The sequence below is a fragment of the Platalea leucorodia genome (assembly GCF_965183815.1).
Source record: "Platalea leucorodia genome assembly, chromosome: 1".
Taxonomy (NCBI): domain Eukaryota; kingdom Metazoa; phylum Chordata; class Aves; order Pelecaniformes; family Threskiornithidae; genus Platalea; species Platalea leucorodia.
Window position 1 is genome coordinate 58,125,919 of NC_138823.1, and position 507,120 is coordinate 58,633,038.

The 507,120-nt window shown below is 40.4% G+C and overlaps 10 protein-coding genes across 25 annotated transcripts; 6 read left to right on the plus strand and 4 right to left on the minus strand.

Moving 5' to 3' along the window:
* The first annotated feature begins 19,170 nt into the window (after window positions 1-19,170).
* On the plus strand, window positions 19,171-33,790 carry CIDEA (cell death inducing DFFA like effector a). Its single transcript, XM_082328909.1, has 5 exons — window positions 19,171-19,252; window positions 23,324-23,480; window positions 23,670-23,816; window positions 26,038-26,219; window positions 29,423-33,790. Exons 1-5 carry the CDS (start codon window positions 19,215-19,217, stop codon window positions 29,556-29,558), a joined length of 660 nt encoding a protein of 219 aa, XP_082185035.1. The 5' UTR covers window positions 19,171-19,214; the 3' UTR covers window positions 29,559-33,790.
* Window positions 33,791-47,298: 13,508 nt separating this feature from the next.
* TUBB6 (tubulin beta 6 class V) lies at window positions 47,299-55,828 on the plus strand. The gene is made up of 4 exons (XM_082310262.1): window positions 47,299-47,386; window positions 48,032-48,140; window positions 49,253-49,363; window positions 54,235-55,828. The coding sequence occupies exons 1-4, from the start codon at window positions 47,330-47,332 to the stop codon at window positions 55,296-55,298; spliced, it is 1,341 nt and encodes a 446-aa protein (XP_082166388.1). The 5' UTR covers window positions 47,299-47,329; the 3' UTR covers window positions 55,299-55,828.
* A 4,292-nt stretch (window positions 55,829-60,120) lies between these two features.
* On the minus strand, window positions 60,121-88,076 carry AFG3L2 (AFG3 like matrix AAA peptidase subunit 2). 3 transcript variants are annotated; one of them, XM_082321041.1, is made up of 17 exons: window positions 87,894-88,076; window positions 83,133-83,232; window positions 82,580-82,648; window positions 81,030-81,145; window positions 79,957-80,109; window positions 77,710-77,784; window positions 76,320-76,441; window positions 73,479-73,752; window positions 72,244-72,381; window positions 68,814-68,967; window positions 68,122-68,229; window positions 67,859-67,984; window positions 66,982-67,092; window positions 66,256-66,371; window positions 65,065-65,265; window positions 63,189-63,383; window positions 60,121-61,110 (listed from the first exon to the last, which is right to left on the minus strand). In XM_082321041.1, the coding sequence occupies exons 1-17, from the start codon at window positions 88,014-88,016 to the stop codon at window positions 60,868-60,870; spliced, it is 2,424 nt and encodes an 807-aa protein (XP_082177167.1). In that variant the 5' UTR covers window positions 88,017-88,076; the 3' UTR covers window positions 60,121-60,867. The 3 variants fall into 3 exon arrangements, with proteins under 3 accessions (XP_082177167.1, XP_082177166.1, XP_082177168.1); XM_082321040.1 differs by having other exon boundaries at window positions 76,320-76,444; XM_082321042.1 differs by lacking the exon at window positions 67,859-67,984 and having other exon boundaries at window positions 76,320-76,444.
* Window positions 88,077-88,950: 874 nt separating this feature from the next.
* PRELID3A (PRELI domain containing 3A) lies at window positions 88,951-103,244 on the plus strand. Of its 6 annotated transcripts, none has more exons than XR_014227554.1 (7): window positions 88,951-89,071; window positions 91,695-91,863; window positions 92,225-92,314; window positions 93,124-93,194; window positions 93,289-93,391; window positions 98,887-100,876; window positions 102,941-103,244. XR_014227554.1 is itself a non-coding variant. In XM_082305488.1 (6 exons), exons 1-6 carry the CDS (start codon window positions 89,040-89,042, stop codon window positions 98,998-99,000), a joined length of 579 nt encoding a protein of 192 aa, XP_082161614.1. In that variant the 5' UTR covers window positions 88,951-89,039; the 3' UTR covers window positions 99,001-103,244. The 6 variants fall into 6 exon arrangements, 3 of the variants coding, with proteins under 3 accessions (XP_082161614.1, XP_082161615.1, XP_082161616.1); XR_014227555.1 differs by having other exon boundaries at window positions 98,887-99,941; window positions 100,661-103,244; XR_014227556.1 differs by having other exon boundaries at window positions 98,887-99,941; window positions 100,681-103,244.
* Window positions 103,245-110,424: 7,180 nt separating this feature from the next.
* Window positions 110,425-240,884, minus strand: SPIRE1 (spire type actin nucleation factor 1; the record flags this gene model as incomplete). The annotated part of the gene is made up of 16 exons (XM_082318243.1): window positions 110,425-110,677; window positions 111,539-111,675; window positions 111,762-111,789; window positions 112,512-112,582; window positions 114,118-114,255; window positions 120,425-120,567; window positions 121,450-121,540; window positions 126,561-126,724; window positions 137,511-137,640; window positions 138,029-138,115; window positions 145,087-145,251; window positions 146,350-146,433; window positions 156,625-156,750; window positions 179,885-180,121; window positions 227,551-227,585; window positions 240,554-240,884. 16 exons carry the CDS (start codon window positions 240,882-240,884, stop codon window positions 110,425-110,427), a joined length of 2,220 nt encoding a protein of 739 aa, XP_082174369.1.
* Window positions 240,885-243,158: 2,274 nt separating this feature from the next.
* On the minus strand, window positions 243,159-264,323 carry CEP76 (centrosomal protein 76). 4 transcript variants are annotated; one of them, XM_082318212.1, is made up of 12 exons: window positions 264,263-264,323; window positions 257,470-257,625; window positions 257,048-257,129; window positions 256,451-256,675; window positions 255,192-255,377; window positions 253,284-253,381; window positions 252,476-252,604; window positions 249,467-249,658; window positions 247,396-247,562; window positions 245,284-245,617; window positions 243,886-244,103; window positions 243,159-243,426 (listed from the first exon to the last, which is right to left on the minus strand). In XM_082318212.1, exons 2-12 carry the CDS (start codon window positions 257,623-257,625, stop codon window positions 243,288-243,290), a joined length of 1,926 nt encoding a protein of 641 aa, XP_082174338.1. In that variant the 5' UTR covers window positions 264,263-264,323; the 3' UTR covers window positions 243,159-243,287. The 4 variants fall into 4 exon arrangements, with proteins under 4 accessions (XP_082174338.1, XP_082174336.1, XP_082174337.1 ...); XM_082318210.1 differs by lacking the exon at window positions 264,263-264,323 and adding an exon at window positions 258,768-258,877; XM_082318211.1 differs by lacking the exon at window positions 264,263-264,323 and adding an exon at window positions 258,109-258,849.
* Window positions 258,980-270,973, plus strand: PSMG2 (proteasome assembly chaperone 2). 2 transcript variants are annotated; one of them, XM_082318297.1, is made up of 8 exons: window positions 258,980-259,094; window positions 260,732-260,903; window positions 262,011-262,069; window positions 262,736-262,854; window positions 264,163-264,336; window positions 265,550-265,670; window positions 266,108-266,218; window positions 270,518-270,973. In XM_082318297.1, the coding sequence occupies exons 1-7, from the start codon at window positions 259,026-259,028 to the stop codon at window positions 266,198-266,200; spliced, it is 807 nt and encodes a 268-aa protein (XP_082174423.1). In that variant the 5' UTR covers window positions 258,980-259,025; the 3' UTR covers window positions 266,201-266,218; window positions 270,518-270,973. The 2 variants fall into 2 exon arrangements, with proteins under 2 accessions (XP_082174423.1, XP_082174422.1); XM_082318296.1 differs by lacking the exon at window positions 270,518-270,973 and having other exon boundaries at window positions 266,108-266,397.
* Window positions 270,974-274,975: 4,002 nt separating this feature from the next.
* On the minus strand, window positions 274,976-309,364 carry PTPN2 (protein tyrosine phosphatase non-receptor type 2). 4 transcript variants are annotated; one of them, XM_082318261.1, is made up of 10 exons: window positions 309,192-309,363; window positions 305,781-305,871; window positions 297,936-298,036; window positions 296,567-296,665; window positions 295,249-295,386; window positions 287,727-287,936; window positions 286,120-286,278; window positions 281,676-281,866; window positions 279,984-280,085; window positions 274,976-275,337 (listed from the first exon to the last, which is right to left on the minus strand). In XM_082318261.1, the coding sequence occupies exons 1-10, from the start codon at window positions 309,360-309,362 to the stop codon at window positions 275,316-275,318; spliced, it is 1,284 nt and encodes a 427-aa protein (XP_082174387.1). In that variant the 5' UTR covers window position 309,363; the 3' UTR covers window positions 274,976-275,315. The 4 variants fall into 4 exon arrangements, with proteins under 4 accessions (XP_082174387.1, XP_082174386.1, XP_082174388.1 ...); XM_082318260.1 differs by lacking the exon at window positions 274,976-275,337 and having other exon boundaries at window positions 277,611-280,085; window positions 309,192-309,364; XM_082318262.1 differs by lacking the exons at window positions 274,976-275,337; window positions 287,727-287,936 and having other exon boundaries at window positions 277,611-280,085; window positions 309,192-309,364.
* A 19,502-nt stretch (window positions 309,365-328,866) lies between these two features.
* Window positions 328,867-342,152, plus strand: SEH1L (SEH1 like nucleoporin). 2 transcript variants are annotated; one of them, XM_082314984.1, is made up of 9 exons: window positions 328,867-329,043; window positions 330,985-331,035; window positions 332,085-332,231; window positions 333,692-333,903; window positions 335,197-335,295; window positions 336,340-336,480; window positions 336,778-336,935; window positions 337,588-337,738; window positions 341,371-342,152. In XM_082314984.1, exons 1-9 carry the CDS (start codon window positions 328,933-328,935, stop codon window positions 341,558-341,560), a joined length of 1,260 nt encoding a protein of 419 aa, XP_082171110.1. In that variant the 5' UTR covers window positions 328,867-328,932; the 3' UTR covers window positions 341,561-342,152. The 2 variants fall into 2 exon arrangements, with proteins under 2 accessions (XP_082171110.1, XP_082171111.1); XM_082314985.1 differs by having other exon boundaries at window positions 339,706-341,495.
* A 3,594-nt stretch (window positions 342,153-345,746) lies between these two features.
* On the plus strand, window positions 345,747-420,305 carry CEP192 (centrosomal protein 192). Its single transcript, XM_082327231.1, has 43 exons — window positions 345,747-345,934; window positions 346,773-346,895; window positions 348,514-348,668; window positions 350,202-350,248; window positions 351,778-351,910; window positions 354,471-354,625; window positions 357,080-357,208; window positions 357,465-357,801; window positions 358,142-358,282; window positions 361,360-361,424; window positions 361,500-361,688; window positions 362,644-362,767; window positions 363,534-363,664; window positions 366,258-367,287; window positions 367,398-367,524; window positions 368,974-369,145; window positions 372,413-373,313; window positions 375,132-375,280; window positions 378,483-378,713; window positions 380,236-380,361; window positions 381,340-381,483; window positions 381,684-381,747; window positions 382,448-382,587; window positions 382,717-382,809; window positions 386,056-386,171; window positions 388,328-388,504; window positions 390,374-390,464; window positions 391,242-391,418; window positions 391,950-392,210; window positions 392,421-392,539; window positions 394,625-394,734; window positions 397,494-397,635; window positions 399,967-400,139; window positions 400,500-400,623; window positions 403,782-403,887; window positions 405,335-405,539; window positions 407,327-407,406; window positions 408,315-408,410; window positions 410,003-410,122; window positions 413,974-414,095; window positions 415,015-415,138; window positions 415,613-415,671; window positions 419,909-420,305. The coding sequence occupies exons 1-43, from the start codon at window positions 345,765-345,767 to the stop codon at window positions 420,045-420,047; spliced, it is 7,617 nt and encodes a 2,538-aa protein (XP_082183357.1). The 5' UTR covers window positions 345,747-345,764; the 3' UTR covers window positions 420,048-420,305.
* Window positions 420,306-507,120: the final 86,815 nt, after the last annotated feature.

Consider the following 507,120-nt stretch of genomic DNA (forward strand, 5'->3'; position numbering starts at 1 on the left):
CCTGGCCACCACGAGCAGCTGACTTCAGGCACCAGAGGGGGTGGCGAGGGGGCAGGCAGGCCAGCTCCGTCACAGATGGTGCCACATTATGCCAGTTCAAAGTTTTTGTCAAAGTGCAGCCTTAAAACTATTTGACTACACACATTGACTGAAATAAACTGTACCGGAGTTTGTCCTCCCTTCATTTTTTCTTGCTAGCCAGATGAAACTTTGCTCAGCATGCGCGTCCGGCAGCTCTCCGTGTGAGTGCAAGCATTCATCGCGCAGTTAGTGCAGCACGTTAGCCAGAAATTTAAATCCCCCAAAACGCTTAAACATGTGGACTCTTTTCCCTACCAGCCGTTGTAAAACACTGCGAACGATTTCCGCTACATACATTACAGAGTACATAAGTGCATGTGTAATTAGGCATCCAAGACGGATGAAGATTTTCTCCGTGAACACCGGCACAAATATTCCTGTGCTCTGAAAAGCGAGTGGTTCCCCTGTAAGCAAACAGTGCTCAGCTTCCCGGCGCTATCCCAGCCCGTGTCCGCGCCCCTCACCTCTCGCTGGTGGAGAACATTTTATACCTCCAGGCTTGCTGGCCTGGTCTCAAATGGTGCTTTCTGGTAGAACAGAGCGCGGAAATAGCCGTAAACTCCAGGAAAATGGTCGGTGGCTGATTCCTTTGCAGTGTGTCTTGTTGAGCTTGTCAGATTTTACAGAACAAGTGTCGGCATGTTTCATACGTGCTGAAGGACTGATATTTTCCCTTTCATTACACTAGCTAATCTCACAGTATTAAAGAAATTTGCATGTATTGGAGCACCTACCCAGGGGCTCACAGGCGGTATTCTCCATATTTCATCTAGAATTTGGTTCCTGTTGGCAATGGCTTCAATTAAAGCAATAAAAATATCACTTACCACCAGCCATTCTGCTATCAGTATTAGAGCTATGCTGTTCCTCAGCAAGGCTGGCTCTGTTCAGTGTATGCACAGGAGATGTGCAGGGGCGTCTTTGAATAATGAAATAAGACTTAAGCCACTATATCAAATTAACACAGACCACACTTTTTTTCCTAGTAAGTTCCTAGAGCTACCAAGACTGTTTAAATTATTTTTTTTCCTTTATGCCAGAAGGCAAACAGTATACAAAAATGTGCTCTCTTTCAGTACTGTATTGCCAAGACCGAAAACGTAGAGAAGTCAGAATTATGGTTCCTACAGCAGTTTCCATTTTACAGTGTGTTACAGTTAAGCCTTTCATAAAACATCTCCCCAACACTAAGGAATGAGACAAATCATTCACCAACGGCGGAAGAAGGAATTTCCATTTTCTTTTAATCCATGCCCCAGACATGACAATAGCACTATAGGATACTGCATTTTATATGCATGCTGTGTTCAAGTAGCAAAAGAACTACGTTTATTCAGAAGAGGAATAACTGTTGACACTAACTCTGGATTTCCGTGGGTTTTGCTCCTGAAGTTTTAATTTTAAAATGCATTGCAGCGGTGGGTTTGTACTTCTGTACTTTACAGCCCATTATATTTATACAATGAATTTTAGAGTAAAATGGATTGGAGGTTGAAGTGTGCCCTTTCTCATCATAGAATGGGAAGGCACGTATTTCCCAACACAGAGAAGCAGAATTCTGTATCTCGGCATACTAAATTTAGTTGCTATTTTAGTTACAAGAAATCGTGTGCTGTTTCCCTTGTATACTGCTATGAAATCCGTGCATACAAACAATGTCCTGCAGGGCAGCCTGGTAACAAGACAGACCCACCTCATATAGATGGTATGAGAATTAATTAATGTTCAGAAGGCTCTTTAATTGCAGTCCCTTTTATACAATCACTGAAATCTGTTCAATCACACAGAATACGTCAGTGCATACCCTAATATACAGCATTTATACATTCATTCTCTGCCACCTTTTATGCACAATACCACTGTGTGCTCCGTTAATATCACAACCTAATACACTCTGCTTTCTTCAGTTAGCTACCGACTTTCAGTTTTACTAAGAGCTGTTATTTTTTTTAGTGAATACTCAGGATTTTTATAATATAGCCATTAAAACTATTGCTTCCCAATTCACTGAAACAAACTGATTCAAACTTGAGGTCTGAGTCTTCTTGCCAACACTTACTGGGATGAATTGGATAAATCAGTGGAACTGCACCTGTTTGCAGGAGAAAAAACATAGCCAAAACCACGTTTCACAGGCAGAATTTTCTATCTGATCACAGGGAGGGAAAGCTTCCTCCAGCTCAGCAATGCCCGGTTTGCAGAGTGGAACTTTAACCAGCTCCAAAAGGAGCGTTTTCCTCCTGGGAGGAAACCCTAGCACTTACGGTCAAAATCACTGCTAATGGATATGTGCCAATACTATGTGAAAAAAAATATTATTCATATAGTTCCATGCAGTCTTACTTTTCAGTATTAATTGAATGGTGGAACAAGAATATTTTATATATATATAAAATATAGAATATATAAAAAAGAATATTTTATATATATATATATAAAATAGATGAAAACTGAGACTAGAATAAGGTTTTTATTTACAAATTACTCATGCAAAGGCTCACAAAAATCTTAAAATTCCTGAGTGTTTGTACCTCCAGCCACCTGTCAATCAAATTCAAAGTACTAATCAGTGGAAAGAAAAACATTTATTCAGACATGCTTCCTAAGGTAAAAGGGCTCACAGACACATTCTTCGCACAGAAAGATTATGTCAGGTATTAAAGAGGTCAGTAGGGAAGGGATAAACTTTATCACATTAAGCTGGAAACCTCCTTAAGTGTGAAAGGTCTGTGTCTTTTAACAGTGCTTTTCTTTTAGCCACAAATGTGCAATGGTGGTATTTGAATTTAAGGCTATTTGAGAAAGCAGAACTATATATGAAAGTGCACTGTTGCTGTATCCGTGACGCAGCAGTCCTTCGAAATACTATGACATTAAGGGTCACTTACAAGACCGTGAATTGGATATATTCATGGTGGAAATACTGGTTTATTCTATTTTGAAATGAATTCAAGCATTATTAGCCAGGCTGTCAGACAACATGGAACTAAAATCGGAATTCCATCACTTTTGTTTGTCCGTTGCAATAAGCGACACATTGTTCTCCTGAGAAACGCAGACATTCTCTCTTGCCAAGCGTTGTTTAATGTTGGTCTTGTTGAGCAGTACCACCAGATGATGCCGGTGAGCCCGGCTTAAGAAAACCAGGGCCAAAGCCTCTACTGGCACAAGGGGACACAACTTTGGTGACGTTGTGAAGCTCAGGGCACGGCGTGACTATCACTGTAACTCAGCAAAACTATCATCAATAGTCTTTGTACTGAAATAACAGCCAACAGCCTTCTGCCCTACAAATACTTACGTCCATCCGGTGACAGGTAGTCACGACTTCAGGAGACACTGGGTGATTCTAAAGTGTTATTTCAGGTGTTCAGCATGCCTCAGGGTCACGCTTAACATTTCAGGCAGCAAATATTTTAATGATTCTTTTACTGTAAGATATAGTCATTATTATACATACATGTAGAAACTTAGACATTTAATGCTCGTTCTCTCCTGCCTTGCACCTGGTGTAATCATTTACTATTTGTAAAAGGGACAAGACATGCTACCTTAACAGAATATTAGTATTTTGCATTCACTTGTCAAATGTAGAAATAAATATACAATGTACAAGGGCTCACTAGTTTTAACACTGCATTTTCAAAGTTTAGGAGAAAATCACTTATATTTTACTGGAGATTTTTTTCAGATGCGCTGTATCCCTGCACTATTTCATCTGGAGCATAAAAGAGCAGCGGGAGGAGGAATTAGTCTTACAGCTGTAACCTGACTTCAAAAGAGATTAAGGCCAGTTATTTACACCAGCATATCCCCCACTGACTTGCTACTCTGTAGTAAATCTGAACCTAAGTGTACATCTGGAAATAAACTACAAGTCATGAAAGTCATTATAGTTCATATAGACCTTCTAATAATTCATATAGACTTTTCTTATCCATAGTTTTGTCTAAGACATCCTTCTTCTGTAATTATTACATTGGAAGCTAAGAATAATTACCTTTAGATGTTTTATGAAGTCAAGGCAAAGATGGATTATATATCTGATAACCTACTTTGGATCAAGAAACCAAAGACCTTACTAATTCCTCATGTAAGCACGCGCAATGTCAATGAATGCTCTCCACCCACTGGTAGCGGCTGAATTTAAGCTCATCTCCGTCATACAGAGATTTCATGATGAAAACATATTTTAAAAATGCAGAAATGTCCGTGTTGCATTCTTGTGTTTCTATTTTGCAATGTTATTCTTTGTCCTTTGGAAACTAGCATTGGTTTTGTACTGTACCATATACAAAAAAAGAGTTTCTCATTATTTTGTAATGAATACTAGAAATCAATGATCTCTGAAATCAATAGATCAGTGTGCAAATTAGAAAAACTCTCAAGTATGGTGAAGTTGTCATTTTTAGGTACAAATATATATTATCAATAATAATAATAGAAGGAAGGAGGACAGGAAGGAAGGAAGGAAGGAAGGAAGGAAGGGAAAGAAAGAAAGAGAAAGGAAGGAAGGAAGGAAGGAAGGAAGGAAGGAAGGAAGGAAGGAAGGAAGGAAGGAAGGAAGGAAGGAAGGAAGGAAGGAAGGAAGGAAGGAAGGAAGGAAGGAAGGAAGGGAAAGAAAGAAAAAGAAAGAAAGGAAGGAAGGAAGAAAGGGAAAGAAAGAAAGAAAGAAAGAAAGAAAAAGAAAAAGAAAGAAAGAAAGAAAGAAAAGAAAAAAGAAAAGAAAGAAAAGAAAGAAAGAAAGAAGGAAAAAAGAAAGAAAGAAAGAAAAAGAAAGAAAGAAAGAAAAAAAGAAAAGAAAGAAAAAGAAAAAGAAAGAGAAAGAAAGAAAAGAAAAAAGAAAAGAAAGAAAAGAAAGAAAGAAAAAAGAAAGAAAGAAAGAAAAAAGAAAAGGAAGGAAGGAAGGAAGGAAAGAAGGAAGGAAGGAAGGAAGGAAGGAAGGAAGGAAGGAAGGAAGGAAGGAAAGGAAGGAAGGAAGGAAGGAAGGAAGGAAGGAAGGAAGGAAGGAAGGAAGGAAGGAAGGAAAGGAAGGAAGGAAGGAAGGAAGGAAGGAAGGAAGGAAGGAAGGAAGGAAGGAAGGAAGGAAGGAAGGAAGGAAGGAAGGAAGGAAAGGAAGGAAGGAAGGAAGGAAGGAAGGAAGGAAGGAAGGAAGGAAGGAAGGAAGGAAGGAAGGAAGGAAGGAAGGAAGGAAGGAAGGAAGGAAGGAAGGAAGGAAGGAAGGAAGGAAGTCTGTGTTGTTCTATCTGTGAATAACTTTCACGTTGTACACACCTCTTAGTTTAAGCAAGTTCTGTGAGCGCGTGAGCTTTCATCAACTGTTCTCCGTTCTCCAGTTCCTGAAGAAGAGACCGAGAAGTGGTAAATCCACTCAGGAGGCAGTATAGTCAAACTTCACATGTGAAAAGGATGCTCAGATGAAATAAATACAAAGTCACTCCTAGTAGCCATAGAAGAGTAGAATTTCATTAAAACCTGTAAATCCTGTATAGTTCCTTTCTTCTCCCCGCTGACAGAAGTGCAAAACCCAGATTTTCATGATTGTTATGGCTGCTTTGAGTTCCACTTCCCATTTACTCCTCCTGCAAATCAGACAGTTTATCCAAATAGCCAACCTCACAAATTCGCTGTCAGGGCCCTAAGTGCACTCACCTGCCCCAGAAGTTTAGCCTGGCATGTCCAAGACAAGCTGATAAGATCTGTTTTGAAGAAAGACCTGGAAAAAGCATCAACAAGGCTTCTTCCCATGGGACCTCCTTTAAAGCTGAAGCTCTCCCTCTTGAACTGGACACATACAAGTCCATGGGACCTGGTGGGGTGCACCTACAAGTGCAGTGGGAACTGGCTAATGTTGTTCTGATGCCACTTTTGATTGTCTTTGAAATGTTGCGGTGATCTGGGGAGGTTCCTGAGCATTGGAAGAAGGCAAATGTCACTCATCATCAAGGAGGGCAAGAAGGAGGACCCCAGGAATGACAAGGCAGTCAGCCTCATGTCGATCCCTGGGAAGGTGATGGAGCAAATAATCATCTTGGAAACCATTTCAAAACACATTAAGGGAAAGAAGGTGACTGGGAATAGCGAGCACGGATTTATGAAAGGGAAATTATGCTTAACTGACCTGATAGTCTCCTATGGTGTGGTGACTGGCTCGGTGGATGAGGGAAGAACAGTTGGTGTTTATCTTGACTTCAGTTAGTCTTTCAACACAGTCTCCTGTAACATTCTCATAGACAAACTGATGAGGTACAGATCAGATAAGTGGACAATGAAGTGGGTTGGAAATTGGCTCAACATCTGGGCCCAGAGGGTTGTGATCAGTGGCACAAAGTCCAGCAGAAAGCAGTCGCTAGTGGAGTATCCCAGGGGTTGACACTGGGTCCAATACTGTTTAAATTCTTTACTAATGACCTAGATGAAGGGACAAAGTGCACCCTCAGCAAGTTTGCAGATGATATAAAACTGGGAGGAGTGGTTGATACGCCAGATAGTTGTGCTGCCATTCAGAGGGACCTCAACAGGCTGGAGAAATGGGCAGACAGCAACTTTATGAAGTTCAATGAAGGGAAATGCCAAGTCCTATATCTAGGGAGGAACAGCCCCGTGCACCAGTACTATACACTCCAGGAGCTGCCTGGATGCAAAGCAGCTTTGCAAAAAAGACCCAGGGGTCTTGGTGAACAAGAAGTTGACCATGAGCCAGCAGTGTGCCCTTGTTGCAAAGATGCTTTATGGTGTTCTGGGCTGCACAGGGAGGAGTGTTGCCAGCAGGCTGAAGGAGGTGATCCTTCCCCTCTGCTCAGCCCTGGTGAGGCCACATCTGGAGTGCTGGGTCCAGTTCTGGGCTCCCCAGTACAAGGGAGAGAGAGAGGCATACTGGAGCAAGTCCAGCAAAGGGCCACTAAGATGATTAAGGGCTTGGAGCATCTGACATAGGAGGAGAGGCTAAGAGAGCTGGGATTGTTTAGCCTTGAGCAGAGGGAGGCTCAGGAGGATCTTATCAAAGCACATAAATACCTGGTGGGAGGGAGTAAAGAAGATGGAGTCAGATTCTTCTCAGCAGTATTCAGTGACAAAACAAGAGGCAATGGGCACAAATTGAACTACAAGAATTTTGTTTAAACATAAGAAAAAGGTTGTTTGCTTTTTATTTGAAGGGTGACCAAGCACTGGCACAGGTTGCCCTGAGAAGCTATGGAGTCCCCATCTGTGGAGGTATTCAAAACCCCCACTGGACACAGCCCTGAGCAACCCGCTCTACAACTAGAGCAGGCGGGTTGGACTATTCTGCTTTGAGCAGGCGGGTTGGACTAGGCAATCCCCAGAGATGCTTTCCAACCTCAGCAATTTTGCAATTCTGTGATGCCTCCTCAGTGGCTGTTACAGGACCCTTTGACAACGTCTTTTCCAAGACACAAAGGAAAAAGAAAATAAGCAACATCAGCATACAGATGTTAGCAGTAAACAACTGTACCCTGGGACGCCCGGAGATCTAAACTGATCTTCATTGTTTCAGAGCTTAAAAAGAGCAAACTAAAAAACATGTGCTATGTAGCACCAGTCTGTAACTGAAAGACTGGGAAACTCTTCTTTGCAGTGCAGTCTGACAGTAATGTGACCATCAGTAGCTTTCTGCCATTGCAAGGCTGTATTGAAAAGCAAGGTACACAGGGAACCTCAGGAATCTGATTTACTTCTTTGCTCCCCTAAAGTTACCTTAGGTAAACCAATACCTTGAGTGAAGTAGAATACTAAAACCAAACAAAGATCCCCCCCCGTTCCTAAATAAACTGAAAATAAAGCTCTAATTGCAGAGAAATAATTTACTGCCAAGCAGAATGTCACAAAACAGGATTGGTATGACTAGAAGATATGTCAGAACTGAATTTCAGAAAAGGATGTAATTTCTTTCTGAATCTCATGAAAAAGATCAAAACATCTTCATCATAAGTGCTATAAGTACCTTTAATTCAACCTGTATGCTGAACTATGGAAACGGCCAGGAATATTTAGCTGTGGCTAGCATATTGTTCCTTTCTTGCCCCCTCCTTAAACACTGTGCTCTCTCCACAGTCCAGTCGTCCAGCATAAACTAGTTTTCTCTCTCAAAACCTAACTCAAATTCACTATTCTCATATGTTCATAAAAGTTCTTAAACATACATTTGCACAGGATCCTCTCACCTGCTTACGAAAGACAGCTGCTTCCCAGCATTAAAATAAGAAGATAACTGAAATACTGGGAAAGCACATTCCTCTCATTTATCCAGAATGTGTTATATTGTTTACCTAATTAAATCGTCATTTCCTTTGGACAAGACACACGTGCAGAGCAGCATGCAAATTCGGTTTCCAAAGAAAGACTGAAAAATGCCCAACAGAAACAAGTCACGCACACAGCTCAGGGTGCGGGGGATCCCTGAGTCGGCCTTTACCTTCAATACCTGCAAAGCTTCCTGGGCTAGATCATGAACAACGTTTTGATAGCTACACAAACAATTTCAAACAAGGATATATTGTTATCTATTCATGAAGCCGTTGCTGCAGCTGGATTAATTTCAGACTCCATCTGATCTGCAACCCTGCTAGAGAGCCACTGCAGCAACCCTCAGCCTGATGCTATGAAGCACTGAGGAGCCAATCCTACTCCCATTGAAAGAAATGGAAAAATGCCCATTTACTGCAGTAAAATAGATAAGATCCTAAGTTTCAGTGCTTCCAACACTATTGTCACTCAGTGACATCATACCTTGAAAATGTCCTTTATATAAGTAACAGGAATTTTCAAAAGAAAACAAAAAACCAAACCCTCAAACACAAATAAAATGCTTGATGCATTACCTGAAAACCTGGTTGCACATGGAGCAGAGCTGACATTGCTACTCTTAAAATGACTAGACCTTTCCTCTAGCAGCGTAATGTCAGCATCGCCACAGCTCCCTTTGAGCAGGAGATTTTCATTTACTTACCTTTGCTCTGACAAATATCTTTCCTACTGACAAATCATAGGCCTTTATTATCTTCCTGTTGGCTTAAAAAATAAAATAGATTGTTTGAAACACTTCCAGTTCTGTGCGTACATCAAGAACAGAGCTCACTCTTAACACAGAGCCACCTGCTGACAGCCAAGTATATTCATTTTAAATCCTTAAAATCAGAACTGGTTGGTGTTTGTGTCACATGTTGATAATTAGAAAATAATGGATAGAAAACATGTAAGTCAATTTTAACCAACAGAAACCTTTTACTCCTACCCACGTTGAATTTGGACTGCTGTCTCTGTTTCCCAGAAAACAACAGGTTTTGGCAATTTTTTTCTGGCTCTTTATCTGTATCAAAGGGCTTTGAGGGAGAGAAGTTAAAAAGCAGGTCACTAAAAACAAACATAAGAATGCAGCAACCCTGTTGAGCCTTTAAACATTTGTAAATCTGCACAGCTACTACATGCGATATTTGAGAGAGATGCCTTTTGGCAGTTACCAACACTTTTGGATTTTAATTTCAGAGGTGGGCAAATTTCCGTTCGCCTCAGTTCTGTTTGGCAGTGAAATGAGCTGCCAGAGCCAGAGGGCAAACAGCACGGTGTGACACAGCATCTCTCTGGCCAGTGTCCGGATCAAGAACGATCGATGGAGCGGCTGGCTCTGAAAGACATGTTCAGTCTGGAAGTTTTAAACCGGCCTGTTTTCAGTCTGCTCTGGCTCATGCACCTGGGGACATTTCAGATGCCATCACCTGTGCACGCCTGAGAGGCTATGACAAAACACTTGCGTTCAATCCCTTTTTAAAGCAAACAGCCAGTGCACGTGCTGGTGTATTAGGTAGCAAGGACACGTGATGGCTTAAGGCCATGCAAAAGCAGAATATTTTCTGCAAATCCTGATGACTGTGTTTGTTTATTTCTGCTTAGTGTTGTATGAAGAAATGGGGGGGTGCATACACAAGACCCTTAGGTATCCGTTTATTTCCTTCTCGGGGTTGTAGAGAAGCAATCTAACAAAATCTGGTGCGGTTATTGACGTAGCAACATTTGATCCCTTTCTGCTCTTGTGGTCCTGAAATGCCTCCGGTGTGACCAGCAGACGGCTGCTGCCTGGGGCTGCACCTGGCTGTCCTGCCATCCTTGCAGCTCAGGGCTTGTGGAGCTGTAACTTGCCCTAACTTGAGTCCTGCCCATACCCAAAAAACCCCTTTCCTCCAGGCTAACTCAGCCGGCCTGGCTTGCCGATAGAGGGCAGTCCTACCTTGGGATGGGCTCCTGTGCCCATGCACTCGGGCCCAGGCGTGCCTGTGCTGCCTGCTGGATGCACGCTGGCCGTACTGGAGTTCCCCCCAATCCGTCCCAGTCAGGCGGCCAGGGCAAGCGACAGACTCCCTCTGCACCTCTGGCACTGCCGATGTGCTGCAACACAGGAGCACAAGAGCAGCACTTTACAACCTCACCCTATGGCTCTCCTTGAAAGGAATTAATTTCTGTGCATGCATCTGTGGTTAATGCTTGCATAGCCTCTGTCAGGCAACACGTAAGCACTGCATACCTAATGCTTCTGCGCTTTTAAGAGCACGTGTGTTAGGAGAGAAAGACTAAATACATCATCTAAGACAGAAAGGATTCATTCTAAGGGATCATGGGTCTACACGTACCCACTGTAAGAAGCAAAATGGACGTTTGGCACTGACAGGGAGGAGCCAGCATCACAGAAAGGAATGTGCTATGCAGAAAAGCCAATAAGATATTAATACAGTTAATACGTGGAAACAGGGTAAGGTGCTTCAGTTAGATCTGTGGAAATAACGTGAAATACGACCAATCTCTACGAGGTTGTCCCAGGGACAGCAACAAGTTTTAGACCAAAATGACAGATTGGCCTAATAAAGTGTGCCTCAAAGCAGAAGCAAGTAGGCAGCGTCTGGCAGGTGTCAGCAGGGGTGGCCAAAGCCTTTGCAAGACATCTGCAGCCAAGAGCCTTTGAGAATCCACCCTGAGAAGATCCAAGCTCTCAGGTCTGCACTCAGCCAAAACACGGCTTGCTCATCGACCTCCTGCAGCGGATGCAGCTCAGAAGGCAGCCAGAGCGCACATTTCAGCCGGATCCCTCATCCCTGTGCTTTCCCTAAAAATTGAACTTAACTGGCATAAAACTCATAGAGTTAAAACAGGCTGACCTTTTACCTTGGATATGCTTATGGCAGCATATTGTGCATATAAAAGTACAGCTTGTTCTCTCCCCCCGTAGTCCCCAAGAGTGACTACATCAGCATTGCTTTCTTCTTTCTCTAAAAAACAAACAAAAAAAACCAACCGCAAAACATTCAAAAATGATGAGCAGGCCAAAGTTTAGCTGAGAAAGTTGTTGAGACAGAGGCCTTGGCTAAGTGCCCTCAAAATCAATAGGAGTCTTTCCATGTACTTAATGGGCTTTGACTGAGCCCTAAGTGAAGGGGGCAGGGGGGGATCTGTGCTGATTACCCACTGACAAAGAAGTGTTTGAAATAACCTGCTGCCATCTGTCTTTGTTTTGCTAACCCACTCAGCTGGGCCTGACTGGAAAATCCATCAGATGAACAGGGAATTAATTATCGCAAGAACGATCCATTTGCATTTCTCACCTTCTGCAAGAACTACCCCCATTGACCATGTGGGAGATCTCCTTGCATAATTACAACAAACCACCATGAAGTTAAGAGGCTACAGCTGTTACATACGTATGTATATATGTCACGCAAGTTATAAAAAGAAGTAGGTTTCTTCAGTCTCAAAGAGCTGCTATGAGATTTCTGTTGTATTCAGAGAGGCCAATAACATTATCTAGGTTTGGGGGCAGAAAGGAGTTTAAGTCTCTCTTAATAAAAGATTGGTAACATTTCATGTGATTGCTCAACTCCCTCCAACTATACGGACATGGAGCTGATTATAGGAATCTAATGCCATCACATGCAGTGTTATATGTGTATATGTCTACCTGGGAGAGAAAAAGGAATGACACCATGGAGACGAGAAAAGCTATGGAGGGCCAGATTACTGGATCCATTCTAACAGGAGGACAAATCCTCTTTTTAGAGTAACCACCCATAAGCAAGAGTACAGAAGCTTAGCAACAATCTGATAAATCAGTATTCGGTCAGTGTTGCAGAGGGAAGAGGGGATGCAGTTGAACACTTGTTTAGGGGACGTGAAGTCCATTTCTATGGGAAGGAGTGGCATGTGAAACACAGTCTGTGAGTCCAGTGACTCCGAGCCAGCGGGACACATATCTACGCAAAAGCATTTCAGCCATTTGCTCTCACTGCAAATACATAATTGTTTATCAGGCTCCTAACCTAGCTAAATAACTGGAAATATAACTTCTCTGGCAACTCTTCACCAGGCAATGATACCACACAGAAAAGTTACAGCTCTTCTTTCCATTTCCTCCAGACATAATTACTTCAACCTCATATTTATGTTATTCCCTCTACCAGTTGCTCAAGAGCGGGTTTTTTTTTTTCCATCAGAGAGCACTATCCTTTGCCTAGGGTGAAATACTCTCCTTCTAAGTGAATGTGTTTTCCTGAGACCATCACAATTCATGATCAACCTAAGATGATCTGTAATAAATAGGTCTTCAGATCCCAAGGAATTACTTTGGGTTCAGTTGCACAAAAAATGGGCACACGTACAATTGAGGCCCACAGAATGTTTTGAGGTATCTTCCCAAAGCATCCAGAAGATTTTACTGACTCTGACTCCAAAGAAATCACTTCCTAGTTTCAGGCTTGCAGAAGACCTAAGCAGTAGTTATAATTTTCTCAGCATACTACATTTTACAGACAAAATGAAGTTTGGGTATAACTTTACAGGAGTTCAGTGGCATTTCGGAAGAGATTAATTTGTATGACATGCTTGTCCAAAGGTGACAAAACAATGATAAAGTGTTTAACCTTGGTGACTCACGTGGAAGAAGCCTGTGATCTCTGCTGTGTGAACATAGCTGTAACTGCGTTTTTTGAGCCTCATGGAAGCCAGCAGAATGACCGACATCCAGACTCACGCCTGCTCTTTGGCTCCAAAGTTACTGTGCAATAAGGCGTCACAGGAACAGAGTCACTCTCAGTCACTTGTCATGGGAACGCGGGTGAATATGACAGTGGATTTTCCAGCTCTGGGTGTGTTTTAAGAGCTCTCTTATCAGGTCTGCAGTGGTAGTAATACGCCCCTAGTATCTGTCAGAAAGAGAATGGCTCAAATCTGACCATGAGATAAGGCTGGCAGCCCCATATCCTCCTCAACATATTCCACTTGCTTCATTTCAGCAACTAAGCAAGACTGGGCCAGGTGCTACTTGAATGGCAGACCACCAGGAAAACATGTCCAGTTGGAGCAAAGTGATAAGCAGCATGATTTCTCAAGAATCATCCAGACTTACTATCAATGCTCACCTGCTCTAGCCTCACCATAAGTGAAAGGGTATAGTAACTTTGTGCTCTGAAGTGTCTTGAGGTGGGAGAGGACAAGGACTTTGGAGCCGAGGTGACCGGGTGCAGCAAGCTGCAGCTGAGCGGTGGTAGAAAGCGAGGGGTAAATAGCGAGGCTCAGTCGTTAGGATCTGGGAACTACTGCCCTTACGGCACAAACCCATTCCCCTCCTTCTGCAGTCTGACCCACCTCAAGGCAGGCCTGAGGGAAAACAGTGGGTGTTGGGGTGCACCACAGACCAAACCAACGGCTAACAACTACTACTATCCCTAAGGGATTATAAAAGACAGCTACACACATATGAAAGTAGTCACAGTGTAAAAAAAAAAAAAAAAAAAGACCTGTTAGAGTCTGAAGGCTGACTGTGGATATTTTGCAGGGATGGGTACAGAGGCAGGCCAGCTCTGGTCAGAAGGCATTTAGCTCCTAAGTCAGGCTTGGACTCCAAACTAGGTCTGAGAGTCACTTGAGTTTGAGAGCTCCTGCAGCTTACCAAGAGCCTTTTTATCCAGAGAGAGAAAGTACCTGAGCAGAATCTAAAAGCAGTAAGTCATAACAATATTTTTCTCAGTCTGTTTCAATCTGTGGTCCCTAAAAATTTCCTAGTGGAGCTGCTTTGGAAATTTCACATGCTCATAGATTACTGTGCAGCATCTACGAATCTAGTCCCTGTTTGTGCATCCCTTAAAAATGACTGATCAAGCTCAGAGGTCAACACACCACGGGCTGAAACGCATTGATTCAAATGCAGTGGGACCCCCCGGAAGGTCACCCATTAAGCTGTCTGACTACTACTGCCTTAGTCTTTATGTTTTGGACAAAACCAAAATACAATAATTGTTATTTTTAATTAAACTTCGAAAGCATGCCATATAAGACATAAACTAGAGATACTCCTTGTCCAAGAAGATTTTTAAAATCTACTTTTTTAATTAATTAGTGCAGCTACCAAAGAAGCGTGAGCTCACAGGTCAGTAGTTCTGGGGGTCAGTAGTTCTGGAGTGTTGCCTGGAAACTGAAGCTCTTCAAGATCTGCTATAAAATCAAAACATTGCTGTGCAGCTATGGGACAACTCTACACTTGATAGCCTCTCATTTTGTGGCGAAAAGCCCCATAAAATAAAACGTAAATGCTTATAAAATAAAAAGTCATATTTCTTTCTGAATAATATTTTCTTTTCTTCTTGTAGGGAGTATCACTAAACAATAATAAACTGTAAAGATGTTAGAAACAAAAAAAAATTAACAGTGATTTAGTTTTATTTGGAGCTTATATGTTTTTGAAGGTGCAACTTTTGAAATGTAAAATAGATGATTTCCGATTACCCTTGGCATGATCAGAATAAACAAATACTAATTTTCCAGTACATTATCTTCAATAATGAATCTCATGGGCAACATTTCTGCTTTTCATTACTGAGGTCACAATGTAACTCTGAATAAGTCAGCTTTCAGCTAAATGCTGCCCACAAATATCTGCAATTCATTCACAGGTACAGTATTGCAAAGGGGGTAAATGAGGGCAAAGCCTGACCTTCTGATTTTAATATAACTATAAAACACCTAAATTTAAATTTGCGTTCAAAGAATTTCACACCACTGAAATACTCTTGGCAGGGTATTTTTTCCCATGTATACAGCATGTGCCTATCCATCAACACTGTCTTGATCCTATTGTTAAAATCATTGAAAACCAAAAAGAACAAAATAAAACAAAATACCCACCCATGAAATCTCATAATAAAGAACATTTTTCTGGGCCAGATGGTTCACTGCAGTGAACGGTTAGTCTTTTCTTCAAACAGGGCTTTCAACATCGAAATCTTTGCCAGTCACAGAACCATTTCCAGACAGTTACAGAGGATTTCGATTAGTACCAAAAAATATTCCCAGCTGCTTCTGCATAGCCTTGCAGAGCAGCGAGGTCACCTTCAGGAGGAGCCTCATCCCCTCCTGTACAGCTAATAAAAACATTCAGTGGCTCCTGCAAAGCTGTCAGGCATTATAAAATACAATTTCATTAACAAAGATTCTGAAAAAGACAGAAAACAATAAAAAGCAGCCCCATGAGATCTTTTACTCCACTGTCTTATTTCAAAATAATCAGCTGTATCCAAGCCTTCTGTGATGGATGCTTGTCTAATTTGCTCTTAACTTTCAGTGATGGTGCAGAAGTGCTTAACACAAATATGAAGAATGAACAACCAAATCTTTAACATGAACAGCCTGACAGAAATAAAGCAGAACCAGAGGCAGTGGAGATAGAAATCTGCTGAATAGTAAAAGCAGTTTAGAAACAAATATTGTTACTTTAAGGACACAGTGAAGAATAGAAAGTTGGGTCTCTATGGAAGGGATAAGAAATAATTAAATTTACTTAGGGGTGATCACAAAAGTGGTTCTAACAGAAATCAGGATCAGACTTAGCCGAAAACAGGAAAGGGCAGAAAGGCTGAACAGAAGGTCAGCTTTTGCACATCTAAGCCAACCCTTGTCATCTGTTACCTTTGCTGCTAACGCTGCTGTAAGCACATCTGTTCATTTCTTGCACTCCCCTCTTAGGTCAAGGGAGGCAAGGTACAGAAGCACTTTATTCTGCATTAATCTCGCTCGTGTAATTTGTCAGAGCTTTGAGAAATAGAAGGAATGTCCAAATTGGTCCTTGGTGTCCTGATTTGTCCTTTGTGTCATTTGAACACCAGCCCAAGCAATGTTTGTGTCCCACTGACTTCGCATCTTCAGTAAGCAACTGATCCCAGCACCTAACAGTCACCTTAGAGTTGAAATGTTTCTTAATGGACAACTTAATTCTCCTTTCCTACAGTTAAGCCCCTGTAGGCATAAAGAAAATTTTATTCCATTCCTCTTCACAGAGTTCTCTAAAATCATTGAAGCCTGTAATTCATGTTTCCACCCAATCTTCCTATTTCCCGAACTACACAGCCCATACACCATGTTTTCCGGATCTCTGATCATTCCCGCTTTCCTCTGGGTTTGTTCCAATTTGTCAACTTTTTTCTTGAAGGATGGTAAGGAAAACCTGGCCTGATACTGCACGCTCACCGACGTGAAGTTGCATGCAAAACTACTTCAAGTGCCTTCTCCTCCCTGTTAAACGTGCCATGTGCAGAGTTTTTTCCATAGCAATATGACCCCTGTCAGGAGTGACTTAAGCAAACTTGTTTGACTTGAACTGCAGTGGAGAAGCAAGACGTATGGAGTCCGTCACTGCACCTCAGCAAAGGGGCAGTAAGATAGTAATTTAGTAAGAGGGATTAACACAGTTGCTTATTTAACTCCACCTCTAGTGTTCACTCCCTTCAACACCGGCTACGTACTTCGTCCCCTGCATGATTAATGTTTTCAGTGATAACTGAAGCAAAATGTTGCTAAATATTCTGGCTTCCTCACCTCAACCTACAGTTCATTTTCCCTCCCTGTAAAAGAGTGGGATGATTCTGCCTCTTACAGCTGGTATCCTTATACTGAATGTTATCTTGTCACATCCATTTTTAATGAGATCTCATTTTTTGCCTTGGCCTGCCAGATTTGGCTCCTGCTACTGTTTTATATTCTTCCTCAGTAGGTTCTGCGCACATCTCATCTGTACACTGTCTTGCTGGTGTTCAAAGACACTTCTTTGCTGAGATGCCCAGCTCCCAGGTCAGTGATTTTACCCATCTGATGGCTTTACTGCAGCTTGCGCAGAAAAAAGGGAGTGTTACTGCAGCTTGTGAAACTACAGGTCATACCCTCCTCTCCTTACAGATCACGACAGACTTCAAAAGGACGTGTTTTTCCTGTTACTCTTAAGTCCACAGCTGTGTTTGTATTAGTTACGACAGCTGCCATGCAAGTTGAAGCAGTAATGCCACTGGAGGAGCGTGTCCTTGCAAAACACGCTGTCCCGGCCTTAGAGCTCTGGCAGGCCTTGCACCGGGTGTGTCACCTCGGGGGGCTGCTTGGCAGGGGCGGCACTGGTCGGATGTCTCTGCAGAGATCTCCGGGAAGAGGCACGTCACCGGAGAACAGCTAAGCTTCTGCAAGACCAAAATTTCCACCTCCTCCAGACATTTGTGCCCTAGCCTGTTTGGAAAAATCCTTAAAGTTACTGCAATTTCTATATGGTTTCTAAGGGCACTCTCCTTTCTCTTCCACAGGCAGAGGTAGGAAGAGACAGACCATCTGACAAAACATCTTCTCCTTCTCCCCTATTTTCTCCCTCCACAGCAGGAAAAGCTGCAGTATGTACACAAGTTTTTTGACAGTAGAGAAACACTTGGTAAGAATTCCTTACTAATGTGCCACTTTGCATAAATAACTTCAGCTGTGGCCCACAATCAACCACAAGGTACAAACCCAGGGGAAAACAGGTTGTTTGGAGGCCAGTGCTCAGAGACCTGTTTACTGTTCCCCATTTTCCCGCTCTCTCCATGAAGGCATTGTCAGGGACCAACCGCAGAACTGTAACAAAACTAAATGTCGTCGAAAACACGTGTTAACATATGAGAAGGGTCCCCACACACCTGCAAGCCCTAAGCAGCCTGAGGAGGAAGAGATAAAAGTCTGGGCTCAGTTGCCCAATGGAAAGTTTGTTGGTCTAAGCTTTGCTCTGAGGAAAGGAGCTATTTACTCCACCAGGCTGGGAAGGAGATGCCATCCAAGAAAACAATTTGCCCCGGACTAAAAGGTTGGTTGTTTGGTTTTTTGATAGCTGATAAGGGCTCCAAAGCTAAGGACTGAAGACATCTAGCAGGTGTCAGCCTGCCTGCTAGAGAGAGTAAAGAAATACCGTGAGCGGCTTTTCCTACCCTAAACAGGCTGGCACAGGGAAAACAACCCAGGCAACCAGGTAACTCCCTGTTCCTGACCCCGGGGGTAACCCGAGTGCCGGTGGCAAGGGCCTCGGGAGCCCTTCCCCGGCCAGCAGGGACAGGGGCTCCCGGCGCAGCGGCTGGCCCTGGGTCGGGCTGCTGCCCCAGGGCCGGGGTCTGAGGCTGCCGGCTCTGGTTTCCCTGTGCAATAGCGACTGGGTGGCTCTGAGAAACAGAACCTGCTTTCAGGGCCAAAAAAATATTGTATTTGTGCCCACAGGTATACATAAAAAGGAAAAACTGCCTTTGTACCTGCTCAGTAAATGGAAGTCGTGGCTCCCCTGCCTGTAGGAATAACACTAAATACCCCCACTGAAGCTACTGTATATATTAATCCAAGCTGTAAGCTTATTCACAGGCTCTAAAATCAGAAGCTGAGACCCTTAATCTGTTGATTTGCCTTAATGCCGAGAGGCTGCAAATGAGATTGGCTTCCACCGTTGCTATATTAGCTGTAACTAGCTAATAGGTAAGCATGCAACTCAGATACGCACTAAACAAAGTCCTTCTTGCTCCTTTCCCAGGCAACTCGTCGGACAAAACGCCCCTGAGGAAATACTCCTTCCGAAGTGCGGTACCTCGCACCTGCGGTTACCTCCCCGCCACGAAGGCCGCTTGCGCTTTAACCCCGGCCGGGGCCCGGCGCCTCCTCACACCGACACCCGGGCTCGGCTCCCGGGGCCGCGGCCGGGGAAGGCGGAGCGGGGCCGGCCGCAGGGGCCGCCCCGCCGCGGGGAGGAGGAGCGGGGCCGCCCGCAGCGCTTTAAGCGTCGCGGCCGGCGCTGCCCCGCCGCCGGCGGGGCCATGGAGGCGGCGAGGGAGTGCGTGGGCTCGCTGCTGCGGTGAGTGCGGGGACGTGCCCCCTCCTTCCCGCGCTGGTTCGGAGGTTGGCGCTGGGGAAGAGCCCGGGCTGAATAAGCCCCGTCGGCGGCTCCAGCTCTTCAGGAGCAAAGGGCGCTTTCCGAGCAGGGTGTGAGGGCTGCTCGCAGCGGGCGGGGGTGGAGGGTTGCATCTGGTGGGCCCTAGGTGGGAGAAGCAAGCAAGGCGTGCTGCCGCAGCCTTTCAGGCCTCGGCTGGAGCCCGTCTGAGGGGGGTGCGGGTCGGAGCTTTGCGTTTTTAACTCCTTTCTGCGGTGCCGCGGCCGGGACGCCTTCCCCTCCCGGCAGCGGCGGAGCTGCCGCCTTGCGCGCCGAGAGCTGGTGCGTCGGGCCTGGGGCCTCGGCGTGGCCGGGGGCCGCTTGTGCTCGGTGGCGGCGTGGCCGCGGCTCCGGGCCTGGGTTTGCGTTCGGGGTGCGCTGGCCGCCTCCATAGCGGTACGGCTCTGGCTGCGGTCCCGGTACCTCTACCGGTCGTGTCTTAGCAGGGGAGCCAAGTCTGCCATCTGGCCGAACCCCAAGCCTCCTGACTAATTTCTGACTCTTTTTTTTCCTGCTTCGCTGTTGCTGCCATCGCCATTTGCCTGTGAACCCTAACCTACGAACCAAACCGTGCCTTATCCTGAAGCCGCTGGGGTTGCGCAACGTTGATTTTTCTGCGTGAGGCTGAAGACCATTGCACCACATTCTTAGGCAAAAATAAGTGGCATATTGCAAACAAAGATAGAGTGAAATTATGTGTGCAGGGCCCAAGACAGGCTTTTAATCCCTGGGTTCTCCTCAAAAAAAAAAAAAAAAATCATTTGTCCCACCAGCCTTGACGCTACACTGAATGCTTGGGTCAGTATCTGCGAGTCCCTCTAGCAGGTTGTGGTTATACAAAACAAACTGGACAAGATGCTAGAGTTTGAAGATACTTGCTCTTTCATTTATAAATATATTTTTGTGTTTTCCACTGACACAGGATCCCTCTCTCCCTTAGCGAAGAGCTAGGGCTTGATCCTTTCGACTTTAAAAAATAATAAAACAATAGTGGAATTGTCTGTATCTAACATGTCACTCAACTTTCTCATAAAGCTGACTGCACCTTAGTGTGTTCCTTTCCTCTCCACCCCTTGTTTTCCTGACTTAGCCTGATCAGCTTTTAATAGGAAATTATTTTTGGTAACTCCAATCTAGCAGAGGAATTCCCTGCATCAGGAATTGGTTTGTCTGGTTTCTGAGGACAGCTGCAGCAAAAAGGGATCTTTCTAGGGGCCCTGAATGTAGGCTGGCCTGTTTGAGTCTGTGGCCTTTGTGTGTGTGGGGAGCAAGAAAAAACAAGCTTTCATCAATAGGGCCAGAAATGGAAGGGTTTACACTCTGTTTATCTGGCTTTTTTTTTTAATCACACTGGCTTTTGTTTCCTAGTACTTCTCGTTAACAGAAACTTCAGCCTGCACTGGAGCCCAGACTCACTGCTTCATAAGCAGACATAGTTTAAAGATGATATTGACTGGTTTTATTGAAATGTAGGTGAAATGGCATCAATGTTAAATAACTCCCTAAGACTTGGACTCCTGTTAAGTGACTGGTGGAGCTAATGAAAGTCCTGGTTTATTAATATGTTTGTTTGTTTGTTTGTTTTCTCTGACTTTTTACATTTGATAGAACTAGGCAGCAGTGTGAGGTGATTGATCTTGAATCCTGAAGAAACTCCTGTTCCGAGCTGCAAAATATGGCTTGTATAGCTGGCTGTGCTAATGGCTGAGGTGAACCCAGTTAGCTCAAGTCCTGCCCGTGAGCTGTGCCCCTAATGCTCTTCCTTCTGTATCAGGGTGTATGTTTTAGCTTTTTTCCTTAACGTTTTGCCTTTTGTGAATGACAACTTGGCTTAAGTAATTGGAAAGAAAACTGTTCAACAGGACTGGTATTTTCTCTCCTTGCCAAAAAAAAAAAAAAAAAAAAATCTCGGCAGTGCTGTCATATATACCACTCAAGTAATTATTCTATGTGCTAGTTTTCAAATGTGTGAGAGGGAACAGGATGTAACTAGCTCCGAAAGCATCACCTCTTGAATCCTGAGCATTGCACCTTGTAACATCAGGGTGCCCTGTGGAGTCACCAGCCCTGATGCAGATGAGCAGGCTTCATATCTGAGGAAGAGACTGGGGTGATTCAGAATGGGAGCTGGCCACAGATCAGCGGGGTGATTGGGGCACTATTACCTTAGTCAGTGAAGAGATTAACCAACACACCCTGTCCTAGAATGCTTCCCTTCTGTGGACCTTCAATGCCTTTGTCAGTGCTAACTCTGTCACCTTGTCCTCTTCCCTGGTCTTGACCCTTCTCCAGGAGGAAGGTGCTTATTAGCTCTTTAATTCGAAACAAAACCATACTGACTGCTCATCCTCACCAGATTCGTTACAGAAAGGAGAGAGATTTCCACCAGCCATGTGTGTATATATATGCAAACTGTTGAAAGCCAGGCACCTAGTATTTAGACAGTACTACCAAGAAAGTATTAGCTTGAGCTAGAATAAAACTGTTCAACATCCCCCTCCTTTAAAAATATAAAAGCTCCAGTAATGCTGAGGAGTTTTTGAGGAGGGTAAGCTTTAGTGTACAGAAGAAAGGCAATAGCCCAAAGCCCTGTAGAAGAGCAGTTCAGAATGAGAGCAGGAAATAAATTGCTGAAACTCTGTCTGGCCAGTCACAAAAATGATTTTCTGTGCATCCCAAAAATATGCTTAAAGACTAGATAAGAGGTTTGGAAAAGAGAGTTATTCTCCATGGTCAATGTGAACTTGCACAAAAGGTGTGACTGGGACATTATTAGTTGAGTAACTTTATACCATTTCATAATTTTTCTAGGAATTCCTGTATCCACTCTCTGGCTGCAGAAGGAGACTGCCAGTACACTCTCTCCCGCTCTGTGAAAGTGTCTGAGAATAGGTTTTCCTACATAAAGCTGACCTTTTACACCTATGTGAGAGAACAAAACGGGGATGCATCCCTTTCCCACCCCTGTGCAATTCAGTATTAAGGAGCCAAAGGTGCACAGGGGGTAAAGTCCAGGCATGTGGGAGACAAAATGTTGTCTCCCTTTAAAACACTTGTTAGAAATCAGTCCTTTCCAGGTGTCATGCAGAGGGTGATTTTTGGCAAGCTGGCTATTGAATTAGCCGATGTAATGTGTCAGCAAAAAGCTGTCACTAGATGGAGATGGGAGCAGATCTGTACCTCGGTGTGGGAGTAGACAGTTACCAGTGTTACGTGCTTGGTTTACTTAAGGGAACCTAAACAGTCACTATTAAAACATGTGTTTGCCCAGGAAAATTTGAAATCTCTTTCTAAAAGTCTTTGCATTTTTCCAGCCTCTCTGGCAGCTTTCTCCAGCACTATGCATTTATGTACTTTGAGCTTAATTTTAATTTCATTTGACTACTTTTGATACATTAGAGCACAAACAAGTCTTATTTTGTGATTTTCAAAACTAGATAAAGTTTTATAGGCTGTAGATATTATTTACAAGATAAATGCTTTGGCTGTTTGGAAGTCAAGCGTAACTATATTGAAAAGCTCCACTTGTGTTCTGATGCTAGGTCTTTTGAATATGGGCAATATGTTCAGTCCTCCTAAAGCAAACTCATACCTTAAATCATTATTCAAAAGTAGTTTTGTGTGTTATCTCATTGAGTGTTTATCTTGCAGGTAAAGAGAATGATTTGAGTGGCTGAATGCAGTAAGAGCTGCTGCCTTTCTAATTTACTGTAATCGTGACCTTGACATAAGCTGAGCTAGAGGTGGCCCACTTCTGCTTGAAATGTTTTTAATTTTAGAAGTATTTTCAAATGTCACAGGCAAGAGAAAGTTCGGAGACAACATGTCTGTGGGGCTATGTAGTATTTAGTTTTGAAAGCAAGCTCCATAAGTCTAGCGTGACCTGTGAATTACTCGTATAATGTGCTTACGTCACTAAACTCCACAGTCCTCCTCCTTCTCACAGTACTTGACATGACTATTTTTATAACTACACTGAATTTTTATTTGTCTTAGATCTTTGGTATCCATGGGAGCATCTGTGGGAGCAGTAACAAAACAGACCCTGTTCCCTCCTCTCATGCCTGCCGGGCGACCTTTCCGTGTGTCGAATGCGTCCCGAAGCAGCCGGAAAGGAATTGTTGCAAGCAGTCTGCAAGAGCTCATCAGCAAGGTATAGCAAACATTCCCGCTCTGGCTGAAACTTACAATGAAGTACAGTATCCCAGAAAGGTAACCCACAGACTCTTGTTCTTCTAAAAATCATTGCTGGGGAAGTTTAGGAGAATATGTCAGATAAGCAAGTCTTAATATGAAATGATGGGCCCTCTTTTGAATGCTAAAATCTACTTGTTTTTCGCAGACTTTAGATGCCTTCCTTATATCTGCTGGAATAGTTACTCTGGTTTTGGAGGAAGATGGCACAGTTGTGGACACGGAAGAGTTCTTCAAGTCCCTGGATGATAATACACACTTCATGGTTCTAGAAAAAGGACAGAAATGGACACAAGTAAGTGTTGACTGCCTCTCTCTCACTTGAATAGAAGTGGATGGAAGAATGTCTGTGGCTGCTAAAATTGTTGGAAAGAGAGGAGAAGAGGAAGAAAACTTGCCCTAAAGAAGGCAAGGTATCAACTCCTTGTTGAGCCTTCCTGGATGACAAATCAAGTTTTTGTTTTTTCGTTTGTTTGGGGCCTTTTTCATCCCTGGCTTGAACATAGAACTGTTGGCAAAGATCTGCCAAAAACTGAAATGAAACATTACAACTGAAAAGAATTACAGGGGAAATCCCCTGCTTTTGGAGAGCCTCTGAAATGATTTTGTTCTTGAGCCTTTTTGTAACATAAAGAAAATTAGGACTTTGGTTGCATGAAGTTAAAAATACAATGTCTTTAAAGGTTACCTTTTAGAGGGGGGAAAAATGCCCAAATTAAGCAATGTAAAATAAGTTTTGCCTCATGAATGCAGTAATGGTTTAGTGAAGGTTAAAAAAATGCCTGTGTTTAATCTTGCAAACAGCTAAAAGTTGTCATCAAAACCTAATGTTAGTCTTCATGCTTCAAGGTATTTTAAGAACTATTATGATCGGCTAGCTTTAGCCTTCTAGTCATGTCAACTCAGTGTCCAATTTGTGGTTTTGTGGGGGAATAGTCATCTCTATGTTGACAAGATAGTCAAACTCCTAATTGTCTTTCCATGAAATGCTTGTTGCTAGAACGCTAGCATCAAAATTTCTTCTACCAGGTGCAGAGCTAGCAGAGGAGCTGTGAGCAGGCCTACCATTTTTCTGTTTGTACACGGATAGCTCAATCGTGTGGCACCATTTTCCCAGTCTCCTGTTGCAGTGTGGGCAGTTTGTACGGTTTTTTTCCCCAAGATACCTCACTGGCTTATCAGCCTGCTGCATCTGGGCCATGAGCTCCAAGAGCAGAAAAGAAGTTGCAGCCAGGGTTATGACTCCGTTTTGCTCCTTCTCCCTCTGCCCTATGGTATGGCAGCAGAACAAGTTTGAACGCTGCCCCTCTTCAGGATGTGCTCAATGACAGCAGAAGGACTGCCACAGCTTCACAGATCATCTGGAGTGTAGCACAAGCTCTCTCATGCTTTATCCAAATATTCTGGGTGTTAATGGGGAGGGATACACTACCAAGCATGCCGGCTACTTGTACATGTCCAAAACTGTTGTTGATAGGGGGCCCTGTTCCTGGAGCTCAGAGGCCATCGAAGTAAAACAGGCATAAAATTGCTGGTTAATGATATACTGCAGTGTTTAACTTGGTCTGACTTACCATGGCACTGTCCGAGCGCTGGGGTGACAAATATAAAAAGGCCCAGTCTTACACAACTTTATTGCTTCATTTAGCATGCAAAAAACAGCTTGGGAGCTGCCAAACCATTAACCTTGAGTGGAATGTGCTGAGCAGAGTATCCCATGTATCCACTAGATGTCTCTGTAAATACGGGTCGTCTTTACTATTTTCTTTTTTTCTTGAAACAAGCATCCTGAAAGCATCACTGTCAGCCCTGAAGCAGATAAGGGCTGCTTTCAGTATAGGAGGCTGGATTTAAGGTGGAAGGTGACTTTCCACACTCCTCTTCCTTTGCTTTTTCTCTTAAAAACTCAGTATTAAACCCTAGGCCTAATCAGTAGTGGTTCCCTCCCCATGTTGCTTTTTTAGTAGAAAGGAAGAGGTGTTATGAGCCAGGATTTGAAATGAAGACCTGACTTTTCACAGATGTCATCTTTGCAGCCATCTCTGAGTGCTCATCAGTATTGTGTTCCTTCCTAAACGGAAGGGCCTAATGTCATCCTGGTAATTTGGTGGCCTGTTTCAGTGTGGACTAACTGTGCTGCCTCAGCTAGCAGCTGGAACATACCAGGATAATTAAATGGCAGGAACACTCTCCAGTGGAATTACCTGTGGCTTCAGTATACCATGAAGAAGAAGCTGTATTACAGAAAAAAATATTCAGGAGGTGCTGTGTCACTCTGGAACTTCTGTGTCTGGAATAGCTTCAGAAGCCTGTTCAGGACTTGAACGAAATTGTGTAAGCTGCAGACTTGCTTTTCTCTGTGCTAATGCTTTTAATTCTAGTTTAGAATTGATTGAGAACTAGCCCAAAGACTGGAATAAGCAAGCTGCTTCTAAAGAGCTACACTGTTAACGATTGTCTTGCTGTAGTTTCCTGGCTCATGGTACAAACTGTCTCTCTCCCTCTTTTTAAATTAGACAAGAAATGGAGTTGCTGCTGTGAGACAAAAGAAGAAAATGGGAGTAGCTAACATCACATTTGATCTGTACAAGCTGAACCCTAAGGATTTTATTGGCTGCTTAAACATCAAGGCGACCTTCTATGAGATCTACTCTGTCTCATATGACATCAAATGTATGGGAGCAAAAAGCGTATTGCGGTAAGTATGTTTCCACTACTGACCAGGCGTGTATATGTTATTGTAAAATCTGTGTTTGCTTATTGGTTCTGTGAAGCAGGTGTATTTATAAACTTAGTATTTTATTAATTCTTACATACTGGCCAATATGCTGACTCTTCCTGTGTAAAGTAGATAGCTGACTTGTAGAAACTTGCTATAACTTTTTATGGTGGAATCTGAAATTTCCCCCAAGGCAAAATCTTATCAGCTTGTATTTACTGCAAGGGTGTAGGTGCAGCAGCCTCTTTGTTTTCCTGAGGGAATTTCCCCAGATTCCTTTGACTTGTTTGAAGAATGCAGGAGGCTGAGGAAGAAGCATCTGGACTCTTTGAAGGGGGACTTTAAGGGGGTGAAATGAGAGAGGAATTTGAGATCTAATGGCGGAGTTCTTAAAGCTGGCTCAGACTTTGCAATACCTGGCTGCCAAATTTACCACCTGAGCTACAAAGAGGCAAAGGAAAATGGAAGATATATGACAGTCTCCACTGTCTTCATGTGAATTTGTCATCTGTCATAGGACTGTGTGACGTCGCTATTTTTAAGCCAACTGGTTTCTAAGCAAACTAATGGAGCCTAACAAGGACTGCTGTCTCCTGCAGGACCAATCTGTGGTGGTTTGCGAGTTTGGTAGAACTGGCTGTTGGGAAATGCTGTCTTATGTAGGGGCAAAATAATACCTGTCCTGTCCGCCGCTTTCAACAGCGTGTTGAAAGCCTGTGTCAAAACCAGCTGCGTCCTGCTGTGGTTGAAGAAAACTTCGTCTGAGTTCAGACTCCTTCACAGAGGTGCCATGCTTAGACAGCTGTTTAAGCTGCAGCCCTGAATTTCTCTACCTTTCAAATTCTGGTTGAGACACAGCGGTATAGTGTTCCTGCATTTTATTACTTCAGGACCAGATCTGCTCTGTACAGAACAGACAGATGTAAATGCCTGTAAGTGAGGTTTTCACTTCTCCTGAGCAATGTGTAGTCCTTACTTTGAAGTCTTCAAATAGTCCCTCCTCTCAGGACGTAGGTATTAAGCATTGTAATGCTAATCTTGGTCCGTGTCTTTCTGTCTGACTGACCTCTCCCACTCTACTTAGGTGGTCCCTTGCTTAATCTTTCAGGCTACGGCTGGTGTGAGTGTAGATGAGACTCATCTCTGGTCATGCTGCAGTGATTATCCAGCTATATGCTCTGCCCACCTGTAGCACTGGCTTCATTAGGATTTCTTCAAAGCAAAGACTTACCCTTAAGCAGCTGCATTCCTCCAGTTGCTGTTTGTCAAGTCTCTTGAGTCAGAACAAGCTGTGATTTCTGGCTATCTGCTATGGAGATGAGTATCAGCACTGGAAGTTGCACTGTTAAGGGGAATTTGAAGTGACAGTTCTGCCTCCCTGCCAACACAGGGCAGCTGGTGAGAAAGAAAGGGTACTGGCAAACAGCTGAAGTAGCTGTGGAGTTCTTCTAGAAGCACTGTTATGTTACAGAGTTGAGCTGTAAGGGATGTGTCAGTGCCAGGGTGGGGTAATAGCCTGCTGGCAGAGAACAAGGGTGACAGAAGAGATAACCTTGGGTACTCTTGAACACAACAGTGAGATGGCCTGTCTCAACTTGCTACTGAAATTGAAGACAGATGATGTTAGGTTCCTGGTGTAGTCCCTCTGCTAACGAGTTCCAAATTGCTAACTCTGATGCCCTCTCCCTGAGCCCACCTGTGCAGTGTGAAGGGAAAGGACTTTAAAATGCTGCAGTTGTTCATTGGTGGGAGGGGCTCAAAGCCTGCCAGATCTGATTAGTGCATTTCCCCCTAACAGTTTCTCCCTGTAGTGTCCAACTGAAGGATCAAATGTCCAGTTCAACAAATAACTTCCTCCATGGCTTCAGTGACAACTGCTCTCGTGTGCAAGTGACACACTGCAGCTGCTCAAAAGCTCGGTACCAGGTGCAGCTTGCTTTGTAACTGTAAAGCTCCTTGGCCTGTACTATCTGGTGGAGGGAAGGACATACTGAAATGGCATATGTGTGGAAAACATGAATAAAGGTACAGTGTTTTTTTTAAAGGCTTCCCAGGCTCTAAGGACAGGGTATTCTACTCTTTTGAAACACTGGATTTTGACTGCAAACCTTCTTTCATCACAATGGAAAAAACTGAATTTGTAGAAAGAAGAATTTGCCTTCTCTGCTAGAGCTCAAAGGAGAAGTGAATAGCAGTAGAGGGTTCACAGATGCATGTTTTCTCAGACAGGAATTCAGAAAATCTTCCCTCTTTTTTTGCAGAAGGGGAAGGCTGGTCTGGGTTCTGCATCTTCAGAAACTGATCCCTTTCCAGTTTTGGAATGGTTCCAGTTATTGTGTACCACTGCCCCAATGCCTCAGCTTCATACTTGTGGGGGCCTGCTTAATTTTTTGAGCACGAGACTTGAATATAGCTGTCAGCACTGATGTCCCAATTGTTTCTTGGAGAACGGAAGGAAGAAGTTGAATAAATGACCACTCAAATATGATGATCTCTATTCCCCTGTGATCCTGTGGTGATCCACAGTCTATATTGTAGACCTCTGATGCTTGCCTGATCTTAGTTTATGGATCTGTACTGATTCTCACACCATATTATATATTTGAATGCTGATACTTATTAAAACTTTAAAAAACAGAGTAGTTGTGAACTGAGAGTTCTTAAGGCTTGCAGCTTGGACAGTATTAATTCGTCTGGCTTCACTTGTTTTGCTGTTGAGCATCCACTGTAATGTGATTGCTCAGCTTCAGATCTAATGAAGTTTGATCTGTAGCTTGGGGATATATGCAGTGTTGTATTAGCGAGTGGCCTAAAGGTGAGATGCAAGGTGGATTCATGCTGCAGGAATGTTGCTGGGCTCCCAGGCAAAGTGAAGTCTTCAGTGGTGCTCTGGTAGTTTGAGTGATGGCTTTGCAGAAGGCCTGTAAATGTCTAACAGGATGACAGCCTGCTTTGTTAAATGTGTTTTCTGGTTCTGCCAACATGTCAATAGTTTTCTGTCAATCAATGGCCACAGAAGTATTTGCTCTAAAGAAGGTACAAAAATGACCAGCTTCTCAGAAGTAAGGAAGAAAGACAGTTCTTAAATATATCTACCTGACTCGTCCTAAAGGTGTTGGGGGGGGTGGGGCAATGTCACCCTGTTGGTGAAATCTTTTCTAAACAAACGGCTTTTCTTCCAGGAAAGTGCTTCAGCTAATGTCCCATGCAGCACAAATAACTGGACAGTTTCTTCTCTATACTGGAACATATATGTTGCAGTTGATGGATGAATATGATGAAGGTGGCACATGTACAAGACCAAGGCGGGAGCAGTGAACACAGCTGCACTTCTGATATCGGATCCTTCTGCTTAAAGACATTCTCCTGCCCAGTTTTCATTGTAATGATGTTATAGCAGGAGGATGTCCACTGATGTGAACTAACATTTTTCCTGTTTGGGAATGCTTGTAGGCCTTAGTCATAAAATAAGTGTTTGGTGTTTGCAGGCTCTTAACGCAGCAAAAGGATGGCTGCCTAATATCTGAGAATCTGGCAAAAGGAGAGAGGGCAGGTTTTTGCCCCAGCAACTCAAAATGGAGAATAAGCGTACTTGGAAATTTGCATGCTTTGTATCCAGTGGGGTATTTCTTGCACTGATCAAAACATAGTTTGGTTGTGATTTTTCATGGCTGTCTACTTGCCTTCTGAACAGACTGGGCTATAAGGCAGGGGCGAGGGAGCTGTGAGGTTTTTTTTGTTTGTTTTTAATCCTTAACAGTGCTGGTATTAGTGTCCAACTGGCATTGAGGTACAAAAGGGTGAAGTGTACTTATTTACTTCTGCTACCAATGGAAATACACAGTACAGCTGAATCCTGGTTCAGACTGACCACTCTCATGAAGTCTAATTGGAGAAAGTGCAACTACTAAGCAGAAGCTTAAAATTTAGCCTTACTTCCCTTAAAACAAGTAAAAATGTTTCATTTTAACTCTTTACATTTTTCTTCAAATCAACAGAAAGTTCAGGTTAATGTAGCTCATACCAGTTGAAGAAACTGATACATTTCTTTAATGGGTCTGATGTCCAGTTCTGCCTGAAGTATTGAATAATTTGCTATAGCTTCATGAACGTGGCTTACAGGCAACCTGCTGAAGCTTCCTTCAAGGGTTAAACAATCACTAATGTTTTTACTGTTCAGTTGCAAGATGACTCTACATCTCAAGCTGTACTTGAGGTACACGTAGCATGGATCTGTAAGAGACACTGGATTTTGATGCCCCTGTGCTCAGGGGAGAGCAGCAGGACACTATCTGGTCTTGTGTAACATACATATGCTCTAAACTGGATATTTGTGGTTTTATAGTCTCCCAAGACAAGCTGTATTAAAGGGCAAAGTTTTTAATCCTTAGGTAGAATTGTCCAGAATGTTTTCTGCAGTTTAATGAACTGCTAGTATGACCAGCTTCCAGCAAGCTTTTCCTCAACAGTGTAGAAAACTGGAAAACGAGCAGTGTTAGGCATCTTGTGTCAAAATACAAACTCCCGTTGCTGAAGGGAAAAAGCCCAGCTTTGGTTGTTCATAGGTGTAGCTTTTGAGCACTTGCTTGCTCATGAAGAATTTTAGTAAGTTGTTACATTCTTGCTTAAGACTGAAAGCTGTTAAGGAGACAGCAGATACAGGTAATGTGTCTGGCCTGATGGCGGGTGCCACCTAGGAAGAGAAGCTCTGGTGACAGAGCGAGCAAGTGGGGCAGGGGAAGAAAGCAGCGGGAGCGAAAGGGAAAAGGACGGGTGTGGACCCCACAGTGCTTGCCATGCCTCTGCTGAGACAGGAATCCATAACTATGTGCATCAACTGCACTGATTAGTTGGAGGAAAACCTAATTGTTAAAAGAGGAGCAGGTGGACTGAAAAGACCAAGCATTGTAGTCAGCTGGATCTGTTCACTTCAAATGTCACTAATATGTGAGAATATTGCTCTTGCTTTTATCTGCAAATTTCACCTTCATATGCTTATTTTTGCCTTCCCTTTATGGATGTGACTTAGCCAGCTGGAGCTGCGTCTTTCAAATCACTGTTGTGATGAAAAGCAGCCTAAATCCACCAAGGGACTGGTGGGCACAAGTTTACTAGGTCTCTGCCTGTCTCTTCAGTACAGGTATTACAAATAAGTAGATAGCCAAGAAAAACCTTGGGTTTTTTCCTGATTTCTGTGGTTTCCCATCTACTTCTGAGTGTTTGCTGAAGAGGGGGGAGGGCACACAGCTCTGGGCAAGGGAAGGACTGGTTCTTTCCTAATTTCTCCCAGGGAAGAATGTCTGTAACTTGCAGCACTGTCAAGTTTCCTTCAGAAGAAAACAAACTATTCTGAGTAATGAGAAAGAGGTTATGTTAAAATGGAAGCTTTATACTTCATCTATGTTGTTTTTACCACTCCACCCCCTGCCCTGACTGATTGTTGCCATGATAACTGTTGGCTAAAGTCTTTCTACCCCTATCAAGGAATTGCATTTAACTAATGCAGTGCAAGGACTTTGTCATTAATTCTTTCAAGTCTTAAGGACCATTTATTCTATTAAAACAAGAACATCTCTAGAAAGCAAACTCTATGTAATGCTCCTAAGAATATTTATGTTGCTAATGGTGGGAGCACCAACATTAAAAAAAAAAATAAACAAAAACCAAACAAAACCCCAACTTGCATAGTTCAATATTGCATTAATTTGTGTGAAATGCCTCTTCATCTGTATCTCTAATAGGAAAGCTTTTGCAAGTCTGAACTGTGCAGGTCTCAAATTCCAGCCTCCTGTAGCCGGAGGCAATTGTTACAGAAGTAACACTCCATGGTTTCCAGTGGTACTATCTTAGAACCTAATGTGATCTAAAAGGCTAACTCAGTATGAATTTGCAATGTTTTTAGGCAGCTGCTGCTTTGGCAGCTTAATGCTTAAAACTTGAGTTGCTGAAGGTCATGTGAGCTGCAAAGTCTACATCTGAGAGCATCTCCCTCCTCTAATTCAAAATGCAAACAGCTGAACAAAGTAACTCAGCTTTGATATTTTCTCAAAATGGGAGAAGTGTCTTGGAATGTTTCAAGTGTCTGAAATTTTCATTGCTTCTAAGCCTGTGGCAAAACCCAGATTCAGTATTTGGGGAATGATATGTGCTACTGTACCAGCTTCTTTCCAGAGGTAAAGTTTTGGCTTTGGGCCAAACTGGAGGAGTTTGTAATTCTCTGAGTTGGAGCCAGTTTGATTTTTTTGTTTTCTTTTGTTTTGCAGACTGCTTAGGAAGCATAGCTTTTACTTCAGCTGCATGTGGTACACAGCAAAGAACAACTTCGGCATTATCTAGCTTTCAGAAAATTATATGCAAGTGGCGTACAATATGTAGGAAGAGACAGAAAAACTAAAAGCACAGGCTCTTAACTGCAGGTATGTAGAGAAGAAAGTAGCTTTTCTAGTGATGTTTTCAGCTTTAATTTTTCTTTCCATAAGCTCAGTTAATCTGCACTTGTCAGTGTTGCAGTCAAGGCTGGTAGCACTGACATGTGGAAGGTGTGAAACATGTTTACTGCCTCCTTGCTTGCACTGGCCCTTTTTGCCTGTTGCTTTGCATCACTTGCTAACAATGCACCAAGTCATACTCTCTAGTTACCAAAAAAGGAATTTTCACTGAAGTACTCGATCTTGTTGACTCAGGCACTGTTCATGTTCTGCAGACAAAACAAAGTTGCTCTCTTCATGACTAGAATGAAGGATCTAGTAGCTTTTTTGTGTGTGTAATTTATCATTACTTCATTTCCTTCCTTTCATAAACCCATGAAGCTGTTGCTTTCTTGCACCTTCCTGTTCTTTCAGGAGAAATAGGATTACAAGCTCTTCTGTCCGGGGAGAGAGGAAAAGGCAGGGTCTAAATTCCTCAGACCATTTGGAATATGCTCTAGGAAACATCCTGAATCCCTTCCCTACAGAGAAGGGAAAGGTAAAGAAAGGAAAATAGGACTTTGGGCTGGAAGTTTTTTTCAGTACAGTGAGTAGAGAGGTAGGTGTTCACAATTTAGGAAATGTTGGTAATTCTGAATATTAACTGTGAAGATAACTACATATGATCATTTGTAACTGACTAGAATTATAACTCTAAATCATTTCAGCATGCTTTTCCTGAGATAGCACTTGAACTAACTTTAATTCTTTAATTAAAAACAAAAGAAAGTTTAAAACCAAAGTACATTTTTTTTACTCGATCCCTCAAGTTTTACTGGAGATACTAATGTGATTAACATACCACTTCAGTTGTGTATTAGTAAGTATCCTTGTGGGGTTTAGTATTTATCACTGCTTTCTGTACCTTACCTTGTCATATATGCAGTTAAGATATTTATAAACACAAGCATTACTGTTTTGGTAAGGGAAAAGATAGTATTTTACCACTTCACAACTTTCAAGCTCAGTAGTTTAACTTGCTATGAAAGCTGAGATGGGTGAGAATTATGTGTCAGTGATGGGAGTATTTTCTGATGGTGGTGTCAGTTTGAAGGAACACTGTCTGTGAATAAATAAATTCAAATAGTGGCTTTGGATGTCGGCTCTATTAATTTCCTGGAATAATCATGAATGTTAATGGATCTATGGTGTGCTACAGACAGTTTCCAAATGCTGGACTGCAGCAGTGAAGTAACTGGATACTATTATGTGGCTCTGAACTCTTAACTCCTTACTGCTGACTCACTTTCTGGCCTCAGAGAAGCCATGAAACTGTTTCCTTTCATACAAACGGGAATGCCTTCCTCCATCTTTTACCAAAGCTGCAAAAGACTACAGACTGCTGAGTACGGGAGACAGAAGGCTTCAGCAATCTCTGGTTTTCACCAAATGCTGTAAGGATGAATGACCTCTTCTTATAATGCCTCATGAAAACTCTCTGTAGTCATTTACCTACAGATACAGTAGTATGCATTTGATTGCAGGGAAATGTGAATTCAGTTTAGTGAAATATTAGATTTGTCTGGTTCAGGATTAACTTAGTCTTCAGGAGGAATAGCATGCGAGTGTGATCAATTTAGCACACTTTTATCTAATAAGTACATCCTGTACTCAGCTTAAGGGACAGTTTTGCAGAGCTTGACTATTCAGCAATTCCCCTCGTGTGGGAGAACCAAGGTCTGATTTCTTGCTGTGGAAAAGCACAAAATAGCCCTGTATTGGGTTTAGTGGCACGGTGGTGATGGTGGAGGGGTGCTGTAGGGGTGACCTCTGCGAGTAGAGACCAGGGGCTGCCCCTGCGTTGCACAGAGCTGCTTCCAGCTGCCTCCAAAATGAACCCACCATTGGCCAAAGCTGAGCCCTTCGGCCAACTTGGTGGCACCTCTATGCAAACATATTTAAGAAAGGGTAAAAAACGCTGTGCAGCAGCTGTGAGAGGACTGATAAAAATGTGAGAGAAACAACCCTGCAGACACCAAGGTCACAAAAGAAGGAGGGGGAGGAGGTGCTCTAGGTGCTGGAGCAGAGCTTCCCCTGCAGCCCCTGGCAAAGACCATGGTGAAGAAAGTTGTCTCCCTGCAGCCCATGGAGGCCCCCATGCCGCAGCAGGTGGACATGCCGTGAAGGAAGCTGCAGCCCGTGGGAAGTCCGTGCAGGAGCAGGCTCCTGGCAAGAGCCATGGCCTGCGGAGGGGAACCCAAGCAAAAGCAGGTTTGCTGGCAGGACCTGTGACCCATGGGGGACCCACACTGGAGCAGTCTGTTCCTGAAAGACTGCACCCTGCGGAGAGGACACACACTTGAACAGTTCCTGAAGGACTGTATCCTGTGGGAAGGGCCCATGCTGGAGCAGGGGAAAAGTGTGAGAAGGAAGGAGAGGAGCTGCTGCGGACTGACCGTGACCCCTATCCCCCTGCGCCATTTGGGGTCAGGGAGAGGAGGTGGAAGAGTTGGGAATGAAGGAGTGAAATTGAGCTTGGCAAGAAGCAGGGGAGGGGGGAAGGTGGTTTGAGTTTTGTCTTCATTTCTTACCATTCTACTCTCTCTTTAATTGACAATAAATTAAATTAATCTTCCCTGAGTTGAGTCTGTTTTGCCTGTGACAGTAATTGGTGAGTGATCTCCCTGTCTTTATCTCAATCGATGAGCTTTTTCATCTTATTTTTTTCCCCATGGCCTGCTGAGATGGAGTGAGAGAATCACTCCGTGGGCACCTGGCAGGCAGCCAAGGTTAACCCACTACAAGCACAAAGCACTAAAAGTAAGAATAAGCAAAAAACAAGCTGCCTGTGCTATAGGTGGCTGGTAAAATTGGAAGCAAATCTTTTGGAGTGTTTTCTGAGTGGCTTTTCAGAGTTCTCTGTTTGCAGAGACAAACTCCAGTCATCCACAGGACAGGATTAATAGTTCCAGCTGTCATGATACAAACTATTTACTGACATCAGTCTCAAGCGTGGTTTTTCTAAGGTCACCCATTGATCTGAATCATTCATAGTAGGCTCCATGTCTAATGTATTCTTGGTTAGGAATATTTATTAATAAATATTAATTATCACTTGAAAGAGAACATTGCAATAGTACTATTAGTTATTTTATAAAACAGCTAATGAAATGTAACACTAAAAATACAGTATGTCTTAATAGACTCCAGAATCAGGATAATGCATTCTGTGCAGTACCAACATAAAAAGTTGATTGATCATCAGTTTTCTAAAAAGCCTGCTTTAATAATTAGCATACATTATGTATAGATTAGGTTTGGGGTTTTTTTAAGTAATATAACTATTGTCATTGGTTGGTTGTGAGTCTGTTGTGCGTTAAGAAAAAAAAGAAAACTTAGATCCTCAGACAACAACTGTATTTAAGAAAATAGTAGCTTAATGATGTGGGTAGTCAGTCTATTATAGACCCAGAGAAACCTCAGACATCTAAGAAGTCCTTTAAAGTCTTAAAGTTATAGGTATATAGGTATAGGTGTAATTATTTCTGACACATTTTGTAATTACACTGTGAAGTCCATAATCCTTTGTGTTAAAAGCACTTCTAATTACAAAGCATCTTCCACTGCATAAGTACGTGTCTGTCTTTGCTGGTGCTCTTTATTAAGTAGTGGTTTCAAATGCTCTTCCCCCACCTCAAAAATTGGGAAAGAATAAGCAAGAAAACAATAAATAATCTTATTAAAGTATAAGAAGGACTACTGATTTATTACCAAACTAGACAAACTGAAGTCTACAATACTCTCTATTTTATTCCTGAAAAGCTAAAGTGCAAATGGCATTATTTCAGCGATTCCTGTACCAAATGTGCTTAATTTAGGTGCTTTCCCAGTTGCAGATTTCCCCCTTTTTGCCTGCTTCGGGATGTTGCGTAGAAAAGCTGCCTAGGACGGTTGCAGAATATTGTTCTGGTCTGCATTCACCTCCCTGAGCGATCATGCTGTCCAAACAGAAGTCACTGTCTTCCAGAATAACTGATGTGTTTTCAGAGATGATTATTCAACAATAAACCCATTTTATCTGAAATCAGAAATCACTAAAGAGTTGCTGCAAGTAGCTAGCTATTCCAGTCTCCCAGAAAAGCCATTTTATCTTTGGATGGGATGGTCAAGCTGGTTTTCCTCATCATTATAAGCATTGCCTGCAAACTACATTACGATCACAATTTCATCTAGATAGGAAAAGTACAGTCTCTACTAGTTTCACCTCTGTGACCACTGAATTCAGTAAACAATTCTCTCAGTTCCTCCTAGCCTTACCTGGCCCTGACACGGTACCGTGCTCCCTTTTCACTGGAGCTGTGGTCAGTGGAAAGAGAGCAGGTTTTGTCACTAGCAGCACCAGCAATGACTAAAGGCAGAAGCAATCTAATGGATGAAAGTCACTTGTGTTTCCATGACTTCTACCTCTCCAAAGGGTTGGGGTTTTGGTTTGGTTTGGTTTTGGCATTTGTGTTTTGGTTTTGTTTCCCCAGAAAATTCCAAGTGCGACATTCAGGTTTTCATTTGGAAGCTCCCAGCACTTTTTGCACCGCTCTTGTGTTCGTTCATCTAAACCTTTCTCTGTGTCTGATGCTGTTCCCTAGATGTCACCAGCTTCAAGCACTCAATTCCTTCTGCTATTTTTCTATGCCTTGCTCTGGTGACCCCTTTGCACACGCGACCTGTTATATTGTTCCTCTTGTGGCCTTCCATCGCCTTTTCCAGGTTCCCTTTGGCCGCATTCAAACTAAAAATACTTATTGACTGAGGAAGTGGTGGAGGCCGGTGTTTAAGCAAATGTAACTTTAAAAAAAGACATCTGTATCTGTCTTGCTCTATCTGTAGTTCATATTAAGTCTTTTTGTAGTGAACTGGTCAGCCTCCTTGTTTAGGTAGCATTTTTAGCATAACTGCCTTCCATACTAACCAAGCTGCTGTCCTGAGATAAAAACTTTTTGACTACTTAGAGCTGCGCCCTATTCCTGGCAGATCATACAGGCCACCCGCAATATAAAGTCCCTATTCAGTACAGAGACGGGACACCACAATGAAATCGTTTTACACAACAGAGATGTATTTCTGGGCAAATCTTCTGTGCACAGGCAACAACTGCATCTCCACACCCTTCCCGCAAAGCAATGGCATTCGACTGTGCAGCCAACATGTATTGTAACCCCATATCCTCCTGGACGCGGGTACGCTGTTTGACAAACAGTGACACAGATTATGCACCGTGGGCGGGCAGTGGGTTGAGTCCTGGCCACAGACCAGACTGACCTCTTACATTCTTAGCATTCATAAGCCTTTAAATCATTAATATGGTAATGCTGCTAATGGGCCGCAGTCCGAGGCGATGGGCATACGCTCTCGGTCTCACTGCCGCAGAGTGGTTTCCTAAAAGAAAAATGATCGGTTCTCTGCGTGTAAATGCTGTCTTCCCCTCCTAATTCCTGATCGGCAGCTATCGGAGTGTCCTGCTCAGAGGGGGATGCTTCAGCTGCTTCTGTGCAGCCCGTACCAGACCACATTCCTTCAGCGGCTGTACCCACCCACCCTTGACAGTGCTGCGGATTGCACTGTTAAAAATAAGCCGGGCTTTGTCCGGTCGTAGCTTCTGCTGCGCTGTTTGTACTGGGACGGATGGACTCGCGAGGAATGGTGCTCTTCTCCTTGCAAATGTAATCTGAGAGAATCATTTGTCAAAGAGGGTAGAAGCGGTATGCTGATTTGGTTTGGGCATGCGTGACAGATGAGTAGGATCCATACCGGTGAGGGAAGGGTGGCAAGCAGTAGCCACTCATCACCCAGGAAAAGGGGTAAGGCAGAAAACTGTGACTCACCTGTGAAACCCAAGACCTGACCAGAGCAATTTACAATGAATTTTAGCTGCAAAACTGCTTTTATACAATCAGTGTTTCTCACAGTGAGATGAATCACTTGGAAAACTACGCATTTCATCTCAAATATATCCTTGGCTTAGTAAGTGTTAAATAAGTGACAGTCTAGACAGGACGCCAACCCTTTGTCTCAGAGGGCTATGGCTTTTTCTTTTTTCTCAGAGAATAAAACCATGACAAATTATTTGGTGTAATGCAACCTACCCCTCCCCTTTCCCCCCTTCCCCTCCCACACACTGCAGTACAGATCTCCACTGTCAAGTGTTGCAAGGTGTTCTACTCAAGAGTCTTAAGGAGCCTTAGCTGGATGGGATAAGATGCAGGTGCTCTTCTGCTTTAGCAACAAAAGACGAGAAATAAAGTCTAGAACAGATCCATTGGCTGTGCTTGGACCTGATCAGCTTAACTCTAAATGATCTGGGGCAAAAAATAATGAACTGGTGAAGCTTTTTAATTGTATAAGAATTTTCAGGGTAGTCAAAACTGCTATCAGTTGGAATGATTTTCAGAAGTATTTCATGATACTGATTTGAATAAAACAATACTTGATGAAATTCAATATCCGTAACTGCATAACACGGGGGAAAACAACTCTGTGTTTGCAGTGAAGGGATCTAAAATTTAGCTGTCACCACTCTCAAAAGACATCTTGGAGGTAATGTGGCTAGTTCAATGGAAAAAAAAAAGCTCAGCAGCAGTCAAGAGGGCAAACACAATGTTAAGACTTGTTAGAAAATAAAGACCAGAGCAGGAAGCATCCTAGACCACTGCATAAATCAATGGCCATGATTTGAATACTGTCGCTCCCATTCCCCGGAGGCTGCAGCAGAGCCAGTAGACATAGAGAAGGGTGATAAGCAAGGATCGTCGCAGGAGCGGAATGTCCCCCTCAGTCACGGGGAGATTAATTAGGCTAACACTTGCAGCTCAGAAAATGTTGGACAGACAGGGAAAAAAAGAGTGAACCAATACTAAACCCTTCACCTTACACACAGCTACAATGGTCATTAGGAACTGTTTGTCACTGTTTCTCAGAATAGAAGAATTACGGGGCACCAAATTAAGGCATCGGCTTTGCATCAGAAAGAAGCACTTCTTCACAGAATGGAATCCAGTTGTGTGTGGCAGGTAAAGCCACAGGAGACTTTGGAAGCTGAAAGTGAACTGGGTTAAAAAACCAGTTGCATAACTTAATGGATGCTTCAAAAGGACCATTAAATGTGGTGGTCTGGATCCAGTCTTTGGTTCAACAAATCCTTAACCACTGATTGCCAGGACGTAGAAGGGTATTTGGGGGGAAGTGTTACCATACCCTTTCCCTGCCACCCACCACTGGCTACTGTCAGAAATGTAATTCTAGATTAGATGATAGATCTTCTATCTGATCAAGACCAGCTGCTGTCAGTGTACTCATCTGGTCAGAACATGCTTTTTCTCCTGATAATCTTTAGCATGACTTCTGGTAAAAAGACCACTTTGTCCTCATTCTGACATCTCCCACACTCAAAACACTAGGACTTTGCTGATAAGCTCTGCATTGTGTTGGCATCTATTCAGAGCTGACTAAACTCGAAAAGCAAGTCAGCAGTATCTCAGATTCATCATCCTCTTACAGCTGTACCACTCACTCACTGTGTCACACAGATAATGGAGAGTACACATTCCAGCTAAAATTTGTTTTCACTCTGTCCTTCAAACAACTCAGTTCTCCAAAATCTCCGATGTGCAGGGAGGCTGGAGAGTTGAACGTAGACAAATTCCTGACTTCATTTTTTATTCCCATACTCTTGGTTGAAGCTGTAAGAAAACACTAACCTGGATATTTTACTGACTTTGCTGAACACACAGTGCAGCCCAGTCTCTGGCTCTGTTTGTTTATGTAGCTAAGTGACCTATTAAAATGGAAGTTAAAAACATAGCCACACCAAACACACATTCTGCCTGACAAAACAGGCAGGTACATGCCTCCCTCTTCTCCAGCTGCTACAGCTGCTGCATAAAAATCACTACGACCAACTCTGCAAAAAGTCCTGGATGAGTTACTGTGAGCATTGAGGCTAAGCACAGGGAGAAACAAAGGGCCAAAAAAAATACTCATTTCCAAAGGACAGAAAATGTGTTACGAATGAAAAGACAGTAAGTGCTAGAAAGTGCGAAGGCGACTGAACTCAAACACAGGGTTGGATTTTTAGTGGGTTTTCCATTCATCTTGTCAAACAGTGAGAAAGGCATGTGAAAATGCAGCTAGAAACTCCTTTCGACGAGATGGTGGAATTCCTCCAGTGCTGCTTCACACTTTCTCAGACATTTCATCCATAAACACATTTACCCCGACCTGATGTAGTGACCCCTGCTTTAACATTACAAAGTTCAGACCACATCTTGCGGGCTGAGACACAAACAGCAGCACGACCTCCACTGACAGCCCCAGTTATAAAGCAGACAGGTGAGCAGCATTAAAACAACCCCCCGGGTGCTGTGTTTGAGCATAGGTGGCAATTAGTGATACTACAGCTTCCGCAGCAACAACCTTAAGGGGGGGGGGGGGAACAAAGCACGAAACTTTTTGAGGACCGTATGAAATATAGTGGCTCTTCTAGGCAAAATATATCAGCTGCAAAGCGCCTGTGAGAAATGTGCATGCTGGCGTTAGCCTTACGAGATTGTAGGCTTCTGTGTGTCTTGCTGTCTCCTTTCCCCTTTTGAGAGGTTTGACCGTGCGGTCGGGTTCTTGGGCTGTTTCTAGACTCTTCTGCAGCTGCACTAGCTCTGGGACTCACGTGCCTCTCGCAGATTTTGTCACGAGAGGTTGACAGATTGAAGAGGTGGTGGTGGAGATGCATGGGCCCACGCTTGCACAGAGCATGGCTTCCCATGCTTTGTTTCCTCAGGAAGCCAGGCAAAAAAAACCCAAAGCCAAACTATTTTAAGATTATTTTTTTTTCCTTTATTTTAACTTACATGAAAAACTTGCAGACTAAAGAGGAGAGAAAGGAACAACACTTGCCCTGGGACCTTCCTCCTAAAGGGGACCGTGGGGTTAGCGGTATTTAGTAGCCTTCTACAAGCTGTCAGAGTGAATCCACCATGTGGATTATATTTATTGCTTTGGTAGTTAATGTAAGGGCTAACGAGCTTCATAACACTGGATAGACCCTTGTTGATATTCTTGTGTATCAAAACACAGCAAATTTATCGTTCTGAAAAAGAAAACAGTAGTTATCATGTTAACTGTTCTGCTATGACATTAATTTCTCCCTAGTCCTTAAAAACTCTGGTAAATAGAAATAGTCCTAGCAACAACCCTGATATAAACACAAATGTGTTTCCTGAAAAGCAGGAAGCAGCTTAACAATCGTATCATATGACCAGCTAAATACAGAAGAACTTTGCTGGGGTTTTTCCAGGGCATTAAAGCAAATTTCCACGTGACTTTGTGGGAGATGACTATTGCCTAGGCTGCTATTACTGGAAAATCCTTCTGCTCTGTAGCATCAGCATCTTCCACATTTTGTCCTGCCTTGTGAAATTCATCATCTTGTAGGTATCCATTTCTATTTCAGCCTTTGCAAGAGCGAGGAGCATGTGAGAAAGGCTGAAGACAAGAACACCGGAGGCTCTTGTCTTGACCCCGAACACATACAGCTTTTTCAAGGCAGTTGGATCTCGCGCAGGAGCAATATGAGTATTTCGTTTGCTGATACTCTCCGATAGCACTGCTAAGACTGACAGCCAAGATCCTTGTCCGTGCTGACTAACGGGAATAAAGAACCACATGGGCTCTGCCCATCACATTGGAGCACCAAAGAGCTCTCCAGTGGAAACGAACTGTTCTAGGCTTTCACCACCTAGAAACCTCAGACTAACCGAGGCTTGGCCTAGCAGTCAGATGTTCCTTAATCCCCATCCTGTCTATCATAAAGGGTCATGCCACTCCCTAAAATCCAAGCATGGACCTCTTTTGATGTTTAATCATTTGCTTCCATGCCTGGGAGCAGAAGATACTTTGAGAATGTCAGTCAGTTGTGTAAACTGTTCAAGAGGCTGTCTGGAGCATGAATTTGCAAAGTTGGGCTGATACTTTGTAGCTATCACGACATCTCACTGATTTTTCAGGTTGAATATATTAACTGATTTTTCTTTAAACAATGGAAGTGAAGTTAAAATTGTAAAGGGAAGGCAAAAAGGAAAAACAATGCAGTAAACCTGCAAGTGCCTTCGGCTGGGGCTGCACGGCTAGAAGGCGCGTCCCCTGGGTGGTGGATAGGGGATCCCTCTCTGGAGGGTGCACCGGATAAAATTGAAGAAGGTGCTGCGAACCAACGCAGCCTAAGGGAAGGCCACCCTGACAGAAAAACCACTGGCCCTCCAAGTCATGGGGGTTGGGCAGGAGGCCAACTACCTCCTCCCGGGAAAAAAAAAATAAAAAGTTGCAGAAACGACGAGCATCAACTTGGAGATGGAGAAAATCAGTAATGAAGTGAGGAGGAGGAGATGGAACTGGATCGGTCATGTCTTGAGGAAAAAACCAACAGAAGACTGCGCTGTGGCCCTTGGGACTCCAGAGCACGCAGCCGCAGACCGATCGAAGTGGAAGAACGATGTTCGCGCCTTGTGTGTCTCCTGGCACTGAGAGAATTCAGATTCAGATTCAGAAATCTGCAAGTGAAATCTTAAGAAAGCTTTCTTCCTGTTGTACGTGTGGTGAAAAAAGGCATACTCTAAATATTAAATTAGCCTATGAAGTGAATGGGAAGAAAAAAAGACCATGAGTTATGAAGGCTAGAAGTCAGTATATATCATAGGTATCTGAGAAAGAGTCTACAGAGCCAAACACAACAAGTGAAAATCTATTGTACAGAATTTACAGTGTGTTCCTATGTTGATCTATTTATAGAATGGATCTCATGGACTCAGTCGGATGAAGCACCTAGAGAGAAATCTTTAAAGACATTTAGGTGCCTTAAATTTCCAAGAGGTGTTTAGTGGGGGTTTAAAATACATCCAGAAGTAATCCGTAGCAGTTAAGTACATAGTAGGATTTTGAAACACCTAAGCGCCTCTAAAATCCTGGGCCAAGCCTGCGAAGGCTTAAAGAGAATGTGTAGGCTTTTGTAGACACGGGTTATAATGGCACCTCCACCTCCTAAGTCAGCTGAACTACTAAGTAAACACAAGCATGGATGAAAAGGGTTTGAACGCACACTCAATGACCAACAAACGGGTGTTGCTTCTTTCAGGTTACTGGCAATAAAACACGGAGAAGCTGCAGGTTGATTCAGGTCTGGCTGAATATTAGAACATATTTACATAGCTATAACATGTGTACCAGTGAGATGCAAATTCGTTGGGTAAACTGTTGCTCACCTTCATCAAGCACACGGTTCTACAGTCTTAACACGTACTTCAGCGGGTTACTTTGTATGTGTGGGAAACTGGCTGAAGTTTTGGCCTCTAAACGGTGTTTGCCCAACTGCTGCTCCCGAAATGTAGGCAAACCTTGCAAAGATGACAGATACTGGCAGTGCAACCTATACAGCTTTTCAGGAGGCACGTGAACTAAGGGCTCTACTACAATACCCTCTCATCGCTTATTTACCCCCTCGCTGGCCTACCTATGTCTATTTTTTCCCTCTTACTTTTATTCTCAAAATATCATTTGATTCAGATGATCAAATGGGTTTGATCGCCTGCTGGGTTATGTGATTCAAGGCTTATCTCCACCAACACGAAGGAGCACAGAGGATCAGCGGCAAGGGGGGAAGCCCCAATAACACACCCAGAGAAAAGGAGCCTCTGCCGTGGCTCCTCCCAAAGAGGGATCAGCCCGTGGGCCGGCCGTGACACCCATCACCACCCGTCTATGGGAGAGGCTTCGTGGATGACTGTACAGAGAGGGGCTACTGCCTGCAGGGGTATGGGACTCTTTAGGGGATGGAGGGGAAGGGCATCTTTGGGAGTCTACAAGACGACTTATGGGATGTTTAGGGGAGGAATCAAAGGTGGGGAAAAGCGGGGATAAAGGTGGTTTGGTATGGAAAAATAAAAGGATACAGGGCTAAAATGGCCTGGTTGGGTATAAACAGGTTGCTGGTCAGTACATCTATCTGGCTGTGCCTTGCACTGGATCATCTCAGTCTGTCTTGTCTTATTAAACTCTATTTTAATTATTTTCCTGGGTGAGAGGAGGTCTATATTCCATGTGTATGTGTGTGTATGGTGGTCTGCGTGCCAGCAATTACAGGTGGAGGCCACAAGTCATAGGGTCCTGTGTGTCTGTGATGGAGCAACTGGAGAGACCAGAGTGCATGCACGTTATGAGGGTCTGTGTGTCCGAGCGAGGTCACTAGTAAACACCAAACCAGGCTAGCTGGAGAGTAGGGTAAGAAGCTAGGGAGTCAAGTTTTGGAGGAGCCGTAAGTCCAGGTAAGATAGTGAAGAGACCAGAGGATCTGTGAGGTGGCTACTGGAGGGACCAGGGGGTCTAAGCCAGCTACTGGGGGGACTATGGTGGGGTCTGGGGGTCAGCTACTGGTAAGGTCACAACCCTGGCCTGGCTACCAGAGAGACTTGTGTCTTTGTGTCTCTGTGTGAGGCAGTCGGGGATCCAGGGGCCAGGTACCGAATAGGCTGAATGTCCTAAGACCAGCTCCTGGAGGAGGGAGCTGCAGTTTGTGTGTCTGTGTCTCTGTGTCTGCAGGTCTGAATACCAGCAACTGGAGTGGAGCTGTGGGCCTCTGGGGATAACATTTCCAGGTAGCAGCAACTGGGAAAGCTTTGGATCCAGGGGTCAGCTACTGAATAGGATGAGTGTCTAAGACCAGCTACTGGAGGGATCCATATTGTATAGACGTATACAAATACATATTTATTTTCCATTAATGGGCTTCTGTCCTGATCAGCCAGAGAGGAGAACAGGATGAGGCCGTTAGAGCTGCTTGTGTTTGCATGAGTGCTGTTTTCTGCCTGTGTCAATCAGCGTGGCCAGCCATGCGTGCATGCATACATGTGCGCGTGCGTGTGTATGCGTGTGCTTGCGTGTACCTATTGGGAACACACACTCAGCGTTACCACTAGCTGGACCTGGGAACTAACTGAATTTCAAAAGGTGGCATACCAGCAGAAATGATGGCAAGTTGATGGCAAGTATGAGCCACACGACAGTATACAGAAGGATCTGCAAAGTGTGGGGAAAGCCAGGCCTGGAAGGCATATTCAAGGACATACAGATTCAAGCAAAGTCCAAGACGACCTCACTAATCAGGCTGCTAAACAAATGACTTGTTCGTGGATCTCTTCCAAAAATGCAGATCACACACAGAAGGACGTTTATTCGAGTCCTTCAGCAGAGAAAAAGGCACATAGCATCCAATCCTGCGCTGGTGGCTGCTTGCAAGGCAAACACACTGATCCTCCAGCTGCTTCGCTGATGTCAGAGGGACATTTGGCTCAGCCTAGCATGGGGGGGGGGGGGCTACTCGGAGGTCGTTTGCAGGAAGCTGCTAGCCCTGCTGGAAAACATTTATGAAAAGGCAAGGCTGGAGCCCAGAGCACACAGTCTAGCTGACATCGGTCATGTGACAGCAACACGAGGGTGGGCAAGAAGGAGGTGACCTCCCAGCCTAGGTACGGATTTTGGGTTATTTGGGGGTTATTTGTTGATTGATGGGGGTTATCTTAACTGTGTTCAAGCTGGAGAGAGCAGCCAAGAGTCTTCTCCTGGAGAGTGCCAGCTGGGTCACCTTTGATCAAGCAGATAATGAAGTTCTGTATCTCTGGCCTCAGGGCTGCTCTTGCAGGACAGCAGAGATGTGGTCAGGCAGTAAAGCTGTGCATAGACAGATGAATGCCTCCCACCAGGGCTACATATCAGAATACGCTACATAGACAATGGCATCCCACAGAAAAGTTACACTGGCATTAAAACAGGCGGCCAAGGTAGGCAGCTTTTCTCTACCTGGGAAACCATGCAACGGCTACCTAAAGGGATCATAAAGGAGACAGAGCAGGTGTGGGAACTTGTTTCCTCTTTGGAGGAGAAAGAAAACCTCCCTTTTCATTAAAAATCAAGCTATCCAAACTCTACATATTCCAGGGCATGCTCCGTATGGCGGTGACACGAGCTTTCAGGAAAGCTGCTCCATAGAGTCTGCTTGCCTTCCCAGCTACAGTTTTCAGGCAGCGGCTTGTTATCTGCTGGCACGACCTCAGCAGAAAACAAGTGATGCAAAGAAGATGGCCGTTGGCAAGGCATCGAGAAGGTCCACCCATTTCTTTGGATGCTGCCACTTCAGCGAAGGTTGCAGCGCGCGCGGCCGCCGGAGCAGCGGGAGAAGGCGAGGGTGTCGGCCTGCTCGCCGCCGGGCCAGGGCTGCTGGGCGGGTGAGGACGACATACACGCGTTCGCCCGGCGCGGTCTGGGTGAGAGGCACAGCGGGGACGGGAGCCGCCTCTGGGGCAGGAGAACCCCCCGGGACCCTCACTACCGACCGGGAGAACGGGAGAGGGCCGCCTTCCGAAGCCGGGGCCGAGCCGCCGACGGGGCGAGGGCGAGGGCGGGCTCCGGCGGGGGCGGCCGTTAGCGGAGCGCGCGCGGGGCGCCGGCCGTTGGGCGAGCCCCAGCGGCGGGGCGGGGGGCGCGCGCCTCCTCGGAGCCCATAAAGCGCCGCCCGGGGGGCGGGCCGCGCGCATTGCCGGGGCGGGCGGCGGCAGAGCGGGACGGGAGCGGGGCGTGGGGGGCATCGCCATGAGGGAGATCGTGCACATCCAGGCGGGCCAGTGTGGAAACCAGATCGGGACCAAGGTGAGCCTGAGGGGAGCCGCCGCCGCCGCTGCCCGCCCGCCGCGTGCGGAGCCTCCGAGCGCCCGGGGGACGCGCCCGGCCGCTTCTCCGGGCTGGTGCCGTCCCGCGGGGCCGGGCTGTGCCAGCCGCCCCCCGCCGCCCTCCCGTGCCCCCGGCGACCCGCTGCCGGGGGGCGCCGGGCGCGCCCGGGCCGCCCGGCACCGCGCATCTCGCTTTTCCCCGTGACCATAAAAGGCTTTGGGAAGTACCGAAACCGAGCGGGACTCTTTTTTGTTATTATTATTATTTTAATTATTTCTATGTTTAAACTGGCCAAGCCGTGGCTCAGAAGCGGGCAAGGGCGGCAGAAGTCCGAGCAGGCCCCTGCAAACAGTGAAACGCCGCCGCCCGTCCGGGCGAGGAGCGGGGCGGCAGTCGTCTCTCCGTCGGGCTTAAACCCCGGTGCCTGCCCGGCTCTGCCCGCTGCCCCGTCCCGTCCCGTCCCGGCAGGGAGCGGCGGCGGCGGGCACGCCAGGAATCCGGCAGCTGCGGCCGGGCCGCCCCCCCCCCGCCCCGCTCCTGCCCGCCGTGGGGCCGGGGCGCTGGGCAGGGCCCCCGGGGCTCCGCAGGGGAGCTCCCAACCCACTTCTCCTTTTCCTCCTTTAGTTTTGGGAAGTGATAAGCGATGAGCATGGCATTGACCCAGCCGGAGGCTATATCGGTGACTCAGCGCTGCAGCTGGAAAGGATCAATGTCTACTATAATGAATCATCGTGTAAGTGTGGGGCGGGGAGGGGTGCGGGAGAGGGGACTCCGTGGCAAGGGGCACAGAAATCTGGGAGTGAACGGGTTTGCGAAGCCGTATTACTCATCTGGTCGCGCTCCCCGCCTGCTGTCAGCCCCTCAGCTGATCCCAGCTCACTCTGTTATACACAGGAAAGTTTATCTGCTTTCTTATAAACTGATAACTGGGTGTTACCTCCCCAGGCAGAGAGAAATGACACAAGGGTCTGGAGGTGGAGGTTTGTTTATTATTTAACACTATGCTAGGCATTTGCTCTTTTAAGGGATGATTATTTTGTCAGATGTGTCTTATTAATTGCCCCAAATTAAACTGTTGGCTATATGAGCCTGCATCTGTAGTACGCTGTCTCTGATTTCATGACTGAGAGGGCTGGGCCACAGGTAAAGGAGAACTCAGCGGTGATCCGTTAATAAGATGCCAAAGGCATCCAAATCCTCTGAGTCTGGTGCTGAGGGATGTTAACAGTGTAAAATGGGGATTGTGAGTCCTTTGGTCTATTGACATGAACCTGCAAGTGCAAATGTTTCATCTTTTGTCCAGCTCGGGTTAATTTGTATTATTTACCTGAGTTTCCTTCAACAGTTTCAACTAGATACAGATTCTTTATTTTGTGCTTTGTGGTAGGTGTGTTAAATACTACTGTTTGCCACCTACACCAGGTAGCTCTTTCAGTAGAGGTGAATCCTTCGAGCATGAAAGCTTGTAAGATCTGTTAGGATCATTTGATGACAAACCCTTCACTCACCCCATTATTCACAGAAAAGATTGTCTACTTTCTTATAAAGAATATGTCAACCATTTTTTCTAACCAGAAACTTCCCTCCCTCATACCTATTGCTAAAAAAGAGCTTACAAAATGTAATATGCCATCTGTAGGACCCAGGTCTGTTTTTCAAGCAGAATTGATTTGTTCCTATGGTACTGGGGTTTTTCACCACCATGACTTCCTGTATGGGAAATATTTATATATGTACAATCTATATTAGACTAATAATATAAGACATAATGTATTTGTGTATTGAGAGCTATAACTGTGTTAACTTATTTCAGAACATTAAGGGCGTGCTTGCTTTTTATTGTAGCCCAGAAATTCGTACCAAGAGCAGTCTTGGTGGACTTGGAGCCGGGAACCATGGATAGTGTGCGATCGGGTCCTTTTGGTCAGCTCTTTCGGCCTGATAATTTCATCTTTGGTATGTCAATGTCACTTTTTAAAAAACAAAACTAGCCAGCAGGTGTTTGATTACCAAGTGAATGGTCAAACAGCATTTAAGCTCCCCGTTCCAAAGTGATCGTTAGTACTGAGAAATCCTAATAGTTTAACAATACAATTCTAATTATCTGTAAGTCAGCTAAAAAAATCCCATTAACTGAAAAAGTCATTCCTTCAATTAGCAAGCTACTGAAAGTTTCCTATGGTATTCAGAGAAAGTACCTTTGCTTTCCATATATACGAATTCCAGAGAAATCCTGAGACTACTTCTTTACAACAGAATGCATGGAAATTCTGCAGAAAATGGAGGGGGGGGGAGGAACCTCAACCACAAACCAACCAGACCGCTCTTCACTTGAATTCACATTAAATGCTTAAGCATTAAATTGTTTATAGGCTGTGTAATTCAACTTTTTCAGCAGATCCTTACAGTATAGTAAGTGCAGGAAGACCAACTGTAATATGGAAAACATTGTAATATATAGCCAGTTACTGGGTTATTTTCCAACATAATGAGGAACAGTCTGGAGAACAAGTGGGGAACTTCTGGTTTTGCAGTGTTCTTGCAGAGGGTTGTTCTAGCCTTTACTGTTTCACTTTGGACTTCTGTAGTACTTTCTATCTAAGCTTAAAAATGCATATTACCAGGGTTAAATTTCATAGCATCCTTACAAAGTACAGAAGCGTTATCGGTCCCTTTGCGCTAAAGGAGAAACTGTGTGAAAGTTAAGTGATCCACTTGCTGAAACAGGAAGTCTGAATGAAAGCTACCATGAGAACTCTCATGTCCTTTTGGTTTCCAAGTCTGCACTAGCCACAAAACACATTTCTTCCTGCCAAGGCAAGCTTAGGTTGCAACTTAGTTTGGTATATTGTGTTAACATAAGGAAGGAACAATGCCAGGGACAGACAGAGAAAAGATAAACATTGTTTGGGTGGTATAAAACAAACTTAAGTCTGGACTGTTACTGTTGAGGTGGGGAGTAAGAAGCCATACGGAGTTACTTTAACCCTTTAACTGACTTAAAACTTTCAATGCTGTCCCTGTTCTTTCCTGTATACTCCATGGCAGCGATGTTAAGGGTTTCTTTCAAAGGAATTTTAAGTTACAACATGTAGTAGTAAGCTTGGGGAGAAAAGCCATAGACATAGGCAGTTTTATGAAGTATGTTTCTATATTCACGTTTCTCCTTTCACTCCCTTTCTCCTGTATGGGCCACACAAGCCCTCTGAAAGTGAATTCATCTGACCTATGGAAATACCTGAACTGGAGCTTTACAGTTTGGCATATCACCAGTAAAACCAGAGCAAAATCAATTCAGAGTGTCTTCAACAATAGTCCAGTTCACTGTACTCCCTTCCTGCCAAACTAACAATGGACTAACAGCATGTGATCAGCTTGTATCTGACAGAGGCCCCTGCCAGCATCAGGCACTGTCCTCCCAACCTGCTGAATAATGCAGAATGGCTGCCTGAGTGCTGAAGTAATGATCTTCTGTGTCAAAAGCCAACAAAGCATTTTGTTTTCTCTTTTAAAAATCTGGCCTGGGCCCAGAAAGGGTTTTGTGGCAGAAGCTGGCAGTTCCATACTTGCTGTACCCCGGTCTGTTAGAGGTCATTCCGACAGAGATGTTTTCCACCTCTGCTTGTGTATACCTGCATGTGCCCATGTCTCCATAGCAAATAACCATGGACCATAAATCAGAATTTCATTCAGGTATATTGAGTACATGATCACACACTCCAGATACAGTAATTTTAGCTCAGACCAGCAGGAGACTGAGACACAAAACAGTCCTTCTGTTGACAAGGTAGTGGTCTAAAAGGTGAAGAAGTGCAGGTGGAATGATCTTGCTGTATGAGAGCGGCAGGTCTCCTGGCCTTCTAACAGCATGCAACTGCCCACCAGGAACTGCTGTGAACTCTGAGGTACCTCCTCTTTTCAACCAGTTTTCATTTGTACATTTTTGCATTTGCCATTCTTTTCTTGTGTACACCCTTGCTAGCTTTGCTGCATGGATACCACCCCAATTTAAGTGGTCTGAACTGGTAGGGGCAGCCACAAAATGGCTGTTAGCCAGTCAAAGGAGCTGTCCTTCCCTCTCTGTCCCATCCTGTGAGTTCTGCACCAAGGCTGTGCATACTGGGCTTCTGAGCATAAGTGTGTAAGCTACTGATCTCTCTTCCCAGGTTTGTCTTTTATTTCAAGCAGTGAAGAGAGGAAAGGAGTGAAAGAAGATTGCAGGAAATAGTTGCCATTTTAGGGATGAAAAAATAAATTGACCATTAGACAAATGGCTTCTATGCATGTGCAGCTCAACCTGAACACATGTGATAATGCTGCAATGCATTAGAGAAAGAAATAGTGGTAGGAGGATCTGGAGGTACCAAGAGTGCAGATAAGTCGTGGGATTGCTTCGTGTAGCCTTCCTTTAGATCTTGGTAAATGCACAGTGAGAAAAGGCAGAGGCAGGATGCTAGAGATGGGCTGCATACAACGCAGAGCTTCCAGGATTGGCAAAAGATCTGCCAAGTCCTGATTTTTGTGGATGCAGGCTCATTTTCCACCTAGAGATTTAGTCACGGCAAAATTTGATCATTTTATGTGTTTGTCTAAGATTTTCAGAGGTCTGGTCAGTACCTGAGAAGTGGGGGGCATCCAGTAAGGTTTCACAGGATCATGATTGAGATTCCCAGGTGTGTGGCAGCCTTGTCAGAGCCATGGCACCTTCAGACTGTACTGTATTGTCACGGGTAAGACGTTTGCAGCTGCCAGGGCTGATTGTACGTCTTCTGGGTGGTGGTGGTGGTGGTCTTACGGTGCTATCAAGCCAGTGGGTCTGGAAGCATCAGATTACTGGGCATATACATGTGCACAGCAGGGAATCCCAAACGAAAATGTCAGAGAGCCTCGGCAGGTGGCTGACTAGTGGATGAAGTGCAGTGTTACCACGGGAGTAGCCGATAGTTGTGGGGGGGAGGGAAGCCATTACTATTGGTGTAGGCAGCCGCTGCTTCGGTTCCACTCAGCAGTTTAAATACAAAGGTCGTATTAGTGCGATAGAGAGAGGTGGTAGTAGTCATGTGGGCATCCAGGAGTTCGTGTGGCTCAGATTAAGACTGAGGGAGTCTAGTGCAGTGGAGGGCCTGAAGGAGGACAGGTCTTCCTCTGTGTTAGGCATTTTACCTCCTTACTTAATTTGCAAACTAAGCAAAAGCAAGTAAAATCAGTCTCTATTGATTCTTTTTTTCCCCCATGAAAATATCAGTTCCACATTTGTGAGAGTAATTGCTGTTCTCCTCTTACCTTGTTCTTTGTTCCTCTTCTCCATTCTCTCCTTTTCTCCATTCTTTCCTTATCTCACTGCCCACTGAAGGACAATACGATGTTTACACAAGGGGCAATCTATAAAATAAAGTCGTAAACTCAGAATTTAGGTTTGTTAGGATCCTTCTGCATCTTGGAGTGTCATCTGCTCGTTAGTGTACATCCTGATGTGCTGCCCTATCTGAAGCAGGGTATCTGCTCCAGCAGACTGCAGATGGTTACAGACATTCAATTCTGGAAGGATATTACTTTGTGCTTTGCCCAGCTGGACAGGAAGTGCTGAGCTCCCTAGGTTCAAAGAGAAAAATATAGCAACATATAGAACAATGCATTAACTACCCAAATACATCATGAGGAAACCAAGCATTTATTCAGTGAAAATAAAGTGCATCATATTTAAACAATATCCCAGCAAGCAGTTTCCCTGATTCATATGTTTGGCACTAACACAGTGCACTGGGAATTGAAATGAGACATGGTAATAGGAAGGAAGGGGAAGGTCTTGGAGAACAACGCAGAAGCTGACAGCCCTATGCCTCATTCTGAAACTATTGCTCTTTCTGAATACCACTCACAAGAGTACCACTAAGTGAGTTCAGTGGCATAATGTATGTATGTAGTAGTCACTGTGAGGAACAGGAGTATTAAAAAACTGGTCCCCCATTTAATCCTCCGTGTTATCTAAGTAATAACAAAATAGTGACATAGCAAAGGATCCAGACTGTCCTTCTTAATAAACTGAGTGGCACATAAAAGGAAAATGGAAGCCTTGGGGAGAAAATAAGGGGCTCATGAAACATCAGTAATCCAATTTTGCAAGTTGCTTTGCAGATCCTGAAAAATAGTGAGTTTGTAGGGAAACCAGTAAAAGCTAAAAGGCACTTAATTAATAACTTCCAAGTTTTTGAAATAATGTTCTTGAAGCTTCTGTCAATCGGTATTTTCATTCAGGCTAGGTGACCATGAATTAAAAAAGCTATACTTCTTACAACAAGTTAAATAGGACTTCTGAAGCCCAGCCTTATCCCTGAATGACAACAATGCCTCTGTGTCTCACGGGAACAGTCCAAGAACCTTTCATTTAGAAATGTGTATCTGTGATTTAGCTTTGTATACATCATGGTCCTTATAAACAGAAAGTATTTAAATATTAAACAGTTGTCTGGTGTTTATGGAACAAGCAGGATTGGGAGTGTGAAAACTTTTCAAAACAAGGAGTCAAGGCCATCTTTGCATTTATGGAAGGTTAAATACCAAAAAGAAAAAAAACAAAACACAACACAACCCAAAAACCACCCAAAGGCATAAACGAAAACTACCAGGGATTTGAGGCAAAAGGAGACTATATAAAAAAATTATGTTGATACTTCCAAAGATATTTGTAGGCAAAACTGAAGAGCACAGTTATCTACCTGACAGATTTATAGCAGCTTTTGTTACGGAGGTGAATCCGTTTAGCATGCAAACACCGGACAGTACCAATAATTTTGTGTATTTTCTTTTCCTATTGTATGTTATTTTAGGACAAACTGGTGCAGGAAACAACTGGGCTAAAGGACACTATACAGAAGGGGCAGAGTTGGTTGACTCTGTACTTGATGTAGTAAGAAAAGAGTGCGAACACTGCGATTGCTTGCAAGGATTTCAGCTCACTCATTCCCTGGGAGGAGGGACAGGGTCTGGCATGGGAACCCTACTCATCAGCAAGATACGAGAAGAATATCCGGACAGGATAATGAATACCTTCAGTGTCATGCCCTCTCCAAAGGTTTCTGATACAGTGGTGGAGCCTTATAACGCTACACTCTCGGTCCACCAACTGGTTGAAAATACAGATGAAACCTACTGCATTGACAATGAAGCTTTGTATGACATTTGCTTCCGTACCCTGAAGCTCACCACTCCAACATATGGTGATTTAAACCACTTGGTTTCTGCTACCATGAGTGGGGTAACTACATCCCTGCGTTTTCCAGGCCAACTAAATGCTGACCTCCGGAAGCTGGCAGTAAATATGGTCCCTTTCCCACGCCTTCACTTTTTCATGCCAGGCTTCGCTCCTTTGACAGCCCGAGGCAGCCAACAATACCGAGCACTCACCGTTCCAGAGCTCACCCAGCAGATGTTTGATGCCAAAAATATGATGGCAGCCTGTGACCCAAGACACGGCCGATATTTGACAGTGGCTACCGTCTTCCGCGGTCCCATGTCCATGAAGGAGGTTGATGAGCAGATGTTGGCCATCCAGAACAAGAACAGCAGTTACTTTGTGGAGTGGATCCCAAACAATGTCAAGGTGGCGGTGTGTGACATACCTCCTCGTGGCCTCAAGATGGCTTCCACGTTCATTGGCAACAGCACTGCTATTCAAGAGCTCTTCAAAAGGATCTCGGAGCAGTTTTCAGCCATGTTCAGGCGAAAGGCCTTCCTCCACTGGTTCACAGGAGAAGGAATGGATGAAATGGAGTTTACAGAAGCAGAAAGCAATATGAATGATCTGGTTTCAGAGTATCAGCAATACCAAGAAGCAACAGCAAATGATGGAGAGGAAGCGTTTGAAGATGACGAAGAAGAAATCAACGAATAAAGAAATTAGGTGCACTGTTTTCCAGGCCAAGTCGTAAAATCTGGATTTCTAATAATTAGGCTTATAAATCTGTATTTAGGCTTCAAAAAAAAAAAAAAAAAGACAAAGGAGCATGAGTCTCAGATGTTAGAGGTGCTCTTCAGAGTCCATTGAGGTCACTGAGAACTGAGGACATTCAGCATTTCTGGAAGTCAGGCCATTTCTATTCATGAGACAAACGTAAGGCATTCGGTTAAGACTTTGGCCTAAGAGTCTGAACACAGAGATTGCTAGTTTGGCATCTTTTTTTTCCAAACAAAGTTTGTCGACCCTAAAGTTGTACAAGAGAAGACATAAAATGGGCACAAAAATCTACAAAATAGAGCTGCACTATTTTCATCCAATTATGAGTAAGAAAATCTTGTGGGTTTGAAGTATTCATTCTGTACTGAATGTACAATACTGAACTGCCAGGAACAAAATTTATTCATAATAAAAAGAAGAAAAGTTTTTGGCTGTTCTGTACAGTAAGTGTTAACAGTGATATTTGACTCCGGTCCTCTAAAACCAAAATAAAAAAAGATTAGTATCCTCTCAACCAAAAGTGTTTTGGGCAGTCAATGCTATGTAAGTACCCAGTGAGCTGCAGGCCAGAGGCTGGATTTACGCTATGTGACTTCATCGCTTGCTGCTGAAAGATCATGGATTATATACATGAATTCTGTCCATCTGGGATATGTTCTTTGAGGACCCCTGGGGTTTAATGTGGCACTCCAATATCTTGCTGGTCCCCTGTTTTTCTGGCTGTCGCCAGTTACTGGTGCTATTCCTGTTTCCATCCCACCTAGCCCCTATAGCTGAAATTCAGATACTCCACCAAACGTGGTGGGAGAGGGGACGTGGGCTATGGGTCGATACATCTCACTGCCGAGGTTTATAAGTTCACCACACCTACAGATGCTGTGGATGTCTTGTTACCAAGACAGGTTAAAATCACTGGACAGGTTAAGGTTAAAGTACAAATAAAAGTATTTATCCTCAATAGTCAAAACAGCTGGCAAAATGAAAGATGAGCAACAGTTTATCGGCTTACGCTGAAGCTGAAACAGAAAGGTCTCTGTCCTGCCCAGCTGACTTGCTGCCCTCACACAGTGACTGTTGGGCACTCGCTCTTCGTGCATGCTTTATGTTTCTGCTCCTATCAGTTAAACGGCCCTTCTCCGTTAGAGAGCCTCTACCAGAGAACACTCTGTCTAGATGGAGTCTCTTATTTAGGTCAGTTTCTAGGCAACAAAACAAGCAAATAAAGGAGAAACCGTCTGGAAATCCAAACTCAAAATGTTTCGGGAACTCTTTGCTCTTTTTCTTCTTGCCTTCAGAAGCACTTTCTAAGCAAGATTGTTGCTCAATACTTAAAAAGGCACTTTACAAATACAGTGTAATTTGCAAAGGTCTGCTGCTCCTAACAAGATGATTGATACATTTAGTTAGTTTGGGATTCGGGGAATGAGACAGTATTTTATAAAGTGTGTGAACCCGGCAACTGTTAATCAATCACATAAGCTGAAGCTGTCTGCCCAATTTTATTCTACCCAGGAATGGACCTAAACTGGTTTTAATCAAGTACAAATTTTTCATACAAAGTGACGTCATGGGTCGAGACAGCCAGTCGGAACGTACTACCCAAAGTGGCTGCGGCACGGGTGTATCGGCAGAGGCTGGTTAGCTTTTGAAGGGTCATGGTGGAGTCTGCAAATTCACAGGGGCCGCGTTCTTTGCAACGGCTGGTGATGCCTAAATAATTTATGCATAGCAGCAGAGCACCTTTAAATATGCATTTTATAAATGTTGCAATATGTCGCGGCTATGTATTTATCATGGCATGAGATGAAGCTAAAACACAATATGTGTTAAAGAGAAATGAACAGAGTGATGCAAAGCAAAAGCCATGGGGAATAAAGCCGTTAAACTTAGAAATTGAGTGGATGCTTTGTAAATGGGAGGCTATTGGCTTCAAGACTCTGTTACAGGCTGAGCGCCTGCCATCGTGCAGCTGTGGCGCAGACGTCTCAATTGAAGCACTAGCGTAGCTGCTTCTCTGTGAAGTAGAACCAAGCATTGTACAGCTTGTGGAACTGCGTTTTGCTGTAACACAGAATTCATGACTAGGTCCCAGCCGTAAGTTCTGATATTAGTGCGAGGGAAAAAAGTTAATACTTAAAAAAAAGTGCCAGGAATCTTGCCATTCCTAAATAACTAACTGAGCTATTCACTTGGTGAACCAGCCTGTTCTTTATCGCTTTTCATACACTGACTCAAAAATCCAGCATATAGATCCTGTGCAATCCAGACCTAAGAATGTCCTCTGATCCTGCTTTGACTCTTAGCCATTCTTTCGTGCGTGTGTGTTTACTTCCAGCTGTTTGATGTGAATTTCTAGAATGCGTGGAGGTGGGGGAGGCAAACTAATGCCCTCCTTAGAGAAAAAAAAGGAGACAGATCTTCCATCTGAGCTTGGGGGGGAAAAACCCAACCCACCGAAACAAACCCAGGAACATCACCAGAGGACCAGCTTGCGCATAAGCAGTAAGAAAGCACAAATGCTTCCTGTTCCTCTTCAGTCAACCAAGGCCAATTGTCTTCCTTTCCTGACATCATAAAACTGAAAATCGTTTTAATAACAGGTTGGGTGAACAATTCCTTCAGTTGCACGTCTTTTCAAATAACTACCTGCTTTTTTTTCCTTGGAAACTTCTCTTTTCTTTTGAAGTCTACCTGCTGAGTCCCACCTATCTTTGTTCCTCTTCTTTTCACATGCCTCACCTATGTGTTTTTCATTTTCCCCCTACTTTTTCAACCTAGTCTCTTCCACCTTTTCGTTCTCTGCCTAGCCCACCTTCGTTTTTCTCTCCTTTTTGCCGCTTTGCACGTGACCACAGAGAAACACACAGAAGCAGGCTGCCAGGACAAGCCAGACCGAAGGAGGCCCAGAAGCGCAGCTCCCAGCACCCCCCAGACACAAACACCTCTGCCAACGCTAGGATGGGAGCGGGGAAAAAAACCAACCCAGCTACTTACACCACTGACACCACTTGAAAACAGGGAGTGGGTGAGGCACGCCATGGGGAGAAGGTGCGGTGTCAGGACAGAAACAGGAATCTAACCTGACGGGCCAGCAACTTTGCAAAGTCGCTCTGGTCAAAGCCGGCGAGGAATCGGGCAGACCCTCAGCTGACAGACACAGCAGTCCCTGCACCGGCTACCTTAGCCCAGCCACCGTAGGCTCTTGATATCTGTGCATCCCGAGATTACGGCTCTCCATTTCTTCTCTTGCACTTGTAGCTCCTTAGGAAAAGGTGGCCACCTCCTGGGAAACGGGGTCAGGCTGGGAAAGAGGGTTGAGACCTGCTCCTTCTCCCAGCATTGGGAGGCGCAGGGAACTGGGTGGCTGGCGCCGTGCTGTAGGCACGCCTGTTTGGAGGAGCACTGCTCAGTGTGTTTGCAACAAAAATGAATCTGGCCTTATTGGCAGCCACAGCACAGACTAAACCTGGTCTTGATTTATGTTAAACCACCTGAAGTCTTCAGTTTGTGAGCAGGAGAAGGCTAACAGTCCTCTTGGAAGAAGCAGGCTGGGTAAACTGCTCCCCCCACCCTGTATCTTTGTTTTTATTCCAAAATCCCAACACAGTCAAATTCTGCCACTTTTGGTGCAAAATATTAAGACTTACTGAGGTAAGACTACACAAAGCAAGTTAATGCTCTAAAATAGGGGAAAAGGGACTTGCCTCTCCTTTACATTATCATAGGCTTATTAATTGCATGCTGCAACTCAGCAAGAGTGAAATTTAAAAGTAGACAGCACAAACAGGGAATAAGAGAAAACGTTTCCTAGAGAGGAGAAAATTCTTTTACAGTCTGGTAGTGCCACTGTGAAGAGTTAAGTTCGGGTTGTGTTTTTGTTGGTTTTTTTAACTACAGAATGAGGAAACGCAAAATTCTGACCTTCATGACATAAGCACATTTAGTCCTCAGTGCTGGCTACAAATTGCCTATTCCAACCAGAAGTGTTCAGCTAAATGGGAGGGGGAAAAAAATAGAACAAACAAGGCGATCACACAGGACACACGTAAGGTACAGCACTATAGCATGTGCACAGAAATCAGTCACTACTACTTTACCACGCGTGCAAGATTTAAGTTTCATAAAACCAGTTTACTATTGCAATAAATCAGTCTGAATGTTGACTCCAATAATAAAGGAACTGAAGTTTAGCTTTACTCAGGATGCTTTCCTGTTTATCGCTCATTCTACAACAATGAATCCAATAGGGACACACAGAAGTGGTGTTTAACAACTAAAGATGCCCAGTAAATATGCCCTAAATTGCTGTGTTGCTCCATTTCCCTTGTTCCTTTTCACTGTAAAGCCAGGCAACATCAGAGATGGCAACAGCTTCATCACAGAGGGAAAAAAAAAAAAAAAATCCCAAAAGAATAATTTCCATAAACAATTTACTTCCAATAGCCCAAGCAAAGAGCTCGCGTCTGACCTTTCAGAGACAACTTTTCCCTTTGTCATCCTTCTGCCTTCCAGATGGAATCACTCACCAGTCATTCCCTCAACCTGCCCTCAGTCATAAGCCTCAAAGGATGAAACTCTGGGCAATCTGATTTAGCACCTTTGGACTTGGCTGCTGGTTTTGGTATTTGCAAGCAGAATCTTGCTACCCTAATTTAACAAAATCTTATGCTTAAAGGAATTTTTGTCTTTTGTCTGAATTCTATACCAAGAAACCAGAAAAAAAAAAAAAAAAAGACAAGCTTTGTTCAGAAAAGTACTGATTTTATTGACTCAAACTGTATTTACACAACACATTCATATGTTCAATATCTTACAGAACTCTGTAAAAAACTGACTAATAAAACTGCAGGAGCCAAACTGAGTTTCAGACTTAAAGACACTGAACCATGAGTACGTTTTAAGATATTTAAGTGGGTGTCCAGTTTCACTGTCAACTTACATGGCAGTTCTCTGTAAACAAACTCTTTAAAATCAAAATGAAAGGTGGAAGGGAAAAGGGTCAGATGAAAGAGCTGATAGTTTTGCAAAGCTAGTACTTTGTAAGACCAGACTGTTGGCTAAGCATTCAACAATGCATTTTGTAGGGTTTTTTTTTTTGGAAACAGGTCACATACGGGTATACTTTAGATGAATAATCAAAAAACTAATTTTTTTTTTAATCTTACGTACATTTTTAAAAAACAGACAGACCCGTGCCACAAAGTTTGTGCATGAATCTGAAGTGTTTCCAAGTTTGAGAGGCTCGGTTCTGGCATTCCACTGCAGCTCAAATCCAATGTATGTTTCTTCAGCTGACAAATGAAAGATGATCATCTTTTACCAGTGAACTGATGATATCACATATGTAAATTGGGAGCAGAATATCCTTCTCTCATCACAAGAGATCACACTTCGACCCATCCCTAATACAGTTTGGTTGAATAAATATTTTTTTGTTTTGAAGTACAAACTAGGTGAGTTTGTTTCTCTTCCAGAGTGCAAGTCAACACCACCACACACTTTGCAGTTAAAATGGCATCCCTCCTCTGATCTGCCTAGCAACCTGTTCATCTATCGTCTCCTCTTTCTCTTTTTCACGCTCTTTGTTCCAGTCTTTAAGGCCTTCTGGTAGTGAAGTATCCTCATCCAAACTTCCTGTACCTTCAACAAATTCTTCGTAAGTAGACTTTTCTGCAAATGGTCTTGGGCCCAGCAGGTCTAGCATATCACTTTTATCAAGCACTTCCTTCTCCAGTAGTCGTAGGGCAACCTGGAATAGCAATAAGTCAGGTCACACACAAAATACCCAAGTTGGCTCTCTTCCTTGGAGGAGTTTAAGGCAGTTTGGGATGAAATTCAGCACTGATTAATTTTGATAGAAAAAACAAGTTGCTCAGGGTTCACTTAATACATGATTTTTACTACCTAAATGCTCACAAGGGAGAAAAATACCTTTTTTTTTTTTTTTAATCCTGCTGTTAAGATTTGGCAAAGTACCCTCTCTACAGGCCACTGTTGCCGTTATTGTTGCTTCAGAACAGCAGTCTTCGCTGCTGCCAAAAGGCTCCTGATGCAAGACATTCAGCTATAGATGAAAACAAGCGTTCCCTTCCTACCAAACCAGATTGTTCAATAAGGCTGCTGTTACGTTACAAACTAAAGAGCACCACAAAATTACAATGCGTACAATACTGTACAAGTGCACTCTGTAACCTTTGTGGGTCAGTGAGCACATTGTTCAGCACAAACCATATTCAGTGATCTTTTCTGCGATGGTGACCTACTACACCACCATTGACTGAATCCATACAAACTTGTCTTCTTGTCAGTAAGCCTATCAAATGCCTATCCTGGAAAATTATCTCTTTGCTATATCAGGCTTTCTGGCCTGGAGGAATCACTGAATGCTTTGGGATGGAAGGGACCTTTGAAGGTCATCTAGTCCATCCCCCCTGCAATTGGCAGGGACATCTTCAACTGGATCAGGTTGCTCAGAGCCCCATCCAGCCTGGCCTTGAATGTTTCCAAGGATGGGGCATCTACCACCTCTCTGGGCAACCCGTTCCAGTGTTTCACTACCCTGATTGTAAAAAATTTCTTCCTTTATACCCAGTCTGAATCTACCCTCTTTTAGTTTAAAACCATTACCCCTTGTCCTATTGCTACTGGCCCTGCTAAAAAGCCTGTCTCCATCTTTCTTATAAGCCCCCTTTAAGTACTGAAAGGCCGCAGTAAGGTCTCCCTGCAGCCTTCTCGTCTCCAGGCTGAACAACCCCGGCTCTTTCCGCCTTTCTTCATAGCAGAGGTGCTTCATCCCTCTAATCATTTCGTGGCCCTCCTCTGGACCCGCTCCAACAGGTCCATGTCGTTCCTGTGCTGAGGACCCCAGAGCTGGACGCAGTGCTCCAGGTGGGGTCTCACCAGAGCAGAATAGAGGGGCAGAATCACCTCCCTCGACCTGCTGGCCACGCTTCTTTTGATGCAGCCCAGGATACGACTGGCTTTCTGGGCTGCAATAGCACATTGCTGGCTCATGTCCAGCTTTTCATCCACCAGTACCCCCAAGTCCTTCTCCTCAGGGCTGCTCTCAATCCCTTCATCCCCCAGCCTGTACTGATACCAGGAATTGCCTCGACCCTGCACTTGGCCTTGTTGAACCTCATGAGGTTCACACAGGCCCACCTCTCCAGCCTGTCCAGGTCCCTCTGGATGGCATCCCGTCCCTCAGGTGTGTCAACTGCACCGCTCAGCTTGGTGTCATCTGCAAACTTGCTGAGGGTGCACTCGATCCCACTGCCTATGTCATTGATGAAGATATTGAACAGGAAGAGAATATGCACATGGGTGTGCAGTGAGGCAGATCACAAGCAGCCAGGGGGCAGGGAAGGAAGATGGTAGAAAGATTCTTTTTATTTAATGTTCAAAAGGAATTCAGAGAAAGGAAGGTATACATACTTCCCCTTCTTGGAGACCTTCTTTTAGCCTGATGAATTGGAATCTTGGTATTTTGTGTTTGGGTTTTTTTAAGTTTCATACTTGTCTAGTACATCTACTAAAGCCTACTTTAGTAGTTGGATTCTTCCCTCCAACTTTCCAAATTAATATTGGCCAAATAAGGGGGGAGGGATGTTAAATCATGTTCACAAGAACCTCAGAGGTGTTCCAACACAAAAGGAGACTTCTGTTTATTTAAATAAGTCTTGTTACACACTCTCAAGATTACGTCGAATAGTTTTTGAGCAAACTTCCTCATGTACTTACACAGTCACTATTTTTAGTCTATTCAGTTCAATTCAGATTCTGGCTTACCAGCGGGAACTTGGTGGCTAAAAATACTGTAATGCTCACCTTCTCCACTTCTGCTTTCTTCTCAGTCAGAAGACTTAATGTCCTATCATAAGCAATGTTAATTAGCGACCGTACTTCTTCATCTATCAATCTGGCCGTTGCCTCACTGTAAGGCTTCTCTAATACCATGTCTCCTTGACGAGGGAGATCAAAGGAAATCTGCCCTACTTTTTCATTCATACCAAACTGAACAATCTGAAGAAAAAAGAAAAAAAAAAAAGAAAAAAATATCAAACAAAGGAGAGATAGTAAGGTTTTAGGGTATGTTGATGTAAAATATGGTAGACAAAACTGAAAGGAGGAAGTCATTTTGCTATGACCCAATCTTTTCCTCTAAAACCAACCCTCCCCTGAAAACTCAAGTCTACCTAAGCTAAAGTACCTTAGTTGGCTTTCACTTATTTCTTTTTAATGATTAAATTGAAGGACACAAATACCACCATTTAAAGGTGGTTACTTGTGATGTACATGATGCTTTGCTGTTGAAATACTAAGATATTACAGAAAAACACTTCAGCCTTCATTAAGTAGTAAAACCCTTCCTTTACCAGAAATATAAGCATTTTTCCAATTTAAAATGCTTCTGAAGTCTAGCATGTTCCACTCACCCATATAGATAAATTAAGCTGACTTAAGGGTTAAAGTAGAGGGTCTTGAAGATTTTGTCCTATCATGTGCTACACTTCACCCCAAGACACTGCCCTACAAAGGTGAAAATTATTCTTATCTTGCTTGACTAATTACTAAATATTGACTCCTCTGGTTGCTAAATATGGATGTTTTAAGTTGCATTTTACTCCAGCAGAGGCAGAAGTAAGCTCAAACTGCAATTTATGTACTCACTCCATGGCCACTATCAATTTGGTGGTTACTAAAGCAGCATTTCTCTGCTTGGCCTTGCACAATGAATACAGGTATGACAAAGAATATTCAGAATTCAAAGAGATCTCAGCATTAGAATGAAGCATCTTAACCTGCTTCCTTAAGAAAAGTTCAATACTTTTATTTAAGCCCCCAGTTCTCTCTGGAGACAATATGTCTGGTTAACGTGAACCAAAGTTTGTAGTTAAACATTTTTTAATTTAAAGTTGAACAAGAGTCAAGGAAGATTCCATAAAATTAACATTAACAAGATTTCATTACACATTCACTTCCAGAACTAGGGCAACAAGAGGGACACCAGAGACTAGGAAGCGCGTCTGGTTTGGGGGTGGGGGGTAAGTGTTGTGCAGGGGAAGAGAAGCAAACTCTAAAGCGTCTCTCTTGCTCACGTTGCAAGCGTCTTCTAAAATGACATCTTTTGTGTTGATGCAGGAAAAGGAACAAAGCACCCACATAATGTAGCACATAGCTATACTTAGGTGAGTCATTACATTGATAAGATTTCAAATTACTCATCTACGGTAGTTAATATGATACAAACACAAACTAATGTCTTAATTTCAGCAGCCTTCATTGACAGCAAATAGTGCTTAAATACAAGGGTTTCTTGATTTAGTTACACATGTGAATCCAAATTGGGTCTTCGTACTGGGCAACTGTAAAAGTAGGATCAGATGATCAAATCTGTGCACTAAATTCCACTCTAAAAGTATACAATTTCCATATATCTTTGAATGCAACTGCAGCATATATGTTCCTGTGGGCAGATGCAGGATAGTAATCAAAGCCTGGACTCATGTTGTAAGACTACAATAAAATACTTGAGTCAGCAGCGTGTCTATGCAGCAATTGCATAATGTTTATTCATATAATATTTTTTGAAACTAGGCTTTTGAGGGACATACCTGATCAAATTTCATCCTTTCAAAATATTAGTGTTAGGTAGTAGGTAAAGAAAACCGTAAGGAAACAAAAGTCTCACTTAAGCACATACCTGAGCATATGCACTCTGGGTCACCTTCTTCAAGTCATCTTGGGCACCAGTTGTAATTCTTCCAAAGAAGATTTGCTCAGATACACGTCCTCCCAGAGTCATGCACATTCTGTCAAGTAGCTGCTCTTTGGTATAAAGATACTGTTCTTTGGGTAAGTACTGAGCGTAACCCAGTCCTTTACCACGTGGGATAATAGATACCTACAATCAAAATTAACAGAATGCTAGAACTAAATAGTGTTAAAAAACATAAAGCATTCTTCAGTTTGTCTTAATTTTTAGTTTCGCAACCTACACCATACTCACCCTTGAAGTTTAATTCAGACATTATTTCCGTTTACAGTTTTGCCCTCATTGTCATTTATCCTTAAAAGCCCTGGCTAGCTCTAAACTGGGATAACAACTACTAGAATATCTGGAAAAGAAAGGTAAGACCACTGTCATATCTTTTCCAAAGACTGTATTGTATTTTAAAAATCTTTTAACGAAAATCTACAATTCTTTTAGAATTATGTATTGGGCTTTAAGTATTCTGTAACAGACATAGCATTTCTGCATCTTTAGTATTCTGAATAGTTGGAGGAGTTGCCATGTTTACCAATATCCTTCCTTCCAGCAGTAAATGGTACAAGATGAATTTTAAGCTTGAAAGTCAGACGAGGTAAGAACACAGCCAAGCAAAACTATGAACGTTAAAGCAAGTTTTGGAGATTGGGGTGCTTTTTCCTTTATCTTCAACTTGTCAAGCTGTCCATCCGAAAAGCAAATTAAAACTAAAATCAGCCTCTAGATGATCATTTTCATAGTTATATTTCTGAAAAGGCATCTACCTACATAACCTGGTAAGATTAGCTTAAACCACTGATCTGTGCTAAAAGCCTCAGAGAAAAAGCAACTATCAAGGCAGGCAGACTCATGGGAAGATGACATCCCTTTCACTGTCCAAGGACATTTATAGTACAAACCCTGTAACAGCTAAATCAGAAACAGTTAAGAAAGCTACAAGAAGTGAATCAAAAAAGTACTCTAAAATTTACCCGCTTACACTATCTTTTGTGAGATTACATATTTTAATACCCTCTCAGCACTGGGGGTGGGGGAGAAGACAGGGGTGTCAAGAAAGAAAAAAAAAAAAAAAAAAAAGCTGTCCATGCTACTATTAGACTACTAGTTCAAATTAGTTTCCTTTACCTTTAAGAGTGGGTCAGCATGTTCCAAAAACCATCCTGCAACTGCATGCCCTGCCTCATGATATGCTACTGTCTTTTTCTCCTCTGGTTGCAGTACTTGAGTTTTCTTTTCCAAACCTTCATAAAATAAATATGATTAATAGTTTCAGACATACCTTTCTCCACTGAAATCCCTTATCTCATTTAGAAAAATACTTAGATGCCACGTATACAATCTATTGAAAAAGTTTAAAAAAAAACCCCAAAACCAACAAAAACCAAAACTTGCAAATTTTAGAAATTTGTATCTTCCAGGTTTTACTGTAACCTTGTCCTTGGTTAGATTTTCTAGTTCAAAGTATAAGTTCTTAAGAATATTCAAACATTTAAATAAAACATTTGCACTTTAAAAATCAAATTGTTTTCTAGACTATTCCAGGCTAACAGCAATTAAAAGCATTGCTAAATCCAAACAGCTATTCCTCTTGCCATTTTGAAGAAATTAAGTGTCCTGATTAAATTTCTCTCCATACCCCTTTCTCCATTACAGAAGTCAGCAATATAGACAGGATACTTTTTTTTTCTAAATCTCAGGTGTGTTTAGGAGAGAAAAAAATACAACCTTGAAGCACAGGAGAAAGATTCAAAGCATGGCTTTATATATATAAAAAAAATATACACACACACACAAAAGGAAGTTGCCTGTCATATTACATTTTTTGAGAAACAATTGATGTGATTCACCTACCTCCAATAACTCTTTCAATTGCTTGCTCAAAATGCTTTTGGTTTATAGCATCAGAGAGATGCCTTGCAGCAATTAAAGCAGCTTCATTACAAACATTAGCTATATCAGCACCTAAAAGCAGAGAAGGCATGAATTACTGATAATTTTCAACAATTTTCTCTCAGTCTAGCAAAGATAACCTTATCTAGAATTAGTTTTCTACAGATTCTCGTATGGTCTCAAGCCATCCACTTCTTGTTAACAGTATCTGCAGTAATGCTATTGAGATAACTTAGTTTAAACATCATCACTGTAGCTGCCAGAAATGTTGACAATCGGACCTCAGAAAACCAGTTTTATATAGACCACAAAAACAGTGAAGAATTCAACTACTCGTCAACACAGATTTTAAATGAATTAAATTACAAGCCAGTAATGAAAGTTCTCACATCCATTCCTAATTCAACACAAGGTTACAGTACATTTTCCAGGGAGAAGTTTTTACATCCAGAAAAAGAAATCCCCCTGCAGAATACGCACACAAACTCCACAAAACCCAGGTCTTCTCTAGCAGTGTTCAAAGAATCCAACAAACACATTAGAAGGAAGAATACACACATAAGTGATAGCAATGAGCAATCTCCGGATTGCTTTTGCTGAAGACAGAAGAAACTGCCATTTAGTACGTCACCCTGATTGAGGCAAACAAAACTTAAAGACCCTCAGAAATCTCCTACTTGCTCAAACAGGCAAAGAGAATTTCATGCTGTACCAGTAAATACAATAAAACAGAGTGCCATCCAGAAGATCAGGTCCAACAAAACCAGAAGAAGGGAGCTAAAATATCTACAGGTTGTATAGTAAATGGAGAAGAATAGTGGCATTAGGAGTCACTTACCAGAAAAACCAGGTGTTAGTGATGCGAGTTTTCTTGCTAGGTTATCTTTATTTAAGACAGTGTCTAATTTCAGAGGTCTAAGGTGAACTTTGAAAATAGATGCTCTTCCTTTTATATCTGGGGGTCCTTTAAGATGAAAGAAGTATGCTTTTACTTTTCACACACACATATATATATATTCTAATTGAATGTGGGCAAGGAAGTTACACATGTAAATAGCTGCAGTGATTTCAGTGGTATTCAGCGATGCACATAAAACTTACCAATGTAAATCTGCCTGTCAAAGCGTCCTGGTCTCATTAGAGCAGGGTCTAAAATATCTGGCCTGTTAGTACCTGCCAAAATTACTACATTTGTGGTTGTATTAAATCCTGTTGAAGAAATGTAATAAAGAGAAAATATGTGTGAATACAATTTCCATGAAAAAAATAAAATAGAAATAAAAAGGCTGTCTGCTTTACAGGGCCACATAAGAACTGACAGTTTAAACAAATGATCTTAAAGCTGAAAATACTTCCATTTATTGGAGCATTGTCCAGCTTTTCATAACAAGCAAAAAAATGGCCTTGGGCTCTGCTTTGTAAAGTACTATATCAAATCCTGCTTTATCTTCAAAATGCAATAATAGATTAACTGCTCAGGAAATTGCAGAACCAGCATGGCTAGCTGTATTTTTTACAGACAGGCTGGTCTCATGCAAAGAATTTTTTTTGGCCTATTCAGCTATGACAAAGAGGTATCAGATGCAGAATGCTGGTTCTTTTTTCTGAACAAATTTCAGCAAAACATCAGGCTGCAGCAAAATGAGTCACCATTCTTCATTTTAGGAAGCAAGGAAACACTCAATTTATATTTAAGCTAGAACCTAAATCTTGGTTAACAGGTCTGAACAAGTGTATTAGTTCTTTCCCTTATCCTTGTTATTATAATGTAATATTAGACGTTAAGTACTTACCATCCATTTCTACTAGAAGCTGATTGAGTGTGTTCTCTTGTTCACTTTGTCCTCCAAAGTTGCCCCTTCCTCTCTTCCTTCCTACTGCATCTATTTCATCAATGAAGAGAATGCACGGGGCATTTTTACGAGCAAGAGCAAATAAGTCTCTAACCTTAACAGGAGAACAGAGTTGTATCAGATTGGTTTGTCACTGTTCAGAGTTGGGGGGTGGGTAGGAGGGGAAGAGGTACATCAGTAACAGTATCACTCTTATTGAGCATTGGTGTTAATAACCATTCCAAAGCCTCCACCCGGCTCTCGAGGCGCTAAGTTACACTGCAGCTGCTGCTCAGCAAGAATCCCTAAGGTGGAGGCCCACTGGTTGACAAATCCTTTCTCAATCCATAAATTAAGAACGTTAAACAACTTGAAAGCCTTAAGAAATAGCCACTTCTCCTGAATAACTGAAATAGATCTTCAACTTCAGCTCTAAAAGCCTCCAAACGTCAGAGATTTAAAGCAAGATTTCTCATTTAAGCTCTTCTTCAATGTACAGTGTTACAAGCAGAACTGGAATGTGAACGGGCATGCTACCTCACAGAATACCAATACAATCTTTTCCGTTTTTCTGCAGTTAGAACGCGGTGATGTAGCTCCTACAGTGAACTTAAGGCTTACTTACAAGCGCTTGTACTCTAAAAATATGCTGTTATAAATATTGACTCTTAGCCCTCCTGTCTCCCCACTACCTGGGCTAGGAAAACTGAACTCCCCTCCAAATATTTATTCGGAAGTTAAATTGACTTCTAGAAGTCTGGAAAAAATGGCCAAGACATGAACAAATAGCTGAAAATCTTTTTGGACTTTCAGATTTTAAATAAGGTATTACCTATCAAATTCTACCGTAGCAATTATAGCACAATGTGACTGGCTTTAAGATGCAACATTACAATGTTAGTCTGCTTGCAAATGTATCCGAAGGTCCTCATTAAAACCAGTTCAGCCAGTTAACAGATCTACAACTGAGGAATCGAACGGGAGCAAACAGGAAATGAAAAATTATGGAAGAATTTTGACCCGAGTGAGAATTAGATGCAGCTCACAGCTTTACTACTTCGTAAAGAGATGCAATTAGAGAAGGCTTCTCTGATGACAAACAATGTACAGCAGATGCGAATTTTGGACAGTATGCTCTACTACAGAAAGTCACTCTGATTTGTAAACAGAATTTGCAAAAAGTACAATGAACAAAGCATAAAGGAACATGATAAATGAGGAAAAAGTGTCAGACGCTCAAAGTGAACTATCTTTTGATTGGAAAGAGACAGACACCCAGAAATATGCAACTCTTTTTCAGAAGGAACAGAACTCAAAATTACCACAATGCACATACACTAAAAAAACCCACCATCAGAACCAAGACTGTGTAAGCACCTTTAATTCTAGCATATCCCAATTTACAAATAATCAATTTAGCATCATTAACAACTGTCTTATTTACTAAATTCATAGGAAATGAAACTAAAACACTCTCTCGCATTGTTTTCTACAGGCATCAGAAATTATCGACTGTGTTGAAACCTCGATTCATAGCCAAAGCAGCAACTGTTATGTCAACAGATTTCACTCGGTAGTAAAAGCTGATAATCATCTGCATAGGCCAGCAGAGAAAGGTTAAGCCACTTGGCTTTGGGGCATTTCAGGTATGTATTGACAACTAATGACAATGTAGTTTCTGAGTACCGTTATTATTTCAGGATATCAAATACTTTCCCAGAGGATATGGATCAGTTTCTTTTCTTACTGTTTCTCGGTAAGGCCCCTTCTACACTGCATGCTCCCTTTTTCAAATCCCACTCATCTTACACACATGATTACTATCTCCATGCCCCCTGGCTTGCAAACACTTTTTCCAGTCACCACCCGTGTTTTTTACCGTTATCCGTATCTGTATCTATTTCCCCACTCTGTCTGTACCCTCTCCCCTCCATAGGGGCTCCTTTCGCCAATTTTCTTACACGTTTCCAGTCTCTCTCTGCATCCTCACTGAAGCCTCCGTTCCCAACTAGCTTCTGCGTTTAACTTTCTGAACAGCTCCGGTTATTCTCAGTTCCAAGCTCTGTGCCTACCTGCATGTCCCCCCCGCTCCCCTTTTCTCAAGACCCAAAATTACCTGGCTTCACTTATCTTTTCCCACCTATATTACTGGAAGAAGTCCAGCAAAAGACCATCGAAAAAGATGTAAGCTTGCAAGAGGCGTGTGCATGCACAGCTGGGACAAACTAAGGACCGAATCTTGGAAAGTTTATCTGCTAACCTCTAACACATCTAGACGTGTGAAAACTGCAGTTTTTCAGGGCTTTACAGAACTTACTCAAAATGAGTTTTCCTGTGAATTTTCACAGGACATAAACCCACATATATCTGGTAAGAGCCACTCCCTATCAAATTCAAATCAAGACCCTAAAGGATTTCCATTTTATGCTAGCAGAATTAGTTTTTAAACATGAGTAAAAACCATGGTACGCTTCCTTAAGTCTGTTCGCAGAATTTGCAGCAAACAAATCTTAGTTTTCCAAAAGTATGTCACCTTGCAGTATACTTTTTAAGGCTTAAGACACGATGGTTGGAGTTTGGTGAAGGTATGAGCTGTGGGAAATGGAATATAATTTTTGGACATTATGAGGAACCTTGCTTTTTGTGTTACCTGCCTCATTTGTAAAATGTTATCAGTAACTTGTCTATAGAATATTTTTCAGCAGATTTAAGTGTCCTTCCTTCCTAGACAAGAGAAGATAGATTTAAAACTGCATGTTTGAAATGTAGTTGTAATAAATAAATAAATTAAAAAAAAAAAAAAAAAAAAGGATGTACTGGAACAGAGCTAACTCCCTCCACTTAATATGTTTTTAATGAGCTATTTTAAGAGAGTTACAGCAAAAGAGCACAAAAAAAAAGTTAGATATTTGCTTATTTAAATCACCTGATCTCCAGAAATCAATCATTAGCTCCATGACCCTCAGACTCCTATTTTTATATCTAATACTTTGACACCACAAAGAGAATAACGTTCCTCAAAGAAAGAGGAATGATTTAGAGCAGGAGATGACATTCCCATAGCAGTAGTCAAATGAGCTACATATTTCTGACCCGGCTAGTAAATTTACTTCAGAGCAGGGCTTGGAGAGTTCAGTTCTGTTTTCTTAAGGTCATGCAAAGAGGTAAACCCTTAAGGTCCTGACGGCCCGCAACCACATACTGAACTGCATTAATTCCTTTTATGAAAGGCACATCTATGATTCTTGTGTTTAGACAAGCATCTGGCATCACTCAAGTAACCTGCATAGATGAAAGAACTGCAGCTATCATCAAACCATTTGCCTCCTAAACTTGATAACGTCCTTTCAACAACCAATACTAAAACAAAAGAGCAAGGCCAAAGACTTACTCGAGCTGGACCCACACCAACAAACATCTCTAAGAACTCAGAGCCGTTGACTGTGATAAATGGTACATTAGCTTCTCCAGCTGTAGCTTTAGCTAGAAGTGTTTTTCCAGTACCTGGAGGACCTGTCAGAATTGCCCCCTGCAAGAGAAACAGGTATATTTTCCTCATGAAGAAAACATAATAGAAGCCTATGAAATATTTTACTTAAAAGATCTATGTCACGATCTTGAGTCCACTAGCTCTTCTTCCACCACAGTCAAAATTGTGCACGGAAACAAACTGAAGATTCATCTCTCATTTAAACCAGCAAAAAACCCCAATTAGCTACAGCATTGCCATGCTTGGATTTACAGGAACAGTGTTTTCTTTGACTGACATTAAAAAAAAAAAAAAAAAGTATGTCATCAGATAGGCTCCCACGACAACATAGCCAAATGACAATTCTATAACAATTGTATACAACGATAGTACACATGCATGCTATGTATCATTTCTGACCCACGTGAACAGATGAAGTATTCCACCAGGCAAATCTTCTGGCATCACAGTTAAATAGGCATTAAGTGCCAACAGTGTTATTTTTTTTCTGACTGTGAGAAGAAAGAAGCTGGAAAGCACTGCATCTGTAAACATTCCTAGTCCAATTTAGAATACTGTTCTGGTTTCGGTTGGCATAGAGTTGATTTTCTTCCTGGTGGCTGGCGTGGTGCTATGTTTTGGATTTGGTGTGACAATAACATTGATAATGCACTGATGTTTTTGTTGTTGCTGAGCAGTGTTTATACTGATCAGGGACTTTTCAGCTTCCCATGCTCCGCCAGGTGCACAGGAGGCTGGGAGGGAGCATAGCTGGGGGCCTATTCCATACCATATGACCTCATGCTTAGTATATAAACTGGGGGGACTTGGCTGGGGGGCAGCAATTACTGCCTGGAGATAGGCTGGGCATTGGTCAGCAGGAGGTGAGCAACTGCACTGTGCATCACTTGTTTTGTATATCTTTTACCATTATTGTTATTATTTTCTCTTCCTTTGCTCTCTTATTAAACTGTCTATCTCAACCCATGGGTTTTACTTTTTTTTTTCCCCCGATTCTCTCCCCCGTCCCACTGGGGGTGGGGAGCATGAGCGAGCGTCTGTGTGCTGCTTAGTTACTGACTGGGGTTAAACCACAACAAATACCGAGGACTACCAAAAGAATAAAGTCTTTATCTGCTAAGTCATCATTTCCTTACCTTTGGAATTTTTGCTCCCAGATCCTCATATTGTTTGGGATTTTTCAGAAAGTTAACAAACTCCATTATCTCTAATTTGGCCTCCTCACAGCCAGCTACATCTTTGAATTTAACATCTATTTCATCCTTAAGGACTTTGGCTGTGGTTTCACCCACACTGAAGAGTCCACCCATTCCACGCCCTGCTCGACCTAAGCCTGCAGGACCTCTTCTTAATGTGTACAGTAAAGAACCAATAATCAGGATTGTAGGCAGCAAACTCAGGAGAAATGACCTGTGGAGAAAAACCAACAAAGCAGAAACCCACATATATCACAAAAATCCATTACTGCATATAACATGTACAAAATGTCGGTTCCATCATAAGCAACCCTGAACAAATTCAGGATGAACACTCTCTTAACTCATAATGTTTACAAGTTGTTCAGATTGGGAAATAACCAAAATAAATTTGAAAACAAAACAAAAGACTCTAAATTACAGAAGTCAAACAGGCCAAAAAGCCTCTTATAACTATAATTAAAGGAAGAGTTGGAATTAATTTTTCATTGTGCATCCTCCTTCCCTCACGACCCTGGGAAAATGTAAATTAGTAATCTTAGTGGGTAACACATTTCTACACTTGAGGTTTAACAAGTGACAGTTTGGGGGTTTGTTTTGTTATTTTTTTGTTTATTTTTAAACCACACACATCAGCAAGTGACATTGATGAGTTTTAAAGAGGAGAACTGCATTACCTAGTAAACAGAAGTAGCTCATTTTCTGTGCCCTTCAAAGGTAAATTCACAGGACTAGTTTATTCAAACAGTTATACTGTCAAAGTGATTTGTATTAGGTAGCATGTAATTGGCGTACACTATAACTTCAGGCAGAAATTTCTCTCCAAAATATAATTTTGCTCTTATTCCCTTAGGTTTTTCTCCATTTTCTTCTTCTTTCAATGTCTCTATTTCCCTTCCTGATGGCTACAGGTTTTGGGTTTTTTTTGGTGTTTTTTTGTTTGTTTGTTTGTTTTTTGATTGATTACTCATTGCCCATTATCCTTCACTGTCTGTCCTCCAGCTTTCCAGCATAGCTCTACACAGGCCAAAAATCCTAATACTAACAGTCCTCATTATCACAGTATCTGAGCACCACACAGATTTTTTTGTTGTAAGACCTTCAAGGAACAGCTCACAAGAGGTTCTGTTGCTCAGCAAAAACAAAATGCTGAAAAGAAGCGCTACCATACATGAGCACAGGACTTCCAGGCTTTACTGATATCCCACGTCTCTGAGATGAAGAGAAAGAGAAGGATTTTCCCTATCCTATGGTATTCAGCAGATTCTGATCCGTCAGGGAACAGCAGTGCTCTGATCATATAGCTGCTGCTCTCTCCTGTTTCCTGTGGCATTTCTGGGGCAGAGCAAGAAGTTACAGGCAACGTATTCTATGAAGAACAGACACTGAGGAGGAAAGGGCCAGGGAGATTGTGGTCAGAAAGAGGGGTTCAGCAAGTAAGAGACCTGTGTGAGGTTGAAGAGGACACAGGAACTGACATGCTTTTCCCAGTCTGTTGTGAGAAGCCTCAGGCTGACATGCAACCTCTTCGCACAAGCACCACATTGCCCTGTCCACTCATTTTTTTCCAGATTAGTTTAAATAAGGGCTCAACAGGTTTATTTATGGACCATCCTTAAGAATATGCCTCATTCGACAGAAATAAAGAAATTATGCAGAGACAGTTTGTAGAACAGGGAACAGAAAACCACTATCTGAAGTCACAGGATGGTCCAGAGTTAAGGCTACCATTTTTCTGTTGCCACCAAAACAAACAGGCAGCAGCAGCTTGGTAAAACACATGGCAGAAATAAACAAAACTCTCCCCTCCATCCCCAAAAACTGAAACACACACCACAGTATGAAGAGTGCAAACACAAGGGAGGCAGAAAATGAGCCTTTTTCATTAGTAATACAAGCTACTACTCCCAAAATTGAATTTCCTGATGGTACAAACCCTATTTCACAGACACCAGCAGGAGTCATTTTCAAATTGCTGACTTGGATCAAAAAGAAATCAGTTCTTGGGATAAAAGATTACATCTGTCTTCTAAGTCATTCCAAAAAACACATCTAGTCTCTTCTAAAGTCCAGGTTTTATTAACTCAAGATTAACTTATAAGACTCAGCTAACTGAGTTTTATTAACTCAGCTATATAAGACTAATACAAAGAATACAAATCTAGTATTGGAGCCATTATTCCCTACTGGGGAATCAACAATGCCGTAAATCCAACGTCAGTACTATTTTTCTTAACCAATTTAGAGATTAAAAGCATGATGTATCTTCCAGCTCCTGCTAACGGGCAGAATAGTGCAATTTACTTAATCACCAATTTCTTGCCTTTTTTGCAAGGCCACAGAATTTGACTTCTGCTGAATTTATGGGCAGAAACTGGTGCCTGTTCTATCTCAGTCAATAGGCTGTAGTTCTATGCCAGATTTTGTCTGTCCAAAAATCTGCATGAGTGCCACCTCTGGAGCTTTACAGCTGTGCCTGGCTGACTCCTGCTCTAGTCCAAGTCACTTGGCAAAAGGGCTTAAGTGAAGGAAGGACTAATTGTAAACAGAAACATTTATGTAATAAGAAGCTATATTTAGGGTAAGAGGATATAGATTCTACATAGACAAAGTTCTGAACAGCTCCTCTTACAGTTAACGTTCATAAATAAAACCCAGATAATTGTTATTCTGATAATACTGCCACCTAGCGAAGCATAAGGTGCACATCTTATCACTCTACTGTTCTACTGTAAAGACAACGATTTTTATCAAGAGACTTTTTTTAAAGCAACTTCTTACCCATCACTCTCTGTTGAGTAGACTACAGGCAATCTGTTCTCCACCTCTATTCCCAGATCTTGCTGCACAGTTTCAAGATTCCGTTCAAAAGTGTCCACACTACCAATATTAAACCAGACGTACTGCTATAAAAAAAAGCAGAGATCACCACAAAGCGCCCTATCTTATTTCAGCTTCATTACAAGCCAACTTCTTCTAACACATACACAAGCAATTCTCAGAACAGATTCAGACTAAAACAGAGTGTTAAGTTGCCTTGTAAAGTGTGCAACTGATGTAAGATGCATCTAAGGCCTACCAACCTAAATATACTGTATCTGTCATTGCTTCTACAGAAATCACACACCAAATAATTTTGGGGCACTTCAAATAGACTGAAATCCTGGCATTTTCTCCAGGAACAAACAGAAAGAGAGTAGGTAAACAAATGTTTAGGAGGGAGCTATGCAGTCAGAATAATACAAAGCACTGAACCAGCAAACACAGCAGCCATACAACTTACTGTTTCACCTGAAGGTCTCAGCTTTTCTGGTTAAGAAAGACAATTCTCTACTTTTGGAGTTCATACTAGCTTTAAAGTCAGCTGTCTTCACAAAAGACAGCATAAACTTATATCATACACTAAAAAAAAAATTCCAGGCATTACTTTCAGACAGTGTTGAGGTTCAGTTTTTCAAGAAAATCTCCCTTTTTGCACCATGACCTGCCTGACTTGCCCCTACTTACGCTAACATTGAAAAAGAAGAAAAAAAAAAAAGAAAAAAAAAAAGGAAAAAAAAAAAGAATAGTCCTAAGTATTAATTGATTGAGAAACTAAGGCAACTGGTAGTATGTGGGCTAAAGAGTAGGTGTATAAATAAGTCTCACTGAAACCCACTGATGAAGTAATTGCTGCAGATTTCACTTTACCCCAGAGGGACTTGCAGACCTTGTTTCAGAAAGTCAGTTAAAAAAATTCTACCACCCAGGAAGAGGTAACCTGACAAAGCTTCTCTTTTGTCTTTCAAATAACTGGCTAAAAGCAGTCTGGAACAGAAAAGATCCAAAAGCATGCATGGTTAAGTCTGGGGTTTTCTCGAGCAGATGGAAAACAGCAGTGAGCAATACAGAACCTTTAGCAATTTCTCACTCTTCCTGTTTGTGTATCCGTATGAAGAGCATGGTGCTGGAAAGAAACTACTTGCCATAGCTTTAAGATTACTGTATCAATTGTTTTGCCACAGAGCAGTGAAAAACACACAATGTAGGATAATGTAACAGTATGGCAGAAAACATGTTTTAGATTAAGAGATTATTAATGCTCCAGACCAAGTTTTCTGCATCAAACTTTACCTAAAAAGATTGCTTTGCTGTTTCTAATGTCTCATGTATATGTATTAAAAGCATTTACCCATTCATGAGGAGACTTTCCTGAAACAAAGATCACTCTGACAAAGCGCTTGTTCACCACTTCAAGTCTGTCCACCTGTAGGAGGAAACAACAAAACTTGTGATATGTTAGAGTGTACAGTCCCTGCACTTCCATCACAGCTAAGAGCTACAAATACCCGTTTTCCAGTAAGGAGAATAAAATTCACGTTGTAGATCAGGATGGTTCCACGATCTACAGTTTGCCATTAGGAATGGCATGAAGAATCATGTATGTAATCAGTAAGCAAGGAATATTGGCACACTAAAATTTAGGTTGAAAGGATGACCTCATATCCTTTTTCAAGGAAAAAACCCAATGCACACCTCAGCTCAAATCACAGGTACAGTGAAACTGTTAAACAATACTTAACTATTTCAACAGTCAAACACCAAAAGCAATAGACCACATAACTCCAAACTCTTGTAGCAGCTTCCAAAACAAAACAAACCAAACAAACAGAATGAGGCAAAACTTAAGGTTGCTCTTACAATTGTTCTCGCTAACATAAAAGACTTCCTGTGCTACCATATTAAACACAATAACATCAATTAGATAAAGAAGGATTTAGTTGAGGTAACAGACACCATATAAACTAAAATCAAGAATGAGCTGCAGGTTCGCAGATATATACTATTAAGCATGTTTTTTTGATAGAAGAAGCCTCAAATGGTTAGTTTCTTGAATTTGACAGGACAGAGTCTCTTCAGAAAGCAACTGAAGTTTCTTTCAATTTTTTCCTCTTTCCATAAAATAACTGGTTTCAGCACCTTTAAAGAATTTAAAACTAGCAATGGTTCTACAAGTTGGGCCTGAACTGTACACAGGCTAGTAAGGTTGCTTCCCTGAACTCACTCACGAGCTAAGAAGCCACTCTAGATCTAGCCTGACTTCATGCAAAACTACCGGAACATCTTTATTCTGAAAAGCACGCATCCCCAGTAGCACTGGCATCTTCTCCCCATTAACTGGCCACCACTATGGCAACAAACAGCATTTGATAGCTACATATTTAGCTTATCTGAATATCCAGACTACATCTTACAAGGGCCCAAGAGACTTGGTTTTGTGCAACAACCCACTTTCATAATGCTTTTCTGCAACAAGGGTTCAGGCTTCGTTCACTAACAGCTAAACTAATCTTTTTCACTGAGCTAGTGTCTTACTGCTTCACAACAAATATAATCAGTAAGGTTTTTTCACAAGATGTACATGTAAGTGTCAATTAAGAACAGGACTGTAAGACACAGTTTAGGCAGAAGGGGAGAAGCGTACAGAGCAGCTCTGCACAGATCAGTAAGACAACGAAAGGTAGGAAACAACCTGTTCAGCACTTTACCAAAGTAATGAAGGGGTAGGAAGCATGCTATTAACACAAAACCCCAGGTCTGAAACCTAGAGGGGGAAGTAAGCCAATGTTTTCCTAACCTGCAGGTGAAGCTACAAACAGGGAAGTACCAGAGCCAAGAAGTAGCGGCTCCTGAAGTGGCAAAGGCCTGGGCAAGACACTCAATCTCCTGAACTTCAGGACATCACCAACCTATTACTCCAAGTGTGGAAAGCTGCCAAGTTCTATAGAGAGATAGGACACTGATGATAAAATTGATTGCTCCAGGAGTGGCTCCAGGTAGGAAGGAAAGAAGAAGTAAGAGGGGAGAAAACAAAGGAGGCTATTTTACAACACAGTTATGCCCATTTCCTGTCCTTGGAAGGGATTCTTCAATTCCCCACCCCGACCTTTCTGTTTGCACTGCTGCTCCTCAGATTCCCTGAAGAACTGATTTAAGGCATGACACAAGTAGGACACTTTTTTTTCAGGGGGGTGGGATCGTGGAAGCGTTTAAGGTTAGAAGTAAGTTTCTTCTGAGGGCAGCCCGCGTGTCTGCTTAAGCCATTAGGTCAGCTTACCTGTACTATAAGACCATATGCTGAGAGACTGTGGTTGCACTGCCTCTTCAAACCAGCATCGGCATGAGCTATCCAACAAAAAAGTTCTGTCCCGAGCTGCCCATTCCCTCTCCTCTCTTGAACTGACACGAATCTTCATACAGCCATCCAGAACATCAGATCAAGGAACTGATTAAGATGAAAGCTGATCCCTTTCTCCCTCAAAAGTTACTCTTGAGCCAGTTCTCGCTCCACAGACACATGAATACAAGCATAAGCAGGGGGGCAGAAATGAGCATCTTCAGCACACTGATTTTCCATTTCGATTCCCTTCACACTCACCACTCCTTTAGAAAGGTAGTTATTGACAAAGTCTTTCCAGGTGATTTCTCTCCCAGGGACCCTGAAGAAGAAGTAATATACAACCATCGTCCAGAAAAAAGAACTTCCCACTACGTACATCCGAAACTCCCTGACATCCCATGGAATGTCACCCTAGGAAAAAGAGAAAAAGAGGTTTTAAGAGTCTGTAATACAGTAAGAACCTAGCACACAGGTTCTAGTATCTATTTGTGGCTTCTATTCCCTGCCCTCAAGGTTACCACAGAGAATGTCAAACAAAGCTGTATTTTGTTGCACGAACACACTTTGGTAACTTCTGAGGAATTACAACATTAGCAGAAAATCTTTTAAGTGTTATACAAATAGTAATTGAACAGTTTTGATCTATGAACTACTTATATTAAAAAAAAAAGTTTTGCCATCTGTTATATGACCTTTCTCTCTCTCTCCATTCTACAATTTTCCCTGCCTTCCAGGACTACCTGCAAGACCTACAAAAAAATAAAGGAAAAAAAGTAACAGGAAAAACGCAGGAATGAGTAAAAAAAATTATGCCCACTAAGTGAAATCAGAAAAATATTCTTTATATTCTTGTACTGCCAGATGCTATCATCTTTGTGCTACAGCTAATGACAATAAATATAAATTTTGAAGAGAAACTTAGGTAAGTACTCCGTTAAGGTCAGAACGGCTAACAGTAAACTACATTTAACTAGCATTGTGTGGTCAGCAAGTTTTACAAATTGACATTCTGAAACAAAATACAAAGCCTTTAAAGGCCTGAGGCTCCACTATAGGAATACTGACTACTAGAAACCATATTCATACAGCTTAAAACTCCATTAACGTTCCTGAACCAGAGTTAGATATCTCTGAAGGTATATACAAAATGGTTATTTATGAAAGGAATTGAGTGGGGAGCCACCTAGAGCCAATTACTATGAAACACTAGGCACAGGAGGCTTAAGGAGGATTTAGGCAATCAGAATATGGCCCTAAAAAGCAAAACACACGCAGGGTTATTTCATGGGAACAAGACAGTTAGTACCATAAAGATATTTTAAAGTCAAAACCTTCTGTAATCTGGTCCACCAGTTAGTTTCTTCTTTCTTGCCACCTTTTTTTCCACCACTGCCACCTCCTCCACTACTAGTCCCACTAGGCTGTCGGGCACTAGCTTGCTTTGCTTCTAACAAAAATAAAACATAACAAAAATTACATCTTTACATCTTATACCAATCTCACACTATTTTTTATTAGTTTTAAAATTAAAGAGTTGTTCTGAAAAATGAACTAGTTTGCAATGCTACAATAATTAGAGAATGTGAGAAACTGCGTTTTCCATAGAAAATAGCAGATATATAGCCTATTAACTGGCAGACACACATCTATCTCACAGTTATGATTAGAAGATGGGTCTGTTTATTGTATAACTGATGACACTCGGGCACCAAGAACTGAAGAATGTCCCAAATATAGAAGAAACCTGTTACGGAGACCGCACAAAACTTATTTCTACTGCACTAATCCAAGGCACGTGCAAGATTATTCTTAGCGTTTTACTAGGGGTTGGGAGGCGGGGATTGGTGGGGTTTTTCGTTGGGGTTGGGTGAGGTGAGCTGTTTTTTGTTTTAAAAAAGCACCACAAGATCTAAGTAACATCTCCTTCTCCCATAATTCATCCCTCCAGTCACACTATGGTCCTCTTAAAGCTCAGGGTTTATCGATATCACAGGTTGGCATCCTTTTTAATATTCCAGACACAAGCATGGCACAGTAACAGCCAACTACAGCTGAGGAATTAGTCTTAATCGTTCTTCTACTCATCCAATTCACAAGGTGCCTGCACAGCACAGCATAATGTCGTATGTCAACATACTCAAGCAGGTGAGAAGGAGCACGACACTAACACACACTCCTTCCAACGCCAGCTCTTTCAAGAGCTTGGTAGTTTGGGCATCTAGGCATGACACTAGATTTTACCATTCAAGGCCCAGTGGAAGGAAAACTGCTGCTCCTATTACTGCTTTCGTAAGAGACTCGCAGGGTTGCTGCCTCTCTTCTTTGGAAGATGTGTTATAGACATTTCTGATACAACGGAGTGGCTGTTACTGCTAATAATCTCCAGACTCACGCCCTTTCTTGTAAGATAGGGCTCTTTCTAACAGTGCCACTACCAACTCCTCTTTCAAGCAGCAGGCTACGTGGTTGGCCCTGGCTAAAGAGCTGGTTCTGGATCCTCACCCAGAATGACAATTCTGGTTATTCCATACAACAAAATGGGTATTTTAGCTTGCTCTAGGAAAAGCTGGGAACTATACACACAGAGAATCTCTGAATGCATGACTAACGTCAACTAAATTCTTGTTTTACTGTTTGCTACTAAGAGCAGCATTTCAACAGAAGCGTAAGAGAAAGTAAATGTTATTCCAGATACACATGATACGAAAGCAAAATAACTTTTAATAAAAATATATAAATTCGCACTTTTAAACTGATCTGGTACAGAAACATCTTCCCTGAAAAATAAACAAAAAAACCCAAACCCACAACGTTATGCTAAAATCTAGTCTAATGCATACACATTCCACAAAAAGAACTGAAATGAAGGAGCTTCTTGTACCTTTTGTTTCTCCAGCTGTACCTTTAGTTCCATTAGCTTTCTTCCCATTGGGAAAATATTTTTCAAATCCTGTTAAGAAAGAGTTAAAGAGCTCGTAATTGTTTTTTAGTCTATAATTCTGTCATTACATTTCAGTAGTCACAAGCTGAATGTATACAACAGCAAAGAAGCTAGCGACATACAGACTGCAAAAATGGTTTTGTTCTTGTCTTTTTGTTGAAGAGCTCTACCAGGTTCCCATAAATAAATCTACTACTGTTGATGAGAAAATATCAAATGTATTTAATAACCTAAAGGAAAGCTATCCTTTAAACCAGAGACAGACAAGCTTAGTTCAACAGAAAATTGCATTGCATACAGTGAAGTTGAGCAAACTGCAGTCATTCTTTAATAGCTCCTAAAAATCCCATAAATCAATGTTCCATCTCAAGACTAATGGCTGGTTAGTACAAGAACTTACTTCCCCACAGACAATAAACCTAAATGGCACACAAGTACAGTCCTCAGCAAGGAATGCAGTCTGCTTCACTTCACTGATCAAAGTTATAATCACCTTTGGGAGGTTGAGAGAAAAGCCTTCTGCAAGCAGCAATTACATTTGCCAAGACAGTACTTCTGTCAGCAGTAACTCCAGTGGTAACTTCTTCACGGAGCTGAAAGATGAAAAATAAATATAAAGCAACAAGAAGGTGCTACAAAAGATCTTCAAGCTCTCTAGTAGTCCTGAACTGCAACGAGTCAGATATTACTTTACAACAGGAACTTTACAACAGACTTCGTAGTAACTGCTGCGGGCCAGAGCATAAGACAACAATGGAAAAGGAAAAGTCAATCAGATGGGTAATTTCTACAGCAAGAAAATTTTTAATCTATTTGGTAAGAGCAGAGTTTCATCTTACATACAAACATAACATTCTTTATTAAAAGAGAAAAAAAATCAAGCAGGAAACACTACAAGGTATGAACATTAAATACCTACACGCTGATCCTATACGAAATATTTCATAATACCAGCTGAATGACACTTAAGGGCGACACTAACTGCGATTGCACAAGCATGATCCACACAGTACTGCATTATGTTTTGTTAAAGAACTGCAACTTTTTCCAAATAGTTAAGAACCTGTAACTTCTGAATATGAAAGATCTGCTTGAATCCGAAAGAAAGGGATATGGCAGACAATGCTTACGTCCAGCTAAGAAACCAACACAGAGGAGGAATGCTAGTTCAAAAAGCAGACCTAAACCCCTACGTAGGTAAAGATCCAGTTATAAAAACACAACAAACCCAAGTCTGTCACACCTTGTTCTAAAACTAATTGTTTACTGTTATTCGCCATTTAAGTGCAGTGAAGGAAATATAAATACTTAAAATGACTAATTCTTAAGAAAGCTTTCAATACCATAACAGAATACTTAAAAACAGAGTAAACTGCAATGTTATTACAGAGAAATCAAACCCCCTTTCTTCAAGAAGGACATATTTTAGATAAAATCCCAACTTATCCCCTTCCTAAGTTTTCCTAGCACTTCTAAGAAAAAAAAGAATTATTCATATAAAGATTTCCCCACAGGCTAACTTTCTTTCTGCCTCCATTCCCTTCTGCCCCATCGAGGTGCTCAGTCTCCTTCTGTTCTTTTTGATTAGAAGTTATTTACCTTAAGAGCCAGAGAAATAGTAAAAAAAAAAAAACAAACCAAAAAAACAACAAACAAACCACCAACCAAAAAAACAAAACCAAACAAAAAACCCTCCCCCCAAAAAACAGAAAACAACAGGTCCTGGAAACATGACTCAAGGTATCCATGCAAGACAGCAAACATCCACCTAGGACTGACACTTCTAGGACTACATTTGTGAAGGAAAGCTCAATGTTAGCATCTCCATAGCAACTTTGCTACAGTCAAGTTACAAAACCTATTTTTGCATATTAAACAAACCGGTAGGATACTAGATTACATGCTAAGACAACCCTAGGAATGCTGACATATCATTAATTGAATTCTAACTCTCCTGAAGCCTTCTGTCTGTGAGTTTCCCCCTCCACACCTTATTAAATGATGAATACATTAGACTTATTCTGAGCAGCCATCTAGTTCCACCTGCTGGAACCAAGAGGAATACCAAAACGTCCTTGTTGCTTGCTTTTGCTGTAGACCAAGCTAAGAATTTTTAGGCTGCTTGATCCAGCCATTATTTTGTGCCACTGCATATGCCTTCGAATAAAGTCTGATACTGAAAATCCAAGAGGGTATTTTACTGATCATGAAAAGCATGTGCAGTGCAGACAGTCTGGAGAGCAGCTAATCTACAGAATAGCTACTAGGTCCAATACACCATGACCTCCAACATGAGCAACTGCATCTGTGCTCCTAGAAGAAGCTTTAGGACAAGTGGGATGCATCTGTGTGGGCAATAAAATAGAAAGAGCTTGCCACAGACCAACCCATCTGTAGTTCAAATACAAACAGGTAGTGAATGTTGCAGCAGCAGATGAAACTCAAAGACATGTCCAGTAATACTGGCTTCTCTTCTATGCCACCGGTCTCCTACAACACCAAAAAATCTGGGAGTTATTTATTCTGCAAGCTCAGATGACTTTATTTGTAAAGAGACAGGAATATTCAGAAACCTTTACTCCAACTAAAATAAAGCAACTGCTCACGTTTAGAAGAAAAGTTTAAGTAAGCCAAATCCAATTGCCTGCCTCAGCTAGACCAGCATGGGTTTATTACAGAATTAAGTTATAGTTTCATCGGGTTGGGGGGGTGGGGGTTGGTGGGGAGAGAAGGAGGAATAAAAGGAGAGAGAGAAGGGTAAGCAGATAGAGCTTTGGGGCAGACCTGAATAATGGAACTGGTTTGTTGCTGGATTGTCTCTACAGATCCTAAATTCCATGAATAAATGCATAGTCACCGGTCAAGTTAATATGCAGAGAGCTGAGCGTTTTAAAGCCATTTTGTGAGAAAAGGGAAGAACTGACCGTGGCACATTCAGTAACCGAGTCTGTGAGGCATGCTTTTATGCTACCGACAGATCTAGGTGAGTCAGTCTACTGAAACATGCAGTTTCCTTTCACCATAGCATTCCACAAATGCAAAAGTTGTTAGAACCACGCTACACTGGTAACAACTGCTTGGGGTTGGTTGGTGGTTTTTTTGTTTGTTTGTTTTGTGGGGGTTTTTTTGGTGGTTGTTTTGGTTTTTTGGTTTTTTGGGTTTTTTTTTTTTTGGTGACTCTGTAAATCATCAGCATGAAAACTGATCATACTGATCCTGATACAGGACCTGTCCCTGGCTTGGCTGGCAACAGGAACACCACAGCAAGCTTAGCTGATATAAGCACGCCCACTGCCTAAGCAGAAGGAAAGCAAACAAAGCGCATTTTGACTGGATGCTGTTTTGGGCTACCAGGAAACTCTGCCCAGCTTCTCTCAGTCAGAAATGAAAGAACTGTCACAGCACATAAAGCAAAATAACCTATCTAATATTTTTCTTCAAGCAAACCTTGTGACACCTTCCTAAAAAAAAAAAAATTCTCAAGACTTTTTTTTAATATAAGTTCAAAATAAGAAAAGTACACAAAGGTCAGTTTCACAGTTTAAATAACCCAGAAAATGGTACTGCTCCAGAGTATAACATAAACCCAAGATCTGTAACACGAAAGAAGGGCCTTCTTCACAATGCCAATATTAAATAAAATAGGTAGTTTTACATAAGCACAACTACTGACTTTACAAAACCTTTGTAACTGTAATCCATTTTTTAAACACTAGGGCTACATAAAGCAAGAACAGAAAATCCACTTGCTTAGTTATGCAAGCAAAAAACCAAGAATCCATTAATTCTAGAAAGTTACAAGTTTACAGCAATATCCATAAACAAGTTCCGAATCAAACAAAATAAAATCAAGCTAAAAGTCTGAATTATCTAACAGTCACCAAAATATTACATAAGAGCATGTTGGGGGGCGGGGGCACAGAAAGCTGGTAAAGAAATCTAACTTAATGCTAGTTACTTTTTTTTTTTTTAAATAAAAAAAAGTAATGGCTTTTATGAAAACAAAAGTTCCTTGTTTTGCTACCTATACACACACCCAGATGCTAGGATGAATACAAAGTTCCCTTCATAGTTCCTATGCTCCATCCCAAATAAGAACTCGTTAAATTTTATTGACAGAAACAAGAATTAGCTTCCTGACAATGAGCAGTACTGCTGACAGCATTTTATTTATCATTGTAATGATGTTCAGCTCTGACTAAACAAAAATACAAATCCAACATTAAAATCAAAACACAAGTTTATACTTGGAACTAAGTTACTAGCACCCTTATGTGTATTCATCTCACAATTATCACTATCCTTGTGATAACCTTCATACCTACAAAGGTGCAATTGTTCTCCACTATACACTACAGAAAACTGAAGCAACCTGCCCAAGATGCCATTGAAAGATGCAGGAATTAAGCATCTCCCTTTTCCCCAGCATAGGCTTGCCATTTCTCTGATATGTTAGGCTTGACAACAAGGGTAATACACATAATAGCTGACAGCCTAAACCATTTTACTGAGAATGAACACCCAACCATCACGACTTACCAGTCAATACTAGAACAGTAGGTTCAAATCCACACTACTATTGCATCACGCAATCCCAGAATGCAAACAACCGACCGCTCGCCTTCTCTTTTTCAGCACGTTACCGCTGCACTCACTGACAACCCAAACTCCCAAGCAAACCGCCCGGCCCCCAGCTCAGATGCTGCGTGCAGACAGCCACAAACCCACCTACCGCGAATCGTCACCCTGAAAAAGCAAGGGAGGCACTTCTGAGTCAGGGGGAACGCATCCCTGGAAAACCCGCGGGGTGCGGCGGCGGCAGCAGCACCCCTCAGGTGCTGCCTCATCCCCCTTGGGCAAGGCAGGCTCCCCTTCGGCCGCTCCGGCAGCCGAAGAAGCCCGCAGCGCCCGGGGGCGCTCCCGCACGGAGCCTGGCTGCCCTTTCCGGGCCAGGCCGCGCCGCACTCACGCCCCTCCACCGGCCCTCGCTCCCCGCCGCCCGGAAGGGCAGGTACCGAGCAGGCAGGGAGCCGCCTCCGCCGAAGCGGGCGCGGACGAGCCGGGGAAGGCCGCGGGGAGCAGCGCGGAGCCCCCGGCCCCGGGGCGCCTCTCCCCGCCCCGGGGTCGCGGTCGGCGGCGGGGCCGCCCCGCGCGTCACCGTGGCGACTGAGACCCTCCCGCCTCCCCCACCCCCCGCGCTTACGGGGCCACCGGGCGGGGGAGCGGCCGGCTGGGCCCGCGCCCCGCCCCTCACCTGCGCCAGGCAGGGCCTTGCCCCCGGCAGGCCCCTCCCGCAGAGCAGCTGCTGCAGCAGGGCCCCGGGGAGCCCCCGGCGCCGGCAGCTGCCCCGCGCCAGCAGCAGGTAACGGTGCGCCATGGCCCAAGCGGCCGCCTCGGCCCACCGCCTCCGCCGCCGCTGCCGTCGCCCCGCCTGCGACGTCTGACCTCATCGCGCCGTCGCGTGCACTTCCTCTACGTCCGAAGGACCCCGCGGAGCCCCGCCCCCTCCCGGAGATTCCCCCCCCCCGGCGGCGGCCGAATCCCTTCGCCTGACCACGCCCTCCGCCCCAGAGCCACGCCCTCCGGGCGGGGCCGCCCCGCGCTGAGGGGCGTGGCCGTTACGGCGGGCGGCGGCCCAGGTGCGTTTGCTGAGTCAAGGCGTGCGGGCGGCGCGGCGGGGCCTGGGCCCGGGCCCGGGCGACGCCGCTGAGAAGGGCGGGCGTCCCCGGTGCCGCCGGCAGGGCAGGCTGCGAGGCTGGGGCGGCGGGAGGGCCTCGGCGGCCCACCTCTCCTCCTCGCCGCTGCCGAGGGGGACGCGTCTGCCGCGGCGTTGCCGAGTAACGCGCGTGGTGACGGTTTATCCTGCGGTAACGTTCAGCGGAGCCTGGTGGAAAACTGGCCCCCCCCCCTTTTTTTTGCCCTACGTAATGCATTTTATATCGAGGTGTTCACTATAGAATTCCTTTGTGCAAAGCTTTAGGTCAGTTAAGGCGCTCATCGTTTCACTCCTAGGCGTAGCAACGTGCGCTCGGCACGTGACTGTGCGTTACAGAGAACATCTGGCGCGCTTAGAGCCGCGCTCCCGCGTCAGCAGCTCGCGAAGCTCGTTTATTTGGGAAAGGCTGGCTGGCCACCCCCTCCCTGCTCTTTCAGGCGGCGCCTTTCCCGAGCGAGCTGACGCCGAGCAACGCCTCCAGGTGACGCAGGGCGGGGCCAGGCGGTGACGGAGGCGCGTGACGCAGGAGCCGGCTGGGTACGTCCAGCGCCGGCAGGCGGAGCTCCGCCCCCCCGCCCCCAGCCGCGGCTCGCCGGCCGGCCGGCGTGTGGCTGTCAGGCGCCGCCGAGCTCGGGCCGCCGCCCGCCTTCCCCCGCCGGCGCTGAGGAGAGACGGAGGGCGGCCATGAAGATCTGGAGCTCGGAGCACGTGTTCGGGTGAGGGGCCGGGCGGGGAGGGCGGCGGGGCGGGGGGCACCCCCTCACCCCCGCCGCCGCCGCCGCTCCTGCCACCGGCGGGCGGGCTCCTTCCGCCGCGCCTCGCCGGGGCGGGCTGGGCTGTGCGGGGGAAGCCGGGCCCGGTCGGGGTGAGGGCGGAACTAGGAAGTGCCGCGGGCGCGGCCGGAGGGGGGAGGCGGACAGCGGCGGTGGCTCCTGACCGGTTATGCCGGCACGAGGGCTGGCGGGGGGGGGGTACCGGCCTCTGTTGGCGGTAAATCCTCCGGTGGCGGGGGCGGCTGGGGAGGGTCCCCGGCGGTCCGTCAGCCCTGCCCCGCCGCCCGCCCTTCCTCGCCTTCAGCGTCTCCCTGCCTGGCCGGAGCCCGGCGGAGGGTCTCTCCCACCTCCTGCCGCTTGCGGCGGGCGACGCCATTCCAACGGGGCAGCGGGAGAGCTGGCCCGGCAGCGTAATGCTTGATAAAGGTGTGGGCATTACAGGAAAAATAACTTTCACGCTATCCAAAAAAAAAAAAATCCCAAACTACTGACGCACTTGATGATATATTCCAAGATACGGACAGAGCGACGGTGCATTGTACCTCAGCCGTCAGATACTCCCACAGAGATGCCTAGCAGACAGCCATTAAGCAATAGCTGAGTAAATTTTCTTACTGTCAGTCCTGTTCTGCTTTAAACGTATTTTAAACATGGCTCTGGTCATCCAATTCTGGTTTTGTATAACGAGAGAACGATCGGCAAAAGTATCAACAGGTATGTAACACTTGCTCAAGCTATGCCAGGGAGCTGCCGGGGAGGACACGGCAGTTCCAGTGCAGCTCTTAAAACGCTGCCGATAACTCATCTGCTGCAGGTCTCTTAAAAATCATGAAACTTGAAGAGCACCAGGGGTGATAGTTCTTAAAATATTTACAAAATGTCCCAGATGTGCAGTTTTAAACTTCTTTAGTTACATTAACACAACTGAATTCATTACGCTGACATAGGTGTTAGGTAGCTTTAACATGAGTCTGGTACAAGTACACGATGGCTTCTAGTATGAAATGACAGGCAGAGGCTAGTAAAGGCTGCTTGTGTATGGCATGATTTCTGAGTCTGAGATTAATATCTGTCATCTGGGAGACACAAACTTGATTTTTATTTGGCATTTTCTAATCGACATCTGTATTGGAACACCCCCATCTTATGGTGTAATGTGTTTGGGTGTAGATTGTTCAGCCTGGGGTTAATAAAATATTGTTGTGCCTTATCAGATCTCTGACTCTTAAAATCCCTCAAGGACACTTAACAGAAATTTGACCTTTTCAGTTTGTGTATCTTCTGTTGATTATGATATAGTCACTGAAGATAAGGAATGGTCCTCCAGCTCTCCTTCTGACGTAGGAATTGAAGGCTCTATTTTTCCTGCTTGCACCAATAAAGCTGAAAGACCTTTTCTTACTCTTCTTGTTGGAAAGAGAACTTATTTTTCCAAGCTTCTGTTTGTTCTGGCGGTGGTGTACTGTTGATGCCCTTCTGTCCTGGTCTATTTTAAGACTAAAAGTAGTGTTCTTAAAAATCAAATCCATTTAGGGCCCTAAGTGCAACTCTGACATACAAGTTGGCACCCCTAAGCCTTCTTAAGTTAGATATCAATAGTTGAATTTTTAAAGGTACCTTTAAAGGTTATAAACCTTTCATTCCAGATCTATCAGTTATTCTGAATTTAGAAATCATTGCTTAGGGACAAAATTTCTGTATTGGGTCAAGTCCATGATTTATCTAGCCTCCTCTATTTCAGTAGAAGATATATGAAATCCCGCAACAAGAGCCGTGTGGACAGCCTGGCCTCCAGTAGTGGGGCTGCTCTGATCCTAGGAGTGTAAGATTAACAAAACTTGTTTCATAAAAACAGTTCTGTATTGAGAAGAGTATCCATAAATGTAATTCATGCTAACAAGCTGCTGGAAGCAGTAGCATAGGTGCTGACTTAAGGCAGTGAGCTGATAACGGTTTCTGAAAATCTGTTTATTTATTTTGAACTTCCTGATTATTGTTAGTTGAATTAAATTTCACTTTGCTTTTTTTGCTATAGGAAGAAACAGAAGCTAATGATTTCTTCTTTAGTTTATTTGGTGTGCTTAGAATTATAGAAGAATTTATGTTGGAGTGGACTTCTGGAGGTCATCTAGTCCAGCCTCCTTCTCAAAGCAGGGCTAACTTAAATGTTAGGTCAGGTTGCTTTTCCGGTTGAGTTCTGAAATGAATCGAGATTCAACAGCCTCTCTGGACAGCCACCCTGTCACTGTGGGTTTTTTGCACAGCTGGTTGGAATGTCACTTGTAGCAATTTGGGACTGTTGCCCCTTGCCCTCATTTCTGTTAGTCTTGGGTTAATAATTCCTTTCTTCACTCTATAGAAAGGAATTTTTTTTTCTTCTGTTTGTGTGTCAGTACTTTCTTATTGCCTTTCCAAGCATCACTGTATTCTGAAGGGACTTTTGAGAACTATGAAGTTGTACAGCATGTGCCGTATTATGCAAGCTAGATCCCTGATTTTGTGTTGTCTGAATACTTGCAATTAAATACACAATAGTTACAAATATTGTCTCCTCTTCTTTTTACAGACACCCCTGGGATACAGTGATCAAAGCTGCCATGAGAAAGTACCCCAACCCAATGAATCCATGTGTGGTAGGAGTAGATGTCCTTGACAGAAGCCTGGATAACCAGGGGAGGTTGCATAGTCACCGTCTTCTCAGCACAGAGTGGGGATTACCAAGTATTGTCAAAGCGGTACGCTTTTCCAGTCGTAATGGTTTATTTAGGGCGTGGTGTGGTTTTATGTCACAAATATCACATGAGCTGTAATTAGTGTACTTTGTAATGAGAATACATTGTAGGCTTTCTTATGCCTATAGTGTGTGTATGTCTATACAAGCCTTCCAGACTGGTCTGTGTCATGCTATATGTCTGATACAACCTACCAGACTAGTCTTGCCACTGATCACGGTGTTCTGGTATCCATGAATTACTTTGTATTTATTTGGGGTCACTAAGAACTTGACATTTCTGCATTTCAGTTTGTTTGGTTTTTTTTTTTTTTTTAATTTTAATACTTTTCTATTTTTTAATTTTTTTATTTCTTCACTTTCAGATTTTAGGAACAAGTAGAACTCTGACTTACATTGAGGAACATTCTGTGGTAGATCCAGTGGAAAAAAAGATGGAGCTTTGCTCAACTAATGTGAGTGGTAGCTTAAGAAGTTTCTGGTAATTAGTTCTGGAGATGAGACTTTTTGCTCTTAACATTTAAATTAGAAATGTGTTTGCGTCTTTCATCAGGAGGTGGCAATTTCCACGTCTGAGTTGGCATCTTAGTTGGCTCTTTCTTTTCCCTCCTCCTTCTTCCCACAAATCCGAAACTTTAAATACTTTGGGATCAAACATTTGTGATTCTGTTTTTAATGTAAGATTATTTCTCAGAGTGGATGTAAAGTAGTCTGACTTTTAGATGAATAACTTGTTATACATTACACTGCCGTTTACAGCAAAAGTTTTAATTTGAAATGCCTTTTTTCACAAAATGTAAATGAAGTATTATGCTGTATTTTGGTGTCCTGGGAACTTGTAACTATCAGATTTAAAGGGAAGCTGTCTGTAGGAGAGCCTTGTCTCTGTACGAGAGGCATTGTCTCTCCTGAATATTAATTTTCTGTAACTCCAAATAGTGTTATGGTGGTCTTGGTCTTGAAGAGCCTCTCTGAATTGCATGCCATAAATCAGCTAAGACTCAACATTCAGAGAAAACAAACGGAAAGCTGTTTGTGGTTTGTACTGTGAATAGGAATTTAGACTGATACAATTAGATCCAGGATAGGAGAAGATGCATCACCCTTTATAGGTCTTTTTATTGACTGTGTTCTGGGTTTTATATTCTGCATACACTGCTTTGGCTCTGACATTAAATTGAGTGCTCTGCTATTGAGTAGTGCTGCTGATAACAGAAAAATGAAAGGCGGCAAGTGAGGGTTTCAGCTCTTTTTTCTTTTTAAGATTACTCTCACGAACTTGGTGTCTGTTGATGAGAGACTGGTTTACACGCCTCATCCTGAAAACCCTGAAAAGTAAGTAAGGAAATTTGTGTGCCTCTTTGTGTATAGGAGACATTATGTTAGTCCAATTCAGTTTAGGTATTAACTTTTCTTTATTCTCTTGCAGAACTGTGCTAACTCAAGAAGCAATTATTACTGTTAAAGGCATTAGCTTGAGCAGTTATCTGGAAAGCTTAATGGCAAACACAATATCTTCTAATGCCAGAAAGGTACATATTTATTCTGTTTTCTACCTCTCTCCCCCCACCCCTACCTTTCATTTTGTTGAAATAGTAATTGTCAGTCATGTGTGTTGAATAGTATATTTAATTTCTCTAAACTTTGTGCAGAGTTTCAACTGATTTTTTTTTTGTAGGACCTCAGCAAGTAGAATATAATTTCCCAAAGTATGAAAAGGTTTCACTACTAAATCTTTGTTTTTCAACGAGAATTGCACATGAGAACAAACAAACTTCTATGTGTATGCTACAGTTACACCTAGCATACACATATTACTGGTTTTTGTTGTGGTTTTTTTTTTCCCAAAGTACCTTTTTAAACACCAACCTCATATTTCCAGGAGTTAGTGCTAGTAGTGAATATAACTTCCTTTTCAGCCTTTATAATTTGGATTTAGCAGTTAATGCTAGCATATTTTCTGTGCTGCTTTGTCAGTTGTTCAGTTCCTATCCATTATTGAGCTGTCTCCTTGCCTTTGGCTGAAAGTAAGGTAGTGTAAGCAGAGCCATATTCTTTGAAGAGATGAAACTATGCTGGCTTTTGTAGGTAACACTACACTGACTCCTCTGTCTTGTGCTTGCCTTTTCTACTTGGCTTGCAGCCATTGATCTGTACTTCAGCACAGGCAGAGCTATGGGAGTGCTTATTCTTGGGCACGTTGTCCTATCCTTCTTCAGGGAAGGTGGGAAAGAAATGGGGTTGCTATAAAAGCATAGGCATCGCTGCCTAACAGCAGGATGAGTACACCTGAAATTTGAGTTTGTGCTCTGCATTGCTGGAGAGGTTCAGCACAGTGGGAATGTGACCCAGGTAACTCCTACTATGCCAGAGAGCCCGTCCTTTGGCCAGCCTTTTGTCCTTGTGAGAGATGTTGCTTGACCAAGGCAGTGTAAGCCAACTTGATAGGAGGTACTGACCAACTAGATCAGAGAGGAGAGAGCCTCCTTTTCCTCCCTTTTGCGTGCTTCTCCAAAAATGAGAGGAAAACAGGTGAAAATCAGGGGATGGGGAAGGAGCGATGGGTAATTTCTAGACACTAGTTGAGTGCTCTCTGTGTTTGCTTGAAAGTCATAAATGGAATGTATTTCAGACAAATTACAATTCTATTCTGATCCAGTTTCCATTTAGAAGTCTGTGGGGGGCATATATTCTTGAAAGAGAAGTCCAAACCCTGGCTCGCAACCAAACTTCAGGCTGACTCGAAGGTAGCAGAGCAGTAGCTAGTTGGAATGGCCAGATCAACTAGGCACACTTAAAAGTGCTGGCTGAATTCCTTTCGTGGCATCTGTCACATTTGCATGTCTCTACTAAACTCAGAGAAAGAGTCTAAGTATTTCTTGGTACCTGTTTAGGTGCTGCCTGTGTGAGAGCTTGATTCCTTTTAAAGGTTGTTCTTCTGTTCTGCGATTTTCAAGGAGCACACTGGCTCACAAGCTTCTTGCAAATCAAAAAGACCTTTTTGTCCTGTGTGTTTCACTGAAGAGTCTCTTTAGAGATTTTGAAGTTGGCAGGAATTTGTACTTGCTGTTACTAGCCCTTTCTTTGCTAGCCAGTAACCTACTCTGCTATTACGAGCTCTTCTCACATGCTGTGCTGTGCCTCTGTGCTCTTAGCACCCCTCTTAAACTTCATGAAAGTTGCTGAAAAATATTTTGTTGTTCTGAAGAAATAGGAAGTAAGTATGGAGACTTTGCTCTGAGGTAGAGGTGGCAGATGACACATTATTATTTTTAATGACGATGGAAAAGTAATTATTTGCCATATGTTGTAAACCTTTTTTGTGTTACTCCAGGGGTGGGATGCTATTGAGTGGATAATTCAAAATTCTGAAAGTGCTCTAAGCTAGCAGTTCTCCACATCTACAGTTTGTACTAACTAGTGGTAATGCCAGCATTCTTCTTCTTGGTACAGCATTTCAGCTTTCTAGCAAATATGTGCATGGATTGTTGTCATGTGAACTTCATAAATTAACCTGCATGTATGTTTTATATACATTGCATACAGGAATGGCAAACATGTTCATTACACTGCAGTTGTAGAGAGTGAGAGTAGGTCAGATCTAAACTGGATCAATTAACCCATGCTTATGCCGCTGGACAACCAGCTTGCTGCAGCCACGTCTTGTGCCAGACGTTATTGCTTGTGGTTTGACAGTGGAATGATGACTGCAGATAACTAGGCACGTGAATGAGTCCCTCCAGCAAGTGTTTGATCCGGTCCCGGTTTCTCTGATTTCAGTATGTAAAACTGGTACCTGAAGAAATTAATAAATTGGTTAATGACTGGAATTGGCATTATAAAAATGAAACAGAATTGTACTCTTAGGTTATAAAATTGATTTCTTGAAACAGATTGCCTAACGGGCAATCTTTTGCATAGTGAAATTGTATTTGCCTTTCTTATGCCTGAGGAATATTGTTGCCCTTCTGTGAACTTCTGTGGAAATCTGTACAAAGCTTGAAGCTGTCAGAACATCAGATTGCTCATGTTTTTCATTGGTCTTGTAGTTATATTCATTTCGTTAGTGACGTGTCCCTTAAGCGATGTGACTGTGAAAAAATCTGACTTCAAGGTTGAGAGAACTGAGTGTACTTGCCTCTGTGATACCTCTGTGCAGATTGTTTCGCTTCCACTGTAGCCTGTCTCTGTCATTCCTGTATTGGCTTATGCTTCAACTAATAAGATTCCTTAAAAAAAAGAAAAAATGCCATTACGCTGCTTCTCCTAGTTAAGAATGTAGGGTTTTTTTACACTGCTTACTTTGAGATCAGCGTATGCAATGAGTGTTTGCTTTTATGTTCTCATTCCACTAAGCTTTTATGGCTTTTTCTGGAAAATGTCAACTACAAAGGCTCAGCATTTATCAGTCACTTAAGCTCTACAAACAAATCTTCATATGCAGTGTTTGGTCTGCCAAACACGTCATACTGCTAACATATGCAATAAAGACTAATATAATATGCATGCTTGGTTATGAATGTGCTTGCTTAATGACTTACTACAGAATTTGTTGTACAGTAGGAAACTTTATAGACCAATCCTCTGTCAGATTTATTTTTTTTTTGTAACTGGGTAGTTCTACAGTACTTGGAGGCTTTGCATCTGGTTAAGGTTTTGTAACTTAATTTCCTGTGCAGAATATTCCTGAAATCTTCCTTGCCAACATCACGGGTTTATTCTTAGCTGCAAAGGACAGCATATAGTCTATGCAGGTCTAAGGGAATGTGCAGACCTATGTAGTCTGAAAAGCTGAAGGAAATATCTTGGTGCTCCAGTTGAATGTCATGGATTTTTTTTTTCTTTATTTTCTCTTATCAACAAATATATCAACTAAAACACTATGACCTGGTTGTTTCATAGTCAGGGCCTGAAAAGAATCTCAGTATTTCTCTACAGCGGATTTTCTACGGCAAAGGTGTTTGACTTTCTGACAAGTCGTCTTTGTGCAATTAGACAAATATAACATCTAAGCTGTTGCTGTCTTACTCAGTCCTCTGTGCCTGTGTCACCTAAGAGAGGACATTTTAACCTGACTTTTAAATATCCAAATGCATGCTTACTGAAAGATGATTCCCCCTCTCTCCCCCCGCTTTGTTCCTTACGGAGCACCCTTCTCAGCTAATTCATAGCTAGTTACAACTTGTTGCTATGCAGTAGCCTACTCCCGTCTGGGTGCTTTTATCCATGCTTTGCTGGTGTTCCCGGGTCTTTGCAGGATGTAGAGACGGTGGAAGTTATCACCTGCTGAGCCATGGCCGATTTGGTGCTCACATGGAAGGAATGCACAAGTTAAATCATACTTCTCTACGGACTTTTTTCAGCAACCCATACTTAAACTGGACAATTTAAATCTTGTTTTCTTGATTATTGTTGGTATTTTTTAAAGGCCTATCTTGAACTAAGTTAATGTAAAGATACTAGTTCTTGAGGTAATTCTGGGTAGGGCTGAATCCCCCTTTCTGAGCTCTGGCCAAGAATGGAACGCTTTGTTGTGGTATATGTGGATAATTTTTCTCAGGTTAAGGATTGACTGCCAGTGCAGACATAGCGATTAGTGTTTATTCTGTGAGTCCCTGTAATATGAAAAACCTGAAGAGAAACAGAGTCAGCCCTTCACTGAGCTTAGTGAGGGTCTTGAGATAAATATGCTCTTATTCATAGTAAAACTTCGTTTCTTTTAATAGGTTACACTTTGCAGCCTGGAACTGGGCTTTTAATATTATTCCAGAATAATGTTTCTAGCCTCCAAAAAAATTCTTCAAGAGTATTTGTGGGGTTTGTTTTGACCTTTTTTTTTTTAAGGTTTTCAAAGTTGTTTATGCAGATTCTTGTTCATGCTTAGTGGTTTATAAAGGACAACAGCAGGTTCTGGACACCTGAAGAGGTTTTTGTTCACTTTATCACTTATAATGCATGCACCAAAAATAGTACATCAGAGTTCAGAACAACTCTCTGTGTGTGTGGAGGGCTGTTCCCCCCCTTTCCCTCCATCTCTGCAGAGGGCTTGAACGCTGACACTGGCTCTCCTGAAGACTTGGGACTTTTGGGGCTCAGACCCTTTATCTCCAGAACTCCTCTAGACTTGACCAGAGCCATGTGGCTCCCAGTTACTGCTCTCCACTGTTTGTACTCCTTATTCTTAGTAGGGCAATAGAGGTGCATGTCTCTTGGCTTCTCTTTAAGTGAAAAAAGGCCAGGTGTTTTCCTGGTCTGATCCCATCTGCTCATTTTGGCAAAAGCTGTCATTCTGAGATGGTGGAGCTCTAAAATCTCGCACTTTTGTTTAGTTAAAGCGCTTCGCTTTATTTTCTTGGATTCATTGGGCGCCTCGCTGCGTGCTCATCTTGTGGTCATTGGGGTGCAGCTGCTACAGGGTCTTCTTAAGGTAAAAGGGTTTTGACATGCTTATTTTGCTGGGTTCCCCAGCTCTTACTAAAGCATTGGCTGTCAATGCCTAGCTTTGAGGCACCCCCATTCTGAGAATTGAACAGAGAAAGACCATACCTTGATATAAAATGTGCAGCTGTAGTCTCTCAGTTAGTCTGTTTTATATGCTGAAAAGTTGCTGTGCATGAATATAGAATTCAGTGCGAGTCCATCTCTGAACTCTTTCTAGATATCAAATCAATTAGTTGCTACTTCAAAGAGCCCTTGGGAGACTCTTTCTTTGTCCTGGATCTGCTCAAAAACTGTCCATATAACTTGGTTAATGAATCTGAGAACACTATCTAGACTTTGCTATAAATTTGCTGATATTCTCTAGGTGGTGGGAGCAGCAAACAGTAAAAACAGGAATACTCTTACATAAGGGAACTTAACTCCTGAATTAGGCTTTTTGCCTAGGTGCGCTACTGGGAGCTCAAAATATGCAGGGCATGAAATTAATTTTAAAACAAGTCTCATGTCTGACAGAGGAAAAACTATAGAAACATGAGCCGTGGTGGTGTATCTGTTCTGATCCTAAATTCCAGTATTTTCCTGGCAGGGTCGGGATGCCCTGGAGTGGGTGATCAGCAAACTAAACACAGAATTGGAGGAGCTGAAGTCAACGCGCGAGGGCATGAAACCAGCCATGGCAGCAGCATCAACAGACAAATAAAACCAAAAATACCAAGTGACCAACAGAAAAGTTGTATTCTGCAGACTGCTTTGTAGATCTCCCTTCCAAGGCTGATCTGCAGAGGTTTTATACATTTATAAGAATATTGGATCAGCAGAAAAGTAACCTCATCCATCATCTCCACAGCACCTCCTGTTGCCTACTGAAGATTAAATTGACCTCCTGCAGATGCTCCTTCCATTTAAACAGTTTCTTTTTAACACTGGAAACAAACCACTTAGCACATTTAAAACTGCCTAAATGTGCCTTTTATAACAAAGATAGAGAGTATGTTATATTTACACCATCTCGGTTTGTCGTACTCAAACTTGACAAGAATGCATCTGTGGTATTAAGGGTTTTCCATGTGAACATTTGCTCTGTGAAGGGCTGATAGGTACTAGAGCACTGAATTTTGTCTGTTTTGTAATCTGGTAGCGTCTTATGACCATTTAAAGGGAACTACATGAGTCAGAACATGATACTGTAGAATTAGATATCTATCTAGAGGATCATCCCGAAAAGCTAAAACTTGTGGGGTACTAACTTTTCTTACGTTGTTTCAATGTGCTGCCTGAACATGACACACAGACACTTTACCTCTTAGATGTTTGTATCCAAACAAAGATAAAGTTTCTACTGATGTTAATAGCCTAAACCAGTTTTTTGGTGGGGAGAAGGGTATAATTTATTTTCATATTTATTAACTTGCCCTAGTTCCTCCCCTCCCTATGAGGAGAGGAGTAGTAATTCCTGGAAGGTGCTGGAAAAGACTTCTCTTATTTCTCTCTAAGAAGGGTACTTGTAGGCTGCTTGAATGAAGAGACTGTGCTGTTCCACTGGTCCTTGCTCTTCACAGCATGTCTTAACTGAGGGAGAGACTGATGCAATAACCAGAAGAGCTGAGATGAGAAATCAGCAGGACATTTGAAATCCAAATGGTAAGGTTTCACAAACACGTACTTTTCATGCCCTGAATGGAGAAAACAAGAATACAAGAAAAACAAATGGACTCCCCTTTTTGAGTGCTTTCTACTAACTACCGACTACCAGTGTAACTGAATTTTTTCAACACTTTTCCACATTGGTACAAAATGGTTTTAGGATCATTTTAAATGCTTCTCATTATCTGGAAAAATACTCCAGAAACTGCTTTCTGTAAAACGTGCATAAATATATATTGGTAACAGTCCTAGCCTTGTCTGACGTTCACAAAATTTTCATATTTTCACAAAATTTTCATATATTTGGTCCAGGTGTAGTATACGTTTCTTAGACAGCCCTCCGTTAGGGCATTTTAACTTATTTTTTGATGTGCACACAAAGTGAAATAAATGTTGCAAGAATGTTTACTCGTTCAAGTGGCAAGCATGTGTTTAGGAAGCTGTTAAAGAGCATGTGTAACTTCTAAAAAACTAGAAGAGTAAAGTGTTGGTCGCTGTTTTGATCTGGTAATTTTAAAGTGTCTCTAGCTTAAGGGAAATTTCAGCGTTCATATTCTGGTTAGTTTGAAAATGAACATTAATTTGGGTGTAACTATAGTCTCGCTAAATTACATGATCCTAATGAATAAACTTAATTTAAAAATATGTATATATTAGTCAAAAGCAATTAAATAAGTAGCTAATACTTACATTGCTCTTTTTATATGGATCTCAAGCCTTTCTTATTTTGGACCAGAAACTTAGAGCTTAGAGGCTGATAGCAGCTCCCTTCTGGAAGATACGCTGGATAGCTTTGGTGCAGGTCAGTTGCGCTTCTCAGAGGAGCGGTGCCACTTCCCGGATAAAGAATGCAGAAGATGTTCTAGCTCCTGGTAGCGTCCTGCTAGGAAGGGGAGCGCAGCTAAGGCAGAGCTCTGCAAACGAAAAGATGAGTAAGTGTGCGTGCACGTGGAAACCTGTACTACAGCATTTCCATACGTGCCTACTGGAGATGATGAAAACATAGCTGCTGGGGGAGGGGGGTAGAAGAGTCTTTGGAGAGGTTCATGTATTGCTTTGGTTTGGAAGGATTGTCTAAAGCTGCTTCTTGCATCAGATTTGACACAATGATGTAGTGGTGTCTTAAAGCCGACTGATGTGTGTAGCACCTGCCGGCAGCAGCTGGTGTCCCAGAGAAGTCGCCACGGGCTCCTGTATTCTCTCTAGGGCCGAACTCCTCTGCCACTCCTCAGGGTCAGCGCCAGTTGTGCGTCAGCTTTCTGGATTACTTTCTTTGCACTTTGTTTCCTTCTTCCAGAAACGAATCCTTATCTGCTTGTGTTGCAGCATCTCATTTCTGTTTCATTCCCCACTGGTTCTGGGCTGCTTCCTCTCCGGTTCATGCTGCTTGGGAGCTACATGGCTGGATGCTTGGTTTTCCAGTCTGTCTGCGGCTCCCCTTGCCGTGGATCAGCACCTTGCCCGCTTGCGCTCAGTCCTCTTCTGCTTTTCTCTAGGCTAAATGGGAGTGGGGAAGCTTTGGGGAGGAAAAAGGCTAATTTCTTCCAGAGGCCAGTTCTGTCACCCAGCTGCCTCTCTCCGCTGCCGGGCAGTGCTGCTGCTTCTCACCTTGTCTTTGGAGGTGACGCTCCTGCACCTCTGGGCTCATTGGTCTTCCTGTGGTTGCTCGTTTTCCCAGCGTGTACAAAGGACCTTGCAGGCAGCAGTCACACTGGGACCAAGTGGGCTCCAGTGTTTAGCAGATGAAGCGATTCTTAATTGCCCATAAGCTTTCCTGGACGCTTTCATCTTCTGCTTTCTGCCCATCGGGTTTGCATACGGGGCTGCCACCCTTCTTCTCCCTTGACCACGTGACTCTTCTCCGTGGGAGCTGATGGGATCCGTAGCTGCATGCTCAGCCCTGCTGTGTGTGACGCTGGTTTTGAAGCACTCCATTTCCCACTCCAGTTCTGTCACCGTTGCACTCTGAGTTCACCCTTGGGGCAAAAAACCCTACTGTTGGAATTGCTTGTCTTGGTCCTTCCCTAGGGAAACTCCCCCATCTTTTCTTGAGTTACTGGAAATGGCTAAAAAATATTTCTGAAGTCAGTTTTATGTCATGTGCATTGACTGAGGTGTCTGTCAAAGACAGAAAGCCGCATGTGAGGGAAAGTGCTAGGCTGCTTGCGGGAGCAAGGTGGAGTGTAGCTTTTTGGATTGGTGCAGAAACAGCCGGGTACATAGGAGAAAAAAAATTTATAAAGCAGAAATGGCGTTAAGTCAACACTCGTTAAGTTGGAAGGATCTTGAAGTGCTGGGGACCAAGCAGAAGCAAGCTCAGCACTTGCAGCCATGCTGATTAATGGGTAGCAGGTGCCATTTTGAATAAGAATTCTGCACTTTGCGAGCTGAAAATAGACATAAAGTAGAGTTTTGTGTGTTGAGGGAGGGAGGTTGGTTGCTGCTGTTGTTCAAGCCACGGAGGCTTGCAGTTCAGTGTTTCTCAGCCGTTAGGTTGCTATTCAAGGACAAGGGCGTGGGGAGGGGGGTGTGTGGAGGGAGGTGGTTGGTTTTAAGAGTTTAGTGCGGGCGATTTTGCTCTCCGGGTTGGTTAGGTGTGTGGCTGCTCACCCTGCCCAGCAGCGACAGCTGGGTCGCACACGCCTGCTGTGGACGGGTGAGGCTGGGGATGGCTGGTTCCTGGCTGCGGGGGAAGACGGCAGCGGTGGTTCCCAGAGCTTGGCAAACTGGGCACGCTGGCTCTTGGCCCTGAAGGATTTTAAGATGTTGAAGATACCAAACCTGAGGAAAACTCTGGTTTCTGGTTGATGTCTATTTTTCATGCTCGTGCGGACAGGCTCATGTTAGCAACAAAAGGCATGAACTTAAAACAGTGCAATCAAATGGTCTGTTGTGTAATCGGTTTTGTGTAACTATCTTTTTTTTTTCTTTTTTTTTTTTTCCCCTGACTTGTCCTTGTGCCCCCCCGTACTCCTTGCTTCTTTTCCCCCATCAAGTCAGCAGGCACGGTGTGGGAAGGGCCATATTTGTTGGGAAAACGGGCAATCCCAGTTTAAGTTGCAGTATTCTTGAAAGATTTACTTCATGCAAGTAAAGGCACTGACCTGCAGCACTCGGCATGTATCAGGAATTGATGTATAGCACATATTAGGCATTGATGTATGTGACGATGTAATAAAGTAGCGCTGAGTGAGGTGACCAGTGACATTCCTTGATGTGACGCTTTTCATTTACATCTCCAGGTGGAGCAGCGGGTAACACCTTTCCTATTCTTGTATCTTCCTAGATTGTAAGCTGTGAAGGGCAGGACTCTGTAAAGTGTCTATGTACACTATGGTGCTATCTTAAATAAATGACATCCTTGGTTTAAAAAAACCACTTCTGGGTGTAACTGCTGTAATTTAAAACAGGCTGTTGGTTTTCAGAGAAGGCCGCAGAAAAATTCTTTGCGTCGGCCTGCGCTGGGCGAGCGGCAGGAGCCAGCGGCAGGCTCCCGGAGCTCGCTGTAAGCCATGCATCCCGCTGCTCAACAGCTCTGCAGGGGTCCCCCCGCCTCAACTGGCGACTCCGGTTGGGTCTGCCAGCTGCTTCCTCTTGCAGTAAAACAGGAGAGAGTCATCTAAAACCATTAGCCCTGACTTGTAAATAAGACCTTATTTATCTAATAAACTACCTTCTTACCCCACCAACACTACTGGCCACCGGTCAGAACCATGCAGGTTATGGGCCAACCTTTTAATCGCAGCGCCAGGGAGCAGGTTGTGCTTTCGCTATGGATTTGTTCAAGGAAAAGGCATTTTTGTGAAGCCCAAGTCCTGTCCTCTTAATTTTCCCACAGCTGAGGTGAGGGAGGTACGATTCTCATTGTATTGGACGGCACCTGCAAGTAAAATCACCAGTAAGGGCTCCTAAGTTGGGGGCCTGCTGGTACAATACTTCCCCTTCTTATTCTTGTACGATTTTGTTTCTAACGTAGCTAAAATCTGCCGCAGCTAAGGTTCGGGGCTGTACCTGACCAAAGCGATGCGGAGCGTGCCCTTACCAGCTGTGCTGTGTAAGAAATGGCGCTCGCCGCCTTTACAGTTAGCTCAAGAAAGCGAGAGCGATGCAATGTCATTTTACAGGACTTTTTATTAGTAACACATAAACAAGAAATTGCATTTCAGTACCACGTAACATGAAAACAAGCAGGAGACAGTTCTGTTGCCTTTCTCCCTTAGAGCTGATGCCCCGGGTGTACCCGAAGCCGCACAGAGGGTAGGTGCGCGGTGACAGCACAGAAGCAGGAGGAGTTCGAAGGGGAAGAGTTTGTGCTTTGGGCCTGTTCATGTCCAAAAAGAAGTGCGTCATCTCCTGTTCGGGATTTTCTTTCTGTCCTTTATTCAAGGAGGGGGAAGCAGCTTTAACAGAAATACAGCTCACACACACACACACACACACTCCTCGTGTCTTCGTTTTGCTCTCTGATTCGCAGGTAACGTAACCACCAGCCCCTTCAACAGAAATGCGCCCATCTTCAGGGGCTGAGCCAAAGCTGGGCCCCGGCCTCTGCCCGTCCTGGAGGCTGGGCCACGAGAACGCAGCCTCTCCGCATACACACCTCAGCTTCACTGGTGCCTCTTTCCACCTCCCGCAGAAGCTGCACCATCTCATGCCCGTGTCCCTTAATTCTAGATTTAGCAGCCCCCGAAATCCAATTTAACAATCCCACACGGTGACATTTGGCGTACAGCCTGTCCGGCGAAAGCCGAGGCATTGCTGGCTCCCGCGGTTCAGCCCTGACGTGACTCCCGTCAGAGAAACGCAGGGAGGACCCGTAGCTTAATATAAACGCTACAACTGCATGGGAGGCACCAAGAACGTATTTGTTGATACTGGACGCTCCCCTTTTCGCACTTGCAAGGTGTTTTTTTTTAATCAAATGGGTTAATCATCAAACCGGTCTTTTCCAGCTGTGACTGCACATTAAGTAGCCTGGCACCTCGAAAGACTACCTGCTTAAAAATGTATTTTTTTTATTGGCTATAGAAAGGCCTATTCCAAATGGCTTCCTCTAGAACTGCTCTACAAAAACCATCTGGACGGCCTTTGCAGACTGCAGCGGCTCCTGTTGTCGCGTCAGGACACAGCGCCCCGGCCACCCGCGTCTCTGACACTCGGGTCAGCCAGGCACTGCCGTGCAAAACAGCCCGACCAGAGGAGAAACCGAAAAGTTGCCGAATTGCAGTTTGGTGCAAACAAGCGAGCAAAGCTACCGCCAGATAAAATTTGCTGTGTCCATTTGGTAACTATTTAGCTCCATCTCCCGATTATGCCCCGTTTCATCCGTTGAGTGCGGGCTACCATGGTAAAATTCATTCACAAATCTTTGCTTGTCAAAACCGTTGTAAAGTTTCAACTCTCTGGAATTCGGTGCACCTGGAAGCAGTGCCAATTGCTTTCAAGTCCCGAAAGCTGGCGGAAACTTACAGTGCCGGATCCTGTTAGCGCCGGCACCGAGCGCTCCTCTCTCTATCAGCACCTCTCAAAATTCTTTCAGCAGCTGTAACCGCTCTGCGGTCCCTGTTTTTGCAGACGGGGACCCTGGGGCACGGCAAGGCTGACAGCTCGCGCCAGGTAAACGGAGCAACGAGAGCGGCTCCGGGATTTTTCAAGGTCGAGCTGAGAACGCAGGGAGGGCCGCGGGCTCCCCCTGCTCGGGGTTGCTGGAGCTTGTGGGTGCCGCTCAGCGCCCGCCCCTCGTACAGGGTCGCACCAGCTCTCCCAGCGGGAGGGGGCTGCGGCCCCGGACCCGATCGAGCTGCCACGAGGACGACGCTCGTGAACTTAGGCTTCCGTGTCAGGGAAGGGGTTCTGTGTCTCTGTGTATCGCGTCGGACTAATGCCCCTCTCTGGTTGTTTTCCTACCAGGAAATTTTGGTGAACGGTAATTTCAGGTACCCAAAAAATTTGAAACACGGTAGTAAAAATCAGACAGAAACAACAAAACAGATCTTTATAGCTGGAATCAATATTCATAAACATTCTCAGATTGGCCTTAAGATACATACATACAAAAGAAGAAGAAATAAACCAGAGCAGCTCCAAGTTATCGACATGGAAATACTATAAAATTTTATGGTAACATTAACGTAATCCATATGCTGTAGCACCAGAGCGTACGGTCGCAGCACCTTTCCCTCATGCCTGTGTGCTGTCACTGTTTCACAGATGAGACTGAGCTCGTAAGAAAGACGTTCCTAAAAGATGTACAGAGCTGCTGGATGAGGTAAAGCGTGAAAGTAGCAATCAGGAGTCTAAAGTTGGAGCTTTTAAATTAGTTTTAAACTATACAGCATGCAGCCAGTAACTAACCATGGAAGCTGATGCTGAACTTGCCTGGGGAAAAAGGGGAGCTTGAAAGAGGAGCGAGAACAACGTAACAGTTGTGATAAAAATGCTCTCTCTGCTTCTGATCATTCAAAAACCTCTCCAAAAGCCTGCCGGCATTTCTCTCCCAAGGATGAGGGACGGAGATTGCCGAAGGCCTGTACCACGTGCAGGACAAGCGCGCCTCAGCTGCGGACCAGCAGCCTCGGAAGCAGCGACACTGGGTAGCAGAGGGAGTTGGCTGGACACGATGAGTGGGTGCTGATCACATCACCGGGGTTACACAAGCAGTTTTATTGCTATTCTAAGAGTACTTCCACAGGTTCCCGTCCCTTCGTGCAGCCCAGCCCACTGTTCAGCTGTTATTCGATCATTTTCATTAACAATTCTTTGCCATAAGAAACGTCTGACTGATCTTACAAAACTATAAAAGCATGAAAAAGGAGAGAGATGGGACCTTTACATCTGCTTCCACATGAATAATCACCACAGACAAGGGCTATAACGGAAAGGCATTTTATTTTCGCCAGGTAATGCCCCTCCCTGTATAAAGTAATGGGGAAGGGGGAAAAACCAACCAGCCCCCCAAGCACTATTGTCACCGTGAACGTTGGCAAGGCCCGGCTTGAGAGCGGCAGCGAAGGCCCGCTCGCTGCCTCCATCGCCGCCGTCGGGCAGAGCCGCTTTGAATTCTCCACAACCAGGTTCACATACAAAACAACAAGGCCGATGCTGCCAGTGGCATTTTTAACTCCTTGGGTCTCCTGTGAGATACGTAAACAGACCTTGGGCATATTAATAAAGCTAAAAAAAATTACAAGATTTTAAAAATTCATGGAAGGGAGCTCACTGTGCTAGTCCCGCAGTCTTTTCAGCAGTAATTCACTCTAAAATGCCTATGGAGTGCAAACTGTATTAGGGGGCTGAAAGCATTAACTCTAATAAAGATAATAGCCAACACACATATAAATAAGACTCATTTCCTTTTTAAAACATCAAGGGAAACTCAATTCCCATTGCATGATTGATGGAGACTTCCTAAATATTAATAAATATATTACATGTATTTACAAGCTTCCGATTTCATCCTCTGACGCCAACGTGAAGTTCAGAGCGCAAACAGGACGCGCTGGGCAGCGCCGCGGGGAGCGCAGGCCAGCGGCTGCAGTGGATTGGGGATGCTAGCGCAAGCAGCGCGACGGGAAGCTAAAAATAGCCCACTCCGCAGAGACCCAGGCAACCGGCGAGCCGGGCTCCTCCAGGCTCCGCGCGACAAACCAACCCGCCGCCTTCTCTTTTGCGGAATGAAACGCCAGGATAACGCGGAGCAGCTGTGGCAGAGAGGAAGGGACGGGAGGGAAGGGGGGGGGCAGCCCTCCGCACCGTGTTTTCTGGAGCCTGCCGCAGCGTGTCTCAGCAGCCCGGAGGGTTTGTTTTTTTTTTTTCCAGGGAAAAAGGGAGGTTTTCCAGGCCCTGCTCTGCGTGAGCAACACGGAGCGGTCTGTACAACCACCGTGTTGTTGTTTGCTGTTTGTGCCCTGCCCAGCGCAGCGAAGCCCAGCCCGAGCCAAGGGCTGCCGGGCATCCCGGGAAGGCAAAGGCTGGATCTCAAGGCTCTGCTGCTTCCCCAGAGCTGCCCCGGACACTGCCAAGATGGAGGGGGGCCGTGAGGGACTCATTTTCCTTTGCACACTCAGGATTTACTTAGTCCTTGATCCTGCCTGCTCTGCAATGTCCTAAATCCCTCTCAAAAGGGAAAATACACGTGCTGGATACTCTGCGCCTCAGTGGCTTGAGGATACCAGGGAAGAGGACTGCCAGCAGAGGACTGAGCGATTGTAGCATGTGGCTGGGGCACTTCCAGGAGAAAATGGTAAGAACAACAACAGGGGAGATGCAAAGTGAGATTTCCTGCATTTCTTTCAGACTAGTTTTCCTGATGCACCGTGCAGCAAACACACGGCCTGGTTTTGGCACAGAAACAAGAAAAAGTGCTGATGTGACTGAGATCAGGCGACCCTTCCAGCAACAGCAGATCTTTCAAATCAGCCTGTCTGCGCCGCTCACCTCCTGCAATCCTACATCCTTACCTCACGCCAGTACTCCAGGTGCTTTAACATGCACGACACTCTTCCAGCGGTACCCGAGGAGAGGGCCATGACAGCTGACCTTACACGGGACAGCTAAGAAGGAGAGTTAGCCTTGAGCCCCGCTTTTCCTGTTTGCATCGGTTCAGAAAAAATTAAAAACATTTCAGTAAGCCCTGCATCTGCAAAAATTCTCATTTTCCAAGGGGGCGTTTAAAGAAAAATAAGGATGGATGAGTCCCTGGGAAAGTTTAAGGAGACTTGCATGTGCTTTTCGAATCAACTTAAAAGGTATGGTATGAGTGGCTGCTCCGAAGGCTGCAGTGTAACATGCAAATACACTTGGAAGGGGAAGCCTTGTCCCCCTGGGCAGCAGGATACAGCCTGCAGCGGGACTGGAGCCCGGCTACCACACGGGAGCCGACCACCCCTGGTGCCCCACGGCCTCCGCACCTTGCCCCACCGGGGCTGGCGGGGCAGTCTGCCTTCTCCTGGGCTTTTCGATGCACGAGATTTGGACAGGAGAATCTGTTTTGATTAATATATCTTTAAAATCATGTTACAGAAACCCAGTCCCAGCTACTTTGGAGCAGTTCTGAGGTATCTCTCATTAATCCGAAGTATAGAAATGTTAATAAATAGATCTGAAACTTTTCTGCTATGTCATTCTATAATACACTGCTATATAGATATTAAATATGCCTCAGGGTATTAAAAAATTTATGAAAAAGTTACAGTAGTTGATTTTCAAGTATTAATAAATTGGCTATGTTAGCTTGTTTTTAAATACCAAAATGATCTGGCCCCAAATTATTGACTAAACTCTGGCTATGCTTGAATTTAAAAAAAGTATTTTGAATATAAAAAAAAGTGCAAAAAAGCATGAGATGTCAGTTAACGTAGTAACATTGTTGGAACTTCTAAACAACCAGTCTATCACTCTTTTGTGAGCGAATTAAAAAAAGGAAAAAGAATGAAAAAAGGTAAAAGAAAAAAAAAAGAGAGATTGCTCCCAATCTGGGACAGCACTGTCCCAAATTTCAGCAGAACACGAATTTTTACAGCCAAGTTATAAGCCCCAGAAAAAATGGGGTTATCAGTGGATATGCTGTCAGACATAACTATAGCAGTATTTGCGTGCTCCATTATAATACAAATGTACACCTTACCCACCGTTTTCTCTGAGTAACCGTGAGAACAACTTTACAGGTATTCAGTTAAAATTAGAAGCCTCCCTTATTTCCCATCCTCCCCATAAACTGTACAACTCTGTCTACTACTAAAATTCACTGCTACTAGTAGTCATCATCATACATTCAAGATAGAAAATAAACTACTAAAACCTGCTCAGGAGACACTTAGAAGTACACTAAGGCTTAAAAAGTACAGCAGCTCAGGGGAACAGCCGACCACACGGGCAAACAGCTTCGTCGTGTATTTTGCCCTAGGACACAGGCGTTGTCAAGTCCCGTCCTGAACCCTGATCTCGGAGCAACCGAAACAGTTCAAAGAAAGATGGTTTTGACCACAGTCGCTCACACGCGGTGCCTGGTGTGTGATACGACCCTTAGCTGTTTCAACTAGGACGTGAGCATTACTAGGGTGGTAACGCCAATATGACTGACTGCTACTGTGCTAACGCTGATGCTTTGTTAGATTTGGTTCTCCATTAAACATATGTTTTCAGCTCATCTCCTGAAAGATGATTCAAAGCATGGTTAAAAAAAGAGACTGAAAGCAAGAAAAGGCTTTCTAGTTCCAACGCACACATACAAAAGAGGCAACAATTTCAAACTATTGATTTTCTTCCAGTGCAAGCAGCTGACCCGTTGCGTGTCATTCGGCACAGATCTAAACGTAACGTTCTGCATCTCTGGGAACCATTGGAGTAGGAAGTCCTGTGATCTAATGCAAATTCAAGCCAGTCAAGTGAAACGAAGCAACGGAATGATAATCCAGTTTCAGTGACCTTGCTCATGGATGATGACCTCATGAAGACAAAAGCAAAGAAAAAGGCACAAGGCTCAGATCTCATTGATAGTCCTTTCAGAGGGGCAGTATTCAGAGGTTCCCGGCGACGACATGTAGAAGGACTGCGTTTTCCTTTTTAACCTGGCTCGCTTGTTGGCCAGAGACAGGCTGCGCCGGCTTGAATTGATGATTTCTGAAATAAACTTCTTGCAGTCCACGCACACCTCCATCGTGCTCCAGTCCTCCATTAATTCTTTGGGAAATTCTTCATGTGACTTATCCACAGATTTGGACCTTGAGGTCAACCTGAAAGGCAAAAGAGCAGGACCTGTCACATTATTTAGCAGCAGTGGGCCCCAAGGGACACCTTCAGGAAACAGCACGAGAATGGTCTTGATTCAAATCCTCCTTTCTCCTGTCCCAAAAATGACACCAGGAGACCGAACACTGGAGCAGACAGCTTCTGCCCAGTTCAGCAAGATTGCAGGGTCACTAACTGAAGGGCACGTGTAACATTTACCTTGACAAAAACAACCTTACTAATAACTATAAACAGATTATGTGTTTGGCTAATTTGACACAGCATCATAGCACTAGTGATTTATGCAGAGGGTCTATACTGTAGATCCCCTCAAAAAGGAGCATTTCTTTTGTATTTAATTTCTCAGATTAGCTTTGACAACCATCTGCGTATAAGACAAAAAAACAGCAGATAACTTCATAATACCAAAGTGAAAAAAAAATGTGAAAATTAGAAAAATTAGGGGGAAAAAAAGATAAATCTGTGCAAGATATCATTGAATTCCCATTCAGTGAGTGATTCTAGCCCGCAAGATTCATCTCCGGAGAGTCTATTCACACCAGAAAAAGACATGCTAAAGATATATTTGCAGAGGTGCTACAGAAATACAGTTGTCCCAGACTCATATTATTTTTCACCTGTAATGTGAAAAAGGTTTAAGACATGCTGTTAGCATTGCTATTTCTGTAAATCAAAGCAATGAGTGGAAGAGACATGGATTTTCAGGCTTCAGAAAGGTTACTACAGGCATTAGAAACATTGACAACTACAAAACAGGTGGAGCAGTAATTAATGACTGCTAACTCAAGGGGAAACATTTAGGAAGCATTTCCAATAGACACACGTGAGCAAGGGTTATTTTTCACCTGGACATGCTCCGCAGCGATCGGTGGTGACTGGTAGAGGGTTTCTCTGGCCTCATAAAACTTTCTCCTCTTTGCAAGGTTGAAGGTCCCAGTGAGAAGATGGGGAGAGTAGAATATGGCTTTGATGGCAACCGCATCTGTTACGAGAACAGCAGAAGGAACATGCATCATTACAAAGATTATAGCTTTTTAGAAAGGTCTAACCATAAGTTTATTTACTTACTTTTTTGCAACACTGTGAGCATACAGGCCTGTGTAAGCAAGCAAGAGCATGAATCATTTCATTGGGCAAAATTACATTCAAATCAAGAATAAGGGATAAACGTTAGAATCCTCCCCCATCCTCCCCTTAAACAAACATTTTTATTTTTAAACCTTCAATGTAATAACTTCAACCAGAACATGAAGCCAAAAGCAAGGAGAAATGCTAAACAAGAACTACAGCTAAATTAAAAAAATAGGAAAAAAAAAAAAAAGAAATAGCTGTTTTTCCTCTAAAGAAACCTCCTTTGGTAAGTGACACAATAAAGTAGTGATTCCATACATCCCCAGACTTATTGTCTCACTGTTCAACTTAAAATTTTTCATTTTGCCTGCAAATTATTCCTTTTCCCTTCTCCACCCACCAATACTCCAAAAATAATCCAAAAGGTAAATTGCCTTGAAATGTTTTCCGCAACAACAGAGAGATGGACGTGTTAATTGGGGAGTCCAAATAAATTCCATCTCGCTCTCCCATAAGCATAACAGAACAAATGGGTGTTTCTCTCACTTTTAGCCTAGAGTTTCAGTCCAAGGAAGCAATTCTGTCACTTAGGAAGGATCTCGGTTTGCATCTTTTTTTTTAACCTCAACTGTTACAGAAACAAAAATCAACAGTATGCAGCTGAAACATTTGGGGGTTTCTAACATATAAATCAGTGTTTTTCCCTCTGAAACAGTACTCATTTATTAACAGATATTAAGTATTTACCTTTTACAGAACTGACAAGTGTAAGACCAGGTAAAGAAAGAAAACCTTCTTGTTCGACAGCAAAAGCAGAGCTAAAAGAAGAACAGAGGAGTCCACAACGTTAGGCAAAGTCCCGCACAATAATGGCTTCCTCTATCAGTTGCCATCAGTGAGACCACAGGTGCAGCACTACATCCAGTTCTGCGGCCCGTACTTCTAAGATGATATTGAAAAGAATGGTCCAGAATTGTATCTTCATATATTTAGAAATACACCTTAAATTTTTTACCTAAATTAAATACTTGCCAGTTCATTATTAACTTATTTTTACTTCCCCCTCACTGATGCTTTTATCATTAATACACAAAAAAGCAATGGGAAAGTAAGAGTGACAGCAGTAAGGAAGGGTAACTGTTACAACGGAAAACCACAAGAACAAATGGGCATAAATTCAGCCATGAATACATTTAGGCTGGAAATTGTTCCTAGCCATCTGGGTCGGGTTCTGGGCTACAAAGTTTTTGCCTGTGATAACATTTGATGATTTTCTTCCAATCCTATGTTCTTGAAAACTAGGGGAGGTGCAGAAAAGAGCTATTATAACAGTCTTACTTGAGGAAAACTTGCTTTATAGTGGGATAATAAATCTCATCTATTCAGTTTATTCAAAGGAGGTAGGGGTCACAGCTTAAGAACATTTCTAGGAAGGAAAGGCATTGAACAATGAAAAGTTCTGCAGTCAAACAAAAGATGACATACTGAGATCCAAAGGCTCAGGTGATGCTAGATAAATTTGGTTAGAAATAAAAGTGAACAATTTTAATAGTGGGGTAAATTAGTTAAAGCATCAATTCACTTTGACATTTGATAAAAGCTCATTACTAAGCTTTATATATCCTGACAATATGCAACAGCTGAATCTACTGAATGACATTTTAAGATTCTTGTCCCTCTGCCTTAAACATATTAAATCTTTAAATTAAATCTGCATGCTAGACACGGGTAGGCCTGTAGGTAAAATACACTGTGAAGTCAAAATAAACTTGCTGGCGGTGTTCAAGCACAAGTCAAAAGTGGGAGAAAAGGACACTGGTTCTACTGGTAAATACCAATTCACAATCTACAGTTTACAGAAAAAAATGTTAATGGGTTCTTCAATATTAAACCTCCTTCTGGGGTCATGTGTTATCTGACTTCTCTGAAGGCTTTCATTCCCTCTTTGCTTGATAGTGAGGATTAATTTGAAAAACCTGTTGTAATTTCCTACTGCTAGCTGTAATTCTATTTTCTGGAATAGAAATGCTAAGCAATACTGCAGAAGGCATGGGGACAGAAATCACTTTAGTCAATGAAGATTAAAACATACACATACAGATACACTCTGATAATTGCAAACGCTACTTCATTTTTACAGACAATCTAAACAAATAAGGTATTTCCATGAAAAGTTCTGATGGTTCTGCGCATAATTCAAGGAAGCTGACCCATATGTTATACATTTAGGGGGAGTTAGGTGTATATTCCTTCTTTTTCTCCAATACAGGGTAAGAAACAAATCTGTAAATGGGAGGCTTGTGCAACTGGCCTCCCTCAATAAGCTTCGGAGCCTCCACAGACCCAGCCCTACCTTTCCTTTCTTGAGAGCAGTGTAGACATCTTTATATTGCTGGTACTTTTCCAGCTCCGCCTTCACCAGCACCTGACGGATGTGCATGACTTCCTCCACCGTCAGAGCCAGACATTCCACCGGGTAACAGAACTCCTCCTGGAAGCCAAAAAACCCGTATTATTTGAAAGCCCAATGGCTTCTTCCAGACTTCAACCTAGGCGACCAGCCACCTGGTTAGTAACTCCAGAAACAGAGGGTTTCTCCCTTCAAACTGGAATAGCACTGGCTCATTCATGGGCATCACATGAGTTTCAAACCATCGGAGACTGCGTAAGCGTGATCTAAATGGTCTGATCTTCAGCCTTCACAAGAATGACAGTTTTCTTCACCTTTCCTCCTCAAACCACTTGGCCCTTCTCTCCGTTTGTCTTTTACTACAAAGATCTGTTTCAAACCAATCAACGCTCAGGTTTATAATTTGAGAGGGAAAAGGTAATTTGGCAGATGGTATTACTAGTAAGTATATTGTTTGAAGACACGCAAGTTCTCTGAGACTTTGTGGTGCCCAGAGTGGCCAAGGAAAGTTGTTAGTAGCCCATTCTAGCAGAAATTTTTATTCAGTGGTACCACATCTTGGTGCCTATATGATCAGAATCCCACCAAGACTACAAAAAGCTATGGCAGTTCAGGCAGAAAAGTTCTCCTTTCTGCCCCAAGAAAGTAAAGCAGCAATTTAAGCCTTATAGAATGATCTTCAAATAGAAATCAGAAGAACTGGTTACCCAGTGTTGCATTATTAACGGCAGAGACTCAAATAGAGACTAACAACGCAACTTCCCACTTAGAAAATTTTGCGTCTGTCCTGTAGTACAGCATTTAGGAGAATATTGAGTAGAGAACTCCTGAATTTGGTACCAGAGAATAAAAAGCACCAACCCAATTTGTAATCCAGCCCTGTAGTTGATTATACATTTCCAACAGAAAGACAGAAACCTCTGTGGGAACTCCCATCGCTTTATGCTTAGTGAACCTTTTCAGCCAACCCAGAGGGGCTACTGTGCGGGAATGACAATGACATGTAACGCTCTCTGAATGAACGAAGGAAATTTCTCCTGCAAATACAAAGACGTGGCTGACAGTTTGGAGCTCTCGTTTACAAATTGAAGTGATGAATCGGATTAGTAGTGAAATGCTCCATTTCCATGTACTCAGAGGTCTGTTCTGTCTTTCCATTAGATAAAAGGAAAATCTTTCTACGTTGCAGACCTGGCAAACATTAGCATTTAGGAACCACCACATTTTTAAAAACTGTTGTCTTACCTATCTAGAAAGGGAACACAAAGAAACTTCACTCTGTTTAAGGTACCCCACAAAAGACTAGAATTGAGTTAACTTTGTTAGATTTGCCAGCTAAACCTTGGGGGTATAGAGTCACTACTTTTCTGGAAAGAACAAACTACGTCAAAAGCAACTGCAATTTGCTCTGAGGTGTAAAACGGCACAGCCCGAACAAAATAACTTCTGTTCCTTATGAGCAACTTTACAGCTAAGCAGCGGCTCTCAGCATTTCATTCTGGGTTCTTCCCATAGCAACTGCCTTGCTATGGAGAAAGCACGGCTGAAGGCTGGGGCGAGACGGGAGAGGAAGTGGGTGGGAAAGCGGGATGCACACAATGCCAGCGAAACCCTCGATTCTGCATCGTGGGAGGCTGAGAGAAACTGTCCAAGGTGAATGAGGCTGACTGAATGCTTGCAATCAATCAGAGCTTTAAGTCCTTTAGAAATACGTTTCTTACTTGAAACTCTTCCTTCCCCCTCATGAACGCCCATTCCTTTAATTTACAGAACGATGACGTCAGGGAATATTGCTCCTTTGAAGAAAGTCTGCAGATCTGCTATAGGTGTAGAGCGGGTACTAGGGGAATAGTGTGGGCCTGTCGTTGTACCAATCAAAAATGATTATCACTAAAGCAAATAGAAATAGCTAGCAGGCAACAGGGGAAACATAGAAAATGTTCACATGTTTAAATGCTAATGTTTTAATTCCAGAGGTTACACAAGGACAACAAAATGTTAATGCAACATTAAATGAAAGATAAATATTATGCTGATTTCAGAAAACAGCTTGATTTTTTTTTCCCTTTTTGGAATAGAAGTAAGTACATGAGAAAATCTTTTGTTTCAACATTAGCTCTAAGGCATTGAAACTAATTCAAATTAGGCTAAGCACTGACTAAACTTCATTAAACAATGATGCTTTGGAGTTATTGCTCAAACTTCCAACAATAATCTGCACCCAAGTTAGGCAGCTCCAAGTGAGAGAACTTCAGCTCTCTGCAACACTTGCATACAACAGAACATACTAAAGACTAAATGTGGTTTGAATGGTCTTGATTTTCTGGAATTGTACTCGATACTCATTTTAATATTAAAGACAAGTCAGTATTCTTATTTTTAAAGGGAAAAAAAATTTTACTTAAAAATACTATTTTGAACTTGAAGTTTCCATGATCCTCATGAGAACTGGCTTAACACTTTGACTGTGCAATCTTATTATATACACTGTAATAGCTTAAGGTGTATACGTGTAATTTTTTTTTACTCAGGAAAAGCAGGTAGTAAGAATTACATATCCATAACGTGAAATAAAGTGCTTTGTAGGTCATTCTCAGCATACACACACCTAATAGGTCCTTATGACTAACACATTTTTACACTAATACATTCCTTGTAAAAATTCTCATTAAAGGATGTCACTAGGCATTCAAATGAGCTGCCGTAGTAAACTGCAATATGAACAAGTGCCGGATTGGTCTCTAAATTCTGCAATTCACGATTAGTCAAGCACTCTGGTTCTGGTTGCTTTTGCAGACTAGAAGTTTCTAAGAAATCAGCTGGATATCTCAACTATAAACTCTCCTGCAACAGGTTTCACACTTTCACTTATTGGTTGGGACAAGAAAAAGAAGGAAAAAATTAAATTATTCATGTTAAATTCTACCTAGGAGTAAATGAATCAGTTTTTCTTTTCAGTGGATTTGCCTTCCGTGGTACATAGCTATTAGTTATTCTGCAAGTTCTGATACGTAAGTGTGCTGAGGACCGAAACCATATGTAGGTTTTCAAGTAAAACAGATTGCAAATGCCCTTCCATTCTACATAATGTACCTTGCTAGAAACATAAAACCTTATTCTTTTCAACATAGTCCAAGGATTACAATAGTTTTGCTGGATTTTTGCTGCAGGATCTTCACGTGCTGTAACATTTAAGGTCTGTCCCATTGATAATCTTGTGATGTTGCATTTTTAGTTTGCTGTCCTTTCAGAACTGATTTCTTTTCCCCGTGAGGTGATTGAAGACACAGAAATATCCTACATACATTGAAATCAACGACAATCAGGTGCAATGTCCAAGCCTAAGCTTTAATTCTTGCCACAGCTTAGGAAGTGCTCCCCTAGGAGGGAACATGCTGGTGAAGGTGATTTCCAAAGCCAGCAAAAAGAGGCAAACCTTTGTGGATTTCCACCTGCTGGCAAAAGCTCTCTCACAGAGATAGTACATAGCCCCTGCCACCCCACACATGGCTGCTTCAATGGGATGAGAGCTGAGCAGAGAAGCTGTTTGCATAGTTGAAAAAAGTGGTCTGAAAGTCATCCTTGGAAATAAACTGGTTATCCTAGGAACCTGAACAATAGATAGGAAGCAGAGAAGCGAATGCTGTGTATAAATGAAACCATTAGCTTTGGTCCTCTGGGTCATGAAAAAAAATAATGATAAGAATAATAATTATTAAAAAAGCAAACAGACTACAAAGGCATCCATATGTACATCTCAGGACACTGGCTTCATCTCGCTGATTAAGCACCAACTCAGCTCACTACAGCAAGCGCACCACCAGGGCTGACCCCCCCCCCCCCCCCCGCCCCCAATCAACGAGCTGCCCTGCCTTTCCCTGTAGCGCTGGTAGGGTGACGTATCAAAAGGACTACGTTTGGCATTTTTCCAAGTTTGTTTCCCCTCCCCACCTACTTAGGCCTAACTCTGATGAGACGCCAGTTCATAAAACTGTCGTTAGTATGCAAGACAGACTAGTTTCTTGCTAATCCTGCTAAGAGACTGTAGCAAACCCCTGCCTGTTTTCACTGGCTTTGAGGGCTATTTATTGACGAGGTCTCTTTCACCTTGAAGAGAAACTGCGGTCGCAGGAACAGGTGATAAGAAATGAAACTCCATCAGTCCTGGAGGAAGGGATGAAGAAGTGTGAAGTCAAATAAAAAGTAAATAATATTCTACACTTATTGAGAAGCATTCACTCCAGGAATGGCAATGTTACATGTGCAGCATCTGGCGCAGCCGCTGAAAGAACCTGGCATCTCTCCGGGGAAGGAAAGACTTGCAGCAAGCCAAACTGTGGACCTGGGCCAGTGCCAGCATATCAGAAACCATCTACCAAAACTAAAAACAAAAGTATTGTGGGAGTTGTCTGTCGCACCCTAGAGGGCACTATTGCCAAGTTAAAGAATTAGCTCTCTAGGCATCAAATAAAATAGGTTCTTATTAACAGAACATCATTTCACTACTGATTTTCCTTCTTTCTCACTTCATAGCCAAAACCAAGCTAGGTGACGGTGCTCTGAAGATTAAAAAAAATAATCCCAAAACCTCCCAAGCACAAAAGAAACTAGTAAAACCTCTCTCGTATGTTCCCACATTAGCCTGACTTATCTAATGTCTTTTTCTCCCTTTTCCTTTAGTATTTTTAAGGGGGAGTGGAGTAATTGAATTAGGTTTTTTGCAATGGTTTTATTTTGTATATATCTTTCTAGGCATATGTCAGTGAACAGACTGACAGAAGGAAAATACACATGTGGTCAAAAGGTCCTCTTAAGAACTTGGTTGACCTATTTAAAATAATGGCTTCATATATAAGATTTTTAAGTTGCATGATGCCCTCAAATACATGATATGAGATCAGTATTATGATGTAACATATTTAGATAGACTAAAAGTGTGATGGAGCAAATGCCTCAGTATAACATATAATGCTTTCTCCCCTTCTCCCTTTAAACAATATGTCTGTGAATGACTCTGGGCCTATCAGAAAATAAAGCTTGTGCTTCCACATATAGTGAGTGCAGCAGGCGATGACATGACAGTCCATTTTATATGACAGTGTCTTCAAATGCATGCTGAAGGAACTCTCCAGCTTGGTTCTGATGCAGTATGTTCTGCTCCAAGTTCACTTTGGCAGAAGTAGTCTACTTGCGTTGTGTGTTTATCATCACGCTACTACCTGACCTTCACTTGGAATGAGAAACTACATGCTACTTGGAAGGATATAATAACCAAAATCCATCAGACCCTCTGAAAAGAAGAGGAGGACGCATGTTGTGGGAATATTTGGAGATTATTTTCTTGTTACCATTCAACTTCATCATCTAATAGGTTTGGATCCTGGCTACCATCTCTTGGGCCAACAGAAACACTCTTCAAAGCCCATTACTACCACTGCACTACAAGATGAGTGAATATTCCCTTCCTTTCAAAACTAGGATGTGTTTATCGATTTCTCTATTCACGAGCACCTCATGGGGCATACTTCGAAACCCTGCTGGTAGGAAAAGAGGCGAAGAATATATCCTGCATGACATTACAAAGCACTAATCAGTATGTCAACATAAAAGAACCAGGATTTCATACCCTTTGCTGTTTATACTCTGTTGGAAAACAGCTCTCAATTAAAGCTAATTGATCAAATGTACTGTACTTTCTTTTCAAGCAGTAATACAGGTTTTTGCCTCAGTAACTTCAACAAAGCAACATAAAGACAAACCTTGATTTGGATTACTGAAAGAGCTTTCCCATGTATAAACATTACCACACAAGTTCTTGAGGTGGGAAGAAAAGAAACCATTCCATTCATTCAGCCATTAACTAAAATACTTCCAACAACTAAAAATTTGCCCCAAATCCCAAAATAGATCCACTGCTTTGGAATTGTCTCTATTCAAATGGAAAATCAGTAAGGTGAAGTTCATCTGTTTTGGCAATGTTCTGAAATAAAATCAAGGCACGTGGCTTTACTCAGAGTCCTAATCAAAGTGCAAATGTTTTTTGAGGCACCTGTACCTGGGATTTTGGATAAATACGCTAGAGAGACAAAGTTCAAATCTTGATTTCAAAACGTCTGTAATAGCCAAGGGCTGTTTCTGAATTGAGGAGTTTTCTTTGAGTCAAGTTCTAATCACACTGAAGCCAAGTTTTAATTTTCATTATACTCTTAGCATGCCTCTTTTTCTCTCTCCTATCACCCACTCCACTTACAAGTGATCTGGAGCTCTGTTTTGAAGGTGGTAGGAACTGTCTCACATTGGTTGGTGTTTCCTTTTCAATGGAGTGTCGTCTCTGAGGTGGCTGCCGTCTCTCAGGCTGTGGTGTAGATGATATGGGCAAGAACTTTGGAGGCACTAAAGATTCAATCAGTATAATAAAATTAGTTCCTGTAAGATACACTGTTGGATAACATTGCTCAGTACTTAAACCAGCCACTGATTTGCTAGAATTCCCACTATTGGTTGCTGAAGTTACACATCCATACTCAGAGCATCTTCAAGACAGGTATCACATTTTCCAGACTGAGAGAGTAGGAATACTCAAAAAACCAGCAAATATAGGCATGCTACTGTCCAGTTACCATTGTATATAAATTTAGTGTTTCGGGGTATTATTGGCTTATTCTACTTATTTCACCACTGTGCACAGAAAATACATTCAGAGATTACATGTTTCATTACAAAACCTTTCCAGTGAAACTGAAACACTTTGAAAAAAATGAAAAATATTGTTACACAGTAAAGCCTACAATAACTGTGCCTGAAAAAAAAAAGAACAGATCCTCCCCTCTTCCCAGTAAGTTCTTATGAGAAATACTGGTGATTGCTATGAGTCTTTCAAACAAGTACATTCACTGCCACAGTGACAGAGATGCAGGAAACATTTAAATTCGTCTTAGGTTAGAATGTGTTTCTGCAGCAACAAATCCTTTTATGAGATGAACATAGCTGAACTACCCCCCATTCACTTCTGACTTCCTCTACAGATCCACATCAAATTAAAGTATGAAACCACCTTCTGTTTCACAAAGTTATCCACATACAGTGTAGGCTAATGCCTTCCAATTGTTAATCACATTTGACCTATTCAGCAGGTTCTAGGGTTCAGCTTTAGAGAGTTATTTCATTAACAACACTCAGCTTCAGCTTTCTATAAAAGTTTCAGACAATGTTCATAGAACAGAAGACAACAGAAGAGTGTAAAAGCAGCCACTGGGCTCTTTCATCAAAACTCACTCTTTCTGCTGCTGGTGCCTTCTTGAGACGGGTCTTCCACTTGTGAGGGTGAGATGCTGCTGCTGCTTGCTGATTTGTGCACTGATTCCTCCTGTGTGGTAAGAGGAAAAGAAACAGAATTCCTCAGGGATTGTTTTTTCTTCTCTTACTGCTTCTTAGCACACAGAAATCAGAAGCGATCAAAAGTATTTGGCACCATTCAATCACTCAAAGCCCTAGAAGAAGTCCTGAGAGACACATTGACTCTACACAGCACTGAGTAAATGGAATTTTCAATGCTAAATTTTTTTAGAAATTGAAATAAATGGTACGTGGTTGGAATTCAGTATATTTAACTATCGCATGAAAGAACAAGATCAGAGAGAGGTGCATGAATCCATTGTAACCTGTCAATTTTCCTCATTGTATTCAAGGACTTCTAAGGATTTGCAGCTACAGCAGATACGTTAACTCAACTTTATATCTCACACTAGCAAGGAATCAGCACTTGGATTTCTCTGGTCTCCAAAGGAATGAGAGCCACTCATACAAGTGACTCAGGTAAAGAGAAATTAATCTGATCTCCACTGCACTGTTCCCTAATCCTGGTGCGTTTCTCCTTTCTTCTGTATTTAAAAGGAATCTCACTCATTATGTAAGCATGTTTCATCACAACAGCCAAGAGCAATTCCTGTAAGATGAATGAAAGTGAAAGGGGCTTTGACTAACACCTTTCAGCTATCTAAAGCATTATGCCACCCAAATTATTAAATCCTTTGCTTTCACTTAAAACCTCTGTCTTCAGCCACTGGATACCAGCAAGATACAGATCATCACAGGAGCCTCCCAAAGGAACAGAGTTGAAGGACTGAGTGTGAATGCTCTTTAGCTCTAATGTGAATGCTTTCAACCAAGGAGACTTACATCATTTAAGTTGTCAAGATTTACAGATCAAACAAGTGACCTGCTCTAAAACCCAGAAAGTGGCTGAGCTTCTCTCTCACAGATTTCCTTAGTTACGTGAATAGCAAGCAGGAAAACCTCTACTGGCTGAAAGATTGCCTTCTTTGGTAACAGCAAGTCAGAAAAGAAAAGCTGGCAGATCACCTCAATGAGCACCATGCATCACGGGACAGAGGCCTCTACAAATTCCCATCAGGTGATCTGTACTTTATGCTGAGCCCAAGGGTATGCACTGCATGTGAGGACACTGTGATGTATACTGTTCCCACGTATATGCCACAACACAATATTCTGCAAAGGGACTCAAACCAGTCCAGATTCCAAAACAATATATTCACTTTAACATATCAAGTGTGACCCTGCAAACCAGTTGTGATGGGAAGCTTGTAGGGAAATTTGAGCAGCCCATTTAGCTACAGCAGCTGGTTTACTCCCAAAAACCAGTAGAGTTTAGCTACAGAGCTAGCTCAGATAGCTTTGCATATCACTGCTTCATGCCACGTGGTTGCCTTAAAAGACCACTTGGAGAACTTGCAAGACACTTGGATGCACTGTTCTTTAGAAGGGGTGCAACAGTGTTCACAAGTCTAGAGTAAAACATTTCAGTTTTGTGAAGGAGAATAACCCCTGTACAAAGGGAACTACTAAACTTTTCACTTTGTAGAAGTCAGATTCGTCTGAGTGTAAGATTTCTTTCCCATTGCCAGAGGAGCTAACAAGCTAAGACGAAGAACTAAGTAAGCTGTCAACTAAAAAAACATAACCATGGTGCTGTGCTGCTCATTTTTATGAATGAAGAGCAGCCAGGGCTTCAGAGAGGGCTTTCTGAGGAGCAGGGGGGGAACAGCTTTCTCTGGAGCACAATCCAAGCAATCCTTGCTTGAGAGAAGTCTCGTTCTGTGGGACCCTACCTAGTCCTGACCAAAAATTACAAGTGCTTCAGTTGTCGGCATCTTATGCTGTAGAGTTTTACAAAAGACTGAATCATGATTCAAGCAACAGTCTGTGCATTGAGTTTATTTACACGCTTTTCTGGGTTTTTTTGCTCTCCTTTTTCTTCCTTTTTTCCTGTGTCTGAAACACTAGCACAGAGAGAAGAGAGACAAAACAAGGTGCACAACTGAACATATCAAAAGCCTATATAATCTTAACATTAAACTGTAAAATAGGGATTACAGAAATGTTTTACATGTCCATCTAATTTTGCTAATTGCCACCTTTCAATGGAAAGAAATAGGTATTGACCATTCTTCATTCCACTTCTGAACTCGAGATGGACATGATGTCTCAATCGCATGTTGCAAAACTAGGTAGCACACAGATGTCTCCATCTTGCTCCCATTTCTGTGAAAGATTTTTAGTTACTTCATTAGTAATGGATGAACACTGGCTATTCCAGTGGCCTAGGAGCCTCGAAAAAAACAGAGTGAAAGAAATGGACAAAAACAGAGAGCAAGGGTATGGTAAAGACCTACAAGAAAGATTCCAGGAGCCGCACTTCTTATTCTAAAGAATGAGAGGGAATGAACTGTCAGAGACAATGGCTAAGTATAAAAAATAGTAAGTATAAACAACCAACCCAGGGAGAATGGAAACCAGGAGTATGTTAAATTTGACATATCATCCTGCTTCGAGAACTGGTATTCCTGGTTTGTCATTTCAAATTACTTTTTCTGTGCACAAACACATGCACTGAAAATGCTATTACTGCCCTACGATTTCTCAAACATGGCGGGCTTGTGTAGGAAGTACTGATGAACCATCATATGAATTTCTTCATATCAATACAGTAACTGTTGACTATTATGGTAGACTATCTGACATTTTACATTTGAGGTCAGATCAACCCAACATCCAGGACTGTGCACTTCTCCACAGAGTGTGAAACAATTAGAATTTTACACATACTGAGAAAGCTGCAGCTTTAAAGGCATCACCTTAAAACATGTGAATATGTTACTGACATGATTTTTGTCCAGATAGCTGTAGCTACATTAGGAAGATACCATTTTTATATCTGTATCAAAAATCACTATTAGATTGCTACTTCTCTTAGCCACACAAAGCAAAATGGCACTTCCTGCTCCTCCTCTGAAACTGTGATTCTAGTGGTGATGCAGAAAAAAGCAAGGACAGAAAAAGCCGGAATAGTTTGTACAATATTCATCCTTGCCAGCAAATGGGCATAGGGCTGTATCAGACCTTCCCTTTCACCTCTGGCTGGCAACACTGAGTGTTGGGGCATAGTCTGCATCACAACACAGCTGGGAGAAGAACAAAGGGGATGCAGGGGGAAGAAAATGTGTCTGCATCATAGCTCATTTGGAGGTCCACAGCTCAGCAGTGCAGAGATGTGCAGCCTGTAATTTAGGGCATAACATAGTCATAATTTAAGTCCCAGTGAGTAACTCTAAATAGGTTAAACCCAATTCAAATTGCAGGCAAAGAGGTGGCCGAATCATTTATAGGCAATCAGGACAACACATACGCTCTTCTGTGTGTTACATACAAAGTAAAAGTCAGGAAAGAAATAAGATATTTTGACAGAGCGATCTTCACTTTCTTCAAATGTTCTATGTCCCACCCCATTCATCAGCTCAGAAAATTTCACCCAAACTCCCTTCAGTTTGTTTATTTACACTTCTTTAGCACTGTTCCTGAGCCCCAACCAGTATTCTGCCGAGCATCTTAATCGTCTTAATTGCTTCACCAGCTACTTCTGTTGACTCAAACCAGTACAGCAGCTGTTCTCTGTGACAGCTCGATGTGGCTGATTTATTTTCAATTTACCTTTTGCTGTATGTTCCAGAGCTTATTCTATACAACTTTGCTTGCCTACACAGTATTCCCTAATCAATAGTCACAGTCAGACATCTTATTTTTCCCTCCTACAAGAATCACTTCACGTTTCCCTTTACAGAATTTTCCTTTACTGACTTCTGCTCATTTTTCCCTGTGAAATATGCTGCATTAGCTTCAGGATGCATGCAGCTACAAGCTGGGAAGCTGTTAAGTTCAAGATCCAACTCTCATTGACAGGTCTTAATATTCCTGCATCCTGCCCAGCTTCATTCATATTAACAAAATCTCATATAGCCTCTATTGTAATTTGAAAGACTGCTGAGAGATTTCAGAATGCAAATTTCTTCTGCTTTCAAAACAGATGCACCAAATTATGCACCCAAACAAGTCACCCATAGGATAACCTCTAATACAAAGAGGGCCAACCTTTCATAGATCAAGAAAGTATGCAAAGAGATAAATTTCTCCCCACATATATTTCTCCCCAGCCTCCTATCTTTCAGCTTAGACGCCTTTGTAAGCACCCTGTCAGGAAACCCCTCCTTCCCCATTTACTAGAGAGAAAGAAAGTCAGGGAAGACTGCCTTCCCCAGGCTAAAATTAGCCTCTGTGAATAAACTCTGCCTGCATGCGCTTTCCAGACAGCTTAACTTTCAGAAAGGTCCAAACTCAATTAATAATACTACTGGTCCAGAAGACAAAGCTCATTCTTGAGGATGTAATGTTGGTACTTCTTGAGGATCATATATAATGCAGCTTTTAAGCTAGAGAGCTTTTTTAAGCTTTTCTCCTTTTTATGCTTTTTTAAATCTTTAATTCTCCATTTGAGAGAGGATGGATTCAAAGTTGTTTCTTCATTGAAGTAGTATTTGCTTGTCCCTATCTGTGAAACATTTGTTGGGTGTTAGTTCCCAAGCCTATACAGCAAACTGGTGCGTTGACATTTGCACCAAACTGCAACCCCTCTGGTACAGCTGATGTTCTTTATTTGAGAGCTCGTACGGTGAGGCTGGCCTCACATCTGAGTCCTTTAGTGACAGCTCCTGCATGGATGCCAGAAGGGTGCAACACATTTGCCTGCGTCCCAAAAGCATAATTGCTACATATACACTGTGGACAGATACTGGGCATTTAGAAAAATAAGTAAATACTGCGTTTAAGGCCACAAGTAGCATTTAACCTTAAAGGAATATTCTCATTTTTGAGGTCTGATCTAGTATTTTTCAAATTCTGTGGGCTGACAAAGCAATCATGGAAAACTCAGATGATAATCTGCAAAGTCACTTCTCAGCTGATCAGTTCAGCAAATTACAGAATAAGACTCAATTCTGACAAATTGAGAAGCAAGTTGTGTCCTGATTTTTTACCTCTGAATCTGAGCTGTCAAGTTCAGCCAACGTGGGAGCCTTAAGGAGTCTCTTTCGTTGCACTGTCACTTGTGTGGCCCCATTCTGCTTTCCTTGTGGTGCCAGGCCACCGTTCACTACAGAGGCATCCACTAATTTTCTTCCAGCCTCTGGCGTAGATACATCTAGCAAAAGAAACAGAACAATTGGTGTTTGGACCTAATTTTTATTTTGCCTTCTCAAATCTTACTGTCAAGGCAATATACACAAAAGGAAAAAAAATTATTGTGATAGTTATATGTGTGCAATTATTTTACTTTAGCAATACATTGCTCAGAGAACTACAGGCAATGGCTTGTGGTATAGAAGCAATACGAAAGAATGAAAGCAGTGGAAAAAGCAGCAGTGCACAATACTAAAAACCAACCTCAGACCAACACCAATCAACTTAAAAAAAAAAATCCTGTGTTAAACCCCAAAATATTCTTCCTTCAACTTACAGTCTATAATTAACTATATAGCAAGTATCAGAAGAATGCACAACCGTATCTGGACAAGTGGGTTTCCAGTGAATTTGAAGACAACGCCACACAGAAATTAGGAGGTTTAGCATGGAGTAAACCTAGTTTTTCCTGTGAGGACAGAATTACACTTTATTCTGCAGTATACAGAAAAGGAATGAAAATGAGCTAAATAACTAGCATTCATCAAAAATATGCACAATTCTTAGGCTTGCATGGTCATTTGTATTAAAAATATGTCTGTGATGTCAAATCTTCATGTAACAGCAGAAACATGAGGCTCCAGCTCTATTTTAATCTACATGAGTTTTACAAGGATGTAACGCCACTGAGTAAATTACTCAGGATTTCTGCCAGTGTGCAATGAAGATGCATCTCGGATAACGTAAGCATTGGGTCTGCTGTGCTTAGCCTAGCTTAGCTTAGACATTAAGATAATGACCTAGGCTTTGATATTTTAGGAGAGCTTAGAGTTTGGTCTGATAAATCAGGTTTATCCCTGCAAAAGTACAAAGTGCAGTATTCCAATCTGAAGAAAATTATGTCGGAGGGAGAAGGAAGAGAAGCTTTTAATCTCCCATTTGCATGTATGCCTAAGCATCTGGTCTTTCTACAAGTGTGTTTTTCTACCCATGTAATTATAGGACTCCTTCCCCAGTCTTGTAATAACAAAGTACCTCCAGGTATTTTAAGGCTACAGTAATGACAAGTTATTATTCCCATTTTTATACATGGCGAAAAGAGGCACAGAAGGTCAAATGATTCATACCTTAGGTTACCAGGAGGACTATGACAGAGAAATGATATCACCCAGATATTCCCAGTGCCAACAATGTAAGTACTCACACATCATTTGGAGTTACTTGCATAGTTGCCCTGGTATAAACAGACACGGTCACTGCTGCTACAATACAATTTGCAATGATAAAAGCTGTTCTTGCACTAGGTAAGTTAAAACTACACAGTCTAGACAAAGCCTTAGTTGCAGTAGTAGGTCTGTTTTACAACTTTCTCACTAGAGCAGCTATTGAAAAGGAATAAGAAGAGGACTAAGTTAAATCGATATATATTTTAAAGAATTAATTACGTTATTGTTAAATGCTGGAAAGTGAGCTAGAAAGGACAAGGGATGTATTATAGTTCCTCTAGAAATCATACCTTCAACTGGGAGTATAAAAAAGGAGATTATTTGGACTATTAAAGTCATGGTGACATTCCAAGCCTATGAATCTGTGTAGTACAGTGTTATTACTGCCTTCAGGTCCTCCCTACAAAGAGTTGCAATCAAAGACTTGGACTCTCTAACCCTTAGTTCCTATCTTCAAAGGCTTTGCTAATGGGTGTCCTGACTAGCACCATGGCTTATAGGTCATGGTTTTTTTTTCCTCCTAGATTTCTGCGAGTACAGCATGGGCGTCCTCCACATCAAATGCATTCCTGCTCTAACAGCCGCTCAACACAATCCCAGAAAGCGACAGCAGGAAAACAAACCAAATGGCCTCACCTCCCTGCTGCCCATACCACTTCTTGAGACCTCATAATTAGCTGGCATGCAGTTGATTGAAGAAGCTCAGGGTTTCCCAAATGAGTAAGAGAAAAATCTTTGATTTGTCTGTTGATTGCACAGGGCGGTTCCTGCACAGACTGTCCAATGGAGCAGCCCCAGCACCACCAACACAACAGCCAAAGGTGGTGTCCCTTCTCCCAAAAACTTCCTGGGTGGTGACTCCCCTGCCTGATGGTAGGGAGGGTGAAGAATGGTCTGTAAGTACTGTTGGACGCACTGGGAGAATAAATGATGGGAAGGCCAACAGTATTGCCCACCTTCCAAAAAAATAAAACACACGCTAGGTCTGGGGAAAGGAAAGAGGAGGGAACATCTGCCAGACATCCCCTAGCACTAGGGGAGGCGATGGAACGGGTATCCAGGGTACATCATAACTTGTTTTCTGTTGGTGTTTTGGTGGTGGTGGTAGGTTTTGTTGTTGTTTTTGTTTGTTTTGGGGTTTGTTTTGTTTTGTTTTCTAAGAATTTAGGCCCAATTTCTTTAGGCCCCAGAAAGGGAAATTTCTGATCCATTTTGGAGCTAATTTATGTAGCCAATCACTATCTACAAAGCCTAAACCAGTTGTTATTTAAATTCACACATGTATGAGTTGTTCATACATATCGTTAAATTGTTCATATGTTGGTTTATAAGTCTTCTTGAAATAGCAGAGAAGTTTTAGGTGAATCAAGAAGACAATCCAACATAGCATTTGTTTTGAAGGACTCCTCAGTAGGAAATGTCATTTATCACCATTCTTTCCTCTAAAGAAAAAAAAAAAAAAAACAACAGGGAATGTTTTTACAACTTGCAAGCACTAAAGAATAAAAAACCCCCAAAAAAGTAAAATTAGAAACCCATCCAATTTATAAAATCTGTTTTGTCAATAGTGCTCAAGTTCAATTTATCATTCCTGCACTTACAAGTACTGGATATACATGAATAAATGGATTATCATAATTTAAGGAAAGGATCATGAAATTTTACAGTTTCAGCAAACAGATTTCAACAAAAAAAAATGTTCCAAAATTAAAACCAGAATTTGTTAGCAGATACAGACCAAAAAAAATATTACTTTGCTTAAGCTATTTTAGTGATGTACTCAGGCAACAGAAACATTACCGTGTGGCAAATAATGGTACATCATCATAAACAAGATAAAATTAATCAGGATAAACAAGTCAGAAACAACCAATAGACCAACGCTTATAAAAATGAATATGACAGAAGAAATTAATGGATAATTCTTTGAAACAAAAAAATTATTTTTTTTTTTTAAATGGACAGTAGTTTTACCATATCTAGTTTCATAGAACATCTAGATGTTTTGAAGATGATTCAAATGATATTAAAAAAAGGCTTGTGTGAGTAACAGCCTGGGGTTAAGATTTTATTAGAGAGTCAGACACACTGGGAGAGTGTAATTTTTCTGTGTTTTCAGGCAGCAAGTACAATGAACAGTACCTGCAAATTGGATGAATATGTTTGGTTTCTTTTGAGTTTCTTCTAAGCTATCATTACAACAGGCAAATGAAAGAAGAGAAGGTCTTGATTTGATTACTTGATCTTTGTGCTGGCCTTCCCTGACTAGCCTTAAGAAGGGGGAGACAAAAAACCTCCACCCTAGGATAATATGAAATGCGCCTTTATTTACATGTAAGATTACGTCTCTTATGAAACAAGGAATTAAGCACACCACAGATTACATGCAAACCACAGCAGTCATGTAACCATATGCTGTCTGCCTCCTAGCCAGCTCTCCTTGGCAAATAATGACAACAGAAACCTGAATTTTGTTCTATACAGCAAATGTACTCCTCAACCCTATCACTTTTACACTCGCTTTAAAAGAAGGCTGAAATGGATTTGCAGAATTAATACAGGTTTACCTTCTGCTAGTTATGACGATGACAATATACCGGGAAAGATTATATAATGAAAAATGGTAACAGAGATGTGCTGCTCCTTTCAATGGACTTAGATGTTGAAGTCAAACCTGAGAACTAACAAATCAGTATACCACACTGCCAGTCTTTCGCTGGTGCTTGCATCACATTATTGTGTTATCTAAATCAAGAGATTACCAGGACCTGGTGGAGTTCCTTCCTTACACTGGTCTGAGGCACAGATCATGCAAAGCCAACAGTGAGACACATCACCTCACGGGGTTTGGAGCAACAGGAACAATCTCCGTGAAGTTTGGGTTTAAATTCTTCAGTTTCCTTTTTCTTCTCTCCCTGTTGTGTCATGTTGTCCCCCCCCCACCAATGTAAAAACTGTTTCTGAAGTAACAACTTCAAAGCAGCTATGCATACAGCTTTGAGGTAAGACCTTGAGTGTCAAGAGTGGGAATGACTGGTCTTCTGAGCTGCATTCAACGCCAACGCAGTGCATAGAAGTGAAGCTGCTTTTAAGCTATTTTTCTATTAGAGGAAGCAGGCAATGACTGCTCTGGTCCCTAATCAATATCTGAGTACCTCTCAGATTACTCTCATTACAGGTGGCTACCGCTTGCTCCTTCTATTCTACCAGTAGGAAACAGAAGGGTAACAAGGAGGTCCCAGGCGACCCTCCTCTCCTCTTCAGGATGACAACAGCAGGGAGATGCGTGGAGCCGGGCAGTGTGACATACCAACTACATCGTCTTGGTGCCAGCAAAAGTCTTCTCAGAATTGGTCTGCATCATCCCAGTCACAGACAGCAAGCATAATAAAAGCCTGCAGCTGTCCTTTAGCACTTAGTAGGAAACACTTCTGTTTTTCAGCTGGTTTGTGTTTTTTTCATGACAGCAATTCCATCAAGCAGAGAGCAATGAAAGCAGTGAAAAAGCAAGTGTGTGGAAACAGTGATCACAGAATGAAAGCACAGGATAGCTTCCCTGCCCCCAAAATAAAGAAAAAAGTAAAAGCACGCAAAGCAACAACATTCAAAACTACTGCTTATCTGCTTACTATCGACATCTCAACCCATCTAATTCATTCGTACTGCTCATCTGGTATCTCACATCTACCTAACTGGAATGTTTTAATCATCCTGAATTTACTTCTAAAGACAATTTATCAGATCATTCAGTCGCGCCATATGAGATTACTTGCTGAGAACCACATTACTTGAAAAAAACAAAACAATCACATTTGGAAGATGGATAAAGAAAACAGGAAGAGTTCTTCGGTGGTCAGTCAAAAAGGGCAAATCGAAGTACAGTAGAGATTGCTATGAAGCTACTTCTTTAAAATAAAAACATTATGGTAGTGAATTAATGGATTTTGAAGGGAGCTTTTACAAAATATTGTTTGGATTTAAACAAATGAGCATGTCTCAGGATTCTTAGAAATAAAAGGCAAAAGAAGAAGCAAACAGACACATGTAGAAGGACAGATCCAAACATTTCACTTTTGTTGGTCACTGGCACGTTCAGTTTTATAGTCTTAAAACTGAAGGGACTTCTGGCATATCTGAAAGCAGCAATATTTCTTGGAAACTGAAGTTTGCCTGTTTATGCTATTATCTGACCCCCTGAGGACCCTTCAGCTTTCAGTGGAGTAAAACACGATACCAAATACATACATAATTTGAATCCCACCAGACAGCTGTAGTAGCTGTACAATACGCCATGAGTGTAAGGTTTCACAAAAGGGCTTGAGCGGGATTAACAGCTTGCCACCGCCTCTGACGGGGAGAGCCTGTTCCTTCCTCCCATCTACCCATACTCATCATCTGCCCTCAGCCAGCTCTCTGATCATCTGATCAGATAGTAAGCAGGTTTAAATCACTAAAAGAGCAGAAAACCAACCTGGTAAAAAAAGAAAAGTATTTCTTCCTGGGCTACATGAGTTTAACCAGGTCATCTTTGAATAAATGAGCAGGACTGGTACAGAGGAGGAGGGGGAATCGCATGCTTGGAGGGGAGCTTGGGGAGGAGCAGGAGCAGCAGGAGCCCCTCCTCGCCTCTTGACAGTGGCAAGCTGTTTACTTGGCTCAGCCAGAACATGAAGCCACGTTCATAGATAGGCTGCTTGTGAACTTCGCTCCCATATTATAAAACTATTGTATTTTTTATATTACGGTAACCATTTAACTTCTCTATGGTCTTTCTAGTTCACAATATGCTAGCATTTCAGCCAGATTATGCCTTTCTATGGGGAAAATAACTACATGAAGTTAAAGGGTGTATGGAGAAACAGAGGACGAAAACTCCGCAGAAGTCCCAGATGAGATGTTTCTACATGCAACTGGAAGGAAAGGAGGAGGGTACAGCTGCTGTTGCTTCTTCACAAAATGAGAGCATGGATTTATTTGGAGACTGTTTTTCTTGGGAGTCACTTAGGGGAAATGAGGTAAGAGCTAACGTAGGAGCTCTCCTCAGTGGACAAACCTTTGAGGGTAATGTAGAATATTTCCAACCTCAGTGATGGAGTCTTTGGGCCTGAGCATCCTGGAAAGTTAGTGCACAATGACGGAGGAATGAATTTATTTTCTGGCTAGTAGACACAAACTCTCTGACATTGCTGTCCCTGAAGCAGAACATGTTCATACAGTTACTGCACATCTTAACTAATGGCCCACCAAGAGGAACCTTTAAATTTGATATTAGATAGCTGATCAGCTATCGAATCCTTTGTATCAGCTACTACCAGCAAACCTTAGCAACTTATTTTGCTGCCCAGTAAAGAAGGAAGGTTTGGCCTCTTCTGAGTGAACGTCTTTGATTTCACGACTCACAAAGCATTTACTGTAAAGACACTCAGTAGAATTGACGGTTCCTCTCTGGATTAGTATTCATAGGTGTATTTCATGAAATCTAGAAAGGTAGATGAGTTCAAAACTAGTTTTTGGATTCTCATGAGAAATGAAGTACTGCAAAAGATGGTCTAGTCAACAAGTGAGTATAAAGACACAAAGGTCAGATTAATAAATAAGTAAATCAGACTTGAAGGTGACACTGTATTGTGCAATCCTTTTTAGAGTCTGGAATAGCTCTGGGCCACCTTCTTTTGGTTATTTATTTAAACAGAATTCCAGCACTCTATTTCAGGTGAAATACAGTTGTTTCCTACGCCTAGGCATCCTTTTGTGACAAGGGAAATGTAGGTATTAATAAGTAATTTATCTTAATTTTTATTTTCATTGACCATATATCTTGGAAGAATCCCTTCAAGTTTCTTTCTTAAATGGGAATTCAACAAACAGATGGAACAAATTTCACAATAAGCACAATAACCACGTCAGGTGTTGTTGCACCTTTTACCTGACAAGTCAAAACTGTAAGACATGCTAAGTGGCCGCATTGCTGTAAAAAAGAAACAAAAACAACAAAAAGAAAACGATTCAGCTATTAGAAAAGCAGAAGGGTAATGAAAACAAAATATTAACTCCACTTGAGACATTTTGGATTCTGTTGCCTAAATCCAAAATGTGTCAGACATACTATTGCTTTACTATAGTAAAGCTCAAAGTCTGAAAACTACAGTAGCATAACTGGGATTTGCAAACAGAGCAATTATAAATATATTTGTATAGTTGTAGAATGACATTTTTGGAATTCAATAAATCAAATATCAGAACAAGAGGCAAGTATCTTAAAAATGGAGTATTTTCAATTAAAATGAAAGAGAGGGGACAGGGAAAAGAGGGTGGGGAGAAAGAGAGAGAAAGAGCAGAAAAAAATCTGAAAGTACAAAGCCACATTTCACACAAGTTTCAGTGACCTGAAATAAAGATATTTCTAATTTGTTTAAGCATAATCTCCAATGATTATAATTAAACTAATAAAGAGAGACACTCAAGCTAAGCTTGAGCAGTAGTTTCCTTGAAGAGGATGGGAAAAAAGGCCGAACGCAGTATGATTTGTGCTGATTGTTGTTCTTTTTAAAAACCTAGGTGGACTTAGCCTTTAAAATGTAGCCATAATATTATCCTCTTCTTTCTGGGCCTATAACCATTTTATTCCTAGATAAGAAAGTGGTCAGATGTTCTTCAGATTTCTGGAAAGACCTATCTATATTTCCAATTAAACAGTATAATTCAGGGAGTAGACACTCAAAATATTTCTCAACTGAAAACAAAATTTCAATGCACTAATCCAAATAAGGAGGCCAAGCCCAGCCACAAGAATGTACAAGAACACATCAAAACTGACAACAGCTTATCTGTCTTACTTGACAGGTGACTAACACGCAAGTTGGTATGAAAGGGCCTGTCAGCCACACACACCACTGCATTAAAAGATGTTTAAAAAAAGGTTGTGCTGGGACAAGTTTTGCTCACGAGAACAAATCTATGTGGTGAACGCAGTAGGTGGCTGACTCAGAGCCAAATTTGGGACTCAGGGTATTTTTCCTGTAGTTCATTAACTAAACAACATTAGCCACAGGTAACGGCTACAGAAACAGTATCTAAATCCCTGTCCAAACATAGCATAAAGGCAAATACATTTTAAAGCATATGGGCGTTTATCACCTAATGCTGAATCCTAACTGAAGGCTGATAAAACATGTACCTGAAACAAAGTTTTCTCCAAGCTCCATTAGCTCAACTTGTTTGAGTCACAAATTCATGCTTTTAATTAAAAGGACATGTACCTCAAGGTTGTGTTTGTCTCGATGGCTTACTCTGATGATTTTATGACGTCATTTGAAAGCTCACTCCAATTCCTCTACTCAAACCTCTCCCTTTGTGAGCAGAGCTACCAATATTAAATTACTATTTCCACAGAAGTTTTAGATTGAGAGCGGCCAGCCACAGGCTGGCTTTTTTCAGTGGCAGGTCAGGGTAGAGAAGATCTTACCTGTACGCATGTGTTGTGCAGAGCAGAGGGACACAGCCTGTGGCTGCTGGGAAACACATGCCATAGGTCCACCCATATCGCAGAGGAGGAACTGCAAGAGTACAGCCCCCCTCGCCCCAAGAGTCAAGGGTAGTTGTGCTCCTGACTGCTATAAACCGAGCAACAAGGAATAACTCTGGGACATGTGCAATGTACCTTATACTCCCAAGTATTTCACTCTAACGCTCTTTTTTTTTTTTTTCTTTTTAATAGCAACAAATATTTCTGTCCAGATGGTGCAAGTGTCCCACATGGTGTTTCTACTTAGATTTATAATCCTTAAACCTCATTACGTTACATGTTGTTACACTAAATTACATTCAGTGGTCATCTAAACTATATGGCAGATCTATTGTGCCATACTGAATGTCACTAGCATTACTCCATTCCCAATTCTGCATAAACACATTTTGTTCTAAAAGGAACTTTGGACATAACAATAATTTCAATGTGAGAAAGAACAAAACCTCATATTTCAACATTAAAAAAATATCTTCAAGGCCTTTGCTCTTTTTTCTTCTTCATGCCAGCAGCAAATTAACACTTGGGCAATAAAACTTGCATGCATCCCCTCCTACATCTCCAGTAATATGGCTTTTAATCCAAACAGTTCACTGGACTGAAGGGGAATTACCACAGTTCCAAAACTCAAAAATTTAATTCTTTAACAAAAAATGAAGAATTGGTGGAAGACAGGTATCCCTCATTGGAGGCCATGCCCTGAAATCAGCTCAGGAAGTCCTAAACAGTAATACTCCAAAATTTAACATTGTTTTTAGAAACGGTTTACTAAATGGGTTTGATGTCATTATATCAGTTAGAAATTTTAAAGATCTATTAGATCAAATTTGCTGCCCCTGAGAGGACATGATAGTTCCCAGATGGAGAAAATCTAAAATACTGATATTGAATGTTTAAAAGAAAAGAAGCGTACCATGTTTTTACAAGTTTCCCACATTTGGAAAAATGTCTAGGCCTATTAGAAACATTAATTGATAACAGCAAGCATAAACTGAATGCAAACCAGAAACTGGAAGGCCCAAAGAAACAATATCCAAAACATCATGCTTCTAAAAATGCACGCAAGCATTCACCAAACTGTACCGAGCACTTCAAAAACAATGCAACAAAGCAAGACTGATGAAATTGTTTTTCTCTGGAGACAATAGGTTGTCACAACCTACTTGAATCTGGACCAGTGCCTTTAAGCACGTGGCAAGCACAAATATTTTGCAAAAAGCAGTGACAGGGAGTACATACATGGATTATTTCATGCTTTTTAGCCATAAGATGCCACTTTTGTTCTTCAAAAATCCAGCTAGCTCAGTTTTTCTGATATAGATAAATACCGTGCTCTTAAAGAAATGTAGGTCACAATGTAAGACTATATTTGTCATGCTTTTGTCATCAGAACCATTGAACTAACGCAAATTGGTGATTGTTGGAAAGCATAGTATTTGTATAATTTCATAGTGGGTTGTTGAATATACACTGCAGAAATTAAATGCTTTGAAGTGCAAGTCTAAATTATTTGCCCACTGAAAATATATACAAACACATGTTCCATAACTTAGAAAATGAAGTGAAGATTTACATTCAAAATAGAAGCAATAGATTCAGCAAACAAAATAAAAGCAGATTTTAAATTAAAATAAGGAAATTGATGATGCTAATAACAGGAAACAAAGAGAATAAAATTAATTGAAAACAGACATGTAAAGAATACTTGCAGATATGTAAGGAATATCGCACCAGGGAGAAGCAATATCCATTCCATTCTGAGCAAAGCTAATATTAACCGTCATGTGCAACAAGCAATATAATGCCATTAAATTTATCTAATACTTACATTAAAAACTTGAAGGGAATCAAGCTGAGCCATACAGTATCTTATTTTTAAATATAACTTAGCACAAAGACTGCATAGCCCTAGCAAAGACTGTAGGTTCTTTCTTTTTCTGAAGGGATGAGAATAATTTTACCTTCTGTGACATCTGCACAGGCATCGCTAATATTGCTGCTTCTTATGTGGGAAGTTTTCTGTGGATGCTGCAGGTAAAAACTAGCAATGTGCTTACCCAGCCTGCTACGCCTTATTTCATCAGGTGAGACTGGACGTAACTTCCTCTCTGCCTTGATTTCCTCCAGTATCCTTTCATGAAGGCTGCGTGGCCGTGGTGGGGTTGGTTTCAGTTTTCTTGCCGAGGCCTCGGGATATAAAGATAACCATATTTACATAAACCAGTGCTTCCTTGAAAGCAGATTTCACACTTCTTTTGGAGAAAAATGTGGAATGCTGTGATATGATTTTACATGCACTAAATTGTAAAACTCACAGAAATAGGAGAGAGGGTTGTATTTTTCCCCAATTCATTATGATTTCCCAGAGAGATAAAGGGCTGCTGGTAATAACAGTTATTAATTGGTAGGTGCAAGATATTACACAGCGTTCTTTAAGAAACCACGTTCTATACACAGAAGAGAATATTTTTGAAAGCCCATGTCAGAAAACATAATATTTAACATATTCCTGGGACACAAACGTGCTTTAAAAAGCCACATTTTTGTTAGGAATGAAGCCCACTGGATTACATACAGGATTTAATGGAGGTCGCGATCGGATGAAATCCAGGATTATTTCATGGGCACTCTTTTTTAATCGAGGTGGAATGTCACCGTTGACCTGGAAAGGAGAAAGTGAAATATATATTTCCGTGTTTTGCATTCGTATTCATGCAGATGATGAGATCAATTGATAATTCACAACAACCCTGACAGAGCTTGTAGTGTTCTGACACCTGCACTAGGCATAAAACCCCACCAGTCTTGAGCAGAGCAATAATACATATGCAGAGCACAGGCAAGCAAAAACATAGGTAACAGCTTTTCAGCTTTGCAGATAGCTGCAGAATAACCACAACTGCATCAGCTTTAATCAGCAGCACTCAGGATTTTGAAATGATGAAATCAGATATCAAGGCTGCAATCATGTCTATGGGAGAATGCAGATGAAGACTGCATCTTACTTGAAGGAAAAGCTTTTTTAAGAACAACTTTAAGAACTGTTTTTAAGAACAACTATTTGAACCATGCCTCATTGCCAACCATTACACACAGTCTCTAATATTCTGTTCTTAGCCTCTGAGAAAATAGGGATGCTCTTTAAGGCCCCAGTTTTCTTGATCTCCTTACCATCCCCCAAGCACTGATGAGAAAGCAAAGCTACAGCTGGCACAATCACCAATGATTTGCTTGTAGCAATGGATGAAAAATATGTTCCCCTTGGTTTTTTGTCTTTACCACCTGTCTCTGTTGCTCTGGCCATGAAAAGATGCCCTTGTTTGTAAATTCCAGCAGAAGGAGAGGGAAGCCCTGAGCGTGATTTCATAGCACCTCTTCACCTGCACTTTAAAGATTACTCAAGTGTAAAACGAAGTTTGTTAATACATCTAGAAAGTAAATCACTAGAATGCCGCGGCATGTCATTGGAAGTAGAAGCGCGTTTCCTCCTTGTAGATCATATATTTCTGTAGGAAAGGGGCCGAGTAAGGGTTGTTTGCTTGTTTGTTTGGTCTTCTCCAGAAAGACAGGTATTTCTTTCTCTGATACCTCATTTAGACGTAAGACCATGTACAAGACATCACGGGAAAGAGTCAGCAATTCACTGTAGGTACAGGATATAAAAGAAGGTGACGGAAGTTTTCCTATCATATGAAGAATTTATAAATTGTAAGCTGGGAATAAGTGTATAGATTTGCTTAAAAAATCCACCTGTCAGCTTCAGTCTTCATACAGCACGGTGCCCAAGCACACTGTCAGGGATGAGAGAGCATCCTATGCCATATGTCCTTCTGGTACCTTCTATTACTACACAGTAGCTGGCTATCAGCCCTTTCCTCCAATTTGACAGAACTTCCCGTGACACTATATTTCTTAGACCTAGCATCCCAAATTTCAGCACTTTTTTTTTTTTTTTTTCTTTTTCTTTTTTAAGGGTCACTTGGCTCATTTTTCTTTCGGAGACTCTATTCCTACAAGCTCAGTAGCAAGAAAATACATGTAAAGACACAGCTCTGGTTTGTCAAATCACATGCACTTTTCCTAACCAGAAGGAATGCTGCAGTCAGAAAAATGGGTTTAAATGCCCATAAGGTCACCTGAATATGATCCGCAATTGAACTTCAGTAACGCCACGCAGCTTCCATATACGCTCTGGTCACCTCAGACGTGCCCTGATGCCAGGCTGAGGCAGAGCGACAGCCTCCCAGAGAAGATTCATCGCTTCCCCGACAAGGAAGAGGATGCAGAGTCCCGCCGGGGGACTCTTTCTGGAGGTATCCTACCCCAGACATGGTCCAAATTCTATTTCTTCCCCCCTCCCCCTTAGCTTCCTTAGAGTGAATTTCATATAGCTTGGCAGAGAATACCAAGCTGCTAAACTCTGCAACATGCATCACCTTCCTAAAAATAGTGCCGAAAAATTAAAATTGAAAAGGTTTATATTTAACAGTGATTTGACATTTTGTGATGAGGAGAATATTATTTTAAGTGGTGTGACTGATTTATTCTGTTTAAAGACTAAGCAATTTTTTGAGGCCAGCAGGCTTTGCGGGATTATTAATGAAACGAGAAGCCTTTCTTCCCTGGGTTACTGTTCATCAGATGTCAAAGTTGATAGCTGAAGTTGAGAGTTATTACCATCAGAACAGCCATTTTGTAAACTGATAATCTCCGTTCCAGCCTTGGGGAACAACCCTCTGCATGACAATAGGAAATAAATAATACATGGCTCTGAGCCTTTCACCTCAGGGCACTCTACGCCCTGACTTAATGCCACCAGGGTATAATTAGTATCAGGATTCCCATTTGATTGGAAAAGGAGAAATGTAAGATTTGCTTAAGTGATTTTCCACAGGATACACGGGGAGCTGGTGACAAAGCAAGTGGATGTTTTGCAGCCAATAAGCCAAGAGCAGGAGCACCGGTGGCAGAACCGACCGTCTCATACTCGGTGCCCAAACAAGATGCTGACAGAAAAGACATCCTCTCCGTCCACACTAGATCTATTTCTTTACTCAAATTAACTCTCTCTGTAATGAGCAATTGCACATGCATCTTTTCCTTTTAATTACTTAAAATTCATGGCTCTTGATTAAAGTCTAAATCAGAGATATATTGCAGAAATGCAGCCATGATACATGCAGGGGAAAAAAAACAACCAACAAAATTATCTTTTTTTTTTCCACATACCAGATTGGCCCCCACTGCAAACTAGTATTTAAATAAATGCCTCAAAACACTGTAAAACTATCCTAAGTCTTCATGTGTGTAAAACAGCTTTTGTACAGCAGTATGAATTGAAACTGGCAGTGTGGGGAAAGCATAACCAATGATTATAAAAATCAACCGGAAATTTAGAGATTTGAACAGCTAAAGCACAGAAAAACTACCATGTAATCATCTACTCACTCACAACCTGCTACCATCACATTTTCATATATAAATATGGATTTGCAGTTAAAGAAATAACTGCAAACGGTACTTAGTAACCTTCGGCTGAAATGCGAGCTTTGAAAATGGTGATCCCAAACAAGAAGTACATAGCACCTGACTCACAAAAACTATATCACTTATCATTGACATTCAATAATCTCAGCCATTTACTTGTCTCACTATAAAAGGTGACAGCATTAAGTAGGAGAGTGCTATTTCTAAATAATAAGTAACATGAAACTGATACTCTTTTGTGCTATCTAGAAATTTTCATTTAAAATGAGATTGCATGGACACCGAAACAGACAGAGGGGGCATGCTACATCATTTCCAGAACAGCTCATGATACAGTTCTGTTGTGAATTGAAGTATCATAAGTGGATATATATTTGCCATCTTTCATTATGCAGACAGTATAGTGCCTTTGTTAACACAGTTGTCATACAGTGCATATTTGACACCACGCAGCAAGCTCAAGCAGCAGCATCCAAGAATGAAGTGCTTTGGTACTTCACATCGTAAGCCACTGTATTCACACTGCTGTTCCTGCACATCTATTATAGATACAAGTTTATGATACCACATGATAACCACAGTACTTACACAGAGTCACTCCTCCTTTGAATACCTCTAAAGCATGATTAGGAACTGTAAAGCTCACTGCTCTACACAGGATGACTCCTAAACTTCTGCAGGAACGTGTGACGAAGGCAGAAAATGAAAAAAAGGCTAGTTCCCTGCTTAAAGCAGCTGAGTAACACTCAGTAAAACTAAATCAGACCTGTGCATAAGAGAAAGAGAGACTCTATGATGCTCAGCTGGACAAACTGGTCAAAGTCTTTTCCTCACATTCTCTATATCCAGCTTGAAACATCTGAAATCTCGCTTATGAAAATACTGTCCACGCACAGCTGCTATTGCAATTAATGTAAGTACTGTAAGATGCTAAATACTGTAAATAAATACATAATTTTTGTTAAAAATACCCGGTCATGCCACAGGATTCTCAGATTAGACATTCAAATTATTGGATATTTTTTATAATAGCTTCAACCTATATGCCTAAATTCCCCTTTTGCAGCATGGCCAAGCGAATACCACTGCATCACAGGTATTTGTGAAAAGCTCGAATATGAAGAAGAGAGCACCGTTACCTATGAAGAATTTAACTGTTATGCAATGTGATGCTGAGTTGGGATACTACATAAAAGGTACCTGACAGCCATGCATTGAATAAGTAACGTAAGAGTTATCAGCTACTTGTTCAATAAGCACTGCTCAAGAAATACAGTGAATGGTGCATGGGGGGGGGGGGGGCAGGAAAGAGCTAATTGTGAATCAATGTGGAATTAAAAGCTGTAGCTTAACACAAATGCATAATAAAGAAAAAAGAAGCCTGTAAGAGTAATTTAGTTCTTAAATTTCCCCATTTCCACGTGTTGACTCTACCAGTGTTCACAATTTTTAACTTTTTGGGAGTGAGTGTTCCATAGGAGAAAAACACCATTAAATCTCTCCAGTTAGACATGCAAAGATTACAAAATGCCAGGATGAAAAGTTATCTTTTTCCCCACAACAACGATAGAAACAAGGATTCTTGCATCGGAGGGATAGAGAGATGACAAATTTGAAACTATTTTCATATGTACTGAAATAGAAGAGCCAACGTCACTGAAACTAATGAAACCAGTTATTTACAAAAAGCCTAGAATTTGACATTTTACATCTTCAAAACATTTTGAATATTTGCACTATGACAGAATATGGGTGAGAACAGACAGCTCCAGTTATTGGCATCTGCTAACTCAACACTTTGTATAGCCTGAAACACCAAAATAGTTCCTAAGTAATATATCTAATAAGAACATCTGTTCCTTTCCTAATTTCTACTCAGACTACTGAGCAGTCAGGGACAGATCAAGCACCTCTTTTAAACAGAGCATTACATTAATAAAAAGAATAGTAAAGACTTCATGCTGCATCTCATTTACTTAAAAAATTTACTTAATCTCTTGTTATCATTAGTAGCATATGCATTTTCACAAGCTCCCAAGTCTAAAAATACTACCTATAAATTTAAAGCAAAAATTGCTTTTAGTAAAAATTTTGCCAAACATCCGTTTTCACTGATAGAAAGGAACATAATCCATCTTTCCCAGGGTGCCTTGAAATACAGATTTAGGATTCTTGTCCTTTTCTCCTCTTCTCAAGAACCACGACAGTTTTCTCTGATGGGAATACATATAATCAGCTTTGACCCATGATGGCCAGCTAAAAGATGCTGTATTTATGCAATCTAACTAAACTTGTAATTCTGTCTGAATCCTTCTAGGCTCCACACATTTCACGTTGAGCTGCACTCTTATTATTGTGCATGCTTTGCGCATTCTTCAAGCAGACCCTGCAGCAGAATCCAAGTTACTGAATTTAAGGTTTCTAATAAGAAAGAAGTTATTTTTCTAACACAATGTCATTAGCAGTTGTCAGACTAAGCCAGCGATTGCATCACAGACAGCACTACAGGTACTGTACCTGCAGCTGACTGTAATCCCAATTCATGTTTATGGCCAGAGGTCACTTTGGACAATCTACCTGGCAGACAAGATAGTAGGACAAAAATAGATGCTTGCAGGGATTTTGTATACAGCAGAGGAGCAGCTGTGCCTCCAAGACCTACCACATAATGAAGAAAATCTCTTCTGAAGAGGCAGGAGCTTGCTCAGCAGAAGACGAATTAAAGGCTAGTCTGACAAAAGCAAAATTAGATGACCCAGGGGTTCCCATTCAAACAAAACTACTATCCTGATTGCATACAGTAATCAAGGTCCTGAGGGGACTGCTCCTCTTTTGCAGTGGGTAGTATGAACACTTAGCACAGTTCTCTGAACTGTTAGCGGAAAGACAGATAACATCATTACCTGGGTACGTATTTTACCCTCTTGATCTAACATTTAAGCGACATCTGCTGCAGAAAATAAATACAATCTGATGGTCTAAATCCAGATCTTGATTAGGAAAGTACTTTCAGCGCATACATAAAAAGACTTACATATATAACAGAACTCATTTATTTGCTCCCCATGTAGTTGTTCCAATTTTTCCTCCTTTATTTTTTTTTCTAATGATCTCTGATAGAACAAACTACACACTTTCTGTCTCTCCATCCCTCCCCCGCCCCATCTCTGAATTTTTCTGGTGGAATCATGGCTTTCTCACTAACAAAGGTTTTGTCAGGAAAGCAAATACATTTGAACACTGAATATTCTAAGACAATGCTTCCTCTGACAAAGGGGTTTAAAATGTCCTACTAGGGATAAGGAGCCCTTTAGATCAGTTGCTAGCTTATCAGGAACATCTTAATGTTGAACACAATATAAACCAAAAGGAAAGAAAGAACAGGGAGACACCAGTAAATATCAAATGGGTTCTGATAAAAAGAGTGCCTGAAGTCAATCTTACATGCACCTTTATGAGTATCTAGGAGGAGACCCATCAACACTCTTCACCTTGCTTTGGCATATTGTCTTGACTTGAAAGCAGCAATAGGATATGCTGAAAATAATTAAGCTCAACTTCTACAAATTGAAGATTTAAAATTTTTTACATAGAGTATTACTTGACATTTTATAACAGATCATGGTAACATAAGTTTTCAAACACTCTAATATAGGTAGTAGATAATATAAGTTTTCAACCACTGTAGGTTTTCCTTTCCTGTCACAGTATCACTCATGTAACACCGTGGTAGCACTTTACATTCTGGAATTCCAAAAACCATGCTGTAACTCAAGATAAATGTTCTCCCCATTAAGAAAAGCCTAAAACAATCTCTCAGTGGAAAGCGTGACAGGACTTTTGATATGACTCTTAAGGTTATCATAAAACCAATACAAGTCATTTGTTCAAGCAGATGATATGTAGGTATGTCTTCCAGAATTTTAAATGCCTGCCATATGGAAAACAAAATATACAACATTTGTTGGTTTCATGTTTTTCCCCTCAATGTACTACATAAATTTAAGATGTCATATAAAAACCATAAACATTACTATCTACATGAAATCATAATTTCAAGGTTCTCAGAAAAAAAAGAGAAGAAGATGATAAAAAAGAAAAATAACATTTCAGATTTGACAAATTCTAGTAATTCTCTTGACTTACCATGACCTTCCTTAAGGTATAGCGTTTGGATCTAATATCATCCATCAGCATTTCGTATGGTGTGAGCTGATATTCTATTGGGAGTGGGTTGTACTGACGCTCTTGAACTTTCTTAAGTTTAACTCCATTTCGTAAATCTCGCATCACTTGTACCCAAAAACGCGCCTGAAGAGAAAAGAGAGAGAAGTTTTATTTGATACCTTACCCTTGAATAACACCTCAGATTAAACCAAAGTTGTTCATTCCCCTTTCAGGACACCACCGAATACGTACAGCTGTACTATTTTATTTTTAACACATCAACCAAACCCCATTTTATCTGCAGTTATTTTATATAAGCCTATTTTTAACCCTCATGAGTGTAACAAAACTTTGTTGTAACTCAGCAGGACCGCAGTCTCACCTCAAGTGATGTTCATCTCTAAGATAATACAGAAAAAAGATTTGAAATTCTCATATCACACATCTATATTTCCATTTCAAGTATACTGCAAGCACGTCAGAAAAGTTTCTAGACTTATAGCTAATACTATGTGAATTAAAACAATGATTGAATCTGAAACTTTGTTTCCCTTAGGGCCAGAACTTTCTTGCAAGATTTCCCAGCAGTTGTTCTTCAAATAGAAATTTTGGCATGGACTCCAAATCCTAAGGTCTAGCAATATCCTCTCAGTACTCAATTTCCTTTTGCTCTGCCTGTAAGAACACCACACACTAACACCTCCCTCTCATTTTTTGGGCAGCGAGAATGGCTGGAGAGGAGGAAGACTAGGTGGTGGATAGAAGATTGGGAGATTGAAATCAAGTACTTTTAAGAACCTCATAATATTCCTCTATGAACTAGCACAAATAGTAACTAGAAAATAAAACAAGCTACTTTCTGTTAAGAGTTTCTCTGTAACATTTTTCTTTCACCATTGGAGAAACTCAGCTGACGGCTCTGCCTATGGCCTGGCTGCCCCTTTGAAGGGCAGTCAGCATGATACCTATCTAAATGTCCAGTCTTTTTGAATTGCAAAAGCTTCTCCATAAAAACAGTCTAAAGAAAAAATGTAATGCTTGAATACTTGTATTGTTTCATCTGTCTGCAAAGGAAGGTTGAGGCTCCGTTTGGTTCTAACTTGTCATGAGTCACTATTAATTCATACGTTAAAAAAACCCAGACATTGATTTTAACATAAACCAAACAACTTGAGGTAAGCATTACAAAGAAATATAAACTACTAGTAATGCTGCTGAATCACTATTCAATTGTTGTCTTACCCAGTCAGCATTTTTTAAGTCATCAAGATCTGTGCTGGATTCATCACTTGCCTCTTTGTCCATTTCTTGAATCTTCTTCAGATTCTGCCAATGAAAAGAAAATGAGCCAATAAATGAATGGTGGCATTACTCTCAAGTAAAACTGAAGCTTAATTTTTTATATCTGTTGAATTATGTTGTTTGGGTATTCTACTGAATGTTTTATGACTTGAATAGTAATACTGTAAAAGTAACTTGAAATACTATTTTAATATATTTCTCTTAATTGACAAGTGGACCTTAAATGCTGGAAAAAAAATCTTAAGTTTTGAGTATGAAAGTACTTCAGATAATAGCATGCCAGAGGAAAAACTATACATAGAAATTTTAATATTCCTAAAATTGGGCTATGCACAGAAAAAAACCCAACCACCTAGCAGGTCTGTTAAGCTACAACACAGAAAACATCGACTTGGTAAAGATCCCATTCATATCAAAATTACTGTTATTTGTTGAATTTGAGACACCTCATTTTTGTAGAAGGAGAAATTCCCAGAAAGTAAGTTGTGAGGAGAAGTAAACTATGAAAAATCCTTTAAACTGAATAGTGACAGACTTGCATATATATTAAGTAGTCTGTATAACATGGTTATAGATTCTGAAATCTGAGCAATAAAATCATGTAAGGAAGAGAAACAGATCTTTCAAAGTTAAAAACCGCTATTTATGAACAAGGTCAGATCATGCAAATATGGAAAAGTTGTCTGCAAAGGGGCAAAAAAAAGCTTTCATACTAACAACAATATGAAAAATGATTAAAAGTTACAGCAGACCAAAGAACAGGCAAGCCTGCACACAGACAAATGCAAGCGAAAGATTTAAAAGGCTGTGGCTTTACGGAAATGATCTTATACACATAAACAACTACATATTCAAAATGCTATTTTTTTGTTTACTTCTGTATTGAAATGTTCTGGAATCAGCAGTACAAACAAATTCTCAGTACTCCATTCCACTTTTACAGAGAGTTTTCCAGGACATCTTTAACAATGTTTAATTTGATCTGTTTTCTAAGTACTCTCTAATGTATTCAAAATAGGTAGTTAAATCCCCTGCTAACTACTTGTTTATTTCATGAGACTAAAGCAACAGGTCGGAGGTCTGATAGATGTATTTCTTTATCAAAAATCTTTTTCTCACTTTTGAGCACTCAAGCTCTTCCTTTAATGGAACTGAACAATCAGTCTCAATTTAGCTTTTGAGCTTCCCAGAAAAATTGAAAATAAGCACGTTTTGTAAAAAATTTTTTTCCTGGAACTAGTTCCAAAACTGCCAGCATTTCAGTGGGAGAGATGGAAGCACTGGAAGAGTGCTTAACTTGCACATTTAACAGAGTGCAAGTATCTACCAAACCCGGTTACAAAGATAGCACATGTGAGTCAGCCACCACAGAAATTTTGGAAAGAGAGCAGATGGATTATTTATTGTCTTATTTAAGTAAGTAACACACTTGCTTTCATATCAAATAAGAAATACTACCATTGCCCTATAAAAATAAAATACATTATTTACAGGAAGACTCTAAAAAAACCCATAAATCACCTACACCACAGAAGCAAATATATCATGGGACAATGTGGGAACGTTTTGGCACGACTTGCAGTATCACCACAGGATACCCAATTGGGAAAGAATGTCTTTATGGAAACTTGTGTTGGTCCTGTCGCTGCGGTCAGCAGTCAGTCTGACACTTACAGGCAATCACCCTTTTCCAAGGGGAAAAAAAAAAAGAAAAATGGAAGGAACGAGTAACGTAAAGGCCTTGCTTATGTCTACTTTGCTGTCCAGGGTTTCTTCTTTTCTGTATCATACAGTTGCAGTAATCATTTCAAATACAGTATCTGTGAACTGTAAATTACTTGCCTTCTTGCAAATGGCTAACATTTATTGATAAACTGCAAAATATAAAATCATTCTGATACTTTCTCCTTTTCCTCTTTGTAATCAAAAAGCTAACTCCAGTAAATGAGCTCACAACTGTCAGATTTGCTCCTCCTTTCCATACTGGAAGGTACCCATTAATTTTTTAAAAATTAACATGTCCCAGCTGCTGTCCTTCACTTCGACTGTTCAACAAGATTTGTGGCAATTACCCATCTCAGCGACCATGTTCCCTACCATACGGTTTACTAGGCTTGTTTATGCCCAAAGGTGCATGCCTTTGACTGACATAAATATTCCATGAAGCTAAAAAGATTACAACCTGTTTTAACAGCAGAAAATAAGAAGGGGAGAAAAAATAACCCTGAACAGCTGAAAGATCTTCCAAATAAGGCAACCATCTAATTAGTTTCTCTGGAACATAGCTAGAGGGGGAGTTTCTACCTGAGAAAGTACAGGTGTAAGTGATGCTGGCTACCACGCACTGCAGAGCTGCAAGAGCAAAACCTGCCAGCCGAGAAGTAAGTCTCTCAAAGTGCAGTTTTATGATCCAAATACACTGATACAAGCAGAGGCTACTGCCAAAGCTGAGCTCCTACTCTTCCCCATCCTGGCCAAATGCTCCAGCTGCTTCCTTCATACTGGCACAGACATCCACTTTGTAGGGATAGCTCATTCCCCTCACCGGCACCTGGTTCAGACCCCTAAACACGGCTCACCATGCAATTAGTGGAGAACAGTAGAAAGGAAAGGAATTTCCATCATTATAGGAGCTAGAAAGCTTTGGAAGATTGGGGAGAAGAAATGGCAAGTGCTCTATCCTTGCAGCTGGTGCTTAGGAAGGTTTCTTGAAGTCTTCTGCACCTGTCAGGTGCTGGTTAGGAAGGAATAAATTCACTGTGACAAATGATTATGTTCAGACTTCTAGACTAAATGAAATATTATCATTTCCCTCCAGCACCCCCAGCCAGCATCAGTGGGTTTCGGCATCTGTTTCAATCGTAAATTATGGAAACCAACACATTTACAATACAAGAGACCATTTGTCAGAACTTAACTGTGATCCAAAACCTGCGAGTAACCTCAGCTGCTGTAGCCACTTGTACTTACCCTTGGGACAATGGGTTAAGAAGAGCTATTACAGTACAATAAATACATGGCCTAAATGGGTTTCCATTTTAGAAAGCAGAAACATCTTAAAAGGGTTTTTCAAAACAATCTCAGAACCTCAGACCCATACCACAGACCTGATTCACCTGTTATGGCCTGGGCATTCATTCAGGAAATAAGGGCTGGATGTGTAGGAAGCAAGTGTTTCAACAGCTTTGGCTTTTTTTAAACCATTACAGCATTTGGCCTTTTTTTTAAAAAAAAAAAAAATGCATTTTGTGACAAAAGCTAGTAAAAAAAATACCAAATGTCTTCAAATGTCTTGCTGCACTATTAAAAGCAGGCAGTTGATTTGCTGCTGCTGCTGCATGTCCCACATTTGAGATGCGCTCTCCTGTGCTCGGTGACAGATGGGAGTTTATATAAGACACTTGTCAGCACAGCATCAAAGACTCCCTTCCACAAAATGCTCTCTAAAACGCAACGTTTTAAGGAAGATGGTATTCTCGGGAATCCAGATCTGGACTTTGTCTTTCACCAATTGCAGAACAGTCTACTGCAGTTTCCAGTTTATATTCTTAATTAGGAAACATTTGTTTGCTGATGCAAGTAATTCTTACACTGCTATCTGTGAAACTAATAAAATATTCTTGCACCTCTATGCTCAATTTAAAAATATATAACCTGCACCTAGGAGAAAAACTGGTTTTATATATTCAGCTATCCAACTTGGGTTTAAAGTCCAAGGACTTGGCCAGCAGCATTACTCTAGTTTTTTGAAAAGACCCAAACCCCATTTAATTCAATTGTGGGAATAGGATCAGTTAAATCAGTCCCTGAAAACCTCTCGAGTGGATATCAGACGAAGGTCTTCACAGATGGTGGTATGGGTTGACGCACTTTGCTCAGCTCTGGAAAGGGCAATCGTCACCACGCTGCTCAACATAACTGTTTAAGAAGAGGCAAAAAAACCCCAAACCAAGCGCATGTAACACTTACTGAGTGATGGTGCCTGCATCACTTAAGGAAAAAAAAAATCAAAACCAAAACAAACCACAAAACCAAAACAGCAGCCATTTCCCTTATTAAACCTCCTAAACTGAGGGATCAAACAAATCATGATGGGGCTGTAAGCCTGACGACAACACAGTTGCAAAAGCCTGGAAGTGTAGCTTCACTAGAAGCCTGGAAGTGTAAGCAAAAGTGAAGTCACAAGCAGAAAAGGTTGTGAATCAATTTCTTTCTCCAGCTGTGCTTTCTGAAAATCCAAGCAGCAGGGTATTCAACAGCTTTTATGGTCACAAGACTATTAAGAATAACTTGGCTAATGACCGTATTTCCAAAATAAGTTAGCCATTAACATTGTTTAGATACCTATTAACTACCTCTATTATCATATTTTGTACAAGTAATACACCAGTATAGCCACATTAAATGGAAAGTAACACTCAACTTTTTTAATTAACTTTTTTCCAATTGAGTCTTTACATGGCATGAAACTAGGAAAAAAGGAAAGGAACCATTTCATTTCTACTCAGGTACTTAATTAGAATTTGTATGTTTACGTTTTCATACAGATCAGATTGAAATATATCCGGGCAGACTGAAAGAATTATGTTTTTACATCAGAAAGGACAGAAATGAAAGGCAACATGATTTAAAAGAACAGTACAAAGATGACAGATTGGGAGCTTTATCTGTATTCTACCAAAAACTTAATTACAAGGCATACTGTGGATAATGAAATTATGGATGAGTTTTTGATGAACATGGACTTTCGCTGCAATCGAAGATGTACGCAATTATAAAAATACACAAAGTCTTAATTAGTTTGGAAGGAATATCAATCTTGATGCTTTAGGGAGTACATCAATCTCTAAAAATTGTTGAGATATGATTCAAACTTACTGCAGCAGATTAAGACACATCTGCCTACTGGCCACTTCTTGCATTTTATGCTGGCCAGCATTACATGGTGTCTTTTAGCAGCAGCTGCACCAGTTGTGGACTTTATCACCCACTGCCCACTCACAAATGCTTAGCTCTGCTACAGGCTGGCATTGGCATTTACTGGTACCACTCACAGAGCGTCTGAGGTCGGAAGGCACCTCTGGAGGTCAGCTGCTCCAGCTGCCCTGCTCAAGCCGGGCCACCCAGAGCCAGTTGCCCAGCACCATGTCCAGGCGGCTTCTGAATATCTCCAAGGATGGAGACTCCACAACAGCCTCCCTGGGCAACCTGTGCCAGTGCTCGGTCACCCTCACAGTGAAAAAGTGTTTCCTGATGTTCAGAGGGAGCCTCCTGTGTTTCAGGTTGTGCCCACTGCCTCTGGCCCTGTCACTGGGCACCACTGAAAAGAGCCTGGCTCTGTCCTCTTTGCACCCTCCCGTCAGGTGTTTGTACACATTGATAAGGTCCCCCTGAGACTTCACTTCTCCAGGCTGAACAGCCCCAGCTCTCTCAGCCTCTCTTCATATGTGAGATGCTCCTTCATCATCTTCGTGGCCCTTCATTGGACTCTCTCCAGTATGTCCATCTCTCCCTTGTACTGGGGAGCCCAGAACTGGACACAGCACTCCAGCTGTGGCCTCACCAGGGGAAGGATCACCCCTCTCGACCTGCTGGCAATATTTCTCCCTATCAGCCTAGGACAGCGTAAGGCTTCTTTGCGACAAGGGCACATTGCTGGCTCACTCAGCCGTTAAGTGCACGTGGAGCGTTAACTCCAGTAGAAGGCAAGACTGGGCAGTAACAGGGAGCTGAAGGAGGACAAGGGCAGATATGCCCTCAATAAAGCAGGTTCACAATGTATGTAGCAGACCAGGTGGATCCCCAGTCTGATCCAGAGCAGCAATTTCTGCATTCCCATACTTGCGTAGTCTCTCCCTGTATCTCTCAGTCACGCTTGATGCCATTTCTGAGCAACGTGTGTGACCTTTTCAGATACTCCACAGCAGGAACGTTTGCTTTATCTCATGGACATTGCTTATTTGTCCTACAGTTCTGTCTATGGCTAGGTGCCAACAAAGGTGATATCAATGACTTTTAGATGATCCTGAAAAAGATTAATTGTTTCTTTTACATAAGGCCCATTTGTAGCAGATATTCAAACTATCTTCCCCCTCGCCACACATGCATGCTCCACCTGTTGACCATTTTTCCCGACACACAACAAAAAAAAAAAAAGACAGGTCCCCTTTTTGTGGAAATTTCCAATTGCAACTTCAAAAGCTCACTGCTTGAGATGAGAAACAAGCTGTACTCAATTTTTGTCATCAGCTGTAAATGCTTAAACAGCAGGACACAGAGTTAGGAGGTCTTGGCCCATCAAAAGACCACTTCTGGATGGCAGCAGATGGTACCCAGGGTGGATCTGCAACAAGGGCACCTTTCACAGAGCCTGAGCAGCACACAGATGCTGCCAGCAAGCTGGAAAAACGCCCCAGTAAACCTGCTAGAAAAACTTCACCTTGCAAAAAGATGCAAAGTTAGATCAGATTAGTTAACTTAATTTCAACCCTACCTTTGGAGTTGCTGCTGCTATTCCACAGGAATATGTATTTTTACTACTCTTATTGGGGTTTTTTTTGTTTGTTTGTTTTTTTACTATTGCAACAGTAGTATCACACCTTTCTCAACTCTGGCTTGAGTCCTGTCCTGTGCATCCACTACATTAAACATTTCATTCTCTTTAAGAATGGAAGTACCACCTCCCTGTCTGCAAGTCAGCTTTACTGCTGACCTTTCATACACAGGGAATCAGACTGGCAATAAAATCCACATGGCATCAAGTATGTGACAAAGCGCCTAAAACATTTTATGTGACATCCATTGAGATGACCTGAACAGCTCACTCATTGCTTCATCATTTCTGATTAATGCACTCACCCAAATGCATGCCAGTAAAACCCTTTCTGAAACTACACTCCATTTGTTATATGACAGTGATGTTTACATGACAGACTGAAGAGCACGTGACTACTCAGTATATATATTAGCAACAAAACATATTACAACCCTGTAGGCCTATCCCTCCTGCCTCCTGACCTATCCCTCACGAAATCCTGTAACTTTCAAAATCCTGACCAGTTTTTATAGTGCCAAATTGAAAACAGCATCACAGCAATATTTCTTCTGCCTCTTTCACAGTGTACTTCCCTTCTAAACTTGTCCTGGGCTGTAGCATAAGATAGGTCAGATTTGGTCCACTCCTGGCAAGTGAACTTCTGCAGATAAAAATTCTCCCCCTTCCACTACAGTGAAGTTGGCTGTTTAAGCGCCTACTGAGCAAAAACTACGTACTTCATATATCTGGAAAACAGATACCCAGATGTCATCCAATGGCCCTAGAAGGAATCCAAGGAATTTCAAAATAATTTTTACTTATAGGAAAGTTATTTTAAGTAATTTTAGAGGATTTCTCCCCCTTTTTAGTGTTTTTAATTTCATTTTGCTCTCATGTCCACAACTGTGTCTAAGTCTGAGGGATTCTAAAGGAAGATCTCCGAATAAAGCTGTCAGTTTTTGAAATAAACTAACAGTTTAAAATTCCTGGCACCTTCACTGTCACAAACACAATATTATACAGTATATGGGTTTTTTTAATTGGAGCTGATGTATGTAACTTGGGGTTTTTTTCCCCAGTTATCTGCCAATGCAAACACCACAAATTCAAGATAACAAAACATCCTTACTGAAGTATGAAGTGTTTCTCTCCTTTATACCCAACACTCATATGAGAATAACAAAAGGAAAAGAAAGAGGAATTTATTGACTTGAATAGTATTTAATCGTATTCCTCATGAATTAAGATTCTTCTATGTGTTTGCAAGAGAGAAGAGCATATAAACAATAGCACAGCTTTTACTGGCACAAGCCTAGTGTGATCATATGATTCCTGCTTGCCTCAAGTACAAACTATAGAGGTCATTTTAAAATATTGTAACAAGATTTACAGCATTCCACCTCGTATTTTGTTCATACCTATTTTTTTCTTTGTATGCTGCATTATTTTAAAAAATAAATACATTCCAAATGTATAGTTGGATAAAAGCTATAAGCAAGGATCAAGCGCATCATAAAACCAAAGTATTCAGATTACAGAAGCTGCCTGTAAGATAATTTCCTTGGCCACTTCTTGTATGCCTACTGAGGCACTGATCCAGAGTAAAATGAAATCCAAAGATCAAAATTCTGGCCTTGGTTAGGTGCAGCAATAAAAGTCTTACTGATTTCAGCAAGGCCAAAATTCCATCTACAAGGATTACTTCCTTTGACCTAAATGCGCTTTGAATCAATCCCTAATAGCCTTTGAGAGGCAAATGGTTTCTTTCATTTGGGATTAACTCATGGTATGCTCTATGGTGTGATCAGATGTAGTTGGGTTTTTATGTCCAATTACAAGGTGATTACATAATTTGTAAATTCAAAACACCCCTCTACTTTTTTAATAAATGGAATAAAAAATTATTGTTAAGACTTAATTTTAAATGGTTATGAAACACAATATTTTACTTTGACACCGATGACAGAGATGCCTTATTACTGCTTACTGTGGCCAAAATGTTCAAGAACTACTGGAAGCACAAGTCTTCTCTGAGCAGAAAGAACAACTCCGAAGGGTCTTATCTTTGAGCCTTAATGTAGACTTTGCAATAGCTGTTAGTTGAGGTGTTTCTAGCACAGGTCCCTCAATTAGTATATCCAATGGTCCGAACACTAAGGAGCAGTCAAAAGCCAAGATGTGAAATTAATATCATCAAGGTTCAGGAGTCAGATTTAGCACAGAGACACTGTACCCTGTCTGCTTTCTGTATCAGGGGCGTTGGATGCAGATGAACTGTAACACAGGCACTTCAGAAGACAGATGGCTCTTTAGCCATGCTGACACTGTCAAAATTATCCTTATATGATACTACTTCAGTTTAAAAATTGCTTTCCGTTTGAGTAGGACTGGAGGAAAAGCGGAGGTGAAACGTGACCCTGTGCAACAGAAAAACGTCTCTGAAGGATTCTCCCCCTTGGAGGGATGCATCTTGATTAGGAAGAAAAGACAGGACCCGTCCCTTCTGCCTCTGACTGGTTTGCGTCTTCCACCACCAGCAGGAGGATAAAAGCTCTCTTGTGCTGCTCTGAGGCTCATCTGACCCTTTGATGAGCTGATTCAGCTCATTAACCCAACAAGGAATGACTCCTCCTTTTTTTTTTGGTATTTGCTGTGTTTGTCTCCTAGAACCAGCCGAAGGAAAGCAGCAGGAGCCTGTGTGCGTGGGTGGAACAGCTCTGCCTCTTTCAGCAGCAAAATCTTTAGATCAGCCTGTAAAATCTTATCCTGCTTTTCAAAGGTACTGTAGCTCTTGACTTAGAAAAGAAAATCCTTCAGGGATTTATTAAAAAGAAAAATTACAGAAGTGTCATTACTTGACAGGTTGGCTTCGGTGAAGAAACCAGCTTTAAGAAGCATGTTTCCCTTCCTGCCCTTCCCCTCACCCAGCAGTTTTCCAATGCAACCAACACCTGCACTGTGTTAATACTATTGTTTATAGACCCATTCTGCAGGCCAGATCACTAAAACTGTCTTCATTAAAAATCACCCGCCCACCCTCAAAGTTATTCTTCAGCCAGACCATTTAATTGCAGCGGTTCATAGGATGGCCCTTCAGTCAACAGTAACAACCAAGTAAGCAGTGAACATAAGCATCACAACCTACAGGCGGAAATTTTTCTTTTTTTTAGTTGGCTCTGCTGTGAAGCTGATGTGACAGACAAACAAGCCAACCATACATCAAAGGTAAGGGAAGCTGCTGACCGAGGACAAAATACGAGCAAGAAGAATCTCAGATAATTCTCAGCCAAAGACAAGGCCTGAGAAAGAGCTGAGGAACAACAGGCAAAGCTCTGACGCTTCACAACATCCCCGAAACACCAAAGAAGTTTTTAGACTCAAATACACTGCATACACGCATGCAGAAATGGATGCATGTATGCAATGTGTAACCCTCGAAGAAAAACTTCTGTTTTACTGCCAAATAGACTAGTTGCAATTAATAATTTCTACGAGACATCTGTAAATGGTCACAGTCCAAAAGAAAAAAAAACTCAGCTGTAGAACTGCTCTCTGTAAACACTACAGATAATTTCCTCAAGCACCTGATATTCACTACTGGCTGGGTACAGAAGTGATTTTATAAGCCTACTTCACACAGTAATGAGCTCAAAAGCAGAAAACCTTCTCAGACTGCTTACCTCTTTTGCACTTTTGATTTTGGCCAAGAAAGTGTACAGTTCCATTGTTTCAGCAAACAGAGCCCGACATACGGCTTGATAGTGGTTCGGTGCCTCTGATCGTGTTGGCAAGTGAGCAGCACACAGCTAGAAAGAAAAATAAACAGCAATATCAAAACAATGCCCCATTGCTTTCATTAATACTACAGAGCATGAGATAACACGAAAGGGAATATAATGGAATATTTAGGGCACAAAAATCCATGAGATATTTAAGTTTAGCCAGAAATTGGGGTGTATTTTCTAAACCTTCTGCTACCATTTATTTTGTGAGAAGAGTTCTATAAGGACGGTAAGGGGACTGGTTGACCACATCCTGGAAAACTCTGAAGACCAAGACATTGCCTTTCATTAAAAAAAAAAAAAAAGAGAGAGAGAGAGAGAGGGACAGAATTGTGACGAGGAAAAAACCAATCTTGCAGTATCAAATTTTGGGAAAATGTACTTAATTCAAACCAGCGGTGAGCAGTGTTTAGCTTCCTATGAATGTGGAAGAGAACTGTATCCCTACCAATTTATGAAAGGATGGAAAGTGAAACAAGGAAAAATGTAAAGTGTAATCATCAAGCTGAAACTCTGATTTAATTTATTTCAAGCAGTACAAAGATTTTAAAAATCAGCAAGAGCCATGGACGCGCAGGCTTATTGCATCACCTCAGACATCCATGAATATTTCCAGACACAGGCAGGGCTGACGTCAAGAAACACTGACAGATGTTTTCATATACGCTAAACCTGCAAAACTCTGAAAGCCTACTCAAATCACTAATAATCATTCACAACTACTGTTAAGCAGTCAGTCCAGCATTGGTTTTAGAGCAAAACGTGCAGCTCCCATTTCCAACAAGAGAAGTTTCACTGAAACCAGCCTTTATATTTCAAAGAGAGAACCTGAATGGTATAAGCAACATGCAGCTTCATCAACGTGAACATCCAGCTTCTACTATTGTAGAACAGCTCAGCGCTGACGCTAATAGTTGTAATATCTTTTCCCCCTAACTTAAATCCATCACCTGTATTAGTTATGGAAATCTTGGCTGGAAATGGACAGAATAAAATAACATCTATAATTTGTTCCCTAAACAGTTTTAAATCAAAAAAAACCCCAAAGCTGAAACTAGAGCACCCATATCACATATCATACTGGTGTATATATTAAAATAAAACAAAACCTTAACCAAGGCCTTAAAATTTGTCTTGTTACTGTGGTTTTATAGTAGCTATTTATTACATATATAGCTGTTATTTATAGCTGTAGAGCTAAAACTAAGAACAACCCAAAACGTGAGGCAGTAGGTGGCTAACTTCAGATCTCCAGAACTAAAGCTTGAGACAAAAGCTTCTTTAGGAGAAGAGCCCTTAATTAGCCTAGTGGCATATTTGTCTAAATCTCTCCTGTTGTTACAGCGAACACTGTGGTTACAAGGGGCACAATGCATGTAAAGCTCGGGCTGCTTTCTCATGTTGCTTTCAATTTGATTTAAATCCATACTGCCACGAAAAGGCGTGGTCCTGTGGCCTCCAGCTGTACGCATCCACTGATGCCCTTATGCTGGTACCAGAGTTTGTGCCCGAACTCAGATAGGATTACTCACCCGGACAAAAAATTAACAACGTGAAGGAAGTGGAGCAGGAGACAATTATTCATCATGGCACGAACACACACGTAGTCGCACAGGCAAAAAGGAGCAAGGGGAGTATGGTGCCAGAGTGGGGAAAGGGAGGAAGGGCTGAACAATTGCTTTTGTTTGCTTTTTGTTTGCAGATTGGCTCAATCTCACTGACAAGTTGCTTTCTAAGGCCATAGGCCCCTTGTTATTTTTCTTTCTTCCAATTAGTATAACAATACAAAGTTCAGTGGTCAGATTTGGTCAACTTCTTTGACAAATTTTTACGAGCACAATTTGGACTCCCACAATATCCTATTCTGATTATTGTACCCACATATGTATTTCCTTTTAGTGGTAAAAAAGACTACATATAAGGAAAATTTTTATATGTGTGTGTGCGTGTATTTTCCTTCCTTCCTATATACTTTCCTTATATATAGGAAACGCAAGGCAGACATGTTCACAAAACTGCCCTTGATTCCTCCCTTTCAAATTTTATATTGCTTTACGATGATGGCCAGAATTTTCTTATACTCTTCAAATTTATTTCTGATCATCACAAGGACATAGGTGACAGAAAAAAAACCACTTTTTTCTTTTTTTTCTCCTTTCTTTTTTCTACTTTTTTCTTTTGCCCTCCCCTCTTCGTTTTTTTTTTTCTTTTTTTCCTTTTTAGCAAATCATATCATCTTTGCAGGTAAAGGGAGAAAAAATGAAACAGATGCACCTCTAATGTATGCTACAGTGACAACGCATACCACAAAGATAGAAGCTGTTAAATATTTTTATTGACTTAATGAAAATCAGAACATTTAAAATACTAAATTCTGAGTATGGTTAATTTGTGTTCCTTTCTCTCAATAACTAATCATGTCCTTACCTGCCTCGCTATGTTTTCAGTAAGCTATTTCTGTTTATTAATTATAGTACAGATAAAAAGGGTTTCATTCTAAAATACACCACTTACAGGAATAACAATAATAACAACAGCAGTTTCAAAAAGGTCATAAAAGGGTACAAGTCTTCATAGCTGAGAATAAAATGTTATTATACAGATTGCACACAGGTTTTTAAGAATGCTCTTTTTCTTTATTTAGAAGCATGTTAATTAGAAACAATTTGCATCAAATATTGAGAAAGTTAATGAAATGCAGCAGTGGCAAGTTCAAGCAGGGGATGGATATAATCTTGATTCTATTATTGAACACGAAGTAAAGCAGAAAAAAATTAAATGCCTGCTGCTGAACTTAGTTACAAAAGCAACCACAAAACAAGTTAACCATTTGGTGTGTAAACATTAGGCTGCAGATATTAAAAGAGGGCCAGCAGCTCCTGCTAACTTTCATGTTCTGAAAAATCAATCTCAGAGTGATCTTATATTATGTGAAGATGCATTACATACAAAACCCCTCGTGGTAACATTAAGTCAAGAGACTTAGCATAAATTTTTGGATTGGGTAAGGTAAGCCTGAAGAAAAAGCAAAATGCAAATAGGACAGACTGATTTTTTTTCCCCTTCATTGTAATATATTGTATTTGCATGTTGTTCAGAGCGCCTGACAAGCTATAGCTTCTATATGAAAAATTACTGCAAAATCTAGGCAGGCAAGGCAAATAAAGTATGAAATGTCACTTCTAGCCTGAGTTCAGGATATTTATCCACTGAAAAAAAAATTAAAAATCACACCTTTAATTTTATGATAGTAGTGTTTGAAAAGCTATATTACTGTAACACACCACAAAAATCACAGTCAGAATGTTTTAATAATTGATATATGAAAGGACAGCCACCTAATGAACTCCTCCTCTTACCATGTCATAGCGGTTGTGGTGCAAGAAGGACTAAGATCATGTCTGCAGTCTTTTCCAGCCATTCAGAGTTCATCGAGGAAAGGAAGCCTCTGTATGCTCCTTATTCTGACACTTGCCTTTTCATCCCTCATGATACAACTTAAAACTATCCCAAGGGGAATGACGCGAACAGTGCCCAGAGCTTAATACAAGGGCTGTTTGTTCTGTTTCCAAGAAGTCTTAAAAAGTAAGGTTGAAAATAAATTATGTGGTCTTTGTAAACTGGTGAAATATCAAAAATATTACCAACTACTGAAACATTAACTACCTCGGTCTGTAAGTATTGCCATTTGCAATCATTGTGAAGAGCTGGGATTTTTTTTAAATTTTGTTTTCCTAACTGAGCCTATCCAAAACCCAGCTTGACCTAAAGCATTCAATCTTTGCTTAGATCGCTAAGAAGATTAGAGACTGTTTCCATCCACATTCAGGGTTCACACTAAAAAAAAGGCATTATGTAAATACCGTAGCCTTGCCAGCTCCTCTATCCAAATTCATCCTCAATTGAGTAGGAAACAGAGTACACACCAAGCCAAAGCAGTGCTAACAGAAATCACAATTTAACCATCCGAAGACATCAAACAGCATTTCTTGCATCTGTTTGAATATATTCCATCAAGGGCTCCATAAAATTACAAAAAATACAACTGATTCACCCACTAAAATTCAGGTAGGTTTTGCAAAACCTTTTTGGCTAGATAGATACTAGAAGCTTCATGAAAACACCTGGCCTGCTGGAATTCAGATTTCAAAGGACAAAAAGTGTTTCCACTTGCAATCATCTTGGGAAGAGGGCCTGTATGAATGCACCACAAAGAAGAAAAGGATTTCTTTTTCCCATGGGCCACAAAGACAAGCTATTGATATTATGCAAAACATACTACCAGCCTGCAAATGCCAGGCTTGTTAAGTGTTTTGAAAGCCTTGGAGTATTAACATAGAGTTAAAAGCTGAAGAAGAAATTACTTTAACCAAGAGATCACTGAACATGCAACTGTACTAGGTATCTGCCTCATCCTTTGCAGTATGGTACTGCAACAGGTTCAAAAAATAAAACTCAGCTTGAGATGGCTTCCCAAGTCAAGGTTATTTTCTGAAAGATTTTATCTCCATGCAGATAAATTAGACCTTGTGATTAGGCTTTTTTTTTTTTAAAATATATATCCTTTTATTCCTATGAACATGAACTTCAAGGAGCCATCTGCCTTACCGGAAAAATCTTACCAAGACAATACCTGTATATTTGTAAAACTCAACTGAGCATTTTGCTTCACTTTATTATCCAGAATAACGTTAAGAGATGGACCGTTCAGAGGAATAAAAGTGTTTTGACATGAGTTTGTAAGATGTTTCTGCCTGCTAGGACCACCCCTGTGCATAGCACATGGGACTCGGGCACAGTGCAAGTTTTGAAGTGGCTTTCACGACACCTGGAGCCAGCTCACCCGCTCCCTACCAGTTCACAGCTGCTCTCTCAAACCTTCCAGGCAGAGATTTGCTCCTGGGTCCACCACTTGTAACTGCAGTGGGCCAAGGACTAGCTGATCCCTCTGATAAAGGACTTTAGGGGAATACTAGTGAGGTAAGACTGCGGTAAGACAAAAGGGATGGGAGCAGAGTTAGCTACTAATTCACAAAACAAATTCACAGAAAGTACAGAAAGTATTCACAGAAAGTTGCTCTTCCTGGAGAGCTACCTGCAGAAGCTTTGTAACTTTGTAAACTGATATTTTACATGATTATTGGCAAAGGTAGGTTTTGTGGAAATTGAGGCAAATTGCTAGTTTGCTGGTGTCAAGCACATCTACCTCATTATTTCAGTGTTCTCCAGCAATCTGTTAAGGCTTTCCCCTCATGCTGGTAATTGCTGTTTTGATCATGTTTTTCGCCGCTTTGAGGTGGACAAGAGAAGAACTACGTAGTTCTCTACTTACACGAGTTCAGAATTTAATGGTTTAAGTGATCCTCCCCATAAAATGACTTAACAAATACATTCTTTCTTTCCGGATTTTCCTTTCAAATATGAAAACCCAAATGCAGCAGCAAATCTACTGCATTTAGCAACAGCAAAATTTAAAGGTACAATAGCAAATTTACAGGTACAATTTGATGAAATAGTGGCCTTGGTTGGTTCCCTCTTTCAGGATTGTAAAAAGAAGGAAAAAAAGTAGCTGCTGAAATTAAAGCCAAAACTGCAAATGGGAATTAGATGATGCAAGGATTGAGAACAGTGCTTTGCATAAGATCTTGATCCTTAAAGAAGTGTCCGGTTGTCTACATCACACAATCTTCATCAACTACTCTCTGCTTTGCAAACTCTGAGGATTAAAGGCCTTGAGCAAATTATTTATATATACGCTTAAATATCAAACAGGAATGGACTAACAAATGTTTGCAGATGCTCTCCTGCGTCAAAACTTAAGTCAGTGTGTAAGTAAAGTTGAAAGACTCACGTGGGTAGACTGTGTTTGCAAAATGCTGCAGTGCCCTTTCATATGCTGTAGTTGTTTTTAGAAATACAAAGCAAAACCTGAGCAATGCAACAACGCTCAGGATGAAGCTGGTGCACAGTAGAGGACTCTCCTCCACTATTTTCTTCTAAACAGAATATCTGTCCTGACACCGTTTCCTCCGGGTGCTGATTGCCTTGAGGTGCTGAGCACTGTGATTCATTTTCTTTCTTAAAATCATGCATTTCACATCTATTTGAAGAGTCTTAACTACTTTTGCCTGCTATTAGACTGAATTTAAGCAGTGATGAGAATCTTGATAAAAATTTCAACGGACAGCAAGTGCAAGACTGACACCTCACTGAACTGTCTCACTTATAAACTTGAACCTTTTCCAATGACGGAAGCAATTAAAGGTGAAGACAATGTGTATTCTGTTACATTTACATGATACTATCTTTAGGGAAACCAGTCTTACAAATATTTAACACAATTACAAACACTTTTGAAAGCATTTAAAACTTACACAGTTGTTAAGAAATGGAAAGCAAACTACAGTATATGCTACTGACTACGTTTCAATTTTCAAGCCCAATCCTGTATTTTTCATGCTCAGTAAACCCTATTCTTACTCTTTATTACCTTTCTAAGTACAGAATGAAGACCTTGACTATCAAAACAGACTTCAGATGAAGGCCAACCTATGTTTTTGTGAGCCGATGATATTTCCACTGGACATTTTGACATTAATTTTTCAATGACTGACTAATTTTACATGCTAGTGCAGACTTGGTGACAAAGCTACGCTTGCGTAAATTCTCATTTCTTCTTGAAAGCTATTAAGCTATTTTTACCCCTCAAATACACCCCCCGCATACAGATGTTTCTGGAACATGTGTTAGGTGTATTGTTACACTGTCTTTACACAGTGGACTAACAACATCCTGCTTCTCTAAGAGGCTTGTTTCAAAAGAGCCAATTAAGTGAAAACCAATTCTGCATTCACTCTTAGTTTCAGAGAAACTGTGCTCTGTTGTTTCTTAGCAGAATAATGGAGGAATTAATAATATAAATATGCAGTAATCTGAATTTGCTAGCTCTCCTTCTTTGACTATTCAGTGGAACATCAATGGGATTATTCATGAGCAAGGGCAAAATCCTACAATTTATATTTTTCCCATTCTTTTACATGAAATGTCAACCCCTGCAACATTTAGCAAAACCACTAGTTAGCCTGTCAGCAGCAACCGTTTTCTAAAGCGCTCTGCTTCACAACAAGGTAACAGCTCTGTGTACCTTCGGCAGCTCTCATCTGTACTGCTCATGCATCTGCATTTATGCAGGAGCAGCAGCGTGAAGGACGGGATGGAGGCAACTGGGTAAGAAAACTAGCTTCAGAAGCGGAGTTAAGGCATAGATGGGGAAACATGATAAAAATGGATGATTAAAGGAGAAGGGGAGTGGCTGTACGTATTCACAGGGCTACCCGTAGCTGTTTAGCTAACAGCCCATTAAGCTGTGGAACCACCCTTTACATTATTAAATAACTTAGACCCAAACAACTGATAGTAAAGAGTTGCACCCCTGTCATGTAATTTTGTATGGTTGTCTGCCGTGCTTCTCAGGCCCTCCTTAGGGCTGGAGGGTGCCTTCTTACTGGAACTACTACTTCTGTTCAGCAGAAAAGAGAGGAGAGTTGCTTTTGTACCAGGATGCTTGGCATATGCAGCGGAGAATGAGGGGAGGATAGATGCCCTTCTTTCTTCCCCTCTCCCCAAGCCTCCATACAAGCGTGTAAAGCAGCCATTACACTCAGGGTACTGCTTGAAAAAAAGCAAAGCATCTCTGGAAAAATAGTAGAAAATAGCAAAATTTTCAAACAGAATAAAAGAGAAAACAATTTTATCGAAAGGCAACAGAAAATGGTGGGGAATGACTCTCAAATCAGAAACCAAATCTCACTGACACACATAGAAAAGGAAGGGGAAAATAATGCAGAAGGGAGGTTGTTTCTCTGTCAATTTTTCAGTGATGCCCATCACTCTCATTACTAAACAGTTCAGATGTTTGCATACTTACTGAATGAGAAACAATGTATTAACGTAAGGCCATTTTATTCATGAGCCACTTAAAATCCAATTAAAATATATCAACTAAAATAAAAACATGCACTTTCCTTGGCAGCAATTTACAGTTCACATATAGAGCTTTAAAATGTATGTGTGTGGGAAGCTTGTTTGTTTTTATGTAAAGCGCTGAAACTTCTCTTTGTTGGCATAATAATAATTTGCTTTCATGTTTTGTCCTGAAGCATGACTTTTTATTCCTATCAAAAAAAACAGATTTCCAGCTGCATAACCAAACAAACTGCATTACTAAACACAACAAGCTTTTAAACTTCACCCCCAGTGAATAAATGAAGCGACTTCTAACCAGTCTCATTTTGCTTTCATTAGATCCCAGTGTATGGAAACCTATTCTATTCCTTCATGTATGTTGTACTCCTTATTTGCAGTACCTGGAAATCAGTTCTTGAAACTCTGATTGCATGAAAAAGGCCTACAGAACAATTCTTCTTCTTCTAGGCAAGTATGCGTAACATTTTTTTCTTAAAATTTATAGCCATTGAATCTACATTGAAATTGTCTTATCAAGCATATCAGTTACCCAAATGTTAATACTTAAAAGGTATGCCACTCTAAGATAGGTACGAAATAAATTATTTAACCCACAATTTATTGATTAAATTAATTGATTTAAAATAAAATACTGTAATTTTGATTCAAATACATATCCTTGCTTATTCAAGCAGAACAGATACCCAATAAATCAGAATTTAAAAGGTGTTATTTTCTCCTCAGTTCCCTCTGCTTCTAGTGGTGGTGCCCTTTTTTGTCCTTTTCTTCTATGCACACTCCATTCCTGGAAATTGTCTCCAGTATGGTAATTACTAGAAATTGAATTATCTAGAGTCAATGGCTTTGACATACGCCCTGTATATAGGTGGGATTAACCACCTGTAGGGACCGCAGATGGTGTTTATACTGCCCTGACTGCTCAGAGACTTGAGGGAAAGACAGCTTTACTGCTTTGCTTTGGCTCCACACATTTCTTGCCAACAGCAGCAACAGGAGTAAAACCCCCACTCTGTAAAGCACTCGAGGCCGCTTCATATATCCCAAACTGCACTGAATCTTAACCGTGGGGACTGTAATCGTGCTGTAGGGGCTCCATCACAGCAGTTGCCTTGCAGTCCATGCTGCATGTATACTCTCACCCTTGCGACACTAGGAATTACCACTTCTATTTTGCCAATGGAGATCTGAGGCCGATGCAAAGCCCTCTGAGCTGGTCAGGAATCATTTCTGATAAAGAAAATAAAATAATTTTGGATCAAAGCCATAGCTGACCAAATCATGTAGGATGCTACAGCATACTTTTCCATCATGTCCCTGCTTTGTTCGTCCATTTGCACTCCTATCTGCTAAAAAGATTTCAGTCTCCATATGAAAATTTAGAATGGATAACTGTAGTGAATTATTACGCATCTTGTAGTAATCGGCGGTTTTCCTGAAATCTTAGGTCCTGAACTGGTAGGAATACATATGAAATGTAATCTTAGTTATTTCTGATTAAGAGATTGTGAAGATTCTAGTACAATCTAAAGGCTGACCTCTTGCTCCAGTCTTAAAATATATTAGTTTTATTTTAACATCATGACTCCTTGGAGGGGATAGGAATGAGTCTTTGCTTCTAAAAAGGCTGAACAACACAGACCTTAACACAAGATGAGAACCCAAAGATACAGAGCAAGAGAGATCCTCTCTTGCTAATAAACTAAATTCAGAAACGTTTCTTCTTCTTCTTCCCTAGGGTTTGGCTGTTCTTTCTAACAGTTAGCTTGCTTATTTCAAAATATGCCACTTGTAGAAGGAGGCAAAGCCATGCACCTTGGCCAATCTCTGATTGCAAAAACAAGCAAAGTTTGTTATATTTTCAAGAAGAGCTACTTGCACTTTCAAATGCTGAGCATTCTTTTTGAAATTAATTTCTTTGCACACTCAAAAAAAATGCATTGTAAAAGAAAGACCTCGTTTAAAGTATTTGAAGAGTCTTCCCAACTCTCATTACCTTGCTTTTAATTAACATAAAATAATTTTGCACTTTAGGTTATTTCAACCACATCAGATAAGTCTTATCATTCTTATCTAAGAAGGAGCCTTGTAGAAACAAGCATGTTCTGCAGTAAAAGGGATCTGTCCTTGACAGAGAATAGTTAAGGGAAAAAACAAAGAAAAACAATAAAGAAACACACACCACAACCCAGCTACCAGCCGCCTCTTCATCAGAATCTTATTATCTGAAGGGAAAAAGAGAAAATAGGAGGAGACAAATCACTTTCCTAATTCTCCAGTCAACTCCTGCATGGGTGCTTTGTTTTCAAACACAGCTCTTAAATAATTAAACTATTTCGTGCCAAGTATTCTAAGGACCTGCACCACAGATAATTATTTACCTGTTCTCAGTTACATATCATGAAAGATATATCTCTGCAAGTCAGGCAGGAACTCCCAGCTCAGTTCTTCAACTTCAAAGCTACCTTTAAAACCCCTGGCGCTTGCAGAGACATCTACTACATGTCCGTTGAAATAGATGCTTTGTCATGATACGTCTACCAATGCCTTCCAGAGCAGAAATATAAAAAGAATTAAATCTCTGGAAGGTAATTAATACTGCAGTGACCTCAGTCCATGGAGAGTAAGGTTATCAAAGGGGTGATCATGGCAGAGCACTCTCCTGCATGTAGCCAAAGACCAATTGTTACTCTTGGGTAACTTTTTCCTGCACTGACATTTTTCATGATAAAGCCACTTTTGAGGGCTGAAACTCAGGGCAGTTATTTTTAAAATAAACAAGACTTAAGAGCAAAGTACAGGTAACTAGAAATGCAAATATATATATCTATATCTCTATATCTCTATATATCTATTTCAAACATTGCTACCTTCAGCAAGATGAAAGCCGGTTTAACATCAACTTAATATAGAAGAACTTGATAGCAGTGGATAAGGGGACAAATCTAAGACACTGGCAAAGTGCCTCAACTGGAGTTTGTTGACAGCTCTGAACCGAATTTAGGATGTACCATCACATCTACAAAGAGTCTGCTGTAAAGGCGATGAGTGTTAAAGCTTACAGCTTGTTCTGCCAGCAAAGATAGCTGAAAACATCACTCTCTTGTCAAAAAGCTCCAAATGAAGTGTTTCTAAAGGACTTTTTGCTAGTATCCTTAAGTATACATCAGGGTCCCATGAGGAGGATGACTTCAGGTGGAAGCTGGGGGAGGCGGGGAAGGTGAGGGGGGCTCAGCTCCCTCAAACTCTGCGTGACACCAGCAGGGAGCTGCCAAGAAACCACTCTGCTTGCAGCATCTTCATTAAAAGGCCTAGATAGCTGCCAAATTAACCTCAAAGAGAGGTTATCTTTATCTGTCAGAGCGGTAAAGAAAATTATTAATCATTTTATTGTGGTAGGCATGTAAGACAATAGGGATTAGTGGGGGGGTGGCCTAGTTATCTCGCCAGTTATCTCACCTCAGCAGTTCGCTGCCGTGTACCCAGGCAGAAGTAATATCCCGTGGGGATTACAAACCTCTTTGAGTTTCATCTTTACGGCAGAAAGTGCCCTGGATGTGACAGAGACACCCATCCTGTTTTACCTGCTCGCTTGACCCTAGAGCCAGGCCGAGGGCAGACGGGTGCCATGCATCCCCTGGCCACCAGGAGAGTGCCTGGAAGGAGCGGGCATGTCTCCTCTCCCCCTCTCCTTTAGCCACTAGAGACAAAAAGTGGGCCCAGGTAGGAAAGCAAAAACAACCCGTAGCGTTCAGAGGTATACTTTTTGCAACTATTTTGCAGTTTGTTTTTTTTAAAGGTTTCCCGTAAGGACAGATTTCAGCACTTCTGCTGAAGGTGACACCATGAGGCCAAGTGCCTCTGGCAGCCAGACTCTTCACTGGAAAGACCCCGGCAAAGTGCCTTGGCTCCAAATGCAGTAAGCACCATTTCCAGGACAAGAAATTGCAATAAATGCCCCTCCTTTGCTCACTAACACATTCAAATGTGAAAAGGACTGACATCACCCTTTTAAAACGAGCACAGTGGTTACTTTCAAAGCAAAGCAGACCACGTGTTGACCTCCAATTACACTGCCCAGAATGAAAAATCAGGACAACTGTTTAAGACACCAAATGACATCACTTTAATTAATGAAACCTGTCTATCAACATAATTCACTCAAACACTTGTCACGTTCAAAGCTGCTTTAAAATTACATTAAAGGGATTTACACAAACTGTCCCCAGCTTTATTGATCAAGCTAAGGTACAGGAATCCCTTTGCTTTCTGGATAGGTTTATAAGAAATTAAATGCAAACACAAGGGCAAAATTAACTTACTGAATATTTTTATTTCCAAATATGTGTGTTGCCTGGAAAACATATTTTTCTATTTTTTTTTTACCTCTGAGCCATTAAAAATATTTCTACTGTGACACAATTCCTCTGTCCAGACATGAAAAGCCTTAATAAATCATGCTGACTAATACTCTCCTGAACTTCAGTTTTTTCATTTGTTTTTTAATATTACATGATACCACAGAAGTCAAAGGTTTTTAAAAAACAAACTCTATAGCTCATTTTCTTCCTGCAATGCCGTCATGTTTTCAAACATCACCTTTCATCAATCTTTCAGGTTTAAAAAGTGGATTGAGGACAGCGATATTTTACATCTATCTGTGCAAGTGTGTGTGTCTGTATAAAACACATATACGGGGGCTTGTTACACACAGTATGATATAGTGGACTGATCGACATGAATTGATTAGAAGAGACCAGTTCATAAAGAGATTTGGCTTCATGAGAATTTGCTCATCTAAAGCAAGTGTTGGCCTTAGTGCTCACATCTAGGAATCTTGGCATGCCAAAAAGGAAAAACAAATACAATTGCTCATTAGGACCTTCTTGTCCCAACTCCAAGCTTGCTTTGTCCTAAGAGAAAGCCAGGCAAAAAACCATAGAACTCTCTTTAGGCTTAAATCACCCGAAGTATCTTGTTCTTCCTTGCCATCATGAACTCAATAACAATAAAACAAATGCCTGTTTTTTCTGGTGTATAAAATCAAGTTTCTAGCCTCTTTCAGAGATGCAAATACATAAATAACAATAAAACAAAGGGGTTTGTTCTCTCTTCAGGGCAAAGGCAAAAAAACTCCTCTGTTTTCCATCCAACAGACTTCCAAAAAAATTCTTCCTAATGCCTTCTTTACAGGCTTTACACAAAGGGAACTCAGAGCAGCGTATGAAGCGTTGCCCTCGCGTGCAGCTGGCTTCCTTTAGCATGATCCCTTAGCTCCCTGCCCTTGCCAATCCCTCAGCTAAATCTTCTTCTTTATATGATTTAGTTTGGGTCTCCAAAGAACGAGTAGCCATGGTTGCTACTCAGCTCTGCCAGTTCACTTCGCCTCCCCACACAAAATCTCTGAATTACCATGCTTGCTGTCTTCCTATAGCATCCAGGCTAGCCTATACCTTCCCTTCAACAAATGCTCTGCCAAAGTTAGTAGATTTAAGGAGTTTCTCTCTTGGGACCATTTTCTTCAGTTGCACAAATTAGTGCGAGTTATTAGGAAGGCTGCTAGATTAAAATGTTCAAATAATTCTCCACAACTATGCATACAAGACTCATCTACACAGATGCACAAGCTTTGGGACGGTATGGCCCAAGCAGTGCAGTAAGGCAAAGCTAAAACTACTTAAGAAATGCACTGAAGCCATCACCCAGAAGAGTATTGCTTTTCCCATTGTGTTATTTCATCAAAAATATTTACAAATCAATCACTTAAAATATACTCACAGCCAATGCATCCTGCGAACAATAGTCTTTTGAAAGCTACCCCTTAAGACTGCTTCAGTTACAACACTATTTAAGGATGTTGCAACTACATGTTTTAAACAAAAGCCTACTGTAAAAATGCTTTTACTAAAAGAAATGCAAAACATTCCCTGTCTGCAGACCAATCTTTGGGATAAATATGATATTCTGACTTTTAGATTCAGATCTTCAGGGGACAGCACAATCTAATATACACTGTTTATTTCTTTGTATCAAATGGCCTTATCTCACTTAAATATTTTTCTAAAATACAGCATGCAACAGTACACTAAGCAAAGGGGAGCAGAAAGTAACATCATGAAAACACAGTAATCAAGAACATATTAAAAAAATCACATAGCTAAAATAGAGAGACTATTATTTTGGAAAATTAGTGGTACTTTTAAGTCAATTCAAACAACTTTCCTCCAAATGTTTTATTTCTTTTAATACTGTTACCAGCACTGAAATAAATGCACCAAAAGAAACTTTGCCTCAAGCCCAAGGCTCCCTCTTGAATAATTCAAAAGCAAGAAGATCACAGTGGCTTAATTAAAGGGCCCTCGCTCCGTTTCTTTACTTTTCCCATGTTGCTATTACAGTACAATATGCCTCTATAAGGAATTAAGTAATTTTGTAGCATCTATGCTGCTTCCATTTTCTTTGGCAATGCAATTATATCATCCTTAAAGTGACTCTGAACTAGCAATATTGACAACTGAAATACCTATAGTTTTTTACACAACTGCTATTAGCAAGAAAAACTTGGGAGCATCCTCAAATCTAGTCATTTGTGTCCTGGCAAGAACTAGAAAAGGCAAAGCTTCCACAGCCACTTTTCCTCTTGACCCCTCTCCTGAATGGGGTGGTGGATTGTGAGGCTCTAACACCTCGCAAAAGTTAGAGACTCCAAAATTTATAGCGGACAAGCACTTGGAGACTCTGCCATTGGACCTTTCGTTTCAGCCTGGAAGGGGCAATATATTTTCCCCTGGCTGAATCAGCTGGCCTAATTACGAAGTTCTTCCCCACCCCATAAATGCTGCTTCTATCGTGCCTGTAGACCATCACAGCTACAAGAACACCTATACCACCCGTTTCAGACAAGAGCTGTATATGCACAACTTGAAAACTGCAGAAACAAGTTAATCTACTGTTTTGAATATGGTCTGTGAGGGCAGCTACTGGGAACATTCAACACATAACGCTATATCGAGAGAGAAACTTGTACAGCAATTTTGTATGTCACCATTAATTTCCTTCTCTATCAAAACATATATCACACACACAATGTAAATAATACAAGCAGTGCTGATAAGGCACATGGGATATTCCCTATGGGATGTTGGCATTACATGGAAATAAAAGAACACTTGTGCCTTACAGACACAATAGCAGATGTCATATGAATCTCTATAAAAATGGCCTGCATTTTTAAAGGAGCAAAAGGCGTCAGTAGAGCTAAAAAGCTAGCTGTAACACCACGAACATCCAAGACTGCAAAGTCTACATGGGTGGAAACTAGATTCTGACAAATATGAACCTTTGCCAAACCCTAATGTAAGACAAGCTGCTGTCCTGGCTAATTTTTCTGAGCAGATCTACTGCCTTTACCAGGCTGACAGTGAATCTGAAAAATCCATCGCAGCCTTCTGTGCACTTATCAGTTTCAACACCTGGAGAGGGGAGGCGGTTGCGAGTTGAAGAGAGAGGATCTCAGGCAGATCCCTTCAGCTTTGGACAGGTCAGTCTGCACTGCCCAGCTGAGTGCTGGAGTTAATCCATAGGGCAGAGAAGATATGGGTCACTTCCGTAAGGAATGGCGGCTCTGCTCTTTTTTTACTTTGTTATGGGTCGCTACAGCCTTACTGTGTTAACTGACCAATCATTACCCTGATTTCCAGTCATTAGTTAGAATTTCAAACTAATCTGAACAAAAGGTACCTTGTGAAAGCGAACACTCATTGATCTATTTTAGTCTCCAGGGTCTATTTTAGCAGCGCAGGCTAACACAGATTCTTTGATACTTCAGATTAAACCTCATACTGAGAGGTGTTATTTCTAACAGAATGCTTTGCACATTTTAGACATTTGTATTTTTAAAAGGAAAACTGGAGCTCTGTCATGACAAATTCTGCATTTTATGCACTATGGGACACCATTACCACCAAAGAATCCTTTCACCTCCACTAAAAACTGGAACTTTATTTTTACCCATGTATAAATTATTTATAATAATTGCAGCATAAAACAGATGGGAAAAAAGCCCATGCCCTACTCTGCTTCTTTTAGACGCATAAAGACCACACACAAATTTCAGGTGTATTCTAACCTCCCCATACATAAAAATAATCTGAACACCCAATCTGTGTTTCCTGCTTTTGTTGGACAACTCCTTGGATTCCTCAGACTATTTTAGACCTTAGACAGGTTATACCGGTATAATTATGTGAATTATGGGTACAATGGTTTTTAACCGGTGTAGATGCATTACTATGAGCCGTAATGGGAAGGTAAAAATCACCGCAGAAAAGGTGATTTGATTTTGTCTTCCAGCCTGGAATAAGACACTCCAATCCATCTAAGCCCACGCTGATGCAAGAGATGTTTCCACTGAGAATAATTAAAGCGAGGGAAAAAAAAAAAGACCCTTCTTTTTTTAATGGGAAGACGAAAGTCATGAGGGACAACTTCCTTGCAAGTACATTTCGTATAATGCAGTTCTAAGCAAAACCTCTCAAAATAAACATTGTGAACAGCCCAGAATTACTTCCGCTTCCACTTATCTTTCACTTGCAGAGTTCTCAGTTGCCATAAATCCACTTGCTCTGCAGCTGTTTATAAAGCCCTTCATATCAAAACCCTATTAGTATTGTTAAATAATTTTATTTTAAAACCAACAACATGGAGATATTGCTCATACATTACAAAGACTCAAACATGCAGAGAGACACTTCTGCTTTATTTTGCAGTTTGTCCTCAGCTCAGCTGCCCCGGCCTGCACAGTACCAGAGCTTCAAATACTGACTCCTTTCACAACTCAGCCATTAGCACAGTTTACTCCACCAGTCCTTCAGTTGTGCCTGCACAAATGTTTGAGGGGTCTTGCAGCAAAACAGATGAAGGAATTGATGGAGTTAAAAAACCAAAACCAAACAAAAAAAAACCTTTGGGGTGCTTTGACTAAATACAGGTGACATGGATCCCAGCCAGGGTGATAGCACAGACAGAAGAAACACACTATGGTTTGAATGAATAACCATGATGTACCAGGCTTGCTTGGGCAAGAGAAAAATATCAGGTTTACTGCACTTCTAAGACAACTCCATGGTTAGCTCAAAGAATGGTGAAGGAATAAGAAAATGCCTGTGGATGGGTCCTACTCAGTCAAGATCTATATATTCCTTTGTTAACCCAATCTCGGCAATTGTTTTTCTGGGACCTTCACAATGTTTGTAGGTCTGGCTGAAGACACTGGGTAGTTGATGCAAAAAGGTGTACTCTCAGTCAGCATGCTTTGGGAGGGTAAGAGCTCAAAAGGGAATGTTTTTAAGCCCCTGAGCACAGGAGATGAGCACTGGTCCTTGGGACTTTGCTGCTGAACTCAGAGGTCCCACTTCTGTCAACACATCACAGAGAGAAAGGGTCGCCAGGGAGTTTGCCAACACAAGTCTTCTACCGGCTCAGACCAGCACCATGAAGGTCCACCTTCAGAGGCCCAAACTGCCCAGGGACATCCACCTGGGGGTGCCCTGTCATAGTAGTATGATATAGGGGTGTGTTCACAAAATCATTTTGGGAGATCTTTGGGTTTCTTTCTAGCTTACAGTCCCCAAAGAATTAAACTGCAAAAAGGGATAGCCAAAGGAGAACCTGCCCCCCTCAGAACTTAAGAGGTACAAAAACTAGATGGTTGTACTTTCAGGGACCCAAAGAGTTGGGACAGGAGGTTCCCCAACATTACAAAAGGGGTCTCAGACACCAGGTCTGTGTGGACAACTGAAGATCCACAGGTAGAAGATGATTAATTTTTGGTCAAGCCAGCAAATCAAGCTCAAGTACTGTGACAACAAAAGTGAAGGAAACTGAGGATATCCAACCCAATGTCATTTCAATTTTTTTCCCCCATCAACATGTGGAGACACAGATCGCCTTTTTCGAAAAGAAGATCCACCGAGATAAAGACTAGAATGTGACATTTGAGTACACTACGAACAGGACTCAGGAGAGCTGATCAATTGTTGTCTTTGAGCGTGATTGTTTTCACAAATGGCCAACGTTGTTGCATTCCTCTTTAATATAAAATTAACATCTGGGACATTGGTTACCATCTCAGTAAGGTTCCAAAACCTTCACCAGCTTCAGACAGAGTTACAGAGTATGCTGCAAGTTGCTTGTTTTGCAATGAAGCGCAAATACTGTTCTGCAGGTTCATATAAAAATACTAAAGCCAACCCAGCCTTAAAAAGAATTACACTCACAGAAAGCTGCATCTTACTAATTTTAACCTCATGGACTAGGCAAAATTATGGGTCTTTGAATTCCAGTAACATGAACTCTTTTAACTGTCTGTCATAAACAAATACCCAAACTTAAACTGCATTTTCTGGTTCCTCTCTGACAAGTTCCCATATTATACTTACATGGGGTCATACCATCTATATGATAATAATGGATGTCCTCAAACTCAGAAGGGAGCCTCCAAAATACTTAGATCTAAATGTAGATGATCTCATCCTGCCTGTAATTGCATGGAGACAGGACATATTCTTCTTTTCCTCTGTAACTCTGCACATGCCACAGATAGTTGATCTGTACTACCATCAGAGTACTCAAAACAAAACACAAGCAGATCAATATCACCACTGTAAATTTCAGTTCTTTCCAGCTGAAAGAAGTCAGTCATGTACTTGAACTACCAAGATATGCAAGTCACCTAGACTTACAAGCTTCTCATTTTAGAGACCATGCCAATGATTAAAGGACAATTAAAATATCTGAAATGGGTGTGTGTGGGTGTGTGTGTGTGACAGAAACAATTTATCCTTCCCCTTTGCTTACCAGCAAAGCACAAATGTGAATTTCTACCGATAAAAATATTACAAACTGTAATCTTTTTTACATTTGTTATAGCAAGATAACACAATACTGCATATGCTGCTCTGAAAATAACTTTCATACAAATTGAAAGGTCAGCATGGAGATTTCCTAAGCATGAGATTTTGTTTACTATGGTACCTGGGTCACTAATTCATCTTTGTGAAGCAGCAGTTGCGTGACAGTTAATTTTTGGTCAGAATTAACAAACATTATTACTGAACTACCTACAAGTTATTAGTTAGGTAAGGCCTGGGACCAGAGGCCACTGAGCGCCGGGGGCCATCCACCTATATTTGTCTCTGATACAAGAAGGGGTGGCTCGATTACAGACAAAGTTCCTGTTAAAGTTGAGTTAACTTTTGGGACGAAAGGTGAACATAAGTAAGAGCAAGATATTGGTTCAGGAAGACCACTGACTCCTCATGTATCTTCTACGAGACCTGCAGAAAAAGGTAGCAGAGGCAGTGACAAAGGTTAGTGTCACAATTTGCAGATATTACTGACAACACCTCTGCTCTGAAGAAGAGCTGAGGTAAAGCCTAGTACTGGCAGTAGTGATTTGGCTACAATGATGTTCAAAGCTGGAAGAAATGACAGGGCTAGGGGTAGGATGGCAGTTCAGCCCAGCAAATACCAGCACAGAATAAAACCTGCTATCAAAGGGTTATGAGTCTTTATTTACATCTGGAATTAGAAGAGGGTGCTGGCCTAGAATAAAGGATAATACTGGAATTGGGTTTAGGGTTGGGGCTGAGGCCAGCAGATACTGATAAACTGCAGCTTAGAAAGCGCCTCCAGGTTAACATGAAAAGTGGTGCTGGCTTAAACGATCTGACTGCAGAGATCTGTGGGATAAGGAGTGAGATAACATTAAGAGTAGAATTCGGGTTTGAGCATACCCTGGAAGAAGTTGATAAACACCATCATCTTGTTTCAGCATCAGGGAGGGCCACACGCTGTGATAAAGGTGCCACATGACAGGACTTCACACACCCTTAGCAAGCCCAACACCACCCAGCATGCCGGCCTGCTCTGTCTATACCCTCTGTTGACCCAAGGCTCCCCAAGCCGTACATGTGCTGTCAGCCTGATGCGTTCCTGACCCCTCAGGATTACTGTATATGTACACTTCTGTCCTTGTGTACAGGCACAGCGAACCTGGCTCTCCCAAGACGTACAAATTTCCCGTACCGTATGTGCACGGTGTGTATGTACTGCGGATGGGGGCAGGGAAGAGGGCCCCAAACAAGGAAAGCATCTGTCTGAAAACATCCAGTCCTTACTGTCTCTATTTCTCCATTCATTTGCACTAGGGATGCCATACCCAAAATACATGAAAGACTAAAAAAGTTAAGCATTTGGCAACCAACGTCTCCTCTCTTCCTAGTTGCATTTTTAAAAACAGTGGATCAAATCTGTGCAGCAGGTTGGTCCTGCCAAGAAAATCAAAAGCCAAAGCAGTCAAATATACCGAGAAGCAGCACAAAAGCTTGTCTGTGTCTTCTCCAAAGAGGAGCTTTGCCAGTGATGATCTTGGCAGTACTATTTAGCACTTACCCTTTTCCCAGTTCTTGGGAATAGGTGTCCACCACGTTACTCAGCATTTTCCAGCTTAGGGGAGGGTTCAGGGTTGACCGTGCCTACTTCACATTACAGAGAAACCTGACACATATCTTACCTATCTCCATGTTTTAATCACAAAATAGGCCCACCCACATTAGTGATTAATGGTGAAAAATTCAGTCTTAGTGGCAGACGGGCCTTGGACCTGACAGTGACACTTTCTGGAGAAGGACGAAACATATAATCACATTTCAAGGACAAAATCATGTCCATACTGAAGACTATATAGTTAAAAACCTTAAAAATCAATATAAGTAGCACACAGCTCATCTCTACCATTTTCCAAGCTTGCAATTTAGAGAATGCAGGGTAGGCAAGAACAACAGTTGCTCAATTCAACGAGCAAACCTGCTTCAGCATTCACTACAAACTGCAAAGGAGAAAGCTTCACAGTGAGTCTTGCCAAGAGGGAATCACAATAATCAAGCCTCATGGTCACAAGACCACACACTACTGTTGTGAAACAGTCACTGGGTAAATAAGGGTGTAGCCTGCAACACAGTTTACCGGGGGGGGGAAGCCACACAGAAAACATGGTCTTATCCCTGAAAAGGTATGAAGTCAAGAAAAAAGGATCTTACAAATCTGCACTGATGTCAAAAACGTGGCAGAACGATGCTGCCATTCTAGTACATCAATGCAGTAACGACAGAGTAGGGAATAAAGGCGAGTCGCAGAGTTAAGCCTGCAGCAAATAATTTAGGCAAAAGCAACAACAGCAAGAAAAGAGAATTCCAAGGGATGGAGGAGTAAAAGTTAGGATGATGTAGAAATGACAGCTAAACTTCAGTTCACTAAGGTGAAGTCAAAAAAGCGGTACATTTCCAGAATGATAAAAAATTAATAGCAAAAGATGATAGAAGTTAAAATGTAAGATGCTGATTTTAAAACATATGAATAAGCAGGTACCTCAGACTAGCAGAGATACGTATTAACAAAGCAGAACCAGAAAGATGCCATTCAGCAGCCGTAACAGTTGAACCCTGACCAAACATTTTCTTAGCCTTTTTGTATTTCACGGATGTGTAGCAATGTAACTGAAGGAGTTCAGAGTTTTCCAAACTTGTCTTGTTTGCAGAAATCAAGTAAAGAACTTGCAATAGAATCACTTCTACAAGCCGCTGCCCTCAGCTCTGCACATACAAATGTCTCTTCTGCCTCTGCACTAAGCGAAACTTCCTCCAATGATCCAATTTTGATTGTCCCCACCAATTCACAGCATTTTTGCCAAACTGGGGGAAAAGAGGATATATTGCATCTGTCCTCTATGTAGCACCGTGCTGTTTGGAGCAGCTCCCATGGGGGCTTAGGAGGGTGCTGCTGGCCTCTTCTAGGGAAGATGACTGGGTGACGGGGAGCAGCAGAGGGAGGAGAGAGCAAAGCAACCTTGGCTCCTGCCTGCAGCGAGGGCAGCACTCAGCACAGTGGCAGGGGCTTCAAGGGGAGAGTACTTCAGCCAGCCAGGCCCTCCCTATCACAGGGGAGTGAAAGGCCGTTTCATTCATTTCTCCTTCTGATCCCTGCCTCTCTGAGGGAGGGAGGAAAAACAAAGGCATTAAGCATTTAGCATTATTTCTGATGCAAGGAGGGTACAAAAGCATCTCAGACAAAAGCTACTCCCATTCCAGTCTCCTAAGAGCTTCCCTCTTCACTGTGAACCCATCAGAAGTGGCAGGTTTTAGTGGGGTCTTGTTTCTGCGTGCTAATGTGTCCTGATACGCTATCTGGGACACTCTTCTGGTCTTGGCTTTCACCACTACGCTCTTAATTTCTGTGACACACTAAGCTTCTGGTCCTTAGATATGACTTGCATTTACGAAGCAGCAGTATACAGGGTTCAGTCCCCTGGTACAAGTTAACATACAATTTTCCAACCTGTATTAAACTCTCAGATTATTTATGAGGTAAACCAATTATACAAATTTTGTCAAAATCCATGCTTATTAATACCTTTGTCTGTACTAAGAGCTCATTGGGCTCTAAAATTTGTACTGAAGACTACTCAGTTGTAGTACTCTCAGTGTGTTATACTCACTTATTTAAAAGTTAATACTTTTAAATGATTGTTCATGGTAGCCCAGATAACATTAAAGAACCCGTTGCAATTAAAATTCATAAGCTATATTTCCAAATCTCACAACTCAGGTCAAGAATCACAACCATAATGATCATCAATGAAATACTGTATCCTGACTCACTCCATACAAATGAACTACTCTTATAAAAGCACTCCTCTGCTTCGGCAGAGGAGGGTGGTAAAGGAAGAAACCGATAAGGAATAATTAAACTAATACTGCAGTAATGAAAAGCTGAATTAATTGAAACAGCCCATGAAGTATCCAAGTGTACACAAAGTAATTCAACAGACGTTACACTGGAAGGCTGACTATCCAGTGCATGGATGAAATCAAAATGTGATATTAATGGCACATCCAACGATAAAGTTGATCATGGATTTTCTGTTGCTTACTGTCAAACATGAAATAGTACTGCATGTTGTTTTTGCAAGCAAACCTTACAGAATGACCAGGGAAAACAGAAAATGATACAGCCAGTATCACACTGGACAATAACATGGAAAATAGAGTTGATCTTCTCATTGACAAAAACAGTGAAATAAAAAATAAAAAACCCCCACAACTGCCCATTACTGTACCTTCATGACATCTTTATAGGAATGAATGGCCTCAACTTCCTCTTTGTCATCATCATTGTCATCTTCCACTCCTTCATCCAGAGCATCATATCCTTCATCCCTACTCCCATCTGTTTCTGTCGTATTAGTCATGTAGTCAATAAGCTGCTCCAGTGGAGGACTTAATTCCCGCTCTTCATTGTCCTTCAAACCATAGTCCAGGGCTTTATATATAATTATCCCTAGTGATTCAATAACCTATAAAAGTGAAAAAGAAATACTTATTAATGCCATTTACATGAATGAATAGATCAGTCTAGAAACACCCTTTTCTGATGTTTGTATAACAAACTTAGCAACGGAGACGGCAATAAACATCAAAACTAAAGAGAAAAATGATCCTCTAATACCTACAGTAGGACTTCAGTAATGCAGCACAGAACATGCAAGAGCAGGTCATACTACATACCTACCGCTTTCTTATTGCAAAGTTTGAAATAAAAATTCATAATTTAAAAACAAAGCAGGACCTTTGTAGATTATTTTCCCTTTTTCCTTCTAATATGACAAACCTCAAAGTAACATTACTCTAGACTTTGTAAAACTACATTACAGGCATATGACCTTTTGGGGGGGGTAGGTGGGAAGAAATTGAAAGAAAGAATAAACTAACGTGAGATGCCTCCCTCCTCCCACAAATTAACAACACTTGGAAACTGCCCTTCAGTTTCTGCATCTCTTCATTGACCTGAGAGGTGTCTGGACACAGCTGTGGACATCCCAATATTAACTCACTGAGCACTGGAACATTAGCCCACAAGAATTCCTTTGTCTGTTGCACAGCCAGTGGAGGCACAGATATTCCACTGAAAATACCAACAACTGGATTTCATAGTAATGAGGTAGTACTTTGATTTTTCATTGAACTTGAGGCTTCTGTTTTGTGCTCTGTCAAGAGCAAAGCGAACAGATGACCTCTTACTCAGTGTAAGCTAGCAAAAAATTGCCATGAACATTCCAAAATGCTAAACGCACATTTTCTTTCTTGGCATTAGTTATTTTCCTTACAAGTAATATTGAAGCTTCTAGCATTTTAAAGATGTAAAGAGATGGCATTTCAAACTGAGGAGTTTGGAAACGGGTATTAATGGAGAGGGAAGGAAAATGGGCTTGCAAGAGTAAACCACAAGAAGGTAATGTCGCTGCTGGGAGATCCTTGTCTGACAACAGCAGTAGGACTGGAGTTATTGCATGTAATCTCTGATCTTCCTTGTGTGTTGTGATGGCTAGCATGCCACACAAATGAGCAGACTCCAGTGTAGGAGTAGTTGGCACTAGAGCAACTTTAATAACAGGAGCATTTCTAAACATACCAAACCTTGTCATCAAATGCCATTTTCTCTCATCTGGCTTTCAGTACTATCCTGGGTCAACACATTTTTTTAATGCAGATTTTTGAAATTCTATTTGGGTAAATAGGACAACACAAATGGATTCTTAAAACATTAAACTTGACTCTAGCAGCTTACTTATTTCAGCACAGCAAAGTATTTTTGGTCTGAGAGGCTGGAGGTTAGCGAAGACTTAAAATGATATCCTATTAGTTTATCTAGACAGACATTTTAATGAACTAGCTGTAGTCTGACAGCTGTACACTTGCATGTATATTTACACTTCAGTCCTCTGCTGACATTACTTTGCAGTGCAAATTCACTTTGCAAGACAGTGGCTAATAAACAAACAAAACCCATAAAAACCAATACATAAAAACCACCCTTTTATAATTTATTTCCAATAATTTTGATAACTCAATTCAATATAAATAATTTTCCTATGTTATTCTCGTGAAATGTGTTTATACATATTTGGAAAATATTCCTAAAATGCAGTTAAGAAAAGTGATTAGGCAAATTAATGAAGAAAAAATGGTCTTAACTTGTTTAGTTCAAAGAACAGCTTCTGACTTGGGAAATGCTAGTGAGACAGCAAGGTATACCAGGGAAGCATCGCGGCATGCTTGCTCAGTTCTCATACCCTTCCCCAGACTTCTGCCATGACCCATTTTGGAGACAGGACACTGCACCATATAGACCTTAAAAACAGCCGTAACAGATCAAACCTACATTTGCAGCCTATTTGGCTTGCTTCTTAGAGAAGCTATTTTGAAATAACTGTCTCGTAAAACTTGTTAAAAAAAAAAACTGAAAATGTGAACATTTCACAAAATAAAATATATTCTACTGGTAGACATGTGTTTCCTGTAACTCAGGTTCTGAGTACAATCTCAACATACACTGCTTCAGCAACTGAAAGGGAACAAAGACTACCAAGTTAATTCCTTGCAGTAGACCTAAATGAAAATGAAGTACAATTGAATAATCTCTTTGATATTTTAAACACTTGGGAGTAAACACAATGTGAGTAATTTCTAACTTTAATAAAAACTAAATTTGAAAGAGCTTAGCATACATGAGGAGGACTGAAATGTCCAAATTAGCTGCAAAGAAAATAACGTCTTGTGCCATGCAGTGATGGCTGCTGAACACAGCTTCTAGATTTTGCTACACCAACACTTCAACAAAATAGAAGTGGGGGGTATAAAGAAAGTGCGATCTCTCTGCCTCCTTCTGTTTGGGAAGAGGATTAAGGCATTCAAAAGCACCATGGCTAAAACTGGATGACAGCTGCTGCTTGCTTTGATGTATCAGCAGTGGGGCTTCTGCAGTTCAGTAATAGGGCTTGTGCATTTTTACGTACTATGAACAGATTTCATAATACATGCAAAGCTGACACAACACGAAGGCCTGCAACAGCACCAATTCAGACCTATATTTCAGTCTCTCAGCTCCTTATTTAGGAGTTGTGATCAAAACCGTATTTATTCAGTGTCTGTCAGTATCACGGATTCTTCTTGCTGAAAGACAAAGTAGCTAACATCTTAAGTGAGAAACTTTGCTTTGACTTGCATTAGAACTGAAAACATTCAGTGCTTTCAGTAATACTGGTGTACCCAGGATCTTGTAAAACCACACAAATGCCATATGAATATCAAACGAAAGTCACAGAATTGTCATCGCTTCTTCACATGGTCAAAACTACTGATGCAACTTCACACAAATAAAACTTCTATGTCTACATAACTAGAAACATAACATACAAGGTTAGACAGTCAGCTCATTGCTGCTTAAACGCATAAGTGCTGTCACTTTGCCTGTAATACAAATCAAATAAAATAAAAAAGGAAAAGCTTTTCACAGTTGAATGGATGAATTGACAAATATGTGGTTTTTTTGAGCTGGGTAATCAGGGACTACCACTTATTTTTTTTAGAAGCATCAATTATTTACAAAGAAGTCACTGGTTCTAAACTGCACTGTTTGCTGATTTCACACAAAATAAATACTTCTGGCACCTAACAAGTGACAAGCACTATATATAATAGTATAGTAGGAAAAACAATGCTAAGAGGGGACTTAGCAAGGCTCTTTTAAACCACAGAGTTGTACACTGACACACCAAAACAACTGTACGACACTGAAATAAGGGCCAGCACTAATGATAAATGATGCTGCTCGATTTGGATTTAAAAAAAAAAAAATTCAAGTTCTGCACCTTGAATTTTAGAACTCATTTGTTCCTGATTGATTTAAATTTTGGTGAAGGACCTGATCTTTGCAAATCAATCAGTGGCTAAATAGCTTAAAAAAATAAACAAGGAAGTCTGCATTATTACGCCTTACACCTTCTCACCAAGTTCTTTTGAAAGTCATGGCTTCAGACCAAAAAGAAAAAAAAAAAATTTCCCACAGATTGAACTTGTACTCTGTTGTGCTTAAATCATTAGTGAAAGGGGAATTTTCTCTCACCGTAAGTGAGTATTCTTTCAGTTCCTACACCAGCCTGGACTCATATCATACTGCTCTTTTATAACAAGTTGCGATAAAGTTGCTGGAACACTTTGACTTCAAACACGATGTAAAAACAATATCCTCACACCCCTTTTACACACGCAGCAAATCCAAACCCCAAACCATTCACATTATTTTCATACACAAACACTGCATGGAACTTTCCATTCCGTATACCTTCCTCCAGCACATTAAGGCATGCCTCTTGGAAAGGGGTTCATTAGGGTTTTAGGTCTTTCATATGATACAAATTATGTTTTTCCAATGAACACTGCCAATTTAACATTCTCAAAAACTCTTCAAATATGCAACCTTTGTATAGGAACCAAACATGTTTGAGACTTGCAAAAGTCTCGAGTGAAATTACTGTGAGTACTTCACTTTTTTTTTTCCCCGCGAAGAATCCTTTTTCCCCCTCAACATATATATCTCTCTGATTCTTGTTGAAGCGTAGATGAGAACGGGCAGAATCCGCATGCCATTCCCCCCACTCACCACACACACAATGGGGCACTGTCTGAGCTTTCATCCCCTTCCTAGGCTTGCCTCAATTTTTAAACAAAGCAACAAAGCCTAAGGACAGGCTTGTACTAACAGCAGCAAAGGGCTTTTCTTCAGCTGAAATGCCTGTCCCTCCCTAAAGTTCTCCCTTCCTCCAGAAGCCACTCAAGTTTTGTATCCCTAAATTGGGATTGAAGATGCTGTAAAGCTCCAGCTCCTAAGGTGAGTCAACTAACTTTGAACTTTCCCACAGGGACCTCAGATATGGCAACCAGTCACAACAATATTTGCATTACTACTGCACTGCCTTTTATGAATTCTAATAATTTTTTTATTAAAAATTCATACTACAATTATTATTTTTAAGTGCTCCCATTTCTTACCAGCAGATCTCCAACACACTTTATGAAGGAGAATCACTCTGCCTTACGGTAAAAGTGCCAAGAGACCGGAGCTGGCGTTAGCCATGGCACTCCTTAGGGCAGAGCTCCTCTCTGCCACCAACTCTGCCACCACCCCTGGTATTAGGCAGCACTTAGTCAATATGCAAAGACTAACCTGTCCTACTGCTGACTTTAAATTAGCCTGCCAGGAGCTCCACGCTGTGCTTTTGGAATCCTAACACGCAGCATAAACATATCCATAGGCACCCTTGAAGTCAAGAGTTACGTATCTTGGATTTTTAATGGCGCATTAGGAGAAGACACACAAACACACACAAGTTTTTGTGATAAAAATGTGTAATACAGTTCAAAAGATAGGCATGTTAAAATTTTATTGAAACCCAACTATTCCTCTCCAGCTAGATGACAGAGGGAGCAAGTTATTGCTCTGGTTATCCTTTCCATTTGTAACAAAGTAATTTGTTGTTTCTTCAGTATCCTATTCTGGAACTGAAAAAGACCACGCTTTTAGGAAGGGTGAACAAACAGCGGGGTTAGGATAAACCAAAGTACACTTTTTGGTTATTTACTTCATCCTTAGATGCCCGACATAACTCTCAAGAGTACCTCATGGAAGACTATGTCTAAATAGGTTGTTACAAGAGATGCATTGCTGTCACCACATACCCTGGGTGTACTAATGTAGTTTTTACCCACAGCATTCCCCAGCGGAAACAGGCTAGCATTACCCAGGTTTTAGTAGCTGGGGTCATTGCTAAATTTGAATATGACCTTCACTAAATTAGAGCAACTTGCAACAGACTGTCAAATGAGAACAGTGAAAAAACTTCCAAGTGCTTCCAGGTAAGTAGCAAGGATTCAGAATATTTCCGATGAATCAGATAAATCACTCATTTCCAAAGGATATAGACATAAGATACAGGATTATTTAACTTCTGGGTGATGTTGGTTTGCTACTGAAATAATGAGATACTGCTTTCTGCAATATAATGAGCCTTGCTATTTAAGACAAAGCAGTAATAAAAGCAAAGGAAAAAAAAATCAGAGTATGTTGGGTCTAATAGAAAATAAATATGAAAGGAAATTAAATACTCCCTTGTAACAAGATTCAGTCTGGTTTAGATACATTCAGAGTTAGGAAAATTTCTCTACCGTATTCAGGGGAGATCTTTTTCAAAATTATTTTATATCCACGAGTCTTTGAATGCACTAAGTGGGTAGAGAGACCTACTTACTGAATTCTTTTTACTATTCAGGTATACATTCAAGAGATTCAGTGGAAGAACTCCCGATCAAAGACATAGAACAAGCCTAAAACATACCAAGGGGATGCTTGCTGTTTTAGCTTTTGCTTTGATCCCCCCAAAGTGAATATGTAAAAATTTAAGCAGTTAAATGTTGTTGGACTCAGTTGCCTCTAATGAAGTAGCAGTAATTTAACAGTAAGTTTATTACGGCTCAAGTGTAATATAACCCTCCAACCGATTCAAAGGTTTGATAATTATAAACATGTTTTTGGTTGTTCAAGTTTCACTATAGATATTATCTAAGGAGAACTATCATTTATTAGCATAAATGAAAGCAGAATTTATTCCATTGCATCAGTCTCAACTTACATTTTATCTGCCGCATTAAAACATTGAAACAAAAACCTCATTTTTCTTCTAGTTTTTGTTCCTACATTATAATCCCCAAGATTAAGACAAATTGTTAGTCTGTTATTAAGGAATTTATCCAACCTGAAAGAATTTCACCAAAGTGACAGTTCATCCCCAGAGAAAAACAAAATTAAATTCCCTGATTTAACTGTGGAGACTCCAGTGATAGCTGAAGCTCCAGTAAAAGAATTAGGTGCGATAATTAAGTAACACAGATGGTGAAAGTCATTTGAAAGTTCTTAAATATACCTCTATTCATATCACAGTTTTAAATACAGGTCATGTTATCCTGATCCCATTTAAGTAAATGGCAGAGATGGCGATGACATTAAGAATTCTAAGGTTGGAATATATTTGCTGTAACTAATAGGCAGAATGGGTATGTTGTTACTTTTCCTTACTGTAGGCTTAAAACTATCTAAAAATTGCCTTAAAATATCCTACCTATTTAGGATTTTAGGCACAGTATCTCGTCTTCATTTTTTAAGAAACATTTTATTATCACAGTCTGTAAAGATAATTTGCACAAAAACTTCATTCAAAATCTTAGTGGCTTCGAAATTAAGTACACCAAAATTAAGTCTGTGAAAGCCCCAAAGACTATGGAAATGCTATTTTGAAATATAAGGAGAATATATGTTTTTTATCTTAAAGACACAAAATCAGACCACGTCACAAACTTCTGTTCTAGTTCCCTTCTCATGTACACCAAACCCATAAATCTGCTATTACTGTTCAGAGTAATGCTTCTTACACATAAGAGATATTTTTTTAAAGAAAAGTTTCAATGCAATATTAATGTGATAAATCAACAGGTAGTATTATTACATCAGAATCATTTAATACTACACCTATCCAACCAAATAAGTTATTATTCTTTTCAGCACACATAACCCTTCAGTATTGCTGACTTTACTAAATAAAGTCAGGTCCAAACAAAGTGTTTGTTGTCTTTTTTTCTTTAAATGATAAAATATAGTTAAACATCTATATATAGTTTTATATAGAAATAGAAACAATCAGACTAACTCCCCGAGCAAGCCAACAGAAGGAGCAAAGAGTTCAGCTGACTACCAAAAACATAACCAGGCCACAGAAACTCCAGTGGGGTCAAGTTTTGTAAGGGACGGAAATTGCCATTTGCCATATCAGCTTTGAATAAAGCTTTATCCAGATTACACAAAAGTATCAGATTAACTACAGCAAAAGATTTTGTAGCGAGAGGGAGAAGTGAGCAGCTCAAGGAAAACTGGTATAAAGGAGAGTGAAACTCGTTTGTAGCTCTGATCCTGAGAATTCGTGTGCGACTGGTTTAAATTTGGCTGATATTGCATACCTGCCTATGGTCTGTCAGACAAGCTATTAGAGGAAAGATAATAAAATGCTTACAGTAGCTTTGATTCAGTTCAATTTATGGTAGTCATGAAGCAATGCAAAATCAATGCCACTTTTATTAAAAATATCTACACAGTTCAACTAATCTACTCAAAATGTCAGTTTGCATTAACTTTTCAGCCTTCCCACACGGATTTCATTTAAACCACTAGAGTTGCCTGCTACAGGCTTGGCCCCCATTTAATTAATTAAAAAATTAAAGTGAGTAAACACCTGGTGCAATATAAACCATTTCTTCTCCTGTGAGTCAAGAACTTTCTCACACCTATTTTCCCCAAAATTAACAACTACAAAAGCCAAGCAAACAAAATACCTGTACAATGAAAGCTATTCTTTTAAATACAAATTCTTGATTAGTTGAAGTTTTACATTTGCATGTATGTCTTATAAGCTTTCCAGCAGTGGCTCTCAACAGACTTTACAAAAGTTAGGCTGGTTTCACCATATTTGTCAGAGGTATGCGTGCATTTCAAGTGTTTCACCGATGATGAACTTCACAGAGACAGATGAAGCACCTGAACAAGTTCACACAGAGCTGGGAACATGACAGCTCTTCTGGTTTAACTGTAGCTTTCCTAAAATCCATCTTCTTCCATTCCTGAAAAAATATGTCTTTCTGACTCTAACAGACTTCTCTTGTCAGTCAAACTCTCATAATGCCAAGATTTCATGCCTAAACTCCATGATGGCAAGAAACAAGCCCAAATGTAACCACACAACAGGTCCTCTTTAAAGTGATGTGCCACAAAAGAAGGCTGACATACGCTGCTGCTGCTTTCTAGTGACTGGAGGATTCATTAACCACGCACAAAGCAATACAAATTTAATGCTGCTTGTCTTAAAGGTACTGCATATTGATGGGAAGTCAAATAACCACCAATAAGAAGGTTGTCCTCTTCATCCATACTGAAGGAGAAACTTCAAAGATGTCTATGGGATGTTGGCATTTATTACATAGCCGCCCAAGACGAACCATGCACAGCTACCTCCACTATCATGTGGAAGAGCACTCAGCCATACCTAGGCACATATCTATATGTGACTTCTTGCCTAAAGAAACTAATGGGAATTCACACATACGCCCTGTGAACAAAAAGCCAAAAAATCTGAGACTCTTACTGAGAGGTTTTTTGTTAGTCAGTCATGCAAGGAAACTTGAGCTTTACATTAAGGACATAACTTGATCATGAAATATGTGAATTTTCACATAGACTATCATGATAGTCCAAGGAGCTACTAACGTGCTAGACAGCTCTTCGTTTAGGTTATGTATGATCTCTGTGTCATACAAACATAACACTGCAGGCTGACAAAGCCTCTGCAAAGCTCCCGATTTTATGAATATCCTTCCACATCCTCTTCCCCATAAGAAGTAACACTGGATATAGGCATTTGGATCACTGGCATTCAAACAAATACTCCTTCAAGACTGAATGCCTAAGTGAACATAAAATACTTTAGCAATGAGCAAAGGGAGTTACTGCACAATTACCTTCGAGCTCTCGCAATGGCCTCATCAGAAAGACTGGCATTTGGTAGAAAAATTCAAGAAAGCACCAGTAGGCACTGTTGACAAGTTACCTACTTATAAGAAGATATAAGCTTGACATTATTTTTTAGGTCTGAAAGTCAGATACAATCACAGCGTGGAAGGCTGACTTACCCTAAACCGCAGAGCAACAGAATGGGTGGCCGAGCCTCAACAGAAAGCTACCACCTGCTCTCTGGGCTGCAAAACCCCAGAGAATCCATTTACGAAACTACACTCACAGTTTTCTATTCTCTTCACTTGCCTTCTGAACAGTGAAATCCCCCCCAGAAGAAATCCATATTAAAATATACCTCTATCACAGTTAAAGGTTATTGATACTTAAAATATACAGTTTATAACCTCATGAATGAAGTACCTTAAGCACAAGATATTCTAGCACCTGCCATCTCCCAGTCATCAAAGTGCTGAACTACGACAGTTTATTATCCCTAACGGGACCGTCATATTCCTGGATTACCAATTGCTGAGCATCGTGTTATTGCTCTTTGCCAATAACGATAATATCCATGTACTCTAGTACAGCAATGATAACAAAGATTTGCTTACAGTCACAGTTCAGAAGTGTTATGCTATTTAAAAAAATTCATATGCAGTTTATGCTTGGATTAAAAAAAAAAAAAAAAAAAAAAAAGCACCACCACCACCCACCAAAGCATTCCTAACTGGCTCTCTACAAAAACCTGTATCACAGCCAGATTTTCTACAATGCTCAGCACTTGGTCTTCTAACAGTAGAGACAGTATCTAGATAATTCATTTAGCTGCTTAGATAGCAGCTAAGTTACTAAATATCCAACCATTGGTGGAGAGGGATTAATTCCAACACTTACATCTATGTAAGCTGCACAGGTACTTGCGAACAAAAAAAGGCTGAATTTTTTTTTTTTTAAAAAGGTATATGCATACCAATTAACTAGACTTACTGCCTCAAAATCTATAGTGAAATTTGCTGTCCTATTCAGTGCATTTTGCACTGCTTGAGAAACTTGAGAGTCTCATACACTTAAGCCTAAAAGAGCCAATCTTAAGTTTCTCTTGTGCTGAGACCTTGTTAATGAATGTGCTAAAGTCAGTTCCTGTACAGGCCACTCTCCCATCCTCAGCCCAAGGAAAACCAAGATATGTAAAGATGCATATCACAGGTAACAGGGTAGCAAGGGGAGGAGGGAACACCAGGGCAGAGTGATCTGTCACATCCATAGGACCACTATAGGACAGCTCTAACACAGTCCTACACAACTCATCCCTGGATCAAGGACTCGCAACAAGCTCCTCAAAGCTTCCTCGCTGCGTTGCAAAGAACAGAGCTGAGCTCAGGCATACAGGCAGTATAAATCCCCTTAGAGTTCTCATGCTTTGGAAATTAAAATGATGCTGCGATATTCCCCTGTCTTTCTAGCCACGTTATCATCCTTTAAATGACCGAATGGGATCCCTACCTGGGAAAAGAAAGTCAAGGCGTTATGTTCATACTGTGGCAAGTTTCCTGGTTTTGAAAACATCACACTTTTTTGTAAAATATCAACTACAATTCAGAGTTTATAAGTTCTAGGTGAGTGTTGTCACAGCTCTAAGCCAGCATATAGTTGCCTCCACAATTTGCTTAACACAAAACAACCAAAGAACTCAAATCCTAAATTCAGTCTCATCTTTACAGTCCCAAACTCTACAGCAAAATAGCTGAACTAACCCCTTCCTAACCACACTGTAAAACACAGGCGTTATTTCTTCCATCCAGTACTTGAGCCAACTTCAAATGTAGGAAGTGTATGGGGCTGAAGGTCCTGTGGGGTTTTCCTAATGGCTCATTTCTTGTGAGACCTCACACTGGTCACTTCCCCTCTCCCCTAACAGTTTTACCACCTGAAATATGAGGATATTGACCCATTTTCAAAGCTTTGGATGAGAAGTGCTGTGCAAGTCTAAATTATACTCCTGCATGTCATGCACACAAGCTTAAACTCAGCTGGAAGTGCCTCTAATCATCCGGTTTTCCCTATGACTTTTGTTTCCTATAAACTAGGGGAAGGAAAAATGAAGAAAAATACATGCCTGAGGCTAATGGTTAGGCTTATCAGCTGGGTGCAATGAAACACACAAAACTGCTTTTCTTTGACAATATAAAGCAAGATGTAAGAGTGATTTATTTAAAAGTAAGTAGCACAGGTAGCCAGAGAAAATAGCTACTAAGAGTAGACCATCAGATTGTTCTGAACTTCACAGGAAATAAATTCTGACAGCATCATCCCTTTGTCTTGTTATACCAATGTAATCATACTTACCAGTCTACCCTCTAGAGAATGAATGTCTTGAAATTTCAGAAATAGGAAAAATGGCAAGGTTTTAATGATTTTCAACATTGTGGCTTTAAATTTTGATCCTTAATTTAATGAAGAATCCCTAATTATTTTTAATATCCTTTAAGATTTTAACATTTTACAAACTCAATCATATCCACACACCCTTTTGGGAATACCTTTTGTAATACACACAGCATGACAGTTCATATTATAGCTCAAAAAGAAATTGCCTGGCAATTTTTTGACCAAACAAAATGAAAAAAAGGTTGTTTTCTTCAGATAGTTCTCTAACAAGTGAAATCATTTTCCTGAAGGGAGTAAAAAAAATAGAAAATAAAATTAAAAAAAAAAAAGGCAATGTAACAGTCAGAAGGTCTATTACAGAAGGAACACTAAATTCTGCTGGATTTCCATAGGAACCGCAGCTTTGGAATAGCAAAAACATTCCTGCCCAGCCAACAAACAAGTTACTCAAAAGCAATCTCCTTAAATTAGAGAGACATCCATTTGATTCCATCACAGAATCTTTTTTTCTTGTTCTTTTATTTTGTAGCCCCCCCAAAAGTTTAAGAAATGTAAGAATAAAAGAAAAATCATTGTATTACAAACATAAGCCTAGATTTCTTTAACTAGTCATGAATACTCTTGAAGGAGTTAAAGATCTTCAATCAAATCAGTTTGAAAGAGCATCTACTCAACTACCTCCAGGGAACCAAACATTCAGTATTTCAAATGCCAGTGAACAATTTATATGTGTGAATTCTAGAGCTCAGAGTGACGGCATAATTTGTTTTTATTTTCTTCTCATTAAGCCTTTTGCATGGATTATTCTTCTCCTTCGTCCAGTCGTACTAGACTTCATTAAAGTAGGTAGTCTCAACATAAGAAACAAACAGGCAGCGGCATGTAAATGTTAGCTTATAGGGAGGTGAAACCTCACAAAGCAGGGGAGTCTTTTGTAAGAACTGGGACCACAAGTAAGCGTCAGACAAACTGCAATGACACCATTTCAGAGAACACTGGCTTTCAGGAATAACTCTTCCGCACCAAACCCACCAGGGGCGGGTGGGAGTCATCCGCACCTCTCCACCTACCCTCTGCTAACATCACAGTGCTTGTGTTGCAGTGTGGTCTGCCAGATCAGAAAATTGACTTTGCTGAAAAAAGTCATGCTTTCCTGACCAGCTTAGGAAAAGAAAAGAAAAAAAAACCCCAACAAACCCAAACCCCAGCTCGCTATGCTACCCTATGCACCCTCTGTGCACATGCATGCGCACTCTCTGTGCTACCATACATCAACTTCGGCTTTTGGCCAGAAGAAAGCATAGCACTGCAGAAACCTCAAAGCTATACTTACAGATGAAAGAAATGTTTATTTTAACTGGAAGAGCTAAAATTAGCCTTAACAAGGAGTGACAGCGTGACTGTTTGCCGTAACTATTTAATATTTTTAGATAAAACGCTTGGTGTAAATATAATCCTTTCCCTGACAATTTTTCTACATTTTTACACTACACTATCGTCCCTAATCTCCGGTTTTACCTATGAACATTGCTTTTTACCAAATACTTCTTATGACAGTTAGAGCTGGGAGGGGTAAATGTTAGGAGGTTTTGCTTTGTATAGTTAAGATTAAAAAAAAAAGGCTTGTTTATTTTAAAATTATTATATAAAGGTGAATCAAGTCAACCGAAAGCAAGACACAATAAAATAGTCTAACTCAAATCACAACAGTATTTTAAACTAATATTTATTAGTAAGAGAAATCTAATAATGTTAGAGATTTCAAAGTGAAGCACAATACTCCAAATATAGTGTTTTCTTTTAGACTTTTAATTTTTTTTAAAACCTAATTAAATAAAAGCCCTTCAAATCAAATTTCTAAGGATTTTTCCATTACACTGAAAGGTTTTTTACGAAGTAATATGTGACATTCCAACAAAGTCCAGGTGCAAAGGAACAAGCAGACTGGAAACGCAACCTTCCCTGCTCATTGCCCTTATCTAATTAAGCTAATAAGAAGTATTCTACCAGAAGAAATTAAGCTTTTCTCTGTCCCAGAAAGCTCTCTATTTTTAGATGGTCAAATTGAGGTAATGAATAATGTTTATAAACATTTTAAACACATCTCCCAGGACATTTATTCTATGAATTGACCAACCAATGGGACTACGTAAGTGTCTGACCTAGAAACTTGTACAAAAAAAAAAAAAAATCAAGAGAGAAAGAATTTTTTTTTCTTATGCAGAAGGTATACCTCGAACTGTGGATTACTGCTCACTAGAAAGCATGGCCTCGAGGAGAAACTTCTTCCAGTGAGCAGATGCTTCAGTAGTTGCTGCTCATGTGGGAACACTATATGAAATATGAAATGCTAGGCAGGATGGCCAGCAGCCACCACAGATACAGGCTGTAACAATTCTGGAGAAATTTTCAACTGAAGGCAAGACTTAATATTCTTAGAGTATACATGATATTTGCCCAAATCTCTCTAGCCATCTAGTATCTCACCATGATACTTGAAAAGTCCTGGAAGTCAGGTGAAGTCCCTGGGGACTGGAAAAAGGGAAATATTGCAGCCATTTTTAAAAAGGGTAAAAAGGAGGACCCTGGGAACTACCGACCTGTCAGCCTCACCTCTGTGCCTGGGAAGATTGTGGAACAGATCTTCCTAGAATCTGTGCTAAGGCACATGGAGGACAGGGAGGTGATTCGGGACAGCCAGCACGGCTTCACCAAGGGCAAGTCCTGCCTGACCAACCTAGTGGCCTTCTGTGATGGAGTGACTGCATCAGTGGACGAGGGAAGAGCTACGGATGTCATCTATCTGGACTTCTGTAAGGCCTTTGACACGGTCCCCTACAATATCCTCCACTCTAAATTGGAAGGATATGGATTTGATGGACGGACTCTTTGGTGGATACGGAATTGGCTGGATGATTGCATCCAGAAGGTAGTGGTCAATGGCTCGATGTCCAGATGGAGAACAGTGATGAGTGGTGTCCCTGAGGGGTCCGTACTGGGGCCAGTGCTGCTCAGTATCTTCAACAATGACATAGACGGTGGGATCAACCCTCAGCAAGTTTGCAGATGACACCAAGCTGAGCGGTGCAGTCAACGCACCTGAGGGACGGGATGCCATTCAGAGGGATCTGGACAGGCTGGAGAGGTGGGCCTGTGTGACCGTCATGAGGTTCAACAAGGCCAAGTGCAAGGTCCTGTACCTGGGTTGGGGCAATCCCTGGTATCAGTACAGGCTGGGGGATGAAGGGATTGAGAGCAGCCCTGAGGAGAAGGACTTGGGGGTACTGGTAGACAAAAAGCTGGACATGAGCCAGCAATCTGCTCTCGCAGCCCAGAAGGCCAACCGTATCCTGGGCTGCATCAAAAGAAGCGTGGCCAGCAGGTCGAGGGAGGTGATTCTGCCCCTCTATTCTGCTCTGGTGAGACCCCACCTGGAGTCCTGCGTCCAGCTCCGGGGTCCTCAGTACAAGAAGGACATGGACCTGTTGGAGAGGGTCCAGAGGAGGGCTATGAAGATGATCAGAGGGATGGAGCACCTCTGCTATGAGGAAAGGCTGAAAGAGCCGGGGTTATTCAGCCTGGAGAAGAGAAGGCTGTGGGGAGACCTTACTGCAGCCTTTCAGTACTTAAAGGGGGCTTAGAAGAAAGATGGGGACAGAATTTTTAGCAGGGCCTGTAGCGATACGACAAGGGGTAATGGTTTTAAACTAAAAGAGGGTAGATTCAGACTGGGTATAAGGAAGACATTTTTTACAATGAGGGTGGTGAAACACTGGAACGGGTTGCCCAGAGAGGTGGTAGATGCCCCATCCTTGGAAACATTCAAGGCCAGGCTGGATGGGGCTCTGAGCAACCTGATCCAGTTGCAGATGTCCCTGCCAATTGCAGGGGGGATGGACTAGATGACCTTTAAAGGTCCCTTCCATCCCAAAGCATTCTGTGATTCTATGATTTGACTACAGCAAATTTTTCTGGACTGATGTACAGCTGCTTCCTCCAAATGTACCTCATCTTACTAGGAAACTTGCAGTTAATTCTCTATTGGAGTATTTTGCTCTTTTTCAAAGTTTAAAAAACTTTGGTCAAATGTTAACATTAAGCTGTTTGCAACAGACCACTAGTCACTGTTTTCTAAGGAACAGTAGCCATTAAACGTAGGAGAGAAAACTTGAGATGACTATCAGACCTATCAGGTCTGCTATGAACATTTACCAATTTTGCAGCATTCATTACTGAGGGCCCATATTTAAGTCTCTTCTTCAGTCACATTTTTGGGCTACAGCATTAAAAAAAACACTGGACCTGTAAAAGACATTTTCTTTCTCTTCTGTAACTCACTAGTTAAGCAGTAAACTGCTTAGGAATTATAAACGCATAGAAAATACATTCACAGTCCCGTTTCTGCATTCTGCAGAATTCTACTGTGGATTGCTAAACTGAGGTAACACATGCTTTGGATAAAGCACACACAGCCACTAAAGGGTACTACGGCACTTCAGTTTTCAAGTAAAACGGCCTTTTGTTAGCCTTGCTAGAACAGATTTTTGACTGACCAGATTCCTCTTTGGGGATCTCACACTAGTATTTACATTAACAGATCACAACAGCGCTGTTGAAATGAACCTCCCCATCATCCCTCTCTGAGCTTTTGGGTTCCATCATGGAGTGCTGCACAAAATGAGGCTCCTTTTGGATTAAGCTAAAACGGAAGATGAAATCCAGAAGCTCACCTAACATACTCATTTTGCTGATGGCATGCCCAGCCTAAGACTCTCAGAAGGGAGCTAATCTGAAATAAAGCAACTGGGACACATATTCCATGGACATTGGGTCCTCAACACCAACTTTCTTGCTCTACAGACTTGCAACATGCTGGATGTTAATGCAACAGACTGAGTTGAGACTGAAACGTCATAAATAACTTTAATGCAAGACTAAAGAACAACTTGAAAAGTTTTAAAATAAGCACAAAGCTATTAAGCCAATACAGGAAGAATAACAGCAGCCAGTATCTTGGACAAAATTTTGTAATACAAAAACTCTGGGTTTAGCTGGGCAGCTTGGATGCAGTCTGTACTTAGTTTATGTCTAAATGGAAATTTATGGCAGTTGACTGCACCTCTGGGATACCTGGGCCAGCACTTGTACCCTGTGATGAAAATCTAGCAGCATCCACTGGAGTTCCTTCTCCTAGCTGAAGGAGGATGAATATCATTATGGCTGGATATGCTGATGGTAGGGGAGACAGTTTAACAGTATTGATATTATCACTATGTATAAGCTAGTACATTAATGTTAAAGCATTCTACTTTGAGTCAATACACACAATCAGCAAGGTAATGGGAAAGAAAGAAAATGTATTTTATATCCTTCACCTTAATCACAAAGTACATTGGAAAGAGAACACAAATTTGGTATGGTAAAATACTTCAGAAATCCCTTTAAAATACTCCCTTGCAATAGAAGTGAAAATACTGACAGAACAGGAAAATTCTCTTTAAGACAAAAACCACAGCCCTATTTTGCAAACCTTTATCCTCCCATGGGTATAGTACAAGACGATGCCTTTCACCAGTTTTTACAAAGTGTGTTAAATTCAGTCAAAGAGTACTGTCTGCTTCTGCTCCTACACAGTAGTTTCTACTCCGATGGAAACTTCAGAAATTCTTCAAAAATGAGGAGTAGATGGTTATCATAATCACAAAATATTTTTTAATCCAGTAGAACAAGTGAAAGAGCTGAAGTTTCTTTTAAAACCAGAAATGTCAATAATTCAGACATTCTAAACAAAATAGCCTGGTTTTCTTCCTTTAACAACATCAGTGTATTTTCTTGCTGCTACAAGGTTGTGAAACTGCAAGTAATTATGATCAATGTAAAATTACCAGAGGAATGTAAGAACCACCATAATGCAGAACATCTAAAACAGAATTTGGAGCTTTGGATATTAAAAGGTGAAATAATACAGGTACACCTATACTGCAGTTCAAACCAGCACCTTCTACCCACTCTTTACCCTATGTGAAGGAGATCATATGCAGACTAGGCAATGGATACTTAAGTTAAAAAAACAAACAAACAAATGGGTAGTTTAACATTAATGACAAACATTGGGTTTTTTAAAAAATAAATATCAGTGTATATATCCTCATTGTTCAGCAATCCATTTGTTTTCTTTTGGGACATCTGCTTTTCTTACTGCAGGTCCAATTTCAATGGGACTACAGATAATGAAATATGGATGAAATAAGGTTAGTTATATGCTAAACATTTACAACATCCTGTGAATAATTAAGGCACTGTAATTATAATCTCCCAAGACACACCCTTCCCATACAGGATTCTTTTCACCTCTGTAGTACCCGGCATGCAACTCAGGGATGTCCTCTGCTGAGTCCCTGCTTGCTGAGCAGAAGACTCTGAGATGCAAGTGATGCAGAAGGAATTCACCACGACTTGGCCACTTCTACAACCAGAAGGTGGTTACATCTTCTAGTACCTAAAACAAGGGATTCAGGAAGGCCAGAGGGATTATGGATTCTCTGCCCTCACCAAATCTAGTCCCTCTTTCCACCCCAAGGTTAAATTACTTAACACTTTTCAATCAGCAATTGGGAGAACAACAGCTTCTCAACGAAAGCCAAGCAGGGACTGGAAGTTAAGTTCTCAAAATTTTTCCTTTCTCTTCTGCAAAATGAAAACATTACATTTGTAACCTTAAAAAGGCAGGGAAGGAGGTATATGACAAGAGCTACTAACAAGAAGTGACATGCTTGATTAAAACACGTAGTGGAGCAAAAATATTCCCCACCAAAAAGTTCCTCGGGGTAGAAAAGACGGCTTCTTTCGTCTGTCCTACAGAGCCTCTCAAACACTAATAAGCACTTGCTTCATGACAACAAATATTATCAGATGACTTTGGACAATATATAATAATATTTTTTAATCTCATTTTACAGTGGCTGATAAACTCACTCTGCTCTTCCAAAATCCTGTTTTTTATACTATAGACTTTGCAATAGGTTAAAAACCCCACACTGATTAAAAAACCCACATTTTTATCTAGATAACCCTCACCTGAGATAACCCGCTTCCTATTGGAAATACCTGTATTTGAAAGTAAATCCTCAGATAACGTGTCATCTCAGAAAACCTGCACATGTGGTGGTATCACAGACAAACAGGAGTAAGGGAGCTTTTGAGGGATCAGAATCAGGCATGGGAAAGGGGAGGGGGACTGCAAGGAAACAGGGTGCTTGAGAGTAACTTACACCTTATACAACCCCTCACATGTATGTGAAACTGCACTGCTGAATCTCCGTGGGGAAAAAAAGGAACCAAAAAAACCAAGCAAAACCTGATAACCTGTGTGAAATGCACCTGAAAATACAGTCATTAATTGCCATCCATGGTCCCTAAAACAAATGCCATTGGGAACACAAGTGGATGCAGTGCTCTAAGCCACTTCATCACACAGAGCTTTACCAGAGAGATCCCTCTCAAATGAGCATTTATTCCAAAGCGGAGATAACTTCTGAGCAGATCAGCATTTGTCCAACATCACCCTGAACAGTTTGCCAGGCTGGAGCTACACTAGAGGAGACTATAAAGGACTCTAATGAGGACTTGACTCACAAAGCAGCATTGATGTACCAACCTACTTTACAAGTAGTTATTGTAGTTATTTCACAATGCCCAGCCTGTGAGATGCAATCTCAGGTGGTCTACACCTGTTCTGCAGGGCTTCGGGCTCTCGAGGTCAGATATCCTGAGCTGGTTGTAACTTGAACTCTGGCAGAGTTCAGATAAATGCAGTTAAATAGAGAAGAGAAAGCTTTAGTGTCTCCCGAGTATCCTATTCCAACAGAGAGCAACGGGAAACAGAAAGGAAGTTTGTGTTAGTAACAAAGGCTTGGCTCTGTCTTTTTTCCTTTCCTCTCCTGTCCCCAAACCTGCAGACGTTGTTAGATGTCTAATTTTAGTTTCAGGTAACAGATATCTTTTTCATAGCTTCTCCGAACAAAATTAAATAATAAAGGGGGGCTTCTTAAAATTTTAAAGGGCCGAAGAGAACTTTGTTGAATCTCTTGCTGTTACTGTTAATTATTGACACCAAACAGATATAATTAGAACCAGCCAAACAGAAAAACATATGTAATCTATGCCTTTGGCATAGTGTGAACCATGCAAAGGGTAATGAAGCAACCCCCTGCAGGACGATTTCATTAATTTTGTTTTAAGAGGCCTAGTCAGACCAGGACTCAGCAAGGATACTTCTAGTAACTGATATATGGTCATTGTTATGAAGGATAAGCTTTAAAACCACATCACATTTTGAGACAGTAGAATGCGTCGTCATGATACAAGAAAATCTTGTTATGTGCGCACAAGAGGTTTCCTATTGTGATTAAACGGGCAACGCTAATTTTGCCATTTCCCAACTCTCGCATGCATGAGTTCATAGGTTTTATTTTGTGAAAGCAAGAAGTAAGAAGGGGGCGGGGGGCTAACAAAAATGAGCTCTGTCAAAGCATTACTATCAAGGCACCTGTAAAACTGTAACCTCTAACCCAGAATCTAAGCGCAATATGAGGCTGCTCTCTTCCACATGGACTGATTTATCCTTGACAGATATTTGCAGAAGGAAAGAGGTCTCCCTGATACTTCTGACCAGGAACACTTCAAAAGTGTGTGGCCTGTCTCTCTTCCACCCCCATGCTCTTCAACCCATTCTTCACCCTGTTTGTTTTCCTGATGGGAAAAAATGAAGACATATTGCGATAAGCTTGGGACCTTTTATTGGTAAAACTTTAGTCTCCACTGATTGGAAGACTGGCTTAAAACATACATGGGTGTCCATAGCTTTGATTTCAGGAGTGACTTTTCTTAGCTTTAATAAAATCTTCCACCATTTAGCCACAGTAGACCTTTACAAATACCCACAAGACCAGCTGCACATACTTAGTACAGTTAGCCACTAAATTTTATACCCCTCTTTTCCTATAAGCCTGAATTGTCGATGTAGGTCTGAACAGCAGAGGCACTGAACCACCAAAGCTGAAATGGAAATCAGTGAAAGCTGTGCTCTCAGCGCTTGAAGTGCTGTATAGCATTAAGTACTCTGAAAGTCAGGCTCTAGGTATTCAGAATGGGGCACCTATAATTAGATTATCTGTGCAACAAAATGAAAACATATTATGAAAATAAACATTTGTAAAACCTTTTGAAATTACAGCAATTAATATAATGGTAAAGCCCCTGAAAGCATCAACCCTTCTTTGAAAATTGATTTAAATGTTGCAACTAGAACATAGGATGACTCTGTGAAAATCCTGTGGAAAACCTGTAGGATGATGCAAACACAGAAAGGAACCAAACTGCTCTTGCAAGGCCACCATCAATTACAGGCATTCTTAGTTTGTGAACTCTTGAATTTACATTCTTAAATTTTCCTTTTTTTAACATGCATGTGTGTAGAAATAGTGTTATACACAGATCTTCCTTCAAAACGATCTTTTAAAATACATCTGTACACAGCCCACTTTACTAATGTTTTAACACGTGCGCACATATGGTACGCACACACGTGAGTGCACATGCACACATACACACAGAAACACCATTACCTACAGCACTAAACTATTTTCCCATCTATCCCCTGCTATGGCTTTGAAGCTAAGCTGCTTATTTTAAAAGACTTGAACCTACTCTATTTACTCTGGAAGCTTATTAGAAGGAGCAATTTTACACCATAACTGTTAGAGGGATGATTGCTTGAAGAAAACAAAACAAAACAAAAAATAGGTTTGCCTTTTTCTGCAGGCCACAAAATGTTCAACCCTCTGTCTAGTGCCTGAGTATTTCACAAAGTAGAGACCAAACCTGTACTTCAGTAGTTTTATTCCTGTGGGAGAAGCTACTGTAGAGAAGACAGGCAGCCTTTGAGATAACGCTGTCTGAACCCATTTAGGGCTTTGAACATCAGCAGCCCGATTTAGAGCCGCACCCAGGATGCGACTGGCGGCGGAGAGCAGCGCGGAGCACAGGCACGGCACTACGCGCTCTCATCACTTAGCTCCACGGGGTGAAACCAGCATTGCTTCCCTTCATGTGGCCTCTTAGTCATGCAATGCTGAGCTACAGATAACGTAATTCAGTCCTTCACCAGAAGACCAATTAACTACAGCCAAAGAAGCAGTCAAGAGGAAGGGGTTCAGAGCCCTATCAGCAAAAAGTATCAGATGTTAACCATTGCCATTTGTTAGCAGCTTGCTTTAAATTAAAACTAATAATTTAAAGAAATGATGCAAGCTGTTCTTAACTATCAACTGCTAGTACCGCCTACAAATTTCAAGCATTAGGTCAGTTCCACAAAGCTTGTGAAAATCAGCTTAAGCTTTTTTAATGCTTAATTTTAGCAAGTCCTGTTTACAAGTGTTTTATAGTGTGATTAAGCAAATTGTAAATTCAAGCGTAGTTTGAACACACAGAAGTTCCATTTATGAAATGTGACTTGCAAACGTATTACATGAAATTAATTGGGAAAACAATGATCATCTAGAACATAGTAATTACGTTTTAAAACTGAAACCCTTAGCCAATGCACAGCTATCCAGAATTAGGGCATTCACAGCTAATATATCTAATACACCACTGTTCTTGATGTTCCTTTTTTTGTTTGTTTGTTGGGGTTTTTTAAAGGAACAGCCATAAGGCCTGTAAAAAGATGAACCTTTATAATCCTGTCGCTCTTTCAAATTAATGATGCCATACGGGGAACAAAAGAGCAATTATTTCTAGACATTTAACAGACTTAAAGATTTTTAAATCAGCTCTTCATAAGATTATGGATGAGCACGTGAACTTCCACAGCTCTTCAAAGATATATGAGGAGATAGATAAGCATTTCAGTCAATACAAGCATTACCAGCAAGCTGAAATGAGAGATCTTTGTAATTAGAGAATGGCTTAATTTTTTGCACATGCTTTTACTGTGTGCCCATTCACATCAAAATATTCTGCAGAATTCCATTTCAATGTAATTTCAAACACTTTTACCAACAATTGCTAGAAAAAAAAAGTCAAGGGTGATTACATATGTCCTGTTCAATTCAGGTCTATTTACAGTATAATTTTGCAGAATTTTGTGAGATTATAGTGCATGATAGTAGAAGAAAATAATTCTGAAAATATATGCAAATATTCCACCTAATAAAGAATATCATCTGAACATTAATGATACAAGCATACAGAATAGATAGCACCAAAGAATATTTCTGGTGGCTTTTAATTAGAGAGTTTGTTAGTAAATACACTGAGTAGCAGCACAACTACGAATTTTGCTCTGTGCCTGCAAGGGCAGAAAGGTCAAGAGCACAAAGCTCCTTTTTTTATGAGCAGGAAGAAAAAAGGTTAAAGAAGGCATCACAAAAGGATTTTTTTTTCCCCTCCTTGCTTTCAAAAAAATAAGGGATTGGAGAAAAGCTTGATTAACTTTTAATCAACACCAAGATTTTTTTTGTTCACATAAAGAAGCAATTTTATTACACCAAGTACCTCTACTGTTTTGCCTCTATACTAAAAAACAGTAGATCCCAAGAGCATCTTGAACTTTATCAGTTTAAAGAATTCAAAACAAAGGATGAACAGAGTATCAGAATAAGTGCCAGTAAAATGAATGATAAAGATCTTTTCTTTTTAAAAGTACACAGACCTTCTTTGCAGAATGTTTCTTTCACTGACAGACTGCTTTCCCAACATGACATACTGTTTCCACGAGCACTAATTCAAAACAATTCATGTATCTCATACGTCTCCACTTCTTCTTAGAGCTCATTTAAACAAAGCCTTGATGAAGCAATCCAAGAAAGTCTCCAGAAAAAAAAAAAATCATGAGTGCTTACAACAGATTCAAGAGTCAAGGAAACAGATAATCAGATAATATGGGAGAGCCTATTCTACTGCATGGTTCAAAAGCTTAAAAACTCTCCTCATTAAGATTTCATTTTTAATCATTAAAATACCCTGTATCCTTATCATAATAACGTTTTTATATCTTTCTAACACCACATTTCAAAGCAGTGATTTCCCCAGACCAGGCTTTGGGTGTGAATAAGCTGAGTTTCCTTTCTGCTTGACCTCACAAAGTTCTGGAGGTGTTCCTTCCCTCTGCTCCTCTCCCCTCCTCTGCTCTAATTAGCCCTTTAGTGCTATTTTGCAGTCTCTTAAAATATAATTTGTTGACAAATATTTTTAAAAAATCATAAAAACCAAGAATCAAAAAGACAAAGAAAATAATCCCTGGGTGAGACTGTATTTATTTCCTTTATTATAGATGGTTGGGTGCTGGAGCATTTGCCACTAGAGGAAAGGCAGATGGACCTGGGCTTCTTCAAGGCTGGAAACGAGAAAATTTTGAGGGAGCTAAGCATAGCCTGCCAATACCTGCAAGGTGGTCATTGAGAAGACAGAGCCAGGCCCTTCAGTGAATTGCGTAGTGTGAGAACAAGAGACAATGATCGTAAACTGAAACAGGAGAGGTTCGGACTTGATGTAAGTAAAAAAAAAAAAAAAAACAAGGAGGACAACTAAGCCCTGGGACAGGCTGGAACAGGCTGTCCAGAGATGTTGTGGAACCACTGTTCTTGGAGATTTTCAAACCCCAACTACACAAAAAGCCTCGAGCAACCTACTCTGAACTGAGAGCTGACCAGGGGCCCCTTCCAACCTAATGGTTCTGGTTGGAAATTTTTAGGAAAACATTTATCTTTAAAATTTAATGTTGCGGTTGCAATGGAAAGAGCAGTTGGCCTAAAGTCATCATATCGATTGCCATAAGCTAACTTGTGAGCAGCAGCAAATATAGAAATGAGGAATTTTCTTTTTTTAGAAACACAGTGATCAATCATCATCTATGTATGATAAAAAAAAAAGGGCTGTCCCTTAAAACCCAAGTCTTGGATGCTGTCAGTATTTATTAGATTTTATCTTTTCTTAAGATGGCATCTTTCCATAGGCATGAGTTCATGCACATGCATACAGTATTATTATCTCTTTATGGAATAAGTGCTACCATTATGTGTTATTTAAATGAAAATATAAAAATCATTACATATTTACGTATGGATATTTTGGAATAAAACTGTTTACAAGATTGGTGTTTTGTCTGGCTACCAGAGAATAAAGAATTTTCCTGGCAAACTGATTAAAAATTTGCAGATGACAATTCATAATTTATGTAGATAATTTATAATTTAGTAATTTATACAGTCTTAAAAGTACAGTTTATATCAAATAGAGTGCAAATCATTATCTATAAAAGGTCTCCCCCTCCCTTTTTTTTGAATAACAAATATAAGTAGTTACCTTACTTGAATCCCTGTATTTTTTCCTACTATTATTTTATGTGACCAGATGATAGCAATGTACTGAAGAACTTCCAAACAAACTTCCAAACATTGTGCTAAAGTACAATATGGGAAAGCAACCAAACATACCAAAGAACTAAAAGTCACTAAGAAGAGCCAGAACCCACTCCTGATGTAGTAACTCCTTTTGCGACATCTGATTTAGCTGCCTGCTGTGCAGTACCAAACATAAATGCATCCATCTTGTTTCCAAGCCTGTATCTTAACAGGGAGAACACCAACTTGAAAACAGTCAACTTCAACTGAAGATGGGATGGCACCATATCCTATCTGAAGGACAGCAAGTAGGATGAGATTGGACATAATGGGGAACACATCTAGGAAGATTCTGGCATATTCAGGAGAACTCCTGAGTTATGTAGATAATTTATCAAAAAGATCAATATTGACTAGTTTGATAAGGTTTTCCTCATCTGAACAATTAAATACTTCAATTGACTCACAGAAGTGCTGCTGTTTGACAGAGCCGACTCGCTGAAATATTATGTAGAGTCATACTATAAAATCCAGGTCACTCTCTCTTCTCAGTAATTACGGAATGCATGACATGTTTCCAGCAGAACAGCCAGGCTATACCAGCATCACAAAAATATTATTTGTTAAAAGCAGAAATTATGCCAATGTATTCTGACGTTGCCAGGTGAAGGTTCAATTTATGGGTCATATCCAGAAGTGGTTCACAAAAATATACCTTGATTTCCACCCTCCCCCCCCCGAGAAGAGGAGGCTTCATTACAAAGATATAACTCTTCAGACAACTCTCTACTCAAGGACACTTATTATTTTGCTGTTCTTGATGCCAGTTTTTGTAGCATAAAAAGGCTACATCTTATCCCTTTTTTTTTTCTAAAATATTATATAAATAATATGCTTACCTCCAGTAATATGGTATAGCATATTTTAGTTGTATCAGATGAATATAGTAATACAATTTATGTTCTAGGCATTCCTTGGGAGCCCAGTAAAACTTGTCTTGAAAACTTTTTAATGAAAATGTAAAGACAAACCCTTAAAATACACAGGTCTTGGTGTAAGACAAGTCATGAGGTCTGTAGCGCAGCAGTTACGAAAAACTATCTAGTCTTATTTGTACTAAAACCTGTTCTGTCTTGAGACATCTTTCCAATTGCACTTGAAATATTAGTTACCAGTTCTTATGATTTCATCAAAAGACTCATGCAATTTAGCCTGTTCCTTACAGTCTCAATTCCTGAGTTGTGCAACAGTTTAAGGATTTTTGCGTGTTCATTTTAAAGTGGGGTTTTTTTTAGCCTTTGAAGTTCAAGTAAATAAAAAATAAAAATGAAACCCCAGGAATTCTAAAAGGCTTGGGGCTTTAAGGAGGAAATGAAAGAATTCAAACTCATGAATTTCTGAGGAAAAAAAGGGGTTTCTAAAGCCCGACCCAATTTCAAATGCTTGGATTTTATACTACTGCTTTGCTTCATTTCAGATTTATCATTCCCATAATAACCATTATATAACTTCTACTTTTTAACAGCTGCAGATTTTCTAGGGACACTTAGGATATACAGACTCTATATACATTTTACACCAATATTATAAGTGCTAGGGAGGAAAATGAAAAAGAAAAAACCAAACTCACACTATCCTACTATCAACATTCTTGCTTCTACAAACATTAAGCTATTTTTAAACACCAGTCAAATCCTACCCAAAAAGGGCAGTATTACTAGCCATTATCATTATGACACTTTCCCAGTATCTAACTAACCAAGGCCAAAACACACTACATTACAAAAACCAAGCTTACTGCACCCTGTCTTCTAATCACATGCGGTAAGTTCACAGACTTACAAGCAATTTACTTAATGTAGCATACAAAATAAAAGCAGAATACAAAGAAAAAAAGAAATGCACCATTCTTCAAAAATCATTAAGCATTCAAGAAACAGTTCTTACATTAAACCTCTCCTGAACTTAATCTTAGCTAGTTTTTCACTCTGTCATTTACTCAGAGACCAGGCAGCCCTTTATTGTATCCAAAGGATTTAAAGAATCAGGAAATATCATCAAGAGGACAGGATATTTATAGCACAGGTGGTAGATCTATTGTGTTACGTTAACCCAAAGGCATGAAAGCCACCACCCAGAAAGCGAAAGATAAGGATTCACATGCCTCCATAGCTTTTTTTTTTTTTTTTTTTTACTATGGGCATTAATCTTCTTTCTTGGTAGGGAGAACAAGAACAAAGAGGAGCAGCACAGGAATAAACAAGCAAATCAACAGGAATAAACAAGCAAATCAACTACTTTCCTAAGAAGAAACCATCTAGTGAGTGAAAGGTGATGGCATAACTTAGACTTTTTTTTTTTACTTCCACGTAGAAGGGAGAATTATACAAGATTTCTAAAAATCCCTTCCATCTACATGTTTATGATTCTGTGCTTAATACAGCTTCAGGCAGCTATAATCACCAAAGACTCCCACACTTAGTATGCAAGATGTCATGAGACCTAAGAAATAGAATGTTTCTATTGTTCTGATGAGAGGCAGTATCCTAAAAAATATTTTCATTCTTCCTAAAAGGCAGATGCAATGTATTTATACCATGGCATTATTCTCTTAGAAGTTTATCTATCTTGCAGAATTTAATGTAAGACCTGCAGTCTTGTGAGATTTCCCACTTTCACATTCTGCTGCTAACGGAAGAAAAAGAAACTTCAACCAGTCATCCATGGTATGATAATTTTTCAGTTATCGTAAGATATGACGTTAGTTTTGGGCACGTCTGTTAGGTTGGCACATATAATTACTTCTGTTGCAAAGTGACTTCTGTCTAATCTTCCTTTGGAAAGTACATTTACATAATTGTATGAAGTTTGTATAAAGATATTGCTTTCCAACTAATGTTCATAGGGTAGCCCACCAACACTATGTAACAGTGAAATAATACTATTTAATAATGAAATTGTGAGTCAACTCGTCACATTTTTTCTTGCTCATATTGAAGAACTGTTGCAACAGGCAAAGTCATAGAAAGTCATCAGACAAAAAAAAGAAAAAAGCATTTTGCTAGAAAAATAAAAATCAGTTGTTCCCTGCCTCCCTGATACTTTAGAGTCCAAATACCTTGAATATCCTCTCCCATAACCATAATAAGTTTGACTCAACAATCATACCCTACATCAGAGAAGAGTTGCATGTAGGACTCTACATCCAGTTTTGCTACCAAAGAGCACTTTTCAGCAGCAAGTAGAGCATCTATTCTGCATTGACTTTGAGCGTACAAAGTATATGCCCACACTGTGCACACCACCGAAATTTCCAGCAAGCTACAGCTCATGCCAGAAAACTATCCGTTGTACTAGCCACGAGCTGCAAGCAAACTAGTTTACAGCAGTGTCGCCCACGCGGAGCTGTGGGCCACCATAGTTACCTGCATTCAGAAATAGCTCAGGCAGGCTGAAATGTAGAGCCAGGTATTCCCTGTGGTTACAAGTATTAAATTTTGTATTTTCTGTTTGGAAACTGCGGCTGTCATAATCTTTCAGCAAGACGGCCTCGGGGCCCAACTCCTGCACAAACACTGAAACTCTTACGTTGCAAGGCAATTGTTGAGCCAAGAGTTAGTTACATTTCCAATTGAGATAGCAGGCATTTAACCAGCCAAGGTGGACCTTCTATATTAAATATTATTATATAGGTGGCAACATCACAGATACATAGATTTTTCATTTAAAATATATATATATATTTTTGAAACTTTTCTACGTATTTCCTTTCCAGAAAAACTGCATGCTCAAATCCAAAGCATTGTAATCTCTCCTCCATTAAGCCTCGAAGGCAGCCCAAATACATCAGTCAGCTCAAGATGGAAGAATCTCGACTACAACTCATTGGTTGGGGAATTTCTGCCCACTCCACGTCAACCAGGAAATGACTCAGTCATGCTGAACAGAGTGGTCCTCTTGCAACACAGCTACCAAAAACTATCTGTATGCCAATTCATACTCCAGCCACTCTCCCTGATTCACAGCCTCAGCCAGTGTGCAGTCAATCTGTAGATACTTTAGTAAAAAAAAAAAAAAAAAAATTCATGTAATATATAGATATTTTCTGTTCTTGGTTTTAATGAAATTTCTATATTTGTAAAATAGCAGTGCCTAATTAGAGGAGCCAGAATGGCAGAAAGATGTGAAAAAGGTGGCATCAGATGATGATGGGACACTCACCTTGTAGGATTTGTTAGATATAACCAGTTGACTAAATAACAGATTCTTCATTTAACACATACGAGTCTTTTATTCATAGAGCAGCCACACGGCTCAGATAACAACGGTCATCTTCTCTGCTGAGCTTTTTCTGAAATATTGTTTTAGTAATGTAGAAAAGGAAGATTTTTGAAGTTCTCTTTTCCTTTGCCAGTTTGCAATAATAGCATAAGCAAAGCTATCTAATAAACTAAGAGCTCTACAGATACGTGAAGTACATAATCATTCCTCTTTGGAGAGCTATGAAGTGGGCGAAGGACAATTTTCTGTGTTCTGTAGAGTCCAAAATTAACTTTGGTATGAAACTAGGACTGGTTTTGACTAATAGATTAACACTATGGAAGTTACAAAACTGACGTTCCTTGAAAACAGCTCCAGTTTAGATGTTGCAAGAGGAGAAAGGACATAGTATTGACTTTGTTACGTATCCTTAGAAAGGACAGGCTTTTACTGCTCTTGTTTACAGTAAAGTTCCCTCTCTGCATGTACTATCCTCTCTTCAGAGAAAGAGGGAACACAAAATGTATTAGTTTGCTTTAAAACTGTGTGATGATGTTAACATTGCTAAGGAAAGCAAGTGGGGGGCACTTACAGTATTAAACGAGATTTAGTATTTATTGTATTATTTTAGTTGGCCTGAGAGTTTAAGCCTACTCTTTTCTGACTCATAAAGTAGTCATCATAATTTCTCTTCTCAGAAGTTCAGAGAGAGTATTTATTTCCAAATATAATTTGCTATGAAACAATTGAGATGCTTGTTTTTCCATGTAGGAATTTCAATCACAAACAAGTCCCTGACCTTCAAGCGAACAGGCACAATGATCCCAGTAATAATCTAAAATTATATTGTGACTTGTTCACAATGGCCACATAAAACAGACATCAAGGGTGGGAAGACGGAAAAATGGGTAGGCCACAGTCACCCCACTGGCTGGTTGGTGGCTCTTCTACGGATGTTGTCCCTGTCATCGTGCCATGTCCACTGGTTGGGGAGAGGATGTGGATGTAAAATACTGCAACAAACCTGGAATGAATTTCTCAGACACCAGGGCATGCTGACTCCTGTCAGCAGCTAGGGCATGGTAATTCACTAGGACAAACACAGGGCAACTCCTCGGTATTTACTTTGATATCCCACTACAATACTCTCAAGACAGATGAAGCATTAAAGCTATGACTTTTCCAGATCATTTGTAACTTTACCTTAAAATGCTTTGTATTCTGTGTTCTGCAAACCTGTACTCACATGTAGGTGTTGGCTGCCACTGCTGCAGGGAGAGAAAAGAAGTGTGTTTATCCCCACATACAGGGTTCAGCGTCCGTGTGTGTCTCTATTTTCTGTACTGGTTTTTTATGCTGTGATCAGAGAAAGGAAACATGCCTCCCTGTTTTTGAATGAGCAAAGAAAACCACGTGAGGAAGCAGCAAGGGCAGCCACCTCCGCAAGAGAAGGCGAGTCAGGAGCTGAGGGTGACCACAACAGAGGCAGGGGCAGTGCCCTCACTGACCAGGGACGCAGTCCCTGGTACCCAAACAGGAAAAGCAGAGCAGGTCTGGTGACAGAAACCAGGGTCAGTCACAGTCCACGATCGCCAAAGAGGTCCCAACGGTGACGAGGCAGGTCTGAGGCTTGGCCAGGAAGGCAAGCCAGCAGATCAGGACCAGTGAGGGACGTGGCTGGGCACAGGAAGAGCTGCAGTGTACTTCAAGAGACAAAATGCTGCTCTTGAGAAAAAAGGAGGAACGCCTGCAATGAGGCTTCTCGTGGCTCTTCACAGCTCTGACACAGCTGTTTTCACAGCCACCTGATCCAAGGCTATAGCTGCACCACAGCAGCGCAGGCCTTGGGCACAGAGAGCCCACCCCTGCCAGAGGGGTGTGTGCAGGGCCCTGGCACAGGGCGCTGTGCTTTGGTACCAGGAAATAGCAAAATGCTAGGCGGAAAAGTGTGTATTCATCTATTAAATGGTATGTGGCAACTATCAGAAAATAAAATGTTACTGAAAAGTCAGATGTCTGAAGTCAAGATCAAGAACAATCCAGTGTTCAGACATAATGTAAGATACTGAAATATATATGGACTTTGAAAGCCAGCTTGCAAGAGAGCTGCATATTTATCTTGAGTTTTCCCGACCTATGAGACAAAATACTAGTCATGTTCTTCAGGAAGAGAAAAACTTCATGCTCTTGAATGAAGAAGATTTGGCAATTTGCTCGCTACACTTGTTTCATAACTGATCATGAGACCTTCTAACAAACCCGCGTTGTTTGTTTTTTTTAATTAAATCAGGTCTATTATATTTGGGAATCTCCTGGAAAAAACTTGTAATAAAATCATTGATGGTTTTGTGTGAGAGAACAATAGCCTTTTTAAGCCAATATTGTTTATGAAACTAATACCAATTAGATCCATCAACAGTATCATATAAACAAGACATTCCTTTAAAAGAAAGGATACCAACAACTATTGCAGGGACTACAGCAAACGAACACGCATGCAACTTTCACGTCGCCAAATGAGTCTTGGGTATCACGTTACTGTGATTCCTGCACTGGCAGACTCATTTTGGGTAGCATGTGAGTGCTGTAGCCGCAGTATCCTCATCCCGTTCGTACTTTGTCCTTTGTATGGGCCTCTGACTCTCTTTAAAGGAACTAAACTGTTTTAGCCAATATCATGGCTCATTCCTTCTACCCATCTGACCATCCTATGCTCCAGTGACGCTCGGTGAGTCACCCGGTAGCCTGTGCGGCCAGGGCAACACTTCTGCCTCCTCCCTGAAACCTCCCTGCACCGTCTCTGACACCTCATCTCCGTCTGCGAGGTCAGCGTGGGCATTCCAAGCTATTAAAGTATTTCAGGACTCCCATGCGTTAGACTCTCCTCTCTGAACCTGGAAAACAACCAAACTTGCTTTCCATCAAATAGCTGGAGAGGATAATACAGAGGAATAAATACACAGCTAAAATAACCCTGACTCAGAGCATTCGAGGAACAATAAAAAAGATTTATTTACATACATGGATTTGGTCTTTTTTACATAAATTATTTGACTCCAGTAACATGAACAAACAAATCACCAAAGTGCTCCAAACAGCATATGTTTCGGTTGGTTTAACAAAATGAGCAACTAAGAAAACATTACTAATATCTGGGAAATACGTAAAAATCTTTGCTTATCTTGAATTCTTCTCATTTTAAAACTGAATTATCTATATAGGCATATACATGAGCAAATGTTTTATAACACACGTTGCTTGTTGCTGAGCAGCTGTCCTTCTATAACAAATATAAAATAATCTCAGGTATGTAAAGCCTATACAAATAAGCACTGGCAAACATGTATCTAAATTTGAGACATCCACATGGGAAAAAAAAAAAAAAGGATGCATAGAACAAAGTGAGAAAGATCTAGGATACACAAAGAGCTATTAGTTTATGTAGAAACTGTCCAGTCTCATACATCTGGAAAACATTTCATCACCAGCTTACTGCAAGTAAACAGTGATACAATCTAAACCAGAAAATGAAATATATCCAACTGTCTAATGACAATGGTTGCCTAACAGTCTTTTTAAGATCATTTGATTAAATTTGAAACTGGCCACGTTATGGTAACACATGGTTGGGTATTTTAAGCGTTACAATCCATAAAACTCATTAAGTAATGACAAACTTTATGTAACATTAGATTCAGTGATTTGAAGTCTCTTCTAAAACTTGTGATCAGTCACAAGGCTCTATGACTGAGATTATCATTTCACTTAAAGGGAAGCTGTTTTTTCCCCTCAGATATTCACATATTCAGAATGAGCACATATCTACTTACCATACCTTAACAAAAAGCTACCAAATCTCACTTTACTTTTTCCTTGTGCAACACACACTAATTCCTGATGTTGTTTTACATGTATGCAAACCAAACAATGTAATTCTGCTGCTAACAGGAAACCCCAATGTATCCACTATGCCTTCTTTTTGTCCGCTATTTCACCATGACACAAATAAATATAAATACATATATACAAACACTCGTATGTGTGTTTGTCTGCTATGCATGATAAAACATGAACTTTGTGTCAAAAAAAAACCAAACCCAAAGCCAACCTTAGAATGATTTGCAAAGTTTAAATAAGATCACTCATTGAGGACTGACAGGAAATTGCTGAAATGAAAACCATGTCAGCCATTTTCCAAACATACAAATGCAAGGTTATGCGCAGAAACTAAGAACAAGAGGTTTATTACCAGTGATCCAAGTTCCTCAAGATCTGTAACCCAAAGTGTCAGTACAGAAGGGTGCTAGAGTTTGGAAAGTCTGTTTCTAGCTTTAACAGTGCTTTGAGAAGGAGCTCATGCCTTTGTCTTTCATGTTGTGCTGCCACATCAATGCTCTGCTCTGAGCACTAACCTCCATGCCCTCAGTATTTCTCAACCTGCAATTCAGAACAAGTGCTAGTAGATTAAAGACAAGATAGAAAGAATGTACCCATACCTGTGGATCACATTTTCGAGTAACTACAGCTACTGCTAAGAATTTCTTTTTCTGTGTTTGGGTGGCTGTCTGCATATGTGTTCTTCACAATGAGGGTGGTGAAACAGAGGAGTAGATTTCCCAAAGAGGTTGTGGGATCTCCAACCTTGGATGCAATCAAAACTTGACTGGACAAGGTCCTTACCAACCTCATTTAACTCAAAATTAGCATTGTCTTGAGCGTGCCGGTCATCTGGTCCACCCAAGGTGATCAGAGGTCCCTTCAAAGATTCCTTCTAACTATATTATTCTACAATTCAATAACATTGTAACTTTGGCCAATTTCAAGCCCTGTCTTACAAATTTACCGTCATTAAAGAGTAGATCGCAGAGGCCTTCATACATGCGAGGATCCAGAGTCCAGCGCAATCCTTAGCAAACAGCATTGTTGCCAGAGTTTGCAGCAATGCCACACTGCTTAATGAAGTTACAGAGCTCCTGGTGGCCATGCTGAAGAAGCCAGTGCTGGAAGCCTTCCCAACATCAACTCTAATGCAGCTAAGGCTCTGATTAAATAAGTGGAAATCAACAAAGCCAGCACGACCACAGCTAATATAAATCAGTCTTGGCACAACACATTAGCCATGTCAAAAGGATTTGAGTAGGGATGGCCAACCCCCACAGTTACTCCACAGTAGAGACAAAAATCTGAGAGATAATACAAAGGGCTTAGACCTGTGAATGTTAAAAGACAATTTTTCACATTCAAAGCAAGTAATAAAGCTCGTAAACTTTGTGCATCCAGAAGGAGAACACAACTAAATTGCCTGTATAGGAACAGCTGGCATAGGATCTTCAATGTCCCTTCATAAATAACGCTGTGCTTAACATGAAGGCCAACTTGATAGAAAGACACACTAGTAAATATGTTGCCAAAGGTACAAATTCAATAGGATATTGTATCATTCAGTGTCTCATGATACAGGAAATCAGGTTGTTTAACATCTTATGACCCTACAGTGTTCTCTGCAGGCTGGAAAAGGACAATGCTTGCTCTTCTTGACCCTAGAAATCCTGGAAGACATTCTTAAGTCAGGCACCGTAACGGAAGAAGCTGAGGAAATCAGAGACTTTGTATAGTAATTACCTCTAAAATGGACTGCAGCAGCATGAGTTATTCCTCCACCTCAGTGTCAAGAGAACTCAGTGCCACGCAGCAGGAGTCATGGAGGTCAGATGCCAAGAACATATGATAGACAGAAGGTATTAAGAGGGACACAGCATCCATAAGAGTCAACTGTACATTCAGGATCCTGACTCTCTGCAGCTGCAGGTGTTTTCAGAGAGTGTAATGGCAGCAGCTGCTAGGCTTAGGGCAGTCAGAATTCAGCAGAATTTGTGGCTGAGGACAACCATTTGCTGTATCCATTCATATCTGTTTCTTTTGCTCAAATTTTTTTGCTCCAGGTATGCTCATGAGATCTGCAGGTGAAGTCCTGCACTAGGATGCTGAGGGACCATGCGATTTGCAGTCCCTAGGGCCATGGCAGAAGTGGGTCAAGCCAGGGACAACAGGGGAACTAGCCTGGAACACCAAGGGGCCTAACATGGTCTAAAAAGCAGAACTGGGTCAAGCCACGGACAACAGGGGAATTAGCCTGGAACACCAATGGGGCCAACGTGGTCTAAAAAGCCACCCGTCACCCTTACAACGAGGGATTCTGCAGATGTGGGCTTTGCTCCCTCTGTGGGACTTGAAGCTACTGACAACTTTATGCTTAGTTACTGGATCTCTCCAGAGCAGCAGAGATACTCAGAGTGTGGGTGGATGACAAGCAGCGTGCTTTGAGGAGGCTATTCTCAGGAGGTAGATTGCTGTCTACTAGCAATTTAAAGGAAAGCAGAAAAAAGGTAGACTGGGATCCTCATTCACTGAGGAGCTAAAAAGGTCTAGCACTAAGAGGTGACAGGCAAAGTAATTAGAAAATAATTATTTTAAGTGAGAAAGGGATGTAAAAGAGTAGTAGAAGTGAGTCAAGATCATTGCCACAGAATGAATCATAAGAAAGTAAATTCAGAAAAGAACATGTCCAAAATACACAGTTCCTGTTGTGCTGGGTGATTCAGAGGGATGGACATGCTCTTAACAAGATCTTCTGCACATCATAGGGAGCCACGACAGAGCAGCTTGGATGAGCACTGTAGGAATCTCTGGTCGTGTGTGTCGGTGATGCACAATAACCCAGGTCCTGAACGAACACGGGAACTAATCACCGAGCAACAAAGTATCATTTCTCATTCAAATTTATGTATCGGTATAAATGTAATTACACATGTAGTTGCTTTGGATATGGGATTGAGACTATAAAAATATAATTTTTGAGGAAAACAATACTCTGTTTTGCAGTTTCTGTACAACTGATGTTAGAAGGGCTTTTTATTTCGAAGTCTAACAATTCTCAGTTTCACTGCATCAAAGCCACAGAAATTGTAACTCAAAGCCTGAAGCAGCTACTGTTCTTTGTTCCTATAGCCATTAAACAGGAAAAAGCACAGCAATCAACACGTTTGTCGTCTTTTTGAAAACTTGCTTTCGTAGTCACTTTATAAAATCTCTAATAGGCCACATCAAACAAAAACCCCAGAGTCACATAAATTCAGCTACCTTTGGTGAACAGTATCTTTTAGTTATACACAACAAAAATACAAATACAATCATCCGTTAATCCATAACATCCAAGTGTCCATGCCAAGATAAGAAATGCAAGACAGTGTGTACGTGTATCTGCTGCAGTGCCTGCTGTCTGGTAAAATCCATCTATCTATCTATTCACACAGACATAAGATTGAAGAACCAAGATCTTCATCCATATACAAGCCGTCTTTTTCAAAAACAAAAGGATGAGCCACTGACAGGAAAGTGTTTGGAATCTCATTAATTTGACACTTTGTGTTTCAATATGACATTTGAATGCTAGAAGAATACCGAAATGCTGTGTCACACTGTAAATCCAATGGGGTTCAGGCTGGTTTTAATGATTATATCTTTGTTCATGATACACCTGCTGAAAAATGATACCAGTCCTCTGAAGCATTTTGTGAAATGAAATTCTATTTTTAGGACCAGCAGCTTGCTGGCTTCTAACAGATTTTTTTTTCTTCAAGTTCTCTGTTTCCTTATGTTGTATTCGTTTTTGATGCTTCTTTCCTTTATTACTGGAATAGTTTCCCTTTTCTCATACCTAAATATGACACCTACTTCAAATTCCCCCAAGTTTGCTTTTTTCTTCTATGAAACTATTCATTTTGATTTTTCCCAAACATTCTACATCAGTTTTGAAATGCTTTCTCTGTCTGAAATGTATACAAGAGATTTAGGGGTGAGTTTGTCTTCTGTGTAAGAACAAAACTCAGTCTATCTACTGCCAGCAAGTGAACAATAGAAAATAAAGTCTGCTTTTGTACTAGCATGGCAACACCTACATGTATAACCCTGAAAGATAAGAGATTTATTTTGAAACAGAATGGGTTACTACTTCTATAGAATTTTAAAGTATTTAAGAAATCTACACAGAAAAAAGGGATAGCCTAGCCTGAAAGTAAATTCCTAGTATCTTGATGAAATGTCTCTGAAGGGAATTAGTATTTTCTAGGCAGTAATGGGTTATTGTTATTTCAGGTAGCATTTAAAATCTGAAGAAAGATTTTTGGTTTTGTGATTAAGGCTTAAATAATCTGGATTCTATGCTGGCTCCACCATGCAGCCCAAGTGTCACACAGGGCAATTTGCCTGATGTCTTCAAACTTAATTTTTCTTTATCTAAAATGAGAGCAGCATTCATTTTCTCCCACCAAACATTCATCGTGCCTACTTTAGTGTCCATATAATTAAGTCACTGGGGCAACTCATAGAACCTCAAGTTCATCACACACCTCATTTACTGCTAGTCTGGGTTTCAGACTGTAAAGTCTGCTACTATATTTGCATATATAGCTAGCATAACAAGACACAGAAATCAACTGGAGGATCTGAGAGTTGCAAGCAGACAACACTCCAGAAAGTTGGGAGTCCAGGGATTAAAAAGACCTTAACTTTTAAACAAACATTTTCCTTGTGTACGAATGAAGTACTTTAAATTGAAAAATAATTTTGCTATAATCCCTCTAAGTAAGTAGTAAAACTCTCTCCATCACAATGGCATGTTTTTCTCCCTTTCTCTCACTTAACAATTCTTACCTACGTTTTTCAGATTAACTTTTTATTTAACACCCACTAATGAGTCTGAAAACGAAAAACAAATTGTATTCCAATACATTTTCCTAGTGCCAATGCTTTAAATGTTACAGGCATAAACATGCAGCTGAGTCTTCTTGAACATGCAGTGCTGCTGTTCAAGTGTTCTTTAGACTGTGCGGTAAAAGCACCAGAGTCTGCATAAAGCAAGCCAGGTCCAGCACTAGCTCTACCAGATCTGAATAAAAAGCTAACTAAGAGCTGACAAAAATAAAGGCAAAATTTTGAAGAAAAATGTATTACAATAAAAAGATTGTTTATTAAATAAAACCATAGCAGAAATCCTCAAGTACATTAAGTTGGACAACGGAAGCTAAAAGTATTATGAAAAAGCAATGCTGGATGTTATGAACACATCCTGGCCAACAAAGGCCATTATTTCTGTTAGTGTACAAACAGATAAAAAAAGAAAGAAGAAAAGGGAAAAGAACTATTTTCTGCATGCCTTACTAACTGTAGGTTTAAAGCAAACTCCAATAACAAACAATACAAAGAGTTATAAACAAGAAAAGCCCTTTGGAAAATTACAAGGCAAAAAGGCGGCCAAGGACCAGAGACCACAATTACTTCACTGTTTTCATGCGGTTTCAACTGTATTTTCTCCATGCCCAACTAAATGAAACATTTGTGGAAGACCTAGGAATTGCATGGAGATTTCACTCCAAGAATAAGTGAAATACTCAAATATTAAAGCACAAGCAACATGCTCAGAAAAAACAAATGTAATCTGACATGCTACAAGGTATATTCAAAGGAAAGTATTGATTCACAGTCACCAAATGGTGAAGGAGTTAGAAATACATAGTTTAGAAGAACACACGTACATATTTGTCATCTATGTTCTCTGAAACATTTGCAAGAGCTTTGCTCCAAAGCAAACAGAACACACAGCACAAAGAATGGCACATCTTCCTAAACAAACAGACCAGATGGGGCAACTTGTTTACTTTGCAGTGAGTGTCTGCTCCAGACCTACAATAGTAGGAACAATATAGTCTGAACGTGCAGGCCAGAGGTGAAGAGAAATGCAACATATAGCAACCCCAAACCCATGATGCAGCCAGAGTAGAGTCTTTAAAAAAAAATTTGAAGAAATATTTTACATCATTGCCAAGAAAGGAGTAGGCGACAGGCAGTTTGCATTAGCCAAGAGAACCCAACAAAAACCCACAAAGCCTGAATTATCATCTTGGCAACAGAGAATAGAGGGGTGCTTTTAGCAGACGGCAATTAAGGATTTGGCAAGCATCTGGAGGAAAGGAAGGAGTGTGAGTCAAAGATAACGCTAATATCACAAGTCCAGATAACAGAGAAAGATAAAGACACAACGAGAAATACATAGCAGAGAAATAATGAATTCAGGTAGCAGTAAAACATCCACTAGGACCAACAGAAGAAACAAGCAGAAGTGCAGGGAGCTGTGAAAGAACACATTTGGAGCAGAGTCATCTCTGCAATGTTGAGAGTCATCAAATATTGGGCAGAGGCAGTAGCACACACCCACAAAAGCAGATTATTAACTTTTTGGTTAGGGAGAAACAAAAATAAAGGAAGTTAATGAATGAACTATGAAAGATTTTGAAAAACAGGAGAGGGAGGCTTGGAAGTAAAGGTACAATACAGATGAGAACCAGTGACAGGAGACTTGGACAGGGGCGTTTCAGGCTTAGGGATGAATACATGGAAGAGAAAAACTGTCAGTTTAACAGAATACCCCTACCTTCTTAAATTAAGCAGGAGTTACATCTACAAAGTGTGAACAGCTTGCCTTGTCCTAGTTAATTATTTAACCTTCACTTCTTGCTGAGGGTGAAGTACTAAAAGCATTACAGGTGCTTTGTAATTACTACTGGTTAATAGAAGAAAGGGACATGATGAAATACACATTTAGAATTCAGTCACCCCTTTGTTTTATCTGTATGTTTAATTTACCCTCTGTATTTCCATTGGGTAAATAAAAGTATTTTACTTCACGTGCTACAGCACACAGCAACACTAAATGATAATCGAAGAGTTCAGCACTGAACATCTTTTAGAGTCTTTCCTTCCTGCCGTTAAGGAGAGAACTTGGAGCTTGCTTTGTTTTCCCATGATTGGCATTACAAACATGTAAGTGGCAGACAAAATTAAACAGTTTAAGATGAAAATGTTCACACTGGTAGGTCATGGGGAGCACAGAAACTTACCAGTTGCTAAAAAGTTCACTTTGGAACAAAAGCTCAAATGAGCTGCACTGTGTCAAGTCAAACAAAAGAAAGTACAAAACTAACAAAAACTCCTTTTTTTGCCTCAGTGAGCCCCAAGACTGATTCAGTATCCTCTCTGCCAAAGAAAGCACGCAGTGCTGCACACTCTCACGACTCGACTGCAAATCTTGCTTTGTTTAACGTCTCAACTTCTCAGGTCAAGTGATTTAGATAAAAAGCTACATGTTACCATTCACGTGAAGAAAAACATTTAGTCATAGAACTGCAAAGAAAAAACCCACAGTATTTGAGCATGTATTAACCAAAACCTAGAAACTAACCTAAAAAACCATAGTCTTTTCAACAGTTTGTTTCCTGCTGATCTCACTGTATGCTAGAATAAGCCTTACGATTTTTGAATGCTCAAAGAGAGTGTTGCTGGGAATTTCTGAACTGGCCATCATGACCTGCCCCATTATTAACCTATTGAAAATGCATATCTGACTAAAACTCCAATTAAGCTTTACTCTTAGTATTTTCCCTGAGTAACCTTTGGAAATCCTGCAAGGGAACACCACATTTCTCCTCCCTTCTCTTGCAATAACTGAAGCTTCTGCATGTTCACAACCAGAGAACAGCAGCTCTTCTTGCCCCCATCAGAGACAAGATAGCAGAAGGTGGCAAGAGAAATTAAAGGCTAAACAAAGATTAACCACACTGTCTACTTGTTCATAAAAATTCCCCATGTTCATCTGCATTAGGTCATAAAGCTGCATTATAAAAGCCTTTCAAAATGTTATTTTCCTAAAAATAAATTGCTGGGGGTTCTACGCATGTAAAGTGGCTAACAAGAATTTCTATGTTAAAACATGATCTGCTTCATGCAAGAATGGTTTAGATGAACTAGATCAATATTTCTAAGCACATTCAAAGCAGGAATGTTAGAATGACTCTATATTAATATAAGTTATCACTGAAAAGAAGAGCGCAGGTGTCATTAAAGGAGGTGGGAGCACTCTGGGTTCACCTCATTCATAGATAACTATTTCTCTTACTTCAAATCTCTTCACACTTTGAAAATTAACTCACTGATATTATTAGTTTCATCTTTCAATCTTTGCCTCATCTTCTTAATGTTTAAATTTAAAACAACATTTGCTTTTAAATTATAAGTTGAGAAACCGGTACCTGGTAACTGAACTGCTGAAGTGAAATTAAGTGTTTAGCTCCCTTGAGTTCCTGTTTTCTTTGACCACTGACCAAATTAAAACCTGATAGACAAGCAATTAGGTTATCTTAGCTATGTTAAAATTAGCCTAATCCAGTAACGCATGTTATAGTTGAAATAATGCTGCTTAGATATTCAAGGGCCTTTATGTTAGAGTCAGAGAGCGAGCTACTAAACCCAGCCACCCAGAAATAAGAAAAATTAGAGATCAATTAGGAACACACACACACAAAAAGGTCTATTTGAGCAATTTTCTCTCTTAAGGTGATTTAATAATCTAGTAGGACCATAACATTTTACCAAAAAAGTTGATGTTTGTTCTTTGTAAAACACCACTAATGCTCACTTCAGTCAGAGGAAGTTACTCATATCCTGCAGTGAAATAACTACAAAATCAAAAGTAGAACATCTAGAAGGAGAAATGCAGTACAAAATGAATGCAATATTATATTCAGATACTTAACCAGCTCACCAAAGTGCTCCTTGCTCTCCTAAAAAATATGTGCTAAAGTCTAATCTCCCTTGGCTTCCCAAAAATCAGGCCACCTACTGAACCTATTCAGTACTCCCAACTTCATCACTGCAAGTGGAAGTGCTATGTGGATTGAAGTGGTGCAGGGAAAGAATGGCTGTAAACAATAGGAAATCTTCAGAGATTCAGCTTCTTTGTGTGCTTTTCATCTGTCATTGAATCTACATTTTATGGACTTTATTCTCATCACCTGTAAATCTTCTGCCTACTTTTTACATTGTGGATGTTGGACTTCTGAGTGAATATAGGTATTCAAGAATGGAAGGGTTGGGTTGGGTTTTGTCCCCCATAGATCAAAAAGCCAACACTATCAGGTCAAATTTCCCACTGAAATCGAACTGACTGAATTCCAGGGTTGTATTTTACCTGTTTCAGAATTGCCCTAGGCAAAATCCACCAAGAAATAACAAAGAGGTCCCTCCATGCAATTACTCTAAGAACTATTATCTGGTTTCTATTCATCCCCAGAAAGCATACCCCTTGTTTGGATTATGTTTTTACTATTAACTATTTGGTACTTAGCAAAGAGGCAGGAAAACACAGCATCTCTAACAGAAAGCTCATAACTAGCAGACTTCATAGAAAAACAGTATCATATGATCTCAAAAGCCTTTGAGGGATTTAGCAGGCCAGAAGCGTAGTTATAATTTTCGTAGCTTAAAGTTTATTTGAGATAACAAGCAAAAAGCAAAAAAAAAAAAAAAGTATGAAACATCGCATTCTCATCTCATACTGATACTTTAAACTTGTCTTTTATTATATACAACAACAAAGAAGGACAATACAAAGGGCCATTAAATTGTAGGCACGCAAACAACATCTAAAGCTTCATTTCTCCCTGCAGTTTGAATAAGCAATCAGATTACTCTCTTGGTCTGAACAGACAGGCAAACATGTCCACTGGCACTGGTCTACTAAAAAATAGCACCTTAAAGCTAATTGATACGATAGCTATCATATTAATCAGTACATACGATAGCTACCATAGACACGATAGCATGCCATTGATATGACAAGTATCTTCTCAACCACAATATAATAGAATTTATATAGAAAGGGTTCTGCAAAACTAAAAGACCTGTACAAATTACCTTATTCTCCCAACACTCTGAGATCCCTTTCAGAGTCATATAAACTACATTTGCAAACTTTGATATTTAATCTCATGAAAAAACTGGGTAATTCTGTATTTACCCCAGCGTGCGTGTGTGTGTGTATATATATACACACACATATATACACACACACAGGGAATATTTCTGTGCTTCGAGATTAAAAAAAACAAAACATAAGAACATCTAAAAAAACACCACCACCATCTAGTTTAATGCTCTGTGCTCTGCTATTTGTGCTTTTCACAGTCAAAACATTCCCTGGAGGGATCAAAGTTACTGCAAGACCTAGTTTTCCACCAGCCATTATCGGAAATTGTCAGAAGACCAAGACTGAAATCTGCCTCTGGACTCTTCCCCAGTTGATTGAAAGGTTTACCAGTGGCATCACTGGAATGAAGATTTCGTCATAAATCCTGTGTGACTTTAGGGTGTGTAGATTATTAAAGGCACATCATACCACACTGCAAAATTACAAAGCCTTTACAAGGAACAGTTGAATTCTCTTAGAGACTCTGGACAGATGGCAGGATTTGACTGTCACTAAATCAGCTTAGTCAAATACATTATGAGTTCTCCAGCCCAATATTCACTGTGTATTCCTAATGAAATTGCTGAATGAAAAGAGCGATGTGCCAAGGTTATAGCAAGTAAACAACAGAAATCCATTTTCCTCCAAGATCAACCTCCTCCCAATGCACTGTAAATGCTTCTACAAATTACAAAAAACAAAGCTCCTCTTGAAAAAGCAGCTCATTATAAAACACAAAAGATCAAAACCTAAATTCTGCTTTTTTGTGTGTTTACTATTTAATCAAGCGTCTGTTAAGCTGTTTCTTTGTGACTATGAAGTAATTCAGGAAAATCAGGAGGTCAGACTGACTACCACAGAACCACCACATCAATGAACAAGCATAATGGGCTTTCAGGTATCTAAAATAACAGGTCCCTCAAAGGCTGGATGTGCAGCTTCTCTGTGAGATAATTCCCTCAGCAAGGGATGAGCGCTTCACTTATCTGAACTGGCACATAATGCTCAAGCATGACTTAATGCTCGCAAGAAAAAAAAATGCATGATTCTACTTTGATTTCCAGAAGGCCATCCTGAGTTCTTGTTAATTCTCCTCTTAACAGCACAAGGAATCAAAAGCTTTCATAGAATTACCAGATTCGTAACCACGCATTCACACAGAATTTTATTTTTTCAATGCATAATCAAAACTCCTTTTGATGGAAGTCACACTCAGTCATATTTTGCTAAGGGAAATGATTCTCGTAAAACCATTTTTGCCTGTCCTCTGCGCAGTGACATTTTTTCTCCCTTGTCACCATAAGGTTAACGCTCAGGAAGTAGAGCAAAGTGATTTTCACTCTGCATGACAAAGATTGTTTGCTGCAGCAATTACCCCTCAATCAGAATGCTACTTTTGTTTACACTCAACAGGGATAAAAAAGAATGAATCCTAGATATTAGTATATGCTACATACACCCATTTTACACTGCTTGAATTTTGAGCAGGTAACACACTTTAATGTAGGTGTGGTATTCTTTTTAATGCAAAATTATGACACCTCTTTTGAAATCCTAACATTCTATGCTATTAAATACATGCTCTCATTTTCATCAGCATGAGAGAAGTGGTTGATTTGGTTTGCATCGATACAATGGACTAACACATATATTCTTATTTGTACCAAAATGAACACCGTATCCTTGTAACCTATATATTTAACTAAATTATTACCTGAAATATAGTCAATTTTCAAGTTCCCAGTGAAAACGTTAAAAAAAGGCAATTTTAGCTCCATAGACAAGTACTATAATTGTCACTGTATGTTAAGGTTTTTAATAATTAGAGATACATATAACTGATAGCTCATTAATAGAATTTGCATACAGAGCACACAAAGTCTCCCTAAAACATTTCTACAATTGATTCCTTTTGTGATCTGACATGAGCTGAATGGTGTTGAACAATTTATTCACCATTGTTTGGGACAGGCCATTTAATTAATTTCTGACTTTTAAACAAACGTGAGAGGTTGCATATATCTTTACATCAGCATAGATACTGGTTAACTACTTTAATCATGCACAACAGGCCTGTGCTCAGTTAGGTGGGTCTTTTCAAATACATGGCAATTAAACCCTCCTACATATGAATCACTTAGCATTCACAGAATACTTTCTATATGAGTACTAAATGTTTACAAATGAGGCTGGCATATTTTATATAATCTTCACCACCTCGGTTGAGACAACTAAGGAGCATTATCATTATGTACATAACAGAGTCATAGGCAGATGCAGATTAAATAAAGTCACCTTATTCCCTTACTCCCATCTTCCCATTAAGGCTATGGCATCTGGACTCTGACCTTGGCACACCACTCATAGTGCTAGCCTGAAATAAATGGTATACCAATTCAGGATAGTTTGCATGTTTTGCAAAAATGTTATGATTGTTATTAGTTATGATTTTAAGACATTTACCAGATATTCTAATACATTCAATCAGGCCGCGCTCCTTTCTACAGGAATCAAAAAAGTGAGATGGGCTGTCTCTGCTGAATTCTAGTTCTGAAAAACACAAACATCATCACCTCCAAGTCTAAAGCTGCAGCCCCAAAGGAATTTTGGAGGAGGAAAAAGCCACCGACTCCTTCACAGCCTCCTTCAAAATGACAAAGATAAACAGAAGAGTCAATATGCTAATGGTCACAGTGCTGCTTATTAGAGACAATTTAAAATGAAGCCTCTGTCTCATGGGGAATTCTAACCTGCTTTTCTTTCCAACTATCAACAAAAAATATTTTTAAAAGATCAAAATTTAAAAACTCTTTTCCCATGGAAGATGAAATATAACATACCCAACTCACTCTCACTAGACATTTTCATTTGAAACAAAAGCACTTTTACTTTCCCAAAATGAAGTATTTTATGTTTTGTTAAAAATATTTTAACAGGGGTTTATTATTATCTGTATTTTTAGTGTTAGGGCCTTTCATTACCTTCCGTTAAAAAAAGCAAAGCAAAATTGTAAACAATATTTAGTATGCAAAGCAAATGACACACTAGATTACCATTTGTAAATAAGGTACTAGATTTATGAACTGAGACTTTACAAATGCTGAAACAAAACCAGGATGCATTTGCTTAAACTGAACCACACGAAGAAACAAGATGTGCCTGCTTCCAATTTCTGTACTTACATCAGTTGGGAATTACTCCTTACACTGTATCCTGCAGAAATGACATTTCCTTTTTTTATTAGTATTAATACTTGCAAAAATCTGTATGGCCTTAGCATTTTACCATTTGTAGCTGAAATAGCTGGCCTTTCATTTTGTCTTTAAACCATTTTCATGCACAGTTTGTCTATGTATAAACTATTCAGTAACAGCAGTTTGTCACCTTCATATATATTATTGATGAGAAAACAGACAACCCGCCAATTAAAATGCGGGCACTTGCCCCATCTCCAGGCTCAGCCTGAGGTACTGATGGAACAGCTGAAATAAATTCTCGGTTTTACATTTCAAAGAAAGTTCAAAGGCACTGAGAAAAGACTGCCCTGCAAAGGACACAGAAATTCTATTTATTGCTGGAAAAGTTTATTTAAGGAGCAGACTATATTATTTACTCTGTACGATAATAAAAATTATACTATGAGTCCACATCTTATTCAACAAGACATTCTACTTAGTTTTCCTTTCAGTCTTGGATTAAATCTATGAATCTGACAAAAATCATAGTTTGAACATTCTTACAACACTAGTCACAGCTTAGTATCAAAGATACAAAGTCAAACAACGGTCAAGATATAAATCAAGCAGATTTAACTGGATTTGTGTTTCTGTTGCTACCCCAGCAAGACATACAACAATATTTCTTGGGCTCCAAAATATTGCCAAGTGATAAATTAAAGGAAATATTAGAAGTATCTGAAATCAGGATGTCTTTAGATAGACAAACAGCCCTGAGATCACTTGTCTTCTCTGCTTCCATCCAAATTCTTGGGTTGTCAAAAACCACCAAGCCATTCCATAAACACTAAGTACTTATTCCATTACCTACTATTCTTTTCTCTAAGTAACTATAACAAGAGACTTTATCCAATAGAAATTATCTAAAATAAAATATTCTGCTAAAAATATATATTTTAAAGAAATAATATCAAACAAGGTTACATTGGCTGCATAACATACCTCTAACCTTGTTTTTAGAAAGCCACATGGCCTTTCTTTCCTCTGTTTCTGAACGTAAGACTAAATATCCCATGTTAAGACACATTTATCCAGCTGTTAATGGAAGTCATAAATACAATATACGTTTCAGGGTACAACTTTGCAATGATAACTCCACACTATAAATGTACCAAATTTACACTATAAGTTAATGAAAAAGAGCTGAGCTAAATCAGCACTAGCAGAGAACACAAAATACTTCTCTTACCTCCATTTCTGTGCAGTGTAAACGGCCCGATTTATCTGCAATTGGAAAAAAAAGAGTTTTCAGATTAAGTAAAAGACGATGGACAAATAAAACTAAAAACTTGAGTCACTTCTTTTTTTTTTGAGTAATTGCCAAATATTCTTTGCCTTACTTTAATCACACATTTCAATAATGTTTCCATTATATATGCATCACAGAATTAACAACAAGAAGGCCCTGCCCTTTTTATTTGGATCCTTCACAATACTCCCTTTCAAAAAGATGTGTCTAATGCCTGGCTTCATTATTTAAATTGTATGACTGATGCTTGGCCATGGAGGGAACATGAAAACATGTTGGCGTAAATTAAGCAGCAGCAAATAATTATTTCAAGAGAAAAAACAACATTAATTCATAAACCAGGGAAAAGCCACTGTTTCATCTGATACTTGTGGGATATCAAAGAGTTCAACGACATGAAGTTCAAGCAAATTAAAGTTGTAACATTACTGTAATATTTTTGTAAGTCACTCTTGTCAATTGTTGCATTTCTTCTGAGTTCAGAAACATTACTTGGGAATTTATATGATACAGAAAATTTAAGTTTCTGAATTGTTTCATCAAAATGAAATCTCAATTTTCTCAAAGACAAAACACTTTGATATAAAAAAGTAAGTGGTTTGACAGCTTACAAAAATAAGATTGAAATTTCACAGCATATTAGGAAGGTAGCATTTCACTAAAAGCAGGAATATTATAATTTCATATTAATAATTCATATGAAAGTGGGGTGAAGTAATTCTGACAGGATGATTTTTCTATTGGAAAAACGATATTCAAGAAAGTCAAGTATTCCACAGAACTACATCCATTTCAAAGGGGAGATACCCAAAACTTTAATTTCAAAACACACAGATATTGAGTTTTACTCTTTTCATCTTTGCTTTTTAGCTGCATTGCACCCATACTACCAGTCTAAAATTTGCAACTTTGGGCCTGATGGCACTCATCCTAGGAAATGCATGACACGATTTTGAGTCCCCACGTACTCCAAAACGACAACAGCGTGCGTTCGCTTGACTGTGCGTACACTGAGAGCACATGTTACAGGTGATGGTGCTGAACACCACCCAGTGTAGCCAAAGGATTTACTGCAATAGTTAGGAAGAGCCTGCAATTTGTAGCCATAACTGGGAGGACTGTTTTATCACGTTGCCTGGCAAGCCCAAGGAAGCTCAACCGACTGGTTAGCATGACGTTTGCACAGAGGAGCGATCACGCTGACTTCATACGTTAAATCTGAATGGCGTGCAAAACTGTTGGCATTAGGGAAGAGTCACCCGCTTCGAAGATTAATTTTTCATATTGAACTGGTCACCTTCCCTTTGAAACCAAAGGTTACACATCTTGGATGAGTAGGGAACATCCACCTAACAGGGTGAAAGTTGTTTACCTTCATTTTGAACTGTTGCCAATGCAAGTAGAATGCTTAGCACTGGTGCCTGACTTCAAAATGAAGAACAGAAGAGTGACTTAAAAAAGCAGCTTTTGCATCTCGTATCATCTTTTCAAAAGCACTGGCGATCCTGGTCAATTGACTTCAAGATCCACGTAAGAGACATTTTTTGCGTTTAAAATGGTAACATTCATGTGACTGTTATAAATTATAAACGGGAGAAATTTACTGGGAGAACTTTTTTGAAATAACCCTACGATTATTAGCAGATGTATGAATATGAGGGGCTACTTCTGTGAAACTCAAATGACAGAGGACCAAAACAACATACCTCCACGATACAATACAAGACTAATTCACAAAAATGTAGTCAAGATGGGGAAAAAAAAAAAAAGTCTTCCTTTTTTGGAAAAAGTACTATTTTTTTTAAATTACTGCTTCAGAAAAAAGTAGTAATTTTAAACCTATAACAATGCAAAGGCATACAGAAGGCCACCAATGTTTGCAATCACTGATAATTTAAAATATCTTGACTTGCATCTCTTATGGTCTAATGGAACAGGAGTCAAACTATCTACTAGATCCTCTCTAGTAGCACAGCCACAAAGGACTCATTGCTACACCTCATAGCAATGCTGAGATCCTATGAAGATCCTTTTAATAGAAGTCCTAAACAAGTCCTGAAGCACAAAACAAATAAATCAGCCCAGACCAAAACAAGTAAGGCAAAAATTGTATTTCCAAAAGAAATAGCAAGAAGCTTATCTCACAGCCCTTTGGCTGCGGCTGCACGGCTAGAAGGCGCGTCCCCTGGGTGGTGGATAGGGGATCCCCCTCTGGAGGGTGCACCGGATAAAATTGAAGAAGGTGCCGCGAACCAACGCAGCCTAAGGGAAGGCCACCCTGACAGAAAAACCACTGGCCCTCCAAGTCATGGGGGTTGGGCAGGAGGCCAACTACCTCCTCCCGGGAAAAAAATAAAAAGTTGCAGAAACGACGAGCATCAACTCGGAGATGGAGAAAATCAGTAATGAAGTGAGGAGGAGGAGATGGAACTGGATCGGTCATGTCTTGAGGAAAAAACCAACAGAAGACTGCGCTGTGGCCCTTGAGACTCCAGAGCACGCAGCCACAGACCGATCGAAGTGGAAGAACGATGTTCGTGCCTTGTGTGCCTCCTGGCACTGAGAGAATTCAGATTCAGATCAGACTATCTCACAGCCCCTATGACAGATCTTCTTTGATAAACCTCCATGAAAGCTGTTCTTCAAGGAAAAGCACTCAAACTTTGGAAACCTTCCTTATTTCATATATGGTACTATCAAAATTTACTACTGCTTTCAGAGCAAATCATAATTCATTTCTGTTTTTATTACTAAAAAATGTAGGGAACATCTTAAACTGAATTCTTTATTCCTATTATTTGTGAAGTGGGCAACTACACAAGAGAAGGGCAACATTTATACCAGCGCTTTAAAAAGCAATAGTACTGTCATGATTCCATGTCCTGGGGAGGAAAGGGGGAATAACAAGTAGTTTAAGTCTCACACCAGCTCAAATGCACCGCAGACAGTATTCTAGACAGCTACAAACTACTAACTGACTTATAACATTTTAATATTATATTCTGCATTACGGTTAATAATTACCATACCATTCCATATCCCTCTGTACCTTGAGTCCAGCTATACACTTAACAGATTTCCCTGAGCTGTTTGCAGTGACTTATGGGCCCACTCCTTTGGGAATTTCCTACACTTCTGAAGAGACCAGCATTAACAGTATTGACCAAGAAACATGCACTTACTTGCATCTATCAAGACTGAAATAAATTTCCTTTTGTATGGCCCATGCAAGCCAATTTACTTATACTGGCTTTACTTATACAGGCTGGGAGTAGAAATTTCTTCTCTCTTCAGCTGATATGACTGAAAAAGCAGGAACTCTTACGTGTAGCCTAAGGGTCACACTTAGGCTGCATTCCCTGTAAGAAGTCATAGAATAGTCTCTGCAAGGAGTATTAAGTGATTATCTGGTAAATAGGCAAAGACTTACAAAATTATTTAAGCTGCTGCTTCTTAACATAGATCGAGACTTCACAACCATTCAACTAGATACTAATCCGTGTAGCATTTTCACCACTCTTACTGCCAAAAAAAATTCAACAGTATTTTTCCATAACAGCTTTCCAATAGTGCCTAATGCATTCATTACTAGTAAATAGCATGACTTTAACTGTCAAGTTAACTTCAATTTATAAACAAGCTACAGTTTGGAAGATTATATGATTGTTGAAATGCAAAAAATGAACAGTTTTTGCAAGAAAGAGCGAGACTTAAATTGGAGGTTTCCTGTATCTCTGAAAACAGTCTTCAAAAAGACATATTTGCCACCAAAAAAAAAGAAAAACCCCCAAACCTTCACATTCATTTTTCATTCCTCAGAGCTTCTATTTGAAAATTATTCTTATGTCAAACCCTCAACAAGAGGAGTCATACCAAACTTTCATCAAGCATTACGGTACACTGACTCATCCCTCAAGGCAGGAGCTTCAGGCTGCTACTCAGACTAGGAAAAATAATTCTTTTCACAAAAATCTCTCAGAAGGCTGTTAAGAAGACTATCCTCAATTTATCTATAGCCCATGCTTCACTGAAGCACAATTTCCCTGCCTCCAAGGATTAACAGGTCATGGCTAGGAAGGGTCTTCATAGATATAAAAACAAATCGCAAGCATATCATGTACTGCTGCCAATAGTATAGAAGTATACATTTAAGACTGAGTTTTAAAAGCAAAATAGATAATTCAGTTGTGAAAACGGACTGACACAGGATATTTGTAAGAAAGCACGCAGAATGTGCAAAACCATTTGCACTCCCCTATCCCAAGGAAAATTAAGCTACAGAGTGGACATTAGTGATGTGACACCACAATTACGTGGCCGCTGTTTCAGCTATAACCAGCTACTCTAGGAGCCTTGCAGCTTAGAGCCTCAGAGCATCCTCCAAGCCTTCCTCTCATGTCTCAGATGCCTCTGCATAGATCCAAAAGCATTTGCTTCGAGACAGCTTCTTGCAGAATTGAAATTAGCAGCACTGATTTTCAGGCAACAGCACAGCTGATGTACGCATTGGCAACAAACCTGAAACTCATTTTGTGTTGAAGATTAATGTTCTAATTAAATGCCACAGCCCATTTCTGCAGGTTTTGGGTGAAATCAAGCTGCTATTTCCACAACAGCAGAACTCAAGTTGCCTTCAGGAAAGACAGCCACTGCCCACAGGTACTGGAGGACAGTGGAAGAGGTGGCCAAAGAAGGAACACGGGGGCTAATCGAAGGAAAGGGAGCAAGGGAGAACGCGGAGTCACTACCTCAGGATCCTTAAATTCAACAGTCTTTAGTCAGGCCCCCATATTAATGATAAGTTGAATCTGTATTTGCTTTCTAGCTTTTACATCTTCAAGTGGCACTGTAGCTACAATAGTAGGCTTTCCCTGAAGAGAATGAGGAACTCCTTTAAAAAAAAAAAAAAAAAAAAAAAAGGAAAAATGTTCAGACTCACATTTAATGATCTGATTGCAGGAGCATTAGTTACCAAATCTGACAAGATTGTCAACACAAGAGTCAAGATTACTACCAATAAAAGGAAAGAGAAAGAATTAAGAAAGCAAAGGCAACCAAGCAACATAAGGAAAAGAGATGAATGTGCAAAGAACAGGATTCATAATTAAATGAAGGGAGAGGAAAATATTGATGTAGCGGGAATGAGCCAGATTTCTGGCAGAGGACGGATATTACAAGATAAACAGAGGCGGACAGAGAAATCTTGCATGATAAAAAGAAACAGAAAAAAGTGAAAGCGACAAAGACAAATATAGGTAAAGTATAGCTTCGGAGTAAGAGACATCAGGCTGCAGGGAAGAAGGTGAAGAAGAGCGAGAACACAAGGAAGTGGAAGGAAGCAGGCTGGATTAGGAGAGGTACTCGGAGACCCCTCAGAGCCTCGAGCACGGAGACACGTGTTTTTAAGTAAAACACTTGGGCTTTGAGGATCAACATAACCTTCCTTTAAACTGTGTAATTAGAAGGTAACAAGAAATAGGGTGAGTTTTTACAGCTTGTGGGTTTTTGGATCTGACTCATGATTTCTGTATCAGCCTACAGCTCATGATTTAGAAATGGTATGCCTCATTTTTCTACTTGGGAGAGGAAAAAGGAAAGAGGAAGAAATTTCTAAGAAAATACAAGGAAAATTCTTAGAGAGGTTACTAGACCAAAGGTGGCCAGGACTTTCCTTCCCTGTGTCAATCTTTTTTCATGCCTTCATCTTTCTCCATTCACCATTTCACTGAAGTTACTCCTCATTTTGTACAGTCAGAAGCAATCCTCTTGTACACTGCACAAAGCAAACGCAATGGCTAAGAGGTCTTCAGTGTTAATACCCAGTTAAATTTTGTAATAAAAATTATTTTAAAATAATATTATTTAATTCCAAATTAACAAATCCATACTACCTTAGTGCTACCTTCTAAGATATAATTAAATGGTCACTCTTTGTCTTGTCCCATTTCTATTCTGCACAAAGAAACTGGCTGTGGTCACCATACAATTCTTTCTATGTGCCACTGCTCACCCTCTTTAGCAAACCTTTAAGTTTGCCTACCATCAGCTTTGGTTATTCTAAGATAAATACTGTGGTAGATATGCATCTCCAAGTGCTGCTGAGCTTTATTCATAGCTGCCAGTCTCTTCTGCAGATGCTTAAGTACAGCTACTACACTCACTTTCCTCTGTCCTGTCCAGATATCAACCCTTCCCAAAAAGTGTGAATTTGCAGAGTTCACATGTATCAGTTTTTTTTTTTTTTTTTTTTTAAAGTTCTGTTACTCTAATCATATTCTAATTTTTCCTGGAGCTATCAACTTGCTTGCTCATTCAACAAGTATGTGTGCTTGTGGCAGAATTCTGACTCCATTGAAGCCACCGGTAGTTTCTGCCATCATGTTTGACGGATCCAGAGTTTCAAGCAGGTTACAGCTTTTCTAAATTGATAACACAGCACTGTTGGATCTGTTAAGAACTTTCACCAGCTGTTAATAAACTCTCTCAAGTAGATGAAAAAGTAGTTCTCTTAATTCTTCCCTACCTCGGCTATGTCTTTGCAGTCTTATATTTACACTGTACAAACTGACTCATCTCCCTTTGTTCCTCTTAAAGTGCACAGTAATAAAATTCAGTAACACACTCATAGTTGCGTGTGTCATGCAAGCTAGCTTAAGGTTTTATCAGGAACAGAACAATATTCATTTTGTCTCCTTACCGGATCCAATGCTGTAATGTGATAAATTAATTCAGAAACAAAGAGTGAACACTCTCCGGTTTCCTTTTAACAGACATTATGAAAAAGCTTCCCCGCTTTTATAAAGATATAAAAGATATATATGATATATAAAGATATAAAACAGATATATATGTTCATTGCCAACATGGATCCAACATGTTATGTACCTTTAATTCTCTTGTCACCCACAACAGACCTGCTGCACACTTGGCAAACGCAGTCACCCTCAGGTCAGACTCATTCACAACACTGCAGCCCTGTGGGTCATTTTCACTGCCTGTCACTCTGATCACATCTTGCTCTCTGAATTGTCCTGTTAAAGGCTCTCTCCCTCTGTGTCACATCATACACAGCTACCGTCTTCATTTTCAAAGCCCTTCTCATGCTACCCCAGTCCTACCCATCACCTCTCACTGGGTACTGTGGGGTAAACTGTCACCTCCAGCCAGCCCCTGAAGTTGGACTCCATTACCAGCTACTTTTTTTTTTTTTTTTAAAAAAAAGCATCTTTGTTCTTTCTCCAGTGATGCCCCACAGGGACATCATATTAACTCTCTGCAACGTCATGGCAGATGTCTCATTTTTCACTCTACTCTTCCATCACTGTTAAGAATGGCAACTACAATTCCACTTCCCTTTCTACAGCAACATTTTTACTGCACTAGTCAAGAAAACCTCCGTTAAATTACACATGTGTTATCTTTTACTTGAAGTCGTTATGAACATCAGGAGCCCACAATTTCTCAAAGTTCTCTGCTCTTAAGTTTTCCTTAGGAACAAACGCAGATTTCAGACACCACCAAATTAGTCTTTATTCCTACACTGCCTACTTACCATCTTCCACATTTCTGCATACAAACATAGGTAACCGAGGTCACCTATCACTGCTGGCAATTCCTTCCATGTCTTTTGTGTGGGCATTTGGAATATGCTTTTTTTTTTTTTTTTTTTTAGCCAAAGACTTTATTTTGTTATGTTGGGATCTTTTCTTTGCTTATTTTGTCCTCCCCCACCAGAGCTGTCTACAATAGGGTCCCTAGCCATCTGCCTACATTCACAGAGAGCCCACGTAACCCCCAGCACACAGGATGCATCAGCATAAGCCACGACTGGAAGCTTTCCAGTTCACCCTTACATACTGGGAACCACACTGATGGCAGAAAGCCTAGCATAAATAAGACCTAAGCTCGCTCTCTCCCACAAATCAGCAGAGCAAGTGAGCAGAGATAAAGTATCAACTCACTGAGGCTCCTCTCTGCTCTCTAGTGCCATTTTCTTCCTACCTTGACTTCCAACATTAACATATATATGTATAGATATATAGAGATACCTATCTAAAACTCTTGCAGGAAAAGGTGCCACTCAATACATCAAACCTTACTATTTTTAAATACAGATGGTTCTGAATACCCTTGAACAAAATCTTAATTCAGAGCATAATTAAGTCTTAATTCTAGAGGTACCATTTTTTAGCAGTATTCATAGCAACACCCGTTTTGAAATTTAAACAGCAAGCAAGGCTCCTCCCATCCATTATCTTTCAAAAGGGTCAACAAAATCAGAAGTAAAATGTCAGTACATTCATTTTCCTCTAAAAATCCTGCATATTTTTCCTGGGTGCTCCACAAGAGACTGACAGATGAGAATGTTGTGATGCACACCAGCTAAATTTGCATTTATTCGTCCCATATTTCTCCACGCTGCCTTCCAATACCTGGGCACACAAGGGTGTAAGAAGGACATGAAAGTCATTAAAACTGCCAAGACAATGTAAGCTATTCCTCTCCAGCATGTCTCACCCTGAGCCCTCCGAGTCCCGTGAAAGCCACCGCGCAGTCAACTTTTCCGTGATCTTTTTGATTCAAAGCCAGAATACTCCATGCATTATGCCCTCCCGCTGAATGCCTGGCAGATTTCCAAGAGAAAAATCTGCATAGTACTTGCTTCTGATAAAACCAGCAGTAATTTCCCTCTGTGGTTTCTCCTCTAGGGCTGGAGGACAAGGCAAAAGAAGGGCCACTGACACTACCTGCAGAGGCACGCTCTCAGGAGGGAGGCCGAGGAACGCTGCATGCATGCCAGCCCTCTACAGCCAACGGCTGGAAGTCAGCACGGTTTGGTTCTCCAAATATCTGCCTTTGCCCCTTCCCAAGATCCTCGTGGCCGTTCCTCTTCAGGAGCTCACTGCAATGCCCAAAATCAGTGGCTGCCTTTGCTAGGTCAGGGATCTGGCACTAACAAAACATGCGGGGAAAACTCTCAGTGTTTCCAAGCCTGCTCATCCCCAAAGCTGTCCTGCGGGAAGGTGGCGGTGTAGCCAGCGCGCTGAGAAGCAAGAACCCCTTATCCAGCTCACAGCGACAATGCGACCCTGACGAAACAGCCTCCTGCGCCCTATGGCGTTCTGCTGCCGCTAAACACTGGGCATCAGGTCGATTGCCAGCTCTCGTGTGGGTTTTTTACTCCTGTATCTATCACTTCATTATTGCTTCAAGTTTATAAAAACTCTTATAAGTACTGTTCCACAAGAAGAGAGCTTGGAGGAATGAAACCACATGTTCACACCAAACGTTTTAGCTCGTTCAGAAGTTATTTTTTGATTGCATCTGGCACTTTACTAGATGCCACTGTTAGCTCATTTCATATAAATTGCAAGTAGCAAAGAAACAGCTAACACACCCATTAGGTAAAATACATTCTACATTGTATCTCCAATTTCATCATGGGTATTTCTAAGCAACCCACATTTCTGTGGTGTTTAGATGTCAGACAGTTACGATGATTCATACTAAGACGACCACAGTGAGCTCTTCATTTTGTGCATATTCATGTTTATTTCTTACTCACTTCAGTTCTGGCAAAATGATAAGGTTTGCAACACACCGTGAAAACATCACTTCATGAGAGTCTCCAAAGTAAACTCTGTGACACGGCTGCGTTTGCTCCTGACTTCGCCCGAGCTCCGCTGACAGGCATGACTGATCGCATCGTTCTTCACAGTCCTGAACAAAGCCCGAATGTTCACTACCCAAAGACACCATTCTTCGGGGACTCCTTTATTTGCCCACACAGCATTCTGTTGTTTACAAAAATAGAAACTAACAGCCAATATTTGCTCCTGCGAATTATCCAAACCTATGCACCAACCTACAGCTGTATATTTTTTTTATGTATTGCTATAACAAAATAGCTTTACAGCTCGAAGCGTTAGCCCGCAGAACCCCTATTGCTCTAATAAACCTCCTGACACAGGCATTTAAATCCAAGTTGTCTGAAATACAAAGGCAGGAAAACAATTAGCAGGAATCCTTCCTGATCCTCCTCTTGCCAGGGATTCAGGTAGTATCAATGCTTATGTGAAAATGAACAAGTGATTTATTTTTTTTTTTCAAACAAGATAACCAAATATTAACAGACCACATAGATAAAACTGGAAGGATCCGAGAATCAGTCTCTGGTTTTGGTTAAGGACAGGGATTGAACTCCAAAGTTGTTTTTCTGCACCGGTATCAGTGAAACTCATCTTTGTTTCCTATCTCAAGGGCATTTTATTCAATTTCTAGGTATTTTTACTTGGAATTTCAAATATTGCACATTAGCCGGAAAACTGCTTCACAAGAAACGGCTTTGGAAAAGTACCATCAGTTTCTACATAACCAGTACTTCTTTTTAAGAAAACTGTAATTTGTATCTCAAGAGTAAAATTAACATGGCCAGACAGCTTCAGGGCCCACGCTACGATGTCCTGCTCCCCAAGTCATAGCGCCAGGGCAACGGCTCTTCTTAAGCTCTCATTGCTACTAAGCAGAATACATGAGCCTAAGAATAAAGACCCGTTCAAGAAGCTCAAGCTGAAATTGGCTCAGAAAGCTCATTAATCACCACCTAAGGACACTGCAGTGAGCAATAAGGAAAAGAACTGGGACAGTTCAAAAGATACCAGAGAGAAGCAAGCCTACTGTCAACTCTTCAATATTCAGTAAATTTCCAACATTCACTGTACCACACACACTATGCTTTCCAGTGAAAACCTGCTACAGTTTCCACAAACCAAAGAAGAATAAAAGCCAACTGACTAGGACCACCTTTGTTTCATGTTGTTGTCAGTTACTCCCACGCACACACAAAATCCTCTGTGAAAGCTTGAAGCCTGAGCAATGGCCTATATTGCAGAAGTCTATTTGAAGTTAGGGAGATGAGGAAGACCAGGGGCAGGGAGAGGACCCCAGGAGGAATACTGACTCCTTTCAAATCCAGGTGCCTACCAGCCTGCGGCTGATGCAAAAGTGGGATCACCCAGTATGGTTTAGGAATGGACATCTGGCAGAAATCTCCCCTCCTCCCCTTTTCTATTATATGCACTGGAGGGGGTACTCGCCCTGGGTTATCTCCCCCCCCCCCCCCCCGCTTTCCTGGGAGGTCTGAGCAGACTGGTTATCTTTTTATACATATACATATATATATATATACACACACACACACACACATATATACATATACACACACACTTTCTAAGATTTTCAAGAAATAAGCACATGTATGTGGTGTTAACTGACATACAACATAATACATAAAACAGGTAAAAAAAGAAAGAGATAGGAGAAAAATAGTCAGGGCTGAAAGATAAAAAAAGGTCTCATCTATTCAAATATTTAAACGCAGTATCAACATACACAGGTTAGCACATGTTAACTAAAACATTTTAAAAGACTAATGCAGATGTGGCATGCAGCTTTAGCATAAACTAAACATGCTGCATGTCAGTGAGGGGCCTGGACTTTATATCCAGATAATCCAACACCTTCCTACAGGCTGTTAAAGATGTACTGTAAGAAGAAATAGAATAAGCCCACAAATAGCAAGGAAAAAGCAACAACAGAAAGAAATACATAGTAAATCAATATATTTCCTACAGTAGGAAAGAGAAAGGAAGAAGTCTGATATAATCTCATAACACTGTAAGTAAAAGCAGCACACAATATGCAATACAGAACTCTCTAATGCTCTTGTGACATGCAGATGTCTTGGTCAGGAAAGCATTTTCCTGGAACTTCTGGCTGTTGGTCTGGCATTTTATAAAAATCACAATAACCTATTTTTTTAAATAATTAAAAAAGCACATCAGATCACATGTAGATGGAAGTCATTCCAATTGTGGAACAAAATTATGTCCCTTCTTCCAGTGAGTATATTTTGATATTTGCATGTACCACTAGCTCCAAACTGGATTACTGCAAGTCTGCCAAAAGACTGCCTGTCTGAAAAGTCTATTAAAAGGCTTCATTAAATTGTAACACCAGGCATAATACCCATGTTCTAAAGGCTGAGGGCTCAATTAATCCCATTTTGTGAATTTACCATTGCCTTCTGCTTCACATAACTTTAAAATGCCGAAACCTCTGTCTTCCTGGAAAATTCGGTGACGTTGAACATGGACTAGGTTGATACAGGGGAATACCATCATCTGTGCGATAACTGATCGCAACCCTCTGCTGCCTAGCTTTAGTTTCTTTTCAGAACTCAAGCTTTACTGGCAACAAAAAAATATTCCTTTCCACATTCATAATCAGAAGCTTTGAAATGCTGAGAAACAGGCACGCGCCCTTCTTCTCCTTTCCAATGCAAAATATGTTTTCTTGGGTATGTTAAAGAAATAGCCGGTAGGTACTAAGCCCCTGGTACCTATTTACGGCTTTCTTATTTACTTAGTGTCACCGCACCTCTAAATTGATCTATTTCTAGTAGGTGCCTTTTGATGCCAAACTATTTCAGAAAGACACCGTAGGACGAGCAATAAGGCCAAAGGAACTCCAAAAGCAGGCGCTGTAGGTGCGGATGACACAGTATTACGCACCAAAAGACGACGCAATTATAAAACGCTAAACCCGCATTCGCCTCCCCTGTACCCACACGCAGGCGATCAAATTCTACCGTTCCGCTCCCGAAACCGAGGTGGAGCAGGGACACACAGACAGACAGACAGACACACACACACACACACCCCCCCACCCGCCCCCGGCGCGGCTGAGGAGCCCAGCGCGCTCTCCCCGCAGCCCGCCGGCGGGAAGGAGACCGTCTCCTCCCGGCTGCCGCAGCCCACGGACAAAGGCAGCGGGAGAAGGGCGGCCGCCCGCACCGACACCCGCCCGCCGCCGTTCCTGGGCCGGGCCGTACCCGGGGGGGCTGGAGGGGGTCGGCGGAGGCGGCGGCGGGGCCGGGCCTTACCTGAGGCGGGCGGGGGCGGCCGGTGGGGCTCGCCCTGCTCCAGGGTGACGGTGCCGTCCCGCCAGACGCGGAGGTGGGCGGCCGCCCCCAGCCTGGCAGCGGGGGTCTCGCCGCGGCGGGCGCGGGCCCGCAGCGAGCCGCAGCACTGGTAGCACACGGCCCACGCCTGCTCCTCGTTGATGGGCTGGTTGTAGAGCCTGAGGATCTCCTCCAGCGACAGCGCCTCCGGCTGCCCGCCGGCCCCGCCGCCGCCGCCGCCGTCCTCCTCTTCCTCGGCGGGGCGGGAGGCGCCGGGCTGGGGCTCCGCGCCGCGCTCCCCCGGCAGCGCCATGCCCTGCCTCCGCCGCGGCGCTCCTCGGCTCAGTGACCGGCCCCGCCGCCGCGGCTGCTTGCGCTGCTCATCCTCCCCGCCCCGCTAGTGCCACCAGGCCGCCGGACAGCCCGGCCGGCGCAGCAGGCGGGCAGGCAGCGGCCGGCCGGCAGGAGGAGCGGCGCCCGGGCCGCCCGCCGCTGCCAGCGCCGCAGGGGGAGGCAGCTCATAGCAACGCAATGGCGTCCTCCCCCGCCCCCGCCGCCAACGGCCGCCGCCCGGCGCCGCAGCGCCCCCTGCCGCCGCCAGAGGAGGCGGCCCGGCCCTAATGGCGGGCGGCGGCCTGGCTGCGCGGGGCTGCGGGCGGCGGGGTTTGCTCCGGGGCTGCCGCGGCCCGGCCCCCGCGGCCACCTCCGTGTCCGCGGGCGGGGCTTCAGTCTGCCTTCGAGATGCGCGGCTTCCACGTCTGCCTTAGACGCGGTAACGATGGGGTGTTCTTATCTCACAGCGTTGGTAACACCCCCCCAGCACCGAACGACTGCAGGGGGGCAGCAGGGGGGCAGCAGGGGGGCAGCCTCCCGCACCCCCGCAGCCCGGCAGCCACACCAGCGCCGGGGCCGGCGCGGGCAGTGCCACCCCCCGTGCGGCACAGCTCCATCCCCAGCTTCCTTAAAACACACCAAAAAATATTTGTGGGTTTTTTTTTCTCCTTTGGTATTCTACAATTTCACCTAGCATATGTAAAAGGAAATTAAAAATTTCCCCTTAGCACTTGCTTTACGTGAAAGGCTGAAGTGCAGAAATGACGAGGCGGCATTGCGCAGTGTCCCCTCCTGTACGCGCAGAGAACCGCGCGCTGGGGAGGCCAAGTAACGCCCCGCTCCGACGACTGCGCTCCTGCTTCGTATCTCACTGAGCAGGGGTGCTGTTCTCCTCTTGCAGTGACATACACGTGTGTAAAAGAAGATACAACTACTATTTAAATGAAGCTGTTTACCCACCACACAATATGATGATCCAGCCTTCCACGTTACATTAGAAATAACCGTACCACCGAAGCTTTGACCAAGGTCCGCATGCTGTGTAACGGGCCAACGAATACATTTTGATCTTTCAGCTATAAAAAGGAAGCTAACACAAAAACAGATTTGTAAAGTATTTTAAATCTGTTAGCAGCAGGGCCAGTAGGTACATAATGTACTAGTAACATTAACCCAAGCGCTGCAGTAGGCAGTATTTAACACTTCTGGAAAAAAGACAAAAATAGGGTCACACTACCACACTGCTGATTAAATGTACATGCAAAATGTCAGCCTTCACTCCTGCTGTATGTGTTGCAAGCTTCTCTAGGATTAGGTGTTTGGTTTTTTTTTTTTTTCCTCCAGCACCGGCAGAAAGAGTTGGATCTTCCTTACAAGTACAACAAAAGGAGGTGGACATGAATAATCAAAGATATGGAATGGCTTCTACGGAAGAAATCAAATAGTTTCAGAGTATTCAGCCTCAAAAAGAGATGGCTGGAGTCCATGTGCTGAAAAACGTGAGAGGCATGGTATGGAGACGTACAGTAAGTCCAATTGCTTGCCATTTCTCAAAGCATGAAGACCAAATGACACTCAGTGAAATCATCATCCACAGGTTTAAGACAAACAAAACCACAGATGGATAATTAAGTATGGATCCGAGTGTCAGAATTAGATAAAATCATGAATGGTTGTTAAGCAAAATGGCCTGGCTACCACTTCTACCTCAGAAACTTCCTAAGCTAACGTCAGGAAAAAGGCACCAGGTTAAACCACTTTATCTAACCCAGCACAGCTATTCACATGTTCACCTATCCAAGTCTTAATTTTAAACATTAAAAAAAACCCCAAACCCATAAATTATTAAATTCATAGATTAACAAGATTACCTATACCTGACTGAATTGTTCTTAAAAGCTGAACGTAGAAGCTATTGCTAGGTCCAAGAGAGGCAGAAAAAAATTTTGTTGTGGAAAGGACACATGCTTAAACTTCAGTATTCCTGGATCTCAGTCCCTCAAAAAGTACACCCGGGACGCTCCACGGAGAGGAGAGGTAAAACAGAGTCTCTTACCCTGGAGAGGTAAAACAGACTTTTTTCTAAATGAATTCTCACACCAATTCAGAACTGCAGAAGAGAAGCTAGTATTTTATGCACACATTTTAGTAACTTGACCCGCATTCCTACAAGTATTAAAAGTAACTTTTATTAAAAATAAGAATAAATTCTCTTTATAAATACAATCGTTACTGTGTACACAATCCTCTTCAATACACACACTGTGGTATTCAAAATCAGTAGCATTTATATAAAAATATGGTATTAGTTTTTTATCACATAATTTTATACGCACATAAATTATTTTGCAGATCTAAAAAGGACTGAATGATTTTGGTTTTTTCAAAGGACAGAGCGGTATTTACAAGCAAACATGATCCAAACAGCGCATGCAGATTCAGGGTATGTAAACACTCGTACACGAACTGCAAGTCGCACTTGGTCTCCCCTACAACAGATTATGTCTTCACAAAAAGGAGACCTATTTCACAAAAAGAAAACCAAGAGTAACAGATATTACTAAGCTATTATTAAAATTTTCAATTACATATGTGCAGTTATTTCAAATGTGACTAACACTGAAATAACAATGACTGTCATGAGTCTGTCATTACAAATAATAATGTTGTTCTATAGCCCAGATGCTGTTGCCTTGGAAGAAAACAAGACCACCACTGATCATTTTTAACAAGTGCAGATAAATTAACTCCTTGTTCTTTAATTTAACCCATGAGAAGTCTATCATCACTGCACTCACCAAAGTAACGTAAAAGCTCTGTACCCCATGACCCATTACATATACTACACAACTCTTCTTCCAGTTCTAATTTAAGGAAATTAATGACATTTCTTTAAATGTCATTATCCAAAAAAGAGTTGCAATTCATAAATAAGTACTACTATTTGGTTTTAACATATATATCTTTACATTTAAACTTACCGAAGACACGTGGCAAATGCTCTCCTGGCATTTCTGTATACAAAATGGATAGGAAACCCTTTAAATGTGTGACCATCAGGCACCGCTCTTCTTACAGCATCTTGAAACTCTTCATTTCCTGCAGAAATGCCTGCTGTACGTTCAAGCTCATAGGCCGCTAATGCTGGTGACAACAGATAGGATAGATGGTCATCCCAAACAGTAGAAAGGCCAAGATCCTGTGAGGCAAGTCACAGAATGATGACAACCGTGCAGAACAAACATTAGGATATTAATAAGCTTGTATACTGTATAGATTCAAATAAATCCATGACAAATCTTTAATTTGTAGTTAATAGAAGTGAATCCGCGAAGCAGTACGATTTGTATAGTGATACTCCAACCAGAAGAATCAAACCACTAACAAAATAGCAAACATTTACCAAGAAATGAAGTTAGACTACCAGACTAAAACAAGACCAGCAGAGTTGGAACTACATGTTTTAGCTACCATATCTCTGCATGAAATTTAAGAAGATAGTGCATAAATGCACAGCAAAAATATGGGAAAGATCAACTAAGATTCACCTCACATTTTTCTAATGTCTCTCATGGTAACCCACTTCCAAAAAAACAACGTACAAGAGCTCCCCAAAACACATGCACACGTACATGCACCTGCCTCCTACCATCCCACAAGTGCAAAGCAGTAGAAAAATCTACCACATATGTATTCAACATTGCATGAGATTCATACTCTGGGAATTACTTGCCACCTCAAAGGTTGAGCATTACGTGGGAGATAAAAACAAACACAACCAAAAAAAACATTAAAACCAGACATAAGCTAACAGGGATTTAAAATATCATCTCCTTCATATCCAGCACAGGAAGAATCATTTCTGGCACATTACGCCCTGTAAAAATCCTGATAAAGGACAAAACTAACTTCTCAATTTTGTAAAGCAGTCAGAGTAAGATCACAAAAGCTGAAAGCCTGCTTTTATCTAGGGACCAAACACATTTGTGACGGATAGGCAAAGCCCACCAACAACCAGATTTGATCTTTCTAGCTTTACCGGACCACTCATAGGTAGTCAGCAGGTGCCAGCAAGCTGGAGATCACAGACCTAGAATGAGAGGCAAAGGCAGGGTGGGGGGAAGAGCCCACACACGAGGCTACAATATTACCACTACAAATAGTAAGTATAACACCTGAACTAGCTCAGTACAGTCTTTCCAAACAATTTTTCAGTTCTTTCACTTTTCACATACTGCATTTCTGCAAAAGCTGATGGAAAACACATTGCAAAGATATGAGTATGTGAACTAACAAATGGCTATCCAAAACAAGTATACAGTAAAAACACGCACCTTTATTACCACAACAGATCAATGATAATCTTTACACAGTATTACCTTTCTGTGTTCAGAGACCAGTATTCTCAGCTGCAATTCTATCTCGTTGCTTGTTACCGCAGCATCTATTGTGGAAGCACACAGAGGAGGAAAAGGGGGAACTGAAGATGTTGTTCCAGGGAAACATACAGATTTTATTGCTTCTCCACTCATGGATTTCCATTTAGATTCATCATGCAGGTCAAACACACAGACCTCCACAGCATCAGAGGGCTGACAATTTCCAAAGAACTTTTGATGGTTGAAGATACAACCTATCGTGCGATAAGGATACAGTGGCTTGGGTTGTTCAACTAGTGGAGGGTCATCAGGGTTGATAGGTCTGTGGATGTACCTAATCAAAAACATTCAATTTCTTGTTAATACACCTTATTTCAAGGCAAGGTAAAAATATTTAGATGGGACAGATACGAGCCATTTCTCCTTTTAAAAATATAAGCCAAGTTTGTTAACCTTTTTTTTTTTTCCCAAAAATGGCATTAATTTATTTACAGAAAAGTAATTATACACATTTTGGAGGCATAACATACAATGACATAATACACCACTTTTTTCTTTAAATCTAGAAAAACAAGCTGATTAATCAAGCAGATATTCAACAGCAATTAAATTCTGCAATTATAACAACATACCCATAGAGTTTCCCCACTACTCATCACATTTGGAGAAATGCATCTTCAAATGCTAATCATAGGATACACAGTGGCAAAACAGAATTGCTTATTTTCAACACTGGCTATTAATCAGCACTTTTCACAAAGCCCGAAGTCTTATATTCAAATATATAGTCCCACTGTGCTTCCACGAATGCAACTTGAAGTTACGTATTACAAAAATTATGTTTCCAAAAGTAATGCTTCAAATAGCACTAGGAAGTACAATGGGATAGTTCTTTTCATTGAAGTTTGGAGCATTTTTATTATTATACAAAAATTGGGACTGAGTACCATTCTACACACTTGAGCAATAGGACACACAGAATAAGAAGAAGGGAAAGAATTTTTAACAAACAGGTTCTAGAAGCTTTGGAATACAGAACAGCTACATATGCCCTTCTAAAATGGCTCAAGTGAGAGAGAATCTCAGAGAACTTGTAGAGTTTTCTACAGAGGGAAAAAAGTAATGTAACACTTGATTTCACAGATGAAATAAGGAAAAAAATATGGGTTCCTGTGCTGGTTTTGGCTGGGATAGAGTTAGTTTTCTTCATAGTAGCTAGTATGGGGCTATGTTTTGGATTGGTGCTGAAAACAGTGTCGATAATACAGGGATGTTTTCGTTACTGCTGAGCAGTGCTTACACAGAGCCAAGGCCTTTTCTGCTTCTCACACCACCCCACCAGCGAGCAGGCTGGGGGTGCATGAGAAGCTGGGAGGGGACACAGCTGGGACAGCTGACCCCAACTGACCAAAGGGCTATTCCAGACCACAAGACATCATGCTCAGCGTATAAAGCTGGGGGAAGGAGAAGAAAGCCTGGGGGGGGATGTTCAGAGTGATGGCATTTGTCTTCCCAAGTAACCACTACGTGTGACGGAGCCCTGCTTTCCTGGGGATGGCTGAGCACCTGCCTGCCGATGAGAAGCAGGGAATGAATTCCTTGTTTTGCTTTGCTTGCGTGCGTGACTTCTGCTTTCCCTATTAAACTGTTCTTATCTCAACCCACGAGTTTTCCCACTTTTACCCTTCTGATTCTCTCCCCCATCCCACCAGGGATAGAGCGAGCGAGCAGCTGCGTGGGGCTTAGTTGCCAGCTGGGGTTAAACCACAACAGTTCCTAAACAATCATGTCAGATTTCATCTCCTTCTTTATAAATGATGGCAGCAATAGCATCAATGGCAATCAGCTGCCATAAGACATGAAACAGTTGTTATACTGTATTAAAACCACTGAAAACTATATTACAAACTGTTGAAATATTTCACCTTATACTGAACCAGTTATTTTCCAAACAACAGCAATACACAGAAAAAAAGATTCAAAGACTTCTGTCTTTGATTACTTGAGTTACATGACAGGGTGTAAAGACAAAAAACAAAAAAGCAACAACAAAAATAGCCCACCCAAACCTCAATATACATTGCTCAGTTTTCTTATATTCCTTTTACTCACCTATGTCCTGTTAAGCTCTCCCAAAAAGTAATTGTTCCATCAGTGCCACAAGTCATTACCCAAGTGTGGGGGACTCCTTTTGCTTTTGTTCCAACACACACAAAGGCTTCCAATCCAAATCCAAGAAGAAGACTGCAGAGAAGGTTAGCATGATCTTCACAGTCACCCTAGGCAGTAAAGATTAGTAAGCTGATTTGAGTATCAGGCATGGATAAAATCTTAACGAAAGAAAATAGTGGTATTTCTCTAATCATGACTTAACAAGTCATGTTTCCCTCCTAAAGCACACATCTGAAGTCAGGATTTTAAGGTTTAAACTTAACAAGTTTTAGTTTTCTGTAATAGAAAAAAATAATTTTAAAGTAGTAGTATCTTCTAATGATAGACTATTTATATGTTTTATTCAAATATATTGTATGATTAACACTGGAAAACATTTCTTATGATCATAAAGATATCTTCAAGTAAACCAAAACCAGAATCTATTGACCCGTAAAGACAAAACTAACATTTCTAATTAAAAGCCAAAATCCATGTAAGGCAAATACCTGAGGTAATATAGAAATTACACAGTATTTTCATAAAGTTAGAAGACTTAATCAGTTAATAAAAATGTAATTCTATTGTAATTTTATTGTCTTGAATGTGTTGTCAAAGTTCAGAAATCAGAAAAGGTAAAACAAACACGCCCACAGATCTAACTGTGCAACAACTGAACGTCATATGTAGCTGCATTTCCCTTCAACCAGGAAAAAAAGAGTTTCCTTCATAAATTTATTGCTACTGTTGGAAATTCACATAAATCAATTTCTGAATGGTATGTGTAATAATCTTTTTATGTTAAGTTCTTTACAAATGTTAGCTGTAAAGTGAGAAAAAAAACTCCTCATGCAATGAAGCCTTCATAATACAAAGCACAGCACTCAGAAGTAAAACAATACGGCTCTTAAGTCAAATACTATTCAGAATGTTGAAAATGTAAAATTCAGTGTTCTTGGATGTATCTGTTCATTACACAGATAACACAATCATCCCCTACCATAATATACATGGGAAATACCCAGAAAAGTAGGTTTAAACAAGTTTCTGGTGAACCTGTGTTCATTTAATAATGCCACAACACTTTCCACAAGAAAATTAATAATCGCCCAGCTGATGTCTCAGGGGCTAAACTCAGCTATTTTCTGGAGTTTCCCACTTCTGCCTTGGAGGAAACCCTTTCTCTGTGCCTCCAAAAACAATGGTCCTCAAACTCAAAGTTGTGATCACCACCTCTGTCTGAAAGCCAGTGATGCCGTTATATGGTACCTATTCATGATGTGATATTCAGAGACAACAGCTAATGTCCGTTCTGTGTGGTCTTTGAGACAGGTCTAAAAATTGGGATACAGCTCCTGCTGCCAAGAACAGATCTCTAACATAAACACATCAGTGAGATTGCTTTTGAAAGCAGAAGTATCTCAGTGGCAATGAGAAGCATCGACCACCGCAAAGAGGCATTAAAAGGGATCACGATTACTTTTATTCACACAACAGAAGAGCTACAATCCAGAATGAGTTACAATTTGTTTCATTTGTTATAGTCATGTGATACAAGTGTCAGATCACTAAGAACTAGGCTGAAACTTCTAGTGAAAATCCCTACCTTGCAAAAAATTAATGCAGACTGTCAGTATATTTTAGCCCATCTAAAAAAAAACCAGTTTTTCAAAAGAGACTTTTCCAGCTCTTTCTGGATTAGTCCAGAATTTAAATTAGTGGCCTGCACACTAGCAGGGGTTCATTGAATAATTATATGGGATCTTAGAAAAGCAAATGAAGAAAAGCAAGCCCATTGTCAAACAGATGTATTGACAAATGGACCCCAACAACAGCAGTAAAGAAAGTCTGCTCCAAAGCCTTCTTGTCTACCATTTAACACCTATTTCTCTTTATAAAGGTCTTAAGTTATTGTAACAGAATTCTCCAAATTTTATTTAATCCATGTATTTGCAGCCTGATTTAAATTACTGACTTCAGTTAGAATATGATACCAACTCTATTGTGTCGCACAAAGACCATTTTCACATACCTTGTTTCTACATAAAAAAGCAAGAAGGGTGCACCACTGTTCTTGTTTGCCACCACCTCCTCCGATGACGGGAGCTCTTTCATAACCCAGGACACTGACAAATCGTGCTGCTTGTCTAGGAGTGTCTAGTAACCGGCCTGCTCGAAGTGGTCTGATATATGAACATACTGGACGGTTTACTCCATTTTCATCCTGAACATATAAAACGTTTATTTGCCAGTCATGTGAACATTACGAAAGATTCATCTTAGCTTAAACTGTCTTTTTTGCTACGGGACTTATTCTCCCTGAAATAAATATCACTGAAAAAATATTAAGACACAAAAATCCTTTTAGAATTAAGACATAAGACCATTAAGGCAATTTGTTTAGAGGGACTTTACAGTTAGATTTTTCCTCTAGCTCTGTCACCAGTAGGACATTCTAGACCAAAAGTTCAAACACCTGGAGCAGTACAGGTTGAACTTAATTTCCTTAAATGGGTGAGGAACTATTCATGCTCCATCCACTGTTGATTTCCATATTATCATCAAACAAAAAACCCTAAACAAACAAAAACACCCACCAGCCACCAAATATCCAACCAAAAAAAAAATCCCAAATCAAACAAACAAAAAACCCCAAAACCCACACACCCACCAGAACTCCCAACAAACCCCCAAAACAGCCCCCCAAAGCATCAAGCACTCAGCAGCTGACTTTAAAGTTTAAAAGGTGTCTATTTGCTTCTGAATTTGAATACTCATTACCTTTTGTCATAACACCAAAAACCAATAAAATTTACTCACAATGATGTCCCCAGATATATAAAACTTATGAGAGTAGTAATAGCAAGAATTTCTAGTTTCTTGGAAAAATGAAAAAATAAGATGACTGGAAAAAGGTCTATTTTATTACATGCTGCAGGGAAATACTATGATTATCAACTATCAAAACTATTTCAAGCAGTATAAAGCTCTTCCTCACTGGGCTAAACTAGCACTTTTATGTTTGTGTATTTAAAAAGGGATCAAAGCCTTTTAAATGTCTGCAGCTTCAGAAAACCATGGTCTCGTATTTTTTACTGTAGTCACATATTGCCCCCATTAAGGTTTTGTCATGCTTTTCCAGCAAGTTGGTGTAGAGAAAAGCACCATTTATTTGAAGCTGACTGGAATCCTGTTGGAAATTATTTCACAGCTAGAAAGCAAGCAAAAAAAAAAAAAAAAAAAAAATCACAAGAAGGATTCATTATTTATTTAATATATTTTTTTACACGTAATGCATGCTTCTGCATTACGCCTACGAAACTGGCTAACTAAATTATCAAACAATTCTGACAATCCCACTTCTGTTCCCAGAAATGAGAAATGCCATTAAGGGCAGTTTTACTAGCATTTGCAGTAAATGTCTATTTGGCCAGCAGGAGAATCAAGCCCTCTGTAGGTACTGAACTAGCAGGGTGCCTAGTTCCTATAGTGTTCTGAGGGCTGCCAGTTTCTATACTGTTCTGTAACAAAGAACTTAGTCCTCTAATCCTATCCACAAACCCTTCCCTCCAACCCTACTGTAGCTTTGTGGGTGCAGAAAGTGGAATAGCATTAATTCACACATTGCTTTATTCTCAAAATAGTACAAGTCCCATTTTTACCTCATGTCCTCAACCAAACTCCCAGTTCTAGAATTCCCTATTTAATTATGTATTTTGCTTCTGTATAAACCCTGCCCTGAAAACCTTAAGCCTTTGTATTGGGTCTGGCTGGGATGGAGATAATTTTCTTCATAGCAGCCCATATAGTGCTTTGTTTTAGATCTGTGACCAAACCAGTGTTGATAACACACCCATGCTTTAGCTATTGCTGAGCAGTTCCTGCACAGCATCAAGGCCTTCTCTGTTTCTCACTCTGCCCTGACAGGGAGTAAGTTCGGGGTGGACAGGAGGCTGGGAGGGGACACAGCCAGGACAGCTGACCTGAACTGACCAAAGGGATATTCCATGCCATATAGCATCACGTTCAGCCATAAAACTGGTGGGCATGGACTTTTTCTAAACTAGCCCCTGCTTGGAGACTCGCAGGGCATCAGCCTGCTGGTGGGAGGTGGAGAGTGATTGTCTTTGTATCACTTTTTTCGGCCCTCTTCCTTCTTTCCTTCACATATCAAACTGCCTTCATCTTGACCCATAAGTTTCTCCTTACTTTTGCCCATCCCATTCTCTCCTCCATTCCGCTGGAGTGAAGTGAGAAAGTGACTGGGAGGGGGCTCAGCTGCTGGCTGGGATCAACCCACCACACCCTTACGTGGAAATCCACATCACTACTGAACACTCACACTACAGCCAGAACGGAAGCTGTTACTTTACTGAAAAGAAAGAGTAGGTAGGGACCGCTTCAGGAGGTTACTTTGAGATAATAAGCTACTGCTCATTATCTGTGCTAGGAAAATTGCTACCATGTAAGATATATTCATGGCACTAAAAATGTGAAGAATCATACCATTCCTTTTACTGAGGGACAGTTACCAAGGAACAACTGATGCATAGTAATTTATTAGCCTACACTAATTATGTCTGCAGATAGCCTGTGACATTAACCAAACAGATTGCTTTACAGACAACACAGAGCTCAAATACTCTGTGGATCTGTTCTAATAGATCTAATTAAGTCCATTTTTTATAACTGTTTTATCTGGTATAAAACTTGTTTGAAATAGTTTGCACAGATCACTTAATTCTTTGCCATTTGTGAGTATTCAAGGAAAAGGCTAAACAGGCTTTTTTATCACCTGGTGCATCAGTAGTGATTGGAGCAACCCTTCTTTCTGCATCACACTATTGAGCTTCAATACAGATATAGACCTTCAATCCTTACAAATTTCATTCTTTGCATGATACACTGCATGTAGCCCTGGCCTAAATGTAACCATGTCATAAATCTATACAGATTCTATATACACATAAACTTCAAAATATACTTAAAAATAAAAAGATAACTTAAAGAAAGGATTGGTCTATTTGTAAAATTTACAAACCTGTGCAAAAATCTTTACTAGCCTTACGTTGTGTGTAGACCTTATCTGTAGGTACTCTCTCCACCACTGTTTAGCATATACAAGAAATAATCGTTCTTTTTCTGCTGTTTTCTGACGCTCCAAAGCAAACTGCAGGTGAGAAAAACATAACCAATCACACACATATTAATTCCAAACAGGGGAAAAACCCATAGTCAATAAGTACATTAACACCAAATCGGGCCTATGTAAAATAAAGCTTAATGTTTAAAGTGTGCCACGCAAATGCTGAAGAATAGTATTTTTAAATGAAAATCCAATGAACAAAAACGTCAAGTTACATTTCTTGTTTGTAGGCTCATATATCAAGCTTGACTGAAGTGGTGTTCATCTTAAGTGATGCATCTCTGTACAGAAGGATTGCTCGGCTATTGATGTGCAGAAGAGTATCTGCATGCACCTTCAGGCCAACATTTACTGGCATTCCAGGTAGAATAGCTGACTTGAAATTATTATTTCAAACAGGAGAGAGAGCAAGAAAACATACACTACCTGAAGAAAATTAGGTATATTGCATCTTTCTTAATTTTCTTCTTAAAGTTTTGATACAAGTAAGTAGAAAAACTACTAAAGTAATATTTCGGATAAAGTAATGTTCAGTATAAACAAAGTAGTTTAAAAAAAGGTAATCACATTTAAATTTAATGTAGAAAAAAAAAGTATCAAACATTCAAAAACCCACAGCCCTCAACATCTACATAAGTAATTCTATACTGAGCTTCCCCCCTCACAATAAAAGAATAAGTCAGCCCTCCCTGAAACTACTTACTTGAGTATTAGTTATTTCTGGAGACAGCGTCTTATTAAGCTGTGGATACATTTCCAGTCTGATGTTTAAAACGCCAACAGAAACCTTTGATTCTGTGCCTTTGAACCAAAATAAATTTTTATCAGTTCTCTCAAATTTATTTTACTTAGGACATTTCAGCCAGGCAGGAGCAAATAATTAAAATAAGTATTTTAGCTATATAATCACAAAAACCCTAAACTTCTTTAAATACATGCAAAATAAGCGTCTTTATTTAAATTTCAAACTCAAATGAGGCTGTAAGAAAGCATCATCTGGCCAAAAAAGCAGACATTAGATCTGAGATAATTATCCAAGGCCCTCTTTGCAGACAGTACTGGGGCGTATGAGATGATGGCATTCTAGAAATGTCTAGAATAGGCATCTAAAACAGAGTAGGGGAGTCACACACTGTAAAAGTGCCTATTCCTACTGACTACACAGGTAGCTCAAATGTAAGTAGTTGGAAATAAGTGAAGTTCATCTTCTCCAAGATACCGTTTATTATGACAGACCCAGAGTACCATACAAATAGAGTAACCAACTTTAAAAAAATCCCAACAAACAAACGAACCACAAAACCCCACAAACCTAACATTGTTCGGCATGCATAATGCCGAAAATTTAGAATTACATAAAGAAGAAGAAGCACTACAAGACAATGGAGAGATGGGACTATAAGCAATACAACCAACAGAAGCCTCACAAGGTTTGTCTGGTTATCTGAGCTGGCAGCACATTTGATGTTCTTGATGCATTTTGTACAACGACAAGACTTCAGAAGAGGAGAAAAAGCACTGGATTTACTGAACTGATACTTTATTACTTGGAAAAAAGCTAATGATAATTAGATTTAACTTCTCCCATCACCCATTTGAGTATTACACTCAACTTATTTGTTATGCATTTCCAAGTCATTATAAATAAAAAGCTCTCCATTTGAGAGACTATCCAAACCCATATTGCTTACTAAAGCTTTGGCAATGGTCAGCATTTTCAGAAGGAAATGAAGCTAACAAACGTAGTAGCAAACAAGCTTACTAGATTTGTGTTCACTGGATAAAACACTGCACCAAATCAACCAAAAAAAAAAAAAAAAAAGGCAGGCAATAGTGATAACAATCAGGACTAACTTATGTATTATACGCAATCTTCAAAACATTCTGAAGGTATAATTTAATCTCGTTTGAAACTATAAAGAACTGATCATCTACCTAACAGATAGAGAAGCTTTGATAAAGAATACTCAAATGACTCATCAGCCACTACTTGACCAAATTCTGGGATAGCTAGCGCAGGAAGTCACGATAGACGGAGTCCTAGATCTAATCTTTATCCACTAAATCATAATACCCTAAAAACTTAGGCTCGAACTCCTAAAAAGGGGAGTACACAAAAATACACATGTACACTAACTGCTAAGCACCTAAACAAAGCTGTTCAGCCCTTCTGTCAGAAAACACACTTCCAGCTACTGGAATAAATGGCAGCACAGCAGAGATCACTTTCTCTAGCAGTTGCTAGTTTGCTATGAAAGGGACACAAGCTAGATTTTACTCTTCAGTGCACTGGTCTGATATATTCCTGGAGATTAATTGGTTGATTTTTTTTTTGGTTTGTTTTTGATAACTTACCCAGATTCTGCAGAAAATCAGTAGTGAGAGTTCCCAGAAATGGGGACTATTATTACACAGGATCTGGAATATAGGTTTTCAATATGGGTAACAGAAAAATCTGACCATTAGCCTCCTACACATTTTCTAAGGATACCTCATAGTAATTTATGAGTTAAACTAAAATTAAACTACATCATAAATACTGCTTCAAGCTTATAAGCAAGCTCAGTACCCCATATTTTAAGTCATCATTACAGTCGTTATTTATCCTTACCTACACCCAGGAGTTCAACAGCAACATTTGTTATGCCATTCTCTGCAGCCAAGACAGATCGCCACTCCAAGAAATAGGATGCTACAAGTGTTGTCTCACCAAATGTGTCTGTTTTGATCAGAACCATGTGCACTGGATCACATATAGATAACATAGTGGTTGCATCCACCATTTTACTTCCATCACCTGCCATTATTAAAACAAGATACAGCAAGCATATTATCATCCCAAGTCCTCCCCAAAATTAAAAGACGTATGCATTTACATTCACTGCATACATTGCATTTTAAGAAAAATCTCGCATCCAGAAGTGTAAGCAATGATCCCATCCTAAAAATCAAACTCAGCTTAGGACAGAGCTACAGAAAGATTACAGGTAATTTACAGAGGAAATAAAAAGATTCCTATTGTTGAGTACCCCAATGTAACTGGTTCAACTGCATAAAAATTAAAATGGAATTAGCATTTAAGAAAATAAAGAACATTAAAGCACCATTAAGTAAAAGCAATTGAAAAAACACTCTTTTAGTAAGTTGGAATGTGTCACGTCAACTTACTACACACCAGTATTTAGGAAACAACTTTCTCTGTAGTTAAGCTTGACCTTATGATATAAACTGCTCCATGAGCAGCAGAATTAACAAAGTCTGGTTTTCTTTGAATTTGTAGTATATTCACTCCCTTCCCCAAGTCCAACTGCAGTAACTCTGTCTTTCTCTTCTGTTCCCTGATATTCCATAAGCTACCCTGGATTTCTACAGAATTCAGCCAATATCCAGAAGTCTTTTCATAACATACTCAGCTCGGACCATGTTCCCTGGCTACCAACAGAACAGGCTGCAGATGACTGACTCTTCTGCAGGTCTTTGCCAACTGGTAGGCAAACTGAACGCACGCTGCAGTTTTTCCTTCCATATGACAACAACTTTGCGTTTCCCTTCTTGTCAGCACAGAGTTCATGAAAATCACAGCCACCTTAGTGTCTCTTACCATCTCTGAGACTATCATCTCACTGTCAGTTACAGATAAAGTCGGTCAAATTCAAAAGTTATTTTAGAGCAGAAAAGAAGGAAAAGAAGAGGCAAGAGTAGAGAAAGATCTACAAGTGGCATAACCTAACGCAGTCATCAATTTCCTTAGGAAAACATGATAAAAAATAGGAAAGAAAGGCACTGAATAATATCAAACACATTTCACAATAACTCTGAAGTCAGAAAAAAACCCAACAGCATCAGCTTTAAACCCACAATATTCCTTACCTAGGCTATCCTTGTGTACTTCAAGTAGAAAACCATCGTGAAAATCTGGCTCACAGGCACAGGGGACAGGTTTAGAACGGAAGCGCTGATTTCGAAAATGTAAACACAGAGTGAAGGTAGAACAGATTTGGCCAGGCAGAGGCTCCGGTTCCTGAAGATGTTCCAGAAAAGCTCTTCCACCCAAAACCTGAAGGTAAAGATACCTCCGTGTTGGGTCAATGTTAGCTGTAAAGTGTAGCAATAAAAATGAAGAGACTACAAACAGATCTTAGGAAGCATGTTAAATATCAGTTAACTAACAGGAGACTAGAAAAAAAAAAAAAAGATGCTTTTTTGAAACACATGCTTATGAGAAAGTGATTTTAAAATGTATGGAAGTTATCTTAATATAAAATAAATTAAGTTTTTTTTAGAAGTCACATTTTATGCAACACTAATTTCTGCTGCTTACGTGAATTTACTTCCTGTAGACAAGCAAGAAAAACATCCACCTTCATGCCAGCTCATACTGGATTACTAATTCAGAGTTCAAAAATCATAGACTTTAAATTTCTCTCAAAACTATGATCCAAATATTAAAATAAACAAGCAACATACTTTTTTTCAAAACTGGTGGTTCTCTGTCAACAAAATGTGTTGATGGTTTTGGAGCTGAAGTCCTCTCCTTTTCATTCACATCCTGGAATTACAATTAAGACTTTTTAAGTCATCAAGGGATGCAACAGTGCTCTTACCGCCATCTTCTAAAAATTAAAGAATCCTCCATTTCAGCTGAATGCCATTCCTCAGGCATGCTCCCTTCTAGTACTTGAGATGTAACAAAACTGAAGAAATACTTCCAATATAGTGTTATCATTAAACCAATTTTAGCGTATACATTAAGCTGTTCTGCTCCTAAGATGTCACAAATCAGTAAAGCCATTACAAACCTTTAGAAGCAGTGAGTTTTCACTCTGTCAAAACACCAAGTCAGTAACAGGAATAAGCAAAAATATTTTCCCTCTTCAAAAGCTACTTACAGTTACAAATTTAAGTTCCTTCATAACATCATCAATGATTCCTCGTTGTCTTAAGGCTTTTATCAGATCTTCGGTGGATAACTGCTGATGCTCAGGTGCTAACTCTTCACGTATAGTCTCAGCAAGAACTTCTCTTATCCTGCCATGGACATCCATCTGAAAGAAAATTCACGATATGCTACAAATACAAGCTCTTTAAATGGTAGCAGCTATGACTAAACAGTCACTCTGTAAGACTAAAGGTATTCTCCTAGGAACACAGAAGTAACCACACCAAAACAGTGATCCTTTCAGAACTAATCAAACGAGTCACTATCTTACCGAAGCAGCTCTACCAGTTAAAAAAATCATGAGCATACCAAACTTGAGCATTTTCACTGCTCTTCACAGCATCCCCTGCCTTGAACTTCCCTCCTCACAAAAAGGTCTGCAAATCCATCAATTATAAAATGGTCACTGTTTTAATTTCTTGTCTCTCTCAAAATTCTTTTAGTTTCTCATTTCAAACTCAAAGAGTTTCTCATTTTTAAGGGAAAAAGTACACCCTTATACACTTGTAGGTAAGGCACAAAAGTAGGAAATCTCCATTGCAAGCTTCCCCTATGCTCAAAGGGAAGTCAGAGAATTTGTGTCCTTTACCTCAGCTGCGAAACTGCCTGGATTTGTAAAGCTGTTTCTCACACAGGAAGGACGTTAAGGCCACAGCCACTGAGACCTGAAATACTTTGCGATACATGAGTTAAAGCACTCGTATTTATTTCCCCGTCAGTCCAAGACTCAGCCCAAGAACCTCGCTCAAAAAAGCGGCAAACAAAAAAAAAAAAAAAAGAAAAGAAAAAACCCCGTCAGTCTCAGGGTGCCGACCCCGCTGCTGTCCTGTCCCTGCCCTGAACGGCGCAGCGACACAGGGCGAGACAGCAGCGACGGGGGGAGCCTCAGGTCCATCTCTCCGTAGCCCAGGACAGAGGAGACGAGGGCGAGGAGCGGAGGCGGTAGCGGACGGCGAGGAAAAGGCCGCAAGCCGAGGCAGCGATGAGACGAGAGCGCAACAACGGCCGCTGGCCCTCCTGGACGGGGGCGCCAGGGCCACTAAGGCAAAACGGCGCCTGGAAACCTTCTGAAGTAGTAAAAACAAAGCAGGGGGAGGGAGCGGTGCCCTGCCCTGCCGCTGTCACCACAGGCCGGGGGTCCGTACCGCCGACACGGGAAGCAGCACAGCCCGGCCAGCCCCCCCGCCCCCCGGGGCTTCCCGTGGCAGGAGAAGTCGCTCCGCCGCTCCACCGCGGAGACGCCGCTACCTTGACCAGCTGCTGGTGGATGATCTGCTTCAGCTCGGAGGCTTTCTCCGGCGGCAGCGACATGGCGGCGGCGGAGAGGAGCCGCCACGCTTCCCGCCCGCGGGCGAGGCCCCGCCCCCAACCGCCTTCCCGACGGGCGCGAGGCCGCTGCCCCGCCTCCTCGCGGGCGCCGGGCGGGGCGGGCCGTTACCGCCGTTAGTCCCCGGCGCGCGGAGGAGGGAGGCGCGGCGCTCGTTGCTGCCTTCGTCCCCGGCCGGCATGTTTGTTCCTTGCGACCGTGGCGGCGGCTCCGCCAGCTCCGACTTTAAAGGCTTCACTCTGCTGATGGTAAGTCGTGCTTCTGCTTCCACCCCGCTCTCGCTGGGCTTCAGGGGGCGCTGCCCCAACGGGGCACCCCGGGCCCGCCGCCTCTCGGGGGCCTGGGCGCTGAGGGCTTCTCTCCCTTCTGGGGGGTGAGAGCAGGGGCTTGTCCCCCTGGCTCGCCTGTGGGGCAGGAGGGCCGGGGCGCTTTGGTTTCTCTCTCCCCTGCCCGGGGGTCGTCCCTGGGTGCTTGACGGCGGGAAAGCGGCGAGGCGCTGGGCAGGCGGTTGCTGTGCCTGGGTGTGTAGCGGGCGTTTTGCCCAGTAAAAGAGGGGGATTCGCAGGGGTCCTTCCCCGAGCCGTTTCCAGCAGAGCTTAAGGCGGTCTCTTCCGTTTCCGTCAATTTCTCCCTCCTCAGCCCCCCCTTTTCTGCTCTTGTCAAGCTGAGCGTTGTGTGCTGAGCTACAGCTATAGGCTTTCACTCTAAGATTACAATGCCGTATGTCGTCTTACAAAATTTGCAGTATCTGTGGGTTGGCAATAAAAGGTTATTTTTTCATTTCAATGCGATATATTCATGTTTTTACTGGAAAATTCTTCATTTGTGCTATATCCAAACTCAGATTAGGATTGGTTTAGGAAGTGTTTTAATCATCCTCATACATGGCATGAAATCGGTTTCAGATAACCTACCGGAGGTTACATTGGTTATTGCGGGGTAAGAGTTCCAGTGCAGGCTGCGAAGTAGCAAACCATTATTTTTCCTACCAGTGACTCCCTTTGCTGTATTACTGAAAGGTAGCCTTGTCCCCTGTCATCGAGGCTGCACAGCCTGGGATGACTCCGCAGGCTGCACGGGAAGTCATTGCGGATCAGCTGACTAGCCGCAGGAAGCAGATCACTGCTGTTTTCTTTCGCTGGCAGTAACAGGCTATTGAATACCAGCCCGTTTGTAATGACAGTCTGTAAGTGCCCTTGAGTCCTCTTTCACCGTGGGCTTATCAGCATCAAATTCCGTGTTTCCACAATTGGTGGCAGCAGCAATTCGTAGATACGGACTTGCAACCAACCGAAAATTTTACCATTGTGTCCTTCTACAGAAACTGATACGGGAAGACAAACTCTTAAATTTCTCTTTCTGTGCCATCAGATTAGGTCAGTGTCTGCCCCGATTGGTGATAACCCACGGCAATTCCTATGAAATCAATCCAAGATGACCCTTGGCATTTTCATCCTTAAAAGATGAAAAACAATTTGCTCTTGTACACGAGTCAAGCTGAGATTTATAGTTTTAAAATGTAATACCAACATTACCATTAGGTGTCACTTGAGGCCTGCCAATCTCGACATGAGTTTGAGTGACTTTTATCTACTCTGTATCCAAAAAAAGAGAGGGAGGAGACAAGTTTCAAAGCCTTTGTTTAAGTTTACAATGAGACAAGATTATTCACAGAAGTGGCCAGGATGTTCTTGTGGGACAGGGATCAATGTCTGCTTTAGTAATCTGTTAAGATTAAGAAATAGTCACCTTTGTCAGGGAACGAGCAGCCACTTTTAGAAATTATGTTTGACCGGAATTGAAGTTATTTAAACTTTCACTATTTGAAGAGCATATTGTATTGTCCATAAAACACACTGTAAATCAGTTACTTCTGTTACTTCAGCCAGCAGTGTCAGTGGGAAATGTTGGTCAACTGGCAACAGATCTAGTGATTTCCACACTCGACATGACTAAAGTTGGTTACTTCTACACTGATTGCCTGGTGCCAATGGTTGGAAATAATCCATATGCAACAGCAGAAGAAAACTCAATGGAGCTAAGTATAAATGCTGAAGGTGGGTATTGAATGCTGAAGATATTTGCAAGCTGCATAAGGTGCAAATATGTTACATTAACTTTTTTTGTTGTTGTTGTTACATTTTGCTTATGTGAACAATGTTTAAACTAAGGTCAGTAATAACAACTTAAGTAACTTACAGATAAGCCTGTATTTACACTTCACAGAGGAAACTGTTACTGTTTTTATTTTGGAAAACCAATTTGACATATGGAATAAATAAGAAATGTTGAATTTCAACTATATGACAGTACAGCCGAAACTCTGCAGTTTTAATCCAAAGCAACGTGAAGGGTGCACATACTTACAGTAAACTGCTGGAATGCAAGTTGAATTTATGGTGTCTGATCTGAATTCTCTCAGTGCCAGGAGGCACACAAGGCACGAACATCGTTCTTCCACTTCGATCGGTCTGCGGCTGCGTGCTCTGGAGTCCCAAGGGCCACAGTGCAGTCTTCTGTTGGTTTTTTCCTCAAGACATGACCGATCCAGTTCCATCTCCTCCTCCTCACTTCATTACTGATTTTCTCCATCTGCAAGTTGATGCTCTTCGTTTCTGCAACTTTTTATTTTTTTTTTCCAGGAGGAGGTAGTTGGCCTCCTGCCCAACCCCCATGACTTGGAGGGAATTTATGGTGTAGGAGGGTATTTATCCTCTCTTCTTCCTTCCCACCTATGTTTGCCTTTTTCCGTATGTGGTGTTTCTCCCTCTTCCTCCTTCAAATTCTTAGTTTCTTTCCCTATATTGGTCATTACATTTCATCTTTTTTTTTCTCCCTCTTAAATCATGGAAATCTCAGAATAATCTGTCAATCTTTGCAAAGGTGCATAAAGAGATTATCTGAATTGTTACAGGAGGCAGATCTTCATATATTTTTCTTCATTCAATCCTTTGAATTTATGACAAGTTAAATTAAGTCCATTGAAGACAATGCACAAAAATGCATATTTTTAACACTCTGGATATTGTCAGGCTTTCCCATGTGAACTGATAGCTGAAAGGTTTACTATCCTGAGGTTTGTAAATTGGATAAATCTGGATACTTCTAAACCCAGATCTCTTTCTTGCTTTCTTCTTACAAAACTTAATTATTTCTTCTTGTAGTGTATTCATTACCTTCAAAGAAACTTGTAGTTCTGCAGATCAGATCACCTTTTATAAAGGTATGTATGTTCATTGATTGTTTTTACTTCACTATTCAGTTTAAATAGTTTAAGTGGCCTGGGTAAATTTTAAAACTAAATAAGCAAAACTGGAAGAACTATGCCACGTTATAAAACATTTTGTGTCAAAAAAAAACCCAAAACAAAACAAAAAACAGACTGCAAAAAAGCAAAATATTTTTCTACCTTGTGCTATAACATGTTCTGCAGTTGATACAGTTTTAGCTAACAAATACCGAGTTCTGCATTCATTGAGGGTTGAGGTTTTGTTTTGTTTTTCAAAGCCTCAGACCAACCCACCTACATTGGTAATTTTAATGTAAATACGTCCTTAGTTATTAACAGCCTTGAAAACACAAAATGTTTCATCTGTTTCTTTTTTTTTCTTTACACTTACTGTCTTTGTGTGTTTGTCTTTTATTGTAATAGCTTGATTTTTTATGTCACTCCAATTTAATTATTTCATAGTGTTCTATATTCATTTCAACTGCATTCATTATGTAAAAAAATGAAGAATTTAGAATTATTCATTAACATGAATATGAAGAAAAATATACATCACTGGTAAACATTCTATGTAACACCTAGTAGTGGTGGCTTTTGGCTTTTTTTTTTTTAGGGACACAATATATTTTTCACTTTTTTTTCCTCTGTCTTTGCATAAAGAACAAGTACAGGCCATTCTGTCAAACACTGCTTTCTTGGGTGAAAAGCAGCAAGTGTGCCAGGGTCGTTCTTCTGTCTAGCAGCCATGCATACCAGCGTGATGATGAGCAACTTCTTGGGTATGTTTGCGTCATTAAAAGACCTAATTAATGTTTCTGTTCTTTTTGACAAACTGACATATATCCCTCTGCTGAGTACTTTTTGTAGGATTCTTTTGCTTTGCTGTGTACATAGGTCATAAAATGTTTTAATAGTATAGTAAGCATTATGTTATACAGGTTGTTAGTTACTACTGTCGAAAGTACTGAGCAAATAATAAGCTGTAAGTAAATTGCACTTGGCCTGCACTGCCAGCAACAGAGCCTCAGTTTTAACTTCTTAATTTCTTGTGGCTGCAAGCAATGTCAGCAATTAGCTGCTAACATACAGGTCACAGATTAGATTGTTAACAGTTAAATAGAATATTGGTTAGTTTCTTATCTCTTCTTTGTTATTCTGCATTTTGAAGATTTTTCCTTAATATAGTAAGTTGTCATTCTTTTTTTATAGGAAGTTATCAATTCGTGTTTGTTGGGAGGCAACTGCAAGGTTCAGACTATATGTATTTTTATTAGATGTTACCCCTTTAAAAAACAAGCATTGCTCGTGGATTGGGAACATCATAATCAGTGATTTAACAAAAACAAACAAACAAAATCAGTATTTTTGCAAAAGACCAATCGTTATCCTCAGGCTGTATAAATGTGTAGGGCCTTAAAGGAGGTTCAGGTACATGCACGTCCTACATATAGTTACTAGTGATGTTTGCATACAGTTGCGGAATGGCCAGCTAACATGGAATTAAATGAGAAGGACTGATGGTTATTTGATGAGGTCTGAGTCGTAAGTTGTGGTGGTTTAACACCCCCTCCTCCCCCAGCACCACGGAGTAACTCTGATAGCAGAGTGACTAAAGAGTGAGGGTAGTCCATTCAGAAAATACTTAGACTTGACTGAAGTCTGCAGGTATTTGTAGTGTGAGCTTATTAAAAATACTATATCACAGTGAAGTCCAAGTTTACCATAACTAACTTTAATTTAATTGCCTCCTATCTGAAGGAAGAAAAAGCACATCTTACTTGTAAATCATTTTAAGAACCGTAAGCAGTTCTCCTATTTATGTGCTTATGTGTCTGGTACTTGTCAGTTATTTGAGCCTCTAAAAAGAGGGTACCTTAGTTCTGTTTGTGGCAGAAAGTTGAGTAGTTTGTACTGCTTTGAAGCCACAGTCTACTTTTAAACTTCGATGTGAGGAGGAAGGAAATGTCAGTGCAATTCTTCACTGCAGGTGTGAGGTCCTCAATGCTTGCAGCTTCTTTCTGTCACAAGTAATAACATCGGTAGTGTCTCTTGTTGTCAGACTGAATGTGTTCTTGATTTGTTCCTAGGACACCACTACGCTACCTACTTACACCTGATCTTGAGAAAGCAGTTGGAGGCCTTATGCAGGAGCTAAACTGGAAAGAAATGGAAAAAGTAGCAGCTTACCCTGGAATAAGTGACACAGAAAAAGTTCTACATATTCCTGGAGGTGGCATCACAAAGCTATTGTTTACGGAGAGGTGAGTGGCCTAAAGATAAGCACAGAAAGATATCAGAAGTCTTGGTTTTAGTACATGGGTAACGTTATCTTTTAAACCACTGTGTTATAGGAAAAGAGAAGTCTCTCTTTTCATAGAAAAGGGTTTTACCGGAACAGAACTTCTTTGAGATCAAGCTCATAATTAAGAGGAAAAAAAATAGGAAATTCTGCATCATAAAGTTAAAATATGATAAAACTATAAGTGTATGGGCTAAAGGAAAATAATAAAACCTTTACAGTTAAGATTGTGATTAATCTGGTATCTGATTTTATGCAAACCACAATTTGTAAACAGTAACTTTTCTGTACCTGTGATACTTCAATTAACACTGTCTCCTGTGGCAAATAGTTCCATCATCAGTTGCAAAAAAAGAAAAAAAATTCTGAGCACTAAGAATGAGTTAAGATTTCAGGGCCAGGGATTAGGTGTGGGGTTTTTGTTAAAAGGTGTGTGCATCAGAAGTTGTGCCAAAAGCACGTCTGAGCTTCAAATTTTGGGTAGTAATACTCGCTCATTATGGTAAAACTGTGTTAGCTCTGCAAAAGGTGTTTGTTTTGTGTCAGGTGGAAAATTCACTTTTATTTTTTTAGCTATTGTTTTTGGCACCTGTCCAAACTGTTGCATCCAACAGCAGGAGAGTAACTAATATCACGCTTACCTTTGTACTGACTTCAGTATGGAAGCAATATACAAATGCAAAAGAAAGACCTCCCAGGACTTTAGAAACAAAATTTAAAAATATAATAACAATTTTAATATCTAAATGAAAAAAATGGGAATATTGCGAGTAAAGTAGTGATGTGCAACCTGCAGAACTGCGCTTTGAAATACACAGAAAGATAAGGAGTGATTGTATCAAAGGATCTGTATAAATGCCCCACCAGCACAAAAATGCAACCTAAGTATGTAAAACAGGCCCTGAGTAACTCTTCCGTGACCTAGGATTCCTGCCTCAAAAAGCAAAGAACAAATTCAAGACTAATAAAAAAAGAACATGAAGTGTGAAAATGCAACCAAGCCTGGAGAGGGAAAAAAAAAATCTCTCTATACATATGCACACATTTTTACTTTTTGCTTGGTTTTGTTTAGTTTTTTAACAAGCTACATGCAGGTTGTTGTTGGCCTTAATGCATAACTATAATTGTTCTGGATTTAGAAAAGAAATACAAATACCTGCTCATTTTTGTTGCAGCTGTTCAAAAGGAATCCAAATGGCAGTTCTTCTGAAATTCTGCTCAGAAGGGGACAACATCCCTGATGCGTTTGCTCTTGTTAATTATCTTAATGAATGGCTCCAGCTAATTAAAAGTGAAGTAAGTGATGTTTGATCTGGAGTTGTTGCTTTCATAATTTATATCTGTTATTTTCATTTTTCTTCACTCCAGAGCATTAAAAATGTTACTCAGCTGAATTTTAGAAAAGTTTAAAAATCTGTGGGTTGGGTTTGTTTTGGCCCTTGGTCATCAAGGATATGCCAAATTAAAGATATATTTTGCTTAAAACCTCACTGGGAATTTCCCCACCTGAAAAACCAAATGTAAACTCCAGTCCCTTTGTTTGACAGGTGTGGGGGAAAATTGCGTAAAGGTTTGATCAAGTTCAATCTTCCACTACTTTCCTCTAAAGCAATCCCCAATGATACTGACACTTGAAATGCTGCCCGTTATTTTAATACATGTGTCAATGTATTAGAGAGAGAATTACATCATTATTATTTAAAACTTAAAGAATTATTCTGTTTTTATTGCAGGGCAACAATTCCACAGATACTTCTTCGCAATGGAAAATACCAAGTTCTTGGCGCTTACTTTTTGGCAACGGTCTTCCACCTGCACTCTTCTGATCAATTTTGAATTCTTCTGTAAGTCATGTGTGCAGTCTCAAACATCCCCTGAGAAGGTGATTACATAGTAATTGCCAAGCAACAGCAGCTTAATTTGTTGTGTACATAAATTCTTTATTTAAGAAAAATTCCTTTCACATATGTGGGTAGCTAAAGAAATTAAGGTAACGTTTCCAAATTGACCAAAGAAATACGTTTTGTACAGTTGTTTATTGAATAACGTTGATTGAATTTTTTTCTAATAAAATATTTTTTAAAAAAAACTTTTCTTTGGTTAAGTGTTATTGCTATGGAAAAGCTTATGGTGCACCTTCCTAATGTAGCTGAGAACGTGAGATTGATGTGCAGGCATAGATTTTCTTAGGAAGCTAAAATCCTGCTTTTCCATGTCAACTGTGGATCTTGGCTCTTTTTCAAAACCTTCCTGGTGATGTAAGCAAAGCTCGGAAGTGACTAGTTCTGCCTTTTCCCAGCGCGGGTTGTGTAGCTTCAGCTGGGGAGACGGCAAGCGATAGCGCAGCCCGTTCTCTCTCTTCTGGTCGGCTTCCATTGTATAATTTCCATTCTGCTTCCAAGGGCTGCAGAGGTGCTGAAACTAAAGCCTTCTAGGTAGCTGAGCCTTCTTAGACTGACTTGAGGATGAATACAGTGCCCTGCTAGCAGGCAGTCTGGTATCTATATTTTATAAGCTTAGTCTGAGACACTGGTTGTGTGATAATTCACGTGTTTGATGTTTGTAATGGTACTTGTTGCGTTATTAAGCTACATGTTCAATTTTGATCTTTTGGAAGTGCCTGATCACATCAGCTTATTTAAAAGTAATTTTAAATCTATAATTTCTAAGTTACAGCTTATGAACTAATAGACATGACATATATACAGGCTATACTTTTAAATATTTAGTCTGCTAAATAGAATTTTTTTTTTTTTTTTTTTTTTTTGGTGGTGGTACTGTCGTGCCAGTAGTACAAATGATGAGGAAAGGAACAGCAGCAGTCCTGAAGAGATCTGTTAAAGATGTAGACATAAGATTCAGTAGTCAGCTTTGCTTGAAAACTTGTGCCTGTTGGTAAAGAAGAGCAGTTTAGTCGAACTACTCAACGAATACTGCACCTCAAAGGATGCAACATTGTTCGTCTTTTTGGGTTTTTGAAAGTTTGTGAGGTGAGAATCATAGTGAATACCTGTCATACGGGACTGCTACTTGAATGAATATTCAGTCACTGTTCTTTGTCCACAAAACAATAAGAAACTGAAGTGTTTCCCAGTCTTAAGTCTGCTTTGCAGAAGTAAATAATGTGGGGCCAAACTGAACCTTGGAGAATGGGGATGTGGAGCAAATGCTTCATATAATTGTATGTCCAAATACCTTCAAATAATGTCTTAAAATGTAGGCAGTCTCAAGTTAGATATTGTAGTTGAGTCAGTCACAAACCTAGGTACGTGTAGAACAATGTGAGCACAAACTAACTGTTGCTGGCATTAGGAGAACTAGAAAAGCTTCATGGTTACTTAATTACATCTGCAGTGTTTGATTTTGGGGTTTTTTTTTTAAAGGTTTGAATTGTGTTAACACCAATGCTTCTTAACACTAAATACCGTGCTAGAAACGTAAAGTAACCCTTTGCTCATATTAATAAGCTTTTACAGTAGGAATGCAGGAAGATGCCACATTTCATGAAGATGCCATGTTTTATGGTGTAAAAAATGAGCTGTGAATAGATTTAACGTGTTCAGGAATGACTGATGTGCCCGTGATTGTGAATCAAAAGAAACTTACCTGAACAAAAAGCAACTTGCGTACAACTGGTATGCAAGCTACAACCAGAAGGTGAACCAAATAACATGGCTGAAAAGATCACAACATTCTTCTGAGTTTAAAGATTTATTTTGGTTCATGGTCTTGTCATTGTTTTACAAGAAGCTTGAGTTTCTATAGGCAAGGGGAAGGCTAAACCATTTGCAGCCTGCCTTTGTGTAGGTCCCGTCATGGTGATATTTCATGCTTGCAAATATTCTTTATTCAAATCTTCCATTTGTAGAAAAGGACTAATGAGCTAAATATTTTCTGATGTCATTCTTCATTGTGATGGATTCTCAGATTCTCTGTGAATGTAATACATCACCTGTAACTGGACAGTAGTGAGCACAGAGGGATTTGGTAACTGCTACGAGAGCGTAATTTACAGCTGTACATTAGTTTGGAAAGCTGAATCTGCCAAGCTGGCTGAAAGCTTTTCCCTTGAACCAGTAAATACTTGGAGTACTTCTTAACTTTAAGCACAAAGTCCTGTGTAAATCACAAGAACTCCTTGCTTGTTCTTATGCACTGCTGAATCTGGAACCAAGTATTCATTTTCCTTGATTAGAGTCTGACCTTCTAACAAGTCAGAAATTGAAGCTGATCATGGTCCTGGTTTGGGCTTTAGACCTGAAAGCCAGCAGGGTGCATCGGATTTACCAGTAAAATCAGAAGCTGACCTTAGAACGAAGCTGTAGGAGATACTCAGTTCTCCCTTCCGTGCGCCGACGCCTCTGCGTGGCCTAATGACCATGTTTGGTTTGAGCTGGGGCTTTGCTGACGTACTGGAGAATAGGTCAAGCAAGAATGGCCTAGCAGTTTAAACATACTCATCTTAGAATGTAAACTCTGACATTTTAGAAGAGTGGATGGATGTGGGTAGGAAGAATACTTGGAACTGACAGCTGCTACGCAGAATGGTGGTTTTTAAAGGAGGGAGAATATTTAACTTGTGGAGCTCTCTTGGAATCACTGAGCAAACCAACGTGACGGAGATGGCTCTTTAAATCAGCTGTACCTTCTTGAAGCTTTCCTGAGATGAAAACGATTCTTCAGAAAGAAGGGGATGAGTGCCTGCCTCTGCGTTACCTTAGCGTAGGTCCTTCTACTAGGTGAGCACGGGAGTGTTCCTGCCTTTGTGCAGGGCTCGGGTAAGTACAGCTGTAATGGCTGTAAAGAATGAGCCCTGAAGGTACGTCTTCTATTACACTAACTCGCAAGATGCTGAACAGTACCTATCAAAGAGCCAGCTCTTCAACCACAGCTCGCGTATTGCGTACACAGTGAGCACGGCTATTTGGAAGTAGTTATATACGCACCGGAGATGCTCCATGAAGCTTTTCCAACTGTCATAGGATGTTGGTGGGAGAGAAAAAGGGATTATCAACAGGCATAAGCTTTTTAAGTTTCTTAGGGTTTTTTTTTTTGTTGTGTTTTGTTTTTTTTTTTTAAATAAGATGATTGTATAAGCTTTATTTAGCTGGCTCTAAGTACTTAGCTCCTTTGGGATCAAATTAACTGCTTCACTTAGGGCTATTCACGAGTGTCATTATTCTAACGCCTGTGAACTTCAGCCATGCCGCAGTAAACTTACTAAATATCTCTGCCATCTGCAACCTGGTGTTCTAGATGATGCTCAGTACCGCACACAGGTTGTGGAGTACGTGTGTTGCGTTGTAAGGAGCTCGTTGGTGTAAAGCCTTGGTGTTTAAATAACTTCTGACACAAACAGCAAGCCCAAACAGGGTTTGCTGCAGCTGTTTGACACAGGCACGCACCTTTGTTCAAGATCCAGAATATATTGTGCAGATGTAAAAATATACAAGGTACTAAAAATACTTGAAATTATGAAGTCAACTTCTGTGGTTTTTTAAATGACACATTAAAAAAAAAGTCTGAAGGGTAAAACCTTATTTGGGCAACAAGCAGTGTTGCTTTGGGCATCCGCAGAAGGTTAATCAGGCCGGAGAAATTTGTGTTCGTTGGCTGTGTTAATCGGGATGCAGGCTGATGTATGCACAGCGCCATTTGGGAAGCTACAGCTCAGAAGGTATTTAACTGCGAAACTGTATTAATCAAAATTGAAGCAGCTGTGACCCTAGATTAAATTTCAATCAAAATTAGCACGGTTTGGAACAAGGAGAAGCAGTGATAAAAAGCTAGAGGAGGAAAACCAAGGATTCCGAAGCAACAGCAAAGGAGTGCTTGACCATCAGACCCCAGCAAAGGAGCACTGAGAATTTTTCTGAGGCATGGGAGTTGTGTTTGCTTTCCTCCTTTTGCTGATTGCAGATAAAGGTGCAATTTCTCATGAAAATACTGTCTCATGTAGCTCAGACATTGTCATTTTTATTGTTGTCATTTTGGCTAAACCAGTACTTGTGTTACAAACAGCTTAGGAAAATATATCTGCTGGCTTGGGACGGAATGTATAGTTTAGCTTTTTTTTTTTTTAAACAAAGGTTGAGACTTTCTAGAAAACATCTTAAAAATGCAATTCTTTCAACTGTTTGCAGATAAAACAATGCAGTTAAGAGTGCGAGCCAACCAAGATTCCTCAACGTTCTGTGAGCGTTTCTAAATACGGATATGCTGGGAATCCCTTACGCTTCGTGCGCGCGGAGGCAGGGCGGGCGGGCGGCACCGCGCTAACAACCTGCTGCGGAGGTTAACAGGAACTGGGACCGAAATCTCGGTTTCGGAGAAGAGGCTGCCCTACCACCTCCGGTAGTTACGCGTCTGAAGGAAACCTCTTTGTGCACTGGCTGAGAGAACACAGCATGCGCGAAGGCATCGGGTAAGCTCCTATTTGTAACGGGACGGCAAGATCCCTAAGGAAACAGAAAGTAGGACGTTAATGCATTTTAACCTAAAAGCGCCGTCACGTAGTTAACCAGCAGTAGCTAGGGTGGCTTCCCTGCCCCCTTTCCCTTAAGATACTCTTCTATGGCTTCTTAACCTTTTCATCTACATCTTGCAATAAATTGGTGAGAAAGGCAGGCAATGGAAAATACAAAATTATATTAAGATTTGTTGGTCGTCTTCTCTGCTCTCATTCATTGGGCTGACTGACCTTTATGCATGGGCAGTTTTCCACTACTGGCGTCTCTCTTCAGCTATTCACAAGAAGTATGAGGCATGAAATCTAATATTTGCAAGAGTTAAAAGGCTTAAAATTCTTAGGATTTTATCACTTGGAGCTCTTCTAAAATTTTCCACGCTCTCTCTAAAATTATGATGAACTCCATGCTCAAAATTGCATCGGCCTTCTCATCTCCCGAGTTTGTCCGATTTCTGGGCTACGCCGTTAGGCTGCGGTCTCTCCCTCCGGAGCGCGCAGAGCCTCGGAACAAGGGTTTGTTAAACTACTGCGTCCTCCTGCGGGGAGTTTGCACGTGGGGCAGTGCTACCTTTGTTTGTCGGACTGGCGGTTTTAACCGGCCAGAGACCCTGACTTAATTACCTTTATCCAAGATTCACGGGGGTAAAAATGCTTCTAGAGCGCTCTCCCCAAATCGGGAAGGAGCAGCGCGCCGCTCGCCGCTGTGGTGCAGAAGCGTCTGCTCTAACTCTCGGGTTATAAGCTACTTATTCCAGACAGGCCAGACTTTTGTTTTTTTTTTTTTTAACATACAGTGAAAAATAATAAGGCCTGTGGCACAAAAAATGGTAAGATTCCCCAGAGCAGTGCTCATCGTTTAAAAAATAAAAATCAGGATCTGAACTGTGGTATCTGCTATCTGATGTTGCAACTCCAACTACTAAGCACAAACCCGAAACCCTCGCGCCAGAGCTGAGACTGCTGCTTTCAGGCTTCGTCTTTGCCACATTTTCGAAACGACACAATTGCAAGGAGTTTCTTGGAGTTTAAAAACTGATTAATAGAGTAAGTTGTGAGATAGAAACATGTTTTACAGACATAAAAATACACCGAAGCTATTCCTCAGGTGCTGTAAGCCAGAAGAGAAAAGCAACTGAGCGTATTTCTTTCATCAGAAACTTAGCATGGAGCAGCATGGTAAGTACAAGAAAAATGTTGGGAAGCAGCAGCGAGCTTTCAAAACCGGTGGCGATTCCTCTGGGGTTCCTCAAGTGCGATACCCGCGGAGCTCGTGCCGCGGGCAGAAAAGGGCAGGACGCGGGCCCTGCGTGAGGGACGCTCCGGCGAGGCGGGGGAGAGAAGCCTGCGCTGTCCCAAACTCGGGAGAGCGGGAGGTGTTTGAAGAGCAGCGAGTTCAAACAACGTAACCGAGAGGGGGGCAACAGTGGAGAAACTACTAGAAGGCGACAGGCACGTATATGTAGCTATGTAAATTCCAGTCCTGCACGCTGACCCGTGTATGGCGATTCTGAACTTACAACCTATGCTAAAATAGACGCCAACTAGAGTGACCGCCTTGAAAGACTTGCTGAGGACGATCGCTTCTTCATGCTTTTATGCTTGCGACCAGCAAGACCCACCTAGGAGCGGAGGAGAAAAATGACAGGGCTGAGTGTTGTTAAGCACTACAGGATTCCTTGTAGCTTTTAGAAAGCTACTACGAGGCGTGTATCTAGCAAGATGACAAACGAAGTACTGAGGCAAAGGACCAGGCAAAAGCGATGGAGGTGGGGTCATGGGCCCCGCAAGATTTTTCTTCAGTGAGCCACAGGGGCGAAGTACCTCCTCAAGAGGCGCAGCAGAGTAAAACCTCGAGGAGAAGGAAAAAGGGGAGCATGCGGTACCGTGAGTAGTTCCTGAAGGAGAAACCCTCGAGGCCTTCCTGTTCCCTGTGGAAAAGGTTCTGGCTCTTCCAGGTCTTTCCCAGGAGGAGGAGGTGGCCGCTGCTGGGTTGCCCCGGGAGCCCTCGCCCTGAGCTCCTCCTGCTTCCTCTGGCCCAGCGCTCCCACGCCCGCCCCGGGGCACAGGGCCAAACTGCCCACCCGCCCCTCGGCGCCCCAGCGCCTGGCTGCGGGACAAGGCAGCCCTTTTGTCCTTGCTGTAAGATGGCTAGCAAAAATAAAAACAAGTACCTCTGCAACGTTTCTTTTCAAGACGGAAACAAAAATGTCAGCCAGTAACTCACAGCTGTTCCGTTTGAAAATCTGCACGTCTATTGTTCTGCTAGCCCCACTGCTTTTAAGGCTGCAATTAGACGCTCCGTTGTCCTTCCCCTCAGCCTCTCCCCTTCCTTCACCTTTTTAAATACGTTTTCCCAGCAGCAGTCAAGAACCGCGGCCTTGCGTAGAAATAACAAACCACGCGCACGTGTCGGAAGTTGCTGGGCCAGCGAGCCACGGCTTCTGCGGGCACGGGGCAGCCCTCGACAAAACCTGACAAAGCTCTGGTTTTGGGACTGTTCTCCCTTTATCCCCTTCGCCGGTTCATCACGTTGGCCTGACATCACATCTAGTCCAGCAGCTTAGTAGAGGGAAGTCGTTTAAAAAACTGCAAGAGCAAGGAGATCAGCATTTTGATTAGAGGAGTCCACTGTGCGATGAGAGCCGAAGTACGCTCGGCCCCTCTACACCCCGCAGGAGAAAACAAATTAGTTGCGTATTTGACAGTTATCTGTGATAGCAGCAGGTAAAATAACGAAGCATGTGCATGTTTCCAGTAGTCCTACACCTTATGCTTACTCGCAATTCAAAGAGGAGAAAAATAACGAAAACGTAAGTCACAGCGGAAGGTCACAGGCGAGAAGAGCTGAAGGCCGTACCCAAAGGCGCATCGAGGACCATGACCAGGCTCCGCTCCGGGATGCAGCACCGGGGTTTACTGCAGGGGTTTTGGCCAGACCTCCACCTCTCCTTTTAAACACTCCTGGCCTCACACCTGCACCGACTTGAAAATGAAAGCGGAATCGAGTTGTGATGTTGTCTGCTCCTCCAACGGAGGCCAGGAACAATACTAATGATCTAAAGAAATTAAAATATTTAGACAAACCAGACTCTGGTGATTTAGACTATTTCAAGGTGGTGTCAAGCATGTATTCAGCTCAAGTAACGGCATTAAGTACTCCCCAGATTCAGCTTCACGTTCAAGCGAAGCACGACTCTGAACATACTTGCTTTCATGAATGAGTCTCGAAACCAAGTTCTGTGAAGATTTCAGGTCGCTGCTTGTTTTAGCAAAAATACCCTTAGCTGGCCTAGATTTCCCCCCCTTCCATGCTTTGCTTTCTGCAACTGTACGATTTGTACAAAAACCCATTGCAAAAATATGCAAAGCACAAATTACATATAAAACCCCGCCACGTACTAGTTTAGACAGTCATATTGAATATAGCTTTTTGGTGAATTAAGGTTTATCTGCAACCGTCAGAGGATGGCGGCAAGTGCAGAATTTAGACCAGCGCCGCTACAGAAGGTGCAGGGCTGGCACCCCCGCTGAGCCCACCAGCAGCACTCCAGTTTCATTCCAGTTTACCCCTTTCCAGTCCAGCCGGTCAGACCTTGTCAGGGGGAACGCCGACAGGAGATGGCAGACGTGAAGTAAGATATTAGTCATACCAGACACTGCGATGACACAATCCAAAACCCATTTAATTAAAGACACCTTTCACTTTGTGCGCTTTGCACCTGGCCCTCGGCACCCATTCATTATCTATGGCTGTGGGTAGCCAGACGCCGCGTTTCCCGGTGTTTCCTCCCGTTAAAGCATCAGCAACAAAACACTTTCCCTTCACAAAGTGACTCCGAGCATTTTGTGCGTATTTTATAGCCAACGGCAGAAGGATTACCAAACCAACTCGGTCAGATTAATAAAATAATATTCTTAGTGGTGTAGTACAAAAGAAATCTGCAAGAGTTCCTCCTCGCTCAAACTACAATACTTAGCATTAATGAAAGTATTTGCATAAAGCACATTCTAATCGTTTTGCCATTTTCCAGTTAAGACAGGGTATCAGGAAACCTTAAGGTGAAACATGTCTTTCTCCGCAAAACAGGCTCTTAACAGTTTCTCCCTAACATAACGTGCACACAACAGCATATTGTCAATTTAAAAAAATATTTAATGCTGCCAAAAAGTATAAAAATACAGTAAGAATGGCAGTACAAAACAAAATATTTCCTAATTTATTTCTTTTACATCTTTCTACATTAATACAGGCATTATAAAAACACAAGATGGCAAATTATTTTGTTTTGCAAAGTAGCACGCTGCTGGTGGTCTTCATCCCCTCGATGCAGTTTACGCTGTAAACAGATAACTGAGGTCTTCTTGGTACTTAACAGACCTCACTTTTTGTTCCCGAAGAGGGGTTCATGTCTCGCTTTGCATGGCAATAATTTGCAGTTTATAGCTGCAGAATATTCGCAAGTCTTGAAGGCTTAGGTGTCAGTCAGTCTCGGCCTGCGACATACAATGCAGAAGAAAGTCACCGATTCAGTACACAGTATGGAAAAAAAAAAAAAAAAAAAAGAAATAAGAACAGACAGCGGGTTTGCAACTCACTATAAACACCAAACAGCTTCTCCTGCATTCCCTGGAGCAACTACCGACTACTGTTTGCCTGCAGCGAGCGCTCCTGGAAAGCCGTTGCTGTTCCAGCAGGTATTTCCACATTACAGTATAAGGCCCGTGCTTGCTGGAGAGCTTCGCGTAGAGGTCTCAGGCCAGCAAAGCACGCGCTCGTGCGTTTAAGCCCAAGCACCGCAGAAGTCTTCTCGGGCCTTAGCGGGGCCAGAGAAGGCTGCACCTCGCAACACTAACATCACCGCTCGTGGCTCTCTGGGCCAACCCTGGCGCGGCGGCATGGAAATAAGCGCTTCTTGTAGCGAGGAAGACATCCCAAGACTGGACGTTTTGTTCTGAGGGAAGGTAAGGCCCTACTCCAAGGAACACAGAAAAAGACCTTGGTGTTTACAGCACCAAATATCCAAGCTACTGCAAGTGAAACGCTTCTAAGTTCTGCAAGCACTACACTGATTCATAAAGCAGCTTTCTTTGAGCAGTTAAGACACATTTAAGAAATTCTTTCAAGTACTTATCCTTCCAATTTAAATAAAGACTCAGACAGAGATGCAATTTTGAACACATTTATTTTTCGTACATAAAAAAAATGAAAGACTGACCTAAAACTCTGGGGGAAAACAAAAAAGCCCAGGAAGACTACTGTGTGTTACGTCAACTTTGCAAATCTCATCCTCTGACTTAAGCCACTCGGCCATGCAGAAGACTTCCTCTTTGTCATCGTTAATTTAGTTTCTTGTGCAGTCCTCAAGTGGCTCAGGTTTAACTACAATGCCAAACAGCAAACTAAGTAATTTGGTTAACATTCGTTAAACTTAAAGCTAGCCAGGCTTTTTAATCGCCTGCACAATCCAGTCACACAGACGTGCATACACGTTTACACCTCTTCCCTTTTCAGTGGGATAGAAACTGATGTCAGTAAACCATTTTACTCAAGGTTTAACAGAATAAGCTAAGTTTCACTTGCAACATCTTACTTCCATAAAAGAAACCTGCAATTTTTTTTGAAATCACCGAATCCAATTATTTTACTTAATACATTTCAAGAAAATTACAGATGTACCGTCACTCTCAGTGGACTGTCCCTGCACCAGGAACAGAAACAGAAAGCCAAAAGGACTAACTCCAAATTTGCAAAGCCCTTGCAAGGGAGGTCCACGTGTTTGTTAGTGATTTTTTTTTTTATAAAAACATGCATGATTTGTACAGAAGTGTTCATCTGAGAGTCAAACATTGTTTAATCAAATGCAAAGAAGTCCGCTATGCATCAAGTATTTTGACTGACGCATTTCCAGAGCAGAGGGAAAAACCCAACGCAGTAACGCTTTGACTCGAGTGCAACAGCATTTTAGAAGCAGCACGGGACCAGCCAGCAGCCTGCCAGGAATTGGGGTGGGGGGAGGCAGGAGAGGGGTCAGGAGGCACATCCTTCATTTTTACTCTTTCTTTAAGCATTTCCTGCCATAGAGGGCACCGGGACGGACAGTTCTTCATTTTGGCCCCTATTTGTTCCTATTTAACATCCAAGTTGTGCAAAACTGCTGCAAGTTTAAATCCTACAGAATAACCAAGTACCACAAGGGCTCAGTTTTCTTTACCGCAAACAAGCCTCCCCCAGATTTTGCTTTTTAAGGATTACTGACGGACCAGAAAGAAGAGTTTTATCCAAACTGTCTCCTGGAATGTACTAAGGGATTGAATGTTTAATTTCCCTTCCACGCCCATACTGTCATGGACAATTCACTGCACAAAAGAATTTTGTCCAAGACTTGTATTGGTTTGCGGTCCTTAAATTATTAACAGTCAAGACTCTCAAGATACTGACAATCATGTAACCAAACCAAATGTTTTACAGATCAACCGCTGAATGTGCAAGTCCTGCTTTATTGCATCAAGAAGGGAACAGAGCGTGAGATGATGCGAGATGGCCCCCTCCCGGCCTGCCCTGCCCCCCCCAGAGAAGAGGAATGCCTGCTCAGGATCAAGAGAACAAAAAAGCCAGGATTTAGCAGATGGAATCAGGGAAAAATTCAAGTGACAACTTGACAAGACAGAGCTCAGTGTCTGTAATACTGGTGGCCCAGGAAACCCTTCTCATGCAAACAGAGAGGCGATAAATGACAGTATGATTTCAGCAAAGGTTTTGCCTGCACTTTTTCCTTAGCTGCTTTTAAGTATTTAGAATAAAATCTGGAATATTTCTGTTATAATAAAAGCATTTAATTACATTCTATGTGTTTTGCCATAACCAAAGTATCTTTTATAAGGCACATACATTTACACCTACTATCGGTTATAGCTGATACTGGAAAACCTGTCTTCCCAATTTAAAGAAAAAAAGAATCTTTTGCCAAGCCTCTCGTTGGCTAAAAGAGTTACTGTGGTTGTAACAATTATGAAATGTCTTAAAATACGTAAGCTGCCTGCCTATACCGTGTCACAGCAGTCGGTAAGCCATTTCGGTATTAGAGCTGCATAGTTGGTCAGTTATGCCACAGGTCAAATTATCTTCTCTTACGGACACAAAATTACCCAAATTCCGAACTGTATGCTCTAAGAAACTACGCTTGTTTTCCTTATCTGGACCCTTAAGCATTTGTTTACTATATAAACAGCGTAGTCCAAAATAGTATTAGCTATTGTGAAATGAGAATTTCAAAGAGTAAACTTAGCTTAGCTTAGCACAGTAAATGTCAGGCTATTTGGGCCCCATGCCTGGTATGTCACTACTACGCTTGAATGTACTGGACACCTTTCAAGTTAATTCCTTTGGGTAAGGAGCAAAGTACTTATCTAGCTATTTTAGTATTTTTTAGCAGTAAATCCAAGAAGTGCTTTACAAAAGGAAAAAAGGAAGGGTGGCGGAAAAAAAAACAAACAAAAAAAAAAGAAAAAAAAGGAAAAAAAGAAACACACCCCCCCCCCAAACCCCATACCCAACAGAAAACAACAAAGCTAGAAAAATGGAGGGAAAAAACACGACTTCTCTGAAGTCACCCAACAAGGCAATGCTTGAATAAATAAAATCCAGGTTTCAAAGTGCAGTCCAATACTACAAATTATTAGGTCTCAACTTGAAAGACAGCAAGCTACATGCAGCCACATATGATCTCTGTATTCAGAGAATTTAAAGGACAGAAAGTGATTTGTCTTGAATTACTATTTAGAAAGTGTTATCGTCCAACTAACGGAAAGGGAGTGCTCAATAATTTTAAAGTGATTGTAGCATAGGTATTCCCAACATATTAGTTGTTAAGTGTTTGAAGTCATGCCTCTTTAATACAGTGCTGGGGAACCTGAACAGCAATTCTAGACTTTGTGAACTTAATGGAAGTGGCTCGCACAGCTGAAGGTACTGGGTACGGGAGAATACTACCAACATTTGTTTTCTATTACAACCACCCTTGGAAGTCAAGTCCAACTATAGTTTCCTTTGATGTGCTTTCTACACCTATTGCTGATGAATGAATTTGATTCTTTCTAGCAATTAAAATCTATAGACACACAAAATGTTATGTTTCACATTTAATGGAATGTCAGAACTTTAACAATGTTGGCCTTCAAACAGTAGTTGAAGTCTGAATACATGAATCAACAGTATGCTTTTTCAGTGGGGGCTAAGTTCTCAAAAGCCTTAAAAAAAAAAAATCAAATTTCCAAGCCTTACTTAAATAATGAAAACTACAAAAAAATAAATAAGGAATGCAAAGTAACAGAGTAGAAATTGGTAAGTGCTTCATCAGACCCCTAGCTGCTCATATCATAAATTTTAGAGTCAAAATATGGGGAATGGTTGCACTATTATTTTCATGCACAAATTATAATTACATTTAGTTTCAAAATCAAATTCTTTTTGGTCAGAAATTTGTACAAACTGAGCTTTTAAAAGTACAGTAAACTACAAAAAGATTAAATATGCAATTATAAAATATATTTATCCTAGGTCATAAGAATATAAAATGTTTATGTTCATGTCACTAGTACATTACACATTACACACATTTAAGGATAACTTCTTTGCATTAATAATGTAAATGATACAACACTGTTTATTGCTTATGTCAGGCATGTAAATTTAAATCCAGACAGCCTTCAGTAGCTAAACCTCTGCGGTTCAGGGTTTGCTTAAGATCCAGTAGAACACCATTTTAAAAAGTGTATAAACAGTTGCAGCAAGTTTGTACCTGCTCATATAAACAAAAAAACATCAACTCTGTTGGGGGGCGGCAGTTCATTTTTGTAAGTACCTGCAGTGGAAAGTCCTGAGATGTTGACATGGGATCAAGTTTACGTCACTTCTCTATTGTACGTAACGGTCTGTACCCATTCCAGGTGTAAGGAATTTACTGCTTTAAGTCACACCCCTAGTCATTAACTTGCAGCAAAACTAGCTGCTGGAGCAGACAGGCTTACTGTTTACTTATATGGAATGTTCTTGAAAATACATTTTCCAGCAAGAATAAGCGCCAACTAAAATCAGTGTACCAAACCCAATCTTAGTGAGAATAGGTTTCCAATATAACCACCTTTTTCTTTTTCTTTCAGTCTCATTTAGCTTCTGCTTCATCTGCTGCAGCTTCTGTGCTGTGTTAGCTTTTCTATCCTCTCGCAGTCGTTTTCGGACAGTACTTAAAGAGAAAAAAAAAAAAGGAAAATCTGAAATTGTAGAACAGGAAAAAAGGCTATTAAAATATTAAAACAAACCTCCTCCCAACACACTCCCAGTAGTTAACCAACCCACCAGTAGCATATGGCAACAGTATATAAAATCTAGACCAAGCAATCTTTACTCTGTTTTAACAATCTTGACGTGGACAGTTTCAGGTCAGTGAAGCTCCATGAAGTAAGTAAATGACATATGTCAAGATGGAAGTGGTGCTCGACCTACGTGTTCAACAGGGAACAGAATTAGCTTAGTTATCTGAGCTTAGTCTTTCACCCTATTCGGTGGCTGAGATTTTTCGCATGGAAGCTGCGTTTATATGCAATGTCAGGTACTACGTGCAAACATTCACAGTATTTAAGCACGTGCCTCCACTGCAGAGTTCACACCAGCGTCACTGATACACTGATCCTTATCTACTCATGTCTGCATCCAGCTTAATACTACTCAGGCTGTAAATCAAATCTTGATCAAGGACACAGGCTAAAAATCAGTTGTGTGTTGTTACATTATCAGGGCCGCCTTGCAATTCTTGTCTCCAAAAGCATCCTCACAATCTCTAAGAAAGCATTAACTCTGATACAAAAAAAACCCGCTTTGATTGTTCAAGTCCTAGCACACAAACACCGCTCACACCTGTGCCCGCCCCCCCGCTTGTGAGGGGCTCCTTCAAACACCTACAGAATCGCTGCCATTCTCTCTCAAAACACTCATAAAGACATGGAAAGATAAACTCATCGGGGCATTCAGTAAGCCATCCCGCATTTCAGAATTCCAGCCTACCTACATGGAACTGCTGCCTCTCGCCTGGGAGCGCAGCCCTTTGGGACAGAGGCTGCCTCCTCCTGCGCACCGCAGGGCTGGGCAGAAGCCAGCCTGGCTTCTGGGTCTCTGGCTACGGATCCCCACCCCCCGCACCTGGGCAGGCCCGAGTGACACAGGCGCCCCAAGGCACCGCAATTCGGATGGTAATTCCCAATACGGCAGCTCACAGCCGAGGCACTACTGCTGGTGAGGCAGAGAAACTTGAAAGACAAATTCACATGCCACAGCTAAACCACAGAAATCTGTTCACAGTGGCAGACGTAACACGGACGGAGGGTAACATATGGCTTCAATGATACAACTGCAATCATCATATAGAAAGCGGTAGGTGATAAAAACTTTGTGCTTCTGAAGTATCATATATTTTTCCAAACAGAAGTTAGTTTTGTATTTAAGAATCACTATTGAATTATTTTGGGCACTTTTAGGACCTAATTGACACTGCACAACGGAGTTCACAGTCTGTAGGAGAAGGCTTTCAAGCTGCTTCATCTAGAGACATTTGTTTTTTTTCTATTGACCTTTAAACAATAAGGGTTTATTACAATGAATAATTGAAGTTGTATTTAAAAAAAAAATTAAACCAGACAGTCAAATACCACCTGTCCTTTCCCTCTACTGAAGAAAGATCTTGAAGGTTTCTTCTTACCATAAGAAAAGCACACAATAATTCAGCCTCTCAAGAGAGCATATCTATCTGTCTTCTAAGCGGTTTCCTCATTTTGCCTACCTTTCAATGTTTCCATCTGTGATATCTTGAACTTTAGGGGACAGGTCAGTATTTATTTTCTCCATTTGATCTCTATTCTCCAGGCCTATGCTGTTCCCATTGTACTTCTCTGTGGTTATTTTGGTTGGGTGTGGAGGAGACTGCTCAGAACTTGGTGCTTGGTCCTCCTTGGAGAGCTCCTTCCACCGTTTCTGCAAACAAGGAGAACACGTTTCAAACATTCCCCTAACACTGAAAGCCCTCTTTGCCCAAGATGTCTTCCCACAGAACAGTCACAGAAGCAGATTAAAGGAACTGCTAGATCAAGGAAAAAAAAAAAAACAATTGCTAGATGAAGAAATAAGGTTAGATGAAGATCCATCTTCTCCAACAATGATCCCTGCTTATATTTCTCCAGGATGACGCTACCATGAAGGTATGAAGTTGCTAACTTTGGGGTTTGTACTGTCCACAGTAGCTCCACAATGAGGAATCAACTTGTCTTGTATAGTCCTGCACTGCCCAGCACTTTCCATCTCCGCCTACTCTCTACAGGCCTACACTGTGCTGTTACCTTTCACGGCTCCAAAACACAGTGGGACCTTATGTGCAAGAACCGCCTAAAAGGAGAGAGAACTGGAAAAATCTGCAACGCCAATGAAAAAAAAATCTAGGGTTATTCATGCCAAAGCAATGGCTTACTATTTCACCTAGTGGTCCGTTAGCCTGGAGACCTACTGCATCATAAAACAGATATTCACCTTGTTTTGAGAAGTAATCTGAAACGAGATGAAAGGACAAAAAATACCAGAATTAAAACTGGTTTGCTAGATCTCTGTCCTAATGATGAATAGTTAAGAAAGATGAACTGAAAATTGACTCTTCACAAAACAAGTGTTAGATTCTCCTCTGTCAGATGAATTCAAGACTGCTGGTCTAAACTAAATATCAAACTCTGAGAGCCACGTCAAAAAACCCCAGCTACTGTCCTGGTTTCAGCTGGGATAGAGTTAGTTTTCGTCTTGGTAGCCGGTATGGGGCTGTGTTTTGGGTTTAGGATGAGAACAATGTCGATGATACACTGATGCTTTGGTTCTTGCTAAGTAGTGCTAAGCTGTCTCTAAATAGGTGCTAAGTGGCGCTCACAGTGGTAAAGGACTTTTCAGCTTCCCCTGCTCTGCCGGGGGCACAAGAAGCTGGGAGGGGGCACAACCAGGACAGCACAGACCCAGACTGGCCCAAGGGCTATTCCATACCATATGACCTCATGCTCAGTATATATAAGCTGGGGGAAGAAGAAGGAAGGGGGGACATTGGGCGTGATGGCGTTTGTCTTCCCAAGTAACCGTTACGCGTGATGGAGCCCTGCTTTCCTGGGGATGGCTGAACACCTGCCTGCCGATGGGAAGTAGTGAATGAATTCCTTGTTTTGCTTTGTTTGCGTGCACGGTTTTTGCTTTGCCTATTTAACAGTTCTTATTTATTTTACTTCAATTATTAAACTGTTCTTATCTCAACCCAGGAGTTTCCTCCCTTTTACCTTTCTGATTCTCTCCCCCATCCCACTGGGGGGGAGTGAGCGAGCGGCTGCGTGGTGCTTAGTTGCTGGCTGGGGTTAAACCACGACAGCTACTTAAAAATTAACTGCTGGGAGAATGAGCTTTAACATCAAACTGACTCCTCCATTGCAGAGGAGCTTCCAGTATAGGTCTGAAACTCACAAAGACATGCACAAGACACTTCACTCTCAAGAGGTTTTCTTTGTTTTGTCTTAAACAAACAAACAAAACCAAAAGAGAAACAGCCACTAACAAATGGCAATCCACTTAGCAGCTCCCTCTAACTGTCACAGAAAAAGGCCTTTTGGAAGACATGGTTGTATCCATAAGAGACTTGCTGGCTAAGATAAATACTGATTACATCTGGAGTGATCAGCCACACAGAACTGAAATCAGAGACAATTTTACTACTCTTGTCAAACAGAAGGAATTTCCCACCAAGAATTCTATTTTAAACATGTAATAACAATAGCTCAAATAGCTGGTAATTTTAAGTTTAAATATCTATGACAAGAGCACGTGAATGGCAGGACTGGTAAAATAATGTACAGCTTGGAGCAGCCAGACAAGGAGGATTGTCTTGATACATTACCTTTGCCATTTTATGATAGCACCTGCAACTTTACAAAAAGGAACAAATGAAAATATATCTAAGGAACTGAAGCACCACACTGTGTCTTGTGAAATTATGTCTGGAAAAATCAAAGAAGTGACGAAGTTTGATTTGAGAAGGACAATTGTCCTTAAAATTATAACCAAAATGCCTGTGTAGGGGAGCTAAGACTTAGGGCCTGTATTGCCTCTTGGAACAAATGGAGACAACAGAAAGGCATCTTAAGATGTTCAGCTGACAGAATCAGGTGAATGTCAGATACAGATTTTGGATTCACAAGTTTCAGTACAAAATTACAGTATTCTTGTTCTCTGTCTGTAAAACACATCTACGGACCTAAGGAATTCAACCTTCGTTGTCATTCCAAAGCCACAAATGTGTTTTCCAAAGACCACTCATTTCAACAGATTTTTTTCTGAAAGAGTGACAGTAAATTATTCCACTACGTTGCTGAAGCAATATTAACTTATCTTTAATACGAAGGAATTTTATAGAAATGAGAACTTCAATCTTGTTCCACCTCACTGATTTTATATAGTGCAGTGCTGTAGTGTAATTAGGAAGCAAGTAATTGTTTCAGCTACAGCACCATGCAGCGGCACACCAACCACATGCTTCTGCAGGGCTTCAGGGCAACCTCGGTGAGCGTATGATCCTTCCTTCCAGTCACAGGTGGAAATCCCAGAGGTGCTAAAGGAGGGGAAGAGGCTCCTCACCCCCCTCCGCTCCCCCCCCAATACCAGTGTTGCAGTTGCAGCCACCAGCTGTAAGCAAGTGAAGGTTCAAGCGTACGTTGTGTTTGTCTGCACAGTTTACTGACTTCTGAAATCCATGGAGATGTCAGGGATGAACATGTGGCTAATGTTATAATAGAGAAGCGTTCAATGACTTCATGCCCTCCCCATCACGAGCAGAGAGAAGTAAACACGCGTCACACTCTGGACAGTACAACTGTTCCCTACAGACGGGAAAAAAAAAAAAATGATCTAGCTGACCTTGAATGGAGAAACACTCCTATGAAGTACTGCCAATTGATTTTCTGCACATAACCCTAAGGCCTAAAGAGAAAAGCACCAGGATGACTGCCTGCGCTGCAGAAACCACTGGTTTAGGAAAGATCATCTGAACAATCATAACAAGAAAAAGAAAAAAAGAAAAAGAACAAATTAGAAGTGTGGTTTCTCATGCATTCTCTTAGTATGAAGAAATAACACACTTAATAACTGACAAGCAGTATTCTGAGGTGTCAATGACCCCTTGTATCCAGAAACAAGAAATCCTGTGATCTAGATGGGTGTGGGAACCAGAGCCGCCCACAGTTTGGAGCATGGCTTTTTAAAAAACAAAGCAGAAAAATGATCAGAGAGAAGAATACCCTCATACCACCAGAAACAGCTTCCCCAAAATAAAGAGGCTAAGTTGCTGTTAGTGTTAGGATGAATCATGCCATCTTCTAGGCATATGGCACAGGTGTCAGACTAGCAGCACGCTACCTAGGTGTTGATTAGTAGTTGTGCAAAACTATTTACAAAGCAAGTCACGAAACATTTGTCAAAGAATCTGATAACTACCAGAACCACAGAAAAGAGGAAATGTGTTTTAGTTTATCTGCTTCATTCATGATTTTAAGAGATCAACAAAATTAAAAAACCCCTAGCATATGAAAGCAGAATTAAGTCTGTTTTGCAGCCTCATCTCCCAGTCCTCCCTCCCACCCAGCCCCAGCCATTTAAAATAGCTGTAGCTACTGTTACATCTGCAAGCCACGCTGATAAAACAGTGAGATTTGGTAACCTGTTTACCCCAAAGCTCATTACATATCTACAGGCTAGATTCTAGTAACTGCAACACAAACTTTAAAGGATACGGGGAGGGACGGGGAAAGCAACTTCACTAATAAACCTGATCTGTAGCATCAGGCAACTTTATTGTTAGGAAAATAAATAGCAAAGATCAAGAAATCCTAAAAAGATCCTTGCTATCTTTTCAAACTGATACTAGGAATTACTTTTGCTTTTCAGTATTAAAGGATTTAACCTTTTCTTTTCCCCAACATTAGTACAGACAAGTTATTTTTATATTTTATCTAAGAGGGGACAAATACATAGGATCAAAAGTTTAGCTGATAGAAGGCACTGATCAGATACCCTCTATTACCTTCTAGGCATCTATTGAAAAAGGCAAATTATTTAAATCCCACAAAGTTACATGTTTTAAAGTAGTTTGGAGCTCATTCTTAACTACTGTTAGCAGTCTACTGTTTATGTTTAAATACACAGAGCTAAACATTTACCTGTATAGTTGAATCCCCCATTATAAATTTTGTTCCTTCTATTACAGCCATATATGAAAATCTTAGTTGATCAGGAGTCTGAATAAGTCCCATTCGATATTTTCTCATATCCAGCAATACCTTCTTAATATCTACCGAAAATGGGTCTTTTTTCTCCATCTGTGAAGAAAGTTACATCGAAAGCATCATTGCTACTGATAAAGAGAGACAACATATAAAGAATAATTACAAGTAAAAATGAGTCATAAAATTCAACCTAGAAATTAACTTCTTCATATTATGTTTCCATTAATTATATATGAAATTCACATCTCAAATGACTTCTAAATTGTTTTTACAGAAAAAAAGATAGCCATCCAATGAGAGCTTCTTATGAACAAACCAATCATCAGGTATTAACCAAATAAATCAGCACCCTAATACCAAGTCTTAAAATTAAGAAATTTGGATATGCTTGATTTTATTCAGGTATGTATTTGTACTTTGAAATAGGACTACAAGAATCAGAACCATAAAGCTGTCTTTTCTACTGCTCCTGAATGGAACAGCAATTTGGAATGACTGAATGTGGCAGAAGTTTCCTTATTTAAAGCAGAATCCCTAATCCAAGCAATGCACACACTTGTCCCCATACTATATTCATGGGGTGTTTTTAACCACGTTATCTGTGCTCCTTGCAATGTTCACTTTAATTTGTCTCATATTAAAGTATACTTGCATCAAAATATACACCTATGTTTTTCAAAATGCAGAAAAAAAGAAAAAAATAAAAAAATAAATTGAGTGGACCTAACCAAACCAGAAGTGTCCTATAATTTAAATAAAATCCTATTTCACCTAACCCTGGGCTGTACTTCTCACTATTACCAAGCACAGCCAAAGACAAAAAGTCCATGTCTGGACTTTAAAATCCAACAAAAATTTAAAGAGATTTAAAATATTATTTAACATTTAAAGTTCACTCAAGTCATGAGCAATTATAGATCGTGCAGTTCACTGAGTAAGCAAAACCCCTACTTATTCACGTAGTACTGCAACTGGCTACCAAGCCCCACCTCCCAGAGGGCTGCACGGCTAGGGAAATTCTGCACCATCCTCCATTACACACTGCAGAGATCCAGGGGCATGCCCGGGTTCTCATCTTAGTTCAGATACCAATTTTCTGCAACCTTAAGAAAAGGGGCCTGTCAGACCTGCAAGATATTCCATGTTTAGAGACAAAGACTTATATATTTGGTTGTCTCAATACATATTCACAAGCCAAACTTTAAGCTCGTATTCAAAAAAAACCTCAAAATTTCAATCTTTTCTAAACACATCTTATATAAAAGGAAAAGAATGCTTACTATTTACTTTCCAGGAAGCTTTGAAAATTTGTAAAGTACTTCAAGATGGATTTGTAAATGTATTTCAAGAGTTGTGTTTTTAAACCGCCAAAATATGTGAAGGGAAAAAAAAAAAACCAAGTATGATGTCTTAATTACAGTTTTCACTGGCATGTCATGAACTTAAATGCTTTTAAAGCCTTCTGACCAAAAAGCCCATATTGAGAACACAGGCAGGCTGTCAGGAGAAGGAAAGGGGTGACAGAGAAAATGACCGCTTACCAGAACAAGACAAGTATCTACTAATGAAAATGTGCCGGAACGTCCTATCCCCGCACTGCAGTGAACTACTGCAGGTCCGTGTTCAGGACTTAGTGAACCAGACTCTCTGACTTTAAACAGGAAGTTCAGGAATGAAGCTGGGGATTCAGGAACTCCAAAATCTGGCCACGTAGTATAATGAAAATGAAAGATCATCCTGGACTCACCACTCTAGAAGGGAAAACAAATAAACAATACAACTAGAAAGTATTCTCCTTTTGTTTAGCTAGCACACATTTCCCCAATCTAAATCAATAGCTACTTTCTATTTCAATCCTCGCATTTAGACAAACAATCCAATCACCTGCTTCAAGTTGGATGACAACCAACAGCGGAACCTGAAGCAGGTTTTCATCTGAGTTGGTAGTTTTTCCCCTTGGCAATTATTACCATACGCATTTTTTTTCTTCTTCTCAAACTTCCAATATGATATTTGGTTTGCTTTACTACTTGCCCCCAAATATTCTTCTTTTTCTACCATTAATGCAGCTTAATGCCTGACAGCAGTTATTAGACTGCTAGCATTAACGGGACTGAAAAAAATGCCCGTCAGCATTGTAAGCACTCCCCACTCTTGCTCAGAGCAAGCTCTAATATCAAGAGGTATTAGCATCTCCTTTATACTAACCACACTACTGAGAGGAGCAGGAAGATTTATGGAAAAGGCCTAGAAGAACCCCTATAGCAGGATGTCTAGCAAGACTACTGCTGCATTTATTCATTCTTTCTAAGAAAGGATGATTCCAAAACCACGCAGTTGTTTTAGAACCATGCAGCTCCTCTCCTAACGTGACCAACTAACTGCAAGTATTGAAATGACAGCAAGAAAGTATGGATATATCTGAAAAGTTTTGATGACAAATTTGGATCGTATCTTTACAGAAGTCACTTCGGACCTGCTGTTAAATGCTACTCCTTGCCTCTCCTTTTCTTGCTACAGTGATTTTGAGATGACTTGATCACTGATTTAGCTCAGGAATTTTACAAAGGTTCAGTTATTTTTATCGTCCCTCCATTTCATCTTATTTTCCACATAGATTGAAACCTACATAAACCTCCACAAAGCTGGAACACAAGAAGATTTAAAGTATCAATCTATTTCAGCAAAGCTATTTTTCTTTTTCAGCAACAGTAAAATATAGCTATGAAATTAAAATAAATTCTACTGTTAATCTCCGGCTCAGTCTGTTTCAACTTCTTACGAGGGACAACTTAAGAAGCTCCTTTGTGAAACTAAAATAATCCAGTTCATGGTTACCACAGTAACAAAAAATACTCTCCCATTTTGTCTTTTGCCTTCAACGCCTGATACTGCAAGGCTGCCAATACTTTCACAGAAAACAGTGGGTATTAACATGACTCAAGTCACTCTCAAATGCACAGTTATCTTCCAGGAATATTTTGTCTTTTGGCTAAGAGCTCAATAAGGACAACAGAGTCTGGCCCATCATATTGGGAAAATGAGTACACAGTAAGATTTCCAAGTGGAAAAAAAAATCTATCAAGGCCTAAATAGTATAAATACACTGGGACTACCCTCTCTTATTTGTCTGAAGCAAAGCATTAAAAAAAAGACCCTGCATTTTCAACTGAGATCTTACTGGTCTTCTGTACTTAGTTTTCCAACTAGTGAGTTAACTCACTAATCAACTGAAATGACCCATTTGTTTAAAAATCATGAATGAAATATCTTTTTTAATAAGAAATCTGGAAATCATAGAATTTCAAAGAAGATTAACACTCTTCAGCAATTCCCTCTAAGAAAAATAACTCATCAATTTACAAACAAAATTAAGAGGAGAACTGGAGAGATGAGCTAAATACACATACTAGGTAAAGCAAAGGTTAAAGTTTTCTTGTGAATCTAGATTGTGATTTCTTGTGAATCTAGATGATCCTTTGAAGTGGTAATTGATACTCTCCCCCTCAAGATTCTTAAATAGCGTTCTAGATTAAAGCCTCCCTTATACCTCAAGGCAGCAAAAATGCCCTTATCTACAGAAAATAAAGGTGATCTGTGGGTTGGGTTTTCTTTTCAAATTCCATACTTTAACAAGCACTAGCATCCTCCTCCTAAAAAAAAAAAAAAAAATCAGTAGTGCTTCAAGCACATGGCCAAGCGTCACCCTGCTCATACACTAATCTGAAAATAGGTATTTCTAAAGGAAAGATTAAACAGTGCTGTTGTACATCTCATCCAGCTCTAACCCACAGAACTACTTTTTTTCCCTCCCTCTCCATACTGTACGAAAGCTTTATCCATCCCACAATTTTCCATTGCTTTGGCTCATTTTAAAAATACCTAGTCTCTTCATCTTTCTCCATGAGTCCCATTTCAGAGCACCAGAACTGGCTGGTCTTCTTTCAACTTGCAGCTTCTAATCCTACAGCCGAATCCCATTCAAATATTTCAAATCTCCCACATTTTCTCTCTTAAACAGAATGGCTCTTCCAAGTGGTGCTTGGCAGTCAAGCTGTACAGCTGAAATACTGTCTTCGTATGAATATCCCTACCACCTTTTCCTAAAGAACCCCCCCATCACTGAGCCATGCACCACAGCTATCACTTAGGTGAACTCATGCAGGACTATAATGGAAAAAGGTTTAGTTTGCTAAAGATTCACAACTGTTGACGGACAGAAATTCAACTAATTTTATTAGAAGTGTTATCAAGAAACTAGATATTCTTTTAAAGAAAAAAAAGCTGCACTTCAAGACTTGGGCAGTAATCTAAATTTTTAGTCACGTTATACACAGGGAACACATTTCTGCATGGTAACCGAAAACCAGCTTATTCTATGGTAACTACTACGTATTTTTCCAAGATTCATTCCCTAAGACTAGCTACCGAAAAAAAAAAAAATTAAAAATTCTTTGAATAATCATGGGACAGCTTCTACACAAGCAACTTCTCAAGAAAATGAGTCAAACCATTCTAGCGAAAGTTTCACGAACTACTGGGATAAGCTTTCAGTAAATAACCAACATAGCTAAAACTGATAAACTCAGAAAATTACCACCATACCGCACAGTTCTCCACTGACTGCTGGCAACACTAACAGCATAATCAAAGGATGGCGAAACCACAAGCCATGCTCCAGGTTACAAGCAGACATCCACATGAGGACTTGAGCAGAAAAAAATGTAATGCCATTAGACTAACTTTCATCACAACAAGCCTTGTCACAACCTTTTTACAGTGACTATCCAATCACTCAAAACAAAAGGGTACAAAAATCTTAGAATAACTTCAGGTTGTTCAGTCACCTGAGAGTCTGAACATGAAAAAAAGACTACCAAAATGCTCAAAGGCATTTGACGCCTTCAATGTCAAGTAAAACAGGTGAAGACGTAAAAATAGCAGTCTGTCAAATTTCACACACTCCTTACAAAAGCCTTCATTTCATAGTTTAAGGGCTACTGAAATAGTCTAATATATGAAGGCGTAAAATACACCTACAACCTCATCGTGGTCCTGTACTTAATGATCAAGCCTTAAGTGCATTAACAACTAATTTGATCATGTAAAAATGAGAAGGCATTCTGCAAGGGCAATACTCTAAGCACTGACATTCAAAATCTTAAATCAACTTTTACCATAACCTCTTCCATTTGTTCATTCTAATGCTTGGCAAAATGGTTTTCAAGATGTACATAAAAATGGCAATGAGGATAATGGGGACAAATAATCCTCACAAACATTCTGTTTTTTTTTAATAACTAGTGCATACCCTGTAAGTCAACATGGTAATAGCTATGCCCATTGAATCTACAAAACACTTGACATTCAAGTGAGTCTGGTTCTCCTTTCCTGTTAGACACCACTACCTTTCCTAACACCTCAGTCTTATTCCTGTGGTCATGAAGACCAAAATTAATCCCTGTTGCAGTTTGTCGAAGTGATATGAGGACGCCCCACAAGTTTAAAAGCACGTTTTCTGTGTTTCAGAAATCCCTTCAAAACACTGTAGGAATGACATACACATTCATATACAAAGATACCACAAGATCCTCCTTCTTTGCCTCCGCAAACAAAGTATCTTCTCCGTACATTTAACATTTTGGACATTGGAAACTAGCAGCAAAGCAAATCTTACCGTCTTGAACTACACTGGCACCTCCTGGTTCATCCACAGGATCAGAGAGTGAGGGCCACCAAGCAGTCTTGCATAACCTTAATCTGACAGCAGTGGCCACACGGAGGCTTGGTATTAAGTTGAGAATCCATTTTGCTAATGGGTTTTCCCAAATATTTGCTATTTGCAGAGGACTCAAGATTCCACTTGGAGTTTATTAATGGACCTTCCTCTAAAGTATCATACCACCAGTGTCACATCAAATCTAGTTCATTTCTTCTAGTCCTTTCTCCTCCAGCAAATACTTTCTCTCCAAACCTCTCCTTTGGCTGCTTTATTCTTATTTCTAGGAACCCAGTCCGAGATATGTTCATCAAGGTTCCTCCAGCAATTTCAATTCGTTTCCACTGTTCCATTTCCTCACCCAGTCAATCCCTGGTTTCCCTCAAGCACTGATGCTCATTTGCCCTTCCATAGCTCCCCTGAATTCCCCAGTACCAACTTAGTGGGGTTGTGCTTATAAGCATTCATTATGTGTCACACTGTATCTTTCTCCAAGCTGTCGGGGTTGTCACACCAGAAATTACTGAAAATACAAGTTTTCTTTCTCCGCAGACCAGTATTTATACTTGTGACAAGGAAAGCTAAAAGCAGCAGTGAAGAATAATATAAAAATACATATTCAACACAAGGTGGAATCTTCCAGGAGTTAGCTGTCAATATCTAACAATTCTCCCGTAATATCAGCACAAAACTTAGCAACCCCATCCGATAAGGTTCTTTTACAGATTTAACAAAAAGCTCTCAAACACCCAACTATCACTTCTCCAATATACTAGGAGCCTTTGCTTCAAATCACAGGCATTCAATAGCTTCACACATAAATGATTATGAATTTTTAACATGAGAGCACAGTATTTTCCTTCTACACTTATTTTCCAACAGAGGCAAGGGTTTGTGGAAGCCTTCACAGTCAGTCTTTCCTCAAGGAGAGTTCTGAACCTGAGCAATTACAACCAAGCAGCGGTCAACTTTCAGAAGACCTGACAGTTAACACCAACAAAACGATGGAGGATACACAACGAACCACGGTGGAAAGGCACCTTCAAATTTCCATATTCTAAAATGCAGACTGGGTCAGGCCAAACAATAAGGAAGTGCTGCAATAAGAACCAGCAAGACAAAGCACGAGAAATATTTTCAAAACTTTTGGAAAGATACCAATAAATACCACCTCCTCTCCAAAGCTTTACCGGACTACACTAGCCACAACAGCAAAAACAAATGTTTGCCAAGAACAGATATAAACAAATTGAACCACCAAATGCCTCGATCTAATCCTAAAACACAAACATTGTCCCCCTTCCCAAGCCCCACCTGTTACTTCTTACCGCTCTTCAACAAAACAAAACCACCACCACCAAAAACAACCAAATATTCAGAGGTTGTTTCATTGTTAAGAACATTAAACAAGCACTTTACTCTCCATGCATATGTATTTAGCTTAGGTATTAGAGAGATTTGTTGCAGTAACACAAATTTACTTGAGTTCAGAATGGTTGTCTTTATAAGACAATCCTAGTTCTCTCTGTTTTCAAGGAAATACTGAAGTTTCTTAAGTATTCTTGGAATTCAGAGTATATTTTGTTCGTGAGTCATCTTATATTCCAGCCGTCAAGCGGCTAAATATCTTACTACTTTGCCTCCACCAAAGTCCCCTCCAGAATAACTTGTATAAACATAGTTAAGCTCACATTTCAAGTTACTGTGAATACTCAGTTCCCACAAGTTTTATGGTATAATTATTGAATTCTTACAGAAGGTTGCACTTAACATTTGCAGTGTTATTCTAGAAACTATGTAGTTTTTCTGTTTGAGTAACCAAGTATGTTCTACTTCTTGTAGCTGTTTTATATAAAAAAAAAAATTCTTTGGAGTTAATATTTGTGGAGCCTTACAGGTGCGCTAGGGCATTAAAATAAAAATTCAATACAGTAAGTTTGCTCAGTATTTGTGAAACGGAGTTCCATGACATACAAGAAACTCTGTACAGAGTTGACGGGCCTGCATTACCAGTCCAAAGCAAACCCAGAAATTTAAGTGCTCAATAGCTCTAATTCAAAAGTATGTATTATATTGTACTGTTCCTCAAGGGATTTCTGCATTTTCCAGCTAATGTTACATCCAAACATACAGGTATCATGAAAATTCCATCCTCTGAAAATAGGAAGTTTAAGATTAGGGGCCAACGTCGGCCAGACAATTCCAAGAAGCCGCCTTTTCGGTACTTAGGAAAACTTGCCTCAGTTTTCCAAAGAGGAAAGTTATTCTTTCTCAGGCGCTATCTTGCAAGCACTACTGCTCTTTTCTTTGCCTTTGCTGTCAATAAGCAAACAACTAAACAGAAATTCTTCAGGTCAGTAGGACAGAATTTCATAAAGCTCTTCTTATATTGAATAGACCAAGGAACAACATGCAAAGTTCTATCATGTTGATCTCGTGAGGGAGGTTTCAAATTAACAAATATTATCTCAAAGTACCATTAATAGTTACTATAAATTCAAATAATTTTGACCAAATATATCAATGTTTAATTGTATAAAACAACATGCAAAGGAACATCTTCAAGCTTTCCTTTCCCAAATCCACTGACAAGACAACCTTGAATAAAACTTGCCATACTAGCACTTTCATTTAATATAAGGCAAGGTTTATAGGGAGAGAGAATATCTTACAAGAACATAGCTGGAACAAACAGACAAGCTCTTCAATCCTGTCGTCAGCTCTGAAACAGAAGCAGCAAATTCCAACCCAAGCTCAGGCCAGGAACAATTTTTTTGAGCTTAACTTGATTAAAATGTCAAAGTGCTTAATTTTTAAGAGAAAAGGATGGTTGGTCCTGTGGAGCAAAAGGGGAGGTAAGCAAGAGGAGATAAAGTTACCTATCTACAGGTGGTAACCAGCCCTCCCCCCAAAAAACTTAGATAGCTGGACTGAATTATATGGAAAACTGAAGTTCCATTAAAAAACAGTAATTACTGAGTCTGATTTCTGATATTCAAAAGAAATCAGAAATTTCAACTCCTAGGTTCCTCCTTTTAGGGTATTTCTTACAGGTCCTCTTAGAATCAGCACTACCATCAATTACAATTCAGCATGTTAAGGTACTGCCAAATGGAAAATATAAGCATAAAAGAGAGAACAGCTTCAGCATTTTTAATGTATAGATTAATTCAGGTCTAACTCGCTTATATGCCACACATAGATCTTCAACATTATCAGAAGCAAAGTGCACTAAAATTTTCAGTGTAAAAGCTCAATCAAACCTGTAGTGACAATATGCTAAATGGTTTTCATTATATACTTAAGCCCAGGAATATGAGCTATACAGATTGAGAAAAGCTTACGTTGATATTTTCTAATTGCAGTAGATGTACTGTGTAATAGGATTTGACGTCCTCAGATACTAGCCTCACACGGAAACCTGTTTCACTGAATGTCATAACCTCCTCTTCTTTTGTTGGCCAGTATTGTGCACACTTCACCTGAATTATTAAAAAAAAAAAAGGAGAAATAAAAAAAAGAAAAATCTGGTTAAGTATCCTAGTATCTTGGGCTTTGTAAGAGCAGATTCTGAGACCCCATTATTCAATACAGTAGACTCAAGCACCTCCTCCCCATTTGAGGAATTCTCAAAGTCCATAATGTTTAAAGCCAAGTTACTACAACTGTTTCAACTGTTATTATGCATTCCAGCTTTATCTGTTTATGCTTTCTTTCATCACAGGGCTAGCGTGTTTTGAGATGCACCTTAATCATTCTCCCTCTCCCCCTTCTAGTTCTCTACAGTGAGCAGAGATCTGTACTCAGCTATTTCAACAACATTTCCCTCCCCTCCATTTCTGACATGCACACCTGCACATTTACATAACCGATGTAACACATCCAGTTTTCCCAAGGCTTGCTGAATACTGGAAGATTCTAGTGAAACAAAAGAATAAACTAACAAAGCAATGCAAAACTGTCCCTTGTCCTTTATTCCTCTTGCCCTGCACTCAAACCTTCTACAGGAAAATTTTTGCATAAGAAAATAAGTGACTTTTTAATGGACTAGTCAAATCTTTTTCACTAACAAATCTACTCTGAAGAAAAAACATAAACCTCAAATGACATGCATGGATAACTAAAATCCACAGTTGTTTTAGGCACATTAGCAGAAAAACTACATCGTAACAAAAGATTCGTGTATTCTGCATGTATACCACCAGCTGTAAAGAATCAAAAATAACTGGACCAGTTTGACAGTTGCTGGGCAGCAGCTTGTGTTCATTGTTACAAACAGTTAAGATCACTAGATAACAAATATACTACCCTGTTAGATTTAGAAGAAATAATCTAAAGATACTGTATTTCAAACGTGTCGTCCCACCTTCCATTTTGCTTTAAAGCATCTTACACTGCTCCTACTCCATCTTATTTCCATCTGTACATCCTCCTTTCTCAGGATGTTACTTCCACCCTTCTGGATGTATATTTATTAGATGCTGTTTTCACCAAACTGAAATTTGTGTCTTAGCTCCATCACTTTAATGTTATATTAAATACATGTTATGCTGTACACCAGTGAGTAAGTCTGTTAACGTTTGATTGGTATGTTAAAACAACTGTTCAACTGTATTAAAATTATGTGGCTTACTTAACAACTTTAGGCCTAATATTACTTACCGATTCTTTTTCAACAATTCTGTTCAGCATGACAACTGCTTTGGTTTGTTGTTGCCACACCATTAGCCAAAAATGACAACATGTATTAGGTAGTGGACCCTGTGTAGTAAAGAAAAAAAAATGGGTGGGAGAATGTACAGGCAAAGCAGTGTTTGAACACAGTTAATGGATCGCTGCGTGAAACAGGAAAAAGTCTTCCTCTGAAAAGTCTAAACAAATTAATAGAATGATAGAAATGACAGGCAAGAAAGTAACCACACTGCACAGATCATTCCAGTACTTAGAAGTCTTAAAACAAAACAAAACAAAAACATAAAACCAAAAACAACAAAACGGTAAGAACTCAGGGAAGGCACATTTCAGTTCAGGCATCAATACTATTCATAGAATCATAGAATCGTCAGGGTTGGAAAAGACCCTTAAGATCATCGAGTCCAACTGTCAACCTATCACTGCCAAGTCCATCTATACCATGTCTTCGAGCACCGTATCTATCCGTTCTTTAAATACCTCCAGGGATGGAGACTCAACCACTTCCCTGGGCAGCCTGGTCCAATGCCTGACCACCCTTTCGGTGAAGAAGTTTTTCCTAATATCCAACCTAAACCTCCCCTGACACAGCTTGAGGCCGTTTCCTCTTGTCCTATCACTTGTTACTAGGGAGAAGAGACCAACCCCCACCTCGCTACAACCTCCTTTCAGGTAGTTGTGGAGAGCAAAAAGGTCTCCCCTCAGCCTCCTCTTCTCCAGACTAAACAACCCCAGTTTCGTCAGCTGCTCCTCATAAGACTTGTGCTCCAGACCCTTCACCAGCTTCACTACCCTTCTCTGGACACGCTCCAGCACCTCGATGTCCTTCTTGTAGTGAGGGGCCCAAAACTGAACACAGTACTCGAGGTGCAGCCTCACCAGTGCCGAGTACAGGGGCACTATCACCTCCCTGGTCCTGCTGGCCACACTATTCCTGATACAAGCCAGGGTGCCATTGCCCCTCTTGGCCACCTGGGCACGAGAGCCAATGGCATATTGTGCCATTAGAAGAAAAGCTACTGCAGGCATGCTCAGAAGGTACAACATGAAATAAGGGGAGAAAATATTGTTGCAACCTATTTCCAAAAGAACTGAAGAAAAGAGCAAGAAATATTTCAAAAGCTTTATATGCAATAAACTATTCATACTTAAATATTCCCTTTAGCTTTTTCTTAAAATATAAAATCATGTGTTCAGGACTAGGTCAAACAGGCAGTTAGTATGAGATATTTATAACTCACAGAGACAAGGAACCATCCAAATACAAATTACGACTGTACAAATCCCCTTCCCTCAGATTCTCAACTGCTATAATAACCTAGTAATTGGTACTACTTACCTGTGTTAAAATATAGTATCTCTGAGCTTCTTCTATGACCACTAGACTGGCATTGATATAGTCATTCTCGGTGTTCTGCAGTTTTACACGACTATGATCATCTGAAATTCAAAGAAAATTAAGAATTTATGATGCATCCATCTTGATGAATACTCTCTAACAGGCAAGTTTAGGTCTGACAAGCAATTAGAAATATATTCTGCAGTTCTAACCAAATGGCAAACTACAAATACGCATGAAACTGACTTCTCATGTACCTTTGATAACTGCCTGTCTCATTCTCCCCTCAGCATTCCAGAGTAATTTCAGGCAGCTATTAACAGAACCTGCTCAGAAAACTGGAATACCCAGTTTTCTTTAAAAAGCAACCAAACAAAACAACCCTTCCTCACAGGCCAAAAGATGCCCACAGCCATCCCTCAACAGTTCCATTTCCTTAATACAACAGCACCACAACCCACACCAGGTAGCACTATGTCCTGTCGCACCAGATCACTCCACTGCGTGGTTTCCTTTAAGTTCAGAATTCCATGATTTTTGGTGAACTGAAGTTTCATAGGTTGAGGTAGAATCAAAGTTAAACTCACACAGCTTAAAAAAAAAAACAACCAACCCAAAACCCCCAAAACCTTGCAATAATTCAAACCAAGCTTTGATCAATTTAATTTTCCCTGTAATTTATTGTTTAATACTGTAAAAATTAAAAATACCAAAGAAGGGGTGCATGCAAAAATGTACCTATTTAACAAATCTTCCAATTAAACGAAGCCTAATCTAATTACACAGTTTCAGTCTCTCACGATTACACAGAAGATTTCTCTATTTATGGCAGAGGCAAGCAAAGGACTCCATTTAAAATTCTAACTTAATATGAGAAAGATTATCAGACTGTCATACTAAGACACTGCATAATGAAAAGTCATTGTGGCTGTTCCTAGAACCTTTTAGTATCTGATTTATCACCCTCTAAGAGACATTTAGGTAATCAGACTTGTTCACAGCAAGTAATCCTTCAGCCATTTATTAGAACTGTATTAAATAAACAGCATTTTTAGTTTAAAATTTGTACACAACTGCCTGCCAGGAAACAAGATCCAACTGACTGCAAAACTCCTGATGCTCAACTGCCTACACAGACTGTTTATGAGAAGAGTAAATAAAAAAATAGCAAACTAAAATGAATTTAAGAGACTTCAATGCATTTCAGGAAAAGACGGAAGAGATTCCATAAAGAAACTGACAAGAGTCAAGAGTGAATTACAGTGCAATGACAGTTTTTAACCTATGTTCACCTGGTCTAACCCACAGAACTCATTCAGGGTGCAGACTGGTGGCACAGGTGCTGTTAAAATGTCAGCCCACTTTTCACCAAAAGGCTAACTTCCTTTCGATAAACTTCTTGGGAAATGCACAAAATCTGTGAGTTTTGACATGAGCAGCTACCAAGTATCACATTCAGTGCAGCTCTAACAGGTGAACTCAGATTAAGTCCCTGTATCACAACCAGTCCATACAGCCCAAGGCTTATCTAAGAAATCCATGAATATGACCCCAGATAGGCAAAAAGCTGATGGAAATCAAAAAATAGTTACTGAATTAGACTCTTGTTCTATAGACCGCTCATATGATTTTATAAATACTTCCCGTATGTTTGCAAACCTGGGAAGAGTACATTTACTAGGTCTTGATCTGCTTTTATGCTCTTCCTCATCTATCTACTATTGGCAGCTGTCAAAGATGATCTTGCTGGATTCAAGGAAAGAAGTCAACAGTAAATTACTATTTTTTTTTTTTTTGAAGGACTGAAATTTGAGGTTGTCATCCTACCTCCTTTAGCTGCTAGCTTTTATATGCAGTCACATACAAACGTGCAGAGAACAGAAATATGCTCAAAACCTATTTTTAATACAAAAGTATGAGAAAGTTACTGGTTTAGTCTGTTTTCATTAGCATTCCAGCTGTAAGGCAACACCATCTTGACTTTCAGGAGTCTTAAAACAATTTATGATACATCTCTATGAAGAAAATAATATTACCAAAGCCAAGACACAGTAAAATTAAGACACGTGCATTTAAAAGTAAAATATGTCTCCTTGTATTATTTTGTCTGGATAGGAAAGCGTTACTTTTTCCTTTCATGTATCACTTTATCTGAAATGTTTCTACTGGAGAGAAACCAAGACCTTTGTAAATATTACATGTCATTTGCCAACAGGAAAAACTTAAGATCTTGTTATAGTAAATCACACATACCGGTACTAGTGTTCTCGGAAAGATGACGTAAGCAAGCACTGTTAACAGTTTAATCACCCAGCAGCAGCTGCTGTATTGCTGCCAGTAGGAGATAACTGCCGAGGCCCTAATGAGGTTTCCTACTGTAATCTTTACACACATTTCCAGGCTTATTTTTTCCTTCTTACAGATAATGCTTTGTAAACATGACAAATAAAATTCGGAAAGTTTTTTTTAAAAGCCCCTTTAACAACTCATTCCATGCACAGACGGCCTGCCTCCCTCCTCCTCCCCAACTGAAACAGAGGCTATTCTACAAATACACTGGCATACACTCCACAGGACAAAGAAAGCCACTAGAATATATTGATTTCCCTTCTTTCAAGGGAAGAGGTTCCTAAAGGACACAATGACCTAGAAACCTCATTCAAGCCCTGGCTTGCTCTTCTGAATTAAATGAAGCAAGCCAACTTTTGACAGTGAGTTAGCTGTAACATATTTCCCGTATGTAAATCATTTCCAGTTACAAAGTACTTTAGATTTATATGAATGATAAACCTATCTTAAATCTTATCTTAAAGATTTATCTTAAATGTTGCCATGCCCACAACAGGGAAAAATATAGTACTCATTTTCTGAAGTGCTAATTCCCCTATTTCAACAAACTACGCAGCCTGAAAAGGAAGTGGAAACTACTTAAAAATGCTTCTCATTCTGGCTCCTGCAGTAAGAAAACTACTCCCAGAACGACCCTGTCTGAGGTAAGCAAACTCTTATTACCCACTTCGAGTGAAACCCTGTCCCACTGATATCACTGACAACACTCCCCTGTCTCAAATAAGGCCAAGACTTCACATTACACATCAATTTGCCCACTCCCTGCTAAAAAGAAGATGACATATCCAGTTAAAACCAAGATATGAAATGTTTGGCATTTTACATCATACCGTTCTTGCAGCTGGTTAATGACATATTTTTATTTGAAAACAACTGTGTTTCTAGAAGTGAAACCACTGTGTAACTTAATTATCTTTTATCCAAGAGATGGCTCTGGCTCCCCAACTACGGAGCTGTTAACGAGGGAGGGTGAAATGCTACTTAGTGGATTAAAGAAAGTCATAAATAAAACATGTAGCCATAAGCCATCCCAATGACCCGGTCTGACCCCTTCCCTCCTACCAGCAAATCCCCTTCATTTCACTCACCTAAATCTAGTCTGAGTTGCAAAATTATTCAAATTACAATACTCTGTCACTAGACTTACAGCCTCAAGTTTCAGAGGTAGCCTAAGGCAAAGGAAGGGCAAAGTGACTTTTCCCTACCCTGTCACTGGTTGTACGCAACGAATGCCATCATATCAATCATGGCCTAGCTCATAACTGAAATGTATTCATACTGAAATATATGCATAACTACTGCATAGGATCCTTACACTTTTAGGCAGGACTGTGAAAAAACAACTTAAGATACAATAAAGTTTAGATCAGTATGCGCTATAAAATTCCCCTCTTCTCCCACCCCAAAGAAAGAACAATCTCCAAAAGCAGCATGTCGAGTTTATTTACACCACGGTTCTGGTAACAAGATGTTTTTAGAGAATCATTTGATAACGTCATAAAAATCATCAATGTCAGCTTCTAACACGGACAACAAGAGGTGCAGAAGGCTTATTTTGGACAGATCATCTCCTTGTTCTCAGCACGTACACTCAAAACACAGGACAGAAAGGGAACATTTTTGCAATCGTTATTAATCAGCACTATGTGCAAAACCATCCACATCAGCTCCAACTCTGTTCCCTGTAAAGCACAATACTCTTCACGTTCCTCTCTCCCTGGTATATACTTTATGACAACTGTAAGCCTACGGTTGAAAGGTCGAACACGGAGTCTACTAATGGCCACAGGAAGAAAACGAGGAATCACTACCTCTCAAGACCCTCCAACAGTAACACGATCTACCATTCAAAAATGTTCAGATGACCTAAGAAACTGGGCTACACACATTACAAAGGAAGGCTAAAGATACAATTGTGTAAACCTACCCTCCAAAAGAAGAAGAAAAAAAAAAAAGTCCTGCCAATTTTGCTGAGGGGATTTCCTTCTTGCCTCTAAATCTGGGAACACAGTAAGCAGATGTCTAAAGGTGTTTACAGTCAATCTGAGACACTAGACTCCTCTGATATGAACTAAGGATAAGATTTAGAAGGAAAGTAATAACAGAAATCTAAGAGTTTCATTAAAATTATCAATAAAGAATAATAACCTCACAAGTTATTTTCCTCTTAACAATGTTTTCTGAGAAATGGTTTCATCTGTCAGGAAATGACTGGCTGTCAAACCAAACCTATTTCATATTAACTTCCTGTTTCAATACTACTACATAGCCAAAATATTCCTCTCCCTATTCTAGACTAATACCAAACTGCTAGACTGCTATTTTTTTTTGGCTAAGCAGTAACTCTTGAGGGCTTTTATCCAACCAAACTTATACACACCATAGCTCTTTAGCCGACAAAACTGGACACTAACAAAAATATTTATGAAACTGGAGACAATGTGAAACTCGGCTGTAATGGGCAAAGATGACTGGCCTTTCCCAGCTAACAGAAATCAACTTTTACCTAGAAATGTATGTAACGGACACAAATTGGTTTCAGCGTGCGAGTGCTGCGTATTATGGTGGAAATGGGGCAAACTAACCCAAAGCATTTTTTCTTGCACTTGTAATTGACATCTTTTCTGTAAGACAGAGTAATCTTTGCATTTCCTCTTGCAGACATACCACCTCAGATTTTAGACTGGCTTGGCCGCTATCTAGATTACCAAACCATTTTCTCACTGCTATGGAGAAATAAACCATTTTCATCAAGTTACGTCTTATGTCTTACAATATGTTTGAATAGCTAGATCTTCAGAGTTTAACTGCTAGTTCTGAAGGCCTTTGACTATCACAGAATATTAGTATTATCACCCATTTTTCATTTAAACACTGTTGAAGAGCAGTAAAATTTGCAAAGTGAAGAAGCGAGATGTTAAGATTGTGTAAGACTGAGTCATCCTGCATTTCTGCAATGCCAGTTCCTTGCATACATGCGCCATGATTAGACGTGTTCACCACAGTGACCAAACCGCACAGCTATTATCCCAGCTGCTTTGAAATTTAGGTACTGCTATCTTGGAATGTTATTTATCATATATTCCCTTCCAGTCCTCTTTCTCCTCCCAGCCCTCATCATTGTTACAGAAACAATTGAGAGTCATATTTGAAAACACACAGATGTAAAATTCAACAGGAATTAGTTCAAACACAGTGTTTTGCTCTGTTCTCCTCATACGGCCTTGCTCCTAGTGCCCAGTTCTGCAGGCTATCTTGGTGGCCCAATGCAAACCTTCTTTCTTTCATAAATGCTAAAAAAAGAGACACGCTTCCTAAAGTTCATCACCTTAGTTCAGTCATCATGTTATAATTCATGTCAACTAGCATGCAATGACTCTAACCCCTTCCCGAGCCCAACTACTACTTCAAGACTAGATTTTATCTAACTTTCTCCCTCTGCTCTTGCACAGGGTCCAGGGATTAACACAATCACCTAATTGATTTCCTTCTGGCTAAACGAGCATTTCAGAAGCAAGCTGTGCCATGATCAGAGCAGAGGTGTTTGGTACTCTTTGCTACTGTAAAAGACATGCCATGATTAAGGAAAATTTTGAGCTCCAAAAAACTACAGGAGATGAATACGAGTCACACCTCTAAGATACTATTGCAGGCATTACTAGATGCTACTTAAATAACACAATGTCTTTTTATTTATTTATTTTAGAAACACTCTTTTTGAAAAGAAAGAAAAACCACAAATACGGTGAAGGTAAGCTGCCATTCTCTTTGCAGTAGTGCCTAAGAAATGAAATCCGTGGATGGGAGAAATGGTAAATGCATGAATACAACTTCTGCCACAGAAGTTGTGCGGGATATTGGACCCAGGACTAGGACTTGGGTCTCATGGGTTCAAATCCAAGTTCCTCTTCTTACAAACCCCATCCCAATTTAGGTATGAAACAGAAAGCGAATAAAACATGATCTACTTTACCACAGGTAAGATGCTAATGCTGTGCTGTGACAGGACAGCAGACCTGGGACACGTTAGTACCTCTGCGTAGACCAACAAAGGTCCAGCAGAGGCCTACCTCCCTTTGCGGAGCATACAGCGGAAGTTAGTAAGCCTTGACTAACTGGAGGTATCTTCTTCAGAGCTGTACTTTTCTCAGAGAGACCACACTGGGGAATGCCATGCAGACGCAGCAAAGAGGCTGTGCACTGAACTCTTAAGTTCAGTTTCATCAGAGTGCAGTATTGAGATTCGGCATTAAACCAGACGGGATCCATTCGGTGCGAACACACTGTGCAAGTTACCACTCCGGCAGCAGCCTAACGAGCAGCACACGGCGCTGCATCTGACCAGCATGACTCAATCCGAGACCCTTTCTGCGTAATTTTGAGAAGTGCTATGCACATGCTGTTACCACAACTTTCAACTGGAAACAAGGAGTTCAGCACTTCTCCAAATCTTACAATAGGTATTCAGATTAGGCTCTCAAACAAAAAGCCCCAATACACCAGCAGCCCTTCAAAAATTCTAGATCCAGTAACAAGAAGGCTTTTATGAGCCTTTGGTGCTCTCGGAAACCTCATACTAAAGAACACGCAAACATTTAACCTGTTCCAACTTCAATATTTTGTAGAAAAATTAAGGCTGTACTAAATTTTTTTCCTAGTCCTTTTGAAAGTGATTTTTTATAGCTTTCTCCACCTATAACTACGTATTGGTAATCTTTTGCTTACATGTCTTTTTACAATGACTTTGGATTACAGTTTCTAAAGTAAATGCTGTTGAAAAAGGTCCACAACATTTTAGTAGCAAAGAACCTGGTAAAAAAACAAACAAACAAACAAAACCCGCTTGTCTTCACCTGAGATGTAAGATCATCATGTCCCAAAGACCACTTTATGGAAGTTAGTAAAATACAAAGCACTCCGTACCATATCTACTTGCATTGAGAAAATTAAAGAACAACTTCAGGCATACGTTCTTCCAAACAGACAAAAGTAACAAAATCTCAAGTATTTTTTAAAGCAACAGCAGAAATTGAGGGGCATTTATCCACACAATCTTATAAATGTACCGAATCACTTAGCCCAAAAGGAAACTGTATTAGTCAAGGTTTATTAACTTAATTTCTGTGCTCAGATGTTGATTTTTTTATGATAGATAAAGCAATATTAAACAAATAGATTTCCTTATGAGAAAAATATCTTTAAAATATTACTTTGCAGCTCAAACATTTCCCTGTATACCAATAACAATAATTTGCAATTACCTCTCATTTACCATTCAGCACAATGAGCTTAACCTGCAAACTCTTCTCCCTTCTGGTATACACATTTGTGTATGTGTTAGGAAAAACACATTAATCATAGGATACATGCCTACAGAAATAAACAAAATACATAATCTACAATGACCATGACTTATTATCTACAGTATTTAAAAGTAAGCCAGGTAAGTAAAAAGTCTAGAAAGTTTACTGCAATAATCACAGAAAAGATACTTACACGGACTAACATCTCTGTATCTGTTTCTATTTCTGTTTTCTGGATATTTTGCAACTCTATGAGGGTAGTCACTGGATTTATGTCGAATTTCCTTGAAAAGACAAAAAACGTAATTTACTTATAGCCAGTAAACTGATTAAGGTCACTGTTCTACACATCCTATTGTAAGACTTTCAAGCTTATTCATTAATCAAGGTTATTAATAATTAACATTTTTAAAAGAACCTTTACTACACCTAGTGTTATTTTCACTCAGAAAACACGTGTCTCATTCTTGGCCAAGCTGTTGCCATTTAGATCTTCCCACACTTGGCTACCCCCACCAAACTAACATGAGCACAATTTGGTAAGCAACTGATGTAGTAGGAACAAAGGGGGGAAAAAAAACCAGATATTTATTATGCTTACAGTTTACCTCAGACTTGCATGTTATCTCCCACCGTACTAAGAGTCTCAGACAGACAGAACTAACAGCAGTATACTGCTAGCTCCTTTACACCAACCAGCAGCATAAATCCCCACAAAGGTAACTGAGCTAGTTAATGATTTTATGGCTGCTGTTAACAGCCACAAGGTTATTCTTGGTGGTTTGATGGTTCAACCCATATAGCTGTAGTAGTTAAATATCATCCAATATGAAGCAACAACTCTAGACTCACAAATATCAATGTGAAATCACAGCCTGCTTCTCCCCAGGCATTAATACAAACCTTTCAATAATCTGCATTTGGAAGACATTCAAATGTACTCATTTACGCACTATTTTAAGGAGCATACTGTTCACATATTCTGAATGTTCGGTTTTATTCATTTTTTGCCTCCGAGTGTATCTTTTCCACAACTTCACTTACATATACAGATTTACCTTATGTAGGTAACTGAAAACACAGCTAAAGTGCTATTGACGAGCAGCCTCCAATGGACTGAACTATCCCTCGATATCTCTGTACTGATGCCATCTCAGCAGACATGCTGTATGATATGGAATTCACAATATTTCATTTTGGATTCTCCTTTTGTTTTTAGATGCTGCTGCTACATGTGATCATTATGTCCCAAAGAGCATTTGAACTTCTCTTTACAACAAAGCATTCTTTGGTCTTCTCTGTTTCCACTATCATCTTTGTCTTCTCAAACTTCTTAAGTAATCTGTCTATTCCCAGACAATGAACACAGCCAAAAAGGACTTCAGTGGAAATCTAACATACGTAAGGAAGCTCCATTTTTTAGCATCTGGTGTGTGACGTTACTTGAGTGCAGTGCCAGCCTGTGAGGAACCTACATCACAACGTGCAGCAGCAACTGGCAAGCACCAATGCTCTACATATTTGTATAAACATCTCTTGCTCTATTAGACAATCAGGTTTTTTTATTTTGATACAGCACACTGGAACTTGTCTTCTCCTCTAGTTTACATGGCTTACAAGCTTTGGAGCAACCACATGCACGGTGAATAAATGCATCTGGCAGGCATTCACAACCAAGTTCCCATGAAATGTAAATTTTGTATTACTCCATAACAGGATGCAACACATTTTGTTTTTAAAAGCACTGGCATCCTCTGTGCTCAGAAACAGACCTGTAATTTGGTCAAGAAACATTACACCAGCTAGAAACACTAGTACGGTGATGGGGCGGGGGGGGGGGGGGGGGGGGGGGCTTGCTGAAAAGAATTAAACCTAACAAACTTTAATGACTAGTTCTAAAATCAGTTTTCCCACATACAATCCAGCCATCACAAACTGGAGAAATGAACCAGATGCCAGATGTAGCGTAAGGCACACTACACAAGAAAAACTTGCACTGGAAAAAATAAAAAGTGAAACCCAGTATTATTTATTCAGTCATTAATTCAGATTGGATAGGAGCTCCAGGAGTCAGCATAAATATTCCAAACTTCATAGGATTTTACCACAAGTCTTGGCAAATTCATGGAACTGAAGGGCAAATACACAAAACTGGTCTCAGCAAGAAGAATAAAAAAAACCCTAATACCCAACTTTTTTTTCTTCAAAGAAACTTACACTTCTCAGGGCAAGTATGTAGGTTTCTTATACAACACTATCATAGGAAAATACCTTCCCAAACAAAAACCCAGAGCGAAAACAAGTAGTCAGCAATTAAAGTATTTTCTACAAGTTTGTGCTATTTAAAAACATCATTTACTATTTTCTGTTCATGTTTTTAAGCAGATCTGTATTCTTTGGTTTTAACATTAAACAAATGCATTAAGTACTCTGAAAAAAATCCTGAGTTTGCAAAACCTACAAAATCAGGGAAACATAAAATTCCGAAGCGTAAAATTCCAAAACCTTATTAAAAAATATTTTACAGCATAGCTGTAGCAAAAGTAGGAAATCCATATACAAATTTTAGCAGAGATTAACATACAATTTTCAGTTTACTTCTCCAAGTGCAACTAAATAATATTAAAATGACTTGGGAAAGCTAACTTGTTCAGTCTGGATATACCAGATGTAACGTGTGTGTACGCTTTCATACTTCATGAAAAATACTGGGTGCAAAACTCTTCCCTTAGACGTTTATGTCATGAACTTAGAACAGTTTATTTCTGCTATTCCCTGTTAAAGTCAAACCACATTTGAGTTCCATAGTACGCGTCTAGAGATAACGTATTTGAAACACACGTAGATCAAATACGCTGCTAATTTAGGGAAGAAAAAGCACAACTTAAAGTTAGTAAAGAGAACTTTCGTTTTGGGTTGTTTTTTCCTCATTTGCGAAAGAGCACTGTGAAACACCTACTGGCTCGAGTAACTGCTCTGGCACTGTAAGTTCGTGCATAAAGCCTGTTTGGCGGAACGGACCCAAAGACTACCGTTGCAAGCTAGCAACCTCGCTGTTTCCAGAGAGGAAGGGCAAGTGGCGCCTTTGCTGAGGGAGAACGGCGCGGGCCGCCCGCGGACGCCGGGCAGGTGAAGGCAGCGCTGACAGGCGGTGAGGCGGGCGCCCGAGGAGCCGCTGCGAGCCTCGGACGGATCGATACGATCGCCTACAACTTTCCCCTCTACCTGGAAACCGCGGGGAAAACACCCTCGCCCGGATCCGATCGGGCCGCTCGGTGAAGCCCCCCCCCCCCCCCCCCGCCAGCACCCGGTGGAGGGGCCCCGGCCGCCGCCGAGCCCGCGCAGGCGCAGCGGCACTGCGCCTGCGCACCGCCCCGCACCCCCCGTCCCCCCCCGATTCGTCCCCCGTCCCCCTTCCCCGAGCGCGGCGGCGGCCGCCGGCCGGGAGCATGCGCGGCGCCTGCCCGCAGTTTTCGCTGCCTGCACCTGAAAGCCGAGCCGCGGCCCAGCGACTTCCGCTCCCCGCCGAGGCGGCGCGTACCGGCGGCCCTCTCCCCGTCCTCCCTCCTGCCGGGGCAGAGCCGGAGCGACCCCCTTCCCTCACCAGGTAGCGCGCCTGCCAGTCGTTCGTGGCATCGATCTCCTGGAACTCCTGCTCGATCATGGCGGACATGGCGGGGGTGGCGGCCGGCAGGCTCCCGGCCCCGCGCGCGCTGCCCACCACACGGGAGCGGCGAGCGCGCTCCGCCCCGCCGCCGCCGCCGCGCGCGCACATACGCTCGCCACGGGTCCCGCTGCCGCCGGTGCCAGGCGCATGCGCGCCCCGCGCCTCCGCCCACCGGGGGCCGCCGAGGCCACGCCCTCGGGGAGGAGGGAAGCACCTGGGGTGACGTCACGGGGCGGGGGGAGGGGGGAGGAAGGCGGGGCGGGGCCGCCCTCAGGTGGGGCGGGGGGCTCGGCCGGGCCGCGGCGCCTCCGCCGACGGAGAGGCGACTTCGGCCGCGAAGCGGCCAGCAGCCGTTTGCTGTCCCGGTGTCCCCGACGGGACAAAACGCGGGCAAGACCGCAGCGAGCGAGGGCGCTTCCAGCCGGCAGCGAGCCCCCGGCCCGCCTCGGCGCGGTGACGGCCGGCGCGCAGCCCGCGCCCCGGGGCCTTCAGCTGTTTGTTTTAAAAAAAGCAGAAGTAGGAAAATACGAACGCGCCAGGCAAACAAATCACGGCAGGGCTCGCAGCCTCAAAAAGGAGGAACGCCGAGGGGCGGAAGGCAGCGGCCCGCTGCGAAGAGAAGGCCCCTGAGGAAACGGCTCCGCAAACGCTCAGCGAAACTCAAGGTCACGCGGAGTTTGGCAAGGGCTGCGTTGCCCAAGCTGCAGGGAAAGCTGCCCTGCGGCTCGGCCTGACGGGGAGGCGCCCGTAGCCCCCACGCCTCAGCACGGACTGCTGATGTAACGCACGGCCATTTGAAAACGCATGGTGTCCACCGGCGCCGGCAAGGCGACGGGATTAAAGTGCCGGGCTGCCGCCCGCCCTCCCCGCGTTGGCCCCGCCCCCTCACACTGCCTCGGCGGTTAGCCCCGCCCCTTCTCTCGCCGCCTCGGCGGTTAGCCCCGCCCCTTCTCTCGCCGCCTCGGCGGTTAGCCCCGCCCCTTCTCTCGCCGCCTCGGCGGTTAGCCCCGCCCCCTCCCGCTGCCTCGGCGGTTAGCCCCGCCCCTCTCTCCCGCCTCTGGCCACCGCGCCCGTCGCCTGTGGTGCGGTGGCCGGGCCCCACCGGGCCCCCTCAGCCCTGGGCCCCCTCAGCCCTGGGCCCCCTCAGGGCGCCCCGTCACCGGGCTTCTACACGCGTGCAGGGGCTGAGCGTGGCCTCTACAGCCCCCGTGATGAGCAGTTGTGCAGTCCTGCGCGTGGCCGCGCTGCCGCCGCGCTTCCCTGCGCGCCTTCCCTGCTGTGGCGCGGGGCTGGGCCTCAGGTGATTTCTAAGAACAATTTCAGATGCGCGTCGTGAGGAGGAAGGGTCAGCAGAGCGAGGCGCTCACACCATTAGCGTTCTGATGCAATTACGTCGGTGAGCTGTGGATGAGGTAGCATGCCGGCCGCCGTTAACGCAGCACAGTGCGAAGGCCAGAGTAGCATGGGCAGCCAGGGATGATGTCTGGCACGAGTGTTGCCCACATCACACCTAAAGGCTGAAAGTCGCGTGCTGGAGAAATGTGGTCTCAGCCCTGGGTGAGTTGAGTTCACGCTCCCCTACACTATGGCGTTTTATAGCTAGAAAACACAGGGACAAGGGTCACTCAGCATGACACAAGAGATGGATGTGTGGTTACACAGGTAAGGCAAATCTTTTTGGAACAGAATTCTGGTCCTGACGTCCAAGCACGTGTCATCGGCTGTTGCATTTCCTTCCTGTCTGCAGGCTGCAGTGCAGTATGGCGCTCCAGATCCACCAGCTGATGTGCTCCCTCAGGTCCTATAATGGAAGGTGGTATCTTGAACACTGGGGGTTTGCGTGATGCCCCTCTGAAGCACAGCTGATGGGACACTATGCATCACTAAGTTCATAGCATGTTTCTCCAGGTAACTCAGGGAAGTGTTGCATACGATTTTCTTGAATGGTGGGTTCAAACTTTTGAAAGTGGGGAGTGGCTTTTCTGGATTTTTCTGCCTGCAAGACTGAGGGACAGGCTATGTCTGTCGTTCTGCAGGTGTTCTCTAGTTAATCAATGTGCTACGTGTGACCAGTTGTGAAATAGGTAAATTAAGAAAACGTGTGAATTATCTTCCTGATTTAGGAGTGCAGAGAAGAATCTAAGTGCCCATCCTCAAGGTAATGATTCTTTTTAATTTAAAACAGGTTTCTTTGAATTCATGTTTCAGTGAACAAAAAGTGTTCTTAACCTCAGAAAACTGATCTTGCACAGGCTGGGAAGTAGATACATAGAAGCTGTCTGCAAAATAACAAATTTTAATAAAGAAATTAAAATATACAACTTCCTCACTGATTTTAGTCTTCAGTAGGCTTTTCTATGGCTATGAACTTGCTGACCGACCTGTATTTGTAGCATTTGTTATCACCGTCTTTTTTACCCCTCGCTGCACCTACCTGTAGGTCACAGACACCACGATGCCCGTGAAGCCATCCGACACGGAGCACAGCTAAAGGAGGCCCAGTCGCCGTCCTGTCCGTCCAGAGAACAGAGAGTGATGCTGCCCGACGACACGTTAATCTCTCTTTATTCTAGAGCAAAGGCCAGGGAAGACTTGGAGGTTGCTGCCCATGGAGTGTGGGAGGACGCTGTGCTTGAGTCCCAGGACAGGCCTATCAGCTAAGGAGCGCCCCGTGTGTCTCAGCTGAGCAGGCCATTGAGACACTGGTGTGTTTCGAGAAAGATGCAGGAGAAGTGGTAGTTATATAGTGATATAGAAACACAGGAACGTGTATTCTGCTCTTCTAATTAGCAGCTGTCACGCATGTGAGAAGCTTGTGCTTGTCACTGCTTGTGATATTTGGGGATGTAGTTCATCCTGAGAAAGCAATGTAATTGTGCTCTTAGGAGAGGGGGTTTTATGGTAGCAGCTATGTTTAGGATCCGTAATGCAAACCAGTGCCTGGAAACAGCTCATGGAAAACTAAAAGAAGTGTTTATTAATTGGGATTTACAGCTGGCTTAGAAGAGCAATAACTGGTAAACCAGGGGTTTCTGGAGAAATTGCCATTGTTTGCTTTTGGGTTGTTATTTTTCACTGCAAATATGCTGAAAATGTTGTACCAGTTCTCTGGTTTTTGGGAATTGAGCCCAGGATAGGCCCAAGACTACAGTTATAATGGTCTATGGAGGAGAACTGTATACACAACATAAACCAAATACATTCATTAGAAAACTTTATTTATTCTATTGCCAATAGTATATTCCAGTTCTGTATTAGCTGTGCTAATACGGATGAAAAAAAAAACAGAAGAAAACTAAAACTAAAACCCAAATGAACTACTACAGAAACTCTTAAACCCTTGAGATAGCGTGAGACATATGCAAAGCAGGATAATGGAGTTGCTGGAATGTGTGGTAGATTGTTAGTGTTTTCAGTCCTAGTATAAATACAAACAAGTAGTTACTGCAATGTTTTCTTATTAAAATGTCTGATAATTTGAGAAGGCCCTTGCGGTGCTGACAAAACAGGCGCCCCAGGGTAGTTGGTATCCGCAGCAGTTCTGACCTCAAAATTGGTTTTGGTGCCCTTGCTCATCCGAACGAAAAAGAACAATCAAGTTAACTTTAAATGGTGTTTGTCCAGTGACCTTGGCCGAACAATTAGCTTTAGTACCAGTCCGGAATGGACTAAGTGCTTGTTCCTCCATGTGTATGTTTTTTTTGGGTCATTCACTGGAATTACTTAAGTATCATTTATTGGAAATGATCTGGTTTGTTCTGTTTTTCTGAGAACCATTTTGGATATTGGTAGATGAAGAACAAATTCTTCCCCGAGGTGGTTTTATTCACAAATACACTCCATATCAATCTTAGCCGTTAAGGAAGAAAGCTGTAATGTGCTTAAGTTTGCCACGGTGTGAGCAGATGAGAACATATCTTTCCTGATTTAAGTCTTATAGCCCAAGGCCTAAAGGAGAAGAGGATCCTCCCTTCCCCCATGGACTGGATAGGGCTGGAAAGCCAGAAGGGCTAGCCACTCTTCTGGCATCTGGCAGGGAGCAGGAGAAGCTGAATGAAAAGGTTCAATGGTCAGGATGAAACAGGTTTCATTTCTTCTGTGCATTTACAGTGGAGTCTTCCCATTTCAGACTTTTGGGGACTGTATTCCTTGTTCAAGCAAACATTAAAATTCCTATTACTGAAAGCGGGTGCCAGTGCAAATACCTGTCCGCAGCTATATTATTGATTTCCTCCCCCTGCCCAAAACTGTATTTTGGCATACAACAAAAGAAAAAAAAAAACCAACCAACTTCAAAATGTATGTAGCAAAATGCAAATCCTTGTAGCAGCAACAGTAGCAGAAGCACAAGGGGCCCCAACGGGTTTGCATTCAGCTAAGGAAGTCTGTCACATCAGTCATAGGTCCACAACACTGGGGTTCTAGTGTCCAACGTCTGTTAAAAAATGGCTATGTAGTAAAAGTGACGGAATTATGGGAGCTGTAATTATGCTTTGAAGAGAAGGAAAACGCAGCTGTGCCCAGACTAAATGATTGCCCAAACTGTAGTTTGGAGTTCTGGGTAGAAGAAATTCATGGCCAAGGGAGAAAGGAAAGATTAAGGTCTATTTAGGAAGTCTGTTTTATAGCCCGGAGATCTGTGCCAGTCTGTATGGCACTGGACTCCTGCGGTGAAGCTGAAGTAATTGTGGAGTGTGAAAAGAAACCGGCGACCGGCAGAAGTGCTGTCAGGAGTGACTGGACACTAGCTGGCAGAAAAGGCAGCCCGCCAGGATGTGTGATGGGTAGAACGACTTTAGGCTCTGCTGTGGCTTTGTGAAGCAACCCTTCCAGCAACCTAAGCTGGGGTGGGCAGTCAGCCGCAAAACCTAATGCCTATGAGTCAATGCAGGGGGTGTGGGGTACGGCTACAGGAAGAGGAGAAGAGCCAGTTGCCAAGAGAAAGATGACTCCAAGTTATTGTTTTTATTGCTTGTAGAGAGGATCTCTCTTGCTGGGGATGGTTTGTATACCTTGCCTCTTTCCTTTTCACCCCTAGCTACAGTGACATTTATTAAAATCACAGTTTGCAAGTGAGAATGTCTAATTCAGTGAGTGTCCAGAGTGGCTTGATGGCATTCCACATTCCTGGTTAGAAGGTAATTTTTTTACTAGAAACTGCATAGACGGAAACTGGCTATAGCTATTACAAAGTTTTCACATTGAAAGTTTACTGAGACTTGCATTTGTTTGAAGATCACTGGTTGATTACATTTTAAAATTGTTTTCCTCACAGACTGAATAGAGCTGTTTATGCTTAGACCATTTCTAATCTCACAGTTATTATTTCAAAGCATCACTTTACATTACTGTGTAATGGTTAAAGAGGTATCTAAACTGCAGTTCTGGAAACAGCTTTATGTTGCCTGGTGAATCTTTAATTCACATTGCCTCATCATAATTTTGAAATCACATTATCATGATCTTGTAACTTTTCTGTAGCACAGATTCTGTATTTTAGTGGCTTCCCTGCTTGATTATATGTATTTTCATCTACATCCAAGCTTATCTTCCAAATTACAAAATTAAGGGCATTCTCTGAATTACAGCTGAAAAGGTTGCAATGCACGACTCATACCACTGTTATTTGCTAGGAGAAGTTCTTGTAAGAAAATACTGTTTTGGCAGAAGACGACCTTGTACTGAGGAGTATCGGTAAATGTTTCTGTTATAAATTTGTGTTCTCAATTTTATGTTCCAGTTTTACTTTGGGTTTCCCAGCATCTGAACAAAGCAATTATGCTTATTTTCATGGGTGTTAAAGTCTCCAAATTGTGTTTGCCTTTTTCTGTTTCCCAATAGTTTGACATAAAGTAATAAAAGTCTTTTTGGCAATGTCATTTAGGATTGTAATCTATTTTGTAATTTAGGTTTCTGCATTAGACAACCTGAAGTGCCAACAGGAAAGGGTTTTCTTTTACTACTAGCTGTAATAATGATTTAAAAAATCTTACTGTTACCAACTTCATAGAAACTTAAATCTACCTTGTGGTGGTGAGCCTTCAACATTTATTACAGTAATTACTTCTGTCTTTCCTGTGCTAGCAGAGGTAGACCTGGGCAAAATTTGTGATATCTTTGTCTGTTTTTAAGTTGACATTAATATATCTGATTTCATGCAATTTCCCGTATAAGCTCGCCCTATTGAGATAATCAGCAGCCCTGTTGGAGCCACATTCTCTGAGTCACTGTTTGGATGGCAGGGTTCCATGAATGTGTGGCTAGTTTTGTCTGCCGAGATGTCCTTTGGCATGTTGTATAGGGCAAGGTGTTCATGCTTGCGCCCGAGTCTAAAGGCACCGAGTCTTGTAAGGACCACGGAATACTAGATAAGAATTTGCATAGCTACATTACTTGGCAAGGCAGGACTGCGATAATCAATGCACTTCTCTTTTTACCCTCAAAGTAAATCAGAACGCAAGGAGGAAAATAGATTTTGCCTGTAGGTGGCAAAGAGCCATGAAGAAATTGTTAATTTTTCAGGCAGTATGATTTCCTAACAAAAACAAATCAGTAGTGCGTGGAAAATTTATCTTTCCTTTTTTTTCTTTGATAATGCCTCTTATAAAAATGGCTTTGAAACTAATCTACCAAAGTAAGGATTCTTAAAAAAAATCTGGTTTGCATAACAAGTATATTACAGTTTCTGAATGTATGCTATGTTTTCTTTGGTCCGGACATTTAAAACCTCTAATTCATACCCTTATGGCATATGAATTGCTGTAACTGCTAAACCAATTTGTTTTCTCAAAGAAAAGAAAAACTGAGTATAATGTACTGAAAGAAGGATCCATAACACAAGTTTTCCGATTGGAATGCTGTCAAGGTCTTTAACATCTTATTTTAGCCAGTGGAACAGTTCCAGCAGCTCAAGTCATGACACTACCACTTACTGGAATTAACAACCCGGGGAGAAAAGCGCCCTTGTACAGAACGTGTCCAGTATCAAAATGAGCGTATGATATTCTCTGGATCTTTTGAATTTCAGATCTCTCTTTCCCGCTGTCTCACTGCATGCAGAGAGATACAACTAGTCATCAAAAGATACTCTTTTCCTTTCAAAAACCTCGTGGTAGCACTTCTCACGCAGACCACTGCAGCTTTGTTCGTGGCAGACAGTAGTACCCTCTAAATACACTGGAAGCAATTTGTCACGAAGAAAACACTTGAGGTGTCCTAGTACACCATTTTCTTTACTTTGCCGGCCTTTTATATCAGAAATGTCTCAATTGTGTGTTAGATCACTCAGATTCTTCTCAAGATTTAAGTATAAAATCATGTACTTACTAACGAAGATTTGCAGTAATGGAGCAATGCTACAAAGAGATAAAGAAACAAAGTAAGTTATTAAGATTATACTTGCCAAGAAATATCCTCCAGGTCACTTTAGCATCTCAGCTAGCTTCTAGCTCCCATTCTCTTACGCTAATTTTGGAAGCTCAATTCACTTGAAAATGATTTTCTTTTTGTCCAAGATGGCCGATTTCTTCTTACCAGCCCCCTCTTAAGCACTGAGCAGGAAAGGTTAGGATGCAGAGCAAAAGCAAAGGGTTTTTTCTGTGTCCAAGCAAGACCACCTTAGTTTTGCCCTTTGTTTTTCTTGATTAAGAAAGAATATTTAGTTGAGTCTGGTGATTAGATTCTTGAAGGTGCTTCTGTGAGGAGGGGATTAGGACATAGGACTGCTGTAGGCCCGTATCTGCACACCCCAACAAGTTGTTAGGTTAACATTTCCATTGTAATCGGTAGGCTCCTGATTTCCCATTGCTCCTCAACACATTGGTAATACCTTATACCTAATGTTATCAGAAGTTATAAACGCACAATCTAATTTCTAGATTGAGAATACATTTTGGCCTGTGAATACCATATAAGGAATAGATGTGACAGCAGCAGTGGCGAAACGAGAAGTGGGATGAATTGTTTGTGAAACTCTGCCACACATACGCTCTTGGTTCTAGGGGTTTTCTTTGGGGAACGTCACAAATCCTGTCATGCCAGTATTTCTTGGTCCCATAAAAAGTGGTAAGGATAATTCTCAATTTCCCGAGTTTCAGCAACCTTGGAAAGTAGGATGAGGCAGACAGCTGAAGGAGGTAACTGCATTAGCCATTACAGCTCAATCTGCTGTCAGATATGCATGAACAGTGGGCAATATCAATATAGAATTTACACGGTTCTGTCACAGCAAGTGGAATAAATCCTGAATATCTTTGGAAAGGAGGTTCCAATGAAATAATGCAATGCTTATGTTTTTAAAACATAAATATATATGCCTTTCAGGGTGACATGAAAACTTTCCCTTCTCTTTCTTTTACCTCTCACTTTCCTGAGAGAGGAAGAAGTTGGGAGTGCTTTGTTCACACAGAGGAGTGGTTCATTAATAGGTTCAATAATGAATGAGATATTAATGAAATCTGTGCTATACCCCCCTGGTTACTCCAACTGGAAACTTACATGCACAGCATTATATAAAATCGTTTTATAATGCGAGTTGCATATATGTATACATTTAAATCTACCAGGTGTTACCAGATGCGATGGAAATTAAATTAGCTAGAAGTACCAAGTGCTGAACTATATTTTTCTCAATAATTTAAAATATTTCTATAAAAAGTAGGGCAGATACTTTTAATAATCATGCAGATAACTGCATGGTTAACTCTTCGAAGTTTACCTCTTTCAACATTAGAATACAGCATTATTGGGGGAAAATGGAAATAATATTTTCGTTTGACTAATCTGTGTAATTGAAGAGACAGTGGACAAGTAAACTCTGCACACAGAAGGTTTCTGTTCAGCATTTCATGCATGTGTTTATTCTCTGTGCACAACACTTGTGTATATAAATATCGTCTGTTCCTGCTGTCCTCCCACAGAGCGCTGCAATGTGCTGTGTATCCTCTTTGTGTTTCAGATGTCTCAAGGACGTTTGTTAGGCTCAGAAGCTATGCCTAGTACTTGGGGACCGTACACCAGCCACACACCAAATCTGATGCACAAATCCGAAATAATTATATTTCAGCTTGTTCAAAAGCAGGTAATTTTTGTGAAACGTTGAATAAGTTGTGTCAGTAGAAATTATGTCTGTTAGGCATACGTTGTTTTCTCCACAACATGGCATGTGAGTTACCTTGGGCAGGAAGCAATTGCTGGTAATTAGTGTCACTTTATCTGACCTTTGCTGAAAAGAGTATTCACTGTTCAGCCGTCGCTAATAAGCCTCCACAATAGAGCTGTGTGGGAACGTTCAAAGTGCCATTAATCCCAAGGCATGATGCGAACATGCCTTAACATACTCAAGTGCTCTTTTCAGCGTGTTCATATGGTGGACGCTCTCTTGGCTTTGGACTGTGTTTGTTTTGACATGTGTCTCGAGCTTTCAGTTAAAATATCTGTCACAGCACAAACAGCCCTTATTCCTGTAAGGCCAACTAACCACGCTAATTAGTACAAGTCTGTAGAACAGAGACTTAACAATATGCAGACCTGAATCTTGTCTTGCAACAGTGAAGTTTAGAAATCATTTAATTGAAAATAGGTTAACATAAACTATGACCGTACAGTTTACGCTATAGCAATTTAAAATTACGTAAATTCTTTGCTGCATCTAATGATTGGTCCCTTGGGTAATCTGTCCTCATAGCAATTCCTGTTGGAAATTTCTCCTTGTTATGATTCTGATCTAGCAGTGCCTCTGGGTTGAGACATGTGATGAATAAAGTGGTCGGTGATGAGTATAAAATCACCGTACAGTTTCTCTTCGAAGGGAGCACACCCTTGCAGCTGGCTGTAAGGCAGTGTTTTTGTTAAGGAGAATTTCACTGGTGGGGGAGAAGCCTTAAGTGAGCACAACAAAACATTTTCAAAATTTCCAGTGAATGGGAAATTAGCTTTTGTAATCATGTGTCTTCTAGAAACCCAAGTGTGCTTTCCCTGGAATCTTGTCTGGGATTTCATTACATGTTCTTAACGCAGATGTTTCAAATGCTTTGGAAACAATAAACTATTATTATTGTCAGAATAAATTCATCATCTTTGCTTTTAGCAATGTCAGAGGGAGGAGGAGTGTTTAGCAGACCTCTAGGGAGCTTTTCGGTGGTCCCTCTACTGGAGTCTGAAACCTTCCCAGATAGATATGTTTACCTTCTCCTAATGGTGGTCAAACTAGAAAATTACTCCAGCATTGTCCATTTTAACAGTTGCTGATATATATTATCTGGACTATGTCCCCAGACTGTTCCTTAGTTAAATTAACTCCATCTTGTTATGTCTCACAATGATCTAAAAGCTATATATAACATATGGCATTCATAAATAGGTGATTCCAAATCTGTGACATAGACTACCTATATGCCCTGTGGAAATCTGAAATCTGAGAGAGAGATGGGGTCTATTCTACCTAAGAAGAGATGAAAGTGTTTTCTCACAGCTTGAAAACCTTGGCTATGCCCTTTCCCATTACCCTTTCAACAATATTCCTTGAAGCCTAAAGCTGTCTGTAGGTACAGCCACTTGCCCTAGCTGGGATTCCTGTGAGCCCCGGAACACGTAGTCGATTGTGATTCTTTAAGCACTTACTTACTTTTAGACACATGAAAAAGGCCCCAAGGATTATTCTTTTGCTGGAAGTCAGAAGTATAAGGCTGTTTTTAGCATGGGCCCTGCATTTGTTAAACTGCTGCCCTTGTAGATGCAGAAATATATTAATGTCCTTGTATAGCTGCTTAAATAATTTTTTTTGAATGGGTAATCTTGTTGGGTTTGGGGAGTGTGTGGTTTTCCTAAAACATTAATTTCAAAAGCTCTTTATCCTATTATATTGCAACGAAGCATGTTTGTTACACTTACTGACACCAAAAGTATTAATCATGTAACAAGAGTAATGAGCAAGTTACTTCCATAGCTCATACTGCAATGATAACATCATGGTGTTGTCATCTTTCAAACTGCATTGTACCACCTCTGCTGCCCTAGAAGATCAGATTGTTACCAGACCCATGTTCAGATATTATGCCCTAACAGAAGCATTTATTCTTCTTTTTCCAAATGAAAAAAAAAAAAGAAATCTTAAAGACATTTATTTCTAGTGATAGGCAATGCTGAAGTTTCCATTTTAACTTTAGAGTCTTTCTTTTATTTGAATAGAGAACAGCAGGGCCAGCTGCAGGTATAGGCAATGTAGGCAGGTTGCCTATGGATGCAGATGTTTAGGGTGGCAAAATAGTCCCAATAAAGAGCAGCCAAGCTTGGCTTTTCCCTCCACCACGGCCTTTTCTCCTGTGGAGAGGAAGACCACACGTTTGAGCTGTTCATGCCATGTGAACAACTGATCCCTACCTCCTGTTGGCAAACTCTCTCCGCCTGAGTAATCTAAACTTTTATACTGTATATATATGTGTTTTACCGTATTTATACGTGGTTTATACTCACTCTCAGAGCGAGTATGCGCCAGCGGCAGTAGCAAACCTGACCCTTCTGACTCAGTCCTCTCTCTGCCCCTTCCCTTTACGGGAGCAGCTGAGCCCTGGCAGCAGTGGAGGAGATGCAAACGGTGACGCGTTTGCTGCTTGAGTAATAAGGAGCATGGGCAAGGAGAGGCATAACCTCCTGGATCTGGAGACTGGCGGGCTGGGTCTCTTAATTCTACTCCTAGTCAGCCAAAGCCCCACTGAGTCTTCTCAGCCTATCTCCCTGCACCTCCCTCTTCTCTTTTCTCCATGCTCTTCTTCATGCACCTCCACCTTCCACAACCCCCACGTTCTTTTTTACACAGACTCTGACTACAACTGCTGCAAAATTCAAATCTTCCTGTATGTGGAGAAGCCTTGAGTCAGCTCCAGTAACTAACCACTTAACATTTTCCAATTTAATAAGCAGATCACATCAAGTTGAATATTCACTTCTAAAATGTGAGAAGGGAAAACTCCAAATAAAGGAGAAAATAATCTAAAGAAGAAGATACCTATGGTAAATAATATGAAGTCATGTTCAGGATGGATGGCATCACGATGTGTATCTGGCATCAAACAGTACCCTGTGAGAAACCACCTTGAGGAACACGGCCCATCCCGGCTTTGTGTGCCCCACCGCAGCTGTGCCCCTGCCTCCTCCGAGCAGGCGGATTGCCATCTGCAGAGCGTCTCCATCCCACGGGCGAGAGGCCGAAGAGGAAAGGCTGTGAGATTTGCTCCTTCCCTCAGCGGCACTGCTCTTCCCCTTCGTGAGCAGACTGCTGAAGGAAATGAGAGCTGGCTCACGTGTGGGGTCACTGGGAGACTGCGGACTCCAGAAGGCAGATGTACATGCCGGGGGGTCCTCCACCAGGATGGGGACAGTTCCACGCTATGCTGCAGGTTTGGACATGGAAAAGGGCAGGTTCCAGGCCTTAGGATGGGCAGGTCGTCTGGGGAGAAGAATAATTAGTGGGATAAGGTCCTTCTTCAAACACAGTTCACCAAACCCTGTCTGTCCCCACTGTCCAAATGATGAAATATTACTGTGGTATCTGGTGGGGCTGTGAAATCTTTTTTTAAGGTAGTGAAAGATTCATGTTACCACCCACCAGTAATGGCATTAAAGGCTTCCTTAGCTTATAAACAAGCATAAGTACCCATTCTGTAAGCAACAGCTTTAATATTGCATTTGATATTTGATCATAACTGTAGTCTGCAAAAAAGGTTTAGCTTTCAATTTTGTCAGCAATTTCTATGTCCTTTTCTACTTCTGCAGTTTCTTTCCATACATACCAAAACAGACGGAGGAAAGCCACTGCTGCTAAGTTTAGACTTTTTCTGTCTGTTCTTACTGTGAAAACTCTCAGGGCCAGCTATTTTCCATTTTTACTCCTACAAGCTCTATTTCCCAACCTGAGATCACTAGTTTAAAGATAGCTCTGATGCAGTTACACGATCTGAGATCAACCTTCTGTTTGAAAACCTTCTGTTATGAAGCCATTAGTGTTCCCTTCCTAGCTGTCAGTTATGTTGCTTGTCAGTCTGTCATTCCAATTTTCCCTTACATTTCTTTGCACATTCATATGACTAAGAATAGTTTTCCATCCATAAGCCACTTACTTAGAGAACATCACTTCTGTTTCCCCTTCACTCATCTTTCATAGGCTGCCAAAGCTACACTTGATCATGACCGGGTAGCTGTTTTGCTCAAATGGCATTTCTTGGGCTAATCAATTAGCATTTTCCTTACTTTGTCTTCCTGTACCCTTTTTTAACATTATGTGGTAAAATATAATTTTATGGAGTTGGAGCTTATCTTTTTCTTGCATCTTTCCAATAGGAATTTTTAAGGTAAATGGTAAATTTTAATTTCAGTTTGGGACATTCTATTGATTTCCTAGCAAAACAAATAATAACAGATTGTAAGCGGAACTCTGATTGCAGCATCAACGAAGCAGGGTGACATATAAGGAAAGGTTCACTCTTCTGCTTTCTTTAAATGCCTGTAGGAGTTTTACTCTCAGTTTACTCATGTGAAGACTCGGGGACTTTATTTACCCTCATTTTCGCCCATGAAATCTAATTTTGCTACTAATTTCTTTCCATGATCTGTCAGTCATGCCTGGCAAGTCATCCTCTTAATTTGAATTACCCTTCATAGCAATAATTGCTGGTATTCTTTTTCCTTAACAGGAATTCATCCCGTATCTTTCACACACTGCTGTGATTATGAGTGCTTTCCTCTGAAACACCCACCCTTAGGTTTCTAGTTTGTATGACACAGTATGTTACACACACAAGACTACTTGCTGGCAGCATGCCTAACATTTTCAAACTCTTTCTAATTGTTAAGCTTCAGATTCTCAACGCTAAGCAATCTACTTAATGATTGGGTTTACTAGATTTTTTTTCCCTGCATCTAGTTGCTCGATAGTACCACTTTGCATTTCTACAGTGCCTTAATCCAGGAATCTCAAAATAATCGATATTATTTTACTCCCTATGGAATATTATGAATTATTGGGAATCCAGTTGTTAAGGAAAACAAAAAGTTAAGGGTACAGAAAAGTGTATGAATTTCACAGGGTCAGGCAGGGTTTCCCTGTCAACAATAATGCTTTTAAATGGTTATCAGGAATGGAACCTTTAACTATGCTGTAAGATGTTTGCTGCTAGCGTGATAATCCGTGATTGTCCGTAACGGATCAGCTTCTAGTGCAGACAGGACCGAAGCATCTGATAGAGGCTTCCTCACCCTCTAACCTATGCTAATATAAACATCCTTAATGCATACAGTTCACGATTTACCTTCTTTTGGGCAGGCCTTTGTATCTTTTAAAATCTCCCTCTACAGGCAAGAGCATCTTTTACTTGAAGAAGGTCGTCAAAAGGGAAAAAAGGAAAGTACTAACTGTATTTTCTTTAAATCCAAGGCAGCGTCAGTTATAGTCATTTGGAATGAGAGTATCTCTACCAATGCTAATACAGTTACACTGAACTTCCAGCAGAAGTAAATTCAGTTATGCCAGTTTATGCAGTCCATTTGAGAACAAAATTGGCCTACTGTGTCAAAAGTGAAAAACTAACCTTATTATAGATACTTTTCTTTCTTCTCCTATGCTGCGGTTCAATTTCATTTAATCTAGAGATAACACTGAACCCAAATGTTCAAAAATATGTATCAAGATTGTCGTAATTCAGTATGGTCTTCCTCTGCACGTGATCAAGCAAATAGTCAGGCTAAAATACGACTGTCTTTTCCACCTCATGCACACCATCGCCACGAACGGAATGTTTTTCTTTACTGCTCAGCTCCAGCCGTAAGAGGAAGTCCCCGAGGTTACCTAATAGTTGAGTCCTAATTCATGGCTCAATAACTGGAAGCTGCAAATTTCCTGGGGTCTCCACGAGTTCAAGCGTGCTTCCCGTCACCGTGCCACACGGCGCACAGTGTGCTGGTTACCACCAGTCACGAAGGACGCTTACGCCCTCCCGACCGTGGCCGTGCCGGCTGCCCACCGCTGCTGTGCGCCTCAGATCATCCCATCGTGCGCCAACTTTTCTACCCTCCGGAGGCTCTAGAAATGCAGTAGGGAGCTGCAGCACTTTTCAGCCCTCGGTGCCTCGCTTTCTAGATTCGTTGCACCGTTCAAAGGGGAATGTCTTGCTAGGCAGTCATCTTGAATTCATTCTTAATTTCAGCTAGATCAAGATAAAAAGAAATTGAAGTATTTATTAGTGACATTAAAAATAGGCAACAGAATGACAAAGGTTTATATTGGACCTGAGGAAGTAAAACATTTAAACTACACATACTATTCACATTATTTCCATCTGATTTACTATATGACCCTAGATATCAAGACTTCTGTGGTCCTAGAAATCTTATGTTCATGTTACATCACGGGAAAATCCCTCTTTTGATGTAGCATGTTAGCTTTTATAGCCAATTTCTTTTATAGCGTTTGAAGTCTTCCTGAAGAGGCCCAGAGAGATTTGATCTTATTCAACAAATTTTATTTTACTTTTAATCCAGCAGATAGGCTGGCCATTTAAAATAATTTAAATAAGCATTGTTTAATTTCCCAGAAGATGCGGTTGCCTCTTTGTTAGACCAGATGTCACCCGCTCTACTTGACTGCCTATGTAATGACTGCTAGCCTAAGAAAGGGTATCTCTTGTGCCCCATCCCTTGGCTAATTTTGATGTTTCACTATGAAGCGTTTCCTCTATTGAGCCTTAGTTCTGTGTCAGTCTTTCCCCTAACAAAAAACACCTGATACAAATGTCTACATGGGATAAATGTATTTATCTCATTACTGGGTGTTGACTGAAATCAGACACAATGGTAAATGAACATTCTGGGATCACAGTCTCCCCCCCCCGCCCCCGCCATTTCCTGGATTTTTTTTTAAGTAAATGAAGATTTTGGACCTAGTTTCTAAATAAATGTAACCTGACCTACCTGCATTGAATCTAGAGACTGAGGACAGGGGTAGATTCTATTTAGATGAATAAATAATTGTGTAAGTGTATATGTATTTAAAAAGATAGGGCTTTTTTCGCTTATTGACCAAACTGAAATGTAAGGAAAAAATTCTAAGTCTTGATATGAAGTGTACAATTTTTGTTGTCAAAGAAAATAAACTTTTTCGGTCAAAAAACCCCATGCATTTGTGCCACAGTTAAATATTTATATTTTATTCAAATGAAACAGATTGATGCCAATTATTTGTGAATCTGACAATTTTGCCCTGCTCCAACTATACTGGTATTACTGGCTGAAGAAATGAACTAAATTTAAGCAGGTGAAAAATATGAATTCACTAGTTGTAACACACTCTGAGTCTTAACAAAATCATTACATCACTAAAAATTGCAAAAGAACGGGTTTTTGACAGCTGAATCACTGACTGGAAACAGTTCTTCTGGAAAAAAAGAAATGCAATTTTTTATAAATATAATCAACAGTTTACAGTAAAAGACATTTCCCAAAAATAGCTAACAAAATCAACCATTCAGAGACACTGCCATGAATTAAAGAACTTATAAAACAGCTTTAATGTTTTTATTAGGCACTGCCTCTCCAGCTATTTGAATGAAGCAATAACTGAAGTTTCAAAGTATAAATGTCTCTAACCATGCTGAAGGAAGATTAAAAAAACCCCCTCCTTAGCAATCCATATAAGTGCATGAATATTATTTGTTGGCTGTTTTTTTGCTTGTTTGTTTGATTCTTAATATGAGTGTTTTCCCTCTAGCATGAAAAACGTAATACCTCTCTGATTGTAGCACTGGAACAATCAGGAACAATCAACTTTGCTTGCTTCTCCTATTGTATTACTTAAATTTTACCCATTATTTAGAAAGTATTGAAATTTCAACCTCCAGATTGATTGCATGTGATTGCAAGGGGAAAAAAAAGGGTACGCTGACCATGGCCCTACATTCCACAGTGAGGTTCCCTCTAGGAGATGAATTGTGCAATACCAGTTCATCTTCAGAAACAAGACAATGTTACCCCCTTTCCTTTTAAGATTTCGCTCTGTAGTATTTAAAAAAATACCATTTTAAAACTATCATTGGCCAACTTAGATAAGAATGTAAAACCAGCTGGTATTTTTTCTTCTAAATCCTTCTGTATTTTCCATTATCTGTAACTGAAACATTTTTATCATACTCCCTGTACTTGGGTAACAAAATATTTTTCAACATGTTAACTTTTCCTTACCCAGTATCATCAAGATAATTAAATCCTAGCATCTTAATGCCATAGTGTCCCTTCAAGTCCAAGTTTGTTGTCATTTACCTCCATCTTTTATCATTAATCTATTATCATTCCTTACCACATTTGGGTACCAGCATATCTAGTCTTAATATGAGGTCTACTAATGAAACACTGGCAGTAGTGTGTTAAATGCTTGCATATTAAGTATGCTTGCATATTATGCAGAAAGCAGCGATCTCTATGGCACGTGATAGCAGCAGTTCCATCGGTTGCTGTGGAATGTAGTTTACAGTTTGTAAAAATAAATGCACTGAATATCAAACCTAAAGCGCCAGGTTTATGCCACAAGCAAGGTAACGGTTTCTTTATAACTCTGTTCGGTATTTGGACATTCCTGAAAAAACTCTCTTCAACAAGTGGACAGAATTTGACTCCTTATTGCCAGGACCAAACAGGAAAATTTTAAATGAGGTTGTGAGAATCAGAAGTCCTTTTGAAAATGGTAAAACTAATCTCCTGTTAAAGGTGCAGATATAAAAAATGTCCTACAAAAGGTCTGAATCGGAGAATCAAGAGAATTCAAATATATCTCATTTCAGGAAACTTTACATTTGATTCTCCCCCTTAATCATTTAATGTACGATTTGAAGACTGGATCGTAGCTGTAAGGCAGTGAAGGTGTCCTAATGACTTGAATACGGTTTTGGAACTGAAATAAAGTACAGTTAAATACAAGAGTGTTTGCTGTTATTTATTACCACCATCATCATTTCACTATTATTTATCTCTTAAATCTACTAACTGCATTATTACTATTTGGATTGTAGTGAGTGAATTATTTATTTTTTCCTTGTTAATATTTATCAGCTATTGTAATTAGCTCAAGAATAGCTAGTAAATAACATGGCTTACAGAGGAAACATGCCTTAAAAACAAGACACTGGTCCAGTCCTCAGCGATAGGACAAATGAACGGTATTTAAAACACACGAGCACTGAGAGCTGTGGGATCCAGTCTGCGAGCCGATGCTCCAGGACACAAACTGGAAGAAAGTGCTTCCGCCAGTGAGGGGCTCCCTGGAAGGCGGCAGGTCGGTGGTGAGAGTATTCAGCTCTCAAGGGTCTGCAGCTGCTGTGGTTCATTTATTTAGCACAGCCCTCTGGCTGTAGCCTGGTCTAGTCACTCCTGGTCCACAGCTCCTGCCCAGGCCTCCGTCACTTGTGACGTCCTTTCTACCACATGCAACTCTCCGTTCTGCTTCCTCCGCTTCCTAGCCTGTGATGCTGCCCAACACCCGCCTCGTCTCACTTGGGGCTCTCAGCCTCCCTCGGGGTTCCTTCACCGCCTGCACTGTGTATCATCGCATGCTTCCTCCTCCCCACAAGCCCCTCCAAACTTAGCCCCTACGCGCCTCTCCTCGAGAAGCAGGTCTCGTGGCCTTTTGCGCCGCAGCGCTCTCGGGGCTCATCCAGCACTACCCATGGGTACAGTAAAGCGCAAAGCAGTAAATCAGACACCGCCGTGCTGAATGTTTCCTCTGCTCGCTTATTGGCTTGCATCGTTACAGTGAGCTCCAACACTGTAAGTAAGGTAACGTATAGAGACTTCACAGCGCCTGCTGAGGGAAACGGCGATGGCCACGGCAGGAGAGGGGAGAAGGGGGAAGCAGCAGCACCGGTCAGGAGACGGCGACTGGGCTCCGGGGGACGGTGATGGTGGGGAAGGTGATGACGGAAAGCAAACGGGATTTATCTGGGCGAGCTATACAGCCGCCAAGGGCTCCTACGAGGCGGCGAAAGCAGCGGCGTTGAGGACGGGCGGGGCGGCGGCGAGCCGCGGGCTACAGGCGGTCGGCGCGAGGCGCCCAGAGCGGCGGCAGCGCCTCGCGTACCGCCCCCTGCTGGAGCGCGGCAGCCGCCGCGGGGGCACCCGGCCGCCTCACAGGCGCCGCCAGGCGGCCGCGGAGGAAGAGGCCCGCCGCACAGCCCGGCGGCAACTGGGGCCGGGGCGGGGGAAGGCCGGCCGGCCGGCCAGGGGAGCGCGGCCGCGGCTGCCGGGGCCCGTCCGCCCCCTCCCGGCAGCTCCCGCGCTGCCCCCGCGCAGGAACGCTCTCTCACGCGACCGCCGGCCCCGCCCGATCTCGCCCACGGGCCCCGCGCTCGCTGCCAACCGCCTTGCCCGCGGCGCGGGACCCCCCTCAGCCTCCCGGCGGGGGCGGGCGCGGCAACGGGCGGGCGCGGCAACGGCCGAGCGCGAGGCGCCGCTCCGCCCCTCCGCTCGGCGGGGGTGACCCAGCGCACGCGCGCAGCAGGCGGCGAGCGCGGCGGCCTCCGGCGGCTGCGCGCGGGCCGCCGGCGGCCGTTGGCCCCGCCCCGCCCCGCCCCGCCCGGCCGCGCCGCGTGAGGAGGGCGCGCGCCTGGGCCGGGAGAGAGCGTGGCGGCTGCGCCGCGGCGCGATGTTCGTGGCGCGCAGCATCGCGGCGGATCACCGGGACCTCATCCACGATGTCTCCTTCGACTTCCACGGGCGGCGCATGGCCACCTGCTCCAGCGACCAGAGCGTCAAAGTGAGCGGCGGCGGCTGCCGCCGCCGGGCCTTGTGCCGGGGGGTGGCGCGGCGTCTGCCGGCGGTAGCGCGGCACCGGCCGTGCGCGGCCTACCGGGCTGCCGGGCGGGCGCCGGGGCGCGGCCTTCCCTTCCCTTCCCTCCCTTCCCTTCCCCCGGCGGCGGGCCCGGGCCTCCGGGCGGGAGGGGCCGGCCGCTCTCCGCCCCGCTGGGGCCGGGGGGGGGCGAAGGGCCGCGCTCGGCGCCCGCGTCCCGCCGCGTCCGCGGGGCGCTGCCGTGGGCACCGTCCGCGGGAGGTGCCGGCGGGGGCTGCGGGGTGCGCTCGCACCTGGGCGCGTTGTTCCTCTGGGCGCGTCTGCACGAACGCGTGTGAACGCACGACTCTGTTTTTTTTTTTTTTTTTTGCGAGCCGTTGCTGCAGCTGGGAAACATCCTCACGCTGCTGCGGCCACGGCAGCGCTGCTCGTTCCCTCGAGTCAGCTGAAAATCCGTACTTATTTACGGGCGCTGAGGGAGGAAGCCCCTGCTTCACAATGAAGTGCCAGTAAGCAAAAGGCTGAAGGGTTCTGCCTGTACCCTGGCAGATTAGGGAAACTGTAAAATATTAGAAACCTTAATTTTACATTCTTTTAGAGGAAATAAAATAATAGTAAATGAAAAGTTAATTGCTTTTTCCATTTTTTGCACATAGTGAGAAGATGGACAAAAATTCAGGAGTTACACGGTTAGATTTAAGAAATGTAATTTGCAGAGAGCACTTATGTCTTTTGTTAGACCAGGGAAATGGTTGAGAAAATTGCTTTTCCATAGAAAGCTATGTCAAATGTAGATCAGGCTTGAAAACAAGCGAGCAGCCCCTTCTCCCTGACCACATTTTAAAAAGCAGACAAAAAACCCCCAACAACAAAAAAGTCCCCCCAAAAGTAAGCCAAAACCATGTCAGTCTTTAGTCTGGACTGGCGACGTAAAACTCACAGCCTAAAAAGAATGTTCTTAAGATGCCGAGATGTAGGTGAAACCCAAAAACTATGTTCTTTAGCAATGTAATGTTACTTTCCAATCATAACGGTGCCCTTTGTGAGACTGACTGAAGAAGTTTAACCAGAGTATTACAGCACCTGCAAAACAGCAGCGGTGTGTCTGGCGTAGGCCCCGTTCTCGCTCGGTGGGCCCTGCAGAATAGCAGTCGGGGAGAAGTTACGCAGTTGGGCTGTGATGATAACAACCAAGGTGGTGGTAGAGATCCAGAACGGCAAAAGCGAGGTGACTTTCGGTAAGGTTATATGGTGAATGAGTGACAAACTGGGGTGGCTGCCAGGCTTCTAGAGGTGTCTTTCATCTGGTTACATTCATGACTTCCTTCACAATTTTTCAGGAAAAAAAAGTCATCAAGATGATAAAGATGTATGGGAAATGAAGAGAAAGGAAGGTTAAGTGACTTGCGTGTGATTATAAATCAAGGCAAAAATATTAGAAACAAGATCTGTTTCCCCCCGAGCTTGATTTTCTTTTTGCTGTCCTGCTCTGTCTTTGGGATGATGGCCAGGAGCCACACCAGGGTGTTGCAACCAGATGTGAGCATGTGAGGACTGTGGGGGCTGTAGAGTGAAACTGCGTCGTGTACTCTTGGAACAGAGTGAATGAAGTGTTGAGAATTGTAATAATTTGTCTTCTATGAATAATTCATTGTTTAAAAAAGATAGGCTCCATACAATAGTGGATTTTGCAGGTGAATGCCTCTTCTCTCTACCTGTAGTAGGGATATTTTCAAGGTCGAGTGACATGCTGTTGTGTACTGAGCCAGGTAGAGTTTTCCAGATTAAAAGGGTTAGTGGTCTATGTATAGCTATATATATATATATTTCTAATGGCTCTGGTTTTTTTAGTACTACTTGGTAAGCTTTATATACAAATTGTATGATTGTGTTTTGATTTCTCTGTAGGTCTGGGACAAAAGTGAAAATGGGGATTGGCATTGCACTGCCAGCTGGAAGGTTTGTATTTATAAAAATTACACAGTTACAACTATAATTTCTCCTTTGTTTTTGAAGAAACACACTTAGTTTTTGCTGACTTGTAGAGTAGAAATACTTTTGGTTTGTTGTAGATCCTGTATTTCTTTTGGTAAAATACTTTTCGTCTGCTTTTATAAAACATCTCTAAAGCCTCTCACTTAAAAACAGAGGCCAGCATGCGGTCTGGTAGTATTAGTACTTAGTTATGTTGGCGGACTTTGTTACCAGTAAACACAGCAGTAACTGGCGTTTAGGGAGTTGGAAAACGGTACCTTCATTTTTAATTGAATATTTCCTTTTTGCATATTGTAACACTTGAAAAAAAGAAAGGGGGGAAAAATAAAAAGGAAGAGGTCTGGCTATTAAATGTTACAACATCTGACCTGTTTTTTTTTTTTTTTTTCCCCAAAACCTTTCTGAGAACTGTGTCATGCAGAGACTCCGCTTCATCAGGATAATTAGTGCATTCAGCTTCTGAATTGTCCTTAAACTTGTATTTAATAGGACCACAATATGATAATCCCTGTAAATGAAAATGCAAGCGAAGCTTTTGAATTCCCCTTCTCTATAAAAAGGAGCATTAGGTTGACTAGGTATGAAAAAGAAGTTTCATGTAAAAAAGGAGAAGATAAGTAATGCTCTGCATATGCTTTGGAAAAGTACAAGCAAGCTAGAAGTGAGCATGGTAGTGGCTGAAAATTGAAAACAAAGCTGTACTCTTTGTCTCAAGGCAGAATCTTAGCTTGGAACTTGCTGTTTGTAGGAGTAATGCCTTGAAATACACTTGCAATAATTATCTTTTAACCATTAATTAATAGCAACAAAACTTTGCAGTGCTTATAGGAATAAACAAATGCAACAGTTGCTGTGTAACTTTGAGCTTTATAAAAGAACATAGATTTGAAAGGCATGGTCTTACTACTTCCTAGAATTTACTTCTGCTTCTGCAGAAAGTCATGAGAATGTGTGATTGCTTGGACTAATACAATAAGTGTGTTTCTCTAGAGCGTTTTGGTGTTATCTTGCAGACACATAGTGGATCTGTGTGGCGTGTGACATGGGCCCATCCTGAATTTGGGCAGGTCCTGGCTTCCTGCTCTTTTGATAGAACAGCAGCTGTATGGGAAGAAATCGTGGGAGAGTCAAATGATAAACTCCGAGGCCAGAGTCACTGGGTGAGACTTCAACGTATTCATTACAGTTTCTATATGTTCTCATATAAACAGATTTACTGTGCCTCATTGATTTGTTTCCCTATCATAATGGGCTGAAGCTTTAAACTGTTTAAATTCCAAAATTAAACAGAAGACTGAACATGAAAATGGTTCTAAATACCAAGTTACTGGACACTTCTGGTTTTGCAACATATTTTCTGTTCCTGAAACAGAAAAAGCACCCTGGTTTTTTCTGTTAATATAAAGTCGTCCTGATTTTGCCCATGTTTTGTTAATTTGTGGCATATATTGCAATATAGAGTAAGTATTTTTAAAACATTTGGGGAAAACAGCTAAATGGCAACATGTGGGCCGATTAGCGTCACTGCTATTGGTGTTTCTTAATAAGATGTTCCCTGGCAAACAACTTGCAGACATGAGTTCCCATCTACGGTAGAATTAAAGTTGTGGGGTTTGTCTTCTGTGACAAAGGCGCATTTGAAACTGTCTCAGGCTGTTGTTTTTCATCTTTTAAACAATAGATCAGGTTTTGGGGGGGAATAGTTTGCTCAGAAGTGGATTTTCTGGGTAGCATTTCATCAAGAGAATTTTGGATGTGAACCAGTTATTTTGTAGCTATTCTTCATGTGTGATCTTATATAACTTAGTGTAGTATTCCTGCCTCTAATGTTTAATTTCATTTTAGGTTGCTAAAATATCTGCAATTTTCTACTTTCTAGTAAAGTTTTCTAACATTAAAATATGTAATTGTGAAGAGTTGTGTTGTCAGGGCCTTTGGCACCCAGTGGGGTATGAAAGCTGGCTTCCGTGTGCAGGATGCAGTTGTGATGCGTAGTTTTCAGCTGAAACTCATACTTTCTTGCCAGGAGAGGAGACAACTTGAAAAGCAAATGTTTACAATTTTTTCCTCTTTCACCCTAGCTAATCTTCCTATCAAATGTCTGCTGTATTCACCCATTCCCTTATCAGAAATACTTGTTGTTTTGAGGCTTCTGTTGGAAAATGCTTCATGGTAAACTTCAACACCACTGAAATTAGAAAGCGGCGTTGCTAGGCATCGCAGTTAATATTGTCACCAGTATGAATGAAGAGGACAGTTTCAAACTACCTGTGGCCAATACTCTTGTATTTTATGCTTATGTTACATGGTGGTTGTTTTTGGTTGGTGTGTTTTTTTTTTTTTTCCTCTCTGAAGAGCATAATCTAAACAGCGCTTTTTGGTATCAGAACTTGGATACCACCGTGAATATATGTCTTGATGCTTGAAATTGCATCAGTGCAATGATCTGTCATTTCTCCAGTTCGTTGGTGTATAAAGATTTTTTTTTTAAGCTCTTGATGGAAGAGGTAAGTGATCCTATGAAATGGTGTTGTCAGACTTTCATTAGCCTTCCTTAGGGAATACATTTTTGATGGAAATTTCTAGCATTTCCTTCAAGAATTTCTGCCTTTCTTTGCAGGTAAAGAGGACTACTCTAGTAGACAGTAGGACGTCTGTCACAGATGTGAAGTTTGCTCCCAAGCATATGGGTCTTATGTTAGCAACCTGTTCAGCAGATGGAGTTGTAAGGATTTATGAAGCTCCAGATGTGATGAATCTCAGTCAGTGGTCACTGCAGCATGAAATCTCATGTAAACTAAGTTGCAGTTGTATTTCTTGGAATCCTTCAAGGTATGTTATTAAAACTGTAGGTTTTGCTTTATGACTGTTTAAGCAGGAGATCCAAAGAGTTAGTTCTGAATTTTTTTTGAATAAATCCTAAAACATGCATGAAGAAGATTGAGTGTACATTACTCGGATCTGAAAGAAAGCTGCTAACATTTCTTTTAGTAAAGCAAGTTTGGCAGAACCAGAGAAGTGTTACAAAAACTCCTCCCGTGCTCTGTGAGGAAATATTCCCAGCTTAATTATTTTTAGCAAGTAATGAGCTAAAGAGCTACAGAATGCTCTTTATTTATCCCACAAAACTTAACTGGGATTTTAAGAAGAGAAAGTGTTTATAAAGGGACAGTTCCTCTCTCTTTCTTCTTTCCTTAAGAAAGGTGTTGCAATAGGTAGTAATTTTGACAGCTCTAACAAGGACACGCACCCTTGCCAGTGCAACAGAGTACTGGGAAGCACAAGAGTCTCGCTAGCACAAATACAAAGCCTTGAGAGTTGTTCTTTTAGTGATACCCTCAGGGGCTCAATGATATACTTAACCTTCTTGAACGGGAAGCAATCAGAGAGGAGTTTGGTTGGGTAGTCACCACCCAGAACACATACAAGCAGAGATTCTCCTTTGCTTCCCATCTCACATCCTCCCCCAGCAATAACAGGAAGGGAAAAACCATTCAGGGCTGAACGGCTTTGGATTCTGTTTGTCCAGAAGCACTTAATGGCTGTCCCTACAGAAGCAGTGGTCTGTGTCCTGCTGATCCAGCCATTCTTCTAGTCAGTAGTAGTAGCCTGTGCTAAAGGTTCAGAGTACAGGCTTTCTCTTTAATACATGGGATGGGGTTAAAAGTTGATTTAAAACTAGAACTCATCTACATTTAGCTTTTGTAATCTGTCTTCCGAAACCTGAATGAAATCCCACTAAATCAGTCATTAAAAGTACTGCAAAGAATGCAGACTCTGCTGTGAAACTTGTGGCGAATACTTGACTGCAAATGCGTATGTAAAATCAATCCTGCTCTCTGGGAGCATCATCTTGAATTGTCAAATAATTTTCCGTAATGATTTCTCCTTAATGGGTGTATAAAGTGGTTATTCAAAACAATAGAATGGAGGTTGTACCGGTAACTGTGAATAGCGCTTACTCATGTTTCCTTGTGATTTTTACCCGCCCCCCCCCGTGGTAATTTTTTTTGTTACTGTTTTTTTTTTTCTTTATAGATAATGTGCCTGAAACGTAAAAAATGGCTTCGTGTACTGTCTGTGAAATCATTTGTAAATACACCAGTATTTGTTTTCACCTTTTAGCTCTCGAGCACATTCTCCAATGATAGCTGTAGGAAGTGATGACAACAGTCCAAATATATTGGCTAAGGTTCAAATTTATGAATATAACGAAAATACCAGGTATGCTAAATGTATAACATCTGTGGGATCTTCAAGTAGCTTGTAGTATATGGCTTTTTATTTTATTCCTGTCATTAGATGTGCAGTAGTAAATAATAATACCTTAATTCTGTCTCTGAGCCATTGGATGGGAAAGGAGAGGGAGACCTCAGAATGTTAACTGATATTAACAGACATGATATCGATAATTTTGTTCCATCTCAGTGCAGAAATGCCAGTGTTCTTACCAGCATTTTAAAGTGAGAATTGTTGTTTCTGCTTCTGCTAATTTATATGCTTAATTTTGTGCAAGGAATTAATACGACAAAGTTGAAATTTGAATTGTGTTGCACTAGGCACTGTTTTGTTCAAGGCGACCTTAAAATATTTTTAAAAAGTCCTGTGAATTACTAGCTTTCTGTGAAAGTTCAGTTTGGACAGCTAAGAATTCAGAAACAGAGAAGGCCAGGAAGCGTATGCACAACCACTTTCAATTAAGTCATGACAGAGAACTTGTGTTTCATTCACGGTGATTGGTGTGGGAAAGGAGCCAGCGTGTTTTGTGGACTTATGCCTGGCTTCAGACAATGTTCTCTGTGCATTAACAATAAAGAAAAGGTGTTGTAACTTACCTGGTGGTAGATAACAAAATGGAATGCATGTTGATCATACAGTGAAGGAGGCAGATAGTGGTCTGCTTACAAGCACAGGAAATTTAGTAAGTTACTGAGATACAAATTCCCTTCAGATTTGTGAATGGAAGAATCTTTTTATTTCCCTCTTGCACCTGTAGACAAAAATGTTCTTTGTACTGGAATCCTCGCTTTATTGTATGATTTAGCATACTGTTGTTAGTAGTTAGGGTATCTGATGTATTCAGTTTCTGAAGAAATCAGCTTGTAATTATTACTTAAAATTAGATTTATGTTAAGAAAATATTTTTATCTTTGCAAGTGTCATCATGTATACTAACCCCTTTTTCCCTGTTCCACTACGTCTGGTTTATATAATATGCATCACTGGCAATTTTGATGGCACTAAAGGTTGATTTCTTACGCTGTACAGGAAGTATGCAAAAGCAGAGGCTCTGATGACAGTCACGGACCCCGTCCATGATATTGCATTTGCTCCAAATCTGGGAAGATCCTTCCACATCTTAGCTGTAGCAACCAAAGATGTACGAATTTTCACATTAAAACCTCTAAGGTGAGCTTAAAAGGTAGATAGTTCGGTATGATGCGGTGCATACTATGTAGTCTTATTTTAATAGTATCTACGAAGCAAAAGTAGTAACTTAATGTATACAGGACTGTTTTATCGCAGCGTGATTTTTAAGATGACGAGATTGTGAGCAAGTCTATAATTTTGTCTGAATACCTCCTAATCTAGTAACAACTGTTATATAAACTCCTTGAAAGATGTAGTCCTCTCTTTTTGTCATCATGTTCAAGCCCAGACCTTTGAACAGTTGTGTGCAGAACTGTCACTTTTTTCTTAAAACAGGAAAGAATTGACTTCATCTGGAGGATTAACAAAATTTGAAATTCATATTGTGGCACAGTTTGATAATCACAACTCCCAGGTGTGGCGAGTGAGCTGGAATATTACAGGCACAGTGCTTGCCTCCTCTGGTGATGATGGCTGCGTGAGGCTCTGGAAGGGTAAGGTCGCCCACCTGAAATACATTAGCTTTGTAGGATGCTGAATGTCCTTGAGAAATTTTACTCAAAAAAGAATTTTGGTGTAAAAGTTCATTTTAGATTTGTGAATGATAGATTTCTATATTTCTGTTTACATTTCAGAAAAAGGAAATAACTTTCTGTGCTGGAACACTTGCATGATTTAGGCTGCTGCGAATAGTTGTTACTGTACCCTCAAATTGTTTCACCAGACTAGAGCTATGTAAAGTTGTCTTTTTTTAAAAGTAACATATGTATTGCATTACTACCTTTGCCTGCTGCCAAAACCAGGAAATCTACATTCAGTCACAATGTTGAGGCAAACTGGCTTTTTTTCTCTGTACATTTCCAAAAGCAACAACAAAAAAAGAAGTGGCAGTTTCCTCATCCGTTCTCATTTGTTTCTCAGCGTTTTAATAAAGGAAACTCATTCTCGCTACTGAACAAAACTGAGTTTTAAATCGTGGATAGGCAGAGAATGTCAGACAGCTAAAGGGCCTCAGCTGTTTGGAACTTACATATTGGTATTTAAATTCAATTCTAATTCACTCTGTAGCAGTTGAAACATCATAGTTGTATCAAAAGGTGATCTTCAGAAGAGGAACTAACAATTTTTATGTATCTCTATTTGCAGCTAATTACATGGACAACTGGAAGTGTACTGGTATATTGAAAGGTAACGGGAGTCCAGTGAATGGTAGTTCTCAGCAGGGAATTTTTAATGCCTCTCTAGGTTCAGCTAATACAAGTCTACAGAATTCACTAAATGGATCATCTGCCAGCAGGTAGGTTAGTTAGTAAAGAGATTGAATTTCAGTAAATACTGTCTTCTCTGAATATTCTTCATTTCACTTAGCTTTCATGTTTGTTTTATAATTTTTTTTGAAGTGCAATGTCATTTATTGCATGAATATTCTTACAAGCTATTCTAGTTTTGCTCTGTGGTGGTGTCTGTTATGTCAGTGTTAAGAGGAACAAAACCTAAGCCGTACTGAATCACTCTGTATAAACGAGCAACGTAAACAACTATTTTCACTTTTAGTCCTTTCACGTGATTAAAAATAACTTTTCTGAAATAGTTTCAAACAAGGAGAAACTTCATCATACTGCTGTGTAACTGCCCTTCTGTTTTAGATGCGCGTTTAAAAGTGAAGCAAAAATACCAGCAACAAATTCTGTTTTTTCACTGGGATAATGTAGCAGAAAGGAAGGAGAAAAAGATACTTCATAATGTACGATTTCAACAGTCATATACTAGTGTTAGTTTACTTGCATTGTTGCAGGCGTAACATCAATTGAATGAAAGTTTTGGCATTCTTATCGCAGATTAATTTGCTTTCTCTGTTACGTTTTTATTCTGTAATAATTGCTCTTTAGTAGGTAAATACAACTGCCTCTTCTGAAAACCATTTTAATTTGTGCGCGCTGAAATCTAGAAGTACACCGAGCCCTGCATTTGTATGGTGCAGCGCGTACAATCAACTTTACAGGATGTGTCCTATGTAAGGACTAAATGTGGCCAAATTCCATAGCAGCAGCAGCTTCCAAGTTCTGTGGCCACCTTTATTTTTTCCAAATACCTTGGGATAGCCTCCATTTCCATCCATGTACCGCTACTAATACGGCTCTTTTCCCGTTTAAAATGCTCATCTGTAAAGTACTGTGACAGTTTGCTTTTGGAGAGTAGTCTTCACCCTCCCCTTCAGCAGTCAATCCTGAGCAGCAGTTCTGGCTTCCAGGTCCCTAGCTGCGTTGAACAGAGAAGGGCTTTCTTTTCACGTTTTCCTCACAGGATAAATGAGAGAGCAAGAGGTGGTAATGGGCCAAGTCTCCAGCAAGAAAGGAGGCCAAAATGATACTGGTCATCTGCTTCCAGGTGCTGCTTACAGTCTAGCAAAAAATGCTGAAATGCAGTCCTGTCTTGGAAATGAGATATCCAAACCTATTTAACTGGATTTGCTTGGGCTCCTGTAGGGAGAAACAGGCTGTTTTATACCTCTTCAGCATAGGCTGTGGTTTCACAGTCTCCTTATCTAAGACTGTGCTGCTGCCAGCAAGACTGCCCTACCCTACCCCATTAGTTGTTCTTCTCCTCTCCCTGAAGTTGGTAGTGAGCCGTTGTGAAACTGAAACTTCCAGTGTTATTTTAGACTCCCTCCATTGCTCTATATTTTGAAAGTGTTTTTTTGGTTTTGTGGTTTGTTTTTTTTTTTTTTTTTTTTTTTTTTTTAAATAAACTGTTCTTGGCTCCAATTTGGAATTAACATTTTGTTACAGAATTAAGTCCGTGGCTGGAGAATTTAAAAACGTATGGTGTCTTGTCCTAGGATTGAGCCTTACTATAAAAGAGATGCACTTAACCACATGTTTTCTTTTGTAATCACATTGGCTTGAATTCCATAAGCACAGTTGCTAACTTTTTGTAGCGGATTAACACTTACAATAAATATTTTTGTACTGACATTTGGCTAAATTGGTATGCTACACAGAATTTATTTTGTCTGTGACTGTAGATGCTATGTTTCAGTGTCTGTACATTTAAACACTTAAAACAGATAAAACAGGCAGATCTGGAAAACTTTGTTAAAGCACGACCACCAAACTGGATTTGTAATCAAAATAGTTTCAGAACAGATGATGTAGATTGTTGGAAAGTAAGTCAGTAAGGCTATATTGTTATGTTGATGTAATTGTGTGTCTAGATGTATGATACAATTTCCACTCTCCATTTGTATTATGTCCTTTTTAACAGAAAGCAGAGCTGATACCAAGCTAACTGGAGTAACTTTGGTGTTTTGCTGCTTGTTGCATGCACACAGGAATGGAAAACGAACTCCTTTTTCCCCTCCCCAACGTCGTTTGACCTCTCCCAAGACACCAGCAGCCTGCTAACTACTAAATGCTATTCAGAAAGCCTTTTTAAAACACGTTGTGTACGTTTTTGTACTAGCTCGCACAGTTTGATACTGTTGGAACTCCTTATAGAAAAATAATTGGAGAGGTTTCTTGTTTGGAAAAAACCCACAAACAAACAACAACCCAAACCCAAAAACTTCCATCAAAACTTTTTTTTTTTTTTGAAAGCTTGTCAGATTAAAAGACTAGTTCATGACTAAAAATGATAATTTTTGTCCTTGATTGGGATGGAAGGAGGGAAGTGACCATTAAAATAATTTTCATTAAAATGGTTCTGATAACTAATTTGTTTTGCATTTCATAATGTTCAGCATTTGATTAAGATTCCTAAACATCAGAAGTTTGTAACTGCTTTGTAATATATGAAACTGTTAGTTTTAAAGGAATAAGAAAACTGTGTTTTGACAATTGTACAGATCGTAGCTTTTAATAGTTTGATATTGCTTCATTTATAACTTAGTATGACTTCAAATAAACGTTTTGTAAGTGCTGTCATACTTTCTTCATCCTAACTAAGAGAAGTACTTTTTCTGATATGTACTTGTACATTCCTATGGTAATAATTCCATGGAGTAACTAAAATTCTCTGAGCTAAAAAGCAAAAAACACTTCAGCCATACAAAGATTGAAACCAAAATGCAGCTTGTTGTGAATTGTCCCATAATTTCGTTAATCATATAGCTGTTCCTTTATCTAAGTCCACGGAATTGTAAACAAGACAGAAAACATCTGTAGGTATCTAATATAGTTACACTAAAATGCACAAGTATTACGGGTAAGTCCTAATAAAAACAGCAGAAAAATTACATGAAGTGGCATAATTCTGAGTCTTGCATTCACCAGGAATCTTAAATTTACTCTGAGGATTTTGCAGAAATATGTAAATACATACAAAGACTGTATTTCATTGGAAGTAGTTCCTCTCTGTAAATGTATATTATTAAATTTAAAGTACTGTAAAAACAATGATGTTTTTACATCTATTCTAGAAGTGCTGTGAAGTTAATCTGAAGTAGATGCATATGCAGAAAATGTACTTACATAATATTTAATGTATATCTTTTGTCACAAATGAAGCGTTACTAAAAGCTCTGTTAACAAATGGCAGGAATTCTGGGAGAATGAAAGCCTGTTAATAGCTGTGCTACAACATCCTTTTGATTTCCAAAGCAATCTCTTCTTTTGTAAAAATGTATACTAGGATTATTATTACACTATTCTTTTCTGTGAATTTCGGTGGGAAAGACTGTATTATTTTCCTTTTAAAGAACAGTTTCCAGATTTGTCTTGTTTTGAATTAAAAGCCTTGATTTCTGCTATTATGTTCTATTGGTTTTGGCATGGATATACTAAAGCCTTTTTTTTTGTTTCCAGCATGTCTTTTCTCCCCTTTGGTTCTCCTTGTATTTACTACCTTTCTCTTTTTCTTGTTTTGTTTTTTTTTGTTTTGTTTTGTTTTGTTTTTTGTTTTGGTGTTTTGTTCCTTTCTTAATTGTTTCAGGTATTTCTTTCCCCCTCTGGATTCCCCACGGGCTGGATCGAGATGGTCCAGTCATGCCCAGCTCCTTCCTCCTCCTCCTCTGATAGAGCACTCTTGCGATGCTGACACTGCCAACATCCAGTATCCTCACCCTCGCAGACGATGTGTATCTCGGCCTCTTAATCTGTTACCTGAGAATGAAGGGGTTTAACATGTAACTTTAAATAAACTCTGAAGGGCCTTATTCTGGTTTGTGAATGCTTCCATTTCTGGCTGCCTTTGTATTTCTTCTCTGATACAGAAGATTTTAAAACATTTGGGGACTTCATGCATGTTTTGCAAAACAAACTACAACATTTGGAACATGTTATTTATGTTTGTGTATCAAAGCAACGCTTTAATCTGTACCCTTTGAACTACGGCAACACATACAAACAGTATTAACCGTGAGCTATTTACAGAGTAGCTGACTTCAAGGTGCCTGTCCTTTTTTTTTTTTTTTTTTTTTTTTCCTCCCCTTCTTTTTTGGAATCAGTTTAGTGTGGTCTTGAATTTTTTTCTTTTTGTATTTTGCACTGACATTGTGAAATATATTCTCAAAATTAAACATGCCTTCAAGAAGTTGTTGAATAACTAAAGGATTGATATTGGATCAACTTGTAGAAGAAACAAAACCATTCCTGTGTATACTGCAGCGAAATAGTTTGGAGTGTTTGGTTACTTGAGAATTTTCCATCTTGCTGTATAAATATTTAAATTTTATAATTGCGGTTGACTAATAAACTTATTCTAAAAGGTCTGTATCAGTATGCTTTTTGTTGTAATAGTGGTTTTTGTTTTTTTTTTTTTAATGGGCCCCTGATCAAGGAGCTTTTCTGATTCAGGTGTCCGTTCTCATAGCTTTGCTTTTGTGAAGTCATGTGCCATTCTGGATGCGCAGTTCTGTATTACGTTTTTCTGCCACAGGGTGTGCTCTGACTTTTCTCATGCGTGTGTTGAAGGTCTGCAGAGACTACTAGAGTTGTTGGATTTCAAATTACCTCATGGTTCTTTTCCGGTGATGCAATAATTCACTTAGGACATTTTGAAGAAATAGTACTGACTTAAAAGCCTCCTTTTTTGATGTGTCAGCACAGGAACATCATTGCTGTGGATCAGCACGCTGGCATTGACTCGGCTTTGGCTGGTGTGAGACAGGCGGGAGGATAAAACTGGACAATGACTACACGGAGTAGCGTTACTGTACAGGATGTAACTGCTGAGCGTGTTCCGCAGATCTGGGGGGGAGGAAGGACAAAGGTGGGCTCTGTGCAGCAGAAACCCAAAGCGTAATAGTGTATTTTAGTGTGCTTCAACGTGGACTTACGCTACTTCCTGGACTAGACCACCAGTAAGTGTAAGGTAACGGAGAGGGCAATCTGCATTCTTCCAAAACGATGCCAAGTTCCTGTATTTGTATTCTGGAAACTTCATTTGCTCATATGCTATATTTTTGCTCAGATACACCACGTTTGTTTCTTGCTTTATCTCTGAGGAATCTAGTTTTAATTTACCAAAAAGGTAAATTAAGGTGGCAGTGTCTAGATATGCTGCTGTTTCCCAGTGTTTAAAGTTTGTGCTATGAGACCCTGCAGTGTCTCAGATATGCCTCAATTACTGCAGTGTAAGAAAAACAAGTCTAAAATATATTCAAAGGTAATTCTTTATGTATAACCAGCCTTCATAAGCCAGATTTAAGGGAAAGACTCCTGCTTGCATTTTTTTTTTTTTTTTTTAAATTTGCTTCTGTTGTCATTTTGGAGACCAGAATATCAGCTTATGGTAATAGTAAAGTAAATGGCAACTTTTTGCAGCTTTCAATGCATTTGTTTAGTTAATCCAGTGTGATCACATTATTTTCCTCTGTGCTGAGCATGTATTATTATTAGATATCCTGACTAATTCCAGTCACTCTTCTTACTAATGGAAACATGCTGTTACATTTTCAGTGCAAACAAGTTATGTTTCCAATGGACTGGCCAAGTACTTTGACTTCAGCAAACAAACTTACGCTGGTTTTGTGGCTGATATGTGCCTTTCCCCCACCTGCCGTTTTGCATCCGTGTCTCTCCAAACCAGGACCTTTCACTCCATATCCTTGACGGTCCACCTCCCCTTCCTCAAACTCATGCTTCCCTCGTTATTCATATCTCTTGCACCCATGACTCAAAATTATGAACTGTACTTCTGTGCAGGACCTGGGCCCTTGAGTGTAAGCAGAACCCCTAGGAGGGAGGGAGATGACAGAAGGGCTTAGAAAGGGATGATTACAGCAGGCTCTTGCAGTATTTTAAATTTACCTAGTGCTTTGTAAGGCCGCTGTCCCTTTTCTTCTTCTGAAAGAAGATATGCATTATCCCATATACTGTTTACGTGCTTGGAGCACATCTCAGCTTGAACTTCCAAGACTAGAAGTTTTTGGATCTTGTAGTAGCCACGAAGTGGTTTGGTTTGCTTTTTTTTTTTTTTTAATTGTTGTTTGTTTTTGTTTTGAACATATGTATGAAATTCTGATGACGTTGAGTGCGTGAATTCTCACTCTCATTCTAGCTTTTTGCAGTCTCCATACCAGGAATACAATTGTAGAAGTGCATTTTAAAAATGTCCTGGAATAACACTGAATTTGATTTAGATCTTTCAAAGTTGTCATACACACATACATGTATTCCTATGTACCTTGTTTGGAAGGCACTGGCTGCCTTCTCATCCTCTACTTAAAAAACACGTGCTTCATGCTTCAAAATTGAAATAAAATTATCCAGGTACTGTATATAAACGGCACACCACTCAGCCTCTTCAAAGTGACTCATATAGCAACAATGCGACAGGAAAAAAGTCAGTGATACAAACAACGCCTGTCATATCAATAAAAAATGTCACATGAGTAAATCCGACTAAAGCTTTTTCCTTTCTAGGTGGTTATGCCCTGGCCCGGGGCAGCAGGGCCAGACCGGTTGGTCAGACATCGCTGGCGGCACATCTCAGCGGCGACGCGGTGCCTCAGGGGCCGCCGCCGTTCCCCTGAAAGACCCCGAGCTACTCACCGGTACCGGGATTCAAACCTCACCGGTCCGTTAGCAAATACCTGAAATAACCGATTTCATCGTCCCTTTCCAAAAAAAGAAAACCCTCAGCCGGTGTTGGCGCGAAATTACCTGACCCCGGCTCCGCTCTCGCGGGGGAGCTCCCCGCCTTCCCGCCTAACGGACGACAGGGCACGGCGGGGGGCGGGGCTGGGCGGTGCCGCGCGCCCCTCGCCCAATCAGCATCCCCCTCTCTCGCCCCTCCCTCCAACTTTTTCCTCCTGCCGCGCCCCGCCAACCAATCGCCGGCTCCGGCCGGGGCTCGCCCATTGGCTGGCGGCGGGGCGAGGCGGGGTGCGTGCGGGTGGGCGGGAGGGCGAAGGGCGCGCGCGGGCTGGCGGAAAGTTTGGGCGGTGAGCGGCGGCGCTGCGCACGCGCCCCTGGCCGGGGGGTGGGGGCTGTCGTTTCTGTCCCGCGCCAGGTGAGGGGGTGGGGCCCGCCCGCCCGCTGGGGGGCGCCGCGCGGCGGAGCGGCGTGGGCGGGGCCAAGCAGGGCAGGGCAGGGCGGCGGGGCGCGGGACGGCGCGTGCGGAGGGAGCGGCGGTTTGAAGTTTTGGCGGTTGGGCGACGGTTTCTCCCTTTCCTCTCAGGCGAGTTACGGCGGGACGCGGGGGGGACGGGCCCCTCGGTCTTGGCCGCGGCGGCTCCGGGGAGGGGCAGGGCCGATCTCCTCCCGTTTGGAGGAAAAGGGGTCGTTGGCTTCCAGCCGCTCCCCGGCCCGGCCTGCGGCGGGGCCGTTGTGCCGCTCCCGGGCCGCGCCGGAGGGGGGATGTGTGCGTGTGGTGGTGCCTGCAGGGAGTGCTGAGGGGGGGGAGAGCCCAGGCCTTCCGTGTTGAGGTCAGTAGCGTTAGGCTGCAGCCTGCCGAGTAGCGGCCCGAGATGATCGCGTCACGGAGTTTATAGCTCCCCAGGTGCTCGCTGCTGTGGAAATGGAGGAAGGCTGGCTGGGTCCAAGCAGCTTTACAGGCTAAATATAGGTTGGCACGTCTTGCAGCGTCGGTACTCTTAACTTGCAGGAGCGCGGCTCTTTTTAGAAAGCCGAAGAAGGCTGTAAAACTCTGTGGCCCCCAAAGGGCTTGAGGTGAGAGGACGGGAAATAATTTTTGAGCACGTTTGTGGATAAAGTGGGGTGGTTGCCAAAGAATATTGGCCGTGATGTGTAAGTAACATATTTTTGACAGCATTCCTGTGACTTGTGTAACTGTATAGTTGTTTTGTTCCTACTTTCAGATGCTGCTGGACCAGGGCTGATCGTGTTGCCAAGCAGAGTGCTATTTTAAGCAGCTTGTGCAGGATGATGGAAGACTTCAGAAATATTGCTGATGAGACATTTCCAAGCTTCTTGGGCCATTCGCTGAATAGCAGTGCAAGTGTCATTTTTGAAAATGTTACTGTTTCCTCAAACCCTGGCTTACCTGTTGCAGCTTCAACTGTTGCTAGGAGTAAAAAAGGCTGTGACAACAGGTGAGACTATCAGTTAATAGCACTTAATAATATAAAAAACAGTTGACTGGCTTGAAACATTTAACTTTGGAGAGGAAAAATTCTTTTGACAGATTATTTGGTAGATGATAAAACTATTTACTAATCAGTAGCGTACTAATCAGCAAACATAGGATTGATTGTATTAGCAGTGAAAAATCTGCATTACATTCATAACTCACAAATACTTTTATTAAAATTGCCATTTAAAAGAGTTTAGTTTTTAGACTGATAACAATCAAGTTTCTTTTAACTCGACTCTTCAGCTTACTATACTCAAGTTTGAAGTCATATAGAGAATAATATAATTTTTACACGTGTGCTCTCGTAACTCTATTAACTCTTCATTTAACTTGCCTGAATCTGGCTCATTTTAGAAAGGGTAGTGTAAGAACTAGTGTTATGGATACAAATGAAAACTTATAATGATCCGTTCAGCAAGGAGTAGAGCAAAGAGTAACAGTTAGAAGCCTTTGCTCACTCAACTGCTGTCCTGTGACTTAACAAGTAGTAAGATCAGACTTTTATACCCTGTCTTTCCAGAAGTGTGCGTTCCAAATGGGACAGCACTAGCCACTAAAAATGATAATGTAGTGTTTCTCTAAAGAACTACAGAAGTCTGGAGAGGATCATTCTGGGTACATATGTGTACCTGTAAATACAGATTGGCTAGAAAATGCTGAAATATTCAAATAATTGAACTTATAGGAGATGAGTGGCGATCAATAGGATTTTTTTTTTTTCCCCCAAGTCTTTGGAAAACAGGAGAGGTGCATATTAGAATGATTCTGTTTTGTGTTTTTCCTCCCCACCTTTACAGGCTTTCTGATATCTGTGCATCCTATTTGGAAGGGAAACATTCACCTCTATCAGGATCTTCTCACAGTAGTCAGTCAGATCCTGAGCCAATGGGGAGATTTGCCCTCAGCTTTCGTGATGACATGTAAGTGAGATAGTTAAAATCTAATTCTGTCCTACAATACACATACCAGTATGTAGATTTATATGTACCGTAAGCTAATTATGGAATAGTTCAGAATTGAATTGCCCACCTCAGCAGCAGCTTCTGCTACTGGCCTTTGATGGCAGTAACTGGAGAGTTCAGCTGTGCACCAGCCTGTTAGCTTACAGTGTTTGGCAGCCTGGGCAGCTTTTCCTACTAAAGCAGCTCCTCCCTGTTTCCTGAAGAGGGATAGTGGCAGGCTATGTGGAAGCGTCCTGTGCAATGCTATCACTTAGGCTGTACAGCCCTGCATGAACAGCATTCTGCTGCTTAATTGATTAATTTGGCTTCATGTACGTGACAGGAATGAATCTTTAGAAGTGTTTTTTTTTTTTTTTTAAAAAAAACTATGATGTTTTGTTTTTTTGTCACACTAATTACAAATTTCCTAAGTGTGATTAATCAATTGACTTATTTGAATCTAGCTTGTATTTACCTAGTTTACATTACATAATCTAGAATTAAGCTGATGTTTCTGATTCACGTCATGTGTGTGAATAATGGTTTGCGCTGATTTAAATCTGTTCCAAGTAAGTATCGTGCAGTTTGCATACAGAAAGGAACATCAATTTCTATTAAATTTAGCTTTCTTGTAGCCTCAGTGATTGCTATTTCTTAAAAAATGGCTAGTGTTGGTGAAATAATTTAGAGAGCATTACTAAGTGGTGGAAGTGTTGGAAGCTGTTGCATGGGTTATTCTAAACAAGGTCAAATTTGTTCCTGTTGTTGCAACAGAAACCGCAGTGTGCATCTTTCTCACTGATAAAATAGCACCATGGGCAGTATGTCCCTGTAAAAACAAGGCATGTAAGATTTAAGAGAGGGAGTCAGCTTCTTGATTGTACTCAATTAAACAAAATACAAACATGGAATAACTGCATTTTAGACTTTCAAATGATAGTTTTATTGATACATGGAAAATATTAAAGGAAAAATATGATTCAGTTCACTCAATGTGGAACTTGTAACATCTTACATGATTAGCTTATCGGCCTATGTTGAAGTCCTATGAAACCAGAAGTGAAAAATAACTTTCCTGCAGAATTATAAAAGCTGCTTTTTAAACAGAACTATGTGCAATTTCAGTAAGTCATGTTCTTTATGATTTAGTCCCTAATTTAATGTTACAAAAGGCGTGCTGATATTGTGGACTTAGGAAAATCTTGTCTAGGGTTTGACTTGCTCTTGCACGGATCATGGAACTCACCTGGCATAGACCCTTTTCGCCTTATACTTTTCTCTCTTTTTGCAGAAATAAAAGAAAAAGGAACAAACAGAAAAAAGTAGAGAGGCGTATGTTACATTGAATTTCACTATTTGTTTCTCACTTTAGATTGTGAAACTGAAGCCCTTGTAATCTTGATATTTATTCCTTTATTGTAAAATGACAGGTATTAGGTTTGTAGAATCTATGTTAATGGGAACAGCTGACTTCCTAGAGATGAAGGCATTAAAACTGGGGGATTTATCAAATCTTTATATATAAAGTTGTTGTATGCTAATGTTGATCTATGTATCTCACAGAGTGATTTTTACATTGAAATAATTCTCTTTCTAGGGAAGCTGCTACACAAGTTAAAGAACTGCAGCCAGCTTCTGGTATTTTGAAAGAATCCTACTCAGTATACGGAGAGCAAAATCAGAATGTCATTGAGCATTCAAATCACAGTCAAGATACCTTACTTGAGGTATTGCCACTTGAACGATTGGAAGGTATTAAAATTTGAGAAAAATTGTATACTTATTCTCAGTGTAATTAGCTTTTTATGCTATAGATGCCTTCTCTTGACCCTTTCACTGTTTTATGGCATAGTGTAAATGGGTTTTGAAAAAGAGTCTCTTTGATTTGAACAAACTGAAAACAGAAAGCTTGTGGTTGACATTGTGTTCTTAGATTTCTCCCCAAAGTACAAAGCTAGATAGGAAGCTGGTGAAAATAATGCTTGCTATAAAATACCATAATTAGAATGCTAATAGGAATCTGAATTAATTTCAGGAACTTTACTTGTGGAAAAAGTGTACGTTGTTTTCTACCCCTTCTCTTTCAGTAGGTGTACGTCTATGAGATTATATTTTAACTAACATCTCTTTTCTTGCCGTATTCCAACCTGTAATAGGTGATCTTTAACTGCTGTTATAGAAGCTGGAAACCTACTTTTCTAGTGAGATGATGCATGAAAAAGTAGTTTGGAATACTTGCTGTGAAAACTATGCTTTTTTTAAGTATGAATGGAGTAGTGGAAGCAAAATAATTTTCTGTAACTTATTTTAAAAGCGTGGCTATTGATATTAAATTTGTTTGGGTTTTTTGCTACTGCCAGTCCTGTGATTAAATTCTGCTCATTCCTTAAAATTGAGTAAATATACTTAGTAAATATATACTTCTAGTCATTACCCTTGTCTAAGCTTTATCTGAATATTTGCATACGTTTTCATAAGGTAAGTATTAATAATTTAATAGCGAACATACTTAATCAGAAAGTACTATGGTTTGTAATATAAATGGGTCCTTATAAAACACACTTCTAACAGTGAAGCGTTGACTTCAATCACTTATTGTAGTGTTGAGGAAGTGGCAGTAACTATGGCAACAAAAATCATGATGCTTTGGAAAACTGGGACTGTCCAGTGTTTGGACTTGATACTGCCTGATTGTATTTAGTTAATTGGTTTTAACTTGTTGTTTCTTCGAGGTTTAGGATTCTAGTCTGGAAATTGCCTTTTATTCCTATCTATTGTTTAAGAATTAGGAACCTATTTTGCTAAAATCTGTATGTGCATGCCTAAAATATTCTTTTGTCATCTGGGACTTGCAATTGGATTATGGATGGATATAACACAATGACAAATGGAAGCTGCTTACAAGTGATCCAAAAAAAGAATTGGCCCAATAGGCGAAATGCAACAGTGGAATGGAACACGTGTTCCCACTTCTGCTAGTGCAACCTGGGACTCCTTACTTTTCTGCACTGCCTTATAGAAGTCCTTAAGGCAGTAATTGTCTTGCATAATTTTTACAGTTCTGATGAAGCCCTGCCTTTTTAATTACTCTCAGATGCTTTTGATCATTGTTATAAGAACATGTAAACTTTTGTATTGTGATGAAGTGTATGTTTTGGGATTGTTTTTATGGTGTACGCCAAGACCTTCAAGAGGCTCGGTCTGCTATCTTATGGAATAGTTAGCACTTGGTAGTATAACACAAACATAATAAAATACTGATTACGCTACCTTCTTTTGTTCCAGATTTGTCAACTGGAATATGTTTTCTTCCAGACAGTAAGAATAACAAGGTGAAACCTTTTCTCCATCCAGGGAAATTAAAAGTTTTCTAATATTAATTTTGTAGTAGACTTAATTCCGTGAGAGAAGGAGGGAGGGACTTGAACTGTCTTTATTGTGTTATGTTGTGTATCCTTAGGTTTGTAACAGTGCTAGCATGCTGAACGTGTCATGCCTCACTTTGCCTCCTTTTTGCAGATCACATAACATAATTAGTACCATGGGAGCATGGCTCCACGTAATCTTTTTCAATTGTGAAAATTGTTGTTTACTCCTACCATCTGCTGTCTTGTAGTTCTTTATCCATGTAAGGACCTTATGTTTTATCCCAATTGTAGTTTAGCTTAGTGAAAAGCCTTTTAATGAACTTTTGGAATGTTTTTGGAAATTGAAGTAGACAATATCCACCTGATTTGACTTGTCCCTGTGCTTGTTAATTACTTTGAGGAATATTAGTTCAGATGACTTCTTCAGTGTCCTCAACATTAAAAACTGCACCATTTATAAGAACACAATCTTCCTGCGGCCTCTTTTTTTTTTTTTTTTTTTTCTTTGGTGTGTGCACTGCTATCCCAGAGCTAGCACATAGCTGCAGGTATTGACAGACAGGGCTGTGCTTCAGCTGTTTTTATCTACTGTGTTAGAGAAGCTGACAATTATGGGCAGAGAGATACAAGGCAGACAGGAATGGGAGATCTCGTGGCCCGTATAGAAAATACGCCTCAGGCTGCAGCCAGATGCTGTCCGGTCTACGCTCCTTAATGTGTCGGCTGTTATTTACTAAATCGATTTAGTTTTCTTTCATTTGATTTTTCTAGGGGCCGCAGTGGTCAACGAGTTGCAGTTGAATGCTCACAGCCTGTCATCTGAAAACCATAGTTCAAGTCCCTTTCAAATTTGTTCCTTTCTGAACTTTGGCTTTTTTGCTCTCTGTCAAAGATGATCTGTGAATCACAAAGAATGTGAGACTAAATCCAAACCAGACATTACATTGTGCTGTTTTTAAAAATGATTCAGGTATATAAAAGATACAGTATTTACAGTTAGCTAGATTCAGCTGAAGTACTACTTTATAAGTAATTTAGTATGCTCATTTGAAGAAATTATCAACAAAAGGTTGATCTGGGTGTACAGTTTCTGAAGAAGCACTGTTTTAGCAGCATAGGAAACTATTGAGAGTTGCCTTTGTACTTTTAAGTTGGGATTGCAGCTTAGTGAATGAGAGGCATTTTTTTCAAGTATGAACTCTTTAATGCAATGGTTCAGTATTTTATTTTTGAGGTTTTTAAGTTTGGTGTCATTGAGATGCTTTTTCCTTCTTTCCCCTTTTTTATCTCTGTATTTCTTGCATGTATCCATTCTGGAAGCTAGCAAGCAAAGTCCATTGGAACTAGAATGTTTGCTGGGATAAGTAGGAAAAAGAAAAAGGTGGGGGAGGAGTTTTGGAATATTATTAACCTCATTAATTGGTTATTATTAACTGAATTTATACAATAGCTAGTAACTCCTAGAAACATTTCTTTATGGATGCTTTTCACAGGTTGGTCCATCTGAACCTTCAGAAAAGCTGATAGAAGGTGAAATATCAAGTGATCATCTTAGCAATAGCCTTTCAAGTTTTTTGGAAAATGAGAAACTCTCATCTCTTGCAAGCTCAGAAGAAGATTCCACTGGTAAGTGTATTTATAACTCTGGATAGTTGAGTATAGAATTCTGACACAATGCTGTTGCATACTTGAGAAGAAAGGTATTGGTTTACTGAAGTATTTAATATAGGATTATGCTTGATCAAAAACTAGTGTTAGGAATTTGAAAGAAAACTGTTTTCAAATTGTAGTAGGAGTATGTGGCTATGGAATTTGTCAGAGAAAATCACAATTGGAAGTCTAATCTAAAAAATTAAACAGCAGTCCTCAGTTACTGTGAATCAAAAATACAGGTAGAAATGTGGGCATTCATTTAAAAAAGTGGTAACCCTAACTACAATTTCAGTTTAGATTAATAGAGATAAACTTTTATGATGAAGAACATGTACATACAGTCAGAATTAACTTTTTACTTGAGTTTCAGTTCTCTTTACATGCCACACATGCAGGATGACACCCAGGTTGGAAGTCGAGTTTACCCGCAGGGATAAAAGTGAGAGCTTGAGTTCTGTATAAGTAAACAAAGAGTTTTGAAATTTCTGTGCCCTTCCAGTGGGTGCTGCTGAAGGACAAACATGCTCTTCTTTATTAATGCAGTTGACTTTGCACATAATGTGACGGATGACAGGGTATGTCCTCAGATGCACCAAGAATGAGGAAGGCAGAGTGATAAATAGGTTTACTGCTGTTTTGAGATCAAGCAGCCCTGTATCCAAGTAGGGTTACTGGATTTCTCCCTATTATATCTACAGATGTCCTGACTGTCTTTTGAAGTCGTCTTGTTCTTTCTTGTTGCATAACTTCACTTGTGCGTTAAGTGTATAAAAATGAAGTTAATAGTTTGCTGAGTAAAAATACTATTTTTTTCCACGCAAGGGGATGGAATTACTTTTGTTTGCCCTCATAAGGAGTTGGTAGCCTTTAGTTGAAAATACTTGTCTATTCAGGGTTTCAGTACTGATGAAGCTAACCGATCTTTTTATTTTTCCTGGTCAGTGTGCACTGCACAATTTTTTTATCATGTAATTCTGTATTCAGTGTAAATTTGGCAGCTGAGTATTTCTAGAAATAAGGAGGAAGTCTCTGGTGTCTGAGGTCAAATACATTAATCTACTTTCTCATTATTTGGAAGATAGCGGATTATTATTTCAGTTTCACAAAGAAGAAATCAAAACATAGGTAAATGAGATTAAAACAATTATCATGTTGTTAATTTGAGTTTGAATTGTAGGTGTTTGTCTACCATTCGGGTAACTAACAAATCCTTATATAATTTTTAAAGCACTCTATGGACATTTGTTATGAGGATAGGTATTAGTCCTCTTTCAAAAACTGAAGAAACTTAGCCTGCTGTAATCCCTCCATCTTCTCCAGTATCATATGTGGAAACAGAGCCGTGATGCAGATCTTTCATTTGTTAACTCTCAAATGTTACAGATCCTGATGGCTTTCTGTAATATCAAAGTTGCTGAGCATCCATAGCTACCAGTTCAACTAAATTGCATTTTGTTGCAAGAGTGTGCTTCTGTAAATCAGGCTCTTTGTACTGGGCACTGGCAAAACTGGGAATGCAAAAATAATGATGAACTTACCCCTGTGTGTATATATGTACTTTTTTCCTGTACGTTCTTGGCGGTGTGTAGACCTCTTTGGCAGAAGGAAATACTGAGAAGATTCTTCAGAATTACCTTTTTGGAGAGAAGAATTGAAATATACTACAAAGGCAAAATTGCTGGAGAATTCTTAAACCATCACCAGCAAAATGAACACTTATTTAATTATGTTGAAAACAAAATATAGTTGTGAGTTTATAAATGCAAGACCTGTTTGAGTGTACTGTTGTTTGGGTTGGTTTTTTTTGTTTGTTTGTTTTTTTTTAAATAAGGAAAAACATGAACAGGATACTGTTTGCTGGAAATGAAAGAATAAAAAGTAAAGATGTCAAACTTTGTCTTGGAATATGTTTTACAGTGGTTTTGAGAGTGTATTTAACCATGCCCTAAAAAGCTGACTGATGTTTGGGTCTTCAAAAACAACTAAACAAAAGCCCTGGAAACTGTCCTCTTCCCCCAGCCCCCACAAATTAAAAAAACAGCCCCAAAACAAGAAAAATTGTGTCTTGGAAAAATTCTCACTTGTCAAATAGAAATAGTACTGTTCTTAGTAATAGCACTTAATGTTTTTTGCCATTGAAATATAGAACTATGTTTCTGTCACTTTCTGTGAAGTTCGAAAAATGTTACTTATATATTTTACTTTTAATTTATGACTATGTATACAATTCGCTAGTTGGAATGTGGTGGTGTATAGATCATGTGAAGGAAGATGAGTCATTTGGTAGCCTGGGAGTTAACATGCTAGCTTATAGTCATCTTGTTTTGCTGTATATCACTAGTCACGGAGTAGGACAATTACATGTTTCTGTGACCCAATTATTTCAAGGGAAGACCAGGATAATTCTGCTCTGACTGTGTGAGTGTATTGTGAGACTCAATGTATTAAAAATTACGGAGTTGCTTTGATAGTATGTCAGGTGATATAAAATGTCTGTGAAAGATGAATAGGATATTTTCTTCTGTTTCAATAGATGATGATATTGATGATGAAGAGTTCTTTGATAACCAACTGGAAGCCTATTTTGAGCAGCTGATACAACCAGAAATGACAAGAGGAGACACCGACATACAGAAACTCTCAGAATGCTGTACAGCACTGAAGCTTTCTGAAAATGGCTTATTTCAAGTAGGTTTAAAGTAAAGTTCAAAGCTCAGCACGCCCAGTGGCCCTTAAATATGGTAGCATTGTTGAGGGTTGTGTGCCAGGGTGAACTAGGTTTTATTTCTTTCCCAAATACTGCCCAACAGCTAGCCTGTACAGCAAGAGGATTCTTTTCTAAATTTAAAGGTAGCAAATACAGCTCTAAACTAGAAACAAAGCCGTTTGAGTGAGCTTCTGACTTCTTCTGTTCCTTCTGCAAGGTTTTCCTTGGGGGGCGGAAAAAAAAAAAAAGGAAAGAAGCTAGGTAGCTATTTTTGTATTTTTTTCCTCTTCCTTGTAGTGCAGAGCTAGCAGCTGATTCATCTGCTTGTTACAGAAGGTCTTGCTGTTTATAAGGTGGAATTAGGTAAGTAGCTGGCTGTCCCAAGAGGCATTAGTCAGGAAGGCTTGCAGCAAAGCTGAAGAGTTTCCTATTAAGGTGTCCCCTTTATTCAAGCCTCCATTCAGGTTTCCCACTCCTCTCTAACCTTGCTTCTCACACTCCTCTTTGTCCTGTGCATAGCGTTCTCCTTTCTCCTGATAAGCAGCTCTGGTAGAGAACCTTGTGCAGTCAATTCTGTTACTTGATCATGCAAAGGGGGGGGGGGGGAAAAACAAAGCCAAAACCCCAGACTTCTAAGACTGGATTTCTGTCCTTTCTCCGGGATGATGGAGACTTGTCCTCAGAGAAATTCTGTAATAACTAATATAGCATCAGTAGTATTTCCTGAACATGAACTGCTTCTGCTGGACTACTTAATACTGCATTTCTTAATCCTTATTACAAAAGCAAAAATTGCTTTTAGAGTTTTGGATTGTTTATGCTGGTCTGAACTTATTGTACCTCTGAGGCATTCCCTTGAATGCTTTAAGATACGAATGTTTCTTGTCCACCTTGCTTCCCCTCTCAGCTTCCTAGTGGTGGTTTTCAGTGTCAGAGATGGTAAGATGTTTGTAGATAAGCATTTGGGATCCTCTCGAGTCTGCTAAGGGAAATTACATCATTGGTAACTAAGCAGAAGTCTCTACTGATACCATTGTCTTGTGATGGCATGATTTTAATTTTGATTACCAGCCTCTGAATGCAAAGAATTTTTGATAAAAGATAAATCTCCGTAAGAAAGCTAATACCCATAAAATGCTTGCTTTGCGCTGTCCCCTCCAGCCCCAGTAAGGTGGTCAGCTGAACTGAAACTAAGGCCATCTTTTGATCTCGCTTGCAACTTGCTTGTAATATCCAGGAGATGGGCCTATTGTCTGTGTAGGAATTGCTTAATTTTAATCTGATGGTTCTGTGGCAAAACTACTTTCAGTAGTTTAACTTGTTGCTATTCTTAGAGTTACAGTTTTAACTGCAACAAAATTCAAAGAACAGAACGGAATTTTCTTTTATGACGTTGATTAAACTTCTTGAAAGGAAATTTAATTCACTACTGACAGAAGATTCCGTTTTATTTTTTGTTTCTGTAACTATTAAGGTAACATGCTGGCACTTATTTTCTATCATACAACTAGTTTATGAAATCTTTTTGATCACTGGTTTATTATCTGGGATAGCCATCTCCAAGGTTTTATTAAGCGTATAGTATGACAGAGACTCGTTTTTCCAGAAGAGTAAAAACGTCCCTTAAATAAGTGGTCAGTGTGTGTGGAAGGTAAGCATAGAGCAGCAACTGTCTGGCTTGTGGTTTATCTTTGAGCACAAGTTAACTCCATTACAAACAGGGTGCCAGGGATTAAGTGCCTTTCCATTTTCTTGGATTTGCAACAACGGATGCAATCCTGGCAGTTGTATGCTTGACCAGAATGGGAAAGTGTGATTGATTTAAACAGTTAAATGAACTGTAGCTTCTGAAATTTCAGAAATTTCCCAACTGACATCAGAGTTTCTAATTTGTGGGAAGTGATACGTTAACCTTGTAAGAGCAGTCTTCATAGGCTGCCAGTTGCTGATCTACGTCTGTGCATGAAGAAAAGAATAGGTAGTTGTTTGAAGAGTGAAAATAACACAGTTCTGCTCTCTGACCTCAGATCTTCTCTACTTCTGTAAGATGTTCCTTTGTAGATAGGCAGTGGGGCAGGTACAACAGACTTTGAGTTGGATTTGGAGTCCTCATCCAGCAGTGGGCCAACCAGAAGGGGAAGAGGAGTAGCATGGTGCCCTTGTTAAAGGGAATGAAAGGAATAAGAGATCCTCCATCGTCTTGCTGTGTATGCCCTTGGAGGCAGATGCATGGATTGGAATAGCTAGGAGCTACTGTCCTTGGTGGTGGTGCTAGCAGCTAGAGACGCCTCTGGCAGTGGCACATGAACAAACAAAGCATGATAATTTCTTTACTAGAGAATTTTTTAACATTGTAAAAACAACTGTAGCGTTAATTTTTTTTTGTTCAGTATATCTGTTCTAGTGTAACTTAAATCTTATTTTTTTTTTAAAAGGAGAACTTTCAGGTTCCTGACACTTACCAGGCTGTGACAGGAAATGCTAGTGATGAAGATTCACAAAATCAAGGGATAACTGGATGCCCTGTGCAAAGAGAAATGCTGCCCAGAGCAGTACGGCAATCGGTATGAAATTGTGATTTAAATTTCTGTTTATCATACAGAGTAAGACTGGAGTAAAAGATGGCAGTGCATTTCAAAAGTTGTTAGAGTTTGAATTAACAACCCAAATTTTCTTTACAAAAAAATGAATAACACCACTTTGTTTTCAGATGTATTTTTCAAACGTAGTTAACTTAGACTATTTTGTAACTAGAAATATTAGCACAAACAGTTAACAACTGCACTTCTGACACTTTTAAAATGATTAATGTTTTCCAAGAATTCCATGACTACTGGAGATGTGCTAGATTCCTGCACGGCTGCTGAGCTGCGATTAGATTCACTGTATCTTCAGCGCATGGACAGCCATAAAGCTGATGTCTCGGATGTCCTTCCAAAGCAAGAAATACAGTCCTCTGAGTGTCAGGCTGCTTCTTCTGATGCAGAAGTACTACACACAGCAAGAGGATTTTTGGGACACTACACCACTCCTAAAGTTCTTAGTGCAAGTGCACCTCAGACAGATGCAACTGAATGTGAAGTCGGTCTTGCTGATACTTACCTGTCTCCAACCGCAGACAGCTGTGAGAACATAAGTTTAGCTACAACAGACAAAGGTAGGTTGCTTTAGATATAACTCATCTATACAATTGTGACCAGACTCCGTTGCATGGAAAAAGAAATAAAATTGTAAGCTATGCATTTTTCTTTAGTTGTGCAAGTTGGTAATAAAAAACAATGTAGCATGAATAAATTTTGACTTGTTTTTGTTTTAAAAAAATACTGACTATTGTATATTGCTCTAAACTGTTGGTTATTTGATGACGAAACTAGTTTAAGCTTGCAGCTGCAGCACCTTAAGCTATGTTTTTTTCAACTCCTTAATCTAAACTTAAGGGACTTTGCCATATTCCTTTTTATTTTAATCAACAGTGTAGCATTTGGTATATCTTTCAGGTGATTTACCACACAGCATTGTCTATCAAAATGAAGAGGGCAAATGGGTGACTGATCTTGCATATTATACTTCATTTGATGAAGAACAAGACTTAAATCTGTCTGAAGATGATAAAATAAATGAGGAGTTCGTTACGGGATGTATGTAATCTTTTTCGTTTTTAGATAGCTGTTATCTGTAATAGTGTGAAGTAAACTTTCTTTCCCCCCAACCCCCATCAGTATTTGGTGTTGCAAAGCCTTCAGTCTTTAGATACTACAAATTATTTGAAAGCTGATGTTGATAGTAGTCTGTAAGGGTATTGTCATTAATTATAGTTGATAGCTTCTTTCCATGTTTCCTACTCTTCCCATGAAGAGTCTTTTTGTTTTGTTTCTAAAAGCATTCTAACATGTGTCAGTGGTACCTATTGTGTGAGCAAAAGTAACTCCTGTAGCTGTCATTTCCACAATTTTTCCTTTGGACTTTAATTATTGTTATCCTTTCTTTCAAGAAGAGGAAACAGTAGTCATTCTGTATTGCATGATGGTTATAAGACAGGAAATAATTACAAACAAGAAATTACTACAAAATCAACTAGAATGTGAAAAGAGCTGCTGAACTCACAAGCTGGTAATTTTTTTGTGAACCCCGTGGGAATGTCTTGATGCTGAAAAATGGTGCTGGTACTGAAAAATGTTGGAGCTTATTGAGGGGCTTTACTGGGCTCTCATCTGCTAACAAATTCCAGGCTTTCTGAACCTCTTTTTACTTACAGTTGTTTATTTTCCTTAAGCTATCTCAGACTGATCTTCATGAGAGTCTGTATGTTTGTCATACAGGCTTGAATAATATGCGCGTAGTACTGTAGACAAATCAATTCCTTAACACCAAAATGTCATATGGTCATCTGTTTTACAAGACAGATTCAAGCAATGTGTGCAACAGTATTTCTCCTAGTCTAGTCTAGTTTCTAAAGTGACATATGGATGGGCTAATGTATTCTAAAGATGTCCATGTCCACTCAAGGTTCTAATTTTTTTCAGAGAGAGTGCTGTTCTTGTGATTTAACCCCAGCCAGCAAGGAAACACGACACAGCTGCTTGGTCACTCCCCCCTCCTTGGTGGGATGGGGGAGAGAATTGGAAGAGTAAAAGTGAGAAAACTCGTGGATTGAGATAAAGACAGTTTAATAGGGAAAGCAGAAGTCATGCACGCAAGCAAAGCAAAACAAGGAATTCATTCCCTACTTGCCATGGGCAGGCAGGCGTTCAGCCATCCCCAGGAAAGCAGGGCTCCATTACACGTAATGGTTACTTGGGAAGACAAACGCCATCACTCTGAACGTCCCCCCCTTCCGTCTTCTTCCCCCAGCTTCTTCCCTCAGCTTCATGCTGAGTATGATGCCATATAGTCTGGAATAGCCCTTTGGTCAGTTGGGGTCAGCTGTCCCAGCTGTGTCCCCTCCCAGCTTCTCATGCACCCCCAGCCTCCGCGCTGGTGGGGTGGTGTGAGAAGCAGAAAAGGCCTTGGCTCTGTGTAAGCACTGCTCAGCAGTAACGAAAACATCCCTGTATTATCAACACTGTTTTCAGCACAAATCCAAACCATAGCCCCATACTAGCTACGGTGAAGAAAATTAACCCTATCCCAGCCAAAACCAGCATAGCTGTATATGGTGCTGTCTAGAATTGTGTATTTTGAATGAGTGATCACTCAGGGTTGATTGGTTGAAATAATGATTTTCAACACCGTAGTGGTTTTCTGCTGAAATAAGCAAATATAATCCAATTTGGTAGAAACTTCCCTATTTGCTGTGTCAGTAAAGCAGAGCTTCTCCATTGTTTTTCAAATGCCAGGATATTTCACACACTTTCCTGCATCTCAGACTTGGGTTGTTGAGTGGTTAGAATATTTGACTGTTGTAAATTTTTCCAAGGCTGTTTAGCTTTTTCCCGCCTGATGGGTTTTTAAAGGAATTCTGCTTTTGAGCTGATTGGCTTACCTGTTCAACACGGTAGAAGATGTGTGCTTACAGATTCAATGTGGTTAGCATTTTTGTGGCTGCTAGTTTGCCTGTCTGCAATGTTCAAGTGTGATGCTTGACAGCTGAGAGATCTTATTTGTAGGGACAGAAAGGAAATGTTACATTTGATGCTTCTGAGTCTCATTTATGACATGTCTATCTCTGTCAACAAACTGTGCACATGGTGTATTCTTGTATAGAATAGTGCAGGATTGCTCACTTGACAGCATTTGGTGCTTCAGGAAGTCTTCAGAGAGCTGTAGGCTTATATAGAGGATTAAGGAAGAACTGATACTGACTTAGAGTTCAACTGGATATAACAATGTGTCATTGATAGTGCTAGGTTGCCTTTAGGAAATGCAGTTGGGTTGCTCAATAAAGATGTATTCCAACTTTATTTCTTTCCTCAGAGTATGTATTGCGACTTTCCGTAAGTAATTTTATGGACAACAGTTGTACTCACTTCACAAGTTTGTGTCCATTCTTGACTTATTCCTCCATTTACCCTGTGTCTTCTATGATTAGGGATGCTGTGTGTACAAGGCCACGTATTATATAAGTTTTGATGGGCTTAATGATACATTAACATTGAAATAAGGTGGTAGAGCAATATCTCTTGATCAGTAGTTTTTCACATCATTTTGGCAAAGAGACCTTAAGTGTTCATTGTTCTGTAAATGGTAATTGTGAAAATAATACAAGCATTTCAATTTAAAAAGTATTGATTTATTTGGCCTGTTACTTTGCACAGGTATTTAATGAACTGGTACAAACCAGTCTATTTTGCTCCAATTCACAGGTACCACCTTGATGAAATTTTCGAAACCAAATGTAGTAAAAAGTTTGTTTGGAAGTAGCCTCATGATGCTCGATTCTAGCTAGCATGGATAGCATAACCTCTGAAAGGTTATAGTTTGGTTTGGGGTTAAGGCCATAAGAGACTTTCTTCATTCACCACTAAGTTAGTTAGCTAAATGCTGATTTACTTTGGGTCCTAAAGATCCAGGGAGTACTCTCTTAAAACGAATTTCATACGAACTTTTCTCACCATAACAGGATGGAATAACTCCTAGTGTGTCCCAGACTGTCTCAGATGTCGAATTAAATATTGTAATATCTGTCCCTCAAAATTTAGTTTAATGATGCAAAATAGTAATGACAGCACTTAATAACTTGTGCCTTATTTTAATGAATGTTCTCTTTGGTTTTAAGCTGAAGCAGCAGCTATGATTGCACAAGACGAGGAAGAATTTGAGAAAGCACACAAACTTGTGCAGGTAACTAATTATCTCAATGTAAACAGAATAGTTGTCTAATTTATTTGCAAGTTAACTTCTGAACTGTTTTTGCAGGTGGAAAAAGACATTCTAAATGCATCTGAATTAGCAGATACTTCATGGAAATCTGCCAATAGCTGCATTCTGCTGAGAACATCTGATCTTGATAAAGATGCCAGTTATTTACGTTTGTCTTTGGGGGAGTTCTTTGGTCAGAGATCTGAAGCTCTTGGCTGTCTTGGTGGAGGCAGTGATGTGAAACGGGTATGTATCTTAATGTTAGTATTAAGGCACAAGGAAAGGACAAGAACAACAGCTAGTACTACTTTTGTGTTTTTATGTTGTAACTAATTCTTTCCAAGAACTACTTTTCTAAGTTCACTTGTGAAGGAAATTCTCTGTGCATGACAGGTCTGGATTGGCTTTCGTTTCCCACTTGGAATTTTTGATGGGAAGGGCTGGCTGGTGTTACTGATGAATCTTGATCTTCACCTTTTGGTCAGGAACTAATTATGTGTAGGATTAGAGAGACAAAAGTACACCATATACAGGGTGCGTGTTGGCGGTCCAAGCAAACGATCCACATAGTAGTTGAATGAAATGCTGCTCAGACAGGGGTATTTGAAGAGTGAGGGTATCTTTGAATGGCTATTAATAGTTGATGTGCTATCTAGGCAAATGCCCGACTTCAGTAAAAATGTAGTCATCTAGACTCTAACGTACCAACATACTTCTGTATGGTTTGTGCATCTGTCTGATACCTGTCTCTTATCTGCTGTTGGTAGACAGTATCTCATTTGTGTTGCAGACAAAGAAAAGTGGGGAAGTGTGTACAATGTGAAGAAGTTGTCAAATATACTTATGTAATTCAGTTATGTCCTAGTGAATTTATGATAGAGTTGGCATGTTCTGTCCTGGCGCGTTAAGAGGCTGAGCGGCAGAGCATGCTCCAGGCAGAGATGATGACAGCATATGTACTTTCTTTTGTCTAACTGGTATAAATAAGTTGCTAGTTTTATTTTATGTATATATTGGAAGTGTATGTATTTGGATTAGGCATTTGCAATGCTAGGAGGCATATGTTATTTCTCAGTGGTATGAGAGCCAAAGACCAACTGGGGAGGCACTGTGGCTGAAACTGCTTTGCTAGCCCACTGAACCTATTTATTAATGATTAAATTTACTCATGCTGTATTCCGGGGTATTTTTTTTTTTATAGCCATCTTTTGGTTACTATATTACATCTCCGAAGAAGAGGCAACCTGTTGCTTTGCTAAGGCAATCTTTTTCATCAGGAGGTGACACTGGCCAAGAGATTTCGCAATTGTCTGAGGTGTTTCCAGGTAACTATAGAACAGAAGAGTCATCCATAGACAGAGGTTATAACAGTAGTTAAGACTTACTTGTATATAGTTATTAAAGACTATTAAGAGTAATCCCTGATAGAAGGACTCTAGTTTTCATTCACCAAATATCTTTTTTGCTGTGAGCACCTCCCCCACACCCCCTTCCCCCAGAAAAACACAGAACCTAAACACTTAGAAAAGAGAACGTTCTAATACTAAGTAGTATCCTAAATTGTCTTGGATATTTCAGCATTTCCAGATACTGGATAGCTACCAGAATGTCTTGTAATAATTAAGGTCTGTTCAGAGTTTTGCTGTTGAAAAAGCTGTATAAATGTGTTGCCAGAAAGCAAGCAAACAAACAAACAAAAACCCCAGAAAATTGGTCTGTTTGCTCATATAGGTATAGAGGATATAGGGACAGAAGGAAAACAGTTCGGGTTATAGCTGAGCTGACAGTGTGTGCATAAAACATAGTCTACATTTTTTCCTGCCATCTTTAAAAAAAAAAAGTTACACTCCCATGGTATCTGCTTAACTTAAAGTAATAATTTAGGAGATTCCTCCAAAATTTTATATGTAAAGATCACAACATGCATTTTGGTGCTTATATATGGAAATAATTGATGCTTGCAGTATTTGGATTTGTGCCATCATAACAGCTTTTTTCTATAGAGCATTAAGGGAGCATGTGTATCCCAAGAACGCAGGTGTTTAGACAATTTACTGTAAATTAATTCCCTGTCTTTTTCTTTGTTCTTAGATGACGTAGAAGCACAAACAAAAGAACATGCAAATTCTACCAGCTGTGAAGGTGCACGGCATAGGATGGATACTGCAGCTGGAATACATAAAAGCATTAATATAGAAGCTGCTACCAAAAGTAAAGCAAAGGTATTTCTCTTGTATTTTTCTGTTAAGTGCAACTATGAACTTGAACAACATTCAAATAACTCCACTTATTATTGTTGCTTTGAATACAGCTACATTTGGACTCTCATATCAGCTCACTGCTTTTTATACCGATCATTTGAATCCTAGCAGATGCCACTGTTTGTTAGGATAGTTTCATTAGCATGCCATGATCCTGTAGTGATTCAGGTGTTACTATCACCATCTCATTTTCCTTTTCCTCCCTACTTCACTTTTGGAGTTGCTTGGTCTGTCAGCCCATAGTTTTTTCAGAGATTCCTAGGCTATTGATGTTCTGCAATCAAGTTTCTGAATTTCAGCTATGTCTTCCCTTCTATTTTTTTAATGAAACAACTTGTCTTTACCATGTGAATAAAGTCTTTTACGTGATAAAATTAAAAAATATTGACATGGTGTAAGTCTGAAAAAGGTGCCTTTTCAATTTGGTAATCCTAGACACCTACCTTCTCTGCCTTAACGTGTCATGTTCTTTTTCTGATCAGGCAGAACACGTACAGACCCATTCAGTTACAGAAACAGCCCTTCTCCTACATCATCACTGAAAGGAATCAGTAGCTAGAAAGTTTGACTTGGTTTAGCTGATCAAATGATGAAGTCTGCAGACTTAAATGCAGTAGGACTGGTTGGATTGCTCATCTGACTGTGTACTGCCCTAATTGCTTTTCTTTCTAATTTATCCTTATCCCTATTGTTCTAGATACAAAATGAGTAATTTGGGGATTTGATAATATATATCCAGATTCTAATCTACCCTACCCTCAATTTGCACAAGTTTAGGTCACCCTCAGTCTGATACGGATGCTAAAATGTTCTCAAACACAGACAAATCACAGAATGGTTGAGGTCAGAAGGTACTCCTGGAGATCATCTAGTCCATCCCTTCTTACTCAAAGCCAGGTCAAATAGAGCAGGTTGATCAAGGTCTGGTCACGTTTTGCGTATCTCCAAGGATGGAAACTCTATATAGTCTCTCTGGGTCCTCTATGGGCAACCTGTTCCAGTGTTTGATCATGTTGACATTAAAAATCTTTTCCTTATGTTTACATGGGATTTCCTGTATTTAAGATTGTGCCTGTTGCCTCCTTTCTTCTCACTGGATACCTCAGAGAAGAGTCTGGGTCCATCTTCTTTACCCCTCCCTGCCTCTCCTCTCCCCATCAGGTATTTATACACATTGATAAGATTTCCTCCTGAGCCTTGTCTTCTTGAGGTGGAACAATTCCAACTCTCTCCTCATATGACAAATGCTCCAAGTTCTTACTCATCTTTGTGGCCCTTCACTAGACTCTCTCCAGTATGTCCATGTCTTCTCTTGTACTGGGGAGTCAATAACTGGACACAGCACTCCAGATATGATCACACCAGTGCTGAGTAGAGGGGAAGGATCACCTCCCTGAGCCTGCTGGCAACTCTTTTCTTACTGCAGCCCAGGTTGCTGTTGGCCTCCTTTGCCACAAGGGGCACATTGGTGGTTCATGGAGGTACATGTCTACGGGGACCCACAAGTCCTTTTCTGCCAAGCTGCTTTCCAGCTGGTTGGTCCCCAGCCTGTAGAGGTGCATGGGGTTATCCAGGTGCTGGTCTTGGCATTTGCCTTTGAACTTCATGAGATGCTTCTTGGCCCATTTTTTCCAGACTGTTGAGGTCCCTCTGAATGACAGCCCGCTCTCCTGGTGTATAAACAGCACCTCCCAATTTTGTATGATGAGCAAACTTGCTGAGGGTGCACTCTGCCCCATCACCCACATCATTAATGAAGACGTTGAACAGTACTGGCCCCAGTCTTGATCCTGGGGGTACTCCACTAGCAAGTGGCTGGCCTCCTGCTGGACTTTGTGCTGCTGATCACAACCCTTTGAGCAGCCAGTTTTCAGTCCAGTCATGGTCCACTTATCTGCCCCATACTTCATCAGTCTTCTTATGAGGATCTTATGAAGACATGCATGCATATCTACAGGAGGACAGATGTTTTCTTTTCTTCCTGAATGTATGTGTATCGAAGAGAGGTGGGTAGAGATTGTGGTCTGGACATGACTGTCTACTTGTTCCACGCCCTTTGCTAAGAATAGCCAATGTGAAAGCTAAAGACGAAATCAGACTTGAGTGATAGAGAAAGCTGTAGAAATAGCTTTGTCTTCCCCTTCTAGAGAGACAGATGGTTTAAAGTTAATTGGGAAGATACTGTGTATTTGGTCATGGTAGTTTCCTTTCTGCTGTGTTTGTTTCTGATGGTATTTTACTCCCAGTTCTTCCAACTGAATTAAAACATTTTAGGCTTCTAAAAGTTTTACAGGAACTAAGGCTTTCTAGCAGGCAATCTTTATTTAATCTTTTAAAAAAATTTTGTGGAGTAGACTTAAAAAAATCAGTACAATGAGAATTACGCTTATTGCAGTATTCTTTCTTGACAATTGATTAAATATGTAACAACAAGAAATGTTAATATATTACCATATACCGAAATGCAAAATAATAATAATAAAAAACCCCAACTACCAAAACACTAAACAAAAATTTCTTAATTTGGTGCTTAACTCATTTTGGTTTGTTGTAGGATGGAATTCATGAAGACAGCTTATCTAATCATTCTGACTCTGTACTGAGTATTAGCACAATTGCCTCTGCTATTGCTAATGCTTCCTCCAGTGCTGATCCTTCCCAGCTAGCTGCTATGATGATGGCACTCTCTAATAAAAGTAAAAGAACATGTTTCCTTCCTGGAACTGTTAAAGAGACGGAACTTTCTGCTAATCAGGTATTATCAAGCACTGTGGAAAATAGTGCATTTGATATGGAAAAATACCTCAAAAAAACAGATGAGATTGGACTTGAAAGTGAATATGAAAGTATTGTGAAACATGAAGCATCTGTCCAGAACCTTATGCCTGATACCTTTTTACTGAGTAAAGATAAGAATAAAGATACTCTTGCAGACGACTTGATAAATAATCATAGCAAGCAGCAAGAAATAGAGAAGCGATTTCTGGATTATTTTAATGAAGAAAATGATACTCAGAATTTCACTAGTCTGTCTGGTGTTCCCAACCATGAAGACGTAACTGCAAATAGTGTTAAATGTTCAGAAAAGTTGTCAGATTTAGTAAACAGTAAACGTTTACAATCGGTGAATGCTGATCTTGGATCAGATATGCTCGATACCCAAACCTCACCTACTGGAAATGAAGCACAGATATGTGGAATTCCTTTAGCAGCAAAAATGGAAGTAGCACAGAGAAGTCCGCTTGCTTACCAGACCAATGATGTCAGTAGTAGATGTTGTATCAGGGAAGACTCAGAAACAGTAGATCGAGCAACAAATGCTGTTCCTGAACCATGTAATGATTTGGTGGAAGGAAGTACAGGAAACACTCTGTCACTCAGCAACGTAAAACCTGCCAAGCAATCTAGTAAATATGTCTCAGTAAGTCCTACAACAGCAAAGCCTGTGCAGAAATTGAACAATGATGAAAAGAAGCAAAATGCAAAAACGGAAAAGAGAAACAAAGATGCCCGTACTGCTTGTGGTGGGAATGCAAAACATGTAACTTTTGGGAAGCTCTCTCCAACTTCCCAGATTAGTACTGGTAAGTAAACCTATATAAATGTAAGCAGTTGTTGAAAAGGCTTTTCTTGACAGTAGACTTGTTCCCTGTGCTTAAATAAATACTGTTATTAAATTCTGTTTATTTACCAGAGCATAAACCCATTCTACCTGAATGTGACTTGCAGCCTCTAGAGGATGAGCAGTATAGCTTCAGACCTTCAACTTCACCACTAATCCACTCTTCTCCTAGTGAGGCTTCTGGAACAGCAATTTCAGGGTAAATTTCTTGGTGCAGGTTATAAGAATTATTAATGCTTCATGAGCATTTTTGAGGGATCAAGTTTTAGTTTGAATGTTGTCCTTGATCTCAGTTTATAGAAGATCTTTATTAGGCTAAGACTTCATTCTTTAGTCTAAGCTTTCTGATTGCTTTTATTATGTGTATGGGGAAGCAGTCTTAAGCAATTGTTAACTTTTTATTTTCCTCGCTGGCCTGATGAGACAGAGATGCTGGGTAGGGACATTGCTTTTTCTGCTCTGGATTATCCAGTAATGCAAGAATACAAAATATTCAGCCTGTTAGCTAGTCATATGCCTCAGATACCTAAAACTTTGTGTTGATGGAGCTATAAAATCCCATATTTATTAATTGTTGTTCTAGTGTAATTCATCTATTACAAATAAAGCTATTTGGTTGGGGGTTATGATGTTAATTATATGATAACAAAGCTTGACATTGTATAGACCAAAGAAGATGTCGGTTTTTTTAAACTTATAAGTATTTCACTCAGTTTGGTTCTCTGATCGTACCACTGCTTGTTATGAGAGAGGATAGGTAGAAATATTTGTATTGCTTTTGACCACATCATATTTTGAGACTGCAACTTGTGTCTAAGATCTAAGGCTTCCTTAGCAATTGAAAGGGCAATGTTTTTTTTAAACAAGCTCCCGTAACAGTAAGTGTTACATAAACTGTAAGATTACAACTAAGTTGATTGTGTAGTCTTAAACTTATAAATGTGGCCAGTAGCCAATGGCTATATACATTTCATAAAAAGAGGAGACAACTCATTTCTTTGCCTTAACTTTTAAGTTCACTGTTTGATATTTAACTACAGATAGTGTGTTGTACGTGATATTAGAATTAGAGACTGTCTGGCATTTCTCAGAAGTTAAAATGTGCAGAAGTATGTGTATTTTTGCAAGTGTGTTATATAGACATTAGGATTTCCAGTTAAAATTGTCAGTGACTTTAATTGTTTTCACGTTATCTCTTCTTGTTTGCCAAAGCCATGAGAGAACCCCTGTTTTCAGGTGTGTGAAATGAAGAGAGTATCAGCAATGAATAGGAAATACCAATGCGTGATGCCTGGGATGTTGAATGATTTAATTTGACATTCTTCCATCTAGTTAGATACAAGTATATTGATTCACCTTTTTTATTTTAGTAAATTGTTGTGTTGTTTCTGTGACCTTAGCATCTGAGTTCGGTTGTCGAACTCTGCTTTGCCTTATGGATTTATATCTAATGAGTTTTATGTACATCAAAGCCAGAACTTGTACAGGTTAATTGAGAGCTGATTTCTCATTTCCACTGAGTGGACTAAACAGAATGGCTAAGTAAGTTGATTTTTAGAATAGTATAGCTAATGTGTAGCATTGATTTTCTTGGGGGCAGCATTGGAAATGTATTCTAATACTGACATACTTTGAATCTGTTTTTTAGGTCTGAAACTGACTTTACTTGCACGTTGCATTATCAGGAATCTTCTTGCAAAGAGAGTGTACTACCTCAGTCAGTTTACTCAAGTCCTAGCATGAGCAGATTAACATATGTCTCTGCATCTGACAGTACCCTTAAGAACACAGCTGTAATACATAATCCGGAGATATACTGGGTAAGAAAATCTTGAACTATAAATATGTATTAATTCCCTTTCTTTAAAACAAATACACAAGACAACACCTCTTCCTTGCCACCAAACCCTTAAATGGTCAAAATAATTCTAAATTAGAAAAGCTTTAAGGGTTTCGGAACAGTTTAGGACATGCTGTGCATAGGGAAAAGGTATTCTGCTTCTCCCCCACTTCTGAGTTTTAGAAATTTAAATTCTGAAATAGATTGTGTTAAATGCAGAAACCCTAATGAATATAAACATGGTAAAACATTCAAAGAACTACTAACTTTTGAAAAAAGTTAGAGTTGGTGTATTTTTCCCCTTTGATTTTCCCCCCCCTGCCCCCCCCCCCCCAATTGCTTGTTAAATCATTCTGTTCTTGGAATGCAGTGCAGTATTCTGGTAATAGTTTGTAGGATCTATATCTGCTTTCAACACCCCTGAGGCTCCCTTTCTATTCAGCTTCAGCTGTTAGGAGAATATTTTCCTTTTTTTTTTTTTTTTTTTTCCCTCTGGAGTAATGTTTATAAATACATATTTCAGCCTTAACTTCTTTTTTCAGGACTGAAGGATTTCATTTTCTACCTCTGACAGTCATTCTGACTGTTCTTATGGAGCAAAGAGTGTACTCTGAAAGTGAAACTTTTGTTCAGACTTGTAATCTTATGCTGATGAAGATAATTGGCATTCTTTTATCTAAAGCCATGGGTTCTTTGGGATCTGGAATCTTTGTTGTGCCCCCCCTCTTCCCAAGTGTGTGGAAGTGTGGATGGAACTTTAAAAAACAAACAAACAAAAGCTGGAGAACCTCTCTGACTGCATCCATATCGGTGTAAATCTGAGTGGTTACATTTATTTTGTAATATCTTTATCAGTTGTGGGTTTCTCTAACACAGGAAATAGAAATGCTCTCTACTATGGGGTTTTTTTGTTCACGTGCAGAGGGTGAGGCTTTCAGAACTGGTGGCTAGTGAAAGCTTGGTGAAGCCTTCTCTTCTTCCTATAGGAACACCAGCAGCAATGTTCCTTCATGCTGAAAGCGTCAGGAAGAAGGAAGCATATGTTCTGGCCTATAGCCCATTTTGTTCTAGGTCTAGTTCCTCAAGTTACACAGGGAGTATCTGTTCTTTTCCATCTCGATGTTTGCAGTGGGAATCACAGTCCTGTAGGAAGGAACCCAAGGGCAAATTTAAATGTGTATTTGCTTGCAGTCAGTGCTGGCATAGCATCAGCTCTTGGGTCTATTTCATGTTTGAAATGCCTATGGTTCTAGATTCCTGTCATCTCATGCAAACGGGTGGCTCTTGATGCTTTGGTGTAACTGGCTGCATACTAGTTTGCTCCTCTGTCTTGAAGAGATGTTATTGTTTGAGTTGTCTTTGTTCCCCAGGGTAGTTTGGGAAGGAGATCCTCAAATACTTTGCCAAAGTTTTACATCTATATTATGAGTACATTTATAAGTCCCATTTATAAGGCTGCAGTGTTAATTTATTCCTTTAGGTTAGTAATCTGAGAGAGAGAGAGAGAGAGAACAGAGAGAGGGAGACAGAGAGATCTTAATCTCATTTGTACTTGTTAAGAGCCACTTTCATGTCCCTTGCCTGAAGCTTCTTACAGACAACAAGAATGTTTGTATTGGTGTTATCTTCAGACCTGAATGCTTCCTATTGCACAGTCTGTTTAACCAATGGTGCCCTCTCCCTTTAACACTAGGGTCAGGTTGTCAAAGGGGCGTGATTTTTTAAATTTCTTGTTTGGTTGATTTGGCCTGGTGAGCCATCTCACCTCAGGCAGCTGCCCTGAATCCCCTTTTTAAAGGATTGTAACTTGCAGCTTACTTTTCTACAACAATCTGAACAGCTACTTTATTGTTCTCTATTGTTGAGGGGAGACCTTATCGCTCTCTACAGCTACCTGAAAGGAGGTTGTAGTAAGGTGGGGGTCCATCTCTTTTCCCAAGTAACAAGCAATAGGATGAGAGGAAATGGCCTCAAGTTGCGCCAGGGGAGGTTTAGGTTGGATATTAGGAAAAACTTCTTCACTGAAAGGGCAGTCAGGCATTGGAACAGGCTGCCCAGGGAAGTGGTTGAGTCCTCATCCCTGGAGATATTTAAAAGACGGGTAGATGTGGTGCTTAGGGACATGGTTTAGTGGTGGACTTGGCAGTGCTAGGTTAACAGTTGGAGCCAGTGACCTTAAAGATCTTTTCCAACCTAAATGATACTATGATTTTATGATTCATGCATTTTTAAACATGAAAATCTTCGTGGTATTGGATCCAAATACAATAAATGAGAAAATTCACTGCAGGTCTCTTTTTTTAGAATAGTAATGTCTGTGAACCTGTCAGTGAGTTTAGGAATCTGCTCTATTAAGTTTTTTTCATAGTACAGTTATTCCCACAGAACGGCTTTATAAAATCGTAGAGAGTCAAACATTTTTGGATCTGTGGAAGCTCTCTTAGTTGGTGGTAACTTCAGAGAACAGAGCATTCTTCTGGTGTTAACGTCTAGTGTGGTGCATTGACCTCAGCTGGTGGCTGATCCTCCCCCCCCCGCCCCAATCGCTTGCCCACAACCCCACAGCGGGATGGAGGAGAGAATTGGAAGGGTAAAAGGGTGGGGTGGGGGACTGGTGGGTTGAGATAAAGACAGTTTAATAACTAAAAGGGGAGGAGAGGGGGGAGAAAGTGATGCAAAAGCAGTCACTCACTACCAGCAGACCAATGCCCAGCCAGTCTCCAAGCAACAGCTACTTTGGGAAAATTCCCTCCCAGTTTTATTGCTGAGCATGATATTACATGGTATGGATTCTCTCTTTGGTCAGTTGGGGTCAGCTGTCCTGACCGCATCCCCTCCTTACCTCTTGCCCACCCCCAGCCTACTCTCTGGAGTGGCAGAGTGAGAAATGGAGAAGGCCTTGACACTGCGCAAGCACTGCTCGGTGATAGCTAAAACGCTGGTGTGTTATCAAGATTGGTTTGGTCACAAATCTAAAAATACAGCACCATAGGGGCTACTATGAACAAAACTAGCTCTATCCCAGCCAGACCCAGTACACCTACCTACAATGTGGCTTAGCAAACAGATTGAAGTTGCAGGTTTTCCTTTTCAAGGTGAGGAGCCACAGATGTTACAAAAGCAAAACTTCAGACAAGACTTGACAAACTTGATTTTTTTATACTGGATGGCAAGACCAGTATTAAGGTCTGTCTTGTTTTATGCTTTTCTAAAATTTGTAATGTTGCATATTGTATTTGTTTACTAGAGTGAAAATGCTAGTGAACTGAGCACAACAATAATTCGAGCCAGCCCAACTCCTTCGCAGGAACATACAAATGAAAATCTGGAAGACCACTCTTGTCAAAGAAGTGGAAAAGAAGCACTGCTTAGTATTGACCAGAAATCAGAAGAAAATGAACTTGCAGGTCTTAAAAGAAAGCTTGATGATGTACTGGGTCAAGAACTGTCCAAAGACTGTGTTCAGAAGAATGAAAAGCAGCTTGCATCTATTCCTTCAAATGTAGCAGCAAATCATAAAGAACTAGACCATGTTAAATCAGCTTTACCAAGTAAATTCTGCATCTTTCAGCCACTTTCTGTTAATGTTGATGCACAAGAAGTATGGCAGGATCAAACAAGCAAAGCACAGAGACAAGGATTACCGTCTTTGAATGTATTACCCGTATATCCTGGTTTAAGCACTTATATGCCATTCAATCAAAACTCATGTGGTGAACAGTACGTTCCTATTTCAAGCCTTAAATCCCATGTCACTACCTCTGAGAGTCAAGCAACTTCTTCTTCTGTTCCCACGTTGCTTACAGGATGTTCTCTTGCAAGGACTCCATTTGCACAACAGCATCTGGGAAATTTACCATCTAGTGAAAATACAGTTTTGTCTCAGCTTCATGGCTGCAGCTCTGCAGGTTTTGGTCTTCCAGCAGGGCTTCCTTGTTCCGGTATCCCAGCAGGCCATGTTGAGAATCCACTAATGGTAGGAGTTCCTTTAGGTCCAAATATTGGTCCAGGCAATTTGGGTGCAGCTTCACTTTGTAATCCACACTCTGCTTCCTGGAACAAGAATATCTTAAATATAAAATCATGCACTGGACAATCTCTTGGAGCTGGTAGAAACGAGTGGGAGTTGGCAAAGTCACCTGGTATTGGTAAGTGTTTTTCAGAGTGTGTTTAAAATACAGCTGTGGGTAAGAATGGCAATAATGATGATGCTAATATAATAGTAAATTAAATTAAGATGACTACTAAGTGTAACCACAATTATTCTTTATGCAAGCTTTGTTCATTTAAAAAAAAAGGTATTACTAATTTTCCTTATTTAGTGATGTTTTCTGAATTCAGTGTCTATTCTTACAGTCTCCCTAATGGTCTTAAAAGAAATTTTTCATAATCTAGAAGAATTTCAGCATTCTTCTTCAGCATTCAGTGGTTTTGTGTTTGTTTAAAGGATCTAGAACTGTCTTTCATAGGAGGAAGAGAAATCCTAGCTGCAGTTCCTGCTAGGCAAGACAAGTCATGCTCTGGAAATTCAGTTGTATTTTATCTGGAAAGTAGATGACATTTCTGGCGCCAGCTTAACTTGGTGTTAACAGTCGGTTAAGCCAAAAAATCTGAGGACGAGAGTGGAGGGCTTAAGCTGTTTTCTGGTTATGAAGGGGCAGGACAAGCTGCCAAGTGCCTTCTGTACTTTCTGCTATTTCTCTGTATCTTGACTTAGGTCTAAACCTAAGCAATACAAATTAGTGTTTCATTTTAAAGCCTTCTTTTAACCTATGATCTCTTTAGTTGTTTTTTGCTATACTTTCTTCTGGCTAATTCTTTCAGACGAAAGGACAAGCTAGTGGGTTAAAGGTTTGAATTTATGACAGTTTATAGATTATTTTCTGTTTATCGATTGTTCTTAATCATTGATCTTGTGAGTGCATTTTAAAATAGTAAAATTTGAATAAACTTACTCTTTGCCTGCTTCTAATATACATAATTTCTAGGGTTCTGTACATGTTTTTGAATTCTGAATGTCTGTGTAGTTTAAACTTGATCTCTGGCAAACTTGAGTTTTTGAACTTAATTTCCAGTGATGCTAGTCTTGGTGTATATTTTCGCCTTCACACTTGTGCTAAATTTTCTTTTTTGGAGTGGAATAAGAGTGTGTGGCTTTAAAATAAAGCTTGTTGCTGAAGTAACTAAAACTGCTTCAGGTGATTATGTGTGTCCCTAACTGAGAAGTCAAATTTTTAATTTGACACGAGTACTCATTAGTGGATTTCTGGATGCAATGAAGATTGATCCTCGGTGTGCCAGAGAACTCTTCCCTCCATTTGAGTTTCAAGTTGTCATTATAATTTTGCAATTTCTCTGAAAGCAAAATTTTGAACATTTTAGAAGTAACGACTTCCTGGAAGTAAATTATTTGAAGTAGGATTTCTTTTTGATTTGGTGATAACTTTTGATGACCACACTTCTACAGCAAAAATCTACCCTAGGAATACTCAGTATTTTCTGTAGCAAAATATGCCTGAACACCTTTTTAGGTAACAGTTATACTCTGGTAAAAACAGATCTTCCTTTTGGTTGGTGTAAATGTTCTAAAGATGATGTGATACTGAGATTCACATTTTCTGAGTTGGGCTAGTACTGATTAAATTGAGAACACTGAGTATTTTATATAAGGTGTGTATATATATACACACTTCAAAGGTTAGTGTCTGCATGGGATGTGCTATTTCCATAAGTATTTTTGCTCAGGATGGGAGAACTCCAAGTAAGATGCAAATTAGAAACGATTGAAATTCTGAGTATCAATCAGGCTTGTGGAAAACATTCTTATGAAAACTGTAGGAGTCAAACGTTTCCTTGCCATAACGAAGCATTAGTCAAATGAGTTTATAAACGTGACATGGTGGCAGCCTGAGTACTGATTTGCTTCTGGGTACTTGGAACTAACAGGAGCATATTTTCTTCCAAAGGACATGTAAAAGTACCAGAAGAACTGAAGTTCCCTAATGCCTGTTGCGTGGGGATTGCATCACAGACGGTTCTTAGCATTTTTAATCCAACTGATCGGTGGTTGCAGGTCAGCATTGGAGTACTCAGTGTTTCAGTTAACGGGGAAAAGGTAAGAGATTTTTTTAATAAAGCTATAGGAATAATGCCTCTAATATTACCAGATGTCATATGTAAAATTAGAGCCCTCTGTACAGATTTGTAGTTTTTTCCCATTTTATAGTTAATATGCACAAAAGCAGTGCTACGCTCTTTCAGCCAGGCCACCTGACTTATTCCAACAAGTAGGCATAGAGAGGTAAATGCCACATGATGGGACTGACTTGCAGAATTGTTTTGCGTGTGTAAAGTGTGGTAGGTTTGAATTTACTGCTTATTCATTCCCACCTTTGTATGCAAGAAAAGTCAGCCCTAGAAAAGAAAGCATCCACACTGAGGACTGTTACTTCTAAAATATTTTGTGCAGTTTGCTCCCATTTTTCTTGCAATCAGGAGATCTTGTATGACGGAGAATGAGAAATATTTGGAGCAGGCTTCAAGCTAGCTGGGTTGTTCTGTGGGTTATGTAGCTTGCAGGCCATAGACTGGGCATCTTGCGCTTTAATTTTGTTAAATTCTATCTAATTCTGTCATCATAGTAATTGTTCCAGAGGTAAAAGATCTCAAGAACATGAGAATGAGTTAGATTAAAGGTCCGTCAGTATACTTCAATTTCCTTTATTGATGAATACTCTTAGTAGAAAAGAATATAACAACAGAACAAGCATAGTATACTCTGAGCTTCTGGTGTTTTGACGCTTGGGAACTTTTGAGCTAGATGTTATTTCTGTTCTTCTTAGTTTTCCGTAGACTGCTCTGTATCTAGTTAATCTTTTGAAATTGGGTAGTGTTGTCCACAGTTCGGTTTGGTTCAGTTGTGGATTCTATGCACTACTGCTTTTTTTCCTTTTTTTTTTTTTTAATCTGTTTCTTGCTGGTTTTGTTTGATGGTCCTTATTACGGAGAAATAATGGACAATAATTCACTTTATATATTGTTGCCTGTAAGTCTTATCCTATTATATCCCTCCATAGGTATATGTTTCCAGCAGATGTAGCATGTGTGTTTTCAGGAGTATGACTTCTGGTTTTGCTCTTGCTTTCTCTGAATATTGCCTCTTTAAAAACCACCAAACCACAATTCTGTGTTTGTGTGTATATATACATGTGTATATGAGAGTTAAGATTTCTTACATATTTTTCTAGTCACTCAGTATCATGGGGCTCTTATGCAGCTCTTCAAACCTGAGATTCTGTGTACCAGGAGGTGATTTTTTTCATGAAATTACTTTACAGTTGACAGTCCCATTTACAGTTGTTGCCATGAATAAATATATACATTTAATTTGTTTGCGGCACAATATAATTAAAAACCATTTTTTTTCAGTCAAGTTAACTCTGAGATACACTGAGTATGACTTGTGGTCTGTTGCTTCTGCTCGAAGGCTATCTATGAGTATGTTCACAACAGAAGCTTTAAGGCATCTGTACTAGGATTTACTGGTGACCACCATCCACTGACCTTTCTATTACTCTTCCACTATACCTCTTCCTCCCATCTTTCATAGAATCATAGAATCGTTAAGGTTTGAAAAGACCCTTAAGGTCATCGAGTCCAACCATTAACCTATCACTGCCAAGTCCACCACTAAACTGTGTCCGTAAGCACAACATCTACACGTCTTTTAAATACCTCCAGGGATGGAGACTCAATCACTTCCGTGGGCAGCCTGTTCCAATGCTTGATAACCCTTTCGGTGAAGAAGTTTTTCCTAATATCCAACCTAAACCTCCCCTGGCACAGCTTGAGGCCATTTCCTCTTGTCCTATCGCTTGTTACTTGGGAGAAGAGACCAACCCCTGCCTTGCTACAACCTCCTTTCAGGTACAGAGCAATAAGGTCTCCCCTCAGCCTCCTCTTCTCCAAATTAAACAACCCCAGCTCCCTCAGCCGCTCCTCATAAGGCTTGTTCTCTAGACCCCTCAGCAGCTTTGTTGCCCTCCTTTGGACACACTCTAGTACTTCGATGTCCTTCTTGTAGTGAGGGGCCCAAAACTGAACACAGTACTCGAAGTGCGGCCTCACCAATGCCGAGTACAGGGGCACTATCACCTCCCTGGTCCTGCTGGCCACACTATTCTTGATACAGGCCAGGATGCCATTGCCCTCTTGGCCACCTGAGCACACTGCTGGCTCATGTTCAGGTGGCTGTCAACCAACACCCCCAGGTCCTTTTCAGCCAGGCAGCTCTCCAGCCACTCCTCCCCCAGCCTGTGGTGTTGCATGGGGTTGTTGTGACCCAAGTGCAGGACCTGGCACTGAGCCTTGTTGAACCTCAGACAATTGGCCCCGGCCCATCGATCCAGCCTGTTCAGGTCCCTCTGTAGGGCCTTCCTACCCTCCAGCAGATCGACACTCCCACCCAACTTGGTGTCATCTGCAAACTTACTGAGGGTGCACTCCATCCCCTCGTCCAGATCATCAATGAAGATATTGAACAGGACCGGCCCCAGCACTGAGCCCTGGGGAACACCCTCATGACCGGCCGCCAACTGGATTTGACTCCATTCACCACCACTCTGGGCTCGGCCATCCAGCCAGTTTTTAACCCAGCGCAGAGTGCACCCATCCAAGCCATGAACAGCCAGCTTCTCCAGGAGAATGCTGTGGGAGACAGTGTCAAAGGCCTTACTAAAGTCCAAGTAGACAACATCCACAGGCTTCCCCTCATCCACTAAGTGGGTCACCTTGTCATAGAAGGAGACCAGGTTAGTGAAACAGGGTCTCCCTTTCATAAACCCATGCTGGCTGGGCCTGATCCCCCACTTGTCCCACACATGCTGTGTAATGGCATTCTAGATGATCTGCTCCATGACCTTCCCTGAATGATGAATGTTTGATGGCAGAAAGTACCAAGCTGAATTGGCTTTGTTTATGTTGCTGCTGTTCTTTGTCAAAAATCAGTGTTTTAGTTATGAATTTACTTTCAAATATAATAAATACTATAATCCCAGTGTTAGTATTACACTAGGTGCTGGAAAGAAACCCTAGCAACTTTTGGGCTGACTTATCTAACTCTTTAAATTAAAAGAAAATGCCTACAGTTGAGTGAGATGGCAGCGGGACATGAATATGAAGATGCAATAATTAATATTGAGCAAAAACATATACAAAATGTCTGTGTTGAGCAGTGGTGCCAGATAAATGTGGTATTTTGAAAGACGCTGTCCTCTGGCAAGAGGCCTGTTGAAAATGACAGATATTTTGTTTTTCAGATGGATCCCGTGAAATATCAATGTCTGGTTTTCAAGAACAAAACCATCGTAGGATCCTATTCTACCAATGATGTGAAAATACTTTTCTTACCTTGTCATTCGGGGATCTTTCAGTGTATTCTCAATGTTTCATCTTGGCCAGTTTCTGCAGATGCCGAGACAATTGTTCAGGCAGAAGCTTTGGCAAGTAGGGTAGTTCTGACAGCAGTCGCTGAAAATCCTCATTTAGAAGTAAGTAGCTGCTTATTGTGTTTTCTTTTTCCTTTTTTTTTTTTTTGCTGGAGTTTTATGAATAGTTGAATGACACTGGAAAAGAATAGGAATGCAAGGTTGTTCCTCAAAGAAACCTAGGATTTCTTATGTTTGGAGTGGGGAGGGAATATAGGAGAATGTTTGAGAAGCTTATATGACTATCTAGGATGTTTTAGTTGTGGAAAAGCACCTAGCTGGAAATGAAGAATTATTATGCAACTGTCTGAAAAGAATAAATTAAAAGGTATTGCTTTTTCATTATTAAAAGAATGGATGAGATCTTAAACATCTAATGCTTTTTAAGTATCTGCTGTGTTGCATACCATTGGGCATTAAAATGTAACAAAAATAATTTATTTCCAATTGTAAGGATTTCCTTATTTTTTACATCAAATAGGCTTTGTCTTGCTTTCTTATTACTTTCAGCTTATTTATGGTTGTACAGAGTATGTTCTTATTTTGGACTAATTATAATTAAAAGTAAGTGGATGTATATAGTACTTCGTCTTGTGTCTTATCATGAAGAACAACAAGGTGAGAGATGGTGTGTGACATTAAGAACTAAACCTGGCTTTATGTAGGCCTAAATTTAAGAGTATGGACAGGCTGAAATGGGCTTGACGGTGCTTTTGGAGGTAACTGAACAAATTACATGATAGTCTGTGATGTTGCTGATAAAAGTAAAATTTTCAGTCATTAATCACAGCTAATGATTTTTTTCCATTTTAAGGTGGTCTGTTAACCTGCTTTGGGCTAAGTATATGTTTTAAAGTAATGATATTCTAGTTGAGTACACATGAATGAATACAATTTTTTTTATGCTTCTTCCATAAATTTTAGTTTAATTTTTAATGCTTTTTTTTTATATGTAGGTTTTTTTTATATGTAGTTTGGCAAAATCATTCTCCATGTTCTTCATGGTATAATTCATTCAAACTTGCTTCATATTTAAACTGAAATGAAATCGTATGCTATATCTCTGCATGTCTTGTTATATTCCTGAGATTGGAAGAAGTACCAAATAAAACCTGTATTTTGCTGCAGATCATGACACTTAAGTGTTTTTATGCTAACAAAAAATTAACTACTACTTAGTTATTTTCTTAACTTTTAACTTGCTAAAATGACATTTTAACTATCTAAAACTGATAATTCTTACTTGCTAGCAATAATCATAGTTTAAATTTATTTTTATTTTAAATTAGCCAAAATAATTTGGTTGTGTGCTGGGTTTTGATGGATAAATATTGCACTAAGATTGGCTTAATTGTTTGAGGCAAAATATACGGGAGATAGAGGATTAGATGTAACCCCTTTTGATATCAAAGGAAATGTGTTTCTTAGACTCCTCCTACCCCGGTAGGAGGTGTGTATTGTGTGCGAGTGTAGCATTAAGAGGATAGAATAAGTGAATAACATCCTTACTTTCCTGGTGCTTTTGCATGGTAGTATGTTGTGGAGTTTTTTCTTCCTTATAAGTTCTATTTTGCCTTAAAACCAGGTGGAAACAGGAAAAAAAGATTATCTGGATTTTGGTGACTTGACTTCTGGCAGTTGGAAGGCTCTTCCCCTAAAACTTATCAACAAAACCCATGCTTTTGTGCCAATTAGACTTATTATTAATGCCGTAAGTACAGTAAACTTCCTGTAAGTGAAAGTTAACTTCTTGTGGTACTGAATTTTAATACCAAAACACTTATACCTCATTAAGAATCATACCCTGGGCACTAGATGTAAGAATCCCAAGAAATCTTTGGTTAGTCAGGAAATAATTTTTTTTTTTTTGCAGTGTGGTAATCTGATTCAGCTATAATGGTACCAACAGAAATGCTTCCTGGATACGTGTGGGGCTTTGTTTAGTAGTTTATTTGTTTTATTTTTTCTTCTTTTCTTACAGCCCAGCCATGGACTGCTGCCTCTGTGTTGCCTGATTTGAGAGCACAGGGCAGCAGATAGCAAAAGGGTTGTGTTGCCTAATCCTTCCCTCTGAAAAGATAGAGATGTATTCCACTGTTCAAGTGGAACGGCTGACTCTTCAAACAAGCAGCCAAACTTGCTTCGTAGCAAGTTTAACATATTCTCTCTCCCTCTGCAGGAGCAAGAACAGGACTCTTCACTCTATTCGCTTTGTCTCCCACTAGACAGTAATATCCTGTATTGTAGGCTACCTTATATTCCTCTGCATCTCTGTGGCAATGCAGATTTCAGATTTTTGGCTAGGCTGGCTGCTGTTTTGTGCTGTGGGAAGACCTGGTCTTGTTTCCTTATGTGTGGGGGGGACAAGAAAGGACTGCTTTTATATTAAGATTGGATCAGGTCATCTTGGTGACTAGTGAGGTTTGGTCTTGAACAGCCAGACTTCTTAAAGGCTTAAACTAACCAGTTCCAGCTTGTCTTCTTTCTTTTACTGCAGAAGGGTTTCTGACTATTTTTAGAGAGTTTGCTGGACTATCGCATACCAACTGAAACTACAGGCTAGTCTTTGACTGTTTTTTCCAAACTACCTAGACCATTCAGAACTTGCCTTGTATTTCTCGGCTTTGTCAGCATTATTGTTAGTGACAATAAGAGATTTAATACTTTTAATACTTTATTTCTTTGACAGAATGCAGTAGCTTGGCGTTGCTTCACATTTTCCAAGGAACCAGTTAATCCTTCTAATGAACAATCACTTCAGATGGATGCAATTTCTCAGATAGCAGCTCCATCAGTTGTAAATCATGTGATACATGCAAGCTATGATGGGCAAGTGAGTAGTTTGTAGTTGACTGATTCTTCCTGTTACTTGCTGTCTGAAATGACAGTTCTGAATATCTGGGTTGACAGTGATGATTTTTGGCGAGTCTACCTATTTGAGCAGTAAGGTTTTGTTGCTAGTTTTACTTTTTTTTTTCTCTTCAGTAATTCTCTCCCTCCCCCATAAGATGAGTCAACCAATTTCTTTTCCAGGATCCTGAAGCTTTAACAGTTTGGGTTCTGTTCCATGCACCTAAGAAACAAATTTCTTGTTCAGGTATAGCAATTTGATTTTCATTTCAACTAAAACAAATTTGACTTTTAATGTATGCTTTTAACGTATTGCATGTGTTAGAATTGCAGGAACAGGCTGCAAATTTCTAGTGAAACATTCCATCTTTGGTTTGTGTCCTAACATTTTGGGTATCGCATTCAGTTTTGGTAACTGAAGGAGGTGCAATACTTCTGTGTCTTAATCTTCTAGATATTAACAGGGGTATTTATACTTCAGTATGAAGCTGTACAAAGCGATTATCTACTGCAAGATGTGTGGAATTTGCTTTACTCCTTTTCTGAGGGAATTAAATCGTGACTTAAGAAAACATTGCACTGGTTGCAAAGTAGATAAGAAATTTGAAGAAACCTGAGTTCTTCTGGCTTCCTAAATAGTAAATAGGAAATAGTACATATATCAACTAGTTTGGCTAGTATGTTAAGAGGGGTTTTTTGTTTGCTTTAGGGACAATTTCAGCCACATTTGACAGAAAGGTAAAAATCTTAAATGAGATCCTGTGAGACTTTATTTAAAAGAAAAAAAAAGAAGTGTTTCTAGGGTAATGGGGGGAGTTTCTGTTAATATCACCAGAACATTAATATGTTAAGATTGGACAGTAGCTGAAGTGAGACAGGCATCCATAGGAACAGTGTTTGCTGCTGGCAGACTTGTTTGCTTCTGTTACTCATGGAATTGTTCCTAGATTCCTTGGGTCCAGCGGATGAATTCTTGGCAAGAGTTGATGTGGAAGTGGATAGTCCAGGACCTAGCGGTGTAATTAAAAGTATTCCTCTCCGAGCAAGAGCTGGAACAGCAAGGATACATGCTCCAAAGAACTTACAGGTTTGCATTTATTTACAAAGCGTGTTTTAATAACAGTTTGCCTCTCCTAGCCTACTTCTTTTGTAATGTTTGATTTTATTATATATATATATATGTATGTATGTATACATATACCCTTTACTTTTCCAGACAATATGTCTGTCTACTCGTGTGGGTTCAACAGCCAAACAGCAGCTGCCGTTGAAAAATGCTGGAAACATTGGTGTATATTTGAAAATTAAGGTAGGTTGGCTTTTCATTCTTGAAATCGTTAGTTTTATGCTCTTAATGTTGTATTGAAACTAGAGCCGAGCCTTGGGATCTTAGCTTAACTGTGTGGTTTGACAAAAGGTTTACAAGTTTACATAAGGGAATCTGGAGCACAGGTTGTTTTTTCCTCTATCCTTCCAGTTGCAGGCAGGTTACACTGGAAGAAACAGACAGACCCAGTCTATTAATACACGTCTCTGTGGCTGATGTCACCACCACAATTTTGGGTTTTTTGATAATGGGATCGCCTACATGGCACCAGGCCTGCTGGCGTCAGATGGGTTTCACCTTTCTCAAAGGGGGAAGAGGGTCTTTGCTCACGAGCTAGTGGGGCTCACTGGCAGAGCTTTAAACTAGACTTGAAGGGGGAGAGGGATAATATCAGGCTTGCCTGTGACAAGCTGTGGGATGACACGACAAGGTTAGAGGGACAGGTTGCTAGTGAGGGCCCTTCAGCCTGTTGCTCTGAGACATGCTGGCTACACTGGAGCACAGCTGAAGTCTTAGAGAAATGAGCCAGGGGCTCCTGAGGGAGCCAACAGGGAAACACCAGTGAAATACCTCAAAGGAATTAAGGGGTGTTCCTCAAAGAAGGTGACACGGCTGACAGATCAGCTGAAGTGCCTCTATACCAGTGCACACAGCATGGGCAACAAACAGGAGGAGTTGGAAGCCACCGTGTTGCTAGAAAGCTACGACCTAGTTGCCATTACTGAAACTTGGTGGGATGAATCCCATGACTGGAGTGCAGCTATCGATGGCTACAGGCTGTTCAGAAGCAACAGGTGAAGAAGGAGGGGTGGAGGCATTGCCCTCTACCTCAAGAAATGGACAGAGTGTGAAGAGCTGCCTCTGAAGAATAGCCATGAGCAGGTTCAAAGCTTATGGGTAAGAATTCGAGACAGAGGCAACAAAGGGAACCTTGTGGCTGGTGTCTGCTATAGACCTGGGAAGACCATGGAATAGCTCCTCCTAGAGACTATGCTAAGGCACATGGAGGACAGGGAGGTGATTTGAGACAGCCAGCATGGCTTCATCAAGGGCAAGTCCTGCCTGACCAACCTAGTGGCTTTCTGTGATGGAGTGACTGCATCAGTGGATGAGGGAAGAGCTACAGATGTCATCTATCTGGACTTTTGTAAGGCCTTTGACACGGTCCCCCACAACACCCTTCTCTCTAAATTGGAGAGATATGGAGTTGATGGGTGGACTGTTTGGTGGATGAGGAATTGGTTGGATGGTCACATCCAGAGAGTAGTGGTCAATGGCTCAATGTCCAGATGGAGACTGGTGACAAATCGTGTCCCTCAGGGGTCTGTATCGGGACCAGTACTCTTTAGTATCTTCATCAGTGACATGGACAGTGGCATCGAGTGCACCCTCAGCAAGTTTGCAGATGACACCAAGCTGAGTGGTGCAGTTGACACACCTGAGGGATGGGATGCCATCCAGAGGGACCTGGACAGGCTGGAGAGGTGGGCCTGTGTGAACCTCATGAGGTTCAACAAGGACAAGTGCAGGGTCCTGCACTTGGGTCGGGGCAATCCCTGGTATCAGTACAGGCTGGGGGATGAAGGGATTGAGAGCAGCCCTGAGGAGAAGGACTTGGGGGTACTGGTGGATGAAAAGCTGGACATGAGCCAGCAACGTGCTCTCGCAGCCCAGAAAGCCAACCGTATCCTGGGCTGCATCAAAAGAAGTGTGGCCAGCAGGTCGAGGGAGGTGATTCTGCCCCTCTACTCTGCTCTGGTGAGACCCCACCTGGAGCACTGTGTCCAGCTCTGGAGTCCTTAGCACAGGAGAGACATGGACCTGTTGGAGCAGGTGGAGGGGAGGGCCACAAAAGTGATCAGAGGGATGGAGCCCCTCTGCTATGAGGAAAGGCTGAAAGAGCTGGGGTTGTTCAGCCTGGAGAAGAGAAGGCTGTGGGGAGACCTTATAGCAGCCTTTCAGTATTTAAAGGGGGCTTATAAGAAAGAAGGGGACAGACTTTTTAGCGGGGCCTGTTGTGACAGGGCAGGGAGTAATGGTTTTAAAGTAAAAGAGGGTAGATTTAGACTAGATATCAGGAAGAAATTTTTTACCATGAGGGTGGATGAACACTGGAACAGGTTGCCCAGAGAGGTGGTAGATGCCCCATCCTTGGAAGTGTTCAGCGACAGGCTGGATGGGGCTCTGAGCAACCTGATCTAGTTGAAGATGTCCTTGCTCATTGCAGGGGGGATGGACTAGATGACCTTCAAAGGTCCCTTCAATCCCAAACTATTCTATGATTCTATAAAGAGAATGAAAGATAGAAAAGACATTAGCTCACATCATTGGAAAAAGCATATGAGAGTTTTGTGGCTCAGCTTCAGTTATATTTTTTTTAACAAACGTACTTCTATGATTTTTAACAAATAGATTTTACCAAGTGTATAACAAATACGTACAAGTAGTGAATCCTGTGCTGTACAGCAGGTGTTAATTAGCTAGTGGAGTAAAGCCCATTTAGAGCAATGAGGAATATTAGCATTGGGAAACATCTTTATTTTCTAACAAAGCTGCATTAGTTGTCGGTGGACATCTTGCGAACTCAAGTATGAAGCGAATTCTTTTCAGATATGTGATTTCTTTACTTTAATTTTCTTGAGAATCCATGGAAAGTATGATCCCAGACTGAAAGGTAACTAGACACATTTGAGATTAGCATTACAAAGTCAACAGAAGGAACAGTCGGTCCCCTTTTACATTTAAAATAAAAAAATAAAAAAGAGGATTGTGAGCCCATCATTTCTTAGAGCACAGGCCATGGAAATAGGATGCATGACTAGTATCACAAATGCCACATTAATGTGATAATACTGGGTACTAATTGATACCAGTAATGGTTGGTACCATTGTTGAGACTAGTGATGTTACTTCACTAGCGGTGTACCATTGCCATGTTGTACTTACTGTTAAAATTCTTTCAATCTCTTTGTGGCCCCTTCAGTGTTGTATATACGGTTGATGTCTTAAGATGCCTCTTTTAGAGGTATTTGTACTGTAGTGTCCAACTTTTCAGAAGAATTTAACTAGTGCAGGGTTATGGGAGAGTTCTGAAGGTGCTAGGTGCATTTGAATTGTCCGAACTGTATGTACAACAGATGCACAACCGAATTGTATTATATGTTGTAGAAATGTTTACTTCCTTAAAATAAGTAACCAACCCTCCCTTTTCCCCTTGCCCACCTTCAGACATCAAATCAGGATAGCTGCTTTGCTGTTGAACCTGGGGATCTTTTCCTTCTTCCTGGAGAAGAACGAGAAGTGACTGTCCTGTTTTTTCCAAAAAACATAACGACCACAGAAAGGTAACATAACTGATTTTATGCTGCCTGGTTTAAACAGCTACTTTTGACCTTAAGGTCATGAACAAATTGAAGGTTTTACCCGTAAGGGAGACTTTGACTTCAGTTGTTTTTGTGAGAGTCCTCATTTATTATGAAGTAGATTTTTGCTAGGATTCACCTGTTCCATAGATTCCCTGCTTCTTTTGCTGTGCATAGCTTAATGAGTAGCTAATACTTCCCATCACAGATCAACAGATGTCCTGAAACTTTAGTGTAAATAAATGGAGTAAGTCTCTGAAGCCCCTTATATGGTACGTGTTTCTAAAGTACAGCAAAGCTTTAAAATACTTCTCTTCAGCAGCCCCTTCAGTTGCTTCCCTCTTCTTCACTGAGACAAGGGAAATGTTATTTCTGTTTTACATATGAAAAAAAAATCAAGCACAGATCAGGATCAAAAGTATTCATTAATTTTGGCTGCCATAATAAAATAAAAGTTTGGCTGTAAATCCTGTACAACACTAATGTACATGTTCTGTTTGCAGATGTAAGCATTCATATTTTTGCACATTAGCACCTATCAAACTTCATTCTGCGAAATAGATTTGATTGGTTCAAGTGACCATTCTGGTATCATGTAAGAGTTTTTTGGCAATGGCAGGGGTCAGACTCATTTCACCAGAGCAGCTTTTCCTCTTTTGTTACATGTTTTCCAGTGTCTGCTAGAATAGAGCAAGAATGGACAAAGGAGTCTGTCCAAAAGATGTTCAGCTTCACTATCTAGCTTAGCTGGGCCTACACAGTGCATTAAATTAAACAACAAGAAGTTCTGTGCTAATGACAGTATGATCCTAATGGATAGGCACACAAAGTGATTAATCTTTGCTTTCCTGTAGCTTTATGCATAACTGCTCTGCTTTACAGGCTCAAGGTATTCAGTAGGGTTGGAAACTTTGCAGTCCACTTGCAAGTGCTGCCAAAAGACTAACTAACTATCCAGACTAACTAAAGCAGTAACAAGAGTTCATGTTCCCTACTAATGGGATGCTGGGCTCGGTCAGTAGGCATCGTAGGAATTCAGTGACAGCTAGAGTGGAGGTTCTTGAGTTTCATTTCTGGCTCTAAGTGGGTCTGTGCTATAGCAAATGCTTCAGCCTATTCTTTAAAAGCTTGATTTCCTTCCTGCCCTGTGCCTTTTTTTCTAGTCTTTTTTTTCTGTTTTGTTTTTCTGATTGTTTTTCTCTCATTCCCTGTATCGTTGGTTAGATACTTCTGATCTCCAGTTCCTTCCCTATGTACTTTAGCCTTTTGTTTTATTTCTCTGTTGGCTGCTGTCCCCCTTAATTAGGCAGCACTTTCTTTTTCCTGGTTCCTCTTGGTTCCTCTTTTTTTTTTTTTTTAATTTAGTTTCTTCTCTATTTTCTTTGCTGGTTAGGTCCAGCTTTCCTATTCAGTGTTAGCCCATTTCTTGCTACATCATTATTTGAATCTGTACTCCTGATGCTCTCATTCATGTATTTCTCTGCTCTGCCTGAAGAAGGCCGTAGTCATCTGCACTGTGCTTGTGTCCTATAGGGTAGAGACTGTATCATGAAAAGCCAGCTGTAGGTGGCCTGGTTCCTCGTCTGTGGGCCCAGTGTTCTTGCTCACAGCAATCCCAGGAAACAAAGTGAGGAAAAAATCTTGGGTTTGTGGCTTAGAACGCTACAGTTGTTAACAGGATTCAGAGTTTAATTTTGACACTCCTGGGTATCTCTCACTTGTAAAACTTCATTGAAGTTTCACAGGTATTTCAAAAGGCATCTCTTTAATGTACACAGAGACAGCCAGACTTTGTTTCTTTCCAAAATTAGTCTGTCGAAATAAGCAGAAGTTAGCATGTGCAAAAAATAATTTGCCTAGCTATAGTCTCTGAAATACTTATCTGAACCATTTCCAGATGAAATACTTCAGAAGGTTGCTTGAGGTACGTATGACATGCATATTTACAAACTAAAGGATTTAAATTTTGCTATGCCTAAAGCTGGCCTTTGTCATAAAATAAAAAACCGTATTTGTGTTTTCCCCTTAAGAAGGTAGTTTAAAAAGGCCTATCTGTAGGTTTTTTTAGTTATGTCTTGTTTTCATCAGCTAATCTTGTTCTGTGGTGGGATTTACATTTATTTATTTATTTTTTAAAGTACTTTGAAAATCCTTGTGCTGCCATCTGGGCCTCAGTATGAAGTGATGATAAAAGGTGAGGTGGAGTCTGAGGAAAATAGGCCTGTGTCTACAGCTGCTGGCTGCTCAGATATCCCCCCCATTCTCTCCAACAAGCAGTTCATTGCCTGGGGAGGAGTAACACTTGGAGCATCAGTGTAAGTATAAGCTGGGCAGCCGTTCATATAGAATATCATGTTAAGTATTTTATGTTGCACTTACTCGAAGTAAAACTTCCTTACTGTCCCTATTCACATTAATAATCTACAGGTGATAAACTAAGCTGTTTTGTGACTCAAGTGAGAGCAGCAGTATATTACAATTATTTTTTTTGTGCAAGAAATTTTTGGAAACAGAGTGTGATCTTGTGTGAGCTTTTTGTGTTCTTCAGGACTTTTTAGTTATTGTTAGAATAATATCTGATTCTGTAAGATTAGTGTGTTATGTAAGTAGAAATGTAGTGGAAAATCTTTTCCAAGCTACTTGATGGAAAAATTCTATTGGTTCTTTTGACACCTACCTCTTACTAGAAATCAATCTCTATGCTTGTTTTTCTTCAATTCATCCATTAAGACTAGAAGAATCCAGTCTGGTAATGTAACTTGACCATACAAATAGCACAGGCTGTTGAACTTCCCCGAATTAATTTATTTGAAATCTAATGTGTTCCAATGCTAAAACTTTTAGTGATGGAGAATCCATTGCATCTCTAATTATGATTACTTTATCCTTCGGACTAGTTCTTGTGTGAACTTTTTTAGTTTCAAGTTTACAGCTTCAGTATTCCATGATTTAGTGAAACTGTTCATAATTCTCTAGATATACTCTGCTTCTTTTGTATGTAAAGGCTGCAAGTTTTGCAGATCTCTGGACTTCTAGTAAGTATTACTTTAGGGACTAACTGACTGTTGTTTTGATACTGAACTTTTTGAGCAATTTAATAATGTTCCCAGTTGTTTAAAAGTGATCCATGTTTGTAGCCAAGAACCGTTTCTGATAGCTGTTTTCCTATTTTTCTGTTTTGTTAAGATAGTGTATTTCTAACATAGTAGTTTTGGCTGTTTGGTGTTTTGGGAATCGCTTTCTCTTCCCTATATGCTGCTACCTTTTTATTTTCTGTTCCTCCTGAAAAATAGTTTTGATTCACCACTGCTTTTAGGAAGCTGAAATTATTTTTAAAATTTTTGTTCCAACAGATTACAAAACAGTGTCTGCCACTGAAAACTGGGAAGAGGCTTTGCCCTCTCGCCATCCTCCTCTTTGATTCTAACTGCATGATAGTTCCTCTTCCTTTTGTGTTTTTACTAGTATTAGGGCTTGTCACATCCTTCTGTGATTGTTTTTTGTCTTGTTAAAATGACAAAGACACTCACTCTTCTTGCTGGAGAGGTTTCCTTCCTTGACAGAGGACCTGAGTACCAGAAGCCTGGCCAATGCCAGGATATATCAGAGAGAAAAAAATTTACTTTTTGGTCAGCCTGATGCTGCCAAGTGGCCATAACTTTCTGTGGTACTATCATGTTGAAAAGTACACGAAAAGGAAAAGTTGTCCTTAATTGAGTTCTTTACAACTGTTCCAGTGAACCTGGGCCAGACTACTCACAAGACTCTGTTTCTGTATAACTAAGTGGCTCTGGATAATCTAATTATAACTGTGTCTTAAAGTGTTGTGTTTTGTTTTGTTTTTTTAAGGAATTTTTGCATTGACACAACTACTGCTTGCTTTAAAAGTTCAGGCTGTTAAGCACAATACAGGAACTTCAGAAAAGCTGTATCTGTATGTATTTTGAGGTTGTTTTGCTGGATGAGGATTGATGTGTAATGCTGTATAACATTGTAAGGTGTGTGAGTTTGAGAATACAGAAGTAACTTTCTAGCTAGCGTATTCTGTTGTACCAAGAAGTGATTTTTTTTTTTTCATGAAATGACTTTCAGATTGACTATCCCATTTTTATTGTTTCCATGAATACACATATGCAGTTAATTTACATTTGCTGTAAAATATAACTAAACTTCATACTTTTCAGCCAGCAGAAGTTAACTCTAAGAAATGACTCTCCATCTGTGACCCAGCATTTAAGACTGTTGATAAGAGGCCAGGATCAAGACTGCTTTCAGGTAACTGTCATGAAAATTTCTCTTTCGTATTTATGACAACTATCAGGATATGTTTGTAATGAAAATGAAGGGCTGTTCTTTTATAAATGTCATTGACTAGCAGGCTGTGTGAGCGTATGCTCTGAGACTGCCAAGATGGACATGGTAGCAGAGCTACCAGTGTAGTAAGCTACACTGGCAACCTTAGAAAGAGCTGAAACCCATAACAGTGCTGCAGCAAATTGGAGCTCAGTTTACAGCTCTTCAAGCTGTTGTAGCACAACAGAGTCAACACCTGGTGGAGTAAACAGTCAGTGGCACTTCTTGCAGGAGGGATTCCAGACCTCACTCCAAGGGACTCAGTGTAAATGAGGGAGGGAGGAAAGAAAAACTGGAATTAGCTTTTGGGAATTACCATAACTAGAGGGGTTTTTTTGTTACATAGTCTGCATACATTCATATCCCCTTTTGTCCTCAGATCCGATATCTGTAATCTTCATCTGAGAGGGAATTCTTGTAGTGCTGGTTAAGTTCAGCCTTACCATATTGTGGATTGAAAGCAAAAAACTCTGTGGTCTAAACTGAGAGGCATCAATATACTCATTGTGGGAATATAAAGTATCTTGAACTTGGTCTTTTCTGTTGCATATTAAGCATTGCAACCTTAAATATGTGCCATTGTCAGTTGAGTTAATCCAGGCTTGAAAGAAGTCAGTTTTGGGTTAGTAGTGAAGTAAGTCTTATTACTATATGTTTTGCCTATTATAGTCACTCACTTCTGATGTCTGTTTTTTATAGCTGCAAAATATATTTGGATCAGAAGAACGCTTAACTAGTAATTGGGAACTCAAAATCCGTCCCAAAGAAGATACTAACATATACTTGATGTTTTCACCTACTCGAATAACTTTCTTCTTTGCAAAGCTGGAAATCAAACAGCTGGGGATTCGATCACAGCCAGGAATTAAGTTTACTGTAAGAGTTCCAACCTAACTTCTAGTAATTTTACATTTCTACATTTTTCGTAATTATTTTAAATCTAGCACTGAATAGCTGTTTCTATTGAAAAGTTGAAACTTTTCAAGATATACACTATGCATATCTCTCTACTTTAAGATTGTGTGAGCATTATATTTTACAGTTTGAACATTAGCCTCAATTTTGCATGCACTTTTTCCCCTTGTGAAGGAAGAAGGAAGATTTTTATGTACTATATTAAAAGTAGCCCAAGATTTTAACTATAGAAGTGTCAAAAAATCTGAACTTGTCTTGTTAAGGTCGACCTTAAATTAATTTTCAATAAAACTTGAAAGAGTTTGAATAAACTTAGGCTTTTTCATTTCTTGCAAAGTCTTTTCAGTTCACATTTTAAGCATTTTCATTTGTCTTTCTGTAACTCTTTATATAGTTTACTGTAGTTGTACAGAAGTTTTAGTAAGAAGTTTTCTTTTATTTGAAGCACAATTTTTTTGGTGATTTTTTTTTTTTGTTTCCCCCCACCCCCAGATACCGTTATCTGGATATGGAGGAAGAAGCAATATAACTTTAGAAAATGTTAAAAAGCTGTCAGATAGTTACATGGTAACGCTGGATGGATTATTGCCTGCAAGATTAAGGAAAGCTTCCTTCCGCATAAGAAATACAGGTTCTCGGGCTGCCTATGTTAAAGCACTGTGCTTTGCAAACCTACGGACAAAAACAGTTATGGATCCTCAGGTAATGATGGTATCTCCAGAGAAGTTTGTACTAAGAGAAGGAACACATGAAGTGAGTATAATTCTGAGCAAGTTTTATTAATTTAAACTAAAATAAATGGGGTCAATGGGAATGCGTATGATTAGTTCTTTATTAAAATATCACTTAACTTATGTTAAATCCTGTTTCACTTGTATTGCAGTAATTTGTTGACTCATATTCCAAACGTTAGTATTAACAATAAGATTTTTTTTTGAGTGTGTTGTCTATTTATTTTATTAGGTGATTACTATAACATGGAATCCCATGGAAAAGGAAAAGAACTTCCATAAAACAAACACATTGGTATCAACAGTATGTTTTTTTTGTGGAGACGAAGTTTCTAGGCAGCAGTATCGCAGGTAAGATGTACTTTGATGTTTGTAACAGAGACAGACACTTAATAAAAAATTAAAACTGGAGGTGTGTTCTACCAGGAGTATGGTTTTAACATGCTTCCAGAAATAGGAAGAACAAACCAAAAGTGATGATCTGGAGAGATCTAGTAAGTCTTACATCTAGTAGGTTCTTTGGGGGTTAGGTTTGTTTATTTATGGTTTTGTTTACATACTGTAGCTACAATCCTAGTTAAGGGTTTTGTTTTCTTTTCTCATTCTTGAATTTGAGTGTGTTGGGTTTTGAGGAAAATGTTTGCTTTTCTGTATTGGAAGAGAGTTGTGTTCTATCTTGGTATCTCTCTTTCCAATATGTATGTAGCTTTAATTTTTAAAGAAAAGGCTCATGAAAGGAGTAATACTGAAATTCAGTAGTACTAAGTTTTGAACAAGATTTGCATCTTGGTTTCCTGAATTCTGTTGATGAAGACAGTGTTTGAGTAGATGTGTATGTGAGAGAAATAACATCCACGTATGCTCATAACACACTAAGGAAATTTGTGGAATATATCTTACCGAGCTTAAATAGAGGCTATGTTACTCTGCATTTCAATTTGCATAACTCAAATGCACAAAAATGGCATACTCTGCTTTTAATGACATAAGTGGCACTTTTGACTTGTGCTGTGTACGGTGTATAGTGATAATGCAAAATGTTAAGAATAGGCAGAGCACTAAGGTGCTGATGATCATCATTCAGTGCAAAATTTCAGAATGGCAGTATTTCACTATTGCTTTTAAATGTGATTGCCTGAAAGTTTATGAAAGTCATTGTATTTATTGTTATCCAAATAAAGTATTAAACATAGCTGAATTTAACTGTATGACTTTGAATAAAGCAGTCATGGAATAGCTGCATTTGTGACCTTCTTGACACAAAATTGGCTTGTCTTGGCTACGTTAGAAGGTGCTCGTTATTGGTTTTTGTATGAACTCTTTTGTCTGAGGCAATGCGCACTATCATTGAATCCTTCTCAAAGGACAAAAATACTTAGGGAAAAGCTTTGATCTACTGATCAACAGAAAACCCATTAAGAAGCTTGATGCACCTATATAGGTAGCGTTGGAATTTTTTTTTTTTTATTGAGACTCTGGACATTGGTACGTGAGTGAAATTATTTGTTGCTGATTGTATTAGTCAGCAGGCATGGCATTTGGTTCTTGAACATGGTGGTCTAGTTGGTTGTTTCTTGGTGGGAGCTTCTCTGAAGTCTCCTTTGACAATTTGAAAGAGATGCTTATTTCTTGAAATGACTGATTACTGTAAGCCAGTCAAACCCCGTTCTGTAATTGTGTGCTAGAACAAGAACATGATTTGGGACTTAGGGGCAGGAATGTGAAATGAGTAATTTGCCTGGTCTGCCAACTTGTGGCTCAAGTTCTTCACTCCAAAAATATACATAGCCAGCAGCCTGGTAAGTAGCTTAGACCTGAGAGTTAGTAGTGCTGAGGCATTCTTTCCACCTTCATGGCTCTGACCCTGTCTGAGTGCCAGGTTTCCTCTTACTGTCCTGTAGCTTCCCATTTTTCCCAGGACTATTTATATCCCTGTGCCTCCCAGTCTTTTCTGTCCTGTTGGCAGTCATGCTCCTTGGCTCCATGTTTCTGCTCTTGGCTGGCACCTGCTGCCACTCTGCCATTGACTAGTCAATTTTTCCCCTCAGAAGGCTTTCACTCGTGACCAAAATAGCATTCTCCTGCTTCCTGTGGTGAATGAAAAATCACTCAGATGCCTGATGTACTTATCAGAAATCTAGGTAGGTGTGACTGACAGTAGAGAACAAGTATCTTAGAAAGACAAGTGTATGGTAACCATTATTTCAGTGGTTCCTTTTACTGTGCAGCAATGGAGCAGGTATTTCTTTAACCATTTTAAGTTTATGAAAAGATTTCAGTTTTAAATGAATGCTCACAGATTTGAGCTCGGTGTATTCAAGAAATTACAAAGTTAAAATTGCGCTGGATTCTGACCAATCTTATAAATCTTTTCAAATTGTTGTTTCCAATACTTTGTGTAATTTAATGACTCGTGTTTCTTTATCTCTTCGACAGAGCTATGATGTATAAACCTGAGGTAGAAAAACACATAATCCCAGAAAACAGCTTATTGAGAAACACTGTATTTGATGAAGAATTTCAAGGCGAGCAGCTTGTGACAGAAGGTAAGCCTATGACTTGTTTAAGGAATAACGTAATACTTGGTTTTGGGTGGAAAAAAGTGCTTTTAGACTTGAATCCTAGTTATTTTTCCACCATTTCTTTTTTGATAAATGTAGAAGCAAAATTCTGAATTTGGACAGATGTATTGGGTTTGCGTGGCAAAGTTTTGGCAGCGGGGGGGCTACAGGGGTGGCTTCTGTGAGAAGCTGCTAGAAGCTTCCCCTGTGTCTGATAGAGCCAATACTGGCTGGCTCCAAGACAGACCTGCCGCTGGCCAAGGCCAAGCCCATCAGCAACAGTGGTAGCACCTCTGGGATAACACATTTAAGAAGGGAGAAAAAAAAAAACCTGTGCAACTGCAGCCCGAGAGAGGAGTGAGAACATGTGAGAGAAACAACCCTGCAGACACCAAGGTCAGTGAAGAAGGAGGGGGAGGAGGTGCTCCAGGCACCGGAGCAGAGATTCACCTGCAGCCAGTGGTGAAGACCATGGTGAGGCAGGCTCTCCCCCTGCAGCCCATGAAGGTCCATGGTGGAGCAGATCTCCACCTGCAGCCCATGGAGGACCCCACACCGGAGCTGGTGGATGCCCAAAGGAGTCTGTGACCCCGTGGGAAGCCCGCACTGGAGCAGGCTCCTGGCAGGACCTGTGGACCCAGGGGGGACCCACACTGGAGCAGTCTGTTCCTGAAGGATGGCACCCCATGGAAGGGACCCACGCTGGAGCAGTTTGTGAAGAACTGCAGCCTGTGGGAAGGACTCATGTTGGAGAAGTTAATGGAGGACTGTCTCCTATGGGAGGAACCCCATGCTGGAGGAGGGGAAGAGTGTAAGGAGTCCTCCCCCAAGGAGAAAGGAGTGGCAGGGGCAACGTGTGATGACCTGACCACAACCTGCATTCCTCATCCCTCTGCACTGCTCAGGGGGGGAGGAGGTAGAGAAAATTGGGAGTGAAGTTGATCCTGGGAAGAAGGGAGGGGTGAGGGGAAGGTGTTTTAAGACTTAATTTTTATTTCTCATTATCCTACTCTGATTTGACTGGTAATAAATTAAATTCATCTTCCACAAGTCAAGTCTGTTTTGCCCATGACGGTAATTGGTGAGTGATCTCTCCCTGCCCTTATCTCAACCCATGAGCCTTTCGTTGCATTTTCTCTCCCCCGTCCAGCTTTGGTGGGCACCTGGTGTCCCGCAAGGGTTAACGCACCATGATGGAACTCACTTTCTTTCATTCAATACCTGTCTATTTAAACAACTGATTGTACTTTTCTCGTAGCAAAGTGAAACCCCAGTCTATGAATGTTATAGCATTATAAATGCTCAGTTTATTTGGAGAGTATTTGCCTTATTATTAATAATTGCAAAAGATTCAGTTTCTCATACACAGATATATCTAATTTTTGAAAATTGAGAGGCAGGCAACTTTGCTGACATGAAAATACGTATTTCCTTTCCGATATTAAATAAGTTCATATTTTTTTGTACTTCTGCTTGTGTTAGCAAGGAATTTATTAAAAAAGAATGCAGTATATTGTAAAGGTGTCCTTAAACACTGCTGCCCCAAACCACCAAAAACCCAAAAAAACCAAACAAACCAACCCCCAAGTGTTCAAACCCATAAGTGTCATGAACAGGTTTACTGTCAAAACCTATTTCTTGAACTAGTTCTATCCACATATGGAAAAATTTTACTGTTCTAAGGCTGCTACACCTGAATAAATGTCATAGTCCAATTCTTTCCCTATAGATTGTATGTTGTCTTCACTTGGAAAAGTAAAGATTGTTGCTTGTTCATCTTGGTTGAGGTAAAATCCTAGTGAAGATAAGATACTTGGGTTCTGGAGTGTGATCTGAAGTTGTTAAGCCAGTGTTAGAGCATAGACATCTTTGTTCATCTCTTACTGCCTTATTGCTAGAGTTTTCCTAATGGTAGCTTAATTTTTTTTTCTTTCTGTAGAAAACAAGGCCCACTTCTTGCATCTTAATGTTTTTCTGTCTCTTTTTGAGAGCGTACTTTCCTGAATTTGTGAAATACAGCTTCTTATTCCCTTTTTGGTCACAACTGTTTTATTTACTCAAACTTGTTTGTCTTGGACATAAAAGATCCTTGCCTTCTTATGTACTACTTTCTTTACTCACTCAATAAATTTGAAGTGAAGACTGTTACAAAAAACCTAGGAGACAGGTGTGTATAATACTGCAAATACGCCTTCAAGGAGGGATGCTGGAAGAATAGCTCTTAGAAAAGTCAGCTGGGTTATTCTTACTTGTTTTAACAATGATACAAACTTCAAGCCCTTCCTTACCTTCTTGTCACCTGGTGATGTCCACTGTGAATAGTACACTCTTATTTTACACAGGTTAGTGTTCACTGACTTTTCAGTGGGAGTATCTCAAGTTGAATCTCTTTCTGTGAAGCCTTAGGAAAGTATTAGTCTTACATTTGTCAGGGTGAAAAAAGTAAAACTTAACTTTAATTTGGCATAGAATCAGATTAGTATGTATTATTTGTATAAAGGTGGAAAATATCTATCTTATAATTAAAAAGTTAAAATTGGTGTGTATTTAGTTTTATGTTACATCTCATGTTAATGTTGATTTATGCCTGATAACTGAACTTGTAGTAAGTAATTTTTTCAATGACCTAGGATATATTAGCCAACAGATTTTTAACTAGGTCTATATCCTAAATCTCTGTTGTGTAATTTCTGAGTATTATAGATTTGTTCTTATTAGAATTGCTCTATTACTCTCATTTTTAGTGTGTGATATCCCACGGGGGACAAATGACATCCATCTCTTCTATGCAAATATGCGAAAGGTTATCCTTTCTGTGGTTGGATATTCCACTTTTGATCGGGAAGGATTTCAACAGCCTCCTGGACATCATTTGGAATCAGACAGGTAATGTAACTATAAAGCTAACTGTCAAATAACGCCTAACTGATGTGCATCTCCTTTCATTGAAGATTTTAATGTCAGTGATGAAAATTTACTTGCTTTACAAGTGAAAGAGCTGGCTCTATAATGAGAATGGCTCCAATGAATATCTAGGTGGCTCTTCTTGCTTTTTCTCTATATAGTCTGTTTAAACTGTTAGGATACCTTGTAAACTATTCCCTCAACTGACACCATTAACTTTAACTACAGCTTCCTATTCTTCACCTGAAGAAACTGTTTTTTTTTCCACAGGCACTTCCAAAGTGCGCTTGTTGTTGTAGTCCTAATAGAACTATAACTGCTTCATTCCTTCTAATGAATTTTTGACATCTGGGATGGAAATAGGTATATTACAAAGGCTTAGTGGCCTTTTCCTTGTTCAGCCCATGTGTTAGCCTTTCAGTGTAATGTGTACTATACTCATCAAAAGAATGATCAGTGCTGAGGCTACCCTACCCCCTGTCACTCCCTCGAATGAAGTGATCTGTTACTGGGAGGGTTTCTTTGGAGGACTGGCAGAGACCTGGTCTTTAAAATGGACCTGTCACTTTTATTTAGACAGGTTGCTGTAGCATTTGGAGCCCTGAAAAGGAAAAGAAGTGTCCAAATCCTATATAAATTCTACTTACTAAGATAGCGTAGCATAAAAACAAAATAAAGATGGGTTAACTTTAACACTAAAAGGAATATTTCTGCATAGGTTGTTTCTTGAGTCTTCGTGTTTTTTCTTCGCAAGATCCTGTTACATACTTGAAGAAAGGGTCCTACCTAGTCCTGTTGTGTTTAACATCTACATATGTAGACGTTGTCTTGGAATTGCTTGTACCTGTTGAACTCTAGATGCTGAACACTTTGGGACTCCTGACAGATTTGTTGGCTAGCAAGGTGTTTGTCAGGCATAGTGGGATTGTGAAGCTAGAGGTTGAAAACAAATATCTGTAGCAGCAAGCAGGATGTTTCTCTTATGTGGTCATTGTCATTTGTTTGTTTTTTCCACTCAATAGCCTTATCAGTTCTTCTAAATTTGAATTTATTCCCTGGCTAAGCATCATGAGGATCTTAATTTTTTGAGTAGACTGTAATTCTTAGAAGAGATCTGAGTGTGTTAACTACTAATCTGACTGGTAGGAAATTCCATGTCAAGGAATTACGTGAATCAGTTGCCTTCCTGGTTCCATTGCTGTCTTCAGGGATGAATTCTCACACGTATTAGTTCAGCTGTCCTGAACAGAGTCGGGATTCTCAGAAGCATTAAAAGTAGAAGCAGAAATAATAGGAAGAAGAGCTATATGTTTGTACAATATTGTATGGAGCAAAAGTTGCTATTCTTTCTTTAACTGTGGATTTCTGCTTTTCTTTTAGTATTTAAAGTCAAACTTGTTATGAGTTAAGCTTTTAACTTAAAAAATATGCTGAATCCTAAAATAGCAGCTTCCTAGCTTTCATACATGAGCTTATCTGCTGTGTATTTTGCAAGCAAAGGTGTGAAATGCTAGGCCATGAAGATGATGAAAGGATTGGAGCATCTGTCTTGCAAGGAGAGACTAAGAGCTGGGTTTTTTAGTGTCAAGCAGAGAAGGCTTGAGCAGGGGGACGATCTTATTGATGTGTATAAATACCTGGTAGGGAAGTAAAGAAGAAGACAGAGTCTTCCCAGTGGTGTCCGGTGACAGGACAAGAGGCAATGGACACAAGCTGAAATGCAAGAAACTCAATTTAAAAGTGAGAAAAAAAACTTCTTTTTTTTTTTTCTGGTGAGGGTGGTCACACACTGGAACAGGCTGCCGAGAGAGGTTGTGAAGGCTTCATCTGTGGAGAAATTAAAAACCTGACTGGACAATGTCCTGAGTAAGCTGCTGTAGCTGACCCTGCTTTGAGCAGGGGTGTTGGACTAGGTGATCTCCAGAGGTCCCTCCTGACCTCCAGCATTCCGTGAAACGCAACCTGCATTGCCTTATTTCTCTCTGTGGTACTTTCTTAATCTGAATAAAATATGTATAGAGAAAGCATTTTACTTTATTATCACCTGAAGGTAATTGTTTATTTTAGTACCTTCCATTCTAATTGGTACCTTCCACTTCTGAACATTCTGTGAAAAAGCTGTGTCATGATATAGCTGCTGAATTAGTTTTTTCTTAATAATGGAGAATTGAATTAAATTGAAGGCCCATGTAAAGAACATTGTATTTCAGTATTAAATTTTGAGAAATACTAAGAGTAGGCTATTATAATTACTCATTATTTATTATTAGTTATTTTTATTACTACTTTTGCTTAATACAGTCTTATTTTCAGATTTGAGAACTCTGACAGACATATCAATGCAACTTTGGATGTTCTTCCTGTTAAAGGACCTCAGGGTCCTCCATTGCCTGTAAAAAATGATGATCTGGTTCAGAATAAATCAGACGCTCAACAGACTTGGGCTGTTAAACCTGAGTACTTGACTTTGACATCTCCTTCTATTAGTAAGTATTTTTTGAAGTTAATAAAACAAGCGTTCTAGTATTAAAACAACTGTACTGCATACTATGTTTGTAATTATTTTGTGTTTGTAAATGTGGCTTGGCCAATAATCTTGCTGCAGTAGCTTTACATCTAAACAGTAAACTTGGTTTGAACACAGTTTTGGTTAAATTGTCAGAGGTAGTGTGCTCTGTGTATATGTATAATATGCATTGCATACCTATGAAGATTTTAAAGCATTGTGAAAGTAAAAATAGGGCAGAAAATGCTTTATCTTAATTGGTGCATCTCTGAATTTTGGGCACCTCTGTGAACTTTTGTTCCTGTTAGCTTTTTTAGCCTTTTTTTTTTATATATTACAGGTGGAACAGCGGATACTGGACATGTACAAATTGTCAACTACTCTAATAGGATGTTGGCGTTTGAGCTTTCATGGCCAGCTCACTGCCTTACAATAACCCCACAACATGGAGTTATTGAACCAGAGTAAGTTTCTTTTCATAGGTTCCTTTACGTGTGAAAGTTTGGTGAGGGTTTGGAGGAATTTATTTTTAGTTAGTTAAGGAATTTAGTTAATGTAGGAATTTTAGTTAGTTTTTAGAAATTTATTTTAGTTTGTTTAGGCTATATCCTTAGTTAGTTCCAGGGCATAGTCTTTTTGCCAGCTAACACGCAAATCTAGCTTTTACATTTTAGGATCTTATCCTTTTATAGTTCTGTATAGAGGGCATGTTCTTTTGTCACCTACAAAGTTACCTGGAGGCCAGGAATTTTCTGTGCCATTATTATTCTATAATTTTCCAGGAGCTGGAAACAACAAAGCTGAAGCTATAAAGATCTCCTTTCACTATAGTTTTTTGTTTAAAAATGACCTGTATGTTTAAAAACAAAAAGGACTTCTTCCCACTATCCCCCCAACAAACAAACCAACCCAAAAATATCAGTTCTTATAGAATGCTTCTCTTCTGGGGACTTAGTGTTTTCTTTTGCAAATGTGCTGGTAGTCCTCAGAACTTGATTGTGGTTTTTTTTGTTTTTTATCCTGACAAAACTGTTTTTTGCCACTCAATCTTTGGCTTCTCAGTATCTGGAGGTATGAAAAGAATGACAAGCCAGTGTCAGGTCACGTGTGTCTTAATTAGCAGTATTTTGGAACAGTAGTCCTAATATCACTGCATGTGTGTATGAGACTTCTTACGGATGTCAGCAAAGTCTTTCAATAAAATGCTTGAAAGTTCTGACCACCTCTCACTTCTAAATTTATGTTTTATTTAAGGTCAGTTCAGAAAGGCTTTTAACACCCTGTTATTAAACTATTCTCATCTTCCAAAAAAAAAAAAAAAAAAAGTCTTATGTTCCACAAAAAATAGGTTTTGCTTTCTGAGTTTTGTTTAAGTAGTTGCTTTAACTTTGTAACACAAAACTTTAACTGAGCAAGATGTGATATATTTAAACACTTAATTCCGTATTCATGTAGATGTAAATTCTTGGATATACTGCTGGGAAACTTTCACCACTAGTGAGAACAAAATAAAGGGTATTCTCTGGAAGGGCTAGGATATCTGCCACTCCTTGCAGATTCAATCAGTGCCAAGAACAATGGTTTCAAAAAGAGACAATAATGAACAACTTTCCAGTGGTTGTGAAAGTAAGGACATCTTGAGTGTCTCATACCCTAGACTCAGGTCTGTCTGTGGAATGATTTCTTAAAAAGAGGGAACTGAAGGCCTTCTGCAAGCGATTTTCTTGCGCTGCATAATTTTAAAATGTGTTCCCTTCACTGGAAAAGAATGAGCTGAAACCTCACATGTTGGATCCAAGTAAGTAGTCTGGATCAAGAACAGAGACCTGCAAGTAGGAAACAGACCCGTGGGAACAGCTGACTTAAGCACAGCAAGCTGCGCTTGCCCAGTTTTTTACTTTTCATGACTATCTCCCTGCAGTGCCAAGAGCAGTCATCCTGTCAGGACAGGAGCCAGCCAGAATCTTTTATACTATGCACTGCGATGGCTGGACCTGACAAAATTCTTGAACTGATTTAGGCCAGGAAAGGAGAAGGTCTGATTTCTCACTGATGGTGAAAGAAGGTCTTAAAATCAAGGACTGACTGCCATGCTAAAGCAAGCAGACCACCCTGTGCTTCACCTTGACTAAACCCCTTAAGTTTCATGGAATGAGCTAAAAGCAACCTCTAACCTGCCTGAATGTGGAATAATAAAGTCCTGAGTTGCTACTGAATTTGGTAGCATTCCAAGAGATTTTCTTGTGGAGGCAAACTGAAACTAGCCTCTGGCATGTTGCTGTGCCTCAGTGTTGGGAGTATTGGTAAGTGCTGTGAAAGGAATTGCACTTTTGGAGCAGGGACTGTTGGAATCTCCAAAGGCTGCAAGATCTGCCTTTGGAAAGTTTTTCTTCCCTAGGCTCTGCTCCTTTCCATGGCAATGAAAGTACTGAGAGGTAGTGTCTTTAGGTTGAATATGACTTTTCTGAGACACACATGGTTTGTGACCCCATGCAAGTTGGATTTGTGTGAGAAGTTTGCAGTAAATGTCGAAGACAAGCTGGTAGGAGCAAAGACAGTGGAATGGTTTGTGATAACAGATAGTGTGTGTACTTAGTAAATCATATTCTCATGAACGCAGCTTGTACATGAGAGAGAGAGCCATGCGCGAAAAGATTCTGAAAACTGCAGACATTCAAAAAACCCCCCACAATTCTTTCATGAAATATCAGTATCCTTATTTAATATTTTAAGGCCATTAACATCTGTTAGTTGAAGTTTGTAGAGATGGTCATATTGTGACAATGATTATGGAACTGACTTTCCTGTGGGGATTGATCTTGTTCCTACACTAAACTTTTCAAGTGCAAAGTGTTGTGCTAATGACATACTAAGCTAATTCTTCAGGTGTAGCTTGAGTGCTTTTGCTAACATACAACCAATGACCTTCAGTGATTTTGTACTCATTTTTTAAATACTTTAGTGCTTACTTTCTCCCCTCCTTTATTTAAATGTCTCTAGTATAGAATATGGAACATTGTAAATTAGAATTTATGTTCTTACTGGTCAAATTACTGCGTGAAGCCATAACTGCTTCAAGTGAGTTTACTCTTCAGTGTCCCCTACTTTAAATAACTATAGAAAGCATTGATAACATTGAAAGGCTTTTCTTTTTTCCAAGATCAGTTCTGCAAGAGAGAAAGGAAAGCAAGCTGCTTCTCTAAAACTAGAATTAGTTTAAAAGATTCTTGAAATGCAATTTGTACAGTATAGTTTGTTTGACCAGTACAATTCCCTTGTTGACTAGTATCGAAGCTTGTTTTTCTGAAACAATGTAGTTATATGTCTGCTTTACATGGCCTGATTGGTTGTATATGTTAACAATAGGTAAGACTTACTCTTTCCCTATGACCCCTTATACAACCATCAATGACAAATTTATAAAACGTGTTAGTGTTAAGTTTCTGACTACTAAAGCTTGATAATGTATTGGATGTCTGAATGTCTTAAATTTAACTATCTCTAGATCATCTTCACTTGCCCACTGTCTTGAAAGTGCATCCTTTTTTTGCGGGGGCTAGCGAGATCTGTTGTAGGTACTCATTCTAATGAGGATCACGTTAACATTTTTTTCTTTTATTAGGAGCAGTACACTAATTCTGGTGAGTCCTAATCCATCACTTGCCACAAAGCCTTCATTAATTCCTTGGAGTGGCCTAATCTATATCCATTGTGATAATGGACAAAAGGTACGTCGCTTACTTGAGAGTTGAGATTACAACTGTTTATTTTATTTTGCTGGATAACGTCTAGTAATGTTGCTAAAACCTTTTAGGTATGAGGCAGCAGTTCTGTCAACTTCCATTATTCTCTCTAATTTGTAAAGTTCTCTTTAAAAACAAAAAAAGAAAAGAATAAATGTAGTTGAGATGCTGTTTTACAAACTGAGATTCTTAGTTCATTCATCTCTGAAGAAATACTATGATGTGTACACTTAGACTGAATTGCCAACAAAATTGCATCTGTACACCCACCACTGCCTTATATGCATCATTTTCTAAAATGCTAAATTTATATATGTACACATGCATATATAAAAGTAGTCTATATAATATGTTAAAATAAAAGCAGTTAAAGGAGGTTATTGGACAAGTCACCATAGCTCCTTTTGAGCTCCCCTAAAGTAAACTTAACCCTCTGGCCAACAAGTCTGTGATAAAGAATGTCTAGAAGAGGTTCTTGCTCTTTGTGCATTTTAATCCAAGACTTTTCCCTGATTAAATTAAGGCATATAAACAAAACTTATGAAGCCAACAGTTTCTTCTTTCATCAGTGTAAAAGTAGAAAGACTCCTTGCTAATCTCCCCCAAAGAAACAGACACTTTATTTTTGTTTTTACAGCCAGTATGTATTTTGGGTTAATTGTAACAATGCATGGAGAGAGAAATAAAAGACAGTGAAAGGATAAAATGGCATATCTACTTTCCTTCTTGATGGAGGAAGGCGAGGTATGATACAGAATTGGAAACTACCTTAAAAAAACCCAACAAACAAAGAAGCTGTTGAAAAGAGTGAGTTGAGAAGGAAATGGAGACTGTGCATGTATTTAACTATGTTACGTTCTACAATATGAGAAAAGGATTTAAGAGAAGAAACCTACTAGGGCAAAAGTAGAGAATGTAGCAAAATGAATCAAATTGTAAGAGATCTGGTAGTTGATAATGCTTTTGCCATTTCTTTGCTACCTATCCAATTAAGCAAAAAGCATGCTAAGATTTTACTAGCATTAACTGAAGCTTTTAGAAGCGCTAATTATGTAGCAGAAGTGAACACAAAGCTTGTTCTGTGTGAGGCAGCCCTGTTCCCGTTCTCTGCAAGCAGAATATTGTAGGAGTTGTCAATTAAATTTAAGTAGTTTAAATTATTATTCCTATTGAATTAAAATGTCTAGTTAGCAAATTTTCAGTAAATTTTCCTGTTCTCCTAAATTAAACTTGTCCTAAAAATCTTTAAACTTTGTGAACTGAAGTTAGAGAAGACCTGGTGATTTAATGCATGAGACTCTTTCTCTGTTGGAATGTAAAGCTGAACAACATGAGCTCTTACAGCTCAAGGAAATAGAGCTAAATAGTTTGACTTGTTAATATATCAATGTTCGCTATTTAAATCTTTCTTTTTCTCCAAATTGTGGAAAAGTTTATTAAAGTGCAAATTCGAGAGGCAGTCGCACAGAGTGTGTCTGGAGCAGACTTCCCATCTAGAAGACGTGATATATTTACTCCACAGTCTGAAAGTCCTACTGTTCATGTGGCAAAGCCTCTCTCAGTGCTCCCTCTAACAAAAATGGAAATAAAGAACAGAACCATTGTTTTTCCTAAAACAAGACCTGGCCAAAGCTCAGGTAATATTGCTGACTTAGTAAATGCAACATCTGTAGTATCTTGCGTTCAGTGTTTTTATTTACTGTGTTGCATGTTTGGGAACTTGAATGCCTTGACTTTGTTCTTTTAGTCTGAGAAGTGTGATTGACCAGTTCCTCTCTTCTGATTGTAGTTTGAAATGTTACTCCTTGTGATGGAACTCTTTTCAGAAGTCCTTTTTTTCTTTTCTTTTTTTTTTTTTTTTTTTTCTTTTTTCTTCTCCTTGTGCGGTATAGCCACACTTTTTCCCATAGATAGGTTTGCATACAGACAGGTAAGCTGCCAATTTTTTAAGCAACTCTGATGAATGCAACCATACTGCGCCTGAGCAAAGAGGGCACTATGAGATGACTGTGTTTTGTTGAAGCTCTTTTGGGTCAATGCACTTTTGCAATAGACCCATTCTCCTCCTCAGTATATGTGTCCCTAAGATGTGAGATAAATATATCTGCGTGTACCAGAGAAATAAATGTTCTTCCTTAAGACGATAGGAATGTCAGCTATGAGTCTGGCTATCCTTGTTTTGTACTTAATGATCGAGGAGGACACTTGATAATGGGGTCTCAAATCCTCAGTCTGTACTTTTAATTCCAGTAATGCTTAAAATTCTCCAAATTACTGTAAGAAACTGTCATTCTGTTATCTAGATACCAGATTTTTTGGTAGTGCTTAGTTTTCTTTTCTAGGTAATGAGGATTTTTTTTTTTTTAGTGATTCACTAACACTACATTTTTATTTAACAGACGTTAGAACTTTCAAGGCTTAATTTATCAATTATTTCTGTTTTTTCAATACACTTAAAAAGGCATATAATATAATACTCCTTTCCTTTCTTATTTTTATACATGTGACAGAATATATATGTAGCTACACTTCCTGAAGTGCTACTCTAGACTGAGATGGTCTTACAAATGTCCTATTGATTCTTGGCAAGAGGCACATTTCAAGGTGTGAAATATGCTTATCGATACTGTCAAAGTTGGGAATTTCTGATAATGTCAGTAGTTATTCTCCTTTCTGCAAGTCAAACATAAGCTTTTTATTGAGGTTTCATATACATACATACATACATACCTACCTATATATATATATATATATATATATATATATATATATATATATATATGCTGAGAAACAAATCCATAAGAACAGATAAGAACAGATTTTATTTGATACAACTTTATTTGCTTGGTCCTAAACTAGAATACTATCAGTGTTTTTTCCCTGAACAGTCAAATAATATCGTGGGAGAGAGTTTGGTATCTTGTGGGTTTTTTTTGGTATTTTTTTGTATACTGGTATGTGAAGGTATCTGCCAAAAGGTTGGATGCAATAAACTGAGACTGTTGGAGGTGACTTAGATCTCTCTCTGCTATTTGTCATACTCTGGATTTATACTCACTTCCTACTAGAAGCAATACATTCACATAATGTTCTTCGATATGCTTCAGGTCCTTTTAGATGATTATCTATTATTGTTTTAGGGTTATTGAGGGTGAGATTTAGGTCTCGCTTTGTTTCTTGTAAGCATCTTCAATATGATTCTTCACTAGAAGGCTTTACTTCCAAATTTCTTTTGCATAAGCTTTCAAGAGTTTTATGACAGTGTGCTTTCTTTGAGTCTGCTCTTGGACCTGGCATGGTGAGATCTGTTTCCATTAAACTTCTGTATCTTGAAACATAGTTTCAGTTTAAACTCTTTCCACTAAAGCTACTTGAACACTTGAACAAAGACATTTAATGTATTTTTCTGATATTTCTCTTCTAGAGAGTTACTTGGAAATGGAGAATAAAGGGGATGAAAACGTGAAATGGCATTTGTCATCTTTTGCACCACCCTATGTTAAAGTGAGTGAATGCTTGCGTTGGTAGTTTTATTCAAACCTCTTGGCTTTTTTTTCCCTTCTTTCTTCCTGTTGTTCTCTCTTTCTCCCTCCGTTCTCTCAAGAAAGAATATATATTTGAACATGAACCCAGTTACAAAGTTTCTTTTTGCCTCTGTCCATATCAGGGAAATGTTTTACTCCTTTTTTTTTTTTTCATCTCTAATGTGCTCCCTGACTGTGAATCAGTGTTCTGTGGGACAATTTCTGGTTCACTTGCGGGCTTAAAGAGTTTGTTTGTGCTCATCCAGTATCCTCATCCAGACAGCATTAAGTAGTCAAGCATACATGAAAGATGTGTGTCCCCTTTGGCTCCAGAATGCTAGACTTGCCTTGTTTTGAGTCTTGTGCTGCTGGAATTAGGCTGTACATGGTATCTCTGTAGGTAATTTAAGTTAGGTCAAGGATACTTGAATTACACTGCTGTCGCCTGTGCAATTACTGTAGCTGTACCATTGATATTTGTAAATGCTTCTCTATTTTTTTTGATAGTCTGAAATGCTGTGATGGTCACTTCGATTTTATGCTAGAATTATTATGGTCTGTTGTTGTGAAATGAAGGAAAATGGTTATGTAGCACTCTGTAGCTGAAGACTGAGTATGCCATGTTCCAGCCAGTGTACCACCTCTAAACTGGAAGTCAGTAGTCATGGTGACTGCATAGATATTGTAGTAGTTGTAGTCTTTATTCATTGGCTTGATAATATTATTTGTTCACTTGAAAGCAGCTCGATTGGGTGCATTTTCTTCAGTCCTTTGCAAGGGTGGTATGTGGGTGGGTGTATTGTGTGGGGTGGGTTTTTTGGGTTTTTTGGGTTTTTTTTTTTGTTTGTTTGTTTTTCTTCTGAATCTGACTCATAACTTTATTTGCAGGATGTGGATGGAACTGGTTGTGTTTATAGGGTTACTTACTCCGCTTTCAGATGTTCCCGTGTTTCTGGTACTCTTGAAGCTCATGGAGAAGAGAAGGTAAACTGACATTTCTAAATATTTCAAGCATATTAGTGTATCTCAGTTGTAAAATAGGATCTTATATGAGAAATTCTCTGAAATAAGAGTTGAATTTTTTAAACTGGTCATACTTTATCTGATAACGATAAAATGTTGACCTTCCAAAATTGGGTTCTGGGGTGTATCAGGTAGTCAGTATCTACTTACCACGGCTGTTATAATGTCAGCTGAGCTGATTCGAAGAATTCATGCAATCTGTAGTTTGACTGTAAAATGGTGGTGGTTTTGTGGATTGTTGTTTTGTGGTGGTTTTTTTTTGTTTGTTTTTGTTTTTGGTTTTTTTTTTTTTTAAGATAAATTATTCTAGAACAGAAAAATTTTTTAAGATGTTTTGTACAAATCCATAAGAAAATTGCAAATAATACTGGGTTTTTATGAAACTGGTGTGAGAACCCATTTCCCTTCCTTAAAAGCAGTCTTGTCATACTTGTTCAAGAACAGTTGTCTGTTCCTGATGTCATTTGACTTACAATTTTATCTCCTGGCCAGTAGAGGGTTTCATAACCACAATTATAAAGCACATCCAAGGACATACTGAATAGGTTTCTATGGGGCTTTTTTCCCTCATCTTCTCCCTCAGTGCTACTTCAATTCTATCTGTTCATCTTCCTGAACACCTATCTTTTAATCATTATGGATTATTGTGCCATTCTTTAACTACATTATTTCTATGATGATGGAATTTGTAATCTATTTACAAGACATAAAAAACTTACTCCTGTCCAGTTTCATAGTTATTTCATAATATTGAAAACCATGATTTTAATTTAAACAATTGTCTTTGCCTTAGCAATCCTAGTTCAGGCCTATTTGAATAACATTTACATTATTGGCATGTCAGGCTGTTGGCTGGAGCTGGTAAGGTACAGTGCTATTGTGATTTGCTGTTTTTTGCAGTGGGTATGATAATATCTGGCTAATTAGATATAGTTGTAGTGATCTATTCTAATCTGCTGCTCCCCTTCTCTTTCTTCCCCCAACCTCAACTCTGAAAACAATGCGAGTTTATTCTTGAATTAACCTGGTACAGCACTATACAGAGACAAGCCTTTGTTACATAGGTGACCCTTAGGGATGATCAAATGCATAGCCTGCAAGTTGGTTTAAATTTCAGGCCTTCTCGTAATTGTAGCACAGTGTGCTTACAGACCTGGAGCTGGAGGAGTACAGTTGTGCACAGCTTAGCTGACAGATGAAAGAAGGTATTGCTGTCTTTCAGCTGCGTGTATTTCCCCTCCTGGTCCCCTTCTCCTCCATTTTACTAATAGAAATAATTGTGCAAACACTTGCTGACTTTGCTTGAAGCAGATTAGCTGAGCTCAGATTTTGTTCAAGATTGCTTGCACAACCTTTTTCATCAGAACTTTCTCTCTTGTGGGCAAAGAAGGATGAGCTGTATCGTTTTCTGCAAAATCACCTGTGTGTGGAACGTGTGTTCTGTAGTGTGTGAATTTTGTGCTGGCTTAACTGTAACTTTGTGTAGGTAAAATTGTGAAGATGTATAGATTATTTTAATAAGATTCTGCAAAATTTTTCTCTTGTTTTGGTAGGTTGCTGTAATCTTTTTACCTAGAGATAAAGGGGATTACTCCCAGTTCTGGGACCTTGAGTGTCACCCAGTTGAAAAACCTAGTTGGAAACACAAATTGAGATTTCAGTTTTCTGGAGCAGTGAGTATATAAATGCTATAAATGCTGTCCTGAGCACAATTTTTTTATAACATCTTAATTTTACTGTACAGTACTCTCTTATATGCACTGGCGTATTCTGGAAAAAGAAAAACAAACCCTGCTGATATTTTTGTTGGACTAAACTGTACTGTTTTTCTTATGTTACAAAAGTACCTTTTTCATCTTGCTTACGTGATAATACGTTACCTTTTGCCATTTAAGATGTAAAAATTTATTTTGCTCAGAGAAAGTAGAGACAAACTTGCCTTTTGTGGGAATTGTTTCTGTAGATGCAGATTTGTTTGTATCAGACACTAAGTGGATTTGTTGTATTTTTGTAAATAAAGAGCAAAGTAACTGACCTGTGCTATAATACGTAACATAATGCAATATTGGAATTTTCAAATATCCATATTGGAGATATGTATGTGTCTCTGATAGAATCTGTTCGAGTATTTTATCAGAGTAACAATGCAGGTGGGGGTGATTTTTGAGATTTGTACATGGGAGTGATTGGATTTGAGCTCTCCTTTGTTCCCCTGTTGTTCCTCAGCTCTAACTTTATGGTGAGGCTTGGAAGAGGAGGGGGTTGGAAGTCAGAACTGATTTTCTGTGCTCTCTCTCCTTACCTTGCTTTTAATTCCTACCTCACCATCCATACAAGAGAAGTCTACATAGGACAGAGAATCTGTTACTATTAGGAAGAATGAATTCTAATGATTAATTAAATGAGCTGCATGGTAAGAGCTTTGTACATTCAATATTGCGTGATTGCTATATATGCTTTGCTATCCTCTCCAGAGTTTGACTGGATTTTTCTAAGAAACCCCAATAAAGATTTGGGGTCTTTCTTTAGAATACCAAGCCTGTTTTTGTAGTAGGAACCTTACGTACCCTTCTTGTTGGGGTACCTTACCTTTTATTTTGTATGGTCCTTGTTCTTCCCAGTAGTTAATTGTGTTGAAAAGGGGACTTGTTAAAAAAGTGTATGTTAAATGACTTCTAATTTTGGCATGAAGAATGAGACCTGTATAATGTTTGGTTTGGAAGAGTTTTTTATTCAGCTTTCATCTAATTCTTTGAACATAGTTTTCCTTAAAATGAGGAGAACGTCTATTGTCATTTGTCTCTTTAAAGCTAGTTGAAATTGAGAGAAGATGAATTCTTTATCAGAAGACTAGAGTTTTGAAGAATTCTCTTCTTAAAACGTGATTAGTTGTCAGAGTTGTGTAAATCTTTGAGCGGCACAACTTCATATTAATGTTTTTGAACTGCCATGTCAGATTTGTTCCTCTTGATTTTTTTTTCAAAGCTGTTAACAATTAGATCTTTCCAGCATCTCTTTGTGCATATGGGAAAAAATTTGTAGAAAATACTTGAAGTGTGTCATGATCATTTTGAAAAAGCGTTGAAAGGGGGATACTTTATTTATCAACTAGGTTAGGAACTATACCTCTGTTTGGAAGAGAGGTCAACACAACCTTTGCTTAGATTGTTGCAGTTTTTTAATCATGTCCACTTCTAGTCAAGAAGACAAGTTAATTATAACCTATTATGTCCTAGGGATCAAGAGTTTAGACTGTGTTACTACAACTTTGAAAAGGACTTGGATTCTGCTGTGTTTGCTGAGGCAGAGAGGGCTACAGCTCTGGTTTATGTGACTTTTGATAGAATGAAGTGGGAAGAATGACTGATTGTCATTCAGAGTGACTGAGTGGTGTTTATAGCACCACTTCAAAAGGAATGAAAAATTCGGACGAGCTCAGGAAAGAACTAAAAGAACAAGGTGAAGTTAGGAAAATCAGTGGCACATACCACTTCCATTTTTTCCTGCAAATAACAATTAACTGTGACTTTGATTATGCTCTGCATGTGTTTGCAGACCCCACCACTGGAAACCATAGTCAGGAGCTTAAAATATCGTGCCTCCAAAACTGATCCCAGAGACAAAGAAAGGAGGGATGCTACGTGTGCTTTGCAGCCCCAGCCCCTCAATACTGGCCATTCAAACTTAGTTTTTTCTTCTCTGCAGAAACATTTGTTAGGCTGCTGTCAGGTATTGTTCGAAGATCACTGAGCTAAGAATGAGTATCACCATTGTGCACAGAAGTCTTGGATTGGTATTTTGGCCTAATTATTGGCCCCTTCTGGGTGAAATGGGGAACTAGCAAGAACCTGCCAGAAGGCTGAGGCAGCACCTAAGTTCTGATTCCTCCTTTAGCACGTAGAAAGCTGAGGACTGCATAAAGAATCCCTGCTGTTGTTTGAAGATATTACAAATGTTAAGTGCATACCATTTTTTAATTTATATGGTTTATGTACTTCAGCTGTGTAACCATGTAACTTATTAATGTATCATTTTGCAGCAAACTGAGCTGAATTTCTTAATACTTAACACAAAACATACTGTTAACTAAGAGTCCTGATTTGATTGTTATTATCAGCAGTACAAAGCTTCGTCTTCTTTGGGTATGCCGGAAGCGAGAGGAAGAAAAATCTTTTTAAACTCTGTGAGCAAAATAATTCCGATTTTAAAGCTAAACAAACTTCTATGCTCCTGAGGTTGCTTTGGAACAACACCACTCAATTGTAACCATTTGAACAGTGTTAACGCACTGCTTTCATTTGAAACAGGAAAAGTCAGTATGGGCATGCAGTACTTCAAGATGCCCTTATAAAGACTGGGGGAACTTCTGATCGTTTTCCATAATGTGCCTGACTCCCATGCAGTAAACTTGCCTTATTGATAAATTAGAATGTGAGTGATAACACTGAGGCATGACACCCATCATTTTTTCACTACATGGAAAATTAAAAGCTCTTGAAACAAGACACATGTACAAATGCCTTCTTGTCTTTATGGATTGGGTTCTACTGTGGTTCATGGGTCATTTGCAACTGAAAAATATTCTTTAAGATTGGTTGTTTTTTTTTTGGCTGCTGCTATTTCTGACAGACTGATTAGCAGCTCTTTCAGTAGAAGAAATGAATGGCTAAAAGACAAGTTTGTCATAGCAGCTCTATTGAAGATTAATCTGTTTTTTTAATCTTCCCTGCGTAAGGGAATCAACTGCTTGTCTGAAATGTCAGCACTGTTTCAAAAATCGAGATAATGTTGTACGACTGTAAGTGTAGGAGGTTCTTTTGGTTCTTTAACTTTGTTCAAGATGTTGTGACCCAGGGGGTTCCAAACAGTATCTGGCTAGATTTGTTAAACAATGCAGAATTTGAAACTATCTGACAAAGTGTTCCCTTAGGGTGATCTGGTCTCCTTCTGTTAGAGTACACTGAATGGGGGTCCTGACAGTGCTTAATATTTTGGCCTAATTTCTGAATGTAACAATTACCATGTAATGCATTATCAGATTCTGTTTCACTGGAGAGACCTTTCTTTGAGAAGGATGTATTGTTCATAACACAAAATTATTACAAAGCTTTTTGCTCTTGTGAGAATTCAAACTATAATGATGACTTACGCCTGCCTTCATTCTGAGCAGTTGTTTAGCCAACTGCTGTTCTTGAGGCATATTGGCAGAATATCTGCAGAGGAATTGTTTTTCTGTTACGGCTTTTAGTAAAATCTTCGTTGCTAGCAGCCTTCTTGAGGTTCCACCTGCACTGCTAGTGTGTTGTAAGCTGGCTTGTAACAAAGTATTCATAAGACACAGAAGCCTGTTAAAGTATTCCTCCTAAATCATTGCTTCTGTCTCAATCATCCAGACTCTACTGTTCCTGAAAGATTATACGTTAAATAAAAAGTCTTGGATTGGGTAAGGGAAATGACTTACATACTTGAATACTTAAATACTTTGGAAGGCAAAGTTTAAAGGCTTCTCTATTTTTGCCAATAGGGTACTACAACAGAAAATGAAACTTCAGTTGTGAAAGCTTCTGCAAGTGCCCTTCCAAAAACTGAGCTTCCAGTTATACCAGAAATAAAGGTTTACTCTGAAGCACATACAATTAAAGCAGGGTATGTATGGACAAAACTTGAAACGAGAGAGTCTGAAACTGGGTAAAAGGGGGTGGGGGGGAACCCAACCCCACAACCAAAACCTTTTTTACCATTAGGACAGCTATGTGGTGGAATAGGCTGCACAGAGAGGCTGTGCAGTCTCTGTCCTCGAAGGTTTTCATGATCTGACTGGACAAAGCCCTGAGCAGCCTGGTCTGACCTCACAGCTGACCCTGATGGGAGCAAGAGGTTGAACTAGAGACCACCTGAGTCTCTTCTGACCTGAATTATCCTATGATTCTACATTAAAGAGTAAACAGCTGCAAAAAACAGACTTGCCAAACCTCTTAATGGCTTTGTATTGTTCAATCTTCCATGTTCTTTCTTTTCAGCTGGGTTTCTAAGTTGCCTCACCATGATCTGCTGTTGTTAATAAACTTGTAGCAGCAGTAGAATCTTGTGTATACTTTTTGTATACTCCCTGTTCAGAGACTCCATAGAAGTGTCGAGTCAGTTGTGACAAGACCATTGCGCTGCATGTCTTAACCTTGCTGTTCTTCAGTCTTAAGTTGATTTCCAGTTCTTTTACTATAGGATGATGTGAATATGGCAGGGGAGTAAAATGTTGTGGTTAAACATGGCATCTCTGAGAAGAGTCTAGTTCTCTAGTAAAACATATGGGGGAAAAATTCAGATTGTGGAAGTGTGTCTAAGTAAATGTATGTATAATTATGCCACAGTGATGCTTTCATTATTCTTTCTGGCTAAAATGTATTGCCTATGAAATTTAAGGTGAGAGAGTTGACGCCTTCAGGATCTTTCCATTTTTCCTGATTTAGTCTCAGAAAATACACCTGTTGTCTTGAAGTATGCAATTAATATATCCAGACCACATCAGTAGGAAATCTTAATATCTTAAATCCCTTTTTCAAATCAGACAAAATGAGATAACTCGAGGGGTATATGCACCAGAAGACCTGTACACTTTTCCTCCAACTAGAGTTGGGGAATCATGCACATTAAAGGTCAACTTGCGGAATAATTCCTTTACAACACACTTGGTAAGTTTGACAGACTTTATTTTAAATACATTTTCATAAGTCCTTCCAACAGTTCAACTGCACTGTTTTTTTTACTCTTGACAGAAGATTGTAATAGTACAAGTCTTAATTTGTTAGTTTCAAAAATCAGTATTATATTTGAAGAATTTTGCTCTCCTGTAATTTTTCTCTTTTCTTTTGTCTGACTGAATCAGAGTGTATTTGTAATATATTTGCAACTGCAAAAATAGTATATTATAGTTTGCATAAATTTGTTATTATCCTGATTTATTTATTTTATTTTTTAACTTCATTAAAATATTGAGATGTGAATTTTTCTTACTATGCACAAATGTGGGCATGCTTTATCTTTAAACCCTGGGTCTGTGTAAAGCTCTATTTGTAAGTGACCTGAATTATCTTAAGCATGTCATAAATTGAATATGATAGGCTTAGATATAGTGCACTTTTAAGCATTTTTGTATTAAATTACAGCTGAAATTTGTAAGTCCCAAAGAGCCTTTCTACATCAAGCACTCGAAATACTCTTTAAGGTGAGTAATGCATATGATAACATTCTCTCCTAACAAAAAAATTAAACAAGTAATTCAGTTAGATAAGTATCTTCTCTATATGATAGTGCTAAAATGTAGATATAAATATCCAACATTCTGGCTGTCTAGTTAAAGGCTTTTTTTTTTTTTTTTTTTTTTTTTGCTAAGCTGTACTCTGTAATCTTGGTTAGAAGCAGAATGAGCCCACACAGTTATTTCTGCATCTGCCAATTTCTTCCCTGCAAATTGTTTCTAACAGTGCTGCTGCTTTTAATGCTAAGCCTAATGCTTCATTTAACCATTTGGCATGCTGTGCACAATCAAGTCATTCCTTCCATTTGTATTTTCTGCACAACAGACCAAGCAAATTGCCTTCATCATGCTTCTAATTTGACAAACCTGCAGAGCTGCATCAAAGATTCTCTGCAAATACAAGGTTTGAGCAGCCAGTGGAATTGCCTGGTCATACCAAGTATTTCAGCATATTACCTGCATAAAAGGAATTTTCAAGTTGGTGATAACAATCCCTCAAAATAAACCCAGTCATCTTTAGAGTTCGTTACAACAGGTCTTTGACAGTCCTATTAGTCATCTCTTCAAGAAGTATGGCATCTCATGTGCTCATCTGTAACAGCAGGATTGTCAGGAAGACAGAAATGCAACCATTTCATTAGAAGTCGTACAGCATACATTCTCGGTGTTTAAACAGGTCCCCGTTTTACAGACGGGGAAACTAAGGATATACAGAACAGAAACTGTGAGCAAAATCATAAATGGAACTAGATACTCTGGCTCCTAATCTAGTTTTGTGTCTGCCAATGATACTTAGCATTTATTATAAAGACAGGGCTGTGGTGGTCGTAGCCACAGGTATTCAAGGTATTCTTAAGTCTGCTTTTCAGTGCAAAGTGTTATAACTCCACTTAGGCATGTGTTCCAGTTTTTCTATTTAACTGGCATCTTTTTATTAAATACGTCACATCAGATGGCACAGAAGGGTTTTTATGGAGGCAGTGACCAAGATAAAATCTATCCAAATAGAGACGATTAGCTAGACCTGTCTGAGGCAGTACGGCTGCAGACAAAGGACAGGATGACTTGATTGTCCCTGGAAAAAAAGATGAGTAACTTCACTGGAAGACCCTCAGATATTTCAAAAATATTCTTGAGGAATGCTGTAAAAGCTATTTGGTATATTTTCTGTGAGAGATGATAAACTCCTGCTGCTTTTATCCAAAGTAGAGTTAACAAGTTTAAAATTCAGTCTACTATTTCTAAAGGTTATCGACTGAATATACTGCACTTTCTAATAACATTCTACACCCTTTTTTTTTCTAGTAACTTTAGCTGGTTTTGATCCAGTTGTAAATACTGGCCTTTCCTAGCTTTTTAAAAGTTCATTTACCTGAAGTTAACATAGCTCTCTGAAGAAGCTCTCCCATTTAAGAGCATAAAGCACAGAAGAATTACTTGACTTGGATAGATACTTCTAAAAATGTGTTAAAAGAACTTCTTTAAATAGCTTTTATTTGAGAACAGCATCAAGGAGAGTTTGAAGAAAGCCAATGCTAACTCTTTCCATCTAAACTAGGTTAACCAGACACCTTACAAAGTAATGTTCAAAAGTAATTGGATAAGAAAACTGTTTGCAGGAGCTTGGACTATTAGTCTGTAAATAAGAGTGTAAAAATAGAAAGTACCACGTACCTATATTTTTGGACCAAAAAAGTGTCAGGTAGTAAACATGGTCTGTTGCATGCTCTTCACTTTGAGGGCCAGATTTGAAAGCAATCCTGTGTAATCAAGTTTCAAATTTAGATAATGGAGTTGCAAGTTTGTTTTTGTACTTAGTATCAAGAGTCTGACCTTCAGAAGTTGGTATAGTGGCTTACCAGTTCTTGTTCAATTGGTTATGTGATCACAAGTACCAGTATGTAGCACTCCTGGTTCCTTTACCACACTTTGCTCAGTTGAAAATAGTAATGAGCTTTATCCAAATACAGTATCTTGCAACCACAACTGCAGCAACAACAAAAAAAAAGGAATTCTAATAATCTTCACCAAATATCTTAAAGCGTGTATATTGTTTTTTAACCACAGAGATGTCATATAGCTAACATTGTAAGCCCTGCAAAGAATGGGTGGGAACAAATTCTGTCTGGAATTTGCATTCAAAAGAGGAGTTCTATTTGTTGACAGAGTAGAATTTTTTTTACTGCAGAGAGAATACCTTTAAAAAGATGACTCTTAAGTGATAGAAAGATATGGATTAAACATTAAAAAATACTTGACTTTTTAAAAACCTTTGGCTAAGTTCTGTTTCTGGAAGGACTACCAGGTTATGCCTACCTAAAGAAGTTTGAAAACTAAGGCATTTCTATTGTATTGCCTTCAGAAGCCATCTGAAATAAGTTGATTACAGGGTAGTATATATTTCAGATATTAGTAAAAAGTAAAACTGTTTTTTGCTTGAATAATTATTTTTGTTTCCAGTAGCCAGCATTCTGGGTGTCAGGAGTCACTACTCATTGATGATAGATCTGGTTACTATGGCTTAGATGTTGCCATCTCTTTAAAAGAGCGATGCATAACTTACTGTTAAGTTTTTGATAGTATAAGTTTGATTATATTGTTCTTTTTGAGTAAGTGTTAGGATATGTAAGGAAGCATACATATATTATTTTGGAGATGATGATACAGACTTGTGCATCCCTCCTGCTTTTCTACTGAATTTACCTTTATTTTTGTAAATTCTCAGGTGGCCTGGTTGTATGCAGCTTCAGACTCTGTTCTTACTAAAATTTGTGTTTTCTGATATAGTGCATCTGTTAGAGATTAAGTAGTCATACTGATGTTCTTCATTTATAAAATGGATTTTTAAAACTAAAGCTGAGTAAATATCTTCATCGCATGTATAATAGATGGATAAAGAGACAGAGTGTACCAGGTTTGTTACACAACACTCAGCCATCAAGTAGGAGACATGAAACCCTGATCTGGCTGTACTCCTTTGCTTTATTGTTGATTGTAGTCCAGTACTACATAATTAGTGCTTTTGTTTTTGTATTAACCCAATTAAAAAAATACAGTAGCATACCAGTCTTTATTCTGAAACTGTATACAATTAAGGTACGTGATTGACCAGGATCTGTTTTAAAAACAAACAATCAACCAACACCAACAAAAACACCTGCTAGTGTAACTGTTATAGCACTAAGGATGATACTAAACAAATGAGGCTGGGATCAGGCTTACATGTAGGGGCAATATTATGATTTCCAAATGTAGAAAGGTAAGAGCACAGACTGATTATGATAGGTTGGATTAGTGCAGAGGAAATGAATATGAAGAGCTAAGAATAAAATAAGAAAAATAGGGAAAATAAGCACATGCCAGAGGACGTTGAATAACGTTAAATACTGTTAACAGGAGAAAACTGAAGCTACAATAAAAGAAAACAAAGCCGTCTTTTCTTTCTTTGTCTTACTATGTGATGCTGTTCATTTTTCCTTATTCCAATATATGCCTTTTACCGTTACCTGTCTGTTGGTGCTGGATATTTCTGTTGAATGCCATGGAACCCAGTAGGTTCCCACTCAGCATTTCCAGCTTATTGCTTGTATAGCTTATATTTTTTAAAATGTTCACTCTAGGCTTTTGAAAATTAAGACAGCCACCTGTTACATTAGTATATTTTTATGCAATCTGAATAGAAGAGGAATTACATAACCTAAAAAGGTGTAAAATCTTTAAAACACTGTTTGAGGGTGCGTATATCGACTTGCAATGATTCAGCAAAATATTTCTTAATGTGGAGGCAATTAGAAGTAATTGAAATTGTTTTACTAGCTTCAAATTGGTGGAATTTCCAAAAGAATTGGAAATTTTAGTGTACTTGTTATGTGAATTCTGAAGGGAAGAAATGTAGTAACTTTTTTTAAAATACAGTTTATGCACTGTCAGCATTATTGCAAAGAGACAGACTGAATTTATCTAGGTAAACTACCAGCAATGAAGTATTGTAGTACTTTGTATAATCAGTAGGAAAGGATGGCCTTTACAATCAAAGTCCCTCAGAAGAATAATAGATCATCAAATCTATAAAAATAAACTTGATGATCCACTGCACATCCAATGTCCTATTGTGATAAAAATCAAAACTAGACAAGAATTTCTCTATCTGGTAGGATTTACTCGTTTATTAACAATGAATATGCACATAATTGCTTTTTTACAGATCCCATCATTACATCAATGTGCCAGTCCAGTTCAAGCCAAAGGCAGAAGGAAAATTTGAAGGTCTCTTCGTTGTGCTGACGACCAAATATGGCTCAGTTAATATTCGGCTATGTGGTAAAGCTATTGCAAAAATATAGTCAGAACAGTTTTATAACTGTTTATAATCATTTATAACAGTTTATGCCATTTAAAATATTCAAAGATTTGCTACTACATTTCTGTACTAACGTCCTACTTGTTGAGCCCTGTGATGCTGCTTTGATGGAAAGTCTTCTGTAAGATGAATTATGGTGCTTGTTTTACAAATCAGTTTTCACAGTAAAAAACTGAGAAGTAACATTGTATGTTTTAAAGTTATCATGTTCTAATTTATGTTTCTGCACTTTTGTTGAAAAGGGAAGTTCTCTATTTTTGCATTTATTAGGAATAGCTAGATACTGATATATTTTATTTTTAAGCATTGTAAATACAGAAATAAAATCTATGTGTTAACAGTTGATTCTACCTGATTTCTGTCTTTGGTTAGAGGATTCCTTGCTGTAGGTAAGGGAGCAAGCTGCCTGCTCCTAGGCAATGCTAGTTTTTTGGGGGGCTTTGGGGAAGAGGGGGAGGGATGGCAGTACAGAAGCTGACCTGTTAATATCATGTCTCCATCTGGTAAAGCTGGGACCAGACTGATGATTTAACAATCAGCCCCTAACTTTTTACACAGTTCAGTGGCAGGCATAAGCATTGTTTTAACTGAAAATGTGAAAACACTATAAATGAAACATGAGCAATACTGTCTTCAGCCCTCCAAGAACGATTCATCTGACCCAGTATTCTGCCTCTAACAGTGGTGAGAAGATGTTGCATTGAGAGATGACATGAGCCTGGCTGCTGCCTTTGGTTCACTTCACTTGCATTTGCTCAGCATCTGCAGTCATTGGATTAGGGATGGGAGGCAGATTCCCACCTATCCATTTTTTTTTCCATTTATGTACCTGTTTGTGAATTTATCTGTTTAACTTTTTGAACCCTTTTGACACTTTGTTTCCACAGCTTCATCTGGCAGCAAGCTCTAAAAGTTCACTGTGTGCTCTTCTAACTAAAGCTGGTTTTTGTGTGTTAAACTGGCTTCTTTCTAATTTTGTTGAGTGCTCTCCAGTTCTTATATTGTAGGATTCCATGAACAACAGTTCCACAATCAGCTCACCCATTGTTACCATGTCCTTTGTACCCTTTGGCTCTGTCTGCTATTTTATTTCTGTAGCATGGAGCTGTATGTCTGGAGTTGCCCTAAGCTAGAAATGTAGCTTTTTGACAGCATAGTTCCATCATAGCTTATGTACATTATTCCTTTTGTGGTAGAAAGGAGGTTGGTAGAAGTGCGAGTGAAATTCCTTTCAATATGAGATTGTTTGTTTAACTGCATTTTCAAACAACTGAAATTTGAAAAAATTGGGAGGAAAAACCTGAAGTACTCAGTGCATTGCCTTTGATACATGCCACTAGTATTATGTCAAAGTATACTAAAGCTGCTGTTTCTTCATAAAACCTCATTTCTCAGCAGTCTGGAAACAAGGAGGGGAAGATTTACTAAAAGAAATCAAACTAGACCACAGAAGACTTTCCACCTCCTTAGTCTTCCATGAACACATAAGCTCCTGTCTGCTGAATACTGTGACCATGTTCCTCTTGCCCTCTCTCTGCCAGATGTTACTTGCATGCTTCCCTAGTTGATGCCTGTGTACTTCTCCTGAATACAGAATTGGAATGGAGGGAATCTTCAGTCTGCTGCCCTACCTCAACAGGCTTGGCTGCTTCATTTGAGAAAGGCCTTAGTGTCCAAAAGCCTATGTTTGTTCGGTTTTAGAAGCACAATCAGAAGCCGCTTCCTGAGCTGGAAAAAAGACCGAGCTCAGTGTCACTATCTTCAAAGCCTTTGCATTTCCTCGTTGAATAACTTCCAGCTGCCCTCTGTTCTAAAGTTGTCCTTGCCTCTTGCTTGTGTAGAATAATCCTCCTGAGATGCAGGTAGTATGGACTTAAGGTGATTAGCTCCAGCTGTTCTACAGATTCTCTTTTGTTGTTTCATGTTACATGTTAACATAGCTGAAGTCTTATCTATTGAAGAGAAGGCTTGCGATTTGTTGTTCATGGAAGTCATGTTCACTATATGTTTACTGCTCTAGCAGCTATTCTTGACCATCCACTTAAACCTGACATTTTAATAAGCTCTGCAGTTTAGTCTTACATGCTCAACTTTATGGTAGTCTTTTCCAAACCAGTTTCTGGAGGGATTGATTAACCTTTATCTTTTTCTCAAGGACCTTGGTTTCTCGGTAGAAATTGTCTTTCGATGACTCTGTTAATAAGGAAACTGGATCACTGAGGAGGAAGGATCGCTGTCTGTTAATAGGAGTTATGTGATTTTGTACCTTTTACTATCCATTGGGACGTTTTTAGTAGTTGTTTCCACAAGGTTAGATGACGGTCCTTCCTGTTGGTAAGATTCTTCATAACACTGGTTTCCTTAAGGATAAAATAACTCTTAGAACACATCCAAAATTTTTGTCAAAGATGGATTGTGATACCAGTTTATTCCAGATTATTTTACCTCTAAATTTCAATCTTACAGAATTAAACCTTCATGACTGATGCTGGACCAGCCTCTCTTCCTTCTATATTAATAAGACAAGCTGCTTTAAAATGGTGCCTTGTTTGTCTGTGCCTAAAGAGTTGAAATGGCTGTCAGTGTTGTGACAGAGAATTTCCCCCTCAATAGTGGTCTTTGTAAAACAGCACCTTTGAATTGCAATAAGAAACCCTAATTTTAGATAATTGTTTATTTGGTCTAAATTCAGAATTGCCTTTGTGTGCTGTTCCTATGATAGGGCTGCTGTCTGGGTCTCTGTTCACACTTCTGTTATGGGCTTTTCTTGAATTCTTGAGATGAGAAGAACTGGGAGGAATGGTTATGCATTCTTTCCTACGTTGCCATCTGGATTGGACCTAAGGGGAGGAAAAGGGCGCAGAACGTGCTGCTATGGATACTCTCTGCTGAACTGTGCTTGTGTGTGTATGTGAACGTGTAAATATATATATATATATATATATGGGTGAAGCACATTTTGAAGAACGAGTATGAGCAAATGACCTGCCGTTGTCATCCAAGGGAATCCTGGTTTGCAGGTGATGCTAAATATTTTGGCATCTATTTGCAGCCCATTTTGCTTGATTCGCTTCTAGTAACAATGATTTTCTTTGTAGTGTGAAGAGGAATCTACAGGCTGGTAACTCCATGACCAGTCTCTGTGCTGGAGAACATCCCTAGAGCACTTGTCCCAGCAGTTGTTTTGGCTGTTTGAATTATATTGCTATACTTGTATTCATAAGACAAATCAAAATGATTCCAGGTCATGTAAGAAGGATAGGTAATCTTCTAGTATTTTAGCTGTTCTACGCCTTAGGCTCTTGTTTCACAAATGTCTAACAGAAGTTTCTATTAGTACTACATGATGTGTAAATAACCTACCTGCTGAAGAATAAGTTGTGCATGACTTCTTTCTTTTTTTTTTTTTTTTTCCCCCCCTCCAATTTAAGTACCTCCATACTATTTTGGTATGGTTACAACAGTCATTGGACGTATTCGCAAATTTATCATCTCTAGACATGGGCCTTGTCATACATGGGTAAAGCAAATTATCTCTAGGAAAAGATATGCTCTAGTGAGTGTAATGCAAACTTGAAGACAGGTTTTTTGTTTTTTTTTTTTTAATTTTTTTTTGTGAGGCAGAGAAGGTGAGGATGAGGAAAGGAAGCCCAAGTCTTTCATAGATGGCCGATTTATCAGTTCTGGGTGAAATTTTTTCCCAGTAATGAAGGTGCAAGAGCTGGAGCATAGCCAATGTATTTTTACTTGCAAAGTGAGAACATCGGTGGGACTTCAAAAGTCTTGAGGAAGTCACTTCAAACTGCTTCCATTCCTAGTCCATAAAATGAGACTGCTTCCTTTCCCTGTGGTTTCCTTATGTATGTAGTGAACTTTTGTAGTCAAGGTGATCTTGCTTTGAGTTGTCCAGTGCTTACTGTGAAGAAGCCCTGATCCCTGTCTCTACATCTTTTAGGGATACAGAATAGCACAATTCTCAAAGACTGCAAATTGGATTAAGAGTTTAAACCATGATACTTTTGATAAAAGAATCAGAATTAGCTTTGGGTATAATTCTCTTATTTTGGCCATTGTTGGTTTTGAAACTTTTTTCAATTTTCTCCTGTTGCTGGATGCAATCCTTTGTCTCGGACTGGGAAGACTGGCTCAAACATCCCAAGCAGGCAAACTTAAAAAAAAAAAAAACCAAACCAAACAAAAAACCCCCAAGCGATGTCTCTTTAATTATAGTAATCTTACTTGCTGGTTTTAAGACCAGTCAGAAAATTCAGAAATAAATTATTTTTAAAAATTCATTAATTGTCTAACATTGAGGATGTCTTTGTACCTGCTCAACTTAATTGGGATATTAGTAATCATAATTATTCAACAGCTTTGTAGAGTTTTCACATCGTTGACTACAAATGGAGTTATAATACATTCCGTACACGTGCTTCACTGTGTTTTGGAGATTGTTGCCCTGGCATCTGAAACTAATTAGCGTTCAGAAAACCTAGTAAAGGTGCATATCAAGGCCTGGCTGTCTAGAAAATTATTTTCATCATATAAAAGGTTAAAATGGTAAAGAGAATTTTGTGGGGTTTTTTTGTTGTATAAAGTAAGTTACTGAGGGCAGTGTTGGCTTTTTGAAGTAGAGTACTAAAGACTTTCAGGCATTTCTGTGGTAGGAATGCCAGTTAAGTGAAATGCTGGTATATTCTTGCTCCTATGATTTGTGGAGGAGTTGGGGGACTACAGGACTATCAGAGTTCACTATGAGGTTAGTAGGTAATGTATCTTATATATGGGAAGTATGTTAGCTTTCTATATTGTAGCATCTTTGGAAAAGAGAAAAGGCATTATGGGAACAAAAGTCCTTGGAAGCTGATGAAAGAGTGGGTATTTGACATAAGATCAGGTAGTTGTCCCTGGGACTGTAATTGAATATCCTGACTCTTATTCACAGCTATCTTGTTCTGACTTTTTTTTCCCCCAAAACTAGATAATAGGAGTTCATGCCTTACTGCTTTCATTGTATAGCAGAGATGAAGAGTATGCATGTCTTATAATGATTAAGACAGACATGAAATATTTGTGTGAAGAATCCACCTGCCTGCAGTGATGCCTCATATTCAGTAAGAAAGATGACCGTAAGTAATTTTTTAAGGTGGCAATGTTTGCATCATACCAATTTTCTCACCAAATTTACCAGTTAAGCAGAATATTGATTCTAGCTTCCCATTTGAAAATTTGAGTTGCCATTAACAGTAGAAGAGATTTTTCTCAATTTGCTTATTAATGTTAATGAATTTTTTTCTTTACAACACTGCATTAGTTCACTGATACATCATGTAACGTGGAATCTGCGTTGCAGGTTCCTAGGCAATGGTAACTTAAAGTACAGAATAAACAACTATTGCAAGCTGGAACATGATGGATTAAAAAGAGGGTTTTCTTTAAACATTTTATTCACTTACTTAAACTGCTCCTTAAACCTTTTCGAACTTAATGTAGTGTTGTGCTGAATCTATAGTAACAGCATGAACACTTTACTCGCAGCATAAGAAAGTTAAGATAGAAAATGAACAACTCAGCTTTCAATAACATGCTGTTTGGCCACAAAGCTTTCCTAAGCATATCCTTCAAGCTCACGTTTTATTTTTGCTATATAATTGTCTGAGGAAACTCTTACATGAGCAGTTTTTAGATGTAAAATCAGATGGATATAAAGCGCTTAGATTAACTTTCTGTAAATGTTATCTGATTATCTCTGAAAACTGGATGCCTGAGTGGCACATTTTGGCTGTAGACCTGTAGATGTTCCAATCTGAAAATGTTAGTTTGATTTCTACCTCTTCTCTCTGGCTCTGGGAATGTGTAATTTCTGAAGCTGCTCAAGAGCTCAGAAAGATGCAACTAAATTGTCTGTTCTAAATATTCAGTATATTTAGAAAAATCTGCCTCATCCCTATTCCCAAAATTGTCTTTTTTTTTTTTTTTTTCTTTTTTTTTGTGGGGGGAAAAAAAGGAAGTCAGTGCTTACAAGATGAAGCTTTTAACGTAGAAATACCACTTAAAAACCTGGAATTTTTAAAGTATAAGACACTTGGTAAAGCACTCTACCTTAATATTTTTCCTGATTAGTGTATTCATTGCTGCTATTGTATTAGCCAATTATTTGAAATACTACTTCATGTCTTTATGGCTCAAAATGCTGAATTCTGAAATGGTTTGTGCTTGATTCCAGTGGCAGCTTGTTGTCTGGGAATGACATTTTCAGGTATAGCTTTCCGCACAGGCTCTCATCTATTGCCACCTGCCTAAATCTGACAGTTGAGCACCAGCTGGGAGTTATGACCCGGAGAAGCATAAAAGGGCTGGAGAGAGACAAAATGATCCATCAAGTCCTACTTGTAAGTCAGGTCTCCAAACATGCATTTTCTACTCTATAAATTCAAAATTAAAATACTAATGGGCGTTCTTTTGTATTCATCCAACAATTGGTTCATTAGGTAGGTATGTACAAAGAGGCTCTGCTTGTCAATGCTGTTTGGCTCTAAAAGGAGGAAAAATCGGTAGGGGTTAGGCTAGTCGTGAAATGCCCCCACCCCTTTTTTACCTTCCTTCCATGTTTGTTCTATGAGGCTGGCGGTAGGTAATACTCATCCTGCATAGAGCTGGTTTTCATTGTGAGTATTCTGTCACTAGTCACAGCTGTCAGGTATGTCAGTCATGTAGTATTGTGGTGGTGTCAGAGACATAATCAGAGAGATTAGGTGGACACAAAGAGCTCTGAATGAGGTGGTAATTGCGTTCAGGGGGAAAAGAGAGTTAAAGAAAGAAACTTTCCTTTCTCACAAGATCCATTAAAGAGGTGACAGCTAATATATTAAAGCTGGAACAAGATAATTGTGGTAAGAATCTTTGTGTGTTCTCCCTAAAATGCAATGTGCTCACAATAAATATTCAAATGCTTATTTTGTGTTGTGAATACCAGATAACCATTTACAGTGAAATGCAACCTCTTTCAAAAAGTTTAAATTCATTGCCAAGAATGTTCTAGGAACAGTTATAAAACTCAAAAGGAATATTGGTGCTATACTGAATCACAAAAATGCCATCTTATGAAAGCTTCTTTGCAGGGATTTTCTTCAAATTGGTCTAAGTGATGGAAAAGAAATACTGAGATGCCAGCCATGGGCCGTGCTCTTCCAGACTTTACACTTCGAGTAGTACTTTGAATAGTACTTCTCCCCCTCCTCTTTTTTTTTTTTTTTTTTTTTTTTTTAAAACAGTGAGACTACTTGAGTATCTGTTTACATTACACTTGTGCTGTATTAATGCCATGCTTCAGAATTGCTACTTACCTGTAGGATCCAGGAAGGAATTCTCCTTCCCTGCCCTGGCTTCTGAAAGGGTTTTGTAGGTTGTTGGTTTGGTTTTTTTTTTTTTGTTTTTGTTTTTTTTCCCCTCTGTTCTTATTTCCCTCCCTACCTTCTTCTGAAGCACTGAAGATTGCTACAGGTGTACACACAAGGTTGGCAGAGTATACTGGTGCTTTCTTTGGCAATAAAGTATTTTAAGCACCTGGTCATTGTATCTTGATACCTGTCATTAGATTTGGGGTCAGGTCCTCTGTCCCCCCCAGTCCAAATAGGCAGGGATAAATGTTTTGGTTTCCTCTTCATGGTTTGAACCTTTTCCTGTGTACCCCTGGGAGCTCTTGAAAAATCTCAGCTATTGCAAGGACTTAGGATCTCTGCTCTCTCTTGCTGTTATGCTAGGGCTCACATATTATAGATTTTGGTCACTTAATGTGGGCCAATGGATTCCTAGCCAAATAGGATGCTAGGAAACAAAAGGCCAACAGCTTTTGGAGTATTATATGTTAACAGAATACATGTTACATAGACCTTCCTGAGTTAGGAGTTAATTCCATGGCTGGTTGTGACTGTGGAAAAATAAGCTCCCGTGACCAGCCCCATGTTCTTTATGACCCCAGTGAACAGCTACATTGATTCCCTGGCATTGCGCTGCTGCTGACATATTGAATGGTTAATCTGAAATCAACAGCACTACTGAGTATTCCTCACTGTCAGAGAGCATAAAATTTATAAGTAATGAGTATAAAAGCTAAAAGCAACTACTAGTGGCAAAATCAGTCCCACAACGAATTTAATATCAAACATCATCCATCCATTGTACCGCTTGCCATCAGAAAACATGAAAACCAGTTTCATTTCTGTCCATTAACTTCTTGGTAACTTACTAGAATTTCAGTGTTGACTGAAGTAAAAATCCAGTCTGGCAATCTTTCCTCACAGAACTCTCACAGGCTTCAATGATGACTGTGTATGTACAAGAAATGCCATATTAGACCCTATTGTTATAAATTTTTCATGTCTTCCTTAACATTCAAAACAATACTTTTCCATTTTCTTTCACAGCACCAAGTTCTAGTAAACCTTACAATGTAAAACGAGAAATTGGTGATAGCGAGATAGGTGTTAGTCAGACTGATTCTTCATATAAATGAAAGTAGTTTCACATTTCTCATGGTATTTATGGATGGCATTGCTGGTTTTCCAAGCCTTCTTTTCTTGCTGGCTATTCTGATTGGTACTGAAATGGGTTGAGAAGAGTCACCTCCAAAGACAGGGGAAGATTTGACACATTTCCATTGTAACAATCCTGCAAGTGCTTTTAGGATAGTTGAGCCACCGTGTGTTGGTATAATGGATTGATCAGTTTGATTCTTTTGATACAGGTAAATCAGTTTGCAGGTTAATTCAGGCTGTGTTTACAGAGGTTACTCTGATCCCTTTTTCAGGCTACTATATGTGTTTTCAAAGAAACAATACCCAAAAACCTTTAGAGAATGAAAACCCATTCCTCCCTATTTACAGAATAGTATTTTTTGCTTTCAAGCTGGAAGCCTACAAAATAAGTCTTACGTTTTCATCATAATCCTTTATGAGTTTTAAATCTATTTTTTAAGTGGGCAATTTTAAATGGTTCCTGGTGAGTACAGCCCTGGTGAGCTTCAAAACCACACACAGTTTCAATGAAGCTGTGTGAACCTGCTTCAGAATCTCTGCAAGTTTTCCAAGCTTTTATGCTCTCGTATGGTTTACAGACAAAAACCTACAGGGGTCCCATTTAAAGCCTCCTAGCAGCTAAAAGATAGAGAAAAAATGGCTTTTAAAAAACCTGAAGTACCCTCTTATGAGTGCATTAAAAGCAATTTTGTTTGCTTTCCACTTTCAAAATGCTTCAAGCCGCCAAAGACGTGATGTTAGAAAATGACTCATGAGTACTAGAGAGAAACAGTCTTTGAAAGTTTGTTCATAGTAAAGGATGATAGCTAGGCAAGTGGGGTTTCTGTATTCAGTAAGAAATATCTTGTGTCCTCATATTGCAGATTTTTTTTTTCCTTTTTCAACAATCTGTTCAGATGTTCTTCACCTTTATCTTACAGGTTTTCAGCAATTGTGTGAAAATCAGCTCAGAACTTCTGTTTGTTTGTTCCTGTGGGTGCTATCATCGTTTGGAGACCAGGGCATCCATGGAGAGGGAAGGGAATGCCAAAGCAACGAAGGCTCATAATTTAACCCACTGGCATGTGTAAGATCCAAAGAGCAGGAAAAATTTTCTTCCGTTCAGGTAAATCAGGGTGTGTCACCCTGTTGATTCTCTGAGAGTACGTCCTTGTAGGGTTTAGGAGCTTTTAGGATTGGATTTTGGGGCTTTTTAAACTTTCATTGCAGTGTTTGGTATTGGAGTGGTTTCTTGATTTATTTTCTCTATGGGAAACATTGGGTGCAAAGGCAAAGTATTAAAATGTCTTCCTCACTTTGATATTGATACAGCTCCTCACAGTTTTCTGTTTTCTCCTCTCTTCCAGTGTAAATAAAGGCAACAGTGTGGAGTAGACTTTCCAAAATTCAAAAATGTTTGGACTTTGTGTTCTGTTCTAAGCCTCTCTTGAACAAACATGCTTTCCTTTCTAAATTGTTTTGCTGAGTGTTAGGACAGAAGATTCATTTAACAGAATCTAGAGATGACCTGACAAAAGAAATTTTAGTGAAATGTTAAAGTTTATTTTCTAATGATTTAAACAGTTGGTAGCTATAAGCATCTCTCACAAAATCATGCCTTTTGAAGGCCTACCTTGTGTACTTTATGGTTTCTTCTATGGAATAAACAGGAATTGTGCATTAGGATCAGAGGAGTATTTCCCATAGTACGGTGCAATCTCAGTTTTATTGCAAGTAGAAATTTTACAGATGTGGATTATATAAATATATATGCTATAATTTTCTGAGTATAATTCTACAATATAGTTAAAAACCTGTTTTTGTTTTTTATAGTTGATTGTACTGGCAATTCATAAAAGTCTTTCTTCTAAATGTAGCATATTTGATAAGAAAAACCATGGAGGAAATGGACTAGCAGCATTAACTTTTAATGTTTTAGTTTTAAATTTTTAAACTTCACACATCCACCAGCCCCTTAGCTTTCTCTCTAGAGAGTCAAAAAGAAGAAAGGAAAATTTTGGTGCACTTAGTTGTTGACAATAGCTGAAAATGGAATGAATATTACAAGAATTAAGGAACTAAAAGAATTAAATGAAAAGACAGTAGTGGTAGCACAGAGTATCTAAGATGTATTGTTCTTGTGACAAAACAGAAAGCAAAATGTGTGTGAACGGGATGTGAACATAACCTAAGATGATGAGATAAAGGTTCTTACCTGGTTTTAATTGTGAAAACACGACCATGAGCTTAAAAGCTGTCTCTGGAAAGAATGCTGGCTTACAGGCTAGCAACCTATTGTGTAGTTGAATAGTAATTTAAGAGGTTTGGTATTTTTAGAAATCAAGTATATTAACTTATGGGATGGAATTTTCAAAGCATTTGCATACCTAGAACAACAATTGGTGCTTACTCTTGCCATTTAGTTGCATAAACCATTTAACGTAGGCAAATTATGTACTTCCCCAAAACTCTTTTGCTGCCCCTTCACACTTTCATAGCTTTTCCTGGGTTCAAACAATATGTGTTAGGCAGCTCGTGTATGTTAGGAAGTCATTTCAAAGCCTCTTCCATACGCTATGTATTTCTTGCATAGTCTCTATAGTTTCTGTGTACCTCTCTCCCTTGTGGTCACCCCTGGAGTCCTCAGAGGAACTACTGTTGTAGCTCCAGGCATCTCTGTGTGGCCTATAGGAACTAGTCTGTTAGGATTTTCAGTACTGCTGTAAACAAGAAAAGATGTTTGTGAGGTTAAAAAAAATGCACCAAACTCCAAAACAAATTAACAAAAAAACCCCACAGAAGAACTGAGGCTGTTGCCCAGAACTGCTATAATAATACAGAATTACTCAAAAGAAGAATAATCACTAGCATCACCAGAAATGAAACCAGCTATGCTGCCGCAGTACAGTAGTTACCCTCTTAGGAAGGATCTAGGTAAGATACTTCTGCACTGCTTCAGTAAGGAGGTTATCATGGATCTTATTTTATGGCATGGAGGTTCTCATCCAGTCTCTTGTGGAAAGATGAATTTTATTTTGTGTGATTGCAAAAGCACATTTATGACTGTAGAATGAAATAGAAATTCATACACTGAAATGAAGCTCACATTTGAAACATTAAAAATAATTTAAAACAGTTTTTTATTTCGGTGCAGTAGAGAATGAGACAAACAAGTGAAAAATGTTAACTTACTGAAGGTAAGGAAGTTGCGATGTCTTTTAAACAAAGGTTTGGGAAGAGACTTTGGATACTTTGATGCTTGGCTATGCAGAAAGAGTTTTGCTTGTGGAGTAAGTAGAAGATGGTAGCTTTAGCAACACAGATGAGTCATAATTTTTCTTGATTCTAGCAATGTATAGAAAATAAGCTGCCTTTAATAAGACGAAATTGTAGTTTCATGAAGTCATGGGCAAAGTTACTGTCTGGATCTTGCTACGCTTGCAGAAGAGGTAACTGCCCCTGAGCTGCTTGTCACCGTCTTTTCAGCTGGTGATTATTATCGTCTCAGATCTGTTTGTTGTGTGTGTTGTCATTCTCTAACTTGCCTGTCAAAATGAGTTAGGTTAGGAAGATGGGTTTTTTTTGTTTGTTGTGGTGTTTTTTTTTTTTTTTTTTTTTTTTTTTTTTTTTTTAAAGTTAACTTAGTTCACTTTGAAGGCAACAGATTGCGGAACATTTGTAGTAAGAGCCCCTCCAGCAAATAACCTCTAGCAGAAGGGTGATGACAGGCGGCTGGAGGTTGTAACCTCTTATGAGCTGGAAGTGTTTTTTAAGACACCTTGGTTATTCCAAAACTTGGGCAGAAGCAAGCATATCTGCTGCAGGGGCAGGGATCCAGGGATCTTGGAGATACCCCTCACCCTGGAAAGCTGCTTCTGGCATTTCCAGAGCCAGGAGTCACCCATGCTGCTGATCTGCTCCCTTCTATAGGCATGTGACTTAAAGCAGTATTTAGAGCCTGTTCGGGTCAGAAAGACACGGTGGAGCGGAAAGCAGGCCAGCTTGGAACAGTGATGCCAAGCATGAGGATGGCTTTGTCAGCTTGACTGAACACCAGCCCACCTACAGGTGCCATTTTTTCTGAACTTCATGAGATTGGGTTGCAACCCAGATGCTCTCATCCCCTAACTGCAGTAAAAGGGGGAACAGCAGAGACTCTGTGGTCTGTTAATGCCCTGGACTTGAAAACCTGCTTCCTCAGTAATCCAATTTATATATGCTGAAGTGATAACATAAAGGTTGTTGTAAGATGCTTTTTGGTTAATGTGGTAATGTGGGAGTTGCATGGTAATTGCCTTGGGGAACAGTGGACTACATACGTTGCACTTTTGATGGGTAAAGCCCACACTGCTTGCTTAGGCAGATTCTGGTTGTGTGAAAGACTGCGTCAGAGAGTCCAGGCATGAAGAGGTGCACCTCTGCACCACCAATACTTGCTGGCCAGAGGTTGGTCCCTTTTTGACTGGTCAAAATACTCTTTTACTCACTTTGACACATCAAAACAAATATCCAAGAAAAAAGTCTGCTATCACTTGGCCAGGTCTGGTAAAAAAGATGGTAAAAAGATGGAATCCTGCTTCTTAAACAGGGAGGGAAGCAGCCTGTGGTGAGATTAGCTTTTTATGAGCAGCAGTTTTCAACAGATCTGTAGGCAGTGCAGAAGTAAGTCACATGCCCCACCTAAAGCAACAAAGCCAATGCGGGTCAGTGTGCTAAACCATTTATTCTTCTAGGTGCACGAGTTGAGGACTTATTAGTATGGGAGGCAGTCCTTCCTCTCTGCAGAGGAAGAACGCCACAGTGCTTAGCCCAGTTAATGTGTGTATCTTAGGATATGAAACATCGTAAATATTGATATCTAAAGGAGGCAAATTTTGGTTCTCCTTGCCAAGAATTTGACCTACTTGATTATCTAGGGATAGGATGAGGTCCATTTTCTGTATTAATGTGATAGGCCTAAGATCTAGCAGGTCAGATTAATATATGGTCCCTGAAATGGATCTTCCTCTTTGAAGATGAAGATATATTTGCACTCAGTCCCGAAGTCCAGGAAGTCATGTCAGGAAAAGCAGATAAACAGCCATGCCTGTAGAGTCAGGTGTGTCCGGCACAAACTCTGAAACAAAAAAGACAAACCCAGTCTTTTAGATGACATACAAGTGGAAGTGGTGGGAGTACAAGGGTAGGACTGCAGTCGTAGGGCCACAAGAGTATGAGCTGGAGGAAGGGTGAAAAGTCTGTTCACCTGTTCTGGCATAGGAAGTGTTGATGTGCACCACTACATCCGAATGAGAAAAGTAGAAGGACCTGTGGTGGAGATAGTGGTTTACTTGGTCTTGCCTTCTGTAGTGATTAGGGTATGGGCCTAATCTTGTAACTCCGCATTCCTGAATCTCTGGCTGTAATCACCAAGAACAGCGTATATAACTACAAGGGCTTCAGGCTTCTTAGTGGGACTTACAGAACATGCTGGCCGTTTAATGCAGCATCCTTGCATCCAGATCGGTACTGCTATTTCAGCATCAAGCTTCTGTAGATTGTCAGTCTTGATAAATTGAAACTCTCAAAGCACTGAAGGGTAACACGTTTCTATTGTAGCTAACTCTTGTGATGTTTGTTTTAGAAATGACTCAAGTGCTCATGTCAGTTCAAGAGTAAGCGTTAAGTTGCTGAAACAGTCTACTTACTGGGATGCATCTGAAGGAAAGGATTTTTCTTTCATACAGCTATAGTATTTGATCATCTCTTATTCACTTCTTTGTTTAGAACTCTGGAAGAAAGAGTGACTTGGAAAAAAGTCACTAGCTCAAGAACTGTTTTAAGAGTGGTAATATCTATTACAACAGAGAAATTAATTTATTGTATGACCACAATGTTTTCTTCTTAAAAAAATAAAAAAATCAACAAAAATAATGGCATTTTCTTTCTGAAATTTGCCTTGCTGTGACTTAGGAATCTAAACAGTTTTTAATCAAAAACCTGCAATTGAACAAAAAGCTGCATATAGTATGTGTTTGCAGAACTTAAAGAAGACCACAGAGCAGAAAATATCAACACCAGCCATTAAAACAAACAGGAGTTCCTGAAGGTGCAACTGAGTGTTCCTGGCTAAAAGACGTCTTTAATCCCTTTCTGAGATGGAATTTTGCAAGGCAACTGGGAGCCAACTGATTGTAAAAGGCTTATTATGAGGCTGAGACATTGTTGGGGCTGGCTACTCTTTGAATGGCATCTCGATGTCAGCCTAGCCCCGTGCTGATTTTGCTTGCTTTCTCATTCTTAGGGAATAGCTAAATGACACACATTCTTCTTCCTGTTGATGAGGTAAATTGTAAACATCCCTCTAGACTCCCAGATTCACCTTCTAGAGTGATCTGTCTCAGCTGTGGCAATGCAAAGTTTCTTTCACGCAATTAATGGGACAATTATATCAGAATGATGAGATCATGCCTTTTGCTGAAAAGAATAGAGATCTTTCATGAACAAAGAGACCTTTATTTAAATCTTTGCAAATAAAGCACCATTTCATTCAGTGAAAGTGGGTGACTGCTACAATTTGGGTAGGCACAGCATGGCATGAAGGTGAACTCACTCTGTAGAGTGGTAGGTGGAGCTTTGGGGTGGCTGTCTCAGAACAAAATAAGCAATGTTTTTTGTTTTTTGTTTTTTTCCCCCTGCTTGCACTGACTAGTAGAGTAGTGTGCAGGCAGGTCTAATATTGCCTAGGAAAACCTAAGACTATTGAAAGTAATTTCATTTGTTTGCTAAATAAATGTAGAAACCCCATCTTGGTCTTTTCCAGTGTATCAAGACTTTTCATGTAGGTAGATATCGTGCATGTAAATCAAACTATAGCGGTGGACAGCTTGGTACTCTGAGGGAACTACTGAGACTCATAAACTGATCCTGAGTTACGAGCCATATCCAAACAGAAACATGGAATATATTTCCACTCTTGATTCTTTAGGCTTATATGTTTGTACAAGAGAAAACCCAATGATATTGCTAAGAGAAATACATGAGTCTGTGATATTTTTATAATTCTTTCTTTAAGCTGCAGAGCATATTTTTTCTTTAAAAAAAGTCATTCGATGAATACTAATTTTAGTCTGACTTTTGACACTGTTCTAAATGACATCTGGATTTCATATAAAATCATATGTCTGGTACAAAGCTGAGACTGCCCACTGACAAATAAATTCCTATGCTCATGTAATTCTCTTTAAGAACAGACAAGTCACAGTTATACTGACTCCAAAGCAGTTTTGGTTTTATTTCTGGTGGCAGATGTGATTCTGACGTTCTCGGAGGCTTCTTTAGATGAACTCATCATCTAGCCTCGTCATCTTGCGATTAACTACCAAGTAGAGTCTATGCCAGTTGACAGTAGGACCTGTGGATGGGGAGAAGTCTCCTTGATGTTGCTGCAGCCGTCACTGCATCAGCGAGCGACCTGCGAAACCAGAGAGGCCCAGTAGGTGAGAGGGTGGCTTGGAGCCTCTTCCCGCAGCAGCAGCTGTGCAGCCTCTGGCTGGATGCCCCGTGCAACCCTTCAAACGCTCCAAGCCCTGCTGTTCCCTGCCAAGATTTCCATGCTGCTGTTGGGCTGCGGTGCCAGGAATGGGGTTGAACAGAACAATACCTTCTTTGCTGCCTTGCCCCCAGCAGAAGGGCAGATATTTAGAGGGAGAAAGGGCTTGGAGATAACATTGTGTCTGTTTCCCCGGGAGGCTCTGAGGTCTCTGCGTGGCCTCGCCGCATGTGATGTAATTCAAGTTTTGATGTTGCTCATCTCTTGTGCTTTCAGGATAACAAATGGAGTACAGCAGAGAAATAAATAAATAGCACTGTAAAAACAAAGGTTAAACAAAAATAAGCACTAAGAACGTAGCTCTAATACCTGTGAGCAGGAACAGGCTTTATTGCCTTACAATTGTTGAGTTTTGAAGCAATACAGTTTGGGACTGTTATGTGCTAAAAAGCTGTGAATGGTATAGCTACAAATAAACCATACGCAGGTATTTATTTGCCCATGTATGCACACTGGTGAAAAGTCTCAAGTTTAAGGAACAAAGAGATTATTTCACACATTTGTTATCTTACCAGAAAGACATAGCTTGAAGAAGTGAAATTTTCTGGAAACAATGTAACTTAGATTGGCATAAGATATAGATGTGGCTGTATTTTATAAAAACGTTGCCAGACTGTCTGACATAATGTAAGTGGATGTATATTGAGAGTATTCATACAGGAATAACCTGCTTGGTCTCTAACTCCTTATTCTAAATAAATTATTCCAAGTCAGCTGTTTTGCATTAACTGCCTGCATGCAAATTGTTATTGTCGTGTCAATATGAGCTAATTCAAAGCCACTTATTTTCTTGGTTAAAGACCAACTTCTTTTGCCTGCGTTCCTGGGGCAGAGTATACATTTTATAGAAAATAATTGCAAATTAACTGATTTGTAGTAAATTTGACATCCTTGCTTAACTTGTGACAATTTGTTCATGAATTCCAACTGTTAAGAGTGTGGTGTAGTGAATATGATACTAAACAAGAGCGATATGTTAATCTGCACAAGTGAGGCATTCTACCAAGGGGAACTTCTTTCCATATGTATTCCTGATTCATCCTTTGGACAGTCTCCATTCTATGCAATGAAGGGAAAACTACTGTAGAAAAGAGAACATGTAGTTAATAGAAAATGAACAAAAATAGAAGTTAATGCCACAGTGTAAATTGACTCATATTTCTGCAAATGATGATACTGTATCAGAAGAATTTCTGAAGTTGCATTAATCTGCAACAGGAGTTTTTCAATGTTAGGATTACAATCCATCTTTTCACTTAACTTTAAAAACAAAACAAAACAAAAAAAACCCAACCAAACCCCAAAACTTTAGTATATGGCATCACTATCTATTGTGTAAATAGTTTCCTAACCTAGAAACACTATTTCCGTTTTTACTTGTGAAAGTCTATTACATAGTGTATAACGTAGTGTTTCTAATCAGTTGCAGATGACTATCCTTGAACGTAGTACTTTCTCACTCCTTAGATATGAGAGAGAAATACAGGTTTTTTTTCTTACATCTCATTATGTTAAACCTCTGAATCAGGGTATCATTTTCACAACATGACAGGGCACATCTTAGTGCTCACTAGAGAGATATGTGAATGACCTGTTAGGATGGTATCTATAATGATGATACAGGGCTTTGGAGTTAAAATTTTGAGATGTAGAAACATTTTTTTTTTTCACAAATTTTGAATGTATTTTTCTAGTAGTATCTTGTTTAAAGTGGTTCAGCTGTCAGTGAAGAGTGCTGAAGATGCCAGCCAAAGGAATAGTCAGTGTGTTAAAGGGAAAAGATGTAAAAACCTATCATTTTTTATGCATTTTGCATTCTTGCAACTTGTTATACTGATGCTAGAATAACTGGGAAAGATCCTTTTTAACAGCTTTTTTTTTTTTTTTATATTGGCCTCTGTTCTTGGTGTCTGTAAGGTATGTTAAGATCTGCAGGTAGCCTGCTTATAAATGAATGAGTAGCTAAGGAAGTATCTGAGAGAAGAGACAGCAAGTTATTGGAGGAACTCCTGTTAATACAGTCGTACAGATCTGAGCATTAGAGAACAGTTTGTCTTTTTTCAAGCTGTTCGTGATCTAGTGGTTGGAGTTTGAATGCAGGAATGAATTCTGCCACTCAGCCTTCTCTGTAGTTGTTTTCCTGTCTATAGAATAGGAATAATGCCTGTGTACGTCTGGGTTGGTGAGATTGAACTGATTAGTGACAACAAAATGCTTTGAGAGCCTTTAATGGAAGGCATTAAACAACTGTATGCTATGCAGATTTTCAGTATTAAAAATATATTACAGATGACCTGCAAATGCAGTGAGGAGGATAAAAAAAAGTCACTAGGATACATTTAACATGAAAGAGCAAAGAGACAGTTCCTAAGATCCCTTTGGGACAAGTAAGCTAGAAGGGAGTAACATAACAGTCTTATTTGCAGTATTTCTGTAAGCTATTGTAGAAATATTTTTCCAGACATGAAAAAAATGCATTCGGACACAGCAGCAGATGAAGCAGAGCAGGCATACAGTCAGCAGCAGGTTCCACTTGTTCTCATTCTGGACAATACAGGTATCCGATTCAGTGGGCAGTGTTAGCCTGGGATGTTTGAAGGTGATGTAGAATTGCCTCTTAGGCATGAAAAACACTCAGCTACTACTCATATGACAATATATGCAATTTGAGTAGTGTAATCTGTCCAACCTGTTTGCCTTAATTTTAATTGTCTTCTGTCCTAGTAAAGCCTCCAGATTTTTCAATGCTGCATTAATGCAAAGGCTTTAAAAGGAGTCCAAAAGCGGGGGCGGGAAGGAGACAGAGAAAAGAAGTAGTTGTAGTAAGTGGACACTGGGAACTTTTCAGAGCTCTCCAGCTTTATCCTTGGGGAGATTTGAAGGGCAGAACTAGAAGAAATTTATTGCTATGTAGGGTTCTTAAAATGAAGGCAATTATATTTTAAAGTTTAAGCATTGACCTGGTGCTCTGTACTATACCAGGGACACAGCGAAGATGATCCTTATTGCAAAAAATGAGGGATTTTTTTTTTTTGAAGTGTGTAAATAGAAAGGTAGAAATATTCTGTGAAGCCCTAAAGAAGAAGAATAGAGTAGCTTTTAAACACATGTGGATGTGTTAAGTTATTGGGAAGGATTTGAAAGCTAGGAGTATGGGCAGCTGAATAGGAATGGTTACAGTAGTGAACAGAAAAGGCAGAAGCTTATAGATTGTAATACTGCTTCTCCCATTGCAGTTAAGCATAAGATGATGATGCTGTTGTTGATAATCAGTTCTATTATGCATCGTTCTCATATGATTTCCCTCTTTTCATGTAAGACTATCCAAAGTTTTGGGGTTTTTGAGTCATGGCTTCATTTGAGTACTAGATGGGCACAGCATTCTTTATCGAATACTTTTTCCATAGGTTTTGCATGTGTCTGTGTCTGTAAAATGAGTCTGATCCTGGTCCTACTGAAGCGGGATTTCTGATGTGGACCTGAAAAGAGTTAGGATCTTGTCCAATAATTTTTGGCAATTCTTTCATTTAAAAGTGCTTTGCAAACTAATTACTTCCCTCACAACTAACATAAACCAGTAGAATGGGCCTGGTAGCTAAGAAAGTCATTCTGGCTATGTTTTTGGAGAAAAAGGGGGTTTTGGTAGTGCTTTAAAAATCAAAAATTGTAGAATAACAAGCAGTGAATAGCTGCTTTGTGGTCCAGTAGACAAAACCAGGAGAATTTGGATCAGTTCCCAATTCTGCCTGTTCTCATAGTACATTCTTAAGGCAAATCATATTTCTTTTATGACTTAGATTTTTTATCTGTATCATGGAAATACTAAGGCTTGTCCTCCAACAGAAATCAATCTGAGACTCGGGAACGAAAATGAAAGCATATTTGGGAAATTTTATTATAAACAAGAATATTGTATCTTTCACATGGCAAAGAGTTTATTTTGCAAAGCAGAAAATACACCTGTTTGTAAACTGATAATAGCAGAGTACATCCTGTGTATTAATTCATATGCTAAATTACTGAAGCAGTGTCCAAAGTGCATTAGTGCTGTGAGAGAGTCTGGAAATAGCATTTTATTGTCATTATTAATCTACATACTGGAGGCTTTTTTTTTCCCTGATCTGAAAAATTTACTGACTAATTTGTAAAGCAGATAAATGGATGTGAAAGCATATGGAAGTTACTAAATATCTTTCTATTTTAATGTGGTAGTGCTATCGACATTTCAGCAAACTCTAGACAGTTTGGTATTTCAAATACTTGTAAGTCAGGGAATCAATTCAGAGCTGTAGTTGCCATTTTTATTTCAAAGCAATGCTGTCAAAAAGAAAAACTCCGTTTCAGGTTCTTTCAATCTATGCTGCCTCATAAGACACTTGGTACATCCGTAAGGACCTGCTAACTCCAAGAAAAATGGTTTGAGGTTCTTTTACAAAAGAAGAATAGCCAGGTTAAGACAAGAATTTGTTTCTTATTTGATGACCAAATATTGTCTAATTGCTACATACATTATTGACTCTGTATAATAAGATGTTGATACAGAACTCCATTTTGATTGCTGTTCAGTCATCCAGGCCCTCTTAACAGGGAATGTAATTTCTCTCTTTATTATGGTGGTGTATGTGGTATTTGGTAGCTTATGTGATACGATCTGATTCCGGTCCATTTCTCTTGGTTCCTCACAGAGGGTTTCCACGTCATGGCTTTCTTGGCTGATTTATCAGAAGCTAAAGGTAGACCTGGCAACCTGATCTATGCTCATTCCCAGTGCAGTTTTTTTGCATTAGGCCCTCTTTTAGGAAAAAGGAGGAGAGCGTTACTGCCATTATAGTTTGGAGAGTCTTGAGGGTGCTGGTTGTCTTAGCTGTGCGTCAGTTGTATAAATTCTGAGACAGTAAGATTGGCCAGAGCTTTTCATCCACATATTTTTTTACAAGCTCCAAATTCACCGGTGCGTTGGTGCTGTCTTCTAGAAATGTCACAGTGACCAACAGTACAGTTTTTGAAATTTCAACAAGAGATAGAGAATGTGCGTCCAACTGAGATTTTTGCCACGCCTCTCCCAAGCTTTTAGATTACTTACTGACTGGGAGAGTTCCAGTCTGGACTCAGCTGATCGTCGTCTCTATAGTACTTTGTCTAGTCATGTCCTTTCCAAGCCTTTTTATTTTTGAGAACAAAGACATGCTCTGTAATGTTACCTTATTGTTAAAACCTGAGGATGCAATCCAGATATTCATAGCACTCACTATAGTTTACAGTCTGACATTGCATTTTATTTAGCATGAAAACCTTTTTAGTTACGTCCATCGTGACAAGAAAACCAAAACATCTCTTAAGATTTGTGTGATTATCTAAAACTGAGATTGACATCTAGTGGAGGGGTCTGCAGGTGTGTGGGTAGAATTGGCAGCTGAACAACACGTTGCAGAATGAGCGCGTGTGTGTGCACCCATGAACAACAAACTAGCTGGAGTCTAATTCACGTGAATGGCTAGCAGAAACAGAGAATTTCGTACAACAGCAAAACGATATAAGTAATCTTTCTTGTGCTGCCTTCCTGGCGCCCTTACATACTTTTTCCCCCATCATTGCTTTAATACCTACCACCTACTTAACAAGGCGTACAAAGTGGTCCTTTTCTGTGACGGCGCAGTCACTGCAGCGACACAGTTGCACACCACTGTAACACGCTGTTGGAAATACAGCCTGGGTCCTGGAACCCTGCGCGCGTGGTCAAGGGGCCCTGCGAGTCCATCTGCGCACCTCTCTGGGCATTGAGGTGCGTGTCAAGGCCTTGCACCTACTCTGAAGCTCAGTGCAGGCTGAGGCCTCCATCCCTCTGTGACTGAAACATCAGAATTTGCATTAAGATCTTGAACTCTTTTGGAAAATTTCAGAATCTTTTGTTAAAATATTTGACAGAGTTTTTTCCTTTGAAATGGCCAAAAACATGATGGCAAGTTTGTGGTATGTTTTTTGTATGTTACTAATTTTTAGAATTTTGAAGAGTTTTGATTGTTTGCCATTAGTTCCCTAAATCGCCTAATACAGAGATTTTCTTCCCTGACCTACTCTTGTTAGTCTAATCAGAAAGGAGAGTGGAAGCCCTTGAAAGGAATGACCTTCTTCGGCATCATCCAAGAGAAAAAAATGTAACTTACTGGCTTTAGCGAGAGAATTGTCACCTCTTTCTGTATTGTAATGTCTTCCCTCACTAGATTCTGCCATGATAAAAAACCTGAACAGCAACAAAAAACCCAAACCCAGCCCCCCTCCCGCCCCAGGGGCTTGACTGAGTAGTGTCCTTTGGAAGTTAGCATATTGAAGATTTTTCTGTCCCTATGTACTGCAGGGTGCCAGTAAGGTTGCAGTCTTTTTTTGCACAACAGCAGCAGGTTAGGATTATGAGCAATGCTTATCTGCTCGTGGTGGACAAATGGGAGATGAATCTGGATGACCTGTTGGGTAAAAAACCCTACCGAATACTCTTCTAACTAGTTTTAGGTGTTGTTTTATTTGTAGCATGCTTTTACGTGTAGTTTAGTAAGACTGGCTTATTAACATGTACCCATATGTTATTTGGCTATGTTCTTACTGCAGTTTGAATGTTTTTAATTTCTTCCTCCTTGTTCTCTACAGCGTGACAGATAATAGGAATCAGTAATACTTGAAATACACTGATCTGTGGCTTCCTGGTGGGAAACAAGATGAGTCGCCAGTAACTAAAACCAACAGCTATTATGTCCCCGGACTAAAATTTGTTCCTCTCAGTCTAATTGTTCAAATACTTGCTTTCTCCACTGGCTTCCGAGTGTGGCACATCTTGGGGACTGTGAGACTGGGAAGGAAGAGGTGGTAGCAGTGACAGCATATATAACAAGCCCAGAGAAGGGGCCCTACCAGTGATGATGGATATAGACACTCAGACCACGTGCTTCGCCAGGTTGTGTATCTCCTGCTGTATCTAACAGCACGCTTGGGCCAAGTATTGATTACAGAGGCAGCAGAGAACCTGTCTCCCAGGTTTCCTTGGTTCTTGCACTGGGGTTCTGGACCTGGCAGGGGTGAGTGGCTGCTCCTGTTGTTAAGCTACACCCTTAGGAACGCAGCACTGTGCTGTCTACCATAACATTGAAATAATTTTTATTATCAGATGAATGATAAAGTAGTAAAAAAAAAAAAAATACCCTCCACAACAGTCCAAATAATAACTATATCATTACTAGGTTTAGAGAGGAGCATAAAGAAAGAAAATCATCTGCCTATACCTTAAATTAGAATTTCACTTATTTATCCAGGAAACAAACTATCAGGATGTCTGTGCAACCTCATGGATATGAAAACGCAATATTGTGATACTGCAAGCATTGCTTTCACTGAAGAGATGGTTTGGTTTTTGTGTGGTTTTTTTTTGTTTGTTTGTTTTTTTTTTGTTTTTTTTTTGTTTGTTTTTTGTTTTTTTTTTGTTTTTTTTGTTTGTTTTTTTTTTTTTTTAAAGAAAAGTTTCCTCGTGTAACTAAACTCTCTCTGGGATTCTCTTTAGAGTGAAACCTCTACACAGCTCCAAGATCTCTTATGATTTATAACTTTATCAGGGGATAAATGTTAACGTTCCTGTTAGACTGTCTCTCTTTAAGCTTCAGAAATACTGACATTCTTCAGACATGTATAAGGGGAGCCAGACACTGAACAGAACTTGTAATGGTGATTTTGGTGATTGAAAGGTAAAGGAATTTATATATCTGAGTAATTGTTGTCCTCTGGCAGGTTGCAGATTGTCTCTTCCAGAGATGTCTTAGATAGGAACAAGAGTACCAGCAGTATTGAGTGTTTTCTGTGTTTCACTGTCCAGACATGGATCCACACATAGTGCTCTCTGAGCATGTGCATGAGTCTATGCGTTTTCACTGGGCTTCGCTGTCCTCCTTTGACATGCCCAAAAGATCCCAGATTGCTGCCAGGCAAATTTTTCCACTTGAGAGGTATTGTATAGAAATAATTTGTTACTTGATAGGTGATTTTGTTATGCTTTACAAAGTTTTCCATGGGTTAGGGATATTCCTCTGCACATGGCAAGAATCTCTGATGGAAGTGAATGACTTCTTGTTTTCCTTGAGAAGTCATTGAAGGGAACACAGCTGAAGCATGTCAAACTCATTTGTTATGAAGTGTATACAGATTACTGGGGCACTCTTGCAAATGGAGCACTTGACTCTGGATGGCTGACTATAGAGCAAACTTGAAATCAAGGTTCTCCCAATTTGTCAGATTATAAATAAATTATAAATACCAATTTATGGATTATAAATAGTTGATTATGGTGATTTATTAACCCTGTGACCTTTTGATTTTTGCAACTTTCAGGACAAGTAGCCCCAATATATCATCCAAATTACTGGAAGCCCTTCTTTCCTGTATTGTTTCATGTTCCTTTGGCTCCTTGCAGCTTAATCCAAAATATGGTTGCTAAAATCATCTTTCACTGGTGATCTGGCTGTTTCTCTGTTTTGGAACCATTCCAGTGGTTCCCCGTTTCCCATCACACCCAGTGACCCGCGGCACAAACTGCAGGCCCTCACCTCCACGATCTTCGTAGCTTGGCACTCTTAGTTCTGGGTTGGCAGATTCCCGGCTCCTTCAGGCAGACTTGCATCTTCTTCCAACTTGCAACTAGGGAGAGGTGAGTCAAGGAAAGAAGTGCATGTGAGTTGAAAGTGCACATGCTTAAAGTTAGCAACCTTTACAATTCATTGTGTTACCTACTCCCTGCTATTTCTTCTGTACATTCTTAGGGTCACAGGTACAACTGGGAAGGGAAAAAAGGGAAAAGTCTTCAGAGTGGGAATGTGGACTGAGGCTGATGACCTGAATTAACAGAAATAGGGATATTTTTTTTTTTTTTTTTTTTTTTCCCTGTGGGAATGGTGTTCATAAATATTGCTACATTTAAACATGTAATCACAACTTCCACTTGTTATACTTGTTCTCAGCTGGCTTGGGCACGGCTGAGATGAAGGTGGCCGATTTACTTGATGATCCATATCACAGCCCTACATCCCAAAGGATACTCACAGAGCGCGAGGGCGGCTGAGGGCAAGGGAAAGCTTGGCGGCTGTAGCTGGGAGCACCTTACTGAATCTGGAACGGACACTGTCTGCAAGTAAACACAGGCAGGGCAGAAGCCTGCCTTGGGTTCATGCCTGCTGGGCCACGACTAGAACTGGGTTTTCCTGTCTTGCAACATTTTTCGAAATGTCAAAAAATTCCTCATTCTGCACGGGACAAAGTGTACTTTTTTTTGCCCCGCTCCCCCCGCGCCGATCCCGTCCCCGAGAGCGGTGCGGAGGCAGGGGCCGCCCCCGGGCCGGTGCTGCCCGCTCGGCCCTGCCCGGCGGGGGCCCCTCTGCCGCCGGGGGCGGGTCGGGGGCTGCCTCCTCGCCGCCAGTTTCACCTCCACCCCGCCGTTCCCCGCTCGCCGGCGGGAGGCCGCTGCCGGCGCCGCGGCGCAGAGCCGCCCGGCAGGTGTCAGTGTGGGCTGCCGGGCCGCCGGCAGCGCGGCGGGGAGGGGAGGGGAGGGGAGGCAGCGCCGCCGCCCCTCCCCCGTCGTCCCCGTCCCCCCCCCGGCGGCGGCGGCGGCCCCCGCGCCCGTCCGCCAGAGCCAGACTCGCTGCAGACAGGCGGCAGCCAGCGGAGCGGGCAGGGCGGGGGGAGGAGGGGGAGGCGGAGAGGCTGGGGATGAGTTGGAGGCAGGCAGAGCCTCAGCGCAGGGAGAGAGGCTGCCGGAGACAGGCAGGGGGAGGCGGCGAGGCGCCCCGTCCGCTCCGGAGGAGGCCGGCCCGGCGCGGGGGCGAGCGGCGGGGGCCGGGGGGAGGTGAGTGCGTGCGGCCGGCTGCCCGCGGCGGCGGGGCCGGGGGCGGGCGGGGGTCGCCGCGGCGGAAAGTGCCGGGGAAAGTGCGGGGAGGCCCGAGTTGAAGGTCTGGGAGCGTGCGAGGGACGAGGCGGCGGCTGCCGGGGGGGCTCCGGCGGCGCCCTCCCTCCCGCGGCGGGGGTGCCCCGGCCCGCAGAGCTGCCGCCGGGGCCGGGGCGAGCGCCTCCCCCCGCACCTGCGCCCAGGTGGCCCGCCGGCGCGGAGGGTGTTGCCTGAGGGGGCGTCGGGCGGCCGTTGGCGGCGCGAGGGGCAGCGGTGACAGGTAGCGCCGTTAGCGGGGGGCGGCCTGGGCGCCCGGAGCCCCGCCGCCGCCGCGCTGCGCCGCGGGGCCGGGGGAGAAGCAGGACCGGCGGGGCGGAGGGGAGACCCGCGGAGCTCCGCAGGGGGGGCGGAGGCGAGCGGGGCCGGGGAGCCGCCGCGGCGGGCAGGGCGCTGGGGAGCCCGGAGCGTGCGGCACGTCCTCTCCGGCCGCTGCGAAGTCAATAGTCGCAGCTCCGTCTGGAGGCTCGCCTCGCCTCAGGGTGGGGGTGGCACGGCTCGGCGGGCAGCGCTGGCGGAACGGCCCTGCGCCGCGTCCCGCCCGCCCCGCCGCGGGGACCCGGGCGGGGATGTCTGTGCGCCCGGGGCCGAGCGGGCAACTTTTACGGGAAGCGGGAGCAGCGGTGCGGCTACCGGCCTCACGCAGGAGTGACCTGCATTTAATGAAGTGCCTTTTCTTTAAAAAAAAAAAAAAAAAGTTTATCGGCAGAAGTCTGGCTTTGCCTATCTGTATCCGATGCCTGCCTGCCTGCCTGCCTGCATTGTTTGCATTGAATACGCGCATCCCAAATTTCTGAACGGTGCGCCGGGTTTTCCATCGTGTAGGTGGGTAGGTAGTTCCGCCTAGGTTACGGTTTGATGCTTGCTGAGGAGACGAGCGCACCGTTGTGCGTAGGTTTAAGTTCACTACGGAATAAACAGGAAGCAGGCAAAACGCAAAAGTAACGCCTGTTTTGTTAGGAGATCTTAACACCTAGACTGATAAAGGTTTTAGTGGGACTTTTTTCTTTATTGGTCAGAGCCTTTTCTGAATAGCAAATGATGGTTGTGCGAGAGAACGGAAATCTGGTGAATAATTTTATATGGCACTAAAAATACTCTTTGGTGTTATAAAAGTTTATTGATCTAAAACATGGGCATCTTCTTGTCAGGAAGGAAAACTCTTAAGAGGTTTGTCTGTTCTTACAAACAAAAACCTCTTGCATTAAAATGCTTGTGGAGTGGGAAGGTGCACCACATAACATGAGGAGTGGACTGTCAGCAGTGAAATTCAGCATCGTACATCTGAGGCTAGCCAAAAAGGGGGAGAGTTTTTGCCGGTAAGAAAGCCCCAGGGGCAATTACTGGTAGGCATAGATGAGGTAAGAACACAGAAGCTGTGTAAGTACGGTAATGTTCCTTTCTGGAAAGCGTCTTTTGGTTTCCATCCTTCAACCCCCCAGTATGTTGGTTAGACAAAACTTTTATTCTGCCTTCCAATTTTATTTCTAGGGTAATGTTTTGGGAAATCTACTCTTTGCAACCATCCGGAGTTGTTTAAATAACATGATGCAGTGTTGGGTAGAGTTGCATAACTGTGTGTGCAGTGCACAGGTGTATGGCTCCACTAATGAGAATATAAATATTACGGCTTCATGGCTGTAAATAAGAGGGGGAGTTTTGCTGGAAAACCAGTGCACTGGTGGGAGGCAGTCTAAGCAACATCCCCTTGTCCATGTCAGGTGAAATAGCGATGGTACTCTGAACATCTATATCTGTACTGGTGTTTTAGCACCAGGTGTTAAGTTACTGTGATACGTAAAGTGACCAACGTGAGGAGAACTTAAATTGGAATGTGTCAACTATATGCAGTTATGTATAGAAGTAAAAATACATCTTTTTATATATTCTGTGTTTATAGCAGGATATTTAATTCTGACTCTTAGGTATGTGAAGATCATTGTTGCATACACATAAGGCATATCTGTCTTCTGTAGGAAATTCAGATGCCTGTGCAGGCTTAAATGATGATAAATGTATAAGGCAGAATGAGTTAACCATGTGAGACAGTGTATTTCAGACCATTGGTTTATGTTAATTGAAACATTACAGGCACTAGGCAGCATTTGACTGATGAAGTTTGAATTCAGTCTTCAGCATCTTAGACTTGTTACAAGAAAACTTGTGGAAGTAGAAGGAAATTGGGATTCAAGATTGAGGCACAGCTGTATTAAGTTTAGTAAGGTTAAAACTATTGAACAGTAGTTTAACCTAGGAATTTAGAACTAACCTGTGCCTTTGGTAATTTTGATAGATAAAATGCTGCTTTCTCTGCATATGATATTGAAGGTGAGACTTGAAAAGATGAGCTGTTAGTTTTCTGTGCAGCGAAAGTACCATGTCTCTTTTTTGGGGGCTGGGGTGGGGAGAGAGAAGTTTTCTCACTGATTCTCTTCACCAAAATTTAGTTCTCTTTTTCACAGCTGCCCTCCAGTATGCTGTCTAATGGCTGCTGCCCTTCCACCGAGAACTGGTTGCATTTAAGTGACACTGTCTAAAATAATATGTAATACTTTCAGGATGTGACGTGCCAGAAAGAAGTAAATGATTATTGAAATAATAGAAAGGCATCTTAAAAGCAATTTAACTCAGTATAATCTCTAAGAGAAATGGAGTGTTAAAAAGCGCATGCCTGCACACCAACTCTTGTGTTGGCAGCAATGGTTGTTGCATTTAACTTGTGAGTGGCCTTGGCAAAGTTTTTTTCTGTCTGGAGTTTCTAATAGCTTAAAACAGCTCCTTGCAAGTGAATTGCCAGTTACGGAATACAAATACTTCTAGGAGTTGAGAGATGAATTTTTGTGCAGATTGGTTCTGTGGTAACCGTGAAATTCTTCAATGGCACCGATCTAGTATCAGCTGCTCGTTAAAGGCACTGATGCCAGAACAGTGGTGCATCAGTTGCTGGGAATCCAACCCTGTAGTGAAATGATTCATACATATACATTTTCTTTTCTCAGTTGACAGCTATTTTTAAGAATAGCCGTCTTGCCTAGAAGGTTGATATCTAAGCAAAGGCAGCCTAGATAGCTAAAAATTTCTTTCCCACCAAACATAATCTTATTTTTGCCAGACTTTAATATGTACACTAAAACATTTAAATTTAATTGATTTTAATTGATTCTTGTTAAATCTCTGGTGCTAATTGGTCATTATAAAGGGATCGTGACATTTTGGAGCTGCTGTCAGGAAGTCAGCAATTTTTTGCACAAAGATGATGAGTTTGAAGCAAATGTCAGTTTGAAGCAATTTCTAATAATAATGGATAGCAATATCTAAATGATAGCAGATTGCCTGAATAACTTCTTGAAATGAATGGGATTCACTAGGTATATAAGTGCGCTGAAACAATCTCGGAATGAAATAACGACGCATTTGTCCAGTGTAGTTTAACTTTTTCTATGTGCTGCACAGGCAGAATATTCCGGTGAAGGAAAACTATTGGCCTTTTTTTTTTCCATTGTGTTCTTCTGAACCTTGTATTTGAAAGAGAAATTTAAGTTCTTTATTTTAGAGAGCAGTTTTATCTGCTTACTTCTGAGACTGTCAGTTGAGTAATAGTAACTGTAAGGGGACTGCAGTAGAAAGAATGCTTGCAGGTGAGTAAGAGTGATCAGAACATTACAGTGTGTTCTGTACTTCATGCTGGCAAAATGTCTCTGTATTCATCATCTATATTTATTTAATATATGCATTTCAGTAGCATACGCCTTGATTTAGAATATTTGGAATATGTTAAATGTAGACACATTTTACTAAATGCTTTTTCTTGTTGTTTAGTTAAGCAATGTAAATTTGTAACTACCCATATCACCATTCATTATCACTCAGCATAATAATAGGTAAATTTAATCTTCCCGATTAAGATTATTTTGGTCACAAGAGACAAGGGAATGAAAATGAATCATATTCTTGATGTTGTGCTGTGTCTGTGTTGTTCATGTCTGCCTTTCTTTTCTCTAAAATCCTACTACAGACAGCACTCTGACCTCCTAAACTGTGTTTGGATGATCTTGCTCTACATCAAATTTTTCCTTCAGATAGGAAACAGAAATTAAGAAGAATCTAGATGCAATTTCTCTTCTTATTGCCAATGGAGAGCTTTCCTAGATTTGAAGCAAGTTTTCTTTGTGCCAAATGGTTGACTTTTCTAGAATAAAATCTCTCTAGGGTATGCAAAAAGTCCTCTGGTTAATATATTGGCATTCCCAGAACCCACTAAAACTTAGGCAGGTTGCCAGACACCACTTAATGAGGATGCCGAATGTCTGGCACAAATCTGCATGAAAACCAGCAAAGAAGCTGGGGGTGGAAGTGCGTGCGGTGGGGAGAGGGTCTGGGAAGGCGACACATCCACACCCATAATTTATTTTTAATGTCTGCATTTTGCAGAGAAACCGATCAGAAATCCTTACCCCTGGATTTTGAAAACTCATTGGGCTCAGGAATCTGGATGCTCCAAATTGAGGTAGCTGTGTTCTCATAGGAATATAGTTTTATTGTGAAAGTAATTATGAGTTAGGGAGGTAACTTTTTGAGGAGAGCACCAAAAGAGGACGAGAAATGGTAGTGATTTTATGTTTTATTATCTGCTAAAACTGAACAGCATTTGAAAATGTTGTTAGACAATTTAGGGGACAATGGAAGTCAGTGATTGCCAGCATCCGCACAGAAAGGCTGCTAAAGTTAACATGGCAGGGATAAATAAACTACTGCTGCTAGAACACTTATGCTCGGCGTAAACCTGCGGTGTGTGGCTCTGCCTGATGCCACTGTGCGTAGGTTTGCTACACATTAAGTAGAATTGCAGGTGTAATAGACTCTCTGATGGCTAGGTAACTGTTAAAAAAAATCAGTCATATGCCAAGCTGAGGCATTTTTTCATTAGAGTGCCATTAGAAACAGAATATATTGTTTTGTGTTGAATCAAATGTTTAGTCTTAAAGCTTGAAACTGATTAAGCCAACTTAGTTATATTCTGAACTGAAAATTATTTCAGACATTGAAAGCACGAACATTTTCAGCATTTTTCCCAGGCTTTAGTCTCTCCCCTACCCAGCCAAAAAAACATTAATCCTATATAGACAAATTTATAAATAGACATTTAGGTGGTAGGCACGACTGAAAATATATTTTTATCCAAAATAGTTCTAATAGGACTGTTGTGCACATGGCTGAATTCAAAAATGTGTGTGCTTGTTACTTGCTTTTCAGTATAAGTTTCAGTTGTGTAGTTTACAGTTTTGGAGAATGGTTCCTCTTTAAGAGGAATTTTACTCACTAGAATAGTGGCACCTACTTGGTGTGTACTTTTGGGTAGGACTAAATTGTAATCTAGATGCTCCTGTTTGGTTTTGTTTGGCTTCACTAAGATGAGATGATAAATGAAAATACTGAAGTCATTGGACTTTAATGCTGGTTGCAGCGGAAAAAAGGACCAGTGTATTTTGTCAGTTTTATGGGGATCTTTGCAAAGTTTTATCTGTGTTGACGCTGACTCCTAGCTGTCTATAGGACGGGGAAAACACGTGGCGAGAGTGGTGGACATTGTACCTACGTTTTTAAACCAGCATGTGTTTAGGATTAGTTCTAAAAGGCAGGACAATATCTCCTAGAAAAGATACCCTGCTCAAATGCTGCACATGAGAATGGAGTGGGTTGATGAAGTGTCTGTTGGAATTTCGTTGTGTTTCCATCTCCCAGTGCTCTTGATTTCTTTCATGCTAAACAACCCTGGTGCCCTTTTTGTTGAAAACTGATAATAAATCTGCTTCTGAAAAAACGTAGTCACAATATTAAACTTGGTATTGCCTGTAAAAGGCAAGTTTGGAGATTTCCATTCTTTCTGTATTCAGTATTTCATTTTGTTCCTGTGTTCTGAAATTGTCTGTAGATGATGTACTGGCTTTTAGGGAAGATGTGCTTTTTTGAATGTGTGATAAATATCTTGAGGTTTGAATGACTCTGTCATAATCTTTGACCACTGAATGTATTTAAGTCGTGATTTTAGAGGACAGTACAAAATTCTGTTAGAGTTTCTGTTAGAACGAATGGTAATAAAGTAAACCCTAGAATCTCTCCCACATTGAGACAAGACTGGAAAACAGTATTTTCTTCTGGATAAACCAGGATTTTTACTCAGAATTCTAAAATAGGAGTTGACTCATCTGCCTAGTGTTATCTAGCATATGCCAGTATGAGGCTACTGTGCTTTGTCTTTAATTTTCAGTATCCAGTACTTGTAAGCATCTTCAAACAGTACTCTATTTTTTAAACACAACTTCCACTCTTCTTGATTTCAAAGATTATTAGAAGGAAAATGTGCGACTCGTTTTTTAATTACCTTTTTATGTTGTGTAGCTGAGCCTATTATTTTGGTTTCTCACACCTGTAACCTACTTGTTCTCCATTTCATAGAGGGAAAGGAGGGGGCAGTCTGTGACTGAGATATGAAGCAATCTCTTTAACAACGTCCTTCTTCCACTGAGACTTTTGTGAAATTTTTACTGTGTGTTAATTAAGAGTGATCCATTATTACTTTGGACTTGTAAACACCTTTAAACATTCCATTAGGTGTTAATAACACATGAAGCAAGAATTAATATGAATTTGTTAGTCCTGTATCTAGTAGGGATGTACTATATGTAATTGCCTAAATGTAGCAGTGTTTCTTAAACTATTGGGTGTAAAAGGTATTGCTTCATTTTTTCTGCTTTTGCTTAACCATTAGTTCTTGAGACTAGTGATGCTAATTCCTAGAGGGTATTTGGGCCTGTATTATATGGAATTTCAACGGGACGTTTGCCATGGTTTGCTTGGGATTTTCACAAGACAAAAGTGAGTGGCCTGGCTTCTGCCCTACGGGTCAGAGTTGAGGAGCATAGCAAAAGGTGTGGGCGAGAAGATGTAAGGAACACTTATGAATAACCTAACTTAATCTCCATAGCTGTTGAACTGGCGCCTTCTGTGAAAAACCAAATTGGTGTGTGTTCTTCTCTTATAATTTCACCTTAATGGATAACTGGTTTTGTAGGTTTTGCTTAAGTAGCGTTAATGCAAAATGAAACTGAACGTTTGTAAAAATACGTGCAGATAAGATACACTAACTCCTAAATTAAAGATTGCACCTGGTCATATAAAAGCTAGACTTGGGCTGACTAATAGTCTCTGTTGACCAGTGCAATTCATGCGTAGATGTTTTGTTTTACAGAAGGTTTGTGTTGACTATAATTCCTCACCAGACTTGTATGGGTAGTGGAAGTGGAGAGAAAGGGGGTTGTATGAATATTTCCAACACGGATGTTTTCTGTGTTTGTGACCCTTTCACATTCCTCTTACTGTTTTAATAACCTTCCTAGTAGGTTTGCAGAAACAGAACATTTGAGATTAACTTTTTGCAAGTACTCAATTTTCATTTAAAATGTCTTAAATTATGAGTTATCCTTATTTAATTGGGAAGCCTAACATGTGATCTATCTATCCAATCAAAGCAGCTTGCATTATGTTGAATACAGGTACTGTTTGGTGCCTACTTTCACACAGCTTATAATAATAAAAAAAATTTTAAAAAGCTACCATCTGTTGATGAACAGAAATACTGCCAATGTTTGTCAAATGTGTGCTTTATCTGTCCTGTTCTACTTAGCACCTTATGGCAAAGCTTTCTCATCAAAGCATTTTACAAATATCTTTATTCTTACAGTGCCTTATTAGATTGATAACAATGGTGGTATCACTTTTTAATGTAGGGATTAATGTACCAAGGATTAGGGAGATAAACATCTCTTTAGTTGCAAGAGGAAGTCACCTGCAGTGGGTACAGAGATGGGGATTCTAACTCACAGCTGTAGGTGAAAGTCACTCTTCTGTTCTAATGATCTTTACAGCCTTTTGATGAAAACAACTGGAATAATATAAAATTTCTACAGCGAAAGCTCCAATAACCTGCGTAGATTGGTCTCCTTTTTTTCATAGGTGGTGGCTGGGCAAGTAGGTAAATTTCAAGAAAGAAATATCACAGTGCTGATGATGTGCAGTAATGAGTTAAGAAGCATTTGGTTCATGTTTCTTTTTGATTTTATTTGAAGTTACCTAAAAACATAGCAAACCAAGAGGAATTAAAAGAAATACAGAGAGGAGAAAGAGGGCCTCTATGGGTTGTAGAGTGGGAGTTAGATGTGTAAGATGTTCTGAAAGTGTCTCTTGAAACGATGAGTTCTCTCTTCAGTTGAATATGCAGCCAGCAACAGACTCTGCCTTTTCCCATTCCCTGTTTTCCTCTGGGTGTTGTTAGAGGTTGGAGATAAAAGCCTTTAATCATGTCTACATGGAGACACCAAAGCAAATCACTTGAAGTGTCGAGTCAAGATGTATACGTTAAAGTATGTTAAACTCGTGTGTGAATGCTGTGTTGAATATAGAACAGCCTTATATATTTAGCTTGAATCAATCAAAGGTCATTTTACATCTGAAGGAGAACATCATTCAGAACATAAGTTAAATTACAGTGATCTGAAGCCATCTGTGTATGAATGAGAGCCTCTTGACATAGATGTTTACCATGCTTTAACTTCAGCGTTTTATACTGTACTTGATTTACCTCAACCTTCTTCCATGTCACTTGTTATTGATCAGTTTTCATGATGCTGCTATTAAGAGGCATCTTAGATGGAGCTAATTGCAAACTTTCAAGTGAATGTTATTTAGTCAGAAAATGGGAGTTCGTTGAACTTCAGATGTTTCATTGCAAATATTTTAGATTTGACAGACTTCCACTGAAACCAAAATAAGACGCAACCTCTCTTTGATTCCTGGTGAACTATGTTTTGGCCAGAGGCCTGGTGTTTTCAGGGTCCTTCGCATGGAGCTAAACTCCCAACGATCCTACTTTGTGACCAGGGACACCACGTTTCTAGGAACATGTACTTTCCTTGGACAGCCTGCATGAGAAGTGTGCTGCAGAGTCAAGGACTGAAGAAATCCCTGTGGACCCACCTCGGTTTGGGGACCTGCAGTGATCCTCTGTGTCTGCATATTGAAACTGTCACTCCTCTAAAGAGTAAAACTAAGAAAAAATCCATTCTGTTTGACAGTTGTAAAACTGAAGCCTTCAGTTGGTAGGAAATTAGGAGATTTTGGGGGTTTGTCTGCTCTGAGACAAATTAATACTATTGGAAAATACCTTGCAGCCCAGAAACTGGCTAGTTCTAGTCTGAGCTGTGTTTCATTATGCTTTCATGGATGCCAGTTAATATCTTCCTCTTTCTTTTTAATCCGGAGTTTATCTGATGCAGTACCTCAGGAGAACCAAAGCCTCTGTTGCCTGAAGGCTTTAATTTACCCTTTGTCATACCAGCCCTGACCACAGAGGTTTGCAAGTTGCACTTCCCTATGTCTTGCATAGGAAGACTTACATAAACGAAAGAATATCCTGAAGTTTCTCTATTCTGAGAGGTTAAAATAAAGGATGAAGCATATATTCTTCAGGGTTCTGAGAAAGAAGGGAGATAGTTATTGTCTTTTTTTCTGTTTTTGTCCAGCTGAACTTGTCTCCCAGACAGACAATTGTATTGCAGAGAAGAGGAACTGTCCAGTGGAAGTAGTTGCAGATGCAGGGTATATAGCTGGAAATTCTGTTCTACCTGTGCCCTTTTGTAAGTGACCCTTACAAAATTGGGACTTCTCTTGGACATTTCTGTTGAGGTCCGTGATGTGATGGAGACAGAGATTGTATTATTTCTCTAAAGGGGAAAAGGATACCCTTGTCTCTTTATTTATGAACATTCCGTTTTCTAAGATGATTCAAAGGTTGTTGTATTCTCCTTATAAGAAAACTCTTGTGAACTTTCAGTTGGCCAAGATGATAAAAGCCATGCTAAAAGCTGTGAATGAAAACTTGGGAGCAACTTCGATTTCAATACATTGAAATGATTGTATGGTTGAAGATACTGAAAGCACAAGTGCCCCTTTAGAAAAAGAAGAGTCAAATGAGTTACGATATATTAGTTGTTGTACATTTAACTGACGCTAAAGACATTTGCATACTTGTTAAGTTTATGGCCACTGCAGTAGAGGCAGATAGATTTTATAGCTTAAGCATCTCCCTGACTCATGAATGTACAGAATTCCAGACATATTCCCGGGGTCAGTGAGTTGATTTGTTTTTGAAATTGAAAAAAATTGGTTTACATGGTGTAGCAGGTATTAGAGGGAAGAGAAAATATGTAGTAAGTCATCTTCCTGATACCTTCAGTCTTACGTTTGGGTGAACGAGAAGAGTTAAATTCTTACTGGATGCTAAGGATAGTCTTTTTTCACAGTCTAAAAATGTCAACTGAGTATTTTTTTCCTGTTTCTGACCTTGACGTGTAAAATAAGCCACAGTACCCTCATGTACTTGAGATGTTCTCAGGTGTCTCTGACACTTACCAAAAAACAAATGCTGTATGCAACTGGTTCTGTTATATCCCACATATTTCTGCTAGTTTTCCTGTTGTTCCTGTAGCTAGACTTTTCTCTCTCTCTCTCTTTTTTTTTTTTTTTTTGAGTCCTTCAGGATACAGACATTTCAGAGACGTCATGCATCTGTAATGTCTAAATGGCTTCCTCCTCTTTCCTTTCCCCTTCCACCTCAATCAAGACATTCCAGATGGAAGCTCTTTGGTGTCAGTAACAGCTGCACAGCAGATAATTTTTTGCATCCTCAGAGCTGTAATAGTTGTAACTATAATATATGTAGTTATGATATACATTTACATTAAGGATCTTCCGGTCTTTAAGTTTCCTCAAGGCTCTTGTAATCATCCTCAATATAGCATTTTTTCCTGTTTTCTGTTCCTGGTTGGAAGTAGCTTCTTTCAACAGAAAGAAGATACTCTGTTGTAAACTTGATTTTTAGGAAGTCTGAATATTTCAGAGTCCTACGTTGCGATTCAAAAATTGTGCTCCCTTCTTTCATCTCTAGGGTTTATAATAAGGTGTCAGCAATGATCTGGTCCATCTGGGAGCTTGCATCAATGCTTGGGAGAGCCATATGTGTCTGCCTCAAACAAGGCTATAGAAAAGTGTTCCACTAGCAACCAAGATGTCATCCATCTGCTAGACAATCCTGGAGCTAGTTAGCCTAATGACGTATTTATTTGACTAGATGTTTCTGCGTAGCAGCCTCCAGCTTTCCTCCCAGTTCAAATTAATACCAAAACCTCCGCGCTCTGGGAAAAAAACCTGCCTGTTCTGGAGAATGTCAGGAAGTTTGTGGCTTGATGGGTTTGATCTATTTATCTACTTCAGGATGTTGCACCCCCAAATTTCGAGTGAGCACATTGTTAGGAGATCGCTCCAGCCTTCCTGTGCGGGGAGCCCATGCAGTGCAGGTGTCTGGGTGGCAGAGGGATCAACAGACTAGATGCAAGACCTGGGTGACCTTAGATGCATGTAGAAATCCAATCATGCTGCTGCTGCTTTAGGGTATTATTTTAGCATACAGAGCTGTGTGAGGATTTCCTCCTGCAGCAATCAGAGCTGGAATTGTCACAGTAAACATTTTACACGGCTACATGGAATAAACCAGGTGATTATTTCTCTTGGTTGCTTTAACAGGAAATGTTTATTATGTCTTCAACATATGCATTCTAGATATTTGTATTCTCAGGTGGCCATGCAAAATCAGAGCTCCAGGGGTTGTGGTGGAAATGTACTGTGTGAAGAGAAACCCTGTAAACTTCAGCTATCGCTCATTCTTACTGGTAAAATAGAGCACATCAGGACTGACTGTCATCAGTATTCTTTTTTTCCCAGCCATTCTATCTACTGTTTATTTTTAGTCCAAAGAGGCTAAGTCAGTGTTACAAATTCTAGGCTGATCTGATTTCTAATCTCTCTGTGAGTCACAGTTGAGTTGAGAAGGGGGCAAAACAACAAGAGAAATGCAAATCTAGATGAAAAGAATGTTTTATGTTAATGGCAATTATATTAATCTGTGTTGAGGCAATCTGGTGAATTTAACGTGGAAAAATGCATATGTGTATTCAGACAAACCACTATACAGTCAGGGCCCATCAGTAAATCTTCATTCATATCCTGCAAGGGAGTTTACATGCAGCATCATCACATTGATTTCAGTGGGAATTGAGAGACCATCGCAGCTTTTTCTGAATACAGCTGTTTGTATGATTGGAGCCGACACAGTGCTGTCTACTGAGTTTGGTAAATTTTACCGGACAGTCATTGTTTAAAAATTAGTGGACATAGATAAAAATACTTAGTGAACTTCAAGAAAAAATTAGTAGTCTTTGCAGGTCCTAAATAAGGCTGAGAAATAGATCCTAAAAAAGGCATGGAAAAAAATTTGTTTCTTGGCTGTACACTAGAGGCCTCTCTTCTGACAGGTGTAAAACATCTTTTGTGGGCGTAGTAGCAGCTCTAAGCTGAAGAAGTAGGTGAAAGTAAAATCAGGACAATTCCATGGAAGAGTGTAGAGTTGTCCAGGCAAAACAGAGATTGAAGAGGTGAACTGTGCTCACTCTTGCTTCATCTTCGAATGATACAAAGAGAATCATAGAATAATTCAAGTGAGAAGGGACCTTCTGGAGTTCATCTAGTCCAACCGGCAGGAATAGGACTAAGGCTTTTCTGAAGAACTACTCTTGAATCTAGAAATTTGTTACTTAGATCTGAATTTTCAAAACTTGATCTTTTTTTCATATATTTTGAACTGCTGGTGTTTGGGCAGAAGTGCAGTAAAGGTGAAGTGGAAGAAAATAAAAGTGTGAAAAAAGACAACCTTAGTTCTAAAGATTCTGAGTAAGTGCCAAAAAAGAGCAAAGTTGACACAAACTCTTGTTGCAAATGGGAGGGAGTTACCATCTCATGAGTAGCTGGAAGCTGTTGCATGTGTTTAAAGTAATTAACACTGGTTTATTTCCTTGAGATGTTCTCTCCTAAGTGTTGTCCGTGTAATTAGTAAAGAATCTTGCAGTTTACTTTCTGAGAAGGGAAACAGCTGACAATTCTTCACTGATATGAATGTATGTATTTTTATTTGTATTCCTTTTGCCGCAGGGCTGCTCTCCATTGTTAAATAAAACACAGTCAAAGAATTTTTTCCACATCATCTTATAAAAACATAGAAGTCCTCTCAGAGGTGACTCTCTGATGGGTCAGAGTAATATTGAGTAAGCTTTGGGTGAGAAGGAGATTTTACATCTTGCTGGAAAGCTTACTGTGTCAAAACCTGATGGTTTTAAAACAGAATAAAAAAAGCATTTTTTGCATTTTTTTCCACAAAAATTACATTTATATTGGATTGAAATGTTCTTCTGTAGTCTTGTATGATACCATGCAAAATAAAAGAAAAAATCATTTAGAATGAAAAGTCATAACATGATGAAATATTGCAAAATTCCTACCTTATAAAATGCCTATTTCAGTTTTTATTTCATGATTACTGTCATCAAAAGGATACATTACAAGAAATATTTCTGTTTTGATGCATTTGATTTTCTGATGAAAAACAGATCCACAGGAGTATTTCTGACAAGATCTGAAAACTTATTGTTCGGGAGCTTTGCTTTGTATTATTTAATTACATTTATTTGTTTCGGGTTTGTTTTTTTTTAAGTTCCTTTACTTTCTTTGCATTTCCACTGCAAATTTGGAACTCGATTAGGGAGATTACTAAAACTGTGTTGTTCTGATGCTTCGTTCTGTTCTGTTGCTTCATTCCTCTTCATACTTGTTTCACTGTGTCAGAGTATATGTGACTGTATAGAAGATGGGATATCTTCCTGATTGGTCTCAGCTATTGAATATGGTTTGTCTGACTTGATTGATAGCAACGTTAATCTTCTTTTCTTCCTTTCTTACATGTACAGATACTATGCAAGGTCCTCATTATTTTTGTTTTTTTTTGTATCTCCTACTGCTCATTTCCTGGTTTTGTTTACCTGCTGCTAATCCTGGTTTGATGGTTCCTTCGAATGGGAAAAGACTTACACAGAAACCTAATCATTTTGAACCCGCTCTTGTTTCTGTTCACTTTGAATTGCGGCCAATAATAAACCAAACGAGGTTTTGCTTCTGAAGGGCATAGTACTGACTATGTCAGGTCTTCTTCCCATTAGCCAAGTGTTTTCCTTCTTCCAGCACTTCATATGTGCTGATGCGTATATGATTTTCCTGTCATTAAATGCTCCTGTCCAGTTACGCAAAAGTGCTGTGTTACAAAAGAAGATTATGTGCTTGACTCCTGCTGAAGTAATTAACGTAAAATTGGACTGTCTTCTCCAATTCAGTTTATATATACTACGATAGCTTTGTAACACGTACTGTCCAGAAAAAAGGGGATGCAGGATGGTGGTGCATCTTCCTGGAGTAATTTCTGGAATGCTGTGGCTTGGGTCTCACAGTGACAGAGTTTTAAGTCCTCATCTTTGTATTTGGATATTCAGAAGAGGGGGGGGGGAAGGGACATACACAAATATTTGACTTTGGAACGTCCTTATGCTTGATGCTGAATGGTTTCCATTTTATGTTAGAATCTTTATGCTGCTTGAGTTAAGAGAAAAAGGCTTAGAAAATAAGTGAAAAAGAAGAGTGTCTCTGACCTTCGCCTTGAAAGTTTCTTCTGTGAGCTTGAATGTGTGATAGGCTTGGATGCTGTAAGAGCCAACAGGCCTATTTCAACATGCTCAACAGGCAATGCACAATTAAGGATGGACACAATGTCTAACTTTAGTAGTGGAACAACCTATAATGAGTTACCACATCAAAGTCTGACCCACTAGAAATGATAGATGACACAAACCCACCCACTTTATTTTAAAGTACTTGCTGTTTAGGTCTGCCGAAGCAATTAGCCACCTTTTAAATGTCTGCTTAGCTGTCTGATTGCTGACACAGCGTAATTTTTTTTTGTTCAAGTTCTTTCATATCAAAATGAATTACATGCTACAGGGTGCATTTGTTTGTGAACGTCACTTTTACAGTCAAAACCTTATATGCTGCTGGATAAACAAGTCATGCTGTAATTAGGTATGTCTGTTTTCAGCAAAACTATGTCAGAATGTAATACCATCAGATTAATTAGAGTTTGATTAAAGTGGCATGAGTGTCATTGTGCAATCTCCTCTGCACTGTTTTTGTGCCTATGCGATGAACACTGTATTCCCTTTGTAGTGTCAAATGGTCCTGCAAAGAGCTGACCATGAAGTTATTTTTTTTCATTTTTTATTAAGAATAATTGTTGAGCAATTGTTAATGATGATACTTGTCTGAAAATGTTTATTCATGTGTTAATGTTAAATTAAAAAAAGTTACAGATGTTATTTGTGTTTTTCATCTTATTTTTGGATAGCTTGTAAAAGGTAAATAGTACAAATACAATACCCCGTATTATTGAAAGTTACTGATAAAATGGGGTAGAATAATATGGATAATGCAAAACCCAAACATGCATATAATGCATATAAATGCATTAATTAGCTTTACAAATGTGTTTTCCTTGGTCTAGAACCTTTAAAATGAAGCTAGCATGTAGAAGACTTGAAATAAAAATTCATTACTGTTTGAAATCCAGCATGAACTAGAGCAAGGACTTGAAAAAAAACCCAACACGAAGTATATATTGCAGAGGCTTGTAATAGTTTTACAAAAAAAATCAGTTATTCTTTTTCTTCTCTTTGCGTGAGCAGCTGTTAGATTCATGCCATCTCAAATGTTTAAGGAAGGAACAAGACTCCATTTCCTGTCTTATTTTACACGCTCTGCTCCATACGTTGTTTAATTAAACTGGCTGGTGTAGAGGACCATCTGCCATCCAGAACCACCAAGATGACTTCTAGACCTTCTTGTCACTGTTAATTTAATTTTCTTCTCACTGCTGTTCAGAGTATTCTTCCATCCATTTCCACAAACTTTGGGAATCTTAGCTTACTGAGAGTTTCCTGGGTGCCAGGTCTGAATTTGACTTTGTGAGGATTCAAGTAGCCTTCTTGAGTAGGTCACTTTTGGACTCTGTATGGGATGTAGAGCTTATGTCATCCTCCTAGCGCAAGAAACCTTGCCAAGGTGGCAGAAAGTGGCAAACTTTGCCACCTGTTTGCCGCCAACGTTGCTCTCACTTTCATTAAAAGCTGCAGAGGGGGACAGGCATGAGCTGTAAATAGACAATACTGCTTATTTCACTGCAAGAGATCAGTTTGGTCCCATGGTTTGAATTCTGTATTTAAAAAAACCCCCAAACTCCCCAACAGCCTCCTTGTGTCCCAAACTCCAAGTTAACAGTTGTCATGAAAACAGGGAAAGTAGAAGAGATGGAAACGTATTTATAAACCGATATACAGTGGTGTGTTTTCCCTGATCAGTACTTTTTTAGGTTTTTTATTTTAATTTTTTATAAAACATGATTTTCCTCCCTCCCCAGGTCTGCTCAACTTACTGGACGATTGAGCTTAAATTCAGTATTTCCTATACATGATTTTCAGGAAAGCAAATTTACTGGTCCCAACTCTGCAGGAGTCCTGTGCTGATGTTGATGGCTGGCTGTGCTCACTGGCAAGAGTACTGTTCACAAGCAAGATTATAACTAGGAAAACGTGTTGACTACTCTCAAGACAGATTCTCCTTTTATATCTAAGTCTGTGTTCGTAACTGAAAATGTGGGATATATTCAAATTTGAACTTCTGTTCATGTCTGTGAGGGGAAAAATGTCTTTACATTCTAAGTTATTGCATATTGTGTCTGTGCAAATGTAGGTCCTTTTGATGTTAGGAGAGTTATTGAACACATCAAGATTTGCTCTCCATAAAGCTCTAGGAATGTTCACCTTGGTATTTTATGTTTTGGGGTGTGCGTAAGAAAAAAAGTAATCTGCTTTAACTTAGAGTTAGTGGACTGTGTAGAAGGATCCCAGCAGCTAGATAGTCTTTCGATTGTGGCTATTTGGAAGAGAAATGTTAGCAGTGTAATTTTAGCAGTGTACATGGTTCTGTGGTGATTTTCTTACATGTTATGCCAGATACAGAAAAAGATGGTTAACTTACAGACTTTCGAAAAGAAAGATTCTTCTTTTCTAAAACCAGGACCAGAAGGACATTAATACAATGTGACAATATTGCTTATTGCTCATGCTTAGGAATCAGTATATTTTGAGCATCTAGGAACTTTGTTTTATTGTTAGGAATAAAAAACTGTGCAATGTCAAATGCTGAAATTTTGAATTTTGAATTTTTTTATGATGCTTACAATGTATTCTCAAAGATACTGAAAGAAACCATGACTTTAACTAAAAAAAAAAAAAAAAGATATTCTTTAAGTCTTAATATGAAATGGTAATTAAAAACAACAACCCAGGCAACTGTAACCTTCCTTCATGATGTGTAGGGTTCAAACTGTGGTTGGAAGCAAATATGGAAACTTAAAGGAAAAGAAACATATCTGAATAGATTATCAGTGGCACTGTTTAATGCAAACAAAATGATTCATTTAGACATTATAGGGGTTACTTTGCCACATGTTGAAAATAACCTGCGAGGTAAAAATAAAGCGTAGTACTTAAAAAGCAGAGGCCAGAAGATTTAATACAGAAGATTTAAATCTGGCAAATGAGTGCCTGATGCCTTGACTGAGCTGAGGAGCTGTTCCAAGATAGGGATGCAGGCAACAATACTCTCGTATCCCTGAAAATGCAAATGTGACAAAAATGCCTGTTGCTCAAGAGGACTGCTTCCAATTTGCCAGACACCTTCCTCACATATCCCTCAGTATGGCATACTGAGGAGGTTATTTGTACATCGATGTTCTTTTCTTCTGTTCTCTGCTTGCCTTTCCTTCTCCACTTCTTTGTTTGCCAGTGAGCTATTCTGGTTTCCTGCAAACTGAGTTAACGAGAGCTAATATTGATACTTTCAGGTAGCTTATTCCCATCTGTTCTGACTAAATAGTGTAAGTCTTTATGAAGCATTCCATCAGAGGGGAAGGATTGCATTTGAGGTTGGGGTTTAGGGTACAGCTGCTTTCTATAAGTTAAAGTTAAGCATATATTTAGAGAGGCAAAGAGATAAAAGGCAGAAGATGACTGCCTAGGGGGGAGTGTATATGCATGTATATATACGTTATATATAAAGAAAAGAATCAGTCACATGGATCTTTAAAATGAAGTGACTAATGATAACTGACTCTAAATCCTTTAGAATATTCCGTGCACAGTTATCCCTGAGTATCCTTCCCTCTGTCCTTTTCTGTCTCCTCTGTTGAATGAATGCCAGTGGGGTGGGAAAAATGCTTTGGGTAGACTGTTACGCTGTTGTTTCAACCTATGGCTCATGTAAACCGGAGGATGATTGGAAAGAGGGTGCAGATTTCATACCTGCCTTCCAAGGAGCTGTGTGTTGTTTTGTCTGCATATGTGAGAACGGTTACACAGTGAAGAGTCTGAGTCTGGGACTGTAAAGAGGATATCCATACTATTTTATTATGTTGATCTACTGTGTCTTTTTTTTTTAATACAAAATACTTATTTTCAGAGAAAAATAGAGTATAAGGAAAATAGATGTAATCCTTAGGCACTTGGTTTTACAAAAACTAAACTGCATATTGACAGGCTTTCCCAGTGGTAACTTGGGGACATACAGGAACCTTGTGAATTACAGATCTTTGGGTGTGACTCATGTTGCATTATGTTTATTGCTATCATGCTTACATCACATAATCAAAAAAAAAGTCTAGGTGTCCATTCACTCTCTCTCACGATACGAGGCTTGAGCTAATTTCTGGGAGCATGTTCCCTTTTTCCCCTCATCGCTGCATGGGATATGTTCAGTACCTAGCTGCAGTGTTCCTTTGACTTCCATTTCTCTGGTAATACAAATTCATTGCACTATGATGTTTTTGGGGTGTTTTTGCCATATCCTAAAATATGTCTGATATGTAAAATCCAATTTTTCTCTATTGAAACATATGCATTCATCACACTGAATGATGAATGTTATGTTACACATATCATACTCTACTTTGGAGTGGCCATCGAAGTAATGTACTGCACAGAAGCCAAGTAGGGCAGCAGATCTTGTGTAAGGTGGACTGCTCTTTGAATCCTTCAGTTTCTGCCAGGTGGATGGGATCTTTTAGAAATATCCAGTCTCCTTGTGTTTGAGTGCCATTGTTGTGGTGGCAGTCTGACCCTGTCCTAAGGAGATGATAATCGTTCCTGGCTATAGACAAGGCCAATCTGGTGAACTTTTGATATTGACTGTGACATTTTGCTTACAGTTAAAGCATTTTGTAGAAGTGGAAACTGTTGTCTTGACAACTAAACTCCAGCTAATAATAGATAACTAAGGAAACCATAAGTCCAAATATATCCTAATTCTTACAGAATTCAAACTTATTCTTGAGTTTGAGAGCTGATCTCAAGACAAATGTGTTTGTGTTTTAGATCTGTAGCATAAAGAGCTCAGACTTCATTGTGGCACAATAGTTTATAGTAGAGTTCATCTGTATCTGTTTTAGATGCTGTTTTTTCTGTGATAAAATGTCTTTTCTGTGCTAGTTTTCTGCAAAGATGACTGTTTATTTGCACTGTAATGGCTCTTCCTTGCATTTCAGTGAGTTAAAATTTCAAAAGTGCGTTGCAGTTCGATTGTGAATCATCATGTCAGTCCAACGTAGTGTATGCTTCAGAAGAACCCTGGCTTTCACTTGGAGAGCCAAGTCATAGATTCATTGTGATTTTTATCCTCCACTAGAAGAGTAAGAATTTCCTTTTCCTCCCCCACTTACTCTCTTAACAATTTTAAAGTTGAATTTCCAATATGATTTGTTTTGTGGTTGGGAGTTAATAGAGTAAAAGCAATGGCATGTAATATGACAGCTGGAAACACTGTAAAAAACTGTTTCTCCTTCATCCGTTTAGTTTTACTATTTAACTTTGTTTTTTTTCAGTGGGCCCATTCCAGTTCTTTTTAAGATGAAAACCACTTAACCAGTCTTCATTAGCTTGCACTTAGCACATGGAGGCAAGTGCTTATATACTACAGTAATACAAATATACAAACTTTTGTGAAATAGAATATTAGACTTTTATCTATCTTTTTCCCTTTTTTTTTTCTTTTTTTCTTCCCCCCCGCCCCCGAGAAGAGCCAGATAGCTCCCTAGCATTTCTGCTGTACTAATACTTCTTCCCAGAGCAGGGTGTGAATAGACCTCAAAACATGGAACTTAAGTTCTGATCCTCATTCTGAGGAGGAGGAACAGCAGTTCTGGCTCAGCATTAAGTTGTTGCTCTGGGTATAGGGTGCTTTAGAGGAGGTAGCATGAAGAATTTGTATCAGAAATCACATGTAAATGTCGTGTTCGGTTATGGCACAAAATAACAGGAAGAGTCTGAATTGCCTCCAGCACGTTTCTGGAGTGGAGAGAAAGAACTGCTGAACAACAGTAAAGACATCCTCTGTAGTGGGGGCCTCTGTGGGACTGCATTTTGGAGTGGGAGTTAGTGTAAACGAGTTTGGACAAGCTCACTTGTTGTGGTTCCATCTGTGGTTTTAAAAGAGATTTAACAGTGGGATCTATTTTTTTAACTATTTGTGAAAGAACGAATATTGTATTAAAAATCACATATGCTGGTAACATTACTACTCTGCTGGAACTGTGACAGATCAGCTCTGAGAGAGGCCCTTTTATTACAGAATGCCTTTGTTCAGAAATACATCATTCATCTACCACATGACACTGGAGATGATTGGGGTGTGATCTGACACTGTACCTGTGTTCGCCTCAGACTAGAAGCCTCCCCTTGCTCTCCGTCCCTCTTTTCATTCTGTTGCCTTCTGCAGGAGGCATCTTGAATAACTGATTTATGCCTTGGATGGAATCTGGTAAACCCTTTGTTTGTGGTGTGCCTCTGCTGAACCTTCAAGGGAAGACTCTTCTGTGAAACTGCTGTTGTCCAGAGAAGTAGCCCAAAAGCATATTGGTGTCAATTTTCTGATCTGTAGCAATATGAATAATCACTGCATTTTATTTTACATAAAATTGCAGAGCCGGGAGGTGCTTTGGGGATATGCTACTCAGACTGTCATGTCCTCTCTCATTTAAATTCATGGCAGAAAGATAACAGTTTTCCTTATATTTTCTTGAAATGTATATCTTAAATCTGGCGATGTTATGAAGAGAAAGCCAATAGTCAAGACTATTAAGCTGATGCTAAGAGGTGGAGGTTTTCAGTTTCCACTCTTTTATTTCTGGAGGTTAACCTTAATGTTATGTACTCCCCCCCCGATCTCATTTTGCACCTTGAGGTATTAGACTTGTACCAGTTGCTGTTGTTTTTCACTGTCTGAAGAATGGATATTGGTATTTTTGTGGTTTCTCAGATGGAGGTGGAGCTCTGTCCTTCGGCTGCCTGCTTTGAACATTGACCGCTGGGCTTAGAATCTGTCTCAAGAAATTCTTACGGGAGAGAATCCTCTCGAGTTTGGGTTTAACCAGGAAAGAAGAGTTGTATGCTTGCTTTCCCTTTTCTTTGAACAGCTGTAAAAGTAGGCATTCAACAGAAGTTAGAGGAACTGTCTCTGTCTTGAATAGAACTTTTCATCTTTCGTTTTTGTAGGTGATTTTTTGAACTGTCATGATACATAAGGCCTTAGCGTCTTAATAAAGATAAGTAAGTTGTATGGACAAAGAACTTAAGTCTTCTGGGTAATGCTTAATACTTTAGGTTATATGCCTTTATGGCTAGTATCAATCAGTTTGAGAGAATACTTTTCAGATGAAAAGTGGCTATAATAATAACCTGCATAAAACACTTTCTGGTGGTCTTCAGGAGCAAAAAAAATGCAAAAATATAACACTGTATTAAATATAAATTAGTATAAAGGGAAGCATATATGCTCAAATTATAATAGACCGGGCATCTGTAGCTGAGGTTGCCTGTTGCTTGCAGTTAGCTATTTCAGTTGTTTGTAACTTTCTCAAATGTGAGCCATTGGAGCTGAAACTTTCCCTGCTGATTACCTGCTTTGGACTCATTATTTTGGGCTGGAAGGCATTTCAGGTGCAACAAATCAGCTGAAGTATTTCTGAGCATGAATTTAGGAAAGAAAATGGTCACTGTTGTCTCAGTGGGAAGGTCTCACCCATTTGTGCCAATCTCTCTTAGAGGGAAGACTCGACAGTTGGTGGTCGACCATTGCTGGAGCTGTGCCAGTAGAGTTGTTTGTGGCGCTGTGCTTTAAAGCCCGTTGCTGAAAGGGTCTGGATTTAGACTAACCCTCTGAGTGGGAATAGCGAGGGAGTTACTGTTAATACAGATGGTTTCAGCCATCCAGTTTGATTGCAGCCCTGCAAGCTGTTGTGGAGGCACAACTGGAGTGGGGTAAGAGGAGGGAGGGTCAGCAATCTGTGGGCTGTGAATGGAGTGGCCAGCTGGGGTGGAAATCTCTCAAGCAAGCTCTGCTGCTGAAGCCAGTCTTCTATCTAGCAGGGGTACCGTTGTGTTTTACTCGGAAGCATCTTGTTTAAGAGGATAAACTGTGCTTAAATGGTGATTTCTTGATAGGTTGAATCTCACCGTCAGCACTTTGGGAGCACATATGTATGTGTTCTGTGATCTCGGTCTGCCCCAGACGTATGTGAATACAGAGCACTCATTTGTTTGGGGAAAATGCCTCTCCAGGGGTCCTAAGTCCTGTCTGCATGTAAAAAACTGCAGGAGGTAACAGGAGGAATTTATAAGAAAAATAACAAGAAAAAAACCTGTTTAGAAACAAGGAGCCTCTATAAATGACCCAGTATGGAACCAGTATTATAAAAATGGTTGTTTAATTGTGTCAGCAACTGGAAGTAGCTGGATTTGGGAGTGAGTCAAGGGAAGGGTGATGTGGGTGAATGGGTGATGTGAAGAATAACTATGGAAAAATAACTTCCCCTACCATATTGCATGACAGCAATGGATGCATTTTTTTTTATAACTGACTTAAAAACAGATGAAAAAATGTCCCCTTTGGTTGGAGTTGATCTACATGCTGCTGGTCATTGACTTCAGTGAGGCCAGGCTTCCATGTAGGTACTTAGGCTGCAGCTGATAAGATATGTAGCTTCTACCTCTCCTCCTCTTACGCAGTTTGCCAACATTATGCTGCAGGTTCTTGCAGGGAAACTGTAGATTGCCAGTGAGGCTTGAAGACCTGCAGAATCCACAAATCCTTGGATTTCTGTTGTTTAACAAAGGAAATGGCTAGGCTAGTAGAATTATTTCACTTTAAGCCATGAGGCTAAATATAGAAATACGCATTGTCGGAGAGTTAGGCCAAGGAAGAAAAAAAACCAAACAGGTTGCTGTAAAGTTAGCCAGTAACCTGCGCGATCATTCCCAGTAAATAACAACAACATATGCTGTCATATAAAAAGTGGAAATGGATCTGGAATGGCTGGTTAAAGCAGACTTCTGTCCATCTGTCACACAGGCTAATAAGTAACTTGTCTTTGTTCTTGTGTTTAGTGAGGGTGGCCCCATCAAAATGTCAGTAAATATTGTTAGGAATGTAGAGGACCCATGTGGGTTTGGATGGATCAGAGCCAGTGGCGTGTCTCCATCTTCTGCAGTTGTAACAGAGAGAAAGGGAATACTCAAGCACAAACAGAAAGTTCTAAAACACCTTTTGGGTACTGATTTAACATACAGTTTCATGTTAAGGTCGTGGCTTTTTGATGTAGATGCAATGCAGAGAGGAGCTGACTGTCTCTGAGTTGCGCTGCCTTGCTTGGATTGGAAAGTGCCTACCCACTCTGCAGCTCATGTCTGCAGCAGCCACTGCTGTATAAAGGTGACTCTTTCAGGTTTGTGCAGCGCAGCTTTTTGTCTTTAATCATACTCAGTCATGTGCTGGTCACTTCAAACTTACGCTTCCCAATGCTAATAAAGTACACTAATTTTTAAGTATTAAAACTGTGTCTACTGTAATGCAGCCTATGGTAATTTCTTAGCCCTCTGATGTCTAACCTGTATTTCCATTAGAAATATTGCATCCTGTGCATTCTATTTTTTTATTCTACTGCGTTCCAGTAGCTGGGTAGTCTTTTCATTGACAGCGTCTGAAGCACCAGGATACTTGTTCACACGCTGCTTCCTGTGATGAGCTGTGTAAGGCAACATCTGTGCAGTACAGAGAGAGCCCTGAAAGAATACGAGGTGCGTCTGCCTCCCTGCTTATCTCAACTTGCTTCTCTTCCGCCTTCTGTGCTTAAGGTCTGTCTTCCTAGTGCCAGTTTGCAGTCTGCACTAGCAACTCAGTGAAACTGGGGTCAATGTCTGAGATACTCCACAGTGACCTGTCAATGACTGGCTAAGGATTAGTCAGGTTCATTCTGCTGTTGGTGAAATGTAAGTGAGGTGGTAACATCCGGAGAGAGAGAGAGCACGGAGCTGCTGTCTGTGGTAAAGGACTAGAGAGGAGGAGTAAGTGGAAGGAAAACGGGCAGAGCAGAGCAGGGAAGAGATTGACCGAGAGAACGCTGAAGGCCTGAGGTGGATCTGGGAGAAACCGATGGATAAACCCAAACCAGAACACAGGAGCGACGAATTATGACTGAAAAAACGTAGATACTATTAAAAACTATCCATAAATGGTGGTGAGGAGTTCTGTTATATTCTAGTTGTTTTTAATTCTTCTCACTTTCCAAGTCAAGAAGCTTGGTTGTAGCTGAATTTCACCTGCAGTTTACTTATTCACATTCAGCACAGGCTTGAAAACTCGGATCTTATGTCTGATGTCTTGCACGCTTTGTGGCAGACTCACAAATGCATTGAGGTGCAGTGCTCTGGACTTTTAGCTGCTTGGTTCTGAGGTGGATGTTGTACACCCATCTTAGTTCACCAGAGTGTTTTGTTCCCTCTGCAATGAAAAGGGAGAATTAAACATGAAAATGGGATTCACAGCAGTCAGTGCTATGGCTGTGAAGCAGCAAATAAAAAAAAACACCTGAAGAGGGGTGTTTCCATTTTGTCCAACAAATGTTGGACGTTTGCAAAACACAATGCCAAAAGCAGGAGTCTTGGCGAGAAGGACCACGCTGGGGGCGTCTTCTCCAGCGGAGGGTGTCCTCGCAGGCTGCCCCTCCTTTCCTCTGCTTGGGGCTTTTGCGTGAATTTAAACAGAAAGGCTGGAGAGCCCGTCTCTGAGGCTTGTCTTTACGTTGTTCGTTAAGGTACTTCCCTAAAAAGTAGGATTGGACTTTAGGACTTGAATTTTGCAGAACTTTAATTGCCCTTTGATTGAATGGCTCTGGTCATTAGTGCAAATGTAATGGGTTAATGTTCTTTGAGGCTAAAAATGAATGGCCATGGTGGGAGAACAGTTGTCTTTCCCCTGTGTCACGCTGTAGACAGACTGCTGCTTCTCTTGTCAGCCTCTGATGTAACTTAATTAATTGTAATGGAATTACTCCTGATCTATAATTAAGTGAGAAGGAAATTGAACTGGACAATGTGAGAAGCTCCCTGTGTTGTTGCTTATCATTTTGAAGAGAAATGGAAGAGTTCACATTTCATTACTGCCAGTCTGTCACCTTGAACATGAAATCCTCCTAACTAAGCACTGTTTCAGAAAAAAAGGTACTAGGTGTGGTGTGTAGGTTCAAGTTTGCTTTTTCTTTAGCTAGTTGCTTAAGAACTGTTATGATCTTAGGAGGATACCAAAAACTGGGTTGCAAGGTTTTGGCTTTTTTTTTTTTTTTTTTTTTTTTTCCCTTTTTAAGACATACTGTGCTAATATCTTGCAGTACCGCCACACAAACCTGCAGTTAATCGCTGCGGGATCCTCACTGGCAGGGAGGTCATACCAAAGCCCTGCCTGCTGACATACCTTGTCTGCCTTCTGACTTTTGGATTTGTTTTATCATACGGGGAGACCATGGTTCATGTTTGACTGGAGCTGTTCTGGGTGAGATTCTTCTTTTCATCAGATTTTCAGCAGATCTTTTGCTACTTAGGTAGAGTTACACCACAAGAACTACCAGTGTGAGGACTTCCATACCCATATAGTGAGGTGGTGGTTATATTAACTGTGGGAAGTAGCAACCATTTCTGGTGTCCCTGGTTGGGTATGCGCCCTTTACAGGAGCAGTGCAGCTCTGAAAGTGGAAGCCTGTGACTCACATTTGAAGTTAAAAATAAAGAAGTGGCTGGAAAGAAATTGCAGAATATCAACCATTCCTTGGGGCCTGCATGGAGCTTGTTATCATCAAGAGTACACCAAAGGTAGCATTTCTCTGATAGCTCATTTTTCTTGGACACTCCCTGTGTTAGTTTTGCTGTTCTTGGGACATCTGAATTAATTGTCCAAGTTCTTCTTTAAATCTTGGTTTAGGAGTCTTTTTTGATAGCCAATTCTTTTGTATTGTATCAAGGTAAGTTTTAGTACTCCTTCCCCCCTACTTGAGAATTGTAATGAAAATGATTTGTCATCTGTGTGAGGAAAGAAAGTGTATTTGGCCAAAGGTTAAAAAAAAGGTAACTTTGAGAATATAGTATGAGTTAGAGCTTGAAGAAAAATAAATACGATTGGGTCTGTTCTGCTTATCACAAAGTACTTGCTTTGTTCTGTGTGCATTTAGCCTCTTTGTTGTTCTTAATTTTTGGAATAATCAAGTTGCAGCATTACTAATATTTCTTCTTAAGATATTAGCAGCACTGGTTATTAAATGTCTGGTGGTTTTAATTTTTAAGTCAGCTTCTCTTGAAATTCACAGTTAGGTTACTTTGCTATGCCATTGCTTCTCAAATTGAGCCATGCTCTCTAGCCGATCCTCGTGTTTAAAGTAGCAGCACTTTCATTATCATATAAGTCTCCAATATTGACACACATGGCTTCCTCTTTGCACTTTTTGACTTATCATAACTATTTGGTATGTTTTCTAAGTTAAAATGCATGATTTAGTGAAAATGAGATTGTGAGTCTGTAATTGCACAGGTAAGAAATATTTCCAGAGTTAAGATGATGCTCAATATTTCATTTGAAAATAGGAATACTTCTATTTTGCAGTTCAGTAACTTAATTTTTGTCTTAAAAGTAATCACGATTTCTGTATGAAAGAAAACAAGTATCAGTATTTGTGGTATTATTTGATTTAAAAAAATTTAAACTTTTTAATAAAAATGAAGTCGAGCTTTAAACTGATCCTTGGCTTCTAAATGTTATTGTTTAAAATGATTTTTAGTGTGTTTTTGATTTAAGGACTTTTCCTGGACTGAATGCTGTTGAACCATTTACTACACTGAAGTGATCTTACTGCACAGGCTGATAATAATTATACCTGATTTAGACCTAGAGAGGGTAAATAATTACCTGTATGTTACATCTCCCATCACCCAGTTTCTGGAACAACAAAAATATTTTGCTGAAAATTCCTTGAAATTGAGGCAAAAAGGCCAGCTGCAAAGGATGCATCCAGGCTGTATGAGAGAGCTAGCAGAGGGGACAGATTGCACGGGGAGGATCAGTTGGAAGCATATGTGGTTCAGGTACTCCAATTTCTGGTAAATGTGGGATCATTTATAACATCACTGAGGTGAAAATATGAATCTGGTTAAAATATAATAGCAATCTTCTTTAGAGTGCAGTAATTTGGAAAACAGTGTATATCCTTATCTAAAAGCTGTTACTTACTTTTGACTTGGATAAAAACATTCCTGTCAGAGTGACAGAAAAATGGTATGTTTAACAGTTCACTAAGTGCAAATTTTAAAATACATTTTCTGATAATAAAATGTATTTTTGGTAGTGTTTATATGCTGTCACAGAACTCTATTCCCATATTTTCTGTAGCTGTTATTAAATGTTTGAGATTGATAGGCTTGGGAAGGTGGGGAGGGTGCAACAGAGAAAAATAAACTTGTGATGAAATGTCTGCGCCGGGTGGTTAGAATTTCGTTTAAGCTTGGTAGAATTTGGGAAGTGTGTGTGCCATGTCTAGCGATGTGAGAGAACAAACAAATTTCCAGTTATCCTCAAGGCAGACCCTCAGCTGGTGTAAACTATCACAAAGCAAATGATGTTAATAGAGATTTTATTATGTTTCTCTAACTAGTGGAGAATCTGTCCTTCTGTCTGTTGTTTCCCAGAAATGCTGCTGTGGTGTCTGTTGGATTTGAGCCATTTTTATTAAGGAATTCTTGGTGTTTAAAAACTGGTGAATGAGCTCCAGTTGAGCCTATCCTCTCACTGCAGTAGTGATTCTCACTTTACTTTCACCCTTTCTACAGATACGTAACTTTTCTCCCTGTTATTTTTCCATTGGCTCCGTCAGTGTCCTTTGAGGTCACGCTTTGGCTGACAGTCCAGGATTGCCCCTCAAGTTCCATAAAAAGAGAGGACGACTACTACTCAGTCTTTTTTGGAGAAGGGCAAAAAAGAACAAAATCCTGATTTGGCAGATTTAGAACGAAGGATGCATTTTACGTGTTACAAAACCATTAGATGCTGCGTGTAAATAAGGCACTGTTTTTTAAGGGTACCTATGGTGTCATTTATATTTCGGTTTATTTTTCAAATTTTTATGTCCAGGGTAATTTGAGACAGCTTCTGCATGGTTAAAATAGTTTAGGTTGTAAATAAGGCACCATAGATTAGCACTAGCTAAAGATTCAGTTGTGGAAGTTCATCTAGATGACCTTACTTTTGTCAAAGTTTTTGGACTGTAAATGGCTAATTTTGCATTCTACCCAATGTCATTTATTGTTAGCTTATTCCTAAGAAATTATAAAATTCTCGTTTTGATATGTTCTTCTTTTAAATGCAAGAGTTAAAAGGAGCAGAGAAGTATCATATTAGAGTAATTCTCAATAAACAATTGATTTGGAACAAAACCATCCTTAATGATAAGTGTCCTTTGAAGATGACCTGTGATTACAACCCACAGTTTTGCTGTCATTTAAGCTAGAGGGGACATGTGTGACTGCCTTGCTGAATTGATGAGATTGGATGGATGATTGAATGATGAGACTGCAGGCCAGGTCTTTAGCTTGTCAACTCATGCCTAATTCACAATGACAGTGTGCATGCAAGGCAAGTGTCTGTATTCTGTCATATTTAAGCTTCTAGTTACAGCCTTCTCTCTGTGTTAATGCTGTAGATGCTCCAAAACAGACCGGAGAAGAAAATGATGGCCATGGACAGAAAGGAGTGGCCAGGTTTTGTATACATCACTTGCTGTTTTTTTCCCCGTTTCCTTCTTTTAATGTTTCCATATAGAGGTTATATATGAAGGAAGTGTTATCCCTTAGCAAAAATAGTTAACTGTGGGAAAACAGTCTATGTTTTTATAAAAATACATTTTCAGTTCACTGCCTGCCTTTGCAGTTTCCAAAGCATCTTGAATCTGCCGTCTTCCCTTTTCCTTGGGATTTTCACGTTTCTTCTGTTCTTGCCCCTTCTCCCTCACTTGGCTCTCCATTGCACAGATGTTTTCATCACTGGGAATTGTGTCAGTACCAGTAATAGTTAAAGTAACATAATCGGTTCCAACTACTGCGTGGAGCTGACTAAAATGCAAGTAGTTCCATATATTGAAGCTGTTGAAATCTTTCTAGTAATTTATGTTTTAAAATGTTTCCCTATTTTATTGTAATGATTTTACCCCTGCTGCTTAGCAGAAGTCTTGTGACAGGAAAAGGGAAAGTAGCTGTCTGGACCTGTTTGTTAAATGAACATCAAAAAAATGCAAGTTGTTAAATGAACATCAGAAAAGGCAAACATGAAAATGCTGTGACAAGAGAAAATAGTTTTAAAGTGTTACTAGTAGGTTGAAACAATTCAGATGGAACTGTGATCTTCTAGAAGTTGGTATCATTTTAAGATTGATGGTTTAGATTTTTATAAGATGCTGAAAAATTCAGATGCAGTTACCAGTGAATCACTTTTTCCTTCCATGTTTAGGTGGTTTCACAGGTGAAGCTCTTTATGATGAAGCTCTTTAAGATGAAGCCACTTAAGAGAAGATACTTCACATACATAAAACTACTTTTTTTCCACCTGTGTGATTTGCTTCACTGTATTCCTAGTGATTGTCACACCCTCATTGTCACAGGCGACTCTGTTGCATTGGTTCACTCACTGTCTCTCAGCCAAATGGAGTTACCTTTCTCCAGGCAGTCAGTGGAAATAGGTGGTAGGTTTTTTTCCTGTGACAGGGTCTGCTGTGAGGTCTTTTAATGCCATCAAACAAGTCAGAAATGTAGGCAAATACTTGGAAACAGTGTAAATCGTGTGACATGAACTAGTTTTGAGTCCTAGCAAGTCGAACAGATACCAGTTCTGCAGATACTCCGTCCTTGTCTCAGAGGAGTGATCTATCTGAGCGCATGCAATGCAAAGTGCTCTGCTCAGCCAACTGAGGACTTGGACCCCTTGCAGTTTTAGTGCTGCTTTAATTCATTAGACTGGTTCCACAGCCTTACTTTGCAAGACGTATTATGTAAATCACGTATATTATTGGTTCTTTAGATTGTTTATGTTTTCTTTGGCTGGATGAGTAAGTATTACGCAGAAGATTTGGGAGGTCGCACAAGCTACAGAACTTATAAATGTGAAGAAGTATTGTGACATAGTTGGGTAAGTTGTTACAGCATGCTGTGCTCTGTGCATGTGAACCTGCCTTAATGCACCTACAAATGGGAAGATAAGGCACATACTTGATAAATGTCTTTTGGTTTCCTTTTTTAGTAAACTGTGTATTTTTTCATTTCTGTCTCAAAGAAGGGGCTAGCTCTGGACTCAACTGTAAATACACGTTCCTTTTTTCCTTGAAGGGTGGAAGTAGCAACGTGTGACACATCGCACAGTCTCCACTAAGTCATATGTTACATTCTATACGCATGTTTGGCCCTACCTATATATTGATTGGCACAACCAAAACCATGATTTAGTGCATAGGTTTTAAGGAAGCATGAATAGACTTTTAATGTTTTAAAGGGATGCATGAAGTCAAATTAGGATTCATACTGTCAAAATTGTAGAAACGTGGACAGTTAAAATGGCTACATTTGCATTCAGCCAGTTTCACTACAGATTAATAAAATGTACAAGTTATGAGATGGTGGTGTGACTGCCTTATTGGAAAAGGTCTTTGGGAGCAGAGCAGCAGGAAGTGTAGAATCTGCGTGATGTAGCATGCAGAATATATGTAATATATGGGTATCAAATGAATAATTAATATAGTATATCAAGTGTAATACAGTGTAATGGGAGTATTTTTTGATGTACTGAGATACAGTTGTGTTGAAAATTTGCATAACAGATGTGCACAGGAAAAATCTAGAGTTATTGCAGACAGTTTCACAAGTATATATGTATTTTCTACAATTTTCTTTAAAAATATTTGGTTCAGTTTTTACTTCCTTTATTTTGGCTTTTTATTTAGCAGTATTTAGTTAGAACTGTACAATGCCCATGTGAAATGATTTGTTGTCAAGGTTTCTATCACAGAGTGCATTGAATAGCTCTTGAAGATGGTCTGATTTCTTTGAGGTAAAGTTGGCTGCTTTTAGAAGGTGTTCAAAGCACAGATTCCTACACACTTACAAAGAGGAATCTTAGAAGAGAAACTTCTTAAATGACAGGAGAATGTATTTCTCATTAGGGCTGGGCTCAATCTGTTGAGGCCTTTGTTTCTGAAATCGTTTAGGACTTTGTGGTGGGTTGACCCTGGCTGGACGCCAGGTGCCCACCAAAGCCGCTCTATCAGTCCCCTCCTCAGCTGGACAGGGAAGAGAAAATATAACAAAAGGCTCGTGGGTCGAGATAAGGGCAGGGAGAGATCGCTCACCAGTTACCATCATGGGCAAAACAGACTCGACTTGGGGGAAATTAATTTAATTTATTGCCAATCAAAGCAGGGTAAGGTAATGAGAAATAAAACCAAATCCTAGAACACCTTCCCCCACCCCTCCCTTCTTCCCGGGCTCAACTTCACTCCCTAATTCTCTACCTTCTCCCCCTCAGAGGTGCACGGGGACAGGGAATGGGGGTTGCGGTCAATTCATCACACGTTGTCTCTGTTGCTCCTCCCTCCCCAGGGGGAGGACTCCTCACACTCTTCCCCTGCTCCAGCGTGGGGTCCCTCCCACGGGAGACAGTCCCCCATGAACTTCTCCAACATGAGTCCTTCCCACAGGCTGCAGTTCTTCACAAACTGCTCCGGCGTGGGTCCCTTCCATGGGGTGCCATCCTTCAGGAACAGACTGCTCCAGGGCGGGTCACCCGCGGGGTCACAAGCCCTGCCAGCAAAGCTGCTCCAGCGTGGGCTCCTCTCTCCACGGGTCCACAGGTCCTGCCAGGAGCCTATTGAAGTGTGGGCTTCCCACACGGTCACAGCCTCCGTTGGGCATCCACCTGCTCTGGCGTGGGGTCCTCCATGGGCTGCAGGTGGCGACCTGCTCCACCATTAACCCCCATGGGCTGCAGGGGCACAGCCTGCCTCTACCATGGTCTTCGCCAGGCCTGCAGGGGAATCTCTGCTCCAGCACCTGGAGCACCTCCTCCCCCTCCTCCTTCACTGACCTTGGTGTCTGCAGAGTTGTTCCTCTCACATGTTCTCATTCCTCTCTTCTCTGGCTGCAATTGCTGTTGCGCGGTTTCTTTCCACCCCCCTTCTTAAATATGTTATCCCAGAGGCGCTACCACTGTCGCTGATGGGCTTGGCCTTGGCCAGCGGCAGGTCTGTCTTGGAGCCGGCCGGCATTGGCTCTATCGGACATGGGGGAAGCTTCTGGCAGCTTCTCACAGAAGCCACCCCTGTAGCCCCCCTGCTGCCAAAACCTTGCCATGCAAACCCAATACAGATACTTTAAAAAATTCAGGCTGTGTCATTATTGAGTAACTTAAAACCTAAATTGGGAACAGGATCATAAACTGGATGGAGAAGAGATTCAGTATATGTCTAAGTCAGGATACCTTAATTTACATTCTTCATGCTTACTTTAACAAGGATTAAATAATTGGCTGTTTGAAAATTACTGGTGAGTTAATATCTTTGTTTTCTGTGCTGGTGTCAATCATAAGACAATACTGGAGTTACTGGTTGCTTTATCACTATTCTAAGTGAGCATAATATACACAGTATACTTGAGAGATTTAGGAAGGTTGAGAATTTTATGTAATCCATCTAGTGTATTGGTGCATTTGCGAAACAGGAGTATTTTCCACAATCTGTGCATTTCCACCAACGTGCGTTCTGTTTGTATAGCGCTGGGCCAAAAAAAGGAAACTCAAAACCTTGGTATCTTCCGCATGCTGTCCAGAAGTGGCTATTAATTTCCATAATTTTCAGGTTTATAAACCACACTGCACTTCTGCAGGTATTTGTCAGCTGTTTCAAACAATTTGCTACAGAAATTTACATTATTTTAGTAAAACCTGTGCTTCTTATCTAATATGGCATCAGTTAGCACTGAAAAGAAAAAAAAAAATCTTTCTTCCTCTGAGCTTGTCTACTTTGGTTGATTTCTAGAAATTAATCCAGTGCCTTGGTACCTTGTGAGAAATAACAGGCAGGACTTCATGGTAATAGGCAGTTACAGTGCCTTTTACTTGACAAATGAATACATTTATTTTTCCCTGCTCCGTTCACTGAAGATTTCTTTTGCACATCAGGTTCAGATCTGGTGTTGCAGCTGTGTTCAGGTGGGCCAGCAGGGGATAGCACGAGGACTTGCTCCCCATTTTCTTTGCAATGGCAGTGTGGGACGTTGATAAGACTTCGGTTGGAACCTGTTCAGGCAGGACAAGCTACTTGTATCCTGCAGGTCTCTAATGCAGCCTACTCTTATCCATCTGTCTGTCCCACCCTTATTCCATCGTACTTCCTTCTAAGATTCATTTTCTAGATTAAGAGACAAGTGCTGTATCTTTTAATCCCTTAAATCCCTTTTTCTGTTCTTGTGTCGTGGATGGGCTTAGCACTGTTTTCTGCAGATGCAATGAAACATCCTGTTGCAACCTCCCTGTCAGTCACTTGACAGCTCACTTTTTCCTTTCAGAACAGTGACTCTTGATCTTCCCTTTCAGAAACGCTGCTGTGGTTGCTGTAATCACAGACTCTCTGAGTTCTGGTTAACTCAAGTATATCACAGTTTTAAACTGTGTGTATATATTTGATTTACAGACATTTTTTCTGCAACTCAAGGGGCTCCAAAGGCTGGTGAAGCAGCTTTCCAAACAAAGTCAGCAACAAACGTTGACTTGACAACCTTAGTAGATGAAGTAACTGGTCCGTCTGCGGTTTGAGAAGTCCCACACGAGCTCTACCAGCATGCCCCAACTCTTGATACTGAAGGTAAAGGGTGTTTCCTGCTTGGTCTCACAGTTGAACCTGCTAAAGAATGTGAGATCTGATAGTGAGGTTGTGTTGTGAGGACTGCTTGTGGCGCATATTTGCCAAGATATGCAACTGTTCGTGACATTTATGCGAAGTATTTAATGAGTAAATGTTTTTAGTTGAAAACATTTTCAAATTGTATAGATATATTGCAGGTGAAAGGTCTGGTGAATGAAATCCACTACCAGCTTGCTCTGCAAATCTGTTTCTAAAATCCTGAATTCTATAATGTGTCTTAATGGTGAGCCAAGAAGGAAGGTCCTTTTTGGTTGCCTGGAACAGCCTCTCCCTTTCTTCCGCACCTGGACTCTTCTCAGCATCTGCTTCCTCACTGCCGTTTCTTTTTTAGCCCCACTGTTTGAGGAGGGTTTCTCTTTTCTCACGTTGTGCTGCAAGTGCTCTGTGGCATGCCCTAGTGATGGTACTATACTGGCCAGTTGTGCAAACACATCTGGCACTTGCATTCTGAAAAAGCCCTTGTAGGCACATGGATGAGGGCTTGCTTTGGTTGTACTGCATCTGCGTTGTGGTCCGGTACATGAAATGATCCAGTGCAACTGCTGTTTTGGCACATGTAAAGCACAGGACGGATAGTTCTGCTTCCCAGGGAGGCAGATGTGCGAGTTCTTGGTTATGTGGAAGTATCAGTGCTAGCGATGAGAGGAGAGCGCAGAGATCTTGGAGCCCTAGGTGCAACTCACAGTTCCTCTCAAAGAGGAAATTTACTTTGTGGAGGAAGGTTTCTCTTCCACAGTTTGAGCTTTTCCCTAGCATATGGGTAGGTAGGAAGAGTTTGCCGAATGTGTGATAGTTACATAAAACACGCAACATCTGACAGATACGAAAAGGGTTATAATAAATGATTCCTTTGCACTCCCTCTCCGAAAAAGCTAAACAAAATGATGATACAAAGTCCATCAGGTTTTCTTTCCCATTTATGAGGTCCTTTATGTTAGCGTGAAAACTCTGGCTGTGAGCATGGGCTAACGATGGCTGGATCTATCTGGGAGCTTTCTGCTAGGCAAGTACTGTGCTATTTCAAATTACAGTGTTCATTTTGTTTTTATTTGCCATCGCTATTAATACTTGTATGTATGTGGGAGATTATTTCCCATATCTCATCTCCATTTCCAGTTCTACATCTGCTATACCCCAGAGACACTAGAGGCTGCTTGAGTTCTCAGACTTTTTTTGTCTCCTTTCTCCCTTTTCTGTCTTTCCCATTTTTAAAGCTGTACTAGTTTTCTGAAGGATAAAGTGAAGTTAAAAAAAGAATTAGAGTTTTATTTAGGAGCTGGGGATTATTTTGCTTTACTGGAAATATTTAGCCAAGTTGGTGGTTTGGAAATATTTTCATGAGAACTGCTTGAGCTAAAAGTTACTGAGACAAAATTCCATAAAAATAACTGTGAACTCCAGTTTATAACAAGGTCATTGTTGGCAGCATTCAGTTGAAAAACTTTCCGTAGCTGCAAGAAAGGAAGAATTATGGATCAAAGTGATCTGGATTTTTTTTGGCAATTTAAAAAAAAAAAAGGTTAACATTTGGATTTGAACCCCGCTGTGACTAGTTCATTTCCATTCAATTTTTACTCTGTATCCTTAATAAGAATGACACTGAGGAACAGAGGATGGGAAGAGACACTTTTTCTCTATTTAAAATTGGTTCCGCAGGATGGAAATTTGGCAACAGACATGGAAACTAAGCAAATCTGTTTACAGAGCTTCTGCTTCTCCGTATAATGAAACCAACAAGAAAGCTCGAATAAAGAGAGATTTTAATGATGAAGCCACACTTTGTTGAAATTTTTCTTTGTGCTGCTTTCTTGGTCTTTTTAGCTTGTTGATAAACTGGTTATTTGGTGTGAGATGTAATGTACATTGAGGGTGCCAGCACTCATCTTGTGTCCTGTGCTCTTCAGAGCTTCTGGCCACCGTGGACATGAACGAGCCAGATACAAAGAGCCTGGAAGTGGTGATATCAAAGAAGCTGAGAGTGTTACAGATACGGCTAGGATAAATGTTAGGAGAGAACTTTTATGAGAGGAGTCATTGCAGGTTTCAGACATAAATTTAAGGGTTGGGCTGTAGCTGCTGTTAATGCAGGAACACATTGGAGTAAGTGGAATCATTTTCCCATCTCGAACTCCTACAAATCATTGTCAGATCTTTTCAGAATTCATGTGGGCGTACCTGTGCCCTCCATGGTGTGCTAGCAGGAACCAGCTAGGATGGGAGGCTGGAAGGACACAATTCCCTGCGCCGTTAACTTAATGATCAGGAAAAATGAGCCTATAGGGAGATGGAAATTAGTCTATTAATCTGGTAGAGAATAGTAGAAATTTGCCTGAGATCAAGGAGAAAACCTGGGAGAAGCTGTAACTTGTTGACAGAAAATTTTCTCGTGCTCTGCAGTTGCTGGCAATCCCACACATCTGGCAAACAGCAGGAAAATATTTTAAATTTTTTAAATATTTGCTTACTTTTTGTTCCTCAGATTAAAAATTGTTAGAAAAATGAATAAAGTCTCCACTGAAGAGTTACAAAAGGAGAAATTGTTGTTACTGTGCCTGTGCCACTTCTTAATGGGAGCCATATATAAAGGGGAGAGGTTAGTAGTACCTTAAATTCCCTGGCTTTTAGGCTTCAAAATAAGCAAATGCTTATGGGTCTTTTTTTTTTTTTAGTGTTTTTTATTTTTTAAAGGCAGAAAATTACATTCCTTTGTTCCCCAACATCTTGTCTGCAAAGATGCAGAATTCATCTATTGCAAGGATAATATTTACTTCATAATGCGTTATTTACAAATGTGTTACCTGAATGAATACAAGCTCTGCGGGAAGAGTCAGTTTTTCTTTTATGAAGGGAAATGCCACCTTTCAAAGTAACTGAAGCCCTTTGAGGGGGTGTAGTGGTTTAACCCCAGTCAGCAACTAAGCCCCACACAGCAGCTCGCTCACTCCCCCCTGGGGGAGAGAATCAGAAGGCTAAAAGTGGGAAAACTCATGGGCTGAGATAAAGACAGTTTAATAGGGAAAACAAAAGCCACACACGCAAGCAAAGCAAAATAAGGAATTCATTCACTGCTTCCCATCAACAGGCAGGCGTTCAGCCATCTCCAGGAAAGCAGGGCTCCATCACACATAACGGTTACTTGGGAAGACAAATGCCATCACTCTGAACGTCCGCCCCCGGCTTTCTTCTCCTTCCCCCAGCTTTATACGCTGAGCATGACATCATATGGTCTGGAATAGCCCTTTGGTCAGCTGGGGTCAGCTGTCCCAGCTGTGTCCCCTCCCAGCTTCTCGTGCACCCCCAGCCTGCTCGCTGGTGGGGTGGGGTGAGAAGCAGAAAAGGCCTTGACTCTGTGTAAGCACTGCTCAGCAGTAACGAAAACATCCCTGTATTATCAACACTGTTTTCAGCACCAATCCAAAACATAGCCCCATACTAGCTGTTGTGAAGAACATTAACTCTATCCCAGCCAAAACCAGCACAGAGGGTGAACATGCAAGTGATTAAAAAAGACCTGGATAGCATTCAGAGGTCTTTGACAAATGTTTCTTACCAGAAGGAAGCCAAGCAGCTGTGCATGAAGAAGGAGGGCTATGTCATGGACTAATATGTGAGTAAAAGATCGAAGAATAAAGTAGGAATAAGTGGTCCCTTCTGACAGTCACCAGTGCAGTTGGACTAGTTGGTGTATTCAGCATATGAAAAGTACACTGGAAAAGGCGCTCATTGATGAAGTGAGAAAGTTTGCTGATGATACTAACTTGCTCGTGGTAGTAGGGTTGAAGTGAACCATGATGAACTGGAGGAGTGCCTGACGTGGCTGTGTGACTGAGTAGTAGAAGGGCAGGTAAAATTCAGTGCAGATAAATGGGAAGTCATTTACATGGGGAAAAATAACTGTGATTGCACTAAAAAATGATGAGCTTTGAGCTGACTGTTACCATGAGTGAGTCAGTTACCAGGTTATGATAAACAGCAATGTAAATCAGGAACTCGCTACTCTACACTGATCAGAAAAGCAAATGAAATGCTAGGAAATATTAATAAAGCAGCAGAGAATTAAACAGATGGCATCCTTGTTGCCGGTGTTCACTGAACGCTGTGAGTTTGTGGCTCACCAGCATGCTGTATAGCATAGGTCCCCTCAGCTCAGAAACGATACAGTAGGATGGGAAAAATTTGGAGAAGGCAGCAGTCGTAAGAGATATGGAAAGGCTTATGTACAAAGAAAACTAGGACTCTTTATCCTGGAAAGAAGAGACATTGGAGGGTATTCTTGAGGTTTGCAATATTGTGAGTGATGGGGAGAGGGTGCACAGGTTCAGTTGTTCGCTGTCTTTTCCAACACGAGTCCTAGCAGGCATCAAGTAAAGTAAGAGTATAAGCAAATGGAAGAGAGCTGGGTCTTCTTAAAACGCTGTGCCAAAGAATATTGTGTTTGCTGAAAGTTTACATGGGTCCACTTCTGACACTACATGCTCAAAAAAAAAAAAATTAATTTTTTTCTGTAATTGTATGTATGATGTAATAGATAGGTGCACTTTGAAACATTAGTGTTTTCTATGGTCTTTTGCAGTTTTGTGTAGCCTTGTATTTCCCCCAGTAGGTAACTGTTACAAGCCTATAAGGAAAAGTGAGATAAGCTGATTTAGCTGAAGTAAGTGGCCTCTCTATATGTATAAAATTATTGAAATCCTTTTTTTAATGTGTGAGGTAGCCTTTTTGGTTTTTCTTATTTAGTCTCCCAGCTTCCTCAGTTACTTTATTTGGATTTAAAAAAGCAGTCTTGGATTCAGTTTCTAGTAAATGTCTCCACCATTCCCTTTGTCCCTAGAAAATAACTCTCTGGGTGTGTTTGAGAACTTCAGTTGTGCACGTAGGAGAAATGCTCTGAGTTACGGTGGTGTGGGTTTGTTGGCAGCCCTGGATTCTCACCAAGGCATTATGCCTCTTTAGGCACGCATGTTGTCGTTAAAGAAGATGAAATTGTGCTTTAGCCCTCAAACGTGGCAGGTTCCTTCTCAGTGCATTGCCGGCTGCTTCTGAAGTGGTCCTTCTTTAACCACTGCTACTGAAATACCAGGTCCCAGGTTTGGTGCAAAAAAGCGGTTTTTCATGCAAAGCAAGCTAGGAGCTCTCTGCCTCAGTGTCCTCATTGTATCAACAGGGCATGCTGTTCTTGAATATGCCTTTCCCAGTTTTGGAGCTCACGCTTCCATTGCAAGCAAAGGAATAATGACAACACTGAAAGCTTTTAGCTGCAGCTCCCCGCACCTCCCCAGGTTGGGTGAGCTCAGTTCCCTTCTTCCTGAGGTCACTCACCTCGGTAGCACCGTACGCTATGTTCATGTTCTAAGTGCGTGCGCTTGCCTGTGTTTTGTGCATGTTCTGTGTGTTTTATGCCTTCCCCCGCTCCATCCCCAGTGCCTGCACTGTATTCTGAACCTTTACTCGAAGTGTTAACAGTCATCCTTGGCAGCCTCATCAGGGAACCATGGGCCGGCCTCTGTTGCTCGGGCTGTCACATCCTTGCTCCTTGGGCTATATCTGGTCTGGGGATTTCCGTTTCCCGGACCAGCTGGAGAGCTCGAGCGTGCACGCATGAGCCTCTATGGCTCACTGAGCCCTGGCGAGGGACGTGGTGTTTTACCTAGCGACTCTGCCTGGGGTGATTCCTCACAGCAGTAGGAGACCTTCATTCATTTCTATTCTGGTGGGCACTTTCTCTTTTAGGAAACGTCTCTCTCTTACAGCATTACTTGTCTGTGAAAAGGGCCAATGCTCTTTTTGGTTATGCAGTATCTGGTGCGATACTTGTGTGTGATGGACTTCGGTGTAATGTTTTGCTTCTGAAGTGAGAGACGAATCTGGGGATGGTCTTGAACACGGTTGCAGAGAAAGCACAAATACCAAAGTTTAATGGGAGCCCAGGTTTCCTGATGGTAACTTGTTGTGCTAACAGCAGATTCATTTGTTTCCTAATTAATCAGAAAGAGTGTTCTTTTTATTTCAGCCATCTGGTGGAGAGCATGTTGTTTAGCTTCTTGCTACTGCAAATTGGAGCTACACAGGAAAAAGGATGTTTCAACTTCTGTTTTTGGCTTGTTTTTCTAGGTTGAGTCAGTATAGAGCACGTTGAAACATACAGTAATCAGTTGCAAAGTTCATCTCTCAAGGACTGCAAAAATTTAACTTAAATTGTCTTTCCCAAAAAGACAGGATGATGATATTGATGGTTTAATTGCTTATTATTACTTGGTTTATTCCATGAAAGCAATTGTCAAGACAAAAGCGAAATTTCCTTAGTGAACTGCAGAACTATTCTAGGATACTGAATTTGTTACCGCTTTGTAGAGAACATTCAATGTCGCTTTTACATTTCTTCTTTGGATTAATGTCAAAAACATATTGCCTGTCACACAATTTGTCGTTGAGTGTGCCATTAGCTTGCTAACTCCTCACAAGGATCTTAAAACATTGCATTTTTTTTCTCCAGAAGTCCCGTTAGCGCAGCCTTTCTTTGGAAGCTATATTGTTCTTGTGGAATATTTTCCAAGGAGCAGTCTGTCCCTATGCGATGTTTACTGTATTTTTGCCTTGCAGCCAGCAGATTTTAGTACAAACTTGCCTGGGGGTGGCCTTGTCCTATTTTCCTCTTAGATGGTTCTGGCATTTATAGAGCTTGGGAGATCGTGCTTCTGAATTTTCCAGTCTGAAGAGCTCGAGCCAAAACAGCAGGGGAGAGAGCAAACCTGTACGTTGTTTGGCTTACGGCAGCTGGGCCTGTTTTTCCTTTGACCTAAAGCAATGGCAGATTTTCTTGGGTTTTGTGTGGAGGAGGGGGAAAGTGAAGAAGAGGAAAGATACGTGAGGGAAACCGCTCCATCTCTGTGCTTGGAAAAAGCAAACATTTCCCCCCCCCCCCCCAATCCCTCTTTTTGCACCCCTAACAAAGGTAACGTAATAAACTCCAAGCTACTTTTACATTGCATGTCAAGATTTTCTTTGAGTTAGTTTAGGAATATTGATTATTGATGAGAAAAGGGACTGTGCTTTGTTTTAATATTGCATTAACATTTTGAGCACCAAACTCTTTTTATGTTGTAGTACCATAGTGCTTGCAGAATGGACTTCATATTATAGGACTGGCTCCGTTGCAGTTTTTAGTGACATAGCTTCCCACCAGCCTGTATTTTCTCCCTTACGTCTTGGTCAGCGAAAGAAACTCATGCCAGTTAGGGCCCAGAGTCTCTGCTGGGGAGTGAACTTTGATGGATGAATTAGTGTGGGAAGTTATGAAATACCCTGCAGATGGGTGGCTCGGAGAGCGTAACAACGCTTCGAGTTTGGCCTTGTGCTGGGACAGCCTTTGGTGTCTGTAAACACTGTCTCCGCAGTCATCCCCTCTACCTGAGGTTTCCTGTGGAAATACATTTCGCTGTTGCTGCCTTTTACGTGCCCTAGTCTTATATTTATCAGCAGATGTTACAGTTAAGTTTTGCATTTATGTAACAAGAAATACTTAGTTGTGCCACAGAGTGAATTTATTCCTTGAGGAATGGTTTTGCATGTGATTGTTGGAATCCCAGGCTTATGAATTCCAGGAGCATAGGAGAGTTTCCTAAAAAGTTTGTGAGAACAGTGAGTGTTGAGGCTTAGTACATGTTGGAAGTGGAACACAAATTAACACTGCCTGTGTGTGCCAAGCATTTCCAAGGGATTCACAGTGATTAAACCAAACTAAGAAACATAATTTCTCTAAAGGTTGATAGGATTCCTGCTTGTATGTCTACGCTAGTGTTGGACAAACAGGTGACAGATCTTGAGCCTCTTGAGCTGAACATAAAGGGAAGGAAAAAAAATTAACCTTTCTCCATGTGTTAAAGTTTTCTCCCTTTATATTGTTTACTTCGTAGTTTTTCCTTACAGATACGTGGGGATCTTCGTGATGACTGTTGTAGGAGAAACTGTTGTTTCTGCTGTGGTTCTGGCAAGAGGTGATAGTGCAGAAGCGACGTAGCTGCTCTTTCTGTGAGGAAGCTGTTTACCAGCTTCATAGCGCAAACGCTCATCCAGAATAAGAATTTTCTTAATTGGCAACTTTGATAAGTTTCCCTCCCCTCCTCTTGTCCCCATTTGCAGCCCTCCGAGTCAGTCAGCGATATACCTAAATCATGTTTCATCCTAAAGGGAAGATATTTGGACCTGTAAATGGATGCCAGAAGCAAGGGGAACATTAGTCGGAGCAGACACACGTTAGTCTAGAGGTTTCCCGTTGGGATAAGAAGGGTCAGCAGAGAGTTGGTGCTGTAGAACCAGCATCCCCAGTCTCTCTTGGCCGAGCAGTGGGAACGCCTCAGGCTGTCGGAGTGGGCCAGGAAGGAGCTGAGCCTTTCAAAAAATATGCTGGCTTCAAAATCGTTAGGTGTGTTATGTAGGCAAGTAGTCCAATTTTGCCTAGATGTTCTATATTTATTTTTCTCTCTTCTTTGCATTCTGCAAGTCAGTGCTGCAGTATGAGGCTTTCATTACTTCATAGATTAATTTACCTGTCACCTGACTGAAATACCCTCACCTGTGCAAGCTTTGCTCTTTGTGCATAGGGAGCCTGTTTAAATTAGATACATTTTAAAAAAAAAATCCGTTCTGAGGTGATGATTTATCTCATTTTCCTTTAATAATCACCTCTTTTCAGTACTGGTTTTCTTCGTCTAACATGAACTTTTTCTGCTTTTTGTTGCCCTTTGTTCTACAAATCCCAATGGGCCGTAGTGAATTCTTGTTTCACATCTTCCCCTTTTTCAATGATTGTCCAAACTCTGAAGGCAAAACACAGACAAAGGACCCTCAGACTTCTATGAATGTTCTCTCTTGGACTTCAGTACTGCTCCTCGTCTCGCTTTTGTCACTAAATGTAATAATTACGATAATTTGTCTTCTGATATTTAATACTTCTACTGTTGCCCTTAGGAATAGATTTTCTTGCCATGTTAAACTTACTCAGGGAGGCTGTAATCACGACTTACTAATTTCTCTCTTCTAATGTTCTCAAGAATGTCTTCCTTAACATTAAGTAGCAGATCTGGTAGATTCTTTGCTGGTATTAATTGCTGCGTAACCAAGTGCCCTTGAAAGTCAGTTATGTAAATGAGCAGCCTTGAGCTGGCCATAAGAATGATGATGGCTTGAGTTTTAATTTAATAATTGAGGAATTGGAACATAAAATGGTTCTTTAAATCTAAAATAGGATAGAGTCATATTCTTTATTAGCCAAATTCTAATTGCATGAACTATGATATATCAGCAGTTTAACATTTAGTTTAGGTGAGCACTTTGCACGCAGGTGAGCACTTTAGATACAGTTATTATTAGGAAAAAAGCCTTGTATTCAGTTGCCCTACATATTTTTAGTTGAGTATTTTGAAAGAAATTACTAATTTGTTGTGGCTTTAAAATACCAAGTAGACCCTTTCTTGAAATATATTCTTTGTATCTGTTTTCTTCCTTTCTTAACTTAGTTATCATAAAAGTCGCAATTCTTCTGTAAAAGTTCTTTCTATTTTTCCTGAAGATGCATCATACCTGAACCTCTTGGCTTATGAAAAAGTACATGAATTCTGGACAATAAAGGGCAGGTACATCATCCAAATAATTATTTTGTCTGTTTGGGTAAAGGTTATTTATCGTTACATACAATGTACACAAAAACTGGTGGATGCGAAGTTATTTGGAAATACAGGCTTGGCAAACCTCCTCTGGAATTCGGAAAGGGTTTTCCAGCTCGACTTAGTCATTTTTTCCCAAATGTCTTGGCATAACTGATCACTCAGGAGTGACATATGGTAGAAACATGCTCTAAGGGACAAGTCTCCCGGATGGCGCACAGCACCACACAAGATAGACAGATGGTGGCTTATTCAACCTTGGAAAAAGTTTAATCCTACATATTGGCACGGCGGCCTGGGTACTGAGAGAGAGGCACACACATGCCTGTGAAATCTGAGGCAAAGCTTTTGTGAGTTTGCTTGCTATTACTGAAAGAACTAGAAAGATTGAGCTGATATTATACAGCATGAGTATCTGCACAATTATGCGTTCAACATGCTATCCAGAAAAAGTGATGTTCCCTAGAAAAGTGGAAATCCCAGAGTTAGCAGAGCACTGCAGAGAATAAAGTTTGTTGAGCTTTTCACAGCTGTGTCTAGACTAAAACATGTTTATTCGACAAAGCTGAGTACTTAACTTATCCACCAATAGCTGTTGATTAATTGAAATGTCTAATAGGAGAAAGGGTATTTTATGTTTTTCATCATTTTACTTACGTTTCAGGGGTTGGTATTGGTTTTGTGAAGTATGTTAGCACTTCACAGCACAGAAACCATAACCTTTCTCTTAGGTAAGTTCAAACAAAAAGTTACAAATTCCCGGATGCTAAATTTAAATTTGTAGCAGAAAATGCAAACTGTATGTTATACTTTTTTAAAAAAGAAGCAGAAGAACATCAGGCCTTTCACTTTAATATCTTTGTTTTTAAGACAGTGAAGAGAGAGACAGAATATCTGACATGGAAAAATGAATCCTTGGTGTGGCTTGTTGAGATACCTAGGGAAGAACAAAATCTGCTTTGACTTCTTTCTGGAAACCCAGTAGCTATTGATTGATCAATCGATCTTCTGGAGTCAGTGCCACGTGCTGTAAAGATTCGGAAAATTCTGACCCACTGAGAACATGAAGGATTGCCTGCCAAACTTTTCTTTCCCCACTTTCTTTTTCTTGTAGATCACACTCAATATTCACAACTAGAAGGAAAAGGAAGAATCTCCTGACTCTCTGGACTTCGAGGATATCATTACGTTGTATCGGATGAGTTTAAACTAGACAAGACTTCTTTCTGAAACACTTCTGGAAAGGTAAATGTAATTCAAACAAACTAATCTTTTGCCAATGGAGGAGTACTTTAGTCAAATTAATCTCATGCCAGTAACATTTCAGCCATACCGTACCACAACATCATGATCTTTTTGATACATATTTTATAGCAATTATGTATATGTATGTGTTGATGTGTATGTATAGATATATATCCATATATGTAGCTATAGCTAAACCTTACTAGTAATTTTTAGATGTTAGAAGATTTTGATTTGTTAGCCCTGGTATTTTTTTGTGGAAATATATTGGTTTCAAGGAATTCTTTTCAGTGAGAGAGGTGGGCAAGGAAGAGGGAGAGAAGTGAGATGCCCAGAGTAGCCAGTATGTTGGTAATTACAGCCTGGATGTGGAAGACCCAGTTAATGGTTCTGTTCTGCCTAATGAGAAAAATTACTTGAAAATGAGATCATAGCCGCTGAACTATAAAGTCAAATGTCTCATTCAGCATTGAGTGACACATACTTTTAAAATGTGGTGTGGTATGAGAGAGAGCGAGCTTCAAAGACAGAGGCTAATTCAGTAACCTGTTGTTTAGCATATGCATCGAAGAAGTAAGAGAGATCAAATTCTTGCTTTCAGTTGAGGGTACTCTTGTGTAATATAAAGATATGCTTACTTTTGGGCTAGTAAAAATAAACATTCACTCTTCCCAAGGATGAGAGTACCTTTCGAGTACTTAGTTTCTTGTCACCCTTTTCTTTCTTTTGCTGTGCTCCATTGTGAGAAATGGTGACCATATCATAGCCAAACCTGAAGGCCTGCAGCTGCAGAACTACTGCACTCTTTCCAATTTCTTTTTTTTTATCTACTGTAACTAATTATCATAGGACTTTTAGTCAATAAAAATTTTAATAATTAGATTTGGTGCCCAAGCGCACAGTCAGCAAAATATGACAGCCATCAGTTTAACTCTCTGCCTAGACCCTACAAGAGCTTCTTACACGCTGCAGACGAGTGAGTGTTTCGGTGGCCTGTCCAGACCCCTATGACAGAGTCCTGCCTTACTGTCACGAAGCATGCCTGTGGGCCTTCGAAACATCATTTATTTGTGAGAAAGAGAGCTACAGTCTGGTGAGATGATTAAAATTCTGCAGATCCACAGCTGACACCTTTTTGACCCAGATCTGAAGTTCAGGCTCGGAAATACTTCAGTCCCTTGAAATTTTAAGTCATGCTTCACAGAATTGCTGTTTTTATAATTTATAGGCTAAGCGTGATCGTATCATTGTTGAATTGCTGAACGTCAGTGTGTGTGAATCAGCCATCTGCTGTCAGGGCTGAGTCTTGTATCTCCCTGGCCATGACAGTGGAGGTCATTAAACCATGATGGCTTTCTGTCAGATGGGAATGGTTCAAGGTAATAACATGACTGTGTCCAAAAAAAGCCACTTTTCTTCAGCCTCCTGGTAGTAATGACATTTGGAGGACTGAAATGGAGAAAGAGGAGTTGTAATAGAGGAATGGAGACTGTGTGAAGATGGAAATGTGAAAGGTTAGGATGTTTGAGAGGAACAAAGGCTGGCTTTTGTAGCAGGGTTTTTGAATTAATTACGGAACCAGATGAGGAATGGGGAAACTGTCTACACAGGAAAGAAGCAACCTTCAGGATTTGGAAGACAAGCTGCATGTAGTAGGGATTTTTTTAGAGGGCTCTGATCCTTAGATCACTGACCTAAGACTGGTAAGGAAATTGAGATATAAAAGGCATATAGTCTTACTTTATTTTGTCTATACTTGCATACCTTGTGCACTTCCCACTTGGAGAGTGATTGGGTATTTTGGAATTCATACAAAGCCTTGTGCATGTTTTGCTTCGACCACCGAATGTCCCGGAAACCCAGCATACCTGCAAGGTTAGATCCTTGTGTTAAACTTGCTGTGAAATCTGGGCAGGATGTGGGTTAGCGCTAATGATGGGCTTCTGTGCCATCTTGCTCTGCCAGGTCCTGTTTCTTCAGAGATATGGTAATCAATTAAAAAAAAAAATCTAATACAGAAACTAAGAAAAAGATTTGACAGGAGATAACTGATCGAAACCAAAGGAGACCAAAGATGGTTAAGAAAGGACAGGCACAACTGTATGTGCAGTGGTGGGAATTCTGCCATACTAGTGCATGCAAATTGCTGCCGGGCTGTTGAGAGGGCCTCTGAAGTTAAGGTTGAGCTGAAACTTTAAAAATCAGGACTAAGACACCTTGCTGCACACCTCATGCAATACATTTAGACTTTATTTGTTGCAGCTGATTCCAGAATGTACTCTCAAGAGGTGCAGGCAAACAGGATGAAAGAACAATTTAAAAATCCTCATTTATTCAGTAATCCAGTGGTAGGAAAATGTGAAGTTGTAATTGTCTTCTATACTTCCCCTCCCCCCCCACCCCCTGCCCCGGGGAGATTTTTTTGAGGTATTAATTCCTAATTTATTACTTAATCTCCCTTCTTTCTTTCCCTCCTCCCCCCAGAAAACCCCAGACCCCACTGGTTTAAAAATGATACCATGCAGAGTTGATGTAACCACATGTAGGTTGCGATGTGCACTGGAGGTGATGTACCTCTTACAATCTTAAACTCAGGTAAAGCTGAAAATGGCTGCAATCACTTTTATGCTGTCTGCCTCTCCCCCTTTGTTCTTTCTCCCTCCCCCTTCCGCTTGTGCTCACTTGCTCTCTCTTTAGTATAACACAGTTGAACAGCAGTGAAGTGTAAAATGTGCTTTTGCCAAGGTCAGTTTCTTGTGATTACTCGCCTGTGGCAACTTATGCCAGTTGCAACAGACTGAGTCTCAGCAGTCCACAAAGTCACACTGGTGCTTATGCAGAGGACACCCAGCCTAGGTTATAGTAACCGTAGTCTGGAATAGCTTGCAATGCTGCTGAATTTTAGCAGCTTTATTTAGCTCTTCTGATCTAGCTTGCGCTTGCTTCAGTGGTTTGGAGTCTGTTCCATGAAGCACTAGGTTGTCCTGTTCTCTGGAGACCCTCGAGGAGGATTTTGCGTAGATGAAATTCTTGTTGTTAGAGGTTGTTTGCTCAAATTTCAGGAATTATAAATGAAAGGAAGATAAAATAAAGCATCACAGACACATGTATCTTCTAAATTTTTTATATATATATATATATATATAGTGGTTGGCTTGCTTTTGGAGAAAGTCATATCAAATACTGCTCTATTGACATTGACAGAAGTTGTATATCTACATGGTTAGAAGTGTTATGGAAAAGTTTAAGAAGTAGTTTTTAAAAGCAAGAACTTAAAAGGTGGTGACACACAATCTTTGTACGACCTTTAAAAATGTTGTATGCACTCATAAGCATCAAATATTTTTTTTGTTTAGAAGCTAATAATGATTTTGACTGCTGTGACTGGGGAACAAATGTGAGATTCAAGAACATCTGTTTTAGGAGATAAGATTTGTTGGATCCCATTTTGCAGTGCACACTGGATTGGGTACCACCATGTGGTACCAGTGGAAGCGGGAGGGACCTCCACTTTCATTCTCCTTTCTCGCATATGAGCAAACATACCCCTTTGTGAAGAAATGCTATATTTAGAACAGAAAAGCATGGACTTCTGGGTGGTATTTTGCTTATTTGTACTGTTGTCAACAATATACATGATTTTCTTTTCATTCTGGAAATATTTACTTTTGTAAGAAGTATTTAGCTCTTGAGGTCTGTGATAGTGACTTTGAGGTTACTTGTCCGTCACGACTGACTAGCCGAGAGGCAATAAGAAATCTAGATGATCGGCTGAAGGGCTACAGCTGAACTTTGGTGACATTTGCAATTCAGTTAAGTGCAAAATTTCATTGCTTAAAATTGATTATGCCTTTGAATAATATTGAAGCTATGTGTTGCTGTATTAAGCACCGCTCTCCTGTGTTTGGTTTGGAGTCATTCCTGAGCACAAGTAAAATAATGGGTCAGCAATTGAGTCTTGATCCTGTAAACATCCTTGCACAAAGCACGCAAGAATATTCGCGTTGCGCTCGGTGGAACTTCCCACAAAACAAGGTGAGGATTCAGAAGTCAAGTAATTTGAAGCACTTCATGAAGGGTTCACCCTCTATTTTCTGTTTAATCTTGCTTCCAGGATTACGAGAAGTATTTTTATTGAGGAATATATTACTTGTTGGTTTTTTGCCTATATGGAAGACAGTGAAATTAATCTCTTATTGCAAGTATGTTTTGAACTGACATTTGCTTGTATGGTTTTCATAGCCTATATGATCCTACTGCTATTCCTTTGCTTTTAATAACATGTGTATTGGCCCAACTCTTACGGAAGAATATGCTATGAGAACTGTGTTCAGACTTGTGAAGATTGATCTGTCTACTCACATTTAAGTTGGGAATTCATGGTGGAAATGAGCAGTGTTTTGTGTGTCTGTGCTGTGGTATATAGGCCTGTCGCACTTGCAGTGATGCACGTTGTCTTCGAATTGTTAGAGAGACAGTGGAAATGAGTGTTACCTGTAGGAAGAAACAACAGTGCTGGTAGAAGCTGGTCTTCAGTCAGCTGAGAAATGAGCAAATGGGTGTTCCTGCATGCAGTGATATAGAAGAGTTGCATGGTCCGTGCTCACCAGAATTTGTCCCATGAATTTCCTTTACTCTTAAGGAACTTGAGGAAAGGAAAGAACTATTCAGGCACCGCAGCTGCTTTTGGTACATTCCTAATGACGTTCCTGCAGTGGGCTGCTGCTGCTGCATGCTCTGAGGATTTCCTCATCAGTACGTTCAGCACGAGCAAGCAGTTGACAGTTGAGATTGAAGAAGTCTGCACAAAACCCTGAACTCATTCAAATCTCTGTGCAGAGCTCCTAACCAATTTTTAAAAATTCATTAGAACTTCACTTATTCTCAAGTTCTCACCTCCTGGATTCTGGGTGATAGCAGAAATGCTTTGCTGCACACACTAAAGGTAGATGATGTGTTTTTTTCTGGACAAGTGAGAATCCAGAGCCCTTGAAGTCTTGCAAGATTTGCAGCCTAATTTTTTTAACTTGTGGGTGGAGATATGAAAGCTTGTTAAGGGATTCATCCATACGCTTCCTAGTAGTTTTAAAGGGAGCCCTCCAAGTCAGTGTCCTAGTCAGCTTTGAAATGTTTACTGTGCTAATTCAGATGTGCTGGAAATAAGCATTTTAACATATGCACAGAATCCTACTTTTGTAATGCACCTGCAATTTGTGAGTACCACAAGAGGTTTCCCTTTCTGAAGACAACCACTGCACTCTCATTGCAGAAGTAGAGGAATGCCTAGCATTTCATGTACTCATTGCTGTATTAAATTTATTAGAAACAGACTGGGGAAATGAGCAGTAAATTTGTGTTGTGCAGCAAAACATCTCTTTTTTTTTTTTTTTTTTTTTTAAACTCTTAATATTAATCTTGCTTTTCTTAGCAACAGTAGTAATAGTTCCTCATAAGCATTCAGTTTACATTCAGACATAGGGGAGTATCTGAGGACTAAGAGCCAGGTAAAGAGAAATCAATAAATTTAGACAGAGAAAACATTCTCAAGTTCTGTATAGAAGATGTTTTTTCCAGATAAAGGCCTGTGTTAATCTGAGGGAACAGTAACTCTGTAACAGTTGTGACCCATACACCCTTGGAAGGCAAATGAGAGACCAGTTGATAAATCATGTTTTTTTGTTTCCCCTTTTAATGGCAATATTATCTTTAAGCTTCTAACAGCTTTTAATAAATGCTAATTTTGCATTTCAGTTATGATAAGACAGCATCATCCTGATAGTTTCCTTCTTATCAGATGGGCAAAATTCAGTGACCAGAAAGTAGGATTAGGAGGCAGGGTTTCTTACGGTTTATTGCTTATGGCTTTGACACCTGAATCACTGCATGGACTAGGACAGTCTATAACATGACTTCACCTTCCCCATGGGAAATACTGGCTAATAATTTCCTGCCTCACGGGTGCATATGAAGATTAACTTCATGGAACGAGTGAAATATTTATTAATAAATGATCGTTATTGATATGTCAGTTACTTGTTCATAGCAGTGACATTGGTAATATATTACTCCTGAGGGGAATGTAAATGAGCACATAAAACAAAAGACACACATTCAAGTAATTTTCATCACCCTTTGCAAAAGCCTGTGTATTCAGTAGTGTATTCAGTGCTTACTCTTTTGATGATTTTAAAATATTAAAAAAGAAATGCCACCAAATACGAACGGAGAACCCAAGGTCACGCTCACTTGCTCTGTCTTCAGATTGCACCTACTGGAGCATCTTTGATAACCTTTCTTTAAAGGCCTGTTAACTGAGAATACAGGTGAAGCAGCATACATTTTAAATCTAGCTACATTGTAAAAGTTAAATCTTGTTGCATGTTTTCTGCAGTACAAGTATGATGTATGATGAAATTGTGAAGTGTTCAACAGCAGCATGGCTATTTAATTTTTTTTTTAATTTCTCACATTTTTCGTAACTGAGGTTAAAGAGATATAAAATATTTGCCAATCAGTTGCCAGTGTCGGAGCTGTCATTTGGCCTGTGGTGGGAGATGTGGGAAAATGAGCTTTACATTTCTTTCAGTGGTCAGCCAGAAGGATGTGACTAAACAGCAAGGTCATACAGGGTTTTGAAGGAGGGTTTTTTTTAGATTCTTTTACTATTTTATTGGCTCCTTAATGAAAAAGGCCCCTGGATCTTTATTTTTTGTTTCTTTATAGGTGTAGACTTCTGTGTTTCTTCTACTATATACTTTAAATATTGAAAATAATCTTGTGATAAACGTCCTTTGGGCTTAAACTGGAATTGCTTCACAGAGCCTCGGTTTTTTTGCGTGTGGGTTGGAAAGAAAGAAATCAGATAAATGTGAAGGGCAGAGGGGAGGGGGAATGCTCTTGAAAACCCATCTTGCTATAAAAGCTGAGGCACAGAGGTCATTTCTGACATGGTGCTGAGTGTCTGAGCTGTTGTCTGAAAGGAGCAGTGGTGATCTTTCTTGCACCCATTGGTTCCTCTGTTACTGTTATCATTGGACTGAGATTCCTTTTTTTTAGTGTTGTAGTCTAATTTACCTAAACACTACATAGGGGAAAAAACACCAAAAGGCAAATTCAGCAGCTTTACTAAATCTCAGCTGCTTTTATAAATTCGTGTTATCTAAGATGCTGGCAGTGACTGAGTTGCGCCTTAGTGAGCCTTTCGTTACGTTTTCGGTCAGAAAGGTCCCCTTGGACACCAGGGCTTGCGCCCCGCAGCTGTGTAGAAGACAGCTTAGGAATGTGGTCTGACATGCTCACTGTCCTCCGCAAGATTTCACTGCTTCCAGGAGCTGCTGAAGGTTACTGGTCGTGGCTTTAAACCCTTGTTATGAACATATATAACAGAAATATTCAGGACTGAAAAGACGTAGTTAATTTAATGTTATGTTGTTGTAATGAAAGTGAGAATTTGAGTTTCCATCTTAGGTTATCGATGGAGCTTTTTCTCTCTCAAGAATTAAACCTGAAGCAATGATTTATGAATCATACTTTGTGTCCCACTTACAGACTAACTTGACTCATCAGTGATTTTTCTTCTGGCATGATTTGGGGGAAATGCCAGTTATTTTTTCATGTGTGGTTTTTAATTACTATTGACTGTTGAATGAAGATATGGATGAAGGCGGTCCAGCTAAACACCTGATTTTTATTTAGGGCTGTGCTTCTAAAGAGTCACATTATACAATAAAGTGTTGTATGATTGCATAAGAGAGACAGTAAAATGTGATTTCTGATTCTTCAGTGTTAGTGTCAAACAAAGATGGTAACAAGTGAGTCCTAAGAGCTCATTATTATGCTCGTAATTCCTTTGCCTTAATAGTTTCCAGATGTATAAGATATATAAAGAAATCTCATGGCTGGAAAATACCTCCTGCAAATAAGGCCCAAAACACAGACCTTTTGATATCTAGATTTTCTTGAAGTCTCTCACTATCTAATGATAATATGCATTTGTAAACAAATTACACTGGTTATGTAACTCCTACCATACTTAATAATCCTTATTTTATTGGGTAACTTTATTTTTAATGTTACATTTATCTTGTAATATAACGAGATGAACGACATTTTTCAGTGCTAATTTTGTGGAAACTTGAAAAGCAAAGCCCAACTTCAGTAGTCCTTTCTAAATTTAGAAATTTATAAGCATCTAGAATTAACATATTAAAGCACTATAAGAAGTTTCTTGCAACCATATAGCTTTTTCTATATTGAAGTGTTTTGTACTTACTTTATTCATATGTCCAAGATCTAAATATGCTTACATTTTCTGTAGAAACTAAAAAGCTTTTAGTTAGGCTTCTCAAAACCTCAGTTTGTTTTTATTTGCATGCATTCGTTAGCCTTGATGACAGAAATCTTACATACAAACAATAAATACTTTAATCTGTTCAATATTATATAATAATCTTCCAACTATACGTTCATTGTCAGAACTTGACACAAGGGATTTGTTTCATGCAGTGTAACACTTCTTTCTCAATTATCTGTAAGGAAAACAAAAATGGATGTGGCAGTTGTGCAGTGATGGAGCTATACAAGGCATTTCCTTAAGAAATTAAAGTATGTATTTTTCTGCTATGTATGAAGACTCAAAATCCATATCTTTACTGTATGACTGGTTACTAGATACTTTATCCTTTAACTGAAGTGAAATCCTAAACTGAAGTGTCTTTAAAAAGCCAGTTTACATAATTTATGATGTGAAAGTTGTTGGAGCAACTAGAGAAGAGAGAAATGTGACAGATGTGTAGGATATCCACATGCACAACTATCGGCGAATGAATATATTGTAGGTAAGAAGACGCACAGATTCTCTCTGCAGGTATGTGAGAACCCAGACCGTTCTCCTGCATCCCGGTGCTATGTGGTCATTCATCCCTGGGGAATGAAATACGCTTGGTTCTTACATGCCTAAACTAGGCTTCTTAAGTTATTGGCATCAGCTTGAGCCAAATATTTCTTTCCCGTTACACAATGAACGGGAAAACTTGCCTGCCAAGGAAGGAATAGATAAATGTGACAGTAATATTTATTATAGAGCTTTTCACCAAAGTGTAATCTTCTCTGGTATGACCAGCTCTTACTTCCAGTTAACTTTTTCCTCCTTTCAAACTGACCAAGCAGCCGTCCTTAATTCAAAAAGTAAAGAAAAACTTGCTCTCCCATTCCCTGTTTCTATTCTCTGCTGGAGGCATCCAGTTTTGTTGATAATGATCTAATCTGTTGCATAACCGGAGAATACTGAGCCTGCTGCCACAGCCTGCTTCTTTCTTGGCACTGCTGGAAGGCTTCAAAGAGAGCCTGTATGTGTGAGGCGACTGCTCTACCAGCAAGACCAAGGGGATCAAAGCATATGTTTAGAAATGGAAAACAACAAAAAAGAGAAGCGGTTACCACATGGTTGCCATCCTGAAACTAAAACCAGTCTCAGGAAAATGAACTATTTTGAAGTTAAGGATAATTACTTCAAATTCTGTAGGGCCAGAAAAGATTAGGGATTTTTAAGGAAATTCATCAAGATTTTATTTTGTTAGATGGTTGGTATGAGGAAGACTGTTTTTCAAAAAATTGATGTGTTGACAATTGTATGCAGTTTAATTGCTTTTGCATGATTTTATGCTGCATCACGTTGCTTTCTTGGCTCCTCTAATGTTTTCAATTAGTAAGTTTTTAAGTGAAATCAGTTCAAAATTTACTTGAAAGTAAGAAAAAAAATTGTAGGAAAGTTTTATGTAATAATATTCTTTGAAGGTTCGACAGTTGTTTCAAGATTGATTTAATGAGCTTGGGAAAAACACAGTTTTTTGTTTTTTGTTTTTTTTTTTTTAATTTCACAATAAATGGAAAGAATTTCTCTTCATATTATCCCCCAGCGTTTTGGATGAAAATGCTTGATTGTTCAGGAGATACCTAATTTATGAGCATCTAATTTATCTTTCAGTGAGTTTCATGAATCAAGATTATTTATTATTCCTTGTACTTTAAATATGGTTTACATTATGGTGCAACATTGGCTTAAACTGATCCTTTTTCAGTGTCAGATGTTCATTTTTTTGACTTTCAGTTCTGAATATTTTTCTTTAATGCCATCAGGAAAATCATAATATTCACCTGTGCTGGTTTAGTAAGCCATCATCATGGAAATGTAGGAGTCTCAGCTGTATCCTATTAGGGAACCTTGCTATAATATACAAAATATTAAAAAAAGAAACCATGCAACTTTCACAGTGCCAGCTTTATGGCAGTGTCCTTGTCCATAGTCCATTTGTCCCTATCATTTACTGTGATAATACTTTGTGCTTTTTATGATGAGGAAAATAAAAATGTGGTTTTCATACGCATCAACTCCCTAAACAAAGGAGGCGAAGGAAAGTTGGAGACATAGTAAGCTTCCTCTCTCCCTACTGCCCTTGTTATTTTCTAGTCCGTATGATGGACCAGGGTTAATGGTAGTGACTACGCCTTTTATTCCTGTGGTGGTTTGGTCACTGGCATGTGTATAGTGTTTCTCCTATGCTGTGAATCCTAAGAAAAACTGCAAAGCAAAACGTGATTACTCTTGATAGAGATGCACTGGAGTGTAGCACCCTGATAAAGTGTATGGCACTCTTCCCACACTTAAGATCTTCAAATTATTGTTTAACTAGAATTGGGGACTCCAGCATTAGAAACGCTCCGCCATTCCTATTTTCTGCTCTTCTTTCTTTTATGAGACAGATGTATATTTACAAAATTATATGTTCTAAAGAGATTTTGTCCTGATGATTACAGGAGGAAGCCACAGTTGGGATTTTTGCTTTCTTCCTTTGACTACTTTGCTCTCTGCGGTGGGGTCTGTTTCTTCAGTGGTACTTCCTCGTGGTGCAGGGAGGCAGGGATGCTCTGGCAGCCCGGACCCTTTTGAGACCTCAGCTGCAAAACTCTAGCTACATTTTAAAGAACATGAGCGATCTGTATCTTTTCAAAGATGTGCTAGCCATATTCAGAAATTATCCTGAGGGTCACAGAATGTATTTTCCTTATCCAAAACTACCCCAGACCCTTTCTTGGAAGCATCAGTCTTTGAAATTTTTCTTTAAAAAGTCTGCTTTTTTAACGAGGGCCAAACAGGATTATTTTTCTTTGCCCTCCTTCATGAAACAGCTGAGTTGTTCTGACTGGAATTAAAATACTTTAAAAATTAAGACTTAAGGCGTAGACTTAGAATGAAAAATTTCAGATCAACTTTTAAAGTTTAGTGGAGTTTTAAATAACTTTGGGGGTAGACAGTGCTCTCATCCCTAACTGTAATGCTGAGGGTCAGCTGTATTGATACTACCTTTTATTGGAGAAATACTACCACCAATTTACTAGTTGCCATAATAATATTATTTGGCACATGTTAAATAGCTCTTTAATCTTTTTTCATATGTCTGTTTGTCATTTCCTTAGTAGTAAAATAGATCGGTGGCAGTGAAGTTGTATGGGCTCAGTGGAGCCTCCTTCTCTCTTCTTTTTGGGTCATTGAAATCTCTGCTTTTGAGAGGCTTTTGTGCTCTGTTTTTATGTTGAGGGTATTTTTGACAGGGAGTCAATGCTCAGATTGCCGTTTTAGTTACTATGGAGAAGCTTTCCCACAGGAAGGCTTATGCTCTAGTTTCTGAAGATGGTCAAACACTGAATTTGCCCAGCCTCCTCTCAACTTGCAGTTCTGAAGTTCGTTTCGTACCAGTTGTCTTCAGACTGAAAATACTTTTGGCTCATGCGTGCTTTCTTTTAGGCTTTGTGATCTCTGGTGTCCTAACGGAACAAGGAAAAGATGAGGAATCGGAACGAGAGAGGAGCATATCCTGAAAGCCTACATATCACAAGGGAAATGAATGTGGCTGTAGTCTGATTGTGGGGTTTTGTTAAGAGAGAACTATTGCATGACTGTCTGGGAAGTGAGTTTACAGGAGGTTGCTGGTATGTACTGATGTATGTCTGTTAGTTCCTCCACTGTGGGTATGGTTTCCTTACGCAGGGTGCTAGGTGATGGTGTTCTCCTTTATGTCGTGGAGCAGATAAGAGTCCTTTAAATCAAGTTTGTTTGCATGGGGAACACTTCCTGGGTCTGGGCTGAATGGCAACAACGCATACGCTTTGGTTCATATGTAGTTGCGGGGTTTTTTTCTGATACCTTCTGTAGTTTTTCTTTGTATCTAATATATTGGATACCACTTAAAGAGGTGGCTACATTAAGGTGTAGTTCAAAGTGGCAGAAAACCGTATGAAGCGGAGAACTTTATCCAGAAATAGATTGTGAAAGGTTCTGAAAGCATTTTATTTTCATCTGCTCTGTCAGCATCTTTGCTGGCTGAACGCTTACTCTTAAGACCACTGTTCTCAGACTGGTTAGGTTTTGTGATTTTTAGGTTTTTTTTCAAGCTCTCACCTCCTCCAGTGATAGGAAGGGAATACTGCAGCCTTTGAAGGGCCCAAAGGTTTGATAGCATTGTGCTGCAATGCAGACATTCCTCCTGATCCTGTGCAGTCCACTGTGATGTGAAGGGTAGGAGCCTTTTTCTCCTCATCCTTTTATTTCTTTAAATCACCTGTTAAATACCTGAAAGGGAGCAGACTTTTGGGAAAAGTGTTGCACATAATAAGAAAAGTTGGAGAAGAGGAGATTCAGAGAGGGAACGGTTTTCTAGGTTATGCCTGGAGGATTATTCAGATTCAGGAAAGACTTCGGAACACGGGGCTAAGCCTCAGCATCCTTTCACATTCCTGACTGAACTAAAGACAGATCAAACTCTCATCAATTATCTGTAAATGCAGAGGTATTTTAAGGGCCTTTTAGCTGGCTGGCATCGGAGTCTGAAGACATAGGAAATGCTTTCTGGTCCTGTCTTTTTCAAGGCATGATATGGGACGAGGAAGGAGTAGACTTCTGCAGAGGGTTTTAAGGCTTCAAAAATGGGAGGAATAAGAGTGTTACTGGCTAACCTGTGAGGAAACAGCAACCTAAAAGCTGTATTGCCCCAGGTCACACTGCAGCTAATTTTCAAAGGTTGGGATTAGAACCAAGGTGGTTTTCTCTGTCTCCTTCCTAGCTGTAAAAATATACAAGTTTTTCTTCCAGAATTTCAATACTTCAATTCCTAAGTTAAATCTGAAGGAGTTCTTAAACTGCAGAGAAATTGTTTCTTGAAAAGATGACAGAGAAGTCCTGAGGAGTGCTGGGTTTTGCTTCCTCTTTTTTTGTGGCTCTGTCTCACTGAGTTTTGCAAGCCAAAGCGCACAAACTCTTCCAGAGCGTAAAGGCTGAAGCTTCTTCTGTGTAATCACGAGCGAGCTGACAGATACGCTCTGTCAAAGGGACAGTTCTTGTGTATAAAAGATGACTGATAGATAGGAAAGATTTTGTCATTGAGTCTTGCCCAAATTGTGAACGTTTTCAATTGTGTGACCTTTTCTAGTTTAATTAGCGTAAATCTTAAAAGCACATGGCATCATGATTACAGAAGACAAATGTTGTTCAACTGTATTACAGAGCTCATCCCCTAAATTTGGTATGAGGTCTGGTGTTCACCACTGGATTGCAAAACTGAAATTTGCTCTTAATGAAGGATCGTCTTGAAAAATCAAATTCACATTTAAGTTTCTAATGCCAGCTATAGCTCTGGTATTTTTGCTGCTACTAAGTCAGCTTGTATTTTTTTGTATAAAAGTCTTAAAAGCATCAACACTTCCATTACCGTTTATAAAGAAAGCAGCAATTTGAATATGCATGGCTGAAAAAACATTTCCTGCAGTTGGCCCAGCAAATTTCAGGCTCTCCTGAATATTTGGTCCTCAGAAAATACATATGGATTGAATTATTGATTCATATCCACACATTACTCAGTTTGTTTTTGGGAGGAGGAAAAGCAGCAGGGGCAAAATACTGAAGATTCATGATGCCGTGAAGCTTAACTACCTCACTACATGTTCATTTAATAACTTCTGATAAAGTTTGTGTCCATTTTGTTCTGTCTTTGGAAATGCAGTTTACTTGCTTATAAAGCAATGGCTGTATAATAACTGCAGATAGGCTGTGATAGCTTGGGGTGTTCCTGTCCCCTCCTCTCTGTTCTTTATTGCAGGTGTGTGTTAGAGTACTGCAGCCTAATTTTCTCTCCTATATAATGAAAGTTTGTTTTCTTTCCAAAATTCTGGACATGATGTCTTTTTTCCTTTTTCCTTTTTCCTTTTTCCTTTTTCCTTTTTCCTTTTTCCTTTTTCCTTTTTCCTTTTTCCTTTTTCCTTTTTCCTTTTTCCTTTTTCCTTTTTCCTTTTTCCTTTTTCCTTTTTTTCTTTTTTTCTTTTTTCTTTTTTTCTTTTTTCTTTTTGTCTTTTTTTTAAATAAGCATTTAAATATATATAGATTTCCTGTTACTTTATCAATTGACATAACTTTGAGGTCAAACCTTAGTATAAAAGCTTAAAAAAAAAAGATAAGCACAATTTCTATGTACATTATCATTGCTTCTTAAATGTTGTCTTAATAGTTTATCAAAATTACAGAGACTATCCTGATGGAAAAAGTTTTAGGATTTTATAACTGATTTAGAATTACGTGCATGTGTTTGTATGATGTTTATGGAATCAGAAGAACAGGATTTGTAGGCTGTTTTAGAAGAAACTATTGCTTTTTAATACTGCTTTTGTATTTATTATGCAAATGACCTTGTATATACTTTATTTTACTTTACTGCAATATTAAGAAAATTGCACTTTCAGTTTGCATTTTAATTTAGTTGCACCATTCTGTACTTACAAAAGGGTTAGCTGTGGGAATGTGTTTTGTAGGGTTTTTTTATGACTTGGCATTGTGTAGTTGAATAAATAATTTGCATTTGAAATGTGAAAAAGTCAGCACCACTTAGGCTCCTTCACTCTAGCAAGCTGGTCCACCTTTTTGTCTAAGCCAATTCAGAAGAACACGTGTTTACACACACGTGAGGAAATCCAACATCCAAAACGTGACTGCAAAAAGGATGTCTTTACATAAGTGGTTGAACATCTTTAAACCTGTTCCACAGTGGGTCAGCAGTTCTGTAAAGTGGTGAGATTTTTGAGGTTGAGAAGGCAAATCTTACAAAGACTGCAATTAAAAAAAAAAAATTAAATATGAAAGAAGAGGAAGTCTTTCCTATTTTCCTCTCATTTCGACCTCCTCCCACAGCTCCTCAACCATACAGTTGATAGAGGGGCTACACCTGTCCAGGGCCATCCATGTAGCCTGAATGTTAGGCGTGGTGGCATCTTCTCTAGGCATGCTAAGAGGTCTCCCAGATGCAGGTGGGTCCATGTATCAACACGACTAGATGCTCACTACCTACACATGAACAACAACTTTGTCGTGGCATTTGTGGTATTTTGACAGAATATATTTTTCATTTTTAATTATGTAGATGTATATTAGAGACAAATGAAACTTTCTGGTTTTCCGATACAGCTTGGCATACAGATCAAGGTCCTCTTGTTTTGGACTTCAGTACAAAATAAGAATCCTGTAGCCATCAGCTCTTTCTAGATGTAGGTCTGCACTTAGTGTGCTCTTAGTAATTCAGTATTGTCTCATGAACTAGTTACTTCT

Coding starts and splice junctions, on each gene's coding strand:
- CIDEA (XM_082328909.1), top strand. CDS start 19,215: ATGGAGGCGGCGAGGGAGTGCGTGGGCTCGCTGCTGCG. Junction 19,253..23,323: donor TGCGTGGGCTCGCTGCTGCG/GTGAGTGCGGGG, acceptor TATTTGTCTTAG/ATCTTTGGTATCCATGGGAG. Junction 23,817..26,037: donor AAGGACAGAAATGGACACAA/GTAAGTGTTGAC, acceptor TTTTTAAATTAG/ACAAGAAATGGAGTTGCTGC.
- TUBB6 (XM_082310262.1), top strand. CDS start 47,330: ATGAGGGAGATCGTGCACATCCAGGCGGGCCAGTGTGGAAACCAGATC. Junction 47,387..48,031: donor GAAACCAGATCGGGACCAAG/GTGAGCCTGAGG, acceptor TTCCTCCTTTAG/TTTTGGGAAGTGATAAGCGA. Junction 49,364..54,234: donor GCCTGATAATTTCATCTTTG/GTATGTCAATGT, acceptor ATGTTATTTTAG/GACAAACTGGTGCAGGAAAC.
- AFG3L2 (XM_082321040.1), bottom strand. CDS start 88,016: ATGGCGCACCGTTACCTGCTGCTGGCGCGGGGCAGCTGCCGGCGCCGG. Junction 76,445..77,709: donor GAAAGTCTCCTCATGAATGG/GTAAATGCTTTT, acceptor TTTTTTTTATAG/CAGTACGTCTGGTTTAATAT. Junction 65,266..66,255: donor ATGCTGACCCACTCTTAAAG/GTAAAGGAAACT, acceptor TTTTGATTGTAG/GTATCTATTATCCCACGTGG.
- PRELID3A (XM_082305488.1), top strand. CDS start 89,040: ATGAAGATCTGGAGCTCGGAGCACGTGTTCGG. Junction 89,072..91,694: donor AGCTCGGAGCACGTGTTCGG/GTGAGGGGCCGG, acceptor TTCTTTTTACAG/ACACCCCTGGGATACAGTGA. Junction 93,392..98,886: donor TATCTTCTAATGCCAGAAAG/GTACATATTTAT, acceptor TTTTCCTGGCAG/GGTCGGGATGCCCTGGAGTG.
- CEP76 (XM_082318210.1), bottom strand. CDS start 258,830: ATGTCGCTGCCGCCGGAGAAAGCCTCCGAGCTGAAGCAGATCATCCAC. Junction 257,626..258,767: donor TCCACCAGCAGCTGGTCAAG/GTAGCGGCGTCT, acceptor ATTTTCTTTCAG/ATGGATGTCCATGGCAGGAT. Junction 256,676..257,047: donor ACCACCAGTTTTGAAAAAAA/GTATGTTGCTTG, acceptor TACACTTTACAG/CTAACATTGACCCAACACGG.
- PSMG2 (XM_082318297.1), top strand. CDS start 259,026: ATGTTTGTTCCTTGCGACCGTGGCGGCGGCTCCGCCAGCTCCGACTTT. Junction 259,095..260,731: donor AAGGCTTCACTCTGCTGATG/GTAAGTCGTGCT, acceptor CTGTTACTTCAG/CCAGCAGTGTCAGTGGGAAA. Junction 262,855..264,162: donor GATGATGAGCAACTTCTTGG/GTATGTTTGCGT, acceptor ATTTGTTCCTAG/GACACCACTACGCTACCTAC.
- PTPN2 (XM_082318260.1), bottom strand. CDS start 309,362: ATGTGCGCGCGCGGCGGCGGCGGCGGGGCGGAGCGCGCTCGCCGCTCC. Junction 287,937..295,248: donor TGCAATTAGAAAATATCAAC/GTAAGCTTTTCT, acceptor TTTCCCTTCTAG/AGTGGTGAGTCCAGGATGAT. Junction 280,086..281,675: donor ACAGATGGAAACATTGAAAG/GTAGGCAAAATG, acceptor TTTCTCTTTAAG/TACTGTCCGAAAACGACTGC.
- SEH1L (XM_082314984.1), top strand. CDS start 328,933: ATGTTCGTGGCGCGCAGCATCGCGGCGGATCACCGGGACCTCATCCAC. Junction 332,232..333,691: donor TCCGAGGCCAGAGTCACTGG/GTGAGACTTCAA, acceptor CTTTCTTTGCAG/GTAAAGAGGACTACTCTAGT. Junction 335,296..336,339: donor GAATATAACGAAAATACCAG/GTATGCTAAATG, acceptor TACGCTGTACAG/GAAGTATGCAAAAGCAGAGG.
- CEP192 (XM_082327231.1), top strand. CDS start 345,765: ATGATGGAAGACTTCAGAAATATTGCTGATGAGACATTTCCAAGCTTC. Junction 390,465..391,241: donor AGGATCAAGACTGCTTTCAG/GTAACTGTCATG, acceptor TGTTTTTTATAG/CTGCAAAATATATTTGGATC. Junction 405,540..407,326: donor AAGACCTGGCCAAAGCTCAG/GTAATATTGCTG, acceptor TTTCTCTTCTAG/AGAGTTACTTGGAAATGGAG.